The 570609-nt window shown below is 49.1% G+C and overlaps 7 protein-coding genes, 2 long non-coding RNA genes and 1 other non-coding gene across 23 annotated transcripts; 5 read left to right on the forward strand and 5 right to left on the reverse strand.

Annotated features, from left to right (window-relative positions):
* Nucleotides 1-62542: 62542 nt before the first annotated feature.
* Nucleotides 62543-62615, reverse strand: TRNAR-UCG (transfer RNA arginine (anticodon UCG)). The gene has a single exon. It is a non-coding gene; the product is annotated as a tRNA-Arg (tRNA).
* A 253-nt stretch (nt 62616-62868) lies between these two features.
* On the forward strand, nt 62869-79742 carry POLG (DNA polymerase gamma, catalytic subunit). The gene is made up of 23 exons (XM_027068038.2): nt 62869-63013; nt 63772-64551; nt 67333-67528; nt 68427-68591; nt 68720-68866; nt 69018-69097; nt 69902-70084; nt 70184-70338; nt 70510-70636; nt 71517-71753; nt 72603-72723; nt 72945-73031; nt 73341-73448; nt 74232-74392; nt 75081-75134; nt 75237-75354; nt 75822-75957; nt 76052-76298; nt 77525-77647; nt 77774-77942; nt 78032-78240; nt 78989-79149; nt 79603-79742. Exons 2-23 carry the CDS (start codon nt 63932-63934, stop codon nt 79659-79661), a joined length of 3663 nt encoding a protein of 1220 aa, XP_026923839.2. The 5' UTR covers nt 62869-63013; nt 63772-63931; the 3' UTR covers nt 79662-79742.
* FANCI (FA complementation group I) lies at nt 79398-181459 on the reverse strand. Of its 5 annotated transcripts, none has more exons than XM_053223568.1 (38): nt 181240-181459; nt 162650-162751; nt 152258-152330; nt 143611-143741; nt 143048-143204; nt 142910-142967; nt 141485-141526; nt 140595-140718; nt 139812-139897; nt 137466-137592; nt 132345-132437; nt 131594-131730; nt 125666-125846; nt 123703-123790; nt 111921-112051; nt 111376-111446; nt 109746-109860; nt 108176-108298; nt 103531-103599; nt 100766-100867; nt 99607-99780; nt 98867-98988; nt 98195-98359; nt 97388-97567; nt 94207-94373; nt 93765-93841; nt 92549-92665; nt 90243-90294; nt 89329-89456; nt 89162-89230; nt 88895-88988; nt 88412-88599; nt 86548-86601; nt 86410-86469; nt 82718-82792; nt 81250-81345; nt 80851-80975; nt 79398-80028 (listed from the first exon to the last, which is right to left on the reverse strand). In XM_053223568.1, exons 1-38 carry the CDS (start codon nt 181342-181344, stop codon nt 79971-79973), a joined length of 4116 nt encoding a protein of 1371 aa, XP_053079543.1. In that variant the 5' UTR covers nt 181345-181459; the 3' UTR covers nt 79398-79970. The 5 variants fall into 5 exon arrangements, with proteins under 5 accessions (XP_053079543.1, XP_053079542.1, XP_053079541.1 ...); XM_053223567.1 differs by having other exon boundaries at nt 80848-80975; XM_053223566.1 differs by having other exon boundaries at nt 80845-80975.
* Nucleotides 177378-189796, forward strand: RLBP1 (retinaldehyde binding protein 1). 4 transcript variants are annotated; one of them, XM_053223571.1, is made up of 8 exons: nt 177378-177663; nt 180299-180393; nt 180672-180800; nt 182012-182216; nt 183946-184124; nt 187203-187361; nt 188574-188639; nt 188959-189796. In XM_053223571.1, the coding sequence occupies exons 2-8, from the start codon at nt 180382-180384 to the stop codon at nt 189115-189117; spliced, it is 909 nt and encodes a 302-aa protein (XP_053079546.1). In that variant the 5' UTR covers nt 177378-177663; nt 180299-180381; the 3' UTR covers nt 189118-189796. The 4 variants fall into 4 exon arrangements, with proteins under 4 accessions (XP_053079546.1, XP_026923840.1, XP_014917436.2 ...); XM_027068039.2 differs by having other exon boundaries at nt 177385-177663; nt 188529-188639; nt 188959-189790; XM_015061950.3 differs by lacking the exon at nt 180672-180800 and having other exon boundaries at nt 177388-177663; nt 188529-188639; nt 188959-189789.
* Nucleotides 189797-194002: 4206 nt separating this feature from the next.
* Nucleotides 194003-301383, reverse strand: ABHD2 (abhydrolase domain containing 2, acylglycerol lipase). Of its 2 annotated transcripts, none has more exons than XM_027068036.2 (11): nt 301225-301383; nt 277656-277758; nt 275237-275436; nt 239010-239185; nt 235913-236080; nt 221148-221331; nt 210844-210936; nt 207693-207803; nt 205585-205654; nt 204176-204260; nt 194003-194157 (listed from the first exon to the last, which is right to left on the reverse strand). In XM_027068036.2, the coding sequence occupies exons 3-11, from the start codon at nt 275428-275430 to the stop codon at nt 194147-194149; spliced, it is 1092 nt and encodes a 363-aa protein (XP_026923837.1). In that variant the 5' UTR covers nt 275431-275436; nt 277656-277758; nt 301225-301383; the 3' UTR covers nt 194003-194146. The 2 variants fall into 2 exon arrangements, with proteins under 2 accessions (XP_026923837.1, XP_026923836.2); XM_027068035.2 differs by lacking the exon at nt 194003-194157 and adding an exon at nt 196226-202108.
* A 34016-nt stretch (nt 301384-335399) lies between these two features.
* On the reverse strand, nt 335400-357237 carry LOC113602056 (uncharacterized). 2 transcript variants are annotated; one of them, XR_008298966.1, is made up of 5 exons: nt 356604-357237; nt 351198-351562; nt 339203-339306; nt 337139-337666; nt 335400-336070 (listed from the first exon to the last, which is right to left on the reverse strand). It is a non-coding gene; the product is annotated as an uncharacterized LOC113602056 (long non-coding RNA). The 2 variants fall into 2 exon arrangements; XR_003423438.2 differs by having other exon boundaries at nt 335400-337666; nt 356604-357186.
* Nucleotides 357238-370788: 13551 nt separating this feature from the next.
* On the forward strand, nt 370789-374563 carry LOC128315858 (uncharacterized). Its single transcript, XR_008298967.1, has 2 exons — nt 370789-371582; nt 374225-374563. It is a non-coding gene; the product is annotated as an uncharacterized LOC128315858 (long non-coding RNA).
* A 27522-nt stretch (nt 374564-402085) lies between these two features.
* On the forward strand, nt 402086-418004 carry MFGE8 (milk fat globule EGF and factor V/VIII domain containing). Of its 2 annotated transcripts, XM_027068026.2 has the most exons (9): nt 402086-402231; nt 404777-404902; nt 405255-405386; nt 407914-408095; nt 408558-408713; nt 409412-409556; nt 413429-413613; nt 414679-414834; nt 414965-418004. In XM_027068026.2, the coding sequence occupies exons 1-9, from the start codon at nt 402159-402161 to the stop codon at nt 415100-415102; spliced, it is 1293 nt and encodes a 430-aa protein (XP_026923827.1). In that variant the 5' UTR covers nt 402086-402158; the 3' UTR covers nt 415103-418004. The 2 variants fall into 2 exon arrangements, with proteins under 2 accessions (XP_026923827.1, XP_026923828.1); XM_027068027.2 differs by lacking the exon at nt 404777-404902 and having other exon boundaries at nt 402089-402231.
* Nucleotides 418005-418027: 23 nt separating this feature from the next.
* HAPLN3 (hyaluronan and proteoglycan link protein 3) lies at nt 418028-433467 on the forward strand. Its single transcript, XM_027068028.2, has 5 exons — nt 418028-418868; nt 426991-427164; nt 430360-430728; nt 432045-432347; nt 433034-433467. The coding sequence occupies exons 2-5, from the start codon at nt 427050-427052 to the stop codon at nt 433318-433320; spliced, it is 1074 nt and encodes a 357-aa protein (XP_026923829.1). The 5' UTR covers nt 418028-418868; nt 426991-427049; the 3' UTR covers nt 433321-433467.
* Nucleotides 433468-435303: 1836 nt separating this feature from the next.
* Nucleotides 435304-502818, reverse strand: ACAN (aggrecan). 4 transcript variants are annotated; one of them, XM_053223573.1, is made up of 19 exons: nt 502452-502818; nt 474707-474783; nt 471992-472375; nt 470208-470382; nt 467992-468119; nt 466410-466703; nt 465136-465537; nt 462909-463083; nt 462259-462386; nt 460962-461255; nt 458931-459140; nt 455597-456091; nt 452135-455539; nt 442078-442191; nt 438944-439102; nt 438499-438581; nt 437774-437918; nt 436651-436833; nt 435304-436221 (listed from the first exon to the last, which is right to left on the reverse strand). In XM_053223573.1, exons 2-19 carry the CDS (start codon nt 474774-474776, stop codon nt 436145-436147), a joined length of 6921 nt encoding a protein of 2306 aa, XP_053079548.1. In that variant the 5' UTR covers nt 474777-474783; nt 502452-502818; the 3' UTR covers nt 435304-436144. The 4 variants fall into 4 exon arrangements, with proteins under 4 accessions (XP_053079548.1, XP_053079550.1, XP_053079547.1 ...); XM_053223575.1 differs by adding an exon at nt 451169-451282 and having other exon boundaries at nt 452135-456091; XM_053223572.1 differs by having other exon boundaries at nt 452135-456091.
* Nucleotides 502819-570609: the final 67791 nt, after the last annotated feature.

Below are 570609 nucleotides of genomic sequence, written 5' to 3' on the forward strand. Positions count from 1 at the left end.
GCTCTCCAGTGCTCACTTAGGCTTGTCTTGACCAGCTGGGCTCCATCTTTTTCTCCAGGCCACCACCTCCAGGAAGCCCACCTAGACAATCCTACTGTCCCTGGACAGCTCTGGAGGAGAGACTATACTACCAGAGAAGACAAAGGCCCCAAAAGTCATGGGCTGGACACACTGAGGGAGATAGATGGCATTAGGTGAAACTGGGGGAGGACCTCAGGCAAAGGACCATCTGCAGTGACCTTGCAGAAGAGGGGTTAATGTCTCTATGTGTGGGGTTTGGCAAGGGGGCATTGCAGCTTTAGGAAACTCCTTTAAGTGGCCCAGCCAGACAGGATCGCTTTGGGGTTAGGAGTCAAAGAGACTGGTTTGGGGGCAGTCTGGTTTTGGTTTTGGGGCACCTGGGTGGCTCAGTCAGTTGAGCATCTGATTCTTGGTTTTGGCTCAGGTCGTGGGTTCAGGCCCTGTGCCGAGCTCTATGGTGGAAGTGTGGAGCCTTCTTGGGATTCTCTCTCCCCTTCTCTCTGCCCCTCCCCTGCTCATGAGCATTTGCTCTCTCAAAATAATAAACTTAAAAAGAGAGAGAGACTTGGTTTTGGACCTCAGTTCTGACCCTGTGTGTGTGTGTGTGTGTGTGTGTGTATGTGTGTGGCTTGGGACCTATAACTTTTCTGTGCCTCATTGTCCTGATCCCTAAAACAAATGTGCCAGTAATATTGGCAGCCCATGAAGTTATGGGGAGTCACTACAGCCCTCCTCATGTGGCCATTGCTTATTTATCTCTTTAAGAAGGCCCTACAACCAATGTGGGGCTTGAACTCACAACCCTGAGATCAAGAGTCGGACGCTCTACCTGCTGAGCCACGCAGGTGCCTAAACATGTGGTCATTCATGCTTCTTTCCTCCTCTCTCCGCTGGCCCACAGCTGATTTGCGGTGACTGACCATTGCTATCACCCAGGCCCCAGGGATCCCCGTGGGATTTCCCGCAGCGACTCAATCTGGCTCAGGGGTGCCTCTTTCCTCTGCTCCTCTCGGGCCCTGGCAGGTGGGTAGGGGGTGGGGGCGGTGGCCCCCTGGAGAGCTGCTACAGCGGCTGGATCCAGCTTGCAGGACGCAAACCCACCCCGGGCCTTGCTGCTACTACACCACCTGTTGCCTCCTCAGAGACACTTGCTGGTCCATCTACTCTTTTGTTGGGGGGGAGCGGGGGGACAGGGGCAAAGCAGGGGGAGGAAGCAATCCGCATTGGGCACCTACATTCAGCATGGCAGCGTCTCTCTCAGGGAACACGGGAGATTTCACAGCTCCGTCCATTCGTCAGCCAAGCCCACCAGCCACCCCAGCATGGTGACACCTTTACTGGGCGGCAGTGGTGGCAGTGGATGGGGGCACCTCCTCCCCTACCCTGGGCCCCAGCCCACCCCGAGACTGGACTGGTTCAGGCGTGTGGGGAGGTGACTAGGCCGGGGCTTCCAAGGGCCCCTCCTAAATAGGCAGCTCCTGAAGGTGGAGGGGCAAGGTCTACTCCCAGTGAAACAGGGAGCCCCCCCCCACCCCCCTCCCTGCTGAGGAGCTGGGACAAACTGATCACCTTCTCTTCCGCACGATGAAATCGGAATAATGATACCCACCTAAGCAAGACCCAGAGATACTAAGCCCGGCACTTAGTAGGTCTTTAATTAACAACAGCAGCCATGATGATGATGATGGGGGATTATTAGGCCTGCAAATGGCCAATGGCAGAGTCTCCGGGATGTTTTTTGCTGCAACATCACCAGCATCCGCTTAGAGCTCTTACCCTAATGTGGGTTAACAGAAGTTAAGCCTATTATATTCAACGGCCTCTTTAAAATTTTCAATACAAGTATTCCAGGTGCATGGAAAGGAAATAGAACAGTAGAGAAAAGGACATCCGTCCATCCCCAGAGACAGGCTTCCAACACAGAGTTCCGGAAACTCTTCATATAGAAGCATATGCTTAGGACTGACTTCAATACACACAGGTAAGATCGAGCTCTAATGCCTGTTCTGCAGTTTATTCTCCTCAGGCAACAAACACGCTGGCCAACCTCCTGGATCAGTTTATACAGAGAGCTCTGCCACAGTGATTTTTTCGACTGTCTAATATTCCACAGTATGAATGGCCCACAGGTTCATTTCCATTGTCTTATACTCTCAAAGAGAAACGCTCTGACGAACATCCTTGTACAGACTTCTTGGGAAATTTTTGCATATATAACCGTAGAGTGAATTCCTAGCAGTGCAATTTGCTTGTGGCTGAGTATATGTATGTCTTTTACATTGTGATAATGCCACATTTCAGAAAATACTGTACAATTTACATTTTCCAGCCAACAGTGTTTGACAGTGTCTTCAAATAGACACATGATGATAGAGAAAGGCCCCAAAATAGCCAGCTGTGTGAGATCCGGGGGCCCGCTGAGAACAGGCCTGTTGTCCCAAGGGCAGTGCCCAGTGGCTTCCTCCTGTCTGGGCTTGTGCATGCCGGTGGCCCAGGGGGACCCTGAGTCAGAGGGGGGTGGGGGCCACAAGGGTGCTGGGAGCAGAGGGCGGACCAGCATGGCTAGAGTCCCGCCTGAATGGTTTCCTGTGGCCATTGTCTCTGCCCTGCCAGGTCTCCTTGGGGGGAGTCTGTTTAGGGGCCTGTGGAGAGGGGGTTGGGCAGGAGGAAGAGGAGGGTGCAGTCCTTGCCAAAGGCACCCAGGAATGTGTCGCAAGAGGGAGAGAAAGAGGAAGGGGGGGGGGATCTCATCCCTGGGAGAGACGGGACGTCAAGAACCCCTGACTAATGAATAGTGAGTGTGCCCTTGAACCTCACTGGGCTTCGCCATTCTCAGGCACAGAACAAGAGCTGAGACACGTCTGAGCCCAGCTGCACGGGGACGGCGGCGGTTCATCTCAGACACTTTGACAGGCCGGGCCTTTTCCCTGCATAGCTCAGGTCCGCCTCCCAGCTCCCTTGGCAACAGCACAGCGGCACTGGCTCCCAGGTCCAGGCCCTGCCTGCTGTGAGCGGGAGGAGGGAGGAAGAGGAGCACCAAGGGGAGGACAGCTGGGGAGAGGGAGTCATTAACTCCTAGAAGGCTGGAGCCCCTTGCTTTGGCCACCTCGCAGACTGCTGCCCTCGGTCCTCTGGGGCGGACGTACGGAGAGCAAAGAGCTTCTGTCTGCTGGAGGCCTGGTCAGAGCACCGCAGACCTGAAACAGGCACGTGGTGTGACAAGGGCAGAAACGGGGGCCCACTGGCCAAAGGCAGAGGCCCCTCCCTGCAGGATGGACGGTCAGGGCGCGTGTCCCCAGGTCCTTTGCCAAGTCCTAGGTGGGCATGGGTAGGGGTGGAGCTTGCCCCTTTGCCCAGGGCCGCCTCCTCCATCCTGGCCCCTGCCCGCTGCAGCCTCAGGACAGCGGCTCCTGCAGCTTCGACTTCTGCTTGATGTGACGATCTCCAGTGTCCTGGAGTGGCGTGGCTCTGGATTCTGATCCCGTGCCCTTGGCAAGACCCGCAGTTTTCCTCTCTGTCTCCATTTTCGGAGAAGCTGAAAAGAGGCTGTCCCATCACACTTCACAGGACAATCTAAAGATAAGAGAAATAATATGTGAGAAGGAGCTTTGCACTCTGGGGAGGAAGGTGTCCTATAAATCTCATTCAGGTATTATTAGGGCTGAAAGTAGGTACTTCTGCTCCCTGGGGCTGGGGGGAGGTGCTCACTGAAGGTTGTGTCAGAACCTCCCCAGCACAGTAGGACTGAAACTCAAAGGCAAGGGGTCAGGAAAGACAATGGTTTATGGTTTATGTCTGTGGCCTCTGGAACCTCTGGGTTCAGCTGGCACTGGGAGGTAAAAGACAGCGACCATATAATTTCAAGGTGTTTTACCCATATTCTACCCCCCACTGCAACTTAATGAGAAAGGTGTGGTTATTCCCATTTTGGACATAAAGAGACAGTCTCAGAGAGGTAAAGGGCTGGCCCAAGGTCATGCTGGCCATATAAGGGCCTGAGCCCATGCTGACCTGACGCTATGGCCCACACTTGTGCCCACACGGTGACACAGCCACCTGGCTGGGGGTGCTGGGGAGAGGGGCCAGCCATTGGGAGATAGTGTCTTCCCCATGGACTGTTTCTGGGGGCTTTGGCTTCTAAGTCTAAAGGCCCTGGGCCAGGGAAGTAGGACGGGCCGGGTCCCCAGAACACTGCAAAGCCGCCCAAGGGGCCAGCAGCTGGCAGTCAGAGGCACCTGGGCAGACACCAGTCAGAGAAAAGGGGAAGAGAAGAGGAGGCTTCCGGTAAGAGGCCGGGAGCAAACTCAGCTGACAAGTGTGCTCTCCAGCGCAAGTCTTGCTCCAGGGCGGGTCACCTCCCAGCTTCGTGACACTTGCCAGCAGTGAGCTGGGTATTCATTTTTGTAGCCTCGGGGTGAAAGTGCCTCCCTGCATCCCAGGGCAACTTGAAGGGAACCAAGTCGGTTGGGTTTCCTGTGAGCCAGGGGGCTGGGTGGGGTGGGGGGGGCACTGCTGGCAGGCAACAGAGGAGAAAAAGCAGGGAGAACTTCCAGATTATAAAACGTCACAGCTAAAAGGGACCTTAGATGCCATTCTAGCCAATGCTGCTTTTCCAGCTCCAGAAAGGGAGCTGGTTCACCTAAGACTCTGCAGCAGGAAGACGGACTGCAGGCCAAGTCTCCGACTTGCAGCTAAGTGGGGCTGTATGTCCCCATGCCCTTGTCACTCCACCAGGCCGCCTTGGGCCCTTAAAGGCAGGGATTTTACGCAATGAGGCAAAAAAGAAGGACCAGGGAAGAGGAGCTCCTGTTGGCAAAGGGGTGGCTTCGGGAAACCTTGAGGCCAGAAGCCTTCCTGAAAATGAGAGAACGCTCTCCACACCACCGCCACCACCCACTCCCAATACTCCACAGCCAGTCACCGCCAGGATCCTCTCCTGCTGATGACAAAACAGGCAGGGGGAAATGGATCTGAATGCAGACAGGCCCCTAATCCTGACCCATGATGTTTCTGAGAAGAAGGGACAGGAAGGAGGCCAGCTCTAAGGGATGTAGGGAGGGTAGGGGCTACCAGAAGCTTGTCCCCATAGAGCCTGGTGGCAGAGCTACAGCCAGGGCAGGGCCTCGAACTGGAAAGGACCTCAGCTCCCTGCCCTTTGTCGCCGGCTCCTCTGCCAGGCGGGGCCACGGCACCCCATGCCAGGCAGACCTGACCTGCTCAGAACGCAAAGGAGACAGAGGGAGCCCGCACCCTACAACCTTGTCAGCAACTGCCCTCGAGGGAAGTCTGTGCACTTGCTGATGAACAGACACGTGATGGAGCAGAAAGACACAAAGACAAATGAACTTATTCTGGCCCAGCTGTGCCCTCCTCCCTGGGCTGATGATTTGGGCCAGCTGCCATTCCGACTGGCCGGTGCCCACGGTTAAATATTCCGTAGATCGCCGCTGTCCTCCTCCCTCAAATCCCAGCCATATTACCTGACCCTGAGGAGCTCGATGCCGTCACACCTGCCCTGTACCTAGGGGAAAGGGAGAAGGAAAATGAACCCTATCGAGGGTTTCCTGTGTACTTAGCACTCCTCATTACAACTCTATAGATGGGGATTATTATTCCCATTTTACAGATGAGAGTTTAGAGACTCGGAGACATTTAGGGGACTGCTGCACAGTAATGCCAGAAGCAGAGCCTCTGCCCCCAGCACCTCTCCCTCTGTCCCTCCTCTCCAGCTAAGTCCCAGGGTGGGGCCACCCTGTCCTGAGGTGCCAGAAGCCGCCCGAACCACGTGGATTTGTGCTCAGCATCTCTGCCTCAATTTCCTATCTCCCCAAGGCTCTCTCAGGGCTACTCAGTCTAAGCTGGTGAGCAAGGGAGGCATACTGCCCAGCATATTTGATTAGTTCTAGAACAAATGCGTATCTTTGGACCCCGACAGGTTGCCGGTGGGGGGTGGGGAGGAATTCCTACCACTTACGGATGTCTTTTTCTAACTGGGAAACGGGAGCCAGAGGACTTAGGAGGCTGGGGGTAAGGGTGGGGACAGCCACCAAACAATAAGACCTTCGCCACGCAGAAATGGCTGGAGAGCCTTGGTCTTGGGAATTTTCCTCCTGAGGAACAAAGAACAAGGTGACGCCGGCCTGGGCCCTGCCACTCCACTGGGCACCGCTCATGCTGGGTCCAGCCTCAGGAGGGGGAACCGCGCTTGGAATGTGATTCCCTGGCTTTGCGTGACGCTCGGTTAGCAGAGTGCGACTCCCAAGATCCCCTGTCACCTCCTAAAGCCTCTGCCAGCCCGCCCCCCAGCACCACGCTGATCACCAGATTAAGGAGCTCAGGGCTACAGCTGAGGCAGCTAAAACCGGGAGGGCGGTGTGGGGAGGGGCAGGGAGGGCAGCGGGCAGCGTCCCAAGGCCCTGCCTCCCCTGTCTCCCCCCCCCACTCCTACTGTGGGTCCTTTTCTGTGTTCCTGCCATGAGCTCTAATCTCTGTGCTCTTCCTCACTGAGCTTCCGACATCCTCCCCCTCCAGATACCCAGCTGGAGCTGGGACGGCCCCGGAGCCCAGGAGAGGGTAGGACGGGAAAAGTGGCAGGGAGAGGCAGCCAGGGTATTAGGAGTGAGCGTGCTGGGCCGTGCAGACCGGCTGCAGCCACATGGGAGGGAAGGAAGGTGGGCGCTGGGAGGCAGGCCCAGAGCCTCCCTGCCTGGACTGAGAGCCACCTAAGGGTAATCCCAGAGGCTCCCTGTGGGTCCCTCTGGGCGGCTGCCGGACTCCAGGGCAAGGCGCCTCCCATATACCCGAGGGGAGAGCAGGAGGAAGTGCCAGAGGCAGGCAGGGGAGGCTGGCAAGGGCCAAGGGAAGGAATGTGGACACTCAAAGCTCTTCCCCAAGACCCCCCAGCATTTCCTGAACCAAAGTCATCCCAAGTCATTTAAATCACAAACACAGGAAAAAGAGTGCCCTTCTGAAGGCAGGGTGTCACCAGATCTGTAACAAATGAGATGGGATGGGTCCATCCAGGATAAAGACCCTACAGGAAGGAACTGGAGGTTTTGGCACAGGGCTTTTTGGACTGTGAGCACCCCAGGCTCGGGGTGCTTCTGACCCAGGAGCGGCGGCGAGAGGGCAGGGCCAGTGGGGCTGAGGGGTTGAAGGCCGCGGAGGGCCTGGGAGCCAGACCGCCTGGTCACTGGATCCTGAGACCCCTGCACTTGCACACGAGGGGCCATGCCCCACGTCCCCCTCCACCTCTCAACGTTACTATGAGGAAACTCTGACGGCCCAGTCCCGCAGGCTTCCAGCCCCTTCTCAACCCTGTGCCCCATGCCAGGGCCTGCAGGGGGCGACCCGGACATAACCGGGCACGGCCAGCAGCTGCTCTCCCTTCAGCTTCTCCTTTGCTTCCACCGCCAAGCTCCCTTCTGCTGGATGGGGGCAGGAGAAGGGCTTGGGTTGCTAACGGGGGGTCTGTGAGAGCCCAGGAAGAGACACTCTGCCAGCTCCTGATTCCCCACCCGCTCCCAAAACCAAGGTCCACGCTCCAGTGTCAACAGGAGTGAAATCTTTCCCACGATGCCCTCCTTCACCTCTGGCCAGAATTCACGGGTCCCATCCCTGTCCTTGGGCTAAATCGGCGAGTGCTAAATCAACACAGCTTTGCAATGCTCACCGTCACAGACATTCTGAGCTATAAGGAACCAAGAGATTTCGGAAGTACAACTCACTCATTTTGCCGGTGAGAACACTAAGATTCAGGGTGTCGGGGAGAATTGGTCTGCCAGAGGTCACAAAGCAAGCCAGTGGCAAGGACATGCCTCGCGCCTGTCTTCCAGACCCCTTTCCTGTTCAGGGCCTGAAAGAGGGCTTCTCCATCATATCCCAAATAATATCCTGGCCCAACTGTGGGCGGCGGGGGTCTGGGGCCAAGGGAGGCCGTAATGCGATAAGCAGACTGGCCATCTGGCTCGGGGACGGAGGAGAGCCCAGACTGGCCGCTTCTGCTGCCCGTCCCGGGGGGCCCTGTGTCACGAGAGACAGACTGCCAGATGGACAGGCACTGGCTTGGGTCTGGGTGGAAGCCAGTGAGTTCCCTGTAGTCAGAGCTAACCAACTTTCAGACGTGCTAGGGTAAGAACAGGGGGGGGGGGGTACAGGGAGCAGAGCCAGGCCCCCCAAAGGGCAGAGAGACAGAAAAGCAGGATGAGGATGCCGAAATTCCCACCCAGGCTCAGAGCCTGGCTCCCCAGGTAGGCCCGGCCCAGCTCAGCTCCACCGCCACAAACAGGTCCCCCTCCCGGGGAAAGGCAAACACATCCCCCCTGGCACCTTCTCAGACATGCATGCAAAACTAATTAACATGGGGAGACATGCGAGCAGCCGGCCAGCTCCACACCCTCGAGTCCACGCAAACAAGGCGAGCCCTTGTCCAGGGGACGTGCACAAAGCTTTGTTGCTAATTTAGGCATCTGTCTCTGTCTGGCCTGGTCCTCCTGCCTGTGCTGGGGTTTTTCCCAGCCCCTCGGACAATGCTGGGAACGGGCCCGCCGATCCCTTATTCAAATCACACCCAGGACAATGAGCTCATTGTGCAGGCCACAGAAAAGGGGATGCTGGGGTTGGGGGGGGGGGTGGTGTGTAACGGGGCATCGGGAGTGGAGAAGGGTAGGGGGTGGTGAGGAAAATGGGAACCCAGGAAAGTGTTTACTAACACAGCCCCTGCAGCTGCTTGGGCCCCTCTCCCCTCCCCCGCCTGGCTGGCAGCTGGGGAGAAGTCCTAGGACTCAGAGGTGGGGGCCCCAAGAATGGATGAGGGGCCTTGTATCCACCGGGCCAGCAGTCAGCAAAGTCTGGCTCAAACCTCCACCTTTGACAGTCTATAGCCGCCCCTGCATGTTCACGGCCAGACACGTTGTTTTTATAGATTGGTTCCGAGGTGGGGGGGTTCTTTTTATTTCTTTCTGCAGACGAGCAGTGTTAACGTACAGATCCAAGCTGCAGAGGAGGAGACGGGGCTGGGGGGAGAGGTGCTGGCAGGCCGTGCAGGGTGGGACCTGCTGTCTCGGCCATTGTCTTCAGGCAACGTTTCATTTTCTCCTCCTTCCCAGCTAATAAATTAGAGAGGAGATGGTGAGCTGCGAAGGGACAGGCTCCCCACGGACGGTGGACGGCAGGCGGGCGGGCGGGAAGGCGAGTCTGTGAGCTCACAGCAGATGGGGCTCACCCAGCCTCGAGGCTGCTCACACCGCACCTGGTCAGACACTCCCATGCATCCCCACACAATGAGCCCCATTAAGAAAACCACGTGCACACACACGCGCGCGTGACATGGACATGTGCGTGTGTGTACACATGTATACGCACATCTATAGAAATCTCCCGAGGTCCCCGAGGGGGGAGATCTGGGGCTTTGAAATGCCCTCCCTGCTACCAACAACCCCCAGCTCCTTGTCGCAGTGAGCGGCCCAGACAGGCCGATGTAAACAGACACACACAGCCTGACACTGACACGCAGACACAAAAAGAAACACACCCACCCAGAGGCAGCCCCAGACACACACACTGACAATAGTGTAATGAATGCAGGACGGGACGGCATTCAGTCAAAAGCCCACATCGCTGCTCGCCCAGCACCGGGGGTGGCTGCAAGGTTATGGACAGGCTGCGAGCCAGCTCTTGACGACCTGCTCCTTTGCTCCGTCTCCCAGGAGTGCGGACTACACGGGAGGCGAAGTAAGAATACGATTCCAGGCATCCAGATGGAAGCAAATGCCCCACGAGCCAGAAAAGTTCGGAACCGGTCTCAGCCCTTAGTCAGGCTCGTCTGAACTGCCTTGAGGATTTTTTTCTTTAATACTGAAAGAGAGGTGTTCAAAGTCATATTAACTCTCCTGCATTTTAAGATGGTGTGGCTTAAAGTCAGGGCAAAGTGGAACCTTGTGGGCATTGTTTTCACAAGCAGCAGAACCCACAGGTTGGGGTGATCTCCTCTTTTCGTTAAAATAATTTTGAGCAGGGTATATAGGATGCAGAGGAACACGAAGGGTTTACATCTCAGAGACCCAGTAAAAAGTGCTTCTAAGGATACAGGGGAAGGGGTGACCCCTTCTGCACTGGCCCAGCAGAGCAGAAATGCATTAGGCTCAACCATATGAAAGTACCGATATTTGACTGTTTTAGATCGATAAAAAAGAAATTTCATATAGGTCAACTTAAGTAGGCAGCTGGTCCAAGAACCATCAGGGGATTTTCCTTTTTATTTCCTCCCCAAACTGGGTTCTTTTATTCCTGAATCAGAAAAAAAAAAAAAAAAAAACCCATAACCCAAGACCCAAATCGACCTTGGATCACCCATCTACAGCCACATAACTGCATCGTGCACAGAGTCTGGAGCAGCCGCTGGAATGAAATGTGGATACGCACACGCACGTGTACGCATGCACACACACGCACACACAACCCACGGCCTGTGTCAGGCCAGGACCCACCTTCGGAATCTTCCACTGGGGCTCCCGCTTCTTCGTTCCCTGTCTTCTGATTCCGGAATGTGTCCTGGAGGGGACAGAAGGAACATGAGAGAACACGATGGAAAACGGGACAACCATGCTCTTGGCTTCTCCTCTGGAGGAGTGTCAGGGGCTAGCATGGGAGACTATGCACGCACTTTGTCCTGGAGGAAATGTCAGCTTCAGAGCTTCATCTCTGAAGCACCGCTGTCAACTGGCTACCAAATGTAAACCCAAGGCCAGTCTCTGTGCACATGACATTCATTCAGACTACCTCTAAAGAGGCACAAGGGAAGCCAGAAGGGTGCTGAGGCCACCCCGGCGTAGGGAAGGCCCACTCCTTGCCAGCATCTGGATATCCATGTGTCCAGTCCTGGGAAATCACTATCCAGAACGTCTCTGGGTTCCCATGGGAGGAAAGTGGAAGGTTTTGGAAGCAGAGTCAAGAACTGTTCTGTATCCCACTACCTGTTTCTTGCCCACCGAGGAAAGCCTGCTTCACATACGCTCATCCTACGCCATCAGTAGCAGGTGGGTGGTCCATACAGGAGCCGAGGGGAAGATACGTCCACTGAGAGTCTTTTAGTGGCCAAGGACCTGGGGCTCCATTCAAAGACCTGGAGCCACCTTCCATGCAGATGGAGATGGCATGGTCCCTCCTACATCTCTGACAAGTACTTTAACCAAAAATACCATGTAAGTTCTAGATTTATCTCTCTAAACACACACACGTACATGCATGCATACATGCACGCACGCGCGCGCGCACACACACACACCCACACTGACTTCAACAAGAAAACCACCAAAGCAATAGTAATAATAAAATAAAACCTGTTTGGCCTTCCTGCTCCTGGGGCAAGTGACAGAATGACAGCCTGCGGTCTGGGCGTTAGGGCCAGTGGAGTCATTTGCAAGGCGGGCCCCAGCCTAGGGGCTACGTGGATGACTCTTCCAAACCCCAGCTGTGTTGACAGGAGGCATCTGGGTGCCCACTGCTGCTATAGGGCAGGCTTACCTGCCAGCCCCTGTGCTCAGGATCCAGTCTGAGCAGAACCAGGAGAGAATTCTGGCTTGGATGCCCCAAACGGTATCTGATTTCTTCCAAGGAGGAGAAACCTTCCGTACGTGAATTCTTCCGGATGTAATTTATTATTTGATTGCATTGAAGGTGTTCCTTACCAACCTCACACACAAATCTCAATAGGTTCCTGCTATGCTGATTTCCAAGATCAAAGTTGTTCCTCAAACGAAGAAAAGGCAATTGGGATATCACAGTTCTATAAAGAACCAATGGAATCTGGAAAAGCAAAGTTCTGGCCCAGGCTAAATGGCAACTTCAGGTCACCACAGGCAAAGCATGAAATGACCTCTGACCCTGCTTTCCGAGGCTCCTGGGACTGGAAAGCCAGAAAGCTACAAACTGGTGAGAACTGTCATCCCCCCAGCACCCCTTCCCCCAGCCTGGCCTTCCCAACCTGGATGGCCAGATGAAATTCTGTATTACACAAGTTTAAAGTGCTGAACACGGGACTGTGGTTTGCTTCTCTGTATCCGCAAGGCACTGTCCAGAGCCTGACACATAGCGCTCGGTCAGTAAATGTTGAGTGGATAAATGAACGCAATAGCAAAAATACAGCCTGGCATGGGAAGACTTCCGATTCCTGAGCTCCGAGGTTCCGTGGCATAGTCCAGAGGTGCTAAAGTCCTGGCCAAGAGCCATCAGAGGTGAGAGCCCAGGGGAGGTACCTGCTCGGCTCAGGCCAGCCCGGTAGCCTCCCACATGGATCTTGCACATGGTGGTGACAAGACCAGCTCCCTTAGCCTGCCCTCCACCCCTCTTATTCTCAGCCTCTACCATCTGACCTGCTCATCTGTACCCAGATTTCTGGCCCGGTCCTGCAGGAGTCTACCCTGCTGCTCCATCCCCAAACTTTTGTTGGGGAGTCCCTCCCCCGCTCAGCCTAGGAGACCTGTTTGGGTACAGTGAGGCTTCTCTGATGACTCCACTCCAAACTAATTCCTCCTCTCTTAACTCCCACAGTCTGAGTCAAGCCATCGACTCTTGAATGTGTGCTTTACTAGGCTTGTTTCTGCTTGGAGGGGCCAGGGAGCAGGTCTGGGGTTCTCCTGGGGTTCTCTCTGTACTGGAGCTTGGAGCTTATGCATGGTCAGTAAACACCATGACTTATTCCAGTGACTGACAGAGAGCTGAGCCCCACGGCTCGTTGGCTGCTTTCCCTGCGCCTCCACACATTACCGATGTGCGGCCCACCAGGGAGATGGTCCCCTATGGCACAGCCTTGCTGGCTCATGCGTGCTCAGCCCGCCTCCGCCCCCCAACACATATACACCCATTCTCTAACAGCAGCGGATGGAGGGTGCAAACTGACATTCCTGAGTGCCACAAGCTCAGTATTACTATCCCAATTTTACAGATGAGAAAACAGGCTCAGAGAGAGGTGAAATAATGTGCCCGAAAGGGTCTGAACTAGAGCAGACAGACCCCTGATGCCCATCAGGCCGCACGCACTGCTTCAAACCACCATGATCTTGAAACCTGCGATCCAATGACAAAAAAGAGAAAAACGAACCTGAAACAACTAAAAATGGGGTAAAGGAAGCTGCAGGCTCAATGTGGAAGGGGTGGCTGTAAACTTGAGCCTTTCCTCTCTATTAACACTCTCCCCAGCACTCCCCAAGGAAATGACATGCCCTCGGGGGCATCTGCCACCTCTCCTATCCCGGGCCACTGAACTCCGGGGACAGGAAGACGGTCTAGCATTCTCTGCTTAAGCACCAGACAAGACTGGACAGAGAAGTGGATCCCTCACCCCCCTCCAGAAGACTCAGTGCTATCTCAGGGGGATGTAACATTCTAGAAAACAGAGGCTCAGCCTCGCCCTGGGCAGGTATGATCCCTCGGCACCATGGGCAGACTGGTGGACTTTGGCTAACCCCTGATTTTACAGAGTGAGGCACAGCCAGGCTACACTTCACACTGACAACCAGGAGGAAGCCAGGGTTGGGTGGGACACTTCTCACCCCTCCTAGAGTCTCACCAAGGCTCCCGAGGGCCCAGCACTGAGCCCTCCTACTCACACTCTCCAGGTACACTGCCAGCCCAAAGCAGGAGGCACTTCGGAGCCACCTTCTAGTAACCCAGATGGGCTCATGCTGTTCCCCAAAGCCCAGGCAGACTCCTTGGGAGATGAGGGCCCACGGGGGGACCCAGACTACCGCCTACTCAAGGGCTGTAGCTTCTGAGACATTCCCCATGCAATCACCCCATGACATCTGGCTTAGAAAAACAAGGGTAGACCCTAGATTACATTTACCATTCTTTCTGCTCCCCAAAGAGACAGGCCTTAAAAGAAGATAAAGCATGCGCAGCGTTAGCACAGGACTCGGCACAGCATAAGTGCTCAATAAATGGTTCCTGTCACCATTATTAAGCGTCATTATGATTTCCTGACGGCCCATTCCTCACCTCCCAGGCTCGTGTGAGGAGCTGTCTTTTCATAAACTCGAGGCTTACTGAGGCTGGGAGACCATTAACGGAGTCCAGGGTTTCCGGGGCAGGAAACCGGAGTTTCTGACAGGAGAAGGGGGCTGGAAGCAAGGCTGGACCCATGGCCAGGAGTCCTCTGAGGTGAGAAGGCCCCTTCGCCCTCTGGCAGCAGGATGAGCCCAGCACCTCCCCAGAAAATCTCTTTGAAGACTCAAGGCTTGGCAGGGAGCCAGGCAGGAGGCCTCTCGAAGAAGACGACGCTGGCTCTGAGCCAAGGCGCATCCCAGAAGCTTCAGCTCGCAGAGCAGCACAGGCCGAGGGGAGGAGGGGCAGCCGGGAGAGGGGCAATGAGGAACCCTCGGGCCAAAAGAAACCTGCCTAAAGGGGGTTTAGTGTGAACTTGAGATGCACAGCCACCTTCCCATGCCCTGTGGTTTCCACACACCTGAGACACTACGAAATCACTATAAGCACAGGGATGCGGGGTGGGGAGGTGCTCTGCCCCCAGGACAACGCTCCTGTCACCTACATCTATGTCCACACAAACTCCACCCAAAGACTCCTGGGGGTTACCCACTGGTTTTCTTCCCCATCTCCTAAACTCCAAAAACAAAACGTTGCCTGTAGATTCAAGGCCTTCTGTCGCCAAGGACTGTGGGGTAACCCCCATTTAAGGGGCTGTACTAGGCACTTCTAAAAGCCCCATAAGACCTGAGCCTCCCAGTGGCCTCCAGCCTGGCGTTTCCATGGCCTTCTTCTATACAGAGAGCTCTCTTTGGCCAGGGACCTTCCAGGGACAGACGAAGATTCGTTACTGAACTTCAGGCCTGGAAGAGATCTTAGCCCTCTAGTCTAGACCAATAAACTATGAGCTGCATGTATCATTTTAAACTTCCTAGAAACCACATTAAAAAGGAAGACGAAGCAGATCAAACTTATTTTAATAATGTTTTGTTTAACCCAGTATCATCGTTTCAGCTTGCTGCGCTGACCACATATCACGAGATCAACAGCGGTTAACTGGGCAGCCCAACTCTTGGCTCCAGCAACCTCCCCAACTTTGGGAAGATGAGGTGGCCCAAGTATCTCTAAGGAGAGGGGAGCAGGGTCGGAAGGGGAGCCCCAAACTCCATCCCTACTGCTGGGCCCACCGGCCTTTCCTCCCAGTCTCCCAATTAATACCCGCCTACGAGACAGCTGAGTTTACGATAAATCAAATTCAGGGGGATGAGCGCAACACGAACCTGTTTGGAACAGGAAACCTGGAGGGGAGAAGAGATGGGTGTACTTGACATCACAAGCTCGGGAACAAAGACCAACAGAAAGGAACAGGAGGGAGGTTCGGCCTGACCTCTGCATTGGAGGCAGGTCTGGAGGAGGGCGTGCCGCCCCCAGTCCCGGCCACCCGGCTCCTCCAGGCTGCAAATACCCACGCTCCAGCACTGGGTCTGGTGAATTTTCTGCCGCGTCTCCCTGGAGGAACTACCCACAAAAGCTCCTCTCTGCTTTAGAAGGCAAGAACAAGTCGTGCATTTACCCGGTGCTTCTTACTCGGAGTCGCCATGCCAACACACAGTCATAATTACCGAGGAACGCGCCAATAGTGGCAGCATTGACAAAGACACTATATCAGGGCCTGTGAGCTAAGCAAGGTCAGGCTCCTCGCGCCCCCCCCCCCCCCCAGCTTCCTGCCCACTTCCTTTATTCCACTCTGATCCATCTCTTTCCCTTCATTCTTTCTCTCCCACCCAGATGGTCTCTTATTATATTTTCTCTGCAAAGAAAGGCACTACAGCTCAGTGTATAAAACACTTTTATAGCAATTAGGAGACAGGTTCTCCTTTGAGTCCCGATTTTAACTTGTGGGAAAAGTCACTTTAACACCCAGGCCTAGTTATCTGGCTGTGAATGGGGAGAGTATTTCGGACAGTGCCTATTCAGCAAGTGGGTGCCTGCATTTAATTCACCTACTAAATTCAGAGGCTGCTACATATCTAGTGGACTCCGAGATCTCCTTTATGAGCAGCACCGGAGGTACCAGAAACTCAGAGAAACAAAAGAAGGTTCAGATCAGAGAGGGAGTTGGCTCTAATACCCTGAGAACAGCAGGGCCTGTATCTCCCCCCCAGGAAGGGTGCAAATCTCAGAAAAGGGGCCAGGAGCAGCTGAAGGGTGGGCTCTATCAGATTATAAAAAGATGGGTGAGATGGATGAGAACTATCAGCCTAAGTGACAAGCATCCTGAGGCCCCCAGTGAGACAAGGACATGCACCCATTTCAAATGAGAGGTCAAGAAAAGAAGGCAGACAGCCACCACCAGAGCCTGACACAAGAGCGCCCCAATTTCAGAACACCCAGTGCACCAACATCTGAACTTACAAAGGAGATAAATTGGACGCCGATGATTAGCATCACAAAATGATTATTCCCTTTGTAAAAGGCTTCACTGCAGGACTGCTTTAAATAGTGCATTTAAACCATGATCTGATTTGCTAAATTCGATTTATACACATCTACTGCCTAAGCTGGCGTGCGGCTGTATTTACATGTCTTCCCTTGGCACGGAGGAGGGGAGAGGCCAGCCATTATTTGGGGCCTTTAATCCTTGTAGACAGTAACTAATCTGGGGAGCTGAACCCTGTTTTTCTTCCACAGCTGGGGCTTTCGCTGTAAACTGGGCCTCAGCTCTCCACCCTGCTTTGCCTGGCCAGAGCCAGCCCAAAGATGATGGTCAGGATTTGGCCAGGATGTGTTGGAGCGTTTCTGCCAATAGGGGCTCCTCACCAAGAAGGAGACCCCCCTCTCCGCACCCAAGGATGACAACTTTCTGGTACAAATTTTCAGAGAATCTGGTCCGTGGCAGGCTCACTAAATGCATTCAGCACCTACAGTTATCATGCCAGGGTTCAAAGGCTGGCTACCTTTTGGGAGCCATGGAAACTTAGTAATCTGTAGAAGTTCTGGGACCTGGTGAACTACATTCTGCTATTTGTACTTAAGCCACAGGAACCAAAGCTGGGCTGGCACAGAAAGTCTGGCTCTCCACCCCAAGACAAAAGAATGGGTCCACCAGGTCTCACGGTGACTGTGCCGGTGTAATGGGGAAACCTTCGTCAGTTACTCTAAAGGGACTTACGGCTCTCATTGACAGCATAGTCCTTCAGGAGAGACATGACTCCTTCCCACAACACCAACAACGTGACAGGACAGTTAGGGGCCAGACCACTGCCAAAAGGTCACACCACTTGCTAAAAGAGAAATCTAAGGAATTCATGGGCTCAGGGATGCAACATTCACAAAACCAAGTCCCTTCAAAAAAACAACTTAGAACCTCTCCCTCCACCACCCCCGCCACCATTTCCAAGAGCCAGAAGCTTAGTTTTTTAGAACCACGTATTCATTTAGCAAATATTTACAGACATCCTCAATGATGAGCCCAGCCCAGCAGTGGGAACTGAGGGAAAAGAAAGGAACAGACAGCATTCAGGTCCGAAGAATTTATGGAAGATGGAGGGGTCACCAAACGTAACTGAACTATTTCACTGTTGAGAAACCCACTAAAACCTGCTCACGAAAGAATGGGAAACTGGGAATTGATTGGACTGGACCCCAGTTCTTGCTCTGCCAGCTAACTTTATGACCTTGGGGAAAATCACTTAACCTCTCTGGGTCTGGTTCCTCATCTGTGACATAAGCAGTTGACCTCCATAATAACCAAGCTTTAAATTTTCTATAAATCTTACAGAGGAAGAAATGTTCATATCCCTAAAAATCCTAATCAGCGTCTTTTTTTTTTTTTTTTTTAACAAGGTTATAAATCGTCCCATTTTCTTCTTTGTCTTGGCTGCCAGGAGGCTCAGACCAATACTGAATACGACATTTATTTTAGGCCAGGACTTCAGGCCAGGAGATTAGGGGTGGGGGAAGCAGGGTATGACAGGAGAGCTCTCATATGCGAGGTAGGGCTGTGCGGAGATGGGGCTTGGATTCAGGACAGACTCGGTGCTGGACAGATGAGATCACGATGGTGATGAATCCGTGTGTCTGTGCGTACGTATGCATGTGCAGAGCCTGTGGTTAAGAACTCAGACGTTCGGGCAGACAGCCCTGAATCCACATCTGGACTTTGCCACAACCTGGCTACAGCCAAAGTCACAAAGAGGGAATCGCCACCACTCTCCCTGTCAAGCTGAGGCCCGAATGCATGTGAAGTGCTTAGTACCCCGCCAGGTACGAAGCGAGGACTCAATACAAACACAAACGAACAGAAGTGGAGTTTCTTAGTCACTGTACAAATGCCTTAGGGCAGCGGTGGATCAATAGGGGCAGTTAGGGGTGGGGGGTGGGGGGAAGGGAACCGCGCTTAAATCATTCAATCGGTGGGAAGAGGGCCTCTGCGGGGCCACTGCTCAGACTTTGGGCCCAGGCTCGGGTGGAGGGCCGAGCTCGGAGGTGCTGCTCCTGTGCGCCGGCAGCACCGCCGGGTGGATGCGAACGGAGCCTCCGGGGCCGTCCTCGGGCCAAGCGCACCAGACGCGTGGGTTCCTCCGCTCCCGGCCCCTGATGTCCGCGAGCCCCGGACCGCAGCCGGTCCCGGGCAGGGCGGCCTGGTCCTGCTCGCCGCTCGGGCCTCGCGGTGTCGGGGGAGAAAAAAAGCGGGCGTCGGCCATGCGCCTGACACGCCTCGAAAATAATGAAGAAGCGCGAGGCACGCGCGGTTCCGGACTCCGAGCCGGCGCCACCGCTCCGCCCCTACCCGCAGCGCGCGGCTGGGCGAGGAGGGCCCGGGCCGCACGCGTGTCGCGCGCGCGGCTCCGGCGGGAGCGCACGCCCCGGCCCGCCCGGGGCGCAGCGGCCGCGACGGAGGGCCCCGCGGCCGTCCGCGGGCCCGGCCTCCCGCCGTCATTGGCGGCCGAAGGGCCTTCGCCCGGAGCGCGGCGGCGGGGACGGCCGGGCGGGCGCGCTCGACGCGCGTTCCGCTCCTGTGGGCCGCGCCGCGACCTACCTCGTGCCCACGCAGCCATCTTGCCGCCGCTCCTCGCTCTCTCAAAATGGCCTCCCGGCCCCGCGGCGCCCGCCTCCCCGCCCGGCCCGGGGTCCGGTGTGCGCGCCCCCCCTCCCCGCGCCCACGCTCCGTGGCCGGCGGCACCGCGGAGTCCGAAGGCCGTAGGCCCACGCGGCGTCCCGGCGTACACGAGGCGCGGGTGCGGCCCCGCGTGCGCGCCGCTCAGCCCGCTCTCTGCAGCCCGGCTGCTGCGTGGCGGGCGGGAGGCCGCCGCGCCACCCCAGGTAGAAGGGTAAGGCTCCGGGGCTGCGCGCCTCGGACTGCCGCGGAACGCCGACGGGGAGAGCCCCCGGCGTCCAGGAGGCCGCGTCGGAGGCCAGAATCAGGGCCGCCTTTTCTGGGCGCCTACTGGGAGCCCCACGCCGTGCTCCGCCGAACTGTATCACAGAGCCCAGAGTGCCTGTTAGGTGTGTGCTTAACGCCCGCTCCCGGCGTGTTGGGGAGGGACGCGGACGGGGATGACACCGGATCCGGGCCTAGGGAGGAGGAGGGGTTGCCTTTTGGGGGGACCAAGGTAAAAAACACAGACGCTCCACCGATCTGCTGGTGGAATCTCCCAAACTCCGGACTGCCGGCCCGCGCGCCCGCTCTTGGCACCCCCGGGCAGAGCGAGGGTGCGGGCGTACAGCTCCTCTTCCCACACCCCGGCTCTGGCCACTCACCTTTCCACCCGCACGCCCTCCTACGAACGGTTGCTGACGGCAAGTTCGTGCCCGAGAAGAGGAGGGAGGCGCCTGCAGGGGAGTAGCTGTAAAACAGAAAGGAGACATCAGGCGCCCCCCACACCCACCTAGAAGCGTGCTGCGGCCCCCTCGGAGGCGGGGGTAGGGGACGCGCGTCCTCCAGGTCACGACAACAGCCCGGGGCGGCTGCTGGGCGCACACCGCATCTCAGTCTCGCTCGCCCAGGGCGCGAGAGGGAAGTCCAGTACTGGGTAAGGGGGTTCCGTCCCGGCCCCGGAGCTCCTTACCCGCCAGCGGGCCAGGCATCCAGCCACCCGTGAGGTGAGACACCTCCGTGCACCTAAGGCCAAGCGCATCGCGGAGAGCCTGCCGGCGACCGCCCTAGGACAACCCCGGCTTCCCCGACAGCACAGCTCCTGAGTCCTGACGCTCGAAACCTGCCCGAACCGGGACCCCGGGCCATTTTCCGGAAGCCCAAATGTTAGAAATGCAGAACCCAAGCTAAAGTGGGCCTCCTGGCGGCGTCCCTCTTGGCCTCGCAAGTCAATCTGGATCCTGCTCCCTTCAAACCTCTAAGGACACTCGCATGTACACTTCCCCGGCCAGCCAAGCAAGGAACTTACACCTGCCCCGACCCCCCTTCCAACAGGGTGCTCCCTGGAGTCCTAATACGTCTCCCAGTTCAGGACCAGTTGGTATGGCAGGCGCTGGGGAAAGACGGCAGCTGGTCAATTCTCCACAAAACTCTGGCCATTTATTGGTGCTTTCACTCTCTCCAGCTGGTGGAGGTTTGAACTTCATATCCAGACATTCATATGCACCCCCTGCTCCAGCCTGGAGAAAGAGCTACCATTTGCTCAGCGCCCACTGTATACCAGGCACTTCATTTGTATATTTTACTTAATTCTCACATGAGCCCTGGAGGTGCAGTTACTTATGTCACCCCCATTTCACAGATGAGGGGAAACAAGTCTAGAGAGGTGATGTGTCTTGTCAAGGATACACTGAGTTGCAATGGCAAAAGCATGCCTCTCCCCCACCCCCCAAAAAAACCCTGCCTCACAGGTGTGGGCATCCTCCCCCACCCAATGAGCTGCTGCCCTTATAGATGTGGATTGCCAGTTTATTAACCCAGTCTAGGATTGCCCTGGGTCCTCCACTCTAGCGTCTCGGCTCAGGAACTGTCACCCCTAGGGACAGAAAGGCCACAGGCCAGTCCCCCTGCTCTCCCCATGACCAGAGAACAAGAAATTCCTGCAGCCTCTCTGGGCACTCCAGAGGCATTTCCATCCTAATTCTTTAGCCTGAGTCCAGAACCTTGGGGGAATCTGGCAAAACCTCATGCTGGCCAATAATCCACTCCTGATTTTTAAAAATCCCAGTCCTGGGGCACCTGGGTGGCTCAGTTGGTTAGGTGACTGACTTCGGCTTAGGTCATGATCTCACAGCTCATGGGTTCGAGCCCCATGTGGGGCTCTGTGCTGACGGCTAGGAGCCTGCTTCGGATTCTGTGTCTCCCCTTCTCTCTACCCCTCCCCTGCTCACGCTCTGTGTCTCTCTGTCTCTCAATAATAAATAAACGTTAAAAAAAATTTTAAATCCCAGTCTACACAGCCAAAGAAGTGGGTGACCTGCATTATTACCAGGATAATTCACGCAGGAGAAAATGAGATGAAGGCGCAGATTGGCCATGATATTTTTACACACAACCCCAATGGAGACCTGAGGAGATTCAGGAGCTAAAAAGAGGAACATTGCAAGGAAATACCCCTCTTTCTGGTTTCCTGCAAAAGATTTCATCCCAACTGATAATCAGGCAGAAAGCCCTAACTCCCCCAGCCTCCAAAGCTGAGAGGCGCTTTTTCTTTAAATGACGTTAATGTGACGTTAATGTTTCTTTCTTTCTTTTTTTTTTTTTTTCAATGAAGCCTCTGTAAGAGACAACCTCCATTTAAAAAATTATGCCCATTGGACCTGATGTGAAATAAATTTTAGGAAATCGCAAGTTTGGGCTTTTTCAGTAGAGAGCCAGGGACACAGCCCCCACCCCCAGGCTGCCTGAGGTGATAAAGGGGCACCTGAAGGTTGAGACGAGACCGAGACCGGGTGGGTACAAGCAGACTTGGGAGGCACCGGGAACCTGGGAGGGGGGATGGAGGGCACAAGGGTCTGCAGCCACACTCCCCAGGGGGCGGAGGATAGCGGGTCCCTTTCAAAATAAACCCAAATCGGTGGTGTGAGACCAGCCTAGCCAGGAGGATGGCTGTGGTGTCTGAGCCCCTGCCCCACTTGCAGTGCATCTCCACCCTAACAAGACAGAGAAGACTCGAGAAATGCCACCCTGTATATTCCTGCAACACACAAAGCCCCGGGGTTTGGCTGGAGACAGAGGAGAGCAGCTTCACTCACAGCACCCCCTAATTCATAGGGAAGGGGTGCAAGATTAAGTTGCAAGCTGATGGGGAGGGGTGACACTGACCACTGAGGGGTCAGAGGGCCTGTGCAGATGGAAGCTGAAAGGAAGTTCTAATTAGCACAAAGCCGGCACCTTCCATTAATAGCTCTCCGTAGGCTCCTGGATGCCGCTGAAGAGAGGCAAGTTGGAATGTGTGAGGCTCACCTGTCCCCAGCTCATTAACAGACCTCGGGTGAGAACAGGGCTGTCCTGGCAGAAGACCAGCCCAAATCAGCAACCCCTCCCCCAAATTTAATTACAGGTTTGACTTCTGGGCCCATCCGAGGGGAAAGTGTTTAGCGCAAGTCCAATGTGACTGTAAACATGGAATCTGGACACTCGCTCAGCCAGGCCTCTGAGGACAGTGCTCCCTCCAGACTTGAAATCAAGCCTTAAAAAAAAAATAAGTCCTAGCATATATTCCATGTGTGTCGAATTCTAGATAGGTCAAAGTAATCCACGGTAAGAGGCATCAGAAGGTAGGTAAGCAGGGATTGAGTGAGAAGAGGCAGGAAGGAAGCTTCTGGAAGTGAGGGAAAGGCCGTCTATCTGAGTGTTGGCTACATAGGTGTAAAATGCACTTGTCAGAATCCATACAACTGTATAGCTATGATCTGTTTCTATATGTAAATTATACTTTTAATAATATATATTCAGGTGTATTATGCATGTGGCTTATCTCACACACATACACATACAAAGGCCTTGGCCCCTAACTGATTTCTCTATAGCCTGTGATATCCCCCAATGTGAATGTTCACACCCTTTTCAAGGGTCACCGTGGAGAAAGGGGCCAGAGCAGATGGGGAAATGGGGCTGTGCACATCTCACAAACGCACAGCCTTGGCTGGCCAAGTAGGGAGGAGGAATGTCTGAATTGAATCAATTAGCTACAGAAAACTTCAGAAAAGAAGTAAGGCCCTTCATAAAAACAAAGCCCACTCCTTAATCCCCAAAGGCAATCCTCTCCCCCATTCCCATGGCCATTCCTCAGTAAACAAAGAAATCCCTCCTTCCACATCCACACCTCAATATTCATTATGAGCTGACGTTAGAGGCTGCACTCCAGCCTCCCAGAGCGCCCTAATGACTGGAAACTTAAGGGCAGAGATGGTAGGGGTTTTCCTAGGTTTCTTTCCACATCTCTCCTGTCCTCTTCCCCTGGCGGTCTCTTCTCTCTTCCCTCCTCTCTCTCCTTCCGTCTTTCTTCTTTTCTTCAAATTAGTGACTAAGCAAACCGAGGCAAGCAAATCAAGGCAGAGACATCACTAACTCTACTTTGTTCATTTATTTTGACAAGTGCAGTTTAATTTTAATTATTTATGATAATACTTCACAGTAGACGAGTAAATGTGCTGGGGTATATTTGGTAACATTAATGAAGTCTGCCTAATAGGAACCTTCACTCCAGCACCCCGCCTGCTGGAGAAGTGGGGTGAGGCCACTGGTCTGTGGTAGGGTTTTCGATTTTTTTGTGGGGGTGGTGGGGTGGTGGAGGGAACTTAATGGGTTTGAGGATTAGCAGAGGGAAAATTAACCTGATTCTGGAGAAGAGGCAAATACGCAAGCCCATAATCGTGTGTCGATGTGGATTGTGTGTATTTAAACACCGAGAGAGCACACTTTGTGATAAGGAGGCCCAGGCGTGCACACGTGCCACATGCATATTTACACATGAATCTCAAATGTGCAAATCAGCAGAGGCCCAAAGAAATTAGGCTCTGGGCAATTAAAAATTGAAATAAAAATGGAAAATGTGATACACAGAGTTCTATATCTCTTCAAAGTGCCTTTCTCCTACTTACCATATGCCTCAAGTGGGCAAACATGGAGAAAAATGTGGAGGATAATAAAGAGGGTAGGGGGTTTCTTAGCTGGTGATTACTTAGAAATGCTCCCTTCAACACACAATGAACCACGAGAAGCGGGTCTCAGTCAATGCAACGTCATTTTAAATGGGACTGATTTTTTTTATAGCTCCCCCTCAACCCTGCCACCATCCTTAATATAACTGATGGTCATATAAGTGTATGATTTGATATGCAGACCTTATATATACAAGAATAGATATATTATATACACAAATGTGCAATCATTTGGTCCAAACACGTAGAAATCTGGTATACCTCAAGATATATGCTCCAAAGTATTTACACTAACATTATCTACAATAACGATGGGCTTGTCATAATACAATTAATGCTTAATTTTTAAATGTAAAGAAGTGGTTAACCCTTTATTTAAAAATAAATAAATAAAATAACCCAAGGCCCCCTGTTTGTCATCTCTACATTGTTGCCAATGCCCAGGGTAGCTTAGGAACATTTAAAGACAGAGAAGCTGGGTACCTTGAGACAGACGCACTGCCCGCCTCAGGATAGAGTCCAGGATTCTCCCAGAGTCTACAAGCCTAGCTTTGGTCCAGGTCTGGGGACAAGAACTATTAGCTAGACAATTACTGGATGATTCCAGCGGGGAAAAACAAGGCCATTCCACCACTAAGGTATGCCAAAGGCTCAGAGACGAGGGCCCCTTTCTAGACACCACCACATGTGTGTGTAAAAGGGTTAGGAGAACCTGCCTGCACCCACGAGGTGCCTTGTACCAACTCCCCACCCTCCAAGCAGAGAAATGTCTTGGCCATTAGGAAAGGATCTTCAGCTGGAGGCACCTGGCTCCCAGCTTTCTCGCCTGGGCCCCAAACTCCTCAAACCCTTCTCCTTAAAGCCGTGGCCTGGCTCTGGCGTGGGAAAGGCAGTTTGGAGCTTTTCACAAATCCAGTATCCCCTTGAACCAAAACCAATTAGCCTGGCCCAAGGTCCTGTCATTGAGGCCCTGGCCCTCTTTTCAAACCCCTGCGGCTCAATTGCGGTGAGGGGCCGGCCAGTGAATGCCGGGACCACTTAAAGTGGTGCTTAAGCCGGACCGGCCTGGAAGGAAGGAACCAGCGCTATAGGAGGTGCAACGGCCCATTCTCAGCGCCACTGACCAAGGTTTTGTTCCAGCCACAGCCCCCACCCTGGCTCTATTTTTAAACACCCTCCCCTTCTCTCTGATTCCCAGCTGTCTGGAGGAGAGATGAAAGGCTGGCTCTAGGAAGCCATGAGACTCCCAAACTTGGCTGCCCCCAGACAGAAAGGACATCCCCAAGTTCTGAGTTCTGCCCTCCAGGGTCTTGCCCTCCCGGCTTTGGGAGCCGGGTCTCTAACGCTGGTAGAGCATCCACTGGATGCTCTCCGTGATGAGCCTACACACCAGCCCATCTTATGGACGAGAAAACTAAGACTCAGAGAGGGGAAGTGACTTGCTCCAAATCACAGCACTCAAGGGCAAGGCCAGGTGGGGGAAACCTCTGAGAGCTCCTGAACACCACTCTCTTAGGAAGAGAGAGGTAGAAGAGGTTGAGAGATAGACCAGGGTGGGATTTTGGACCAAGAGGAAAATAACGGAGGGGAGTAGACCTCGGAGTAATGGGAATCCTCCCAAAAGCGCCCCTGCGGGACAAACTCGGGGCCCTCCGAAGGCCCTGCCCATATCTTCCAACGTCCTCCTGCCCGACCCAAACTGAACTGACCCTAGGCAGAATGGGGTGGGCGTGGGGAGGTGCCACAGCCTTCCTCCACCCGTCTCCTCCCCTCCTTCCTACCCGTCCAGGCGCCGTCAAGACTCGCCCTCTGCGATGGGCGGCACTGCCAGGGCGCCCTGGCCGTCGCCATGGTGACGCGCATCCCACCCTGGGCCAGAGCTGATTGGTCACTCTATCCAGGCTGCCGGGGTTGGGGGGCTGGGGGTAAAGTCAAGGCGGGATGGGGGGCAGAGACACCCCAACACATGCACGCGCGCGAGATGCCAAGGGGGGAAATGAAGGCTATTAAAATGGCGCCGCGGCCTCCGAGGGGCCGCCGCCGTGGGAGCGCAGCCCCGGGTTGCAGAAATCCGGGCGGCTCTCCGGCCCCGCGCCGCGCCGCGCCGCGCCGCCTGGGTCCCGGAGGGCGCACAGATCCCGCCGGGGCCGCCCCCTCCCGCCTCCCCCGGCCCGGGGCGCGCGGGCCGGCACACACCCCAGCTGGCTGGGCCCGCCCCGTGGCACGTTCGGGCCGGGCGAGCGCGGCGCGCCGGATTAGCCCGGAGCCCGCGGACCCGAGGGCGCGGGGCGGGCGCGTTTGGGGGTGTGAGGGCGGGGCGGGGCGGCGGCCGCGCGTCTAATCCCCGCGCTGCGTGTGGGAGCGGCCGGATCAGGGAATTAGCGCTGTAACTTCGGATTAGTAACGCTCGCTAAATGAGCGCCTAATTCCGACCCTTCATGCTTTTCAGCGTCGCGGCTGGGCCCTGGGAGGCCTCCTGGCCTCGCTCCCTCCGCGCTCTGGTCCCATTTCCCGGGAGGTCAGACCGCGGCCGCGGACAGCTCCCCGGCCAGCCGGCACCAGGCCTCTGGTCGCGCCGCAGCCTGACTTTCGGCGGCGCCCGGCGATGCCAGCTTTCCATTCGCCGGGGCAGAGGCCCGCCAGATCCTACAGTCGTTCGGGGTTGGGAGTTCCTGGACCAGCGAGAAGCAAGCCCTTGCTGCCTCGGTCACCTCGGTGGCTGCCCTGATCTCTGCCCCACCAGTGGCTTGCTGTGCGACCTTTGGCGAGCCACTGGGCCTTATTGAGCTCGGTATTTCTAGATGTCAAATGAAAGGGGTTGGGTGAAGAGCATCTCTGAGATCCCAATCAATTCTGGCTTTCAAGCTGAAGCTTCAATTGCGTTTTCAGGTTCCCCAAAGCCTTTTCGGATTGGGGCAAGGTGGAGAGGAGTAGTGCAGACTTTCGACAAAAGTGAAGCCCAAACATGCGGAGCCGAGGGGCCAGAGGAGGCCTGGGGGAAGGCTTCCCTGGGGCATGGGGACAAGGGCTGAGAAGGGCTCCTTCAGGCCCGGACAAGTCAGAAAAGGTTTCATGGGGTGAGGCACCGATTTGAGCCTGTTCCTGAGACTTCAAGTGTCCAGAGGGGATTTGAACGTGGCCCTTTAGGGGAAGGCATTCATACCCGGAGGCCGAACTCGAGAGGCTTGGCCTGTCTCAGAGGGCCGTTTCTGGTGGGTGTGGGGCCGGTCCGGGAGATTAAGATTCCAGCGCACACAGGCCGCTGATGCCCCGCCGCTGGGATCCGTCCCCTGACCTGGGAGGTTTGCATCAACGGATTTTCGTAGAAAGCGGAAAGAAAGCCGCATTTTCCCTTGCGCAGACTCCTCCTCCCCCCGGACCCAGATTTCAGAACCGCCTGGACGGTTTGGAACCCTGGTGTTTAAAAATAAAAACAAAAATTAAAAAAAAAAAAACTCATTTGAACTGTATAGACACAGCTGTGAGGCTGCAAAGCCTCTAGGCTCCGGGTAGAAGGACTAGTTCTTGCAAAATAGCAAAGGGATGGGGGGTGGTGGGAAAGGAAGACGGAAGCCCCAGGGCCCAGGGCCAGCTGGCTAGCAAGGGAGGCAGGGAGCACAGGGTGAGGGGGTGGGAAGAGCTGCTCTGGTTTCCTGCGAAATGAGGTCAGGATCGGAGCCTTGGCTCGCAGGTGCGCTTGGAAGGGAAGGGCAGCCCAGGGTATGCCGCCCAAGGCCTGGTGGATCCTGAATCACACTGGTCACCCTTCTCCAGCCTCTTCCCAGGAAAAAGAGAGACTGGCTTTTAAGAGGGGGGAGAAGAGATACGCAGGATCCATGAAAACCTTCTACCTGGTGATTATCTCTGGGGAGGAGAACTGGGGACAGAGGAAGGGCAACTGACTTTCCTGCCTGTTCTTTTGTTTTCTTATTTCATTTTTATTTTCAATAGCTAACACATCCATGTTGTTCACAATTCAAAAGGTGGTATAGTGCAAAGTCTCACTCCACCATCCACCTTAGCCTCTAAGTTCCTCTTCCCAGGGCCAACGGATCTCCCTTTCATACTATTTGAATTTTCCCCTTTTACACATTCAACCTACTTTCAGAATAATTTTGTTAAGCAGAGGCCAAACACAAGGGGTGGGGATGCTTGAAGGAATGAGAGTAGAAAAAGATTTCTATTGTTACAAGAGGACTTGGGCAGGTTCTGGGTAGGAGCTGGAAATAAGGGCCTTATAAATAACTGAGGAAGAGGCTCTGAGGAATGAAGCGGGCCAAGATGGGGGTGAAGTGGCCTGGGCCGAGCTCTGCCCTTCCGAGCTCTATGCCTCTGGAGGAGTCATTTCAGACTTCCACATGTTTCCTGGTGTATATAAGGGCAAGGGGATGGGGGTCGTGTCTGGGTGGTGGCTCAAGTTCCTTCCAACCTGCCTGTCACAGCGCTCACACACCCACATACCTAGAAAGCCTTCCAAACCATCAAGGGGGCTGAATCTTTCTTCCCTGAGGCAAGGTAGGGTCCAGGGCTGGCTCTACAGCCACTCATCCTCCAGGAGCCCAGGTGGTTCCCCAAGCTTCCAGGAGCCCCGAGCTTCAGGACAAGTTGAGGTGTCAGAGGAAAACAGTAACCTGGAGGTAGGTAAGAGCCTCAGGAGGGCCCCCAGCACTGTTTGCTACATGGGACCTAGATCCCCACGCAGTGATCAGGGGCGGCCCCACTCCCCACACCCAGCTAAGAGGGGCTGGGAGCCTGAGTGGCCGGGTGCGCTGCCTTGGGTTGCCATGGGAACGGAATGCAGATTTCCCCCAATTGCTTTTTTATTTGCTAGACATTGTAATACATCTTATGTTGGGGGGGGGAGAGAAGGGGGGGAATGACGCTGGGAGACTGCCTGCACCTTAACCACTCAGGGAAGTTGGGGAGGCTCGGGCGGGAGTGGCCTGGCCAGGGCTGGTGCAAAGGTGGCGCGGGGTTGGGCTCCGTCCCTCCCGCCCGCCCGCCCGCCCGCCAGCGCTTGGTTTGTATGCAGGGCAGGGCCCGCCCGTCGGGGAGGGAGGCCCCCGCCCCGGCCCCTAGCCATTGAGCGCACTCCTCGCCAGTTCTGCTCCGCTTCACGCTGCACACAGACCCCCCAACTGCACACAAAGGCAGCTGCCAGAGCCCGTGAAAAGTGATCAAATTATCAAGAACTTGACCTCACCGAGGGGCGAAGCTCCGGCAACCCCCAAGCCGTATGCTAATGGCGCTCAGAGGCTGACTCCTCGAATAATTCGATAAAGGCCGCTTTGTTAGCGGCGGGGCAGCCCCCTGCCCACCCCTTCAATCCCCCCACCCCCACCCCCTACCGGCCGCTGTCTCTCTCCCATCGCATTTGCATCCCAAAATCCCCGTCCGCAGCTCCGGGAGAGGATTGTTCCAGCCTGATTTATGGGGTGAAGGAGAAGGCTGGTGCCTTCCCCGCCAGCGACCCCTCTGCAACCCCAACCCCCTCCCTTCCCCCTGTCCTCTCCACTTTGGGGTTCCTGCTTTGGCGCTGAGGGATGGAGTGGGGGCGGGGAAAGAGGAGGAGTAGGGGGAAAGCTGGCAAGTTCCTCCTGGGTACGGAAAGTGTCCCTGGAGAGAGAGCCGAGGTCAGGTACCTGGTCCGGGCGCGGCCGCTCCGCCGGGCTGGAGTCCGCTGGGCCGGCACTGGACTCCTCTGGGTTCCTCTGGCTCGTGCGGGCCGGGGCGGCCAGCGGGGCGGGCGCTCGCACACAGAAGTTGTGAGAGTCATTTCTACTTTCGGTTATCTAGCTTTATGACGGCTCTGTGGCACTCATACAGCTAGATAACCAAAGAGAGAAACGGGCCTCCCTTCGCCACCGCCGCTGCCGCGCCGTGGGCCCCACGTGCCGCTGCCCTCTGGGCGCGGGAACCGGAGCGGGCGCCGCTCCCGGAGCCCCAGGCGCACGCGGAGAGCCAGAGGGGACCGACGGACACACAGACACACTGACTCCCATAGCCAAGGCCGGCAGCCCCCGCCCAGTCCCCTCCCTCCCTCCTTCGCCCTCCTAGCGCGTCCCTCCCCGGCTCCCCGTTCTGTGCGTGTGGGCACCCGCGCCTGCAGCCCGCTCCGACGGCGTCCCAGGGCGCACTGAGGGCACCCGCGCGGTGCGCTTCGGCAGCCTCGGGCGCCGCGGCCGCCCCCAGCGCACTGGACCGCCAGCCCTCCTCTCGCACGCTAATCGCCCCGCGGGGAAGTGACGTCAGTCCAGGGATCGGCCAATCACAGGCTCTCATTCAAATCCCAGCCCCCTTCCCGCGCTCCGCACCACCCAGCCTTACAATGGCCTCGGCGTTCACGGCTTTCCTTCCCCGAGGCGGAGAGAGCGTCTTCTCTGCCCTGAAATGCGTTAGGGCTGCGCTCCTGTGTGCGCACCGTCTGGCCTTTCCCCTCCCCCAGACTCCTCTGCTTTCCCCAAACGCCAGGGAGCCTGGCAGCCACCGCGAACCTTCAGATTTAGGGAGCTCTGGTGAGGAGGTTTAGGGACACACGTGGTGGGGCGTAGTAAAGGTCTCTCCAGGGCGGCCAAGTGCGCACTTGAAAGGCCTTAAGCCGAGGGTAGGAGCCGGTTCACCTTTAACTTCCCTCTTCTCCCCACGCCCGGCACCTTCCAGCACCAGCCCACGCGCGGAAACTGAGAGTGGAGGGAGGAACTAAGCGCGAGGGTCGATGTCCCACCCATAGTGTTCCGAGCCATGCCGCACTGGGGCTAGGCCCTGGTGCCCACTATACCCTGCCGCTGGGTCCCTCCTCTTTCGAAGAATTTAGGAAGGTACAACCGATTGTGTCCGCCGGCTTGGAGACGTCCTGGGCCTGAACCAGGCTGCTGGTTAAATTCATGTTCCACCGAAAAATGAACACACAAAGCCGCGCCTCAGCCCTCCTTCTAGGGCTCTCAGCACACACCCGGCCTACTCAACAGCAAGTGGGTCAACAGGAAAAGGGGCTGCCACGCTGGATCTCCCAAAATGACCCCCAACTGAGCCTGACCAGCAGACCAGGAGGCCCCTTTTGCAGCCTTCCAGAGGTGAGTGGCCCATGTATGCCGCTCACTCGTCGCTCACCCCAGCCATCACTCGCTTCCTCCCTTCCTCCTTAATGCTGCGGCTACCCTCCAGCCTTGGGTGCTGGGATTCACCTTCCCCTGCCAGTCACTCAAGGGATGCACAAAGATTAAATATGAAAAAATGTGATATCTTTGCTCTCAGATGCTCCCAGAAAAAAAAAAAAAATCAGTCCAGGATATAGGGAGAGAGAGATTCCGAAGCAAAACTGGCAGGTGAAGTCCCAGCTTTTGGTGGTCCAATATACATGGGTTTTCTCTCAGGGCCCCCTAATGCTGCAGTCTGTGAGGACCACCATAAGCTTGGGCAGAGGTATCTATATGAGGGTACATTTTAGTAGGGCCTGGGGCACTGAACCACTCTGAGCCAGGCAAATCCCCGCAGAATGGATTCCAAAGAAGAGAGCAGAAGCGGATGGTTTGGAAGGGATTTCATGATTTTTCTAAACATGCTTTTCTCCCCTGTTTCCCCCTAAAAAGGACACATCTCCGTTTTGTCAATTTCCTGATTTTGCCAAGTTCCCGTTGCCCAACCGCTTATCTCAATATTGTTCACTTTTCATCCTGACCCTAAATCCAAGGCGGCCTGCATCGCACTCCCATCCCAGCCAGCCAGTGCCAGACCAGACCTGGCATTTACATATCTCCCTCCAAATCCCATTTTGCATACACATCCCTTTTTCCAGAAGGCAAACATGAGCCAGACAGAGCGGCAACAGTGGAGAAACAGAGAGGCTGGCGGCAGCCCTTGGGAAGGAACCACCCGAATTTGGGCCCGAGATAGTTAATTCCAAAGGATTACCATAATTGGGAGGCGCCCCTTGCTTTCCCTCCTCCTGCAGCTCCAAGATCCCGCACTGTCTCCCCATCTTGGTGTGTGTGGGGGCGGCCTCCAGAGCCCTAGTCCTTCTGGGCCACCCGGGGTGGGAAGGGTGGGGCTGCGGAGGCGGGAAGGGGCGGAGAAGCAAGGTTCACCTGCGGGAGAGGAAGGGAGAGGGAACAAGAGGGGGGAGAGAGCGAGGAAGGAGCCCCTCGGAGTGTGATTTAAGCAGGATGCTGCACAAAATGGCTCCTCAGCGAGGCTCACGGTAACACAGCGGCGCCGGAGGCCCGACTGGCAAGCTGAGGGCGGGTGGGGGCTCTGGGAGAAAAAAACTAAAAGCCCGATTTGGATTGAATTCAAATGTGGGAGGCCACTGTCATCAGGGCCACATCTCTGCTGCCCTTTTTGGGAAACTGAGTCCCTTCGTGGGGAGCAGGTGACGCTGGCTGGGGGCTTCTGTGCTCTGCTTGAGTGTGACTTGGAATCCCTCCACCTCCACCTCCAGCACCTGGCCATCATAGCACCACTCCCAGGAAGGAAGCCACGGTGACATCTGGTGAGTAGGCTGCAGAGAGGGTGCTGCCCTGGTGGGTCAGGACTGGCTGAATCTCTGTGGCCTGGTGTCTGGCCTCCACGGCCTAGCATAGTTTAGACAGGGGCCAGGAAATGGTCCAGGATGATGCTGGGTGGAGGCACATCTCATCTGGCACCATCAGATGAGGGTGGCAGGATCTAGGGCAGGCCCATTCCAAACTGGAGCGGGGAGAACCCCATCAGCCCTAGCCCCATCACCCTCTCATCTGCATGTTCTATGCACTTGGTCTCACACCAAGCCCCTGGCCTGGGCCCACAGGCTGCAATACAAGCCCTGTGATCATGGGGAAGCAGGCACTGGGTCTGCCTGAGTGTGGGTACTGATAGCAAAGCGCCTGTGGTAGTGGCCAGGCCCTGGCCACGGTGCTGAGAGCTGCCTATCAGACCTCTCTCTCCACAGCTTCATTTGCCCCAAACTTCCTGGTCTCTCCCTGAACCTGAGCTCCAGGGACATCAGCAGCTACCAGGAGAAAGTAACAGCAGCCCGAGAGAGCGCCCCAGTGGCAGGTGTCTCCTCAAGAGGAGGCTTCTTTCCTAGGTGTGTCTACCAAAGGCCAGAGACTCCATTTTTCATATTCAAACCTCCATCAAAGGCCAGAGAGGATCCTGGCCCCCACCCCCATCCCCGTGTCTATAGAAATGCCCATTCTTGCTGCAGCCACATGTGTGCCCTGTACGCCTTCAGATTCATACAACTGCAACATCTCCCCTCCCCCCCCACACACACTTGGCCCGTATACCCATCTAGCAGTCGCCTAAGGCAGGTGGCAGATACCTTGCCCATGCACACACATGTATATACAAGCACTCTTGTACCCATTTGGTAACCTCAGCTGCTTGGGCTCCAAGCTGGCTTTGGCCCAAGTTCCTGTTTCGTGATGGTTACACAGGGGCCGTAATGACCCACAGGAGTGTGTCTCCCCTTGCCCCAATTCAGGACACAGTGAATTAAGGGATTAAATGGAAGGAGAGTGGACAGTTCTGACTCTAGCCAACAGCCCTGTTCAAGCACCCAATATCCTGTGACCAGACTTGCCCTGATCAGGCTGGGAGCCTGAGATCCATGGAGCCCCCCAAGCTCCAGTAGAGACCTGACACTTGCCGGGAACTAGCACTCCTTTCTGGAGCCCCTATGGGCCTTAATTAGGAGATAGTATCACCAGTCACAACCTAGGCTAGGTCCAGGATGCCCTTTCCCCCCACTGCTTCCTCCCTCCCTTATTCCTCCCTCCCTTGTTCCTTCCTCAGGCCCAAGCTTTGATTAAGCTGGGTCTTCCTATTGTGTGGATTCTTGAAGTCCAGCACTGAACTAAGGCATATGGACCCAGCTTCCTGCACTCAGGGTCCCCAGGGATTCCACACCCACCTTCAAATTGACATGGTCACCTGGGCTATAGTGCCCTCTCTGGCTTCCACATCTGGCCTCCTTTTTCTCAGAAGCTGAGGCTCAGGCATCCAGGGTGTGGGCTCTGGGGAGGCCCAGGCTGGGCACAAACCCAGAAACACCCCACCTGAAAAGGCCTGGGCAGAACAGCACCTCTCCCCTGGGGTCTGCAGCAGCTGGCATTGCTAATGGAGGTTCCTGCCATTGAACCTCTCGTGACACCCCCTCCCCAATGTTCACCTAGCCTACCCTCTGGTCTCTGTCCCTTGATTTAAAGCCAGACCCTCAAACTCTATCCTTTCCCTTTCTACAGCCAAGAACCCACCTCCTCCAGGATATGGCAGGCTCCAAAAAGGGCTCTCTTTCAGCCCCAGCACCTGAATTTCTCCCCAGTCACAAGGACTCAAACCATGTATTTCTGAATGCACGCACTACTCCCATGATCTGACCCCACAGTCTCTCCCAGCTTCTGCTACCTCCCTGCTTTGCTGGGAGGCCAGGCTAGATCCCCCCCCCCCAAATGTCTTCTCCCAGAGAAGCCCCTCACCACAGCTTCAACCCCCACTGCTGTCCTCATTCTTCCCAAGCTCCTCAGAGCCTGGGTTGGAAGAGGCTGCAGAGACACCCTCAAACAGATCCAAGAGGCCTGTTCTCGGGCACAGGGTGGGGAGTGCGGGGGGGGGGGGGCGACGGCCGGGGTTGGGCGGGGTGAGGAGCAGAGCAGAAAGGCTTTCCTAACAACTTCCCATTACAGAGGGGGAAAGCGTGCCATAAATCTTGTCCAGAGTGGGTGCTGTGTGTTGCATTATTTCTTAAAATATTTTTTTTTCAGGAAGCCACTTTCTGGGTTATTATTTTTTGCGAGGGAGGGGATGAGACGAAAGAAGGGGGGTCAGGAGCAAAGGTGAGGAAGGGGGCGGTCCGGAGACTCCCGGGAGCCTCACTTGGGAAACATTCTCTCCTTTCTGGTGAACCTGTCTGCAGTCCCACAACTTCCATCCGGCCCCGCGCCCCTCCCCTTTCTGCACACCCAGAGTCTTAACCTCTGGGCGCTTCGACGCTTCGACCCTGCCCCACGACCCTTGACCTTGGCCTTGACGATTTGCAGGGGATGTTGGGTCAGGCCCCCCGAGGCTGAGCCCCGCCTTCCACCCGCAGTCAGAGAGCACCCCTCACCCCGCCGGGCAGCGACGCGAAGCCCCGCGCCGCTGGTGCTGCCCAAGGGGGCCCGAGCAGGGATGCCCCAGCCCCCTCTCCCAGTCCAGACCAGCTCCCTGACGCCGCCCTAGCCGAGGCTACCGCCCTCGCGCCCTAGCCCCCGCTCCCCAGCCTCGCTGAGACACAGCAGGCAGCGGCACTTACGGACCGGGAAGGGGGCCGGGGGCCCGCGAGGCAGCGGCGGGGGTGGGGCGGCTGCGGGGATAGCGGCTCCGCGGCCCCTGATGAGGCGCGGTCGCGGGCCCAGGCCCGGCTCCGGCCGCTCTCCAGGCGCCCCTGCCTCGGCGGGCGCACGGCCGAGAGCCGCGGGAGGCGGGCACGGTAGCGGCGGTGCGGGGGCTCCTGGCGGCGCGCGGCTTCTCGGGGCTCTGAGCGGCTCCCAGCGCCGCCTTCTCGGGCGGGCACGGCCCGCAGTGACGTCAGCGCGGCTCCCCCCGCCCCCCTCCCCTCACCCCGACCAGTGCGGAATGGAGGGGGCGGAGGCAAGCTGTGAGGGGCGCCCAGCCTCGCGCCCCGGCGCTTCCTTCCCCCCGCCCCGCTTGCCTCCCAGCTTTGCCCGGGGAGTCGCGGCGCCATTCAAACCTTCGGTCCTCCCCCCCACCCCCCGCACCGCCCCCGCGCGCTGCCAGGCTCGTCCAGAGCCACCAACAACCTGGGAGGTGGTGGCGAGCAGCGGGTTGGAAGCCTCGCAGGCAGCTCTAAGCTGAGGGATCCAGGCTGCTTTGGGGAGAATGGAGAGCTGAGGAGACGGGGGCGTCTACTCTCTGGGCCGGAAGGGGGCTTTTTACTCTAAGCAAGTGTTGGTACGCTGAGGGTATCTTCGCTGGGTTGATCGGTCCGGGGGGGCCTCATGTAAGCTCGGAAGGAATATTTTGGCTTGCGGAAAGGTGTCCCTTTCGGGGCCGAGGGTTCCCTCCAGGCTTGATGCTGCTTTTCCAAGACCCAGTGCTGCTTTTCCCCTCCCCCCACCCGCCCTGGACTGTGCACCTGAAAACTCCAAGCACAGGGCTGACAGCGCCCCGGAGCCGCTGTCCAAATGCTGAACTCGGCCTCCTGAGAAGCGGGCTCCCGACACCCAGCTCCCCACTGCTCTCGGTTGCCCGCAGGGGAGGGCAGGGGGTTGTGGGACTCACCGCGCGAAGCTCCGGGAAACTTTGGTGTTCCAGGACGGTATAGGAAAGCTCCAGCGGAGGAGGCGAGCGGTCAAGGGGAGGCGGGAGCCGAGAGGGCAGGCAGAGCAGCTCGCCTTTTCGGTCGCCCTGCCACGCCAAACTACAGTCTTCCCCGCTCGTCCCGACCGCTCTCCCCGGGTCCCTTCCGCCTGCGTGTTTCTCCCGCCGCCACAGCAGGGGAGGTCCCTCCGGCTGAACTTGTCAGCGGGTCTCACCATCCATCACGAGCCAGACAGACAGGCCAAGTTCACGAGCAACGCTGTTAACCCCTTGCAAACCAAGCGCCTCCCGCAGGAGAGAGCCGCCTGGCTGGGGCGCGCTCTCTCTGATTCCAGAGGCACCACTTCTCACAAGCAGTGGCCGCTAAGGCTTTTTTCTTCTTCCCTACTTCTATCTTTTCTGAACAACTTGAGGAAAGGGCTAGAAGAGGGAAAGCGGATTTGTTCCCCCCTCCCACCTCAATGCATTTCCTGACAGTTTTTCCTGTCATTTTACTCTTTTGGTCTCCATAACCTCTACAGAGTCTCCCCTTGTAAATTTGTTGGATATCAGTGTAACTCACTACTTTTCTAAATGTCTTCCCCTTCTCCCATTTTGTGACTGTGCTCATTGTGGCAAAATGGGAAAGTTCAGAAAAACATAAGAGATAATAATAATTGGCCTTAATTGCTATGCCTAGAGGCCTGACTTTAAAAGAAAAAAAAAAAAAAGGAATATTCTCACCAAAAGAATCTAGATTGCTGCTTGTATGGGATGGAGCGAGCCAAGGGGCAGGGGTACCCAGCCTTTCTAAACTGGATGGGGAAGGAAAAACAAAAACAAATTCTGAGAAAGGGATCAGAAAGGGAAACCTGTCCAGAAAGAAACTGCTAGAAGAGGCTTGGAGAGACTCAGGGGTAGACCCAAAGAGAGTGCATTTTCAGTCTCTGCTGTGGAACCAGGACAAAGCCCACACACTTCCTTCACCCCCTATTGACCCCTATTCTAGCCTCCAAAGCCCAGAGAAGCTTCTCTCAGGCTTCCTGGGCAACCCAGCTCCTGAGCCTGGCCCCCCGAATGGAAGGCTGTGGGGGTTGGGGAGGCTGGGGAACCCCAGTCATCTCTGGGAGAACTTTCTCAGCCTCTCCCTGTGGTCAGGCAGACTTGGGCCACTTCCCCCTCCCCCCATATCCTATTGAATTCTTGGCGTCTGGTAGCTGGCGGCAACTAGGGCGACCTACCAACTTTTCCCCTGGGCATTTTCTCACCCCCTCCACCCCCCAGTGCTTTCTTTTCTTCTCCCTTCGCTCTCTTTGAAAGGAGGCACCCAGGCCCAGAACGTGTTCTGCAGTTTAACTACTTCCAAATTCTTTGTTCGGGTCACCCCGGGACTCCATTGTCCGCTATTGAGAGCAGGAGCGGGCGGGCGGGTGCGCCTCTGCCCGGCAGGCCTGAATCCATTAGGCCGCTGCTCTGGCCCCAGCGGCCCATTGAGGCGCCCGCCAAACCGGGCGCCGGCGGCCCCCCTCCCATCCTCTCCACTCCTGCCCTCAGCTGCCTTTTTTGGATGCCGCAGCAGAGTCACGGGATGCTGCTCCATGGTGAGAGGGTTATCTGGGTCTCACCCTGTCTGGAGGGACTGGACCACAGGTGCAGGCCTAGTATGATTTTGGCTGACTCTGTCCCGCCTGTACACCCTCGCTAGGGTCCTGTCCAAATTGGGTCGTTTGCCCCTTGGCACTTGGATCTGCCAAGCGGCTTTTCAGGAGGCAGTAGCCCTGACCTCAGGAATGGAGGTTGAGGGAAAGGTCGGTGACACACCTCCCTGGACTTCTCCAGCCTCCCAGCTGTACTCCTACAGCCTGGATTTCCCCTTCCACTTTCCTCCGGGCCCAGACCCCAGCTCCCAGTTGGTGCAAGCCTGCCCTGAGTTAAGAGAGTGAAAGGAAGCAGTCCAGGTTCAGGGGGCAGGCATAAGTGCCAGCCCCCTGTGGCCTCACAGGCCAGTTTCCCCAGCCTGGCTACTCTTGCTCAGTTTACCGGGAAAAGGACAAATGGATCCCAGGGTGTGCCAGGGCTGGAACCAGGCTGTCTGTCTCCAATATCCCACCCACCCTCTCCAGCCTCAGGACCCACGGAGACAGTGACAGCGTGAGTTCCCCCAGCAAGCGCAGCCCAGAGTTGCGCACCTGTGTCCCGCGGCCCGCCTCAGCAAGTGTCCCCCAGCTCCTGTATGGAGGTGTATGCTCTCTGAGCCCGCGAAAGGCCTAGAAGAGACTGAGCATTCAGCCTGAACCCAAGATCGAGATTCAGAGGGGCCAGCATGCACAGGAGTGCCCAGGAAAGGGTCGGCTGCTGTTAATGTATCTCTTTTTGGTGCCTGAAGGTTCTTTCGCGCCGCCCCCATTCTGTCCCTCCTACTCCGGGGTTATGGGGTCTCTGAGTCAGGGCGAACATAGACGCCTAGCCCTAGAGGTCACTCAGGCCTGGGTCAAGCCCGCCCTGTCCAGTTCGAGAATTGGCCATGCCGTTCCTAGGAGTTAAACTGGAGGGGAGATTCGCGGAGAAGCCCATGGCCGGGGCCAGGGTATGAGGGCGGTGCCCCTCACCAGGAAAAGGCCGCGGATAAGCGCGCGGGGCGCACAGGAAGAACGCTGGCCAGGGAAGGGAGGGCGGCCACCGCTGCATCGTTCCCGCGCCCGAGTGCCCACGACTTGGATCCACAGGCCAGGACCGCAGGGAACTGGGGGTGGGGAGACTTCGTGGACCTGGCGGCGGCCTAGATGCGTAGCGGGGGATGTGAGACTAGCGCCCCCTGACGTCTCTGCTGTAGCTCGTGCAATGCCGCCCAGCCATCCCCTTCCCACGGGGTTTCAGATCTAAAGCTGGGAAGGTTGAGGCCCGCGCACCCCCAAGACCCGGCCGGACTACGCTAGGGCTCTTGCAGGATGCAGGAATCCCTTAAAGTCTCCCAGGCTGCCACCCCCATGCCCTCCTTCTGTCATCCTCCCCATCCGTCTCGGGTCCTCCCGTCTGCAGTCCTGACCTCACGGCTCTCCGGCCCCAGAGCGCCGCTCTGCGCGCTGTCCAACAGCGCCCTCTGCCGGCAGTTCCTGGGAGATGCAGACGCACACGACTCAGGCGGCCGAGGCCAGCCGGCCGAACGGACTCGCTCCCTGCCACGGTGAGCTCTGTCCTGGCGCTTACCTGAAGGCTTGGGGTCTGGATAGCGGGGACAGGGAAGCAATAGCCGTCTGGGAAGACCTTTCCCCCCTTGGTTCTTCTCTGCTTCTCAAACTCCACGCAAAGCACCCTCCCCCGTACTCAGGGCCCTCCCACCTATCAGCAAACAGGCCCTCCTGGTAGTGAGGGGGACAGCCAGACGTCAGGCCTACAGCTCACCTCCTCTTCTATCTGAGGCTGGAGACTCTGCTATTCTGACCCCCTTCTGGAAGGTCCCATGGAGACTGAGGTGGATGGGGCAGGCTCCCGACCTCCCCAGGGTTCTTGCAGCCAGGCAAGCTGTGCCCCTTGTCCTATTTCCAGCCTCACCTTCCCCATCTGTGGCTTTCCTTTCATATTTTCAGGACCTACGAAAATTAAGTAACAAAAGCCCCTTCTCATTACGCCTGAGGATCTCATCTTCCAAGGGTGAGTGAGAAATGAGTAAGAGGAAATGACAGGACATGCAGGCAAGGCCAGGGTTCGGGAGCCTTGAGATTTCCCCCAGGCTCTCACCTCCCTCAGCAGGACATCTCTGCAAGCATGACATTCTGGTCATAAGTTTTGACAGATTCTCGATATTCATTCATTCATTCATTCAACAAATACACACTGAGCTCCTACCATATGCCAGGCACTTCTGAAGGCGAAACTCAGAGAAGGTAAGTAACTTGCTCAAAGCCACAGAGCTAGAAACTTCTAGAGCCAGGGTTTCAGCCTCAGATGTGTGCCACCTTACCCCCATCTCTCCTCTCTCATCTGAACGATTTTAGAAGTATCCTAACTGGGGCTTCACCTTAGAACTCAGTATGTCATTGATACCCCTGGGCACGGACCCTTCTGAAATATCAGTCTGAGGGCACCTGGATAGCTCAGTCGGTTGGGCATCTGACTTCAACTCAGTTCATGATCTCAGAGTTCGTGAGTTCAAGCCCCACATCGGGCTCTGTGCTCAGAGCCTGGAGCCTGCTTCGAATTCTGTGTCTCCCTCTCTCTCTGCCCCTTTCCCGCTCATGCTCTGTCTCTGCCAAAAATAAATAAACACTAAAAGAATAAAAACAAGGGGTGCCTGAGTGGCTCAGTCGGTTGAGCATCCGACTTCGGCTCAGGCCATGATCTCACGGTTCGTGGGTTCGAGCCCCGCATCGGGTTCTGTGCTGCCAGCTCAGAGCCTGGAGCCTGTTCGGATTCTGTGTCTCCCTCTCTCTCTGCCCCTCCCTCACGCGCTCTGTCTCAAAAGTAAATAGACATTAAACAATTTTTTTTTAATACACATAAATAAAATGTCAGTCTGCTGATGTCTCCTCGGTGCTGGCCCACCCAGGCCGATCTCCGGCCCAGCTTGAGCCCACCAGGGTCTCTCCCGGGCACCAAAGTGAGGCTCAGACTGGGAGGGTGCGCGGTTGGCCTGATGGGGGGGGTGCTGTGGTCAGCCCACGTGATGAAGGAGCGAAGAAGCTGAGACAATGGAGCAGATGGGTAGGGAGGCTGGCAGAGAAAAGGCCATCAGGCTCCAGAGAGTGCCTGAGACTTTCTCAGACAGCTGCTGCTCCTTCAGTGGCAGGAAAGTGTTGCAGTAAGTAAGCCCCTTTCCTTTGGCCTGCTTTGAGTAGCATTCTGTTTTCTGCCACGTCCGGTTCCCTGACCCCACCCCCCTCCTTCCAAGCTTAGCTTTCCTCCCCCCGTGTGACCTCCTGTCCTGGCAGCACCTGGCCTATGTCAAGGGGCCGCGGGGGCACCTCCCCTGGAATCCTCCCTCCCGAGGAACTGACCTGAAGGAAGTGTTTCTGTTGAGCCAGCAGCAGGGGCGCCACCGTGTGGCCATTATGACAAGCACAGTTTACAGTCCCTCCCCTGCCAGCTCAGAAGGATGTGTTTATTGATTGACATTAAAATATTTTAGGATTTGTATCTTCCAAATTTGCTCCCAGAGTGAGGATTTGCCAGCAGTTAATGCTCACTAGGTGGGTACGTCATATGATACGCTATTTATTCGCAACACTTTGTTTTTAATCTTCACCACTGCCTTATGCCGCAGATGCTCTTACTCTCATTCAACAGATGGGGAAACCAAGGCACAGAGAGGTTAAGTAATTTGCCCAAAGTCACAGCTGATCAGTGGCTAAACCAAGATGAGAACCAGAGTCCAAGTTCTTTGCCACTGTTACACTGCCTCTTTTTTTTTTTTTAAGATTTTATTTTTAAGAATCTCTGCACTCGGGGCGCCTGGCTGGCTCAGTCGATTGGGCATCCAACTTCAGCCCAGGTCATGATCTCACAGTCTGTGAGTTCGAGCCCCGCGTCGGGCTCTGTGCTCAGAGCCTGGAGCCTGCTTCAGATTCTGTGTCTCCCTCTCTCTCTGCCCCTCCCCTGCTCATGCTGTGTCTCAAAAATAAGTAAAAACATTTTTAAAAATTAAAAAAAAAGATTCTCTGCACTCAGTGTGAGGCTTGAACTCACAACCTCAAGGTCAAGAGTCGCATCCTCCACTGACTGAGCCAGCCAGTCGTCCCCACTGCCTATTAGTAATAGTTTTCTATTATCCCCTTCTCAGTTCAAATAATCCAAATGTCCATAAAACCAACCTGCCAGTACTTGTCAGACTCTCTCAGCTTGTCTCTTTCCCTTGTATGACTGCAAGCCCAGCGAGGGCAACACTCTTACTCCTCTCCACGTTCTCAGCTCCCAACACAGAAGATGAAGTCAACATTTAATGCACCCTTCTAGAAGTAAGAAGCAACTTACATACTAAGTTTCTGCTTATTTTCATTGTTCCCATGGCAAATTCTGGCATCTCTCTTCCAGAGTCTGCCACCAAATTCTTTGAACTATTGTCCATTAACATCCCACAGAGGTTTGGGGGCAGGGTCTGGAGAAAAAAAAGGGGGGGGATGGGGCCTCCTTGGGGACCACAAGTTTATCACAAGCCAACAATTTGGTAGCAAGGATACGAACAAAGCTCATAAATTACCAGGCTGTAGTGCACAAACTAGAAAGCTAAAACTGCCTTATCCAGACGCGCTCGAATCCTGTATTCTGGACAGGAATTGGGATGCACTAATTAGAAGCAGTTTGGAGGGGGAAGGTGTGCAGGGACCATCTTCCAGTTGACTTTGAGCGATGTGTGAAGATGTGGGGCTTTTCCACCAACGTGTTCTTCAGCTTCCTGAGTGTCCGTAGGCATGTCCAGAGTTGATGGTGGTGACTCTTCTGATTCCTGGATCACAAGCCCAGCAGTGTACTCTTAAACCAACAGTTCTGTGGACTGCCTCTTAATTCCCTACTTTCCAGACAGTGGTGGAAATAGAGGCTCCTCTGGCAGGCCGGTTTGGGAGAGTTCTGAGAGTCATTCCTGCAGACCCAATCCACGGCTGCTTCTCCAGTGCTTCCAGCGTGTTGGAATTGCCTGATTCCCTAAATTAAATTCTGTTAAACTCTTTTCTGTTTCAACTATCAGAATGGTATCTGTTTCCCTGCAGGTGCCTGACTGGTGTAATTTTTGTCCCTTCCTTTGTTAATTTCACAAGTATTTCTTGAAAATATCACACAGATCAGGAGCGCCTGGGTCGCTCTGTCCGTTGGGCATCTGACTTCAGCTCAGGTCATGATCTCACGGTTCATGAGTCTGAGCCCCGTGTCGGGTTCTCTGCTATCAGCGCAGAACCCGCTTCAGATCCTCTGTCCCCCATTCTCTCTGCCCCTCCGCAGTTCGTATGCTCTCTCTCTCTCTCTCTCAAAAGTAAAAATAAACATTAAAAAAAGAAAATAGGGCATAGATTAGGCAGGGCACTGGGTGCTCATGCCGGTGAAATGCCAGTCAAATGGTAGAGAAACAACCCGTGCCCTCCGACAGCCTCAGCCTTGTGCTGGTCTCGAAGACTGTGTGGTCTTACCACACTGGGGCGATGTGTTCCCGTGAGCCCAGGAGCGGACACCATTGGTTCCCCAGCCAGATTCCCTCCCATCCCTCTTACCTGATCCGTCCTTCCAGCCCCCAGCACCTGCGGTGTCCTTGGGAAGATTGGAGCTTCGTCAGCTACATGAGTGGAGGGCTGACTTTATGCCTCCACTCCAGCTCCAGAGTAGCCCAGAGCCCATGATGTCTTGTGTATGAAAGTCCACTTCCCTCAAGGACAAACTCTGAGGTGTAACTCACACCCTAGAGCCCTCTATGGGGACAGGCTGAGACTTTGCTGGAAATCCCCTTTCCGCCCCTTCCCTGCTGTCCCACTCCCTTCCCAGTCCTCCTGGAGCACTTCGGTAGCATGCAGAGCCTTGCCTTGGAGTCTGCTCTGGCAGAAACTGACCGAAGATGGCACCATCATTTAAAGGGGGCATTGACTGACAGAGTGATCTGGCTAGTGGGTACTTTGGTCATCAGGCTGTCTGACTAGACAAGTCCTGGAGAGAGAAGACCAAGAAGATGCTTGTTGTTCTGGAACATCGGAAGGGCAAGCCTGTAAAAGACCAGGCAGAACAGCGTGAGCGGCCTCCAGAAGCCAGAATTGCCCTGTGATGGTTAATTTTATGTGTCCACTTGGCTAGGCCATTGTGACCAGTGACTTTGTCAAATACCAGTCTAGACGTTGCTGTGAAGGTATTTTTAAAGAGGTGATTAACATTTAAATTAGTGGGCTTTCAGTAAAGCAGATTTGAGTAAGGCATGATTTGGGTGGGCCTCATCCAACCAGTTGAAGGTCTTAAGAGAAAAAGACTGAGGTCCCCTGAAGAGGAAGAATTCTGTCTCTGGATTGCCTTTGGGCTCAAGATTATAGCACCGACTCTGCCCTGGGTCTCCAGCCTGACAGTCTGCCCTGCACATCTTAGACTTGCTGGCCCACTCCACCATTTATTTGCCGTGGGACTTTGGCAACTGAGAACTTTTATGTCCTTGAATTCTCCTATCTACAAAATGGGGCTATCACAGCCCCCTCCTCTGGGGGTGATTGAAAGGATCAAATGGGATAATTGCTAGAAAGTGCTGAGAATAGTGGCCAAATGCCAGTGACCAAAGCGCCTTAGCCGCTGGCTTTTACGACAGCAGCGGCCCACTCCACTCTGCGGTGTGGTCTGAAACACTACGTTGTATACATAACAGGTTTTCAATAACTTGATCTGCCCAAACAGGAAATGGGTTTCTTGCTGAGGTGGTGAGCCTCCTGTAGCTGGAGGTGTGTAAGCAGAGCCAAGAGGATGGATGAACCGGACAGGGGTGCTTTCAGGCCCCAGTTTTCTGTCTCTGCGAAGCCCTTGTGGCTTGGCTGCCTCCCCATACCTTTTGGTGATCGAAGTCACCCTCCCAGCGAAGGCCACAGGATGCTAGCCAAGCCCTGGGTAGCTCCCTGAGGGCCTGAAACAAGGGGACTTCGATCCTTGCTCTGGCTGCAGGAGGAGTTGGGCAGGTACTCTTTCTCCCTCTCCGCAGACATTTCTGCTTGTCTTGGGGACTGCAGCCCCCGCACTTTGATGGTCCAGCTTTGACAGCTTGTGGAGCAGCCATGTTTACCTGAGATTGCCTCCTGAGCCAGGGCCACCATGGACAGTTTGTACAGGTTGAGTACTATATAACTTCAGGGGTGCCATTCATATGGGCCCTGGTCCTTCCTTCCTCCCAGGGGTGCAAATTGCAGAGAGAGGGGGAGAGGGGGGAAGTGCATATCGGAACATGTAGGCGAGAAAGAAGGCCATTAAAAAAAAACCATTCAATATGGTGTAAGTTAATATTACATTGTAAGTGAACTAACTGGAATGTAAGTAAAAACTAAAAATATATATATTGGTATATAATTTAAGTTTCAGAAAAATGAATCCTGCATTGTTCATGCAATGTAACTATAGAAAGTAGAGGTGGATGAAATCTTTTCTTCTGATGGGGCCCATGGAGAAGATCCGGATTCTTAACAGCGTGTTAACTGTCGTGGGAAAGCAGATGTTTGTGTCCATTCAAAAGTGATCAAAGAGGAGCACCTGGATGGCTCAGTAGGTGGAGCCTGTGACTCTTGGTCTTGGGGTTGTGAGTTCGAGTCCCACACTGGGCATAGAGATGACTTAAAGTCTTTTTTAAAAAAGCAAGTGATGAGGGGCACCTGGGGGGCTCAGTGGGTTAAGCATCTGACTTCGGCTCAGGTCATGATCTCACAGTTCGTGAGTTCGAGCCCCGTGTTGGGCTCTGTGCTGACAGCGCAGAGCCTGCTTCAGATCCTTCCTCTGTCCCCCATTCTCTCTGCCCCTCCCCTGCTTATTCCCCCCCTCAAAATAAATAAATAAAAATAAAGTTAAAAAGAAGTCTAGGGGTACCTGGGATGACTCAGTCTGTTGAGCATCCGATTCCAGCTCAGGTCATGATCTCGCAGTTCGTGAGTTCGAGCCCCGTGTCGGGCTCTGTGCTGACAGCTCAGAGCCTGGAGCCTGTTTCAGATTCTGTGTCTCCCTCTCTCTCTCTGACCCTCCCCAGCTCACACTCTGCCTGTCTGTCCATCTGTCTAAAAAAAAAGTAAAAAAAAAAAAAAAAAAAAGGTGATCAAAGAAAAAAATTGAGAAGCCCAAAGAGCAGGTAAGCTACCTCTGAGCGTCCAGCAGGGGACAGTGCACAGGGGAGGGCACTGGATACAGTGAGGAATGAAGGGGAAAAAAAGGCAGGGGGCCCAAGCCATTCAGTGCCAGCAGTGGGCAAGAGGGTAGCTTTAGGCCCCCCATAACCTCCAACAGCCTCCCATAGTCACCCAAAGAATAGCAGCAATCAGGGTCATCCATAAAGAAGGGGAGAAACACGAAATGGTCAAGTACTTTCTGCCACTGTGGTCGTCTGAACATAGGCTCTAAGAACAAGCGGTGTGCCCCCTGGCAGGGAACAGGGCAGCGACCACATCGGTTTATTCACCGAGTACCCTGCATGCTTGGCACAGTCCTGGGCACGCGGTGGCCACTCCCTTCTGCCGGGATCCACATTCTGGAAGATGGTTTCCAGGCTCCCATAACAAAGTACCACAGACTCGGTGGCTGCGACAAGGATATTTACTTTCTCACAGTCCTCATGGCGTGACTGGGCTGGTTGCTTCTGAGGTCCCTCTCTTTGGCCTGTAGATGGCCACGTTTGTAGCCGTGGCGCAGGGGTGCAAGAGAACCCGGCTCCCAGGCTCCCCAACACCCAAGGTCTGGCCTCTCACCGCTGACAGAATCCGAAGGCAGAGGGTGAGTGGGGGTGCGACAGGAAAGGAGTGTATTTCAGGGAGGCCGGCACCAGGAAGACAGCGGACTGTCATCCCCAGGACTGTCTCCAAAGTACAGAGAACACCTCCAGTTTATCTGAGGAGAATGTGGGACGGAGGCAGGTGGGCCTGCGCAGGTGGGCCGTGAAGTTCACGTCTCAGACTCAATCACGGGCGGGGTCTTGCTGGCTCGAGGCAGCCCCTCGTTGCTTGAGGGGGTAGTTTCTGTTCCCTTCCAGATTCTGTGTTTCCCACTCTCTCTCTGCCCCTCCCCTGCTCACACTCTGTCTCTGTCTCTCTCTCAAAAATAAAATATACGTGAAAATATATATATATTAAAAAAAAAAAAAAAGAGCCACATGCTCCACTGAGTGAGCCGGCCAAGCTCCCCTCCAAGTCTCCTCTTCTATGAGTCGGGGAGGGGCAGAGGGAGTGGGAGACACAGAATCCAAAACAGGCTCCAGGCTCCGAGCTGTCAGCGCAGAGCCTGATGCGAGGCTCCGAGGCTCTGAGATCACGACCACAGCGGAAGTCGGAGGCTTAACCGACTGAGCCACCCGGGTACCCCTAATCCCTTCTTCTTATAAGGACACCAGTCAGATGGGATTGGGGCCCACCATAATGACTCCATTTTAACTTCTTTCTTTAAAGACCCTTCCTCCAATACAGGTACATTCTGAGGTAGTGGGGTTAGGACTCTGTTATTCAACATGAATAAGGTAGGGGGAACCGAGATCAGCCCCAGCAGATGAGCTATATCCCAACCCCATCTCCCATCTTGGCTGGCGGACTCCAGCCTGCCGGGGCTAGTGTGGATTTGGGGCACAGGGATTATCATCATGCAAAGACCATCCCCCTCCATGTCCGAAGGAGTGTGGTCTTACCCGGTCTTACTCTGGGTCACCAGGTCTTTCTTGCTTCCCCTCTCCCCCAGGTTCCACTACCACCACCACCCTTCCTGAAGCCTGCTGTGGCCCCTGCTGTCCCGTCCTGTTCTGATCCACACATGCCCGTCCCCCACCCAACACATGCTCCGGAATCTGCCATCGGCTTCTTGCACACCATCAAGTCCTACGTTCGCCCTGGAAACTGGGACCGCTCCAGGCTGACGCTGGCCCTGATCACAGCCTGGTTGTGGAGGGAAATGCTGTTCTTTTGCATTCTCCCTGTCCTGTTCCTGCTTCGAGGCTAGCTAGTGCCACCACCGGGCATCGCCTCACTCCAGGCTGGAGTGGGTCATAACGCCTGTCTCTCTAACGGTCTATTTTCATCGGTCCAAAGCCTCTTTGTTCCAGAGACAGGCTGGTTCTGGATCGTGAGGGATCTTGTGGTATAAACCAGGGTCACGTTCCCAGCAGCCTGTGCAGGTGGCCTCTGTGGGCGTTTGTGTCTCAGCTAAATCGAAACGTAGTGACGCTACCCTTCTGTGCCACAGGGGCGGCTCCCAGCCCTGCGGAACATTTCGCCATCACCTCGGCAAAGCCCATGGGTGCACAGAAAGCATCTGCGGTGGGGAAGGCCACGTGAGACAAGAAACGGGTGGAAAAGAGCCGAAGTGTCAAGGCAGTCACAAACACTGTGTCAGGGGTTACGTGGAACCATGGAAAAGTAACCCCTCTGTAGTGTCAGGGGTGTGGGTGCACAACATATTCCGAGAATTACAAATATAGCAACATCGTGAAGGACGCCTACCAAACTGTTAGTGCCTGTCTCTGGGTGATGCGTTCGAAGAAGGTTTGAATCCTTTTTATCAGCATGAGGGGTGGTGGTCAGGGCCAGCTTGGATCTGAATGGGATTCAGACGGCCCATCCGGGCTGGCCTGGGGAACGCATAGGACTTGCGGCCAGAAGGCTATTTTCCTGTTATCTTTGGGAACTACAATTCTGTGCCTCTATCCTATCAACTCGGATTGGAATCACGAATTCTGACGCGTGTAGGGGTTTTTCCCCACAACGCCACCAATCCTCCGACACCAGCCGGGTGTCCTACAATTCAACTCAGTTCTGACACTGTCTACCCAGAGACAGCACCAGACTCCGCAGGCTGAGGGCTCAGCCCCACAAGACCAGCCCCACGTCAGATGCCCATTGCAAGTCCAGACTGTTACCTGTGCTTCTGACCGTTCGGCTACAAATCAGGAGTTTCCATGACCCTCTCTTTAGGTTTGATTAATTTGCAAGAGCGGCTCACGGGTCAACACTAAATTACTGGTTTATTACAAAAGATACTGAAAGGTATGTGCCAACATCCAGATGAAGAGATACACAGGGTGGGATCCAGAACAAAGTAGCTTCTGTCCCGAGGGAGTTTGGGGCCTCACACAGTGGCACGTGGGAGAGTTCTGGAAGCTCTCTGGACACCTGCCTTTTGGGTTTGATTTTCTTACGCAAGATTTCAGTCCAGGGGCACAACTGATTAGATCATTAGCCGTTGGTGACTGATTCAACCTCCGATCAGAGGGACAGAAAGTCCCACTCCTCTGTTTGTGGTTGGTTCCCCTGGAGACCAGCGCCTCCCCCATCGTTAGGGGATTTCCAAAAGTCACCTGATTAACATAAACTCAGCGGCGGTTGAAAGGGGCTTGGTATGAATGACAAGACACCTTTATGGCTCTGAAGTGATCTGAGGAACCGAGGACCAGAGATCAAATATTGTAACAAAAGATGCTCTTTTGTTAAGGAAACCAAGCAACATAATAACAAGATGCTCTTGTTGTTAAGGAAATTCCAAGGGTTTTGGATGCTGTGAGCCTGGAACTCTGGGCCAAATCTGTAACAGTATTTCTTATAAATCTCAGTCTCAAGGAACCTTCTGAAAGTTAATAAATTCTCACATGACAATAATAACAGCTAATCTTTATAGGGTCCTTATGAGGGGCCAGGTACTTGCCAAGCAGTTTGCTTTGACTTTGATGCATAGGTACCACCAGTATCCCCACCTTACGGATGAGGAAATTGAGTCCATGTGAGGTTAAGTGACTCATCAAAGGTCACACAGCGTTAAGAACCCAGCTTTTTAAATGTTATGTATTTATTTTTATTTTTTAGTTATTTTTTAATTTTTTAACTTTTACTTATTTTTGAGAGGCAGAGAGACACAGAGCACGAGCAGGGGAGGGGCAGAGAGAGGGAGACACAGACTCCCAAGCAGGCTCCAGGCTCTGAGCTGTCAGCAGAGTCTGATGCCGGGCTTGAACCCGCTAACCGCGAAATCATGACCCGCGCCGAAACTGGATGCTTAACCGACTGAGCCACCCAGGCGCCCCTATTTATTTATTTTTAAAATTTTCTTTATTAAGTAATCTCTATACCCAACATGGGGCTCGAACTTGCGACCTCAAGTTCAAGACTCACATGCTCCTCGGACCGAGCCAGCCAAGCACCCAAGAACCTGCCTTCTAACCACTTACCTGTGTCCACCCTTCAATGTTCCCTGTGGTGTTAGGAATAACAGCCCTCCCTCTTTCCAGCAGAGAAGCCAGGTTCTCAGGGTGCCTTCCGGAGGCCCCCTGGCGTTCAGATAGGCCTTGGTGGGTTAACAAACTGTGCAACTGTCCTTGAACCCAGGTGAGATGTCCCTAGGGGAATTCTGAGGGTGCGGGCTGGGGTCAGGGGCCAGAGTGAGGATCACCGATGTCACAGTAATTCCATCTGTACCCACAGGTGGTGGCACCCAGAAAGAAAGCCCGGAGCAAGCCGCAGTTCCTGCCTTTTTTTCCCTGTCATATGAAGCTTCTAAAAATGACAAAGTGATACACGCCTCTCACAGCAATGCATAGCAGTAGATAGAAAAAAGACTGTCATCCCCCTCTGCTTGCCTGCCCTCCACCCGAGGGAGCCAGGTTGCCCATGTTCTCCATGTTCCAGCAAACAAAGAACACACACATAGAGGGCTTAAAAAACAAAAAACAAAAAACAAAAAACAAAAAACCCGGGGCACCTGGGTGGCTCAGTCAGTTAAGTGTCTGACTTCGCCTCGGGTCATGATCTCACGGCTCTCGAGTTCAAGCCCCCTGTTCGGCTCTGTGCTGACAGCTCAGAGCCTGAAGCCTGCTTCAGGTTCTGTGTCTCCCTCTCTCTGTGTGCCCCTTCCCCACTCACACTCTTGAGCTCTCTCTCTCTCAAAAATAAACATTAAAAGAAAAAAAAAACAAGGGGCAGTGAGGGTGGCAAAGAAAACAAAAAAAACCCAGAACTGCTTAATTTTTTTGTTTGGTTGGTTTGGGTTGGTTTTTCTTTTTAAGTTTATTTATTTATTTTGAGAGAGAAAGAGAGAGAGAGAGAGAGACAGCACAGCTGGGGGAGGGGCAGAGAAAGAGAGAGAGAGAGCGAGAATCTCAAGCAGGCCTCATGCGGTCAGCACACAGAGCCCAATGCAGGGCTGGAACCCACAAAACCACGAGATCAAGACCCAAGCAGAAATCAAGAGTCAGACGCTCAACCAACTGAGTCATCTGCGTGTCCCTGGGTTTTGTTTTTAACAAATACGGGGTCATCCTATAACCAGCACCCTGCAACCTTCAGGTTTCCTCCAACTGAGTATCACAGTCATCCATCCAGACTAGTAAACAGTCCATTCTCCTTATTCACGGCAGTTACACTGCAGAAAGTTGCAGAGGACGCTGAATTAGCAGACGGTGAGCCCTTGCTCCTAGGGCAATGCAGGGTGAGGTTCCTGTGAGCCTCTGGGCACAACAGTTTTATTAATCGATCGATACATAACTACATAACCTCGTTTTATGTGTGCTTCTACCTAAAGACATCTTATTTAATAGATATTGCTGCTTCATTAACATTGAACTCTGGGTCAACCGCACTATGACTCATGCCTGAACGAAGCTTATCTATCCTGTCTTTGCTCTGTGAGGCGCGTCACAGCCTTGTGCCTAGCAACACCAGATAGCACTTCAGCACCAAGCTTGGGGATCCTGTTAAACAGCAAAATCACCCACAAAAGGCATAAAAATGTGGAAAGCGTGGCCCTGAGTAAACTGTCAAAAGACATTTGTTTGCAGAATGAGAGCGGAAACAAGAAAGCAGAGTGTGACCTTGTTGGACCTCAGCCGGGCCCCTGGCGGCCAAGCCAGGGAAAGAATGGATTTCCTTCTCCCTTCCAGAAGCGTCCGCCTAGAGCCTCTGAGGGTGGGAGGGGTCCCCCAAAGAGCAGCAGAGCCCACAGCACAGCTAAGTGGGGGTCTCCGAGGGAAATGGCCGTAATCCTGGCTCTACCTGTCCAAGCTAGGTGACCTCGAGCAAATCATACTGGGGGGCCCTGGGTCGAGGTCTCCTCACTTATAGAAAGTAATGGCCTCATGGGGAGTGAGTTCGTGAGGTTTAGCCACCGTGACATGCACGATTCCCTACTCAGAGGAGGCTTTGGTGGTGTGCCCACTTCCCCTGAGCTGGCCAGTCCAGCAGCAGGGCAGGTCATGTCAGGATAGGGCCAGAGAAGGTGGCCAAGCGCCTTATCTTCCTTTGGCCCAACCTCCTGAATGCGGTGTTCCAGGATTGAGCTGTTCAGCCTGACACTGAGAGGAGTGGTCTGTATTGAGGTCCCTCTGGTCCTGAGGCCGTCACAGCCAGGCCGGACCCCAGTTCAGCCCAGGGCACTGGGTAGGGGTGGGGCAAAGGCTTTACCCCCCTCCCGCCCCCTCACAGACCCACCCATTAGCCCCTTTATTTTATAGAGGGGAAGGCCAGTCACTTAGAATTCTTTTGGCTACAAGCACCAGAAACCTGATTCAAACCAATTTTGGCAGACAATGGGAATTTATTGGCTCATATTGTCAAACTGCAGCAAAGGAAGGGACAACAGGAACCTGATGTCACCGGGGTCTTGTCCAGCCCTTCTCTCTCCTTTCTGCAGATCAGATCAGCTTTCTCTACACTAACAGGTGCATGGCTGTGGTGACTTTAATTGTATATTCACCCACGTTTGAGACCTGACCCTCTCTCTTCTAGCTGCGGCTTAAAAAAGCCCCAAGCAAAGAGTCTGGTGGGTCTCCTGCCTCCCTGTGGGAGGCAGGGGGTGCATACTGGGGTGGGTGGGGGCAGTAACACAGGCCTGCCAGAGCAGTCATAGTGACCTGAGTGCCCCTACCCCCTGAATGTGTATCAACTATGGAAGTAGGTAGTATGTGGAGAGGGAAAATGATGGCCCTTCTTTTTCTTTTCTTTTTTTTTTTGAATTAAAATTTTAAAAAAATTGTTTGAGAGAGAGAGAGAGTGAGAGAGAGCATGTGAACAGGGGTGGGGGGTAGAGGGAGAGAGAGAGAATCTTATGCAGGCTCCACACTGTCAGGGTGGAGCCCAACGCGGGGCTCGATCCCACGACTGGGATCATGACCTGAGCTGAAGTCAAGAGTCGGTTGCTTAACTGGCTGAGTCACTCAGATGCCCCTTTTTTCTTTTTTCCTTTTAAAAATTTTTTTAAACGTTTCTTTATTTTTGAGAGACAGAGAGAGACAGAGCACCAGCAGGGGAGGGGCAGAGAGAGAGGGAGACACAGAATCCGAAGCAGGCTCCAGGCCCTCAGCTGTCAGCATGGAGCCAGACGCGGGGCTTGAACTCACCGACAGTGGGATCGTGCCCTGAGCTGAAATCGGGTGTTTAACTGACTAAACCACCTTGGCACCCTCTTTTTTTCTTTTTTAAATAAAGGTTTAGTTTAATATTTCTGAATAGGTAAGAAGTTCACAGTTCACAATTCAAAAGCTACGACAGAATTGAGGTGAGAATTCTGCCTTGTTCCGTGGAGGCATCATGCTGTTAGTTTCTTGCATTTCTGGGGAGGGATGCAGCTTTGGGCACTCCTCCTCCGGCTTGCAGGGTGGAGGTGAGGCCACAGCCAGTGTTTGCTGCCCCGATCTAGCCTTGGGGGCCCTTGCTCCCTGGTGGACCCATCCTCCCCTCCCTGGCCCTGTGTGCCCCAGGTGAGTTCTGAGGCCTGGTGACCCTCTGCCACTCCTGACCAGAACTAGAGGATGTCGGCAGCTACCGCCAGGCCCTCCCCTCTCTGCCCTCACCTGCTGGATCTTAGATCCTTGTCCCCGGGTCTTTTCATAGCCCTTCAGACCCAGGACTAGTAGAAGGCTAGAGAACCTTGGCTGGGCGGGCCAGGTCCGCACTCCGCCAGGTATGGGTTACTGAGGGGACCCAACGCACAATGACCCCCTCATGACACACTGAGTGAAGATGAACCGGAACAGCCAAATTCCACCCATTTAGAGTTGAGAGGCGAGGAGTCCCCACGGTGGCAGGTCTGGGGGGCCATTTTGTCCTCTCTGACCTTTGCATGGGGACACAGTCCTCCTCATGTCCCTGCCTCTCAGACACTAGTCACACTTTAATGGCTTTTGCTTACATCTGGGGGGTCACAGAACCTCTCTGCAATCCCAAAGAGAGAGAGAGAGCTCACCCATGTTTTCTCTTCCTGTGGATTCCTGCCCCCTTGCCGAGGGCCCCATGCACGGGGCACATCCCTTGTCTGGAGCCACCAGGCTTCACCAGCAGGCTTCCCGGGTTCCTCTCTCTGACTGGTCCCGGCCTGCTCTGCCGCCAGCCCGTGCCCTCTGCTTTCCGAGATGCTGCCAGCCCCTGAGCTGAGGGGGTTCTGGTCCCAGGCCTGGTGCTCCGCAGCTCCTCCCTTTGGCCTCTTGGTTTCTGGGAATAGGGGCAAGGGGCCGGTGTGGCTTGCTGGCAGTTTTTTAAGGGCAGCCAGGCAGCCCCTGCCCTGGATCCTAATCCCCAGGAACCCACAGAAATGGATGCAGAACTTGGCCAGAAACATCAATGGAGCACTTGTCCTCAGACCCGGTGCCGGGCCCAGGAGGTCCAAGGCAATGAAGAAACTGCCATGTGATACTCCCAGGTCCTGGGCCAGGCAGAAGATGACGCATGTCACAGGAGAGATGCCAATGGGATAGTCCAGGCGTGTCTGCTAGATCTTGTCTGTGGGAACTTGGCCTCCCTTCCCATCATCTTCTCTGTTCCCCCCACGAATTACAGGGGGTAGAAGGCTAAGAACTACATTTCCCAGATGCCCCTGCAGCTAGGATGCTGGTTGGGATTTATATTCTGCCCGCGAGACACACAGAACAGACTTGAGAGGCCAAAGAGGCAGGGGCCATCTTTCCGCGGTCTTAGCACAGACCAGCAAGCTCTGGCTGACAAGACGGTTGTCACAGCCCAACTGGGGTGACAGCCTGCAGTCACGGGCTTCACACTGTGGTGGCAGCAACAGTGGTAGCCTTAGCAACGGCGGCCTCCTTTCCTCTGGAATCTGGCTCCAGATCACAGCTGGGGTGTGTGACCTTGAAGTAAGTCACCTGCTGGGCCACCCCTGCAGCCCTCCCAACCACCCTTACTCACGTGGGTAAAGCCCTATATCGCATCTCTGTTGCTTTCCGAAATAACCAGACTGTTTCCTAGTTCAGGTTCTGAAATCCGAATGATACAACAGACGTGGAGGTGAAAAACTTTATTCTTACTAGGCAGAGTCATTGGTTCAGAAAGCACATAAGGGTTGGGCACCTCCTTTGTGTGGGCACTGGGCTAGGTGCTGGGGTATAAGAGGAACCGGACGTGGCCCCTGCCCTCATGGAGCCCTTGGCTGTTGGGGAGGATAAAGTGAAACCACCGTGGCATGTAGGATCCACACCACGGGTGCAGTGGGAGCCCAGAGGAGGGTCCTCGCATCAAGCAACGTTTGGTTTCCGAGAACAGAGACCGTTCCAGACATTGTAATGTGGAAGAGACTCAGTACAGGAAATTACGTACTTTGGAAGGTACATCCAAGTCTTTGGAAGGGCTGGATGATGGGCTCTCAGCTGGGCCTCCAGGACGATTTCTAGAACTTGGCCCTCTAGCAAAGCGACCACATCTGCTATAGTCATGGCCCTGCCTGGAACTGTGGACTTTGCATCCGTTCAGTGCTCCGAGTGATGTGGGAGAGCTGGCGTGGAGGCAGCAGTGTGTCTGGTGGCCCTGGGCATGTTGTCCTCACAGTTGAGAATGCCCATGGTCCCTTCTCACGCTTCCTGAAACCATCAGGTTTGGATCGCCCCTATTGGCTGAGCCCCGTTCATTGACATTCAGTCTCTCTCAAGCCTGATTGGTCCATGGCTGCCTTGGCTCAGTACCTGCCCGGATCCAGCCAGTTGTGGCCAGGGAAGCATGGCCAGGTCCCCGGGGAGTGCGGTGTGACAGGCGCCAGTGAGCCTCCTGGCAAGACCCCATGGCTGCTGACCCCACCAGGTGCCAACTTCCGCTGCTTCCCTGCTTTATGCTCAGACGGTAATGATTATGTGGTCACCACTAACTTCTGCCACCCGAAGGTCTTTCTGGAACAAAGCAGGAATAAATAAATAACCAGACCAATCCAAACTGATTGGTACTTTGCAATGACCAAAACTGTCCATCATTTTTCCTGAAGGGTAAGAGACAGAATCTCTGCCTGTCAGAAACCCTGCCAGTGAAATGCCAAATGCAAGTTACTTCCTTCCAGATGCAGGGTGCTGGAGATGGTCCCCTCCCTGCATGTAAACACCTGTTGTTGGAGTCTTGCTCTCATTTTTTCCCATGTGAACGAATGACTTAATCCTTTATTGTCCCTGGGATGGGGTGTGGTCTGTGCCCTTTTAACCGGAGAGCAAGACCATGTCTACACTTCTTGGTACTTAGAGTTTAGCTCAATGTACTCCACAAAGGAAATGTCTCTGCAAGAGAGAAATATGCATTTCTTTTCCTCCTACAGCACATGTTTAAATGTTTATTTATTTTTGAGAGAGGGCGGGAGGGGCAGAGAGAGAGGGGGACAGAGGATCTGTGCTGAGAGCAGAGAGCCCGATGCCGGGCTTGAACTCACATCAACCCGAGCCGATGAGATCATGACCTGAGCTGAAGTCGGATGCCTCACCGACTGAGCCACCCAGGCACCCGGAAGCCCACGTTTTAGAGCTGAAAACCTTTTGTGACAAACAAATGGCAAGAAACCTATTTACCATCTCTGCGGGCCGTCCAGAGCTCATCCCAAAGAGGACATTGCTCACCAGGCTGGGCCTGGTTAGGATCGAATTTAAAGGACAGGTGATTCACAATTTTGCAGCTGGCAAAACAGGCCACAAGGCTCTGACCGGGGCTTGGAGCCCAAGGATATTTCTCCTTTCAGAATCGATGCTTCCGCGCTTCTGTCTGGAAGGACAGCCTACACTGATAACATCACCCCCAGGATGGGTCCTCGTGTGCAACTGTCCATCCCTACGGGGACTTTTTTTCCCAGTAGTTTGCAGAAATGTCAATTTCAGAAACTGACACTTGTTTCATAACCAAAATATGTGTAAGCATGCAAGAGCGTATCGGAGAAGGCAGTTCAATATCTTTTGTCTTTCTGGTCACATACACATGTGGATTGAGATTCTTGAGGATGATTAACATCAAAATATTTTATTTTATTTTATTTTATTTTATTTTATTTTATTTTATTTTATTTTACTTTTTAAAGTGTATTTATTTGTCTTGAGGAAGAGAAAGAGCACATGCAGGGAAGGGGCAGAGAGAGAGGGAGAGAGAGAATCTCAATCAGGCTCTGCAGGGCCTGAATCCATGAACGGTGAGATTATGACCCGAGCCGAAATCAAGAGTCAGATGTTTAAGCAACTGAGCCACCCAGGCAGCCCATACCATCAAAATTTTAAATTTCTTTTAATGTTTATTTATTTTTGAGCGAGAGACAGAGCACGAGCAGGGGAGGGGCGGAGATTATTTTGAAATTGTATACGTTAAATTAAAATGTGTGATATATTCAAGGTGCATTTGATATATCAATTATGTATTATATAGTAATATGTAGTTGTATATATTATAATTATAATTAGGACGTGAGAGTTTTCAATTTATGGTAGAAATGTATCCAGTTTTTGTTTAAAATCCTTCCCTGGGTCAGAGACACCTCCGGTATCGTAAATAACGGTGGAGCTAAGGTGGAATCACGATTTGCAAACTGCCGAGCACGCTGCAAATTAAGTGTCTTATGTATAGCCTCGTCTCATCTTGGGAAATTTACTTCAGCAAAATTTAGCTGAAGACTTAAAAAAAAAAAGTTCAATCATTTGTTCAGCAAATATTTAGCGAGCACTTAATCAGTGAGAGCTCTTTCCATCACAAGTGACAGAAAATCCAACCCAAACTAACTGAAGCAAAAAGAGATTCTTGCCAATTGGAGATGTCATCATTCACGGCTGTTTGATGATATGGAGGAAATACTGTTCATTTTTTGGAGGAATGCCTGATCGGCTCTGGGGGCTCAGAGCACCTCAGCCCTTGGCCAGGAGCCAGGGAGGGACACTGGCGGTAGGGAATGACAAATGCCTGCTTCTGTGTCCCAGTTTCCATGCTAGGACACAAACATGGACAGGGTACAGTCTCTTCCTGTCAGGGAGCTTCTCATCCACAAGAACAATGGTTTACTTTTCCATCAATTCCTTTTTTTTTTCCTGCCCTTCAACGACACAGGTTTGATGTAACCACGTATCCCCCTGGACTATGAAGCTTATTGTGGAAACAGCCTATCATTCTCATCCCGGATTTCATATATGCCAGTTTGATCCCATCTGTGGTAGATGGAGACCCAGCATGGCACGAGCTGCCCCCAAACGAGCCCTCCTGTTTCCACGTGTTTCTGCGAGAGACAGCTCCGAAGAGATGGGCGCCTTCTGCCTCCGGAAGCCGGGTCAGGCAGGTCTGGTTACTTCCGGGACGAGTGGCCTGGAGGTGTTCAGCCCTGGCACAACTTTTACAGAGGCGCTGACACAGAAGAATCATATCTTACATTTTTTTGAGCGATTACTCGGGGCGGGCATCATTCTCAACACTTTGCACCTAGAACGAATTTCACCCTCAGCAACTCCGTGGGGTTGGGGCTGTAAGTGCCCCATTTCATAGATGAGGAAACTAACAAACTGCAAAAAAAAAAAAATATTTAGTTAAAAGACACTGCCCCCTTTTCCTTAGCCTGGTCCCCTTGAAGTTTCCTTCAAGGGAGGGGGGTCCCGTTGGTCAAGCACAAAGGAGGAAGTCTCCTGAAAAGCATGCTGCTTTCTGACAGGTATTGGAGGGGCAGATATTAGTGTGACCTGGGATCTTATTTCAGTCACTCTGGCGTGAGTCAGCAGCAAACCAATGATCAGCGTTGGGCTTTCTTTCCAAACTTGTCTTGCCTCTGGGGGTTCAGTGGGCTTGCAGAAGGGCCTGGTGGGTTTGGACACATCTCGTGCTTGGGTTCTGATCCAGGCCCCCTACTCGCCGTGCGATTTTTGGATACTTGAGTCAACCTCACATTTGTTACCTTTGTTGCATTTGTTGCCTCGGTTTCCTCAACAGTAAAAGGGGAAGTAACAGAACCTCTATCCTAGGGTCAGGGCGAAGATTAATTTAGTTGACTGTATGAGCCTTTAAAACAGGACCCGGCAGCTAGTCAGTGCTGGTTGTTACTACTAAGCTCCAGCCGGGCCCTGGAATAGGACATACAATGAGACACAAGGTCGGTCTTCGTGGGACTTTACAGCAGTGGAAGGGGAGATTTTTTCAAAAATCAGCGTTTGTTCCAATGAGGCTCATGCTTTGCAAGAAAGTACACAGTGTTTTCATTAGGAAGGGGCTTCTAATGAACTTGGTCTTCTGCCATGTGGGAAGAGACATCCAGGAAATTGTGGGGAAATGTATCTGGTTTTTCAGGTATTACCAGCAGGATGGACTTTTCTAGAAGGATGTGACAGAGCTCCCAGAAAAGGAGAGAGGAAGGAGGAACTGGGCTCAGAAGCCTGGAAATGGAGCAGCCCAGCAGGAAGTGCTCATGCCTCCCTGTACCCTCCCTCACCAGGAATCACTGTCAACTGTTTTGGCCCTGCCGAAGATTTTACTTCTGGGACGAGGGCGCCAGACTGGCCTGAACTAGCCTGGTGAGAGGGGCAGGCATCTTGATGGACATTTCCTGGCACCGAACCTAAACGGAGGGTTGTTCTCCCAGTGGATACGACACAGACCCAACAATAGCATCCCGTGGAAATGACATTCAGGCCAGGGGCTGGTTCTTAGCTTTTTTGTGTGCCATAGACATCTTCTTAGAATAATGCTGTTTATTTATTTATTTATTTATTTTTAAACTTTTTTTTCATTTTTTAAAATTTACACCCAAGTTCGTTAGCATATAGTGCAACAATGATCTCAAGAGTAGATTCCTTAGTGCCCCTTACCCATTAGCCCATCCCTCCTCCCACACCCCCTCCAGTAACCCTCTGTTTGTTCTCCATATTTATGAGTCTCTTATGTTTTTGTCCCCCTCCCTGTTTTTATATTATTTTTGTTTCTCTTCCCTTATGTTCATCTGTTTTGTCTCTTAAAGTCCTCATATGAGTGAAGTCATATGACACTTGTCTTTCTCTGACTAATGTCGCTTAGCATAATACCCTCCAGTTCCATCCACGTAGTTGCAAATGGCAAGATTTCATTCTTTTTGACTGCCGAGTAACACTCCATTGTGTGTGTGTGTGTGTGTGTGTGTGTGTGTGTGTGTGTGTATACCACATCTTCTCTATCCATTCATCCCTAGATGGACATTTGGGCTCTTTCCATACTTTGGCTATTGTCGATAGTGGAGCTGTAAACATGGGGGTGCACGTGTCCCTTTGAGACAGCACACCTGTATCCCTTGGATAAACACCCAGTAGGGCAATTGCTGGGTCATAGGGTAGTTCTATTTTTAATTTTTTGAGGAACCTCCATACTTTTTTCCAGAGTGGCTGCACCAGCTTGCATTCCCATCTTTCTTTACAAAAAAAAAAAAAAAAATGTTTATTTTTGAGAGAGAAAGTGGGGGGGGGGGGAGGAGCAGAGAGAGAGAGGAGAGGGTACAAAGGATCCGAAGGTGGCTCTGCACTGACAGAGAGCCTGATCCGGAGCTTGAACTCATTAACAGTGAGATCATGACCTGAGGCGAAATCACACGCTCAACTGACTGAGCCACCCAGGCGCCCCAGAATAATGTTTTTAAATGCATAAAACATAGAGGATTGGAAAGGAAACCAAAGATAATGAAATATTACAATAGGTAATTAACGGCGGGTGGGTGGCTCGGTCGGTTGAGCATCCAACTCATGATTTCAGCTCAGGTCATGATCCCAGGGTGGTGGGATTGAGCCCTGTGACAGGCTCTGCACTGAGCGTGGAGCCTGCTTGGGATTCTCTCTCCCCCTCTCTCTGTCTTTTGCTGCCCCCCCCTTCCCCCCTCCCCAGCCTGCTCTTTCTCAACAATAAATAAATAAGTAGGTAGGTAGATAATATGTACTTCTTTTATTAACTCATTTAAATGACAGGATCTAGCAGGGGCCTTGGGACACTGTTATTTTGATATACAGATGAGTGTAAACAATAGTTTGAAAAATCTGCAACTCTTGGGAAGAAAGTCCCAGGTATTGCTACTACTGCTGTGGCTGGCCGCCTAACCTCACATGGGAAGGAGAAGCTAATTTCAGGAGGAGACTAGCAGAAATCATCCAAGTATTTCCCCCACTCAGGGACTCCCTGATTTAAGCAGAGGTCCTCTCCTGGTATTTTGCAAAAATGTTAACAGTACAAGATTAAGTGGAAACAACAACAACAAACAGATTATATAAAATAGTGGGTTTTCAGTTGATTTTTTTTTTTTTTTGGCCAAAAGAAAAACAGAACAAACATTTGTGTGTATACGAAATGCACCCAGAACAGTATGTGAAAAATATTTCATAAAGAAAAGGGGAAATGTGTGGAAAAATCAAGGCTCAATGCTGCCTTCCCAAGCCTTGGCTTGGGCTTCTCGCTGCCTCTCTGGGGGCAACAGGGGGTGGGGGGGCCCACCAGGCCAGGAGTGTGTTTCCTTGGGTATCTCCCCACCCTACCCCTGAAAAACACCCAATCGGTTTGTCCAATCAGTTCATGGTGTCCTGGCACATGCACCGGCTGGAAGGTGGAGACCAACTTTCAGCGGAGGCCTGAATAAATTTTGTTCCTAATCAGCTCTGTGAGCTCAGGTTGACCTCGTATCTCTCTCGATCTCAAATCCGCGCAGCTGGGGCTCAGGCTCTTGTTATTCACGTGGGTCTTATTCCGCCAGGTACTTTACAGTCTCCACCACGGACGAAGGAGCATCGAAAGCAGAGCTGTCGCGGCCCCAGGAGCAAGAGGAGGTGGACACGGCGGCCAGAGACCGCAAAGGCTGGAAGGCTCCCCAGCCCGGAGGGAGCCGCAGGCACTTGGCCGGGGGCTTGTGACCGATGGGCAGATTCGGGTTCCACGATAAGGGAGCACTTTTACCCATCAGGATGGCCCAGGATTAAGACGGAGAGCGCGGGGCTGGGGACGGAAGCACCTTCCTTTCAGTTGAGAAGCCTTGTCATTCCGGCGAATCAATCGACTGTAAACTGGGATTTCCGCAAAGGATGCCCCGCGCTCTCCCCTCTCCTACACCTGCGTGAGGGTACCCGCGGGTGGTGCATTTTAGAAAGGTGTCCCCCCTCCTGGGAGGCGTAGGCGAGCAACGTCACAGGGACGGGTGGGAGGGAGCAGTTACTTCCGAGGGTCGGGGCGTTCCCAGTTTTCAGTGTGTGGTGGAAACAGGCGACAACATTTCAGGTTGTCCCGAAGCTACCTTCCTAAGGAGGCGAAGAATTAACCAAAAACTATCAGCACACCCGCTGCGACCGCGGCAGGACTCGAACCTGCAATCTTCTGATCCGAAGTCAGACGCCTTATCCATTAGGCCACGCGGCCGCCCGACGTCTGGTGCTCTTTGGACAATCTAAAAAGTAATACTACCGCCCTCCAGCTTGCCTGGGACCAGCCCATTTGTTTCTTGGGCAGGGGAGGTTGGACTTTGGCTCCCAGAGTTCCGCAGGGAGAGCCCACCCGGAAGTCTCCGATTCCCCCCTGCGGGCGGACCGGTCCACTTGCGGCCCTCCTATTGGTCGCGCCGGGAGTCTCCCGCCTGCCTCTCGGGTAGCCGCGGGACGGAGCGGGGCGAAGACGGGAAGTTGCGGCTGCCAGCGAGGCGGACCGGTCGGATGGAGGCCACACGCCACCCCGAGGCTGCGTAGGCCGCGCGGAGGGAGACGCCGCTCGGTCGGCCTGGGGTCGGGAGCCGCGGCCCGGGAAGCACCGGACGGACAGAGGTTTCCGGCGGGTTCGGCCCGGGGGAGGCCGGGTCGCTGAGCGGCGGCGCAGCCCCTCCCTCTCCAGGCAGGGAGCGAGGCCCCGAGCTGGGCGGAGGCTCGTCCCAGGGCGCACCGCGGCGCCGCCGCCGGGCACGGGCACGGGCACGGCCGGGCGCTCGGGGGCCGCCGCCCCCTGTGGGGCGCCCTCGGCCGGCTGGGCCACGGCCCGGGCGTGGGTGGGGGCTCCGGGGGACGGCTGCCCGCCCTGCGGGTTCGAATCCGGGGCCTGGCACCTGGCAGCGCTAGGCCCTCGGGCCGCGGCAGTCGCGGTAATGGCAGCCACCGTTTGCCGACGGCCGCGCCTCGCGACTTGTTCGCCCTGTGTCACCCAAACAGCGGTCCCGTGTGATAGGTAGAATCCGTAACCCCATTTTACAGAGTAGGAGATTGGGGCCTTAGGGAGCTTGCCCAAGGTCACGCATCTCCTAACGGCCAGAGCCGGGATTCAAACCCGCCGCGTCCTCCTCCAGGACCGTCACTCGTAGCCACTGCCTTCACCTCCCCCAAGTTCACTGATGAACCCGCTGGAAGCTCAGTTTCCTCAGGAGGGGTATTGATGATTCCCGTGGTTGTCTGGGGCTTCACTGAGAAACTGTCCCTAAAAGCTCTTGGCACGCTGCCCCGGACTCAGGAAGTGCCCAGGGAGCGACGGCTCGTCACCTAACACGAAATGCCTTGGGTCCAAAATAACACTTTGTGTCGTCTGTCTCCTTCAGGATTTGTGGGTGGAAGGCAGGCATGGTCAGACCCATTTCACTGACTGGAACGCAGAGACAGGACGTGTCTCTCTCCACGTCTTTCGGCCAGTAAAAGCAGCCAAGCTGGAGCCCAAAGCCCGGTGTCCTGACTCCCAGCGGGGGGCTCCCTGCACCAACCATGAGCCGCCTGCTCTGGAAGAAGGTGGCCGGCGCCACCACCGTCGGGCCAGGGCCAGTTCCAGCTCCCGGGCGCTGGGGCTCCGGCTCCGGCCCCGCCCCCGTCCCCAGCGACGGGCCGCCGCCGCCGCGGCCGCAGCAAGTGCCATCCTCGGAGGGCGGGCAGCAGCGGCACAACCCGTTGCACATCCAGATGCTCTCGAGAGGGCTTCACGAGCAAATCTTCGGGCGCGGCGCGGAGAAGCCCGGCGAGGCCGCGGTGCGCCGCAGCGTCGAGCACCTGCAGAGGCACGGGCTCTGGGGGCAGCCGGCCACGCCCTTGCCGGACGTGGAGCTGCGCCTGCCGCCCCTCTACGGGGGCAGCCTGGACCAGCACTTCCGCCTCCTGGCCCAGAAGCAGAGCCTGCCCTACCTGGAGGCGGCCAACTCGTTATTGCGGGCCCGGCTGCCCCCCCGGCCCCCGAGCTGGGCCTGGGCGGAGGGCTGGACCCAGTACGGCCCCGCGGGGGAGGCCGTACCCGTGGCCATCCCCGAGGAGCGGGCCCTGGTGTTCGACGTGGAGGTCTGCTTGGCAGAGGGAACCTGCCCCACGCTGGCGGTGGCCATATCCCCCTCGGCCTGGTAAGTAGGGGCTGGGCTTGGGTGGGGACTTCAGCTCACGTGGGGGGCCCAGCTTAATAGTTTGGCTCAGTGAACGTTTATTGAACTCCCACTGTGTGCCAGGCGGGTGCTCTTCTAGGGACTGCGGATTCCTTGGTGAACTCAAAGAGGCTTGACCCTAGCTTTCACAGAGCTTCCATTTTGGAGGGAAGATACAGGCAGGAAACAGACTCCCAGGCAGATGTCAGGTGGTGATAGGGGCCATGTGGAGAATGTCAGTAGACCGTTGTACTTGGGACTGACGGGGAGAGCACTTGTGGTTACCATGATTTGGTGCCTTTCCCCCCCTCCCCTCATAGCTTCCTGAGAAGTTAGTCCAAAATATTTAAACAGCATTTCTGTCTGCGGACACTATTGGTTATTGTGGGCAGGAGAACTCTCCCTTTTGTGGGACTGTCCCAGGAGGTATAAGACATTTGGCGTCCCCAGCCGCTCTCTTAAATACCAGAGCGAGTATTCTGGCAAGTCACAAATGTACTCCACCCCGAGGCAGCAACCCCCCGCCCCCCACCATCCCCAGTTGAGAAACATTGCTTCCTTCCCCCAGCCTCCCAAGCAGGCATTTTGGTCCCCAAAAGGTATATCCAAATCTCTCTTCTTTTGAAATAACTTTCTAAGTGCTACCCACGTTTCTTTTTCAAACAATGATGGCAGTCCTGTTTCTCCCCTTTTTTATTCTTCATTCCAGGATTAAAATACTATTTACAACCTTAAAGCTTTCAGGCATGGCCAGCAAAAAAGTTAGCAGTTTCTTTATTCCTATTGGAAGCTACATCTTTGTAAAGAAAGCTGCGAAATGTTAAATATGCAGTTGAAAATGGTGAAAACATGGCTAAATAGATAAGGTAGGCATTAATGGCTGCAAAGGGCGAAACTAGATTCCGCATTGATTTAGTTCCAGTGAAGATGAGCCTCTCAGTGCTTATATGTAACTCGGTCAAGATAGAGGGAATGCGCCCATCGTTTCAGAAGGTAAAGCAGGCCATGGTGGCAGAAGGAGAATTAGGAAACCAGTGGCAAGAAAGACTTGTCTTTGGATCTCTTGGTCCTTTTTGGCCATTTTACCTGAAGTCCCCTTTTCTCTTCCTCCTCCTTCCTTTCCCTGCCCTTCCCGTCCACCTCTCATCTTCATCCCGTTGCCGCCAGAGGTGCCAGGGGCACTGCTGAGGCCTGGGCGTATCTGGGGACCTGCCTCCTGGGAGCCCGGCTATGGTGGGGAGCAGGGTTACCAGGTGGGGGCCCTCATAGCAGTCCACTTCGCACTTGGGCATGTCCCCGCCCCATAGCTGTGTAACACCAAGTTCCAGAACAGCCGGAAACTTTGGGGGGGGGTGGGATCGGTGGGGGGCTTAGACATCCCATAGGGCAGCTTCCCAGGGCCGCCAGTAAGGACCGTGGTCGTCAGCCGAGAGGGGCATCACACGGGTGTCAGCATTTATCTGAGACTCATAAGAGAAGCGTAGAGTATTAATGGCATTGATCTGACTCATCTTAGATGTTCCAAAGGTGTTTGCGTTTTGGCTTGCTTGCTTTCTTTCTTTCTTTCTTTTTTTAATCATAAATTTATAGTAAGACCGCTCTCGTGCACAGCCGTAGACCCGGATCTTGCCACCAGCATGACTTTTTATTGCTACTACAGTTCCTGTCCTCACCATAGCCTCGAATATTTGACATCTTCTAGCCTTTTCTTCAGGGGTGTTTTCAAGGGCTTTGAAAGCGGGGAGGAGGTTTCAGCCTGCGCCCCAGTGTATCAGCAGCAGTTGGAGTGTGAGTTAGATTTCAGCAGTTTGAAAACTAGGAATCTGTTTCTGCCAGTAGCCCCCTCCTCTTAAGAAACAGTTTCATGTTTGTTGAAACTGTTGAGGCAGATGGCCCCTGGCCCCCGCCCCAATCCCTGCAGAGGGTTGTAGGAAGCTCCTTTGCACCTGTGCTGGCCACACGCTGCCTGGTCACCACTTTGACGCTGACTGGCTCTGATCCGTTGGCATGATCTGTCGTTCACAGCAGGCTTTTTCTTCAGTGGCCATTTCCGCACGCTTAGCCCCGTGGATCTTGAGCGCACTCCAGCCTTCCCCCACCCCCTTTGCCCCCCCCCCCCCCCCGTCCCGAATTCGGGTCCTCAGTCCCTCCCGGCCCCGCCCCCCCCCCCCCCCCCCCACGAGCACACGGTCCCTCCATTGCACAGCACCGCCCACAAGATGTGGAATTCGGTCTGTCCTTCAGAATCTGTCCAGCCATTGGGTGATTCATCCTGTACATGTGCAGCATTTGCTTTTAGTTTTTTGTTTGTTTTCTTTTTTTGCCACTTTCAACTAAAAAAACATTTTTCCACTTTGGATTCTGTTGTAATTGTCTCTCTCCTTCGCTAGCATTTTGAACACCTGCTGTCTTGTGCTTAGAGACCTGAGGGGTTGACAGCGTTCATAAACAGCACAGACTTTGTGAACACTGGACCTAGCAAGCGCCTTGATGGCCCGGGCTGGATGCCTGTGTTGGTCACCCAGTACTGTGGCACTTAGTTCCGTTTTTATCCATGGAAGTGAAAAGTAAAGGTTTTATAACCTCCCTCCCACACACCCACCTGACCTCCAGCTCTGTGAGGGTCAGGAGCACCCCTTGGTCTTCCTGGTGTCCCAGCCGCTAGTGCAGGACCTGGCGTGTGGCGGTAGGTGCGCGGTGGGTGTTGTGGGGCGGGAGTTGAATGCCTCTGTGCCGAACCCGTCTGCCTCTCGCCTCCCTCAGGTATTCCTGGTGCAGCCGGCGGCTGGTGGAAGAGCGTTACTCTTGGACCAGCCAGCTGTCGCCGGCTGACCTCATTCCTCTGGAGGTCCCTGCCAGCGCCGGCGGCCCCACCCAGCGGGACTGGCAGGAGCAGTTGGTGGTGGGGCACAACGTTTGCTTTGATCGCGCCCATATCAGGGAGCAGTACCTGATCCAGGTAAGGTTCCTGGGGCCAGCTGGAGGTTCTGGCGTGGGGTGGCCCCAGACCTCTGATCTCAGTGGCTAGGGAAGACGTTGCTCTTCTTGTAGCAGCTCAGGGCCTCCTGTTGACCAGCCTTGCCCCTGGTCCTTGTGCCCAGGACTCGCCTGGTACAGGACCTGAGTCGTCACAGAGTACTAACATGTCTTGTCTCTGTGTGGCGTTTTAGAGCTTCGTGTGGGTCTTTGGCCACACAGCCTGGGCTCACATCCTGCCTCAGCCAGGGACCAGCAGTGTGAGCGCCTTAACATCCTCAGTTTCCTTATCTGTGAAAAGAGAGATTAGATAGAGGCTCCTTAGAGCCTTGGTTTCATTATCTGTCAAAAAAGGAAGCTAGCAGAAGCTGCCTTGTAGTATCCCTGGGGAGGTTTGAACAGTGCGCACGTCAGACACTCAGAACCACGCCCGGTGGGTGCTTGTGGCATCCTGAATTTTATGACAGGTGTCCTTTCATCGCCTCCTCACAACCACCCCAGGAGAAAGGGCAGGCGAGAGCAGCCTTGGCTTATAGCCGAGGCTCACACAGCCTTGTGAGTAGCAGGGCTGGGCCAGGGACTGAGCCTGGGAGCTCGGAAGGCCTCGTTTTGGACACTCTGTTCCCAAGGCGGCCCTCAGAGCTGTTGCTGGAGGCCGGGGGGACTTGAGTGTTGGGACTGAGCCAGGCCCGCACCTGCAGGGGTGGCTCGGATTTGGGAGGGCAGGCCCATCACAGTCGGAGGGAGAAGCACGAGCACGCGTGAGCTGGTCTTCAGCGTCGGAAGGCCGTGTGACCGGAGGAGGCCGAGGTGGGGCTGGTGGGTTGACGGCACCGAAGCAGGGCTGGAGTGGCCCCAGCCGCAGCCCCTCTCCTCCTCAGGGTTCCCGCATGCGCTTTCTGGACACCATGAGCATGCACATGGCCATCTCGGGGCTCAGCGGCTTCCAGCGCAGTCTGTGGATGGCAGCCAAACAGGGCAAGCGCAAGGCCCGGCACCCCACGCAGCGAGGCCAGAAGTCCCAAAACAAAGCCAGCGGCCCAGTGGTGAGAGCTCGCTGCCGGAGGCCAGAGCGGGGCGCTTGGGGGACCGTCTCAGCAGCCTGCCTGCCTGCTTGTCTGTCCCGAGGCCAGGCTGATGTGCTGTATCCCTTGCTCCGGGCCCCCAACCCTAGATCTCAGCCTGGGACTGGCTGGACATCAGCAGTGTCAATAACCTGGCAGACGTGCACAGCCTCTACGTGGGGGGGCCTCCCTTAGAGAAGGAGCCTCGAGAGCTGTTTGTCAAGGGTAGCATGAAGGACATCCGTGAGAACTTCCAGGTACGGCGCTGGAGCGGGGCTCTGGGGAGGTGGGTGTGGCAGACCCTAGCCGACCCGACCCCGGGGAGTATAGCTGCCAGACCTGACCCTGAGACCTGGCGATGGTAGTGGGATGGCTGCCCACCCAGCGCCTTCCTGTCGCCTGTGCCAGGACCTGATGCAGTACTGTGCCCAGGACGTGTGGGCCACCTATGAGGTTTTCCAGCAGCAGCTACCACTCTTCTTGGAGAGGTGAGGGGGGGCCCCGGTGAGAACCCTGGGGGTCAGCAGGTTCCCGGTACCTGGGTCCTCTGTCTTCAGGTGGCGCTGGGTCTTTCTCAGGCTGTGGACCTTGGCCTTTCCGGGTTGCGAGAATGGAGCTACTCAGTGTATCGGTGGCCACCTGGGTCCTGGGCTCTGGGTTTCTACAGAGGCCTGGAGGGGAGGGCCGAGGGCTGTGCCCGAGTTTCACGTGCCTGGTCCTGGGTCATTCAGCGCCCTCTCCGTACCCAGATCCTGAGCCGGCCATCTGAATCCTTCACATTCATCATGGTCACGTTTGCCAGTGAGTCACTCTTACGGTGTGGCCAGTCACAAGTGTCACCTAGCCTGGCTCAAATCTTGACTGTCCTAACTCGTTTGCCCTTGGGCAAGTCACTAGGTTTCTCTGAGCCTCAGTGTGTCCGTCTGTGAAGCACACACAGACAGCACCGGACCACCCCAGTTGTGAGCACGGCGCCTGGCACTTAGCTGTTATTCAGGGGGTGGCAGCCATTTTCACGTTTGGATCTGTAATTCCCGTGTTACCCCCGAGGATGGGGTTACCCCTATATCTATCCAGCTTATGGATATAGGAACTGAGGCTCAGAGAGGTGAAGCGACTTGCCCACTGTCTCACGGCTATGATGTAGTCAAGCTGGAGTCGAGAGCCTGGTCTCGCTTAAGAGCTGTGCCACGTGGGTGGCTGGGCTGCGGCTTTCCGGACTGGCTCAGGCATTGGGGCCCAAGCCCGCTTTGTTGTGGTCATTGATGACCACCCTGGCGTTTGCCCCCCAGGTGTCCCCACCCAGTGACCCTGGCCGGCATGCTGGAGATGGGTGTGTCCTACCTGCCTGTCAACCAGAACTGGGAGCGGTACCTGGCCGAGGCACAGAGCACCTACGACGAGCTCCAGCGGGAGATGAAGAAGTCACTGATGGACCTGGCCGACGACGCCTGCCAGCTGCTCTCAGGAGAGAGGTAGCCAGGCCTTGGGAGGGCAGGATCTAGGGGTGCGTGGGCCGGCCAGAGGCCTGCCTTAGCTTGGCCGTCCCCTGCCCTGGTGGCCTGGCTCTGCAGGTACAAAGAAGACCCTTGGCTCTGGGACCTGGAGTGGGGCCTGCAGGAGTTTAAACAGAAGAAGGTGAAGCAGGTGAAGAGGAAGGAGCCAGTTGCAACCAGCCAGTTGCCCACCGAGGGGGCTGGGGCCCCTGGGGATCCCAAGGACCAGGAAGGTGGGGAAGCACCGGTGGGAGGTGGGGGCAGAGGTGGTCCCTGGGGAGGTCCTGGGCCCCAGGGGGCCATCGGAAGGGGCAGCTTCAGCCTTCCGGGGAGGAGTCGGCCGGGCAGGTCTTCTTGAGAGCCTCTTCCTCCCCGGGCCTGATCGTCCTGCCCACCCCGTGCAGACCCCGGCCCCCCCAGTGAGGAGGAGGAGGCTCAGCGAGATGTCACGGCCCGCGCCTGCTTGGAGCATCTGAAGGGGACCGCAGAGATCCTGCCCAAGCGCCCCCAGCACCTTCCTGGACACCCTGGGTGAGTCCTGTCCCCTCCCGTTAGGCCTCCCGTGTTCCGGGCCCCAGCACAGAGGTGGTGTGCGTGTGGGCCCTTCCTGCCTGGCTGCCATCCGTTCTGCTGTCTTCCAGTCCTCCTGGCGTCTGCTCCCTCTGACCCCCGGCTCCCTGGTCTCACTCAGTACCAGTACACTGAACACCTGCCGTGTGCCGGGCCCACGGCAGCCACTGCACAGATAGGAACACGGCTCCTTTCCAGGAGCCCCTTCTAGGAGGAGCCAGGTGTGACGACTGGCCAGTGCAGCCGGTCTTTGTAACCACGATGAGGAGGAGGAGTGAGCAGGATTGAGGCAGTACCTAATTCTCTCTGGGGAAATCAAGGCTTCCTTGAGGAGGTGATTTTTTATCTGTGCCTCATCGACTGGCAGAGATGAGAAAATGGGCGGCCAGGGCGAACAGCGGGGTGCTGACTCGGCACCTGCGTGACCCGGGGTGTGTCGTCTTGGGCGGGGTGCCTCACCGCCTTGTGCTGGCCGTGGTGAACTAACTGTGTGTGAGAGGCGGAGCTTGGGAGGCCCTGGCGGGTCTCTAGAGCAGCGGTGGGGACAGATGTGCTGTCTCCTCTGGCCTGTCACCCTGTACGAAATGGAGCTTGGGAGGGAGCCCAGTCCTGGGCCATGCTTGTGGGCCTGATGTAGGATCTTTCTCTTCAGATATTTGAATTATTCTAGGGGACTTCATGGGGCCCTGGCTCATCCGGTGACTATAGACTGAAGTCATCAGAAAGCCCAGGGGGCTTTCGAGGATGGGTGGGTCAGGTCACGGGAGAAGGAACCCGGGTTGCAGTCCCATGCTGTCCTCCCCCCACCACTGTGACACTGCTCTCTTCTGGCGGGGCGTAGGTGGTACCGGAAGCTCTGCCCCCGGTTAGATGACCCTGCATGGACCCCGGGCCCTAGCCTCCTCAGCCTGCAGATGCGGGTCACTCCCAAACTCATGGCGATGACCTGGGATGGCTTTCCTCTGCACTTCTCGGAGCGGCATGGCTGGGGGTACCTGGTGCCCGGGCGGCGGGACAACTTGGCTAAGGCACCGGCGGAAGCTGCCCTGGCATCAGCTGGGGTGGCCTGCCCCTACAGGTGAGGCTTAGGCTCAGGGCAGGAAGGGGCGGAGCCTAAGGACCCTTTCCCCCTGCTGAACAACGCAAGCCCAGCTCGGGCTAGTGGGAAGAGCTGGGGTCTGAGAGTCTGGGTTCTTTTTTCCGTGGCTGCCCTTTCCACCCGGGCCTTGGCGCCCTGTGGAGGTTTAATGCCCTGCCCTTGGGTCTTGCCGGACCCCAGCTGCCTTCACAGGAACATCAGAGCAGGGGCCGTCAGAAGCAGCAGGGCAGCAGGGCAGACGGGCTTGAGTGTAAGGTACTGAGCGCTAGCGATGTTCTGTGTTCGTAAACCTTTTGTTGCGGTGCTCCCCTCACGTGAGACACCGTGGTTATCCCCATCTTAGAGCTGGCAGAATAAAGGCCTAGGAAAGCCGGCTGACTTGTCTAAGGCCCTAAACCCTGAGCTTTTGACAGGTGTTGGGGACAAGCCATGGCACTTGATGGGGCCCGGGTTGAGAGTCCTGGCTCTGTAGGACAGCCTGAGTCATCCGCGGGGTCTTTGGGACAAAAGGGGCTGGGGTCCAGCAGGGGCGGCCGGGCTTGACCTCCCTCCGCTCCAGGGGAGCAGAGCTTTTCCAGGGGAGGCAGTGGCCGTGTGCTCGGGAGGAGCTTAGATTTGGGTCAGACCAGCCCTGGCACCCTAGCCTGCCACCGGTGGGCCGTGTCCCTTGTGATTTGCCACTCCTGAAGAACCAGGGAAAGCGCCGTCCGGCTCTGCCTCAGAGCTGGTTCTGAGGACTGACAGGGAGTTGTGGAAGGCCCCCAGCGAGCTGCCTGGCCCCGAGCGGGCCCCAGTAATCAGAGGCTGCTGCTGCTGTTCTCTGCCCAGAGCCATCGAGTCCCTGTACAGGAAGCACTGTCTTGAACAGGGGAAGCAGCAGCCGGAGCCCCAGGAGGCAGGCCTGGCGGAGGAGTTCCTGCTCGCCGACGACAGCGCCGTGTGGCAGACGGTGAGGGCGGCCCCGAACCTGGGCTCTGGAGTCTCTGCTCCCTCCCAAGGACCCACAGCCTTGTTGGGGGCGGTGCGGGGTGGGGGTGGGGGGACGACACTGGGGGCACTGGGTCACTCACCCCAGGCTGGCTTGGGCTGTGTGAGTGTCTTGGGGAGGGGCTGGTGGAGCTGGGCCAGCCTGGCCCCCTGCTTCACTTCTGGGCACCTGGGCCCATCCAGGTGGAAGAGCTGGGCTGCCTGGAGGCGGAGGCGGAGGCCAGGGAGGAGCGCTGTGGAGCAGCAGTCCCCGATCAGCCCCCGGCTCCGGTGAGCGGGGCTTCTGCTCTGGGCTTCTCTGGGTGGGTGCTGGGTGGCCAGGCCCTGCTCTTGTGCCCAAGTCGCTCTTCCCTGCCAGAGAGTTCCTGAGGTCTCCGGGGGGTTGGGGAGAAGCTGCCTTGCCCTTGGGTTGCCCGGCGTTTGTCGGAGGCCTAGGAGGAAGCCTGATCCTTGGGGCCGTCCTGCCATCTCCCAGCTTCCTGTTCGCCGCTTCAGGCCCTTTTCCCACGCCCTACCCCGTGGCCCTCGCTGAATGCAGGTGCTGGAGCAGGGCCTCATCTAGGTGTGTGGCCCCCACAGACTGCTGCTGGTGGCCCCAGAGCCAGCCAGCCGGCCTATCACCATGGCAACGGACCTTACAATGACGTGGATGTTCCCGGCTGCTGGTTCTTCAAGCTGCCTCACAAGGTGTGTGTCCGGTTCACGGCTGTGCTGCCCTTGCTGTGCTCGGGGCCCACGGGCCCCCAGGGTGACTCGGGCCCGGAACCACCCTCTGCAGGAACGACACGCCTGATGGGGCAGAGCGTGACCCCGGACGGCTCACCGTCTCTCAGTGTGTTTTCCGAGGGGCGTGGTGGTGGGACGGAATGACATAGGGCCTGTTGGGTGTCCGCCACCACATCTGTCGCATGATGGCTTCTGTTGACTGATGGTTAGTTGCCCGGGTCAACTGTGGTCCGGAAGCAGATGATCTTCCTTCGGACGTGTCATCAGAAGGTCACTAACGGCCTAACGCTGGTCCCAGTGCCTGCGTCACTCCCCTCCCTTCATCTCACGTCAGCACAAGGAGGGTGAATGCAGTACGTGAGATGTCTTGAGAGGGGGAAGCCACATTCACTTCACGTTTATTACAGATCATTGCTCCGTTCTGTTCTATTAGGTATTGTTAATCTCCCTGCGTGTAGTTAAGTTTTATCGTAGATACATAAGGAAAAAAAGCACGTATGGGTCAGCGTTGTCTGTGGTTTCAGGCATCTGGGGATCTTGGAACACCCCCCCCCCCCGGACAAGGGGGGATCGCTGTGTCGTGAAGGGAGCGGGTGTGTTGCAATCAGGGATTTGCCCCAGGCGGCTCTGCACGAGGTTCTGGGCTCGGTGTTGGGCGGAGCTGAGGTGCACAGGGCATCAATGGGCTCTCTGGCCAGGGGTCTGCCACCAGATTCCAGCCCCTGCTTCCTCTGCCCTTTCTAGGATGGCAGCAGCTTCAATGTGGGCAGTCCCTTTGCCAAGGACTTCTTGCCCAAGATGGAGGACGGCACGCTACAGGCCGGCCCAGGAGGCGCGAGTGGGCCCCGTGCCTTGGAAATCAACAAAATGATTTCTTTCTGGAGGAATGCCCATAAACGAATCAGGTGGGCCACTGTCGGAGGGCAGAGACATGTTGTATATACCCCTGGCCACGCCGTGGCAGCCCTGGCCCCCTTCCCCCCCACCTTGCACCCCTGACCCCAGGGGCCCTGACCCTGTCTGTGCTGCACTGGAGGGACAGCCGGGCTGTGGTCTCAAGGCCCGGCTACTGGTTCTGGTTCCGTGGGAACGCAGGCAAGTCTCTTGCCTCCCTAGCTTCAGTTTCCGTGCTTACGTTGAAAGAGTGGTGCCGTAGGGCCTTGATGGTGTAGCTGCTGGAGCCCTGGGTGTGGCTGGGGACTGTGGAGGGTTGGTGGCCTGAGAGCTGCATCCGGGACTGGGAGCTGGGTCCTGAGGCTGAGAATGGCAGTGGACTCACCCTCAAGTCTGGGTCGGCAAGGCGGGGGTGGGGGCTGGCTCCAGCAGCATGCTGCTGTGACAAGGGCACTTCCCTGGCTGCTGAGGTCCATCCCAGGCGTGGCCGAGGCACTCGTGGCAGGACTGACGTAGTGGCCTGGCCAGGTCTCAGGTGGCTTATGCTCCTGAATGGTAGGTTTTTGGGCCCGTCCTGAATGCAGTCTGTGTGAAGAGGGGGAGGCTGGGCAAGGAGGGGGCACAGTAGCCTCCAAAGCTGAGCCTGGGGGTGGATTCTCCTCATGGGCGTCCTAAGCCTCAGTCCATCTGTTCCCACAGCTCCCAGATGGTGGTGTGGCTGCCCAGGTCGGCTCTGCCCCGTGCCGTGACCAGGTATGGCCTGCCGGGCGGTTGTGGGGATCGCAGAACTGAGTGGGGGCGGGCCCGAGGACCCCGGCAAACTGCCGAGACTCGTGTCCTCCCCCACCCTGCCAGGCACCCCCGCTATGATGAGGAAGGCCGCTACGGGGCCATCTTGCCTCAGGTGGTGACCGCCGGCACCATCACCCGCCGGGCTGTGGAGCCCACGTGGCTCACTGCCAGCAACGCCCGGGTACGTGCCCTCTGCGCCTCTGGACGTTGCGCTTCCTCTCCCGTGTCTCTAGAAACTGGGGTGTGGAGGGCCTTCGGTGAGGAGCAGGAGAAGGAACTGAAGATCTGGGGCAGGCGGGACTCAAGTTCAAATCTAGCTCCACAGCTCGTCTGTTCCTTCAGCAGACGTGATCTGGGTACCGCCTCGTAGCCAGATGTTGACGTGTGCGTGATCTGTACGGCCGCGGTGCTGTTTAGGTGGGGCCGGGGGTCAGGTCAGGCGTGGAGGGTGGGCGTCTTTACCTGTCGCCCTCACTGCTGCCAGCTGGCCCTTCCCGGAACTGTGGAGTTTGGGGCAGTTGTGTGGCGTTTTCCAAAACTGCCCCCTTGGGAGAGGCCCAGCATCCTCCCTCAAGTCTGGCTCCGGGGAGCGGGTGGGAGGCGTCTGACCGGGGTAGCTGGCGAGGTTCTGACCTCACTGTTCTGCAGCCTGACCGAGTAGGCAGCGAGTTGAAGGCCATGGTACAGGCCCCACCCGGCTACGTCCTCGTGGGTGCCGACGTGGACTCGCAGGAGCTGTGGATCGCGGCTGTGCTTGGAGACGCCCACTTCGCGGGCATGCACGGTGAGCCGGAAGCGGAACTGGGCCGTTCGCTGGCAAAAGGTCTCCGAGCCGCCCTTCTCACGCCCGCCTCTACCCGCTCTGCTCCTCCCCGCAGGCTGCACGGCCTTCGGCTGGATGACACTGCAGGGCAGGAAGAGCAGGGGCACCGACCTACACAGTAAGACCGCCTCGACGGTGGGCATCAGCCGTGAGCACGCCAAGATCTTCAACTATGGCCGCATCTACGGGGCGGGACAGCCCTTCGCCGAGCGCCTGCTCATGCAGTTCAACCACCGGCTCACACGTCAGGAGGCAGCCGAGAAGGCCCAGCAGATGTACGCCGTCACCAAGGGCCTTCGCAGGTAAGGGTCCCTCCCCCGTCTGTTACCCCCGGGGCCTCAGGCCTGCCCTGCTCCCCTTTACTGCTCTCCTCCCGTTTCCCATCACCTGAGCCTTCTCTTGGCCCCTTTCCGTTCAGACCTCTGACCTTGCGCCAGGACGGTTTGTCCTTAGGTTGTGCCATTTGCTGCTTTAATAACCTTACACGGTCTTCCTCATAGAGCGAAGGCTGTCCTTTTGTTGCGTTGCCACCGAGTGGCAGCACGTCAACAGCCATGATCATGCAGAACACCCAGGGGGAACCGGGGCAGGCCCTGGGTGGGACAGCAGGAGTTGACAGGAAGGAGCCGTGCAACACCGGACTCCCTTGACTGTGCGACAGGAGGGAGCCTCCCCAGGCCCCAGCTCGTTTCCTCTGGCGGCGCCTTTTGTGTGCTCAGGGTTGTAGTGGGCTCCTAGGAGGGTTCCCGAAGCAAGTGTTGGAGGAGAGGTGCACGGCCAGCTTCCGTAGGTACGCTCTGCAGCGATCGTGTCCAAGTAGCCGGCTACCTCGTGAGACCGAAGGGTAGGCAGGTGATGGTGTGGCGGTGACTGTACACGTGCAGACCGGGGGGGCGGGGTACCGTGCAGAGCAGGGGGGTGTGCGGCTTGCACGGGGGGCGCAAGAGCAGTGATGACAGAGGTCGGGCTGTCAGAGAATTTGAAGGCGTCACACAAGAGTCTGGGCCGAGAGCGCGGGAGGGGAAGCCTTGGTGCTGCTTTGAGGTGGTGAGTGACAAGGCTCTGGAGCCATGAGGGGACAGGCCTGGTGTTGTCACAGGCCGTGCTGAAGCCAGGAGTCGGGTGACAGGAATGGAGGTCATCAACCGGCCCGGCTGTGGTCGTTTTCTCCGGATGCCCTTTTCCCTTCAAGGAGCTTCCCATTTGCTACTGCCCCTCTGGCCAGGCTGCTGGCCTTTGCTGCCTCCGGAGCTAAAACATGGCAGCTGTTGGTCATTCGGTGGTTCCTGACCGCGTCTGCGGCATCTGCCTTCGTGGTGGAATCTGTCCCTTACTGGGCTACTGTGGCACAGCCCACAATAGCCCGGGCTCCTGTCCGGGCTTCACCTTTGCCCGGCGAGTCCCTTGCTGGCTCTTGGCTGGTTTCTCCCTGAAGCAGAGCCCGTGGGGATCTGGGGACACTCCTGGCCCCGGGCTTGGCACACAGGAGGCGATCCCACAGGAACGGTAATGATGACGCTGCCCCTAGGTACCGGCTTTCGGATGAGGGGGAGTGGCTGGTGAGGGAGTTGGACCTCCCCGTGGACAGGACTGAAGATGGCTGGGTTTCCCTGCAGGATCTGCGCAAGATCCAGAGAGAAGCTTCAAGAAAGTGAGAGCCCTCTGTGTACCAAGGATGGCGGGGAGGGGTCCGGGCTGGCCCTAGGAGAGCTGCGATGCCTTGTCAGTTCTGAGAGGCTGAAAGGCAAAGCTTCCCCTTTTCCCCCCTGGTCCCCAGGTCACACTGGAAGAAGTGGGAGGTGGTCGCTGAACGAGCGTGGATGGGGGGCACAGAGTCAGAAATGTTCAACAAGCTGGAGAGCATCGCCACGTCTGACACCCCATGTACCCCCGTGCTGGGCTGCCGTATCAGCCGAGCCCTGGAGCCCTCGGCCGTCCAGGGGGAGGTAATCTCACTGTCCTTGGAGCCCGAGCAGAGGGGTCACAGGGGAGGGCAGGGCTCTTCCCCTCTGACCCATGCCCTCCTTCCCCCCAGTTTATGACCAGTCGTGTGAACTGGGTGGTGCAGAGCTCTGCTGTGGACTATTTGCACCTCATGCTCGTGGCCATGAAGTGGCTTTTTGAAGAATTTGCCATCGATGGGCGCTTCTGCATCAGCATCCACGACGAGGTCCGCTACCTGGTGCAAGAAGAGGACCGCTACCGCGCGGCCCTGGCCCTGCAGATCACCAACCTCCTGACCAGGTACGCGGGGCCCCGGGGCCTCTCTGGCCGGCCACGTGCTCCTGTGCGGGGCTGTGGACCAGGCTCGGGCCTGCTCTGTGCATTTTCACTGCCCCAGAAGTGCTGGTTTCAGGTTTTATGTCTAGTTGAAAAAGACGGTCTTGAAAAGACCGGTTTCAACTTTTAAGAAAGATTTCTTGGGTTTGAAAAGAATGTATGTACCCAGACCAGATCAGGTAGTGAGAGAGGTCTGGGAGGTGTTCTGAAGAGTGGCTGTCATCTTGTCCTCCCCTAGGCACACACCTTGGTTTTGCAGATCAAACACCAGATAGCTTTTCTCCGTTCATTAAGTGCCACAAGTTTGTTATTTGGACTATCAACAGAAAACGTTGTTAAATGTGACTTAGAAAGTATTTTTAATTAAGATTCCTAGTTTACGTGGCTTAATTAAATGGTAACTATAGTTCCGTGTTAGTCTGCCACTCAGAATCAGTTTGGGACCCAGATCTGTCCTAATGGGCAAATAAGAAGTGTTGTACACATTAACACGGTCTCCACTGCCCTCTTACAGCTAAGGGTCCTCATAGGTTTTGAATATCGTTTGGCCCAGTAAGTCAAATTTTGTACGTCAGTAAAGCGGACCGAACCGTGGGGGGGAGAAAAGATGTGTTTGGGTCCCTGATTTCATTTTGGTGTCGGCGGGAGGGGTCCGGCTGCTGGGTGGAGGGCTGTGCTGGACACGCCTGAGAGGAGATGGGGTCTTTTTCAGGTGCATGTTTGCCCATAAGCTGGGCCTGGATGACCTGCCCCAGTCAGTCGCCTTTTTCAGTACAGTCGATATTGACCAGTGCCTCAGGAAGGAAGTGACCATGGATTGTAAAACCCCTTCCAACCCAACTGGGATGGAAAGGAGATACGGGATTCCCCAGGGTGAGCTCCACACATTTGTTCGTTGTGCGTAGAACACAAGGTGGACTCGAAAGCCGTCTCGGACAGCGGGAAGCTCAAGGCTGCCGGCGGCTGCTCCAGTTAATCGTGTGCCGCGGGCCCGAGGTGAACATGCTGTTCAAATCACAGAGGAACAGGTTTCTAGAGAGCTGTTCACGTATGCGAAGAAAGAAACCAGAACCCAAGATATTCGCTATGTACTATTATTCCCTCTCCAACCACACCAAAAATGCGTTTTAAGATTTATTGTATAAGCTCAAAGTGCATTCTCAAGAGAAAAAAAAAACCTGTGCTTTGAATAATTTGAACAAGTTAAAGCAACAACTTCTTTAGTACAGAACAGACACGCCCACTCCTCCGGCCTCCCCGCTCCCTTCCGGGCGCAGAGGTACAGTTCTCGAGGAAGCATCCTGACCAGCTTGCACTCTCTTTCAGGTGAAGCGCTGGATATTTACCAGATAATTGAACTCACCAAAGGCTCCTTGGAGAAATGAAGCCCGCCTGGACCGTAGCTCTGCCCGGAGGCCCTGTATTTGCTCCCGTGGAGCTTCGTCAGGGCGGTGCGGGCTCCCACACTCAGGCTTTCAGCTGTGCTTTTTGCAAAAGGGTTTCCCTCGGGCCAGCCCTTCTTCAGTAGCAGGACTTGCCAGGCACGACGGCCTCTACCTGAAGGTGCAGTTGAGTTCAATGGGTTCGGAACCAAGACGCTAACACTGGTGCAGGCTGTGGGACAACGGGGCACTGTTGCTTGCTGGGTAAAAAGAGCAGAAGCCCCAAAGTTCACATTAACTCAGGCATTTCATTTATTTTTTCCTTCTCTTCTTGGCGGGTTCTTTGTCCTGTCCCTCGTGCTCTGATGCAGTGCCCTAGAAGGGGAGAGAAGTCACGCTTTAATGTGATAAGCCTGCTCAGAGGCGGTGGAAATAAAAACAAAAATCCTTTATCTTCTCACCAAAGCCTGTGGTGGTGGTGCTTTCTCCACAGACAGAACAACCTCCTAGGAGTGGGAAGGGTGGGGGAGGCCTCTAAAGTAGCGGAGCAGGCCCGTGCTCATGCCTTTCCTGCCTTCAGACACGGGCGAGGACAGAGGCGCCTGGGTGCTGGGTGGCCCTGCGCCGGCTCAGTAAAAGGGCAGGAGACAGGGCCAGGTGTGTTACAGCCTGGGATGTGACCGCCCGAAGAATGTAGGTTCAAAATTTTTGAGAAGCGACAGATCAGGGTGGCTTATGTCAATTTCCACGTCAGACGGACCTGAGCCAATGAAACTTGTAGGAGCTCACGGGGCTTGGGGGCACTACTGCAACTGGAAGAGCGAACGGGCCAGAGGAGGCTGAGACGTGGGGGTGGGCCGCAGGAAGCCTTACCTGAACTCCTCACGGCGAGGCCCTCATGACGAGGGCCCAGGGAGAGAAAGTAGTCATTTTCCAATGCTTCAAAAGGTCACAGGAGACCCCATGGTGAGAACTTGTGTCACCACCCCCTTTCCAGAAAGGTCTACCCCAAAATGTGCACAAAACTGGGTAACTTCATATGGTGCCAAACTCCTAGCCCTTCTCTGACAGCCCTTAGTTTCGGCTTCACCTGACCCCCTCCGCCCCCTCTCTCTGGCCCCCTCCCCTCAGCCATGCTGCTCCCAGCCAGTCAGAAGGGTGGCCAGGCTTGCTGCGCTCCAGTCAGGAGCAGGCACTGACCTCGTCGTCGTCATCGTCGTCCTCGTCCTCCTCCTCCCGAAGAACCATATCCAGGATGTTTCCTTTGATCTTGAAGTCTCGTGAGGTGCTGAGCTTCATGTGCTGCATCAGGTTCACCTGCAACAGAAGGTTTTCCTACCTATATGACAGGTCCCGCCAGGGCCACCCGGAGGTGCTGCTGCTGTGCCTCCAACAAACCCTTCGGTGCCGACTTAGAGCAAGCATGCGCCCACCTGACCTGCTTTTCTATCAGTCCCTAATGTGAGGTTTGCATTCAGGCCATCAGATCACAGAGCAAAGGGCTGTGGTTTCCCCACACTGTGCCGCTTCTGTGTGCTAGGCCCCCTGGCAGGGTAAATGGAAACACTAGAAGATAATGGAGTATGTTTACCTTGGACTTCTTCGAAAGGTGGATGAGGAATTTTTCATACTGTTCGATGGCAAAGATGAGGTTAGGGATTGGCTTGGTTTCCCGAAGAACTCGGGCCTACAGGGCAAAGAAGACGAGACCTAAATTTCAGATTCAAGGGCTTTCAGAGTTGTCCTCTGAAACAGTCCGCAGAGCTGCTCTTGGCTTTGCAGGAGAAAGCTAGATCTGCCCTCCAGTCAAATGCAGGATTCCTCATATTCCAGTAATCTAAGATTTCTGCCAGTTCAATCTCCTCGAAGGACCTGGACGCAGATAAAGACAGCAGCAAATCTCTCCATTTACAATTCCTCAGTATCTGTTTTACAGACCGGCTGGAAGGAGGACCATTTGTAGAAATCTGGTTGCTTCCCTGACTTAACACAGTGAGCCCACCAGTGCCTTTCTAGTTTTCACCATTGGGATCAGATTTCTCCCAGTCTGACTTGTAATCTCTGGGTCCTCCCAAATGTACACACATCGATGTGTTCTGTACTTTTTTTTTTTTTTTATAAAGCCCACAAGGGAGGACATTGTTATTTTTTATCACATTATCTTGGAGATAGCTCTACATCTGAACATTTCTATATCTGAACATTTAGATTTGTATTTTCTCATGCCTAAGTCCTATCCTACGGTATAAATAGACCATAAGCCTTTTAGCCAGTCCACTTAGTGCATATCTTCCGTCTTAGTTTTTCTAGTGTCTCACTTTTGCAAATGACACTACTACGACTGTCCTGGACACAGGCCTTTACAGTTTCTACATCCTAAAAGTGGAACGGCTGTAAAGCACAGTGTGGAGATCTCCTGAAATACAGCACTTACTGCCAAACGGCCCCTGAGAGGCCACTAGTGTGCACCTGTTCCAGCAGTGTCCTGGAGAACCCTCCTCCTGTCCCCTGACACTGGCATGTCCTTTAGGGGGTATCTTCCACACACATCAGCCCTTCCTAAAATAATTCCTTTCCAATGGGAATCCAAAGCCATTTCCATTTTTAAAGAAAGAGCTTGAGATTTTCTGGCGCTTTCTGAATAAAGTATGCCGTTTTTGGTGGAGGAAGATGTTCCACCTGAACATAAATCCTGTGAGCTGAGAAGCACACGTGCACCCACACATTTAGGGAGCAGCATTAATGAGCTCTAGTTCACACCTCTCACGACTTCCCCATTTATGTCGCACGGTTCAGTGTTTTATACTGAGAGTTGTGCAGTTGACACAATAGATCTTAAGACATTTTCACACCCCCCCCAGAGAAACCCCATGCCTATTTCACAGCAACCACCCCCCCACCCCAGACAACCACTAATCTGCTTTCTGTCTTCTCAGACCTGCCTATTCTGGGCCTGTCACATAAATGGAAGCCTCCAGGATGTGCGGTCTTTCTGTGACTGGCTTCCTTCTCGAGGCTCACCAGTGCTGCTGCGTCAGCCAGCAGTGTGGGCTGCTTACCATGGCTGTGGCGACAGCAGCGGTTTTCCCCTTTGTCTTCTCTCCTGCGTATTTTAGGCTCTGACTCCTCTTGTTCTGAAGAAACAGAAACAAATTCTCTCATTCCTGAAGATTCTTCATGGGAGCTAGCAGGCCAGTGGTCATTTTCGAAGAAGGTGAGGATAGCAGAATATGGGGACTCTATGGGGGACCACGTCCGGGTGGAGACAACTGACAGCAGATGCTGGAAGATGGGGAGCATTCTGTGATGCTTTACGATCCTCACATTTTTTTTTTTTTTTTAATCGCCGGGAGGTTTACAATCTCCCTCTTAGAACTAGCACATGAAAGTGAGGGCAGGAATGACTGTTCTTGTTTGTACCAGACCCACCAAGGGACTGGAGAGATACAAAGGATGGTTGAAACGGGGACTGTCACGATGGCAGCAGGAACAGGGATTTCCCAACTCGGCAGTTGGCTCAAAGGGTTTCCCATGAAGGAGAGGAAGCTGGAGAGGTTGCTCCCAGGGCCTCCAGCCTTCCCACTTAGAGGCAGACACCAGACATGTCCGTGTGCCACGTGGTTACGTGCTTGAGAAGGGTTCAGAGGTCATACGAACACTTTCCTGTGTTGTAAATAATCGCAAAAGGAACCAAAAAGTACAAGATGAGGCAGAAGACGGTCAAGACCTACGTCACATGTGAGGCACACAAAACACGGGAACCTTTACCTGAAGGGGCGTCGTGTGCCTTCTAGGAAGAAACACACAGGCCTCATGGGACAAGTAAGAGGTTTAAAGACACAAAGCTGAAAATGGGGAGAATTGTACCACTAGAACCATGTGTGAGAGGCTGGAGTCTTAGTCCCATGGCATGTTCTGGAAATTAAGAAATGATAGGGATTCCAGAGGGGCTGGTATAAAGGTCTATTTTTAGTCCTGGAAGGCAGGGTAGAGAGTGAAGCCCTTTTAAGAAAGTGGCAGGGAAACAGCCATAGATCGAACCCATGTGACCAAGTGGGAAGCAAGGGGTCTTTCTAGAGGTGGTACCCAAGATGGGATCCTGTCCACTGCCCATTCCTGCTGATTTAGGAAGGACTGAAATTACAGCCAGAAGAGGCACCATGTAAAGGTACATGTTCTGAGCAGCATGCTTAAGGGTTTTGAATTACTGGTTTGCACTGCTTTCTTCTCATTGAGATCCAAGGCTGTGGGGAAAAGAGATGAGGATGTAAGAGAATAAACAGCTCTCTGAAAGACGTGGCAAATGCAATGCTGCTTTCTAGATAAGAGCTGGAATTAATGGAGCCATACACTTTTTGCCCAGGGTTGCTCATTAAATACATCTCACAGGGAAAAATGTCTGCCTGTGGATCAGCTGACTTGTCAGGCTTTAAGTCAAATACAGATGGGGAAGGGGGAAAACACCCTGAGAACACATAAATTGGTTTGTGGGTGGGTGGGGGAAATGGGTCAGAAACATATGCAAAACCCTCCAATACTTTACATGACAACAAACATCAGGTGTGATTCTGGAGGAGGGATTGGCAAACTACAGCCCATAGGCCAAGACCAGACCACGGCTTGTTTCTGAAAATGAAGTCTCATTAGAACATAACCAACTGAGCCACCCAGGTGCCCCGAATGTGGGTAAGTGACCGGCTCCCGATTTTGGCTCAGGTTATAATCTCCTGGTTTGTGGGATCGAGCCCTGTGTGAGACTTCGCACTGAGCATGGAGCCTGCTTGGGATTCTCTCTCTCCCTCCCTCCCTCCCTCCCTCCTTCTCTCTCTCAAAATAAATAAATAAATATTAAAACAACAACAACAACAAAAAAAACCCCATGGTCACATTCATTTGTATACAGTCTATGGCTGCTCCTGTCTGTAAAGCCAGAGTCAGCTCTGACCGTGGTCTGCCAAACCTGAAACATTTACTACGTAGCCTTCTACAGAAGTTTGCTGGCCCTTGTTGTAGATTCAAACTATCTGGGTTCAAGTCTGCCTCTGAACTAGTTCTGTTCTTTGCATTTACCTCTAATCTATCTGGGGTTAACTACTGACCACAGGTGTAGTGAGAACGAATGAGGCAAAGCGTGAGGAGAGTTCCACACTACATCAGGCCAGGCTGCAAGCCAGGGAAGGCTTCTCTGCATGTCTGCTGCTCCAATAAAACGAATATGGTCTTAGAGCACTGGTTCCCAAGCCGTCTTTGGACTGCCATTCTGACAAACAGTTAACACTTGTTATTAAAAAAGCAGAAGATCTTGAATAGATTTTAAACTACTGAACGTATTTAATTATTGTTGGACCTCTCAGCAACTTTAACATGCGAACAGGTACCACGATTGTCTAAGATAAGGAATATGTACAAGTACTTCTCACAGAATCCTTGTTTGTTTTGAGGACTCGGTCTATACCGCATACTTTGTGAGATGTGGCCTTACTGGAGGAGATGGGGAACTCAGAACCTGAACTGAGGCATAGAGGGACACATCCTATATCTGGACAAGAGAGGTGTCTGACAAGCTGGCACCTATGTGAACAGTTTTGAGCAAGCATGCAGGCGAGGTCCCAGGAGACGGCCAGAAGAAACAGCTTGGTGAGAGCAGGTCATAAGCTGTGGCCAGACAGAAGACCTGACCCATAGCACGAGCCTGGCACAAAGGCCAGGGGACAGAGAACCTCAGCTATCAGCACACTATTCAGAACTTTTCTGGCCAAACGCAGATGACAGACTGCTCAGTCACTGATTCACAAGGGAAGGGGAGGAAGCACCCCCGATACCCATAACGAAGCAGTTACCGATGCAAGATGTGCCTGTGCACAATGCAGAGGGAGAAAACAAGTAGGGCTTCACTATGAAAGCAGTCACAGTCCATTGCTTGAACTGACCCGTTAGTGAACATCTGCTGGACTCCTTGAAGATCAGGAACTGCCCTGCAATACTTTGAACTTTAGTGACTAAGCGGCCTCCAGAGACACTGGGTCTTCAGTGCCCCTTTGGGACATTTGGCAATTTCTAGAGACATTTTTGGTTGTCACAACTGGGAGGCTGCTACTGGCATCTGGAAGGTGGAGGCCAGGGATGCTGCTCAATATCCCAGAATGCATGCAAGAGGCCCCACATCAAGGAATTATCCGGCTCAAGAGAGGCCAAAAATGCAGAGCCGGCCAATCCCTGGTGTAAGCCAACAGTTAACAGTGACTCAAGTATTATAAGAACCTGATGGTATCTGCTGCCAAATGACATTTAAAATGTCTCCAAATCTTGAAAGAGCCCATCACTTTAATTTAGAAAGAGAAGAAAGAAAGGGGTCTGAGCAAATGACAGGAACAGCCCATATGCCCTCTGCCTCCCTGAAAGGGCTGCTGTTCCCAAATACACTGCACTGATCTCAGCCCTTTACGTGCTCACTCACACACTAAAGGACGGCTGATGTCATGGATTTAGAATCACCTAGAAATGAACCAAGTCACAGCCCAAGCATGCATATTCCTTCCCTGCTCCAAATTAAGTAAGACTTTTTTTTCTTTGTATAAATGAAGACCTGAAGCCTTGGCTTGATCCCAAAGGGGCAGTCACCTTTGGCTTACGGTAAGTAGGGAAGAAACTTCATATACACTTGGCTCACATGATCAAGCGGTCCCATGGGGACACAGGAAGTCCTTTCTTACTGGAAGATCTATTTTGGTACTGACTCTGAACCACTTACCTGAATGTAAGAAATGAAAGAATAGCACAGGGGAGTCAGATGAGAACCGGACAGTTTTACCTGAAGCAAAAGAGAAAACCAATGTAACTGTAAGAATAAAATGCTTCCCCATTCCTAGGAAAGGAATTTGCAACTCACCAGCTTTTCCATATTTTTTGGAATTCCTCTGGAGCTCTGACACACCTGGAGATACTAACCAAAAATTTCCAGATTTAGTTTACATCCTCTAGCAATGTTCCCAGACACCTCCACGTGACTCAGTGGGCTAAGGGAGTGGGGCTCACTGCTGACGAGATGGGAAAGAAAACAAGCCACCCTATTCACAGAGAAGCCTAGACACAAGCTCTCCTTTGTCTCTTCCTCAAGACTCCTGAGCCCCCCAGACAACAGGCAATGAAGGGTTTCTATTTCCGACTTGCTCAGCTTACTGCTTTAAAAATCCTTCAGGCTGGGGCGCCTGGGTGGCTCAGTTGGTTAAGTGGCCGACTTCACCTCAGGTCATGATCTCGCGGTCTGTGAGTTCGAGCCCTGCGTCGGGCTCTATGCTGACAGCTCAGAGCCTGGAGCCTGTTTCAGATTCTGTGTCTCCCTCTCTCTGACCCTTCCCCGTTCATGCTCTGTCTCTCTCTGTCTCAAAAATAAATAAATGTTAAAAAAAAAAAATTTTTTTTTAAATCCTTCAGGCTGATGGTCCCTACATCTAAAAAGCAATGACTTTGCTGTTTTTCCTTTTAAAAATGCCAACAGAGGTACCTGGGTGGCTCAGTTGGTTAAGTGTCTGACTTTGGCTCAGGTCATGATCTCACCGTTTGTGAGTTTGAGCCCCATGGTGGGCTCCATGCTGACAGCTCAGAGTCTTAATTGAAGCCTACTTCAGATTCTGTGTCTCCCTCTCTCTCTGCCCCTTCTTCACTCACACTGTCTCTCTCTCCTTCAAAAAGGAATACAAGCATTAAAAAAAATTTTTCTTTAAACTGCCAATAAAGGGGCAGCTGGGTGGCTCAGTCGGTTGAGGGACCAGACTGACTCCAGCTCGGGTCATGATCTCATGGTTCGTGGGTTTGACTCCCACATCGGGCTCTGTGCTGTTAGCATGGAGCCTGCTTGGGATTCTCTGCACACAACCCCCCCCCCCGGCCCCTCCCCCGCCTGCACATGCATGCTCTCAAAAATAAACAAACGTTAAAAAAATGCCAACAGAGAGAAGAAGCTTTCAGCATTTCCACTACAGAAGTGTAGGAGCCACACCACATGGCCAGATCTGCACCTTCTCAGAGATGGCTGCACTGCTGTTTGGGGACGCCACGTGGGGGTCTACCATCTTTCTTGGATTGTCTACACCTTTCTAAATATTTAATACGGATCACTGCTAGAATCAAAACTAAATCACTCAGTTCCTACCACCTTCCGAATGTTTGCTGAGGACCAAAATATTCCAAGTGCAAGAAAAGAGTTCTCTGTTAACAGATTAAGCATAAGGAGCATTAACTTACACTTAGGGCAGACTATGCCTTGCATTTAAAAAAATTACCTTTCTCCTACCCAAGTACCTGACCTGACCCAAGTACCCGTAAGGCATTTAACACCTACTTGCTAATGGAAGGAGAGAAGGAATAAACACCTCTTTAGTGCCCAGACTGGTTTGATAATTTGTGTGCAATAAGGAATCGGACTGAATTCTCTAGCTGTAGTTTAGATTAAGTCTTAGAAGGCATTCGAAGGGGGCATAATTCTCAATTAGGGGTCACATACCTACATGCCAAAAAATAAGAGCCTCTAAAGGAGATTTAGAATTAATGTCATCAACTGTTTCTTCCTGGCCCATTATGGAGACACCTGCCACCTACTGACCAAACCAGAATCAAACCACGAGTTGCACGGAAATAAGCAAAAAGAGCTCTGTACAGAGGCCTCCACAGCAGTGAGCTGCTGCCCTGGCCTAGTCTTGGGCTGGCTGGGGCAGCACGGTGGGAGTGGCTCTGGTCACCTCTCTGATACTCACATATCTGACAAGTGCTGTGAGGATGGTGTACATTTTGCAAAGGTCCTTTAACAAGATGTCCACACAGCTGCCTGATGGCAGGGCTGTCTGCACCAGCTCGTGGAAAAATGTAAGCAGAGTTCCCAGCTGCATGATGATGGCTTTCTCGATAGGATGATTTGGTAGGGTTGCCTGAGAAGAGGCCTCTTCTAAAGGGAAATGAAATTGACACATTCAGACCCACTGACCTTATTTTCCAGTTTAAGTGAAGGAAATTTAGAAATCAACTAACCACCATCAAACGGGAAGTCCGTAGGGACAACGAGCATGTAATTCATCATGCAGAGTGAATCAGTAGCCACACTACGGTCTACTTTTTCCATCATGCTGGAAATCCGGCTCAAACCAACAAACGAATCAAGCTGCCCTTTTACACAACAGTCAATCTGGATTTTGGTGGACTCTTTTCACTATTCTTGAAATGCCATCCTGAACGAATCTTACCTGATAACATTTCTTGGCTCACTTGTCCCTTAAGCTTGGTGATCAGCCAGTCCACTTCTTCTAGGACTTTCTCAGCCTGACTCAGAACAAGTAACTGTGAAAGCAAAGAATGTCCGGTGTGGCTCACTGGTGGAACACAGCAACCACAGCCACCTGCAGGCAGGGTTACAGGCCTCAGGACACGAGCCACTACAATTTACTCTTCACATGGAATAAAATGGAAGGAACGATAAGACTATTTCCCATGGCTTGGGGATCCACACTTACACAAACAGTAGGAGCAGCTGTTCTCAAATTCACCATCGCAAAGTGATTTGTTTTCTCCATCTCTACATCCTGAGGAGGCAAACACAGGGGAGATACAATGGCAGTAAAGCTGTCCCCCAGTCGCGATCCCCACTCAGGGTGCCATAAGCGAAGGCTCGCTACAGTACCTCGTCTATGTCTCCGAGATGCCCATGGATGTCCTGGGACAAGTCACGCAGCAGGATGACAGGACTCTTATACAAAACATGGAGGCTGAAGAGCAAATTCATCAAGCCCTTACAAAACGAGGCATCCTCTAAGAGTGGGAAGGAGAGAAAATTGATAATTATAACCCAGTCTTTAGGGGATGGCGTGCCTACCCAGAAACGTGGCTTGCCATGTATGATACCGCAGTGCTGCGCACAGCCCATCCAGGGCAGCTCTCCCACCAAGGCACACTTGTCCATGGGCCCAAAGAAGGGAGAGGTTTCCTATCATTAGGCAGTCACTATCGCTGTATAACTAGCACCCGGATCAAGAAACAGAATGTTCCCAGCACCCCAGAAACTCCCCTCCTACCTCACTTGCCCCAGCAAGGAACTGGCTGTCCTGATTTCTACCATCACATCTAGTTTTGTCCGATTTTGAACTTTATGTAAATGGAACCAAGCAGTAAGTACTCTGTAAGTACTCTGGTTTCTTCTGTTCACCATCATGTTTGTGCAATTCCTGCACGTTATGTGTTGGTAGTTTGTGTGCGTGCACACGGCCATTCCTTTATCCACTCCACGCTGACAGACAAGTGGGTTTGTTTCCGCCTATTAAAATAGCACTGCTGTGAGGATCCAGGAGTGGGACTGCTGGACTGTAATCAGATACTGCCCAACAGCTTCCCAAGCGGCTACGTCAAACGCAGACCTCCACCAGCGGCGGATGAGAGGGCTGACTGTGCCGCATTCTTACCAGTACTCGGTACTGTGGATCCATCTCAGTCTGGTTACTCTGGTGACTGTGTAATAAGTACCTTTCCTTTTTAAAACGCAGTATCTTTGGTAAAGATGATTTTATATAAAGCTTAAAAGGAACAAGAAAGGAAACTTACCCTGGCTGTTTTCCTTGCAAATCTTGGATGTCCAGGATAACATCTGCACAAACTAGAGATTATTCAGATATTAAAGAAACATGCCAACAGACAAAACAGACCTAGGTGCTGTCAGACTGGAGGAGTCTAGACCTTTCCAAATCTCATCAGCTGCCAAAACATGTGCCTGGATCTAAAGTGATAATCTACTAAGAACAGCATAAAAATGTCTAAAATTATAAGAATTAGTGATTCTTCTCCCATAATATAATAAACATATGACTTAATCCTCAGTCTGTACTCTCATTAAGGACCAAAGGTCCTGAGGTCTGGACTCTTACACCCCTGAGCTTCCTCTACCCCTACCACCATGGTCGAGGACTAATGCACCCTTTTTCCCCCTTCCCAAATGCCTCATTCTTTCCACACTTGAGACATCTTTAAGAATATCAGTCTAATGGAGAGATGCAGGAGAATAAGATCCTGGCCATAAAGACAGCAGAATTAGCTTCTGGGAGCCAAGAGGCCAAAGGAGGTCAGAAGGCAGTAGGGGAAAGAAAGGAAGAAGAGGCAAACAACCAGATGCAGTTTTCTTAGATAAGCAGAGGAGGCTTAAGGTCTTGGGATAGCAGGGTCCTGAGATGCCACACACAAACTCAAGCTTGCCTGCTGCTCTGGCAGTTCCCTGAATAGGTTTTCAGCCACAAAGGCACTGGCATTCGGTATACTGAAGTGCAAAATGACCAGGAAAAACTCAAAACTCAAATTTTGATCTGTGGAGGTAAAAAATAAATTGATGCTAATTCTGAAAGATCTCTGTCAACGGGTATAAAAAGGTCTCCAGAACACTGCGGGAAATGTAATAAGCTGGATGCAGAACAAGCTTTTGTGTGAAGACAGACAGGGCTGAGAATAAAAATCTACATTCATATTTGCTTCCACAGGAATAAAGCAACTCTTGAAGGATACTTCAGAAACTAAAAAACATTACTTATTTGGGGAAAAGAACAGAACAGGTGGAGGAGGACAGGAGGGAGACCGTTCATTGGGTCTTCTTATAATTTCCAGTTTTCAAATCATAGGACTTTATTACCCACTCAAATTTAAAAATATTTAGAGATTATCTGAAATGATGGGGGTGGGTGGGTGATGATTTTTGAATTAAAGCATTTTTCTGTACACATGGGCCTTTCCAAATCCAATTATTTCCTGCAAATGTCCCCCCTGCCCCACTCCCTGACACTTTCTCTCCTGGTGCTCTGTTCGCTGCAGCAGCATCAGACAGTGAAGGGGGTGAGTGGCCTGGCAGCAGGACGACGTGAGGAGCTAGAAAGAGGGACTTGGTACCAGCTAGGAGCTGGACTCGGTACCAGCCAACCTTGCTGAAAAGTCAACTGCACAATTGAGCCACCTTCATAATTAGTATGCTTTTATCTTAGAAAAGAGGGAACACCAAGAGCAAGTAAAAACAAGCGAAAAATGTTGAAGTCACCAAAGATAAACAAGGTTTTTTGTTTTTTTTTTCTATAGTGCTTACTGCTGACAAGGGTCAAGGGCAATGGCCAAAAAAGAAAGCAGTATGTTCTTGCCCTATATGGCTGCATTATAATTATGTTATGGAAGACACAGTATGTAGGAAAGGGAACATTTTCCAGATCTTATACTGACTCAGGAGCATAATTAAATATATTATCTTATATTATTTAAAAATAAGATTTAAAGAGGACATTTAGAGGTTCCTGGATGGCTCAGTCAGTTAAGTGTCCGACTATTGATTTTGGCTCAGGTCATGATCTCATGGTCATGGGACTGAGCCTGAGGTTGGGCTCCATGCTGAGCGTGGAGCCTGCTTGGCCTCTCTCCCTCTCTCTCTGCCCCTTCCCCTCTCACAAGTGCTCTTTTAAAATAATTAATTAAAAAAAGAGGACATGTAGATATATACAATACAGTTGATCGTCGAACAGTGCAGGGGTTAGGGACACTGACCCCCTGCATAGTCAAAAATCCACGTAGAGCTTCTGACTTCCCAGAAATGTAACTATGAATAGCCGACTGTTGACCAGAAACCTATGTTACATCAACGGTCTATTATCGTTTATTTTGTACATTATATGTATTATACACTATACTTTTACAATAAAGCTAGAGCAAAGAAAAGCTTATTAAGGAGATCACCAGGAGAAAATGATACATTTATAGTACTGGACTGCACTTATGAACTGTACTTTGAATCCACATAGTTCAAACCTGTGCTATTCAAGGGTCAACTGTACTCCCTGCCTCTGAGGGATGCATGCTGGGTGGGACTAAGCAGCACCTCTCTCTACCTGAGGGGAGGATGGCTCCAGCAGCTTGGACAAGTTGGAGAGAACAGTGACCAGCAGGAGGGCTTCTTTGCCATTAAAGTCTTCCTCTTGGCTGCTAAGTAAATTCAACAAGGACCTCTGGGAAAGGAAAGCACATGTGGAAAAATCAGCAGATATATTCCTATCATGGAGAAGAGCCCTCTAGCCAGAGATTCCTAAGGCTGGGGAAGAAAGGATTCAATGCTACCAAAATTCCAAGAGGACAAAATCTGAAAATAGGCCTGGATCAAACAGGTAGTTTTCTGCCCCATTACGGACCACAAATCTGAGGGTTCCCCTGAAAACTATGAACTCCTTCTCCTCTAACACCCTGCCCAGGAATGAACAGTGCACCCAACTTTGGGTGGTTCATAACTTCCAGAGGCCCATCCACCGACCTCACATTTAGACCATGGCCCAAGCCCAGCATTCCACACACCTTCTTCCTTGTTTCCTCTGCCCTGTTCCTCTCTCACCACCCGAAATACTCTCCGTTTTGTCTTGTTTCCTCGCTCAGTGTAAACTCCCCAAGGAATTTTGTTTCTTTTGTTTTCCTGCTATATTCCCAGCACCTGAAACAGTCCCTGGCACAGAGTAGGAACTTTAATACTGTGGTTAGAAATTAAGGCTTCAAAGGATGCCTTGGTGGCTCAGCTGGTTAAGCGCCAGACTTTGGCTCAGGTCATGATCTTGCGGTTCATGGGTTCGAGCCCCGCGTCAGGCTCTGTGCTGACAGCTGAGCCTGGAGCCTGCTTCAGATTCTGTCTCTCTCTCTCTCTGTCCCTCCCCCACTCATGCTCTGTCTCTCTCTCTCCCCCAAAAATAAAATTAAAAAAAAACATACAACTAAGGCTTCAATGTGTGACAAAATCAACCTATACATGGACACGAATCAAAGATGTAACTTCTCTACCTTAATAGTCAATCTCTTCATGTCAATTCTAACAGTGATTCTTGGAGGCAACAAATGCTATAGGCTGGGGTGGCTTCACACCTGTCCTCCCCAGAATCCTCTTAAATGCATGACCTTCCACTGAGTAGAGCTATGTCCTGTTGCCTGGATGGTGACCCAGAAGAAATCGTGCCCTCCTTGCTCACTGCCCGCTCCACCCACAGGTGGCCCAGCTAACAGTCCCCCTGCAGGAGCCCCCCTGCAGGAGCCCTCAGGCAAGCAGGGCAACCTGCCAAGGCTTCTCACCTGAAACTGCCGGATCTGGAACGCTGCTCTGTGAGTGACACTGCCTTCCACCTCCTCTCCCTCCTCACCTGTGGCATCTAGGAAAGGAAAAGATCGCTATCTTCTCTGAAATGGACTTACTATTACACTTTTTTGGCCTTTTGATATGAAGTTAAATTTTTAGAAAGCCAAAAAAAAAAAAAAAAAAAGTCTAGGGGCAGATTTAAATATATTCCTAACATTCTGCCATTTGTTAATACTATCTTTCAATTTCCAGTCACTATTTGTGGTTACGTGTTAAAATCCAGTAAACGCCAATTCTGAATCCACTAGATGTCACTCCTTAGCCACATTAGGGCTGCTCTCAGGTGTCCTCTGGTAGGTTAACAAATAGAATCACAAGAGGTTTGGTTAAGAAAGAGAAACCTAGATCAAGCCAATTTATCAAAATTGAAATGCCCACCGAGAGCCCTGAGAAAGTGCTGGATCTTGGGCTGAAAGAACTGCTGCACGGCACTGAAGATCTTCTGTAAGCCCTCCAAGCACAGCAGGGAGATGCTCTTGCCTTTCTCTTTCTTTCCCGAATCTTCCACTGAGGTAGGAATGGAAGTGTATCTCCAAATTAAGACCCTGAAAATAGGAAAAGTGATTAGTGTCAGGTTCACCAAGGTAAATTTATATGCTGTAAAATTCACATCCTATACATGTACAGTTCAATGCATTTTAACAAACTTCTATTGGTGTGCATCTATCCCCACAATCAAGACGTTTTCATCATCCCAAAAGTTCCCCTAGGCTCCTCTGTAAGCCAGTTCTCTCCTCCTGATTTTCCAAGCACTCACTGATCTGATTCCTTATCCCTATGGTTTCACTATTTACAAAATAACATACAAAAATGGTAGCACTCATATGTAGCTGAGTCTAGCTCTCTTAAATTTTTTAAAAAATGTTTTTATTTATTTTTGAGACAGAGAGAGACAGAGCATGAGTGGGTTAGGGGCAGAGAGAAAGGGAGACACAGAATCAGAAGCAGGCTCCAGGCTCTGAGCTGTCAGCACAGAGCCTGATGCGAGGCTCGAACTCATGGACTGTGAGATCATGACCTGAGCTGAAGTTGGACGCTCAACCGACTGAGCCACCCAGGCACCCCTTGAGTCTAGCTCTCTTAATGTAACATATACTTCCCTCGATTCACCTATGTTGCTGTATAGTTTGGAATTTGGAGTTTTTTATGTAGACGATTATAATGTCCTTGTACACACAGTTATTTCTTCCTTCCCAATCTGGATGCCTTTTCTTTCTTTTTCCTGCCTTACTGCACTGGCTAGATGCTGAACAGCAGCAGTGAGAGCACCGGGCAGGGGACATTCAGTCCTTAATCATTAAGTATGGTATTGACTGTAGGTATTGTGGATTCCCTTTATCAGATTACTAAAGTTCTCTTTTATTCCTAGTTTGCTGAGAGATTTTATCACAAATTTGTTTAATTTTCTGCATGTGTTGAGATGACTATACAGTGTTTTCCTTTAGTCTGTTGATATGAACTGTATTGACTGATACACAATTTTTTTTAATAAAGTTTATTCATTTATTTTGAGAGAGCAGGTACAAGTCGGGGAGGGAAAGAGGGAAAGAGAATCCCAAGCAGGCTCTGTTATCAGGGCACAGTGTTTGGGGCTCAAACCCACAAACTGTGAGATCATGACCTGAGCTAAAATCAAGAGCCAGATATTTATCCTACTGAACCATCCAGGCGCCCCCTGATTTACACATTTTGAGCCAACTTTGCATTCCTGAGAAAAATTCCACTTAATTACATCATGTTCGTTACAAATTGTTAGGTTTAACTTGCTGATATTTTTTACATCTACATTCAAATGGGAAATTGGTCAGTAATTTTCTTACCATGTCTGAGTTTGGCATTAGGTAATGCTGGCCTCATAAAATGAATCAGGACATATTTATTCTCTCCTATTTTCTGGAAGAGTTTGCATAAATTGTTATTATTTCTCTCTTAAATGTTTGGTAGAATTCACCAGTAAGGACATCTAGTTACGGAGTTCTCTTTGAGGGAAAATTTTGAACCACAAATTCAGTTTCTTTTTCTTTTAAAGATTTTATTTTTAAATTACCTCCATCCTTAACATGGGGGCTCAAACTCACAACCCCAAGATCAAGACTCCCATGCTCTTCTAAGCCAGTCAGATACCCCTCAATTTCTTTTTTTGGATAAAGTTTATTTGAGAGAGAGAGAGAGAGAGAGAGAGAGAGAGAGAAAGAAAGGGAGGCAGAGAGGGAGAGAGAAAGAGAATATTCCAGGCATGCTCCACGCTGTCAGCTTGAACTCCCCAACCATGAACGAGATCATGATGTGAGCCAAAATCAAGAGTCAGACGCTTTATCAACTGAGCCACCCAGGTGCCCCCTCAATTTCTTTCACAGTCACAGGATTATTCAAGTTATCTATTTCTTCCTGATTTCAAAAGATTTGTCCATTTCATTTATGTAATCCAGTTTACTGGCATAAAGTTGTTAGCCTTCTACCATTATCAATGTTTACTGTCTGTAGAGTCAGCAGTGATCATCTCCTGTTCCTCATATCTGATATTTGTGATTTGGGTCTTCTCTGTTTTCCTCACCAGTCTGGCTAAGATTTATTGCATTTACTGACCTCAAAGATCCAGCTTCAGGCTTCATCCCTTCTCTATGATTTGTTCCTGTTTTCAATGGTTCTACTTTGTCTTTATTACTTCCTTCTTACTTCCACTTTAATCTGTTTTTCTTTTTTTATTTTCTTAACATGGGAGCTTAGAGATGTGCTATTTTTTTCCTAACGTAACCACTGACGGTTACAAATTTCTACCTAAAACCGCATTAGCTGGATCATACAAATTATGAAATGTAGTGTGTTCATTTTCATTCTGTTCAAGACATTTTCTGATTTTTTACTTCCTCCTCCTTGAGTATGGATTATTCAGAAATGCATTTCATTTCTGAATATACAAGGATAATCCAGCCATTTAAAAAACATATTAAAAAAATTAAAAATATTTGTTACCACTTCCTTGTTTAATTCTACTGTGCTCAGAGAACATACAGAGTTCTATTTTAAAAATTTGTTCAGTTTATTTTATGGCCCAAAATATGGTCCATTTGATAAATATACCATGTGCACATGAAAAGAATGTACATTTTGAAACTGTTAAGTATTATATAAATACCCATTAAGTCAAGCTGGATGATCATGTGGCTTAAGTCTTCTATGTCCTTCCTGATTTTCTAAATACCAATTCTCTAATGATTTCTAAGAGGGGATGAATTACTTATTTCTCCTTCAGTTCTATTGGTTTTTGCTTAAAGAATTTTAGTGTTTTGTTGTTAGCTACATGTACATTAAAGCTGTAATGCCTACTTGATAGAACTACTTAGTCATTACAACATCCCTCTTTATTCCTAGTATTAGAAGAACATTTTCTATGTAACTAACATTCCACATTAAAGCAAGACTAGGAAAAAATACTTAGTGACTGCACTTTCACTCTTAGGCTGCATCCAACTTCAAACCGCCTTCATCCCCACCCCGTTTCCTCTCTTGGAGATTCCACAGCAAATAGAACAGGTTTCTGAGGGTGAGAGTGACTTACCGAGTTATATCACAGAGGTTCTGAAAGATCTTTTCTGGGTTTTGGCCATCGGGGCCACTCACATGCCCTGTTTCCTTTAGCTGCTGTACCTTCTGCAGAGCCACACTCACTGCGTAGCGCATAAACTCATTGTTGGACCTTAGAACCGACAGGCTCTCTTCGTGGCTTTGGGCACTGTCCCTAGAAAGAGAGAGAGAGAGAGAGAGAGAGAAAGAGAGAGAGAGAGAGAGAAACAGATTTCCCTACTGCTATTGGGATCTGGAATTAGGTTTTCTGGGACTATTCAGAAAAGCAGGACCTAGCAAGTTCTTACTTACAGACCCCAGGTACCCCAGGCCACAGTCACTGCCACAGCACCTTTTACAACCTTCATTCTCAGTGTTACCACATTTTCTCTCCTCCCTCCCCCAATCGCTTCACTTTGATAAAATTAAAATGTCAGTCTTAGTTTCCTTTGTTGTCGTTCTTTGTTTTTTCAATTCAGGTTCTTCTTTTTTCCCTTTTTATCTGTTATACTATTCAAGGTACTTCAGCAGATTTCCCTACAATACCTTACTGCAACCTATCCCTATCTTTTTGTTAAGTAGTCCATTGTTTCTGAGTTTTCCTTAAATAATTCAAGGTATTCTTTCAAGTGTCTACCTAGATTATCCAGCTTTCATTTCAAGAAACTTACGAAAAGCTCCTTACTTCTTACTGTACATACAGTAAGAACTGTGAATCCAAACTAGATAATACTAGTGAATCTAGGTAACTGTTACTATCTTCACTACACAGACATCTTTAAGCACTCTATTACCACCTTACCTGAAAAGAGCAGTGAGAAGATCAGACACAAATTTCATGGACAAAAAACTATCATTCGTTTTGTTGGCCACTTTAGTTTTGCCTTTACCAGCCTTTTCGTTAAGGATGTCAGAGAGTTTCTTGTAACACATAAATAAGTTCAGAACCTCCTCAAACTTATTCTTACTGCATAAAAGGAAAAAGAGACCACTAAGGATAAGCATCAGAGTATTGTAGTTTACTTTCACACCCAATAATAAGGAAACCCCAATGTTTCTTTAGGTGTTCTAGATGTTCTATTTTAGACACATAAATGAATGAACTTGCATTAACTCCCAGATCACTCTAATCCAGCTGTGTTTTTTTCTCTCTTATTTATGCCAGTCAATGCAGAGCATGAAAGTCCAGTACTACCAAACCATCAAAATTGCTCTACTGAAATTAGAACTTGAGTTCAGGGTCTGGAAATTTTGGCTAAATGGAAGCCTGCTAGAGGGACAACAATCCCCAGCCCCTGTGGCATATGTTTTGGTTCTCTGTCTCAGGCTAGATGTTCACAAAAGACAGTGTCATGGCCTTTGGTCTGTTAGTACCTACCATGCTGCTAGAGTTAAAAAAAAAACAAACAAAACAAAACCATAAAATGGAGTCTTCATCAAACTGCAAGGAGAGTTATATGTGGCAGTACCTTACCTAAAATTACTTATGGAGAAGTTATATTCTATTAGAACCTCACAAACTCCCATCACAAGAGAAGCACAGATATTATTTTTGATGCCAACACAAGTGCTCTGAGAAAAATCTGCTGATTTATCCTAAAAGACAAAAGATAAAAATTAATAAGCTATCAAGGCACCTGACTGGCTCAGTCAGTGGAGCATGCAACCCTTGATCTCAGGGTTGGGAGTTTGAGCCCTATGCTTGGTGTAGAGATTACTTAAAAATAAAATCTTAAAAAACAGGGATGCCTGGGTGGCTCAGTCGGTAAAGCGTCCAACTCCGGCTCAGGTCATGATCTCACGATTTGTGAGTTCAAACCCTGCGTCGGGCTCTGTGCTGACAGCTCAAAGCCTGGAGCCTGCTTCGGGTTCTGTGTCTCCCCCTCCCTCTGCCCCTCCCATGCTCATGCTCTGAATAATAAATAAATGCTAAAAAAATTTTTTTTTAATAAATAAATAAAATTTTAAAGAAAAGTCAATAAGCGGGGTGCCTGGGTGGCTCAGTTGGTTAACGTCCAACTCTTGATTTCAGCTCAGGTCATGATCTCATAGTTTGTGGGATTGAGCCCTGAGTCAGGCTGTGCGTGGAGCCTGCTTGGGATTCTCTCTCCCTCTGCTTCTCCCCTGCTTGCATGCACTCTCTCAAACTTAAAAAAATTAATAAGCTATTAAAACAGCCTCCATCGTTCAATAGAGCTGAGACTTAGCAATTACCAGTTCAAAGTCCTCTAGCTCACTCTTAATCATTCTGCTAGTAATAGATTCCAATAGGTCCTCCAGGTCTTGATAGACCCCCTCCTCCTCCTCCTCCTCTTTTTCCTGCTGTGGGGGCATCACTTTGCTCTTACACCAGGCCAAACAGTGTTGGACACAACATAACAGATAATCCTGTAGGAAGAAAACAGTAAACATTCTTGAGTGTTTAACTGAAGGAGGCTGTTGATAATCAACATATAATTCTAACCTATAAGGCTAAAGTAAGTTATTTTAGCCTATAAGACTAAAGTAAGTTATGAATAACTTACTTAAGTCAACCTGAATTAAAACTGGAAAAAGTTAACTGAACAAAGGTATTCTTGCATTCTTTCCTGACTTTTTGCCAAAACTGGCTTTGCAAGTAGTGGGCACCTCAGAATGCAATATCAGAATGTGCTATTTCTGATCTAGTGGAAACACCATGAAGCCTGGTTGTGAAGTTAAATCCTCTCTGGCTACTGAGTCCCAGAGGCTGTTCTGAAGACAGGAAAGGAATCGTTGGGAGACCAACCGAGCATCTCCACCTCATGGCACAAAAGGCCCATTTATGGAGGCAGGATCTGACAAATGAAAGACCACCTCCTTCCCCATCATGGGCTCTAAGTTGCTTGGCGTGGTGGAGCTTCAGTTTTTATTTTCTCTTTTTCCTGTCTTTCTGACGCTGGATAGTAAGAATAGAAAAACAACCTGTCCTAGTTCCCCTGAGGGTTCAAGAGTGCCAATTCTAGCTCTGCCTAAATCATATACTCCCTCCAGACTAACGAAGCAGGTCTCCTGGGTTCATCTGCTACCGAGTGACCTCCTTTCCCCATTCCACAGTATATTTAGTATATTATATAGTCAAAGAGGCACAAATGGGAGATGAAATGCTTCCTGGGGGAGGTGATGGATACCTTGATTTTGTAAAATGTGAACATGGAGATATCTTACCAATAGATCCAAGGTTTATGATGGGTAAGAAAAGATAAGGAGGGAAGATTTAAGAGTAAAATTTCATTGGGAGTACCAGAAGAGTGCTTTCAGGAAAGGTATCTTCCTGAAGACGGATTCTTTCAACAGGGTTGATGCTTTTACTTAACAATAAAAATAATGGTTATAGGAAGAATAAAAGTCTCACCAGTGGTTCTTGTAGACAGATTCGATCTCCTTGGGTTAAAATACAAGCTTCCAATTTCAGAGGTGGCAGCACATCAGGTTTTGGCTCATAGTACTGTTTTAACTATGTGTGGTAAGGAAAAAAACACACCAGGGCTCATGAATGCTTTTTCACTTCTTTAACTGGTCCAAGTAATGGCACCTTTAATGTTTAACACCATCTAAGACCTATTTCCCAAGTGTCCAAAGAACAATGCAGCAAAATATGTGTTGCTTTGCCTCAACTCATCCTTTACCCTTGCTTTAGGCATCATGTTGAGATCTTTCCTACTCCATTTCCACTAACTTTCTCACAAAACATCGTGCCCTCTCACATCAATTCCTAAACCTACAAACCTACAACCTAAAGCAATCAGCATTTCCAATATAGTTTGATAGTTAAGAATATATAAATAAGCTCTAGAGTCAGAATGGCTGAGTCCAGGTCCCAGTTAAGACTCATGTGTTAATACTTTTGGTAAAGGCATCCATACCTTCGTTCCTCAGCTGTGATGAAATATTACTATAAACATATGAGGCTGTGTAAGAATTAAACATGCCAATACATGTAAAGTGCTAAAAACACTACTTAGCACACAAGAGAGACAAAGAAATGTTAGCTATTATTTCTCTCCTTTTTAGAGTCTGCACAATTTTACTGGTACACATACTAACCGGAGTTGGGAAGCAGTGTTCCATACCTTCAATCAATTTTCTATGCTTGTTAAGTATATGAATGTTGATGGGCTGATTATAACAGTTTGAAAAGATACACTATAGTTAATAGGATATAAATTTTGCATAGGATCAGGCTTGAGGCCCAATGGAAATCTTTAGATAAATAGTATAAGGACCTTCCAATAATTTCTACACATCCGAGATCTTAACTTTAAATGGAACTTCTTCAGTATTATAACAAAAGTAATGACATACAAAAGTAGGGGGGATGGGGGAAAAAAAGAGAGAACTTTCTTTTTAGCCGAGTGGTGGACATGAAAAAACTGCTACCTCCAACCTGGAGTGGTTCTTTTTCTTTTTTTCTTTTCTTTCTTTTCTTTTCTTTCTCTCTTTCTCCCTTTCTTCCTTCCTTCCTTTCTTTCCTTTCTCTTTTAAAGTTTATTTATTTCTTTTGAGAGAGTGGGCGAGCATGCACATACATGGGAGAAGGGCAGACAGAGAGGGAGAGTGAGAATTCAAGCAGGCTCTGCGTCATTAGCAAAGAGCTCAACATGGGATTCGATCCCACGAACCGCAAGACAACAACCTGAGCCAAAATTAAGAGTCATTGGGACACTCAAGCCCCCAGGCACCCGAGCTGCTTCTTTCTTTGGTCTCTCCCTGCCCTCTGAGTATGGGGGCCAGTTTCAGATCGAGAGAGTTACAAACCAAGAAACTCTCAATATATAAAAAAGATTCAAATACCATATAATAAAATATTACTTTGCTATAAAAGGGAATGAAGTACTTATAAATGCTACAACATGGATAAACTGAAAACATTCGGTGAAAGCCATCGGTCACAAAAGACCACATATTGTACGATTCCACTTATATGAAATGTCCACAACAAATCTAGACAGAAAGTAGTAGATCAGTGGTTGCTTAGGGCTAGGTGTGTGGGAGAAGAATGAGAAAATTAGGGGGTGTTAGCTAAAGGGTGTGAGGCTTTCTGAAGTGATGAAATAAATGTTCTAAAATCGATTGTGATGCTGGCTGCACAACTCCATGAATACACTAAAAACCAATGAGTTGTACACTTAATTTTTTTTATTTTTTATTTTTTTTAAGTAGGCTCCATGCTCAGCGTGGAGCAACATGGGGCCTGGACTCAACCCTGAGATCAAGATCAGAGCTGAGATCGAGAGCTGGATGCCCAACTGACTGAACTACCCAGGTGCCCCAAGCTGTACACTTTAAATGGGTCAACTATACGGTATGTAAATTACATCTCAATAAAGGTATTTTAAAAAATAGATTCGGGGCGCCTGGGTGGCTCAGTCGGTTAAGTGTCTGACTTCAGCTCAGGTCACGATCTTGTGGTCCTTGAGTTCGAGCCCCGTGTCAGGCTCTAGGCTGATGGCTCGGAGCCTGGGGCCTGCTTCCGATTCTGTGTCTCCCTCTCTCTCTGCCCCTTCCCCGTTCGTACTCTGTCTCTCTGTGTCTCAAAAATAAATAAACATTTAAAAAAAAATTAAAAAAAAATAGATTCAAGGAATGCTTAATGAATAAATGTTGAGTGTAAATGGTCTTATTTATGCCAGATATTCTCCAGCTGAACTCGTTTCGTAGTGATCTTTTGAAATCTTTTTTTTGAAGTAGTTTAAAAATCCTTTTTTAAACTGAAAAGTACAGAATATAACCCATGCCTCTGTAACCTAGATGTAATACATCCATATTTTGCTATATTTGTTTCACATCTCTCTATTCTTTTAGAAGTAAAACAAACAGATACAGCTGCTAATAGCCCTTATACAAATGGTTCTTCAAAAGGTCCTTCTGACTTAGGGTGCAGACTGAGAGAGAATATACCTGAGAGAATAACTGTTAAGATGATGCAAAAGGGCAGGTAGGTAAGTAGTAATTAAAACATCAGGACAGCATCACATACCCCAGGCATGTTCATAATGTACCAGTGTACTATTTGGGAATTATTCTATATTTTGGAAAGTCCGGAAAATGTCAATCACCTTTCCATGTATTATCTATTCTCTATATCCATAAACGTATAAAATAAAATAAATGTATTACCTGTGAAAGTAGAGTCTGCATGATTGAATTAGCCAGCTGAGAGTTCCTTCTAAGGACATCATAGAACCCCTAAGAGGAATCAAATAGAGAGTAAGCTCTTTAACAGGTACGCTAAGTTCTAACTTTACTTTTTTTTTTTTTTACTTTTCTTATTTACTTTTTTTGAGAGAGAGCAAATGAGCAAGCATGGGTGCACGCAAGCACAGACCAGCAGGGGAGAGGGAGAGAGAAAGAATACCAAGGAGGCTCCATACCCAGTGCAGAGCCTGACACAGGGCTCCGTCTCACAATGTGAGATCATGACCTGAGCTGAAATCAAGTCAGACACTTAACCGAGTGAGCCACCCAGGCGCCTCTGGACAATCATAACTGTAAACATTAAAACAAAATTTTTTTAAACAATACTATTTCTTTACACTATTTCTTAATTCTTTGAAATGACTGAAATTATAGAGAGAGAAATGACTCAGAGAGTTTAGGTTATTTGCCTAAAAAGAACTAAAGAAATCTTTTTTTTTTTAATTTTTAATGTTTTATTATTTATTTTTGAGAGAGAGGGGCAGAGCATGAGTAGGGGAGGGGCAGAGAGAGAGAGGGAGACACAGAATCCAAAGCAGCTCCAGGCTCCGAGCTGTCAGCACAGAGCCCAGAGCCAGACGTGGGGCTCGAACTCATGAACTGCGAGATCATGACCTGAGCTGAAGTCATGATGCTTAACTGACTGAGCCACCCAGGCACCCCTAAAAAGAGATCTTTGATCATTGAGAACCAGATTAATAAACTGACCACAATCATCATAGTTTTTAAACAACAGGTCATTTCTGGATTTGGAGTACTTTGCTCCTTTACAGTCAAGAATGTTCTAGGTCTTCATTCTTTTGTCTCATCCTACATTAACAGCCTTCCCTTTTAGGACATTATTTCCACTTACTTTCCAGTGCTTCAAAAAGGTCTCCTGGCCCTGAGCACTCTAAAGTAAATGACTGTGTGATATTTCTTCCCATCCAGTATTTCCCATAGTTAACTACTTAAGTTAAAATCTTGGGGGGGGGGGGGGCCTAGGTGGCTCAGTTAAGCATCTGACTCTTGATTTCAGCCAGGTCATAATCTCACAGTTCGTGGGATTAGGCCCTGCATGGGGCTCTGCCCTGACACTGTGGAGCCTGCCTGGGATTCTATCTCTGCCCCTCCCTTCATGTGTGCTATCTCCCAAAAGAAATAAATAACTTAAAAAAAAAAATTAAATCCTGGGGAGAACTTTCTTTTTGGAACTGGGAAAAAGACTGTATGGTTTATTTGTGAGAAAATGTAAATGAGAGTTGACCCCCTAAACATTTATTTATTTATTTATTTTATTTAAAAAAAAAAAAAAAAAATTTTTTTTTTTTTTTTAACGTTTATTTACTTTTGAGACAGAGCATGAACAGGGAAGGGTCAGAGAGAGAGAGGGAGACACAGAATCCCAAACAGGCTCCAGGCTCTGAGCTGTCAGCACACAGCCTGACGCGGGGCTTAAACTCACGAACTGCGAGATCATGACCTGAGCCGAAGTCGGACGCTTAACCAACCGAGCCACCCAGGCGCCCCAACATTTTTTTTTAAAGAGAAGACACAAAGGAAAATTAGCGTTAACAAATATTAAATTTTTAAATAATCCAGTGAAGAAATGGGCAAAAGACATGAACAGACACTTCTCCAGAGACGACATCCAGATGGCCAACTGACACATGAAAAAATGCTCAACATCACTCATCATCAGGGAAATACAAACCAAAACGACAGTGAGATACCACCTCACACCTGTCAGAATGGCTCACATTAACAACTTAGGCAACAACAGATGTTGGTGAGGATGCGGAGAAAGAGGATCTCTTTTGCATTGTTGATGGGAATGCAAGATGCAGGCTGGTGCAGCCACTCTCGAAAACAGTATGGAGGTTCCTCAAAAATCTAAAAATGGAACTACCCTACGACCTAGCAATTTCACTACTAGGTATTTATCCAAGGGATACAGGTGTGCAGTTTCAAAGGGACACATGCACCCCCATGTTTATAGCAGCACTATCAACAACAGCCAAAGTATGGAAAGAGCCCAAATGTCCATCGATGGATGAATGGATAAAGAAGATGTGGTATATACATACAATAGAGTATTACTCGAAATCAAAAAGAATGAAATCTTGCCATTTGCAACTATGTGGATGGAACTGGAAGGTATTATGCTAAGTGAAATTAGTCAGAGAAAGACAAAAATCATACGACTTCACTCATGTGAGGACTTGAAGAGACAAAACAGATGAACATAAGGGAAGGGAAACAAAATTAATATAAAAACAGGGAGGAGGACAAAACATAAGAGACTCATAAATATGGAGAACAAACAGAGGGTTACTGGAGGGAGTTTGGGAGGGGGAATGGGCTAAATGGGTCAGGGGCACTGAGGAATCTACTCCTGAAATCATTGTTGCACTACATGCTAACTAATTTGGATGTAAAATACATACATACATACATATATACATAAAGTATCATCATCAAGGAAACAGTCATCTGCCCTACACCCTGCAACAAGTATGACCAGTGTTGATACCAACACATGAAGAGTTTTTACAAATCGATGATGTGACGTCTTTAATGAACAAATGAACACCAATATCCTAATAGATCAGTCCATGATCTGTATCAAGTTAAGTTTTAAAATTTGGAGCTACATTCAGTGCAGATTCTTTTTTGCATGTTGGAGGACTGCAGAGAAGAGTTAACACAGTAGATCTGAGACTGTCATCCTTAGTAAAGCCTGCTTGCAAGATTGCCCCTTGATGGGTGGCTGGGAATCTGGCTGGTAAACAGTCCCCTACACCGATAAAAAGCTTCACCTAAATGACAGAAATTTACTGTGTATAAACTGTACAATGTGGTTTATGCTGAATATTTTTATTTTCTTCTGGAAGTTTGGAATTTGGATATGTGCTAATAAGCACAAGTGCCTATGTAAACCAGCACCCCGTAAAAACCTTGGGTACCAAATCTCTAATAAGCTTCCTTTACTGAGGAATTGTTATCTACTGATGTGTTGACACAACTCATTTGCTGAAGGAATTAAGTGCATGCTGTGCAATCCCAGCTGGAGAGGATTCTTAGACGCTTGCACCTGGTTTCTTCCTGACTTTACCCTACGTATCCCTTGCTTCTGCTGATTTTGCTTTGTATCCCTTAACTAGAATATAGTTAGCCATGAGAATTAATATATGAGGAGTTTAAAAGTCCTCCCAGAGAAATCTTTAAACATGGTGGTTTTGGGGACCCCCCCCCTTCCAATACAATAAACAATTGTTCCAGTACGGCTTGTTGACAAGATCATCCTTTTTCTACTAAATTACCTTGGGATATTGGTCAAAAATCCACTGAGCAACTTTATACTTTTTCAATTGTCTTGATCCTTCTAGGTCCTTTACATTTTATTTTTTTTAATGTTTCTTTGTTTTTGAGAGGGGAGGGAGGGGGAGGGAGAAAGGGGGGGGAGAGAGGGAGAGGGAGGGGGGGGGGAGAGAGAGAGAGAGAGAGAGAGAGAGAGAGAGAGAAGAATCCCAAGGATGCTCCAAGCCCGATGCAGGGCTTGAATTCATGAACTGTGAGATCATGACCTGAGCCAAAACCAAGAGTTAGACACCCAACTGACAGACACCCAGGCACCCCTAGGTCCTTTACATTTTAGAATCAACTTCATTTCTGTCCAAAAAATCCTGGGATTTCAGTTGGGACTGCACTGAATCTACAGACTTTTTTGAGACTAAAATTACTAAAAATACTGTGCTGAGCATTTCAATCTATAAACATGGCACATCCTTCATTTACCTTTTCTTCTTTAATTTCCCAACAATATTTTGAGGTGTTCAGTGCACATATCTTGTACATTCTTTGTTAAACCTATCCTTAAGTGTTTTATTTTTTATCTATCATAAATTTTTTTTGATTTCCAATTGTTCACTGCTAGTATAAAATTGGTTTCTGTATCCCACCTTACTAAACTCACTTTTTTGTAGATTCTTTGCTGTCTACATACAGTGCAAATCAAGACAGCCACATTTCATCCTTTCAAATCTGTATGCCTTTATTTCTTTTTCTCATCGTATTGGATAGAACCCTCACTATAATGCTGAACAAGTATCTTTATTCTTGATTATAGGGAAAAACATTTAGTCTTTCATCATTTATTTCAGACGCAAGTTTCAGATTCCTTTTATCAGGTGCGGACATTCCTTTTTTTTTTTTTTTTTTAAATGTTGATTTGAGAGTGTATGTGTGCACATGTGTACGTGAGCAAGGGAGGGGCGGAGAAAGAATTCCAAGTAGGCTGTGCACTGTCAGCACAGAGCCCGACGTGGGGCTCGACCTCAAGAATGGTGAGATCATGACCTGAGCCAAAATCAAGAGTTGGATGCCCAACCAAATGAGCCACCCAGGTGCACCTCAAATATTCTTTATGATTCCTCACCTTAAACAACCTTTTGGCTAGCCATCACAAAACTACCAATCCTAACTGCATCAAGGAAGAGTGAACTGTACTTTTACAATCAGAAAAAACTTACTAAAATAAGAAAGATTATTAGTTGGGGGTTGCTATATTTCTTCCACTCTGATTTACCTCATAAAGTATGAGTCGAACATCAGCCTGCTGGCCTAAGCATCTCCTCAAACTATCCATGATCTCAAGGCAAAAAGTTTCATTGGCAACAGAATTGTAACGGCTGTGAACATCCACATGGACCTGAAAGGAAGAGAGGCCAGTTCTTGTATATTTTACCAAATTAATTTTCACAAAGAAGGTAAAATGAGCCCGTGTTCTTGGTCAAAGAAACTTAAATTTAGCTTTCCCCATATGCAAAAATCATCAGTAGGATGTGATAAGTGTCACTCTTATTCTGGTTTGGAGTAAGAATTTTCAAGCATTTCAACAAAATTAACTCTTCTCTATCCTTTAAGGTCTTCCTTGGCAATGTCAGGTGCTTAGGATGGCACAGAGATGATTTCACCACTAGAATCCAGTAGTCTTAATATACTTGATTATACTTAAAAGGTCTAAATGCTTCCTGAAATATTTTCAGGAGCTAGCACAATCTAGCTCTTTTTGCTTCCACAAAATCCTCAGAGTTTTATAGGTAGGTAATGTTTAGTTTAGAAATGGACAAGACAAAGAATTACAGCCCTTGTTTTAAATAATAAATCCAGTAACTATAGACCAAGACTCCTAACCCTTACTACAGGCATCTCAGTGAGGTAGTTAATACTGACAGATCAAATCCTAGCTCTACCCTTCACTGCTTACATCACCTTGGGCAAGTCATTTAACCTTCCTCAGCCTTAGTCTTATTAAGATGTGGATGATTTTAACAATACACTAATGACACCCAGTGTTCCTAATATTTAGTCTGTGCCATATGTTATGAACAAAAGTTTTTTGGAATCACACTAGAGCAACAAGGGATTCCTAATAAGATTGTTTCATTAATTTGCTATTTACAAATCACACAGTACATAATTTAAATAAAAAAAAAAATTTTATTGCTCCAAAGTCTGAATTACCAAAATACTATAAAAAGTCTTATTTTCTCAGATTACCAGGCTGTGCAAAGTAAATTAACTATTAAAAATGGGGATAATAATAACATCTAGACTCAGAGGATTACCAGGAAGATGAAATGACATAATAAATATAAAACACTTAGCACACCACCTAGCAGGACAAACCACAAATGCGAGTCACATTGCTAATTCAAAATTTTCTAGTAGTCAAATTCAAAAAGTAAAAAGATGCTGGTGAAATTAACTTTAACATTTAACCAACTACATCAAAACTATTTCAATATGTAATCGAAATTAAAAATAACAAGCTATTTTCCCTTACCTCACACTAAATTTTCAAAATGCAGCATGCATTTTACACATACAGCGTGACTCAATTTGGCCAGACACACTTCAACTGAGCATGCAGTTCAACAACCACACTGAGGCTAGTAGCTACCGTGGTGGAGAGCACGGTCTAGCACACAGCAAACCCACCATTTTAAGTAAGTGTTAGCTGTTATCACTGCCATCATCATCAGACTCTGTTTCAGGGTCATTTGTACAACCAGAGCAGGAGAGAGAAAGAACAGCATACACATCACCAACTTCTGCACGAATGCACACGACAACCCAGTGTTAACAGTCCTTACCTGGCTGGCACCGATGGACTGACTGCACTGGGAGGAGGACAAGCTGCCCAAAACCTTAAAGTTCTTCAGAAGCAGCAAAAACCCAGCAACCGCAGCTTTTCGGGCATCAAGCTGGCTAGCTCAAGAACAGACAGAGAAATAGTTAACCAACAATATTAGCTTCACAGGAATAGGTTTCTGGGTCAGAAAAAGCCAGTTACCTCTGTACAGAAAAGGAATATGAATAAGTAATGAAGCACAGAGCAAAATAAAATAAATTTATATACTCAAAATAAAACATCAGCTGTTTACAGCAGTTAGCAGTAGAGGAACTCAGCTGATTTCTCACTATCTAGTTAACCTCATGACACGATCTATACTTTCTTCTATGTGAGGAACAAGAGTACTGAGAAGCTATACAATGGGCCAATAATTCAAATATTAAGTACTAAGTAGGGTAGAAACGGCTGATTGTCTGAAGGACCACTTCCCTTCTTTGCAGAGGAGTATAGTGCTTGGCGCCTTGTAAACCCTCCATCCAGAAAAATGATACATTCATCTCACTGAGGCTCAATGATCAAATTCATGGGGGAGATGTTATGACATACAAACCTTGGCCTAGCAGACATACCTCTAGGTAAGGAATACCAAAAAACTGTCAACTCTAGAAGAGGGATAATAGTATATACTTGCTGGTTGTTCCTCTGTATATCCGCAAACACATTATAATAGAGTCAATGTGATATCAACTGAGCATCTTAGGGGTGCCTGGGTGACTCAGTTGGTTAAGTGTCCGACTTGGGCTCAGGTCAGGATCTCACAGTTCATGAGTTCGAGTCCCGCGTTGGGATTCTGTGTTGATAGCTCAGAGCCCGGAGCCTGGAGTCTGCTTTGGATTTGGTGTCTCCCTCTCTTTCTGCCCCTCCCCCACTTGTGAGGTCTCTCAAAAATAAGTAACCATTAAAAAAAAAAAAAAAATTGAGCATCATATATTTAAAGTACCAAATGTTTTCCACCTATTACTGGTCCCATAATACTTTTTGGGAGGTAGTAATATCATCTTTAGCTCCCATAATACTTTTTGGGAGGTAGTATTATCATCTTTAGCTTATACACTAAGAAATAAAGGAAAAGAGATCAGGAGGCATTGACTAAGCCAAAAAATACCTGAGACCGCTTAACAATTTAGTCTACAGTCACTAGACCATAACTCAATATTCACTAGAGTGAGTTTCTTGAATATTTTCCTAATGAAGATGTTTTCCTTTCTAGAACTCTTGCCAGCTGGCACTGCAACCTTGTCCTGAAGATTATTCTAGGGGTGTACAGCAGAGTACCTGAGATCAGAAGCTCATATTCTAGCTCCACGAACCTTTGTTTGACTTTTGGAAAGTCACTTATCTTCTCTAGGCCTGAGTTTCCTGATCTGTATGGAGGAGACTGTAATAATTCTAACTTTACAGGTTACTCTGAAGACTGCATGAGATAAAGAACCCTGCACGTAGCACAAGGCTGTGCCTGATGAAAGCTGTTCTGTTGGGTTAGACATCTGCAGGACCACTGTGAACAGGCTGTACAAGGAGACGGCAGAGAAGATGGTGAATAACATTAGAAGGCACTACTTCCCAGGGACTCACGGGATTTTCAATACCTGGCAAACATGGCTTTCCGAAGGACAAGTATCAGGGAGTCCCTCACTGACATGCTGACCTTGAGAAGGGGCTGAAAGACAAAGAAGAAGTAGGTAGAAAAACCCCCAAGTTTATTAGCCTTTGCTCATTTCTACCCAAAACTGTCACTATTTGGCTTATATAAGGAAATTTGGTTCTGTTTTTACATACATGTTTCAATGCTTATTACACTTAGTAATATGGACAACAGCATACTTTGAAATACTAAATTTAAACTAATTGTGAAATGCCTTTAAACCTATCGTCATCAAATTTCTAAGAGCTTTACAATTATCTCACTAACTTGACAATGAGTCATGGGAGACACAAGTGTGCCAGGAAGAAGGGGGTACACTTAGAAACAGAGTCTCGCTTGGTGCTCGTGCACTTTTAATACAGTTTTATGCTTCAAAACCAAGGAATACAGGATTTCTCAGACATTTGTATTTATGAAGAATCACATCAGACTTCCATTAGGCAGTTCAACCTCAGTTTTGCCAAATTCCTTAGGAGTCTAAAGACTTACCTGCACTGCCTTCAGCAGCCCTTGTACAGTTTGAAGCGGCAGAAAGGATAAATAGTCAAAAGTTTCTGTGACTTTAGCAGAACAACTTTGAAGAACTAAGGGTGCATACATGATGATATTTGAAAGCAAATCTGAAAAACAGAATCTATAGTGAGTTGTCTCAAAAACTAAATATATTTCAAATAAATAAAAATTAAATATGGGAAAATAAATGATAAAAGGTTTTTTGTGTCTTTTGTCAAGTATACTGCAATAGCAATTTCTACTGATCCTATATACTTTTTCTATGGTCAGTGTAACTAGGATATACTTCTGAAACTTTCTTCTGTGATAATATTAAGATTATAAAAATTTATGTAAAAGAAGGGAAGAAATCTGTTACACTGTCAAGACAAGTAGCATACTATATCTTCATATTTCTAAGCTGAAGTCAGTATCTGTGAACTTTTATATTAGTTTTTTTTTTTTTTAATGTTTGTTTATTTTTGAGACAGAGACAAACAGAGCATGAACAGGGGAGGGTCAGAGAGAGAGGGAGACACAGAATCTGAAGCAGGCTCCAGGCTCTGAGCGGTCAGCACAGAGCCCGACGTGGGGCTCGAACTCACGAACCATGAGATCATGACCTGAGCCGCAGCCGGACACTCAACCGACTGAGCCACCCAGGCGCCCCTTAAGTTTAGTTTTGAGTGAGAGAGAGAGAGAGAGAGAGAACAAGCATGAGTGGTAGAGGGGCAGAGAGGAGTGGGGGGAGACAGAATCCTAAGCAGTCCTCGCACTGTCAGCACAGAGCCCGATGCAGGGCTTGAACTCACAAACTGTGAGATCATGACCTGAGATGAAATCAAAAGTCAGACGCTTAACCGAGTGAGCCACCCAAGAACCCAGCTACGATCACTTATTAGTGCAAGTATAGTATTGTCCTATAAGGAATATACAAAACCACACAAACATGATCTCTCTTCAAGAATTTTAATTAGGAGTCATAGAAAAACATATTTTGAAAGCATGAAAGAGATAAATAATGGGTCAACATCAAATATCTAATAATCGCAAACATTTTATTGCCTAGCAAATATTATAGAGGCTAAAGAGGAGTTCAAAGGAAGAAGAGATTATTATGAGTTGGTGTGCTTTAGAAGAGTGAAGAGAAGTATTTAAGCTGGGTTCTGAAAGAAGGCTGACATTTAGATGCACCAAGAACCAGTAAGGGCTACTATATGTAAAGGGAAAAGTATGAGGAAAAAGAAGTATAGGGCATATTCAGAAAACGGGTTGGAAAATCCTGTGAAGCGGGGGTGAAGAATTCATAAATATAAATAAGTGAAGTTAATGGTGAGAAGGCAGGATGGATCAAATTGTCAAGGACTTGAAGGGCCAGGATAAAGAGCTGATAATTTATAAGGAAGGTACTGGTGATTTCTGAGTGACAGAGTGGTATTTTAGTAACACCATGTGGTGGCATATGCAGGCTGACTTGCTGCAGAGAGGAGAGAGCAGGGAAATCAGAACCTATGGCAAAAGCCTAAATGCAAGGATGTAAGGCTGCAAACTAGGCAACAGGTGGGAAGGAAGGGCACAAAAATGAAGACAAAAGTAACAGAAAAAATGAGAGAACTTAGGTACCAAGTTTGAGCTAATGAAAAGGAATTCCAACTTCTGGAACTTGGAGAGTCAGGCTTCAAATAATAGAAAGATGAACAACTGAAAGTGGACTTTGTTGGAAGGAAACTATTGCATTTGAAATAAAAGGAAAAAGAAAAACCTAAATGGAAATATACAGCAGGAATGGGGGCACTGAACCAAGGAATGAAGACAGTCTTGACATAAAGATTTAGGAGCCATGTCCACTGAAGCCCACAAAAATAAATGAAGTCATGCAAAGAGGGATGACATGTACAAGGAAAAGAATGTGTAAAAAGAGGAGCAGACTTCTGCTTCCTACCATCATGGAGAAACAGTGACTAGATTTATCCTCCCACTTTAAACAATAATAACAAAAAGGGCCAAATTATATTAATAATTTTCAGACACTAGACAAGCAGTGCAGGCCCATGGTCCCCCAGAGAAGGGAAATAAATGGGGTATGCCTTAGAACTGCTCCATCTTACCGCCTAGAGAGTTCCTAGGCGGCAGCACAGAGAGGGGAAACTCCAAGCCCAGTGGTCTTCCCAATTTAAAGAGATGGAGGTGGGAATTCAAAAAGCCAAGGCAGCAAGAACTCACAGGGCAGAGTTCTAGAAAGGAAAGAGCTACACAGGAAGAGGGCCCTGGAGATGTGCGAGAAGGCCCCTGTGTATGTCAGTTGTGTTCTGGTAGGTGCATGATTGTGAGGAAGTTACTAGAAGCCAAGGGAAGACCCAGCAGCAAGAAGCAGGCAGATCTATTCTCAGAGGCCACAAAAGACAAATAATAGTTCACATTCACAACAACCACAGTGGAGACACCTCATAATATACAAGATTCTATACTTAGGCATTTGTGAAACCTAACTAGCCTGAGATTAAAGGCTACCTGGTCTTGCTTAACACAACATAATCATCCAAATGATTAAATATTTTCCAAAAGATTTAAAGCTCAAAATTATTTGAAAGAAAAAAAAATCCATGAAATTAACAATGTAAAAATTCATAGTGTCTACTATCCAATCAAAAATTACAAAGCATGCAGGGTCTCCTGGGTGGCTCAGTCAGTTAAGCAGCCAACTTCAATTCAGGTGGTGATCTCACAGTTTGCGAGTTCTAGCTCCACGTTGGGCTCTGTGCTGACAGCTCAGAGCCTGGGGCCTGCTTTGGATTCTGTGTCTCCCTCTTCCTCTGCCCCTCCCCTACTCACATTCTGTCTCTCTCAAAAATGAATGTTAAAAAAAAATATTAAAAAAAAATTACAAAGCATGCAAGAGGTGGGAAAATATGACCCACGATGAGGAAGAAATAAATCAATAAAAACAAAACAGAAATGCTACAAATGATAGGATTAGTAAATAAGGATATTAAAAAAACTAAAATAAATATAATTTATATGTTCAAAAAAGGTAAGGGAAGCATGTTAAGGAGAGCAAAAATATGAAAAAAGATACAAATCAGATGTCTAAAGATGAAAAATTAGATTGCTGCACAAGATCTGGGAACTTGAAGTTATAGCAGTATCAACTGTCTAAAAACAGTAAAAAGGACTAAAAAAGAATCTGTAAGCTATATAGGCAATGTAAAGCAGCCTATTACATATGTAACGCAGTACAGGGGTGGGAGGAGTGTGTGCTGGTAGGAGGCAGATGACAGAAACGTTTTTGAAGAAATCGTATCTTGGGGTGCCTGGGTGACTCAGTAGGTTGAGCATCCAACTCCTGATTTTAGCTCTGGTCATGAGCTCACAATTCGTGACATCAAGCTCCACCTCGGGCTCTGTGCTGACAGCAAGGAGCTCGCTTGGGATTCTCTCTCCATCTCTCTCTACCTCTCCCCCACTTATGTTCTCTCTCTCTCAAAATAAACAAACATTTAAAAAAAGAGAGAGAGAATCTCAAAATGTTCCAAACTTGATGAAAAACACAAACCTACAGATTCAAGAAGCTTAACAAACTCCAACCAGAAACATGGAGAAAACTACACTAAAGCACATAAATTGCTTAAAACCACTGATAAAGAAAAATATATATGTTATATAGAAAGGAACAAAGATATGAATGAAAGCTAACTAATTAGAAATGATGAAAGCCAAAAGAACAGTAAAGTAACATCTTTGAAGTACTAAAATAGGGGGGCGCCTGGGTGGCTCAGTCGGTTAAGCATCCGACTTCGGCTCAGGTCATGATCTCACCGTCTGTGAGTTCGAGCCCCATGTCGGGCTCTGTGCTGACAGCTCAGAGCCTGGAGCCCATTTCAGATTCTGTGTCTCCCTCTCTCTCTGCCCCTCCCCTGTTCATGCTCTCTTTCTGTCTCAAAAATAAATAAACGTTAAAAAAAAATTAAAAGTACTAAAAGAAAAAAACAAAACCCTGTCAATTTGGAATTCTATACCCAGTAAAAATATATTTCAAAAAACTAACACTAAATTAAAGACTTTTTATGACACACGAAAAGAATTCAACAACAGCAGATCAGTAGTATAGAAAAAAATTTTTTTCTGAAGAATTTGGCAAACATTTTTTTTTTCTATTTCCAGTCTTTTGAGGCAGACACAGGTTTACATAGAATGAAGTTGATTCTAAGAGCACACAAAAACTGAACACAAAGAATAAGACTAAATCCAGCAATCCAGAGTGATAGGAGTTTAAGACACTGAACAGGTGCACTGGAAAGAAGACTGACTGTTCAAGGTGGCTACCAACAGTCAAAGACTAAAGTCCCCACCCTGTAGGAGTACAAAGCTTAGTGTCTGAACAGTGGAGTCTATTTGCTCCATGAATTCTAAGCAGTATATGAAAGTTAACGGCAGTTGGACAGAAAATAATACTGGATAGAAATCTAGACACAAACAAAGGGAAAAAGCACCAGAAATGGTAAACACATGTGTAAAAGACCTTTTCTTATTTTAAAAAATTCTTGGGGCACCTGGGTGGCTCAGTCAGTTAAGCATCCAGCCCTTGATTTGGGCTCGGGTCATGATCTCATGGTTGGTGGGTTTAAGCCTTGCATCAGCACAGAGCTCTCATGGGTTTCTCTGTCTCCCTCTCCCTCTGCCCCTCCCCTACTTGTGCACATGCACACTCTCTCAAAAGTAAATATTTTTAAAACATACAATAAAAAATTCTTGAAAGACACAATTGACTGTTTAAAGCAAACATAACAATGTAGATATAATTCAATAAACAGAGAAGTAAAATGTATGAGAATAGCACAAAAGTCACAAGGGCAGAAGTTAGAAATGGAAGTTATTTGTTGAAGTAGAATACTTGAAGGTAAACTATAGTAAGTTAAAGTATCATAAACCCTAAAGCAACCCCCCCCCAAAAAAAAATTTTAAAAAGAGGTAGAGCTAATCAAATTGAGCAAGACAAAATGGAATTTAACAAAATTTTAAAAAAGCAATCTAAGGGCACTTGGGTGGCTCAGTTAAGCATCTGACTCTTGATTTCAGCTCAGGTCATGATCTCACAGTTCATGAGACTGAGGCCTGCATTGGGCTCCATGCTGACAGCACAGAGACTGCTTGGGATTCTCTCTCTCTTGCTTCTCGCATACCCTCTCTCTCTCTCAAAATAAATAAACAAACATGAAAAAAAAAAACCTCAATCCAAATGAAGGCAGAACAGCAGAAAAAAAATAAGAACAGATGGATAAAACAGAAAACAGCCAGATGATAATTACATTACATGTAAATGGAATGCCCTGATTTAAAGTTCATGATTATCAAATAGGATTGAAAAAGTAAAGCACCTTTGTATGTGGCCTACAAGAAACCCTTGCCAACTATAAAGACATAAGTAAGTTAAAACTAAAAAGATGAAAAAAATATACAATGTTGCCACAGATCAAAAGAAAACCAGAGAAGTTGTATTAATACCAAAGTAGACTTCAGGGGGCACCTGGGTAGCTCAGTCAGTTAAGCATCCAACGTCAGCTCAGATCATGATCTCACGTTTCGTGAGTTTGAGCCCCTCGTCGGGCTCTGTGCCTCCCTCTCTCTCTGCCCCTCCCCAGCTCCCACTCTGTTTCTCAAAAATAAACAAACATTAAAAAATAAATTCAAAGTAGACTTCAAAGCAAATATTCCCAGGAACAAAAAAGGTCATTTCATAATGATTAATGGGTCAGTTAGCTAAGAGGACATAACAATCCTAAATGAGTATGCCCCTAATAATAAAGTTTTAAAATACATATAGCAAGAACTGATAGAACTAAAAGAAACTGACACATTTATAATTACAAAGTCAGAGATTCAACACTCATCCTAATAGTTAACAGAATAATTAGAAGAAAATATGTAAGAATACAAAAGACTTGAATCATCTGACTTAACTGAGTTATGGAAAACTCCACCTAACAACAGAATATGTTTTCTTTTTTTTTTTTTTTTACATTTATTTATTTTTGAGACAGAGAGAGAGAGAGAGCATGAACAGGGGAGGGTCAGAGAAAGAGGGAAACACAGAATCGGAAACAGGCTCCAGGCTCTGGGCTGTCAGCACAGAGCCCAACGCAGGGCTCGAACCCACGGACCGCGAGATCATGACCTGAGCCGAAGTCGGACGCTTAACTGACTGAGCCACCCAGGCGCCCCAACGTTTTCGTTTCAATAGCACACAGAACATTTATCAAACTGAACCATATTCTGAGAATAAAACAAGCCTAAGTCTCAATAAACTTTTAAAAATTCGTGTCATAGGGGTACCCGGCTACCTCAGTTGGAAGAGCATGCTTTTTTTTTTTTTTTTTTTTTGACAGAGAGGATGCAAGCAAGTGAGTGAAGGGCAGAGAGAGAGAGAGAGAGAGAGAGAGAGAGAGTGAGAGTTAGAGAGAGAGGGAGGGAGGGAATATCCCAGGAGGGGAAGAGGGAGAGAGAGAAGTGAGGCTCACCCAAAGTGGGTCTTGTACTCACCCTATGTGGGATTTGAACTCATGAGCCATGAGATCATTACCTAAGCTGAGTCAGACATTCACCGACTGAGCCACCCAAGCACACCCCCGCCTTTTTTTTTTTTTTATGTTTATTTTTTGGGAGAAAAAGTATGCAATTCTTATCTTGGGGTTGTGAATTGAGCCCCACATTGGGGGTAGAGATTGCTTTAATTAATTAATATTTAAAAATTCATGTCATAGATAGTATTATAACCACAAATTAGAAATCAACAACAGAAAAATATCTGGAAAACCTCCAAATATTTGAAAGCTGAACAACATACTTCTAAATAACCCATAGGTTAAAGAAAATAATAATAACTCATAGGTTAAAGAACAAATCACAAGGGAAATTGAAAAGTATTTGTAACTGAAGAAAATTAAAAACAAAATTTATGGGATATAGCTAAAGCAATATTTAGATGGAAATTTAGTTTAAAGCTTGTATTAAAAAAGTTTCAAACTACTGACCTAAGCTGTTTTTTTTTTTTTTTAAAGAGTGAGAGGAAAAAGACTGTGAGCAGGGGAGAGGGGCAGAAGGAGAGAGAGAGCGAGAGGGAAGAGAATCTTAAGCAGGCTCTACACTCACCGTGCAGCCCGATGCAGGGCTCAATCCTGGGATCCCTAACCAAAATCCAGAGTCGGATGCTCAACCAACTAAGGCACCCAGGTGCCCCAGTGACCTAACCTTCTAGCCAAAAAAAAAAAAAAAAAGATTAAACCCAAAGCAGCAAAAAGGAGACAAAAAAGAGCAGAAATAAATGAAACTAAAAACAAAAAACAGAGAAATTCAGTGAAACTAAAAGCTGTTTTTTTGAGATCAATAAAATTTTGGGGTGCCTGGGTGGCTCAGTCGGTTAAGCGTCCGGCTTTGGCTCAGGTCATGATCTCACGGTTCGTGAGTTCAAAGCCCCGCATCGGGCTCTGGGCTGACAGCTCAGAGCCTGGAGCCTGCTTCAGATTCTGTGTCTCCCTCTCGCTCTGCCCCTCCCCTGCTCGTGCTCTGTCTCTCAAAGATAAATAAACATTAAAAAAAAATTTTTTTTTAATAAGACTGATGAATCTCTTGCTTCAGTGGTAAGAAAAAAGACAACGCACATCACAGCTATCACGAATAAGAAAGGGGACATCAATATAGAACCTAGAGTCATGAAAAGGATATTCTCAACAACTTCATGGCAATAAACTTGGTAACTCAGGTGAAATGGCCAAATTCCTTGAAAAACATAAACTACAAATGTTCTCCCAGAAGACTGAGATAACCTGAACAGCCCTGTTTTATTAAAGAAATTGCAGTTAAAACCTTTCACACAAACGAAAGGAAACTTGGAGCACCAGGAAGAAAAAGCAATGTAAACCTCCAGGTAAATGTAATAGGCCACAAGTTGACACTCTTTCTGTAAAGGGCCAGACAGTAACCATTTTAGGTTTTATAAGCCATGGTTTAAATGACAACTGTTCAACTCTGCTGGTATAGTGTAAAAGCAAGATAGACAACATGTAAATGACTGAGTGTGGCTATATTCCAGTAATACTCTCTGTACTCTGAATACTAACTTTTTCAGAGGACATATTATTCTTTTGATTTTTTTAACCACTTACAAGAGCAAAATGAACCCAAAGCAAGCAAAAGCTAAGAAATAAGAAGCAGATATCAGTGAAATTGGAAACAATGGAGAGAATTCACACCAGAAGCTCATTCTTTGAAAGATTAGTAAAACTGACAAGCCCCTAAGTTAAATCAGTGAAGGAAAAAAGATGCAAATATATCAGGAATGTCTTGATTTGCAGGTGACATGATTTCTATTTAGAATATTCTAGGGAATTGCCAAAAAGCAATTAGAATAAGGTTTAACAAGGTTGCAAGATATAATATCGATATAAAAAGGCAACTATTTCTACATGCTAGCAATTAATCAGAAATAGACATTTTTAAAAATATCATGTACAATAGCAATAAAAATATGAAATACTTAGGGATAAATCTGACAAAAGATATGCAAGATTCACACTGAAATCTAGAGAGCACTGCTAGAAGAAATTAAAGACCTAAATACATGGAGAGCTATACTGTGTTCAGGGGTTAGAAGACTCAGTATTGTTAAGATGATGTCTCCTAAATTGATCCATTATTTAAGGCAATCTCAATCAAAACCCGAACAAGTTCTTTATAAAAACTGACAAACTAATTCTAAAACTTATTTGGAAATGCGAAGGACTTATAGTAGCTGAGACTATTTTGAAAAAGAGCAAAGTTGAAGGATTTACACTATTTGATTTTAAAACTTATTACAAAGGTACAGCAATCAAGACAATAACAGATCACTGGAACAGAAGATTCCTAAAATAGACCCACATGTATATGGCTAGTTGATTTCAACAAAGATAGCATGCTAATTTAATGAAAAAAATAATCTTTTATTTTTTTTTTAATTTATTTAGAGACAGCACAAGAGCAAGAGCACAAACAGGAGAGGGGCAGAGAGAGGGAGACAGAGAATATCCCAAGCAGGCTCTGCACTGTCAGTGGAGTTCACGAACTTCAAGATCATGACCTGAGCCAACAGCAAGAGTCAGATGCTTAACAAACTGAGTCACCCAGGTGCTCTAGAAAAGATAATCTTTTTTTAAAAATGTGCTGGATCAGGGGCGCCTGGGTGGCTCAGTCAGTTAACGTTTGACTACAGCTCAGGTCATGATCTCATGGTTTGTGAGTTCAAGCCCCACATCAGGCTCCAGGCCGTGGAGACTGCTTCGGATTCTGTGTCTCCCCCCTTCTCTCTGCCCCTCCCCTGCTCGCTCGCTCTCTCTCAGAAAATGAAAAAACACTAAAAAAATGTTTTTAAAAATGTACTGGATCAAATGGATAGCCAAAGGGGGGGTGGGGTGGGGAATCAATTTACACCATATAGGATTTAACAAAAATAGATCACAGATTAAAGTGTAAAAAGCTAAAACTATACAGCTTCTAGTAGATAATATAGGAAAAATCATAGTGAATCTTAGTGACTTGGGTTTGGCAAAGATTCTTTAATACATGACACAAAAAGCAGGAATTATAAAAAGAAACTGATAAATTGATAATTGATAAAACTCTTCAAACAACACTGTTAAAAAAAATTAAGTAAAACCACAGACTAGGAGAAAGTATTTGCAAAACACGTATCGGACAAAGGACTTATATTCAGATTACATGAAGACTTTTACAACTCAGTAATAAGGCAGCAAACAACTCAATTTTAAAAATCAGACAAAAGATTCGAACATACAAAAAAGGCACATGTTCAGTATCACTGGGCTCTGGGGAAATACACATGAAAACCACAATGAGATACTATCAAGCACCTATCAATGACTAAAAAAAACTAACCATACCAAGTGTTGGTCACAATGTGAGCAACCAGCAACACTGCTGGCAGGAATGTAAAATGGTACAACCACTTTGGAAAACAGTCTGGCAGTTTCTTAAACTATTAAACATAGATCTCCCATATGATGCACCCATTCCACTACCAGGTATCTTCCCAAGAAAAACAAAAGCATATTTCCTCAAAAAGACTTACAATGAATGCTCACAGCAGCTTTATTTGTAACAGACCCAAACTGGGAAAAACCTATATAACCTGTCCACAGGTGAGCGAATAAACAAATTGAGGTGATATTCACACCAGGTAGTACTACTAACAATAAAAAGGGACCAACTACTGATACATGCAACAAATATGGAAAACTCTCACAAGAATTATGCTCAATGAAAGAAGCCAGGCAAAAAAAGGAGTGCATACAGTAGGATTCCATTTACCTAAGACTCAAAAATGGCATTCAATTTATAGACAGAAAGCAGACTAGACTGGAGACAGGAGGTGGGGAGGAAGAGTAGGATGGAGGAAAGAGTTACAAAGGGACACCAGGAAACTTCTGTGGGTGATCACTGTGTTGTTTCACAGGTGTACACATGTCATAAGTCATCAAACTGTATACCTTAAGTATGTACAGATTATGGTACTTCAATTATACTTCAATAAAGCTGTAAAGAAAGAAAAATAGTAGAATAATGTCAAGTACTGAACTTTGCAGAATCTTGACCCTTCAGGGTAGATGAAAGGGAATCACGAAAGGAGGAAGAGAAGAACTGATCACATGCAGGATAAGAAGCAAACTATTAGCTATCAGAGAACCTATCTAAAAAAGTTTCAGGGAGTTGTAATGACAGAGAAACGAGTTGTACTGATAGAGATATTAGGAAAGTCGGTGGCTAAGAAAAGACCAGTAGATTTGGGATTAGAAGATATGTATTAGGTTAGCGTCCAGCTCTGGATTTTGGCTCAGGTCATGATCCCAGGGTGGTGGAGCAAGCCTGGCACTGGGCTCCGTGCTGAGCATGGAGCTTGTTTGAAATTCTCTCTCTCCCCCCACCTCTGTTCCTCTCTCCCACTCTAAAATTAAAACAAACAAACAAAATACAAAGAGAGGAGTACTGAAGCCAGAATGTCAAGGGTTAGCAGAATGGGAGGTCAATGAGTTGCAGCAGGACAGCACTCATTGGAGTAGTAAAACAAAAGACAGAGTTAATGTAAGACAAGTTTCACTCATTAGTTATATGCTCCTTTCCTTCTTTTTGGAAAAAGAAAAAAAAGTTTATTTTTGAGGCAGAGAGCGTGAATGGGGGAGGGGCAGAGAGAGAAGGAGACCGAGGATCCAAAGAGGGTTCTGCACTGACAGCAGCAAGCCCGATGTGGGACCTGAACTCATGAACTAGGAGATCATGACCTGAGCTGAAGTCGGACACTCAACCAATTGGACCACCCACGTGCCCCAGTGCTCTTTTTCCTTTTTTTTAACGTTTATTTATTTTTGAGACAGAGAGAGACAGAGCATGAACGGGGGAGGGTCAGAGAGAGGGAGACACAGAATCTGAAACAGGCTCCAGGCTCTGAGCTGTCAGCACAGAGCCCGACATGGGGCTCAAACTCACGGACCGCGAGATCATGACCTGAGCCGAAGTCAGCCGCTTAACAGACTGAACCACCCAGGCGCCCCTCCTTTTCCTTCTTGATAATCACAACAACATAGAAGGATTTATGTCTCACTCGCATCATAATCAAAGATACTGCATTGAACTACTGTAGCATTAACAACTTTTTTTTCCAGAACCAAAACAGTATTGACATTTACATGAATATATTCCCTAGAACTTTATCCACCTTCTCACAGCTCAATACCTAAGAAATGACTGATGGGAGAGGATGCTCTGGTCACAACCCTGTTGAAGACTTGCTCGAGAATTTCTTGTCTGATCATCTCATGGATCTAAAAAGAACAGGCAATAAAATATTCCATGGTGACCTCCAGCTTACAGTTGTATCAATTCATGTTAGGCAGTATGAAAAACAGTCTGGATAGAAGTATAACATGACTTTATTTCAAAACTGTTTATTTATTTTTGAGAGAGAGAGAGAGAGAGAGAGAGAGAGAGAGACGGAGCATGACTGGGGGAGGGGCAGAGAGAGGAGGAGACAGAACCCAAAGCAGGCTCGAGGCTCTGAGCTGCCAGCACAGAGCCCGACAAGGGACTCGAACTCATGAACTGTGATACCATGACCTGAACTGAAGTCGGATGCTTAACTGACTGAGCCACCCAGGCACCCCATGACTGTTTATTTCAAAGACAGATATACTGTCAATCATCTGGAAAGATAGAATCACTCAATTCTAGCCTCACTGTGCTCAGGTGACTCATTAGCAGGGCAAACTACCATGCTTATTAGCCCAAAAGAGAGCTCACATGAAAGTATTGCCACATGTTCGGTTCAGCATCAAACAGAACTAATTCTACTTAGGTATCCATTACATGCTAATACCCATATTTCTGACAGTATGCATGACTTATTTTAAAATTTAAAAGCCCATGAAAATTTCTGGAAATCTCAAAAATCTTCACCAAACCCCTCCTCAGTTTCTGGAAGGACAGTAGTCACCTTAAAAAAGAACTGTTTTCAATTTTCACTCAAATTCTTACATGAACTTGATTACTTCCAGGTACAGACTAATTTCTTTCAGACATCAAACAACAGATTATTAGTAAATTATATTTTCTATAGATGCCTTGACAAAGCCAACATCTGTGTAAAACCAAAGGGAACCTCACTAGTTTTAAAAAAACATTAATTTAAAAACAATATTGGGGTGTACGGGTAGCTCGGCTGGTTAAGCATCCAACTTTTGATTTCGGCTCAGGTCATGATCTCACAGTTTGTGAGTTCGAGACCTGCACTGGGCTCTATGCTGACAGTGTGGAGCCTGCTTGGGATTCTCTCTCTTCCTCTCCCCGTCTCCTGCTCCTGTGTGCACATGCTGTCTCTCTCTCTCTCTCTCTCTCTCTCAAATAAACTTTAAAAAACATAAAAACCAAAAAATATTAAAATCTTTTATTCTTTTAATCAGATTACTATTAAGAAGGGTCATTTATATCATCTAACACACAACTCTCAAGGACTACTGTATGCATTCACTTCATTATTCTGGATCAGAACCCTAGATTTACATTTAAATTAGCCCCCAAATAACATTTCCAACAGACACTTTTGGCGTGTAGCTACATCAATTCAATGTCAAGAAGATGATGTAGAGCAATCATTAGCAAAGTTGTTTAGCCTCATAATCTAGCTTTTGTTTTAGCTGAAAGGAAATGAATTTTTAAAAGCTGTTTCAGAAATTAAGATTGAGATGATCATTGTCATATGGTAATGAATTAAAAAATAGAACTATTCTGAGTTCTTCAAAAACAGTGAACCAAAAAACATGATTCTTCAAGGTGGATGTTCTACAGTGACCTAAAAGATTTCTTGTATAAGAGCATCCAAAGAAGCTCCCAAACAGAAAATGATAAAAAATGATTTACTACTGGAGGAAGAAGAGGAAATCATAAAAATCTAATTGACATTTGAACATCTAAGAAAGAGAAAAAGGGGAAATTAAAACACATGAAAACTAATACAAATAAAGAATGAAAATACAAACATTCCATCAAGCTGAATCTGTCACATTTTAATTACTATCCCGAGTTCTGTTCCTGGAAACTGCTGCACACTCAAAACTTCCTTGTCCTCCAAGCTCCCAGGCAAACGCCATGCCCCATTTATAATTTCACAGAATTAGGGAATGGCTGCCAAACTAGGGTCTCACCTTAAAAGTTTCCAACAGGATATCAGCTCCCAGTTTACAAGCATGCTGGGTTGGTTTTTTAGAAAGACATGAGCTGGTTTCAATAGCTTTTCCATCAAGAATCTTCTTTGGCCCATATGAATCCATTAAAATGAAGCCAAGTTCTACCAGGCCCTGAGTAACATGATCCCAACTATGAACACTGCAAGAAAACAAAGCTTAGTTAAAAAAAAAAAAAAAAAACTGAGGAAGATACTTTACCTTTATATTCATTGTCATGTTTACACATTTCCTAAACTTGACCTGAATCATCAACACTATTCACATGAACCTTTTCTTCTCATGATCCTTATGTCAGAATTCTGAATTCCTGGATGTACAGTGTTTCCACTAACAGAACACTGGGAAAATCCAAAAACTACAAAATATTCAAAAACATACAGACAAAACTGGAATATCTCAGTGTACTGACCATTATACGTTTCCATTCAAGATTTCATAACTGGAAGTTAATTGTTGCTTCTTCTACCTCTCCTATGACACTAACAACACTTAAAAAAAATTTTTTTTAATGTTTACTTATTTTTGAGAGAGACTGAGCATGAGCAGAGGAGGCACAGAAAGAGAGAGGGAGACACAGAATCCAAGGCAGGCTCCAGGCTCCAAGCTGTCAGCACAGAGTCCAGTGTGGGGTTCGAACCCAAGAACCATGAGATCATGACCGAGCTAATGTCAGAAACTAACCAACTGAGCCACCCAGGCACTCCAACACTAACAACACTTATATTCTATACATGCTTATAAATTTTCTCTATAATAGAGACCACCTTGTAGTCCTATTTTTACTCATACAGCCTGGCATAAAACCAGCATTTAGAAGGCACACAGTAAATATTTATAGCAGGGATATTTGCGTTCATATTTATACATTCATATATTTATATCATATTCATCTTATAGTATGAATCAATGCACAATCTGATTTCAAAAGCATGAGCTAAAACTACAAATAACCTTTTGCATAGCAACAGAATCCTTGGTCATTTTATACCATTTAATGTTACCCACTCTAGTAGAAACGATATGCTTATAGTAACATTTCTATCATTATATCTACCTGCTAAACAGCTGCAAATTATAATACAGCATTAAAAAATAAAGGAGACAGTCGTGAACAGATTCTCATAACATTCTGACAGACTTTAATAATATTCACTCTGGAGATCTGGGATCAAGATAATGGACTGAGCACATGCTCCAGGCTTCTCACCCAATACCTACAAATGATAGAGAAGATACACACACCTGTGTGCATATGCCTAAATACAGTGCATATATACAACCCATAATAATGTGGAAAAACAAGAGGCATTTTTGACAGACTAGAAATTATAAAGAATCCTTAAAAAAAAAAATAATAAAGAATCCTTAAAAAGTCAAAGAAATATAAGGGCGCCTGGACGCCTCAGTTGGTTAAGCATCCAACTCTTGATCTCAGCTCAGGTATTAATCTCAGGGTCGTGAGATCAAGTCCCATGTTGGGCTCCCCTCTGGGCAGGGAGCCTATTTAAAAAAAGAAAAGTGAAAAGTAATCTAACACGAGAATGAAAGATGAAGCCACTGACCACACAGTGCAAAATGAAGGGGTGGCTCCAAAAGTAGATACCAAGGGCAGATATGCCAGGCACTGGCAGGAACTCTGGGGCAACTTCTGTGATGACTGGCTGGAATCCCCCCACACGATCAGCTGGGTACACAGCATCCTTCCCTGTACCTTCTTCCCCAACAGCTCACCATACGCCCCCAGTTTATGCCAAGAAGTGAGCAACACTGAGCCTGTTGAGAGGTGGGATCTCTGAGTGGAGGAGCTTTGGCCTAAGAGGCAGAGCAGCACTGAGAGTACGGCAACATGCTGCAGAATCAGGGAGGCTAAGTCCTGGCACCCCCTACCTCTATCGTTACATCAGAGGTAAGTTGTATTAAACAAACATGGCATTCTCAGAGAAATCAGGGTACTCCAAAAGTAATAATGAGACGACCAATAATCACCACATGTAAGAAAAAAATACCACCTTGAAAGAAAGGCATCAAACTCAATGAAAAGAACAACTGAGGTAAAAGGAACCAACAGAAGGAGATTTTAAAAGTCTAAAAAATATCCTTAATAAGAATATTACAGCATGAAACAAAAAAACACTTATGAAAAATGAACCAATTGTCAATTTTAGAAATGAAAAACATGACTGCTGGAGTGTAAAATTCAGCAGTTAAACCTAAGAGTAAAATAAACAGAGCTGAAGAACAAATTAATGAAATAAGAGAACTAAGGGATTTTTGTAGAATTTCACATAAAAAGATAAAAATATGAAAAACTTCAAAGAAAAATTAAGAGACATGGCACACAGATCAAGAAATCCTACAGCTGGGGTGCCTGGGTGGCTCAGTTGTTTACGTGTCTGACTTTGGCTCAGGTCATGATCTCACGGTTCATGGGTTCAAGCCCTGCGTCCAGCTCTGTCTGAGCTGACAACTCAGAGACTGGAGTCTGCTTTGGATTCTGTGTCTCCCTCTCTCTCTGCCCCTTCCCTGCTTGTGCTCTCTTTCTTAAAAATACATTAAAAAAAAAAAAATTCCTATAGCTAATAGAAGAGAATGGAGATAAAGGGAGGGATCAATCAAAGAAAATAAGAAAAACAGAGTTTAAGAAACACATGAATCCTTATAAGTGAAAGGGCATACCAAGTATCAAGCAGGAATGAATTTATTTACTTAATTTTTTAATGTTTATGAGAGAAAGACAGAGCATGAGCGGGAACGGGGCAGAGAGAGAGGGAGACACAGAATCCAAAACAGTCTCCAGGCTCTGAGCTGTCAGCACAGAGCCCGATATGGGGCCCGAACCCACAAATCGTGAGATCATGACCTGAGCTGAAGTCAAATACTCCACCGACTGAGCCACCCAAGCACCTCAAGCAGGAATGAATTTAAAAAGGAGCTTCTGTAAATTGTGTTAAATTTCAGAATATCAAAAATAGAAATGAAGTCTTAAAAATTCCCATCAAGAAAATAACAGATTATCTACAATAGTACAAAGAATCAGATAATCATCAAACTTTCATTAGTAATTCTAGATGCAAAAAGACAACGAAAAATGATTGTAAACTTAGAAGTCAAACTATTGTTCAGATGCAAGGGCAAATTGAAGACATTTTCAGATATGACAAGACTCAGATTACTATCCTTTACTTTTTTGACGATTTATTTATTGATTGATTGAGAAAGAGGGGGAGAGCAGACAGAGAGGGAGACAGAATCCTAAGTAGGGTCAGTGCAGAGCCCGATCTCAAGCACCATGAGCCTGTTGCTTAACCAACTGAGCCACCCAGGTGCCCTAAAAGTTTACAAACCATATCAGAAAGGATTAATTCAAAAGTTATATACTTATGGCATATTTTCAAGAGAAAAATACGAGACTCAAAAGAGAGGGAAACAAAGAAACCAGTCAAATTTACTATGATGCCTAAATAAGTGCTTATTAATAATAATCTTGGGGCGCCTGGGTGGCTCAGTCGGTTAAGCGGCTGATTTCAGTTCAGGTCATGATCTCGCGGTCCGTGGGTTCGAGCCCCGCGATGGGCTCTGTGCTGACAGCTCAGAGCCTGGAGCCTGTTTCAGATTCTGTGTCTCCCTCTCTCTGACCCTCCCCTGTTCATGCTCTGTCTCTCCCTGTCTCAAAAATAAATAAAACGTTAAAAAAAAAAATTAAAAAAAAAATAATCTTAACAAGAAGGAAGTGGAGAAACAATGTGTGCATTGAGGTTCTCATCTCGGAGAAAGTAGACTACCGTCCATTTACTACAAAATATCTAACTGTAACACAAAAGATTTCATACATGATTGTTAAACAGGGGAGTAAATATAATCTGGAAGTTGTACTGGTTCATATGTGATTTTTTTCCTAGTACACCAACGTTTTGCACCTTTAAGTATCTGCAAGTAAACACAAAATATATCAACAGAGCTGAACACAGCAAACCATGGAGGAATACAGGACTGTTCATGATGCCCCTTACCCTGTTTTCTTCTTGGCTTAGGCCACTGCAAATTGGTATCTGTGAAGTGTTTATTGTATGGTTCTCCCAGTATTTGTGCATCTGGTTCTGGTATCCAGAATTTAGCCTCGACACTCCCCTTACTGTGCCTTTCCAGGTTACTGCAACTTGTTTAAGTGAAAATCCCATATTTACTGTAGCAGAACTTTTAAGTTAAGAATATATTGGGGAAAAAAGGAATATATCAAATGTCATTCTTTTCTATGGCTGAGTAATATTCTTGTGTGTGTGTGTGTGTGTATCACATTTTTTTTATCCATTCATCTATCATTGGACACTTGAGTTGCTTTCATATCTTGGCTACAGAGAAGTAGATAAAGAGAATTAAGAGGAACTTCGAGTTGTAAGTCACAGAGATGAAAAGAACAGCATAGGGAATAATCAAAATATTTTAAAAATGCTGTATGATAATAGAAGATGAATATATTTATCACGGTGAGCAATGTACAGAACTGTCAAATCAGTGTAACACTGCATGTTGATTTTACTTCAAAAAAGAGAATACACTGAATTTTTTAACTACACTTACGCTGATTGTTTTACAATACATACATTGAATCATGTTATACATCTGAAATGTTATCTGTCAATTATATCTCAATTTAAAAAAATCAGTGTTCTAATTAGAATGTCATTTTATATTTTTTAGTTTTTATTTTTTTGAATGTCAAATACATTTTAAGTCTAGTCGCCTTATTTTCCCCACAGGTACTATCATTTTTAAAGTGTTAATTTTTAAAAAGAGTTTTTTTTTTAGGAATACACTGTTATAACAGACATGCCAAAAATCAACACTAACCAAATACAATAGCACCAAAATGTGCTAAGTGGCGTCCAGAAATTTAATCATATACCATATAACATTATTTACAGGTTAATTAACTGACTGGAGCAAGTATGTGTAAATAACCAGCTGGTTATTCTAAGGAGTCTAGTAATATTCTCCAAATGCCTCCTCACTCAGGTTTGGTCCTACCTGGTGGTAACTGCCCACTCCACCCTAACTATAGATGGAGATGCTTCCAGGTCCTATGGCTGGGACTCCCAGGAGGGCAGCTTTCCAGGAATTTCCTGGCTAGCTAATATGCCTGTATCTTTAGCCCAACTTGAAGAGACTGGGTTGGGAAAATATAGGAGATACAACCATAAACCTCAGGAAAAAAGAAGAATAACCAGAAACAGAGAAGATAAAGAAGCTTTAAAGTTTATCAATGGGTAAACCACCTAGAAACAATGGATTCTAGCCTGAAATTTGCCTTATGTGCCAACCTCATGAAAATTCAATCTAAATCAGAATTCCCAGACGTGGAATGAGATCTACCTCAAATTATGATTTAAATCATAAAGCTTTAAAACTTACTTAATCCACAAAGCAAATATGACACAGTAAAGATTGTTACAACAGCTAATGTAGATCTTGAACTTAAAATAACATCCAGCATACCAGTCTTTTCAGTTTGATTTAAAATGGATTTATCTAAAACTGCTAATTCAATTCCATCCATCAGCCTCAAACTTCAACCGTTAAATAAAACTTTTAATATTTTTTTTACTCACCTAAAAAGCCAATGAAGATTCAGGCCAAGAAAGAATTGCACCCACTTCAGTTCTGTATTCTTGTTATCAAGGAGGCCAAGAAATCAAGCCTTAGGATTTAAGGATTTTTTGATATACGAACAGCTCACTTGACCAATTAATTTTAAGGGATTTACCCTTGATATGTGGAGTCAATAGCTGTAGTCCTCAATTTTCTCTGGTGGGCCACAAGTGTATCAGACTTCATCTTTTAACACCAAATACCTTATGAACCTACTGGGGTTTGGCTTCATGAACTCACCTATTCTTCACCACTTCCAAGATCAAGGTTGAAACACAAGACCTATGAGGGACTAGATTCTGAAGAAATTTTGAGCCTTGGAGAAGCTGAAGATCCTTAAAGCTTTTTACAATTGAAGTTTTTAAAAGGTCAAACACCTAATGTAATGAAAAAAATAGCAAAATGAAGAAAAAATGATAGCTCATGCTACAGAATCTGTTCACGCTCACTGCCATACACTCATTTCCCTAAAAGAACTTTCACTAAATGAGTAGGATACAAAAATTAGGACTTTCAATGGGAACTTGAGACAAGCATTCCTTAGGAGAGAAAAAGGGCTAAAATCAATACTAATACTACCCACAACCAGGGAACACAGATGAAAAAAAAAAAAAAGGGTAAAGGATTTTATATTTTCGTCCCTGCAACTAGCCTGTTCTCATTCATTTCAACTCCATCAAGGACAATTTCTTAGAAAGCTACAATATAATAAAACTGCTGGTGAATTCTTCCTACTAAACTTCCTACTGTTGTCACTTAAGGGACTGTGTGATAGGTTTCCACTCTTCTTCCCACCTCACCATCTGGCTTTCCACACCACAGGAGATAAAGGTATGAACTAATTATCTGAAGAAGTCTTCAGGTAGCCCCCAGAAAACAGCACAGGCCCACGTGTCTTATAGAGGAATTTGCTGCTAGCAGAATAGGCTAAAGAAGGGCTCTATTACTCCTTATCAAATACAAGAGGAACCAAAAAGTCATCAATAAATACCTGTTCCTCAAATCTTTGTATTCTTGTTATAGAGAGCAGGAGGGCAATGCTGAAGGGACATGTATTATTACTGAAATCTCCTTGCTGTCCTGTCTATAAAGAAAACAAAAAAGAGTTGTTATTTACAGTAATCTTAAAAGTATAACATAACCTATTGAAAACAATCTTTAAATGGATCAGAAACCTGTGATCAGAAACCTAGGACCTTAAACTACAGAACTTAAAAAACAAACAGTATCAGAAAATCTTTAAAACCTTGGATTAGGTGAAGATTATTTAAAAAAGCATAATTTTTATCGGAAAAAACGGATAAACTGGACCTCATAAAAATTCAAAACTTTTATGCTTCAAAAGATACCATTAAGATAAGTAAAAGACAAGCCACAAACTGGGAAAAACACTTGCTAATTATACACATGGTAAAGGACTTCTACCCAGAATATATAAAGAATTCTTAAAATAATACATGTAATCAAAAACTGACAAAAGACTTGAATAAACATTTCCCCAAAGAAGATAACAGAACAGCTAATAAGCACATTGAAGAAATGTTCGATTGTCATTAGTCATTAAGGAATTGCAAAGCAAAACTTCAGCGAGACACTGTTTCATACGTATTGGAATAACGAAAATAAAAAAGACAAGAACAAATGGTGAGGATGTGAAGAAACAAGAACCCTCATATAGTGCTGGAGGGAATGTAAAATGATAAAGCCACTTTGGTAGTTTCTTAAAAATGTAAACATAAATTTATCACACAGCACAGAAATTCCACTTATAGGTATCTATCCAAGAGAAATGAAAACATATGTCTTCACAAAGACCTGCATGTGAATTTCATAACAGCGTTATTCATAATAGCCAAAAAAGTGGCTATTCAAGTAGAAGTGGAAACAATCTGAAGTGGAAAACAATTCAAATATCCATCAACTGATGAACAGCTAAACAAACTGATATATGTATACAACAGAATAACTATTCAACAATAAAAAGGAATGAAACACTGACAGAGGCTACAACATAGATGAACTTTGAAAACATTATTATGCTAAATGAAACAAACCGTACACAAAAGATCATATATTGTATGATTCCAATTGTATGAATTGTCTAGAAAAGGTAAATCTGTGGAGACAGTAGATTAGTGGTTGCCTGAGCCTGGGGTTGGGAATGTGAATTAACTAAAAAAGTGTGAGGGCACTCTCTCGGGTGTTCTCTCTCTCAAAAATAAACATTAAAAAATATTTTTAGAAAGGAGGAAGAAGGTGCCTGGGTGGCTCAGTAGGTTAAGGGTCGAATTCAGCTCAGGTCATGATATCACAGCATGAGTTCAAGCCCCATGTCAGACTCTGTGCTGACAGCTCAGAGCCTAGAGCCTGCTTCGGATTCTGTGTCTCCCTCTCTCTCTGCCCTTCCCCCACTCAAAAATAAATAAACATTAAAAAAAATTTTTTTTTAATGTTTATTTATTTTTGAGACAGAGAGAGACAGAGCATGAATGGGGGAGGGTCAGAGAGAGGGAGACACAGAATCTGAAGCAGGCTCCAGGCTCCGAGCTGTCAGCACAGAGCCCCATGCGGGGCTCGAACCCACAGACCGTGAGATCATGACCTGAGCCGAAGTCGGATGCTTACCCGACTGAGCCACCCAGGCGCCCTCCCCCAAAATTTTTTTTAATAAAAATGGGCGTGAGGGATTTTACAGGGTCATAAAAATGTTCTAAAACCGGATTATGGTGATGGTTGCACAACTAGGTAAACTTATGAAAAATTACTGAATTGTAAACTTAAAGTGGATGAATTTTACATAAACTATACTCAGTAAGTTTAAAAAATAGGTCTTTGAGGCCTAAAAGAAATAATACCCAAAAGACAAAAGAAAAAATATAAAATCAAAGATAAAACAGAAAACCAACAAACAAAAATAAAACAGTGAAAAGATGAAGAAATACAAAACTGGTTCTTTGATAGAAATCAATTAATATAGTAAGATAAACCTGAACAAAAAGAAGAGTGAACAGATACAGACAAGATAGAAGAACTTTAAAGTCTAGCTCCACATTACAGTCTTTAAATATCCTTTCCTACAAAAGGGACCCACAGCTCCTTGGAGAAATGCCTGATACCCATATGGATGGCACAAACAAAGCACAAGGCGAGCCTTGGTAGGCAGTGCTCAGAGTCACGTCAGGACGGCACATAAGCCAACTTGAAAGATCTAACTGGCCAAATATGGGTCAATTTGAGTAATGAATAATGAATATATTGAATTAAAAAGGTTAGTGGGTACACAACATTCAAAAAATACAGAGGTCGGGGCACCTGGGTGACTCAGTCGGTTAAGCATCTGACTTTTGATCTCAGGGTCATGAGGTAAAGCCTCACAAAGGGCACCACGCTGGGCGCCTACTTAAAAAATAATAATATATAAAACAAAAAAATATATACAAATAAACAAAGGAGGGGGGAGGCTTTTTTGACGGAAGAAAGCCAGCTAATAATGTAGAGGGAATGACAGAATTTTTTGTATTTTAGGGGTGCCTGGGTGTCTCAGTTGGTTAAGCGTCCAACTTTGGTTCAGGTCATGGTCTTGCAGTTCATGAGTCTGAGTCCCACATTGGGCTCTGCAGTGACAGCGCAAAGCCTGCTTCGGATCCTCTGTCTCCCTCTCTCTGCCTCTCCTTGCACACGTGCTCCCTCTCAAAAATAAAACCATAAAAAAAGCCATAAACAAAAAACAACATAAAAAAATTTTAAAAATGTTTTAATTCTACCATTTTGCAACTCCCAGTATAATTACTAATTAAGGCCAAGAATCATCAGTAGATGGGAAAACGAAAACCACTGGTGAAAGGCTGCTGAGGATTTTCACACCATCTCAAGTTATGAGCCCATAGATTACTTTCTAATTACAAAAGGAAACATGTATCTTTGCAAATGAAGAAAACTGATGGTTTTTGTCTTAACCAAATGACTTAGCATCACCACTAGGAAGACAGCCTAATATCATGAGCCTTCTGCTATTTTGACACCACAGAACAGTTGGCAAACTACAGCCTGTGGGCCAAATCTAGCTCACTGCCCATTTCCGTATAGCCCTTGAGCGAAGACTGACTTCTACATTTTTAAATGTTGAGGGAAAAAAAAAACAAAGGAAGAATATTTCATGACACATGAAAATTAAATTTCAAATGTCAGTGCCCATACAGTTTCATTAGAACACAGCCACACATTCATTTTTGTCTCTCTTGTTACAACAGTAGCGCTGAGTAGTGGTAACAGAGACCATATGGCTTATAAAGTCTAAAATAAAATACTACCTGGCCCTTTACACAAAGTTTACTGACCTCCTACAAAAGAAACTATACAACATCACTTATGAAACAGTCCTGCCAAAAATGTTGAGTATCTCATCATGAGGAAACTATAGGACAAATCCAACAATGCGAGACACAAGACAATTGGGCTGGATGCTTCAAAAAATGCAATTAAAAGATACTAATCCTATTCTTTCCTTTTAATGTTTATTTATCTTAGAGAAACAGAGAGGGCAGGGGGAGAGGAAGACAGAGTCCGAAGCAGGCTCCAGGCTCTGAGCTGTCAGCACAGAGCTCAACGTGGGGCTCAAACTCACAAACCGTGAGATATGGCCTGAGGTGAAGTCAGACTTCCAACCGACTGAGCCACCCAGATGCCCCAATACTAATCCTTATTCTTAGGAAACACATGTGGAAGTATTCAGGCACTAAACTGGACTTCTACTTTTAAATGATTCAGAAAAATAATATATGTCAGAGAGATAAGGTAAATGTGGCAAAATATATATTTTTTTTTAACGTTTATTTTTTTTGAGACAGAGAGAGACAAAGCATGAACGGGGGAGGGTCAGAGAGAGGGAGACACAGAATCCGAAACAGGCTCCAGGCTCTGAGCAGTCAGCACAGAGCCCGACGCAGGGCTCAAACTCACGGACCCGCGAGATCATGCCCCGGGCCGAAGTCGGCCGCCTAACCGACTGAGCCACCCAGGCGCCCCCAAAATATTTAAAAACTGGTGAATCTAGAGTTGCCTGGGTGGCTCAGTCAGTTAAGTGTCTGACTCTTGATTTTGGTTCTCAGGTCATAAACTCGCAGTTTGTGAGATCGAGCCCCACATGGGGCTCTTTACGGATAGCATGCAGCCTGCCTGGGATTCTCTCTCTCTCTCTCTCTCTCTGCCCCTCCCTCTGCTTGCACACTCTCTCAAAATAAGTAAACATTAAAAAAAAAAAAAAAAACCCAGCTGAACCTAAGTGAAGGGTATATAGGTGCTCATTGTGCTACAGCGTTTCAACTTTTCTGTGGGTTAAAATTTTCAAAATAAAATGGGAGGAAAAAATAGGTCCTTTATCTGTATATTACTTTTCTTTCAAAAGAGCTCAAAACACCTCTATTATTATCTTATTACTTCATAATTATTTAATGACAAATGACTTAGTTTCACAAAATCCCATAAACACACTACTAGAAACAGGCAATATCCCAATTCTTAAATGGGGAAGCAGAGGTCAAGGTTGAAGCTCACAAAAGACAATGATAGAGTTAGGATTAAATGTTAAGTTTCCTGTTGAACAGTATTTTTTTCTTTTTCCTTATTTTTTTGAGAGGGGGAGCAAGTGAGCAAGCAGCAGAGAGACAGAATCCCATGGCAGGGAGGCGGGGGAGGGAGGGAGAGGGAAGGAGGGGGAGAGAGAGAGAGAGACAGAGAGAGAGAGAGAGAGGGAGAGAGGGAGTGAGAAGCAGGGCTTGAGCTCACCCAATGTGGGGCTCGAACTCCCAAACAGTGAGGTCATAATCTGAGGTGAAGTCAGATGCTTAACTGACTGACCCACCCAGGCATTGCTTTTTTTTCTTTTTCAAACATTAGAATATTGAAGGTTTGGATTTAAAATAGAACTTGCTTAAGAATGTGATGACATCATATATCTTCTACTTTCAAAGTAAAAGGCATCCTCGACATTAAGGGTCATTCTACAATGCTTCCACTTTTTCCCTGTCATTAACTAGCTTGAATGAAGTGGCTTGAATTCAAACACCCTGTTTCATAAAGAGATCCCTGGATCACCTGAAGAGTTTAGGGCTACCTTGAAGTGTTTCAGGAGTTCTCTGCCTAGTTCACAGTCCAATTTGATGGCAAACACAATATGTAGAATAACGGTGCCTTCCACATGACGAAGTTCACCTGCTGGCACAGTAACAAGATCCAACAGCCTAAAAGATTCAACAGAAAGGTATGAGCTACGGTTTGAACAAGAGACAATCATGCACATCCTCAGATGAACAAGTAGACCCAACTCAAGCCGAACCTGTACCATCACTGGAAGCAGGGAGTTAAGTATAAATTCTACTGCCTCGTTCCTTGCCCCTTTGTAACACAACTTCCTGAAAGAACTATCTACTGTCATTAATTCCACTTCTTTACCATTTCCCAGTTAAATCTAATTCAATTAGGCTTCTGTCCCCTCCCTACCCACTCCCCTCAATGCCATTTGACTATTCTTTTTTTTTTTTTATTTTTTTAATGTTTCTTACTTTTGAGAGAGAGAGGGAGCATAAGCAGGAGAGGGGCAGAGACAGAGGGAGACACAGAATCCAAAGCAGGTTCCAGGTTCTGAACTGTCAGCACAGAGCCTGACATGGGGCTTGAACCCACAAACCCTGAGATCATGACCTGAGCCAAAGTCGGATGTTCAACTGACTAAGCCACCCAGGTGCCCCCCCCATTTGACTATTCTTGCAAGGCTTACAAATGACCTCTATGCTGCCAAAACCAATAATCAAGTCCCATCTTAATTAACAGCTCAGCAGATATGATACAAATGACCACTTCTTTCTTGAAAAACTCTTCTTCTCTGGGTCATTGTCACTGAACTCTTCCCCCCAATTTTTTTTTTTTTTTTTTTTTTTTTTGCTGGCTCACCTCCCTTTAAGTGGTGGAATGCCTCTGAGCTCAGTCTTGTGTTTCTCTTTCTTCACAATTTCCCTGAGGAACCCCATCCAGTCCCATGGTTTTAGTTCTTTCCCAGTCTCTTATCTCCAGTCCTGACCTCTCCCTACTCCAGGCTGTCTACTCAATACCTCCATATGGGATGCTAATATACATCTCAAACTTAACATGGTTAGGACGTGCGGGCGATCTGTCTGCAACATCTGTCACCCCATTGATCGCCAGGGTTGATTCGGCTGATCTGGCTGGCTAGGCGGGTGTCCCTTTCCTCCCTCACCGCTCTATGTGCATCCCTCCCGAAGCTGTGTGCTCTGTCAAAGAGGATGAGCTTCCCCGATAGAGGAGGACTGTTCTTCAGTCAAGGGTATATGAGTAGCTGCGCTCCCCTGCTAGAACCTCCAAACAAGCTCTCAAACTTCACATGGTTAAAACTGAGCTTATTTTGTGCAACACCTGCTTTTCTGTCAGTCTTTCCTAACTCAGTGTATAAGACCATCTTTAGAGACACCTGGCTGGTTCAGTCAGAACACACAGCTCTTGATCTCAGGGTCATGAGTTCTAGCCCCACAGTGGGCATTGAGCCTACCTAAAATTAAAAAAAGAGAGACAAGAAAGAAAAGACCATCTTCTTATCAATTGTGCAAGCCAAATAACAAAAGTTACCCTAGAGTAGTAGAAGCAGTAGGCCGCAACAGGATTAACAGCATGAGCTCTGTGGCCAAACTGCCTGGACTGAAATTCCAGCTCCATTTTATAGCTATGTTGGGATAGTCCTTCATTTCCCCGTGCCTCAGTTTACACATGCATAAAGCTGAGGCAAATAGGGTTGTTGTGAGGTTTAAAGTGCTTAGAACACCTGACACAGGGTAAGCACTCTACAAATGTTTGCTTTAAAAAAAAACAAAAAAAACAAAACCCTCTTTTTCAAAATGCCATGCTGCATCTTGCATTTGTACTCACTAGTCACTATCCCACTAAAAATGTTCTTTTCCCTGATCTACATATCGTGGCTCTTCCCATCCAAGATTCGGTTAAAATAACACCCTCTCCAAGAGGTTTTCCTTGACCACTGAACCTAAAATAGCTACCCTGTCACTATCAGACCATCTATTTAAATTATCTGCATAGCACCTTCTAATATTTTTCTTATTTATTTTCTGTTCTCTTCTCACAGTATTTAAACTCCTTGAGGAGCAGGGACCTTGTCTGACTAGTTCATCACTGTAGTCCCAGGGCCATACAGCTCCTGGTACAGAGCACTTTATAAACAGTTTATAAACTTACAACTTACAGAATAACTACCACTATTCTCCTGGAAAAGCTACAAATGAAAGAGTAGAAGAGCTGCTCAGCAGCTAAAAGAGGGCCAGGGAAGTTCTCTGCTGAGGTGAAGGCAGGGACTGAGAGGTTAAGTAACAATGAAGTAAAACACATAAGAAGATGCCTTGCAAAAATGATTTTATTTCAATACTGTATTACTCACTCATCACCACTCTGTTCCTCATTGTGCTGCTTATCTAGCTCATTGAAGAAAGTTATGATTCCTTCCAAAGCCTTCTTTCTGTTTCCCTGGAAAAAAAAAAAAGGTACAAAATTAGGTAAGGTCTCCCTATAAAGGCCAAGATCACCAACCTGAACTTAAAATACTTTTTCAGCTTAGAGTATTCTCGAGTATGAATGTAAACAGAGAAATGACAACCTCAAGTCACAGTTAGCATTTACAGAACATTTTTTCATGTTGAAATTGGGTTTGAGGGGCGCCTGGGTGGCTCAGTCAGTTAAGCATCTGACTTCATTTCCATTCATGATCTCACAGCCTGTGAGTTTGAGCCCCGCCATCAGGCTCTGTGCTGACAGCTCAGAGCCGGGAGCCTGTTTTGGATTCTGTGTCTCCCTCTCTCTCTGCCACTCCCCTACTCTGTCTCTCTCTCAAAAATAAATATTAAAAAATTTAAAAAAAAAAATCCGGTTTGAAACAGATGTTATTAGATGATGGTATTAGACTTCAGTTAAGGGACCACTAGTCCACCCTTCGTGAGATTTTACCCCCTTTACTACTACACACACATACCAAATGTGGTAGTACAAGAATAACAGGTGTTTTCCTTGGCTGAAGAGCCTGACCCTTTTACTAATCATATCATCATACATGAAATGAAAGCATCTATGCCCTAGTATGTAAACCAGGAGTATGAGTAAACTGAATGCTCTTAACTGACCATCCCACTAGAGTTTAAAAAGAAAAAACATACTTTTTTATGTGTACCTTTGAGGAGAAAACCAGAAGCTGATAGACCAAAGGTGGTATTTCTTGAAGATTCAACTTGGAGAACATCCTCAACACTTTCTCTGTCACAAATTCCACCTCTTCTGCAGCCAAAGGGACATCCCTGTGGATCAAAGACTCTGAAGGCCAAAGCTATGGCCTTATTTGGGAGATTAGAATATATTAGAATTAGAATATTGTAACTGCCCTTTGGTTTTTCTGTAACAGAGAACCTTAAAGGGAACCAAAAACCTTACATAAGGGAAGTTATCTCAGAAAAAAAAAATCAGGGTCGCCTGGGTGACTCAGCCGGTTGAGTGTCTGATTTCTTGATTTTTGGCTCAGGTCATGATTTCATGGTTTGTGAGTTCAAGTCCCACGTCGGGCTCTGCACTGACAGCATGGATGGATCCTGCTTGGGATTCTCTTTTTTTCTCTCTCTCTCGCTGCCCCTCCCCTGCCTGCTCACACACTCTCTCTCAAAATAAATAAAATATTAAGAGAAGAAAATCACAGTTTTTGTTTTTTTGAGAGAGACAGAGTGAGAGCTGGGGAGAAGGGCAGAGGGAGAGAGAGAATCTTAAGTAGGCTCCACACTCACTGCAGAGCCTGATGTGGGGCTCAATCCCACAACCCTGGGATCGTCAATGACCCGAGCTGAAATCAAGAGTCGGATGCTCAACTGACTGAGCTACCCAGGTGCCCCAAAAAATATTTTAAATAAGCAATTAAAGGGGGAAAAATTAGAGGGGAAAAATCCTATAACAGAAAACAAAGTTACCATTACTCTTATTCAGGGGAAAGTGGTGCTTGAACTTGCTAAATTTCAATTTCTAGCAGGCCAAGTTCACACAGCAGGGCAGGCATAAAAAGGAAATAAAGATGCTTACTTGAACATAGAAGTGAGCTGGATTACATACTGCTGATCCCATCTGGTTAAAGAAAATGACAAAGAATATGAAAGTTTATCTCATCTTCACTTATTTGCATATTCCTTTGTAAAATTAATGAGGGAAAAATTAAGGCCATTTCTAGTTTGATTTGGTATCACTGGGAAATGAGATCAAAGAATCAATGAAATAACAGCTTTTAACCTATGAGATTGGCAAAATCAAAGTCTGATGACATTCAATGCTGGGAAGATTTGGGGAAACAAATGGTCTCCACGTATGATTTTAGAGAGTGTACACTGATAGAACCCTTCTGGGAAGATAAGCTGGCAATACTTATCAAGTTTAAAAATGCACATAAGCACAGACCCACCCAAATTAGTATTAGAAATCTATCCCAAGTACATGCTTACAAAAGGTCACCTAGATATATAAGGATGTTCATTGCAAACACTTTTTATAATAGCAAAAAACCAAATAACCATATATTATTTATTAGAAAAAAAATATTCTTAACAATTGGAGACTAGCCAAATACAACAGAATAGTATGGAACTATTAAAAGGGATGACGTAGAGTCATATATTCTGACATGAACAGATGCAGTAAATGAAAAAATGCAAGGTATATTGTGATGTATATTGAATAAACTCTAGTGTAATTAAAATCAAATAAACATATAGGCACACATGTGCTGATACATACTTAAAATCATGTATATTTTAGGGATCTTATGTAAGGAACCATAAAAGCTGTTATTTCTGATTTAGATAATCTTGGGTGTTCGCTTCTGGTTCTTTTCAATGTACCCAAACATAATCATTGTATTACATAACTTTGTATTCTCTATATGGTAAGGATTTTTCGATTGATGGTTTTATATATTTTACTTCTAATGGGTCTAAATTTCATGGAGTTTCTCTACCTTAGCTTACACAGGTTACTTACCATAACTTAAATTTTTCTATTACACTATGTTTAAGTTGGTCACAAATTTCTGTGGTGAACATGTCTACGTATGAGAATTTTCTTATTATGTTGGAGTCTTTCCTTAGGGTGGATTCCCCTATTTCTGGCTTAAAGGTACAACATCATTATGTATCCCACTCACTCAAAAAAACATAAAAGATATAGCAGAAGGGTGACCTCTCAGCCTTAAGGACCTTGGGACTCCAAGTAATGCTAGAAGACAACACTGCTCTGTTAAGATGAAGAGTCAAATAAACTATATGTAGTTTAGAACAGAAAATATAGTAACTAATCTCTCAAAAATTCATTGCAAACTAAATGGTTTTACAGTGGTACATTATAAGCAAAAACACAGACCAAAAACTTAGTGATAAAAATTCCTGACATCAACAGTAATCCTTTTTTTGGCCACATGCATGTTTGAGAAAGTGCTACACGTTAATGAGAAAGACTCACCTGCCAGAACACAGGGTGTTAATCAGTTGCTTCTTACATTCTTCCCCACTTAGTTCACCTAGAAATGAAAAATATAGTGAGATAAATTTGATTAAGTGACTACAGAAAAGGCCACTAAAAATGGGAAAAAAAAATTACCTTTTCCATAAGCCACATTTTCCTTTTTGGCAGCAAGGGTAGTGAGAATAATGGGTAATAACTCCAAAGATTTTCCATTCTTTAGCCTGCCCTCCTTGATAACACTAACAAACTCACTGGCTAATTCAACCAGTAATGGTCCTGGAAAATTGTGAACCTAAAAATTCATGAGACAAAGAAAATGTTAAGCAGAAATCTAAATGTTTGGTCTCTCCAAGAAATAAAGTCTTTTGCTGAACAGAACTGGCACTGAAACCCAGAACTGGTCCTATAAGGGATCCAGGAAATCATTCTGCTCTGGTACAAAACTTTTGATCATAAAAGATTTCAAAGGTCAGAATCCTCCATCAGTTCTCCAAAGTTTTCAAATACACCAACTCTTCAAAGATATCAGATGCCCACCATATCAGAAATTAACGTAAACATGGGTTTATGGACCATCCATCAACTTCTGTTTTTTAATAGTTCTTATTCGTAAGTAGGAACTATGCTAGGTTTGGCACATCAGAGTTTCCCTTCCCTCAACAAATTACAACCCCCCCCCTCCAAATTTACCCTCTTACCTCCACCATTAGTAATCCTAAAATCTCAGATGCTACTTCTTTCTGCAAATCCCCTGACTCCACCAACTGGATTGAGCGAATGTATATCTTAAGCCTCCTAAGAGCTCCAGCTTCCTCAGAGCAGGGGGAACCTTATTGTTTTAAATGAATAGTACAGAAACAAAGAAAGAAGAAAGTTGAAGGGCAAACAGGAAAAATAGCACTGTAGTTTAATAAAGCAGAATTATCAATTTACTGATTACCATTGTGTTTAGAGCAGCAATATTTAAGAGCTTTACAAAAGTATTTAATTTAGGTGGATGACTGAAATGTCATCTTTTCTTCTTCCACCTATGTCACTGATTTTTAAAATAAGTTCATAGTGCAGAAAGAGAAATACCTTCTAAAATATCTTAGAGCCTTTTTTGGGCCCAGTAACCCAAATTAAATGTCTTTAACATATTCCACTTTAAAACATCATCACTGAGGGGCGCCTGGGTGGCTGAGGCAGTTGAGCATCTGACTTCAGCTCAGGTCACGATCTCGAGGTCTGTGGGTTCGACCCCCACGTTGGGCTCTGTGCTGACAGCTCAGAGCCTGGAGCCTGCTTTGGATTCTGTGTCTCCCTCTCTCTATGCCCCTCCCCTGCTCATGCTCGGTCTGTCAAAAATAAACAAACATTAAAAAAATTTTTTTAAAAATCACTGAATAATGTCAGTGGGAATGGCAGAAAAATAAAGACCTCAGAAATCCTTTCCTCCATAAAAGCAGTAAAAACACTGATAAAAATAATGAAAATCAACTTGTTCACAACTCTGAAAATTAATCAAAGGCTTGCAAAAATCCAGGGAGTGTTTACTTAAGAAAAACAGCTGAATCTCAGTAAGAACAAGTTTTGTGGTATTTTAACATGCCCTCAACTCCCATAGCACCGTACCCCCCCCCCCCCCCCCCCCGCAAGCTCAGGTAGTCTTTAAAACCAATAGCCCCACGGTGCTGGTAAAAGCCGAAAGCCAACAGCCTAGCAGCCCCTGGGGGGGACAGAATATGGTTGAAACACCTCCAAAGCCCAATTCCCAGATAAGAACTGTCATTTGACCAGTCTGGCTGTTCCCTAGAAATTTTCATTACCAAGCTTTGTCTTTTTTTTTTTTTGAAAGTAAACTCTACCCGTGACATGGGGCTTGAACTCATGACCCCAAGATCAAAAGTCACATGCCCTACTGACTGAGCCAGCCAGCTACCCCAAGGCTTGTCTTTATTTGACCTTTGAACTCGTTCAGTGCAAAAGGCCATTTTTACCCAGGACATCTGTCTAAATCAGTAGCAACTGATTACTATTTTAGATGCTTTGAGGCAGCAATAATAGTTAGGCAAGCAAGAAGCTGACCAAAAAACTTAAAAGGAAATCCTGGAGAATATGCGCATAGGGGGCTTTGAAACATTCTGATGTATTCCAAGGAATCTAGTAAGCCATGCAAATACACTCAGGGCTATGCACATGCACAGGGAGTGTACATGGCAAAGCAAGACCCAAAAAGACCTTAAACTCTCCCCTCTGGCTGTGAGGCTCTGCACAAGTAGAAAGACTAAATGGGAGTTATAAAACACTTGAGCTCTGAAGGTGTACCTCCAACATCACAGGGCTCCCCAGCAAAGGCTGGGAAACTCAATGGTTCCAGGCATTTAAGGAAATCTTTGCCCAATCAATCATTAGCTAACTGCAAAGCTAACCAAACAGACTTCAGTGGCCATACCCAACAGTGCCCATACACAACAAACAATTAATATTTTATATTAGTTCAGAGGAGCCACCATAAAGACAAAAGGAATATCAGAACAGCAAAAACATATCTGGAAGAGGAGACTGGTATCTCATTTCCAGAGTTCCCACAAAATATCACTTAAAATGTCCCAAGAGTATGGCCCATATCCAGGAAAAAAGAGAATCAATTAAAAACTGTCCCTGAGAGAGCCTAGATGTTAGATTACTAGACAAAGATTTTAAATCAGCAGGACAGGCACCTGGGTGGCTCAGTCAGTTGAATGTCTCTTGATTTTGCCTCAGGTCATGAATCCAGGGTCATGGGAACGAGCCCTATGTCAGGCTCCTCACTGAGCGTGGAGTCTGCTTAGGATTCTCTCTCCCTCCCTCTCTCTCTGCTCTCCCCCCTGCCTCTCTCCCCTGCTTGAGCACTCTTGGACTTAAAAAAAAAGTTTTAAGTTTTTAAAAAAAGTCTTTAAAGTTTTTTTTGAGAGAGAGCAAGAAAGGGAAGGGCAGAAAGAGAAGGGTAGAGAGAGAGAATTCCAAGTAGGCTCCACACCATCAGCACAGATCCCAACATGAGGCTCAAACTCACAAACTGTGAGATCACGACCCAAGCTGAAATCAAGAGTCAGACACTTAACTGACTGAGCCACCCAGGTGTCCCCAGAAAAGGATTTTAAATCAGCTGTTTCCAATATGTTCAAAGAAAAGGAAACCATACCTAAAGAACTAAAGGAAAATATTAAGAACAATGTCTTGCCAAATACTGAGTATCAAAAAAGAGACAGAAACTGTAAATAAGTAAATAAAAATTCTGAAATTGAAAAGTACAATAACTGACCTGAAAAATCCACAATAAGGTCTCAGCAGATCTGACCAGGTGGAAGAAAGAATCAGAGAACTTAAAAATAGGACAACTGAGGGGGCACCTGGGTAGCTCAGTCAGTTGAGTGTCTGACTTCAGCTCAAGTCATGATCTCACAGTCTGTGAGTTCGAGCCCCGCATTGGGCTCTGTGCTGTCAGTTCAGAACCTGGAGCCTTCTTCGGATTCTGTCTCCCTCTCTCTCTGCCCCTCCCACTCACACTCTGTCTCTCAAAATATGAATAAACGTTAAAAAAAATTTTTTTTAATTGGGCAACTGAGATTATCCAGTCTGAAGGACAGAAAGAAAAAGAAGAAAAATGAACACAGCCTCAGAGACCTGTGGGATATCATGAGTGCTAACACAAGACATAATCAAAGTCCCAAGAGAAAGACAGAAAGGGCTGAAGAGAAGAAATAATAGCCTAAAACTTCCCAATTTTAACAAAGACTAATTTACACATTTAAGCAGCTCAATAAATTCCAGTAGGATAAACCCAAGAGAACCACAGGTAGACATCCCATAACAAACAGCTGAAATCAAAGACTCTTCCTCATAACAAAGGCCATCTGTGGAAAACCCATAACAATCATACCCAACTACTAAAGATTGAAAGAATTTCCATAAAACATTAAAAATACAAGAATGTCCACTTCTGCCACCTCTATTCAACACAGTATTAGAATTCCAGAATAGTTAATGTACTTAGGGACACAGAAACGGTACACTTAAAAAAAAAAACAGCAAAGACAAAGAGAATCTTGAAAAAGCAACAAAAGAGAAGCAAGTCATCTGGAAGAGTATTCAATATAATTAACACCTGGTTTCTCATCAAAAAAACCAACCCTCCAACCCCCCCGCCCCCTCCCCTGCAACACTGAAAGGCAGAAGGAAAAAGGATAAGGGCACCTGGGCAGCTCAGTAGGTTAAGCATCCCACTTTGGCTCAGGTCACGATCTCACGCTTTGTAAATTCCAGCCCCACGTCGGGCTCTGTGCTGACAGCTCAGAGCCTGGAGCCTGCTCCCGATTCTGTGTCTCCTTCTCTGTCTGCCCTCCCCTATTCAAGCTCTGTCACTCTCTTTGAAAAAGATACACATTAAAAAAAAATTAAAAAAAAAAAAAGGAAATGGGATAACACAAACTGCTGAAAGGGCTGTCCAACATTTCTACAACCAGAAAAACCACCCTTCAAAAATGAAGGAGAAATTAAGAATTCCCAGATTAAAAAAAAGAGAGAACTTGCTGCCAGAAGACTTGCTCCATGCTAAAGGGAATCCTTTAGGTTGAGATGAAGGACACTAGACAGTGACTTAAATCCACATGAGATAGCACCAGTAAAGGTAACTACATAAGAAAATACAAAAGTAGTAGTAATTACTTTTTCTCCTGATTTATAAGACTTGTAGAAAGCAATAAATAGAAATCAGTGTTGATTGGGGTGCCAGGGTGGCTCAGTCGGTTGAAATGTCTGAATCTTGATTTTGGCTCAGGTCATGATCCCAGGATCACAGGATCAAGCCCCATATCAGGCTGCTTGCTGAGCGTGGAGTCTGAGTTTCCCTCTCTCTCTCTCTCTCCGTCTCTCCCCCCTGCTCATGCGTGCTCTCTCTAAAAACAAACAGGGGTGTTTGGGTGGCTCGGTCAGTTAAGCATCTGACTTTGGCTCAGGTCATGATCTCATCACTCTTCATGGGTTCGAGCTCTGCGTCAGGCAGGCTCTGTGACAGCTCAGAGCGTGGAGCCTGCTTCAGATTCTGTGTCTCCCTCTCTCTGTCCCTCCCTGCCTCTCAAAATTGAATAAATGTAAAAAAAAAAAAAAAAATTTAAACAAACTTAAAATTTTTGTTGATGGGCAGAAATATGTAAAGATGAGTTTGTATCACAGTAATCACACACAGGAGGGAGAAAAAAGAAGCTATATAGAGAGCAAAGTGCTGTAAACTATTAAAACTAAGCTGGTATTAATCTGAACTAGACTGTTATAAATTAAGACATTAGTTATAATCTTCAGGGCAACCACTAAGAATGTAACTCAAAAACATAATAAAAAAGATGACAAAGGAATTAAAATGCTACACTAGAAATTATCTATTTAACACAAGACACATAAAGTTAAAAAAAGACCTAAAACAAAGAAAACAAATAGCAAAATAGCAGATGTAAACCCTACCTTATCAGTAACTACAGAAAAGGGATCAGACATTCTAATCAAAAGACAAAGATTGGCAGAATAAATTTTTTTTTAATTTTTATTTATTTATTTTGAGACAGAGATGAGATGAGAAAGAAGAGAGAGAATGACTGGGGGAGGGTCTGAGAGAGAGGGAGACACAGAATCCAAAGCAGACTCCAGGCTCTGAGTTGTTAGCACACAGTCCAACGTGGGACTCGAACGTATAAACTATGAGATCATGACCTGAGCTGAAGTCAAAAGCTCAACCGACTGAGCCACTCAGGAGCCCCTGGCAGAATAAATTTTTAAAAATTCATTTATATACTGTCAACCAGAAACACAATTTAGACTCAAAAGACACATAATTTGAAAGTTAAAGAATGGATGGAAAAAGATATACCATGCAAATAGTAACCAAAAACTTGGATTGGCTATACAAATATTAGAAAAAAAAAAAAAGACTTTTAAGGGGCACCTGGCTGGCTCACTTGGTTGAAGAATCATCTGATCTTGATTTCGGCTCCAGTCATGATGTCACAGTTTGTGAGATCAAGCCCTGTGTCCGGCTCTGCACTGACAGATTCTCTGACGGACTGATTCTCTTTCCCTCTCTCTCTGCCCCTCCCCCACTCACACACACACTCTCTCTCAAAATAAATACCTCAAAAATATCTCAAAAAATATATACACCATGCAAATAGTAACCAGAAACTTAGATTGGCCATACAAATATTAGTAAAAAAACACTTGGGGCGCCTAGGTGGCTCAGTCGGTTAAGTGTCCAACTCTTGATTTTGGCTCAGGTCGTGATCTCAAGAACCTCGGGGATTAAGCCCTACATCTAGCACTGTGCTGATGGCACAGAGCCTGCTTGGGACTCACTCTCTTTCCCTCTCTCTCTCTGCCTCTCCCACGCATAAGCACACTCACTCTGTCTCTCAAAATAAAAAAAAAAAAAACTTAAAGAAAAGAAGACTTTAAGGGGCACCTGGGTGGCTCAGTTGGTTAATCAGTTGTCCAACTCTTAATTTTGGGTCAGGTCATGATCTCACGATTTGTGAGATTGAGCCCCGGTCCAGCTCTGCTGACAGATTCACTGATGGACTGATTCTCTCTCTCCCTTTCTCTCTCTGCCCCTCCCCCACTTGCACTCTCTCTCAAAATAAATAAACTTAAAAAAAAACACATTTTAAGGGAAAGACTATTACTGGAGACAAAGGACATTTTATAATGATGAAAGGGTCAATCCATCATCAAGATACATACAATTATAAATATATAAGCATCTAACAAAAGAGCTCCAAAATATACAATGGAAAAACCAAAACAACTGAAGGGAGAAATGGACAATTCAACAAATGAAAACTTCAATACCCTACTTTCAATAATGGATAGAACAATTAGAAGATAATCAAGGAAATAGACATAAACACACTAAATCTGACATCTATAGAACGCTACGTCCAACAACAAAAGACACAATTTTCTCAAGTGCACATAGAACATTCTCCAGGATAAACAACATATCAGGCCATAAAAAAAATTCTGAGTAATTTAAAAGGACTGTAATCATACCATTTATGATCTGTGATGACAGTGGAATGAAACTAGAAATCAATTAACAGAAGGAAATCTAAGCAATTCACACATATATGAAAATTAACACAGTCATAAATACCAATGTGTCAAATGAAGAAACACAAGAAGTTAGAAAGTACCTTGAGATGAAAGAAAGCAAAAACACAGCATTGCAAAAGTTATGGAAAGCAGCTAAAGCAGTGCTTAGAGGAAAACCTATACTTGTAAATGCCTTTATTAAAAAAAGAACAACAACATGGGGCGCCTGGGTGGTGCAGTCGGTTCAGCTTCCGACTTCAGCCAGGTCACGATCTCGCGGTCCGTGAGTTCGAGCCCCGCGTCGGGCTCTGGGCTGATAGCTCAGAGCCTGGAGCCTGTTTCCGATTCTGTGTCTCCCTCTCTCTCTGCCCCTCCCCCGTTCATGCTCTGTCTCTCTCTGTCCCAAAAATAAATAAACGTTGAAAAAAAAATTTTTTTTAATTTAAAAAAAAAAAAGAACAACAACAAAAAAGATAAATCAATAACCTAATCTTCCACCATTAGAAACTATAAAAAGAGCAAACTAAACCTAAAGCAAGTGAAAAGAATATAAGAGTAAAATCAGACCTAAATGAAATAAGGCATAGAGGAATAGAGGAATACAGAAAAATCAAGGAAACCATTATCTTTTTCTTTGAAAAGATAAAAAAAAAAATGGAAAAATCTTGAGTGACCAAGGGAAAAAGGAGAAGGTTCAAGTTATTAAATCAGCAATGAAAGAGGAGTGTTACCGATCTTACAGAAACAAAAAGGATTATAAAGAAATACTATAAAATTAGAGAACTTAGATGAAATGGATAAATTGCTAGACAGACACAAACCAGCAAAATTAATTCAATATAGAAAATCTCAACAGACCTATAATGAGATTGAATTAGCAGCCAAAACACTTCCCACAAAGAAAAGCCCAGAACTGGATGGCTTCACTGGTGAATTCACCAAATGTTTAAAGAATTAACTCCAATATTTTGGAAATTCTTCCAAAATGCAGAAGACGAGGGAACATTTCCCAACTCTTTCTATAAAGCCAGGATTCCAAAACCAAAGACATCATTAAAAAACAGATCAGGGGCACCTGGGTGGCTCACTCGGTTGAGCAACCGACTTCGGCTCAGGGCATGATCTCATGGTTTGTGAGTTCGAGCCCCACATTGGGCTCTGTGCTGACAGCTCAGAGCCTGGAGCCTGCTTCGGATTCTGCCCCTCCCCCTCTCATGCTCTGTCTGTCTCTCTCTCTCTCTCTCTGTCAAAAGTAAATAAACATTAAGAAAAGTTTAAAAAAAAAAAAAAACAGATCGGGGTGCCTGGATGGCTCTGTTGGTTGGCTTCAGACTTCTGCTCAGGTCATGATGTCACGGCTGGTGGGTTCAGGCCCCCGCATCCAGCTCTGTGCTGAGGGCTCGAAGCCTGGAGCCTGCTTCAGATTCTGTGCCTCTCTCTCTACCCCTTCCCCAGCTCGTGTGCTGCCTCTCAAAATAAATAAATAAATAAATAAACAAATAAACAAACAAACATTAAAATAAACATTAAAAATAAACATTAAAAAAAAAAAAAACAGATCAATATCCCTGTGACTACAAACACAAACATGCTCAACATTCAGCAAACTGAATCCAGCAACATATAAAAAGGATCATACGCTATAACCAAGCAGGATTTACCAAGAATACAAGATTGGCTCAATGTATAATAATCAATGTAATATACCATATAAATAGAACAGCACAGAATAAAAATCACATGTATCATCTCAGTAGACAAAAAAGCATCTGAAAAATCCAATACCCTTTCATGAGAAGAACACTCAACAAACTAGGAAAAGATGGGTACTTCCTTAACCTAATAAAGGGTATCTATGGAAAACCCACAACTAACTTCACACTCAATGATAAAAAAAATTGAAAGATTTCACCCTGAGATCAGGAACAATATAAGGATGTCCATTTTCACAAGTGGGGCAGGGGCAGAGAGAGAATCCCAGGCAGGCTCCTTGCTGTCAGCACAGAGCCCAGCGTGGGGCTTGATCCCACTGACTGTGGGATCATGACTTGAGCCAAGATCAAAAGTCGGACGCTTAACCAACTGAGCCACCCAGGCGCCCTGAGAGACTGCAGCTTTAGTTGATTTTGTAAAATTCCCAAAGTCTCAGTGGTGCTTTAAACAGTAAGAAAAGCATCAATATGGGCCATAAGTAAACAAATCTACCAATGTACTCGGAGATAGAAGAGCATTAGTTTTTATTACCTTTGAAGATAGCTCGCAGGAGCGCTCCAGCAGCTTTTCCTTTCACTGCCTGATTCTGAAGGAGATTAGCCAACTGTAATCAAAGAGAGAAAAAGCTACAAACCTCTGGCAACAATTTCTCTACCCAGTGACCTAAATTCCCAATATGAAGCACATTTATCTGTCAAGTTCATATCCTTCAGAGACTTTGGGTATCACGAATAACATTTATTAAGATAGAGCAGAGTAGATCTTAACATGATGCACAGCTGTCAAGACTGAAATTTGTTCATATATTCATTCTACAATTGTCTAAGTACAATAGAAGTTACTAAAGAGAAAAGAGAGTGACACGGTACTTTTTTTTTTTTTTTTTTAAATCAGTCTTGCCCTTTATGTAGAGAATGGTGGGGGGTTTATGAGTGAAATGATAGGTTAGAAGACTGTTCTAGAGTTCAAGTGAGAGATGATAGTGGCCTAGACCAAACAGCAGGGAAGATGTTACCGGTTGAACAGTGTCCCTCCTCAAATTCATGTTGGAGTTCCAAACCGTAGGACCTCAGAATGTGACCTTATTTGAAACGAGGGTTGTTGTAAATGTAATGAGTTGCAGGCATTAAGACTGGCGTTAATACAACAAACATCCTCCTAAGAAGGGGAATCTTGGACACAGAGACACATAAAAAGTGAGTGTGCCATGTGAAAATGGAAGCAGAGATCAGGGTGATACAAGCTAAAAAACGACAAAGATTATCAGCAAATTGACAGAAGCTAGGTGAGATTCTCACAGCCTCAAAGAAACCAACATCACTAGCACCTTGATCTTGGACTTAGAGTCTCCAAAACTGTAAAAATAAATTTTTGTTGTTTAGGCTACTCAATTTGTAGTACTTAGTAAATGGCAGGCCTGGCAAACTAGTAAAGGAGATGAAGAAAAACAGACAAGATACATTTGAGAGGTCAAATCAAAAGGATATGCTGTGGTCTGAATGTTTATGTCCCCATAAAATCCACATGCCTGATGTGACAGTATTTGGAATGGGACCTTTGGGAGGTAATTAGGTGATGAAGGTAGAACTCTCGTGAATGGGATTAGTCCACTTATAAGAGATCCCACAGAGTTCCCTAGCCCTTCCACCATGTGAGGATACAACGTGAAGTCTGCAACCCAGAAGATGGCCTTCTACTGGCATTCTCATCTCAGACTTCCAGCCTCCAGAACTAGGAGAAACAAACATTCCTCATTTATAAGCCTGCTGTATTTTGTTATAGCAGCCTGAATGGACTAAGACAGACTTCCTCAGTTTAGAAGTGAAAAGGGTGTGATGATAAAGGAAAAGAAAGCAAAGCTTCTGGCCAAAGCAACTAAATGTGTAAATGTGGCACTAGCCGTTGACATGCTGAAAATCTAGGATTCAGTGAGCATTTGAATCACCCAGAGGGTTTGTTAAAACAAATCGCTGGGCTACAGTTTCTGATTTAGCAAATCTGATGTGGGATTCAGAACTACTACTCTTAAGATATCCAAGTGAAAATGCCAAGTAGATAACTGGACATGCCAAAACGGAGCTCAGTGAAGAAAGAACTCAATGGAAATGTAAGAGATCATTCAGGGAGAGATGTAAAGAGAGGAAAAACACCAACATTCAAGGATTAAGAAGAGAAGCAGCAGCCCACAAAGACTGAGAAAGTGAGGCTAACAATATCCATAGAAAGGAGTGTCACAGAAGCAGACTAATTTAACAGTGAATTTGTTCTCTTCCACAACTACACGGGCCTGATCTTTTGGACTCGAGTCCATTTCTCCCTTCTTAAATACATAAGGAAGTACCTGACTGCTCTGCCTGAAACCTCTCAACAGAATGCTCATCTCTTAACATAACGCTCAAAGGGGAATTTGTCAACCCTTTTGTCTGATTTTCTCCCTCCCTCCAAACCCAGAGTACACCGGGCAATGCCTGGAGACATTTTTAGTTGTCATAACTGGAAGGGTGCTATAATCATCTAATGGATTAAGACCGTGGATGCTGATAAACACCCTACAAGACAAAGGACAGCACCAGTCAGCAAAGAGTTACACAGTCCAAAACGCGAAAAGTGGTAAGGCTAAGAAACCCCAACTCATCTTGAAACCAATGTTTCATTAGAAGGCAGTGTGGCATGGGAGAAAAAAAAACTGGATCCAGAATCAAAAGATGAATCCTGGTCATGACACTTACTAACTTCATAACCTCAGCCAAATTATTTCACTATTATGTGGGTCCATCTCCCCACCTCCAAGGACTGTTAGGAGGAATAAATTAGATGACAGGTAGAGGACTTTGCACAGAGCCCAATGTACAACAGGTACTCAAATACAGTTCTCTACTCCCTCTGCCCTCAGCTCTCCTCCTTCCTCCATTTAGATCTTTCATCTTCCTTTTTGACTTTATGCTTTTTACTGCATTTTAAAACACAAAAGTCAACTAAGATTACATGTCCTTGTTTTTTCAGAAAACATGAAAGTTGTTCTTTTAATTGGGAGGCTGGAACCACCAAATTAATGGCACAGTCCAAAAACAAACTTTTTTTTTTCATAGAACAGTCCTCACTTTGCAATGTCTGATATTTTCTCACGATTACAGAGTCTATGCATTCCCAGTCTCAACACAGGTGATACAGCATCCTTCCCATAGTATCACACCTGGAGGCATGTGATGCCCATCTATCCCTCACTGGTAATATTAATTCTGGTCATTCAGTCAAGGGCGTTGCTTAATTTTCCCACTTTGTAATTACTTTCCTCCCTCCTGTTGCAACCAGTGAGCAGTTTGTAGACAGACACTTTGACCATGCACCTATCCTGCTCATCTAATTTTCCCCTAGTATAATGGAAAAGCCCAGCAACAACCACCATTACCAGGTTATCAAAGTCAGTATCACCAGAATGACACAGACATCAGGAGCCCAGGGATACAATACACTGAAAAAGGTACAGCACCATTTCTGGGCTCCTTTTATCAGGGATGAATGACCTCAGGCTAACCACAGGACACATCAGACAGGCACCAATTGAGGAACATTCAGCAAAATAACCGATCAACACTCTTCAGGGTTATCAAGATCATGAGAAACAAGGACAGACCGAGGAACTGTTGCAAACTGCAGAAAGTCAGGGAAAAATAACAAGTGCATGTTGTATGATGAGCAGGATTCTGGGGGGCGAGAAACAACATCAGGGGAGAAACAGGTTTGCTAATGGTATTGCACCAATGTTAATTTCTTAATTCTTAAAATTGTGACTAAGGTTATGTAAGATGCTGAGGAAGATACCCAGAAATTCTCTGTATTATTTTTACAACTTTTCTGTAAGTCTAAAAGTAGCTTAAAATAAAAACTAAAAAAAAAAAAAAAAAACAAAAACTCCCTGGATTTAGCACCCACTGATGTTTCTTGCCTGATCCAATCTTCATCATGATAGCTGCAAAATGGTGATTTTCTAACTCTAGCACAGAGGCAAGACCTTCCTTCTCTCCATTTATTTTTTTATTATCAGTATGGACTCACAAATTTATTTTTCAATAGTTTATAATTCGTAATTGAACTGAATTATTTTGATGTTCTAATGGTCCCAGATTTGGGTGATGGAAGCCCCTTTAAGCTGGTTCCTATGTCTTTGTGACATGCCCTCATCATTTTTTCTGGGCACTTCTTTACTTTCTGGTTTATAAGATGTTCCCGGCTCATCTTGTATCCATCATGCCCACCCTTGAAATTCACCCTTTCTCTGAAAAGCCCTGGTTCCTTTCAGTGGGGAATGATTATTATTAAGAGACCAAAGATCTAGGTCATGGGTGTACTTGTTACTACCGTGGCATCTTAACTGCTTCTTAGTTCTTCCAGTGAACAGAGATAAAGAAAAAAAAATACACGTGTATATGCAAATACATACAAATATATATGTGCATGCAGATATGCATATACACACATATACATGAGAACCATAAATTCGTATCAATACTTCCATTTCTAATCTATCCCCACAGCGTTCTTTCTTGCCTTCCTATATCCTAGATTTGTACGTCCTTTCTAACAGTAAAAATGCCAACATCAACACATTTACTCATTTGCTGAACTCTGTAATCTATCTAAAATCATTTCAGAATTGCTTTGCCTGTGCAACTACAATAAGTAATTCTATTTTAAAATTTCAGGATTGGGGAGCCCTGCTGGCTCAGTCAATGGAATGTGCGACTTTTGATCTCAGAGTTGTGAATGTGAGCCCCGTGTTAGATGTAGAGATTACTTAAACATAAAATCTTTGGGGGGGGGGGGTGCACCTGGCTGGCTGGCTCCATTGCTATAGCATGTGAACCTTGATCTCGGGATTGTGAGTTCAAGCCCCCACATTGGGTAAAGAGATTACTAAAAAATAAAATCTTAAAAAAAAAGTTCAGGGTTTATTTGTTATCTATCCCTCTCACCAGATTCTAATCATGGTCTCACTGCGTTTGCATTCCTACCAGCAACGTATGAGTGACTGCTTCCCTGGTCTCGGCAAGAGTGTACAGACAAGCTGTTCAATTTCTCCTACTGACAGGTAGTAATGGTTTTACTTGAATTTTCTCTTATAAGTGAAGTCGAGCATCCTTTCTTATGTTATGGTCATTTTTATGTGACTGTGATTATCCTCTATACTCCTTTTGCTCTTTTTAATAGGATTTTTTTACTTTTCTCCTCCTTCAATTATTGTAAGTTATTTATGAATTAGGAATATTAACCCTTTGTCTGTGAAAACTGCAAATATCTTCTCCCAATTTGTCATTTGTGTTTTGATTGTGTATAGTATTTTTGGTCATGTAAATTTTATAGATATGTAGGTAAATTTATCAACCTTGTAAGGTATCCAGATTTTGAATCCTAGAAAAGCTTTCTCTGCACTACAGTTCAAAAGAGGAATTCACCCACGTTTTCTTCTCATATTTAGGTTTGGTTTTTACATTTAGATCTCTGATTGTGGAGCTTATTCTTGAACAGTGTATGCAGAATACATCTAATTTTATCTATTTTTTCTGAATGGCTAACTAGTTGTCCCAACACTATTTATTACATAGGATCTTTGCCCCAATTATTTGGGATACCACCTTATAATAGACTAGATTTTATGTGTTGGGTCTATTTTGAGACTTTGTTATTCCATTATCTGTTTTCCTCTCATGCACCAATATCACATTCTTCATTACAGAGGGTTTTTGGTATGTTCACTGTCCAGTAGGGCCAGTCGTTCCTCAGATAGCTTCCATTTCAGTGTTTTCCTAGCTATTCTTATTTTTCTACATCAGCTTTGTTTTTATGTGTATGAAACACTATTGAGAGATGCCTGGATGATTATATCAGTTAAGTGTCCGACTTTGGTTCAGGTCATGATCTCAGGGTTAATGGATTTGAGCCCTGCACTGAGCTCCACATGACAGTGCAGAGCCTGCTTGGGATTCTCTCTCTCTGCCCCTCCTCTACTTGCACTTTCTCTCTCAAAATAAATAAACTTAAAAAAAATGCTATTGATTTTTACACAATTTTATATTCTGCTACCTAGCTGCCCTCTTGTTGTAGATGGTTTGATCATGGATTCTTCAGGATTTTCCAGGGGTACTATTATGGTATCTGCAAAGACACATGGTTTTACATCTTTTTTCTATTTTTATGCCTTTCATTGTTTTCTCTAGACTAGTTGCATTGGCTAACAGACCAGAACAATGTTAAATAGTGATGGAGAGAGTAGGCATACAGCCTGGTGCCTGATCTTAGCATAAATGCCTCCAGGGTTTCCCATTAAGATGCTAACTTGAATTCTCCAGAAACCAATATTGCACTGTATGTTAACTAACTGAAATTTAAATAAAAACTTAAAAAGAAAAAAAAGAAAAACAGGATGCTGACTTTCAGATCTATACATGTATTTTATCTTATTAAGGAAAAAGCCACCCACTCCTATTTTCTCAAGAGTTTTTACTAGTAATGAGTGCTGGATTTTGTCAAAGGCTGTCTCTAATTTCTGAAGATAATCACATGGTCTTTGTGGTAATATACTTTCTATTACTGAACCAACCTTGTATTCTTGGTATAAACTCCATTTGGTCATGGTGTATTTTTTTTAAATCTGGTATTAGACTCTGTCCTCTAGCATTTAATTTAAGGTTTTTGCATCAATATTCGTAAGTGAAAATATGCTATCTTTATCAAATTTAGGGTTCAGTGTTACACTTTATAAAAGCATCTACAAGTTTTCCTTATGTATGTACATATCCTTATGTATTATATATGCTATCAAACAAATCATGTAGCACTGAGACTATCTCTAACTTCTGATTTCTGTGTTTGGTAGAAGTCCCCTGTGAAATTATCTGGGCCTGGTATTTTTGTGTGACTTAACTGCTTGATTAACTCTTCCTTCTATGGAAATTGGTTCCAGTTAAGCTTTCCATCTCAAATTGGGTCAATTTTATTAAACTGTATATTCTTAATTATCCATTTCCTCTAGATTTTCAAATTTATTTGCATAGATATGTATGAAGTAGTCGCTTACTATTTTTTGACATTCTGTCTTTATTAATAGTTATTTCCCCCTTCTCATTTCTTATTTTGTACATTTGGGTTTACCACATTGTTTTCTTGATTAGTCAATGGTTTTGTCTGATTTTTCAAGGAATCAGGATTTTGATGTATAAATAATTTGATCTACTTGATTAGTTTCCATTTTTATTTTAGTACTTTCTTTGTGCTCTTGTTTACTGCTTTTTGATAATTTATTTATTTCCTTTTAATTGACTTAGGTGATTTTTAAAAGTATTCCATGGATTCTGCTATGTAGTATTTTCATTATTTTTTTAGAAATCCTATAATTTCTGTTGTCATATCCCTTTTTACCCAAAAATTGTTTAAAAGGTATTTTATTTCCCAGTAGAAAATCTGTTTGTATTTATTTCATTTCTGATTTCTAGTTTTACTGAATTGTGACCAAAGAGGGTGGTTTATATATTTCTACCTTATGAGACCTATCAATGTTTTCTTTGTGCTTTAGTACATGACACAAATCTACACGTTTAAAAAGAGATATATATATACTTTTTTTTTTTTCTTTAAGATTTTGGTTTTGGACAGGGGGTAGGGAGGCCTACGTGCCTCAGTCAGTTAAACGTCTGACTCTTGATTTGATTTCAGCTCAGGTCACGATCTCACAGTTCAGAACCTGTGTCAGGCTGTGCAGAGCCTGCTTGGGATTCTCTCCCTCCCTTCTGTCTCTGTCCCTCCCCTGCTCACATGCTCTCAAAATAATAAACTTAAAAAAAAATTGTAATAATATTTTATTTTTTGGGTGCCTGGTGGCTCAGTCATTAAGCATCTGACTTTGGCTGAGGTGATTATCTCACAGTTCATGAGTTTGAGTTCCACATCAGGTGAGCTCAAGCCCTGCTTCAAGTAAAACATAAGCCACAGGTAAGCCCCACTTCTTTCTCTCTGCCCCTTGTGGGATTTGTTCTCTCTTTGCCCCTCACTCACCTGCACCCTCTCGCTTAAAAAAAAAAAAAAAAAGAAAAAAAAATTTTTTTTTCAAGCAATCTCTACACCATAAGTGGAGCTTAAACTCACAACCCTGAGATCAAGTCACAGGCTCCACCAAGTCAGCCGGCCCCAAAGATATATTCTTTTATTAAAGTATTCTCTACATATTTTAAATACTATTCGTATTTTCCATCTCTTTACAATCTTTGCTTTGTTGAGGTATCCCCAGGTCTGTAATCCACTTCACTAATTTCCTCTTTAGCAGTGTTTAGTCCACTGCTAACTGTCAAGGTATCCATTTCTAGAAGTTTTCTGTTTTCCAAATCTATCCCTTCTTATTTTATGGATTCTATTTCTTCATTTACATATTTGAGTATATTAAAAATCATATTAAATATTTACATGAAATATATATATTTTTTATTTTAGAGAGAATGTGTGAGTGGAGGGGGGGGCAGGGAGAGAGAAATCTTAAACAGGTTCTGCACTGAGTGTGAGCCCATGACATGGGGCTCAATCCCATGACCCTGGGGGATCATGACCTGAGCTAAAATCAAGAGTTGAATGCCACCTAGGCACCCCGAATATTTGTGTACTCTAGAGTACCTTTTAGATTCCCCTATATTCTCTAAATCCTTCAATGTGAATTTTCCCATTGCTGGATATGTCAGTCTTTCTTGTCATGGACTTTTTTTTTTTTTTTTTTTTTTGAGAGAGACAAAGATAGCACGAGCGGTGGAGGGGCAGAGAGAGAGGAATAGGGAGAAAATCCCAAGCAGGCACCACACTGTCAGCACAGAGCCTGATGAAGGACTCAAACTCACAAAATCATGAGATCATGACCTGAGCCAAAACTGAGAGTCAGACACTTAACCAACGGAGCCACCCAGGTGCCCCTCTTGTCATGGACTTCTTTATGTGTTTTGTAATTTTTTACTCTAAGCATATCTTCTATGGACATTAAATAAACTGAATGTATATATTGCTGGAATACTTAATAAATTTGGAGAGGATATAAAAAGATGACTACTACACTGGTCAACAGAATCAAGATACAAGAAGATCTTGATAGAGCAAAATGCAATTAATTTTAAAAGATAATTAAGGTATAAGTATATAATTTTATATGTGGGTTCTAAAAACTAACTACAAAAATTCAGAGATGAAGAAAATTAGCCTAATACCAACATCCGCAAAAATGAGTTGGGATTTTAGTTGCTTGTAAAAGCAATGAGACAACAGTACGATATTATGGCCAAAAAGGTGATTCTGCATTAATGGGAAAATAAGAGAAATTTTGTCCAGTTTGAGGTATTAAACTTTTAAGGAAAATGTTAACAAAAGAGAAATGTTCAGAAGACTGTGTCCGTGTCAGTGAAGGAATTTTGCTAACAATCATTCAGCACGGGGTGCCTCAGTCGGTTGAGCGTCCGACTTCAGCTCAGGTTATCATCTCATGGTTCATGAGTTCGAGCCCCGCATCGGGCTCTGTGCTGACAGCTCGGAGCCTGGAGCCTATTTCGGATTCTGTCTCCCTCTCTCTGCCCCTGCCCCGCTCACACACTGTGTCTCTCCTTCTCTCTCAAAAATAAGCATTAAAAAAAAAAAAATTATTCAGTGTCTACTAGATGGTTTACATGCATTAACTCATTTCATCTTTACAAAAGCCAAGAGATAGAGATCTTTTCTAGAGATAAGCAAGAATCAGAGAAGTAATTCACAGCATCTATTTATATCATGAATTTTGTTCTAGTTCTTATTTTTGCTTATTATGGTTAATGTTAAGGCCTCTTCAAGTTCAAAAGCATATAAAACATAAGTTCTAAATCAATAAACTAATTAAAAGTTGGTTTTAACCAAATCTTAATGTCTATAGAATAACTCAAGCTGCAACTCATGTAATGGCTTGTCTCAAAAAACTGCTACAAAAGCAGTCCTGCTTTTGTTAATTAAAAAAAACAAAACAGAGCCCACCCCTACCTCAATTCCCAATTAGTGTCACATTTTAACAGAAATTACAATGTACCACAACACAGGCATGCAAAAATTCCTTTAAAAACATAATATGCAAAGTCTTAACTCGTTTAGACATATATACTTAATATTTAAGGTTAATGTTAAGGAGGGATTCCTTTCCATACACAAATATGAATAAGCTAAGAACACATATTATGCAAAAAGGAGAAGTGTATCAGGAGAGTAAGAAGATACACATAAGAATCTCAAAATATTTGGAGCGCCTGGGTGGCTCAGTCGGTTAAACATCCGACTTCAGCTCAGGTCATGATCTCGCAGTCCATGAATTCAAGCCCCGCATTGGGCCCTGTGCTGACAGCTCAGAACCTGGAGCCTGCTTTGGATTCTGTGTCTCCCTCTCTCTCTGCCCCTCCCCCGCTCATACTCTGTCTCTCTCACTCTCAAAAATGAATAAATGTTAGAAAATAAAAATAAAAAAAAAGAATTTCAAAATATTGTACTGCTTATGAATTTATCTTTTTTAGGGTAAAATATTAATAAAGAAGCATCAGTAGGCAAAATGTCACATCAAAAACTATAATCAGGACATTACCTTCAAGGAGGATTGTTCTAATAACCTTGAAAGTACCCTAATTTGTATGTATGTACATATGTATTGTATGTGTGTGTATATATTTATATATAATTGCATAAATACTTAAATGCCATATAGTTGTATACAAATGCCCTTCAATTGTCTATTTTCTTCCTCTCCCCATTTCATAACATTTATCAAAAAATCCTTGTTTCCTAAGGTGAGTAGGAGGTAGTGGCAGAGTAATTTTTCTAACATGTTCTTTGAATTTGTCATCATGCTTGACATTTGCTTTATAGCAGAACATGCTTAATACTTACATCATCTTCTTTCACAGCCTGAAGCAATTCCTGCAGTTTGTCTGCTGTTTTTTCTCCTGCTAGAGATAATATTTTCTGGTCCATTGTTGCTCTATCAGGGAACTGTAAGGGAAAAGTGTCAGAGCTGGCTGAAACTTCCACAAGGAAACAAGCTTGACTGTTTTCCTTCCCTCCCTGTTAACTGAGTACTTTATACATTATCAGGAGTGTACACAGCAGGTACTCCATCGGTTAAGGGCTACTAACCAGTATGAGTAGGTGATTTTCATCCAAACCAAAATAATTTGGAAAATTCCCTGGAATTTCTGTATTAGAAACTTGTATTCTAATCAAGTGGTTTCAGAATTTTTGCCCATTTTAATTTTTTTAGCATCTACCCAGCATACTGCCTAGAACAAAGCTAGCACTTAATAGTGTGATAAATTATAAATATACACACAAGAATATTATTACAAGCATATAATAATATTTCACAAATGAATAAACCGAAAACACTATAAAGGCAAAGTGCCAATGAAATGGTATGAAAACTAGTAAGAAGTTTAACAAGACTGGGGTGCCTGGGTGGCTCAGTCGGTTGAGCGTCCAACTTTGGCTCAGGTCATGGTCTCACAGTCCATGAGTTTGAGCCCCGCATCGGGCTCTATGCTGACAGCTCAGAGCCTGGAGCCTGCTTTGAATTCTGTGTCTCCCTCTCTCTCTCTGTCTGTCTCTCTCTCTCTCTCTGTCAAAAATAAAAACATTTTAAAAAATTTAAAAAAAAAAAAAAAAAGAAGTTAACAAGACTAACGAAATAAATGTGTGCTCAAACGTCAAGAAGGCATCCCAGCAGAGGAAAGCTTGAACTGGAACTCAAGAGATTAAATTAGGTAGTCAAGATAACCAGATGGTATACTCTATACACTACTGGGAAGAAGAATGACATGAAGAAAGGCTTTTATAGGAGAATTTGAAAAACTTATTTGGGGAAAATGAGTAAACTGCCTGAGGTACAGAGTTGAAGTAGAGGAACAGTGAATAGGATGGCTAGAGAGACTGGGAATAAACTGTACAAGATCTTAAATGCCAGGTTTAAGGGATTTAGCTTTTATTCTGTAAATAATAGACAGCAATCAAAACTTCTGGAGCAAAAGAGAATCTGCCTGATTCAGATTCTGCCGGTTTAAGACTGGAAAAGGTTTTGAGGAAACAATCTGATATCAAGCATGCAGATTAAAGTAGGGAGAGAGAGGGGGAGCTGGGTGGCTCAGTCAGTTAAGCATCCTGACTTCGGCTCAGGTCATGATCTCACAGTTAGTTCAAGGATTCAACCCTGCATCAGGCTCTGTGCGGACAGCTCAGAGTCTGGAGCCTGCTTCAGATTCTGTGTCTGTCTGGCTCTCCCCCCCCCCCCCCCCCACCGTGTGTGCGCATGCGCACTCTCCAAAATAATAAATAAGAGACTCTCAAATACAGAGAACAAACTGAGGTTGGATGAGAGGTGGAGGAGAGAGGAAAATGGGTGATGGGCATTGAGGAGGGCACTTGTTGGGACGAGCACTGGGTGTTGTATGTAAACGATGAATCATGGGAATCTACCCCAAAAACTAAGAGCACGCTTTACACACTGTATGTTAGCCAATCTGACAATAAATTAAATTTAAAAAATAATAAATAAACATTAAAAAAATAAAGCACGGAGAGAGTAAGGATAAGGAGCAGAGACTAAGAAGTTATTGAGGCCTATTTTAATGATAGAGACAACGGCCTATATTCGGGTGGTGATCCGGGGAAGTGTAAAGGAAAAAGGTGAAAGGCAGGGACATTAGGAAGTAGGATTTAGTGAGCAGCTATAAGAGTATTATGGGTAGGGGGAAATGCAGACTGGTGGAAAGACCACCTGCTGCTCCTCCTGTATTTCCTCTGATGTTTCCCATCCCCGTAAGTTGTACCACCATCCACTCAGACTGAAACCAGAAGCCTGGACAACATTCTTAACAATTCCACCGTCCTCCTCCACATCCACTACCAAGTCCTGTCAATGTGAGCCCCTAATCAGCTCTCAAATCTGTCTACTTCTGAGATCCACTACTCCCCCATCACTCCAAAGTCACCACCACCTCTCACCTGAACTACGACGACAAAAGCTTCCTAACTTGTCCCCCACACAGCAATTAAAAGTAATCTTTTTGTTAATGCGGCTGAAACTCCATCTCCATCCTCACCTTAAAACTCTTCAGCCATCTTCTCTCCTATCAGTCCCATATCCTGAAGTCAGGATAAAAAAAAGTCCTGCAGGGTCTGGCCCACACCCAACTCTACCCTTAATCCCTATGTACTCTAGCCACACTGAATTGCCTTCAGTCCTTCAAATCCCAAGTTCCCCTGCCACAGGCCCTCATAGATGTTTTTCTGTCTGGAACTCACATACATACACCTCCTTTCATCCCCTGCCCTCTAATCTTTTAATTCCTACAAATCCTTCAGAGCTCAGCTCAATCTACACTTCCCCAGAAGCTCCGTCTAGGTTAAACACTCCCCTACTACATCCTTTGAAGGCAACAGCAATTTCTCTTCTCTCCTTAGGGTCCCTTCCCTAAGGAGAGGAAAAAAAGATGAGAGAAAAGAAAAAACAAAAAACTTCAAGGTAACCTGGCTATGCGCCTACGTGACAACATCCCTCCTGATCTTATGTACTGAGACTACTTAATCAGACGACGTGTTTGTGTGTGTTACCATGTACGGGAGACAAAGAAATAGAAAATGTATTCAAGAAAAAAAACAAAACAAAACTACACCACGGGAAGTTCGGGGCTCAGTTCTTCGGGTTGGAACCCAACTGCACAGTGCCAACAGAAATAAAGTTGCTTCCTGGAAAGAAAAGCCTCGGGGTCATGACTCTTCTGTGCGAGAATCCTACTACGTCCCCATCACCACACCTTTAAAGTCGTATTTCTAGGGGCGCCTGGGTGGCTCAGTCGGTTAAGCGTCTGACTTCAGCTCAGGGCATGATCTCACAGTCCGTGAGTTCGAGCCCCACGTCGGGCTCTGTGCTGACAGCTCAGAACCTGGAGCCTGCTTCAGATTCTGTGTCTCCCTCTCTCTCTGCCCCTCCCCTGCTCATGCTCTGTCTCAAAAATAAATAAAAATATTAAAAAAAAAAAGAAATGTAAATTTAAAAAAATAAAGTCGTATTTCTAATGCTAGCTTAAGGACTGTATCTCCCCCTTGACTATGAACTCCAGGAGGCCAGGGGGCCATGTCTGGCTTTGTTTACCAGTGAACCTCCAGTATTTAAACACCGGTACCTGCCTTATAACAGGCTCCCGATAAATTACTTGCTGAATAAATCACTGAACTCCCTACGAGTCCCAAGACCCGCTCATTTGACCCTCATACCAACCCTGTCGAGTAGGTGTTATCAGCCCCAATTTAGATGAACGTCTTTTAGAATTCAGAGGGATAAAGTAGTCGCCCCAAGGTTAAAAGGCCAGCAGTGGAAGAGGCAGAAATAAAGCCTAGGTCTGCCCAGCTCCCGACCCCCAGATCGCCTGCTCCGACCCCCTTACCCCGGTTAGAGCCCGGGGTGGGCAGAGAAAATGCACGAAGGGCATACTGACCAAGAGAGACGCGCAGCCAGAAGCGGAATATGCTGAAATCAACCTATCCCAGCAGGTGCGTTTTGCTAAATTCGTCCGACCGCCAGAGATGAGTAACTAGCGGGCGGCTGCGCAGCGCCGGTGCGCCCGGCACACCCCTCGCCCAGAGGCGCCGAGCTTAGCGGCCCCGGGAAGGAGACGCGCCGGGTTTCGCGCCTGGGCTTCCCCGAGAGCACCACGTAACCACAAACAGAAACCCCGACAGCACCACGTAACCACAAACGGAAACCCCGGAGCGAGGCAGCTGGCGATGCTGACCGTGACTGAACTAGAGGCGGAATGAGGTTACGTTTCTCGGGCGCAGGAGCTGAACCCTGACGGAGAGCGAAGAATCGAAGACGAGCGCGGAAAGGGTAGCACGGCCGGGAGGAGGGAACCGCGGAAACCGAGGGACGCGGCGGGAAACACCCCAGAGAAAACACCAGAACGCCAGCTCGGAACGGCAGCCCTCCCGCCCTCGCGCACCCGCTCCCCGCTCCCCGCTCCCGGCGCAGGGTCCCACGGCCCGGGCAGCGAGCCCCCTCGGCACTGTTACCTCAGCTCCACCGCTGCTGCGAACTTCCAAAAAGCCCGCGCGGCGGGACGCCACCACACTTCCGTCACGAGACACAACAGGCCCCGCCCCCAAGTCTTATTTCCGCTGCCCGGGCGCACGCGCGTGGGGTGTACCATTAAGGCAAAAGGGGTGTGGGGTGCTCGGAAGTTCCCACTCCCAGCCTCGGGTAGGCGTAGCTTGCAAACTCGCGCTCAGGACCGCAGAGAGCATGCGCAGTGTGGCCTGTGCGTAGACGGAGGGTGGTCTAGACCCGTCAAGCCGTTCTCGTGGACTGTTAGGGAAAGAGTCAGTGAGATAGGGGCCAAATCAAGGGATGGCCCCCACAGGTCATCTGTGGGGAGCCCTCGGAAGGCGGAGGGCAGATGAAGGTCTCCCATTCCTTGTGCTGGGGAGGTGCCTGTAATCCCTAACATGTAAATGGCACGTGGCCAGGAGGCTTTTTGTTCTTTCCATTCCAAAACCTCAGCGTTCAGGGCATAGCCTGGCAAAGCAGTAGATGTTCAGTAAATATTTGTTAAATAAATAACCAACAGTAGTGGGGCGCCTGGGTGGCTCAGTTGGTTAAGCTTCATGACCTAGGTCATGATCTAGCCATTCCTGAGTTGGAGCCCCGGAGTCTGGCTCTGTGCTGACAGCTCAAAGACCGGAACCTGTTTCAGATTATGTGTCTCCCTCTCTCTCTCCACCCTTCCCCACTCACGTTCTGTCAGTCTCTCTCTCTCAAAAATAAACACTGAAAACAAAACAAAAAATAGTAAAACTAAGAGCAACGGAGAGGAGGATCGAGTCTTAAGTTTGAAGAAGCCGGGGTGCCTGGGTGGCTCAGTCAGTTATGTGTCCGAGTCTTGGTTTCTGCTCAGGTCATGGTTCACAGTTCCTGAGATCAAGACCCCCATGTGGGCTCTGCGTTGATAGCGGGGAGCCAGCTTGGAATTCTCACTTTCCCTCTCTGTGCCCGCCCCCCCCCCCCAATAAATAAACATTTAAAAGAAAATAGGGTGAAGAAATTTGTGCAAAGGGCCTGAGAGCAACAAGCGAGCCCCTGGCTAATACTTGGGGTGGGGGGTGGGAAAGCAGGCGCTCGGAAGTCCTTTTCACATCTAGGGTAGTGGGGGAACAGCTGACGTGGAAGGGTGTGATTGTATTCACATTGTAGAAAAATATCTCTGGTAGGTGAGTGCCGCAGAGACTTCGGAAAAGATGATGGGGGTGAGAGGGACTGAAGGCTGGACGTTTTCGGGGCTATAAATTGTCCTGGAAATAGGAGGTTGCAGTGGGGACAGGCAGAATTGAGCGAACAGCATGTGAAAGAGATTAGCAAATCCAGCGAGCTGAATGAGCACAAGGGCTTGGGGGAGATGTGGGAGGAGCTGAGGAATATTCAGCCTTGAGTGACAGGTGGGGGTGGGTTGCTACTGCCAGGGAACTGATACAGGGAACACAGGGAAAGGTGCAGGTTTGGGGAGGGGGGCGGGGGTGGTGATGATGAGGCCTCAGATTTGGACTTACCAGGTCTGGAGCCTGACCCCCCAGTCAGGATGGGATGGGTCTAGTTGGCCAGTCCTGGAAGAAACATAGCTGCTGGAAGAGAATGATGCCTCTTAGCTGTCCAAGGCTGCTCCTTGCTTATGACCCTTCTCAAGCAAGTTTTACTTCTACTACATTCCTGGCCCAATATCGATCTGTAATTTGTGTAATAAGCAGCTGATTTGGAAGATTATTCCTGAAAGGAATCATTTTAGCTTGCCAAGGAAACAAGACGACTTTACCTCATCTCCCCCCACAAAACCTCCTTCCCAGGCTGCTTATGGGACTGGGCTATACAGCCACAAATTCGTATGTCCATGTAGTCAAACAAGCTCATGTACCTTTTCGACCCTCCATTTGTGCATCCCAGGGTGCACTTACTGAATTGCCTGCCTCAGTGTCTACCCCGTGGCATTGACAGTTCAGGGTCTTTTCTCCACTGGTTGCATGAATGTATCATCTGTGTTTCCATTAGCACTAATGGACCCGTACACATGCAAAGGAAAAGAACAGACTCCCCACCCTGGTGCAGGCTTCCTTACTAAGTAGCAACTAGACTCCTACACTGGGCAGCTAGTGACAAACTGAGTTTAGAAAATACAGCCAATTCAAAACAGGTTTGCAATAGAGGAACTAAATGTTCTTCAGATCTTGTCGATAGTTCACATTTGTGTAATAACATTATAGCTACTGATATTTTTGCAAGAGGCCAGAGAAAAAGGACAAATGGAGGCCCCCTATCATTCAGGATACTTGATCCTGAAGTGTTGAGGGGCTTCGTATGTTTGCATGTAAACACACAGCCTGAAGATTCACACCATGCCTCTCCCTAGAGCTGCCGGTGGCTACTGTCTGGGCCTATGGCTGTGCACACTAGACCTGTCCTGGAGAGGGTCGACCTGGGAAGGACGAGTTTTGGAAAGCTACCCAGAGTGTGGTCTGAAGGAAGGCATATGGGTTTCTTAGGGTACACCCTCTAGGTTTCTTTTGTTTGTTTGTTTCTTTTCTTTTTAAAGTAGGCTTCATGCCCAGGGCGGAGCCCAACGCAGGCCTTGAACTCATAACCCTGAGATCAAGACATGAGCTGAGATCAAGACTCCAACACTTAACTGAGCCATCCAGGCACCTCATCACCTTCTAGGTTTCTTGAGCTCCTCATCATCTACGAAGGTGGTTGATAAGGCACCCACCCAGCCCAAGAGCTCCAGTCGTCTGGGTTTAAGGGCAATGTTGCTTGAGAGAAAAATCAAGGTAGTATGTATAAAAAGACTGGCACTTAGAAACACTTCATAGTGTTAGTTCCTTCCAGCAATCCCACATTTGGGTATATAGATAGAAGAATTGAAATCAGGGTCTCACCCTTTGTATACCCATGTTCGCAGCAGCATTGTTCACAATAGTCAAGAGGCAGAAACAACCCATATCTTCATGGACAGCGAACATATAAACAGAATGTGGTATATCCACACAATGGAATAATCTTCTGCCTTAAAAAGGGAGGAAATGCTGTCATTTGCCACAAAACCTAGAGGAACTCTAAGCACATTATGCTAGGTTAAATCAGTCATAAAAAGACAAATACTGGGTGGAATCATACTCAAAAGGAGCGAAATTCACAGAAACAAAAGTAGAGTGATGTTTACCAAGGGCTGGGTGGAGGGGCAAAAAGGGAGTTATTGTTTAATAGATACAGAGTTTCAGTTTTGCAAGATGAAACAGTTCCAGGGGTGCCTGGGTGGCTCGGTTAAGATTTCTACTCCTGATTTCAGCTCAGGTCATGATCTCAAGGTCATGGATTGAGCCCGAGTGGGGAGGGCGTGGAGCCCGCTTAAGATTCTGTCCCTCCCCTGCTCTGGGTGCACGCGCTCTCTCTCTCAAAATAAAATGAACTTTAAAAAGTTCTGGAGATTTGTTTCACAATAATATGCGTGCACTTAACACTATGAAGTGTACACTTAAAAATGGTGAAGATAGGGGCACCTGGGGGGCTCAGTGGGTTAAGCGTCTGACTTCGGCTCAGGTCATGATCTCGCGATTTGTGAGTTTGAGCCCCGAGTCGAGCTCTGTGCTGGCAGCTCGGAGCCTGGAGCCTGCTTCAGATTCCGTGTCTCCTCCTGTCTCTGCCCCTCCCATGCTCATGCTCTGTCTTTCTCTGTCTCTCAAATAAACGTTAAAAAAATTTTTTTTTAAAAATGGTGAAGATAGAAAAAAAGAAAATGGTTAAGATAATTAGCCAAAAAAAAAGACAACGCTACTCGGGCAGTTCACAGGATTGTTAAGGAGAGCCAGTTGAATCCACCCTGGAGAAATTCCAACTTGGTAGTGTTTGAGACAGAGGTTTAACAGCTTACTATGTGCATCCTCAGTGTCTAGGAAAGTGACATAACAGAGAATACTTCACAAATATTTGTTAACTGGGTGCAAAATCAGGAGCTCACCCTTAGAAAATATGGTTTTAAATCATCTCAATGAGGGATGCCTGGGTGGCTCATTTGGTTAAGTGTCCAATTCTTGATTATCACTCAGGTCATGATCTCACAGTTCATGGGTTTGAGCCCTGCGTTGGACTCCACGTTGACAGTGCGGAGCCTTCTTGGGATTCTCCCTCTCTCCCTCTCTCTCTGCACCTCCCCCACTCTCTCTCGTTCTCTCTCTTTCTCTCAAAATAAATAAATAAAGTTAAAAAAATTATCTCAATGAAATGTTCCATTTCAAAACCAAAATGTTGGCTTAAAAATATATTACTACTCTTGAAGCTTCCTTTGAATTTGCAATCATTTGAAGATTAAAAGTTCAAAACAGTGGGTACCCGGGTGGCTCAGTGGGTAGAGCATCTAACTCTTGACCTTGGGGTTGTGAGTTTGAGCCCCACGTTGGGAGTAGACGTTACTAAAAAAACAAAACACTTTAAAAGTTCAAAACAACAAACAAAGGGGGGCATCTGGGTGGCTCAGCCCACTGAGCGCCTGACTCTTGATATCTGCTCATGTCATGATTTCAGGGTTGTGGGATCAAGCCCTGCATATGGGCTCCGCGATGACAGCAAGGAGCCTGCTTAAGATTCTCTCTCCTTCTTTCTCTGCCCCTCCTCCGCTCACACAGGCACTCTCCTGCCTCCTCTCAAAATAAATAAATAAACATTAAAAAATAATAATAAGGTTAGTTCTCTTCCCCTATTCAGTCTCTTATTTCTCAGAGGCCTGGAAGACAGGACCAGGAGGGAGGACAGTAATCCTTAAAAACTGGCCTCTCACAATTGGTGATATTTGATTAAGGTTTGTAGATTATCTAATTGTAATAGATCAATGTTAATTTCCTGACTTTGCTCGTTGTACTGTGGTTAATTATGAGAATGTCCTTGTTTTTTTGGAAATACATCCTGAAGTATTCAGGAGAAGAGGGGCATCCGGTCTCCAGCTTACTCTAAAATGGTTTAGGAAAAAGGAAGGAGTGTATCTGAGAGAGAATGACAAAGCGAGTGTGGTCACATGTTAACATCCAGGCGAAGGGCACATGGGTGTTTTTTGTACTCTTCTTGCAACTATTCTGTCAATCTGAAATTATGACAACAACAAAAAAACCCAGCCCAGTGGTGAATCTAGTGGACTTCTCTGGCTTATAAATAAATAATCAGTGAAGCTGCCCTTTGAGGGCCCATCTTTGCGCTTTGATGAGGAGAGGGAGACAACCATCCGCCATCTTCCCCCTCCACCCTTTTCTGCTATCATCCTGCCTGGCTGCAGAACAGGGGTGGCTTGTGTGTCCCAAAAAGGGCCTCTTGGCTTGCTTCTGTCCCCATCTCCCACTTCACCTCAGCTACTCACGCTCTTGGGCCCAACCTGTGCCACCTCCCAAGTCACGACTCAGATGTCAACGTCCCATCTGGTCAGTTTGCTTGCTCATTTACTCCTACTTGTTCATTCCCTGATCTTCACTGTCCCCCAGTCCTCCCTCTTCAATTACAAGCTTTAATACTTAAACCACATTTTAGCCAATATCCTCCATTTGCCCCTCCTCCCCCCGCCCTGTCTGTCCTTCCAAACCACCCAGCTGGCAGACTCTGCCCGTTTGAAGCCAGCCTTTCCCTCCATGGGAGGGACACGTGGGCCTCTGGGTTGTGCTGGAGAACTCTCTTGACTGTGTCCATGGGTACCTCTGAGAAGCCATAGGAACCAATCTCCAGGGGACCTCAACACTTCCATAACCTTCCCTAGTAAGTTTATCCTGCCTTCATGAGGATGATTTCAAACATTTCTCTTTTTTTTACTCCCAGCAGATGACCTCAGCTTTACCACCAAATCTTTTTTTTTTTTAATGTTGATTTATTTTTGAGAGAGACAGACAGAGCATGAGCAGGGGAGGGGCAGAGAGAGAAACAGGGAGACACAGAATCTGAAGCAGGCTCCAGGCTCTGAGCTGTCAGCACAGAGCCCAAGGCTGGGCTTGAACCCACGCCCCGTGAGATCACGACCTAGGCTGAAACTGGATGCTGAGCATCCAGCCACCCCTCATTACCACCAGGTAACTTTAAGGAAGGTACAGAATGTCCCTTGATTTGGGTTTTCCCATTTCCCTAAGGAGTTGATGCCAGGGCATTCCTTGGGGTCCTCCCTCTCCCAGGAATGGCAGTGGCCAGACTCTTGCCCCCGGGGCTGCTCCCAGGAAAGCGAGGTGATGTCACCTTCCCCAGGAGCCAGGAGTGACTTCCCTGGGCAGTCACACCTGTCGCTCTCCCTTCTGGAGGAGGGAGCACAGCCTTGTGTGTTGAAGGATGAGACGGCTTTAGAGTGACCAGGACCTACTCCCGGCTGCGCAGCTTTGGGCAGGGCCCCCATCTTTCTGACTCTTAGTTCCCTCTTCTGTAAAACGGGGGAATACACCCCCTACCTCACATCTGGAAGGACTGGATGAGCTACCGCAGGTAAGGTGCCTGTCACAGTACAGAAAGGGGGCACAGCAAACTGGAGCCCCCTCTCTTCCTGCCCCCAGCCTGGCAGAGGAGAGCCAGGGAGCCCACGGTTTTCTGCTAACACGGCCAGCACAGGTGTCTGGGCCAATGAGGACACTGTCTCCCCTCACACAAGGGCACTATTGTTCCAGCACAGGAGCGAGACATGAATGTGACTCGGCGGTGGGGGGGAGTGTGCGGGGCAGAGGCAGGAGAAGGCCTGTGAGCAGCAGAAAATGCCACAGAAGGCTCTGCTCCCTAAAAAGGGCCCTGTGGCCTGCTAGCTTCCTGAAGAGCTGCGTGCAGGCCCTCCTTTGTCAGGGCTGCGCCGTTAACCCGCGAGTGTTCTCCATGCACAGGACTGTTCTTCGTGAAGCACCCCATGGCCTGGCTTTGACAGGCCACTGGGGCCACTGTGATTCCTTCCTGTGGGGCAGCCTGAGCTCTCCCCCACCCTCTTTATCTCCCAGGAACCTCATGCCCCGTGAAGTGCCCGGGAAAAAATCCAGTATCACATCCAGATTAGTTTGCTAAAGCTGCCTTAACAAAGTACTACTACAGGCTGAGTGGCTAAAATGACAGGAATGTATTCTCTCACAATTCTGGAGGTTAGACATCCAAGATCAAGGTGTCAGCAGGACTGGTTTCTGCTGAGACCTCTCTCCTCGGCTCGTAGAGGTCAGTCTTCTTGTGTGTTCACACAGTCTTCCCTCAGTAACTGTGTCCAAATTTCCTCTCCTTATAAGGGCACCGGTCACACTGGATTAGGGCCCACGCTGCTGACCTCATTTTACCTTAATTACCCCCTTTAAAGGCCTTATCTCCAAATACACTCACATTCTTTTTTTTTTTTTAATGATTGTTTTGGAGAGAGAGACAGAGAGATGGACCGTGAGCAGGGAAGGGCAGAGAGAGAGGGAGACCCGGAATGGGAAGCAGGCTCCAGGCTCCAAGCTGTCAGCACAGAGCCCCACACAAGGCTCGAACCCACTAACCACGAGATCATGACCTGAGCTGAAGTCGGCTGCTTCACCGACTGAGCCACCCAGGTGTCCCTAAATACACTCACATTCTGGAGTCCTTGGGGGATAGTACTTCAATACTTGAATTTGGGGAAACACAGTTCGGCTCATAACACCATTTTGCAAGTGTCGAACAGAGGCCTAAGAGAAATTGTGGCCTCAGTCCATGGCTCGTAGTAGACAGGGCCAGGCCTAGAATCAGGTTAGGGTACCCCCCTCTTTGTCCCTTTCTCCGCTTCCTGCACCCCCAACCGGGCCACCATTGGCCTGCCCCAAAGAGGAAGAGGATGGTCCTCCATCAACTTCCCCACAAATCCTCAGAGCTGATGGGACATCAGAGGTCAGGCAAGGTAGGGTGTTGACCACAGGCGGAAGGGGGACAGGGCCAGAAGCTCTCGGGCAGTGCTTTTCAAACTTTTGTGTGCATAGACTCACTCCAGGGGCTCCTTGTGAACATGCACATTCTGACTTAGCCTGTCTGGAGAAGAACCTCACACTCTGCATTTCTAACAAGCTCCCAGATAATGTTGATGCTGTTGGTCTACAGGCTGTATTTCAAGTAGTACGGTTTAGACCAGTGCTGTCCATCGCAAATATAAGGGGAGCCATTACAATTGCAACTAGAAAATTGTACGTTTTCTAATGACCGCACCGAAAAAAGTAAAGAGAAGCAAGTGAAGTGAACTCATATAGCTTCACCCCAATATATCCAAAGCATTACTGTGTCAGAACACGAAGCCATGTAAAAATCCATAATAAGAAATGTTATACTCTTTTTTGTACCTAATCTTCAAAATCCAGCAGGTATTTTATTTTTTTATTTATTTACCTACCTAATTTATTTATTTTAGAGAGTGCGTGTGAGCAGGGAGAGGGGTTGAGGAAAAGAGAGACTCTTTTTGTTTGTTTGTTTGTTTTTCACTTTTGAGAGAGACAGAGCGTGAGCAGGGGCGGGGCAGAGAGACAGGGAGACACAGAATCCGAAGCAGGCTCCAGGCTCCGAGCTGTCAGCACAGAGCCTGGCGCAGGCCTTGAACCCGTGAACCGCAAGATCATGACCTGAGCCAAAGTCAGACACTTAACCGACTGAGCCACGCAGGTGCCCCGAGAGAGAGAGAGAGAGAGAGAGAGAGAGAGAGAGAGACTCTTAAGCAGGTTCCTCCACGCTCAGCACGGAGCCCGGCATGGGGCTCGATCCCACCATCCTACGATCACAACCTGAGCCAAAATCAAGAGTTGGACTCTCAGCTGACTGAGCCACCCAGGCTCCCCAACCAGCAGGTGTTTCAAGCGCACAGCACATCTCGTGTTGAACTCTAAGTTTTTATCAGAAATACTTGATCACAGAATTTACAGTTGAGGAAGTAGAATCACACACCTAAGTTCTTCCAAACATACCTAAAAGTCTTCCAATAACTGCATCCGGTATCCACTTTTAAATTTAAGTGAATTAAATTTACAATTAAAAAAAAATAAAGTTACAATTCAGTTCTTTGGTGCCATTATCTGATTTCAGGTGCTAAAAAACTACCTGTGGTTAGAGGCTTATGTATTGGCCAGTGCAGGACTAGATGCCAGGAAGCAGAATGATAGAAATGAGGGGTTCCCCAGCCCCAGGGAGACTTTGGGAGGGAAACAGCCCAAAGCCAGACAGTAGCCAGAGCAGGAGCCCAGGGAAGGGGCTGTTGGAAGGAAAGGACTCAAGGTTCCTCAGCTGCACCCCAAGATCCAAGCCCCAGGTATTGCAGCCTGCTCTAGAGGAATGGGTCTAGAGAGACAAGTGGGGGTCAGGCACTGCTCCCTGGGACCACCCCTCAGAGACCCTCTCATAAGCCCCTGGATGTCTGGAGAGGGCATAGGAGGGTGAAGGGATCCCAAACCTATCCAAGTAGGAATGGGTTGAAAAACAAGAACTATTTCTGGGGAAAACCAAAAAGCATTTCTGGGGATGGAGTCTGGACAATGTCCCATGCACAGGATCTTGACCCCTGCCCCAGGTACCCCCAGGAGGCAAAATCAGGACCCAGGATGACATTATGGAAGCCCGCTTGGAGGTCAGACCAAGGGTGAGTTTTAAAACAAGGAGAATTTTCCAGTAGTAAAAACAGGGGGGCTCCCTGCCTTGGAATCCCAGAGAAAGGATATTCTAAAGGGATCACCACCACACCCCGCCTGCCGCGCTCAGGGGAATACCAAAGCAGAGACTGGGAAGCCACCTATTGAGGGGCAGCAGAGGGGTTTCTTGTTTTACAGAGGGGTGGATAATGTGGGTCCTCTCCACCCAGATGCACACCGATTGTGTATTTGGAGTAACTGCCACCATTTACTGTGCATTTATATTTTCTAAGTGCCAGGCACTGAACTAAGCACTTTTATCCTCACTAAAGCCATGAGCCTGTCCTCTAATTATATCCCTACTTCTCGGAGGAGGAAACTGAGTCACTGAGTGCTGAAGTCACTTTTCACAGCTAGAAGGTGCCAGAGTTAGGATTTAAAGGTGGGCGGTCACATTCCAAAGCAGGCTTTTATCACTCCGCCGTACTGCCTAGAAGGTGGGTCAGCCTGTCTGGCCCTCGTCCCACTCTGCCTTAACCAGCTACCTTTCCCAACTGACCCCACTCACTGTGCAGGTGACATCTACCACACCAGGTCCTGCTGGGCTGGGGAAGAGTGACAGGCCTTGGCTTTGCCACCGCTGCCACCGCATCCACAGTCACATTTAAAATATCCCTCCATCCGGGGGCAGCGGGGTGGCTCAGTTGGTTAAGCATCTGACTCTTGATCTCAGCTCAGGTCATGATCTCCTGATTCATGGGATCCCGCCCCATATCAGGCTCTGCGCTGAGGACAGAGTCTGCTTAGGATTTGTCTCTTTCTCTCTCTGCCCCTCCCCACCTCAAAATAAATAAACATCAAAAAAAAATTCTATCTCTTGCACGTCTTTCTCAGAACCCCTGCAACGAGAGACAGAGAGGGCAAGGAGGAGGGAATGGGGCTGGCCCACATCCCACCCCCACTGCCCGGCTTCCACATGGCTGAGCAGGAACTCAGGAGCAGACGCACACAAAAGAGGGCTTTGAGGTGGCTGCAGCTCGGCCCAGGCTGATCCCCCTCTCCCCCCTGGTGCCTCACTTGCCCCTATCTGGGCCTCCCTGTAAACCTGATTTAACAGGAAACTGTGGGCTTTGAGAAGTTCCTTGTGACACACTAATCCCAGCCTGCTGACCAGACCACGCCCCCAGCGGAGGCAACCTCCAGGCTCCCCGAGAAGGAGGAGGACACAGGCACCAGGTAGCCCTAAGGAGGAGCTGGTGACCTGGCAGGTAAGTCAGTAGCAGGGGTCTAGCTGGGCCAGGGAGCCCAGGACTGGGGTAAGGAGTCGGGGGGGGGTGCCTGTAAAACTGAAACCCACTGGCCATTCTCCATTTTGTGTCAGATCAACCTGATGGCAGATTTAGCAAATAAAAAGACAGGACACCCTGTTAAATGTGAATTTCAGAGGAACAACAGATACTTTTTTTTTAAGTATGTCCCATATATTGCATGGGATGTACTTACACTGCATAAGTAGTTGTTGTGCCTCTGAAATTGACATGTAATTGGGCATTCTGTGTTTTATCTGGCAACCCTAAATGGCAGGGAACAGCCTCAACGTGGAATGGTGACGAATGTTTTTTCGTGGTATACAGTTCATAAACCAGTATTTTAAAACCTCAAAATTAATTAGATTGGGCTTATTTAAAAAAGAATTGCAGTATTGACTTTAACCCTCTATTTCTAGGATCTAAGGTCTTGCCCTAATGATCTGCTTAACTGGCTGGGGGTATCCAGTCACTATCTCTCCTGTCTAAGCTCCAATTTGATAAGACTCTCTATTCCTGTTCCAGAAAAACCCAAGTGAGGCCACAAAGGATTGCAGTCTGTCTATCTCTGTGCCCACACATTTGGAAGTCTACTTGCCAGAGAGAAAGCTTAGATTTCATTCCTGTTGGTGGATTTCCTACCCTGGCTAGGGCTGGGGAGCAGCAGAGGCAGGGAATGGGAGATCTTCAGACATTCCCTGGGATCCCCCAAGCCTCTCTGGGCATGCTAGAGCAAAGATCAGTGTGATGCTAAGAAAGGGAAGGGAAGTTATGTTTTAGAGCAACACACTCACCGTGCTACGTACCTTACAGAAAGGATAGGATCGTCATTGCAACTCTATTTGGTAGGTACAGTTAGTATTCCCAATTTGCAGGTGAGGAAACTGAGGCTTAGAAATGTTAACTAACTTTCTGAAGGTCATACAGGTGGTAAATGAGAACTCCTGATTCGAACCCAAGTTTCTCTGACCCTAAAGGGTTTTCTGCGACATCCATTCCCCTAGGGAGTTTGCCTGGAGATGTCTCAGCTTTAGATTTTACAGCAGTGGTTTAAGCCCTACCTCTGCCACTTACCAATGGTGAATAGGTGACAAAACTGACCAGTGGGGACTGGATCAGTGACAGCTCCTTCAAGGCCCTGGGGTATTTAGGCAAGAAAGGAAAAGAAATCTGGGAACAGGAGAGCTATCTCCAAAAATACTCAGTGGGTTGAGCAGGTTGTCCTGTGGACAATGGATGAGATTTGTTCTGGTGGCCACGCATCGCTTCTGTGTACCTCATTTAATGTAACCTTCATAACCCTTCCATCTCCCTTTTACAGCGGACAACCAAGACTCAGGTTAAAGTACATAGTCTGCAAGTGGAAGAGACAGAATTTGAACCTAGGTCCAACTTTTGCCACAAGAGGCTGCCTCTCCATGCCTCTCGGTTAAGTCACAGCTGGGCTTAGCCTGATCCCTGGCTATTTCTGGTTGTGTGATCGTGAACAAGTCACTTATTCTCCCTGGAGTCTGTTTCCTCCTGTGTAAAATGGGGGGAATAATACCAGCTCTGGCTCTGAGATAATGGATTTGAAACTACTTAATGCATCACAAAGAACAGAACACACACCCAGTATTTTGATTATGTAACTAGTCCTCACCCGTGCAGAGCATGAATGCACCGAAGGGGCCATCCACCACCAGCCTGGGAAGTTTCTGGGATCCCCCTTTGGGCAGGAGAAAGAGGGCCACACCTAGCAGGAGGGATTGCCTTATCCTGCAGTGGTCATGTAATTTCAGAATGGAAGCCAAGGCTACTTTTTCCCTGGCTGGACCAACTCATCTTAAGAACTAGGGTTTGAGGTATTTTTGTATATATTCCTTCTCAAAGGAGAGTTTCCCAAAGTGTAACCCAAGGATCATTTTCTTCAGAGTCCTCTGGGACGCTGCTTTAAAATGCAGATTCCTGGGGCGCCTGGGTGGCTCAGTTGAGCTTCCGACTTCAGCTCAGGTCATGATCTTGCGGTCCGTGGGTTCGAGCCCCACATCGGGCTCTGTGCTGACAGCTCGGAGCCTGGAGCCTGCTTCGGATTCTGTGTCTCCCTCTCTCTGCCCCTCCCCCACTCATGCTCGCGCGCGCTCTCTCTCTCTCTCTCTCAAAAATAAATAAACATTAAAAAATTATTTTTTACATGAAAATATAGTGCAGATTCCTTGGCCTGCCCCAGTCCGGACCTCCTGAGTCAGAATCACAGAAGGCAGGGCTCAGGCACCTGCATTTAAAAAAGAAAAAATTTTTTTAATGTTTATTTGTATTTGAGAGAGACAGAGTATGAGTGGGGGAAGGGCAGAGAGAGAGGGAGACACAGAATCCGAAGCAGACTCCAGGCTCTGAGCTGTCAGCACAGAGCCCCATGCAGGGTTCAAACTCACAAACTGTGAAATCATGACCCGAGCCATCAGACGCTTAGCGACTGAGCCACCCAGGCGCCCCAGGCACTTATATTTCTAACAGATTCCTCTGGTGATTCTTAAGCACTCAAAAGTTGGAGATCCATTGTTCTGAGACGTAAGAGAACTGTCTTTCCAAAACGCTGCAGACTTGACTCTTACAGTCTAGGGAGGAGGCTGCCTGGAGAGGCCAGGACAGAAGCTGGGCCCTTCTTTTTCTGACACCTCTGAGACTTCCAGAAGCAGCATGTCAGAGGGGGTGAGTACCCCTGTGCCTTGGGTCTCCCCTCCATCTACCTTCCTTCCTCCACCCCCTTCCCTCTCCCCGTCTGTTTCTCTATTGTTTCGTCTGCTCAGGGTTAAGGGCATTCACCCACACAACCTCCCAGTGGTCCGTGACCCCACCCAGAGGGAGGAGGACATAGCAGTGACTTTGGACGGAAGTACTAATTTAGGGTCTGAGCAGGCCCACTCACCTGGCTTGCTCAGGCTGATGGGGGGCCTCTCCCTGTGTGTTCCTGACTTCTCTCTGCCCAGGTGGGCACATTCCGTGTGGTCCCTGAAGAGGAGCAGGAGCTCCGTGCCCAGCTGGAGCGGCTTACAACCAAGGACCATGGGCCTGTCTTTGGCCCGTGCAGCCAGCTCCCCCGCCACACCTTACAGAAGGTGAGGTGGCCCCGGGTACAGCGAGGGGAGGGCTGACAAGGGGGCGATGTTGACAGCATCCTCTCTCCTGTAGGAAGAAGGGTCCAGCCCTAGCTCTCCAGGTTACCCTGAACCTAATGGACCGGCCTGTTCTAGGGGGCCATCATCCTGGAGGTTAAGGCCATGGCAGCCACCTGGGCTGACCAGACACCTGGGCCAGCCTATTCCAAGACTATAGCACCAACAGAGTTCCCTGATGTCAATGCCGGAACCTAGGGCATCTGGACCGGGGATCATCCTAGACTCAGATGTGGGAACACTGGTTTGCAAGCGGTCCTGGGGAACAGAAATCCAACTGCTGCCCCCACCTGATAGCCAAGAGGCCTGGGTTCTAGAATCAGACCTACTTCCAACTTGCTGTGTGACCTCGAGCAAGTTGCTTTCCCTCTCCGGATCTTACCTTATGAGAAGGTTGTTGGAGCAGCTCAGAGCGCATCAGACCGTGCTCAGTGGAGAGTGGTCGAGCTGTCCTGGAACTGAGCTGAGCCTGGGCTCCTGCTTCCATCTCTGCTGCTGCCCCTGGACACCTCAAGGGAGATGAGCTCCCCCAGATCAGAGTCCCCCCTCCTTTGCCTTCCCCTTGCTCTTGCTGTCCAAGGACAGAGCTGCCGGAGGAGGCACGCTGAAGAGCTCTCCAGGCGCAGCCTAGGGGAGGAGAGTGAGGCTCGGCGGCGGGGGCAAGGAGGGGGCGGGCTGCTATCTGTCCTTACCTTTGTCTTTGAGATCAGAATTATGCCTGGGGAGCTGCCAGCCCGAGTGGGAGTCTCAGCTCCACCCCCTCCTGCCTGGATGACCTTCACCTCTATGGGCCTCAGCTGGCTCCTCCTGAGGCATGGTGCTAGAATACCCACTTTCTGGTGACTTGTTGTGGCCCGAGGTATTTAGCAGAGTGCTGTGTGAGGGTTCCAAGAAGCGTCATTAGGAACGTTTGCACCTTTGGCGGTCTCCTGCCAACAAACCCAGGAGGCGCGGTTTGACCCGATTTTCTGCGAATGTAATGGGCCGCGAGAGGTGCCGCCGGGGCAGGTGGCGGCTCTTGGGGGGCAGGGGAGCGACGGCCCCAGCGGCAACCCCTCCGTCCCTTCTGCCAGTCTGGCACCGGTAGGACAGCCCCCACGTGCGCGCCTTGCGCCCGATGTGTGACTCGCCGCCTCCACCCCACCCTGTTCCAGGCCAAGGACGAGCTGAATGAGAGGGAGGAGACCCGGGAGGACGTGGTTCGAGAGCTGCAGGAGCTGGTGCAGGCGGAGGCGGCGTCTGGGCAGGAGCTGGCCCGGGCGGTGGCCGAGAGGGTGCAGGGGAGAGACAGCGCCTTCTTCATGCGCTTCATCCGCGCGCGCAAGTTCCACGTGGGGCGCGCCTACGAGCTGCTCCGAGGTGAGCCCGCGCCCCGAGGTGAGCCCGCGCGGGAGGGACAGCCTGCAGCGGGGAGGTGGGGAGGCTGGTGTTGGCTCTCACCCAGGCGCTGAGGAGGCTGCCCCCTCCATCCCCCCTCCCTTTTCCTGCCCTGTGAGAGTCAGCCTCCCCGAGCCTCCTTATCCTTACCCGCAAAATGGGTGTGTGAACTAACTGGCCGCCGAGATCCCTTTCAGCTCCGACAGCAATGAATGAGTGTGGCCGCACCACGTGCCCAGAGAGCCGGCTCCTCTCTCCCAGTTCTGGGACTCACTTGATAGACCTGAGTCGCCCCGATTGCGCGCCCAGGCAGGAGCGCCTTCCCCTCACTCCTACCCCAACCTAGGCGTGGGCTCTGGAGGGCGGCAGGAAAGGTGGCTATGTGTGCAGAGCGGAACTGGGGATGGCACCAGCCCTGGGAAGGAGCCCTGAGGACAGGGCGGCCCAGGCCCTGCTGGCTGGCGGAAGACGAGTTTCCCAAGGAAATGAAATCCTCAGTGCTGGTGGAGAGAAGGGGTATCTAGCAGGTCCTCCCGCAGGTCAACCATTCTCCTTTTCTTCCTTCTTCCTTCCCCGAATGTTAATTCCCTCCCGTGATGTGCCAACCACTCTTATTTATTATATTAAAAAAAATTTTAATGTTATTTTTGAGAGAGGGACAGCGTCTGAGGACGGGGGGCAGAGAGAGAGGGAGACACAGAATGCGAAGCAGGCTCCAGGCTCCGAGCTGTCAGCACAGAGCCCGACACGGGGCTTGAACTCTTGAACAGTGAGATCATGACCTGAGCCCAAGTTGGACGCTTGACCGACTGAGCCATCCAGGTGCCCCTGCCAACCACTCTTTTAGGCCAAAGGATGCAGCAGAGAACAAAGCAGACAAGACGTCTGCCTTGCTGGACTTCATGCTCTATTGGTGGAAATCACAAACCAGAGAGATAAAATTACATAGACTGTGTAAGAAGGGATAATGAGGAAAAATAAAGGAAGTGGATATAAAGAACTGAGGGGTTGAAGTTTTAGGGAAAGCGACCAGGAAGGCTCCAGTGCAAAGGGGACTTTTGAAGAACATGGGAAAGGAGATAACCTGGGGGAGGAGCAATAGGGCAGAGAGGGGAGGCCTTGGGGGTGTACCCAGGATGCCGTAGGACTGTAGGACCGGTGAGGGGGGCAGGGGCATTCCCTAGGCAAATGCTGCCCAAACACCTCCCTGGGCCTGGCCTCCCAGGGTTCAGTGGTAGAGACAAACCACGGACTTGTTCAGGGTGGGTGACGGTGGGGTTTGTGGGGGGTGGAAGTGTTTCTGGAATCTGGAAGGTCCTTTGCATTCTGCTTGGGGTTGAGGTTTTCTCTTGGGGTCTTTTCCCCACCCCTACTCAGCTAACCCTGGGCCCACCTGGAAAAAGCTAACCCTCTGCCCGTAGGCAAGAGGAAATCACAAATGTAATAGTCGTCTTCAGGTTTAGGATTACACGTCACGCTTGCACGGTTTACAAATGGTGTTCATACCTAGAATCTTGCTTGGTTACTGCAGCAGTTTGGTGAGATAGGCCAATGTTTTCCTCCACAAGGGACTCAAAAGGTTGAGGATCCTGCATCAACACACAGGATGCACGTTGAGGAGCCGGGCAGGAGTCCAGGCCTCTGGAATCTTTCTGTGCCAGTCCCAGATGGGCAGGCTCCCTGAGGGGCTCTTCTGCTCTCCCTCCGCCAGGCTACGTGAACTTCCGGCTGCAGTACCCTGAGCTCTTTGATAGCCTGTCCCTGGAGGCCGTGCGCTGCACCGTGGAGGCTGGCTACCCTGGTGTCCTCTCCAGTCGGGACAAGTATGGCCGAGTGGTCATGCTCTTCAACATCGAGAACTGGGACAGTGAAGAAATCACCTTCGATGAGGTCAGTGGGGGCTCGCCTGGCTCCCTCCCATCCCCTGGGCTGGGTTCCCCTCCCTCAAACCTGGCCTCTTCTGGACCCTCATTCCTGGCTCCCCAGGGGGCTAGGGTCTGTTGGGGAGGGGGAAAGGCCGGCCTTTTTCTGGGCAGGGGAGAATTCCTGGGGTGTGCCACGGCAGCTGGAAAACCTAGAAGCCTCCCAGGAGGGGCCCACTGGCCCATACATGACTGCCCCCTGGCGTTCCTGCCACATGGGCGTGACAGCTGTGGGTCAGCCCTGCCAAACGCTGAAGGCTGGGGGCGACACACACAACAGGGATTAATTGACTGTGGACTGGGAGAGATTCTGGAAAGCCCAGGTTTCAACCTACTGACCAGCCTGAGGTCTCTGCATATATTTATTTATTTCACCGTATGACTTGGAGAATATGCTTTTTTTTAAATTTCCTTTTTAAAATCATGCTATGTTATTTTTTTCATCATGATAAGTGTGCTCTTTAAAAAATTTTTTTTTTCAACGTTTATTTATTTTTGGGACAGAGAGAGACAGAGCATGAACGGGGGAGGGGCAGAGAGAGAGGGAGACACAGAATCGGAAACAGGCTCCAGGCTCTGAGCCATCAGCCCAGAGCCCGATGCTGGGCTCAAACTCACGGACCGCGAGATCGTGACCTGCCTGAAGTTGGACACTTAACCGACTGCGCCACCCAGGCGCCCCGATAAGTGTGCTCTTTAATCGCCATCCCTTATATCACCCATCCCCTCCCACTTCCCCCTCTGGTGACCAGCAGTGAAGAGTCTGTTTCTTGGTTTGCCCCCCCCCCTTCTCTTTTTTCCCCTTTGCTCATTTGTTTTGTTTCTTCAGTTCCACCTATGAGTGAGATTGTCTGGTATTTGTCTTTCTCTGACTTACTTAGCGTAATACTCTGTATTTCCAACCATGTTGTTGCATGTGATAAGATTTCATTCTTTTTTTATGAATGGGTTATATTCCATTATATAGACACCACATCTTTATCCATTCATCCATCGACAGACACTTAGGCTGCCTCCATAGTTTGGTTGTTGTACATAATGCTGCAATAAACATAGTGGTGCGTGTATCCCTTTGAATTAGTGTTTTTGTATTTTTTGGTTTCTGCATTTATATATATATGTGTGTGATTTTGTTTGTCAAGCCCTTAAGAGAGCTACCCTAGGTGGGTGAATTAGGGTTTGTCTTGGGAGACATGTGCCACCAAGCCTTAAAAAAATTGTACATACTCACTTTAGAAGATGCTGTCTAGCTGTCCTGACATCATTTCTTGAGGAGTTCATCCTTTTTCCCAATGATTTGAGATCTTTGTCAGTCTATATTTTCATATATATTTGGGTCTATTTCTGGACTTATATTCTGTGTCATTGGTTTCTGTCTATTCATGCTCCAAGACCACACTGTATTTGTGTGTGTGTGTGTGTGTTTAAGGTTTTATTTTTAAGTAATCTCTACACCCAGCACGGGGCTCGATCTTAACGACTGTGGGATCGCGTGTGACCTGAGCCGAAATCAAGAGTTGGACACCCAACCGACTGAGCTATCCAGGAGCCCCTCATTAAATTTGTCTTAAGTGTTGCTGTAAATGGGGCTTTTTCTGCCATTATATCTTCTGATTGGTTATTGTTTGTATATATGAGGATTATTGTTTTAGTATATTAATTTTATATTCTGAATTCTTTTTGTTACTTATGTTAATTTTAGAATTGATTCTCTCGGGTTTTCTAAGAATGCTGTCATATTATTGTAAATAGAGATGATAGTTTTTCTTTCCCTTTTCTATTTATGCCTCTTACTTATTTATTTTTTTTTTTCACTTTGTTGCATTGGCTAACGCCTGTAACAGAGAGTTAAATGGTGGTAGAGGTGAAGTGCTTATCTTGTCCCTGATCTTATCAGGGATACCTATGGTGTTTTACACTAATTAAGATACTGGCTTTAGGACTGAGTGTGTGTGTGTGTGTGTGTGTGTGTAAAAGACTTTAAAATAGTTCTCTTTCTTTCTTTCTTTTTTGGTGTAAAAAGGTGATTTTATTAAAGCACGGGGCGGGGGGAGGGGACAGGACTCATGGGCAAAAAGAGCTGCCAAAAATATTTCTTCTTGGGGTACCCAGCTGGCTTAGTCGGTAGAGTATGTGACTCTTGATTCAGGGTTGTGAGTTTGAGCCCCGTGTTGGTTGTAGAGATCACTTAAAAATAAAATCTTAAAGGGGGCACCTGGGTGGCTCAGTCAGTTAAACATCTGACTTTGGCTCAGTTCATGATCTCACCATTTCTGAGCTTGAGCCCCTATTGGGCTGTCTGCTCTCAGCACAGAGCCCACTTTGGATTCTCTGTCCCCCTCTCTGTCTGCCCTTCCCCCACTCACATTCTCTCTCCCTCTCTCTCTCTCAAAAATAAACAAAACATTTAAAATAAAATAAAATCTTTAGTATATGTGCTGCCAAAGCGAGCACAAAATAAAATAAAATCTTTAAAACTATTTAAAGAATACTTTTTTCTTATTATATAAATGATATCTGCATATCGAAAATGCAAAAAAACCAGAAATTAAAAATCATCCACGATTTACCACCCAGAGATTTCTGTCATTGACATCCTTCCAATCCACTTTTTCTAGAAACACACATACACATGCACACGTACACATATTTTTTCCTATAAAAATGGGATCACACTCTACAATAATACGTCATGAACGAATATTTTGCTCTGTAATTCATATGTATATAATTTTAACTGCTCCAGAATATTTCATGGCATGAACGTACCATAACTTCACCAGTCCTTTATTGTTGGACATTTAGGTTGTTTCCAGTGTTTCTACCCTTATAAGGGTATGGGGATAAACACCCTAGCATCTAACCATGGATATGACATTCAAGGTTATTTTCTTGGGACACAGCCACGGAGGTGGAATGTTCCAGTTTAAAGCCTGTGACAAATTACCTCCAGTAAGGGATGCGCCGGTTAGCTCTCCCCCTCAGGACCTTAAGCCTTAATTATCTTTGCAGTTGGGTTTTACAGCCTTTTCATTCTGTGTCTAAGATCTTGCAGGCATATTGTTTCATCCTGGAGAAGCTACTAGAGAATGAGGAGACTCAGATTAATGGCTTCTGCATCGTTGAGAACTTCAAGGGCTTTACCATGCAGCAGGCTGCCGGACTCCGGGCTTCCGATCTCAGGAAAATGGTAGACATGCTCCAGGTGGGGCCTCAGAGCTCTGTCCCGTGGGGGCCTCTCACAGGGCAGGAGGCTGGGAGGCTGGGCCCAGTCTCCTGGTTTAACCGTGCGGGAAAGGACCTAAAAGGAGGACCACCAAGCTCCCTAGTGAGCGATGGCAGCCACGAGCGCTTGCATGGTGGCCAGCAGTGAGCCACGCACACTCGTTAATTCCTTAACTCCTTGAGAACAGTCCCTCCCCTCTTCCCCATTTCATTTTACAAACCTCAGAACCGGGGCTCAGAGGTTCGAGTGACTTCTCAAGGTCGTAAAACCCTAAAGTGGCAGAGGTCAGACTTGAACCTACACCGTCTGACCTAGAATCCCGTTCTCCGTCCACATATGTCACACTGACTCTCTCTGAAGGTGACTTTGTCCCAAGAAATGGATTATCACTAATGTCCCCGACAACTCGGTCCAGTATATGCTGACGTGTCAGAAGTCCTTTCTCAGAGCTAACCCTAAATCTGCTTTATGCTTTATGTGTATCTGGGAAAGGAGGGGTGGGAGATGGGGGTCTGGGGGGCGCGCTGAAGGATAGTGAGACATGACAGTAGTGTCCCTGGGGTTTATAATAGTTTCCAGGCCGCTCAGCAGGCTAATGGGTGTGAAAAAACTCAGGTCACCTAAAAACCATTTCATTAAAAAAATTTTTTTTAATGTTTATATTTTTGAGAGAGAGAGAGAGAGAGAGAGAGAGAGAGAGAGAGAGAGCGCGCATGAGCAGGGGAGGGGCAGGGAGAGAGGGAGACCCAGAATCTGAAGCAGGCTCCAGCCTGTCAGCACAGAGCCCGACGCGGGGCTTGAACTCACGAACTGTAAGATCATGCCTTGAGCCGAAGTCAGATGCTTCCCCGACTGAACCACCCAGGTGCCCCTCATTTCTTTATTCCACCAAATAACGGCAAGGTTCGGTGCATCAGCAGGGAGAGGGCGGGGGTGCCTGGCCTCCGGGGCTTTCTCCCTGCAGTTTGGAGCCCCGGCGAAGCCAAGGTGCTGGCCCGGGGATGGAACCTTTGGTGTGCTGTCCTTCGGGGCAAACTATGTGGTGAGGCAGGGCTGTCCTCCAGCCATGGGGAGAGGCAGAGGGGGAGTGCGTGGGAGCCTCTGAGGGCCCCGCGGCCATGGGTGGGGCGCTCTCTGCCTCTGCAGGACTCCTTCCCAGCCCGGTTTAAAGCCGTCCACTTCATCCACCAGCCGTGGTACTTCACCACGACCTACAACATGGTCAAGCCCTTCTTGAAGAGCAAGCTGCTGGAAAGGGTGAGGGCACGGGGCCACATGGGGAGGGTGCCCAGTGCTTATCTGGTGAGCGCGTGAGCGCGTGGTGGTGTTGTTGGTAGCAGGAGAGAGTTCACCAGACAAGGGGGACGACCGTGGGAGGAGGTGGAGGGGACCCCACGGGAGCCCTCCTCAGACTCCGTGCCACGGTCCTGAGCTGAGTGACAGCACACCGTGGAGGAGGACACCACCAGGCAGGGAGGGCACGCTGTGCCTTTCTCCTCCTGTCCCTTTCCTCCCCTCCGTCCCCGGCCTTAGGGTACCCCCCCTACTCAGCTCTGTCTCCCCTGCTTCCCTACAGGTCTTTGTCCATGGAGATGACCTCTCTGGCTTCTTCCAGGAGATCGATGAGGACATCCTGCCCGCCGACTTTGGGGGCACATTGCCCAAGTATGATGGCAAGGCGGTCGCTGAGCAGCTCTTTGGCCCCCGGCCTCAAGCCGACAACACAGCCTTCTGAGGACTGACGTCTCCGGCTGTGCAACCTGTAGTTAGCATCCCGGGCTCTCCTCGGCCGTCCTGGCCCCAGGAGGTTGGGAAAAGGGCTGCCTGAGGTGGTTCCTCTGCTCCTCCCTGTGCTTGGATGAGTTCAGGTGTCACCCTCCTCCCAAGTTCAGGGACGATAAAGCAGGGGGAGTTCCCTTGGACAAGAAGAATTGGGGGCAGTTATATTCCCACAGCCTCTGAAGCTCAGAACAGTGACTTGCTCGGGGTTGAGTTTCAAAAACTCTTCTAATTAAGCCTCTCGATGATTTCCTTTCTAGCAGTGTTGCCTCTCAGGGTCTGTGAAAACAGGCAAAGAGGCTGATTTGTAGGTCTCTCCCCTGCCTAAATAAATAAATAAATAAATTTAATTAAAGGATAAAAGAGTGGGGGATATAAAATTATCTGGCAAACATGGCAATTTTGGTGACTGGTAGGCAGGTGAGGGGGTTTCCATATGGAATTCTGGGATTTCTGTGGAAGCAGCTTCGAAGTGGCTCCATTTTGTGGTAGCCTGGTCCCCTCAGTCGGGGGCAGTGTGATGTGTGCAGTGATGGTCCAGAACTTGGATCCCCTTCCAGAGTGACAGTTGTGTCCCCTCCTGTTTGGGGTCTCCCCACCAAAGGCGCTCTCCTCTAGCCCCCTTGCCTGTACTGGTAGGGTGGTTTTTTAATGTTTATTTACTTTAGAGAGAGAGAGAGAATGAGCAGGGGAGGGGCAGAGAGAGAGGGAGACACAGAATCCAAAGCAGGTTCCAGGCTCCACACTGTCAGCACAGAGCCCAGCTGGGAGCTCGAACTCGTGAACCGCGAGATCATGGCCTGAGCCGAAGGCAGTCCCTTAAACGACTGAGTCACCCAGGTGCCCCGTCATCTGTACATGTAGGTAAAACTACCAGTCTCTGGGGCACCTGGGTGGCTCAGTAGGTTAAGTGTCTGCCTTCCGCTCAGGTCATGATCTCGAGGTTCGTGAGTTCGAGCCCTGAGTCAGGCTCCGTGCTGACTGTGGTCTCTGCCATTCCTGCGTGCACATGCTCGCTCTCACTCTCTCTCTCTCTCTAAAAAAAAAAAAAAAAAAAAGGATGTATAGATGATGTCTCTGAGTACTCTCGTCCTAATGTTAATCGGTGAAAGTTCTTTGCAGCCTGAGGCACTCTACTGTGATGAACTTTGATTTTCCAGCTGTGCATCTTTTGACACATGCAAATGCTTTCCGTCTGTAAAGTTGGCTTTCCTCAAGTGGTGATTTTTGAGCATGCTCATTTCTTTTTTCTTAAAGTTTCTTTGTTTTGAGAGAGAGAGAGAGTGCACATGCAGGCAAGTCGGGTAGGGAGAGAGAGAGAGCGAGAGCGAGAGAGAGAAAATCTCAAGCAGGCTCCAAGCTGTCAGCGCAGAGCCCAAGGCCGGGCTTGAACTCACGAACGGTGAGATGATGACCTGGGCAGAAGTCAGACACTTAACTGACTGAGTCACCAAGGCGCCCCAAGCGTGTTCATTTCTACCAATGAGACTCCCCGTTAGAGGCCCCCGTCTGCTGAGCGTGCCGCTCTCTCGGAGAAGGACTGGCTGCTGGACACCGGGCGTGCGGTCATCGATACTCCTCCCGAGATCCTCCACTGATGTTCCTTGTTCCTGTAGACGGATGCTTGTTCCCATAGTTTAGCCAGTGTGGTGGGTGAGGGTTGGCTGGCCCAGCTGCCCCCCGCCCCCCGGAGTGACCCCAGTGATCATCGCAGGGCTTTTCCACTCTTGCCCCTCCTTGTGGGCATGAAGCACCCTTGGTACTGAACCCACTTTTTGGGAAAGGACCTTCAGCTATTCACTGGGCTGCAGGTTCAATCCAGTCCCATCTGCTTTCACTCCAGGAATTTTTCTTTTTATTTCTTTTTATTTTTTAAAGCTTTTTTAAAAATACATTTTTTTTAATGTTTATTTTGAGAGAGAGAGACTGAGAGCGAGTGGAGGAGGAGCAGAGAGAGAGGGAGACACGGAATCAGAAGCAGGTTCCAGGCTCTGAGCTGTCAGCACAGAGCCCGACGTGGGCTTGAACCCATGAACTGCGAGATCATGACCTCGGCTGAAGTCGGATGCTTAACCGACTGAGCCCCCCAGGCTTCCCGCTCCAGGAATTTTTCTGATCCACTGAGCATCCTTGTTCTTGTTTTCCGGTGTGGGTATGTATATACATGTACACGTATATGTGAATGTACATATATATGCATTTATTTCTTATACCCCTTCTTTCATTTCTAGGGTTTGCAGTTATGTTCATCACCCCAGTAACTTCCTTCTTTATAATGTTCCCAGTCGACAATCCATGGTCATAAATGATATATACCTAAGACTTCTGAGCTGGAGGAGGAACCACAGCAAATTATCGTGGGTGGAGGGGTGGGAGGCTTGACCAGGGAGGATTTTCCCCAAACCCTTTTTTGCAAACTCTTCAAAAACCCTTTGAAAGGCGAGGGCCCCCCTTTCCACATCAAATCTTTTCATGTGACTCTCGTATTTAAGCTGGAAAGAGTGGAGCTGCTCTGGTTGTACCCCAAGGGATCTCCTAGGACATCTAGAGCTGCGAAAGTATTTCAAGAATGAGGGCATGAACCACGGTGCGTCGGTGCTGAGGAGTCAAGTGATAAGAGAACGGAGACTTGCATTGGCCAGGATGGGGGGCACTGGCGACCATAGGGTAGAGGTAGAGGGTAGAGTGGGGGCGGGGTTGAGGCGGAGTTAAAGACATTTTTAAAGCTTTCAAGATATACTTTGAATTCTTTTGTGAAAGAGTTGTATCCCAAATCTGAGGGAAACAGAGGCTGATCCCTCTTGCGTGACTCCTATCTTTCCCTTGGCCCCCAGTTGCGAGAAGTCCTTGTAGACGCGGCCCAGGCCCACCCTCTGATTAGTAGGGGCTCTAATTTACAAATGAGATCAGGATGTGGAGAAAACCGGCAGGCAGATGCTGACCAGGAAGCTCTTGGGGCAGCATTAATTCTCAACTAAGATCCAAATGGATCATTGGGGTCTCCGCTGCGGTCAGCAGGGCTAGCGCCTTAACTTGGGGCTGGGCTCTGACAAGGAAGGCTGTGTGGTTGGGACCCAGTGAGTGAGCTCCGACTGTGGGCTGGCATCGCCCCCTGCTGGTCTTGCCCTGGTACTGCCTCTCCAGGCACAGAGACCAGCCCCCACAGGAAAGAGACGTGGGCAGCTGGGCCAGACCTTTGTCCAGGAAGGTGGTGCCACTTTTGGGAGAATGTGTCTGAGGACCATAAAGGTTAATGTTCAGCCTCGCAAAATCCCAGCCGCCTGCATGCTGGTTTCCTATATGCGGCCACCACCGCCACAGCCATGAGAGGGAAAGAGAGACAATAAAATACTCTCTTGAAAACCACCAAGTATGGAACGGGGGACGATGAAACCTGAATTTTATGATAGCCACTTGCTGCCCTCAACAGCTTTCTTTCCGGAGACATCTGGGATGAGGCAGGAATCATGCCACCTAGGAGTAACTCGAACAAAGCAAGGGTTTTCCAAGTCCCAACCATGCACTTCTGCCATCCTCACGTGGGTCTTCGGGGAATATTGTCAGCAGATGGGGGCAATTTGTTAAGGTGTGGGTGGAGGCCTCCGTAGGGAAATGGGCCACCAGCTTCAGAGAGCCTTGAATGAGACTGGCTACACCGCTCAGTCTCTGGTTTACCTAGGGGGATGCTGGAGGAATCCAATGCCACCTGGCGGTCGGCAAAGCTTGGGGGAAGAGGGATGCATGGGTCTTAAACTAGCCAGGAAAAGGGCTGAAGAGGCACCTGAGGGGTGAACTGGACCATCTTTCATCCCACTTACTGTGGTGGGCGTGGCTCTGGTGTTGCTGGGTCTAGAAGCTCACAGGATCCTCAGGACCCTCACTATGTAAAGTGGGGTCCCGCCAGGGTGGTGTCTGGGCCACTTGGGAGCTTGCTAGCCGTGCAGAATCTTAGGCCTCCCTCACCTCGGATCTGCTGAATTAGAATCTAAGTTTTAATGAGATCCCTGCAGGCTGGAGTTACCTGGGCAGCTTTGAAACTTCCAGGCCTGGGCCCCATCCCCAGAGACTCTGATGTTCTTGGTCTGGGGTGTGGCCTGGGCACGAAGAGCTCTCCAGGCTTCCCAGGTGGCTCAAACGTGCATGGCTCCAAGGCCTGTGTGCCGACATACGGAGGAGGTGAGGATATGGAGGAATTCACCCGGGGAACGTTTTAATATCTAAGGATTTGTACGCGAACTTTGCACTTGGCTCTTCTTTCCTGAGCGGAGAGGACAGAGGAGGAGGGCTGCAAAACGCCCCTGTGGGAAGGCAGCAGCTCATGGTGGCTATCCGGCCCAGAATCAGAGCAATTTCCTCCCTGGGGGCTGTGCCCAGAGGCTGCCCGGCCTTCAGGCAGGAAGTGTGTGGGCGGGTGCACTTGCGTTCCCAAGGTGACCATCCAAAGGCAGGAACAGATGCGGATCAGGGTTTGATGATGACCGCCAGGCCCGGGAATGTTTTTAAAAACCGTTTCCAGGCCCAGCTCAGCTTTCCCAGTGGGCCAAGCAGTTAAGACATCCCAGCTGGAGTTGCACATTCTTTTCGTCTGGTTTCTACACTGTCCCAGGAGGTGATGTGTGAATGGGAACCAAGGAGACAAAGCCAGACCACTGCCCCAAAACAACACTAGCACTTTGAAAAATATTCTTTTATTTGATCCTCTCAATATCCAGAGATAGGCATTCTTGTAAGTATTCCCATCTTACAGGCAAACCTCCCCCCTCCCCCCAAAAACCTGAGGTTAAATCTTGCTCAGGATCAGAGAGCCAGGAAGTGGCTAGGATGGGGCCTTAACCAGTAACTCTGGCTCCAAATCCATTTGGCCCCATCACTACTCACGCTTTGCATCAGATGTTTTATTTCTGGGCGTGGGGGAAGTATGGGTAGGAAGGGAATAGGAACAATGAAATTAGAACTTGATTTATCCCAGGCCAGTGTCACCATCATCAGAGGTAACCTTAGGAGGAAACCAAACTGTTTTCAGTAGAGATGCTGGTTATTTCTTAAAAAATTTTTTTTACCGTTTATTTTTGAGAGAGACAGACACAGAGTGCAAGCAGGGGAGGGGCAGAGAGAGAGGGAGACACAGAATCCAAAGTGGGCTCCAGGCTCTGAGCTGCCAGCACCGAGCCCAAGGTGGGGCTCGAACCCACAAACTGTGAGATCATGACCTGAGGGGAAGTCGATGCTTAACACACTGAGCCACCCAGGCGCCCCGCTGGGTATTTCTAAAGGGGGTAGAAAAAGCATGAATCAAAATGAAGTTCTGGGTGCACACAGCCACAAGGTGAGGGGGTTTTAACTTCTTCCCTTTGGGGAGAGATTCATCGGTTCAAGGCCAAACTGCCTGTAATGTCTTCCCAACCGCTCAGATACTGATAACCTCTAAGGGGGATCCCCAAGAGAGAAATGAGGAGGAAGGCTGGCATACGTACAGAGAACCATCCAGTTAGGTGTTTGGTCCTTGCCCTGGGAAAGTACTCCCTAATAGGGCTAGGGCAGAGGGGCCTGTTAACAAAAAGTATCATAAAAAATAGCACCACTGGATGGCGAGTGATTGTAGGTAAATGTCACCGAGCACAAATCCAAAGGGCTGCCTCCGGAGAGGCTCAGCCACGTGCCGACCACACTGGGAAGCTGTCGGCATCAACCAACCTGACACCCTGGACCGGAAACCTCTTCCATATGGTACTTTTCATAGGCAGTATTCTTTGCGAGTTGGTTTTCTTGGATCACAATAATCTGGCTATTTTGTGGGTGTAAGGAAGTGGAGGAATCTTGCTTACTAGGGAGGGACGCGCTCTGAAACCTGGAACTGGGCATTCTCCGGTCATGTGACTGCACATCCTCCAAAACCAACACTCCCTACCCCAGCTTGCCGGTCAAAGGTTTTGCACAGCCGAGGAGGGAAGAAAACTGGGAGGGCGTGGACTAGCACAACTCTCCTGGTGGGGCCAGTCCCTGGCCCTGAAGACCCTTAGCTTGGATTCAGATACAAAGGAGAAGAAACCACTGCCACCAATCAGTTCACCCAGTATCATCTTAATTTAGGGGATGTTCATGCAATCCATCCTTCCTTCCTTCCTTCCTTCCTTCCTTCCTTCCTTCCTTCCTTCCTTCCCTTCCTTCCTTTCCTTCCTTCCCTCCCTCCCTCCCTCCCTTCCTTCCTTCCTTCCTTCCTTCCTTCCTTCCTTCCTTCCTTCCTTCCTTCCTTTTCTTCCTTCCTTCCTTCCTTCATAGTTTATTTACTTGGGGGGGGGGGTAGGGATGGGCAGAGAAAGAGGGAGAAAGAGTCCCAAGCAGGCTCCACACTGTCAGTGCAGCGCCTGATGCAGGGCTCAGTCTCATGAGAGAGTGTGAGATCATGACCTGAACCACCCAGAGTCAGATGCTTAACCGACTGAGTCACCCAGGTGCCCCTCACTCAGTCTTTTCAAAGAACACTGTGAGAAAAGCATACAAATCATGCATGGCACCCACCATTTACATGTCCCCTTACATTGTGTCTACAAGGGTCACTCTAGACAGCAAGTGATTACGGTGTTGGTATCTCACGCCCAGGCCTTCTTGCTCAGAAAGGCTGGGGTTGGTCATTTCTTTGGTATTTGTTTGCAAGACTGGGTGAAAAGCACTTGTGATAAGAACTCAGCGTTTTGCCCATTTCCTTCAAGTTCACATTTGGCGAAGGCACCAGAAGAATCCATCCATCCATCCATCCATCCATCCATCCATCCATCCATTTATTTGACGTTTATTTACTTATTCTGAGAGAGAAAGGGAGAATGTATGCGCGTGCATGCGCATAAGCAGAGGCGGGGCAGAGAGACAGAGAGAGAGACAGAGAATCCCAAGGAGGCTCCGTGTTATCAGGGCAGAGCCCGACTTGGGGCTCGATTCCACCAACCATGAGATCATGACCTGAGCCGAAATCAAGAGTTGGACTCAACCGACTGAGCCACCCAGGCGCCCCAGGAAGAATCCTTTTAGACAGAAACTCTTATTGTGCAAAGGACACACAGCCATGCTACAGTTTTAGCCTTTTATTTTTTTTAAGTAAAGAAATTCCATTGAATCAAAGATAACAAAATTACAGTTTTTGTTTGTAATGATCTTCGTTTACCACCACACAGAATCAAAATAGAGCCCAAAGGAATATGGGAACATAAAATGATCAAGGACACCATTGTTTAGTATAATTTCTTAATAAAGGTAAATATCCTCATATTTAGAAAAAATTGCATTGCTAGTTGCAAATCTTAAACGCCTCTGTGCTGGAGGATCCTGTATTTCCCCCCCAAAATCCGGCAGCACGGAGGCCGTCAGAACACAAACTCAAAAACACATGATTTTCAGGGCAGCATTTTATGTTTCAGGAAAATCAAACAAAACAAAATCAAAACAAAACAGACAAAAATTAGGAATGCGAAAGTGATGGTTCTCAAAAATCAATCTGGAAGCAGATCTGCCAACAGAAGAACGTGGTTGACCGAGTCCAACCGGAAAAAGGAGAGATGGCCCCTGCTCCCCATCCCACCCCCCGCCCCTGGTGTTGCTAAGGCAGCTGCATTGGCAGAAGTCAAAAGCTCAGGTACAGTGGAGGTCTTCCTGAGGCAGTGGGGAGAGGCCCGGGTCATCTGGAACTGGTGTGGAGAGGTGACAGGATTCTACACGGACTTGTGCTTTAGGACAACTGAAGAGGCCAAAACAAAAGCCAGACAAAACCGAAGTCCTATGCCCAGGATGAGCCAAGTCCCTGGGAACAGTCTGGGAGAGAAGCGGCTGGCGTGGGGACCGAGGGGGGTGGCAAGGACTCCCGTCAATGACTTGGGCTCCTCAACGTGGGTGGTCTAGAAGGAGAATGCCCGTGGAGATGAAGGGTATTTCTGCAGGGGCTATACATGGACAGTCCCCGACTTATGGCAATAGTAGATTTCTTGGCTAATGGGGACCAGAAGCGGGGAGAAAGTAGGTTATAGATTTCATTACTAATTGACCGGAGTCAAGGTGAAAGACAACCCACTGGTTAGAAATTGACTCCAGCTTGTTCATTAGAGATACACGAACGCTTTCCCCACATACATGCCAGGAAAAACAGTTCGGGGTGGGGTGGGGTGGGGGGCTGACTCTTCCAGAAGGGGCAGCTGTCTATTGTCTGGGAGTATGGGAATGGCCGGTGAGCTGGGCTCTGCAGTCTGCTTCTAAGGGCCGCTTGGGGAGGATGCCTGGGTGGCATCCGGGGGCGGCAGCAGCAGTGAGGCAGGCCCGAGGAAGCAGCTTTAGTTTTGGAGAGCGTTCCGGTTCCCACTGCCAGCAGGGGCCGGTGCCCCTTCCCTCGGCGTCAAATGCAATTTGGCAAAAGCAATCCTAGTTTATGAAGAAGGGGGGTCCTTCCTTCTGCTTAGATAACAGAGGGAGGAAAAAAACCTTTCCCTCAACTGCTTGGCCTCTAAATGCCACAGACAGGCCACTTTTCATGGCTTTGTGAAGCATCCAAGTAGTCCAAAGTGGCTCCGAAGAACAGAGCGAGGCCGGGAAGGAAGAGAGGCATCGGAGGACGAGACGTTTGGCCAGTTGTGAACCACGCGTGCTGTCGAGGGGTGAGGGGTGGGGGGTGGGGGGGGGAGCTAACGTAACAAGGAACTCACAGGCCACACGAAGGGATTCTCTGGTTTTGCTGTGGCTTTGCTTCGAACTTCCACGGCAGATTTTAAATTCCAGTGCCGCACTATTGTTGGAACAGCAGGGGATACTCTACAGGCAAAGTAAGGCCTTCTGGGCACAGAGAACAATTCCAGGCGATGCTGTGGTGAATTGCTTTTTAATAACTCTCCTGTCCTGCCTGGAGGATAGAGCCCTGAGTTCTCTGGACTCCACGTGACGTTTCAGGGGTCTTTCCTTGAGCTCTACGAATCGACGCCACAGGAAAAGAAAAGCCTCTCACATCTCAGACATCTGCTTGCCTGGCAAACACCAACAAGAACACATGCATTGTTCCCCTGGAGCTGGCAGAAGGGATCTCAAGTCACACAGTTACAAAGAGAGCTCTCATTCAGATGCCAGGCATATAAGCTCAGCTATCCAGAAAGCTCAGCTTTAATGAAGACTGTAGTTTCAGAATGAAAGCCTGAGCGGGAAGGATTTCTGCCCCGGGAAATAAGACTATGAATCTCAATGCTGTGAATCACACAGAAGGCTGGGGACATTCGCCTAGTTCCAATGGTCAGCACCTGTCCCAGTCACAAGACCACCCTCGGGACAGCAAGGGTACTGAGATGCCGGCGGAGAGTCGAAAGAGAAGCCAGTCAGACACAGGGCTTTGGGCAACATCGAGGGTCTTCAGCAGAAGTTCCCTCTGTCCGAGTCCCCCCAAGATGACGCTGGAGCCTGGACGCAGCCACTGCCATTTGCAAGGATGGGTCCTCAGGCAAATGGTGTGTAAATAGGTGAATGGTCTTAGAGGCGGTCTAAGGTGAGGGAACTGGGGCTCAGAGAGGTGAAGTGGTTGCCCGCAATCCAGCCTGAATTAGAGACAATCAGGACAAGAACCTGGGTCTCTTGGACCCTGGTCCCCTACCACGAGGTCAAGTAAGGGCACACTCCTATTCAGCCCTGTTTCACCTCTTACGGTACGTCACCGGGTTCCTCGCAAGCGTAAGGTGCCAAAGAGAGGTGCAAATACATTGACCACAAACCACTTCCTGCTTTCCTTCCGCTCTGGAATCACTGGTGCAAACTCACCGCAGAGAAGAGAAGAGCTTTTCCTGAAGTCTGTTTAACCTCCTTGTGACACAAGGTATCAAGGAGACTTGACGCCATTTTCCAGGTAATCTTAATTTGACCCGGATCAGTTGCTCACAAGGTGCCTTCTAACCCTTTAAGAGGCCGAGAGTACGGCAGAAATGCGGGTGCCTCCCGCCCGTGGTGTTTCATGTGTCGATGTGTTACCCCTGCAACAGGACTGGCTAGGTCCACGCAAGTTATATCTTTATTCTGATTTTAAGACATAATGTTCAAATGATGTTTGAACATTCGGCCTTGTTTCAAGCCAGACGGGACCTTCATCAGCAATGAATGGCTTCAGGAAGACACGCAAAGAAAGCTGCAGGAAGGAAAAGGCTGACCTACATATAAAATGCCGCTCCCTTGTCTATTAGGCAGGTTTGCATCTCCGTAAATTCAATGCCTCTGTGCTCTCATTCAGGGACAAACAAAAATTTTCCTGTAAGACCGCCACGGTCACATTCTCATTTCCATGCCTGAGAGCCTGAAGCCTGAACAAAGGACTTCAGTTGATCTCATGTGAGCCAAAATGGAATGTGAGTGCCATTCAGAGTCACACACAGAAAGATTTCAGCTGGGACAGGGCCCCCACGCTCCCCTGGGGTAAATTCCGGTCGTGTGGCGACCAAGGCCTGGCCCCAACCCCTGCCTCAACTCCATGGGGCCCCAGGGACTTCTGGTCCCCCTCCAGAACTGGTGTCTTTTCTCTTCCTGAATGGGGCGGGTACCTGGCCACTGCTTTGTCAGAACAGGTCAAGAGATGTGACCTAAGGCAAAGGCACCCCTTGCTTCCCGGGATGGTGATTCAGCCCCACTTAGATATTGCTTCGTTTACCTAATTTCACAAAAGGTCTTGAGAAACAAAGGGAGCAGTGGGAAACAGGACTGTGAATCTTCTAGGTTACAGCTGTGTGATAGGGTGGAGGGAAAAGCAAGAGGGGAGGGGCCAGCTTCCAAATTGAGGGGGTAGATGATAAAGTGCCAATCTGTGCTAAAAGAACACGGAAAGGAAATGCACTAGAAACGTAACGGTTGGGCGCAAAAGTCACAATGATGAATCTGGCGTGTGTGAGAAAGCACACCACCACAATGTGGAGACCACAGAAATCTCCATCTTTTGAGACAGCGGCTGCTTTTGATGTTATTAATTAGGATGATCTGGTGATTGTCAGAAAACTTCAGGTTACAGACGTGACTGTCACAGCCACTTGGACCGACGCCCAGAAGACATCCACCTGCAACCCTGAGGGGCGTATCTAGGCCCTGGCTCCCTTTACCCCTGAAACATCCACACAGACCCGCTATTTATAATCCTGTCTGTCCTGGAGCAAAGGAGATGAAGCAGGGACATTAAAAAAAAAAAAAAAAAAAAAAAGTATCCAGACAATTTCACTCACAGTTCCATTTAGTTCCAGATAGCAACTGCCGATTTTTCAAAGTGCAGGGTTTTTAGATATTCAAGTACCACAGGACTGGAGGAAAGGAGTACTTGAAAACTCGAATAACATTTTCATTTGAAAAGACACACTTTGGAAAGATCTCTCCAACAGACTGTAAATATAGGCTATTAAATTAAAAATCTGGTTTCAAAATAACACCCTTTTTGGTTGGAAAGATCTTTCTCCAAACTCAGATCCAGCTTTTGAACTATTCGGTATCAAAAGCCAGAACTAGAAAGACTTGGGTTAAAAAAGTAAAATGATAATCGAATGTTTAAAAAAACCCCAAAACACCACTTTATACGAAAATGAGGGACAGGGGAAAAAAAAAAAAAGGCGAATGATGACATCTACAGGAGGCCTCCCTGAAAGGATGCTCTTTCTCTCAGACCTCAGTGAGCTGAGTTTGTCATGGATCTTTAGGACCGGCAGTGACCTCGGCAATCCACCTGGTTCAAGTCCCCTGTTTTACACGTGAAGAAACTGAAGTTCAAGGGACTTTTCCAGGGTCATACAGCCAGTAAAAAGCAGAGTCTGGCGTAGCCCAAACTTTACTCCCTGCCAGGCCCTCTTCTGAGACATCACGCTGTGATTACACAAGGCAGCTGCACGAGGACAGGCCTTGATCGATACTTTGGAGGCCCCTGGGAGCCAAGAGACACGTCTACCTGTAAATTTCCGTAAAATGAGCTACGAGATGTTTCTAATTTAAAGGCCCCGCAGAACAGTGTTTCCCAAATTTGCCTGGTGGTGAGGATCACCAGGGGCACTGGCCAAAAATTAAAATCTCCAGACCCCTTCCCGGACCCACTGAATCGGCCTCTCCCAGGGGAGGGACCTGGGAGGCTGAATTTTCAACAAGTGCCCCAGGTAATTCTCATCATCGGCAAAAGTGTGGGAGACTGCCTTAGAAGACTGTAAGGGAGAAACCTGGCTCGTGACTCAAGAGAACTTTCTTGGCCACGTAAGAGGCCAGACTGCAGTGTGGGAGGCCCGGGCGCTTGGGCTCCCAAGCCAACCTGCATCGTCAGCATCGGCTTAGGTTGGCGAGCACTTTTCAGGCTCTACATAAGGACACATACAACCACCGCAAAATAGCATACATCTTCACTGCTCTGGGGGACAAGCCTTTCGACTGGCAAAGCAAAACTGCTGTTCAGACACATTTTTCATAGGGAAACTAGATGTAATTGGCTTAAGAGCAATCAAATGCCGAGACTGGGACAGGAGGGTGAGAATCCTGTCGCTAGTCACCGTGGAGAACAAGGCGGTGGAGAAAACCAGTAACTAAGCACAAAAATAGGCTGGAGCCCCCAGGGACTGGCCGCCTGCTCCAGCGCAGGTGTGCCTGGTGGGTGGTCCCCGCTGATGGTGTGAGGTCAGATCCAGGTCACTGAGGGAGGTGGGGGGTTGGGGGGGGGGACCTGAAACAGCCGGTGATGGACGCGGGTTCCAGGGGAGGCAGCTGGAGCGCGCCGCAGTCCGGGAGGCCTCACTCCAGGTCGGCCTCCACCTGCTCCGTGTCAGAGCACTGAGACTTGTTCCGCTCCCACTGGCAGATGGCGTTGGCATACTCCACCACCAGCTTATCCATCCACGTCAGGGGCTCGGGGAACAGCACGGAACCCTCAAAGAAGCCCAGGTGGCCCCCGTGCAGAGGCAGCACAAGCATGACGTTCTCCCGTTTCTCTGCGGGGGGGAAGGCAGCTGAGTGAGTCACCGTCTGGCGCGCTCCAAGGCAGGATGTGCCAAAGGGCGCCGGCCAGGGTGGGCCCGGGCTTTCCCCACGGGTGAAGGTCACCAAGAGGATGTACTTGACTTCTCCTCACTCTGCCTCATTCACCAGAGTGAGAGGGAGATGAGGCGGGTGGCCAAGGCCGTGGGATCTAGCAGGTACTGGAACAGCTTGGCTTTGGGGCGGAATGGGCACCGGCTTAAGCAACACTTTGAAATCCAGAGGGTTCTCAGACTCGGGTGTATGTTAGAATCACCTGGGGTGACAGAGAGGGAGAGAGCACGCACGCGCGGGTGCACAGGTCTCGCTAAAGCTCCCCAGGTGATTTGATTATACAGCCAGATGCTTCAAATCTGACCGTGCCTCCAAATCCGGGCTGTCACCTTACAATGCACCTTAATACGCCAGGTGGAAAAGCTGACATTCTGCATTTCTAACCAGCTCCCAGGTGACGCCGAAGCTACCGGTGGGGGCCAGGCTTTGAGGAGGGATTCACGGCATGTATGCTGTTATTTTTACTTCAGCGGAGTCAATGTTCTTTCATGACAGACACTTCTCGTTTGAGACTAAAACAGAACTTAAAGCTGACCATGCCCAGCGCCGCTAACCTGGAGCCTGACTTCAGGAGTCCACACGTGGGCTAGTCCCGCGTGGGCTTGGAGGGGCCATTAGTGAAGATGGGGCAAGACGGGCAGCCATGTGTGGCCAGGGACCACGGAAAAAAATGTCTGTCTTCCCAGGGGGACCGACTGGCAGGGGCCCGGCTGCTCCAGGCCTCGGAGGCACCTCCTGGGGTGCACAGTTCTGGCTCTGCGGGACTCTCTTGCGGGGTGACCCTGCCTTCTGCTTCCTTTTCAGTTGCTATTTCATAGATTCTGCGTGGCAGCATTAGAGCTACTGGTGTTACTCTGGACACCGGAAGGAAACGGCACGGCCGCTTTCTCTGCTGCACGCTGCTCACTGGGCTGCTTTTGTGCAGGGAGCCTACGGCTTGACAGCGGGTTGAGGACGGGCGGCTTTATCACCTCACACACCTGTATCACACACAACATCCACTCCGAGCAGGGCACGGGGCTCCACCCACTGTGGTTTTTACTCCCCTGGCCTGGAGTTCGAGCCAGAAGGGCCCCTGCTCTGCTTAATATAGGATATTTACAAGAGAAACGTGGTCGCGGAGGGCTACAGAGGGCAGGAGAATGGGTCCCGGGGAGCTGAATTGCAGTGCAAGTGGTCTTGGGATTTCCAAGTGTTTCCTTCTGCTGCTACGTGCTCGCTCGCTGGCTCTCTCTCGTTTCTCCCTCAGCCCCTCTCTAGCGTGGGGTGAGACCGACCCGGCCCGAAACAGCGGCATTCCCATGAGCAACGTTCTTTGCTTTTTCAGTTGCTTATATTTTTATCCTCAAAGCAGATGGAGAGGCTGTCAGAAGAGGCAGCAGAATTGGCTTTTTTGTTCTGCTTTTCATGTCAGGTTTTTAAAAAATTTTTTTTAATGTTTATTTATTTTGAGAGAGAGCGAGAGAGAGAGCATGAGCAGGGGAGGGGCAGAGAGAGAGGGAGACACAGAATCTGAAGCAGGCTCCAGGCTCTGAGCTGCCAGCACAGAGCCGGATGCGGGGGTCAAACCCGTGAACTGTGAGATCATGCCCTGCGTCGAAGTCAGAAGCTTAACCGACTGAGCCACCCAGGTGCCCCTCGTGTCATGTTTAAGTCAAAATATCTCTTTAAATCAAACTCTCCAATTTAATGGAACCATAAACCCTGAAACAATAATTTCACAGAACACTGGGGAACTCCCCCAAACCCCTCTTGGCTATGGATATAAATGATAGTCGTCTCTGGCACCAAGAGAGAACACAAGGCTCTGCCCAGGGCTCATCACAGCCCCAGTACTATCAAGGCAGGCTGAACGAGAACCCCGCCACGGGACGTCCTTCCCCACAGAAGCTGACCTACAAGAGGTGACAGAGTTTGCCATGGCAACGTGCTGAATGGCCAAGGGAGCAGCAGGAAGGAACACTTACCTGAAAGAGATTTTGGAATGGTTAGGAGGCTTTCATGCACCAAGGGGTCATCAGCTGCGTTGACCAGCATGAGAGGCACATAAATCTGCAACAGGAAAATAAAGGAGAAATAAATGATCGATTCCCTTAGACCCCCTTCTGCCCCCCGAGTCAAGGCTCAAATTCAACTACCGGACATGCCTTTGAAGCAAAGGGAAGAGGGTTCCTGTTCAGTCCACTGCACGAGTGGATTAAGGCTGCCTGTGTTCCCTGGCGGTGGCATGAACCGTAACTGCAATCTGATGGCGGCCTGGCAGGTGTCCTAGGGGACCCACGTGCTCTGACGGAGCCTGGGTAGGTGCTCAATGGGGCTCACCGGCAAAATCCTTCTGATGAGACTCCCAGTATTTCAGGTTAGCCCACCTTTCAGAAAAGTGACCCTACAGAGAGTTATGTACACATTCATTCCGTTTATACTGTGGGGAGGAAAAATGGAGGGTGCTCCCTTCCAGACAAGGGAGATTTTCTAGGGGAATCTGAAGGGGAAAACCAAGAGTAGGTTGGTGGATATTGGGAAGTTCTTAGTGGGGTTGCGTTCAAACATCCATTGTAGTAAAACAGCCTTTGTCATTTTAGGGGAGAAGGGCTGACGGGCACTCAGACGCTATGGACAGCCGCACCCGGGCAGCATAGAGACTGGCTGTGCCAACCTGGAGGTCTCGAACACTGGTCTAGACAGCTCAACGGTTCTGTAGCGGCTTCAATGAAGGCACCCAGAGCCTGGGGGATGATGCTAAACCAGGAGGGGTGGCCGATGTGACAGACGGCAGGACCGCAATTCACAATTACGTGCTTCAGCTGGGTGAGTAGGGGGCCGAGCCACCAGGTGGACGTTGACAGGGCTAAATGGCAAGTCCTGCACTTGAGGGCAAGGGGCAATTGTACAAAGAATGAGGAGAGACTGGTTTGGTGGTCGTGCAGGTGAAAACACGGGTGCTGATGAGTGGCCACACACTTAATTTAATCCACATAAAGTTTATGGCAGCTGCCAGAAACTGCGTTAATAGAAACCTGCCCATCTTGCCAGCACACCTGTTCCTCATCGTTCTGATACAGAAATACATCTCTTTTCCTCTGGGCTCACCAGATCATGGCAGGAACTTGGAGGTTTAGTCCTAGCCGCCACACTAACAAAATGCACAATGGCCCAAAAAACAACAAAAAAGGTCCAGAATTGTAAGAAATCTACACAGATCTATGAACGACCATGGCAGGAACCAGGCAAGATTACACTGTCAAAGAAGACTGAAAAAAAAAAAAAAAAAGGGTGTTGCAGTAATTTTAAGGGCTTTAACACGGACACAGGAGCAGACGGGTCCCGCTCTGCACCTAGGGGCTGCTGCTACCTCTGAGTCTGTGCTGTCACTCACCCTGTGCAGGTACCGCATGCAGCTCTCCTCCTCATAATATTCCTTCAGGGAGCTGTAGCCGTGGAACTTCCTGGGAAGGAGAGGACGAAGCCACATTCGTCACAAGGTCGGATGCAGAGTGGATTTTTTTACTGCTCCCATCCCACGCCAACACGTCACATCAGTTGACAATACAGATGCACCAGCGTTAGGGGTTAGGAGCTCTGGCTTTGGTATCTGGGCTCAAATCCTGACTCTGCCACTTACGGGCGCCATGACCTCAGGCAAACTCTTTAACCTCTCTGAGCTTCTCTGTAAAATGGAGCTAGGGACAGCACCTTCCTTAACGGCACTGAGATTTATGGCATTAAAGTGCACACCAGCACAGAAACTCAGTGTTATCTATAGTATTTATTAGCACAGGTTACACATTTCGAGTCAGTATAAAACCAGATGTCGCCGCAGACGCTAGGAAAATGACATTCAAAGGCATTTATGAGAGCTTTTCTTTTCAACAAAATTCTTCCTGGCCTGAGTAACCCAGACCACTGTGAATTGGAATGCAATATGTATCAGGTAATGGGCATGAGACAGAGATTCAGTTACTGATTCCGTCCATCCACGGAGCAGTAGTCAGAGATAAATTGACATTTAACCAAACCTTTGATGTTCCAGAATGAAAGTCCTGTAGGTTTGCTGTGCCCTGTGCCCTGTTCATCCTGGGGCTCTGACACCAACAGGCCGAGTCACCCTCAGGCCAGGGGATCTTTGGAAACCTCTTTCTGACGCACATTAGGACTTCTGGTATCTGAATGGTGGTTTTGTTCTATCCTGACTGGCATCTTAAAGATATCATGCCTCCCCTGAAGATGTACATCTCCTCCACTGCCAGGCCCCATAGACATCTCTGCCTGGGAAGCCTCCAGAAAGTTCAGGCTGCACTGCCAGGGTCTACTCTGCAGGAAGTAGCTGAGCGCAGATATCACCTCTGGGCCACCTGTCTGCATGCAGTCAGTCCCTTTGTGGTCCCAGAGGGCCAGGAAAGCACTCCAGGCCTCCAGTATTACTGGTGACCTTCATGAAAACTGCTACGATCCAACACCATTCAAAAGGAAGAGCTTTAGGGAGAGTTGAACACCACTCCCTCTGGGGCTTAAAAAAATTCAGACGATCAATGGGGGAGTTTAAATGTTTGGTTTCTTTCTTGTTAGTACCACAATAAAGTCGCATTTCCCATCTTCAGTGAGAGTGGGTAGAATCCATTCTCAACTTCTGAACATACCAGTGATTTTCTAGTGTCTATTTCCTTTGCATAACCGTTAACAGGCTTATTTCAAGTTTGCTTGGTGTAAGAAAGCTACTAAAATCCTGTAAGGAAGATAAGCACCCTCAGGTCAATATCTGCCTATCTACTGGGTGAACAGTTAGCTTGCTTTAGATCATGCCTGAAGGTATCAAATAAAAATGATGTTGTTTTTAAAGGGAACGATGAGGCCAGAGATCAACGTTGCCTTTTCCAGCTAAGGCTAAGGTCAATCAGAAACTATGGGTGCTAGGAAGGAAGACACTGTCAGGGTCTCAGCCTCAGGTACCTGAAGGGAGGGGGCAGGGAAGGATAAAGGACTGAAGTGGGCAGGGTTTGTGTATTACACTCAGGAGAGACATCACTGCCCCAAAGAAAGAGGCTCTGTTTTCTTGCAATGCACAGCCCTCTTTGTCTATTTCTTGTTTTTTACTTTGGGTAGAGACATAGATAAGCACAAGAAACATTTCCTTCTCCTGCAAAAGCAAATTACGTGGCACCTGATCCCTGCCCCAGGGTCAGAGCACGGCAGGTGGGGTAAGGGCTGTGGACAACTAGGGTGTGCACACCCCAGGTCCCCAGTTTTCAAGCCCAGTTACACCACACAAGAATGCAGAATGAGTGGTGAGACCTTCTTGTTTTCTAAGAGCAACTAGAAATTTGGATTTTTCTGTGCAGTCTTCAGTTTTTATTAAACACTAGACATTTATTCAAAGGAAAAAAAAAGACCTTAATGCTGAAGTGGGCAGAGGAAAAGCCCTTGAGCTGGGCAATGCCGGCCTGTAGCCCCCACGCCTGGCGCCCTGCCCCCTGAGCATGGACACACCTCATCACGTTGTCATCAATCTGCATCAGGGACGTGGCTGTGTAGAGGCGGCTCAAGTCAGTGTCCTCCAGGCTCTGGGGTTTCTTAACATGGTCTCCGAAAAGAGCTTGCCTAGAATGAGACACAACAGCAAACAGAACAAAAAGCAGATGATGAACCAAATCGTGTTGTACATTTGGAACACCTTACAATTTTATTTTTCAGCTCAATAAAGCTGAAAAAAACATGTAAAGGGCAGATGATAACCGTGAACAGAGCCTGCTTCCTTTCCCCAGGGGGTCAAGCCAGGAGAGAGTATCTGACAGGGGATACAGGACACGTCGGAGAGACACCCCTTCAGCCCTCAGAATGTTCCAGAGGATGAGCTTGCAATGTTGATTTTTGAATAACTGCAGCAAGATGATTGCCAAGGTCTTGTTTTCCTTTTCAGAGGCAGCTAGACAAACTAAAGAGCGTGTTTGAGCCTAGGTGAGTACTGTCACCCTTGAACAATGCGGGGGTAGGGGCACCAGCTTCCAGCGCAGTCAAAAATCCACACAGAACTTCTGACTCCCTGGACACTTAACTATTAATAGCTTACTGTTGACTGGAAGCCTTGCCAAGAACCTCAGACAAAAAAAACACATATTTTGTATGTTACATGTATTATGTACTGTATTCCTACAATAACATAAGCTAGGGAGAATAAAATGTTACAACAAAATCATAAGGAAGAAAAAATATATTTATAGTACTGGACTATAAGAAATCCACAAGGGGTGCTTGGGTGGCTCAGTCGATTGAGCGTCCGACTTCGGCTCTGGTCATGATCTCATGGTTGGTGAGTTCAAGCCCCGCCATCGGGCTTGCTGCTGTCAGCGTGGCCCCCACTTTGGATCCTCTGTCCCCCCCCCCTCTCTGCCCCTCCCCTGCTTGTGCTCTCCCCTAAAGAAATAAATGCTTAAAAATAAATGAATAAAAAATCCACATGCAGGTGGACTTGTGCAGCTAACACCCGAATTGTTCAAGGATCATCTATATTACGAATCCTTCACTGAAGGGGAGGGGAGGTCTTCGGAAGGGATCTATAGTGAGTGGTGGGCGGTCAGCCAAACAGTGGGGGGCGAGGGCTCACCTTTACACTGGTGTTGACACCACCCCCTTCTCTTTAGGAGCTGTTTCAGTCACTTAACAAGGAAGACACTGGAAAACCCATTTAGCGCTGGGGCAAATCAACTGCTCTCCAACGTGTTTGCTAAAAAGCTTACGTATACTCCGAAGAATAGTCATGTCTACTAAGAACAAGATCCATCTTGAGAAGATGATAATAAAGGTAGAGATCAAAACACACACACCTAGACCTTCATCCCCTGCAGGGTCTCAGGCACATAGCAGAAGGAGGGCCGAGTCTGCGGTCTGGCCCTCCACGTTCTGGTGTCTACTCGCTACCCCTCTCAAAGAGGAGCACATTTCTTTAACATCTTTCCCCCAAAAAGATTATGAGGAAGATTGTATACCTACAGTTTAGAATTCACAATTTATTATTATTATTTTTTAACATTTGTTTAGTATTATTAACATTTGTTTGTTTTTTTGAAAGACAGAGACAGAGCACGAGTTGGGGAGAGATAGCGAGGGAGACACAGAATCCGAAGCAGGCTCCAGGCTCTGAGCCATCAGCACAGAACCCGACGCAGGGCTTCCACAAACCGTGAGATCATGACCTGAGTCCAAGTCAGATGCTTAACCGACTGAGCCATCCAGGCACCCCTAGCACTCACAGGTTAAAGTGCCCCTAAAATTTCCAAATGTTTGGCTTTCTGTAGGAAATTGAAAAAAAAAATGTAAATACACCTAGAGCACATTCAAAGGGTTCCCTCAATTTGTTAAGAATTACACGATGGACCTTCTGGACTGATTAATTAGTGGCAAGACTGGGCCCTGTGGCCAAACAAACGTTCCCTGGGAGGAGTCCCCTCCCATTCTAGAAGTGTGGAAGGCAGACAGAGGACCTGCACTTGGTGTCAGAGGCTTGGCTTCACCCCTTCTGGAACGTCAGCAAATCCCCAGCCCCGTGTGAACCTCAGCTGAGCCACACCTGACTCATAGCTGAGCCCCAAAGACCACCAGCTGAGTGAAAACAGTTTACATCCGGTCAGCCCAGGGGACAGAAGCCTCCTTTTGTACCTCCACGCACCAGTCACAAGGGCCTAGCAGCTTGGCAGCCTGAGGGGCCTGTGAGCACCAGCCCCGCCCAGACTCCACGTGGATCCTGCCCAATCTGGGGAGCCTGGCTAGGGCAGGCCAGTACCGTATTTTCTTTTAACCACTGCGATCAGTCAGATCGCCTTTCCTGGGATGGCATCAAAACCCCTCTAAAATTGCTCCGTTTGCATCCCCGTGATGTGCCAGGCTCTGGAGGTGGGGGAGGTGGATCAAACCCAGCCCAGGCCCTCCAGTGCTTTACAGTTTAGTTCGAGACACAGGATTCACACCGGGGAAGCAACAGAAAAACAGGTCGGGGGTGAAGGAGTTGGCTTCACAGAGGAACACGGAGATGGACCTCGAGTATGGGTAGACGTGACAGGAAGGGCATTTTCGGCGAGGCCCCGGTGGCGTGGGAGAGGCCAGAGGGCGTGGGACCTCCAAGTGGCCCAGTCCGGCTAGAGGGAAGGCGGCTGCAGGGGAAGGGGGAGGGACGGTGTGACTATTAACAATCACGACGATAAAGCCATTGCCAATACCTACTGACCTGTCCCGCACGCCGGGCGCCGCTCCAAGCGCGGTCAGGGGCAACCCCACCCAAGCACTGTGAGCAGGAGCGAGGCAAGACCGGCATGGGGAACACGCAGAGGCGTGCACGAGAGCAGCCTAAGGAGAAAGGTCCCCAGACCATGACAGGCCCCCTCGGGGTTGCTCTAGTTTGGGGAAGAATGGCGTAGAATGGTTCCTCGTCTTGGGTATGTGGGGAATCGTGAAAGCAGAAAGCGAGTGGGCGAATTGGGTAGCTCGGGACCAGTTTGCTTCCGAGCGAGGCACAAGGCGGTCGGCAGAGAATCTGCAGCAACCCTGCCTCTCTCGTCCTCCTGGAGAACCGCGAGATCCGGCCTTCGTGACTCGGAATGAGCTCAGAGGGGAACGGTCTCCTGAGAGGGCACGGAAGGCGACGCACCTGTGCGAGAGGATGATCTTCTTCATGTTGTCCGCCATGAGGAAGTTGTAGAAGCGCCGGCACTGGTCCCACTGCATGAAGGTCTCCTGGGCCCTGAAAGAACCACGGGGGGAGTGAGAGACCGCGCCCTGGAAGACGCGCTGGAGGATATGCTGCAGGGAGGCCTTGCAGGGACCCGCTAGCGGCACGCGCTGGGGCCCCGAGAAGGTGCTCACGGCACCTCTCCCTGGAGGAGGAGGGCACTGGCTCCCGCCCCAGAACACGGGTCTTTGCGGGGGGGGGGGGGGTCTCCAGCTCTCCGTAGGGGAGCCGCAGGGCTGAATGCAAGGCCCCAGCGGGGAAGCTCTCTGGGGGCACAGGCTTTGTGGGTGGCAGTCCCGACACCCCCTTGCGGCACAGTGGCCTTTCTCAGGACCTGCCAGTACTGTCATTTGAACACGTCCATTCGGCTTCCCACCTGGCCAGACGGTTTTTCTGGCTTAGTGAAGGAGTACGTGGGGGGGGGGTGGGGGGTGGGGGTGGGGGTGGGGGTGTGGAGAGGCACAGTGCAGGGAAAAACGTAACTTCTCGGTCGCTGTTTGAGAGGCAAAGGGAAAGCATACAAGGGTGGGCTTTCTATTGATTAGCCTTAGAATGTTTAAGGGGCAAGGAAACAGAAGAAGACAACGGGCGACCCACCCTCCCTGGGCGCGGCTGCTGCGGCTGGTTCTGAAGTCTTTTCCCCCCTCAAGCTACTGTGCACCGGCAGCATGACTAGGCCTACCTGACATGAGGGCCACCGCCTGAGCCCCAGCAGTAAAAGGCAGGTAGTATTATCCCCACTCTAGATTAGGAGACCACCACGCACTCAGGTCAAGGGAAAGTGCGGCCTTCTCTGCGCACCTGCGCAGATTTCCTTGGCCACACGACAGGTGAGCAAACACCAGTGTGCTAATTCCCACCGCCTGGCTCGGCCCTCCCTGCTCAGTGCTCTCTTCCCTGGGTGTGAACCCAAACATCACCGGGTCCATGCTAACTCCCACCTTGCAGACGTCTGGGTCTCGAGGCCTGCTTCCACTCTGCGGGTGAACCCAGATGTCACCATTCCTACGCGGGGTCCATCGGTTTCCTATCCCAGATGGCCAAAGAGGGGACGGGGTGGTTCATAGGTTTTTTGTTTTTTTTTTTAATCCAGAAGAGTTTATAAAAGTTATTTCCCCCCAAGGCTGCCACCCTTCGATTTTGGAACGGCAAACATTTCCCATAATACCATGGTTAAAAAATAAGAGGTAGTGGGAGGTTAAAAGCAAAAGGGTTTGTGGCTTTAACGGTGTGTGACATGCTCATAAAACGTGGGCTGAAGTTCACATAAACCGTGGGAAAGCTAACACTGCCTTCAAAGGTCAAAAGGCCATTCTATAAACGCACGGGGGGCTCCCCAAATGCCGCAGACACAGAAAGGATAGGCCAGATCACTGTGGGTGGGACCCCACAGTGGGTGGGGTCCCCAGGGATCTGGACACTTGCCTCTTGGTCTGAGCGAGGAGGAAGGAGGGAAGTCACCCAATCCATGAGCCAGAACCTGCTTCCTCCGCTGGCATCCCCTCCTCTGACCTTGGACCCAGGCTGCCCCCTCCTCAGAGAGCAGACAGTCTCATTATCCCAGCTTTCTCTTGCCTTTGTCCGTTTCTTCCTTTGCTGCCTTTGTAACTGCTTTGGTTAGCACGTCCTTTGTATTAGAGGGAATGCATAAGGCAGGAAGTGGGGAGGTGCTGAGCATAAACGTTAAGACCTGAACGACAGCACTGCGGAGGCTCTCTTGACTGAAGATCACAGGCACCACTCACTGAGAGGCTCTGGGGGACGCACAGGGGCCCTGGGCTTGAGGAGGACAGGGAATAAGGATGCTGGAACCATTTCCCTCCATCAATGCTGGCTGACGCGGATTCCTAGCATCTCTGCTTTACTGCTCAGCATACACAGGGACTGTCTTTCACCACCTTTGTGTATAAAATTAAGGAACTGACACTTAATTTTATACTGGTTGAATAAAACATAATCAAGGGCAATGTGTTATAAATGCATTCATTCCATATATTTTTTAAAAGGCCTCATTTCTTCAATCCCAACAACAACAGCATATGGAGGGAAATCCGAGAGGAGAACCTATAGACTAAAAGAAACTTACGAGACAGATCAACAAATGCCATGCATAGGCATTACGTGGATCCTGATCAAACAAGCCAACTATTAAAAACCTTCTGTGAGATAATCAGGGAAATCTGAACGCTGAGTAGAAATGGGATATTAGGGAATCATTCATTTCTTGGCATGATAATGGTACTGTGGTTACATAAGAAAAAGTTCTTAGAGTCTCTCAGTGCAAACTAGTATTTTCAGATGAAATGATATGATGCCTGGGATTTGCTTTAAAATAATCAGCTTCTGGGGTAGCAGGGTGTGCCTGAGCTGTGGAGGAACCAGAGTGGCTGTGAGCTAGGCACTGCTTAAGTGGGTGATGATGGGCACCCGGGAATTCAATATCTTACTCTTTTTACTTTATGTGTGCCTAAAATTTTCCATCATAATGAAGGAGGAAGAAGAAAAAGAAAGAAGATAGACAATTATTTTAGATTATGAGCTACTGAAAGTTATTTGCCCTGCTGAGGAGATCAAAGTTCAAAGAGATACAGAGAAAAGTTGAAGTTAGTCTTAACCGGGTAACCGTGAGCCTCAACAATCCTTCTCAGGGACGGCAGAGACCAGTGGGTCGTGTGGAGCACAGCACAGTTCCCACTGAGGCCGAACTCCCATTCTGCTGCCCTGTTTTTGCAGCGAGAGGAGGCAGGAGGCAGGAGCAGGCTGGTGTGGCAGATGGGCCAGGGCCTTGGGGCGGGCGGCGGCATGAAGGTCTCATGAGACGTCCCGGCCACCCGGCTGGTGAGAGTCGGAGCAGGGACCTGAATACCGCCCATCCGACCCCACCACATAGGTCACCAGACTCTGCAAAACCACTTCACCTCACCAAGCCTCATCTGACAGATCAGGGGCTTGAATGAGAGAATCCATTTCATACTGATTGCTCTATGGCTGAGGTAGCTAGACAGCTTTATCACAGGCCCGACAGAGGACTTTAGTGGTGTTTCGCTGCTCCTGTTAATGGTGGATGTGGTGAGTGGAGAGCTGCCCAGCTGGTGGTGGTAAGGGGTCTGGATTCTGGCCCTGGCTGAGGAGACCTGGGGGGCGGCAGGCTCCTGAGAAAGATGCGGCGTGTGTCTCCTAAGGACGGGACAGACGTCTGCCTGGAAACCAAGGCGAATGGATCAGGAGGGAAGAGAACACTCAGCTGAAACCCTGACAACATGGCGGACTGACTGCCAGCAAATGGGGAAGGACAGGGAAGGACAGACTGTTGCGGTCTTGGGTAGTGACAGGCCCCCGGGTGGGCCACACACACAGGGTGAACGAAACTCAGAGGAGAGCAAGCAAGGTTTCACAGGCATCAGCAGGACTTGCTGACATGGGACCAGGACTGGAAGGAACCCTGTGGAGGCCCCTGGGTGGCTCTGAGGGAAACTTCCAGCCAGAGAAGCAGAAGAGTGCTCTCCGCAAGAAAACACATTCCTGGGTTGAGCCCAAGGTCCAAGGTGGAAAAATATGAACAGAACATTTGGGTGGCATCTGGCAGACGTTGTTTGAAGCAAGCCACAAATTGGGCACCAAAGACAGGGGACTTCGGCTCTCCAGACAATGAATGAACCCCTTTACTTGTCCAAACAGCAGAACCTCTGTGTTCTTCTTTTAAAAATATTTGTTATTTTTAAGAGGGAGAGAGGGAGAGAGAGAATCTCAAGCAGGTTCTGTGCTGTCAGTGCAGAGCCTGACACGGGGCTTGAACCTATGAACCATGAGACCATGACCTGAGCCGAAACCAAGAGTTGGGTGCTCAACTGACTGAGCCACCCTGGTGCCTCCAAACCTCCACGTTCTTGGCTTGTCTCTAGATGGCTACGTTCTCTACGAGAGAGAGGGGACAGCAGGATGGGCTCCCTGGGCTGAGCCACCAGGAGAGTCTGGCCAACGAGGGCACAAGAGAGATGTGTCATAATGAACAGTCAGGAGAAGGCTCTGAATCCTCCAGGAAGGCAGGTTTCATCCACTTCAGAAAGAACCAGGATGACTCTGCCGTGGCTGATGCCTCCCGAGAGTCACAAAGCTATTCTGTCATCGAGACTGCAAATGAGAAGCAGAGTACCTCCCAAAGCAGCATGCTTCAACGGGACATGTGTGGATTTTGAAAGAACTTTATCCATCCGTCTATCTACCTTTTATCAAAACAAAGTTCTTTTAAAATGCCTTTGTTTCTGATCACTGTAATGTTAAATAATAAGATATTTTCTGCACTGCTTTCCCAGCCACCTGCTGGTGAGCGGTTTCTATTGGAACAGTTATGAGAGTTTTAAAAGGTGTTGTGGGTGGTGTGCCTGCTCAGTCGGTTAAGCATCCGACGGCGGCTCAAGTCATGATCTCGTGGTTTGTGCATTTGAGTCCCGCGTCTGGCTCTGGGCTGGCAGCTCAGAGCCTGGAGGCTGCTTTGGATTCTGTGTCTCCCTTTCTCTCTGTCCTTCCCTCCCTCATGTTCTCTATTCTCTGTCTCTCAAAAATAAGCAAACATTAAAAAAATATTAAAAAAATAAAAATAAAAGGTTGTGGAAGAAGACAGATTTTTAGATCACTTAGAAGAGGATCCAAAGGAAGCAGGCATCCACAGTCACGTTCAGGGCAATCCACCGGGGCAGGGAGGAGCAGAGCCAAGCACTTCACGCTGCTGGGGGGCTCTGCTCAGAGAAAGCTCAACCTCCCAACTCAGAGTTTGCAAAACGAGTGGACTAAGCACTGATTAAAAGGAACTGAAGTCGGAAGAGAATGAGCTGGGGGAAGCACGCACCTAACACCCAAAGGAACTCAAGTCTCCCGGCTCAAGTAAATTATATCTCAGAGCGCTGAGACCCTGCGAGGGCAACCAAACATCTTTTCTGTGGTCTTCGAGAAAACATGGGAGGATGAGAATGAGACGCAGGTTCTGTGAACCTGGGCATGCGTGACCCTAACATTCCAAAAAGGGACAACAAGGCAGGCGTGCTACAAATGAAGACGTGGACGTAGGCAATATTACAACATACCTTGAACGTAATGTGCTAAAGAAACTTTAAAATCAAACCATGTTAAGCATCTCCTGGCATGTTATCACCCCAGTGTAAGAAAACTGTTTTTCTCTGGGGAGGGGAGTTTCTCTTCCAAGTTTTGCCCATCTACAATCTTTTTTTTTTTTTTTCCTTTTTAAAAATTTAATCGTGGTGGTAAAAAAAACACATACCATAAAATTTACCTCCTTAACCATTTTTAAGTACACAGTCCAGTAGCGTTAAGCATATTCACAGTGATGTGTCATAAATCTCCAGAATTTTTCCATCTTGTGAATCTGGAAGTTCATATCCGTTAAACTAGCACTTCCCATTTCCACCATTCTGCTTATTTTTACATAGTTGCGCTCCTCATTACTTTTTCATGTTTATTTATTTTTGAGACACACAGTGAGAGGGAGAGAGCGGGAGAGGGGGAGGGGCAGAGAGAGAGTTGGAGAGAGAGAATCCCAAGCAGGCTCCACACTGTCAGCACAGAACCCAATGTATCCTCACTACTTTAAATATACACGTTCTTTTATGTTACACATTTTCTTGATTTTTAAATGTAAAATCTCCCTTGTTTTCCACTGTGATTTGTGGATAATGTTTTATGACTATCCCTCCTGCTGGACAGGTGCCGGTTATCTCTAGCTTGGCCCTGCAAGACAGTCGTACTGTCCTGGGGGCAAAACCAAACAGCCTTGAATGGCGTGGCCTCTGGGAGGAAGGACGGTGGAACGTCTGGTCCGGAGAGACCCAGGCAAGAGGGCTTTTGGCTGGCAGCTGGTTCGGGGGACGGGGCTGACCTGCGGAGAGGTCATCACCTCTAGCTAGTTCAGCCTGAGAGTGCAAGCGAAAGAAAACCCTCTCTGCACTGGGACGTGGGCCCAGAATCCTTCATTCCAGCCAGCGGGGCTTTGGGGCAGGGTGGGGCACGGAGCTCGGACAAGGGTAGGGACTGCCAGTCCCCTCTCTGCCTCATCAGACTATTTGCCCTGAGGATGTCCTTTTATAGGAACGGGATTACTACGTGAAAGGGTCTGTCACCCTCATTTTTCTGAGAGGAAAGAATTAGCAATAAAGAATAAACAAAAACCCCCAAGACACTAAGGGCAAGCCATCTGGTCAGCTTCACACCCCAGTGGTGGAAAAGCCAAGCATTCTTCTAGGCTGGAGCTCTGCCCACAGAGCTTTGTCTAAACTTAGCAGATTCTCCCCCCATGCTTGGCTCTGATGCAAAATTACTGATCGTTAAAACCGGCATACAGTTCTTGCACTATAAACACAGATCCGATGAAAGGACAAGTCTATAGAGGGACTTTATGAATGACAGCCCTTGCTTTTGTCAGAGACGCAGCCGTAGTCTGGGGTTTGCCCACGCAGAGCAAACGAGAGAATATATACGCCATTTGGCTGGAAAGTGATGTCTGGTGTTCTCTGCGGCAGGGAAGCTTGCGGAAAGCACCGTGCTGAGACCCAGCGGTGCTCACATGCTCCCCCAGCCAGGAGCCGACCGACACGGAGACCGACAACCCCCCCCCCCCCCTGGACCCTGTGCCTACCCTCACCTCCTTCCAAGAGCCCTCCCCTCTGGCCTCCTCGCTTGACTGGGGACTTCCTGGGCACCCAGATGCCTAGTGTGGAATCTATTAGTGACGCGTATCAGTTGGTTTGCTGCTTTGTAAACATCCTTCTACTGTCGAGAACTGCCGTGAGGTCCTCAGACACAGGCTGTCTCTCATCCTCCAACTGCAATGACACGCCTGGATTCGAATCATATTATTACCGGCAGATTCTGCAATGCCAGATTGTTGAGGGCTCCCTTAGGAATGAAGACGCGATTTGATCGGAAACCAGCCCCCCCAAAAGGCTTTCCTTCCCTTTTCTTTAAGCTCCATGAGGGCAGGAAATTTTTCCGCCTTGTTCCCGGCTGTGTCCCTGTTACCTAGAAGGGTGTCTTGGCCGAAGGAACCAAACGAGTCAAGGAACGAATTAACCTGCAGGTAATCTTCTGGTACCGCCACTCCTGGCCGATCGCCACTCACTGCACGAACTTAGAATCAAGAGTCTTTGCAGGAACGTTTCAAATGATTAATTCAACCAGAGTTGCACTCAGTCTGACCGCACACGTTTCCGGGACTGGCTGGCAGCTGCTTGCGCTGAGGGAACTACGCGAAGTCTACCAGACGGCAGGCATTTCGGGTTCTTGTATCCTGCTCTCGGGTGGTTCGGCACATCCTAGATGAGCTTCTCTGGCGGCAGCTAGGCTTTGCGAACTACGGCAAGCGGGCACGGCTGCTGGCCTGGGGTTGGCTCTGGCTACGGGGCCGGTGCGCTACTGGGGTGAGAAGCCAGCGGGAGGGGATGGGTCACTGGCAAGCGGTTCTCTAGGCTCAACTAGGAGAGATTTACCGGCAGCACGGACTCCCGTGGGGCCCCGGCAGAGGCAGACGAGCCCTCCCTGCTCCACCTCGGCGTAAAGGAAGCATGGCTGCCATCGTCCCAGTGCCGCAAAGGCTCATCGCCCTCAAGCCTTGGCAGGAAAAAAAGGGGACACTGGTTTTCAGTAAGGCACTGTCCTTCGGGGAGTAGATTTCATTAAAATGTTGAGGGCACCCGAGCCCAGGGCGGCGCCCGCACACACAGGGCGATGGGGTCCCCCTGACCTGCCACCACTTCCAGTGTGTACGTAGGGCCACAGGATCGTGGCCCTAGTGTGGGTTCTCTGTGCTCTCGAGGATGAAGTTGCCTCTTTGTCTCCTTACTGTACGAGGTTGATGTGATAATGAGTAAGTATGAGTGTGAAGATCTCTGAGGTCTCAAAGGAAGGTGGTGTAGACTGTCTGCAAAATGTACGGCACCTCACAGAGTCTAAACTTAGCAGATTTTAAGCTCCCTTCGCGTGAGGGCAAACCCCTTAGTTCACCAACCGCACGGATCATATGCTCTTGCCAACAGCAGATGGCGCTGCTGCAGCAAAAGGAAAAGAAGGTGCAGTCGTTTAAGATCTTGTGTCTCGGTGGAAAAAAAAAAAAGAAAAAAAAAGAAAACAAACTTGTCCTACATCCTCCCACTTATCAAATGCTGTGCTCTCGGGACACAAAGTCCGTGCTCAGAGCACTGGGTTTAGGAAGGGACTCTGGTGATTCCAATCTTACAGGTGATAGAAGGCTTGCTGAAAACCAGACCATTTGTCAGGCGAGAGCAGGCAGGGTCCTCGTGTCAGGACCCGTTCCCTTGAATCCTGTGGTAGGGACCTTACTCTCTCAGCGACTTGGTTTTAACTCCGGTTACATAACAGCTATGAATTGGGAACTGGATATTTCTAGCCAAGATCAAGGGACGTGTCCTTTCAGCTGGCTCTCCGGAGCACAGAGGGCAGTGAACGGGAGGATTCCCGGCAGGAGGATGAGGGGTATCTAGCATCATCACTTCGGCCCATGATACTAGAGCTGGAGGGGCCGCTGAGGTCCCAGGCCCAGTGGCTGCTAAATGTGGCTAAATATCAGAAGTCACTCGTGGAATGTGTCCAAATGCAGATTCCTGGCCTCATGCCCCAGATTCTAGAGCCCAAATCTCCAGGGCTGGGACCCAAGAAACTGGATATATTTCTAAGATGGTCCCCCGAGGGGTTCTTTTTTTTTTTTTTTCTATTAATTGGCTTTATTATATTAAATAAACATATCTATTCATGGCAAAGTTACTTTTTTCTTTTTTTTTTTCAATATGTGAAATTTATTGTCAAATTGGTTTCCATACAACACCGAGGGGTTCTTAATGCAGTGAAACTGTCACCAGTTCACCAGACTGGTCTTTGTGACCCACTAGTGTTACCTTCTTGTCCCACCATGAACGATGGTCATTATTGGTCACTGGCGGACTCTCTACGTCCCTGCCCTGCATACGTGTGCACTCCTCTGACCCTCACAGCGGCACTACGAGGTAGGTACAATTTATTAGTATTGTCTCCCCACTGTGCAGGCGAGGAAAACTAGAACCCAGGCCTCGGCCCTAGAACTCAGGAACGGTTCCGTCAGGGATGTTTTTCAAGTCTTCCTTCAGGCCCATTTAAATCCTCCTTTTGGCCAGCTTTACGCCTCACAGGCAGAGGCTGAATTCTAGGCTTGCATTTGCCCTTTGGCTGTGACGGCTTCAAATTCCAGGTAATATGTATCTTTGGAAACAACAGACCGCCTCTATCCATCAGCAAATGCTGAAACAGGTTTAAGCAGCATTTTGAGAGATAACGGGAGGCCAAAAGGAAGGAATCATTTGTTAACTATAAGGACTGTTTGGTATTAGGTCGGATCAATGACGGAGACTTTTTTTACTTTCTTGTGCAATATTTGATTTCCTCAAGAGATCTTTAATAATTGGTCATACCCATGCGTTATACAAAAGCCATTATCATGAAGAGTGAGCACGGGAAAAATGTGAATGCATTTGAAGCGTCTGGAGAAATGTGCGTGAATGAATGAGCGTGCGTGTGTGCTGGTCCTCAGGAGATCTGGGGCAGCACTGATCTTGAGGGGGAGTCAGAGCAGATGATAATGTGCTCCTAGGGCTCATCCTGCGGGGCTCTGTGGGCAGGAGACTAAGGGGTAAGATAAACCTTTATCTAGCAGGTCGTCTCCCTTGTGGTGATGTCTGGGATGCCGAACGGAGACTAGTATTTGAAGGTGAGGGCACAGATTCCACGGTTTCTACAGATCCTTCCCCATGTCTTTTGAGACTCAACTCTTCTGTAGGCAGGACGGATCTGGGGTCATAAGACCCCGCTCCCAGATTCTGGGTTACCCGTCTCGTGTTCTTTGGTAAACCCACAGTTCTTACAAAACTCCTGCAGCACGAACAGATAAAATCACCTCGCAGAGACTCCACAGGGAAACCGCGGCCTATTCAGTTACAGATCTGATCGCCGAGTACAGCTGCGGATCGGGCTTAAGGAGTCTGGTAAGACAACTCCCATGTATGATGTGGAAGCAAACCAAGGTGCCTCCAAGGCCCAGACACTTCCACAGTCCCTCTGGTCTTCCCTGACCAGCGCTGGAGCACTGACTGGGGCACCTCAATGAGCGGAGCGCAAACCAAAGACCCCGACGGGGGAGAGAGGCAGGAGCAGGCGGGGAGGCCACTCACCTCAGCGCGCTGTACCCCTGGCACACGCTGACACAGCACAGGACCTTCTCTTGGTTGGCCTGAGTCTCCCCCAGGTATTTACACACGATGTTACCGCCCAGGCTGAAGCCCACGACGACCAGCTGGGTCTGGGGATAGGTCTTCTTGATGTAGTTTACCATGGCTCCAAATTCCCAGGTGCAGCCTGTGGGCAGAGAGGGAAGGCCACTCCATCACTGTAGGCGCAACAAAGACTGGAAAAAACGTGAGCTGGAGGGTTACTAAATGGGTGCTAAGATAGTAACAGAGAGAGAGGGGTGTGTGTGTGTGTGTGTGTTCAGAGAGAGAGAGAGAGAGAGAGAGAGAGAGAGAGAGAGAGACAGATATACAGACAGACAATTCTCTTGGGCTACCTGGAGAGAAGTTTCCAGGTGCTCCTCAATAGGGAGGAGACGCGGTCTTAGTAGGGCCCATGAGGAGAGGTATAGACAGATGTATCAAACAGATGTGCAATGCTCTTTGAAGGTGGGTTGTGGAAAAACCTTCTAGATGCACATGGAAATCAAAACAGATATTCATGGGGCACCTAGGTGGCTCAGTCGGTTGGGCATCCAACTCTTGATTTCAGCTCAGGTCTTGATCCCAGGGTCAAGGGACCAAGCCCTGCGTCGGGGTCCGTGCTCAGCATGGAACCTGCTTAAGATTCTCTCTCCCTCTCCCTCTGCCCCTCCACTACTCGTACTCTCTCTCTCAAAAGTAGAAATAAATAATAATAAATACATAAACAAAACAGGTATTCAGGGCGTGCGTGAGCACATTTGTTCGCACACAGACATACACGAAAGCAAGAGCAAAACCCTTTGGGATTAGCTTCTCAGGCTCCAAAACACGACTCTATACCCATGTGTACAATGACTCATGGTGTTAAGAAAAGTACCAAGTGTATGTTATTACAGGATCTTCTTGTCAGCGTGGGGGAAGGACGGAAAGACCAATTCAGTCCAGCGGGACGGCCAGGATGCTCTATAGAATAAGGATAAAATGTTTTTGGTGACGTAAGGACAGAGTGCCGAGGGAGACGGACGCATTCAGAAGGACACAGAGGAGACCTCTGCACGGAGGCGGCCTTGTTTGCCCAGGAGGGATGGTCTCAGCTGGCTCCACGGGGAAGCCTGCGAAGCCGTGCTCTGCCTCAGCAGCTTTGCTAAGAGGAGGAGGGTAGTGCCCTACGTGGGTGAAGGGGTTTGTCACATCCTTCTAAGATCCAGCCCCAGGCTCTTCAGGGAGCCGACTTAAAATGAAACCTAATAGGGAAAGAGGGATGTTGGCAAGACGCGTGCACACGACACATGGCGTGAGGAGACCGTGGATTTATCACGGAAACACGGGGCGCCTGGGGGGCTCTGTCACTTAAGCATCTGACTCTTGGTTTCGGCTCAGGTCATGATCTGACAGTTCGTGACTTCGAGCCCCACACTGGGCTCTGTGCTGACAGTGTGGAGCCTGCTTGGGACTCTCTCTCTCCCTCTCTCTCTCTCTCTCTCTGCCCCTCCCCTGCTGGCTTGTGTTCTGTCTCAGAATAAGTAAACTTAAAAAAAAAAATTTATAATGGAAACACGAGCGGTTGACCTTGGCACCAGCTCAGAGGTTTTGACACCCCTAATGAGGGCTGAACAGCTTCTTCCCTAACCAGCAGGCCGTGGGCCAAGTGCCTCTCACAGCTTCTCACAGAGGGATGCGGCCCAAGCCAGTCCAGCACAGCCCGTGCAGGGGTTCTCAAACTACGATGTGTATAGAATCGCCTGGAGAGAGAGGCGGTTAGGAATGGGCATCCATGGGCTTCGCCCCCAGAGAAGCTGACACAGTAAAATGAGGGCCAGGCCCAGGAACCTGCATTAAAATTTTTTCGGAATAGGTAAAACATGCACCTGGAACAAAATTTAAATAACGTTAGAGATGTGGTCACAGGTAACTTCTAATATTCTCTTTAAAAATATCAGTGGTAACATACAGATTATTTAGTAACCTTGTGTACTGTTTCTTTTTTTAAACAATATATATGTCTTGGAAACCACTGTTTAACAATACACAGAAAGCCACCCTAATTTTTTTTTTAAGTAATCTCTGCACCCAACATGGGGCTCACACTCATGATCCCAAGATCAAGAGTCAGACGCTCCACTGACTGAGTCAGCCAGGAGCCCCTGCCCTATTCTTTGTTATTTTTATTTAATGAGGCATAACATAATACTCAGGAAAGTGCACAATGAATTTGTACATGCTTACACCCATGTAAACATTGCCCAAACCATTTCAGCCATTGTTTAAATTATTTTAAACAAGGGGCGCCTGGGTGGCTCAGTCGGTTGAGCGTCCGGCTTCGGCTCACGTCATGATCTCACCGTTCGTGAGTTCGAGCCCTGCGTCAGGCTCTGTGCTGACAGCTCGGAGCCTGGAGCCTGCTTCGGATTCTGTGTCTCCCTCTCTCTCTGCCCTTCCCCCATTCACACGCTGTCTCTGTGTCTCTCAAAAATGAATAAACATTAAAAAAAATTTTTTTTTAAAAATTACTTTAAACAAGTAATTGTAACTTAAGACTTGAAAAGGCCAATCTAGGTTTCTAGATTTTCTCCAAAGCTTCGATGTGATGGCATCGATCTGATGGCACATTAGAATCACCCAGGGATCTTGTAAAACAACACCAATGCTTGGGTCCTCCCCAGACTAATTAAATCAGAGTATCTGGGGGTGGGACCCGGGCATGGGAGGTCTCGCACAAGATCTGTAGGTGCTTCCCAAGTGCAGCCGGGGCTGAGAACCACTGATACAAGGGACAAGGACCTCCGTGGCTCAGACAAGTATGAAAAAGCAGATTAAAAAAAATTTTTTTTTTTTTAATATTTATTTAGTTTTGAGACAGAGACACAGCATGAACAGGGAAGGGGCAGAGAGAGAGGGAGACACAGAATGTGAAGCAGGCTCCAGGCTCTGAGCTGTCAGCACAGAGCCCGACGTGGGGCTCGAACTCACGAACTGTGAGATCATGACCTGAGCCGAAGTCGGACGCTTAACTGACTGAGCCACCCAGGCGCCCCTGAAAAAGCAGATTTTGAAGCATACTCTCGCTCTGTCTCTGGGCCATTCCTTTTCAGACTTTCCTTTCCCTTCCACTTGCAGGAAGCAACTTTCACGTGTGGAGGCATTGCTCTGCCTTTTGGAAGCTTCTGGAAGCAGGGCTGTCGGCCTGGTAGCAGCTTTCTGCATATTTCCTCAAAGTCAGGTTTCTACAGGGGGGGAGTCTCTGCTCTACACAGCCAGGCACCTCCTCTAGGTCTGGCAAACGCCAGTCTTTAAAGCACATATCAAGTGCTTTCTGGTAATCTTTCTTATAAAGAGTGAACCAGAAAAGCAGCATCGAGGTTAAATCACTGTGAGATTTAAGCGCTAGCGATAGCCCAGTGGTTCTCAAAGTGTTGTCCTGGGCCAGCAGCAGCGGCATTGCAGAACTGTTCAAAATGCAATGTCTCGAGATGGTGACCTGAGCCGAAGTCGGACCCTTAACCGACTGAGCCACTCAGGTGCCCCAAAGATTTTAATTTTTTAAAGTTTTATTTATTTATGTAATCCTGCACCCAAGGTGGGGCTCTAACTCACGACCCCGAGATCTAGGGTCACATGCTCTGCTGAGTGAGCCAGCCAGGTGCCCCCTAGGCCTGTCTATCTTTACTCAGGTTGAGACTAATTACCTGAGACCTAGAACAGATGTTCAGATGTCACTGCGGCGGTTACAAAACTCAGATCTGTTACACTACCGAGAAGCAATTACAGCTAATAGTGGAGACACCTCGGGAGCCTCAATTTAATTAAATCCAAATACATCTGATGTGGATGAAGGGCCAGCCCTGCCTAATGCTGGACAAGCTGTTTGGATGTTGTGTGAAAAGCTGCCTTCTCTCCCAGGCAAGGGCACGGTGTCGGCCCAGCTCCAGGCTCTGCCTTCTGGGAGGCGCCGGGTCCTCCTGGGATTTCCACCTGACGACCGTTCCCAAACATCCTCAGGGACTGGGAGCCGCTCCCCGGACTGTTCTAAGAGCTACAGGATCTGTTTTTTCATCCCAGGAGGATTTTAATGGGGTTCTATGTATTTAATCCTTGTGGGATTAGCACTGGTAACAAGATTTAGGTATCTAATCTTGTTGAGCTTTTAAAAGACAGGACGAAACACGAGCCACTAACCTGGCCTTAGAAAGAGGAGTACCACAAGCCATCTGGGAAAGGCAACCTGCCGAGAACAAGAACGACTTTTCTTCAGCCTCACGCCCCTGGAAAAGGACAAAGCCGAGGCCACCCGGCAGCTACTTTCACGGGAGCCATTTCCCAAGTGGCACCAGTGTGACTAAGCTGGCTCAGAGACAGGGATGCAGAGACTCAGGGCTCCTGGTGGATGGAGACTCTGAGTCATTGTCATCTGTATATTCTCCACGCCAGGCCTGGGCCCAGAACGTGGTGGGTGTGCCACAAATGACAGCACCGTAAGGAGGAGGTTTGAATCGTGTGGCACTCGAGCACACACTACTGGCCAGCGTGACCGTGGCGGGGACGGGCAAGAAGTACCTAAATATCTTCCCCGCTAAGTGTAATCCAAGAGAACGATCTGGTCAGGCTAACAACGTGACTCCTGGTGGCCGTTTGGGGCCAGCGGCCCCTGTCATTTCTCAGTGTTGTGAAAGCCACTGCAAAGTGGACTCACTCGGGAGGAAAACATCTGCAGAATTAGAGTGAGAGCCCTCTCTGCGTAGCATGGGAGCTGGCCTTGTCCTTCTCCCTGAAAGATTTTCACGAGTGAGCGCTTTTAGCTCTATTTCCGCAGGCATGTGGTATCTAAAACTATCTTTTCTGTCTGTCTGTCTTCACTTTCTGTCTGAAAGCGAAGTATCCAGATCTGATCCTAGAAGCACAGAGCCCATCACTGCTTCTCCACAATTCTGCTCTGGGTATTTTCTACCCCCATCACGTTCCCGAACTCTGGGCCCTCAGCACCATTGCCACGCACGATGACTCCCAGCACATGATCTCGCCAGATGGTTTTCCAAGATGTTTGAGCCTCTGCAAATGCACCACCTTCTCTGTCACGTTCTCCCTCCACCCACCTCCTCCTCCCTCCCACCTTTCCGTGTCCTTCTGCCATGGTAACACTCAACGGTTGCAGAGGCCACACAACTTGTGGTGGTCCATCTGGAATCATGAATATGATCCAAAACTGAGTCCCCATCAATCAAAATGGTACATAGGAGAAGCTTATGGAAACATCTGCACTCATGATCTAATCAAAGGTCTTCAGACAGATTGAGCAGTAAAAACACAATGGAAGTTCCTTACAAATCACTGTCTGGGCACCTGGGTGGCTCAGTCAGTTGAGCACCTGACTCTTGATTTAGGCTCTGATCATGATGCCAGGGTCATGGGATCAAGCCCCACATTGGGCGGTGTGCTGAGCATGGAGCCTGTTTGAGATTTTCTCTCTCTCTCTCTCTCTCTCTCTCAAACAAAACAAAACAAAACAAAAATCACTGTCTGCACCTCCTTACAACAAGATGGCTTGGAGCCTGGGTGAGCTCTACAGCATGCTACAGCAGGGTGGCCGTAGATCCTAGTTTGCCTGGGAGAGTCCCGGAGTTGGTCTTTTGTTCTGACATAGTCGTAAGTAAGGTCTTCTTGTACTCTCAAAAGTTGGGATGCTAAATCATATGGTCACCCTAGGTACAGGACCTCCCCTGCCTTCTAAGGTTGAAATGCTGCCTTCTAAGCAAGGCAAAGTTTCCTGGCCTTACCTTGTGGTTCCAAAAGATAGTTTAAAAAAAAACAAACAACAAAACAACAACAACAACAACCCAAGAAATCCCAGTATTAATTAAACTCAGTAGGACATTATACAACACCTTCTCCAAGCAACAGAAGACACCTCTTCTCCGCTTGATGTCTGATGCCAGAAATTCAAGGGTTTAGAAGTAAGGGAAGGGCTTGCTTCCATGTTTAAACTCATAGGGAAGGCAATTTAAATCATTTGAGACCATCTGCAGTGCCACAATGCCAGCTCTGTGTTTGGTCAGGGATGGGTACAAGTTCTCGGGAGGTTCCTGATCCTAAGGATGCAGTCACCTCACAGGGGCCAAAGTCAGGTTGTTTTTATTCCTTTCCCCTGATGCAGAAGTGACTTTAAAAATCCTAAAATTTCTCTCTTATAATCAAGATCAAAGTCATGGTCCCTTTGTCACTTGGCTCAACTTCAAGAGCAATCTGGGAAACAGAGGTCACAAGAACCACACTGGATAATTATGGTTTTTAGTTCATTCCTTGGCTGGTGGACTTGATCCAGTTGTCCTTTGCTCTGACCATGAATCCTGGACGATTGGGATAAGGCATTTAGCCAAACACAGAAAGATGCAGCAAAACGCTTCCTTCTTTTACAGGTCTCCTGCATCATCACCGACAAAAATACTTATATTCCAAACAGTGTCTGGGTTAGGAAATCAATACAGTCGATAAAGAGTAAGCCAACGTGTTCACGGCTATAGTGTTTCAATTAAAGATTAGGCTCTTTAGAATAAATACACTTCAAAAAAATCTTTAAGACTTCTATATCTTCTTGCATTTTCAAGTGTTATTTATTGATCTCACCCACATGCCAGGGCTGTGTCCTGGGTCTGATCCCGCGAAGTATCCGGCTCAGTGAGAAATTTAAAAGACTGAGGGCGCCTGGGTGGCGCAGTCGGTTAAGCGTCCGACTTCAGCCAGGTCACGATCTCGCGGTCCGTGAGTTCGAGCCCCGCGTCAGGCTCTGGGCTGATGGCTCAGAGCCTGGAGCCTGTTTCCGATTCTGTGTCTCCCTCTCTCTCTGCCCCTCCCCCGTTCATGCTCTGTCTCTCTCTGTCCCAAAAATAAATAAAAAACGTTGAAAAAAAATTAAAAAAAAAAGAAATTTAAAAGACTGATAAATTGCACTCTTGTGGGTCCCACTTGTCATCCTGACAGTTTCACATTTTATTTATGGTCAGATCAGCTAATGTCAATTCATTTAATTCATCACAAAAGAAATTTAATATCTTCTAGCTTAAAAAACGTATGAACTAGACTGCAACAGGTGGTGAGGAATTTCTTTTTTAAGAATGAAAATAATTTCGGGCTCCTGGGTGGCTCAGTTAAAGGTCCGACTCTTGATTTCGGCTCAGGTCATGATATGGCGGTTCATGAGATCAAGCTCCACCTTGGTCTCCGTGTGCCAACAGAGCAGAGCCTGCTTGGGATTCTCTCTCTCCTTCTTGCTCTGCCCCTCCCCCCCATGCCGTACTTTCCCTCTCTAAATAAATAAAAGAAAAGGAATGAAAATAACTTTTAAAAGGCTGAAATAGAGCGAGAAGAGCAGGAGCTACAATAAAAACACTTTGCCTACAGTGACTCCAAGAGCTGGCTGTGCACAGCACCCAGAAGAGCTGAGCTGGAGGCGGTGGCCCCACCGCAGGGCCACCACACCGGGTAAGGCACCAGCTCCGAAGGTTGTACAGTTAGAAAGGCAGAACGGCATCCTTTGAGATCACCACCGGGGCCGGGCTGTTTCTGTACGCGGAGTCAGAACTTGCACCAGGCTCGAGACAGAAAGAATCTTCTGCTCGACGAGCATAGCTTCTCACACTGGTCTCACATGCAAAAGCTGACATGCGGTCAAGGGCACGAAGCTGAGGCAGAGGCGAGCTCATTTAAGACTTCCGCCTTTTCTTCTCTAGGTCGGTTCACGAAAAACATACAGACAACAGTCATTGCCACTTACTGGTATTTGCTACACGCTTTTATACTGATGCCAACTTTCTCGACAACCTTTGTGAACCAGGCGTTCAAACCCCCACCTGCTGGGCTCTGAAACACAGGCTCTGTCCTTACACAGGCATTTCCTGAGCGATATGCTAGATGCGGGAGACTGATGTCACAACTCACAGGAAAATTGAAAAGCCACATCTGGTCCCTGTCCTTCCACGTTCACTGCTCGGACAGACCGTGGCCCTGTGCTCTTCCCGCCTCATGGCGAGCAGTTCCTCACCACCCTGTGAGCTCCGCGAGGGCCGGTGCTGTGCCCACCACCTGTGTTCTCAGGGACACTGGCCCCTCGGAAGCCTCTAGATGCTGGATGAACGAAAGAGGGGGGCCCAAACCTTCCAGGCCCTTTGCTGTGGCTCTGAGAAGCCCCTGGATGTGCTTTTGCCTTCCACCGAAAGTGTATGTGAGCGGGAATCCTTTCCTCACTCCCCAGCGTACCGGCAGGAGGCGGTCTGTCCCTCAGGCAGGCGATGTGGCTCATTGTTCAGAAGCATAAGCTTCCGGACTAGACGGTCTGGGTTGAAAACCCGGACCACCCACTGAGCAGCTCAGTGATCTGGAGCAAGTCACGAAACCTTGCTGGGTTCCTCCTCTGTAAAAGGGGGACGGCTGATTTAATACATCCCATCAAGGGCTTAGGACAGTACCCGGCACACAGCAGCTGCCCTGTAAATGACAGCGATTAACACAAACTGTAATGAGCACGGCCACCGCAGCGGGGCAATTTTTAAACACGCAGCTGTCTCCCTGCTCCTGTGCGGCCCTGATGAACCGTATCCTACACAGGATAGGCACGACCACAGAGGCAGTGCTGAGCCGGGGTTGAGAGCCACACGATCCGAAGGCTGGTTCCGTCACTTACTAGCCGTGTGACCTCGAACCTGTGGAGGACACTAGCACCTCCCTCCAGACGTCAGCGACGGTCAGAACACGTGCTCGGCGCGCCCCAGCACTCATCAGTGTGACATAAATGGGCACTGCTGTCACTCAGGATTGTCTTCAATGGCTTCAACCTTCAAAGGCAGCGTGAAGGATTCTAAGTCACGAGAACGCCTCAGTATCCATTTAGGAAATTCTTGTGTTCGGGAGAGATCTGTACTTAACAATTTCTAGTCCCATCAGCTCAGATGTCCAATGGCAAGGGACTCTGTTACATGGTCTGGAACGGATTTAGTCTGTCACGTGGGGAAAGGTCTGGTACCGTTTTCTCAGAGACACCTGAGGGGGCGGGGGCGGGGGGTGGGCGGTGAGCTGAGGAGGTAAAACTTCCTCCTAACACCCTCTTTAGATTTTCCTCTGGTCAAGATCAGTATTCACAGTGGCTTGATGGCCCGCCATCTGCTCAAGAGCGGCGCAGCCCGCACAAGGGAAGGCTCACGTAGCCACCAGGCACATCTGTTTGAGACGTGGTTTGCCACTCTCGCCCTACAAACTGTCACTTCATGTCCCTCACCTGGGTCCTCGTTCTAGGGCACTTTCCAGGTGCCAAGCAGGATTCTGGGCTTGGGGAATCACACCATGGAGCACAGAGACTGCTGGCCCCCATGGCAGGGACGCTGAGAGGGACGGGATGAGGAGGCGAGGGCAGGCCACAAGGGCTCTCCAAGAAGAGACTAAATGTCGAGACCCGAATGATAAGAAGAAGCCGAGGGAAGACCCGAGAAGGGCCATCCGGAGAGAGCATGGCCAGACCCCCCCATCAGCAGCCCTCCCCCCAGTGCCTGGTGTCAGCATACGCTTTGTAGCTTGTCCTGGGATCCGGAGCCCCCTTGGCGTCACATCCAGTCCTCCCACCCGCCTGATGCCGACATGGTGGGGGGCCTATGACAAGCGAAGGGAAGGAGATTTAAAAGAGGCTTAAGACGCCTCTCTGCTTTCTTTGACCTCTTCCACTGAAAAGTAGAGAAAGGAAAGAGAGAACGAGGGGCAGTAATATTTAAAGAAAATAAGTAAAAGGTTTAAGAAATCTATCATCCAACTGCAATGTACAGGGACGGATTTGGCTCCTGAATCAAGCAACTAAAGGGGAAGAAAAACAAAGGAAGAAGCCAGTTGGGGAAAGTGAGGTGCTAATGAGGAATGTGGGTGTTTTAGGGGGGATGGTGGTATGATACGTTATTTTATGAGCCGAACCGTGTTGAAGTCCTAGCCCCCACTGCCTTAGGATGTGACTGTACTTGGAGGAAGGGCCTTTAAAGAAGTAATTAAGTTAAAACGGGGTCATTGGGAGGGGCCCTAATCCAACCTGACCGGTGTCTTTATAAGAAGAGGAGATTAGGACACCGACAGGGGGAGACACGGACATAAATGCACAAGACAAGGAGAAGAACGCATGAGCTCAGAAGAAACCAAGCCTGCCCACTCCTTGAACTTGGACTCCCGGCCTCCAGAACGATGAGAAAATAAATGTCTGTAGTTGAGGCCACCCAGACTATGGTATTTGTTATGGTAGTCCTAGCAAACTGAAACAGTTTACAGAGAGTCCGCGTATCTTAGCATCATCCGCTAAAATAGTCCCAGATGGAATGATGGGCTCTCTGGGACCAGTTCCAAAATAATCTTCGAGAGGAAGGAAAGGGCAGGAAGGGGGTGACGGGTGAAACGAGCCTGGCCATAAGTTTAGTAAATTGTTGAGGTCAAATGGTGGGCACACAGGGGTTTATTTGGATTCATTTTACTATCCTCTCTATTTTGTGTATTCTGACTATCTCCCTAAAAAAAGGTTTTTGAGAAACTGAAGAGGAAACATATCTTGTAGGTTGTCCGCCTTTCCGGAAAACTACTGCGATCTAACAAACAATAGGAATTTGCTTCTAAAATTCTAATGAAACAAACTGTAACAGCAACAAATGAAAGGAAAGGGTTAGCTGGCTTTGAGTAACTGTGTGTGTGTGGGGGTGGGGACTGAGTTCTCCCTGGATGGACCGACTTCACCCCCGGGATCTCCCTTGCTGAGATTCAGCTCACCAGCCCAGACACGCCATGCTCTGACCCATGTGACCTTGAGGACCTGTTCAAATGCTTTTCCTGGAAGAATCCTTCCTTCTACAACATGACAGCTTGCCTCTGGAGACAGGCTGGTTTCTTTCTTTTCTTTCTTTCTTTTTCTTTTTTAATGTTTATTTTTGAGAGAGACAGAGACAGAGTGCGAGCGGGGAAGGGGCGGAGAGAGAGGGAGACACAGAATCCGAAGCAGGCTCCAGGCTCCGAGCTGTCAGCACAGAGCCCTATGCGGGGCTCGAACCCATGAACTGTGAGATCATGACCTGAGCCAAAGTCGGACGCTTAAAGGACTGAGCCACCCAGGTGCCCCCAGGCTGGTTTCCCTTTGCGGCTGCCTCACCCATCACACTGTTGTAGGATTGTTTACCAATAGTCCCATCTCTTCCTATGGAACTTTATCTGGGCCACAGACAGGCTGATCCCTCCCTCGCTCGTGTTAACAGATCTTCAAGTATTTGAAGAAAAGAATAAACCAAACATTTAATAAATGGTTACGACGTGTCGGGCACTCGGCTGCCTGCTAAGTCCTCAGGAGCCCGTGTTTAACAGTAAAATTGGAACCCCCGTTTTGCTGTTGAAGAATCTGGAACTGAGGTTAGAGAGCTGCTCCAGGCCACAGCAGGCAGCGGCAGGGCCGCTCTGTGACCACGCGGAGCACGGAGCCTACTCTTCTCGGCTCCTTCAGCCCATCTCCCGGCTTGTGTGCGAATGTCTCCTGACCCAGTCAGTGTCCTTTCCCGACGGCCCCTGGCACAGCACCCCCCGGGGGCAGGGGCCTGGACCACCCACACCCAGGGCTTCTACCCAGCGTGATCCCGGCCCCTGGGGCCGCCAGACCCAGGCTCTCCTCTCCGCTCTCCTACCGCCTGGCTCTGTGCCTTGCCCGAATTACTTAACCTCTCTGCGCCACAGGATGCCTTTTCATCACAATTTTGCTAAGTGTCTCCCTGGTTGCTGTGGAGATCAAAGGGATTACATCTGTGTGAGACATCAACACGGGGTCCCGCACGCAGTAAGTGCCCCCGCTAGCATTTCTGGTCTTGTTTTTGGCACACTGTTGCTGTTAGCGCTCCCCAGTCTGCCTCTGTCTGGGGTCCTGAGGTCACACCATGCCTCCCCATCTTCAACTTGTATAGATGGATTTTTATATCCAAGCACAGGACCTTATAACCATTCCCTGTCGTTCTCATTTTTGTTAGGTTCCGCCCATTCGAAAAAAAAATTTGTTTCATGTTTATTCATTTTTGAGAGAGAGAGACAGACAGACAGGGGAAGGGCAGAGAGAGGGAGACACAGAATCCAAAGCAGGCTCCAGGCTCCGAGCTGTCAGCACAGAGCCCGACTCCGGGCTCTAACTCACAAACCGTGAGATCACGACCTGAGCCGAAGTCGGACGCCCAACCGACTGAGCCACCCAGGCGCCCCTCTGCCATTTTTTAAAAAGAGAATTGGTTTTATCTTTTTTTTTTTTTTTTTTGAGAGAGAGAGGTGTAAGCGAGGGCAGAAGGAGGGGGAGGGAGAGAATCCCAAGCAGGCTCCATTCTCAGCACAGAGTTGGTTGGACGAGGGGCTCGATTTCACAACTGTGAGATCATGACCTGAGCCAAAATCAAGGGTCAAGGGTCGAACGCTTAACTGACTTGAGCCACCCAGGCGCCCCAGATTTTGCCATTTCTGCTTTTTGGATGCAATCCGGTCTCCCACACACTCGCTATTCTCCATGTGCCTGAGTTATCTGTAAATCTGGACCTTCACCTATATCTTCAAGCCGCTGACCAAACTGTTGAACGGAAGAGTCTGTAACACAGTGTCCTTAGTTGTGGGAGTGAGTGCAGAGAAATAGCAGGGCACGAGGCACCCAGGCTGGCACAGAGCAGGTGCACCCTTACACATCGCCAGGAGCAGCATAAACCAGAGACCATCTGACAAGATGTACAAATACACATAAAAAATGTTGACTCTGAGATTCTACTCTTGGAAATTTAATCCAAAGTAGTCATTAAAGAGAAAAAAAATTCTACGCGAAAGATATTTATAGTATCATCATTTAAAATGCTGAAAAACTCTAGGGGCGCCTGGGTGGCTCGGTCAGTTGAGCATCTGGCTTCGGCTCAGATCGTGATCTCACAGTTTGTGAGTTCGAGCCCTGCGTCGGGTTTGTTGCAGTCAGCGCAGAGCCCTCTTTTCAGATCCTCTGTCCCCATTTCTCTCTGTCCCTCCTCTGTTCTCAATCTCTCTAAAAAATGAGTAAACATTAAAAAATTGTTTTAAAAAAATGCTGAAAAACTCTAAATATACTAAAGGGACTACAGAGAGGAACAGTTACATAAACTATGAGGGAAGCTCTTACAAAGATCAAACGTAATGACTGTGCACCTGTTAGCAAATACAAGATTATTTAAATTAGGTCACCTTAGGGGCGCCTGGGTGGCTCAGTCGGTTGAGCGTCCGACTTCAGCTCAGGTCACGATCTCGCGGTCCGCGAGTTCGAGCCCCGCGTCGGGCTCTGGGCTGATGGCTCAGAGCCTGGAGCCTGCTTCCGATTCTGTGTCTCCCTCTCTCTCTGACCCTCCCCCGTTCATGCTGTGTCTCCCTTTGTCTCAAAAATAAATAAACGTTAAAAAAAAAAAATTAAAAAAAAAAATAAATTAGGTCACCTTACATATACACACCTTGACTGCGACTACATAAAAACTATGTACCCAGATAAAAGAAAGGGAAGGTTAAAAAATAGAAAATTACAATTATGGTGAGATTATATTTATTTATCACTATTCTTTTTTAATGTTTAATTTTGAGAGAGAGAGTACAAGGGAGGGAGGCGCAGAGAGAGAGGGGGACAGAGGATCTGAAGCAGGTTCTGCACAGACAGCAGCGAGCCCCGTGTGGGGCTCGAACTCATGAACAGTGAGATCGTGACCTGAGCTGAAGTTGGACACTTAACCAACTGAGCCACCCAGGTGCCCCAGTTATGGTGAGATTATAGATGCAATTTTCAATTGTTTCCCATTAAAACACACAATAATTTATTTGGGTATCAACAACCCCGTTTGCACATCCTCAAACACATACTTTGTGGTTTTTTTTTTTAGTTTAAAAAATTTTTCTTTAAGTTTATTTCTTTGTTTTGAGACAGTGCAAGTGGGGGAGGGGTAGAGAATCCCAAGCAGGCTCCACGCTGCCAGTGCAGAGCCCGACGTGGGGCTGGAACTCATGAAACCATGAGATCACGACCTGAGCTGAAACCAAGAGTGCGACGTTTAACTGACGGAGCCATCCAGGAGCCCCTATACTCTATGTTTATTATTTATGTGTACATCTACAACATGAAGGGAGACTCAAATAAGAATCAAGAACCGGGGCAGTCCAGAAGACAGAACCTTGGCTAATGCAAGACTCCAACCAAAGGCCAGAAGCATTTGTCTGAGTGTGAGAACCAGTTCCTGTCTTCAAGGACCTTGGGATCCCATGAGTTTTCGGTGTGCCAGAGTCCCTTCTCACGGTCATGCGTGTGCCTTACCGCAGCCCTGGCACGCCAGTCACCAGCGTCCTGAGGAACGAGCGTGAGGATGGCACCGTGGGCAAGGGCATTGGCCGTCAGGCTCCTGGCCCTGCTCTGACACTGGCCAGCAGGGGACCTGGGGCAAAACCTTCCCCTGTGAGTTTCGCTCTCTGTCTCTAGGAGGCAGGATGAGATGGGGGTGGCTACGGTGCCCATCTGAGAGGCTGATGTGAAGCGTGGCATCGTGAATGCCCAGTCCAAGCTGGCTGCCTTATCACCATGTGCCCCACTGCCGCTCGCAGACAGGCATAAATTCTGCACTTAGCAAGGTAAAGCTAGTTAACCAGTTAACGGCACACTCGGAGTGCGAACGGCAGTAAGGGGGCCTCCAGTTGGCCGTGCCCGTACTTACCGTAGGTGAACATGCGTGGTGACGTCAGCTCAATGTTGGGCAAGGCGCCCAGGTGGTTGAGCACAGCGCACCGGTAGCCATTTTTCTGCGCGTAGTCGACAAAGGTGCGGATGTACTGCTTCTCGCTGTGATTGGCGATTCCAGGGCAGATGACCATGGTAATGTCATCTACAGGGTGAAGAAAGAGAGCCCGACACATCCAGTAAACGGTGAGGATAAATGGCCACCACTACACATCCCTGGCTGAGAAAACAGCAGGAGGGAGCTTCGCGTTGAATTTCACGCACTTCTCTGGGAAGAGTAGCCTTCCCTTCGAGCTGGAGTTGTCTACACCAGTGCTTCTCACACTATTTATGCCGAAGGGTCAGTTTTTAAAATTTCCGACCGTGGACAGATACTTTTGAAAACGAGGATACAAATCAATCACCGGAAAGACAAAATGAAAAAAAATTTAAATCTCCATTTCTTATTATTAGATTCGACAGATAAAAAGTTTCTCTGCCACATTGCTGTACAAGTTCCCAAATCTCACTCTCAATTTCTGTCTGAAAGCCTGCATGAATGGTGGAATGAATGAATAGAAAAGTAAAAAGCAGTATCCGCACAGACTTCTCTGACCAAGGAATTTTACTTCCAGGTGTTTATCCTACAGATACACCTGTACGTTGGGAAAACAAGATCCATACCGTATCGGGGATAATGGCAAAAGACTGAACACAACCTAAATGCCCAGAAACAGGGGTCTGGTTGAATAAATTGTTGCATATCCAAGTGATGAAATGTTATGTAGCCCTTAAAAATGATGAGACACATCTTTACATATACTGATAGGGCAAGCTCCCCAACGCATATTAAGTGGAAAAAAAGCAAGGTGCAGAAAATGTTATGATAACGCTGCCGTTTGTGTGGAGGAAAAGAAGACATCTATGTTTATAAATGCATCCACTAGCTCTGGAGTCATACGTAAGAAACCTAACAGCGGGTACCACTGCGGAGGGCCCTGGGGCGGGGGGTACAGGGGTGGAAGAGAGACTTATACTTTCTCTGTGTATCTTATAGGTACCTTTTGGATCTTCCATCATAAGCATGAATTACCCACTTGAAAACATGAACACACAGTCTTCCTTCATTTTTAAGAAAATTTTTGCATAGTTTTCCTTTAAAAGGAAAGTGGTATCCAGGGTATCAAGTCTGATCATAAATGTCCCTTCCAAAAGTTAAGATAAAAACAACTTTTAAATTCTTCTTGAACGTGCAGAACTTTACAGACATGACCTAGCAGCTCCAGCTCTCGGACTCTTGCCTCAAATTTTATGGTTAAGGGTGCTCACCATAGAATTACGTACAGTAGGAAAACTGTGAACTCCACAGTGGATGAATCATTAAACGGTGGCATGACCATATTGTAGAATATTAATCGTTCAGATCATGGTTTTGAAGACTTTTAGGCTTTGAATGACAGGAGAAACATATAACATAATGGATAATCGTTCAGACTTTGGAAAAACAATGCATTTGAACTGGAAGGAAACACAATGCCAACAACAGAACTCTGGGCGGTGGGATTCTAGGTGGTGCTTATTTTCTTTTTAAAATATTCCTCTATGTTATCTAAATTTTCCAAAATGAGTTTTTATCCCTTTTGTAGCCAGGAAAAAAAAAAATCATGGGAAAGAAAAAAAAAAAAAGAGCTGCTATTTCCTAGAGCATCTCTTGGACACGCGTACGGAACCACCTTCATCCGTCCCCTTCTGGGGACGGGGGGTGATACACAGGAAGGAGTAAACAAAACATCAAAGGTTGCCCCTTTTCAATTTTCCGTGTTGGTCCCGGGAGGAAGAACAGAGTGGTGAAATCAAATTTTGTGCTTTAGGAGCGAGAGCATTAGAAGCAAGAGAAAAAAGCATTTGATGGTAAGGCGGAGAAACAGATATTTGAACGATGAGCTATGAGATGTGTAAACACAATGGGGACTCCTAACCCATTCATTTATCCATTCCTTCTGGGACTGCTGAGTGGGAGGCTGCCGCTCGGGGCTCGGACCCCATAAGGTCACAGAGTGGCAGGTGCCGCGGGGAACTAAAGCAGGAAGGTGTGGTGGATTTACACGGGAAGGAAACACCAGCGAGGGGAGGCGGGGGCCGTCCCCCTGGGGAGGGGACATCTGAGGTGAGAGCTGAATGACAAGAAGGAGGCGGCCACGGGGAGGGAGGTCTGGGGACGAGTATTCCAGACAAAGGGAACGTAAACTAAAGCTTCGTCGCTGTCTAGTCAGCGGTTCCGGTTACTACGAATAACTGAGCGCTTTAACACGTTTACTGCAATTTACTCACAAATAGTCACCGAGCTCCTAGAAAACACTAGGTGCCTTGTGTACTTCAGAACTCAAAAGAACTCCCTCCCGGGAGGAGCAGCCGTCAAAGGAAGCCACCATGCTAACATGAGTCCTCACCGTGGACCCTTTCCGATGGGTCCCTACTCGGGGGCTGGACCGAGCGATGCCAAATTCTAGCAGCAGTGGCAGTCGGAGCGGCTTCTGACAGACGGGTATCCCACACCCTCGCACAAATGGACCTCAATGTGGCTTTTTGTCCATGGAAAGCTAAGCAGAGGGCACCTGAGAGCCTGTACTGTGTGCGAGTAGCCAACAAATAAGACCAGCCTGTACTGCATCTCTGAGCCTCAGTTTCCTCATCCATAAAGTAAGGATAACAAGGTACCAACCTTGTTGCCAGGGTTAAGCGAGATTCCCGGATATTTAAAGCACTTAGAAGAGTCTAGCTTTTATTGCTGTCATCAGACCAGAGGCGTGGTCCTGGGGGGCCTGGGCTCCAAGTTCTCCCTCGACCCCTTACACCCAGCTTCTGTATTTCGCAAGCGGATTCACAAACTACTCAACAATGTTCTCTGACGGGCCCTGCGCGGTGAGTTGCAAGCATGAGACAGAGCTAATCCCTGCGGTCGCTCCGAAGTGATGGACCTCAGGGGACTTCCTAGCAGCCCCCAGGTGTGACGGTGACTTGCTGGCCTGAGGATCTCCACCGCGCTCCCTCACTGGCCAGTGTGATGGCCCAATCACAGACCTACGCTAGCTCACCTCCAACACAGTGCTCAGCCAAGGGCTCAAAGAGGTCGAAGGTCGAAGTGGCTCCGTCGGACATGGTGATGAACTTCCGGTGCCCATACGGGTGTGGCGACCTCACCCTTCCCATCTTCCCATACAAGGCTGTTTGGATGTGTCCACTTTTCCCCCAGATCAACGGTGGGATGTATCTAAGAAAGAAGGAGAGGAGAGGTCAATTATCCCCACATTCCTTGAACAATGCGTGGAGAAATTTTTGAGCAGGTCTTTCAACCTATTTAAGTTTTTTTCCAGACAAATTCTCTATACTAAGGATACATGAGACCTTCTTTAAAAGTTTTTTTTTTTTTATGTTTTATTTGTTTTTGAGACGGAGAGAGACAGAGCATGAGCGGGGGAGGAACAGAGAGAGAGGGAGACACAGAATCTGAAGCAGACTGCAGGCTCCGAGCTGTCAGCACAGAGCCCAACGTGGGGCTCGAACCCATGAACTGTGAGATCATGACCTGTGCCAAAGTCGGCCGCTTAACTGACTGAGCCACCCAGGTGCCCCAAGATTTTCTTTTTTCTTTCTTTTAAAAAATTTTTAAAAATGTTTTTATTTTTAGAGAGAGAGACAGAGTGCGAACAGAGGGGCAGAGAGAGAGGGAGACACAAAATCCGAAGCAGGCTCCAGGCTCTGAGCATCGGCACAGACTTATGGACTGTGAGATCATGACCTGAGCTGAAGTCAGACACTCAACCGAGGCACCCAGGCACCCCCCCTAAGACTTTCTTTACCTTATATCCTTGCCATGATTTACCTCTTTTGCCCATTTATTAATACATCCTGCATCAGATTAGCTCTAGGAATCACCAGGACATGCTTACGTAGACAGGATTTCAAATTTACAGTGTTAAGTAATTCAATATGGGTTATTTCTCTAATGCACGTTAAAAAGAAAATAAGTAATACATTTTGAACACATGCTACTTGACAGGGTTAGCCTCATTCTCAAACGGGCCCAGGGACTAATGCACACGAATGCACACTGCCTACACTCACTAATGTTCACTTCTTTGCCTTCCCCTAATAAGACAGGCCACAGCTACGGTGGTCACCCCACCAGCCAAACTGCTGCTCTCTGTTACACTGGGAAGGGCTGCAAGCCTTCCTAAGAGCCTATAGGTGTCTCGTGCGCGCGTTGTCGGGGGCACTGTGTGCCCTGGAGAATGTGCTGGAAGGGCAGAGCAGTGTAAGTATTGGGTTAAATGAAGGATGAAGGCTTATCAGCCTAAGTCATGATGCCACCCTAACAACTGTCCTTCGTGAAAACACGCAGTGACTCTGGTCCCTGGGAGTAAATGCAAAAATCACACGTTAGTTAATTACCAGGAAAGCAAGGTGCTCCTGGTTACAACTAAGAAATGATTCACAACCACAGCGTAAGGATGGTTCCGTTTACCGAAGCTGCCCCTGGTTTCTCCTTCACGGCTTTGAGCCCAGGCATGGTGCTTGGCCAGGATTTGTGTTCTATATAGAATCACAGAACATAAAACACGGTAATAACGTCCATTCTTCATCTCTGTCTGATCTCACAGTGGTGAGCATTTTACTAAGGGTTTGCCTGAAACTATTTCCCAATTCATGCCTAGCTTTTCTATCACACCAGGTGATCCTAAAGGCCCTCCTTAAATTAAACCAGATTTGCTTTTTCTGTTTTGTAATTCATTAAGTCAGAAATTTAAGACAAGTGACGCTATCACCCTACGCAAGCCAGTTCCCACACGTGCTTCCTCTGGGAGGGTGGGGAGGAAAGAGTATTTTAAGACCTAAGGACATGAAGCCATTTGCCAGCATGACACCACAGGTGCAAATCTTAGTGCAGAGGCTACGGCATTTGGAAAGCAGACAGAAGCATTTATAAGAGATGAGTGGATTATGACAGCAACGAAAAGCAAGCTTATAAAAATAACGTCAACTGGACAACTCAGCATGACACGAGATTTAGATACGCAATTTATAAAGGGTTTCAAGACGACCTACTTGAACAATAAGTTATACATGGGGGGGGGGGGAGAGGAGTGATCCAAGAAACCAAATTCCTGGTCGCTCCCAGAGGAAAGTTCAAAGAAAACTTAGTTTATAATACAAATTTAAAATAGAATTGTGCGAGGTTAACGGGTCAGAAGAATGGGTTACATTTCACATACCTATCTTCTGATCTGGTTTAGAATATAGTATAATCCCAGCACATGACAAAAAGAATAAGATAAAATTTTCTCTTGGCTGTTCACAGACGGCCCACATAATGATGACACGGGCGGTCATCCTGATGCCGTGCTCCTGATTCAAGGTCACGTTACCTCTCTGAGGTGGCCTCCAGCCTCTACTCTCGTCCCCACTTAACTCCAGCATCCACCTGCCAGTGGAGGAGGGAAAACAAAATATGTAAACCTGGCCAGCCCCGTCTGCTGCGTGGGTCCTAACTTGGCCTAGGAGGCCCGCCGTGCCTGCCTGCTTACGCCTTTCAGTGTAAGTTCCGATAAACCTGAGCCACGGGCCCGGCTCCGCTCCAAAGAGGCAGAGCTTGTGCTGAGCTATTTTCATCCCAAATGCCAAGCTGTTTCTTCTGCCTGGAATACGCTCCTTTTCTCCTTGCACACCCGTTGCTTTCCTCACCAGCTACAATTTGTTTTTCCTTTCTTTTTAAATTTTCTTTTAATGTTTTATTTATTTTTGAGACAGAGAGACAGAGCATGAGCAGGGGAGGGGCAGAGAGAGAGGAAGACACAGCATCCAAAGCAGGCTCCAGGTTCTGAGCTGTCAGCACAGAGCCTGACACGGGGCTCGAACTTACAGACTGTGAGATCATGACCTGAGCTGAAGTCGGATGCTCAACCGACTTGAGCCACCCAGGCGCCCCTACCATTTGTTTTTCAAGACTCACTTCCAATCAGGTCGCTGGGGGAGCTGCCCTTCTCTGTGCCTCCTGGCGAAGCACCCTGAGCGGAGCTCTGTCCTGGCGTCCAGGAGGCTCCACTGATACCAGGGCTCTTTACTGGCACATTCCTCCCCACCACCTGCGGGAGCCAGGCTTAGAAATCGTTGTGCCCATCCCCAGGGTGCTTCATACACTAAGCATTTGGAAGGGCTGCTGAATGAATACAGTACAGACCCACTTAGTGAATCTGAGAAGAAACAGATGTACTTAAAAAATGATATGCACCATAATTATGGCAGTTGGACTGCAGCAGGGGTGGTGCTTGGTGACTGTCCCCTTCCCAGGCCATCTGGCAGCATTCTCAGACCAGGCTGGGAGAAAACCCTGAAGGTGTGCATGTGTGTATACGTGCGTATGTGCACGCGTGTGCGTGAGAATAAGTGACCGCCTCGGGATCACTCGGGACTTTCTCACTTCAGCGTAAGGTCAGTTGTGCACAGTAGACGTTTCACAATCTTTAATTCCACCACGATAGCGTCTACTGATAAAACAGTTTTTAATTAACTTCACAGTAACACAACCCCGGAGTTTACAAAATCGGACGTTTAGACAGCCAAGTTTTGCTGTGTGTTTTCCTCTGTTTATAGAAGTCATCCACAGATCACATGAAAAAATGAAAAAAAAAAAAAAAACCCCACAAAAAACCGAAAACCTGGAATGGGTATAACTAGTTATGTGGTTTCGGTCAAGCAGGAAATGTGGACCAAAACAACAGACTATTTTGAAAGTCACATAAACACATAAGCAAGCACTTAAGAGACACTGCTGAAGTGTACAAGGAGGAATCTGCTTTATTCTAACTACCTTTGTGATGGTGAATCTGAGAATATAGCAGCCAATGACCCCACCTATCCCCAGGCCCTTGAGCCACTCTTCCCATCGGGGCGTCCCCTCCAGGAGTCTGGGCTGGCCTAGGACTAGTTTAGGCTGGTAGAACGTGGTAGAACGGCTGCTGTGCAGGGCTGGGGCTGGCCCTTCAAGGAGAAGCCTGGCAGTTTCTGCTTTCACCTCCTTGGAAGCCTGGCGCCATGTTGTAAAGGAGCCAGGGCTCGAATACCCAGTGAGTAGAGGCAACACTGAGGGCGTCTAGAAGATGCGACACAGAACCGAGTGCTGCGTGCGTTTAAAACTCAGGGCAGCACCGTACCAAACAGATGGACCAAAACAGATGGACCAATTTCTCATTTCCAACCGTTATGCACGCAAGTGCCTCTCTCCCTCACCCTCATCAATAACTAGCTTTGTCAGTCTTTGACATTTGGGCCACCCTGGTGGGCAAAAAAATGGGTATTTAACTTCAACTTGTGTTTCTTAAGGCTGATCCAATCTATGGAAAACTAGTTTCTTATCTGAATTTGCATTTTCCTGATCCATATGTTTATTAGTCATTCACATCTCTCTTACGTAAATTGTACCCTTTGTTCATTTTTCTGTTACATTTTTATCTTTTTCCAATCCATTCATAGGTACTGTTCTTGTCACCCCTGCACGTCATTTTCTATTTTATGTTGCAAACGCTTTCTCCCAATTTATAGTATATTTCAATTTTATCACTTATCTTACATAACTTTCATATTTTGTGGTTAAATTTGTTAGGTTTCTTTTTTTTTTTTTTTTTAACGTAGGCTCCACACCCAGCCTTAAGTTCAACATAGGGATTGAACTCACAACCCTGAGGTCAAGAGTCAGTGCTTAACTGACTAAGCCCCTCCGATGCGCCTAAGATTTTTGTTTAAAAAAATTTTTTTTTCACGTTTATTTATTTTTGAGACAGAGAGAGACAGAGCATGAGCGGGGGAGGGGCAGAGGGAGAAAGAGACACAGAATCCCAAGCAGGCTCCAGGCTCCGAGCTGTCAGCACGGAGCCCGACGCGGGGCTCGAACTCGTCAACCGGGAGATCATGACCTGAGCCGAAGTCGGACGCTCAACTGACTGAGCCACCCAGGCGCCCCAGATTTTTGTCTTTAAAGTAATCTCTACACCTTACGTGGGGCTCAAACCCATATCCCTGAAATCAAGAGTCACATGTTCTTCCGACTGAGATAGCCAGGTGCCCCGATTTGTTAGGTTTTTCTGTTAAAACCTTTGTGTTTTGCATTTTGTTTTAAAAAGAGCTATTCTAGCACCCAATTTTAAATACATTTCCCAATATTTCCTTTTATTATGCCTACAGTGAAAAAAATTTTTTTTAATGTTTATTTATTTCTGAGAGACAAAAAGAGACACAGCATGAGCGGGGGAGGGGCAGAGAGAGGGAGACAAAATCCAAAGCAGGCTCCAGGCTCTGAGCTGCCAGCACAGAGCCCGATGCGGGGCTCGAACTCACGGAGTGTGAGATCATGATCTGAGCTGAAGTTGGACGCTCAACCGACTGAGCCACCCAGGCACCCCTATCTATTTGTCTATTCTTATGCCAATATGACTCTGCCTTAATGAACATAGCTTTAAGGACTATTTCGAGCAGTAACAGTGCAGGCCCCCCCTTCACTTGTCTTTTTTAAAATTCTCTTGGCAGATTTTTGCCATTTTATTTTCCAGATGAATTACAGGATTAGCCTGTTTCATGACAAACTTGGAATTTCTAATTGGAAACACACCAAACTCCTATATTACCTTGGGTAAAATTGACACGTTTACAGTTTTTACTGGTCCCATTAAAAAACGTGCAGTATCCGTATATTATTCAAGTATTTATGTCCTACAGTAAAACTTCATAGCTTGCTTCACGTTCCAATGCTCAGGTTTTACTACACGAATTTGCATACATCTCTACTCTTTTTTTTTTTTTTTTTAATTTCTACATTTTTAAAAAAGCTATTCTTAGAGTTAGCATCTGGGCATGTTTCACTCCTAACTCCCTGAAAGCTGCATCTCAGTACTAACACATACGGTTGTTTGTCCAAAGTGCTGTGGCCAGTGGTTAATAAATGCTTGTTACTAAGAAAGAAGCTAGACCACAACGAAATATAGAGGCCAGCATGTCCTTATCTTCTGCATCAATTTATAAGCAACACCTGGCTAGTGCCCAATGGGAAAGGCTGTAAGGGAGAATCTAGATCTCCCTCCCACCCACATCCCTCCAGACAAACACACGCTGCCTTCGGACGGACGGAGTTCACATCAGCAAGGACAGATGGTTGCCGGGCTGTTTACAAAAGAGCCGGAAAAAAGTTGACTAATGCTTATCCTTGCCCTCAATCTGCGGGTGACCAATCGATTCTTTCCATGGGGACGTGGGTTCCTTGGTTGTACATCAAACTACTTTATAGCAATTGAACCCAGACTTAGCTGTCAGGCCGTCTGATTCTCCCCAGCAGCTCTCTAGCAAACTGGCAGAGGCCTGGCATACATACGACATCCGAGACTGGGCCCTGGACCCCTACTTCCGGCAGGTCCCATCCGGTGACCTAGATGCTCATTAGCAGTTACTCTTTGGTTCTTTTTTTTTTTTTTTTCCAACGTTTTTATTTATTTTTGGGACAGAGAGAGACAGAGCATGAACGGGGGAGGGGCAGAGAGAGAGGGAGACACAGAATCGGAAACAGGCTCCAGGCTCTGAGCCATCAGCCCAGAGCCTGACACAGGGCTCGGACTCACGGACCGCGAGATCGTGACCTGGCTGAAGTCGGACGCTTAACCGACTGCGCCACCCAGGTGCCCCTACTCTTTGGTTCTAATGTTACTTTTGTTTCAGACAAGATGCTTTGGTTAAAATGACACAATCCAACTCCGACTAACTTAAGAAGGGACTATGCTGGGGTGCTCACCAAATGGACAAGAGGCTGGAGGACCAGCTTCCAGGAAAGAAACTGGGGCTACTCGATGTATGTGCTCTTTATACAGCAGCACCCCTGGAGCCAATGCCCCACGAGTGGGGTGTCCAGAAGAAGGGAATTCTGGAGGGCGGAGCAGCGCATCTTGATTTATTATCTGCATATAATGGGAGAGAAGGACTTGCCCAAAATGCCCTTGGAGAGGAAGAATGGTGCTGGGCAGCCAGAAAGGGGCAAATGCTCCCAACAAGGTTTTGGGCTCGACTTGTCTTTGCTTCAAGTGGCTTCGTTAGTGCCCTCGATACCCCACAACCCTCTTCAAACCATCATGTTCCCAACTAGTTCTTCCAAAGTCTCTTCTTTCTGTCTTTGTTCCCAACCTTGGTCCCAACTCAGCATTTCCCCTAATTCTCAAATGTATTTACTTTGAAGCATCTGCCTCACCTATAACACAGTGTGGATCACAAACAGGCAACCTACTTGGCTCGAGTGGTATTTTTTATCACACACCCATCTTTCTGAAAGCAAAGTTTATCACATATGAGTGTGTGCTGTTTTCTTTAAAGGAGAAATCTAGACAAGGAGAGTTTTTATGACTCCTGGTCAATCTTTACCGGTCTTAAAGGAGCACACTTTTTGCAACTCACCACATTGCCCCACTGTTTTTTTTTGAAGGTAACATTCACACAACATGAAATTAACCTTTAAAAATTTTTATTTTAGAGAGAGCGCATGCCCACAAGCAGAAGAGAGGCAGAAGAAGAGAGAGAGGAAGGGAGGAAGGGAGAGAGAGGAAGGAAGGGAGGGAGAGAGAGAAAGGGAGAGAGAGGAAGGGAGGGAGGAAGGGGGGGGGGAGAGAGAGAGAGAGAGAGAGAGAGAGAGAGAGAGAGAGAGAATCTAAAGCAGCCCTGCCATAGGCCTCAATCCCCTGACTGTCAAATCATAACCTGAGCTGAAATCAAGAGTCAGACGCTTAACCAACCAAGTTACCCAGGCGCCCCTGAAATGAACCATTTTAAAGTGTACAATTCCGTGGCACTTAGTACACTCACAGTATTGTATACTTATCACCTCTATATGGTGATGAACGTTTCTTTGCTCCAAAAGGAAACTTCGTGTGTGTTAAGCAGTCACTCCCCATTCTCCCCTCCCTTCTACCCCCGGAAACCACTAATCTGCTTCCAGTTTCTATGGAATTCTGTATTCGGGATATTTTCTATAAATGGAATCATTGAATATGTGACTTCTTGTCTTGTGATTTTTCACTTGGCACAAAGTTTTCAAGGTTCATCCATGTTGTAGCATGTATCAGTACTGTATTCCTTTCTATGGCTGAATAATATTTCATTATATGCACATACCTACCACATTTTCTTTATCCATGTATTGGTTGATGGACATTGGGTTGTTTCCACCTTTTGGTGAAAGGTGGAAACTGTGAACAGGGCTGCTGTGGACATCTGCATACAAGTATTTGTTTGAATACCTGTTTTCAGTTCTTTTGGGTATATATCTAGGATCAGAATTTCCGGGTCATATGGTAATTCTATGCTTAACTTTTTGTGGAACCTCCAAACTATTTTCCATAATAGCTGCACAATTTTACACTCCTGCCAGAAACACATGATAGTTCCAATCTTTCCACATTGTCACCAACACTTGTTTTTTACGGTTTTTTTTTTCTTTTTTTCATTGTTACAGCATCTTAGTGATATTAAACCTACTCTTTTGACTGCAGGCCATTTCTTTCCACTCTGTCTCTACTTCCATCTCTACGTTTAATATTTATCACGATTTTAAAAATGAATTAGTTGAGAAATAAATACATACAATCAGTCTCATTCATTCCTACAATGGCTATTGTCGGTGGAAAGGCTTGAAGCAGAATAAAGTTAGCAACAGTCAAACTGTACGCGGTATACTACGGGAATGTCTAAAAATTGACAAAAGAATCCAGTTTTTATAAAAGCATTTAGACTTGCAAAACTTAACCTAGAGAATTGGACTTGGTGGGAATTATAGCCATGAGAAAACTTGCTACAGCAGAAGCTATAGTCAGTGACACATAATGTGGACAAGAAACTGCTTCTACGCTTCGTGGTAAAATTTAAATGGAAAACAAACCTGATGAAGATAAGATTGAACTGTCTTGCGTTAAAAAATCAAGGAATCACACTGGGTCAGTAGAATTTGTTTCAGAAAGTATTCTCTAGGATGATTTAATGTTAGCATCACTTGGATGAAAATGCTTGTATTTTAAATGTCCCTGGGTTCTGCCCCTCCTGACTCCTCCTATGGCAGTGCAGGTGGCTAGAACCCAGCTCACACTCTACTCCGGCATGTTCCTCCTTCCTGGGCCAAGAAAGGCAAGAGACTTGGAACCAACAAAGGAGACGATACCGGCTGGAAGGTAATACCGAAGTAGGTAGGGGAAAAGACCCATAATGCTGGGGCCACTCAGGGTCTGTGGAGGGGTGGGTGGGCAGGCCGCTGACAGGCTCAGCCAGTTAAGCATCTGATTTTGGCTCAGGTCACAATCTCACGGTTTGTGAGTTCGAGCCCCGCTTCGGATTCTCTGTCTCCCTCTCTCTGCCTCTCCCCCACTCAAGCACGCACGCTTTCTCTCTCAAAAATAAACAAAAAAAATATTGGGCTTATCTAGAACCAACGTAAATGGGACTTCACATATCTTAAATAGTCAACAGCCAGCCTCTAGCTTTAAAAATATATCAAATTAACATATGCATATTCTGGTGTTGCCCATTACAAACATTTTTTTTAATGTTTGTTTATTTTTGAGAGAGAGAGAGAGAGAGATCATGAGCAGGGGAGGGGCAGAGAGGAGACACAGAATCCAGAGCAGGGTCCAGGCTCGAAGCTGTCAGCACAGAGCCCGGCGCGGGGCTCAAACTCATGGACTGTGAGATCACGACCCGAGCCAAAGTTGGACGCTCAATTGGTTGAGCCATCCAGGCGCCCCAAGGTGTTGCCCATTTCTAAAGCTACTGCCAACCAGGGGTTTTTCAACAACACGGCGAGCCCTGGTATTTATTCCTGATATAAATCTGCTTATTGAGAAACAGTACGTAAGGGCCTCCAGGCCAGAAGCTGACAGCAAACAGGAGAAAGGACAAACACGCAGACCAAATTCCAGGGCTCTGGCAAGTTCAAGACAACGATCGTCAGGGCGGACCATTCGGGAGCGACCCCTTCCTCCACGGCAGTGTGGGGTGGTCACGTCTCACCCACGGCCTGGTCCTCAAGGTAAAGGGTGAAGCTTCCCACTAGAGGCAAATACCCCCGAACATGCCTGAGGAAGGAACACGCTGCCTCAGCGAGCGGGGCCCGGCGGTGCTCTTCCAGTGCCGGCGGGTGGCTGGGGCTGCACGAAGCACAGGCAGCACGGGGGCCCTGAGGTTAGGGTTGTGCCGTGAAGCAAACGAGCACGGCCGATGCTGCCTCCTGCACAGAGTCACAGGGCCCGCGGGGACTTGCACTTGCTTCCCGAGCGGGGAAGTGCCGAGCGGCCAGCACGGAAGGAGTCGAGCGCGACAGTGCGTGTGTGCACGCACCTGTGTGTATGGGTGTGCGTGTGCACACGTGTGTGTGGGTGCATACGAGCGTGTGTGCACGTGCGTGGTTCTCTCCTTTCCCGTGCACACAGTTGAATCTGCATATGTTCGGTGGACACGTGATAGAACTCCGCTAGAAAGAGCATCAGGTAATAGTTAAATATTGTAACATTAAAAAAAAAAGCAGCAAGGAATTCCTCTTTAATTCACACCCTGCCGAAACTCAAAGGTACTGGGCAGAAGGAGCTCCCAATACACGGCAATCTATCTGCAGGATTTCCTGGGGCCCCCACGGCCACCCCACCTTGGCTATGCATCTAGAACTTACTGTCGAGGTTTTAAAGGTCATCTGACAAAATGAGTGGCCCTCTTCTCAAGGGTTTGTAACTTTACACGTTAGCATTTGTGAACACAGCACTTGACTGGAAGCCTCCCAAGTCCACAGGCCCCGACCTTGTCCCCTGGGCAGGCCGCTCACTCTACAGACACGGGTCCGCCATTTTACACTCTGCCCCTCACGGTTCCCTCTCCTTCCGCAAGCCCAAACCAAAGGGACACTTCAGTGTCGCTTCAGGAGTGACAATGTCCTGCAAACCTCACTTTCAAGTGGCTGATAGTGTCCTTGGCTGGCTTTGTGCCAACCAGCAGCCAGAAAGTGAGTCAGGTGCTGGGGCCGTTTAGGAGACATGGGCTCAGGACGTTTCCTCCATCTCCAGAGAATGCCCATCTCACGAGGCCCTCCTCTCTGCTCCAAGCACACATTCAGGTGTAAAAAAAAAAAAACATTTCCATTTCAAGAAAAATATTTGTCCAGGGAGCAGAAAGATGACCTTTATTCTGAACAAGAGATCTGATTTGCAAGTGACAACAGGGACCAGAGATGCCTCCTGGAGCAAGCAGCTGGCATCTGGGACCAAATCAAAGACCTGTTCTCGGACAGCCTGCCTTGGCCTCTGTTTTCTTTTGGTTCTTATATATTGAGTCAATAAAATTCAGAGATTAGCAAGCCTAATCTGCTCACGGAGGGTTCACAGTCTGGGGGCGAAAGCACACGAGGACAGACAACTACCGTCATGGAGGGGACTGGGCACTGGGGTCAGAAAGGCAGAAGGGGGTGATCTTATGGGGAAGCTTAGTCACATGGCTGAGAAGTGCCAGTTTAACCCAGTGCGTGATGGGGAGTGTTAAGGACCGAACGTCTGTGTCCCTTCAACATTCATGTGTTGAAGCCCTGACCCCCCCCCCATTGTGATGGTACGTGGAGGTGGGGCCTTTGGGAGGTGAGTGAGTTTAGATGAGGTCATGCGGGGAGAGCCCCAAGGTGAGACTGGTGTTCCTATAAGAAGAGGGGGAGAGACCACAGCTCTCCCGTTTCACCAAGTGAGGCCACAGAGAGAAGGTGGCCATCTACAAGCCAGGAAGATGGCTCTCACCAGGAACCAGATCTGCTGACACCTCATCTTGGACTTTCCAGCCTCCAACAACAGTGAAAAATAAATACCTGTCGTCTAAGCCACCAATTTTACGGCATTTTGTTATAGCGGTCTGAGTTAAGACAGGGAGCGTGAAGTCCTCCGAGAGCAGGGACGTTCTGAGCATCCGACCTCTGTGTCAAGGACTGGACTGTCTCTCATTTAGTCCATACAACAGCTCTGAGTGACGGTATCGCCCCTGTTTTACAGATGAGAAAAACAGAGCCTTGACTTGCCTCATTTAGCAACGTCAGGCTGAGAGGACAAGCGTCTGGCTTCAGTTCAGAGCTTTTCCTACTGTGGCACAGTCAAGACACATCAACTCCCTCAAACACAGATTAAAATAACAAACATCTTTGTGCCTGTTTTTTTCCTGTCTGATCATCTGTCCGCACGTTATATTAAATCACGTTTCTCCCAACTGAGAATTGAAGTTGTTAGAACTCCACTTTGGTTTCCTTCACATACATGAAACAAAAAACCATTTCTATGATTTCACATGTGGTTCACAACTGGAGCCGACTTCTTAATGTCAGCGAAGTTCTTTTGGGCAGATTAATCATCTGGGGGGTGATTCATTTGAATTCACGTTTGAATATTTCTAGGACGAGGGCAGGGTCTCCCCAAAAGTAATGAGACGCAGGAGAGAGGCTGAAGGTGCTGTGGAAAGGCAAGAGGTGTCTGATTTGGGGAAGCATTTTTATCCTCTGTTAATGAGGAAGGCTAAATTAATTAGGATGAGCGTCAGTGGGAGGGGGGCAGAGGGGGTGCACACAGGGGGCAAAGCTTTGTGGCAGCTGCAGAAGTCAGAAAACTGAGCTCCAGGTCATTGTGTGTGTGTGCACATGTGCACACACACGCATATGTGCAGGTGTGCATGTGAGCACACGTGTGTGTGTGTGTGTGTGTGTGTGTGTGTGTGTGTGTGGTGAGGAAGCAGGGAAGCTACAGGGCCCTTTCGAGGTCAGGGGAACATTTACAGGCATTTACCCTGGATCCTGACCTTCCAGAGCTTCCCCTCCACAGGCCCTGAACTCAGGACTCCTGCTCCTCCTCCTACGGACCCCTGTGGTTCCCCCTGTGGCCTCTCTCCCCTCATCCAGCCCGGCTGATGTGAGGCCACCCCACTGGGCGTCAGCCTTCTCCAGCCGTGGGGCGGACCCCGCACGACATCACACCAGTGCTGCTGGGGAGACAGGGAAAGGACTTCATCATTTGCTTCGGGACTTTCATCTCAGAGTGGCAAGTGGCAGATTCAGCTTCAAACACCCATTAATAAGCTCATCAGAAACCTGCTTTGCGCACAGCGTTTTCCCCCACCGGGCAAATACTTCTTCACAGCTGCCGCACATTACATTTTCGCCGTCGTTGCTAGACGTTCTATTCCTGAATTTCAGGATTATGCACAGGAAAATTCCAATGCAGAGATGTATTCTGTTTCTGCCCGAAGTGACCAAAAGTGGCCTGAGGAAACGAGAGAAATCAAATTCTGTTCCTGTGACTGGTTTCTAAACATGGGACAGAGGCCACCAGGCCGAGGTGGCACATCTATGACCCATCCTCTATCCTGTGCGAGCTATAAGACACGAATGTTAGAACAGGTAAAGAAGTCACGATAAAACTGCTTAAAAACAAACCACGCTCTTTTGCTTCAAGGAAAAATAAACTCAATTTTCAAGTTCAAAGAAAACCAGTTAGAAACCCTCAGGATTGTATTCACACGTTACACGTATCTGATCCCATTATCTTTCTGCTCCGCAAATAGCTTTTCGGACCAGTCACACCCCTCCCTACGCAGAGGAAAGCGCAACCCTCTTTCCTGTGCATCTGGACCTGGTCTTGACGCTGCTTTCAGGGGGCTTGTAGCTTATTAAGAGGCTGCAGGGTTCCACCTGCCAAGTGTCACCCATGAAAGAGCCTGTCCTGCCGAGAGCCAGTCACATATTAGTTACCCAGGTAGGAGACTGTATTGTAGACTCGCTCGGCTCATCTACCCTTTGCCCAGAGCCCACTCCTCCCAGCCTCACCCTCCCTATTGCTAAATTAGGGATTTGGGAAACCTGCTGGTTGCTGACCAAACAGGGCGTGTGCTGATGCCCAGCACACTGGACACCTACCTCTGTTTTGTCCCTGTCTCCCCTGACCCCCCTCCCCTGTCACTCACACAGATGTCAACCGGCTGCTCTTTGCCCGATCCAGGGTTGCCTTTGGTCTGCGTCTCAGCCCGAGGCCACCTCAAAATCTGTGCCAGGTCTGGGCAAGAGGGAAGACGGGAGCTGAAAAGTCACATTGGATTTGCTACTATTCCTCATGGGGGACCTAGAATACCTAAATGTGAAGGTCTTGGATGATCTACCTGGAATGCTCTCCAGGAATGCCTTAATCAAGAGACGACTCCTAAGAATTAAGATGCTGACGTGACAACATCAAGCTCATGCCTTGCTTTTCCTTCATGTGCAGGAAATAATTCACAAAATGGCAAGCCACAACGTTAGAAAAAGGTGGGTTCTTCAAAGCCATCTACACATTCAATGCAATCCTGCATTCTTCTCAGAGCTGGAACAATCCTAAATTTGCATGGAACCACGGAAGACCCCAGATAGCCAAAGTAATGTTGAAAAAGAAAACCACAGCGGGAAGCATCACAATCCCGGACTTTAGCCTGTTGTACTACAAAGCTGTAATCATCAAGACAGCATGGTATTGGCACAAAAACAGACACAGACCAATGGAATAGAATAGAGAACCCAGAATTGGACCCACAGATGTATGGGCAAATAATCTTTGACAAAGTAGGAAAGAATACCTAGTTCTAAAAGAGACAGTCTCTTTGGCAAATGATGCTGGGAGAAATGGACAGCAACATGCAGAAGAATGAACCTGGACCACTTTCTTAAAACACCAAAATAAATTCAAAATGGATGAAAGACCCAAATGCGAGCCGGGAAACCATCAAAATCCTAGAAGAGAAAACAGGCAACAACCTCTTTGACCTCAGCCCCAGCAACTTCTTACTTGACACGTCGCCAGAGGCAAGGGAAACAAAAGCAAAAATGAACTATTGGGACTTCATCAAGATAAAAATCTTCTGCACAGCAAAGGAAACAATCAACAAAACTAAATGGCAGCCAGCAGAATGGGAGAAGATATTTGCAAATGACATATCAAATAAATGGTTAGAATCTAAAATCTATAAAGAACTTACCAAACTCAACACCCGAAAAACAAATAACCCAGTGAAGAAATGGGCAGAAGACAGAATAGACATTTTTCCAAAGAAGACATCCAGATGGCTAACAGACAAGTGAAAAGATGCTCAACATCACTCATCATCAGGAAAATGCAAATCAAAACCACAATGAGATACCATCTCACACCGGTCAGAGTAGCTAAAATTAACAACTCAGGAAACAACAGATGTTGGCGAAGATGTGGAGAAAGGGGAACTCTCGTGCACTGTTGGTGGGAATGCAAACTGGTGCAGCCACTCTGGAAAACAGTGTGGAGGTTCCTCAAAAAATTAAAAATAGAACTACCCTACAACCCAGCAATAGCACTACTAGGAATTTATCCAAAGGATACAGGAGTGCTGATGCATAGGGACACAGGTACCCCAATGGTTATAGCAGCACTCTCAACAATAGCCAAATTATGGAAAGAGCCCAAATGTCCATCAGCTGATGAATGGATAAAGAAGATGTGGTGTATATATACACAATGGAATACTACTTGGCAATGAAAAGTAATGAAACCATGCCATTTACAACAATGTGGATGGAGCTGGAGGGTATTATGTTAACTGAAATAAGTCAGTCAGAGAAAGACAGACATTGTATGTTTTCACTCATATGTGGAAGTTGAAAAACTTAACAGAAGACCATGAGGGAAGGGAAAGAAAAAAAAAAGGTTACAAACAGAGAGGGAGGCAAACCATAAGAGATGTTTAAATACAGAGAATAAACTGAGGGTGGTAGGGGATGGGGGGGGCGGGGAAAACGGGGGATGGGCATTGAGGAGGGCACTTGTTGGGATGAGCACTGGGTGTTGTAGGTAAGTGATGAATCACAGGAATCTACGTCGGAAGCCAAGAGCACACCGTATACACTGTATGTTAGCTAACTTGACAATAAATCACACACACAAAAAAGAAAAACTAAAAAGTAAAATACAAATAGCAAAAAAAAAAGAAAGAAAAAGATGTGTTCTTAAAATATTTAATAAAAAATATGCTTCTGTCAGTAACTATATACGTCATTACTGCTAACCCACATTCAAAACTTTACTCTGTTCCTGTTCCCAGGGAGATCACGACCATGAGAAGGTTAAGAAGAAAATTTTATAATGCGCTTTAGGGCTTTAGAGAGTGGAACAAAAAAACTTGCATTGGAAAACACAGCACTACAAGCATGCTAAATCTCCCTCAGTTTTCTATAAATTTAACAGAGTCACAGTAAAAAAAAAAAATTTTTTTTTCATATTTGAAATCAAACAAGCATTCTAAAGTTCATACGGAAAACTGAACCAGCTATAATTACTAAGGAAATTATGAAAAGAAGTGTAAGTGAGGGGGAGTTAGCACCACCCCCAATGCCTATAATAAAAAACATTTAAAAACTACAAATCTGCTAATGGTATATATATATTCAGGATTATCGACAGAATGGAACAGACTGGAAATATACCTAAATATATCCGAGAAATTTAGTTGGAGAAAAAGGTGACATTTCAGTAAATGGGGTAAAGATGGCTTGTTCAATAAACAGTGTTGAGTAAAGGGAAGCCATTGACAAAAATTTAAGTTGGAGCCACACTTCGTGCCAGGATAAATTCCAGAGAAAGTTTATTTCCAAGTAGAAAATGGCATCATACGTGTGCTAGAAAAAAGTGTGGAATTAAAAAATATATATATCGTACAATGAAGACCTTTCTAAGAAAAACAAATCCCAGAAGCCGAAAGAAACAATCAAAAGATTTAACTCTGCAAACATTTTTTTTTTTTTTAAAAACTTTGCATGGCAAATACCACCATGGGCAAAGTAAGAGACAAATGACAAACTGAGAATAAATATTTGCATCGCATATCACAAAGGGCTAATATCCCCAGTACATACAGAACTCTCCGAGGTGATCAGGAAAAAGACCAACGACTGTCAGAAAATGGGCAGTGGCTACCAACAGGCAGTTAATAGAGAGGGAAAGAAAAAGTGTTCTTAAATGTAAAAAAGACGCACAGCCTCTTTCATAAGGGGAAATACAAATAAAAAATCACAGTAGGAAAATACTTTTTACCTACCAGATGGGCAAGTATAAAAAAGTAGGAGACCCCCTTCTGTTGGCAAGGTATGGGGGGAAGAGACACTCTCCCTCGGGGCTGGCGCGGACGGGCTGAGGGCACTGGCCAACGTTTTCCATGCACATTCCCCTCCGACCCAGAGATTCCATTTCCAGTTTTTCCTCCACGGACAGGTGCGCATCCGTCAATGCAAAATGACGTGTTATGGCATTGTGAAAGTAGGTTAGAAACAAATGAAACCTCCATCAGCAGAGGGATGAAACGGAGGAGTCTCCATTCCGGAATACCACGCGCGCGATGGAGGCGATTCCTACACTCCTGTGGCAACATCTCTCGGTGATATTTCACGAAGAAGAGCGAGGTGCACAGAGTATACGGTATGCGGCTCCGTGCAATAAAAGGAAAAGCAGTATGTGAGCGTGCATGTGTGTGTAAGTGCTGGTTTTGCGTGACAAAAAAATCAAGAAACTGGGAACGTGTAACCATGATAAATGCACTCGGATACGTGGGGAAGCCTAAGGACAGCAAGGACAACACTGGAGGAAAGAGAGAGCAAGGTCACAGGCTCTACTGGTGGAGAGAACTTTTGGGAAACAGCCGCTGCTTCTTGAGCAAGGTGAGCCCTGAGCTGAAAGTGAGAGGAAGGAAATGATACAGCTGCCCTGGAGCTTTCAAGGAGAGGAACACAGTTCCAAAAAGCTGAAAGAAGCCACTGTTGACGGCTGTGGGGTTGCTCTGCCAAAATGGCTGCCCTCTCCTCGGGCATGAGAACGCAGGAAAACAGTTCCTCAAAGAGTCAGCAACTCCACCCTTGTGAAGACGCACCACAGCCCAGGCACCGACCCTTCATTCTTGTCCACACAACAAGACAGAGCACCGCAAAACCATACAGATAAGCACGTTCTAGAAAGTTCTGCTAAAGCAAAGTCTCTCTCTCTCTTTACCCGTGAAGGACAAATGCGAAAGGCAGCGAGCGGCTGGTGTCACTGCTTATACTTATTATTGGCAATGAACTACACCTGGCTTTCAAAACCATGAAGGATGGAGTGTATGTTCAGAGTCCTTCTGATTTTATTTCGTATCAAGTTGAAACAGCTAGAAGAAATAAGAAGTTTAAAATTCATCCATATCCTCACAACCCTTACAAAAGGACTTCATTTTTGTTTCCTTTATATCTGTATTTATTTGAATTTAGAGTATTTACCTCGTTAAATAGTAATATATAAGTATATAATTTTGTCCTTTTTTTCCCCCATATCCATAGTTATTATATTAAGTTCTAGATGGCTGCACAAAATTCTATCCAGTTTAGTAGCTACAATGTAGGGAGTAAACATTTACGTAGCACCTTGTATGGGTGCGTTACCTAATCTGATTTACCCTCTACAGCAACTCTTACTGTTGGGAAATCCCCTTTGTTTATAGACCAGAAAACCAAGTGTCCAAAGAGCTGGTAAGCAGCAGACCCTGCCTTTGAACCCCAGTGCGTGTCTGACTTGACCGCCATGTTCTCTCCCCTGCGTTACACTATTGCTGTCTCTAGCGTTGGGCACGTCTGTGCCCAATGTCTACCACCATAAGCGGTGCTGGTGGAATATCTTCCCATATTCCATTTTTTCCTTTCTAGATTACTTTCTTCATTTCAGTCAACATACGTGTCCATATTCCAACAAGATGACTCCTCACCCTTCTCCACTCCCAATTCCTGCTTCGGAGAGACCGCTATTTTCAAGTCCTTTAGGGTCCCTGTCACCCCATACGTGCCTCCGTACTTCTGGATGCCGTGCCTGGTGGGCTGGCTTTTGCACGCGTTTCCTGGTGGCCTACCGAATTCCCTGCTGTGGAGACCGTCAGCTCTAATACACCGCCCCTAAAACACACACCGTCCCCTCCCTCGTTCTTTCAACCTTGGTACAGCAACACCTTTGGTTACATTAATTTTCAGTGTTCATATGATGATGTAAATCAGTCACAACTCAGTCACATATCCTTTTGGTGAAGTTCCTTATTTTCCCCAGGTTATCACTTTTGTCATTTCCTCAGTGGCTTAGCGCATTGACCGCCAGCCTATTTCCAAATTCTGAGGGACATTAGGTCTCTGCACAAAGACATCAGGCAATCACTGGTTTCACTTTCTCCTGGAGACACCGTTCGGGGAGCCCTCCCTCCATCCTGCAAGGACCCCTCAGCTCCCTCCTGCATCCCGGGCCCCAAGGCCACTCTTCCTTGGCTTCCTTCCTTTGGGAGAGGCTGGCTTCCAGTAGCTTCTTGAGAAAAAGTGACTTGAAAAAGAGAAAAACACCTTTTCTTTTTTTTTAATGTTTATTTTTATTTTTGAGAGAGAGAGAGAGAGAGAGAGAGAGTGCAAGCAGGGGAGGGTCAGAGAGAGGGAGACACAGAATCTGAAGCAGGCTCCAGGCTCTGAGCTGTCAACACAGAGCCCGACGCGGGGCTCGTACTCACGGACCAAGAGATCATGACCTGAGCTGCAGTTGGAGGCTTAACGGACTGAGCCCCCCAGGTGCTCCAAAAGACACCTTTTCTGAGAGCAACTCTCCATGTCTGAAAATGCCTTTATTTTGCCCTCACGCTAGACTGAGTTTGGCTGGTATAGAATTCTAAGTTAGAAACCATTTTTACCTCGGGATCTTGAAGGCCTCCCTCCACTGTCGTCCAGCTTCTGGTCTTCTGTCGGCATCTGGGTCATTCTGAGGCCCGATCCTCGAGCACCATCTCCCTCCTTACCCTCTGCAAGTTCCGAGGTCTTGCTTTGTCCCACAATTCCACCAAGAGCCTCCACCGGGTCTTTTTCCCTCCCTGGACTAGATTTTCGGAAGCTCTTTCAATCTGGAGTTTCAGGCCCTACGCTCATGGGACAGCCAGGGGATCTTTCTCTGGTAACTTCTTCCCCTCCACTTTCTCTAGTCTCTTTCCGGAACTACTATTACTTGGATTTTAGGTTTCTTAAGACTGTTGCTCTAATTTGTCTTCCACTTTCCGTCTTTTGTCTACTTATTCTACTCGCTGGATGAGATCCTCAATTGTATCTTTGACTGCCTCGATTCACCTTCTTCATTTTGTGCTCCAAAAGCACTTCCTGTTCTCGGAATGTTCCAGTTTTAGAGGCTCCTCTTGCCACGTGGATATATACCTTCTCCTCTCTCCAAGTACGCTCATTATGGGTTTTCTTAACTTTACTTTGGCTCATTTCGCTATGTTTCTTCCACCTCCTTTCTTCTGCTTGCTCTAAAGCTGTCTTTCATGTTCAAGGCTTTTCCTCTTCTGTCCAGCGACTCCTGGTCGTCTGCTCCTTCTGCAGAGGACATGCTGAAGAGTGGATACACAGCCATCTGACAACACGGGCAGACCTGTCAACCTGCGGACTCCAGCCTCTCTGCTTGAAGACCCCCAAATATGAGTGTCTCTGGGACTTTTCTCTTGGGCCAGTCAGTTTCCCCGGGGGAAGCCTCCCATCTCCTCGGAGAACCTGGTCATGGCTGGGGCCTTCCAGGTGCAGACTCGATGGCCTGGTGCCTCACTCTCACTCTTTTTTCTTTTTTAAGTATTTTTAGAAACTTTTTAAACATTTATTTTTGAAAGAGAGAGAGAGAGAGAAAGAAAGAGAGAGGGAGTGCAAGCAGGGGAGGGGCAGAGAGAGAGGGAGACACAGAATCCGAAGCAGGCTCCGGGCTCCGAGCTGTCAGCACAGAGCCCAATGCGGGGCTCGAACTCATGAACTGCAAGATCATGACCTGGGACGAGGTGGGATGCTCAACTGACTGAGCCCCACAGGCACCCTAGCTTTTCTCTGTGTTTAAGTAATTTCTTTGGGCTAAATTTATAAAGTGGAATCAACTTTTTTACTCCTTTATTCACGATCTGTGTGTTCACGTATTCAGTCAGTAAACATTTATGAAGCACCTACTATGTGCCAGACACTGTAGTGGGCAGTGAAGACACATGGTGTAGGGAAAAGAACAAAGACTACGGAGTCAGAGAGATGAGGGTGCGATCTCCGTTCTGACACGCAGCGACTTTGGGCAAGTCAGTTCACCTGTTGGGTTACGTTTACTTCTCAAAGATTGGAGCACAGAGGTGGGTTTAATCTGAAGGCTAAAGAAAGCGTCCTGAAATCACTGAACTTAGCAGTTGAAGGATAGGAGCCCCCAAGGAACGGTAGTATTTGTTATTACTTGTTACGTTTGTTGTTGCTAATAGTAACTTATCTCACAATTTATCATGGGATGCACACAATAAAAAACTTTAATGCCGAGGAGTGTAATTCCGTGATGGCAGAGTCAGCTGCTATGAGACAACAAAGGACAGAAGCACCCACAGGGGCACCTCAGCTCAGGTCATGATGTCACGGTTCGTGGGTTTGAGCCCCGCATCAGGCTCGGCACTGACAGCACGGAGCCCGCTTGAGACTCTCTCTTCCTCTCTCTCTCTGCCCCTCCCTTGCTCATGCTCTGTCTCTCTCCCTCTCCAAACAAATAAGCACGAAAAAAAAATTTAGAAAACACAGAAGAAAAGTGCTCACGCTGAGTGTGGAGGAAGGTGTCCAGGAAGGCCTCCTCCAAGAGGGGGTGTCTGTGCGCTCTCAGATAAGGAGGGTGTGTAAAGGCACGGAGGGGTCCCAGGGGGAAGGAATGGCAGGTGTGAGATGCTGGCAGGAGAGAAATGTAGGGCGATCTGACGTGTCTAGAACACAGGGCACAAGGACAAGGGAGCAAGGCTGAGGCTCTCCCTCGTCCTCCAGGCAGCTTTAAAGCAGGGGCGTGACACATCAGAGGTGCGCTTCCCAGGGCAGCTTAGGGGCCTGGGAGAGAAATCAGCTGGGGGCAGAGCACAGAGATGCGGCCATGGCATCAGCGCGAGCAAGGGCCGATGACACCCTGGACGGAGGCAGAAGCAAAGGAACGGCGCACGCTGAGGAGGTTCAGCTGACAGGACGTGGTGACTTTTGTCGCTATCGTCCTCCCCTGTGTGCTGGACACAGGGTAAGTCTGCACTTCTGAGGTTAGCGTGGCCTTGAGCCTTGCTGTAACCAATGGAACAGGAAAGGAAATGACAAAGTGTCACTTCAGGGGAGCAGGCATTAAGAGCCAGCGTGTGGGTTGTCGCGTCCCCTCTCCTGCCTCGGCGGAGCCTGTGGAAGCACAGGTTGAGGCGACACCTCCATCAGCTGGGGTCCCGGTGACAATATGATCAGTACAGCCCTCCTCCTGCTAAAGTCAAGGAGCAGCATGAGTGAGAAATACGTGTTTGTGGTTTTAAGACACCAAGATTCAGGGTGCCAGGTGGCTCAGTCGGTTAAGCGTCCGACTTGGGCTCAGGTCATGACCTCCCGGTCTGGGAGTTCGAGCCCCGCGTCGGGCTTGGAGCCTGGAGCCTGCTTCGGATTCTGCGTCTCCCTCCCTCTCTGCCCCTCCCCCGCTCGTCCTCTGTCTCTGTCTCAAAAATAAATAAAACAGAAACAAACCAAAAAAAAAAGACACAGAGGTCGAGGATCAACACTAGCGTCTCTTTACTACTGCGTCCAACTGAATTTCATATTGATCATATCATAGTATTGATGATGTTGCCAGATTTTCCTCTGAGTAGCCAATAAGGCTTTATTCTTAGAAGTTCCATTGTTACCAAGGCTGAATATTATTTGGTACCTACTGCTAGGATCTCCCCTTGCGACAATTACCTAGGCATAGCCTGCACCCCCTTGCCCACGCAGTCTGAGTTCTCGTATACTCGTATGAACTCATACCTTATGCCCTTTGTCATTTTGCCAGTGCCCTAGCTAATACTATTATTAATGTAAAAATAGCTCCAATAATAGCAGCTGTGCTTACTCAAGACTTACACATGCTAGGCATTCTATAGATCACGTCACACGCTGTCTGTCCGTAGCCTCATACCAAGCCTATAAAGTACTATGATCCCCATTTTACAGGTGAGCAAGTGGAGGCTCGGCAGGGTGGGGTCGCCCAGCCGGGTCTCGAGCTGGCTTCTCCCTCTCTCTTTTTTTTTAATGTTTATTTTTGAGAGAGAGAGAGAGAAAGAGAGGGAGAGAATGAGCGGGGGAGGGGCAGAGAGAGAGAGGGAGACACAGAATCCGAAGCAGGCTCCAGGCTCCGAGCTATCAGCACAGAGCCCGACACGGGGCTCAAATTCACGAACCGTGCGATCATGACCTGAGCTGAAGTCGGACGCTTAACTGACTGAGCCACCCAGGTGCCCCCTGACTTTTTGTGCTTTCTAGAAGCCACCTTCTCCTTCAATGCCTTCGTTCTCTGGCCTCTATGACGCTCAAGGCTCCTGGTTCTCCTCCGAACCTTTCTCACTGCCCATCTCTGGCTCATTCACCGGCTCTTCTTCCCACCCTCGCCTGCTGCAGCCCCCAGTCTCTCTCTGCTCTCTGCCTCCCTCTCCCCGGCTGGCAGCTGATCTGGAACCCACATGTCTGGCCTTCAGCTCACACCTGGGCCCCGCTGCCACACTGCCACCTGTCCCTCTGCACGTCCCACAGTGGCCAAAACTACACAGCTTGCCCTGAGGAAGCAGCTTCCCGTGACTTCCCTATTTCTGCCCATGACTTCATTCTTCTCTCAGCTGCTCAGGTCCCTTCATATTATCTGCGATTCAGCCCTTTCTGCCAACACCCAAGGACATTCCATTGTCCAGCACACCTACTGCTTCGCATTCTTTCCTGACCCCACAAGTGCTTATGGGATCAAGTCCAAACTCCTCCTTTCTGGGAAGTTGAGGCCCCACGTGATCTGACCTCTTCTCCCCAAAAGGCCCGGGGCTTTCTGCTGTAATCAGACAGTTCTTGTCGCATCTCACGATGACACAGGGACTTGGCAAGGAGCTGCTCGGGAAGCAGCTGTGGGGATCAGGCCAGTGATGGGGCCCAAGCCCATAAGCAAACAAAATCAAGGGCGCAGCGAGCAAAGGGCAGAGAGAGCGGCAGGTCCAAAGGGCGCACAAAGGGCACCAAGCTCGTTAGGAATCACAAGAGAGACGGTCCAAGGCCAGCCAGGTGAAGACCCATGGATCTGGGGGCGGGGGGCAGAGCAGAGTGGCCGTGGGGTCGGGGCAAACCAGCCACAAAGAGGAAGTGTGCCAAACAGGCAAAGCCTCAGTTGCCTGGAGACCCACACAGGCTGGCTGGAAGGCTGGTGGGACAAGGGAGCAAAAAAACGCTGGCTGGAAAGCGAAGTCCCTTTTCCACCACAAGAGCGTGTCTCAATGATCGAACCCGCCGGCTCTCGCTCACACTGACCTCCCTACCTTCTCTCACAGGGCCCCACTCGTCCAAATCGACTCATCTTACAGGGCCACACAAACCTCAACATCCAAGCCACCACAGTACCATCTACCTCTTTCCCTAAGCTCCTGTAACATGCCACTGAATTGCTCGTTCGGACCCTTCATCCCATGGGTTCCTACCCAAACTATCTACAAACGCCAGGGAGCACTGAATGTGTGCAATGCAGTGGCCACAGAGAACTCAGGACATTTTAAGACGGTTGCTCTCTTTAAGCCTCTCAGAATAGAGTTGGCCTGAAGAGGGAGAGACACACGCATGGAAAGGACACCGCTTTCCTTCCTGTCGTCAGGTGGGAGCCACAGGGACAGCAGAGGGCAAGGGTTAGAGACCGCATCAAGAGTCAGCAAGTGAGGCGGCCTGGAGGGAGTTGTCGGGAAGGTGGAAATAGGAGTAAAGGGATTATGTGTGGATGAGAGGAGGCGAGTGTGAGGTACACAGTGAAAGACTGAACGAGCAGGTTGTTAAATGTTAATTGACGAACTTCAAAAAAATCTATGTCCTGAGAGGAATCTTCCTTTATTGAAAGGCCAAGGAAGGAAAAGTCCCAACTGTTATGGCCTGGCAGATTTCAAATTAATACACAAAACAAAACAAAAAACAAAAACAAACAAACAGGGGCGCCTGGGTGGCTCAGTCGGTTGAGCGTCCGCAGTTTGTGGGTTCGAGCCCCGCGTCGGGCTCTGTGCTGACCGCTCAGAGCCTGGAGCCTGCTTTGGATTCTGTGTCTCCCTCTCTCTCTGCCTCACCCCCATTCGCACTCTGTTTCTGTCAAAAATAAACAATATTAAAAACAAATTAAAAAAAAAAAAACAATCACAGTTTCTCACTTCATGTTAGTGAGGAATTAGTGTTCAGCTTTTGTGATCCGGCTGAAAACACCAGCTCAGGGTCTTGTCACAGGAGACTCTGGTGTTACCAGCCACAGAAACGTCAGGCTAGTGTGGCAATGGCATCAGTGGCCAGCAGGAAGATGGAACAGTTTGTGACCTGCTGTTTCTCACGGATCTCTCTGTTCCCAGGAGGCCACGGGTGGTTCTGGATCAACCACTGACCTCCAGGCGAGAAGGTTTCCCAGATGCACTGGATGGTGGCCTCTTTTCACGGCTACCTCAGAAGCTAAGCGGTCTGGCTCGATGCCGTGGCCCGGGCCGACCTAGAGCCCTCACACCATGACGAGAACCTGGCAGAGGTTCAGGGCGGTTCAGAAGCTGCCTCGAGGGCTGACTCATTTCCGTGGCTCCTGGGACACTGCAGACAGCCACCGTGGACAGATGACCAGCTCCGAGGAGGGCACAGCCCTGGGGGGAGGGTGGCGCTCTGCCTGCCAGACAGTCACCGGGTGACAACAGGGATGGTGTCTCATCCAATCGCGCGAAACATCGATCCGTCAAGGATCACAGTTTTCTGCGGCAGTGAAAGCTTCGCTTCTTAGACTTTCATGGAGCAGCAGGTTTCCTTTAGAAACGCAGGAAAGTTTCTTCTTGAGTAACTATGATGCCACCTCGCAGGTTGTGATCCTAGAGCCCAAGGCCCTCAACAGACTCCACCCGTAGGGAAGTCATTCTCAAGGCTGCTGAGGGGGACTGGTCAGTGCACTTGCGCCTCCGATGAGGGCGGAACGCAGACCACAGTCAGCTCTTAGCTCCGCGGCGCTGCACGGAAACAGTGACCACACCCACTCACCCTCCAGAAGACACTGGCCACCTTACTGTCTTAATTATACTTTTACCAATCAAGTAGACACTGCTGTGGAGCATAAAGTACCCTATCTATCATAATGAAGGGAGACGTGCCGGGAAGTGGGCAGAGACAAAAGACCAGTTTGAGATCAGAACCGGTGACCAGCGAATTTACAGAGTCGATAAACACGAGCAGCTGATAAACGGTGGCTACTCTTAGAAAGGTTAGACTTTCTGGAAAACAAGGTCCATTTCCTGCTCCTGAGTACTGGACCAACTGTCAGCCAACTACGTACTAAGAAGGACCACAAAATGGATCTGACCCCTGGCGAGTCCTAGTAAGCAAATTCCGTTTAGTAAAGAACTTTAAGTCAAGGTAAGAATGATTGGTGGACAAAGACGGACCCTGGAGCCTAGTCCGGGAAAGACCAGAAGGGGGGGGGGGGGGTGACCCAGCGATGGGACAGGCTTGCTCGGAGCAAAGGCCCACCTGCCCATCGGAGGTGCTGGGTTTAACTCCGTGGGATGGCGTCAGTGGTAGCCCATGCTTCTTCTGCTTTTTGAAAGACATAGCAGAGCCCTGAAGAATAAACTCAAGCTTGGCAATACAATAGGGCAGTGGTTGGTCATACATTTTTAGAGCTGGAAGCGATCGCCTTAAGGAGGTCAAGGCACATGGAAGATGAGCCTCTTTCCATCTGAACTAAATCACGGGGGTCTTGAATAGTTTGGATTCCGAATCTATTAGATCTTTCAGCAATTCCTGCCCGAAGGCACAATCCCTAACAAGAAGCTACAATCTCTGTCTCTACCCAGGTTAGAGAAAGTAAATGAATTTTCTCCACAGCCTCAGCTTGGTCATCTTAATGCAGTGCAAGTGGCCTCAAGGATGACAGCACTTGGCTCCTGGCCTCCTGGATGGGTGATCTGCTAGGGCAGAGACAGTGCAGGTGGACGGCATCTAAAAGTTGAATTAAACCTGGCCACTTGCCAACTAACCACCCACCCCCAAACGCACACCCGTGTGTAAAAAACTCACCATCTGATGGCAGAAGACAGTGAGTAACACAGAGAGGGACCAACGCATCCCCGTTTGGCTGGTACCTCCCCTGTTTAACATCGAAAGCCCCACGTTCGAGGAAACCCATCAGTCTTGGGAAAGCTGGGATGTGTGCTCAGCGTAGGCACAGAGGACAGTATCCCGGGCTTACTGGCAACTCTCGCCTTGACAGTTTGGGTTAGGGCCATCTCATCAGAAGCACAAGCAATTTCAAGAGGAAGTCACCCGAAAACATGACCTCACCGATGCTAACCATCAATAATCAGTCTCAGTAAAGATGATTTTGAGCCTTTCATCTTTCAAGTGCCCTCTTAAAATATCCGGGTAAATGTGTCTACATAAGAAGCACATTGTAGCACTACAGATCGACTTATCAACTGTTAACGATTCACCACAAGAATCTAAGGAAATATTTGCACAGCTCTTAAAATGTAACTTAACAGGTCAATGAAACTAAGACACTTGGTAATTAGGAGTTTATCCTATAAAAAGCACAAAGCTTTAGTGTTCGGCCAAGGAGGAAAGGATCTAAATCCGATCTGGAATGTCTCTGTGAACAAGAGGGAATTAAGAGGAATTTAAGCCCAAGATAATGAAATTCTTTTCAACTTTAACTCACTATAAATAAGCTGTGCTGGCTCCAGAATTTCCACCCGGGAGGGGGCTGGGGGCAGCAATCCGACTGGAAGGGAGTGTGTGGAGCTACATTTGCAGAGTGTTTTACTAAAGACTGAGCAAATATCAGTTGTCCATATCTAAGCCCCTCGCCCCCTAGCTTCCCTTCTGCCACTGCCACTGTCACTGCAAATAGTCAGCCATATATATATATATATATATATATATATATATATATATATTTAACGTTTATGCATTCTTAAAGATTTTTTCAAAGTTTTTATTTATCGATTTTGAAAGAGAGCACAAGTGGGGGAAGGGCAGAGAGAGTGTGAGAGAGAATTCCAAGCAGGCTCCGTGTTGTCAGCACAGAGCCTGACGTGGAACTCGAACCCACAAACCGTTGAGATCATGACCAGAGCTGAAGGTGGACGCTTAACTGACTGAGCCACCCAGGCGCGCCTAACTGTTTATTCATTTTTGAGAGAGAGAGAGAAAGCGTGAGCGACAGAGGGGCAGAAAGACAGAGAAAGGGACAGAGGATCCGAAGTGGGCTCCTGAGCTGACAGCACAGAGCCCGATGAGGGGCTCCGACTCATGAACCGTGAGATCATGACCTGAGCTGAAGTCAGACGTTCAACGGACTGGGCCACCCAGGTGTCCCAAACAGACAGCCTTACAGAGAGAGCAAGGAAGGAAATGGCAAGGATATAGGGTCTCCAATAACCCCATATGTTGCGCTATATATGTGATCAGGATTAGTGCTTCTCTGGAGCGTACTTCTAATTATTTAGTACATCCTTGATACGCAAAAATAGTGTATCATGCACATCTGTGACAAATGCAGTATTTTTATATACAGAATTGGGCTTTTATTGAGAGTAGATAAAAGAGGAATGGATACTTACTGTCAGGAAGTAGAATATGTATGAAGCCATAAGGAGGGGGTTGATACTGTTTGAGAGAAAAATCAGAAAGCAGATCTCTGCTTTGCTGTCTCAGAAATAACCAGGAGCCACAGCTGTGCATTAAAAAAAAGTGCCTCTAGAAAATTTCTACAATGAAAACTTAAAAAAATTTTTTTTAATGTTTATTTTTGAGAGAGAGAGAGAGAGAGAGAGAGAGAGAGAGAGAGAGACAGAGCATGAGTGGGGGAGGGGCAGAGAGAGAGGCAGACACAGAATCCAAAGCAGGCTCCAGGCTCTGAGCTGTCAGCACAGCTCCCGATGTGGGGCTCGAACTCACGGACCAGGAGATCATGACCTGAGCCGAAGTCAGACACTCAACCGACTGAGCCACCCAGATGCCCCTACAATGAAAACGTTTTTAAAAATGACCCTTCTTTAAGATCTCCGACACGGGTATCAGAGAAGTAGATCCTCAAATGTTCGTTAACCAAGACTCACGGAAACCAAAGACATGGACGAATTATGACGAGCACAACATTCCAATAGGAGCCTTGTTTGGAGTTTGTACCCTGGTGAGTGAGGAGGAGAGATGGGAAAAGCATAGTACGACATAAACCCATTAACCACCTATGGAAAGGTCATGGCGTTTTCTGCCATTCTCTTGCGAGTGTCTGAAGCAACTTCAAAGAGGAAATGCTCAGGGAGGGCACGACACAGGGCAGAGTCAGCTGCTGCTTCTGGCTCGGTGTTGGAATGGGTGTGGCTCTGATCTCCAAGTCTCAGGGATCTCTCGCCCCTACAGAGGACAATCATCCAGCTCCCGTGAGTACAGGTGTTAGCTGGCTGCAGAAGAGAGACTAGTCTCCAGGAGAGAAAGGACCCACGAACATATGGCTGTGGTTTTGATCACACTGCTTTCCTTCTCCGGACCCTGCGGGTTCCTACACGTCTCTTGTGCCCAGTGAAAGCACCTCAACGATCTGTTTCTAGGCTTGTCTATTAGCTAAGCACTCCGCCCAGCTCCCAAATGCCTTCATCCTGAGCTACACCGCGACCCACACTGACAGGCCTGCTCATGAGTGAAAAAGCAGAAGCCTGGCCTCCTACAGGGAATATAGAAATTTCAACAGCAGGCTTCCAGGGATGGGGCACCTGCTTCGTAGCTTCACTTCCCAACCAGGGCCTGGTGATGGAAACTTCGGCGGGGCCCGAGGGGAGGGTGGAGGCTGCAGACTGCTTTTATGCATATATCTGGGGTTGCCCCGCTTTAATTTAAGACCGAAAAAACCCCCAAGGTGTCTTCTTTCAGAAACAGTGTAAGTGACGTCCCCAAAACTACAGTTCTGTCAGAGTTAAAGGCACACCGATTCTCTGGAGCGCAACATCCCTTGCCCACACCCATCAGTGGGAAACGAAAGACCAAAGATCATTATACTTAAGACCTGCGCGCACTAGGGATCCTGTCCTGTCTCCTCACGAGTGTGGCTCTGCACTTGGGACACCCGTACCTTACAGATGAAGAAAAGAGATCGAAACGATTTCCCAGGAAACAAGGTGGAGGGTGTTGAATGGACACAGGAACCCCACGCTGGGGAAACACGCAGGTGGGAAGAGGGGGGGCTCGTTCTGACTGAAGAGGGGTGGGGAGACATCAGGAGAATTTCTCAGGATAGATGCCAGGAGAGAGGCACTCTGGTGGAGGGAGAAAGGAGGGGGGACCTGGGGATGGCCCGGGGTAAGAGCTCAGGAGGCAGGCACTCAGTGGGCCGCAGGAGAACGCCACAGGTGGTGAGGCCGGACAGGTAGGTTGGGGCCACACTGGTGTGTGGGGTGCCGGCCTGCTCCAGGAAGCCAATTCGGGTGGTACTGTGACACGTGGGTGGGTCAGAGGCAAGGAGGTGACTCAGGACACTCTGGGAAAAGCCCAAGGGAGTGGTAGTCACATGGGTGAATACAGATGTAAAAGGTCCTGACCCGTATACTTAAGGTTTGTGCATTTTACTATATGTAAATGATAGCTCAAAATACCCTTTGTACTTAGAGCGCTTAAAGAGAGGGAATGACCCATCCCCCTCTTTAGATTACATAACCTGTTGGGTTTTTCTGGGCTCTACACAGAGCAGGCTGGAAAATCTGGGAGGGAGATACGTTATTTCCAACTACTTTAAGGATAAAGTAGGTAAGTAGGAGATGCATTGTATAGGCGACTTGCTGAGTGGGTCACAACAGCACCTTTCCAGACTCTCTCTCTTATTTGTACTGAGTGTAAAGTGATCGGCTAGCCCCGAAGGCAATGAGAGTGGGGGAGAGAAAGAGAGAGAATCAGCAACTACGGGAGAGGCTGAAGGAAGCCACAGGAAGACAGAGAACGGCAGGTTACTGGGAAAAAACTCCACCAAGACCGTGGAACTTCAAGCTTCTCATTCTTCATAGAAACCATTTTCACATGCTATTGCAACCTACGTTCCCAACAAGCCTAGAATGTGGGAATGAATTGTATTATAGCTATTATTCCTGTTTTGCAGATGAGGAAACAGAGACAAAAATATGAAGAAAAGGGAAACCTACTACATTCCTGAGATTATAACCTGTAAAAATTCCAGGGTATCTGGGTGGCTCAGTCGGTTAAGCGTCCAACTCTTGATTTTGGCTCAGGTCATGATCTCTCGGTTCGTGGGATAGAGCCCGGCATCAAGTTGTACATTGACAGTGTGAAGCCTGCTTGGGACTCTCTCTCTCTCCCTCTCTCTCTGGCCCTCCCCTGCTCATGTACACACACTCTCTCTCTCTCTTGCTCTCAAAATAAATAAACTAAATAAACTGTAAAAATTCCTCTGGAAAACAGTTTGGCAAAATATTAAAATTCCTTAAACTGAGTACTTCTTTTTATACAGCAAATATATTAACAAGAATTTACCCTAGGAAGCAATCAGATCTCTATATGCATCCACCATCGCAATGGTTATAATTACAAGGATGTAAAAAAGGAAAGAGAAATGCCCAATAAAATAGGAAACTGGTTAAATATGTTATGATGCTACACACGATGAAATGGCATTACATTTATCAATGGAATTTTTTATATGAGATATGTTTCTAATTGAAACTTTCAAGTGGCCAGTTTGTATGCGTCAATCAATTATGTTACATAATAAACACATATGCACAAAAAACACCGGGGGAAAAAAAGTCCTTAAAAAAGCCAAAGCCCAAGGGGGCTACTGCCAGCCCATCCTAGAACATGGGGGATGGAAACAGGTAGGAGAAGGCAGACACACAAGAAAACCTTCTCTCTGCGTTCTCGTCCTTACTCTAGAGCCAGGACCCCCACCCCCAGGGTCCTTCATCTAAGAGGACTTCTCTGATGCGTGGCTGACAACAGTGGTACTAGACGCAGGTTGCTCGTGCCGAAGGGCACCATGGGAGCGCTGCCTGTTTCATTTTACACAAAAGGAAGCCAAGGGCCAGGAAGGCTGTCACTTGGTTCTGGTTTCCGCAGCTCGTGTAGAAGTAGAAGACCGAGGTTTCCATCCCAGGCCAAATTTCAATTCACGGCTTTTTCTCTGTACCACTGCGGCCAACAGCCATTAGAAATTTGAATGGTTGACAGGATTCTCCAGCTGTTAAAAATCAAGTGTTAGAAAATACATAGCAGCATGGGCAAGTGTCCATGGCATACTCAGTATTAAAGCAGGCCACCCAATGCTATACAGACAGACCCCCGATTTTGCGGGGGAAAGACTCTACGGAAGAAAAAAAACCCACAGGGATGATCACCCAAGGAGTAACGGGATGGAACTTTGAGTAGGAGACTGATAGATGATTTTCGTGTGGTTTACTTTACTTTTCAGTTTCAGAAAACGCATATGCATTAAACTTTTAATTCAGAAAAAAGTGGAGATTTGTAGCATCATCTAGATTTTCTCCCAATTCTGAACTGAGCTTTAGTCTGCCGGGTTTCACTGAAAGCTGACATTTCCTGAGAACAAAAAAAAAGTGAATCACTAGATAAATATTGATCTGTTGCTTAGTGATCAAGAAACACATCATGCCGTGTTTTCCTCCAGACATTAAAAGATGCGTTTCTAATGTATCTTTGGATAGATTATCTTAAAACAGATTCAAAAACTAATGTTGAAACAGAGAAAAAAAATTTATTCTCATAACATGTTTTCAATCTTCACCTTTCATCAGCTTTTTTTTTTTTTTCCCCTATAGCAGAACAGCAGGGGGATGAGATCTGATTCCACACCTAAGTCATAATAACCGGCTGCCTTCAGTCAGGTTAACCGAGTAACACCATTAGTTTGCGGGAAATCAGTTAACTGAACTTTCTAGCCCAGGCCATTGTTTGTGAAGGCTGCAGACGGGCTTCCGCTAGGAAAAAAAATCTTCAAAGTCTCAGGAGAAGCACTTTCACCCATAACAGACATGCTTCCTGTCCTCAGCTTCAAATACACGGGAGGCTGTTACAGAAATGTGACACAGAGGAAGAACATCAAGGACAGTGGCTCCCGACAGAACGATTAAAATAGAAAGAGGGTCACGTGGGAATCGGAAGGCCGCTCTGGGGCCAGTCCTGCCGAAGGCTCTCATCTCGGGCCAGCCCCTTAGTGCTCTCTGCTCACTTCTCTGCACCTTGAGAAGAGTCTGCCCATCTCTCCATGGGTAAGAGGGGAACCAAGGCTGGATTCAGTTACCGTCTCTGCTACTGGGAAGTTTCCTCATCCTCAAAATGAGAGGAAAAACGAGTCCAACCTTAAAGTCATTAAGAGTAAATGAATAATGTCTACGAGAGACTCAGCAAATTTAAAATGCAGTAACATAGACAAAACAGGGTAACGTGAAACACTCTTAGTGATAAGCTACACGAGAGCAGGATGTAGTTATTTCTAAGATTAGAACCTAAATAAAAAGTAAGAGGTTAGTTAGGGCGCCCGGGGGGCTCAATCAGTTGCGCGTCCGACTTTGGCTCAGGTCACGATCTCACGGGTTGTGAGTTCGAGCCCCACACTGGCCTCCTGCTGTCGGCACAGAACCCGCTTTAGATCCTCTGTTTCCCTCTCTCTCTGCCCCTCCCCTGTTCACTCTCTCTCTCTCTCTCTCAAAATAAATAAACATTAAAAAAAAAAAAAGGTTACAAGATGGAGGGGAAAAAGTGAACCCTTTTGTTCTTTGATCATTTGTCATGTTCAAGTCAGAAAGCTCGGGTGTTTAGAATTTAACTGTTTAAGTAATGTTCCTACATGCTCAGAGAAGGCTAGTCCCATTCTCAAAGGGACAGGTCTCGGAAGGAAACAGTCTTTGGGGAACTACCTTCAAACTGTGGGTAAGTAACTGAGGCTGATCTCCACCACTCCCTAATTTGGGTTTCACCAGGAGGGAGCGTGTGGCTGGTTAATGACAGGGGTGGTGTAGCAGTGGGGGTCCCATGGAGGTCTGTGGCCGGGGATCCACTTCCACACCAGGAGAGTGGGTGGGGCCATCTCAACGGGACGTCATATGGTGCCACACCCCAGGCTGAGGGAGAGAGCATGCCAGAGAGGAAAAAGAACAAAGAGAACTGTTGGGTTTAATGTTTCTAGGTTATTTTTTTAAAGGAAAACACGGAAAGAGGTAAAAATCTGCTATAATCAACTTTTTTTTTTTTTTTAAGCTTGGAACTATTATTATGGAATCAAACCATATGTGATGTTTTTCCAGAGCCTGGAAAACAGCAGCTTTTCTGTGGCCTCCTCTAGTTACTCAGGAACCAACGCTGGGTAGAAATTTGCACTCATCTAATCTACACATTAGCTTACCTAGTTACTTAATACCTTCGTTTTTTTTCTCTAAAAATAAGATGGCGAGGAACTTGGTCTAGCTGGGTCCCGCTCAATATGAAAATAGGTGCCAATGGTATTGGCCAGTCCAGACTAGTGAATTCTCTAAGTAGTGAAGGGGCGCCTGGGTGGCCCAGTTGGTTAAGCGTCCGACTTTGGCTCAGGTTACGATCTCATGGTTTGTGAGTTGGAGCCCCGTGTCGGGCTCACTGCTGTCAGTGCAGAGCCTGCTTCGGATCCTCTCTCTCTCTCTCTCTCTGTCTGCCCCTCCCCTGCTCATGCTCTCTCTCTCTCTCTCTCTCAAAAAAAAAAAAAAAAAAAAAAAGAATAAACATTAAAATAATAATAAATTAAGTGGCGAAGAAAAATGCCGGCCGATTTGGAAAGCACACAGATTCTGTGCACAGCCCTCAGGGAGGAGAGCTTTCTCACCGCAAACGCTGCTGAATACGAACGACTTTCCTACTGCCCACTTGTCCCGTCCCCCTGTGGTGATGTGAAGGCCCCTTAGCGGTTCCAAATTCGACATGATGACATCTGTACCTTATGTGACACTCCACAAGTATTAGGCGACACGACTTGAGTTCTGAGTCACTCTCAACTTAACTTTTGGGGCCTGGCGTCACTGTTGCAACAAAGAAAACTCCACGCGAACACCCCAAACACACAGAGTCCACAAGGGCAGCTCGTCGCCCTTGGCTAAGAGCAAGTAAAAATCAACTAGATAATCACACAAGACAAAGCAAGGACCCAAACTCTCAGATGGGTCTGTGGCCCATCTGTCCACTCTTAGAAGAAGATCATTTGCCCGATGTCACCGACCCCCTAGAGGGGGTGAGAGGTGCTGTCGGGAGAGAGGGAAAGCTTCTACCACCGTCCACTGAGTATCAGAAACTCCGAGTATCAGAAACTCGAGTTTCCGCGCCGAGGGGACGCGGTTCAGGAAGACGGCTCTGCCGGCAGCTTCCATCGGATGAGGTGCACCCGGCAGAATAGAATCGGCGGCAAGAGGCACAGGTGGTGAAGCAGCAAGAAGGAGAAAGCGGGAAGGGATTCAGACCCAGCAGAGCAAGGGACGCTTCGTGCCCCACGTGTGGCCCGAGCCCTAAAGGAAGACAGGGCTGTTCGGAAGACGTCACCAGGGAAAAAAAACACCACGCGCCTCTTGAAGGCAGGTGTGACGGAACGCAGACTGCCGCTTCTTCGCCATCAGGGTTCCTCTGTCAGAAGCAGCGTTCACCCTTGGCACCTCCCATCTACAGGCCCGGGCCTCGGGCAGGGAGACCCTGGCTCCCTCACAACGCAAGTATTCTCTTGGCTACTATTCAGTACTTTTCAATGACAGAGGTGGAGAGTACCCAGCTGGGAAGTCCGTGCTTTTTTGCTCAGTAATTATTTTCGGTAAGCACAGTTCCTCCGACTGAGGACGGACAACAGCACACTTGGTAAAGGGCTAGAATACGACCTAAACGTGACGACTGCTTTCCGCAAGGCCCTCGTCACGGACGCCGACACCACAGTGAGGGAGGGAAGCTTCTAGGCAACGAAGATCCGACCCTGTCTCCTACCCTCCAGGATTCAAACACCAGATGTGTACTGAGACTGTGGCGGTTTTGACACCAATGACCCTATCCTACATGGATGCCTTGAGGACAAAATGTGGCAAGATTCTCTGAACACTGCACCAGCCAAACAGATTAGCAGATGGGCATACGGTGGGCGCGAGGTCTACTCACTCTTTGGTCAGAAGAGGACAGGACTTGAGCAGAAAGCGCGAGAGCCCCGAGTCCTGGAAGTAGAGGTCAGGCGGGGCCGTGGGGCTCTTCAGATTCAAACACCGGACGATCACATATAACACGGCAGCCACTGCGGCCAGCTTCACCCCGTCAAACACGGCCGGGAGCTCGGGGGTCTCCAGCATGGCATTCATCTTGATCTGGGGAGAAGCACACGTCTGGGGTCAGAAGCACAGTGAGGAGGGGAGGAGCCACCACACTAAGAGGCAAAGCCAGCGATGAGATGTCCATAGCGTCCCTGGGGCAACTGCCATTGGGGCCTTCGAGCCATCACCGGGACTGGCGACAACCCAAATCACACACAGTCCCGAGCACTGATAAACTGGGTAGGGTTTTTGGTTGTTTTTAATCTAACAAGCACTTCGAAGATAAGCAACTTAGAAAATGCTGACAAGAACATCTTTTGGGGAGCAGGGGAAAGTCCAGCCAGAGACTGGGGGCGGCACGCTGGTTTCTGTGGACCGGCGGCCGTGAATCGCTCTGTGCCAGGTGTGTGTGAAGCGACATGGTGACAGCCTGGAACAGAGACCGGGACGGATGCTACTGCCTACACATGTGACTATCGCGTCCTCGGGCCCCACCCCCTATTTTCAGACCAGGAGGGGAGAAAGCGACCTGGGCGTGACTCAGCCATCTGCTCCTCAGGGGCAGCCCCGGTGCTGGGGTCAAGTTCAGACTCGGCCCAGGTGGCAGCGATCTTTGACCCTGGGGGTTTCAGGTAGTGTGAGATACAACTTGGCCAATTTTCTCCCCTCCAAGGGTACCTGACTACAACCATTCGTCCCCAAATCAGGGTAAAAGTGGACCGCCAGACCAAAACCAAAAATCGGGAGTGTGGAAAATGTGTATGCAGATTTGGCTTTTCCCCCAAGCTCTCCTAATAGTTTATCTTTTGTGGTAGCTTTACCTTACATACAACACACACACACACACACACACAAACCTTCCAAACACAGAAAACCAAACATCAACAGCAACAAGGGCAACAGCAACAAAAATCCAGTCTTTGCCTTGCTGCTCAGAAGAAAAACAGCACATTAGCTGTTACCTTAAAAATCAGGGAAACCACAAGCTAACAAAAAGGAGAAAATGGTAACTCACAGCCAAGGTAGCTATGGCAACAGCTTCCCTGGAATGGCGTCTACTAGCCTCTGCTAAAAACAGTCAGCAGAGAACTCCGGTGGCCAACAGCACAGGCAGAAGGGGCAAGACACAACAATCTCCCGAAAATGTGTGGCATAACCGGATGAACTCCCTAGAGACCCCTTTTTCTTCTTTACCCCAGAAACCCTTTTCAAAGGTCAAGGTGACTCTGGCAAATGCAGGACCCGAACATACCGCCGATGATTTCTGGCAGGGGTTCCAACTCAGTAAGAAAGGCCATCAAGGATCACGGCTCAACTAGCCTTCCACCGTCAAGGCAAGAAAATAATTTTCAAACATCCAACATGGGGCGCCTGGGTGGCTCAGTTGGTTTAGCGGCCAATTCTTGATTTCGGGTCAGGTCATGATCTCACAGTTCCCTGCGTGGATTCCTGGTTCCCTGCTTGGGATTCTCTCCCTCCTTCTCTCTCTGTCCCTCCTCCGCTCGCTCATTCTCTGTCTCTCTCAAAATACATAAATAAAAACCTAAAAAAAACTTAAAAAAAAATTTATCCAACACAATGTTGAATCAAGGCTAGATCTCAAAATATACTTTCAGCTGTATTAACCTTTGAACCTTTATGATCAGACAGTTGCCTTAAAACCTAACTTCTGGACCCGTGTCACCTCACTCCTGGGACCATGTCTCCTAAAGTCTACTTATAACCTTACGGTTTATAAGTAACTTACGGTGGGCCCCCTACCGTACTCTAGGGTCCAGGAACACCCTAAAATTCTATGTGAAGGTTTGTGTGTACGTAGCTTTCTGTGGGGAGGATCTGCAGATTTAATCAGGTTCTCCATGGGGTTTGCGGCCTCAAAATATACACAGTACCACAAAGCGTTCCACAGCGCTGGTCCCTCAATTCACTGCAACCCTGCCACCTAAGCCAGTCGAGCCGGGAGGAGACAAATTTCCAAGATGCTGCTGTTCACTAATACGGGTTTTTATGTCTAGCGAGCAAAGGGCCCAAACCAAGATCCAGCAGGAGTTCCAAAGTCTCTCTGACACAATGCTGGTAACATGGCTCTTTCTTGTCCCCTTTGTTGAGAAGAGAACAGACAGATGCAGCAGGTGGCTTTACCAGTTTCCTTGTGGGTCAAGAACTGAAATTTTATTGAATTAAGAAAATAAGTCCCTCCCTCCCCACTTCCTCTCACTGCTTACTCACATAAAGGGAGGAGAAGCAAAAATAAAAGTCTGGGCCATACATACCTCTATGCCCCTTGTTCCTCTCTACTGAGAATATTAACTGTCCTTGAAGAGTTGTCCAGCGGGGCCGCTCAGGTCCGATCTCTTATTCAAATTAACCTAAAAGCTGAAAAGATGAGATGGTCAGGTTCTAAAGGATGAGAAAGAGGCAATTTAATTAAAATGAAAGCACAGGCGAAGTTTCTCTTCCTTTCCAGTCTTTACGGAAAAAGGCAATTTCTTTCATTAACACGGGTGCCACACTCTCGGCCACTTGGCTGTTGGCACAAACCTGCCGGGGAAAATCTTGGTGGAGCCACACGCTGACGGGCTCTCTCTGGTCTCCAGGACAAGTTACCTGCTGCGTTCAGAACTCCGGCTAAGGCAAACCCACACGGCTCTCACGCTTTATCGCCTAACATCATCTTCAGAAGCAACTGACGGGTATCACCTGGGTGACCGAGGCAATAACTCAGCAAGGCCTGAGGTCAAGACAGCAGTCAATTGACTCGTTCCTTCTCTCCCAAACATACAGCAACAACAGAAAAAAAAATGTCACAAGGCTAAGGGCGTGGACGGGCTCAGAAACCCCGTACCAGAACAGCACAGCACTGGAAGCCTGTGGTGGGAAAGCCACATTGCCTGCCAGGTCTGCATCGGGGCTGGGGGCCGGGGGCTGGCTGTGGAGGGGCGCCAAGAGCTAAACGTGCTCCCTGTGAGTGGGGACCCAGAGCCGGGCCCAGTGCTCTGAAAATGCATGGCTTCCAAAGCAGCAGGGGAAACAGGAAAGAGAAAAGGGTGGGGGTGGAGGGGCCAGCCAGTGTTTACACAGTGCGATCTACGTGCCAGGCTCTGTCCCTGGGACATTCCGTGCACACCAGCGCGTTGCATCCTTGCTGCACACTGTGAAGCAGGTACTATTATTATCCCCATTTCGCAGATGAGGAAACTGAGGCATAGAAAATCTGAGCAACTTGTCCAAGGCCACCCAGCGATTAGGTAGAGAAACCAGGATTCGTATCTGGCTCCTGAGGCCCTCCTTCTAACCACCACGCTGTACTATCTGAAAGGAAGAAAAGACAGAGAGAGAGAAGCAGGCAAGAAAGAAAAAGGACAAGGCCGAAAACGCAGAGGAGACACCAGCGGCTTGCCCAAAGTCACACAGCAGTGAGACAGACAGCAGAGCTGGGAACCCAGCCCAGCGTTCTCCGATTCCACCACGCTGAAATGACTTCAACCGGAAATGAAAGCCGGTTGAAGGGGGACCCAATTAACCTTCAGAGTAGCCTTGCTCAACCTCAGATTTTTATTATTTCTTCGTATTCTGAGACAAATTAGCCACGGAGGGCCAGGCTTTGTTGAGGTGGGGACCAAAGAGCAAAGTCCTCAGCCACATCACAGCGTGCCTGACCTTTCCCGGGCTCGGCCACCAACTGGAAAACAGGACGGGACACACCAAAGATCCTCTAGCAGAAGCCCACCGGCTGACGCTGCCTGTGGCTGGCATTTAAAAAAATTGAGTTTATTGACTGCCAACTTATAAACAGCAGGAAATTTCAGATAAAAAATCTGAATTTCTGGTGTCTCTTGGGGAAAAAAAAAAATTGCGGCGCCTGGATGGCTCAGTTGGTCAAACGTCTGACTTCAGCTCAGGTCATGATCTCACAGTTCATGAGTTCGAGCCCTGCGTCGTGCTCTCTGCTGTCAGCACAGAGCCTGCTTCAGATCCTCTGTCCCCCATCTCTCTGCCCCTCTCCGGCTCCCTTGCATGCGCTCTCTCTCTCTCTCTCTCTCTCTCAGAAATAAACAAACATTAAAAAAAGAAAAAAAATGAGAAGATTTGTCAACGCTGAGCTTGTGTTCTCACTTGGCAACAAAGGATGGAGCTGAGAGGGGGCCGCCCCCTCCAGATGAGGCCTCTCCATCATGGTCCGCAACACTGACCCCCCACCCCCGCCCCCCGCCGCCTGCTTAATCATTCAGGATGTCTGAGTGGTTCCTACGGGCATCAGAATACGCTACCCATGGAGAAACCTGCATAACATCCCTCTGGCCCTGGATAACTCTGTATTGACTGAATATTCAAAACATACACCATCAGCATACGTCTAAATAATAAACTCATAGAAAAACTACGGAAGGGCGGAGTGGTACTTACAATGTAGTGTTTTGTTGTTATTCACACTGATGTTTATCTAAGCCTTGACTTTTCCCACAAACTAGCTGAGACGGATTCAAGAAAACACTGAACATACGTGCATGGAGAACGATCCAGAAATGTAGCAGACGGCTCACTGCTTCCCAGAAGGAAGTCTCCCCTTCTTCCTTGTAACAGAGACCTGTAAAATGGTCCTGCCTCCTGGGAAAAAACTACAGCTGCCCTTGCAGGTTGGTGAATCAACATGACTAAATTCTAGCCAATTCTGAAGGCGCTGGTCTGATTTCTCCGAAGACTCCCTAAAAGGCAGGGAGTTAACTCTTTTTCCATCCTTCTCCCTTCCGGCATCCCTGGAATGTAGGCAACATGGCTGCACCCCCAGCAGCCATCTTGGGCCATGAAGTGACCTTGAGGTCATTCTAGAAGCCACATTAAGATGACAGCAGAGTGGAAAGACAGAAGCCTGGGGTCCCTGATGATTTCATGGCGCCATTGTATCAGACCTGTACTGCCTACCTCCAGGTTTCTTTTATGTGAGAGAATAATCCCTTGCATGTTTAAGCCATTGTTACTTCTAGAATCTCTGGTCTGCAATTTCCAATGCTACAGAATGAAATACTCTTTTTTTTAATGTTTATTTTTGAGAGAGAGAGAGAGAGAGAGAGAGAGAGAAAGGGTTTGAGCAGAGAAGAGGTAGAGATAGAGGGAGACACAAAATCTGAAGCAGGCTCCAGGCTCCGAGCTGTCAGCACAGAGGCTCAAACTCACAAAACGTGAGATCATGACCTGAACCGAGTCAGACGCTTAACCAAATGAGCCACCCAGGTGCCCCCAGAAGGAAATATTATATGCTCAAATCTTTCCAGATGCTACGATCACTGGGTTATTAGAGTACAGACACTTTTTCTTCTCTTTTCCAAAATTCATAATAATAATAATAAATATTTTTATTAGGGGAAAAAAAGCTTCAAAATAGCAACTAACAAAATCTTAAGAAATTAAGACCATCTAGACAAGAAAAATACCTCTTCAATGTACACGATTATGTACGGGAGCAAGCCTAGAAATGGACCTGAGCTTTCTGAGTGCGAAAGGAAAAACGGAAACCCAGTCAAACCTACGGTTCCCCAAAATCGAAAGAAACAGAACATGTCTGTGCTCTTATCCCAGAAAGCATGACAGATATGAAGGGGAAGCAGGGTTTTTCTGGCACCAGAGTTATTTAAAAAGAGCCTCTGCGGGACATTATATAAGGGGACCTTGAGTGATGTGATAGGCAATGTCCTCCTACAACTTTTTTTAATAGCAAATGCAGCAGAGAATTAATTTCTGCAACCCTCAAAAAATGCCAAGGTTTTAAACTGAATTCAATTCAGTGAAGGCAACCCTATGAAGGATTTTAATTATTACCGTCCAGATATGCACCCTTGATCCAAGGCTTGGACTTGAAGTCCCAAGGAGCAGGGTGTCCCCAGGGCCACCTCTCTTGAACTTCAGTGGCTTAAGGACCCGACCACTGTACTAAGCATTGCGTAGGACCACGACGAAGTAGAACTCTCATTTTAACTGGGGAGAAAAGACGCTTATCTTTTTTTAAAATTTTATTTTAATTCCAGTATAGTTAACTTACAGTGTTTACATTAGGTTCAGGTGCACAAAACAGTGATTCAACACTTCGGTACATCACCCGGTGTACTTAGTCCTCAACCCATTTCCCTCATCCCCCCACCTTCCTTCTGGTGACCAACAGCATGTTCTCTAGAGTTAAGAGTCTGTTTCTTGGTTTGTCTCTTTTTTTTTTTCCCTTTGCTTGTTTTTTTTTTTTTTAAGTTTATTTATTTTGAGAGAGAGAAAGAGCGAGCTTGAATGGGGGGGTGGTGGGGAGAGAGGGGGAGGGAAAGAATCTCAAGCAGGCTCCAGGCCATCAGCGCAGAGCCTGACTCGAGGCTCAATCTCACGAACCGTGAGATCATGACCTCGGCTGAAATCAAGAGTCGGACGCTTAACCGACTGAGCCACCCAGGCGCCCCTGGTATTTGTCTTTCTCGGACTTATTTTGCTTAGCATGCTACTATAAACATAGGGGTGCATCTATCCCTTTGAATTAGTGTTTTTGTACTTTGGGGGATAAATACCCACCAGTGCAATTACCAGATTGTTAAGGTAGTTCTATTTTAAAAACTTTTTTTAATGTTTATTTATTTATTTTGAGGGAGAGACAGAGCACGAGCAGGGGAGGAGCAGAGAGAGGGAGAGAGAGAATCCCAAGCACCGTGAGGCTCAAACTCATGAACCGCAAGATCGTGGCCTGAGCCGAAACCAAGAGTCGGGTGCTTAATCGACTGGGCCACCTAGCTGCCCCGGTCGTTCTCGTTTTAACTTTCTGCGGAACCTCCATACTGTTTTTCACAGTGGCTGCACCAGTTTGCGTTCCCACTGCACTGTTGTGCAACAAGAGTTTGAAAAGAAGTTTATCTTAAGGCTATCTATACTTTAGGAACTTGGGGACGAGAATAAATTGGCCTAGGAAAAAATTAACCAGGGAAGGACTTATGGAGCAGCTAGATCTAGAACTGGGACTTGAATACAGAATTTAAGAAGACATATGTGTAAGTGTGAGAGAGGACATGTGTGCGTGCAGTATATATGTATTATATATATATATATATAAAAAAACACATATTTAACACATATATTAAGTACGTATGAATATGTGTGCATAAAACCAGGCATTAATTAACCGGCAATTTCAGAACAAAACTCCTGACATTCATTTTAATTTACCTTGCTGCATTTCATTTCATGGCGCTCTCGCTTTCCAAGTTCAATCTGCCACAAAGGATTAATATTCTGAACTTGTTCCAGACATAGCAAACTACGCTGCGGTTGTACTATTTCGTGCGCCCCTTCCTCCCTTTTCTGGGCAGGCGAGATCTGGTTAATAGGAACATCAGGCAGCCCAGGTGGGGAAAAGAAGCCACACAGAAGGTGGGGGGTGGGGGTGGGGGCTGGGTACTGTGCCAGAGGGAAAGGAAGCATCTCCCCGCCCCCACCCCACCTCCAATCTCCGAGAAAAGAAGGGCTGGGCTTACCGCAGACCTGATGGGTCGGTCCTCAGCCAGAGGGCCGCACACCTCTCCCGCCCCCACCAGTCGTTTTGAGTGCATTCACTCATAAAATGCTGTAACTGATCGTTAAAACCGCGTGTGTAGTCTCTCCGTTAAGAAGGAAACCCAGGTACAAGGTGCTGCAAGATGCCCACGAGCAAAGGAACTTTCGGGGGTGCCTCAGTCTCTACGACATGCTTGACTAGTAGTAGTTCCACCACTGCTCTCCCAAGGCCAAGGCCGTTATTTTGAGATGGACACACAGATGCAGTGAGAGGGGCTGGGAGAAGCTCCAGTCTTGGGGTTCTGAGACCTGGGTCCTAGTGCCTGCCCTGCTCGTCCTATCTAGTGACCTTGAATAAGTCACTTAACCTTTCTGGGCCCCAAAGGCCTCCTCTGTAAAATGAGAGGATTAGGTTAGAAGCAGATGATGCCAAAGGTCTCCTACAGCTCAAAATTTCTGAGATTCTAGGGATAGAATTGCAGTCTGTGGCTAATAGGCACAGGAAAAGCTCTCCGCGCTCGGTAACAAGAGACAGCCCCTGTCGCCGGCTGACTTTGTGCATCATTAACACGACTCTCAAGAGCAACGGCCCTTATGGCCTTTGTTCTTCCTTCAAATAAGTTCAACATTTGTAGCTGTGCCACTTATGCCCATAGTTCTGTCACAGTCCCTCCACCTGCGTGGGTGAACGATGATTTCAGCCTTGGAATATTAATGTTCACTGGTAACACAAAGGAAGGAAAGAAAAAAATGAGCAGAGACTTCAAACACAGAAAACTCATTACACGGTGTGGTGGGATATGTAGTGTAGCCCCCCCCCCCCCAAATTCCTGACCGTCTGGGACCTGTGAATGTGACCTCCTTCGGATATCAGTTCTTGGCAGATGTCATTTAGATAGGGGGTCACACCGATTGGAGTTGGCCCTACCCCCACGTCTGGGGTCCTTGTAAGGAGCAGGAAGTTTGCACACAGAGATACAGACAAGCAGAGAAGACCTTTTAAAGGTGGATGGAAATAGAGGGGCGCCTGGAAGCTCAGTCAGTTAAGTGGACGACTCTTGGTTGCCTCTCGGGTCATGATCTCACAGTTTGTGAGCTGGAGCCCTACATCAGGCTCTGCGCGGACAGCATGGAGTCTGCCTGGGATCCTCTCTCTCCCTCTCCCTCTGACCCTCCCCTACTCGTGCTCTCTCTCTCTCTCTCTCTCTCTCAAATAAACTTAAAAAAAAAAATAACCTGAAAGGTGGAAGGAGAGACTGGAGCGGTGTACCACGGAGAACAGGAACGCCAGGGATTGCCAGCAACCAAGAGAAATTAGGAGCAGCACACGAAACAGACATTCCCTCAGAGCCCTCGGGAAGGAAGCCACCCTGATCTCAGACTTTCTCAGCACTGTGAGAGAATGTGCCCAAATGACCTCTCCCGACTCCATTGCCCCCCGCTTCTGTCCTTAGAGGCCAGAGACACGCTCTGTCACGTCCTTCTGAAAGGTTCCTGGTGACCCACACAAGCTCCCTTGTACTATTTCGTCTGCCCCTTTCTCCGGCCCAAATCAGCGAGCGGACATGAACGCTCACAGGCTACTCATTAACACAATTCAAATCGTATTCTGTGCACACACAGTATTGGCTTCTTGGCCTCTGTGGTTCAGCTGCCAGACCACCGTCTCCTCTCCTAGTATCAGTGACCTAAGGAAGCCAGAGACGGGGACATGTGGGGAGGGGGTGTCTCCTCCAACCTGAGGGGACCCGACCGATAGGCTCCAGTCCTCCTGTGGGTCTCACAGTAAATACCTCTTAAGGAAAAACAAGCCAAACTCCTAAGGAATATCTCTCCTTCTATTCCCCGCTGGTTAGACGTGGATTTTGTGTAGGTTCGGGCCCTGGAGCGAGAGAGCCCAGCGTCAAGTCCCAGCCCCACCGGTCATGGTGTTTGTCCTCGGGGCTCAACTGCGACCTGAACGTGTTGATCCAGAGACACTCCTGGCATCCAGCGAAGGGCCCCCAAATACGAGCCATCCCATCACCGCTACTAAGCCCTCCTCCCGTTTTCCTTAGAAAGCTCCCTTATCTGGCAGAAATTACCCTAGAAGATATTCTTTCCCACCTGACACAGAACCCTCCTTAAAAATGAAGTAACTGGCTGGCTGACTGCTTGGACCTCCTCCAACAAGTCCGGAATTCACCCCGGGACACACTCCTCTTGATTCTTCCGATGTGGAACCATGTTGAACTTAACGAATCACTACATACTAAGTGTTCTTCACCAAGTTCTCAGCTCTTCACAGTTCCAAGATGCGTCCTCGTTTCTGCACCAAAAGGGGTTCCGGTCGTGCTCCTGACACACGCGCCCTCTCTCTCCTGCTGAGGGGGTCCCCCCTTCCCCGTGGAAGGGCTGACCCCTCACCCACACCCCTGCCTGCGGGGTAAACTTATTCTGGCCTGGCCTGGCTCTGCTGACAAACCTCTCCGACGCCCTGAAATAAAACCCCAGGCCGGCACCGGAAGGCTCTGGCAGGCTTCGCAGGCCCCGTGAGGAGAGTCAGGAAGGCCGGTGGAAGGCCACGGCACACCACCGACGAAACCCTCACGTCACCCCAATGTTAGCCTTGTGGGTGGCCGCTTGGTTAAAACGCAGTCAGCCCTAGACGTCGACAACGTGACAACTTTGAGGAGAAAGCGGGGAGGGAAAGGGCCCGTTTCTACCCCACTTTCTCTGCCACTTAACTACAAAAGTCAGAGCAGTTAGAGAAAAAAAAGCAACTAAATGAACAATCTGAAGAAGCCACTCCACAGGAGACACAGGCCCAGAGCACGTTGCCAGGAGAAAGCCCGGCCGGCTGGCCGCTCACTGTCACTCATGGCCACGGGGCCAGGACGGTGTCCCCAGAAGGCTCCAAGGTACATCCTGGTCTACCCAGAACTGCACGCTTCTGACAGCCCGGGCTGACTCGGGGCCCCGTTCTCGCTCCCAGGGAGGTTTCAATGCCCCGCGTCAGCCCCTGTGCCAGCAGCTCACAGAACCACCCCCCAGCATCCGTAGGCTGTTCCAGGCCTGCGTGTTCTCGCAGGGAGAGTTCTGCGGGGATGAGCCGTCAGGGTAACCGCCTCAAGCCCGAAGTGATGGACAACCCTGGCAGCGACAGGCCGCTCCTGTCCTCAACAGATGCCCCACGAGGCTTCTTTTTGAATACTGAGCACTGAGGACCTGGACGAGATTTCCTCCAGCAAATCAGCCCGGGTGGCCGTTGGCGGCTCATGTGAAGATGCCGGGAAGCGGCTGACGGGAGGGAGATGACACGGCAAGGAGGGAGAAAGCCCCCTGGTGATCTAGCACAGTATCTCTTACAGATCAGGGGCTACAAAACGAAGGGCCTGTCCGCAGTCGCACACAATTTGGTAGAGAGAAGGGGGAAGAATTTACAGATAATTAACTACATTTATGTTGACGTGGTTTTCAGTTGTGGCCAAAATTCGGGCCTTGAAATTGCCTCTCTGCGCGAACTCACTCACGTATTAACTTTAATGTAACCGTATTCTTCCACAAAGTCATAAGGTCACACGCCAAACCGGCTGCATTTCGGAGGATGTCCTACAAGTTCCTAGTAAGGGGAGAGCTACCCTCTGTGAGAAAACGTGAACCTCACATGTCAACGTCAGGAATGGCTACCAACCCACCAGCTTTCCCGAAAGAAAATCACTAACCTAAAAATAGCAGGAGACTGAGTCACAGTTAAGCACGCACATTGAATTGAGCACTTTTACAAGCCCTTACTCAAATACAGAAAAGGAAGCTGGCCTCTCCCATTAGCGAAGAGCCCTGCTGAAAAGGTACTTACACTTCCTACCGGAGGACAAGGTCAAATGGGTAAAGTGCTTAGTAAAATCACAAGCAAAACGGTTTTCTCCACCACAGAGAAACCATTCAATCCTTACCTGAGAACAAACAAAAAATCACAAGCCAGGTGTTTCCTCTATAGAAAGCCTAGAATTTTCTAAAGGGACAGGCACTTTAATAAATATATTTGATAGCCCTACACGTGGTGTTACAAAACCTATTCTGTAATTACATTCTGTAATACCAAAAGCACATCTCAGCTTACCGGAATCCAAGAAACTCAAGTGCCCAGTTTCCTGGAGTTTTTAAGAGAAGGGTACAATTGGAGGGGTGCCTGGGTGGCTCAGTGGGTTGACGTCCAACTCTGGCTCAGGTCATGACCTCACAGTTTGTAAGTTCGAGCCCCATGTCAGGCTCTCTGCTCTCAGTGTAGAGCCTGCTTCGGAGAATCTGTCCCCCTCTCTCTGCCCCTTCCCCGCTCACGCTCCCTCTCTCAAAAATGAATGAACATTAAAAAAAAAAAAAACCAGGGGTACAACCGGAGAGAAGAGCATCTCCGGATGTACGGCACAAAAGAAAATATCCGGGCATGTCCTGGGAACGGCACGGATGCCACCCAGTCTTCAATGTCTGCAAACAAACTGCCAGAAGGAGGAAACTGGGGAGAGGGCCAGTGCCAGAGCAGAGCACAGCTACCTGGCTAACACAGCAAGGTCCACACCCTGCAATGAAAGCAATGACACATATGGCCTGCTATAACTCTGGCACCCGCCCTCCACCACGCAGGCGTCAAGAAGAAGATGTGTGAGCGGCGCTTGGGTAGCTCGCGGTTCAGTGTCTGACTCTTGACTTCGGCTCAGGTCATGATCCCAGGGTTGTGGGTTCCAGCCCGGTGTCGGGCTCTGTGCTGAGCGTGGGGGAGCCTGCTTGAGAGTCTATCTATCTCCCCTGCCCCTCCCCTGCTCGTGCAAGCACAAGAACTCTCTCTTTGAAATGAATGAATGAATGAATGAATGAATGAATCAGTGAAGCAGATGTGTGAGAAGACCTGACCAACATGTCAAGCGCCTTGCCCTTTCCCACGGGAAAGACACCGCGCGCAGGGTTAGCTCACCAGCCCTCCGGCCCCTCCTGGCTCTGTGGTTCTCCGCTGATGAATTCTGTCAGTTGTGGGAGAAAAGAGCTCCCCTCAGGGCTCGGCCGCCAGACCCTTTAACACAGGCCTAGAAAGCAGGAAAGGTTCTGGGCTATTTGCCCTTCCAAGACTGAGAAGGTTCTGGAGGCAAGGGTATACAATGTGCATGGCATTTTAAGGCATGCTGTACTTATTTCTGTTTCATAAATATCTCAGATGCTGTGAGTAGAAACACTATCGCATGCCAGCTTAGAGCGGCAGGCTTAAAGGTCACATGGATTCCATTGTGACAAATGCCCAAGTCTTAGAAGACAAACTCCACCAGCTCAATGCTGATAAATACGAAGGACTGATTCACACCCAGTCCCTTGGGTTAAAAATGAAGGCAAGGATATGATATGATGAGACAGTCACCCATCTGGTCCTAACCAAGCCAGCCGCCACACTGGGCCTCCGTGGAGGCCCGACCCAGCCTCCGCCATCAGTCCGGCTGATTCCGGGCACTCAATAGAGCCTCGTCCCCAGCTTCTAGGTCACAACCCAAGTGGAAGGACCCAAACGTGCTGGATCCTAGCCGTCAGAAGAGGGAAGGGGCGCCCATGCGTCTTCACACTAGTTGCTTCTGGTGGCATCTGGAGCTATTCTCTCCTCTGGATATGCTGTGCTGTGCAACTTTGGGCAGATCACTTGCCCTCTCTGAGGGTTTTGAAGTTTTCCCTAGGAGCCCGTGTGGTATAATGTAACGATGACAGATTTTAGAATCGGAGGGCCCGGGTTTGAGTTCAGGTTCCCCCAAATGATCTTAGGTGGCCCTGGGTGAATTATCTAAGTTTATTAAAAAAATTTTTTTTAATGTTTTACTTATCTTTTTGAAAGTGAGAGAGAAATAACATGAGCAGGAAGGGGAAGCAGAGAGAGGGGGGACAGAAGATCTGAAGTGGGCTCTGTGCTGACAGCTGCGAGCCCAGTGTGGGGCTCGAACTCACGAACCGTGAGACCATGACCTGCGCTGAAGTCAGACGCTTAACTGAGCCACCCAGGCGCCCAGAATTATCTAAGTTTTATGAAAGTTTGCTTTTTCTTCTATAAAATGGGGGAGGAGAGGTTACACACAGGTTATTAAGGGAAAGCAGTTAATGAAATTATGTAGATAAAAGAAGCTTTATAATTATAAAATACCCACAGATATACTCAAGATAAGGTCTGTAAGATGCCTTGAGTTTTTTAGAGGAAAGCTGCCTTATTAAATATTTCAAGATTATAAAAATGTTAGTTTTAAAGCAATAGCTAGGGACTTTTAATACATGAAGAGCATGGAATTGGTCCCTCAGGCTTTCCTGAGCTTGGCTTTATCAGATCCTTCTACAGAAGACACTGAAATAGCTAAAAAAATAAAAATTCAAAAGCTCTAAGATGGAAAGGGCAACCCTCTGGATTGATATTTTTGGGGTCTTGGCTAAATAGATTCTCTTTCAAAGCAAAGAGCCCGAAGTAGGTTCATGCCCTCAAGTCTTCCCGTCTCCTCAGACATCGACACAAACATCTCACTGTTGTTCTAGGCCTCACCCGGTCTGGCCTCCTACTCGGGAAGCGAGCTTTCTCAGCCTTCTTTAAAGCACAAGGGCAAGTCCCAACTGCTACCCTCGTCACCCAGCGGCCTCCTCCTTGGGTTTTTGTCTACACCTCGCCCGTATCAGCCACGCGTCTGTTCCGAGCCCACCCCGGTCTCCCTCCACCCAACGCCGTAAGATACCGCACACCACGGGGCCTCAGCCGCCAGCTCACTTTATAGGGGTTCCTCCTCTCCTGAGCTTCCCCCATGGGCACATGTCTCCTGAGAGATGAGGAACCAGCCATCAAGGAAGATTTTTTTCATCAGAAATGAGGGAACTGCTTCTCCATAACTGGGAAAGAGAGTGAGCCCGTTTCTCAAAAATTGATTTCCTGGTATAAGCTGGGAGCACCTTCATGGATACAGCAGTGGTTTGTCCCCCCCCCGCAACACACACACACACCTCATCCTCCACCAACCCCTGGAAAAAAAAGTGTGTCAACACCACAGGGGGTGGGGAGGGTGTTATGCAAATCCACACCCCCCTTCTGACATTCCACGCTGTTCTCCATGGGTACCAAAGGCATTAGCTTCATTCTAAGCTCGGGGAGGACTATGAAAGTATACAGAATACGTGGCATCGATGAAGTAACTGGAAAACAGTGCGAATCCATGCGTATTTAAGTATGAAATCCTAAAGTCCAACTACAGATACTGGAGGAATTCAAACCAAGGAAGCAGAAGGAAGAAGGAGGTGGACCCCTAGCTAGGGGCCCCTGGGAAGAGACGGGACAGGAGGGGAGGGGAGGAGCAGGGGTGGGTACAGACACCAGGCTGGGCTCCCAGGCTGAACCAAGGCCCAAGAAGGCCGGACAGTCAGGAGGCCGGCAGACAGGGCAAGAGGGTGGGGTCTGGGAGCCGAGTGAGTGAGTCATTACGGAATGAAGCTTCAGGCCTTTACTTACAAGAAGATGGCGCCACACACATGTGGCCTTGGCCGTGCGTGCTGTGCAGGTACACGAAGGTCTGAGTGCACGAGGCAGTGGGTGTGAGCATTTATCTGGCTCCGTGCAACCTGATCCATGGGATGTTGGACAAGCATTGTCATTCACCATTCGAACATCATGGCATGCCCTCGATGGCATCCCAATAGTTTTTTGTTGTTGTTGTTTTTTTTAAATATACTTCACACACGATGTTACCACCAAATAGTCTTGTACGACCTGCTGAACTACACAGGAATCTTCATTTAGGGGCCCAGCCCCTTAAGGCCCTAACAACCACACCATCTCCCACGTTTCCATTTTGCAAACACCCTTTCATAACGAGAAAATCTGTAAGCCTCGTCGCTACATGAAAGTAACGATTCATATTCCTTTCGTCTCTGTTGGGGATTCCACGCCCTTCTGAGACCACCCTTGTGTGAATTCTACACAAGTTTAAATTTAACGGTGTCGAGCACGCAGCGGGGGCACTCTCTACACGTTTACTGTCCGAGTCTGTGGGAAGGCCTGACACATCACCATCCGGGTCCCTTGAGCAGAATTTTCTTACAAGGAGATTACAACACTAGGCTGAGAGGTACGGGTCTTTGTGAGTAACGGCCGCACTAGCGCGGAGCAAGAGAAAAAAAACTCAGTGTGCCCTGGGCTGGCAGCCGTTTTTGGATATTTTAAAGAACATCTCAGAGTTCAGGCAAATAATTATCCATCTAAATGAAAGTTTTCCACTTTCCATCACTCAGAGAAGCTATTGTCTGATGCCATACTTCTTTTACCTTTCCCCCCGTTTGTCTGAAACGTATCTTAGGAAGTTCAAGGAGCTCTAAATCAATCTACTTCAGAAACTGCTTACACATAAAGAGAAGTCAAAGCCCAAACAGGCTGTTCTGGGTAGCAGAAGGAAGCAAAGGCACCCAAAGCGAAGGCAGACAGAAAGCTGCCTACTGATTGTTGGGATTCGGATAAATCCTGAAATACCTCTAGAAGACTCACAATTTTGGGGCGCCTGGGCGGCTCAGCCGGTTAAGCATCCAGCTCTTGGTTTCGGCTCAGGTCATGATCTCACAGTTCGTGGGTTCAGCCCCACGGCGGGCTCTGTGCTGACAGTGTGGAGCCTGCTTGGGATCCTCCCTCTCTCTGTCCCTCCCCCGCTCGTGCTTGTGTTCTCTCTCTCTCTCTAAAAAGTAAATAAACTCAAAAAAAAAAAAAAAAAAAAAGAAGAAGAAGAAGATCTATAGAAGACTTACAATTTCTGCTAACGTACTCCAAAACAGCCAGTGCAACAAAATCGTCTATGGTATTTTCCAACTGGCATGAACTTATGACATAATCCAGCAAATATAAATGTGTTTTTTTTTGTTGTTGTTGTTTTTTAAATTTTTTTTTTAACATTTATTTTTGAGACAGAGAGAGACAGAGCATGAACGGGGGAGGGGCAGAGAGAGAGGGAGAGACAGAATCCGAAGCAGGCTCCAGGCTCTGAGCCATCAGCCCAGAGCCTGACGCGGGGCTCGAACTCACGGACCGCGAGATCGTGACCTGAGTTGAAGTCGGACGCTTAACCGACTGAGCCACCCAGGCGCCCCCAGCAAATATAAATTTGAAAACGATTAATCCTAAATTAACCTGGATAGAAATGTTGGTGGTTAACAACACAGGGATCTTTTTTGGCATCTAAGGGAAACGGAAAAATCCCTCCTCAAACATCTATGGCATCTGATACATGTCGGTGTAAATAGGTCAGAACAATTGTGGTTACGAAGACTTCTACTTCATCGAGATGCTTTCTGTGGGTATGCACTGATGGGGTGGTGAGGCCACGCACAGCAGGGTGGGGAAATTCACAGGCTTTGGGGACAGAGACCTGGCCTGAATGGCAACTGTACCATTTACTGACAATGTGACTTCGGGCAAGCTTCTTAACCTCTCTGCTCCTCGGTTTCCTGACCCATTAAGTGGGGCATAATAAGAGTGTCCTGCGATTACGTTCAATAATTAAAAACTCCAACACAATGTGAACTTGGCAGTGGTGTCCTCACCAGAGGAGGGGCTTGGCTTCTGCAACAAGGCTAGAGAATCCCAGTCCAGAGCCAAACGTCCAGATCTACAAGCCTGGTTAGTCCAGCTGCCAGGCTTGCCTGGGAGCGATCACGACCGGTCCAATCTAACCGTCTTCTACAGGTGACGAGTGGGTCATACGTGGAAACACCTGTGTTCCCATCCCAGCCCATTAGTTTCTCTGTCAGCCACCCAGAGAAAATACTGTTTGTAAACCACAGGTTAGGGTGTGACGACCCTCACCTTGGGCCCCTGGGGTGTTCTCTGGCTGATGTTAACAAGTCACTGTATCTTGAAAACAAAGGAGGAGAACCAGATGATACTAAATATTCCTATGTGTGTAACTCTAATCAAATGCTTGTGATTGAAATACATCAGTTATTCCTCAAGCAAGTCACGAAATGCACTAAAGCTGACAGTGGAGACCAATTACATAATGCACTGTTTACAAGAGTGCGTCCTCAGACACTCCCTCATTTGAGTTGGTATTCAAAATAGTTCTGTGAGTTATTATTAATGCAAGTGAGGAAACTGAGGCCCAGGGACCCTCCCGGTGCCAGGCTGTGGGTAAGGCTCTAGGAATACAAAGACGTGAGGCACCTACCCGTCTCAGAGGCTCTTTGTAGAGCTGGACAGACCCCAACTACTTTAGCCCCGTCGATAGGTGCTCTCTGAGCCTCTTCCATCCAAAGAGAGCTTTAAAAAAAACCCTGCATTCCTCTTAGAAGCTCTTTGGTGGCAAAGTCAAGATTTCTCTGGCAATTTCGCTGCAACACCCAGCTTTCTATGTAAAGTCAATAAATAGACTGATGAGTGATATTAATGATAGACTAAGGGAAAGGGGTTGTGTTTTCCAAATTGGGGAGAATATCCTCGGTTGTAAGCTACTTGGCATTTCCCATCATCTTGCTATTTAGGAGGGCACATTTTTCAATGTCACGGACAAGAAAGAGTAAGCACTTTATTTACGTGATCAGAATAGAGAAGGGCATTGCAGCCAAGGCATTTGGAAGCTAGAAGCTAAAAGTCCATGGTGGGAGCACAGTTCAGGCCACACAGGGTGCTAGCTGTGAGGGGCTGGAGGCTCACCAGGCATTTATGGAAAGTGACCTCGGGGCCAAGCAAGGGCTGATGGTGGGGCAGAAGGTCCGACCCCCATGGAAGGGCCGGACGGCAGCGGCCCAGCAGAGAGGAGAGAGAGCTCAATAAATGTTTGCTGAACAAATGAACAGCTCCAGTGCAATCACATACTCCTAGGCATGTTGGGTTTCCCTCAACTTTTAGAGGGAATAACGTCATAACTGCATACCTGAGAAAGTTAATAGGATACCAAACAATGCACGTGGACATTTGCTAAGACGCATCATTCCACGTTAACTGAACAAAGCGAGAGAGAGGACCCCATGCACAATACGCTGCCAGTTATATAAAAAAGAATGGTCGGGGCGCCTGGGTGGCTCAGTCGGTTGAGTGTCCGACTTCGGCTCAGGTCATGATCTCATTGTTCGTGAGTTCGAGCCCCACGTCGGGCTCTGTGCTGACAAGCTTGGAGCCCTGAGCCTGTTGCAGATTCTGTGTCTCCCACTCTCTGCCCTTCCCTCACTCATGCTCTCTCTCTTTCTCAAAAACGAATAAACATTAGGAAAAAAAATTAAAAATAAATAAACTTAAAAAAACAAACAAAAAAGAACCACAACGTGGCACTTTAGACACAAACAAATCAAGACCTCACAGAGTCAAAGAACAACTTCCAGGACTGGCTCATATCACTTTAAGATACTACAACTGCATTATCAACACTGTGTAGTCCACACCACCTTAAAACACCAGGCACAAACCCACACCAAACGATGCTACGGGGAGGCCAGCCAGGCTACATGAACGGCCTGGTTTCCCAGCACTGTTTAAGGAACCCGGAAAAGTGGAACCTCCTTGACCAAAGTCCTCTTCTTCGGGCTCTCTCCAGGCCATGATTCCATTTCCACTAGCTCAAGCTTTTTAGCATTCCAAACCCGTTCTGTTTATCCCGGGACACCGACCTTCCCATATTTTTGGTACTAAAATATCTTTTCTTTTTTTAAAATGTTTTTTTTTTCAACGTTTATTTATTTTTGAGACAGAGAGAGACAGAGCATGAATGGGGAAGGGGCAGAGAGAGAGGGAGACACAGAACCGGAAGCAGGCTCCAGGCTCTGAGCTGTCAGCACAGACCCCGACGCGGGGCTCAAACTCACGGTCCGTGAGATCATGACCTGAGCTGAAGTCGGACGCTCAACCGACTGAGCCACCCAGGCGCCCCTAAAATATCTTTTCTTAAAAGATGGCAACAATAGGGGTGCCTGGCTGGCTCAGTCTGCAGAGAGTGTGACTCTTGATCTCGGGGTTATGAGTTCAAGCCCCATATTGGGTGCAGAGCTTACTTATAAATAAATAAACAAACAAACAAACAAACAAGTAAATAAATGAAAAGATGGCAACATAGGAGATGACAGGGCTTTTTTGGTTTCTTACCTGAAAAGATTAACATGTGGCAATCCTATGTTGGACTTCCTGATTTTTCGTGCTCTGACAGGAGTAAGTGAATAGCACATAAATACATACCAGGGGTGAGTGTGCACAAATGGGGCGATTTTCAACGTTTCTCTCTGTTACCCCCAGGAGGCTGGAAAAAGCACAACTGATAAAGCCACTCCCTTGTATCACGTAACATGTATCTAAGGTATGACTGATAGATAATGTGGACTCCCAGCACTGAGCAAAGACCAGAAAGTAATGACTCCAGATTAGACCGGTTGACTAAGGTCTTGGAGATTCAATTCGATTTCACGGTGACTCCAAATTAGACTCAGAGGGGGGTGCCTGGGTGGCTCAGTGAGTTAAGCGTCTGACTTTGGCTCAGGTCATGGTCTCAAGGTTCTTGAGTTTGAGCCCCACATCAGGTTCTGTGCTGACAGCTCAGAGCGTGGAGCCTGCTTCAGATTCTGTCTGTCTGTCTGTCTCTCTCTCTGCCCCTCCCTGCTTGTACTCTGTCTCCATCTCTCTCTCTCTCTCTCTCTCAAAAATAAACAAATAAAGTTTTAAATTAGACTCAGATAAATAAAAGCAAGATGAAGATTTAAGATACATTTGAAGAGGGAAACAGAACAGGCAAGACCTGGGAGCCACAGAAGACCAGAAGACCGTGTTTAATTCAGTGCAGTTATATAGAACGTAAGTGCAGCCCTAGAAAATTCAAATATGAAGAACCCCAAAACTCCCTTCTTAGAGTCACCGCCAGAGAAAGCTTGGCCAGGCCGTGTTGGGTTCAGACCTTGGAAATGGTAAAGTGATTTAGAGAATTTGGGAAACATTGTTAAGGAGAACAACAAAAATTATATTCCCGAATGTTGCTTTAGGAAAGATGCTTGATAGAGGCACAGGCGGGAGAGCTGGTTTTTCCTGGGGTGAGAGACAAGGGGTGGGGCACTTAGCAAAGCTACCCAAACAGGAAGTCCGGTAGTGAGGTGCACAGGTCCTTCCTGATGCTCAGAGGCAAGGACAAACAGAGCCCGGGCCACGGTGCAGGAGACAGGGCTAGACGTGACAGAGGTGCTGACATGTGTATCACGAAGGTCCAGGAGTCTTCCCTGGAGACCAGAGAAAACACAGCAAGCTTCCCCTGGCAATTCCAGCACATTGTGCCCTGAGGGCAAGGTGAAGGGCCAAGGGTCACTGTTCCTCATCCTCCAATGCTCCCACTCTCCCTTCATAGGATGACCTTTAGGAGAAGCCCTCCACCTCACCTGGCCTCTTCTCAGGCTTAGAGCTACAAGATGCAGAGAAGAACCAGAGCTGCCCCTAAATATCCACAAAATGTGTTAGGATCTCCATGCAAAGCTGCTGCCTAAATAAGATGGTCCTTAGCATCCTTCGCAACAGAAAGCAGACAGCTGAAATAGACCACCTCCGTAAAAAAAAAATGCCCCTGAGGGTCGCGCGCCTGGGTAGCTTGGTTGGTTAAACTAAGTGATGGACTCCTGATTTTGGCTCGGGTCAGGATCTCACGGTCAGTCGTGAGTTCGAGCCCTGCGTTGGGCTCTGTGCTGAGCATGGAGCCTGCTTCGGGTTCTCTCTCTCCGTCTCTCTCTCAAAACAAATAAACAAACATTAAAAAAAAAAAAAAAAGCAAGGTTCCAAATAGCATATATAGTATGCTACCATTTGTGTGCAAGGGAAGGGGATACTCATGATGAATTCGCTGCTAGACGTATAAAATATCCTGGCTGTGCATGGAACACCTCTGGAGGATGAAGAAATCAGTAACGCTGGTGGAAAACATTAGGTGGCAGGGGTCAGGGGTGGACCGAGAGGAGTCTACGGTCTCTTCTTTGGTGCCCTTCAAAACGTTTTCTTTCATCCTGCGTTACCGATTTTTCGAATTTGAATTAAAAACCGTTAAAAATGTCCTCAACGTAAAATAACAACAAAACCGTCTGCATGCAGCAAACCGAACACACGTGTTCATCCGGACAGCTGTGTTCCTGGCACACACCACATGCTCCGCTTGTTGAACTGAATGAACCCCTTCTTAAAGACAAGAGAAAATCAGAAACAAGGCAAACCCACGGGTATCAACGTTCCAGTTCTCTAGTAAGCTCTTTACCTGTCTGCTACTCCACTGTGACAAAAGATCAGAAAATGGGGCCCTTGTGTGACAAGCCTTGCAAGCAGCGGGATCCCAGGCACCAGCTTCACAGATAACGACGGGTCTGATCATCTGTCCGCGCACGCACCAGCCATTTCATAAAAAGAAATCACTTAATCCAAAAAACATGATGCCCTGGAACCAAGACAACACAAATTAATATGCAGATATGAAAAATGATCCTGGAGGGAGATGACGTCAGCGTGCACAATGACATCGACACAAAAATAGCAGCACAGGGGTTAAAAATGTCCACGGGGGGCCAAAAAGGTTGGGACATGAAAAGCTCCTACAAAATTCTCATGCCAGACCACATCAAGAGGCAGCCTGAACTTCCAGCGCTCTGTTCCTGGGGATAGTTTGGCCCAAAATGGGACCAGAAGGCTGAAAACACCGCATGCCCCGGTCATCTACACGCTCAAATTGGTCAAGGAGTACTCAAAACCCACACTGCAATAAAAACCAGAATAACGTTAGCAGTAGATCACAGCAGAAATTCTGCCACATGAAATTCTATTATTTTGGAAGTCTCCCTGCTAGGGTTTTTAATAAAGAACCAGGTTTTAGGCAAAAGGGAAGCCAGACTCCACTTCTGTCTTCCACAGGACCAAAGAAATTACCTCATGTTCTGGGCAGAGGGGAACCACCATATTCATTGTGGGCTCTTTCAGAGATTACCAGGAGGAAGGTGTAAGTGGAAGAATTAAGGAGTAACTGCAATGAGAAGCCTTGGGCAGGAAAAGAAAGGTGGGGGGAAAGGGGCCCATATTAACACACAAAGGAATGAAAACAATTATTCTAAGATAGCTGAGCTCTAGAACGTCCAAAACAAAAAACCCAAACTGCGAATCAACTCTTAAGAAGGTGTCGATCAATGAATATGATAGTCTTTGGTTCATTCTAGAAAACTCATAGAAACAGAGAAGGTAAAACCAAAAGTGACCAGATTCCTGCCAGAAATAAAGGTGACTGGTTATCTTCCAATTAGAAAGGAATTGGCTGTGGCGCCTGGGTGGCTCAGTCAGTTAAGTGTCAGCCCCTTGGCTTCAGCTCAGATCATGATCTCATCGGTTTGTGAGATTGAGCCCCGCGTCAGGCTCTGCATGGACAGAAAGGAGCCTGCTTTCCATCCTCTCTCTCTGCGCCTCCCCTGCTTGCTCTCTCTCTCAAAATAAATAAATAAACTTAAAAAATAAAAAAAGGGATGGGACGTCTGGGTGGCTCAGTCTGTTAAACGTCCGACTTCGACTCAGGTCATGACCTCGCGGTGCGTGGGTTCGAGCCCTGCGTCAGGCTCTGTGCTGACAGCTCAGCACCTGGATCCTGCTTCGGATTCTGTGTCTCCCTCTCTCTCTGATCCTCCCCCTGCTTGCTCTCTGTCTCTCTGTTTCACCCTCAAAACTAAATAAAGAATAAATTTTTTTTTTCTTAAATAAAAATAAAAAAAGGGAACTGGCTGGCAAAGTGAGATAAGATATATTTATCAGAACCATGAAAGCAATAATGGAAAGGAAAGGGAAGGGAAGGAAAGAGAACTATCCCAACTAAAACGAGAGGAAAAGTCGTTCCACTGCACTTTCTCGTTTATTTCAAGCCCGAGAAAAGAACTGGGAAAACATGGGAAAACCAGTGAAGAAGCTACATTCCCAGCAGAAATCAGTCACATGCTTGTGCTTCTGCCGAGGAAGACAGACGCTGCGGGTGCTCCCCCTGCTCCAATGACTAAGTAACTTGCTTAAATGCATTTGACACACGATCCTTGAACTTCCAAAAAGCACTTAATACAGTGGCTCATGAAATCTTCATCTAAAAATGTTCATCCATTTATAATCAAGCTGCATCACGCTGACAAATGGGCAGGAGGGCTGCACAGAGGGAACAGATATTTGGAAGGATGCCGTCAAGATTGGTATTATCAGGGACTTTGTTGATCACTCGGAAGGATTTCTTCCTCCCTTTTTTAAAGAGAATAAAAAGAGATCTGTGGTCTAAATGCAGTGTAATTACAAAGGGAGGACTAACAGAGGAAATGAATTACATGATTCAATAAAAGAAAAAAAATTTTTTTAAATGCAATGTGACTTAGAAACCCCCACAGATGTCTCTGTTACAATGAAATCTGGAATATGTTTGATGACTTGGGGGCAGGGGGGACAGGGAAAAAAATTAGCTCCTGACAGAAAATATTGGATGGTAGATATGGGGGGCGGGGGTGGAAAAGGCAACTGAACATCAAATTTAGCAAATCAAGAGTGGTTACTATGTGCCACGCACTGTTCTAAATGCTTCAGATATAGTAACTCATGTAAACCTCAAAACAACCTTCTAATCTAAGTACCATTATTATTCCTGTTTTATAGGTGAGCAAACAGAGGCACAGAGAGGTTAATTAACTGGTCAAAGGTTACAGATTGTAAGACTAGGCTAGGATTCCAATCCAAAATCTGTGCTCCTAACCCTTCTGGCTTCCCCTAGAATTTAAACACCGAGAGGGTCAGAGAAATACGAGTCAGGCATTGGCTAAATCCAGGGTTAGCAGATCACCCCTTAGTCACGGCTCCGTGATGACCAGTCAGCCCTGTGACCTCTGCGGGCCTTAGTTTCCTCACCTGTGCATTGAAAAGCTAGATTAGGCGAGCTCTAACCAAGGGTTCGGCAGCTCTAAGCTGCCCCAAATCTATGCCGACAGTCTACGGTATATGGCCTGGTCTGCTTTCCGACCAGGATATTCAAAGATTATTTCATCCTTTCATCCTAAAACAGGCAGCAAGTTGTATTAAGGTTCTTTCTCTGCCTCCTGACCTTCAGAAGATTATTATGTCCCCTCCATTCAGGCAAATGACAGAGAGTAATGAAAGGGGTACTGTACGGTTTCTCTTCTGGACTCAACTTAATGCGGTTGTAATGAAATGGCCCTCGAAAAGCTCTCGCTGCAGACCACGTGAACTGTGCTAAACCTACCAATCCCGGGCCCCTCTCAGGAGCCAGTTCTTGGAATCTACCCTCCCATCTGGCTACAGGAATGCAGGTGAAATTGACACACTGGAGGTGGAGCAACCAAAAGAGAGGAATTGGGGAGATGAAGACATGGAGGGCAAGGGAATCACAATTACAGAGTTTCGCGGTGGCTAAATAAACCTTATCTTCTTGGCATACTCCATTCTCTTTGCTAACACCCACTCTTCAGAGTTGAGACCACAAAATGCATTATGGTGAATTCAACACCCACTTCCAAACTAACAGACCCCCAGAAATATCCTTCTCAAGCTGGGCCTTAAAGGTCACCCAGAGTGCATCTGTGAGTGAAGGAGGACCTTCCAGGTGGGTCATGCAGTCCCCCTTTGAGAGTCCTTTCTAAGCATCCCTGACAGGGATGCCATCTGGCCTCTGCCTGGACACTTCCAAGGTCGAGGCACTGGCTGCCTTGCCGGACAGGCAGCCACCTGCGCTGCTGGACAGCTCTCTGTAGGGAAAGCCCACGAAGCGCCTAGAACAGTGCCTGGCGTGGGGCCAAGCTCAGTAAGTGCGCCTCCAACTGGGTCAACAGCTGCCTCCTTACAACTTGAACCCACGGATCCATGGTGCACCGCTGGAGCCCTGCAACGCAGAGGCCCCTCGGATATCCTGGGCTGTAAACAGGCCCCTCGGACTCTCCTTCCAGGTGCGGATCCCAGACCTCCATCACCAGGCCTGGGTCGGCAGACCCCCTCCCCAAACCCCAGAGGTCCCAAGAGTGAGCACCAATGGAGAGACAGCCGGCAGGGAGGCCGCAGTCAGGGATGCCCCAACCTCGGTACCCGGGGCAGGAGGGGACAAAGAAGAGCTTTCAGAAAGGCGTATCCCACGCGCCGCGGTCCAGGCTGCCTCCCTCCCAGCCACTGGGCGAGCCGGCCCTCGGGATCCCTGCGGCGCCAGGTGACAGGCCCCGGAGGATCCGAGGCGCAGGCAGCGGCGCGATGGGCCGAGCCACGACGGGGACCTCGGGGCTCAGGGATCTGGCCTGACGGATCGTGGGAGCGATCCCGGCTTAGCGGAGCTCGCCGGGCCGTGGCTTTACCTGCGCGTGGTTGACTACCGCGTCCTGGTTTGCCCCTAGCCGGGTTCCCGCAGCTCCGCGACTGCCGGCGGCGCTCATGGAAATGCAGCCGGAACCCCTGGCCAGTGCAGCTCCCGCCGCTACCGGCCCCGCCCAAGCAACTGCCGCCACGCCCCTGACGACGGCTTCTGCCACGCCCCTGACTCGGAACCCGCCCGCTCATTGGGCGGCCAAGCCGCTGCTCTAGGAGCCCGCGCGCTCATTGCACCCGGCGGGAAATCCATTGGTCAGCGGAGCTGCTTCTCAGGGTGGAGGCGGGACCCTCGGCGAGGAACTCCTCCACAGTTGGTTACCTTTGACGTCTTTAGCCTGTGGGCTGAGACGCTATTGGATGAGACCAGTGCGGAGGGAGTGGGGAAAGAGGGGGGTGGGCTAAAAGATGCGTCGTGTTTGCTGTTGATGGGGGCGGGGTGCAGAAAGGGAGACAATTGTGACCGCGAGCTTGTTTGGGGGGCCGGGTAAGGTCAGGTGTCTTGTGAATTGAGCGGAGGGAGGCCAACTGGTGGTTAGCTCAGCTGCAGAATCTGGTGGCTCCAGGCCTACCGACTAACTCACCTGTAGCCCAGAACACAGCCCAAGACACCGGTCATAACCGGGAGAGGAAGGAGGTTGGTGAATCACCGAGCCGCAGAGAGAAGAAAGGATGTGGAGGCATCAGCCTCTGGCCCCTTGCAGCTGGTTAGGGTGATGGGGACCTGCTGGGCAGTGTGGACCTGTTACTGTCCCACTGCCCTTTCAGCACTTAAGATGACAGCCCAGTGGGAGGCAGCCTGCAAGAACGCAGCCTTTAGAGTCAGACCTGCTGTTGATTAGTACTGGTTGCATGGCCTTGAGCAAGTCACTTAACCTTTCCGTATGCACCCTGATTTCTTCCTTTCGCAACTGGGAGTAACAGTGATAATTGACGAGGAGATTAAATAAATCTGGTAAACACTAAGTGCCTGGCACGCAGGAGGCATTTAATCAAAACTGGTTCTCCACCTACTCACCTCCATGGGTCCATGGAACTAGGCCCAGTTCTAAAATTCTATGAGCCTGAAACTGCTTTTGCAATGGCATGTGCTTCGCCAAGAATAGAACATTTGACTGACTTGAAATGCAACTCCTTTAAGGGGTGGACAGGGTCACCCTACCAGGGCACGGCAGGGCTGGAAGAGAGAGAGGAGAGGAGGAGATGGAAGGAGCATTTAGTGAGAGAAGGGAAGCAGCATGTGTAGCAACGTTAAGTCTTTTCCAGCACATTTCAGGGTTATGACAAGGGAGAATGCAGCTTCCCCCATCCTGTTCACCCAAGTGTCCAACGGCTCAAGTTTCATGGAGCGTGACCAAATAACCCTTTGAAGGCTGATCAGCCCTGGACCAGAAACCACCACATAAGATCTTTCAGGGATTCCTGAAGCCCAGTCCCCATCCTGAAGGCATGGAAGTCCGAGAGCGTGAACAGAAAGAGCCTCTCGCCTGAATTTAGCCCCAGACCCCTTGGGACCCAAGGTGTTCCAGGGTGAAAGAGGAGAAAGAATCCTTTGCCATTGCTGGATTTTTCATTCAGTTGTCACGTTACCTAAAAAAATGTTGCACCTCAGTAGTTAGTTATTCCTCTCTATTCTCTTACATCTTGGAAACAAAAAAGCCAGGCTTCAGAAGCAACGAATTTTAGTAAGGGACCTCCATAGTTCTGACTCCTGTTAAAATAGCTTGGGCCGCCAGAAAAGAGCTTTCGATCTGTTGCCAGTTGTGTGTGCCTGTGTGTGTGTGTGTGTGCGTGTGCGCGCGCACACATGTGCACACGCATGCACCCACAGTTGGTTCTGCCCCACAGTTTTCATGTCTTTAAACAGGACTGCTTGGTGGCCATACATATGTCTGTACATGTGCTGGGGAAACTGGCCTGGCCCACTACAGGTTAGCTCCTGCCGTGTTTGCTGAAGGAGACTGAGCTGTTTTGTTAGACCCTGTAAGACATTAAAGTGGCTCCTGAGGACTGGGAAGATTTCTCCAGCTTGATTCAGAGCCACAGAAAGCAGCTGTTAGAAGTAGATGACTCTACTGGATGGATTTTTCACCCCTTGTCAGGAATACAAGTTTAGCCAAGAGTTCCAGAAGGGGACAGTCATCCGGTTCAGGAATTCTAAAACAATTGCATCACAAAGGCTTAAAAAGACTTGCGGAATGAGCCCAGAGGAGGAAGAAGGAAAGGATTGAAGGCATCTCTGGCTGGCTTCAAGAATCATCCACTGCCTTCTGCAACACATAGAACTTGTGTTCTTACTTGTTGCTGGTTTCTGTGTCCTCCTCTCTACTTTGGCTCTTGCTGTGTTCTGTTGAATCACATTATTTCCTTCTATAAAGCATTTCTGTGGGAGGCCATTTAGGAGACAGAATGGACTCATTTTTGCCTCCTGGGTTAGTAGTCTGTGGGGACTGAGGATTTGGTGAGGGTTGGCCTAGGATAACCAGTTTGTAGAACATGGCTACGAAATGCATTTCTGGGGGCGCCTGGGTGGCTCAGTCGGTTGAGCATCCGACTCTTGATTTTGGCTCAGGTCATGATCTCACGGTTCTCAGGATTGAGCCCTCCATCAGGCTCTGTGCTGACAACACAGAGCTTGCTCGGGATCCCCTCTCTCTCCTTCTCTCTCTGTCCCTCCGCATGCTTTCTCTCTCTCAAAATAAAAAATACGTATGACGTACATTTCTGAAAGCATGAGAGTGCCTTGTTATGAAGACAACCAGGGAGAATGTGTACACTCGCTCTTGTTCTGGAAAAGCTCCAAGACTCTACTAAAGTCGACCGGGCTCTAAAGTCACCTGGGGACGCCTCTGCAGGATTTCCTAACCCTTTGAAAATCTGGGAGGCCCTCCAGGAGATGGCAAGCAGCAGTGGTCAAAGCAGACAGTGTTCTCTGTTTATTCTCTTCTTGCAAAATCAGCGGTTCACCTGGTTGGTCAGTTTCATTGTTTATCTTCAGGGAATGGTTGAGAGCAACTGGCCTTGGAGCCTCTGCTACTTGGCCTTGAATCCTGGCTCTGCCCTTCCTTGCCTGGTGTCCTTGGGCAAGTACCACACCTCTGTATCCCACTTTCTTCTGTAAAATTCAGGTGACGTTAATGGTGCTTCCCCAATGGAGCAAATAATAGATGTTAAGTGCATCAAACGGTACCTGGCATATACTTAGCTCTTAATAAATGTTTGTCATGGTTATGACAGGAGACCACTTAAGAACCTTTCTCGGGGCACCTGGGTGGCTCAGTCGGTTAAGCGTCTCTTGATTTCGGTTCAGGTTAGGATATCATCGTCTTTTTATTTTTTTTAATGTTTATTCATTTTGAGAGAGACAGACAGAGACAGAGACAGTGCAAGCAGGGGAGGGGCATAGAGAGAGGGAAAGAGAGAGAATCCCAAGCAGGCTCCACGTTGTCCCAATGTGAGGCTTGAACTCAAACCATGAGATCATGACCTGAGCCAAAATCAAGAGTCAGACACTTAACCGATTGAGCCGCCCAGGTGCCCCAGGATCTCATGGTCTTGAGATCAGGCCCCACATCGGGCTCTGCAAAGGACATGGAGCCTGCTTAAGATTCTCGCTCCCTCTCCCTTTGCCCCTCCCCCACTTTGGCTCACATGCTCTTGCTCTCGTTCTTTCTCTCTCTCTCTTAAAAAAAAAAAAGGAATCTTTCTCTAAGGCGATCATTTAAAAAAATTTTTTTATGTTTTTATTTTATTTTTGAGAGAAAGCCAGAGTGCAAGCAGGGGGAGGGGCAGAGAGAGAGGGAGACAGAATCTGAAGCAGGCTCCAGGCTCTGAGCTGTCAGCACAGAGCCTGACATGGGGCTTGAACTCACGGACTGCGAGATCATGACCTGAGCCAAAGTCAGACATTCATTCAACTGACTGAGCCACCCAGGCACCCCTATACTTTACCTTAATATAGCTTTAGATTCACAGCAAAATTGGGCAGAAAGTACAGAAGTTCCCATTTATGCATCCCCACCCCAGAACAGGCAGGATTTTTTTTTTTTTTACTAGCAATATCTACCAGCTGGTGAAATTTTTCTGTTGGAATATCCTTACCAAAAGAGGGTTCCAAGGACAGAGTCAAGGTTTTTGAGGATAGACCTCATCACCATAATAAATGAGAAGGAAACAGGAAAGGATGTGGCTGAGAAAACCGTACTAAAAACTGCAGTCTGGATGTTGATGAAATTTTTCAGAAGGCCTAAGAGTGTCTACTCTAATGAGTCAAAAATTGCTACTTTCTTTTCACACCCAGTGCTGCCTATGTAAAGTCTAGACAGGGGGAGCTCAGAGTTCTCCATGGCCAGACTTCCTGGCTAGATTCTTATTGATAATGGTGATGATGTTTGCTCAGAAGTCCCCGTATGCAATAGTTGTAGGAGAACAAACTATGAGGAAATTCAAGAGTTTGGCTTGTATTGTTATTCAAAAGCTTCCTACTGGCCGTTTGAAGCAGTGATGAGTCATAACCTTATGTTTGGGGCTGCTTCCTTAAACCTACATGTGAAGTTGTCTATAAAAAATGCATAGGGTGGTTTTATGCCCAGGATAGTCTTGGTTTATGCCTATTGCCCTGGAAATTTTTTAACAATGCCCCCCTTTAGTCTCAAATGGACTCAGTTTGGGTGATAAATTATATGGTGATATTTACACTTACATACACAGGACCAAACACTGAAAATGCTCAGGAAACACTGCCCCCCACCCCCCATCCCCCCACACACAGGCGAAAAGGGAATGTTTCAGCCTTATAATCAGATACAGAGTATCAGACAGGTGGCTGGCTAAAGATGTCTTCTTAGTCACCATGCATTTGTCTTCTTGACGTCATCCTTAATTACAGTAATAAAAATTGAACTCCTCATGCTATCAACTCAAAAGGAGTCAATAAAACCTGTGCATTAAATAAGTGCATCACATATCCTTTCCTGCATAATTTCATGTTATTGAGCTCTTTTAAAGCTGTTTAGGGGCACCTGGGTGGCTCAGTCAGTTAAGCGTCCAACTTTGGCCAACAGTTCGTGAGTTCGAGCCCCGTGTCAGGCTCAATGCTGACAGCTGGGAGCCTGGAGCCTGCTTCAGATTCTGTGTCTCCCTCTCTCTCTGCCCCTCCCCCGCTCATGCTTACACTCTGTCTCTGTCAAAAATAAACTTAAAAAAATTTTTTTAAGCTGTTTACATCCTACCAGAGATCCCTATTTTGTTTTTCCATATATTAGAATTCATTAACAAGATAGTAAATATTTTTACTGCGTGGGACATATAGTACTAACAAGATAGAACCATAAACCAAAGTCCCATCTCGATATAGGACAAATACTGTAAGAGACACTAAAAAAAGCTGAGCAGTAAGCAATACAGTGTAATCAACATTGCAAACAATTGTTCAGAGGTGGCAACAATTTCTTCTAGTTTAGAGTCTTAGAGATTTGACCTGGTCCTTGAAGGTTCACGGGGCTGAAGTTGGGGTGGGAGGTGGGTGGCATTCCCAGCAGGTGAGGACATCAGGAACACAGAGGCCCCTAAGTAGAAGAAAACAAGTTGTTGTTTTGTCTGGAGCAGAGTCCAAGTGCAGACCCAGCAGGCGAGAAGATGAAAAGGCAGACAGGGCCAGTGATAGGCAAAGTCCATATGCCTTCGTCTGAGTTCATCTCAGCTGCCAAGTAGTTGGACATCCTAGCACAGTACACGGCATGCTCCAGGCATCTACATATCGCCTTAATAATTTTGAACCTCTCTCTTTATTACCTGCTTATTATTAATACTTTCATGAAGCTCACTCACTTTTTAAATCAAATACCTTCTTCAGCCTCATACCAAATCTCAACTAGGGGGCAAGTTCACCCCCCAACTAGAGATGTTTTTTGGTTGTCACAACTAAAGAGAGTACCACTAGCGTTTAGTGGCTGGAGGCCGGGGATGCTACTGAACAGGACAGCCCCCACCACAAAGACTTATCTGGCCCAAAATGTCAGTAGTGCTCAGGTTGAGAAGCCCCGATGACAGGCTCGATGTGCTCGTTCTATTTTATTCTACTTTACATTAAAATAATTTCACAGCGATTAAATTTTAAAATCTTCTTCCCTGTGCTACTTGATTCGAACAGATGTGTGAACATCCATGTTCACTGCAACATCATTCACGATAGCCAAAAGGTGGAAACACTCTAACCGTCCACTGATGGATGAAGGGATAAACAAAGAATAGCACATACACACTATGGAATATCATCCAACCTTAAAAAAGAAGAAAATTCTGACACCTGCTATACCATGAATGAACCTTGAAGACATGCTGCTAAGTGAACTAAGCCAGTCACAAAAGGACAGGTATAGCATGATTCCACCTATATGAGGGACCCGGAATAGTCACATTCACAGAGACAGAAGCTAGAACAGTGACTGCTAGGGAGTGGAGAGGGGGTAATCGGTAGTTAGTTAAAGAGTAAAGAGTTTCTGTTTTGCAAGATGAAAACATTCTGGAGTTAGAGGGTGGCGATGGCTGTATAGCAATGTGAGTGTACTTCATATCGCTGAATTGTGCATTTGAAAGTGGTCGAGAGGGTCAACTTTATGTATATTTCACAATAAAAATCTTAAATTTGTTCTCAAGATCATTGGTGATACACCTCAATCCAGTTTTGAAAACACGAGGTGGAGTTCACAGTAGGTGCTCAGTAATGTTCACTGAATGAAATGGAAAGGAGTTAGATGTGTCTTCTTCTAAGACATAAGATGCAATCAGAGGCCACGTGCTTTAGAAGCAGAAAGATCTGAACTTAAATCCAGGCTGTGGCAATTATTAGCTGTGTTTTCTCAGAGAAGTGAACTAAGACCGTATGAGTTTCTATTTCTTCATCTATAATGTAAAGAAAATAATACCCATGTCATAATGGCGGAAAATGAGATAATGTGTGTGAAATACTTAACACAGTACCCTGTATATTGTAAGTGCTCGATGAGTGCACTCATCGATAATAGCTATTGCTATTATCATGATTGTTTTTTACAGCTTTAATGAGATATAATTCATATACAATACAATTTACCCATTTAAAGTGTACAATTCAATGGGTTTTCGTGTATTCATAGAGTGTGCAACTATCACCACAAGCAATTTTAGAATGTTTTTATCACCCCCAAAAGAAACCTCTTCTCCATTAGAAGTCACTCCCCGTTTCCCCCAAACACAACCCCCACCAGCTCTAGACAACCTATTATTCTTTCTGTCTCTTTAGCCTTGCCTAGTCTGGACATGTCATATAGAGGAAATAATACATTATGCGGTCTTTTATGACTGGCTCCTTTCACTTAAAATAATGTTTTCAAGGTTCATCCACATTGTAGCCTGTATCAATATTTCATTTCTCTTTTAAAAGATTTAAGTATATTTATTTAAGAGAGAGCGAGCACAAGCAGGGGCAGAGAGAGAGAGAGAGGCTGACGGTGCATGGAGCTCATTGTGGGGCTCTATCTCACGAACCATGAGATCACAACCTGAGCTGAAATCAAGAGTCTACACTGTAACTGATCGAGCCACTCAGAAACCCCTTATTTCTTTCTTTTAAATTGAGTTGTAAGTGTTCTTTATGTATTCTAGATATAAGTCCCTTATCAGATATATGATTTGCAGATACTTGCTCCCATTCTGTGAGGTGTCTTCATATTCTTTTTTTTTAATTTTTTTTTTTTTAGCATTTATTTATTACTGAGAGACACAGAGAGACAGAGCATGAGCATGGGAGGAGCAGACACAGAATCTGAAGCAGGCTCCAGGCTCCGAGCTGTCAGCACAGAGCCCAAGGCGGGGCTCGAACTCACAAACCGCGAGATCGTGACCTGAGCTGAAGTCGGCCGCTCAACCGACTGTGCCACCCAGGTGCCCCAAGGTGTCTTCATATTCTTAATGGTATCCTTGGAAACACAGATGTTTTTAATTTTGATGAAGTCCAGTTCATCTGTTTCTGTTTGTGCTCTTGGTATCATAGCGAAGAAAACTTTTCCTAACCTGAGATCCAGAGGATTTACTTCTATATTTTCTTCTAAAAGTTTTCTAGTTTCAGCTCAGGCATTTAGGTCTAAGACCGAGTTTGAGTTCATTTTTGTGTGATGCGAGGAAGATGACCAACTTCATTCTTGTGCATGTGAGTATCCAGTTGTCCAGCACCATTTATCAAAAAGCAATTATTTCCCCATTGGATGTCATGCTTGTCAAAAATCAATTGGCCAGAGATGTAGGAGCTTCCTTCCGGGCTCTCAATTCTATTCCACTGATGTATAGGTCTCTCATGAGGCCAGTATTACATTGTCGTGATTACTGTCGTTTTGTGGCAAGTTTTTAAAAATCGGTTCAGTGTGAGTCCTCCAAGTTGGTTCTCCTTTTTCAAGGTTATGCTGCCCCTTCCGGGTCCCCTGATGAATTTTTCATTTCAGTTAGTGAACTTTTCGATTCCAGAATTTCCGTTGGTTTTTTCATAATTTCTCTTTACTACTGAGATTCTTTACTTAATGAGACTCTGTCATCAGACCTTCCTTTACTTTAAACATGGCTTCCTGTATTTCTTTGACCACATTTATAACAATTGCTTTCAAGTCTTCGTTGGCTAAGCCTGACAGCTGAACCCTCGCAAAGGCAGTTTCTGATGCCTGATTTTTTTTTCTTGTATATAAGTCTTAGATTCCTGTTTCGTTGCATGTGTCATAGTTTTTGTTGAAAGTGGATACTCTAGGTAACTTTGGATATGGATTCCTCCTCACCTTGGGGCTTGGTGTTGTTAGCTTGCTTAGCTTTCAGGGACTTGGCTGGACTATTCTAGTGAAGTCACTTCCCCCAGAGTGTGCACTCTGATGTCACTCCTCTGAGGGTGCAGCCTTGGGTATGTGCACAGTCTCTCTGGGATGACAGTGGTCAACAAGGCTCTCTTTGTCTTTCTACCTGATTTCTCTGGTAAGCTGTCTGCCCCCTGTGGTATCACACCCAGCTGTTAGCCTCCACCAGCTGCTGGCTGGCTGTTCTACTGGGTTTAACATCGTCCCGGGGCATAAACTGCCCCACAGTCTTGTCTAGCTACATCTGGGCCCCCCTTGCAGGGGTAGTCTTCGAGGCTTCCAACAAGCTTCGAGCTTCTATGATTGCTCCGTAGCTGTCTCTTTCCCTCGTCCCCTCTAGTGTACCTCTAGCTAGTCAGTGGTTTAACTTCTTGTTTGAGTGGAGCTCCGGACTCCTCTTAACCGCTTCCCAACAATGTCTCCATTGTTTTTGAGAGCCCCCTTACCTTGCACTTGAACTTCCCCACATTGTATTGCAAATAAAGTGAGTTTCCTTGGGGTGAGCCTTGGAGCTCTCTGTTCTTAGGGCCTGCTTCCCCTCCCTAGGCAAAACCACTGCTCCCAACATGGGGAGTATGGGCAGGGGCAATGGCCTTCTTATCTTAGAGTGACAGCGGTGCTTTATGAACAGAGTGCTGGACAAAGGCAGTAGCCTCCAGTCTTGTTGGTTTGCCTTCCCGCCCATAGACACTCTGGCCTGTGAGCAAGCTGGGGCAAGAGTGACTGAGGCCCCAGTACTTTCAGCCTGTTCTGCCCTATGAGTGGGAGCTGAGTAGAGTCACTGAGCCCTGAGCGGTGGGAGGGAGGGAGAGGTCTGAGGCTCTTTTGTCACTGACTCTCACTGTTCTGAGATTTAGTGAATTTTCTTGCACAAAATTTCCTAATTTGCTGTGTGCTCTTCAGACAATTTTCAGATACTGTAAAATTATTGTGATTTGGGTTTTTGCTATTATTATTTTTTAAAATTTTCACCAGTTACGGCTGTTTCGGTATGGAGAGGGTTTACGGAGCAACTCATGCCGCCATTCCAGAAGCCAGGTGCTCTGTTGTGATTATTCATCATGAGGCAGTACTTTGGCCAAGTTAGTCTGGAGGCAGTGTTCTGGGTAATTTAGCAGTAGGAGTGACTGATGCCAGGTAGAAGAGACAGTTGGCTACTGTACTGGTTCAGGGGTAAAGTGATAAAGGTCTGAACTTGACAGAGGGAGTAGAAAGGAAAGGAGTGGTGTGGGCACGGCCAGATTCATCAGGACCTCCCTGCAGGTTAGATTTGGGGTGCAGGGGCGGGAGGGAAGGGTCAGAGAGGACTCCAGGTGATTCTAATGTGGAAGAGGTTGGGCAAGTCTGATGTAGATCTGTTGAGACTGTGGTAACAGATATATTCAAGGGAAAGGGCAAAGAGTACATTGTGATCAGAAAAAAGCAGAACTGGAGGGTAGGGGAAAGGTCGTGTTTTGTAGACAAGGATCTTTGCAGTCATACTTTTTATGTAACACTTTACAACGTCGCCCACACACAAGATAGCAGAAGTCATGAGAATAGATAATTTTCAGACAGAAAAGCAGACCAGGCCACTTAAATGTGGGAGAATGGAACTCTAAGGGGGCAGGAGTGAGGGAGGTCGAGAAGTTACCACAAGAAAGGTAGAAACAATGACTGCTAATACTCATTACCCCTTACTAAGAGCCAAGCACTGTTTTAAAAGCTTTACGTGTTGTCTTACATTTAATCCTCAGAAGAACTCCCCAGGGTTGGGATTACTTCCATTTTACAGATCAGAAACCTGAGACCAGAGAGGTGAACGAATGGGCTCAAGTTCACACAGGTGGTAAGCAATAGGGCCCAAACTAAAACCTAAGCCAACCGGGTGCTGGGGTGGCTCAGTGGGTTAAGGGTCCAACTTCAGCTCAGGTCATGATCTGATGGTTCGTGGGCCCGAGCCCCGCATCGGGCTCTGTGCTGACAGCTTGGAACTTAGAGCCTGCTTCAGATTCTGTGTCTCCTCTTTCTGCCCCTCCCTTACTTGCCCTCTGTCTCTCTCTCAAAAATAAATAATAAATATTAAAACAAAAAACCTAAGCGGTCATGGACATATATATAACATTCATTCCAAAGTGTGCACACCAATGTTCACGGTGGCACCACTTGTAATAGCCTGAGACTGTAAATCGCCCTCGTGTCCATCAACACTGGAATGGATAATCAAATTGTGGTACCTTCATATTCAATGGAATATTATACGGCAGTGAGAGTGAAAAAAAAAACATTGCTAGAAGTAACAACACGGACACAGTGATGGGGTTTTCGGGTGATGGTGGGGTTCGGAGCTGATGGCCAAGAAAGAATTCTTGAAGACGTCTTTGGTGCAAAAGGTGATTTTATTAAAGCACGGGGACAGGACCCATGGGCAGAGGGAGCTGCTTGGTGGGTTGTGAAGAGTGCCTACTTATATACCTTCAAGTTTCCAGGACCTTGAGGGGCTAGTGGCCGTTAAGAAAACGTCATTTATTACTGGTTGGTAAAACCTCAGTCAAGAGACCCTTCAGATGTATATCAGGGGGCCATAAGCCCGGAGTCTGATTGCCAACGTGTATCTTGGGTGGGGGGGTAGAGATAAAGGAAGTTTCCAAAGGAATTTTTATGTGTTTAAGGAGATTCACAGGATCCTGGGGGGTCAGGATAATGTTAAGCCAAGATTCCCTTTTGCACCTAACAAAGTGTCATCATCGAGGCAGCTGAGCTCCTAGAGGGAGGTCACTCTGCCTGTTTCAAGGACTCGTCACTGGGCTGTAGGCAGTAAGGGAATTTAATTTTTCATTTACCTTTGTTTCCCACATCGCCATGGCAAGCACTTAAACCCCTTTGCTTTGTTATTGAGTAGCCAGGAGTGTTGGAGGAATATCGCACATATCCTAACTTGCGGGGGTGGGGGGTGGGGTGGGGAAGGGGTTGCTGTTAGCCTGTCCTTTGCCCTCAACTTGCCCTATACTCCCTCATCAATAATACTGAACAAAAGAAGCTGTCACAATAGAGAACATTTTGTATGATTCTATTTATATCAAGTCCAGAATGAGGCAAAATGAATCTATAGTGTGAAAAGTCAGGTCACCTCTGTGGGGCAGTAGAGACTGGGAAAGGGCATGAGGAAGGGGTCTAGTAATGTTCTGGTTCTTGACCTGTGTGGTGGTTACACGGGTGAATTTAGGAAAATTCACCAAGCTGCATACTTAACAATTCATGTACTTTTCTGTGTATAGGTAACACTTCACTACAAAATCTACTAAAACAAAAGAAAACAAAATGGAAGTAGGCTGTATGATTGTGTGATTGAGAATATACCCTTTAAAAAAAATTGGCTTTTTAACGTTTATTCATTTTTGAGAGACACAGACAGAGCGTGAATGGGGGAAGGGCAGAAAGAGAGGGACACACAGAATCTGAAGCAGGATCCAGGCTCTGAGCTGTCAGCACAAAGCCCAACGTGGGGCTCGAACTCACCAACCGTGAGATCATGACCTGAGTCGATGTTGGACGCTTAACCCATTGAGCCACCCCGGCGCCCCATGAGGACATACCCTTTTTAACCATGAAGCTGTCAAGATAGCAGCTGTTTTGTTTCCTCTTCAACAAATAAGATTCAAAGAAAAATACACAGGGAGTCCATAAAATCATAATTTAAAAGAAATTTAAGAGGCAGATTGACCAAATGTAACATATAGGACTTGTTAACTTGTTAGCATCCTTATTAAAACAAAGTGGAAAAAAAAAATGATGAAACAATCAGAGACTTTAAACACATTGCATCCAGATGACATTAAAGTATGGTTGATTTTAGGTCTATTATTGTATTGTGATTATTTTTAAAAAGGCTTTATATTTCAGAGACATACATTGACATGTTTATGAGTGAAACAATAGGACATTTGGGATTTACTTCAAAATAATGTGGGCGTAAGCATAGAGATGAAACCAGATTGGGCAGGAGTTGATCACTATTTTTTTTTAATGTTTATTTACTTTTGAAGGAGAGAGAGCAGGGTGAGGGCAGAGAGAGAGGGGGACAGAGGATCCAAAGCGGGCTTTGCATTGACAGGCTAACAGCAGCGAGCCCGATGTAGGGCTCAAACTCACGAACTGTGAGTTTATGACTTGAGCTGAAGTTGGATACTCAACTGACTGAGCCACCCAGGTGCCCCAGGAGTTGATCACTATTGAAGGTGGAAGGTAGTTATCTGGGTGTCACTGTACTATTCTCTCTACTTGGGTGTATGTTTGAATATATATATATATATATACACATATATATATACATACATATACATATATATATACATACATATATATACATATATATATACATACATATATATACATACATATATACATACATATATATACATACATATATATATACATACATACACATACACACACACTATACACACACACACACACATATATGTATGTATGTGTATATGTGTGTGTGTGTGTATTTTACTGTTTATTTTGGGGGGAGGGAGGAGAGAGGGAGAGAGAGAATCACAAACACAGAGCCTGACATGGGGCTTGATCTCATGAAACATGCGATTGTGACCTGAACCTAAATCAAGAGTTGGACACTTAACTGACTGAGCCACCCAGGTGCCCCCGAACATATTTTTAAATAAGAAGTTTTTTAAAAAGAAGAAAACTAACACAAACCCTATCAAAATAACACCAGCATTCTTCACAGAGCTAGAACAAACAATCCTAAAATGTGTATGGAACCAGAAAAGACCCTGATTAGCCAAAGCAATCTTGAAAAAGAAAACCAAACCAAGAGGCATCACAATCCTGGACTTTAGCCTGTACTACAAAGCTGTAATCAAGACAGTATGGTACTGGCACAAAAACAGACACTCAGATCAATGGAACAGAACAGAGAACCCAGAAATGAACCCACAAACTATGGCCAACTAATCTTTGACAAAGCAGGAAAGAATACCCAGTGGAATAAAGACAGTCTCTTCAGCAAATGGTGCTGGGAAACTGGACAGCAACTTGCAGAAGAATGAACCTGGACCACTTTCTTACACCATACACAAAGTAAACTCAAAATGGATGAAAGACCTAAATGTAAGATTCCTAAAGGCTTCCTAAAAGGAAGCCATCAAAATCCTAGAGAAAAGCAGGCAAAAACTTCTTACTTCCCAGAGGCAAGGGAAACTAAAGCAAAAATGAACTATTGGGACCTCATCAAAATAAAGAGTTCTGCACAACGAAGGAAACAATCAGCAAAACGAAAAGGCAACCGATGGAACAGGAGAAGATATTTGCAAATGACATATCAGATAAAGGGTTAGTATCCAAAATCTATAAAGAACTTATCAAACTCCACACCCAAAAAACAAAATAATCCAGTGAAGAAATGGGCAAAAGACGTGAATAGACACTTCTCCAAAGAAGACATCCAGATGGCCAACCGACACATGAAAAAATGCTCAACATCACTCATCATCAGGGAAATACAAATCAAAACCACGAGGAGATATCACCTTACACCTGTCAGAATGGCTAACATGAACAACTCAGGCAACAACAGATGTTGGCGAGGATGCGGAGAAAGAGGATCCCTTTTGCATTGTTGGTGGGAATGCAAGCTGGTGCAGCCACTCTGGAAAACAGTATGGAGGTTCCTCAAAAAATTAAAAATAGAACTACCCTACGACCCAGCAATTGCACCACTAGGTGTTTATCCAGGGGATACAGGTGTGCTGTTTCAAAGGGGCACATGCACCCCAATGTCTATAGCAGCGCTATTGACAATAGCCAAAATACGGAAAGAGCCCCAATGTCCATCGACGACGAATGGATAAAGAAGATGTGGTATATATGTACAATGGAGTATTACTCCGCAATCAAAAAGAATGAAATCTTGCCATTTGCAGCTACATGGATGGAACTAGAGGGTATTATGCTAAGTGAAATTAGTCAGAGAAAGACAAATATTGTAAGACTTCACTCATATGAGGATTTGAAGATACAAAACAGATGAACATAAGGGAAGGGAAGCAAAAACAATATAAAAACAGGAAGGGGGACAAAGCATAAGAGACTCTTAAATATAGAGAACAAGCAGAGGGTTGCTGGAAGAGTTGTGGGAGGGGGGATGGGCTAAATGGATAAAGGAATCTATTCCTGAAATCATTGTTGCACTAGATGCTAACTAGCTTGGATGTTAATTAAAAAGTAAATACTTTAAAAAAGAAGAAAACTAACATTCAGTGTGTCGACAAAGTACAGTGAAACCTTGGTTTGCGAGCATAATGTCTTCTGGAAGCATGCTTGTAATCCAAAGCACCTGTATATCAAGGAATTTCAAGAACCATTGGCTCAGTTGTCATCATGTGACAGACGTTTGGCGTCACTTACTACTCGTATTGCAAGACATCGCTCATTTATCAAGTTAAAATCTATTAGAAACGTTTGTCTTGCAGAACACTCACAGAACAAGTTACTCGCCATCCATGGTTTTACTGTAATTGATTTCCATGACTCCATATTTTTAAGTTTGTTTCCACTGAGATGGACAGAGGAGAGCGCAGACACATGGTCACGGATGCCAGGGGAGGAGGGAACTAACAGTCTCGCGGTGCCCACTGCTGTAGCTCTGTTTCTGTCTCCACTGCTCCACTGGAATGGTTCTGGCACAGGTCACCATGACCCCCATGCCTGAGATTCTAGCCGCAGGTGCTTCTGCTTTTCCCTGCCTCCCTGTTAGTCTGCGCCATAGACCCTTCTTCCGGCGGCTAAGCTATGCGTTCTGTCATCAGGCCTCTACTCTTCTCCCCTGTACGCTTCCCAGGTGGTTTCATCCTCTCCTACGAGCTCAAGTTGCTGTCATGCTGTCTGTCTAAAATACAACTTTGTTGGGGCGCCTGGGTGGCTCAGTCGGTTAGGCGTCCGACCAGCTCAGGTCACCATCTTGCAGTTCATGGGTTTGAGCCCTGCGTCGGTCTGTGTGCTGACAGCTGGGGGCCTGGATTCTGTGTCTCCCTCTCTCTCTCTGCCCCTCCCCAACTTGCACTCTGTCTCTCTCTCAAAAAAAACAAACTAAATAGACATTAAAATACAACTTTGATCACCTGATTCCCTTGTTAAAACCAGAAATGGCCTCCCATTCCTCAGTGATAGTGTTCTAACTCTTCTTAGAGGCACAGGACAGCCATCAGCCTCTCTTTGCATCTCCATGTCTCCAACTACCTTCCAGCTTCCCTCTTCCCATTCCCCTTCTGACCTCCCATGTCTGCCTGCTACATCATCAGCACTTCTGGAATGTGCCGTCTTCTCCCATACCTTTGAGTCCGTCTGGAATTCCTACCTGTACACTTCCTCCCCTGGAAAACCCTGCTCATCCTTTAGGACTCTGCTACCAGGTCATTTCATGTGTAAAGCCTTTCCTCATCTTCCTGTGGAGTCCATTCAGTCATTCAATCATTCATTCATTCATTCATTCAAAAAATATTTATGTTCAGGGCCCTGTGCTAAGGTTGAGCGCTGAGGTAAAAAATCTACACAGTTCTCACTTTACGTAATGACTCTTATCTCACTAGTAGTATTGACTCACGTAAAAGCCACTCCTATCCCAATACCCCACCTCTTGAGGCCAAGGATGGTGACTTATTCATTTTTGTACCCCAGTAGTGGTAGGCATAAATATGTTTTTAGTTGAGTTGAAGAACAGTCACTGAGAAAACATCTCTGGGTTTGACTATCCAAACGCTCTTGATAATCTTTGGGTTTCTGTGTCATAAAGTTCAGGATCAAGAGTGGACAGAACCAGTCCACACTTGGAAACAAGATGGCAGCAAGATTAGGTGATGGGGTGTTCAGAGTGTTTTAAAAGGCAGTGGGAAGAGCCGATAGGAAACAGGTGAGGGGTGCCTAGCTGGCTTAGTGGGTGGAGCCTGTAACTCTTGATTTTGGGGCTGTGAGTTCAAGCCTCATGGTGGATGTAGAGATTACTTAAAAATAAAAATTTTTAGGGGCACCTGGGTGGCTCTCTTTTTTTTTTTTTTTATGTTTCTTTATTTGAAAGAGAGAGAGTCGGGGAGGGGAAGAGACAGGGGGACAGAGTATCCAAAGCAGGCTCCAGGCTGACAGCAGAGAGCCTGATGCCAGGTTTGTTTGCACTCATGAACTGTGAGATCATGACCTGAGCCGAAGCCAGACGCTTAGCAGAATGAGTCACCCAGGTGCCCATTGACTCTTGATTTCTGCTCAGGTCATGATCTCACAGTTCATGGGTTCGAGCCCCATGTCGGGCTCTGAGCTGACAGCCTGGGGCCTGCTGGGGATTCTCTCTCTGTCTCAAAATAAATAAGAAAACATTAAAAAGAAATCTTTTAAAAAAGAAAAGAAAAAATATGCCGCTTAGTGGAGGCAACCATCCAGAAGCAAAATGACAAAGACGAGGTTTGCTTTTTTTGGTGGGGGGTGGGGGGTGGGGTGGGAGGCGGGCCTTGGACGGACCCAGAGACAGTGGCAGTAAAAAGGGGAGTAGAGATAGCAGTCCCCTGGAGTGCCTGTGTCAGGCCAGATCCTTTGCATCTTGTTGTCTTAAGCTTATTTGTTTTTAAGTAATCTCTATGCCCAGTGTGGGGCTCGAACTCATGCCCCCGAGATCAAGAGTCGCACGCGCCACCGGCTGAACCACCCAGGTGCCCCTGCATCTTTATTTTACTTAATCCTCACAGTCTTCACGTTCAAATGAGGAGATTAGCTCAAAGCGAGTCAGTGACTCTCCACCCTGGCTACCCATTGGAATCACCCGAGGAACGTGCGAAAACGTGGTTCTGGGTCTCCCAGCTTTTCTGGTTTCATTTGATCCGGGATAAAACACAGGCCTCTGCGCTTTTAAAGGTGATTCTGTTGTACAGTCAGAGGGTAAGGAGTCTGGGATGGAATTTAACTCCTAGGAGCCTGATTTCCAAGCCTATACATTTCCGCCTAGAGCCGTGGCTCTCGACGTGCGGTCTCTGGAACGTTTCCCGCAAGCCGAGACCTCACTTTCTTGTTGACCTGGTACATGAGAACCCCCGGAGCCCAGCCATCTCCCTCCACAAGCCCCCCTAGGTGGCTCTGATGCTCACTCAAGTCTGAGACCCACCTTGCCCGCAAGCCTTGCTCCTCAAAGTGTGTTCCACACACAGCATCAGCCGCACCCCCCAGACCTACTGAATCAGAATCTGTGTTTGGCAACACCCCTGGGCACTTCGTACGTGCATTAAGGTTTGAGAAGCGCTACCTCAAGCCAGTAGTTCCCAGATCTGGCAGATGAACTGAATAAACTCAAGGGCTTTTTGTTTTAAAGCACAAATTCCCTGGGGCGCCTGGCTGGCTCAGTCATTGGAACTCTTGATCTTTGCTCCACGTTGGGAACAGAGATGACTTTAAAAACTAAAATCTTTAAAAATCAGTAAATAAATAAAAAAATAAAGTACAGGTTCTCTAGGTATCCCACCCAAGCTTCTAATTCATTAGGTTTGAGATCACGCCTAGGTCCCTTCTTCAAAGCCCCCTGTAAATCTGATGGTCAGTTACGTTCAGGGACTATTCCACTCTATGATGCTGCCTCTCGGTACAAGAAGGAGTTTTCTGAGTATTCTTCCTTTCCAAGGCACCTCACAAGGTGTTTCCCCTACAACTATGGTTGTGAGATTTGGCAAATGAAAATACAGGAAATACAGGAAAATACAGGACACCCAGTACAATTTGAATTTCAGATAAAGGGTAAATATATTTTGGTGTAAGTATATCCCAATGTTGCTTGGGATATACTTATTAACATTATTTCATACAGTAAAGTTCTTAAATTTAGTGTATTTACTAGTAAAAAAATTAAATTTAGTAATTTGGGCAATTTAAATGTAGTAAAAATTGCTAACAATATTTGTTGTTTATGACTTAAATTTCAATTCACATTGAACTGGATGTTCTGAATTTTTTCTGGCAACCCTACTCACAACGTCCCAGGGCTGGCTGGCTGGCTTTCTTTCTTTCTTCTTTTAATTTTATTTTAATTAAACAAATTCTTAACGTTTATTTATTTTTGAGAGACAGAGCGCAAGCAGGGGAGGGGCAGAGAGAGAGGGAGACACAGAATTTGAAGCAGGCTCCAGGCTCTGAGCTGTCAGCACAGAGCCCGACGTGGGGCTCGAACCCACGAACCGTGGGATCATGACTTGAGCCGAAGTTGGACACTTAACCGACTGAGCCACCCCCGCACCCTAGTCCCAGGGTTTCAAGGAGAAATTTGGAATAACCTTAGGAAGAGGCAGTGCTTGCCAAGACATCAACAAGAAATGGATGAATGAATGCGAGAATATAAAAAACACAGGCCACGTTATTTCAGTCGGCTTAGGCTAAGTTATGCCTAAGGCTGCAGAAACAAATGATTCATGTCTCAGTGGCTCACAACCCCAAACGCTTATTTCTTGGTCACATTCCATGTCCATTAAAGGTCAGCTGCATCTCCTCCTCATTCTGTAACCAAGGCTCATGGGAGGCTTCTAACCTAGAATATTCCTGGCTTCATGAAAAGGAAAAAGGAGAATGGTTGGCCACATAATGATTCTTTTTTTTTCCCCCCAGCATTCTCTCTCTTTTTTTAAATTTAAATCCAAGTTAGTTAACATATAGTGTAATAATGATTTCAGGAATAGAATTTAGTTAAAAAAAAAAAGGCATAGAATTTAGTTATTCATCACTTACATGTAACACCCAGGGCTCATCCCAACAAGTGCCCTCCTTAATGTCTCTTGCCAATTTAGCCCATCCCCCCAACCCAACACCCCTCTAGCAACCATCAGTTTGTTCTCTGATTTAAGAGTCTCTTGTGGTTTGTCTCCCTCTCTGTTTTGATGTTATATTGGCTTTCCTTACCTTATGTTCATCTGTTTTGTGTCTAAAATTCAACATATGAGTGAAGTCCTATGATATTTGTCTTTCTCTGACTGACTTATTTTGCTTAGCATAATACATTCTACTAGTTTCCTCTATGTTGTTGCAAATGGCAAGATTTCATCTTTCTGATTGCTGAGTAATATTCCATTGTATTATATACCACATCTTCTTTATTCATTTGTCAGTTGATGGCCATTGGGGCTCTTTCCATACTTTGGCTATTGTCAAGAGTGCTATGAACATCGGGGTGCAGGCCACATAATGATTCTTTTTTTAATGTTTATTTATTTTTGAGAGGGAGAGAGAGGGAGTGCAAACAGGGGAGGGGCAGAGAGAGGAGACACAGAATCCGAAGCAGGCTCCAGGCTCTGAGCTGTCAGCACAGAGCCCTATGCGGGGCTCGAACCCGGGAACTGCGAGATCATGACCTGAGCCGAAATTGGATGCTTAACCGACTGAGCCACCCAGACGCCCCAGGCCACATAATGATTCTTAAAGCTAGGATGGCCAAATGTCCCATTTTGCCCAGGACTGGGGGCTCCTGAGACACAAGACATTAGTGCTAAAACTAGAGTAGTCCTGGACAAATCAAGACGGTTGGTCACCCAAGGAAAGCTTCTACTTGGAAGTGGCACGTGTTACTTGTGCTCACATTCCATTGGCCAAAAGAGTCACATTATCAAGTTTGTCATCACTGGGGGGAGCACTTATAACCCTCCAGTAGTGAGGGATCCACAGAGAGAGACCATGAATATTCTTCATGCTAATACAATCTACCACAAAAAGCAGGTAGAAAAACCTCACAGTCCCCAGGAGGGCATATGCCCTCTTTAGGAAGACTAGAGAAGAGGAAGGACCTCCATGATGACAGAGCCAAGGGCCACAAAGGACAATGGTGTGAGGATCTCCCCTCTCCCTGGGAGAAGGACTAGGCCCTAATCAAGAAACCCTGCCCACACTCAGGGTCAGTGTCAGTCCAGTGGAATTTCGAGACTTCCACAGAGCAGTGATTACTATGTCCCCCATTCTTTCCTTTCCGAATGGATTGGGATCCCCTCATCCCTGTTCTTCCTTTGTCCATCAAAAGGAACGGATAACTCGTCTTGTTAGTTCTAGATCTCCAGATCTAGAGGAACCACCTCCAGACCCGACGTGTCATGAAATGCTGGACTTAGAGTCTGATGCCATGGTTAGATGGGAATTTAGGTTGTCTCCTGAGAGGACTGAGATTTGCAGAAAAGAGGGAAACAAATACTTGTGGCCAAGGAAGAATATTGGGGTAGATTGTGTTACAACCCAAAATATCTGTTGCCCCTCCAGGACTACCTCCTTTGGGATCCCTACCTATATGAGGACTGTGTTGGCAACGCCACTCACCTGAGGGTTAGCCCTGCCACTTGGTGTGGTCAACAGGATATAAGTAGAACGGACGCGGGTCCCTTCAGAGCAAGGGTTTGAAGAGCCAGCCCGTGACCTACCACCTTCTTTCCTTCTGCCCTGAGATTAGCAACGTTCCAGAGAGAGGCTGAATCTCGGAGCAGAGCTTCAGCCAATCAGCGACAAATACGTGGCTACGCGTGAGAAACAAATGTTTGTAGTCGGAAGGCCACTGAGATTTTGGCGATGTTTGTAACCACGGCATAACGAAGCCAAGCCTGTCAGATACCAGAGTAAACACGCAACATCACCTAAGAAAATCACTGTATGATTCTGTTTTTACAAAGTCTGCCAACTGGCAAAACTAAGTAGTATCTTACTTAGGAATACACCTGGGGTGGCAAACTTATAAAGAAAGCAAGGGCCTGATTAACACAAAATTCAGGGGAGGGCTTGCCTTTGGTCGGGGGTCAAGGAGACATAAAATTATAGAGTTTCTCCACTATTCATATGTCCTATTTTCTCTTTTGTGTGTGATTATAGAACTTAAAGAAAAAGGCCTGGCAGGTTCTGTTTGCCAAAGATGGACACAGTAACTCCCGTCTACATTTTCTTTTAGAAACTTGCCACCGCCTTGACCCTGGGCAACTGCGCGACTGCTTCAATCAATACACTATGGCAGAAACAATGCCTTGTGACTCCTGAGGCCGGATCGTGAAAACGCCACGCGCTTTTGCTCTGATTTCCCGGACACCTTCTCTTTGATCCCAACCACCGGCTGGTTTGAGCCCATATGGAGAGACCATATGTAGGTGTTTGGGCTGACGGCCCAGCTGAGGATCCAGCCAACAGCCAGCATCAAATGGCCAGACATGTGAGCGAAGATGCCTCCAGATGACTCCAGCCCCCACCCCTGGAGACACCCTCAGCCTTCAGGTCTTCCCACATGAGACCCCAGGCATCGGGGAGCAGAGACAAGCCACCCCTCCTAGGCTGTCATAATTTCCGATGTGCAGAATCCATAAGCGTAATAAATTGGTTGTTTTATGCCACTAAGTTTTGAGGCAATTTGTTATGTAGAAGTTGATCATCAACACCCTTCAGATGCACACAACACATTTTGAAAACTGTTTCGGTTCCGTGTTGTAAATATCTCTCCCTGGGTCCTCCTACAGTGAGTTTGTGTATGTGAGATGGTAGGCTGCCCACAGAGGGCCCTGCAGGGGAAAAAGTCTAGGGCCAGGGTCTTTTTTATTTGTTAATGCCTATTTATGTATTTTTGAGAGAGAGAGAGAGAGAGAGAGAGAGAGTGCAAGTATGAGTGGGGGAGGCGCAGAGAGAGGGGGAGACAGAGAATCCCAAGCAGGCCTGCTCTGTCAGCACAGAGCCCGACACGGGGCTCGAACTCGCGAACCATGAGATCATGACCTGAGCCGAAATCAAGAGTTGGACCTTTAACCAACTGAGCCACTAGGGCCAGGGTCTTTGAGAAGGAAATTCTCCCTCATTCCGTGGTGAAGGAGGTGGAGGGTTATTTAGTTTTTGTGAGCAGAGAGTTGCATCGGACTGTGATTCTGCACTCCGTTGCTTATTCATTTAGAAACTAATTCATTCACCAAACAGTGGCAGGTCACCTCGAGCGTAGAGCCCAAGGAGCCATCTGTAGTTTGGCCTTCCTTGGTGGTCTGGACCCTCAGAGCCCGGGGGGGGGGGGGGGGGGGGAGACGGACAAGCAGTGAGTTCACTCCTGAGTGGTAAGTGTTAGACGCAGGCTGCTGTAGAATTCCAGCGAGGTTTTCGGGAAAGGAACCGAGACCCCTCAGTCTCTTCAAACCTCCCTTCTTCTTTGCCAAGAACCGACACAATGTCGGAGCAGAAGCGGCAGCAGACCTTCTGCAAGTTCACGCACCGCGGGCAGCATGGACCTGGATTGCAGGCGGGATGCAGCCTTCCTGCCTGTGAGCCGGAAGTGGTGACTGCGCACCTGCTTGGACACCTGCTGATGCGCCTGCAAGCGGCTGGGCAGCCTGGGGTGTCTACACCCTCGAGACGTTCAACCAGGTGGAAATGCAGCCTGGGATGATTGGCCACTACCTGGGCGAGTTCTCCATCACCTACAAACCCGTGAACCCCGGCTGCCGGGTGTGGGGGGCCCCTCCTCCTCCCGCCTCACCCCCCTCAAGTAAGAGGCAAAGGCACAGACTTCTCTAAAACAACACGAAACAAACCTCTCTCCTTGACCCTACAGAGTCTGCGGCGGAAAGAGTCACGAGTCTCCACCGCTTTTGCCTCTTTGTCAATCAGAGCCAAACTCCCTGAGCCCTGTGACCTCACAAAGGCCCAACCACGTCTTCCAGAGGGCAGGGCATCCAGAGGAGGGACGACTATCGCAGCTGGGCCCTGTCGCCATGCCCTCAGGAGCTTGGCTGCTGACACCAAAGGGAAACACTTCACCATGGGTCTTGCCCTGTCTCGCTGCTGGCCTGCTGGCTCCCTTGGCCTGCAACCAAGAGGTCCTGCTCGGTGGCTCAGTGCACGTTTATATCCAGCACTCCTGTTGCGGATTTGGCTCTGGAAGGCCCTCTGGCACCTCCTGGTTACTTGTTTGAACAGAAAGTAATGTGCCTGCCATGCCCCAGAAAGAATATAGGGCAGCAGGATGCCCAGGGTAGTGGGTTGAACTGTGTCTCTCCAGAAAGTTATGTTCCAGTCCTAACCCCTGATATCTGGGACCATAACTTAATTGGAAGTAGGGTCTTTGTAGATACAATCAAGTTAAGACCACACTGGGTTAGGGTGGGCCCTAGGGCCAATGACAGGCTGTTTCTGAGAGAAACACAATGACAGGTGTTTCTGAGAGAAAGGAGAGGGTGACTCAGTTGGAAGAGCTTGCGACTCTTGATCTCTGGGTGGTGAGTTCAAGCCCCACATTGGGTGTAGAGATTACTAAAATAAATAAATAAACTTAAAAAAAAAGAGAGCAAGGAGAGGGAAATTTGGATATAGAGACCGAGAGAGACAGAGGCAGGTAGGCCATGTGGCTCCAGAGACGGAGATTGGAGCGATACGCTGCCAGCAACCGTCGGAAGGTGGGAGAGAGGTGGGCGAGAGATTCTCCTCCACAGCCCTCGGCCCTCGGAAGGGACCAATCCTGCCCAAACCTTGATTGTAGCCTTCAGCACCGTGAGATGGTAAAGTTCTGTTGTTCAAGCCACCAGGTCTGCGGGGCTTTGTTACAGCAGCTGTAGCTAACTAATACACCCAGGGAAAAAGTGCTGAGTGCTGCACGATGTTAACCCTTTCCAAAGAGAGAATACAGAGCATAGTGGTCATGCACAGACACTCTAGTGAGGTACAGACCAGATCCAAATTTTGAAATCATCCACCAGCTGGTGTCTCTCGATGCATGATTGAACCTGAATTCCCTTATGTGCAAAAGTAGTAAAATGTATTCTCTTCGGATAATCTATGTAAAGTGCCAGGAACATGGCAAGCATGAAGCAAATAAATGGTGGCTAACACTAGCGTCTCAGCCCAAACTCCTTTCTCTGCCATCACCAAGGATGCTTTCCTTTTTCACCGGGTCTTGTGCTAGTATGGAGGCAAGAAAGAAGGGATTTGCAGATGGCTGAGGACAACCCGAACTATAGTCTGGATAGAAGGGTGACGTAGAGGGGGGAACTAAAACTCCTGTGAATAATCATGAAAATGCCTATACTCGTTTGGGATAGAAGGAATCTTAAAGCAGTTGGGTTGTTTTTAATTAAATGTCTCCTCAATGGGCATTAAAAAAATATAGTGTCTGAGATCACTGTTCTTAGGAGAAGAGTGTTTGTGTATTGGTTTTATCCTAGAGTTGCCTGCAGGTTGTCAAGAAAAGAATCAGGAGGAACTCGGAAGGAGGGAGGAGGCCTATCCTACCCTAGAGAAGGGAGCCTCCAAAGTGACGAGTTAGGGATGTCAGAGTCCCCCCTGGGCAATTTTGCTGAAGCCTCCCCAGCATGGTGTCCCTCTAGACTCATTACTCAGATTTTGGGAAAGAGTACTGTGGGAAACTATTGTTCCAATGGACTTACCCCAATGGTTGGATGGGAATAGGGCCAGAAGGTGGAAGGATTCTTAAGTGATGCCAACCTTGAGCCTTGTGTGTGTGTGTCTTCCTTGAAGGAGGTGGAAAATGACATCAATCACCAATGGCAGAGGAGGGGCTCTCTCAGATGGAAAGAATATATATTTTAGTAAACTCTGCACTCAACGTGTGGCTCGAACTCACGACCCCAAGATGTAGAGTTGCATGCTCTACTGACTGAGCCAGCCAAGTGCCCTAAGAATTAGATATTTTAAGTCTGGAAAAGAAGGCCAGGAACCAAGATGTCCAGAGCACTCTTACTTTTTCTTTTATCCTGTAAGTTCATATTTAAGATCTAGTCTTTTGGGGCAGAGGATACATACTCCTATGATAAAATTTTGGAGACAAGCATAGGAAGGATGAACACAAAATTCAGGATAGTGGAACCTTTGGGGGTGAGAGACCAGTAAGATGGGGCAGGGCCTCCAGGGGGCTCCTAAAGTTCTGAATGTGTTCCATTTCTTAAGCAAGGAGTGAAAGTACAGAGGTGTCCATTTTATTATTATCCTTTAAACTTTATATACGTTGTATCTTCTCATATGTAATATATTTCTCAACAAAAATATATAAAGATTGCTCATTACAGAGAGGTTGATTAAGTCAAAATTTTGAGATGATCAAGTGTTTATTATCAGTAATCTGGTTAAATAACTTATAGAATATCCGTGTAACAAAATATTAACTAGCCATTAAAAATAATACTGTAGGGGCGCCTAGCTGGCTCAGTCAGTGGAATAGTGACTCTTGATCTCAGAGTCATGGGTTCAAGCCCCATGTTGTGTGTAGAGATTACTTAAAAATAAAATAATACTGTAATCTTACTTTATTGACATGAAACAATGTCCACAATATGGTAAGTGGTGGCTTAAAATAACTTATGTACTGGAGCACCTGGATGGCTCATTCGGTAGGGTGTCCGACTTTGGCTCAGGTCATGATCTCATGGCTCATGGGTTTGAGCCCCACATCCAGCTTTGTGCTCTCAGCTCGGAGACTGATTTGGATTTCCTGTTTCCCCATCTCTCTGCCAGCCACCCATTCACCTCTCTCTCTGACTCTCAAAAATAAATAAACGTTAAAAAATAACTTATGTACCAAGTGTCTATGGACAGCTGAATGGATAAACAAAATGCGTACACGATGAAATATCATTCCACCTTAAAAGGGAAGGAAACTCAGAACATGCTACAACATGGATGAAACTTGAAGACATTACACTAAGTGAAATACCCCAGAAACAAACAAAACCAAAAAACCAGTTTCTGTGATTCCACTCAGAGGAGATCCTTAGAGTAATCAAATTCAAGGAGACAGAAAGTCAAATGGTGGCCACCAGAGTCTGGGCGGGGATGAGGAGTTAGTGTTTAATGGGTACAGTGTTTCTGTTGGGGAAGATGAAAAGGTTCTGGAGATGGATGGTGGTGATAGTTGCATGACCATGAAAATGTACTTAATGCCACTGAACTGTGACTTAAGATGGCTAAAATGGTAAGTTTTATATTTTGTATATTTTACCATAATAAAAATAGCTATATGTATGGTTACCTTCCTCTCTCTCTCTCTCTCTCTCTGTGTGTGTGTGTGTGTGTGTGTGAGAAAGAGAGAGAGAGAGAGAGAGTATAGGAAAAAGTCTGGCAGGATTTATATCAATATGTCCACAGTAGTTATCCTTTGGGGTTCAGGTTACAAATGATCTTTATTTTCTTCCTTATACCTCACGTGTTTCTATATATTGATAGTTTTTGGCTATGAGTAAGTTTTAAAACGTGTAATAAAAATAAATAAATAAATAAACCTGGGGGACCTGGGTGGCTCAGTCGGTTAAGCATCCGACTTCAGCTTAGGTCACGATTTCACCTTTCATGAGTTCAAGCTCTGCGTCAGGCTCTGTGCTGACAGCTCAGAGCCTGGAGCCTGCTTCAGTCTCCCTTTCTCTCTGCCCCTCCCGTTTGTGCCCCTGTTTGTCTTTATTCTCAAAAAAGAAAATACACATTAAAAAAACAAAAATAAATAAACCTGATTTAGAAAGAAAGGGATTCTATCAAGAAGCAGCAGTTGTGATCGGCAGAGTTAAATGAACAAGATAAAAAAAATTAAAAGGAAATTATTCTCCAATCAAAGTGACTCATTTGGTAAGTGGTAGAAATCAATAAGGTGAGATGGGGCCAGACTTCGATCTCTTCTCTGACATATTCATGCCCACCTTACAATCAAACATCTCCTCAAATGACCCCTATTCTCCTCTTGCCAGAAGAACCAACCAGCACTGTGAGTTCATTCCTAAATGGCTTTTTAAAAAATCAATTCCTTGACCTCCTCTGGACTTCCCCTGGTGCATCACGCCCATTCTGAATGAACAACGACCCTGGAGCCCCTAAACACCCTTCTTCACAACTGTGCTTCTTCTTGGACCTCAGTCTGCTCTCAGGACTCCACTTTCCTTTTAGCCCTGGGGCCCAAAAGACTTCTCTCTCCCGATTTATGTGCTTTATCCTCCAGAATTCATGTCTTAAAAGTGTCCTCAGGCTTCAGCAGTCTCTGTGGGCCTTCACCTTGAGAGTTCTGCCTACTCTTGCTTCTCAAGCTGGGTGGTGCTGGGGCACCTGGGTGGCTCAGTTGGTTAAGCATCTGACTTCTGCTCAGGTCATGATCTCACGGTTTGTGAGTTGGAGCCCCGCATCGGGCTCTGTGCTGACAGCTCGGAGCATGGAGCCTGCTTTGGATTCTGTGTCTCCTTCTTTCTCTGCCCCTCCCCAACTTGTGCTCTCTCAAAAAATAAACGTAAAAAAAAAAAAAAGCTGGATAGTGCTGGATTCGCTCCTCGCTGGTGTGGCTTTAGCCTTATGACGCGAAGGGGCTTAGAATTAAGTCTTGCAGACACAGCCCTTTCATACTGCTGGTGAGTAAAACCTTCCAGAACAACCATTTGGCAGTATGGAAGAAGGTCCTGAAAATATTCATAGCCTTTGAGACTCTGACCTTGTAATTTCATTTCCAGGAATATTTCCTAGGGAAATATTCTAAACCGATAGACAAGGATTTATGCAGAAATATGAATCAGATCATTGAAATCAGCAAAATGACAGAAGCAACTTGGATGTCTAAGAGCAGAGAATTTATCAGGCAAATTATGGCATACACATATTATGGACAGTTGTGCCACCATTGATATGTCTGCAAAGTATTACTAACGTTACGGAAAGTACTTTTGATCAAAATTATGTATTTGATATGATTTCATGATTTCAAGTGAAATAAAAAAGGCATAGAGCAAAGATAGGAAAGAAATATGTCAAAATATTGATAATTTGCCTCTGGGTTGTGAGATTATAGATGCTTCCCCTCCCCCCATTTGTCTTTATACTTATGGTTTTCAAAAGTTCTATGTGAGTATAAATCACTTTTATAATCTGAAGGAAAAAAACTCCAAAAGACATCTCATGGGTAGAAGAAAAATTATTAAATTACACTTGAACTTGGTGTCCTAGTGTGATATTGTGATTTATAATATGAAACATATATTTGGTCTTCCTCCATGGTTCTGGGCACAGAGCTCCTAAAATCACTGGAATTTCTTAAGTAATGAATCAGGTTGAAGTATCTTTTGTTGTGCTAATGAGGTGACTTTTGGGGAGCACCTAAGGGTGGGGGGCTGGTTTCCATGGGAGCCAACCATTATGATTGAGGAGTTGGAACCTATAGCCCCACTGTCCAATCTCTAGGGATGGGGGAAGGGCTGGAGATTGAGTTCAATGGCCAATGATTTAATCCATCATGGTAGCTAATGAAGCCTCCATAAGAACCCAAAAGGAGGGGATTCAGATAGCATCCAGGTTGAGGAATCAGAATGCTTCCATGTGCCACCATGCTGGGCCCCAGACTCCACAGGGACAGAAGCTCCTTTGTTTGGGACTTCGCTCTAAGTATTTCTTCAGCCAGCTGGTGACTCATGTCTTTTAATATCCTTTGTACTAAATCAATAACCTAGTGAGTAAACAGGTTTACTCCTGAGTTCTTTGAGCTGCTCTAGCAAATTCATGGAACCCAGGGAGGGGGTTCGTGGGAGCCTCTCTATGATAACCAGTTGGTCAGAAGTACAGGTAACGCCCTGGGCTTGTGATTGGTATCTGAAGTGGAGACCAGTCTTGTACGACTGAGCCCTTTACCTGTGGAATCTGATGCTGATAGTGTCAGAATTGAGTCAAATTATAGGGCACCCAGCTGGTGTTGGAGAATTGTTTGTTGGTGGCATGGAGAACCCTCCCCTCACAACACACACACACACACACACACACACTGGACTTTGGAGTTTAGAACCTTTTACCTGAACGGTTGAACTTCAAGGCCTCCATGAATATCATTGAGAACTTATGTTTTATCTTGTTGTCAATGTAGTGCAAAGGGTTCCTTTTCCTTTTGGGGTGAGGCTGTGGGGAAAGAAGTCTTCAGGTTTTTGAGATCTGTGTTCTTCCCAGTGGATCTCTAATATGGGGAAAATGACTGACATGTCCTTTGTATGGGGAACTGGAGTTGAAAACAGGCCCTGGGGTAGTTCTCAGGGGCAGGAGGGAGGTACAGGTTGCTTTGCAATGAAAGACACCTGTCTGAGCCACACCCCTCTTGGAATGAGAAAGGCTATGTTATGTGAATGCTTAAAAGAACTGGGAACCAAGGGACAAGGCATTGGGAGCCGGAGAGGGGCCCCCAAGCTCATGGAGGAAGATGTGTTCCTTTGAGGACCTCAGCTGGGCAGGGGACAGTGGAGTAAGATTTCCCCCTGTGACAGCAGCCTGCCCTCCTACCCTACTTCTGCCCCAGTGCCCACTGTCTCCGGGATGGCGTCTGTAACTCTCCTGCCAGCTTGCATATCATAGGCTAACCAGTCGTGCTTCTCAAGTTCATCCCTACATTAGAGTCAAATTCTCCAACCCTTATGGTTCGAGGGTTTTCCCCCTTTATCCAAACCATTGTGTGCCCAGCATGTTGGCAAGAGATCCAAGGCTTCCTTCACAAGTTGACTTATGACCATCTGACCAACCTCATGAATTTTGACCAGATTTGTGGGTTAGGGAATTGGAACAGTAATCTGTAGGGAAGTAATCTGTAGGGTGCCCCCCCAAGGGGCAAATAATAGCCAGTCTGGGGGCTCCTCCCAACTGGCGAGTGGTCAAAGACTGCCAGTTTGCTCTAGGACACACATTTTGTTGAGGTTGCGGGCGGGTGCCTAGTCTGGAGAGGTACCCCTTCCCGAATGCCCTGGCATATGGGCATTCGTGGTGCTGGTCCAGGGGCTCAGATGAGATGGAAGGGATGTGACCAGGTAGAGCAGAGAAGGGAGCACCTCCCCCACCCCCAAACAAGGGGGGGCATGGTGAGAAGTGCTGGAGAGAAGAGAAAATTTCCATTTGGCTTTTTGAGCTCCTTGCCATGTCCCCAGAGGACAGAAACTTGGCAGCTGTGTGCCTGATCCCTAGTCTTTCTTCATGAATTTTTTATTTCAGGCAAAGAGCCTTATCTCTCCCTGGAGCTGCTTCGGAAGCCTGCTTTCCCATCAACTGAAGACGGGGCAGATGAAGAGTTGCATTAAGGCGGGAATTATCGGTCCCTTGAGAAAGGAAGGGCACTCTGCTTTTGGAAGGACAGCTCCTACCCCCCCCCCCCCCCATTACTGTAGGCCTCTATTCTTCATATAAATGTTAGGTTGCTGGTTTTTTTTTAATTTTTTTTTCAACGTTTATTTATTTTTGGGACACAGAGAGACAGAGCATGAACGGGGGAGGGGCTGAGAGAGAGGGAGACACAGAATCGGAAACAGGCTCCAGGCTCTGAGCCATCAGCCCAGAGCCTGACGCGGGGCTCGAACTCACGGACCGCGAGATCGTGACCTGGCTGAAGTCGGACGCTTAACCGACTGCGCCACCCAGGCGCCCCTAGGTTGCTGTTTTTATCGGGATATTGTTGAGGGCTCAGGGAAATAGGTTTGGGGGCAGCCACTGCGGGCTTGCCTGCAGGGTGAGGTCCTTCCTGGTGCCACTCGGTGAACATGACAAGCATCCACAGCAGAGATGAGGCACCAAGGTGGGGACTTGGCCTCCGACAATTCAGATTTCCAGAAGTCCAGATGTCTGGGGGCATGCTCAAATGGCGGTGGGCTTAAAGATGTCATAGGGGTGCCTGGGTGGCTCAGTAGGTTGAGCACGTAACTCTTGATTGTGGCTCAGGTCACGATCTCACAAGTTCGTGGGTTGGAGCCCCACATCAGGCTCTGTGCTGACATGCAAAGCCTGCTTGGGATTCCCTCTCTCTTTCTCTCTCTCTCTGCCCTCTCCCCTCATGTTCTCTCTCTCTCAAAATAAATGTACCTAAAAAAAAATGATGTCATCTGTCCCTGCCCCAGAGCAAGAGAGGCCCCTGCTCTGCACCTCTTCAGTCTGCCCCCTTCCCACCCTGTTATGGATTGGATAGCAGCCCCCCCGGAAGGCATGTTGAAACCCTACCCCCAATACCTCAGAATATGACCTTATTTGGAAATAGGGTTATTGTAGATGTTAATTAGCTTACACGAGACACAGACACACGAGGGCAGCGCGTCACGTGAAGACAGAACCAGGACTAGAGTGCCACAGACCGCCAAGGACTCCCCGACAAGCCACCAGCAACTAAGAAGAGGCAAGGAAGGATTCCCACCTGTGGGCTTCAGAGGGCACGTGGCCCTGCTGACAGCTTGGTTTTGGACTTCAAGCTTCCGGCTCTGTGAGGCAAAGAGCGTCTGTTGTCGTAAGCCATCCAGTTTGTCGTACTTTATTACAGCAGCCCTGGGAACTTAATGCACACTCCCAGACTAGACTCTGGGTACCAGAACCCCCAAATTCCTGCCCAATTAGCACCAAGCTCTCTTCCTGCGTGGACTTCCTCTCTGGGTCTGTCCGCCCAAGGGTGGTCCTCACTAGTGGGCGTGCCCTAGCTCCTCAGAATAGCCAAGGGGTGGCTATTAGCAGAGGCGTGGTTATCACATATATAATTATTGTTGGTTACTAGTATGGCCATAAAGATTACACGTATGGGCTGGGGTGTCCACAGCCATGAATGTGATGGGGCTCACAATGTGGGAGGATCGGACGTGATTTGGGAAGAGAAGGGGTAGATCGAGGGCTGGAGGTAGGGAGCCAGGAGCCAATTCTCCCAAGCCACTGTATCCCGACATCCATCTTTAAGGAGTCTGAAAAATCCTAAATCTGGACCTCGTCTTTCAGATTGTTGTGAAAGGGTGTATAAATGTCAAGGTGGGAGGACGGGAACAATGTATTTCAGTTTGCTAGCTCGAGTGAATAACTTCAAAGTATTTGGACACAGAGTACATGAGCCTCCACTGTCCTCTTGCTCAGGGCTCTGCACAGGTAGTTAGCCTTAAATTTGGAGGTGGGGACCAGGGAGCCCTAGTCCCTCTGGTTGGAAAGGGCCGTGAGCTGCAGGAAACAAGCGAGTCCTGGCGAGCTAGAATTTTAGCTCATGATGTCCTCTGAGTCCGTTATCTTTTTGCTATTCCTCAGCTTTTAGGACAGTCTTGTCGGAAAGTTCCACCCGGTGTGACAGTTCCACTGCAAGGCAGATGGCCGCTGTTGCAGAGGGAGCAGTGCCACCCTGAGGCCAGGTTGGGAATGGCAGCAGGCGTCTCTGAGCGACACCCAAGGAGGCGTGCCTCTGGGGGAGCCGGACACACCCGACAGATGGGTCTTCTCTCTGGTCCCACAGCCACAGCCACATTAGAGAGTCTGCTTTTTCTTTTCTTACCCCAAATACCATTTTCCTCTTTGATGTTCCCCAGGGAACTCTCAGCTGTTTGCTAATGGTGAAAATCAATCCTGGAAGGTTCCAAGGAATGCAGCCCCCAACCTCCCCATGGCCCCTGCATAACCCCTCCTCCCCCCATCCCCAGATACCACCCCCACGCCAAGTGCCAATACGATGCACGAAGGGAATTAGCTGTGAGGAGCTCAGAAGAGCTAATCTGGGGGCAGCCTCTGAAGCAGAACTCACGCGGCTGCCGAGGGGATTAAACAGGTCTTTCCCCCTTCACTGAACATTGTTTTCAGTTGTACCAATTGTAGATTAAACTGGATTAAGAGCGTGCAAAAATGTTAATGCCTATTTGCTGTCTTTCCTGGCATTGCCCTCACGTCAACCCTGACAGGTAGAGATTGCTACCATCCCCATTTTATAGACAAGGAAACTGAGGCATGGGGCAATTAATGAACTGCTCAAGGTCAAGCAGTAGTAAGGGGGCATTGCTGGATCTGTCTGTGGGTTTTTTTTTTTTTTTTTTAAAGGCACTGTCCTGCAAGGGTCTCTGAAAGGATTAAACATTCAAATTCCTACCACAGTCCCTGCACTGGGGCATGGCGTTCTCTTTTCCCTGTTACTTCTTAAAACGTCTTCTACTACATTATTCAAGTTGCAACGTCATACACATCATTGTAACTAGTCAGATACCTCCAACATCACCTCCTGAGGTGAATGATACTAATGGGTTTGTGAGTTATTTTCCTGGGGAGATACAAACTTGTAAAAATACAATATTTAAATCAAAAGCAAAAATCAGGGGCACCTGCCAGGCTCAGTTGGTTAAGTGTCTGACTTCGGCTCCGGTCGTGATCTCCCAGTTCCTGAGTCCGAGCCCCGCATCGGGCTCTGTGCTCATGGTGTGGAGCCTGCTTGGGATTCTCTCTCTCTCCCTCTCTCTGCCCCTGCCCTCCTAGCACTATCTCAGTCTTTCTCAAAATAAATAAATACGCTTAATTTAAAAATTTTTTTTAGTAATCTCTACACCCAACATGGGGCTCGAACTCACAACCCTGAGATCAAAAGTCGCATGCTCTACCCACTGAGCCCAATGGGGAGCCCCATCCCCACCCCTCTGGCACTTCCTTTAAACCCTTCAAGAAAGCCAGTCTGCTTGGGCGGCTGGTATTGGGGGCACATGCGGGGCACAGATCTCGGAGCAGGCCGTGTCGGAGGGCACTGGTCCTGCAGGTGGCTGGCTTTGTGGGAGGTCCCGGCCCAGCTGTAACACAGGTGGTGGGGTCAGGTTGTACGTTGTCTCTGACCACAGAAATGGCTGGGCTCCTTTTCTGGAACAGCCGTGGCGAAGTACCACAGCCTGAACAGAAATACGCTATGTTACTGCTCTGGGGGCCGGAAGTCTGAGGTGAAGGTGTCAGCAGGATGGTTTTTTTCTGAGGGCCGTGAGGGAGTGTCTCGGCCGTGCCTCTTTGGGTGATTTGCTGGCAATCCTGAGAACTCCTTGCCTCATAGACACCGTCGTCTCATATGGCGTTCTCCCCGTGTGGGTGTTTGTGTCCAAAATTCCTTCTTTTCATAGGACACCAGTCACGCTGGATTAGGAATGAGGAGGCATTTACATCAAACAGAAACTGTGAAATTCTGAGACAGCTCCGGCTGCTGATTTGGTAGCAATTTAGAACTTTCTTCACCTCTTCTTCCTGCAAACTAGTCCTTTAATATGATTATAAATGTATGTGAGCAGATGGCTTTGTTATCAAATACACTGAAGACTAACCTTAGGCCTTTTCAAGTTGAATCCCTTCCTGAACCACACCAAAGCCCAGACAAGAAGCCCTCGGCCTAAGGCAGGTCCGGCCCCCCCCAAGAAAGGAGTTCGGCCACAGGGCTCCCACCTCTCTGAGCCCTGGTCTGGGGAACGGTGTGAGCAATCTAGCTGAATAACAGTATGGGTAAGTCAGTTTCCATCCTTTTGCCTGAGAACCTAGCCTCCATTTATGGTATTGTTTCCATGGGAAAACGCATTCCAAATTCCAAGCTACGGATTTGCACATGAACTTTCACTCCGGAGGTTAGGGACTGTCGGAATGTGTTCTCTTGCGGCCCTGTCTCCCGACAGCTTCCCATGAGTCCGTTCCCCTGTCCCCCTCCTCATCTCCCACCTCTCCTGTGTACACATTCAACCCTCATATGGTTGAGCCCTCTTCTGCGAAGTCTCCATCACATCTCTCTCCCTCCCTGGAGTCCCTGGATCTTCGGGCCTGGGCTGCATTGCTTACTGTGCTCTGAGTCTGAGGAATGTGCAAAAGGGTCCTGGCCTCTTACAGGATCTTAAGATCCTTGAGGATGAAACTGTATTTTCTTCATCTTGTATCTTTCCAAGGAAGAGCACGAGAGCTCTTATGAATGAGCATTTATGAAGCACCTACTGTATGCCAGGCTCTGACACAATGCTTTCTTGCATTCTTTCTTTTACTTATCCCCCAGTGCCTAGCCTAGGACTTGGCACATCACAGATGCTCAGTAGGTAACTCTGAAATGGATTGAAAATCCCCCCCAGCCTCCTTTCCCTCAGTCTTCTCCTGGCCACTGCAGCATGGTCCCCCAAGCTCCCTGACTCACGAGGCTCAGGGAACTGGGCAAGTGGCAGGATTAACTCCCTGGGGAACTGTCATCTGGTGTCTCAGAGAAAGCTAGCCCCTCCTCTCCACCTCCTACCCCAGCAGATGGGACCCAGTGAATTTTCTGGGAACAGGAACAGATTGGATCCCCAGGACTCACTGTGTAAGAACAGGTGTGCCGGGTAGCAATCTCAGAGAACTCAGGCACACGTGAGATTGAACTTCGTTTTTCATAAATCAACTATTCGGCCGAACTGGGGGAAACTGAATTCTGGTTCTTCTTGGGGATGAGTTTCGTACTTCCTTGCCCCCGGGCTGTTGTGCACTCCAGCCCCCAAATCTTAGACCGGGCCAAGCCATCTTGTTGGACGAATGTCACATGGTTACTGCTGAGATGCCCATAGTCCCTGCCCTCTGGTCCCTATGTCCCCAAACTCTGCAAATTCCACCTAAACTGGCTCCCCCACCCGGACACACTCTCTTGCCATCCTTCCCTGCGGTGGCACATGAAGCTTCTGAGTCCTGGCAGGGAGCCAGGCCAGGTCTGTGCTGCTCCTGGGACCCGTGACCTCTCCCTCCGCCCAGGCCTAGCGTCTGAGGGGAGGGGACACCCAGCTGCCTTCACCTTTCTCCAAGACGTTTTGTCTGCTCCAGGAAACCTTCTCAACCTTGAAGACTTAGACTAGACCTCTGGAAACAGTCCAGAAGGGGAGCTGGTATTTAGTGGGTGATTTTGTTTTCTGCCCTGCAACAGCCCTGCCCAGAGACAATGAGCTCACTGCCTGTACATTTGGAGGGATGGCAAAAATCACAGTGCAAGGAAGAGGGAAAAAAAAAAAAAAAACCTCATCGATAAATATATTGAAATATTTCTCCCAACCTCGTACATTGCCCCTGACCTCAACTCTTTCACCGAGAGCAAACACGCCTTGATTTAGGGTGCTAGGAATAGCCCAGGCAGGGTGGACTGTCTCCTTCTCAGGGACTCCAGGTCCTACTGCTATGTGTCCACAGCTGTGTCATTCGCTCTTTCCTGGCCACCCTGATGATGTTGGAAAGAGCCCTGACTTGCATCCCAATGGTCAGCACAGACACAAAAGCAGATCATGGCAAGCCCCGGAATGAGAGTGGGAAAACCAACGAGTCTAGGCAAGTTAAGAAGGAAGGGATACATTTCCAGGAGGGGAGCAAGCAGGAAGTCTGCATGGAGGAGGTGGCATTCAGTGTAAGGATTTAGGTGTATGCTGTGGAGGAAATGAGCAACAAAACTAAAAGGCGACCTACGGATGGAAGAAGATATTTGCAAACGATAGATCTGATAAAGGGTTAGTCTCCAAAATACACAAAGAACTGATACAACTCAACACCCCAAAAATGAATAATCCAACCAAAATGGGCAGAAAATATGAATGGACATTTTCCTAAAGAAGACATGCAGATGGGGGTGCCTGGGTGGCTCAGTTGATTAAGCAACCGACTTCGGCTCAGGGCATGATCTCGTGGTTCGTGAGTTCGAGCCCCGCCTTGGGCTCTGTGCTGACAGCTCGGAGCCTGGAGCCTGCTTCGGATTCTGTGCCTCCCTCTCTTTCTGCCCCTCCCCCACTCATGCTCTCTCCTTCTCTATCAAAACAAATAAATACACTTCAAAAAATAATAAAGTAGGTGTGCAGATGAGTTAAAACCTGTAAGGGGCTTAGACTGGTACCTGGCACAGTTATGCCTCAGTGTTGTCAACAATGTTGGTGATGATGATGATGATGATGGGCTCCCCTCCCAATTGAACATCCTAGGGGACCCCTCCTAGCCCCACCCCTAGCTGTGCCTCTGATTCTAGATAGGGGAAGATGCTTGTGCCCTTCCAGGTCTCAGGTCCCTTATGCTGTGACCACCTCACTGCCACCAACCTCTGTCTCTGCTTGTCCGCCCCTTACGGAGGGTCTGGGGGAGGCGAGCCCTGTTGATGGAGGCAGGGTGTCATGCATGGTCAGCGGAGCAGGCCGAGGGCAGAGTCGCTTCCCCAGCAGGCACTGGCCCCTGCCCCAGCTCCACCCCGCATGCCTCAGCGTTCTGCTTGGTGACCTCTTTTCTCCTTAGTGACGTCTACCCAGAAGCCTCTTTTCTCCTTAGCGACATCTACCCAGAAACCCTGACAGAGGCACAGGCCTGACCCAGATCTCACAGCCAATCAACGGCCAAGGCTGGATTCACACGCAGGTAGCCTGACCTTTAACTTTCTGCACTAGAAGCCACTGCACGAGGCCCAGGTACCAAGGGAGGTCCAGGAGTCTTGAAGTCTTAAGTGGTCCTGCCAGGTCAATGCTGTTGAGCCTAAACAGAATTACCATAAGCATATAATCAATAAAGCATAAGAAAGCAGAGTTCAAGCCCAAACTCAGAAAAATCAATTCTTTCTGTTCCCTTGCAAACCACTCTAAAACGTTGGTGGCTTAACATCACAAAATTCCCATTTGCTCACCTCTCTGCTCCCCGTGGCATCATTTGGGGCCGCTCCACGGAGGCCGGAGCATACAGTTCCAGGAGGCGCACTCACTGGGCTGGAAACTGACGCCGGCTGTTGGCTGGGGGCTCAGCTGGGGCCGTCAGCCCAGGCGCCCTCCTCCTGCGGCCTCCCCGTACAGCTGAGTCAAACGTCTGCAGCCTGACAACTGCGTTCCAAGAGGGAGCACCCCAAGAGGACAAGCCCAGGGTGCAAACACTTTTCATGCCTCTTCTGGCGTCTTCTTGCTAATGCCCCATTGGCCAAACTGGTCTCTTGGCCAAGCCCAGAGTCAGGGTAGGGGGACCACACACAGGCATGGACACTGGGAGCCAGCAAAGTGGCAGTCGACCTCCGCTCAGTTTTTCTGAGTTTCACCCCTTGTGCTCTTGACGCGCTCCCCGCCAGCCCCCACCAAATCCTTGCTCCAACCAATGGCCTCTCTCTCCCCTGAGCCATTCTCTCTCTCTTCACTGAATTGTCCCCCCCTTTTTTGAAAAAATATTTTAATGTTTATTTATTTTGGGGAGGGGGGAGAGGGAGAGAGAGGGAAAGTAGGGGAGGGGTGGAGAGAGAGGGAGACACAGAATCCAAAGCAGGTTCCAGGCTCAAGCTGTCAGCACAGAGCCGGACGCGGGGCTCGAACCCATGAACCACAAGATCATGACCGGAGCCAAAGTCGGACACTCAACCGACTGAGCCACCCAGGTGCCCCTGAATTGTCGCTTTCATCCAACAATCCACTTGCATCACAGCTGTCCCCAACAGCTTCCTCAGCCTTGCTTTCCCCTCAGGCTACTGCCCCTCTTCTCCCTCCATGCCTTCCCTTCCGAGATGCTTCAAAGAGCGACTGATGCTGGAAACAGAAAGGTCAGTTTGTTAAAGTTACTGAATATTCTGATTTGCTCACTTACAATTTTTAATTTTTTTTAATGTTTATTTATTTTGAGAGAGAGAGAGAGACAGAGAAAGAGAATCCCAAGCAGGCTCTGCACTAACAGCGTAGAGCCCGACACGGGGCTTGATCTCACCAACTGTGGGATCATGACCTGAGCCGAAATCAATAGTCTGATACCTAACCTACTAAGCCATCCAGGTGCCCCTCTTTAGTATTTTCAATGAATATGAACATATGCTTATGAATGTATTCATAAATGTACCCAACAATACACTCTTCATGAATACAAGTAAAGGAAAAATATATTCTAAGAGGCCTAAACTACCCTGTAACCCTTAATTTTCAGCAATTGAGGTTTCAGAAAAAATATACTCATGTCTTGTTGAGAAAAACTTTCTTTAAAATGATTTTTATAAATTTGCCAAAATTAGCACGAGTCCCTTAAGTGAAAAATTCTATCCACCCATCCACCCACCCAACTATCTATCTAACCATCTAATAGATATTTAATGTCACTGCATGCCCAACCCTGGGGATAAATATGGTCACATTGGGCCCTTGTAGAGTTTACGGTCTAGTAGCAGAGACAATTGTGACTCAAATGATTGAAAGAAACAGTGAAACTGCAAATATGACCAATGCTACCAAGTAGAGGCGCCCGGTGTCCCAATGGCCCATATTATGGGGTTTGACCCGGCCAGCTGAGGGTCAGGGGCTCTGCTCTCCCTATGAAAGGCTGCGGGAGGCTAGAGCTGATGCATAAGTAGGGGTTAACTAGGTGAGGAGAAGGAAGTGAAACTTCCAAGCAGAGGAGAAAGGTCTTGAGGTGGAAAGAAGCATGATGAGAATGAGGCTCAAGGTCTTCTTCGGTCTTCAGTAGGATCTCTACCTCCAATATCCCTTAGAGGGGTCCCTCAGACACTGTTCGCTGGCTGGACCAACAGAGGTTCCCACTTACTTCTTGCCTGCTGTTTCCACTACAGAGGTAGTTGAAGGTGACCACGTGACAGATTTCTGACATATGAGACATATACAGAAATGTCTGCAGAAGGCTCACGGGAAAACTTCTGCTTTCCTCTTTTTCACCTTGAACATGGTTGTGATATCTGGAGCTACAGCAGCTGTTTTGTGACCATGAAGAAAGACGCATGAGGGAAAGCCAAGAAGATTACGGAGATCCTTGCTGGCATCCCTGGGAGACTTCAACTAACCCTCCAAACTTATTATATAAGAAAAGTAAAATCCCTGTTTGTTTAAGCCAGTGAAAGGTTTTCTGTTGCCTGCAGTTGAATACATTTGATACATTCAGGCTTCTCTATCCTTGGCCTTTTTGTTATTCAATAGACTCTTACAAGGCATTCTCGTGGCTTCACATCCACCTGTACATCCAGACACCCGATTTTTAGACCAAATTTTTAGACCCGTCTCTTGAGCTCTGCATGTGTGTATCCACATCACTTTAGGCTTATGCCACAGGCCATGTCTGGTATTCTCACCGTCTGTATCTTTGCTGCAGAACTAATTGGCTGTAGGGCAATTTTGCCATAAAACATCAAGTTACAAAAAATAAAAGAGATATTCATTAAAAAGGACATAATGAAACGTGAAAAATGAACAACAAATGAAACCTGAAAAATAAACAAAATCAAAAAGACAATTGGGAAATACAAAATATTTGAATACATTCAAAATGTATAGCATAGATTCATGGCAATACTATGCAAATAACTGATTTTATTTTGTGGATTGCACCTAAGCACTTGTCTTCAAAGTCTCTCCTTCACAGTGTTAGAGTATTTTTTTTCCCTTGGCTTGTTGATTTGTCTTCCTCATTCAGCATCATGCTTTTTCTTTAGTCACTAAAAATTTTTCCTTTATTAAGAGAGGTATCAGTTTTCAAATACTAGGATGCATCCTTGTAACTGAGCTTTGTGTTATGTTGGGAAAGCCTTCCACACTGTCGTTTGTCCTTGGCATATTGTCAAATGTCCATTGATAGACATTTCAAAGTTCTATGGGAAATGTTGGTTCCATACTCTGCACCACTGCATAGATCATTATGAGGGCTAAGATTTATATAATATAAAAATGGGGACCAGCTTTTTGTTTGGTTGAGAAAACATTTCTTCAAAATTATTTTTTTAATAAATTTGCCAAAATTAGCACAAATCCCTTAAATGAAAATTTCTATCCATCCATCCATCCATCCATCCATGTATCTATCCATCCATCTAACAGATATTTACTGAATGTCATTACGTGCCCAACATTAGGGATAAATGTGGTCAAACACAGACTGGGCCCAGGCCCTCATAGAGTTTATAGTCTAGTAGGCGAGACAATTGTGACTGAAATGATTGTTTGAAATAGTGATACTGTGCAAATTTCAGTCAATGGAGCATTCCACCCTTGATCTCAGGGTTGTGAGTTCAAGCCCCATAATGGGTGTAGAAATTACATTTTTTTTTAATTAAAAAAATGATTTATTTATCCAGAGAGAGAGAGAGCGAGAGTGCACACACAAGCATGAGCAGGGGAGGGGTGGGGAGAATCCCAGGCAGGCTCTGCACCGTCAGGGGCTTGAGCAGGGGCTCAAACCCACCAACCGTGAGGTCATGACGTGAGCCAAAACCAAGAATCAGACACTTAGCCAACTGAGCCACCCAGGTGCCTCTAAGAGATTACTTTTAAAAAATGGGAATACTGAGTCAATGGAGAAGTGAAAGCAAACTTAACCAATTGATGAAAGCAACAGTTATTTCTTTATCTTTTATGGCAAAATTGCCTTATGGCTGGTCACGTCGCAAAAATCTTGCGGCAAAGATAAGCACATTGAAATTGCCTAGAACTGTCACAGGCAACTCCAACCCAATATAGCCCAGTATGAATTTATATTTTTCTCCCAAACCTCCTTCTTTATCTGGGTCCCCAGCTGAACTGACGATCTCACTTACTATTCACTCCAGTGTCCGAACAACACATCTGAGAGTTGTGCTAAAGCCTTCCCCACTCCTTACCAGCAGCTCGTCGTTTCCTCGTAAATTGCTTTTGAACTTAATTCAAAACCATCTTTTTCCTCTCAGTGCCCCGTTCCTTCCACCTCTTTTTCGGTTCTTGGATTTGAAAGGCAGAATTCAGCTGTTGTAACCAAGATCTCCAAGTAACAGGGACTAAAACAAGATAAGAGTTTATTTCCCTGTCCCATAACCATAACCATCCGGGAATACAGGCTGGTCTGGAAGCTTCATGGTGGCAGGACCTATCCTCCTTACATCTCTTTGTTCTGCCATCACTAAGCTGTCCTCCTCAGCTTGGTCCCAGATGGCTTGCCATCACGTGTAGATTACAGCTGGCAGGGAGAATTTACAGGTGGTCCTTTAATGAGACCACCAAGAAATTTAGTACATTACTTCTGCTTCCATCCCGTTGACTAGAACTTGATCACATGGCCACGACTTGCTGCAAGGGAGGCTGGGAAAGGTAGTCTTTGTTCTAGCCAGCAAACATTTGGAGATGCTATTTCTTTTCAAGAAGGGAAGAACGGATTTTGGAGACAAATGCCAGTCTCTGCCACTTTCCCTATCATCTGAGCTGGGCATTTCCAGTACCTTCCTCACCAGTCTCTCCGGTCTTTCTCTCCCCAGTCTACTCTTCATGTCACAGCCAGAGGGATCTCTCTAAAGCTCAGATCTGAGCACTTCTGTACCCGATTTAGAAAATCTTTGGGATGCCTGGCTGGCTCCGTTGGTAGAGTGTGTGACTCTTGATCCCAGGGTTGTGAGTTCAAGCCCCACGTTAGATGTGGAGCTTACTAAAAATAAATAAATAAAAATGATAAAAATTTAAAAAATAAAAATTCACTGGAACTCAGTGCCTACCGGTTAAAATCCACTGAGAATAACATTCAAAAGCATTTAGATATTCACAGGCTCCAACTTGGTTTTCCAAAATTTCCCTGTTTACTCTTCCTCCTCCTTCACCACCTCCACACTCACCCTCGTCTTTTTCAGCTCCTACCATGCCCTTTGGCATTCACCCCTTTGATGTTTTGATCATACACCCCCTTTATTTGCAGTACCCTTCTCCTGCTTTCTCTGCCTCCATGCACCACTTATATTTCAAGACTCCCAATTGATAGCCCTTACTCTGAGTTCTAGCCTGGCTCTAATCCCTAGGAAGGATTAATTTCTCCCTTACTTATGCTCCAGCAGCATTTGGTATAAATTTGTAGTAGAGAACACATCAAACCAAAATCTATTATGTGTTTGTATCTTTTCCGTTAGATTACAAGCTTAAGAGGGTCAGGAATTCTGTCTTCAGAGCCTTGCTCTTAGTAGGTGTGAAATAAATGTTTGTTTACACAGGGGGCCATCTTTGACACGGAAAAATTCCCCTCGGCACCCATTAGGGGGCAGACATCCCCATGTATTTTTAAATTCTCTCCTGTCCTTTTAAAGACTTAAAGTCTGTCCCACAATATAGATGTTAAAAATAAGCTTGAGGGAAAAACAATACACTAATATATTTGCTTTTCTATGCCCAAGGTATCTCTGGAAATACCCACAAGAATCGATCATATTTCATCAAGTCTAAAGTGCCATCAATTGTAAGATGTTTTGCTGTTTTGTATATAACAAAGGCATAGAAAAGACTGCCGAATGGAGAGGCAAAGACCCAGAATAGCCCACAAAATATGGAAGAGAAGAATAAAGTCGGAGAGCTGACACTTTAAGACTTATTATAAACCTATGGTGATGGAGACCATACAGTAGCGGTGGAAGAACGGACAAGTAGATCAGTGGATCAGAATACAGAGCCCAGAAATGGATTCTCATAAATACAGTCAACTTAGCTTCGATAAAGGAGCAAAGGCAATACAATGAAGGAAAGATCATCTTTTCAACAAACGGTTCTGGGGCAACCAGAAAACATGCAAAAAATTGAATCTTGACACAGACAAACTCTTCAGAAAAACTCACTCCAAATGGATCATAGACCTAAGTGTAAAATGCAAACCTATAAAACCCTAGAAAATGCCACAGGAGAAAATCTAGATGACCTTGGGTACGGTGACGATTTTTTAAATATAACTCCGAAAGTACAATCCGTGAAAGAAATCATCGATAGCTTCGATTTCATTAGATGTAAACGCTTCTACTCTGTGAAAGACACTGCTGAGGGGAAGAGACAAGGCACAGCCTGGAAAAAAATATTTACAGAAGGCAGTTCTGATAAAGGACCATTATCCAAAATGTACAAAGAACTCTTAAAACTCAACAATCCAAAAACAAACAGCCTGACTTGAAAATGGGCAAAATATTTGAAAACACGTCTCCCCAAAGAAGATCTACAGATGGGAAATAAACATATGAAAAGATGCTTCACATCACGTGTCATGAGTGAAATGCATTTTAAAACATCAACGAGGGGCACCTGGCTGATTCATTTGGGGGGATCGTGTGACTCTGGATTTCGGGGTTGTGAGTTCAAGGCTCATGTTGGGTGTAGAGATGACTTAAATATATAAAACTTAATATATATATACATATATATAAATAAATTATATATGTGCATATATAAAAATTATATGTGTATATATATACATATATATATATATATATATTTTATTTTTGAGAGACACAGATACAGCGTGAGAGCAGGGGAGGGACAGAGAGAGAGGGAAACACGGAATGCAAAGCAGGCTCCAGGCTCTGGGCTGTCAGCACAGAGCCCAACATGGGGCTCGAACCCACAAACTGTGAGATCATGACCTGAGCCAAAGTCGGAAGCCCAACCGAGCCACCCAGGCACCCCTTTAAGAAAATATTTTTTAAAAAGCGTCACACAACGAGATACTATTTGAATGGCCCAAATCTGGGACACTGACAGCATCACATGCTGATGAGTATGTGGGGCAACAGAGACTCTCATTCATGGCTGGTGGGATGCAAAATGGTACAGCCACTCTGGAAGGCAGTTTGGCAGTTTCTCGCAAAACTAAACATACCCTTACCATACGATCCAGTAATTGTGCTTCTTGGTATTTACTCAGATGAACTGAAAATTTCTGTCCACCCAAAACGCTGCACAAAGATGTTTATAGTAGCTTTATTCGTAATCGCCAAAACTCGGAAGTAATTAAGATGCTCTTCAATAGGTTGGCTTTTTGGAAGGCTCCATCATACACTGATAGTTCATTTTGGGGTAATAATAGTAAATAATAGTAAATAGTAAAACAAACAAACAAACAAGAACAAACCCTCTAAAACTTTTAAGCTTTGGGGTGCCTGGCTGACTCAGTCGGTAGAGCATGGCACTCTTGACCTCAGGGTGTGAGTTCGAGTCCCATCTTGGGCACGGAGCCTGCTAAGGTAGATAGATAGATAGATAATAAAACTTCTAAACCTTTTTTTACAAGGGCTATGAAATTATTTATGTCCCTTGTTTATAATTTTTTTTCTTTTTTGGGTGTGGACGAATGGGTGGAGTGAGGGAGGAGATTTACATTTATTCTTGTTGAATAGGATGCTGTTGGTGTTGGCCCATTGGTCTAAAACTTTGGTTTCAAACTCTCGTGGGCACCAGAGCCACCCGAAGGGCTTATTCAGACACAGATTGCTGGGGTGCCTGGGTGGCTCAGTCAGTTGAGTGTCCGATTCTCGATTTCGGCTCTGGTCGTGATCCCAGGGTTGTGGGGTCGAGCCCCATGTCGGCCTCCATGCTGACTGCGGAGCCTGCTTAAGATTCTCTCTCTCCCCCACTTGCTCTCTTTCTCTCTCTAAAATAAAACAAACACAAAAAAGCAAACAAAAGAAGAAACAAAACCCCCACAGATTTCTGGGCCGCATTCCTAGAATTGCTTCATTAAGTCAGGAATTTGCGTTTCTAGCAAGTTCCCAGGTGATACTGATGGTGCTAGTCTGAGGACCACACTTCCGCCATTGGTCTAGCTAGCCTGTGGAGATCTTTGGAAGCATGATGCCATCCTCCAGATCTTAACTTCCCTCCTAGCGTGTGATCTGTATCTTCATCTAGGTCACTGACACGAGGTTGAATGGGGTGAGACTGAGGACCCAGCTTTGCAGCAAGAGGCTCCAGGCTGGCCTGGGTCCACTCGTTGGCCCTTGTAGGATAGAAAGAATTTCTGTCAACGAGAAAGCCAATAGCCGTTCTTCTCAGCCAATGCATTTACCCTGTTTTCTAATTTTTGCCCTTCTGATGGGAGTGTGAGGGATGTGTAGTCTTGTTTTAATTTTCTTTAACGTTTATTTATTTTTGAGACAGAGGGAGACAGAGCATGAACAGGGGAGGGGCAGAGAGAGAGGGAGACACAGAATCGGAAGCAGGCCCCAGGCTCTGAGCCATCAGCCCAGAGCCCGACGCGGGGCTCGAACTCACGGACCGCGAGATCGTGACCTGAGCTGAGGTCGGCTGCTTAACCGACTGAGCCACCCAGGCGTCCCTTGTTTTAATTTTCTATGTCTTCAATTACTAATATGTTTGAACATTTCTTTTAATGTTTGCTAATTTCTGAGAAAGATCTATTTACAACTTTTGTTCATTTTTCCTTTCAAGTTCTCAGAGGATTTTTTTTTTTTTTTGCCTGATTAGAAGGAATTTTTACATATTTAAGGTTAACCTTTTGGCCTTTGAGATTGGATGTGCTTTACCAGTCTGAGATATGTCTGTTAACTTTCTTCATGATGTCTCTCATTGAATCAAAATCCTTAATTTCATATGATCAAATGTGTCCATATTTTTGCCTATGGATATGCCTTTAGAGTTTTACAAATTCCCCCCAATCCCTGAATTCCCCTATATTATCATTTTTATGCTTTATTATTTCCATTTCAAATTTAGGTATCAAACCCATTGGATTTCCAGCTTTATATGTAGTGTTAGGGAACAATGCAATCTTATTTTCCTCTATATAGGGAGTCAGTTTTCCCAGCAAAATTCATTAAATACTCCGTTCTTTCTGCATTGATATGTGGTGATTACTTACTATATATGGAGTTCTTATACATATGTGGGTTTATTTTCATTTTTATTTTTTTAAGATTTTATGTTTAAGTAATCTCTATGCCCAATGTGGGGCTCGAACCCACAACCCCGAGATCAAGAGTTGTATTCTTTTTTAATTTTTAAAAAATTTTTTATTTATTTTTGAGAGCGAGAGAGAGAGAGAGAGAGAGAGAGGGAGGCAACGAGTGCGGGAGGGGCAGAGAGAGAGGGAGAAGGGTGACACAGAATCTGAAGCAGGCTCCAGGCTCGAAGCCATCAGCTGTCAGCACAGAGCCTGATGCGGGGCTCAAACCCACAAACTGGGAGATCATGACCTGAGCTAAAGTCAGACGCTTAACCAGCTGAGCCACCCAGGCACCCCAAGAGTTGTATTCTTAATGTTCTACCAACTGAACCTCCCAGGCGCCCCTGGGCTTATTTTTAAAAGCATACCTATGGTGCCTGCCTGTAGCTGTTTATTTATTTGTATCTTTTCTCTTGATAAGCTCATAGGTCTCTCTTACTAATACATTTGACCCTTGAACAATGTAGGGATTAGGGGATGCCAACCCCCGGAGCAGTGGAAATCCGAGAACAATTTTTGACTTGCCCAAAACTTAACTACAAATAGCCTACTGTTGGCTGGAAGGCGTCCTGATAACCCAAACAGTCGATTAACACATTTTTTTGTACATTACATGTATTATATACTATATCCTTACAATAAAATAAGCTGGGCAAAAAGAAAATGTTACTAAGAAAATCATAAGGAAAATACACTTACAGTATTGTATTTACAGGAAAAAATCTGCATTTAAGTGGACCCACACATTTCAATTCTGTGCTGTTCAAGTGTTAATTGTACATATTTTCAAAGAACCAAATTTTGCTTTTACTGATTCTCTGTATTTCTTTTGTCATCTATTTCATGGAAAATTTTACGCTTATTTTGGGGCACCTGGCTGGCTCAGTCAGTGGAGCGTGCAACTTTTGATCTTGGGGCCCTGTTCAAGCCCCACAGTGGGTACAGAGACTACTTAAAAATACAATCTTGATAAAAATTTTACTTTTATTTCTTGTTTCTTTAGGTCTGCTCAATTGCTGGCTCTCCGACTTCTTGAGCTAAATGTTTATTCATTTATTTTAAAGTCTATTTATTCTGAGAGAGAGAGAGAGAGAGAGAGATTGATGTGGGAGGACCAGGGGGGGGGGGGAGAGAGGGAGAGAGAGAGAGAGAGAGAGAGAGAGAGAGAGAGAGAGAGAGAGAGAGAGAGGGAATCCCAAGCAGGCTCCGCACCATCAGCACAGAGCCTGACTAGGGGCTCTGTCCCATTAACTGTGAGATCATGACCTGAGCTGAAACCAAGAGTTGGACGCTTAACTGACTAAGCCACCCAGGCACCCGTTTACTCATTTAAATCTTTCTTGTCCTGTGGTAAATGTAAGTAAAGCTATATATTTATGTCTCCAACCACTGTTTTAACAATGCCGTTCAGAGTTTGACATGTAATGCTTTCATTGTCATTTAGTTCTAAATATTATAATTTCATACATATATATATGTATGTATATATATATATGTATGTATATATATATATATATATACATACATATATATATATAAAACCCAAGAGTGTTAAAATAGTAGGTTATTGTTTCCAAACATATGAGATTTTTAATCATCATTTTGTGATTTTTTTTTTTTTTTTTAGAAGCTTCTCCCTGGTCTTTGCACATAACCCTATCTCAGAACCAGCACAGGGCATCAAATCCTTGCTGCCAGGTCTTTGATGCAGCCAGGAAAGGTACTCTGTTTTTTAAAAAGTATGTATTTATTTCATTCATGGTGGGGGAGGGGCAGAGAGAGAGGGAGACAAAATCCTGAGCAGGCTCCACACCGTCAGCGCAGAGCCTGACTCAGGGCTCGAACCCATGAACCATGAGATGGTGACCTGAGCCAAAATCAAGAGTTGGACGCTTTACCCACTGAGCCACCCAGGACCCTTAAGGTACTCTATTTTTAAAGGCATATGTTTTGTTTTTATTTTTGTTCTGTAAATAGGTTAGACAAAAGGAGAATTGGAAAGTTGTAGAGGTACGTCACATAGCCAAACCCTAAGAAGGTCAAAGGGGCAGCTGGGACTTAGAATAACTGCAACCAAGGATTTGAAAAACCACCCAAACTCTCACCATCCTTTTCTCTGCTTCTGTCTGATTATCAATTTCATTCTCTTTCACTGCATGTGCACCCTAGAAAGACCAGCTCTGCTCGCTCTGAAATTCAAAAACTCCTGGGAAAGGTGCTGATTGGCTGGCCATCTGGGTCAGTTTCCACCCCAGACCAATCAACTGTGGCCAGAAGGATGGGGTCCATAAGAGTCTGGCACCTTCTATGACATCACATTGTTGGAATGTGATAAAAGAGATGTCCTTCCTTTCTTTCTTTCTTCCTTCCTTCCTCCCTCCCTCCTCCCCTCCCGTTCTCTCTCCCTTTTTCTTTTTCTTTCTTTCTTCCTTCTTTCTTTCTTTCTTTCCTTCTTTCTTCCTTCCTTCTTCCTTTCCTCTTTCTCCTCTCTCATTCTTTTTTTCCTTCCTTCTTTCCTTCCCTTCTTTGAATTCAATTTATCTAAAAACAAAACCAAAACAGTTCACCCATTTCACCCCCCCCAATTATAATTGTTATTGATCAGAGAACATAGTCTGTGTGAATCCTATTCTTTGGTGTTTATTAAAGTTTCCTTCCTTGGCTTCGTACACAGGAAACATTTTGTAAACATCCCACACGTGCTCGAAAGTGCCTATGTGCCCATATGTGTGTACCCTCTGATTTGGGTTGTAGAGTTCTATATAATCCAAGCTTTCCAATTTTGCGTTTTCAATCTTCTAGAACTCTGCCTTTTTGTCATAGTTGCTTCTGCGGGTCAGAAATCTAGGAGCAGCTTGGCCGGGTGGTTCTGGTTCATAATCTCTCATGAGGTTGCAGTCAAAGATGTTAGCCAGGGCTACAGTATCTGAAGACCTGACTGGGGGTGAGGGATCTGTTTCCAAGATTGTCCATTCAGTGGCCAATGGCGGGAGGCCTCAGTTTTTTCCCTGGCTGCTGTTACCAAGGGCTGAGTTCCTCACTACATGGACCTCGCCATGGCGCTCCTTGAGTGTCCTCATGTCGTGACAGATGCCTTTTCCTAGAACAAGTGGTTCAAGAGTGTGAGAGAAAGGAAGAACCCATGGTGCCTTTATGACCTAGTCCTGAAGTCACACACCATCCCTTCCATTACAGCCTATTTATAAGCAGTGAGTCAGTACATTCAGCCCACGCTCAAGGAAAGAATTAATCACCTTTTCAAAAGAGGCTTATCAAAGAATTTATGTACATATTTTATAACCACCCCATGTACTAATATTCTCTCCTAATGTTTTGAAGATGGTTGCTTTAAATTCTTTTCTTTTTAGGTTTATTTTTGAGAGAGAATGCATGAGCAGGGGAGGGGCAGAGAGAGAGAGGGAGACAGACGATCCAAAGCAGGCTCTGGGCTGACACTAGTGAGCCCAATGGAGGGCTTGAACTCATAAACCATGAGATCATGACCTGAGCTGAAGTCAGATGCTCAACTGACTGAGCCACCCGGGTGCCCGTGTTATTTTACATTCTTGTTCATTTTGCTTCATGTGATATAAATTTGGTATCATTTTCTGGATGTGTGCATTCCTTTACATTTTTTTTTTTAATGTTTACTTATTTTTTGAGAGAGAGAGAGACAGAGCATGAGCAGGGGAGGAGCAGAGAGAGAGACACACACACAGAATCTGAAACAGGCTCCAGGCTCCGAGCTGTCAGCACAGAGCCCGACGCAGGGCTCGAACTCACAAACCGTAAGATCATGACCTGAGCCGAAGTCAGACGCTGGACCGACTGAGCCACCCAGGCACCCTGACTGTGTGTCCCTTTTTATTTAAAAAAAATTTTTTTAACGTTTATTTATTTTTGAGACAGAGAGAGACAGAGCATGAACGGGGGAGGGTCAGAGAGAGAGGGAGACACAGAATCTGAAACAGGCTCCAGGCTCTGAGACATCAGCACAGAGCTTGACGCGGGGCTTGAACTCACGAACCACGAGATCATGACCTGAGCCGAAGTCGGACGCTTAACCCACTGAGCCACCCAGGCACCCCTGTGTGTCCCCTTTTAAATGGAAGATGTACCCCTCCAGTATCTGGTATTTTGGTTCATGCACCCTTGTACCCTTGTTCTCTTGTCTTTGGGGACGTCCGTGCCTTTTGGGGATGTCGCACCTCTCTGTGACTTACGGAGAGAGGCTTGGATAAAGCCGGCGTAGAGCCCCAGGCACCACACAGTCACCACTGATCCCTGTCCTCTCTTCCCGGTTTGTTGCTGGGCCACCCAGCAAAGCCTCCAGCCAAGGATTCACCCTTGACTCTTAGAAGCAGAGCTGCAGGAGGGAAGGTGCCCCGTGGGACGCTACCCCCCCTGGTGGCCAGAGGAAGAAATGGGGAGAAGTGAGCATCTGAAAGAATCTGGTCAGTGTGCACCTGATTCACTATTTCACACCTGTTTTCATTATCGGGGCGCCGCTGGGGTGCCCTGATGTTACCCCACCAACACCCGCAACCCCAACTATTGCTCCCAGCTTCTGTCACACAGAGGCGGTGGGGTGTCAATGACCGTCCCAATCGATGTGGAGAAGAAGCAAGAGAAAGACTTAAAAGGGGCACGTGGGTGACACAGTCGGTTGAGCGAGTGACGTCAGCTCAGGTCATGATCTCGCAGTTCGTGAGTTCGGGCCCCACATCAGGCTTGCTCCCATCAGGGCAGAGCCTGCTTCAGATCCTCTGTCCCCTTCCCTCTGCCCCTCCCCGGCTCACGCGCTCGCTCGCTCGCTCTCTCTCTCAAAAATACATAAATATTTTAAAAAAAGGAAAAAAAGAGAAAGACTTAAAAGATCTTTTCCATATTACTCAGCCTTAAAAAAGAATGAGATCTTGCCATCTGTGACGACATAGACGGACCTAGACAGCATTATGCTAATCGAAATGAGTTAGAGAAAGACAAATACCACATGATTTCACTTATACGTGGGATCTAAAAAAAACAAAACAAAACAAAACACAACAAAAAACCAAGAGCAGAAAAAGACCCCAGAGAGGGGCGCCTGGGTGGCTCAGTCGGTTAGACAGCCGACTTCAGCTCGGGTCATGATCTCGCAGTTCACGGGTTTGAGCCCCGCATCGGGCTCTGTGCTGACAACTCAGAGCCTGGAGCCTGCTCCGGATTCCGTGTCTCCCTCTCTCTGCGCCCCTCCCCTGCTTGTGCTCTCTGTCTCAAAAAGAAACATTAAAATAATAATAAAATAAAATTAAAAAATCTCTTCCGTTCTATCCTCCCACTGCTGTATCAATCAGGTGGTTGCATCCCCAGGCTGGTGCCCAAATCCCCCAAACAACCACCCTACACACCCTAGCTGGTCTTCCTTGGAACTCTCAAGGTTTCTAGGTGTGTTTCTCAAACCCAAGCTGCTCTCTGCTTCTATAGCTTCTCTGGCGTTTACCTGGTGGACAGGGGCCCATTGCTAGATTGCCTTTTCCTGTGGAATCAGGGATTCTTCCGCCCCCCTTCTTTCCCCAAGTCTCTATAAGAGAATGTCGGTAGATTAGATCATACCCTCAAATGCCCTCTGGAGTAGATAGGCTGGCTGGCTAAGGGTGAGTGAAGCTGGCTAAGGGTGAGGCAATAGGGAACGGTGGAGCCTGGGGTGAGTTGCAGTGTGCATGGACATGCTTTATCCGTTGAAGGTAGCGATGCTCTTTGCCAGCCAGGAATGTGGACAGCTGTCATCATGAAGCCAGAAAGGCAGAGTCAGTGGAAAATCTCCCCATTTATTTAAAATGCCTGAGGGCTGAATTCAGCTGGGGGTTGCAGTTTGCCACCCCTGGCATTTTTTTAATGTTTATTTTTGAGAGAGGGGGGGGGAGGGGCAGAGAGAGAAGGAGACACAGACTCCGAAGCAGGCTTCAGGCTCTGAGCTGTCAGCACAGAGCTCGACACGGGGCTCGAACCCATGAACCGTGAGGTCATGAACTGAGCTGAAGTCGGATGCTTAACCGGCTGAGCCACCCAGGCACCCCTGCCACCCCCTGGCTTTTTAAATCCAAAAGGTTCTTTTCAGGTTTAACACGCCAGGAGTCCTGGAGTCTAGAGTATTCCCCTAAGTGACCTGCTGGGGTGAGAACTTCCTCAAAAATGGAAACGAGGCTTGTCTGGCATAACCTGTTCTTAACAAGCCCACACTGGAGCCTTGTCCACTTTGCCAGCCTGCACTTCTTAGAATATGCTTGTTCCTCTTTTGGAAAGTCAGAACAACATTTGCCCAGTCAGGTGGGGCCTCACCCGTTCTTAAAAATTCCTCAAAGATTACAAACACTGGGAGGCCTTGGAACTTAACCAGAGAGGCCCTTGTTGATTTTAGAGGTTTTTTTTGAATTCTATTTTTTAAAAATAAGCCTCACCTCATTGTATAGTTTCTCCCAAACCCTCTTGTTATGGTACTCCATCATCATTTAAACAACGTTTGTTCGGACTCTAACATTCAGACCAGGTGTGGACCTCTTCTTCTCTCATATCCCCTTCCTCAACCCACACCAAATCCACACGAAATCCTACCATAGTTGCGTGATCTTAGGCAAATCACCCAAACTCTCCGCACCTCAGTATTCCCTCCTACAAAATGGGACAGTTGAACGGAGTGGTCACTAGGTTTACTTCTATAGCTAAGATTTTAGGTTAGGGATCTCTTTGGCAATTGGCTAAAAACTGTAGACCCTTGTAACACCTGACTGGCTCAGCCGGTAAGGCATAGGACTCTGGATCTCAGGATTGTGAGTTTGAGACCCATGCTGGGGATAGAGATTATTTAAAAAAAAATTTTTTTTTTTTTAACATTTATTTATTTTTGAGACAGGGAGAAACAGAGCATGAACAGGGGAGGGTCAGAGAGAGGAAGACACAGAATCTGAAACAGGCTTCAGGCTCCGAGCCATCAGCACAGAGCCCAATGCGGGGCTCGAACTCACGGACAGTGAGATCGTGACCTGAGCCGAAGTCGGCCGCTTAACTGACTGAGCCACCCAGGCGCCCCAAGCTAGAGATTATTTAAAAAACAAAACTGTGGACTCTTATTTCAGAAAAAAAATGATCACATGGCTTACACTGGTTTACCTTGGTGTGTTGCCCAAGACCACCATTCCATTTTCTTTCAGAGACATTTCTCCCCATTCCAACTATTTGGTTCTAGATGGGCTACCAATAAAATTACCGCCTCCCCCAACTCTGTGCAGAAAAGTGGGCACATGAAGTCCTTTCCTGTTTTTTGTTTCTCTTCTTTCAAATGGAACCAGATGGGAAGAATTCTTTTCCTCTTTGGTAGAAAGTCAAAGGTAAGAGTCCAGATCTGCCTGGGGCCATTTTCCTGCTGGGCAGAGAAAGCCCTTCTCTGTCGGCCATGGAGAGAAAGAGTCTCAGAGGTTGGGGGGATTTGGGAGAAGGGGAGAGAGCGATTTCCTGGCATTTCACTCCTGGATCGAGTTGTTCCTGAAGCCCATTCCTACCTATTCCATCATTTGGTTCAGTGAGTTTGAGTTGACTCACCAGAATTTACAGCAAAATGAGTCCAGGTTAGTATAGATACAACCTTATCCTCTTTTATACCATTGACCCTTATTTTTCAATACTGTCCCATTCCTTGTCCTCATTGTCCTGACAAAAGTCTAACTTCTTTAATTTTTTAAACTTTTTTTTTTAAGTTTACTTATTTAATTTTGAGAGAGAGAGGGCAGAGAGATGGTGGGGGGGGGGGGGGAGAGAATCCCAAGTAGGCTCCCCACTGTCAGCCCAGAGCCGAACAGGGGGCTAGAACTGAGAACCATGAGATCATGGCCTGCACTGAAATCAAGAGTCCCACGCTTAATCGACGGAGCTACCAGGCGCCCCAAGTCTAACTTCTTCTAAAGCACCTTGACAACGCATCGTACAACTCCTCACACGAGTGCTCAACTGGTTTTGCCAGAATTAAACAGAATTTTAGTTATTTTCTTACATGTACTCCTGTTATCACCCTCCTTCCCGTAAGACTATATGTTTTGGAGAACAAGGACGCTGATCTCTATTTTTTAAAAATTCTGAAAAGCCCTCTGCCCACAGTAGGCACTCACAACATGCTGGAGATTGCGAGGACAGTCGTGGCCCCATCGTGAGAGGAACCCGCTGACCTGACGCACCGGAACGTCCTTCAACACGCCAGAATGGCTGACAGACTGAGTCACGCAGGCGACGAGGTCACATGGCAAGAGAGACCCTTCCGCCCAGAGTCCTAGGGGTCCGGCCTGGAAGCAGCACGTACACGGGACGCCCCACAGCATCCCCGTTCCCTTGGGAATTTCAGCCAGCCACGGCTGAAGAGGACAGCAGCTTCTGGAACTTTCCCGGTGAAACGGAACACCTGCCTGAAGAACCTACATCCTGACAGCAGGGGCTGCGGCCACTGTCTGTTCGGTCACACAAGGGTCCCCGCCCCGAGGCCCCGGGAAGCTCCCGGGATTACACCAGGGAGCTGAGCACACACAGCACACCCAGACGTACAGCAGGGGCCTCGTCGGAGGGCAAGCAGCATCTTCCTAATTTACTCACCCGCTTACTTACGTAAGTGCAATTTTTCAAAAGCACTTCCTCAAGCAATGGCTACTCAAAGCACATGTACTGTCGTGGGTGTATGCGGGGAGCTGGGGACGGATGTGCGAGGGCGGGCTACCACCGGGGAAGCGTTTGGACTCCTGCAAGGAAGGGTCCCTGACGCCCTGGAACCCTCGGCTCGGGCGCTGGGAGGAGAGGGGAGGGGAGGGGAGGGGAGGGGAGAAAGCAGCGGGGCTGCGTGGCCGCTAGGGGGCGCCGGGGAGGAGGGGACGCCTCAACTTCGGGCGAGGCCTTTTCCTCGCCGCCTCTCCCCGGGCAGAGAGGGGGCCACCTCCTCGGGGACCAAGGCGCGGGCCCCTGGGGACGGAGGCGGAACAGACCCGCACTGCCCAGTCTCGTGCTGTGGGCATTTCCGCCACCAGGAAAGGCCGGGGAAGCTCTGTCCCTGCGGGTGAGCTCCGGCAGCCCCGGGGACGTCTGGGCTTCATTACGATTCTCCGCTGGGCCTCTGTCCTGGCCGGTTCTCCAGTTCCCGGGCCAGCTCTCTGTCCCGGCTCTGGCACCGAGGGGATCGGGTGCGAGTGGGGAAGGAGTGGGGGATAAGGACCCACTTCCCCCTACAATGAGCGTGTTGTCTCCGCTACAGGCAGCGGGAGACGCGCTTATGGTCAGGAGCCACCTCAGTTTTTCCAGGTGAGTGGGTGTCCAGGAAGTGCCCCCGGAGTCGCCTCCAGCAGAGTGAGTCACTTACTGGGAAAATGGCAAAAGAATCTATTCACCGAGACCGCAGAGACATTTTGCCCAGCACTTGGAAGCATGTCTTTTTCCGACGCCGCCTCGGTGTCGTCCGTCACTGGCAAGGGGACCCACTGCAGGGGCCAAGGAAAGGATTCCTGGCCGTCAAAGAGCCCTTTGGGCAGCAGAGCGTGGCTGGGATGGTGTCCGCCCCAGGGGGACTCCCTTGCACTTAGAAAGGTCAGTGGAGACGCAATCCCTCATTAAATCCTCAACTCCACCCCGCCTTCTACATCAGTAGAACCCATCGCCTTCTTTTTTTTCCTCTACACCCAGCGTGGGGCTTGAACTCACAGCCCCGAGATCCACAAACGTATGCTTCACCAACAGAACCAGACAGGCACCCACCCCCATTGTTTTTTTGTTTTTTTGTTTTTTTTTACTGTTTATTTTTGAGAGAGAAAGAGACGCAGGGTATGATCAGGGAAGAGAGAGAGTGGGGGAGATAGAGAGATAATCCGAAGCAGGCTCCAGCCTCTGAGCTGTCAGCACAGAGCCCAACACGGGGCTGGAATCCATGAACCATGAGATCATGACCTGAGCCGAAGTCGGAAGTTTAACTGACCGAGCCACCCAGGCGCCCATCCCATTACCTCCTCTGCTGGGTACAGAGCCTCTGCTGGGTCACCCCCAAAAGAATCCCTGTACCCAAGAGCAGCACTCTGTTCCCGCCTCCTTTCAGCTCCTGGAAACTATTTATCTTCTGTTTCCATGGGTTTCTGATTCTGGACATTTCATACGAATGGAACCATACAATATGTGGCCTTTTGGGGCTGGCTTCTTTCATTTATTTTCAAGGCTTGTGCGTGTCGTAGCACATATTATTACTTTATTTCTTTTTGTTGGTGAATAGTATTCCATTGTGTGGATATAGTACTTTGTTTATCCATTCATTAGTCAAGGGACATCTGGGTTGTTTCCATTTTTTGGCTATTAGGAGTAATGCTGTCGTGCACATCAGCATGCACGTTTTTGTATGAACGTATGTTTTCATTTCTCTTGGGTATGACCTTAGGAGTAGATTTGCTAGGTCATATAATAACTCTATGCTTAAGCTTTTGGGGAACTTCCAGACTGTTTTCCAAAGTGGTTGTTGCACCATTTTATTTGCCCACATTCCAATGTCTGAGAGTTCCAATTTCTTCACATCCTTGCGAACACTTTTTATTGTCCGTCTTTTTGGTGATAGCCACCCTAGTTGGTGCAAAGTGGCATCTCACTGCGGTTTGGGTTTGTAGTTCTCCAATGGCTGGTGACGTTGAACATCTTTTCGTGTGCCTGTTGGCCATGTGGAGGTCTTCTTTGGAGAAATATCAACTGATTCAAATCCTTTGCCCATATGCCAGTTGGTTGTCTTTTTGTTGTTGAGTTATAAGCATTCTTTATATTCTGGGGCATCTGGGTGGCTCGGTCGGTTGCGCATCCCCCCCCCCATGTCTACTTATTTTTGAGAGAGAGAAAGAGCACAAGTGGGAGAGGGGCAGAGAGAGAGAGGGAGACGCACAGAATCCAAAGCAGGCTCCAGGCTCTGAGCTGTCAGCACAGAGTCCGACGCGGCGCTCGAACCCATGAACTGGGAGATCGTGACCTGAGTCAAAGTTGGACGCTTAACCGACTGAGCCACCCAGGTGCCCCTGAGCCTCCTACTCTATCTCAGCTCAGGTCTTGATCTCAGGGTTGTGAATTTGAGCCCTGCGTTGGGCTCCATGATGGGCTTGGAGCCTACTTAAAAAAAAAAAAAAAAAGAAAGAAAAAAAAGAGTTCTTTATATTTTGGATATTAGACTGCTATCAGGCATGCGATTTGCAAGTATTTTCTCCCATTCAGTGAGGTTTTTCACTTTAAGAACTATTTTATTTTTAATTAATTACCACACTCAATGTGGGGCTCAAACTCACAACCTCGAGATCGAGTCACACGCTCCACCGACTGAGCCAGCCAGGCGTCACTTTTTTGTTAGTGTCTTTTGAAGTACAAAAGTTTCTGGTTTTGATAAAGCCCAATTTCTGTTTTTTCTTTTGTTGCTTGTGCTTTGTCATACATGAGAAACCATTGTTTAATCCAAGTTCACAAAAATTTACTACTGTTTTCTTCTAAAGAGTTTTATCATTTTAGCTCTTATGTTTAGATTTTGATCCATTTTTATTTATTTTTTTTAACGTTTATTTATTTTTGAGACAGAGAGAGGCAGAGCATGAATGGGGGAGGGTCAGAGAGAGGGAGACACAGAATCTGAAACAGGCTCCAGGCTCTGAGCTGTCAGCACAGAGCCCGACGCGGGGCTCGAACTCACAGACCGCGAGATCATGACCTGAGCCGAAGTCGGCCGCTTAACCGACTGAGCCACCCAGGCACCCCAGGATTTTGATCCATTTTTAATTTTTTTTAAGTTTATTTATTTTGAGAGAAAGAGCGTGAGCTCAAGCAGGGGAGGGGCAGAGAGAGAGGGAGGAAGAATGTCAAGCAGGCTCCATGCTGTCAGTGCAGAGCCTGATGCAGGGCTCGAACTCACAAACTGTGAGATCATGACCTGATCCAAAACCAAGAGTCAGATGCCCAACTGACTGAGCCACCCGGGCGCCTCATGGATGTCCTTTTTTTCCCTTATGGCTGAATAATATTCCATTGTGTATACACAACACATCTTTATCCATTCATCCGTTGACAAACGTTTAGGTTGTTTCCACGTCTTGGCTATTGTGAATAATGCTGCAGTGACCATGGGGGTGTGGGTATCTCTTTGAGATACTGATTTCATTTCCTTTGGATAAATACTCAGAAATGGAATTGCTGGATCATAGGGTAGCTCTATTTTAAAATTGTTGAGACTCTTCCCCACTGGTTTTCACAGTGGCTGCACAATTTACATTCTCATCAATAGTGCACTGGTGTCTTCTCCTCTCATAAGGGATCAATCCTGTCGAATTAGAGTCCTACCCTTATAACCTCATTCAACCTAATTACTTCCTAGAGGCCCATCTCCAAGCTATACTGAGGGTTGAAGCTTCAACATGTGAATTTTGGGAGACACCAGCATTCAGTCCCTAATATCCCCTCTTTCTTTTTACTTTTGTAATGTGGCCACTAGAACATTTAAAATTACATACACTGTTCACATTTTATTTCTAATGGCAACACCAGTCCAGATGTTGGCTTTAAAAATTGAAAACCAGGGGTGCCTGGGTGGCTCAGTCGGGTAAGCATTTGACTCCTCATTTCGGCTCAGGTCATGATCTCACAGTTTGTGAGTTCGACCCCGTGTTAGGCTCTGTGCTGATGGCACGGAGACTGCTTGGGATGCTGTCTCTTCTTCTCTCTGTGCTTCCCCTGCTTGTCCTCTCTCTCTCTCTCTCTCTCTCTCTCTCTCTCAAAATAAATAAACTTAAAAAAAAATGAGAACCCATTATAGCGGGCTGAATGGTGGCCCTCCCCCCAAATATATTCATGTGTGAAACCTGTAAATGTGACCTTATTTGGAAAAAGGAGCTTTAGAGATATAATTAAGCTAAGGATCTTGAGATGAAATCATCCTGGATTTTCTGGGCGAGCACTGTTTCTAATGACAGGTGTCCTTTTAAGGACCCACAGAGCAGACACAGAGGAGGAGGAGAAAGCAACATGGCCATGGAGACGGAGATTGGAGGCACACAGCCACAAGCACTTTGCCTGAATGCGTTGCTTTGACTCTTAGCTCGTCTCTCTTGGCTTTTCCACTGTCTCAGATGAGCAACCTGGTGGCCTCCCAGGTGATGACTTATGCCAAATTATGCCTGAAGGCACCAGAAGCTGGAAGAGGCAAAGAAAGATGAGTCTTTGGAGGAAGCATGGCCTTGCCAACACCTTGATTTCAGATTTCTGGCCTCCAGGACTGGGAGAGAAGAAATTTCTCTTAAGTCACCAAGCTTATGGCAATTTTGTTATAGCAACTCCAGGAAATAAATACCAGAAGTATCATTTATAATTTTAGGACAAAGAATTGTTATCGGATCCCTCAAGAAGTCCATGGACTTCTTTCCACTACACGTGTGTTGCTTGAAAGAGATGTCCTAAGAATCAAGATCAAATGGACTCTTGCTTATGATGCTCTGTCTAGTTCTCGGTATTAGCTTGTGTTGGATCAGTGGTTGCTTTTGGGTGGAGAGGCTCCACGGGGAGGAGACGCGAGGGAATTTCCTCGGGTGATAGAAATGTTTCTCCTCTCGATGGCGGTGTAAGTGAATGATGTTAACTAAGTGTTCACATTTGTCAAAACCAACTAAGTTGCCCTTGTAAGGTCTGAGCATTTTCCTTCACGTACATTATACCTTAATTTAAAAAGTAAAAAGTCTGGGGCACCTGGATGGCTCAGTTGGAGGAGCATGCAGCTCCTGATCTCAGGGTTGTGAGTTCAGGCCCCAGGTCGAACATAGATCTTACATACATACATATATACATACATAGAGGGGCCCCTGGGTGGCTCAGTTAAGTGTCTGACTCTCGATTTTGGATCAGGTCACGATCTAATGGTTTGTGGAATCGAGCCCCACGTGTTGGGCTCTGTGTTGAGGTCGAGGAGTCTGCTTGGAATTTTCATTCTCTCTTCCCCCCCTTCCCTCCCCCCAACCCCACTTCCTGTGCATGTGCGCACGCGCTCTCTCTCTCTTTCAAAATAAACTTAAGGAAAAAAGGTAGCTTGCTTCATATGTGGGTCCTGACTTTCTTTTGTTTTTCCTAGAGTTTTTCTTTCATTGGCCCCCCTTTTCTTATTGAGGTGGAGAATGAAGATCATACTCTGATTAATACTCACCGTTGATTTGAATCCACTTTCTCCCTGAAAGCAGTCTTCATGTGACTCGTTGACTTCCTGCTCCAGTTGAACCACTAATTTACGGGTCTCTGGACAGCTGCCACTCTGGGATTCCCGCTCCCCCCCCCCCCCCATATTGTCTTCCTCCATTGATTTCAGTTTCCTTCTCCTAAATTCCCCTTTCATTTTGCTGCAGTATGTCCCTGGATTTTTTTTTTTCCCAGAAAAATCATGTGTGGAGTCCATGTTGGGTTCTTCTGCATCTGAAAAATTTTTTATTCGATCTTTCGGCTGGGCATACAATTCCAGGGTCGAAACAACATTTCCTGAGACTTTAGACGGCATTGTTTCAATTATATTCTAGAATCCGATACTGTGGATGAGAAGTTTAAGCCTAGTTGGATATTTATCTTGCAGGTGACCTGATTTTCTCTCTCCAGAAACTTTTAGCATGTTTTTCTCTATCCTTAGAGAGCTATAATATCATCAGACTGTGTCTAGGGGTTTTACTGGGTTTGGGGTTTGTTTCAGTCTGAAGATTCAGGCCTTTCTTCAGCTTATGGACATTTTCTTCTATTTTTTCCACTCTGTTTCCTTTCTTCTCCTTCCCTGGAACTTCCACATGGGCTGCCTCTCCTGTCCCTTATTTTTCCTCTTTCCTGGTACCTCTTAATTTGCTGGTCTTCTCAGTGCCCAGAATGTCCCCAGCAGCCAGCCCCGAGGCCTCCTGTCACTCAAGAGACTTCTTCTCTGGCCGATCACATCCACCCCCACAGCTATACCTCTCCCTCCCTGTCCTGTATTTTGTGTCCACACATACCTTCTGCACAACTCTCCTGAGCTTCAGCCCCAGACTTCCTTGCACCTGCTCCATTCACACAGGTGTCTCACAGTTAACTTAAAATCTTTTTTTTAATGTTTTGTATTATTATTATCTTTAAAAAGTTTATTTATTTATTTTGAGAGAAAGAGAGCAGGAGCAGGGCAGAGGCAGGGAGAGGGAGAGAGAGAGAGAGGGAGAATCCCAAGCAGGCTCCGCAATGTCAGCACAGAGCCCCATGCAGCGCTGGAACTCACGAACCATGAGATCGTGCCCTGAGCCTAAACCAAGAGTTGGATGCTTAACCGACTGAGGCACCCAGGCGCCCCAGACACCTTAAAATCTTAACCACAATCGGGGCACCTGGCTGGCTCAGTCGGTATAGCAGGTGACTTTTGATCTCGAGGTTGGGAGTTTGAGCCCCACTTTGGGCATAGAGATCACTATCAATCGATAAATTAAAAAGGAAAAAAAAATCTTAACTGCAATCACTTTCTCCACCTGTAAGGAAAAAACACTCTTGTGTGGCTCCTCTAGTGTCACTACTCCACCATTAACTCCGGACACACGATGTGTGTGTGTCTGTGGGGGTGAGGGGACCCCACCCTGAACAATTCTGCGACACCAGCCGGATATCCCACAATTAACTCAGTTCCGACACTGTGTAACCCGAGATGGCATCAGATCCCACAGATTAGGGACTCAGTCCCAAGAGACTGGCCCCTCCCCAAACACCAATCGCCGGTCACAGGTCCAGATTGTTACCCGTGATTCTGACCCTTCGGTTTATTTTTATTTTTATTTATTTTTAATTTTTTTTTAACGTTTATTTATTTTTGAGACAGAGAGACAGAGCATGAACGGGGGAGGGTCAGAGAGAGGGAGACACAGAATCTGAAACAGGCTCCAGGCTCTGAGCTGTCAGCCCAGAGCCCGACGCGGGGCTCGAACCCACGGACCGTGCGATCGTGACCTGAGCTGAAGTCGGACGCTTAACTGACCGAGCCACCCAGGCGTCCCCTGACCCTTCGGTTTAAATCGGAGGTTCCCACGACCCCTTCCTCAAGGGACACCTCCCACGACCTCTTCCTAGTGTGGCTCACAGAACTCAGGGAAAAAGCGTATTTGCTGGATCACCGGTTTATCACAAAGGATAAAGGAACAGCCAGCTGCAGAGATACACAGGTGAGGTGTCTGGGCGTCTGTCCCTGTGGAGTTCGGACCTCACCACCCTCCTGTCTCTTGGATACGTTCTTGTTCACTAACCCATCCTTTTGGAGGGTCTTTGTGGAGGCTTCGTTACATAGGCACTCGATTAAATCGTTGGCCGTAGGTGACTCAACTCAGTCACCATCCCTTCTCCCTTCCCCAGAGGTGGGCAAGTGGGGCTCAAAGTTTGAACTCTCCTTCTTTAGGTTTGAACTTGGCTACCAGCCTTCCGAACCCCAGGGGCTTTCCATAAGTCACTCATTAACATAAACTTCTGTGATGGAAAGCCTCTTGCCATGAATAACAAAGGGAAACTTGATTGCTCTCATTTCTTAGGAAATTCCAAGGGTTTTAGGAGCTAGATGCCAGAACCTGTGAGAACCAAACGTGTACTCTTATCAGAAACCACTGTGCCACACGACCCCTTCACCAGCTCTCTTCGTATCCTTTGTCTCCTGTGTCAGTAAATGGCTTCACCAGCCGACCAGGCTCTCAGACACTGCCAGGCCCCGGGTTCTGCCCACTGGGTCTCTGGAGTGTCTCCTACACTTGTGCCTGTCCCTGTCCTTCCAAGCCACGGGGCTGGCTTGTTTCCTGCCTTTGTTCTTTTCTTTCTTTCTTTCTTTCTTTCTTTCTTTCTTTCTTTCTTTCTTTTTTTTTTTTTTTTTACATTCATTTATTTTTGAGACAGAGAGAGTATGAACGGGGGAGGGTCAGAGAGAGAGGGAGACCCAGAATCTGAAACAGGCTCCAGGCTCTGAGCTGTCAGTACAGAGCCCCATGCGGGGCTCAAACTCAGACTGCGAGATCATGACCTGAGCTGAAGTCGGACACTTAACCGACTGAGCTACCCAGGTGCCCCCCCCCCCGCCCCTTTTTTTTAATGCGTATTCATTTTTGAGACAGAGAGCACTAGCGGGGGAGGGGCAGAGAGCGAGGGAGACAGACAAACCCCGAGATCATGACCTGAGCTGAAGTCAGATGCCTAAGCGACTGAGCCACCCAGGCACCCCTTTGCCCTTGCCCTTTATAATTACCTCCCAGGGCACTCAGCTTCTCTGTCCCACTATGTTGATTGTCCTCACTTTTGTGTGAATGAGAGAAAATGTGAAGAAAGAGTGAGGAAGAGAGGGAATCGGGGGTGGGGCAGGGCGGGAAAGACAGAAAAAAAGAACGGAGACTGCAAGGATAGGTCATCTCCAAAAGGATAAAGGCTGCCGATAAATCTTTGATCAAGAGACTTGCTTTTATGCTGCTGAAGTTACACTGAAGGACAGATTTAAAGGGGAAAAGAAGTCAGCAAAGGATGGCCTGCTTGCTGTGGGGGCAATGCAGGGGTGGGGGGGGCAGGGAAGAGGGGGAGGGGCTCCCCAGCTCACTCTGTGCAGAGCTGGTCAGGAGGAGCACCCCCATCTCAAAGACCCCCTCATCTCCCCCAGTGTGAATAGTACCTGCTGAGACCAGGGGCCCCAGTCCCAGAAGCCCCACAGACAGTGAGAACAGGTCACCTCCCAGGATTACAGCAAAACCTGGATTGGTTCTAGAGGGGGAGGAATGGGAAAGAGAGGGAGAGATTTATTTTAAGGACCAGGTTGCTAAGTATGAAAACTGTAGGGCCGGCTGGGAATCTGGGCAGAAAGTGGTGCTGCAGAATTTCCCTTCCCAGAAAACCTCAGTTTTCGCTCTTACGGCGTTCAACCATTTGAGGCTCACGCACAAGACTCAGGGATCCTATCCTTTACTGGAAGTCAGCGCGTCCACAAAGCACCTTCACGGCCACACCTCGGTTCATGTTTGATTAAATAAGGGGGTACTACGGCCTAGCTAAATTGACACATAAAACTTAAGCACCGTGGACACAATGACGAAACTGAGACCCAAAGAGATGATCAAGGCGGGCAGCCTTTTTTTAAAAAAAAATTTTTTTTTTTAACGTTTATTTATTTTTGAGACAGAGAGAGACAGAGCATGAACAGGGGAGGGGCAGAGAGAGAGGGAGACACAGAATCTGAAACAGGCCCCAGGCTCTGAGCTGTCAGCACAGAGCCTGACGCGGGCCTCGAACTCACGGACTGCGAGATCGTGACCTGAGCTGAAGTCGGACGCTTAACTGACCAAGCCACCCAGGCGCCCCAGCCTTTTTTTTTTTTTTTTTTAAATGTTTATTTTTATTTTGAGAGAGACAGAGATAGAGCCAGCCACTGTCAGTGCAGAGCCTGAGTCAGGGCTTGAACTCATGAACTGAGAGATCATGACCTGAGCTGAAACCAAGAGTCGGATGCTTCACCGACTGAGCCACCCGGGTGCCCCCACTCTTTTCTTTTTTTAAAGTAAGGTCAAGGCCCAATATGGGGCTTGAACTCACAACCCCAAGGTCAAGAGTTGCATGCTCTGGACAGAGCCAACCAGGGGCTTCCAAGGAAAACAGCTTTTATACTTTCTAGAGAAACAACACCCTGTGAGAAATCGACAGGGTAAAAACGAACAAAGCAACAACTCCAAACCCCTTATGTTTAGAAGCTTCAATTAATAAGGAACTCTAGGGGCGCCTGGGTGGCCTGGTTGGTTAAGCATCTGGCTCTTCATTTCGGCTCAGGCCACGATCTCATGGTTCGTGAGATCGAGCCCTGCATCAGGCTCTGTGCTGACGGCATGGGGCCTAATTGGGATTCTCTCTCTCCCTTTCTCTCTCTTAAAAAACAAAAATGGAATTCTAAACAGAATTTGGCCTGGGATGGTAAATTAGTAAAAGTAAAAAGGTCTGTGTATGTGGACTTCAGCTCTGCATTCCCCTTCTCTGATGGTACAGACATTTGTCTACCTCCTTGTGGAGCGAAGTACCTTTCACACGGGAGATTGTTTCTTTCATCTGGAGGTGAAGGGGAGTCAGGGTGTTGTTCCCGCACGGACTGTTCCTTAAGTAACTTAAATTCAAAATAACCAATATGCCATTGTGGCTGGTCTGGGGGCGGCCAGCCCAGGGCCACTGCAGTCGGGAAGATGGGAAACAGAACGACCACATTTTGTGTTGTTTATATCCCAAGAGAGCAGAGAATCCTGCGGAGTGGGAAACAGTGCTGCCTTCACATGACTCACCGTTTTGAATCGACGTCTGGCGGTTTCCTGAGGTTTAGCTACTGTTGATTTGAACACTGGTTAGAGTTGGTTTTGCACAAGTCCTGATGCTCTCCTATGACCAGTGCTGTCCAACCAGGGGTGAGATAATGATGGAATGGGGACTCAGAGATTTTTTTTAGGGGGGGGGGTTAAATTTTTTCTGTTCAAATCCCCTTCTGTTTTGCCCATTCCACAGCCCCTCCCCTCTGGCAACCACCAGTTGCCAGAGTCTCTGTATTTATGGGTCTCTCTCCTTTTCTTTTTTTCTTCTTTCCTTCTCTTTCTTCCTTCCTTCCTTTCTCTGTTCCCTTCCCTCCTTCCTTGTTTTGTTTTTTTAGGTTTCTTTCTTTCTTTCTTTTTCTTCGTTCCCTTCCCTACTTATTTCCTTCTTATTTGTTTTTTTTAGGTTCCACGTATAAGTTAAATCCCATGGTATTTGCCTTTCTCTGACTTATTTCATTGAGCGTTATACTCTCTAGGTCTATCCATGTTGTTGCAAATGGCAAGATCTTCTTTTTTATGGCCGAGTAATATTCCATTATGCACACACCACATCTTCTTTACCCACTCATCTATCAGCGGACACTTGGGTTATTTCCATATCTTGGCTATTGTGAATAATGCTGCAGTAAAATAGGCGTGCATATATCCTTTTGAGTTAGTGTTTTCGCATTCTTTGGGCAAATTTAGTAGTATGTCATTACTGGATCGTAGGGGAATTCTATTTTCTACTTTCTGAGGCACCTCCATACTGTTTTCCACAGTGGCTGCACCAGTTTGCATTCCCACCGATAGTACATGAGGGTTCCTCTGTCTCCACATTCTTGCTAACACTTGTTCCTTGTCTTTTTTTTAATTTTAGCCATTCTGACAGGTGTGAGGGGACATCGCTGTGGTTTTGACTTGCATTTCCCTCATGTTGAGCATCTTTTCATGTGTCTGTTGGTGACCTCTATGTTTTCTTTGGGAAAATGTCTATTCAGGTCCTCTGCCTGTGGTTTTAGTCAGATTATTTGTGTTTTTGGTGCTGAGTTGTAGAAGTTATTTATCTATTTTGGTTATACATAGTAATATAAATATAATTATATATTAATAACATTAACATTGATATATATTAATAACATATTAATAACATCAACACACATGTTAACCCTTCATAGGGTATATCATCTGTCAATATCTTCTCCCATTTGGTTGGTTGCGTTTTCATCGTGTTGATAGTTTTCCTTTGCCGCGCAAAAGCTTTTTTATTTTGGTATCGTCAGTGTTCAGATTTTAACCTGAATAGGCAGGAGAGAAAAATAGGGATGCAATGACGCCATCTTGGGCAACACTGCTGGATTAGCCTCTGTGAGGTCACGACGCAGTAGGAAACGATTCCCAAATCTCAGTGGTGCAGAACAAGCGTGGCCCCTTTCTCAGTCCCATTAAATGTTGGTGGCTGCAGGTGCGACTCCCCAGTCCAGGACCCGGGTTGAAGGAGGAGCCGCTGTCTGGAACCCCGTATTCTCAACGCAGAAGGAAAGGGTAAGACCTCTGGAGGAAATGTGCAATGGCTCTTAAAGCTTCTGCTCAGAGCCGCCTCGGCTGTTTCCGCCTTCATGTCGCAGGGCATACTGAATCACATGGCCGGCCATGCCAAGGGGGTGGGAAAGGGTCTGTCCTCAGGGAGGTGCCACACATCTCACGGCAGGGACCAATTTTCCTCTTATTGGAAGGGATGGTGGATAATGGGGACCATGATTCAACCTACCACCCCTGGTCAGCTTTCTTTCCAGAGTGACAACTGCCCTTCTTAACAGCTTGTTTTTATTTATTTATCTATTTATTTTCATTTTTTTTAAGTTTGAAAGTGCACACGCACATGCACAAGTGGGGGAGGGGCAGAGAGAGAGAGATCTGAAATGTGCTCTGCCCTGACAGCACAGAGCCCGATGCGGGGCTCAAACTCACAAACTCTGAGATCACAACCTGAGCTGAAGCTGGATGTTTAACCAACTGAGCCACCCAGGTGCCTCTAAACTCGTTTTTTTGTTTTTTTTTTTAATGTTTATTTCCTTATTTTGAGAGAAAAAGAGAGAAAACGTGTGATTGGGGGAGGGGCAGAGGGAGAGGGAGAGAGAGTCCCAAGCAGGCTCTGTGCTGTCAGTGCAGAGCCCGATTTGGGGCTTGATCCCACCAATCGTGAGATCGTGACCTGAGCTGAAACCAAGAGGTGGACACTCAATTGACTGAGCCACCCAGGCGTCCCAACTGCATCCTTTAATTAATCCAACTGAGAGTAAAGAAAGTCATTTCCCTGCGAGGAGTCCGTGGGAGCACGATTGTAGAAACAGGCAGTGGGGTGAAGAGGTCAGGACATGGGCTCAGAGGGTCTCCTCCTGCCAGTTTGTGGTATTCTGTCTGCGGGATCAGCAGAAGGCCCAGCCCTCCTCAGGCCGCTGCGATTTCCTCTTGGCACAAGCCCAGGTCACTGCCTTCCCTGAGGTCATGGGTTCGGCCTGTCTGTGACGCTGGTAGTAGGGTTTTTTGGTTTTTTCCCCCCCTAATAAACAAAACAGGGGGTCAGATGGGATGAGCTGGCCACACCCTCTGAAAGCTGCGAAAAAACTGTGGTTTCCACCTCTGTAAATATCTGGATGCAGGAGGTGGTGTGGGCAGATGTGGGCTGAGAGGTGAACCCCCATCTCCAGAAGCCACAGGCCCCCCAGTTTCTCTCTCCCACTCCCCCTTTGTTTGGGCAAAAGAATCAGATCGTTCGAATAGTAGCATTTCACGTCAAAAATAGAGTTACAGTGGTGCCTGGGTGGCTCAGTCGGTTGAGCGTCCAACTTCGGCTCAGGTCACGATCTCGCGGTCCGTGAGTTCGAGCCCCGCGTCGGGCTCTGTGCTGACAGCTCGGAGCCTGGAGCCTGTTTCAGATTTTGTGTCTCCCTCTCTCTCTCTGCCCTCCCCCTGTGCACATCTCTCTCTCAAAAATAAATAAACATTAAAAAAGTAGAATTACATAATCACAAAAGGCAATGTTTGCAAGGGACTCTGGATATCATCTGGGTGTACCCTATCAAAAAAAGAAAGCCCAGATGTGGTAAGTGACCAGCTGAGGGTCCCTCCCCCCAGAGAAAAGTGGGCCCCCCCGTCCCCTCATCCTGGGCCTGGCACCCGCGGGATACCTGGTGAGTGCCTGCTCCATGAGGGGAGAATAACGAAACGGACTCGTCCCCGGATGCTACTCCAGGGTTTCCAGGTGACGGGGCTCTTTGAAGGGTCAGGCAGCATTTTAAAGGTTTCAAGAAATGAGATTCTTTTTGTTCAGCTATTGGGGGACAGGGAACTCTGTGAAGCCTCTCCTGGTTTATGACTCCAGCTTTTCAAGGTTGTGTCAACTTAACCTAAAAGCATTTCTGAATGCCCTGTGAAAAATCTGTGACCCACATAAAGAGCAAGAAAATCAGAACATGTAACTCTTAGGCCCGCGGGTCTGATATTTCTGCTAGGAAAATGGCAGGGGCCTCAGTGGCATGGTCCAGTGGAAGGGAGACTCCTGAGACTTTCCTTCTTTCCTTCTTCTAGACTTTCCCAAAGATTACTCTGAGATTCCATTTCTGAAAGAGGATGCGTATAGGTGTGAGTGGAATGTACAAAATGCCGAAATAAGTGAAGTTCAACAGGTTGTGTAAACAGTGCCAAAGCCAACCTTTATGGAGCCCTTACCATGGGCCAAATGCTGTTCCCTATGCTATACTTGCACGTGCCTAAGAAAACACCCAGGAGGTAGGTAATGCTGTTAACATACTGGGGCGCAGAGAGGGCCAGCAACTTATCCAAGGTCACACAGCTAGCAACTGAGAGCTGGGATTCAAACACAGGCAGTCTGGCCCCAGAACCCTGTTGGGGAGGAAGAATTTTCTCTGCCCTTTGAGGTCCTTCTAGCTGGACTAAGAATCAAATTGATAGGAGACAGATTAACAGGAGAAAATCAAATTTCATAGCACACATAGGGCGAATCCACAGGGACACGTAAATTCCAAAGGCAGGCAACATGATGCTTATTTGAGCTAAGGAGAGGGGTGGGGGTCTGGGGGAGGAAGAGCATTAGCAGGAAGGTGAGAGAAGTTGTTTGCTAAACAAAGGTTGCCCTATTACACAGACATGTTTCTTGGGTAAACAGGAATTTCTGTTAATAGCCCTCTTCCTGGTACAAGCAGGCCTTTGTGGGGGAGGTGAAGAGCTTTTCCTAAACCTGGGCGGTTTTGATTGCTTTTGACTCAAAGTAAAGTTCCTGCCAAAGTGGCCCATCTTGGGGCGGCCTGCCCCCGCCCACACTCCTAGCCTCTAGCACATGGTCTCTGGCAATGATTATCACTAATGACCGAGCACGTTCCTTGTTGGGGACGTTCAGCTAGTGCCTTAGGGCTACCCTATCTCATTTACTATTTCATTTACGCCTCAAGAACGAGGAGTTATCAAGGTGATTATTCCCAGTTATCATTCCCACTTAATGCGTGAGGGAACAGGCTTAGAAAGATCGAACTTGCCCAGCGTCTCAGCACTAATTGGTGGTCAGACTGGAATTTGGGCCGTGGAATTCGTCCTTAAATCTCTCCCCCTTCATGTTTTTATTTATTTATTTATTTTGGGGAGAGAAAGAGACAGAGTGCGAGCAAGAGAGGGAGACACGGAATCCGAAGCAGGCTCCAGGCTCTGAGCTGTCAGCACAGAGCCCGACGCGGTGCTCGAACCCACGAACTGTGAGATCATGACCTGAGCTGAAGTCGGACGCTTAATTGACTGAGCCACCCAGGCGCCCCCCTTCATGTTCTTAATTATCGATAATTGTTGGAGGTGAGCCGAAGGGTTTATTTTACTATTTACTTTACTTCCATGTATTTGAAAATTGCCTTTAAAACATCCCCAAAACAGAGGGTGATTGGAGGGGCAAACTAACCCCCCCCAACTACTCCCTTAGTCACTGTGTTGTCCCGACCCCGCAGGTTACTGTTTATCTCCTTGATGGGCAGGGAAGGGAAGGGAAAGAGAAGGTTGAATCTGGGTCAGCAGAATTTCCCAAACTTTTCAACAATAGAACTTCTCCTGCCACACTTGAGGAGATGGGATTCTCACTTTCCCGGAGGATGCTCGGCCATCAGGGACTTGCCTCCTGTCCTGGTGGCTCCTGTCCTGGGCTGGATATCAACAGGAAGTTGGAGACGTGGAGGAGATCGGTCCCAGGGAGAGGGCAGTCAGTGAGACATGCTCACAAGGCCCAGGCACTGTCCAAGCTGGCACTGAGGAGACCTCTCTGAGCACCGGCCTGGGACGTACAGACAGACCCCTGGGGTTGGGGAAAGGGCCCAGGCAGCATTTCCAGGTCGCTGCAGGACACGGAAAGAGAATGTGCCACATCAGGCTGGGACTGGAAATTTCCTAAGTTTATTACCACGATCTGGCTTTCTTACATACCTTCCCTTTTGCAAGGCACTTTCCCACACAGCAGCTCACTTCCTCCTCACGACCCTCAAGTAAGGCGGGCCACGTGGCTATCACTCCCCCCATTTTATGGCACCGAGGGAAGAATTTACACGACTGTCAAAGTCACACAAGGGAGAACACCGTGCAAGTCTAAGGCATCGGTGCCCTCGCCACCGTTACCCAGAATTGCCAGGGCTTAGAATCATTACTTGGGGGGGATCCGTTTGGTCTAGAAAATGCGGGTGCAGCCAAGGTCATGTAGGCATGTGAGGAGGTGGCCACACAAGCCACCGGGTGCCAGGTGTGAAACGCCCCTGGTTGAAAGAGATGGGTCCTTTACACAGGCTCTGTTTTAGGGTACAAGAGGCTGGAATCACAAGCAAGGGGTGGCTGGATGTGGAGGACGGAGCCACAGTCACGGAGGGAGAGAGAACACCAGATCCAGGAGGGGATTCTGGGGCCTTTGGATTCTGACCGGGCTTATCAGGCGCGTCCCTGGTCTGGGCCCTGCCTCCCCAAGGGGCCGCCGGAGGAGGGACAGCCAAGCCTCCAGGCTGACTCACTGCCTGGCTGCCCCCGTCTTGGATCCTCTCCCTCCCACATTCCACTAGCCACTGCTCCTTTTACTGTTGTTTACCGCTGGCTTTATTTACCTGGTCTCAACCTCCTCATCATGGTCTTGTGTTATCACCAGGGGCTTTGCCGAGAGGGACGCCTACCTGCTTTGGTTCTTTCCTTCATTACTGTCTTAAAAAAAAAATTTTTTTTTTAATGAAAGAAAGAGAAGGAAGTCATCTGGATGTTTACAAAAAACAAAAACAAGGCAGAGTTCTGTCATCTAGGTTTGGGAGGGTGTGGCCACCCACCGCCCTCCTCTTCCAGCTTTGGCAATGAAGTTTAGCAGCACAGGGTACCAGGCGTGTTTATTCCTCTGTTCTCCGCAGGGACGTCCTCTCAGGATTTCCAAGCACTTCCTGTGTCTCAGTGACTATGTTTGGTTGGCCAGCGGACGGATCCCTGCTTTTCAGACATCAACTAAAAATGTCAAGCCAGAGGGGTGCCTGGCTGACGCAGCACAAGGGACGCATGCCTTGATCTCGGGGTCCTGAATTCAAGCCCTCCACTGGGCATAGAGATTACTCAAAAAAACAAAGGAAGTAACGTCAGTGAGTCAACTTACAACTAGAATGATCAGCCTCTGCTTTAGTTTCTAAAATTTGGTTTTTGTAAATTAAGTTTCTTGAAGTGGTTACATGTATGAAGGAAGAAAAGGAAGAAAGCCAGTTCTTGGTGTTTATTTTTGAGAGAGAGAGCAAGCATGAGCAGGGGAAGGGGCAGAGAGAGAGGGGGACAGAGGATCCCAAGCGGGCTCTGTGCTCTCAGCACACAGCCCAATAAGGGGCTCAAACACATGAACCGAGATCATGACTTGAGCTGAAGTCGGAGGCGTAACCAACTAAGCCACACAGGCCTCCCCTCCCCCCGCAACGAAGAAGCAAGCAAGTTCTATTTTCGTATGTTCCAAAGAAGTAGCTACTATCTACAAGTCAGGACTTTCTATGTGCCACACGCTATTTTCAGTCGTTAAACACATTACCTTGTTCAATTTTTATAACCACGCCATACGGTACCACCTTTCTTAGGGATCAACCCAGGTTTTCGAGGCCCAGAAGGTTATAAAATTGGGGGCCCTCTTCTGTAATTACACAGTTGCAAATTACATGTAAATTGCAATGATACAATTCTAAACATTGTAGGAAATGAGGTACAGAACCTTGGCAGATGAGGGTTCCGAAAGCTCGTTAGCTTCATGGCTAATCCACAAATCAAATCTCTGAAAGGCTAAGTCATTCGTCTAAGGGCACGCAGCTCATAATCAGCAGAGGGGGAATTTAAAGCCGGGTCTGCTCAACTCTTCATCACCTCGCTCTCCTCGGAGAATGAGAGCATGCACACAATAGCACTATATACAACACTTTTCTAAGCACTTTGCATATTTTATTTTATTAGAACATTTAAAAAAATTTCATTTAGTTTTGAGAGAGACAGAGCACGAGCAGGGGAGGGGCAGAGAGAGAGGGAGACACAGAATCCGAAGCGGGCTCCAGGCTCCGAGCTGTCAGCACAGAGCCCGATGCGGGGCTCAAACTCGTAAACCATGAGATCATGACCTGAGCCGAAGTCAGACGCCTAACTGACTAAGCCACCAAGGTGCCCCTTATTTTTTAAATATTTATTTTGAGAGAGTGCATGAGTGGGGGACAGGCAGAGAGAGGGCGAGAGAGAACATCCCAAGCAGGCTGCATGGAGCCCGACGCGGGCTTGATCTCACAACACCAAGATCACAACCTGAGCCAATATCAAGGGTCAGACGCTCAACCAGGTAAGCCACCCAGGTGCCCTGCACTTTAAATATTTTAAATCATCTAATTCTCCTACAATACTATGACGTGGGTATTATTTTTACTCCCCACTTTTACAGAACACGGGGGCACAGAGAGGTTCAGTACTTGTCCAAAGTCACACAGTGATAAATGGGAACTCCGAGAGACAGACGAAGGGGTTTGCTTAGACATAGAGTTTGAGTTTGTAGTAAACAGAATCTAGAAGGTGTACCCTCAATCTCCTTCAGGACCAAATGCTCTGGAAAGGAAAATTGAACCTGAACCTCTTGTTTTATGGCTTCGCTAAGATATTAACCTCTGACCCCAGCCAAATCCTTGGCTCTCAGCATGACCTTATGGCAACTTTGTCGAGTAGTCTGGTGTATAGACCCAGGATTTAAAAGGATAAACTGTACCTTAAAGAGGTAGGGTGGGGAGTTTATCATAAGTCCTACTGCTAAATGGTGTATATCATGCTCTCAGACACAGTAATTCTTATGGACTTATGTTCTGAGGAAATTGTCTTATAGTTCATGCTTTAAGCATAACAATGTTAACTGCACAGTGAAAACCGGAAGATAATTCAAAGGACCCGCAATAGGATGGTTAAACAAATTATGGATGAAGCATTAAGCAACAAGCAAGCATGATGTTTGTAGAGAGATATGATAAAGAACGAGAATGCTAATGTGGTTATGTCAGCCTTTAAAATTAGCTTATAAAATTATATACATAATTTATTAGTTGTATATTGCTGTATAACACGATTTCAAGATACAGTGGCTTAAAACAATGCACATTTATTTCATTTTTTGAAAGTTTTTTTTAAAGTGCTTTTTTTGTTGAGTGTGCAAGCGTGCATGCACACGCATGGGGGAGGGGCAGGAGAGGGAGAGAAAATCTCCACATCCAGCGTGGATCCTGACATGGGGCTCGATCTCACGACTATGAGATCATGACCTGAACCAAAATCGAGAGTCAGATGCTCAACTGACTGAGCCACCCAGGGGCCCCAACAATGTACACTTATTATCTCACACTTTGTGTGCGTCAGGAACCTGAACCATGGAGCTGGTCCACCTGTTCTGAGTTTCTCACAAAGCCATATAGGGGCTGCGGTCTTAGTTGGAGACTCTACCGTGGCAGGATCTGCTTGCAGGCTCACCTGTGCGGTTGTTGGTAGGATTCAGGACCATAAGGTTGGAGACGCTGTCATTGGTTCATTGCCAAGTGGTCCTTCCTTATCAGCACAGCCTGTGAGGAGAGCTGGAGAGAAAGAGTGCCAGGAAGATGGACCCTCATCTTGGGGCGTCTGGGCGGCTCAGTCGGTTGGGCGTCCAACTTTGGCTCAGGTCATGATCTCACGGTCCATGGGTTCAAGCCCCACGTCGGGCTCTGTGCCGACAGCTCGGAGCCTGGAGCCTGCTTCAGATTCTGTGTCTCCCTCTCTCTGTCCCTCCCCTGCTTGCGCTCTGTCTCTCACTCTCAAAAATAAACCTAAAAAATTAAGAAAAGATGGACCCTCATCTCAAACTTGACACTATCACTTTTGCCACATTCTCCTCCTTACAAGCAAGTCATTGGGTCGAGCTCACACTCAAAGGGAGGGCATCACACAAAGGCATGACTTCCAGGAGGTGGGGATCAGTGAGGCCATTCTATTTGATTTTTAAATGTTTATTTTTGAGAGAGAGAGAGAGAGAGAGAGAATGAGAATGAGCAGAGGAGTTCCACGCCGACAGCAAAGAGCCTGGTGCGGGGCTCAAACTCACGAGCCACGAGATCATGACCTGAGCCAAAGTCAGGCACTTAACCGACTGAGCCGCCCAGGCACCCCGAGGCCAATTGAGAGGTCTGTCCCATGTGGCACAAATTCTGACTTTGTCAAAACTGCACGCATAGGAAAAGGTTGGAAGGACGTACATGGCCAAATGATGGCTGAGGTTCTTTCTGGGTTGGAGACAAAGGTGTTGGTTCTTTTCTTCTTAAAGTGCTTCTATCGTTTCTAAAGTTCTGATAATGAGCATGTACAGTGTTACCAGGAGCAGGTGGTGCTAGGTTCTATCGACTGCCCAAGCAAAGGAATCTGATCGCGGCAGAGCCACACTTGTGGGACGGGGACAGTCATGGTGAGGGCAGTGGGCACAGTGTCAGGTCATCTGTCCGCACTGGCCTTTCCCAGGATCGGGAATGAAGCCAAGGTGTTTTTGAATCCCCTGAGGCATTCTTGGCCCTGGCAGCTGGGCCCAGACAGAGGGGGCAAACTGATACCAACGAGGCGAGACAGGAACTCTGCCTCTGGCCCAGCCTGGGTGCTGCCAGAGGCTGCCTTCACACCCCGGGGCTTCGTCTACAGGACGAGGGGCTAATTCCCCAAAGACAAAGCCTGTTGTCTTGGTTCCTCCAGCCACACATGCCGGCCTCATTCCCAGCCCCAACTTTGCCATCACTGAGCCTCTTCCTTGGAATGTCATCTCCTTTTTTCTCTGCTTCAAGGCCCAATGCAAGATCCACTTGCTCCTGGCATCTTCTAGACCAGCCTGGCATTCTTTCTGGGAATCCCAATAATGATAATGCTGTGTAGGCTTAAGTCACTCATCCAACCTCTGGTCCGGTCTTATTTTTTTAATTAAAAAAATTTTTAACTTTATTTATGTATTTAGAGAGAGAGAAAGCATGTGCAGGAAGGGCAGGGAGAGAGAGAGAGAATTCGAAATAGGCTCCACACTGTCAGTGCAAGGAGCCAGATGGTGGGGCTTGAACTCACAAACTCGTGAGATCCTGACCTGAGCTGAAATCAAGAGTCAGATGCTTAACCGACTGAGCCACCCAGGCCCTCCTGGTCCTGTCTGTCTTAAAATGCATCTTTCCGGGGGCACCTGGGTGGTTCAGCTGGTTAAGTATCTGACTCTTGATTCTCAGCTCAGGACAGGATCTCACGGTTTCATGGGTTTGAGCCCCACATTGGATTCTGCGATGACAGTGTGGAGCCTGCTTGGGATTCTCTCTCTCTCTCACCCTCTTTCTCTGCCCCTCTGCCGCTCACGCTCTCTCTCTCTCTCTCAAATACTTAAAAAAAATTTTTTTTTTAATGCATCTTTCCCCTTTCTCTCTTGCGTGACGGCTGTGGCTGATAGAACCACGGGTTGGGCGCTTCCAATGGACAATTTACACGTCTTCTGTGGATTCTCATTTAACCCTCAGAACGAGCTGGGCAGCTGCTTTTGCAATGCCCATTTTCCAGATGAGGAAGCAGAGGCTGCAGACTGAGAAGTACGTGACTCGAGGTCACACAGCTAGGGAGTGGCAGAGCCAGGACTTCTGCTCTTAGCTTCCAATGAAACTAGAAGCTCCAACAGTTTCCTTAGACCTCCTGGTGTCCCAACGGACTTGCTGAAGGCCCCGTATACAGTAGGCATGCCATCTTGGTAGAGGAGGAGGCTGCTGGGTGAGGGCAGGGCTGGGGGTATTTTGGAAAGGGATTCCTCTCTAGCCGATGCCAAGCCTGCGGCTGGAAAGAGAAACCACAGATAGAAGCATGTGGTCCCTCGACAAATGGGCCTCTTGGGTGGACTGGCTCTCGGCAGGAGACTAGATTTTAGATCCGGCCTCACCACCTTTAGACCCCAACCCAGAGGTCTGCCCTGCTCAGCCAAGGCTGGGGCTGCTTGCTCTTCTGAAGGCTGACCTTGAAATTCATGCCATCTCCGAAGAGTTTGATTCTCACTGGTGTTGGTATCTCCAGAGATCTTAAATAGTTTTTCTAGTTTCTACAGATGTTCCCAGGAGGAGCCTGGGAACAGGATTCCAGTCCAAGATCCATGACCCATCATGTCCAGCTGTGTGACCTTGGGCACATCCCTTCTGGACCTCAAGGTCCCACCCGTGTGGCAGGAAGCACTGTGCCTGCTCTTCCTGGCCCAGCCATGCGGGCTGGTGCACCTGCTTCAGAACCCCGTAGGGCTCTGACACCGCTTCCTGAGGGCCCGTCACACACCGGGCATCCTGCTGGCGTTTCATCGATATTAACATGCTTCATCCAGCAATCCAGTGGGACCTCACTGCTACCCTTGTGTTTTGTTTATCTAATTCAAATTATTTTTTAAATTTTTTTAAAATAATTTCTTAATTAATTTTTGAGAGAGAGAGAGGCAGAGGCATGAGCAGTGGAGGGGCAGAGGGAGAGAGGGAGACACAGAATCTGAAGCAGGCTCCAGGCTCTGAGCTGTCAGCACAGAGCCTGACACGGGGCTCGAACCCAAGAGCTGTGAGATCATGACCTGAACCGAAGTCGGGCACTCAACGGACCGAGCTAGCCAGGCCCCCCTCAAATTATATTTTTCAATATACAGTAATTGAAACCATTCAAAACTTGAAAGTTCCAAAAGGTACCCTCTGAAAGGCCTCCCTCCCATGTTCCTTGGCCGGCCACCCATTTCCCTTCCTGGAGTCAACCCAAAGAGCCCATTTTGTTTGTTTGTTTGTTTTGTTTATCCTTCCAGAGACACTCTGGGCACACACGAGCAAGGGTGCATAAACATGATGTCTGCCCTCCCCACCTCCTTGAGCGAAGGCACACTGTGTCGGCACTCTGCTCCTGATCTTTACATACCCAGATACCGGGTCTTTAGGGTTTTAAACATCTGCCGTTCACAGACGTTAGGCGGCCTGGGTGGCGAATGTGGGTCTCTCGGAATGCAAAGCCCGTGAGGCCGGCTCTGGGAAGGAGCGTCAGCGGGCCAGGGTCTCCTTGTCTATGTGTCTATTCAGGGCCTCTCCTCAATGGGCTCTGGGCGGCCCTGATCGCCACACCTCCCCAGAGCTGGGAAGGAACCAATCGACGTCCCAGGCTGGCAGAAGGTCCGAGGACCTGGAGAAAAAGGGTTTTGTTCTCCACCCCTCCAAGACTGGCCCAAGTTGGCCCGCCGGGCCATGCTGCCTTTTCTCTTTACTCTAAGAGCAAAAATGTTTTCTCTTCCTGCCAAGGCCTGATGGCCGCCCGGTGGGTCCCATGGTGGCCCCTCCAAGGGACCGGCTCCCACGCCTCACCTCCTTTTCATGGCCTCGCTGGCGATGGGCAGCTGGCACGGTCCTGTCAAGGCCTTGGGACCCGGCCTCCCTGAGAATGTGCATCTGCTCCCATGGCTGGAGCTCACTGCCGCGCTGGGAAGGAACTCTCCGTGCCCGTGCTCCGTGCCAGCTGGCCTTCTGGGACTGTGTGGGGGTAGGGGTCAGGGAGAGCTGGCCGGGGTGGGGGGGGGGGCAGGGGGGGCTGATGAGGAAGTGTCACCGGTGGTTAAGTGTGTGTTGCCGCTGTCCTCTTGTCCTCTATAAACAGCCCCCTTTGCAGCCTCCCCGTGGCCAGGTCTCTGGCCAACAGCTGGGTCTGAAAGGTCCCCTGGGAGGCTGCAGGCAGTTTCCGGGCCCCCTGGGCGCCTGCCCCCAGTCCAAGCTCGATGGCTGAGGGAGGGAGGGAGGGCGGGCTGGCTGGCTGGAGGGAAAGCTGGGAGCCTGGGAGCTGCCCACTGCTGTGGCTCTGAAGGCTTCTCTTCCCAGGAGAGCCAGCCTCCCGAGCCAGGATCCACTCGGTTTGCCCTCAGAGCCTGGGCTTCCGGGCAAGACGCCCAGCTGCTGAGTCCCTGGGCAATCAGCAAGTGAGAGAGGTTTCTCTGTGCTTGGTCTTCCCGACTGTGAAATGGGCACAGTAAGGAGATTTGATGAAAGAGGGGAGCCCTGAGGAAGTAGGGAGAGGGGCAGGCCACAGCCAGAGTCTTTCCTGGGAGAAATTTTGTTGGAAGAGCAGAAATAGAAGGGCCTGCTGAGGAGTGGGGAGAGGAGAGGGCTTTGTGTTGGCCGGGGTTAAATGTTTGTTTGTTTATTTATTTATTTTTGAGACAGAGAGAGACAGAGCATGAATGGGGGAGGGTCAGAGAGAGAGGGAGACAGAATCTGAAACAGGCTCCAGGCTCCGAGCAGTCAGCACAGAGCCCAATGTGGGGCTCGAACTCACATACTGCAAGATCGTGACCTGAGCCAAAGTCGGACGCTTAACCGACTGAGCCACCCAGGCGCCCCAAGTTTATTTATTTTTGAGAGAGAGAGAGAGAGAGAGAGAGAGAGAGAGCGCGCGCGTGATCATGTGCATGCATGAGCAAGCAGGGGAGGGGCAGAGAGAGGAGGAGAGAGAATCCCAAGCAGGAGCCACGCTCCTGCATAGAGGACGATGCATAGAGCACATCAGCATAGAGCACAATGTGGGGCTCGAACTCATGAACCTTGAGATCATGACCTGAGCCAAAGCAGTCACTTAACCGACTGAGCCACCCAGGCGCCCCAACCTAGGGCAACTTTAGCAATGGGCAGTCATTTGGGGGATGCTGTAGGGGCCAAAGGGTAGGTTGCCCCAAGATGGGCTACTTTGGCATAAAGAGGATTTTGAATTACAAAACAATCAAAACCCGTCAGATGCCGGAGAAGCTCCTTGCCTATCTCCCTTGTGGTCCAAGAAGAATTCAGATAGAGGAGCTGCTCCGGAAGGACACCTGACGACAGTAGAATATGAACTAGGTAGCAGCCACGGAGGAAGTCGGAACTCGGCCAGGCCTGTTTGATCAAAGTCCTCTCTGTCGTTGTTGCCTCTCAGCAAACACTTGTTTACCAAACATTTACTCTTTTCATCTTCCTGCATCTCTTCCCCTTGTAGCCCAGACGCCCTCCCCCTTCTCTGTTCAGAATGCCCTAACGCACCTCATTTTGCCTCATCATCTTTGGAATGCTCACGTCTGTGTGGATTCTCCGAACATATGAAATTAAATTTGATTTTCTCCTGTCAGTTTGTCTCACCTCAATTTGCTCCTTAGTCTGCTTAGAAGGACCTCGAAGGGGACAGGACATTCTCGCTCCCCAGCAGTGGCAAGGAGGGGCGTGCGGTGTGTGGAACGCAGGGCCCGATGCCTGAGAACTGGGCCGCACGGGGTGGGTCAGAGCCCGCTCAAGGGGGTGGTGCGGCTGAGATCTCAACAGCAGAGTCAGGGCAACCGGTCAGGGTGTTTGGAGTAAGCAGGAGAGGGGCCCGTGGTTCTCCCCGGGGGGAGGCCAGGACAGCAGTGGTGGCCTGACAGTTCTCTGGGAGGTGTGGGGGAAGCCACGGGGGACAGCCGCTCCAAGGGCTCACGCGTCAGGTGCCGGGAGCTAACTCTGAAGGAGAGGGCCTTGGGAGATCCCTCTTCCACGCTCACCAGGGAGGTCCCGCAACGAGCGGGCATCCGTTTGCTACTTCAAGCAGGAAATGGGTTTACAGTTCTGCAGACACATCTGGCATCCAAAGGCACGAGGGGCGCCGAACGGCTCGGGCAGGTGAAGCGTCCAACTCTTGACTTCAGCTCAGGTCGTGATCTCACGGTTCCCGAGTCGGGGGCCTGCATCGGGCTCTCTGCGGTCAGCTTGGAGCACGATTCTGGTCCTCTGTGTCTCTCCCTCTCTCTTTACCCCACCCCCTACCCCGTGCTCTCTCTGAACAATAAACAAACATTACAAAAAAAGTCCTCAGAACTGCAGCAGGAGGCCTTCCAGAGAGAGGAAGGGAGTGTGCCATCTGTTGTCTGTCCCGTCTCTGAGAGCCACTGTGGTCTTTGCTAGAAGCTGTCACACAGCCCTTACTGCCGTTTGCCTTGTTAGTCCTGGAAGAGCCCGCTTCTCCCCGGGCTTCGAGGTCCTTCTCGTCACCCCTTGGCATTCGGCATCAGGCCTGGCAGATACTAAAGTCTCAGTATGAGGACGGGGAATCCAATGAACCATCTGTAACTTTCCAGGGCCACTTTGCAGGCTCAGGGAAGTGTCTGGACCGACTGTGACCTGTAGTTCCAGGGGACTGATTGGTTTTATGCGCCTCCACACCTCAGCTCCTCCCTCCCATCCTAGTGGAAAGAGGTCTTACAGCGTAATGATGAAGCAAGATCCCGTTAGGGGAGGGGACAGAAAGGTCTGTCTCCCCTGCTGACTGTCACTGACGTGAATCTGAGAGGCCTGAGGCCCCCGGAGCCCCCATCCACCCGCTTTCCTCCATGGAACCAGGAACAAGATCCCAGGTGTCCGGACCACACAGGGCAGCCGCCGGGGTGAAGCCAGGCTTGCAGGGAGGGTGGAGAGGATCCAAAGAGGACAGGGGGTTTGCGGAGAGAAAAAGGGGTGCCTGGGTCTCTAGCCAAGGCTGATCCTGATGGGAAAAGCGATGTTTTGTGCTATCCTCTGAAATTCATGATTGACTAATAAGCTTTTGTTTCTCCAGGTGAGGGGCAGTATCTGTAACACCTTCTTGAGTATTGAAACCGGAGGGTAAAGTGTCAAGCAGATGGCGGAGAGTTCACGTGTGGAAGAAAACTAGAGAAGTGGACCGTCCAATCCCTGGCGTAGGGGTGGGGATTCAGGAGCCAAGGCCCCAGGGCCCCGTGACCCGAGCAAGGAAATAAGACATTGACGGAAGCAACTGGCAGACCAGTCCTCTTTGAAAGGGAGGTTCTAGGAAGAGCAAGAACTTGAGAACATTTATTGAACACCTGCTGTATGCCAGGCACTGTGGTCACAAAAGCTGGAAAAGATGGTCACTTCCCTCAAGAGATAACAGTCTTGTGGATACAGACAGGATACGGGAACAAACCAAATTTTAGCTCCATCTAGGTACCTGGCCTCGCGCAGTTCACAACTACTTCCTTTGATCGGAGGGAAGGAAAGGAACTTGCCCCAAATTGTCCCAGGGCTGGCTTCCTGGGAGAGTGACCTGTCTCCCAGGGCCCCTTGCTGGGCAGGACCCACACTTGACTTAAAGCTCTGCTGTCAGGGCACCTGGGGGGGCTCAGTCAGTGAAGCGTCCGACTCTTGGTTTCGGCTCAGGTCGTGATCTCATGGCTTCATGAGTTCGAACCCCGCATCAGGCTCTGTGCTGACACTGCAGAGCCTGCTTGGGATTCTCTCTCTCCCTCTCACTCTGTGCTCCTCCTCCACTTGTGCCGTCTCGGTCTCAAAATAAATAAATAAACTTAAAAAAAATAAACATAGTTCTGTTGTCATCTTGAACTTCTTAATGGTTTTTTAAAAATATTTATTTAATTTTGGGAGAGCACAAGCGGGGCAGCGGCAGAGAGAGGGACAGAGAATCCAAAGCAGGCTCTGTGCCGGGCTGACAGGCTGACAGCAGCCAGCCCGATGTGGGGTTCAGACTCAGGAACCGTGAGATCATGACCTGAGCTGAAGTTGGATGCTCCACCGACTGAGCCACCCACGTGCCCCTTGAAATTCTTAACACATTTTGAACAAAGGGCCTTGTATTTCATTTTGTGCTGGGCCCCGCACGTTATTAGCTCGTTCCAGTTGTCCCACTACAAAAATGGCAGAACTAGCTTCCATCTCAGTTTGGAGGACTGAGAAGTCCACGACCTCATGAGCTCCTAATGTTGCCTTATGACTGGTAGGACTCAGAGTCTCTTAGTTCCCACCCGCCCCTTCTTCCGCTCCAAGGATCTGGGGGCGTCGGCCAGAGATGAGGGAGGGCATCTTTGCAGAACCAGGCGGGTGAAAACACGTAGGTTGTGCCTTGCCCCTGCGTACTACTAACTCAGTACGGCACCTAGGAACACTGTCCTGTCCTCTGCGAGGATTAGGTGGTACTGTTTCTGAGGACAGATGTTGCCCTTTGGAAACGTGGGGGCAGCTGCTTCAGCAACGATGAACTGGACTATGGGGAAAATGAGGCTTTTCTGCAAGCCCCTTGCTGGTGGGACTTTGAAGGCGTCTGGACTCTGCCAAAACTCCTTTCACCAAAAGTCACCGTGCCGTCTGGCAGGAGCCCCCAGGGCATCAGTCGCCATTCTAGATTCTAGAAAGACAAGTAGAATCTAGAATCTGATTTCTAGAAAGGCAAATAGCCCACGCCTGTGGTCGTGCTAGGGAAGGAGTAGATTCTGAGCTCAAGGCCAGGCACCTCTGCTGAGGTGAGTAGATACTTGGAGAGTAAGGACAGCAGGGGAGTAAGGCTAGGGACAGGGACAGCACCAAGGGCCCCGTGAGAAGGGTTTAATGTTTTAGGATCGAGAGGTTGGCAATGCTAGGTGAGGGGTTTAGGGGCTCCAGGCCCTGCTGAGAACTGAAGGGTAAAGGAAGATCCAGTACAAACCAGTACTCCCAGTTGGGGAGGAAAACAAACTTTCCTTCTACCCTCTTAAGTTCAGTCACTGGGGCCTGTGACTTAAACTGACAAAAGACCAATGAACAAACGAAAAAATTTATTTACACACCAGAGTGCTTAATGATGAGTAACTCAAATGAGGGGGTTAGAATTAGGGGCTCGTGTATCTAAATTAGTAGGGGAAAGGAAAGAACGAGAAAAGGCTCTAATGGGAAGAAATTTCTTTAGGAGAACAAAGGGGGACATAAGAACGTTTGTGATCATGTTTGTCTGTCAAGGAATGAATGGTTTTTCTGTCTTCTTCAGGGCCATAAAACTCCTCTAGAGAGGGGATTTTTAGTAGGTTCACTCTTTCCTGGGAATTGACTTGCCCCAAAGAAGGAATTTATGGCAACCCTCCTTTCTTAGAAGTGTCTGCTTTTAGTCAGATATGGACGCTCTCAGAAGGCTTTTTCCTTCATCTGTTGAATCTCAAATATCTTCAGCTTTAAAGATTCTTGGGGCACCTGGCTGCCTCACACAGTAGAACGTAGGACTCTTAATCTCAGGGTCGTGAGTTTGAGCCCCACGTTGGGCATGGGGTTTCCTTAAGAAAAATAAATTAAAATACAAAATTTAAAAATACTCTTTACATCAACTCTCAGGTTCTGAGTGGGTCCTTATACCACACAAACTTGGCATCTGCTCAATAAATATTTTTGAATGAATGAACGAACACAGTCCAGGTTCGGTAGGGAGGCTGTTGGCCGCTGGCCAAGTATGTGGCACAGGAATTGGGGCAGGAAACCAAGTCCGAACTCCCCCTTCTGGGGAGAGGTCGCCCCATACAGCCAAGCCGGGCTCTCTTCAGGCACAGTGGCACATCTGAAATTTATCAAAGCCTGGGCTGCCCCACCTGCTCACGTGGCAACTTGTGGCAGTTCATCTGACAACTGCTGGGACTCGGGGGTTGAGTTCTAGGAGGCTTTGAGGCCGGAGCCACAGAGCAGTAGGTGTGGAGCAAGAAGTCAGAGATTTTAAGTCTGCTACTCGGTTCACTGAGGGGGTTCACTTTTTCTTGCAAGAAATGGCAGAAGGAGCGTCTGACAAGCAGGGCTACTGGCCTGAAAGGGGACAGACGGCAGTAAGAGAAGGAGGACAAGCAGTTCCCAACGGGTCCATGATCTTTGCTTAGAAGAGGTTACCACATCCTTAACGAGAGGCCCCCCAGCTGGGGGATGAGATAGAAGGAGACTGGGTGTTGGGTAGTACGGGGGGTGGTGGGGGGGGGATTAGCCAGTGATGAGCCCTCCTGGGCTTGCGATGTGCTGACCACCTCTCCTCGATCCTGCCCCATCTGGGGCTCTGGCTCCAGCCTTCTTTGAGTTTGATTTTGTTCAAAAGAAAGCCACAGGCCCAAAATGGAGTCACTTATGTTAAGGCCTCACGTCAGTGAACCGAGACTTAATACCTAACCTAACTGCACTTTCAACCCTCCCAGGAATGTAACCTTTAACCAGGCAACGTGGAATTTCCTGGTCAGCACTTAGGAAATTTACCGATAGACCCTTTCCATTCCCCTTAGGACAATCTTGCCTAAAACAAGGCATTCTTGGCGAATACTTTCCTTCTCCCCCCGACCCGACCCCCCCCCCCCCCCCGCCTTTAAAAATCTTTCCTCTTCTGTAGCTTGAGGGAGCTCCTTTCTACTTGCTAGGTGGGATGTACCCAATTGGCAAATCGTTTAATAAAGCCAATTAGATCTTCAAATTGACTCGGGTTAATTTTGTTTTTCAACAATTTCCAAGGAAGGACTTGATGTTCTTCCGGAAATGGCCTCGCTCTGGTTTCATTCATGCAATGGGTTGTCCAGATGTCCGGCTGGCCCGCTTAGAAAGGCTTTGAGCAGAGCCCTATAAAAATAGATCTTTCTAAGGCATTTCTTCCACATCCTTTCTACTCTGCAGACCAAATAGCCCAACCCAGATGTGAACATGTTCCACAGCAGATGGAGACGCCTAGGACCTCCCCGGGCCCAGGAGGCAACTTTCGCTCCTGTCACTGACCTCCTGGAGAGGAGGAAAGGAGACGGACTTTAAATGAAGAAAGTAACTGTGCCTGAGTAAGGAGCTTGGGAAAGGTCACCACGCAGATGAGACGTGAGGCTGGGGCTCGGAGCCAGGTCCCAGGTCTAAGTCTTTCTGAACAATACGTGGCTGCCAGTCTCAGAGAAGCAGACAATCCCGGCGAGGAGACACCTCAGGGCTCCACTTCGGTATAAATAGATCTTGGCCGGGGCCAGAGGGTCGGGGCTTCGAGTATTCAGAGAAGGGGTACTTTGTCAGGGTAGAGGGAGTTGCCAGAGACATCAGCGAGGACGGTAGTTAGCTGAAGCCCCAGCCGAAGGACGGGAAAGTCACATAAAGGAACCTCAGAATTTGGCCAACCCCTGTTGGTTTCAGTGAGAAAACACTTTGACGTTTTTCAGCTCAAAGCATATTTATTCGCCAGCACTGGCCCCCCGGCCCTTGGTCTCCGACTTCAAAACAAAAGGGGGTTGTTTGGTCCCTGGGCTGGGATGTTTGCTCACAGATCATGATGTGTATTCGGAGCATCTGGTTTGGGAAAGGGGGTGTGGGCTTGGAGGGTGTGAGTGTGGGGCTGCCGGTTGCTCTGCTCCAGCTCACGTGATGCCTGCATTCCCTGCGGCGGTGGGGAGCAGAGGAGGGGAGCCCACAGCAGAAACCCCTCCCCTGTGCTTGGATGGGGCTGGGAAGTGTTGACGGTAATCATAAACCAGCATCCTGGAGGTGGTATAGACCTTGGAGGTCACCTGTCCTCACTGTCCCTCTCCTACTCTGTCCTCCTAACACATGCCCTTTGCTTCAAGCCCTTTGGGCACAGGGAGCTCCCCGCTCCGTCCCCAACCCCCCCCCCCACCCATGACAGCAGCCCATCCCCCATTGCGTGCATAGCTACCATCACCGGGAAACAGGTCTTTCTCTCTCTCTCCTTATTTTTTTCAGTTATTATTTTTACTTTATTTTTAGGAATAGCAGGGAGAAGTGAATATTATTTTTAAATCTTCACTTTTATTATTTTTATTGAAGTGGCTCCACACCCAACATGGGGCTCAATCTCACAACCCCGGGATCAAGAGTTTCATGCTCTACCAACTGAGTCAGCCAGATGCCCCTCTCTCTATTTTTAAAAAATTATTTTTATTTGAGGGTCACCTGGCTCAGTCGGTTAAGCGTCCGACTCTTGATTTCAGCTCAGGTCATGACCTCATGGTTTGTGAGTTCGATCACCACATGGTGTGGACAGTCTCTTTCAAAATAAATTTTTGTAAAAAAAATTTTTGAGGGGCGCCTGGGTGGCTCAGTCGGTTAAGCGTCCAACTTCAGCTCAGGTCACGATCTCGCGGTCCGCGAGTTCGAGCCCTGCGTCGGGCTCTGGGCTGATGGCTCGGAGCCTGGAGCCTGTTTCCCATTCTGTGTCTCCCTCTCTCTCTGCCCCTCCCCCGTTCATGCTCTGTCTCTCTCTGTCTCAAAAATAAATAAACGTTAAAAAAAATTAAAAAAAAAATTTTTTTTTTGAGAAAGAGAGACAGAGTGCAAATGGGGGAGGGGCAGAGAGAAAGAGACACAGAATCCGAAGCAGGCTCCAGGCTGTCAGCACAGAACCCGACACGGGGCTCAAACCCACGAGCCGTGAGATCATGACCTGAGCCGAAGTTGGACGCTTAACTGACTGAACCACCCAGGCACCCCAGTAAAATAAACTTAAAAAAATTTTTTGAGTATATTCGACATACCATGTTATATCAGTTTCAGAGGTACAGCATAGTGATTCAGCTTCTCTATACGTTATCCTGTGCTCACTCCAAGTGTAGTCCCCGCCCGTCACCACACAACAGCATCACGATATCATCGATCATGTTCCCTATTCTGTGCCTTTTATTCCCGCGACTTAAGTCCTTCCTTCTCTCGTATATGATCTGCTCTGCCGTCACCTCCACACCCTGGTTCTGGGTCTGCTCAGCGGGGAGAGTCATTTCATTCATCCCATAAGTACTTTAGGGGTGCTTCTTTTCTATTGTTGGGCACCGTGCCCAAGCCTGGAGATAAGGAGCCTTCTGGGTGTGGAGGAGAGAGAGATGACTAACAGGCAATTTGTTTCAGTAAAAGTCAGTGCTGTCCACTTAGTCGGTCAGGCTGGAACTTGGGTGTCATCCTTGACCCCTCTCGTGCCTAACCCCACGCGTCCTGTTTACCCACAAGTCTTGTCAGCTCACTTCCAGAATACTTCCAGTATTTATCCTTTCCTTTACGGCTCCCCACCCCCTCCCCTCCCCTCCCCTCCCCTGCTCCCAGCAACCACTGTCTCTCCGCCCCCCACCCTGCACTAGCCTCCTAGCTGGTCTCCGGTTCTCTCTCTCATTTCTCTAGAACCCATTCTCCACGCAGCAGCCAGAACCAACCTTTAGAAATAATGGCACTCTTCTTCCTAAAGTCCTTCGGTAGAATCTTCTTTAAACATTTATCTATTTTGAGAGAGAGAGAGAGAGAAAACATGCTCCCACGTGAGTGGGGGAGGGGCAGAGAGGAGAGTGAGAATCCCAAGCAGGCTCCTTGCTGTCAGTGCAGAGCCGGACATGGGGCTTGATCCCACGAACCGTGAGGTCATGACCTGAGCGGAGATCAGGAGTAGAATGCTTCACTTCACCGACTGAGCCACCCAGGTGCCTCTAGAATCTTCTTTAATATAAAGTTTTCCCAAAGTGCCACCGATATGCAAAACACACACCTTGATGGATTTTCACACAGGAAACACACCCACATAGCTAGCCATTCAGAGCCAGAAACGGAACATTTGCCGCCCCCCAGGAGCCCCTCTTGTGCCTCTATCAGTCCCTAGCCATCCACCAAGAGTAACCGCTATTCTGACTTCCAGGCCGTTGGTTGGTTTTGTCTTTGTATATACACAATTACAGAACACGTGCTTTCCCTTTTATATATATATTTATTTTATTTATTATTTTTTGGTGGGGGACAGAGACAGAGGGAGAGAGAGAATCGGAAGCGGGCTCCGTGCCCAGCATGGAGCCCAACGTGGGACTCGATCTCCTGACTGTGAGATCACAACCTAAGTCAGACACTTAACCAACGGAGCCACCCAGGTGCCCCAGGACATGTTCTCTTTTGTGTTTGGTTTCTTTTTCCCACCTTCCCATTTTCTGAGTGACTGATTGGTAAAGTCACTGGTAAAGGGACTGTGGATCTTATTCTCTGCACAAAATTAAATACGTGAAATCTTTCAGAGGGGTACCACCACTTTGGAACACTGTTGGAAGGTATCCACCCCAGCTGAGTATGTGCATGCCTTATGCTCTAGCTACTGCCAGGTAAATATCCAACAGTTACGTGTGCAAATGTTCACCTAAAGACATGTACAAAGATGTCCATATCAGCCTCAAAGTGGAAACCATCAGGAAAGTATTACTACTGCTCCATTTCACAGATGAGAAAACTGAGGCTCAGGGAGATTGAAGCATGTCTTAGCCCATTCTTGCCACTATAACAAAACATCAGAGATCGGGAAGCTTACAAACAATGGAAATGTACATACTTCTCACAGTTCTTGAGGCTGGGAAGTCCGAGATTAAGGCACCAGCAGATTCGGTGCCTAGCAAGGGCCTGGTTTCAGGTTCATAGATGGTAGGTGCCTCCTCTCTGAGTCCTTTACGTGCTGGAAGGGGGAAAGGAGCTCTCTGGCGTCTTTTATGAGAGAACCAATCCCATTCGTGAGGGTTCCACTCTCATGAGCAAAGTCCCTTCCAAAGCCTCACCCCCTACCGCCCTCATGTTGGGCATTAGGTTTTTTTTCTTTTTTTGTTTTGAAAGCAAAGAGTTGGCCCAAGATCACCCACTTGACATAAGGCACAACCAGGATTCGAATGCAGCTGACAAGGCCCTGCCAGGGCTGACTCCGGTCTGACTTTGCAGCCTCTCTGGGCTTCACTCCCCTTACCTCTGCCAGTCCAGTTATGGTGGCTCTCTTGCTCCGGGCTAATCAGCAAGAAGCCTGTGTCTTTCTCAAGCCCTGCCCACCTTGAAAATTGTAGAGTACTTTCATATCTATAGAAACTTTGTAAAGACGGTTCGAGAGTCCCTGCTTACCGATCCCTTACCCAGTATCCCCCATCGTCTGTGTCTTACCTTACCACTAAGAAGCCAACGTTGGCCTGTCGTTATGAACTAACCTCCATATTTTATTTGGATTTCACTAGTTTTTCCAATAATACCCTCTGTTCCAGGATGGCGTCCAGAATGCCACATCCACTTACCATCTTGTCTTTTCATCTCCTCTGGTCTGGGACCAGGCTTGCCGTGACAGCTCTGCGGTATATCGGTCTAGGGTTTTGTAGAATGTGCTGCAACTTGGTTTGTCTGGTGTTTTTCTAAAGGTTAGGCCAGGGTTCTGGGTTCTTGGTAGAAACACTTCTTATGATATCATTTCGGACAATGCTAGCCATGGGACTCCTCACTGATGCTGTTCACCTTGATCGCCTGGGGAAAGGAGAAGGTACCTTTTCTGAAACACTGATCCACTGAAAAATTACTTCTCTTTCCATCCTTCCTGTACTTTACTCTTTGGAAACAAGTCACTGAGCATAGTCTATGCTCAAAGTGAGGGGAGAGCCAGTAAGCCCTACCTGCTGGAGGAGGGACTATGTGCCTAAATTATTTGCAATTCTTCTGTAAGAAAGATTCGTTCTCATTCATTCGTTCAGTCCTTTATACTGCTATGGACTCATGGATATCTATCTTATACTTTGGGTTATAATCTAATACCTCATTATTTGGTTGCTTGCCTTTTTCCCAATTTGGTGATTGGGAACTCTTTATATTTTTTTATTATTATTTTCTAATGTTTATTTTTATCTGGAGAGAAAGAGAGCAAGTGGGAGAGAAGCAGAGAGGGGGACAGAGGATCCAAATAGGGCTCTGTGTTGACAGCAGAGAGCCCAATGAGGGACTTGAACTCTCAAACCATGAGATCATGACCTGAGCCAAAGTCAGACGCTTAAGTGGACTGAGCCACCCAGGTGCCCATTGGGAACTCTTTTGGCCTAGCTTTTTTATTCTCTTCACATGTCCTCATCCTTTTTTTAATTAAGAAAAATTGAGAGACAAAGCATGAGCAGCAGAGAGAGAGAGAGAACGAGCCCATAGTAGGCCCCAGGCTCTGGGCTGTCCTGATGCAGGGCTCGGACCCATGTACTGTGAGATCATGACCTGAGCCGAAGTTGGACACTCAACTGGCTGAACCACCCAGGCGCCCCATCCTTTCGCCCCGTCCTTTAGTTTTTTGAAGCACTTTCTGGAAGCTCCAAGCTTATCTTGTGTTCTCTCTGCCCTAGCCCTAGAATCGGCTATTTCTCCAAAACCCCTGATTTCTTGCATTAGAAACATGTAATACAGACAAAATTCTGAGCACTAGGCCGTCGCAGCTTCTAGTCCCTGTCAGCAGAGCTAGGAAATACACATATGCATTCAAACCTGTGTATACATACCTATGCGTGTATATGCACTTATCTATAATTATTTCTGTACCTTTCATCTGTATCTAAATTGAGTTAAACATGAATTCATATTGGGGTGCCTGGCTGGCTCAGTTGGTAGAGCATGCGACCCTGATCTCAGGGTCATGAGTTCGAGCCCCATGTTGGGCATGGAGCCTACTTAATTAAAAAAAGAACAAAAAAAACCCCTTTTTAAAACACGAATTCGTACTGATGTCTCTGACAACCCCAGCACGATGTGCTTTGTCCTCCTTGCTTACCTACGACTTTCTTCTCCAGCAGTGAGAATCCTGAGCCTTCCCAGCCACCCTCCACTTTCTGGTCTGACCCCAGGACACAGGCACGGCAGTTTCAGAATTGTTAACCCGTGTTTCTGGGAGGACCAATTTCGCTGCCTCTCGGCTTCAGCGGTTATGCACAGTTCCTTTTGCCTTAACCTCACGGTTGTTGGCTAAAACTGTCTTCCGAAGTTACTTAGGTCAATTCCTCTCCATTACCCACCCCTCCCCTGCCCGCCCCGCCACAACCCCCCAACTACTTACAGTGAAGTTATGTCATACATTTGCAATGCATTTATATTCTGGAGTCTCCCAGCCTTCTGGGTTTTGTTTTGTTTTTTTTTTAATGTGCACATGTGAAAGCTCCGTCTTTGTGCTGCAAAGTTCTAGGATTTGGCATCTGCCTAGCATCTTATATCTACCAGCCTGGGATCGTACAGGACAATCCCATCACCTAGAATCCCCCCTGCCTCCCCTCTGCATTTCAGATTTATTCACGTTGTTGTGTGAATCAATAGCTCGGTCCTTTTCTCACAGAACAGTATTCCACTGTATGGCTGTTCCACACTCGACCCACTTCCCTCCTGAAAGGCAACTTGGTTGCCTCCAGTTTTTGATGACTACGAACAGATCTGTGGTAAACATTTTTTTTTTCTTTCCAGCAAATAGGTTTTTGTGTTAACACGGGTTTTAATTCCCTTAGGCAAATAGCCTAGGGAGCGTGATTGCTTCGGGGTCGTGTGGTAAAGTGTGTGGTTAGCTTTACAAGAGATGGCCAAACCTTCCCAAGTGGCTGCGCCTTCGAGCGTTCTCCTGAGCAACGAACGAACCTTCCCGACGCACTGCATTGCTGTCCGCGTTTGGTGTGGTCGAGTTTTTTGGATTTTAGCCATTCTAGTAGGTATGCAGTGACATTTCATAGCTGTTTGCATTTTTATTTGGTGTGGTCGAGTTTTTTGGATTTTAGCCATTCTAGTAGGTATGCAGTGACATTTCATAGCTGTTTGCATTTTTATTTCCTTAATGGAAAATTGTGTTGAGTGCCTTGTCATATGTTTATTTGCCATCCATGGGTCTTTTTTTCAGCCATATGTCTTTGTTTGCCTGTTTAGATCTTTCCACATTTATTTTTTAATTTAATTTTAGAGAGAGAGAAAAAGCACAAGTGGGGGAGAGGGGCAGGGGGTGGGAGAGGGAGAGAGGGAGGGGGGGAGGGAGGGAGAGAGAGAGAGAGAGAGAGAAACTTAAGCAGGTTCCATGATCAGGGTAGATCTTTTACCCATTTTAAAAATTGGGTTTTGTGTTTTCTTCTTCTCCTTTTAAATTAAAAAAAAAATCTTTTATTTATTTTTGAGAAACAGAGAGAGCAAGCAGTGGAGGGGCAGAGAGAGAGGGAGACACAGAATCTGAAGCAGGCTCCAGGCTCCGAGCTGTCAGCACAGAGCCCCATGCAGGGCTTGAACTCTTGAACTATGAAATCATGGCCTGAGCTGAAGTCGGATTCTTAACTGACTGAACCACCCAAGGGACTGTAGTTCTTACTATTTTTTCCATGGAAGTTTTTTTTTTTAATTTCTTTTGAAGTTTATTTACTGATTTTGGGAGAGAGAGAAAGTGGACACGTGAGCACGAGTCAGGGAAGGGGCAGGGAGAGAGGAGAGAGAATTCCAAGCAGGCTTTGGCGTGCTGTTGGGCCAGAGCCTGATGCGGAGCTCGAACTCACAAAGCGTGAGATCACGACCTGAGCTGAAATCAAGAGTCAGATGCTTAACCCACAGAACCCCCCATGAACCTCCTGTTTTCTTGTTTTTGTGTCTTAAGATGTGTTTACTTATCCCGGATACATGTTCTTTATGAGATACTGATTTGCAACCATCTTCTCCCAGTCTGTGGCTAGTCTTTTAATTCTCTTAACGCTGTCTTTCCCAGAGCCAACAGTTTACTTTTGATAAAGCCCATTTTTTACATCGATTTTTCTCTCATGGACCCTGCTTTTGGTAGTCATCACTGAACCAAAGATCATGCAGGTTTTCTTCTGTTTTCTTCCAGACGTCTTATAGTTTTGTGTGTTTTACCGTTAGGCCTATGATCCGTTTTGAGTTAAATTTTGTCGAAGGTGTGAAGTTTGTTTCTGATTTTATTCTTTTGGCTCACGGACAGCCGGTTGTGCCAGCACTATCTGTTGCAAAGACCCTCCTTTTTGCATCATACTGCGTGGCCCCTTCGTCAAACTCAGGGGAGTGTGTTGGTCAATTTCTGAGCTCTCTGTTCTGTTCCTTTCTCAGAACCTCTGCTTTCCTTTTTCTTAAAAAAAAAATCTTGATTTATTTATTTTGAGAGAGCATGGGCAGGAGAGGGGCAGAGAGAGAGAGAGAGAGAGAGAGAGAGAGAGAATACTAAGCAGGCTCACAGCACAGAGCCTGATGTGGGGCTTGATCTCACAAATCATGAGATCATGATCTGAGCAGAAATCTAGAGTCGGATGCTTAACCAGCTGAGCCACCCAGGTGCCCCTTCCTCAGGTCATTTGTATGGCTGGCTTCTTACTATCCAGGGTCTCAGTGCGAATGTTACCTTTTGGAAGAAGGCTGTGCCAGTCACCTATCTAAACTGGTTTCCCTTCTGTCTTTCGTGTTAGGTCATAAAATCCTGTGGTGTTTTCTTTGTAGGACCTGGAATATATATTTTTAAATTTTTTATGTTTATTTACATTTGAGACAGAGACAGTGTGTGAGCAGGGGAGGGGCAGGAAGAGAGGGAGACACAGAATCCAAAGCAGGCTCCAGGCTCTGAGCCGTCAGCACAGAGCCCCACGCGGGCTCGAACTCACGAACTGCGAGATCGTGACCTGAGCTGAAGTCGGATGCTCAACAGACTGAACCTCCCAGGCGCCCCAATTATTTTTTATTTTTTAAAGAAACAAATTAATTTTTAAATGTTTATTTATTTTTGATTGAAGCGTGTTCTGCGTTGACAGCTGAGAGCCCACCCAGGGGCTCAAAATCACAAACCATGAGGGGCGCCCGGGTGGCTCAGTCGGTTGAGCGTCCGACTTCGGCTCAGGTCACGATCTCGCGGTCCGTGAGTTCGAGCCCCGCGTCGGGCTCTGGGCTGATGGCTCAGAGCCTGGAGCCTGCTTCCGATTCTGTGTCTCCCTCTCTCTCTGCCCCTCCCCCGTTCATGCTGTGTCTCTCTCCGTCTCAAAAATAAATAAACGTTAAAAAAAAAAAAATCACAAACCATGAGACTGTGCCTGGAGCTGAAGTTGGCTGTTCAACTGATGGAGCCAACCAGGTTCCCCATTTAAAAAATTTTTTTTAAAGTTTATTTATGTATTTTGAGAGACAGAGGCGCCACACGGATGTGCAGCGGAGGGGCGGAGAGAGAATCCCAAGCAGGCTCCACGCGGTCAGTGCAGAGCCGGAGGCGGGGCTGGAACCCACGAAATGTGAGATCATGACCCCAGCAGAAAAAAATTGAGCCCACTGCTCAACCGACTGAGCCACCCAGGCGCCCCTCTCTCTTCTGTAAAGTTAATGATTCTTCTTTTATTGTGGTAAAAAAAACATAGAAAATTTACCGTCTTAATCAAGTATGCAGTTCAGTGGCATTGCGTCTGCACTAGGGTGAACCAGAATCTCCAGAACTTTTCTGTGGCCACTAAACAGCAGCTCCCCTGCCCCTTTCCCCCAGCCCCTGGCAATCGCCGCTCTACTTTCTGTCTGCGAGTGTGACTACTTTAGATGCTTCCTCTAAGCGAATCGTGGGATCATACGTGTTTTTGCCCATTCGTGACTCAACTCCCCTTCGAGTTTTGTTTTTGCGTACACTCGTCTCTGTGGGAGGTATTTTTTTTTTTTTTTTTTTAACCTCGGTGAGCTCTTGGGGAGTATGGAGGCTGTAGATAGGCATTCCGCTTTTCGTGTTCTTTCACGCGCAAACTTCCACACCCTTTTCACTTGTCACAGCTCTACCGGGCTGTGTCCTGGCATGCTTATTTAGCTCTTCACCTCGGGGCAGTTTGGACTGTTATCAATTTTTCAACACCATAAGTAGCGGTACCGGGTCGAATCTTTGACCATTACTTTCTACTTGGGTAATTTCCTTCCGGTGAATTTGCCCAAAGCAGAATCCAAGGTCAAGTTTTGTAGGTCTTGCCATAGTCAGACTGTGATTCAGAGACTGAATCAACTTGGTGTGAGTTTTAGACCCTACGGCCCCATCAGCTTCGAGTTTTGTCAACTTAACGGACTTTTGTTAAGTTTCTGGAAGACAGAATATATTCTCTGATTGTGTAGGGGCATGACTAACTAAAAAATAAAAGTATACCTGGTTTCCTGTCGTGTATATGAACAAAAATCTGAAGCCTTTAAGTGGACTACCTCTTTCAGATGATCATGGATGATGCTATGGTTAGAAAAACCAACCAAGTAATACTGAAATGCTCTAGTATCAGGTAAGAAGAGTGTTCAGACCAAGGAACTAGTGTTACTAGCCCACTGAACTTTACACGGGTCAGATCATACAAGAAAATCCCCTCCCTCTCTATCCTTCCTTCCCCTGTTAAAACCCTCTGTCAGCTCCTGGTCCCAAGGCCTAGGTCTCTTGTGTTTTTCCTCTGTGAGTCTAGCCAATGGTTCTTCATATTAGCTTCATCTGGGGAGGTTCAAAAATACTCATTCGTAGGCTCCTCAGGGATGGAGATTTATTTGCTTTGGAATGCATCCTGGTCATCTGTATTTAAAAAAAAATTTTTTTAAACGTGTATTTACTTGAGAGAGAGAGAGAGAGAGAGCGCACGAGCACGCGTGAGAGAGAGAGCGCGCACACGCGCAAATGAGGGAGGGGCAGAGAGAGAAGGAGACGCAGAATCCGAAGCAGGCTCCAGGCTCTGAGCTGTCAGCACAGAGCCCAAGGTGGGGCTCGAACCCACGGACTGCGAGATCATGACCCGAGACGAAGTCGGACGCTTAACCGACTGAGCCACCCAGGCACCCCACTGGTCATCCGTATTTTTAAAAATCTTCCCAAGCGATGCTAATGTGCAGTGAGGGTTTCCAGCCTCAATGCTCACTACAGTTACTGCTCAATAAATGCATGTTGAATGACTTAATGATTGAATGTGACTTAACTGGGCACCTGTGCATTTGTGCCAGGCAACTGGTGAGGGCGATCAGGAGCTTCTACTCTGCAGGAGCAAGCGACAACCAGCAAGGACACTCTGCCCCCAGCCTTCTCTGCCAGCTGAGACAGATTTCTAAGTACTGGTACTTTTTTTTTTTAATTGAAAAAAAGTTTATTTGAAAATTTTTGTTAACGTTGATTCATCTTTGAGAGAGAGAGAGACACAGAGCATGAGCGGGGGAGGAGCAGAGAGGGAGACACAGAATCCAAAGCAGGCTCCAGGATCTGGGCTGTCAGCACAGAGCCCGACACGGGGCTTGAACTCATGAACCGTGAGATCGTGACCTGAGCCGAAGTCGGACGCCCAACTGACTGAGCCACCCCGGTGCCCCCTTCATTTATTTGTATGCTGAACAACACTCTACTGTATGGATATATGGATATGTGCTACTTGGTTTATGCCCCCATCAGCGGATGGGCTTTTGGGTGGTTTCCAGTTGCTGGCTATTAACGAGGTTATGAACATTTGTGTATAGGTTTTTGTATGAACATATGTTTTCAGTTTTCTTGGGTATACAGCTAGTAGTAGAATTGTTGGGTCATATGATAACTTTCTGTTTAATCTCTTAACAAACTGCCGAACTGTTTTCCCGTGTCTGCACCATTTTATAATCCCACCAGTAATGCATGAAGTTTCCAGTTTCTCTATATCCTCACTAACACTTGTGTTTATCGGTCTTTTTTGATTATAGCCCTCCCAGTGGGTGTGTTAAGTGGTGTCTCATGTGGTTTTCATTTTGATTTCCACTTTCCTGATGACTAATAACGTTAATCATCTGTTTATGTGCTTTTTTGGCTACTTGTATATCTTCTTTGGAGAAATATCTATCCCAATCCTTCGTCCATTTTAAAATTGGGTTGTCCTGGGGCGCCTGGGTGGCTCAGTTGGTTAGGCGTCCGACCTCAGCTCAGGTCCTGATCTCAAGGTTCACGAGTTCAAGCCCCACGTTGGGCTCTGGTGCCGACAGAACCAAGAGCCTGGAGCCTGCTTCAGATTCTGTGTCTCCCTCTCTCTCTGCCCCTCCCCGCTCACACTTTGTCTCTTTCTCTCTCTCAAAAACAAATAAACGTTAAATAAATGAATGAATAAATAAAATTGGGTTGTCCTTTGTTGTTACATTACGAGTTATTAGCATTCTAATATTCTGAATATAGACCCTTATCAGACACACGACGTGCAATACTGCCTCTCGTTCTGTGGGTTGTCTTCTCACTTTTTTTGATAGTGTCCTTTGAAGTATAACAGTTTTACATTTTGATGCAGTTTGATTAATCTATTCTTTCCTTTGGTTGTTTGTGTCCTTGGTGTCTTCTCTAAGACAGCATTGCCTCATCCAAGGTCACAATGGTTTAGATCTGTTCTCTTCCAAGAATTTTATAGTTTTAGCTCTTATATTTAGGTATTTGATCTATTTTGAGGGAGTTTTTGTAATAAGTGTGATCAGGGAGTCCGACTTCATACTTTTGTGGTTATCCAGTTGTCCTAGAATAATTTGTTGAAAAAATTGCTCTTTCCTCACTGAATTGTCTTGGCACCTTTGTTGAAAATCAATTGATTGTAGATAGACGGATTTGTTTTTGGACTCTTCATTCTATTCCATTGATCTATAGGTCTACCCTTCTGCCAGGACCATGTGGTCTTGATTACTGTAACACATTTTGAAGTTGGGAAGCATGAATCTGCCAACTTTTATTTCCCTGCAAGATTGCTTTAGCTATCCTGGGTTCCATCCATTCCCGTATAATTCTAGGATCAGCTTGTTAATTTCCTCAAAAAGGACAGCTGAAATGTGGATAGGGACGGTGTTGAACTTGTACATCAATTTGGGGAGTGTTAACCATCTTGACAATAGAAGTCTTCCCATTTGTGAACAAGGATGACTTTCCGTTTATTTAGGTCTTTAATTTCTTAGAAAAAAATGTTTTATGTTTATTTTTGGGAGAGAACGAGAGAGAGAGAGAGAGCGAGCGAGCATGAACAGGGGAGGGAGGGAGGGAGGGAGGGAGAGAGGGAGAGAGAGAGAGAGAGAGAGAGAGAGAGAGAGAGAGAGAGAGACCCAGAATCCGAAGCAGGCTCCAGGCTCTGAGCTGTCAGCACAGAGCCCAACACAAGGCTCGAACTCACGAACCGTGAGATCATGACCTGAGCCAAAGTTCTATGCCTAACCTACTGAGCCACCCAGGCACCCCTGTGGTTTTTCTTTCTGCACAGTTTTAAGAAGGGCCTCCTGCCAGTGGTTAGGTCTAATTCTAGTCCTAACCTAGGTCTCAACATAGCTGGTAAGGGAGATGTCTGGATTTTGTTTCTTTCTCTTTTAGGCTAATATGACTGGAATTCTATTAAAATTATTTATTTGCGAATATGTAATATTTACATACGATAAAAAAAGAATCATTTAGATAAAAGGCAATGTAACAAAGGAGTCTCTTCCTACCCCGACCCCCTGGTTTCCTTCCCCTTAAAAAGGGCAACCACTGTGCTCCTGTCCTCGGAGACCGTAGCCGCTTACCTGCTAAGTTGGTGAACAGGTGAACAGTTGCCCTGGAGACCTTACAGCCTACAAATCCTAAAATCTTTTCTATAGGACTCTTTATAGAAAAAGTTTGTCGTTTCCCTTTTTAGCCTTTTATCATTTCAAAAAATGCCGCTCTGATATGCTAGGACATCTTTGTGTGCATGGCATTATACACATGTGAATCTGGATCGAAAGAATCCTGTAAGTGGAATTGCTGGGTCTCAGGGTCTCCGCGTTGGTCACTTGGATAGGTATTACCAGGCAGCTGTCTGGAGAAGCTGAACCAATTTATAGTGCCTCCCACAACGCATGCTTCGGCCTGTTCTCACAGCCTCGCACTAACAGTGTGCTAATAATTCGACCCTTGCCAATCTGATAAGCAAAACCTGGCACTCACTGTATTTTTAATTTGCATTTTTCTCGTTATGAATAAGGGCTAAGCATCTTTTCTTAAGTCTTAAAAAACGGAACACCAAACAGCTCCCTCTGAGCCTTTCCCTGTCCAGTCGGCTCAGGACTCGGGCCCAGCCCACGAGGGATGCCGGGCGCGGCCCCGGGCAGGAGGCAGGGGCGCGGAACCCCGGGTGCCCCCCCACTTCCCTCGCTGGCCGCGGAGCCCCGCCCCGGGTCCGCCTCCCGAGGGCCTGGGCGGAGCACCCGGGCCGGGGGCGGGGCGGCGCTGCCTGATTTATTCCCGTCCGGGAGCCGGAGTGAGAGCCCGCGGTGTGCACGGCCGAAGCGCCCGGTCCCGCGCCCGCGTCCCCAAGGCATGCCGGGCCCCCGCCTGCTGGCCGCGCTCTGCGGCGCGCTCCTCTGCGCCTCGGGACTCTTGGCCTTCTCCGGTGAGTCGATCGCACCGCCCTCTGGCCCTCGCCCCTCCTCTCCGCGCCGCTCGGAAGTTCGCCGCGGCGCCCTCCCTCCACCTCCACTGTTTACAAACTTGGGCAAAGAGCCGGGGCCGTGCGGAGGGGCGACTTCTCCGGCCGCGTCCCGCCCGCCGGCGGGGATGCGCTCGGCCTCTCCTGCGGTCTCAGCGCCCGGGCGTTCTTGGCCAGTGATACAGGCTTGAGAGTTGGGCGGGGACCGGGGACACCGGGTGACAGCCCAACGGTCCCCAGGGATGCGGCTTACACATAACAATGGAATCTGCTGTGTAGGGTCTCTCTTTTCCCATCTGTAAAATGAGGCCATTGAACTGTGCGTGACTTTCGCGCGTCTTCCACCTGGAAGTTTCTAGGACTCTTGTATTGAGAAGACTCGTCCAGCCAAACTTTCCCTGGCAAATCCCTCCCAAGCGCTGGCGGCCGGTCTGTTCATTGGAATTTTGCATCCCCGCTTGTAGGTATCTGGTCGGATAAGCGAGGGCTGGGGAGGCGGAGGAAGGGCCGGGGCTCTAGGTGGGGCCCCGAAGGGGGCTAAGAGCCCGGGGAGGGACTTGGAGAGGGCTGCCCCCGGGGCTGGTGGCTCCTGACTCCCTCCCGTGGCCTTGGCGTGCTGCTGTATCTTCCTGGCTCCGCCCCCGCCCAGGAGGCCTCCCGCGCACAGCTGGGCCTCCGGCAGGCTGGTCCCGGGGATGCACCATCCCCTTCTCGAGGGGCCCGCACAGCCTCCTCCAGGGCTGGGAAAAGGTGCCCATGGTGGGCGCTCTTGGGGCACCCGCTGCATCGTTTTCTCAAAGAAAGCAAGGGGAAGGGGGGACAAAGCTGAGGCCTAGAGCTGCCTCCCTGTGACAGTCTGACCCCCAGGGCCTGGAGCCTTAGGCTTAAGGGCACTTCAAGCTCCCAGGCCCTTGGGCACTGGGCGCTGGTGGCTCTCCCAGAAACCGGGAGAGACAGCTGGATCTCGGAAGAGTCCGTTTCCACTCCTCTCTGTCCCCACAAAATGTCCCTGGGGAAATCTCCCAGAAGGCAGGACTCAGAAATCCCAAAGGTAGCTTTGTACAGGGTGACCTGGCTTTTCCTGGAACGGGGAAGCACCTTGCGTGCTGTGCGCAGGTGAGTCAGGCGATGTGGGGTCAGGGCCACCTTTCACTTTCCTTTTCATCCTAGGGGAACCAGACTGCTTTGCCCCGGAGCAGAAAGGAGAGAGGGGGTGGGTGGTGGTGGTGGTGGTGGTGGGTGGGGGGGGGGGCAGGAGGAGTTGGATTTTGTTGGGACAGTGGCCCAGGATTCTGGCCATTCCCAAGCCTCTGTCTGTGGCAGTGTTTGCAGTCTACCAGGTCAGGAGGGATTAACCTGCTATTTAAAGCCAGTGACTAATAGCTCATTGGGAGCCGCCTTAAGCTCCCAGGCGGGGGCTGAGGTGGAGCTCTGAGGTGCTCACTAATGCTGATCCCTGTTCCCCTCTGTTCCCTTCTCCGGAGCTGGAGCTGGAGCTGGGCCCAGCTCTCTGGCACTTTGAGATTTCAGGAGGGCCCCCTGGTCTGGGATGGCATGACTCCGTGGGGAGGAAAAATGATTTCTGATGTCTTACCCCAAATGATGGGGTCGGGTCTTCTGGGATGCCAAGGTCAGCCAGAAGGTCCCCCGCCCGCCTGGTTGGCCTGGTGGCTGCACGAATAAGCTCACATCTGTCACCCAGGCCCCCAGCCAGAAGCTGTGAAGACCTCTCCAGCCCTTCTCCTGTGTCAGCAGTGTTTCTCAACTCTGCCCGGCCCCCTCACCCCTTCATCTGACTTCCTCTGTCACTAGGAGGCCTGTGACAGCCTCCTAGATGCTCTCCAGGCCTCTCACCTTACCCACTCCTGTCACATTCCCACCCCGGAGCCAGAGGGGTATTGTGTAGCCCCAAGACACCTGCCTGCCCCGGGGGAGCCCATCCACACGTCTCTGCAGATGGCCTTTTTTCCATTCTCCTTCCCAGGATGGGAAATGGCTTCCCCACTGCCCCCTCACACTTGAGACTCTGATTCCCCCCTGCCCCGGTAGAAAACGGTGGAAGCTGAAGGGAGGTTAAGAGCCCCTGGTTTGCGGGACGCCAAGTCGGAGCTTGTCAGTCCTAAGGTCCCTGCGGGTCTGGGCCCCTACCTTTTCAGCTGTCTCCCTGTTTCCCACTTACCATGCCCCCCTGTGCTTCTGCTCATCATTAGAATGTTCTTTCCTCACTCCCCGTTCTGGCACACTCCACTCTGTCTTTTAGACCCAGCTCACATGTCCCTCTGCCAAGCTTCCGACTCTGGTAGGAACCACACCTCCAGTGGCCCTTCCTGCAGGCTTCTGTCAGAGCTCCCGAAGCCTCCGCATCACCTAGTGACCGTCCCCCTCTTTCCAGTGGCTCCTTGAAGCCTGGACCACACCTGGGTTCTCGGTCTCAGGAACGCGGCATGCACACAGCTCTCCCCTTGCCCCACCCCAGTATTCACTGAATGAGTCCGGGCTGCCATTGCAGGTGACTTCTGTGACTCTAGCCAGTGCCTGAATGGTGGGACCTGCCTGTTGGGCCGGGACAACACCCCTTTCTACTGCCTCTGCCCTGAAGGCTTCACAGGCATCATCTGCAATGAGACCGAGAAAGGTACCTGCCTGGGCCATGCCCCCCACTCTGCACCCGGCTCCCGGCTGCAGCCCTAGTGAGCGATGGTCCCCTGTACCTCTCCCGCCGTCAGCCGGCACTTCCCTGGAAACTCCCCATGCCAGTTGGAAAACTGGGTGCTTCCCTCACTTGGACTGATTCGCCTACCTATGCCCCTTCTCGGCCCCAGGCTGGCCCAGACTCCGTCAGGGGGAGGGGGGAGGGGGGAGGGGGGGAGGCGGGCATGGGGCTGAGTTTGCACAGAGGATCCTTTCGGGCACCTGCTGCTGCTGCTGTCTCCGTCCCCAGCTCCTTCCTCATCCATTGCCCATCTTACCTGCCTCCTCACCCCTAGGTCCTTGTAACCCAAACCCCTGCTACAATGATGCTGAATGCCAGGTGATCAAGGACGAACACCGGGGGGACATCTTCACCCAGTACATCTGCAAGTGCCCTCATGGCTACACAGGTGTCCACTGTGAGATCAGTGAGTATCTGGGGGTGAATGCTCTTATGGGGGGGGGGGCATCCTGAGCAGCTCAGGCCACGCGCTGGCCTCACTCCCTGCATCAGGGCCTCCTCTGGTAGATGGGGGTTGACAGAGCCTCAGAGTTAGGCCATGTTAGGGGAATGAGCGGTCCTGTTGTCCCAGGCGAATTCCTGCTCAGCCTTCTGTTCTCCACCACAGGCTAGGCCTGATGTCACTGTAGGGGGCATGGGGGGGGGTGGAAAGGGTGGCGGTAACCCCAGAGGTCATGGCAATACCCTTTCCTAGGTCACCGTGAACCAGATACATAGCATTAGGGTTAAGTCTTGAGAGTTTTCTGCCAAGAGGGGAAAACAAACATTTCTTTTTCTTTTTTGGTTTCTTTACGTGTTTATTTGTGTGTGTGTGTGAGAGAGAGAGAGAGAGAGAGAGAGAGAGAGAGAGAGAGAGTGGGGGAGGGGCAGAGAGAGAGGGAGACACAGAATCGGACGCAGGCTCCAGGCTCTGAGCGGTCAGCACAGAGCCCGACGCGGGGCTCGAACCCACAAACCATGAGATCACGACCTGAGCCGAAGTCAGACGCTTAACCAACTGAGCCGCCCAGGCGCCCCAGCAAACACATTCCTTAATCTTTAGGCCCAGCAGCTCAGGAAGTAAGGCTTGGGCCTTAGAGTCTGATAGGTCCTGGCCCAAGTTTGACTGTGGCCTCATCACAGAGCTCAGGGAGGAGGGAGGGGCCTGGGCAGGCTGGGCCGTCCCCTCATGGTCAGGCGGTCAGAGGCCTGGCGTTTGCAGAGGGGCTGACCTGCCGGGCCTGCTTGGTTATCCACTCAGCCACAGAATGGCCCTGGGTGGGTGCCCAGCCTGCAGTGCTGGCGGTGGCTGTCCACGCGTCCTCCCTCCTGGCCCAGCTGGAGTCCCTCCTACCAAGCTGGGACTCTTCCTCTCCTGCTGGGGGTGGGGGAGTCCACTTCTTAGGGATGTCCGGTTTCTTCGGTCCGGTGGGCCTGTCACTAAGCGTCTTGGACAGGGGCAGGTGGTTCTCCTTCAGGCAGATGTGGGGATGTTCTCTGTGGTTCGCTGACCGGCAGGAGGAGGAGGAGGAGGAGGAGGAGGAGGAAGAGGAGGAGGAGGATGGGGTGCTGGGCCACTTGGGGGGGGTGCGGGGCCTGGAGGAGAGCAGGCAAAGTGCCTTCGATTCCACTCACCTCAGAGGAGGTGGCACCCAGGGGCTGTCCCTGGGTCTGTGGGCTAAGGCCAAGGTCTTTGAGATCCTGGGTGGGGGAATGTGTGTGCGTGTGTGCATGCGTGGTGGGGGGTCGCTAAGGCAGACAGGGCCCTGGGTGGGGTCAGCTGTGCCCACTAATTACCGTGCTGGGAACCAAGGTAACCATGGGTGTACCTGAATTGGAATTACGCACACCTAGCCTCCTGCTTCGTGGCCTGGGGTCTGCCCCGGGTTGGACACGGCAGCTCCTGGGGCAGAAGGCAGGGGAGAACCACAAAGGCAGGGGAGGCCCCCAGGGGCCGTCGCAGCCCCTCCGTGTTGGTCAGGTGGTATGTTTTCTTGGAGCCCACAAGGACCCCACAGGCCCAAAGAATGCACGTTTGGGTCCCTTAGAGTGTGAACATGTGGGGTGTGAGGACAGACCTGGGTGCAAATCCCTGCTCAACATCCCTCCCTTCCCCTCCCCCCACCCCTCCTCCCCCCAGCTCTGATTTTGGCTGCCTGGTCTCCCTTTCCTGCGAGAGTGTCATAGCACTGAGCTCAGCATGAACCTGGGGTGTTGTAGCAAGAGTAGGTCTGTCCCTGGCTTCTCTGTTTGGGGGATAAGAGGGGCCCGGCCCCCTCGGACCACATCCCTGGGATAATGGTGAAGGTGACGGCCCCTTGGCCGGGAGCAACTTCGCAGATGGCTGGGTCATGACCAGTAGTTGGAAGGCGTGAAGAACAGGAGAGAAAACAGGATGGCATTCACGCCCCACCCAGAAAGTCCTGCCAGTGGGATTGTAGAAAAGTCCAGGCAGATTTGTTTACTGCTTTGTGTGCAAAACAGGTACTGTTCCCTGCCACCTGACGTGCCTGCCTCCCAAAGCCATCCTGGGGGAGCCAGGGGTGGGGCTGGACCAGGTGGGCCTCCTGGTGGGCTGGGGACCCTGAAGGAGAGCAGGCCACACTGGTATTCTCTCCCGCTGGTCCAGTCCCTGCCTGCCCCCCACTCCCCCATAGTTGCTGCTAGATGCCCCGTAAAGACAAGACCACCTACCACAGCCTTGCAGGAGATTCTGGAGACACCACGAGTGCCAGCCTGGCACCTCCTGGCGGCCCTGGCTCCCCACGCCCCAACCCCCCGAGCGTCTGGCCCACCCTCTTCCTCACCGTGCACCTTTCTCGGGCCCTCGTAGTGCTTTCCGGGTCTCTGCTCTGAGTCTCAGCGGAGGCCACACTGTGTTGTTTTCTGGTCCTCTGGGGCTCGGGTGGCCGCCTGACAGCCACGTCCCCCTCTCCCCGCCCCTCCCCCCGTAGCCTGCGCCATGCCGCTGGGCATGGAGACGGGTGCCATTTCCGACTCGCAGATCTCTGCCTCGTCTGTGTACTTGGGCTTCATGGGTTTACAGCGCTGGGCCCCAGAGCTGGCCCGCCTGCACCGCACGGGCATTGTCAACGCTTGGACAGCCAGCAACTATGACAAGAATCCCTGGATCCAGGTACAGAAAGAATGCCTCTAGGGTGGGCAGAGTCACGGGAGGGGACAGGGTGAGACGAGGATGTCTGCATGGAGTGGCGGGGGGGGGGGGGTCACCACTCTGGGGTCATAACCGGGGTCCAGGTAGCAAGGCAGTGGTTCCCACAGGTGAAGTATCTGTAAGTGGAGGGCAGCCTGGGGGTGGGGGTGGGGGTGGGGGTGGGGGTGGGGGTGGGGGCGGGCTGGACGAGGAGGAGCAGACCCCAGGCTGTGGAGGGGCTGTTTGCATTGGGTGAAGCCTTTGGGGCCTCGTCCCTCTTCGGGTGCCCCTCTGAGCACTGGGCCCAAAGCTCTGAGAGGCCCAGATGAGAAGGTCCCCACTCCTTTGTCCTACTTGGTTGCTCCCACTCTGGGTGGGTGGGGAGCAGAGGGAGCATAACGAAGCCGGGAGATGAGGGTCCTGTCATCTCCGCCTTGGGTACAGGTGAACCTGGTACGGAAGATGTGGGTGACGGGCGTGGTGACACAGGGTGCCAGCCGAGCAAGCAACGCCGAGTACCTGAAGACTTTCAAGGTGGCCTACAGCCTCAACGGACGCAAGTTCCAGTTTATCCAGAGCGCGGAGGGGTCAGGAGACAAGGTGAGGGCTGTAAGAGAAGGGCTGTGGTCTGTACCCTCTGGGGCTCCAGAGCGGTTTGAGGGTTCCCAGTGAAGTGAGTGTACCCTGTGTGATTGATTAGCCATGAGGTGGGTCTGCCGTTGCTCCTTGGTTCCCAGATATTGGGAAACCTGGATTATGCCCGTGTTCTGTGGTTACAATACCCTTCCCCCCCCCCATTTTACAGGTGAGAATAAGAGTCAGAAAGGTTCAATGTGACTTGTTGAGGATGGCTGGAGTGGTGGAGGTGGGATGCATTCTGAGCCTTCAGGGCCACCATGGGCAGTTGTGCAGGTTGTACATTGCTCGAGGATGTCATTACGAAGTGAGCACCGTTCGGAATGTAGACATCATGTTTGTATACTTCTGTCTGTGGGGTATTATAATAAAGTGTCTTGAGACAGGAGTGCCTTTTTCTAATTTGCAGAGGCACCCTAGAGATTCCAGGTGGCCCTGTGTGAAAGACCAGGGTTTCTGCCCAGGCCCCATGATGACCAAGAAAGGTGGGGGGAGAAGGGGAACCTGTGTTGAGAGCTCTGCGTGGCCAGAGGAAGAGCTGACCCCCTGCCGGCTCTGCTAAGCCCCACCTCTGCCTCCCAGGGCTGAAGAGGAAGGTGAGGCAAGCCCAGAAAGGTGGACTGCCCCCACTGACCCATCCTTCCGATCTTCTTTCCTCCTAGCTGTTTGTGGGTAATACGGACAACAGCGGCCTGAAGGTCAACCTGTTTGACTTCCCTCTGGAGGTGCAGTATGTGCGGCTGGTGCCCATCACCTGCCACCGGGGCTGTACCCTCCGTTTCGAGCTCCTTGGATGCGAGTTGAATGGTGAGTGCTGGGGGCTGTGGTCAATGCTAAGAGATGGCCTTCCCTGCTCCGTCTTTTCTCAGCCAGGATGAGCTGGGTAGGGCGGCACAAGGCCCGGGGACCCGGGCTCACACAGGAGATGCGCACTAGACGGGTTACCGGGCCCTCGGCGGTCTCGCCTAGGTGTCTGCTATCTGCCAACCCTGGGCGTCTTGGTTGGTTAGAGAAAAAAAAAAGACCACTTCAGTTTTCAAAGGGCTTTCACTTCTTCTGATTGGTTCCTTGAACTTCCAGACCACATAGCACTAGGTTTTTCCAATGTTGGCTCCATGAGGGTGGGAAGTCTGTTTTGTTCACTGTATTCCCAGGGCCTGGATCATAGATGTTCAGTAAACATTTAAAAAAGTTTGGGTGGGGGTGGGGCGCCTGTGTGGCTAATTGGTTAAGCGTCCGACTTCGGCTCAGGTCAGGATCTCCCAGTCTGGGAGTTTGAGCCCCGCATCGGGCTCTGTGCTGACAGCTTGGAGCCTGGAGCCTGCTTTGGATTCTGGGTCTCCCTCTCTCTGCCCCTTCCCTGTTCTGTCATGCTTGCTCAAAAATTTTTGAGAGAGCGTGAGTGGGGGAGGGGCAGACTGAGAGGGAGAGAGAGAATCCAGCTCTGAGCCGTCAGTGTCAAAGCCCAGTGTGGGGCTCAAACTCACAAACTGCAGGATCATGACCCGAGCCGAAGTTGGATGCTCAACTGAGCCACCCAAGTGCTTCTGTTCAAACATTTAATGAACTAGTGAATGAATAAGGAAAGTGAGGCCCAGATAAATTATCTGTCAAGGGCTCACAGGCTGGTAGGGATTAAAACTTGGTCTAGATCCCTGGGCTTTTGACACCCACCCACCTAGTGCTCCCTGCCCCCCCCCTCCGCCCCATATCTCCTGTACTCATCATTCAGGAGAAACATGGAGGCTTCTAGGGACATAGGGCTGGAGCTGGTGCTTTCTGCTGCCCTTTCCAGAGATATTCCCAGGTGGAGGGACGGGGGGGTACCAGAAAGGGACAGGTTTCTGATGAGCAGGAAAAATTGATGTCTGGACCCCCCAGGCTGCAGGGGTTGGGGTGCTCCCCGAGGTCTGGGTATTTCCCCCTCTTTGCAGCTATAGCGCCACCTGCTGGCCACTGGCGGAACTGTAAGGCTCCCTAGGCTCCTCTGCCTTTCTGGTCTTACCCCAGACCCACCCTTTTAAAGTATGAACTTAAGCCATCACGTGTCCCCAGTCACAGGGTCATTGCCTTTTTGAGCCTTCTTGTTTAAATGGGGAGTTAAGACAATCTTCTGATAAAAGGAAACGTAGGCTCTTGGTACCAGGCAGACAGGGCTGGGGGCTCTGCAGCCTTTGGCTATTAAAGTTGCCTGCAATGTCCTATCCCAGATGGCTCCCTCCTAGGCCAAGAGAGGGTAAGCCTGGCAAGCTGTGGAAGCTGGCCTGTCTGCTCTCCTCGAGGTCTAGTTCTCCTTTCCCTAGTCGGCATTCCAGTGGGCTGGAATGTTGGTGTGTGCAGGTGTGTGTACCTGTGTGCACATGTGTGGCCCTGAGGCCTGGGCATGAGGATTGCCCTGTTGGGACGGTTTTTGAATGGAGGTTTGTATGACAGAGAGCAAGCCACGTGAAGAACGTGGAAAGAGCATTCCGGGCTGGCAGGTACAAAGGCCCTGGGGCATGTTTAAGGATAAAAGGCAGGCCAGTGGGGCTGGAGCCTAGAGAGTGAGGGGTAGCTTATTGGGTGGGGAGGCTGGAGAGGTGGATGGAGAGAGGTCTCAGACAAGTTAGGGGCCGTATGGATCATTTTAATGATCCGGGTCTGTATGCTCAGAACAAGGGGCAGCCATGTGGGGGTAAGGGGAGTGCTAATAGGACATGACTGGAGTGTGTCTAGAAGGGATCCCCTAGGTTGTATGGGGAGAGTGAAGGCAGAGGGCCATTGTGTGTGAGGGGAGCCCCGTGGGAAGAGATGGGGGAAGATGGCTTGGATCAGGTTGTAGACTCACTGGGTTGGGTGGCTGACAGTCCTCTGCTCATAAAGTGCCCTCCGTGGACCCAGTAGTAGGAGCATCACCTGGGAGCTTATAGCAATGTGGGTGCCAGTCCCGCCCTAGCCCTACGGAAACAGTCTTCATTTTAACAAGATCCTGGGTTGATGCAGGAGGAACACTTCTCTGGGGGGCGGGGGGGCCTTCCCAGGGTCAGTGACCGAGCGGAGAGTCTGGGCCCTTGGCTCAGGGCCCCTCCCAACTGCATTTTCCTCGGAGGGCTGTTTGACTTCCTCAGGACGCCCAGAGGTGAGAGGGCGTGAATGGCAGGGAAACAGTTTTGTAGGAGGGTCCACCTTGAGCATAGGATGCCAACCTGGCATCCTCTGCAAAGCCGCCCCGGGCCTTGGCCTGGGAACGACCCGCTTCCAGCCCTGGGGGCTCTCTTTGTGGGAGGAGCATGGGGGTCACCTGGGGCACCACCATCACGAGGAGATGTTGCGTTAGCAGGTGTGGGCACACCTGGGAAGCAAAGGTCTTTTTAAAATAAATATATTACTTCCATTTCTTTTTTTAAGTTTGAGAGAGAGAGAGAGAGAGAGAGAGAGAGGACAGAGGTTCCAAAGAGGGCTCTGCGCTGATAGCAGAGAGCCTGACACGGGGCTCGAACTCACGAACTGTGAGATCATGACCTGAGTGGAAGTGTGACTGACGCTCAACCTACTGAGCCACCCAGGCGCCCCAGGAGGCAAATGTCTTCAGGGGCAAATGTGCAAGTGTCTGGGGAGACAGGGATGTAAAGAGCCATATACTTGCTTCCAGGTGGAGGCGTGGCTTTCCAGGCCCACTTCCCCCCACCCCCAAATTCCCCACAAGGACAGACTGGAGTAAGGATTCTGCCAGGTGTGACACACGCCCATCCTTCTCTTGGGGGGGCGGGGGGGGGTGGGTGGGTTATCTCCTGCCCGTCCCTAACTGCTACCGCCACCTGCAGGTGCAGAGGAATAGTGCAGTGCCGCTGGGCCCACCGCGGAGCCCTGGTGAGGAGGCCCCCAGTGTTGGGTGTGGGGAGGCCCCCTGGTGGGCACTCAGTGAGGGGCTGCTGGGGCAGGATACAGGATCCACCGTGAGTCCCAGGAGTTCGGACTTCTGTGACTGCCACCTGCTGGAGGGGGATAGTGTTGTCCCGTCCGTCACTGGGTCGCCAGCAGGCCTGCCTTCCTGGCTCTGCAAAGGGGCGTGGATGGTGGCGATGATGCCACAGTGGTGTGGTGATGAGTTTGCGTGTGTGTGTGTGTGTGTCGTGGGCACAGTGCTTAAGGACTCAGCCTCAGTTTCATTCATTCGGTAGAACGGGGTTGCTGATAGTGGCTTTCAGGTTTTTCGTGGTAGATCAAATGACAGACATGAGCGCTGGATGGAGATGCCAGCTGCTGAGGTTCTTGACCACAGTTGCAGGCCTCAGCCTCCTAGACCACAGCTGTACCGTAGGAGTGACAGGCAGTGCCGAGTCCCGCCCAAGTGAGGTGGTCAGGGCAGGCTTCTTGGAGGAGGGGTCTCATGAGGCAGGCGTTAGAGGAGGGAAGGGAGGTCGTGGCAGGGCCTGCCCTCGTGTAGATGGGAAAGGTGGTGGGTCCTCTGAAGGACAAGTGAGGGTAGGACTGGGTATGGAGGGCACAGCTGGCAGAGGTGAGCAGGCGAGGTGGGCAGAGAGAAAGTTGGCTCTCAAAGGTGGAAGGGGTTTCCCTCTGTCCAAGAGGATGCCAGGGGCCAGTCGGGACCCCACGGAGTTCCTCCCCTGGTCTTCTCTTGCTCACACTTGTGGGAGGCTGTGGATGCTGACCTGGGTGGCAAACCCCTTTGCCGGCAGGATGTGCTGAACCCCTGGGCATGAAGGACAACACCATCCCCGACAGGCAGATCACGGCCTCCAGCATCTACAGGACCTGGGGCCTGAATGCCTTCAGCTGGTATCCCTTTTACGCGAGGCTGGACAAGCAGGGCAAGTTCAACGCCTGGACCGCCCAGACCAATGATGCCTCTGAGTGGCTGCAGGTGGGTCAGGATGCAGGGCAAGGGCAAGGGCAAGGGCAAGGGCAAGGGCAAGGGCAAGGGCTGGAGTTGGGCTGCTGATCGTTGACCCCCTCCACCCCAGGCTTCTGCTCCCCAAGAGGGAGTGTCTGAAAAAGCCTTGTTTTCCTTCTGCTTTGTTTTTTTTCTCCCACATGCCCTACCTTCTCCTGATTCTGCAATTCCAGAGGGGGAGGGTGGGGGAGTTCAGGGCTATTTCCACGAAGGCCCCAAGCCCCAGGCACAGAAAGGACGTGTGTGTGTGTGTGGGGGGGGGGGGCAGTTGGGCCATCTCCACCAGCTGCTCCAGGGTGATAAGGCTGAGCCCATGGACAGTAGGGGACAGAGGAGGGCCATCTGACCCAGGCAGGCTCACCCCAGGATTTTTCTGACTTGGCGTGTGAGGACACACTGTGGGGCAGCCCTTGGATTTCAGGAGATTGGGAAGCATGAGGGTCACAGAAAACCAGACTCTCTGCTCACTTTATAGACGAGGAAACAGTCCTGGCAGGGCAAGGATTTGCCTGGGCCTCACCTGCTGCCACCCGGGCATTGGGACTGCCTGTCCGGGTACAGAAGGCAGGCTCCCCAGGGTGGGCAGGGACTGGGGGGTGGGGGAAGGGGTGGGCAGGGATTTTGTCTCTAGGTCCCAAGGAGCCATTAGCCTGTGCAGCCAGGTTCTGCGAGGAGCTGCCTCCATCTGGACTCCCTCGGGATTAAGGCCAGGCTGTGGACAGCCCCACAGGACACCCAGGAGCCGGCCGTGGACTCTTCTGTCCTTGTTCTCATTGTACTGAGGGGTGGGGAGGATGGGCTACGGGTTGGCCAAGGCCCCCGCTCTGAAACGTAGCTTCACTGCAGCGATGCGTCTAACCGTGTCTGACAAAGTAGATGGTAGGATTTATGCCCATTTAATAGATGGGGTAACTGAGGTTGTACCAAATGAAATCGCTTTCCCGAAACTAGAAGTCATGCCCCAGCATGTCTGCCTGTTTCCACCTTCCGGGAGAATGGTCTAAACGAAGAAAACGTGCTTGATTTTTCCTGTAGGTTGACTTGGGCACCCAGAGGCAAGTGACGGGCATCATTACCCAGGGGGCCCGAGACTTTGGCCACATCCAATATGTGGCAGCCTACAAGGTGGCCTACAGTAACAACAGCATGAACTGGACCGAGTACAGGGACCAGGGGGCCTTGGACAGCAAGGTGAGTGTCCGTCCGGCTGACCCTCTGTCACCCCTCTGGGGTGGGGGGGACCCTCTGAGTCTGGCCTGAGGCTCGGGGGGGGAGGGGCTGGCCCTCCTGACCGCCTCCCTCTCCCCCCTGCCCCCTCCAGATCTTCCCTGGCAACTTGGACAACAATTCCCACAAGAAGAACATGTTTGAGATGCCCTTCCTGGCTCGCTTTGTGCGCGTCCTGCCCGTAGCCTGGCACAACCGTATCACCCTGCGTGTGGAGCTGCTGGGCTGCTAGCGGTAGGCCCGGCCTGCGCCACCCGAAGGGCCGCGGGGCGCCTGCCCTCACCTGGTCCTCCTGGCCTTCTGTTGGCCTGTGGCCTTCTCCACCCCACCTCCTGATTGTAGGTGACGGGGGAAGGAGAGGCAGGGGTTTCAGTCACCTCCCCTCTCTCCTTCTCCCCTCCCCCCTCCTTCCCCTCCCCCTCCCCCATGGCCCTGGCGCCCCGCCCTCACGCCGTCCCATTTTCTTAGACACCATGGGAGTGGAGTAGGTCTGGGATGGAGAGGGAAGGGTGAAGTAGGGAGTCAGTTACCTGCACCCCTCGGATCCCTGGTTCTAGTCTGTTTTCCCCGCACTCTCTCCCACACCCCACGTTCCCACGGCCCTGGAGGAAGGCCCTGAGGCGCCAGGCTGGAGATAACGGTCTCCTGTCCCTTAGCCTGATGCTGCCACCCTCCTGCTGCCACCTAGCCCCCCTCCCACGTGCCTCTTCTCTCCCTGGAGACCCGCCCCTCTTGACCCTTGTCCTGAAGCCTAAGAAGAAACAGAAGGGGGGGAGTGGGGGGGGCGGGCTTATGGAGAGAGGGGTGGAGGTGGGTGGGCATGGGGGGGGCACCCTCTGTGCTGGTTCTTTACCCCAGAGTACACAGGCAGCTTCCAAAATATATTTATATCACCCCCTGAACTCTTGCTGTGGCTCATCACTGCCCCGTCCACATGGGCTTTGGCCTGGGCTGTCCCCCCCCCCCCCCCCCGCTCCCCTCAGGCCTTCCAGATACCAGTATTCTTGTATCACCTGCTGGTTGTGGAGAACTTACGAGAAGGGAGAGACTATTGGGGGTCGGGGGTCCCATGGAGTCCTCATGCCTGGGCCTCTTCTCCGTTCTCCCTGCCCCAGACCGACTCCTGCAGCCTTGGGGTCCACAGCTGCTGCCCAGTGAGGGGCCCAGGGGATGCCTGGCACACACACAGCCGGTCTCCGTGAATGCCTTTGCTCTCTTCCCGTGCCAGTAGGAGAGGCTGAGGCTGTTGGTTTTCCCCTTCAGCATTTTCTCCGCTTCCAGAGTGAGGGGCCGGAGAAACGGCTAGAAACTCCGCGAACCTGGGCTGCATTCAGAGCTGTGTGAGGCTCCAGCGGTGGGGTGCAGTGTGGGTGGAAGGGGCCAGGGCTCAGCCAAGTGGTCACGAGGTCTCCTGGCTGAGCACACTAGTTCCTGAGAGGCCGCTGGCAGGGCTGTGGGGCCGCAGAAAGCTCCAGGGGTACCCGCTCTGCTCTCACCACCCTGCCCCCCAATGCAGGGGCAGTCAGGAAGCAGGCTTTGGGGGGGCAGTGCCGGCCACCCCCTGGTGATCGGGGACAAGGGGGCTGGCAGGTAGAGGAGGGACCGAGTAGCTGGGAAAGGTATGTAAAACCACCTTAGTATCCTAGGCCTTGGAACACAAGGTGAATTTTCTGGAACAAACTTTGGGAGCCTTGCTGGGATATACATACATCTCTAGGCAGCAGATCTGGCCACATGGCTGCCAAAGGGAGGGTGTGGCTTTGCTGGAACCTGGGGAGGAAAATTAGTGTGGAAGTGGCTCCTTCCAGAGAGCTCCCCTTGCCAGCGATTTTTAGCCAGGCAGGAACAGACTAAAGGCCCAGCCTGCGGTCTCTGAATGGGGACTGGGGCTCCCCGCCCCTGGGGGTCTTTCAGCCGGGTCACTCCCTCCCGTCTCCGAGACCTCTTCTGTGGAGCTGCATGGATTGTGTTTGGAGTCAGTCCTTCTGGCTGGTTGGCGGCATCTGGGCTCCCTCTGGGGAGCCTTTCCCGTCGACAACCCTGTTCTGGCCTCTCCTGGGGACTAGCAGCCAGTGGGAGGAGCTTCTTTTCAGTGCACCTGTGCTCTGGGATGCTTCCACCTCCCCAGTCAACTGGGCCGTGAGCCTTGCTAGAAGTTGGGAGGCCCATAAAGGGAAACGGAGAGCTTCACTCTTACAGGTCCACAACCCCCGTTCATGGCATGGAATGTTTGCTGTGGGCCAGTCTCATCGGCTGACTGGCCATGGGGGCTGGTGAGCAGTCGTCACAAGGCCCCCACCTGGCCCAGGAGCCCCGAGGTCACTCTGGAGTAGCTGAAGCCACCCAGACCCTCCTCATCTCTGCGACCTTGGAGGAGTTGGTCACGGCCTTCTAAAAGTCCCCCTCTGGAGAGCCTGGGGCCCTCACTCCTGCTCCCCCTGCCCTCGGCTCCTCTCGCCTGGGTAGTCTTTCCACTTCCGTAGACGTTCACCATCTCCTCCCCAGATTTGCTTTTATTCCTGACCGCTGTCTGGGGGGCCAGCCCTGGCTGGCGTGTGAAACTTGCTGGAGCAAAACTGCCCTCCCCTGATGTCGCCCCTGTTCCTTCACCTGTGGCCATCAGCACCGGGATGCATTGGCCTGCCTCTCCCAGGAGTCTGGGATCCCCTGGTTTAAACAGGGTGGAGTCCTGAGGAACGCAGGGCCTCCGGCTGGAAGATCTGAGTTCACATCTTGGCTCCAAGCAACCTGAGGCAACTTGTTGAGATCTCTGGGCCTCAGTTCCCTCATCTGTAAAATGGAGATAATAGGACCGCCTCCACGGCCTTGTGGAGACTAACGCAGAGAACGCACAGATGCAAAGCCTGGTGTGTTGGAGGCCTCAAACACTTTGCTCACGCCATCATTAGAGACGCTTGCAAGAGTTTCCTAACTGGTACTCGTGTTTTGTTTATCACCCCTCCAATCCATCTGCACAGTGGTCAGACCTCTCCTCCTGGGGTAGGAACCTTCACTGGCTCCCGGAAGCCTGGCATTCACTTCGGATGTGGTGTGCCTTCTAGTTCGCTGCAGCTCTTGGTGCTCTGATGTGCTTCTGGCTCTTGTGTAAGACACACACACACACACACGCTTGCTGGCATGAACGTAGGCTGTGGCCCTTCTTCTGGCTAGGGTTGAAGGATCTCTCGGCTTCTCTGCTGAGGGAAACTGTCCAGCCCAGGACCCCTGTCGGCCAGGGTGGAAACAAGACACCCTGTCCAAACAGTTCTGGGAGGTGAGGCCGGATGGCTGATTAGACTGCTGGCAGGATTCTAAGGGAGGGCCCTACTGTAGCCCTGTTGGAGCACCAGTCAGAAGCCTCATTGCCCCTGCTGGCTGCAGGGAGCACCCCTAACCGCCTTCCCTCCTTCCAAGACCACCGATTCAAGCCTCACGCACTACCATCAGCATCTTTGCTCCAGACACGGAGTTAGCAGTCTGGTGATTTCATGACGGCCAAAACCATGGGCAGGAGGGATGTCCTTGCCCTCTTGTCTTACAGGGCGGGGAAACGTAGGCAGGCAGGACATTCCTTACCCTTACTTCTCCCTAAGGTGGGCGGCAGCCATAGCCCACCTGCAGAGAGCTGGGGAGGGGCTCCCCCTGTTCAGTCCCACTGTTTTTGGTAAACGGGAGTGATCTAATTAATGGGACCCTCCTCAGTTAATGCGCCTCTTCCATTTCCCACTTACCCCTTTCTAAGATGTGACGGCAACTCGTGGACACTCAGTTTTGGAGGTGGTCCCCAGCCGAGGCTGGAGACCGCGCACGTCGGCAACAGCTCCTCCCTTTGGACCCAGCCCTTGGGAGGGAAAGGGGCGCCTGTTCCTTTAAGGGGCTGGCCAGGCGGGAGCGCGGGGATTTGTCCGCAGCCGCTTCCTTTCAAGCGCTTCAGGATCCCTGGGACCCGGACCGTCCGAGGCCAAGCGCTCCGGCCGTCGAGGAGCCGCCTGGGGACGGTGCGTAGCTCGGGGGAGCTCGGGCTCCTCGGGCCCCCGTGCGGGCCGGGTTCTCCCCTCGCCGCTTTGGGTCTCCCGCGGGGCCCCAGGCCTCTCGGGCAGGGTCGGGAAAGCGGGCAGGAGGCGTGCGCTGGGCACCGCGGGGCCGGGCGGAGCTGGGTTCTGATCGCCCCTGGGGCGCGCCGCGGGCGCGAGTGCGGGGAGAGTGGCGCGGATCCCCTGGGCTCGCCACGAGGAAGCAAATGCCCAGCGAAACCCGAGGCCTCTGAGACCACCGCCCGGTCCAGCCCCTTTGCCACCGGGGCCCGCCGATCCCTGCCGGTCTCGTCCGGTCTGGGTCCTGCAGCCTCCAGCACGGTGCACCGCGCGCCTGGCTCTGCCCCGCGGCACGTGTCGCGTGCTCCGGGGTTCCCTGGAGCTCGGGGGTGAGGTGGGGGGCTGGGGACGACCCGCGGGGCGGCGGGCGGGCGGACCTGCGCCTCTTGGCCTCTGCGTAGGGCAAGCGCAAAGGATGCCCGTCGGGTTCAGGCCTCGGTTCACCGGGGTTTCTGCCTTAGGGCGGTGAGACCAGAGGCACAGAGAGAGGGCGGCGAGAAGGGAGATGGGTAGGAGATGGGATCCTTCGGGAAGGAATTTAGGTCCGGTGAGCGGCCAGGAAGGACCCAGCTGTGTCACCAACTCGCTGGGTGGCCTCAGCAGCCTGTGACCCGGCCTCGACCGCAGTGCCCAGCGCTGACCCCGGGGAGTGCTTCTGCTCGGGGCAGCAGGGGGAGGTGACGGAGAGGCCCCTCTCCCGCCGCCCTGCATGAGCCAGCGGGGTGGGAATGCTGGTAGGAAACACCTCCGGCTTCCACTTTACGGGGCCCCCAGGTTTCAAAGGCGCCGGTCAACCTTGTCTAAACAGGGGGCACCGAAGTCAAATTCCTCACGCGGAGCTGGGGCTTATGGAGTCTGGAGGGCAATGCTGCCCCCTGCTGGAGTTTGGGGGACTCGGCTCTCCGTCGCACGGTGAGAATAGTCTGAGGGGAGGTGTGTGGCCCATCTTCCTTCCAAGGTGGGGTTCAGCTTATTCTGGTGTGTGGAGGGGACCCGAGGCAAGTGGTGCTGGGAGAGGCAAAGGATGGGTGGCCCGGAGACTGGAATTTTTCTCTAACTTCTGCCGGCGGAGTTACCAAAGATAAAGCCTTGGGTATTTCACTCATCTGCGTGCCCTTAGCCTCAGTTTCCCCAACTGTAAAGAGAAGGCAGTGGTGGCTGCTTTCTCTCCTAGGCAATGAGAGGGGAGAAAGATCCACTGAAGTAACGTGAGAGTTCACCTTGTGCACTGTTAACACTAGTAATAATAACTAATCTTTTGAGAGCTCACCCTCCTTAGTCTCTCCTTTAATCTTTTGATTGGAATGGTGATCCCCATTTTACAGATGGGGAAAGTGAAACTCAGTGACTTGCCCACTGATAACTTTTAATCTTTAAAAAAAGTGTTTTTTAATGTTTATTCATTTTTGAGAGAGAGAGAGAGAGATCTGGGAGAGGGGCAGAGAGAGAGGGAGACCCAGAATCCAAAGCAGCTCCAGGCTCTGAGCCATCAGCTCAGAGCCCGACGCGGGGCTCGAACTCACAAGCCATGAGATCATGACCTGAACCAAAGTCAAACGCTTCACTGATGCGGCCACCCAGGCGCCTCAAGATTTTATTTTTAAGAAATCTCTACACCCATCATGGGGCTTGAACTCACCACTCTGAGATCAAGAGTTGTATGGTCTGACTGAGCCAACTGGGCGCCCCCACTGATACAGTGTTAGTATGTGGGTTGAACAGGACCGAATTCAGGTGGCCAATCCGACTCTAGGACCCGAAATCTGCCCTGTGTTCTTCTGACGAGATGTATTAGCAGCTCTTTGTTGAGCACCTGCCATATATTGCGACTGGACATAATTCATCTTATAGAACCCTCACCACAGCCCTCGAGTGAGGGGCTAGTATTGATCCTTTGTTTTTACAGAGGAGGTCGTGGGATGTAGAGAGGTTGAATAACTTGCTCAAGGCCTCTCAGCAGGGTGCGGGTGGGTCTTTGCCCAGGCAGAGCTCCAGCTGATTTGGGGAGCCCCCAGCTGCCAAGGTGACTGGGCTGGACTGGATCTTGGGCCTTCAGGCTGGTGGCATATCTCTGTGGCGGTTCTCAGGGGCTGGGGACCAGGATAGGCGGGTCAGGGGAGTGGAGGCGGTCCACTGCTCCCCTGGGGGAGCAGTCAGAGAGACGGGCCTGGGGCCGGGCGACAGCTGAGCGGCATCTTCCACCCTTGGCTTGCAATCAGGACGCGGCTTTATGCTTTCGCCTAACGTTCAGGGTGGCCACTGGGTTCAACCCTCGAGCTTCCCTGTTAGTCTTCTCTGGGGATGGGGAGACCTCAGTTCAGAGAAGGGAAGCTTCTGTTCAAAGAAATCGAATGGCTTCCCAGAGCCAGCCAGCCAGCGGGTGTCACCTGGGCATCTGTCAGCCTGGACACGTCAGATGTTTTGACAGGAGTGCAGCCCAGAGAGGGCTGGGGGGGGGGGGGGTGGCAGGGCCTGCTTCCATCGGGGTCACAGCTCCTGGACACAGGGCTGATGTTCAGAACTCGTTTTTCTCGGTACCCTCCAGCAAAGAGAGGGGTTGACCAGATCACACCTCTCCACTTACTGTAATTTGGTTTGGTTTTTTTGTTTTAAGTAGGCTCCACACCCAACATGGGCCTCGAACTCACAACCCTGAGATCAGGAGTCACGGGCTTCACCGACTGAGCCAGCCAGGTGCCCCTGCTGTAGTGTTCCTAAACCAGAGAGTAGACAGGGGTGTGTCCAGAATGGAGGAGCGGGAAGTAATGAAGAGAACTAGGTAGGGCTGCTTTTTAGCTGGAAAGGAGAAGCCAGGATGAGGCCATGCACTTGAGCTGAGGTAGGGAGATAGCCTGGATGGTGCTCTTAGAATCAGGTAGATCAGAGGCATAGCTGTCCTCCGCTGAAAACCCTTCCGTGTCCACAGTGGTCCTGTGACAGCTGCGTGAACATCATTTCCCACCACCCTCTCTCTTGCTCCTCGCTCCTCATTGGACTTCAGGCTATTCCTGCCAAAGGCCTTCGCATTTGCTGTTCCCTACCCCGGGATGCTTTTCCCTAGGATTTTCAAAGTTTACACCTTCAGCTGGTCCCCTTCTCAGGGAGGCGTCCTGATCTATCCTGTCTCCAGGCACACCCCGCCCCCCTCCTGCTTCAGCCTATCACATGGATGGCTTTGACATCACGTACGTCCTGCATTGTGCTGTTTCCCTTGCTGGAACGTAATCTCCAGGAAGATTTCTGATTTGTATCCTGCGGGCCCAGAGCTGTGCCTGGCACCTGGTAGATGTGTGATAAATCCTCGCTGAGCGAATGAGGTCAGATTCCAGCTCCTTCGTCTATTACCCTGGGTAACTTTAGCCATGCACCTTAGCATTCCCAAGCCTCAGTTTGTACAGTGGGGACAAAAATTCTGACACTGAGACCCACAGGCAAGGACATCCGTGAAGATGCATGGCCAAGTGGAAGGCAGTCCTTAAATGTGACAGACCATGATGGGGTTGGCCTAAGGGTTCAGTAGAGTCCTGCCTCTACTGTCTTGGCCACGTGACCTTTAGAGAATTGCTTTGTGCCTCTGTTTACCTATGAATTGGGGAGAAGAAAATTCTTGCTGACTGGGGGGGTGGGGGTGGTCTTGGGAGGATCAAGGGAGCTGCTGGCCACAGGAGCCCTTTAATACCCAGGGAGTAAGTGCAGTTCTCAGGCTTGAGGTTGGGAGTGTGTGTTGGGGTCTTTGGGGCTGGGAAGGGGTGCCTAGGAGCTCCCTGGAGGGCACCACAAGGTGCTAGAAGTCTTTCCTGCTTCAGGGTGTGTTTCTGAGCCAGGAATTACCTCATTCACAATTGGTAAGAACAACAAGGGACTGATGTCAGTAATAACACCGAGTGGCATCGGTTCAATGGTGATTTTTCTCAACATGCTGATGTATTGGAGCGACCGGAACAGGATTTCTCACAAAGAGCAAGCTTTAGCAAGCGACGGATTCCTTGAGAACCACAGTCCTCAGGAAGTGCCTTTCTTAGTACAGGTACAAAGGTCTCTCACGGTCTAGGCTCCTGGCGTTCAGGGTCCAAAACTCAGGAGCCCAGCAGATTTGGATAATACAGCATCCCTTCTCACCTCTCAAGACCCAAACTCTGCACCATATCAACTCAAGGACGCGATAGATTTGGGGAGGGAGGGATGCCTGGATGGCCGCTTAACACAAAAGTTTTCTGATAAATGTAGGAATCACATGAAGAAATTGCAAAGACATGTCCCTGGAGTTGAAAAGAAAAAAAAAAAAAATGAAGATGGCTTCACCCTGGGTCAGGTTCTTAGTTTCAGTAAATCTGGTTTCTACTGGAATCCAATGCCCGAAAAGATCTACATATCAAAGGAGGAAGCACTTGCCTCTGTGGGGGAAGCTTCAAAGGGCTGATTGACAGGGTGCCAGTGTCAGTGGAGAATGAAAAGTCCTGGCGTTTTTTACTAGGACTGTTTCTGGTTTTGTTAACACTCAGGCTGCAAAGTTGCATGTTTTGAGCAATCTGCCCCAACCTTATTTTCCCCCCGATCTTGTTATTTTTTAATGCATTTAATGCAAAAATATGCATTTTTTCTTCAAGCACATAAATATTACTTTGTAGCAGAAACCTCTCCATTCGCTCATCCTGAGGCCCTTTCTCACTTGGGAGGCACCTGGGCCGGATGCGCTGCTGGGCACGCGGCAGACAGCCTGGCCTGGCGAGCCCTCCACTGGAGCCCCGCCCAGGGACAGGGTGGACCCTGGGACATCCAGCTCCTATCAACAGCCTCTCTGTCCTCGTTCCACCTCCTTCTGGGTTCCAAACGTGGGACCTCAAGGAAGGGAAAGGAAACTACCTCCTACCTCCTCCTGCCAGGCACTGGGCTGCGTGCTCTGCACACACTACCTCCCTGAATTTGACATCCTCCTTCCGTGCTTTGGAGCCGGAGTGGGTTCGAATCCCAGTTCTGCCACGTCCTAGCTGGACGACCTCGGGCAGATGATTTAATCTGTCTGTGCCTTGGTTTTCCCACCTATAAGATGAGGCTACTGAGAAGTTCCACCTCCAGGAGTTGTGAGGATTAAATGAGATAGTAAGTGCTCATTAAACTCAGCTGTTAACTTTATGCCAATGATAGCCCGAGTGAGGCTAAGCTGTGATCACAAAGAGACTCAAAATGTGGTGGCTTAATACTATAGGACGTTGTTTTTCTTAGGAGACAGTGCAGATGGGGGAGGTCCAGGGCTGGGGGCACAGCTCTATCATTCAGCCTGTGGTTTACATCTGAGACGGAGGTGGTCCCTTTGGGTGCCAGCACGTTGAGGGAAAGAATACCAGGAAGAGGTATCCCTAACTGTATTTTAGAAACATTTTTTTCCCAAGGTTTAATTTGGGAAAGAGCATGAACAAGGGAGCAGCAGAGAGAGAGAGAGAGAGAGAGAGAGAGAGAGAGGGAGGGAGGCACAAAATCCGAAGCAGGCTCCAGGCGGTCAGCACAGAGCCTGACTCGGGCCTCGGACCCATGACCCATGAGATCATAGCCTGTGCTGAAGTTGGAAGCTTAACCTACTGAGCCACACAGGCGCCCCTCCCTTTTTTTTTTTTTAATGTTTATCTTGAGAGAAAGAACCAGTGTGAGTGTGGGGCGGTGGGCAGAGAATCCCAAGCAGGCTCCACCCGGTCAGCACAGAGCCCGACGTGGGGCTGGAACCCACAAACTGAGAGATCATGACCTGAGCCCCAATCAAGAGTCAGACGCTTAACCGACTGAGCCACCCAACCCAGGTGCCCCTTGTCCCTGTTGTTTTAACACAAGGCCTGCCTGTGGCACGTTCATTTGGCTTGCTGCCGTTGGCCAGCTCTGGCTCTCCTAGCTGCAAAGTGAGGCTGGGAATACAGCTTTCAGCTGAGCACACACCTGTCTAGAGCTCTGTTACTGTAGGAGGAAAGCAGACCATATGGGGGAGAAATAGGCCAGGGAGTTTTCCAGACGAGGAAACCAGCCTGCAATCACACAGCTTGTCAGCAGTAGAGATGCGACTTGAACCCAGATCTTCCTACCCCCAAACTTCCGTAGTAGGCTGCCTGATTGTGCTTGGGCTGCCCAGATCCAAGTCCCCGTGAGGCTTTATGGGGGTCACCTGGGGACTCTTGGAAGCAGCAAGACCTCGGAAGGGCGGGGTCTTACTATAATGCCCGGCACAGAGGGCAAGTCCGGGCCTCAGGCTCTCCGCAAAGGCGTCTAAGAGAGTAGATTCTACTTCTCACCTTCCTGCACCTTTGCGCTCCCCCCTGCCAAGAGTTCCTAACTGTTCTGGAAACAAGAAGGTTCCCTGCATAATCGGACCACCCTTACGGGTTCCGTGCTCTCCTTTCCTTTTCTCTTCCCCTTCCCTCCCGTCCCCCCTCCCCCCATCTCTTTTGCTGTCTCCTCCCGTTCTGGTTTCCATACAACACGCGCTCACAGGGGCCCAACCTTACAATCATAGCAGAGTGGCAATTCCCACGTCTGCTTTGTCCATTTTAAATTACACCCTAAGTGTTTTTCCACGTGGCTGCATGATCAGCATGCTTCCCAGATGCCTGCTGCTGCTCTGTCCTTGCTGCCTCACGTTCCCTTTCCACTCAGCCCCGGGAGGGGACTTTGCGACGTTCGTCTGATCCCGTGGCCCCTCTGCTTACAGACTTCCTGGCACCCCAGGGCCTTTGGGGCAAAGGAGAGAGGGGAAAAGCGGCTTGTTGGGCCCCAACGGCTCACGGCCTCTCCCCTAGATCAGTCAGGGTCTTGGCAGGAACAGAATTCACCCTAGGTGGTTCCACTAAAGAGACTCTAATAAGGACTGGCTAGCTTCTAGAGGGGGGTGGGGGCAACAGACAAGGGACAAGACACAGACAAGCAATGACAGCCACTGCCCCCCAGGTCTTGGGGGGAAAGAGGGAAATAGAGTTAGAGGTCCTGTGAGAACAGGTGCTGGGGAGAGGAGCCTGCTGGAAACCAGAAGCCAGCCCCCCCCCAAGAGAAGCCACCACAGGGATCAGGGCAGAAAAGAGCACAGAGAGCTTCCAGCACATTCCCAGCCCCCCCCCCCCCCTCTGGCCTTTGGGCTTTTGTGTTTGCCCTGCCCTTGCTGGGCACACCCCAGTGTCCTTCCCGCCTGGCTAACCCCCACGTCTGCAGTCTAGTTTCCGCGCTCCTTCTCTGTGGCCCCACCGCTGGCCTCTGCTCCCCCCCCCCCCAGCCCACGCCTCTGCCCCGGCTCTGTACTGACTTCCTCCAAGGCTGCCAGTCTTTTAAACCTTTAGGCGCTCAGCAAATGGTGATGAGGGGCAGGTGAGTGAAGCGTTAGCCTCGGGTGCAGAAATAAATGCGGGGGAGGAGCGTGTGTGCGCACACCAAAAAACCCTCAGTAATCAAGGTATAATATTTAAATGCAACATTAAAAAACAAAACAGCCACGGACTAGCTGCCTATTCTGTGTGTCCACCGAGGTCGGAATGGTGTTTAAAGTTGGTTTTGACCTTGACTCGGGATCAGAAACAAATTGCACATTGTGACCTCCCCACCCCACCCCCCCTCAAAAGACATCTCTGGTCTGAAACCAAAGCTCGACGATGCAGGACTCCCCTCGCTAAACACGAATGCACCCCGAGATTTTCCAGTCTAGTCTCTGAGAAATGCTGCTCACAACTTTTCAAATTCAAACGTCCGGTTTGAAAAGTTGACACTGCCCTATTGTCCTGTGAAATCTACTCCAGGACTTTTGCCTCCTCCTGGCTCCTCCCGAGACCTTGCTGGCTTCCTCCCTGCCCATCTTGCCCGTGGGGTGCGGTCCCCCGAGGGCAGGGACCTGGCCTTGCTCCAGCCCATCTTCTAGACTCTGAGAACCGTGCCTGTGCTCGTGATGCTCCATAATTATCTGTTGAGCAAGCGAACCAGTGGGTGCTGGAACCCAGGGGACCCTGACCCCCCCCCCCCCCCCGCAGCAGGCTTCTCTAATGGGTTTTTCTCCTCTTCCCAGCCTGCCCCAGGCTCCAGCCTTGTCCCGGACACCCTGGCCCTGCGGCCGTGCGTGACGCCATGTGCCCTCTGCTCCTGTTGTACCTGCTGCCCTGTGTCTCCGGGCTGCCCTTCTACAACGGCTTCTACTACTCTAAGCCCAATGGCTGGAACCTGGGCAACAGCCACGGCGAAGGTGGGCGGCCTCCTGGATCTGGCTCTGGGCTCCACTGGGTGACCGAGACCTCTCCTGACTCCTGCTGTGATATGCAGGTTCCAGGCCGGGACAAGGCACGGAGCCAGCAGCCCCTTCCCTATCCGGGCCCTTGCAGGGGACCAGGTGCATTTCTAAGATCACTGCAAGGGCTGATTCAGTTACTCCGTTTGCTAGGCCCTCAGGCTTGAGCGCATTGGAACCGAAAGCACTTGACAATCTCACCTGTGCGGGACACAGGTGTGCTTAAGAATGCTCCCGAAGTTGCCAGTTTTCCAAGATCAAAATTAAATGTGACCTCCCTTGGAGTTCCTCAGTGGAAAGGGGGTTTGAGGTTAGACAGATGAGAGTTTGAATCTCAGTTTTGCCACTTACTAGCTACGTGGCTTTGGGCAGGTGACTTTTAAAAATATTTTTTTTAAATGTTTATTTTTGAGAGAGGTGGGGAGGGGTAGAGAGAGAGGGAGATGCAGAATCCCAAGCAGGCTCCAGGCTCTGAGCTGTCAGCACAGAGCCTGACGCGGGGCTCAAACCCATGAACTGTGAGATCATGACCTGAGCCAAAGTCGGACGCTTAACCTACTGAGCCACCCAGGCACCCCTGGGCAGGTGACTGTTTAGTTAGCATGTGTTGTGCACCTACTATGTGTCAGGCATGCTTCTAGCACCTTCCATACATGTTCTCATAATCCTCACAAACACCTGACCTATAGGCAAGCTTAACAACCAGCGTAATGGAGGCACCAACCGGGCCAAGCTGATGCCGGCTGCCCTTGCAGCCCCGAAAGCAGATCCTGTGGATTATTTCATTTCATAGATGAGCTAACTGACGCTCACAGAGTTGAGCCAGCTTCCCAGGGAACGCAGATCTTAAGAACCCATGCTGAGATTGGTTTGCGGAAGGACAGAGGGGACAAACACTTCCCAGGCCCTGGTCGTGATGTGAGCCTCCCTCAGGCTCTTGGGGAGAATCCGTTCCCTGGCCCTCCCACTGACTGGTGGTTGCTGATGGACCTTGACTTACAGCTGCGTCACCCCGTCCCTGCCTCCATGGTTGCTTCGCCTTCCCGTTCCATCCTCCCATCTCCTCGGCCTCCTTCTAAACAGACACTTGTGGCTGCGATCCTTAACTTAGTCCCACCTGTAGACTCCACTTTGCTGTAGAAGGTGACCCTCACAGGTTCCAGGAATCAGTGATGGATGGCTCGGGGCATCCATGACTTGACCTCCCACCCTCCTTTGCCTTAGAACTTATTTTTTGTACAAACGCTACTTTAAGGAGATTCAAGGAAACTTACAAACGGAAACTTTCTACCCGTGATCTCACCATTTCCCGTCAGTCTCTGAATACGTGTGAGCAAAATCACAAAGAGCTCCCCCCACCTGAGGGAACCATTACTGCCATTTCAGATGTATCCCTCCAGCCTTTTACATAAGATTAAGAAAACTATCCTCAACCTCCTGCTATACATGTGATTTGGGAATCTTGCCATCACTTCGTAGAATACAGCTCTTCCCCCCAAGGTCAGTGAGTGGATATACAGCTGCCAAGCTATTTTACCTGGCTGTGTAGCGTTTCTTGTTTTTTGTGTGTTTTTGGTTCCTGGCCGTGTAGTGTTTAGTTGTACGGATGCATTATGATTCAGCCAAATGTTCTCATGGTCTTCGGGTTACAGCTTCAAACACAGCTTGACCAAAGAGCACTGGGGAACACAAAGGATGTAGCCACGGAATGAGAGTCCTGACTCACGTCTGTTGGGCCCGTTTTGTGTGCCAGGTTTCCCACCTCACCTGATTTGGGCCTCACCTCGGCCCGCCGTTGGTACTATTACTACCCTGTTCTACAAATAAGGAAAGTGGTTTGCAGAGTCGGTGGACGTCTCTAGACTAGATCGGATTAGCTTTGTGGAAAGTTGGAGCCGAGATGCAAGGCTGGCTTAGCTGCCTCCGGGCCTGTGGTCTCAAACCTCCATGCCCACTGCCTGTCCAGGGTTCTCCAACTTGAGTGACCCGCCAAGTCACTTGGAGAACTGTTAAAACACTGATCACTGGGCCTCCCCGCCCCCCCGGAGTTTTTGATTCAGGAGGTCTGGGCTGGGGCCCAGGAGTTTGCATTTCTAACAAGTTCCCAGGAATGTTGCTGCTGCTGGCTCAGGGACCCCGCTTTGGGAACCACTGCACCAAAGCATCTGGCTTTTGCAGCCTGAGGTCCTCTGCAGGGAGCCTCTTATCTCCTGCTTGCCCCAAGCCTACCCCCCTCCCCCACCCTGTGTCCCTCCAGGGGTCTAAGTCCAGGCCCAAGATCAGGAGATAGGCCTCTGTACTGGGTCCCAAGTTAAAGATGAGCCAGCCTCAGCATAAATCTGGTTCTGGGGCGGGGGGTGTTTGTTAGGCTCTGTGTTTATTGGCACCCGTGAGCCCTGAGTATGGTCTCCTGTAGAAGTCCTGGCCTCCTCTCACCTGTGTTTCTAGGTATTTGGGGAAGAATCATGGATGACAGGTGGACAGACAGCGAAGGACAAGCTGTGCTCTTCCGTGGTTAGCGTGGTAGGGAAGGATACTCAGGGCGATCTGAGTCCCAACCAGCCACCTGATATGGGGTGCTCTTATCACCTGACCACATCAGCTAGCTTCTTATGCACTAACTTAATGGCTTAAGACAACAGCGGTGGTTTTTCTGTTTTGTTTTGTTGCTTATTCCATGGGTCAGCATTTTGGGCTGGCCGCCATTTCCTCACAGACTGTGCCTGCAGTCGGGGGACAGGTCGGCTGGGGGCTGCGTGGCCTAGGACGGCCTCAGCTGGGAGGGCTCGTCTCTGCTCCACGTGGGGCTCTCCTTCTCCAGCAGGTGAGCCCAGGCTCGTTCTCATGGAGGCTGGCAAGGTTCTGAGAAGGAGCCGAAGCAGCGGGGCCTCCTGGAGCCCAGGCTCAGAACAGTCACCTCTGCCAAGTTCATTGGGTCAAAGCGAGTGGCAAGGCCAGCACGGATTCGAGGGGAAGGGGACGCAGAGTCCCATTGCAGAACGCGTGGATGCAGGGACGGGTGCGGTGTTAGGGCAGTTCTTACAACGTGTTAATTCCCGGGCCTGGCGGGAGCTGGGGATGAGCTGGGGGTGGCCGCTGCAGGGGTACACGTGTGCCCCACGGGTCCCCATCTGCACCCCACTTCTCCCGCAGGCGTCTTCAACGGGGTGAGGCTGGTGGTAGAGACGCCCGAGGAGACCCTGTTCTCCTCCCGAGGGGCCAATGTGACCCTGCCGTGCCACTACCACTACGAGCCGGCCCTGCTGTCCCCGAGGCCCGTGCGCATCAAGTGGTGGAAGCTGTCAGAGAACGGGGCCCCGGAGCAGGATGTGCTGGTGGCCATCGGGCTGAGGCACCGCTCCTTCGGAGACTACCGAGGCCGGGTGTGTCTGCAGCAGGACAGGGAGCGCGAAGTGTCGCTGCAGATCGGGGACTTGCGGCCGGAGGACTACGGGCGTTACCGCTGTGAGGTCATTGACGGGCTGGAGGACGAGAGCGGCCTGGTGGAGCTGGAGCTGCGGGGTGAGGCCCTGAGAAACCATCTAGAACTCTGTGCGTTAGGCAAGCATGCAGTCCTCAGGACCACCCCTGCTGTTATCATCAGTCTGGTTTTATAGATGAGGAAACAGAGACAACAGGGGCACCAAGTAACTTCCCTAAGGTCTCACAGCTCATGAATGGCAGCGTAGGACGTCGACCCCAGGCAGTCGGGCTCCAGAACCCTCTACTCCCTCTGGCTCACACCCTCTTCAGAGGAACTGGCCCCACAGCCAATTAGAGACGGAGCTGAGACGCTCCCAAAACCAAAGAGGCTGCCCGGTGCGAGTGACAGTAGTAGGGGGACTGAACCCTCCACTCAGTGGCTGAACCCTCATCCCATCCCAAAGGAGTGCCCCACTCAGGTCCGGAAGCAGAGTCCGTGCAGCCAGGTTTCTGATTTGACAAGAGAAGTGTATATTTTTACGTGAAATCTCTGGATTTTTATGTAAGGCTCTTCTAAAAAACGAAAACCCCAAACCAAAAAAACCCAACAGTCGCAAACCAGTGCTGTGCAAACCAGCCAGGCCCTGTGTGCGGGCTCCAGTGGACAGTCCCGTCTCTGTCCCTAGGGCGGGGCTGTGCGTCCTCAGACCTCTCCTACCTGTTAGGGAGACGGCTGGGACGGACAGAGAACCGTGTTCAGGCGCCACATCCACCCCCTCCCAGCCTGGCGTGCTGGGTAGACGCCTCATCCCCTGGGAGCTCCCGTCCCCTCCCGCGTGAGATGAGGGATGGGGGGAGCGCCTCCTGTACCTTCTTCTGAGAAGTTGAACATAAAATGCAAGTCAAGGGCTCTTACCATCAGCACCCGCCTCCCTAGCCCACCTGGCGGCCGGAGGGGTCACATTCCTCATCCCTGATGGCGGGGCCGGTGGGGATGGGAGGATGCCAGCACCGGCAGGTGAGAGCCCTCGGCCAGGTCACAGACTGCTCGCCGTGTCCTCACAGGGTGGAAGGGGCGAGGGGGCATCATCTCATTCACGAGGATGCCACCCTCATGACCTAAGTGCCTCCTGAGGGTGGCCTCCTGATCCCATCACATCAGGCCTCAGGATTTCAACATATGATCTGGGCGGGGGCGAGGGGGGGGGGGGACACAATGGAGACCACAGCTCTGGGGTTCCTGCGACAGCCCTGTGAATTAGGTGGCATTCCCACTCTATACGTGGGGACATTAACTGGCTGATCCGTTCATGAGCTTAACCAGCTACTACGTGTTTTCAGAGTGCCGGGGGCAGGGACCGGGGTCTCCAGCCGGCTGGGCCACCCGTTCCAGCCCCTCTGTCCTCCCTCCCCAGGTGTGGTCTTTCCCTACCAGCACCCCCAGGGCCGCTACCTGCTCAACTTCCGTGAGGCCCAGCGGGCGTGTGAGGAGCAGGACGCGGTGGTGGCCTCCTTCGAGCAGTTATTCCGGGCCTGGGAGGAGGGCCTGGACTGGTGTAACGCGGGCTGGCTGCAGGACGCCTCGGTGCGGTACCCCGTCACGCTGGCCCGGCAGCCCTGCGGTGGCCTGGGCCTGGCGCCCGGGGTGCGCAGCTACGGCCCGCGTCACCGCCGCCTGCACCGCTATGACGTGTTCTGCTTCTCCGCTGCCCTCAAGGGTGAGTGCCGTGGCCAGGCACAGGCCAGGGGTGGGAGGGCGGCATCTGGGGGAACGTTAGGACCTCCCTGCCCGCTCTGCCCGCACCTTCGCCTGGAGGTCTGGAGCACCTGCCGACACTGAAGCCACGTCTGGCTGAGTGTTTGAGTGCTTTGCTGCTGTTTCACACCAATCGCTGGTTTCCTCGTTCATCAGATGTGTTTTGAGAGCCTACTGCGTGCTAGGGCCCAGCCTAGGCTCTGGGCATCATAGACAAATACAGCATCGTCTGTCCCACAAAGAGGATCATTTCATGGGAAGATAAAAACAGACATGGATTCACGGTCACTCAGAAGAGTGTCCGGGCACGTAGTAGGTGCTCAGTAAGTGACTGAGTGGGCGAGAGACTCCGATTGGTCCAGCCTAGGTGGGGTGCCCACCCAGGGTGCAATTAAGAGTGGGGTGGAGCACAGACACGACTGGAGGGACTGGAGGGACCCCAGCCCCATAGCAGATGGGATGGGACTCTCAGAGAAGGGGTCAGAACTGGGAAGGTATCCCCTGAATATCCATGGCAGAACCCCCTGGGCTCCTAATTGCTAGGCCTTTGGAGACTGGCATTTCTGCAGCTCCCCCCCCCCCCCCCCCCCCCCGTCCTCTCTGGCTGCCCCCTGCGCTGCCCCACCCTCACACCCCACTTTCCCACAGGGCAGGTGTACTACCTGGACCACCCTGAGAAGCTGACGCTGGCCGAGGCCAAGGAGGCCTGCCAGGAAGATGGCGCCCGGATTGCCAAGGTGGGCCAGCTCTTTGCCGCCTGGAAGTTCCGTGGCCTGGACCGCTGTGATGCCGGCTGGCTGGCAGATGGCAGCGCCCGCTACCCTGTGGTTCACCCGCGTCCCAACTGCGGGCCCCTGGAGCCTGGTGTCCGAAGCTTCGGCTTCCCAGACCCGCGCAGCCGCAGGTACGGCGTTTACTGCTACCGCCCACGCTAGTCCCCGCGCACCTGCTGTCCGCACGGGCCCCGCACCCTCCCCTCTCAGGCTCTATTTATTGAGTGGTTCCTTGTTCCTTGCAGGTTGGGGCCATTTTTGTATTGCTTTTATACTTCTCAAATTAAAAACAAATTTTGAAATTGCGGAGTTTTTTTTTTGTTTGTGTTTTGGTAAATCCAAGATTCCAAATCCTCCTCCCTTTGCTCTGGCGGAGACCTCAAGGCTCTCCCCTCTCCCCAGGAATCCCTCTGCCCCTCTCCTCCAGGACATTGGAGGTTCCTGGGCTCACGAGGGCTCTCTGCCATCACTGAATGTAGCCCCTGTCCCTGCCCTAGGGAGGCCAGCACCACCCAGAGGGGGCAGTGACCGGTGGTGGCTGCGGCTCCCCTCCCCCTCAGCCTGGGGGCGGGGCGGGGCAGGGCAGGGCGTGGGGAGGGGGGGGCTGGGCATTGGGCCTTGTGGTCTCCTGCCTGCTGCCACTTGTCGGTGGAGCTGCCGGCTCAGGTCAGCACCCCTGAGGAGGACATGGGTCCCTCGGCTTCTGTGTGGAGTCCCAGGAAAGGGAGCGGTTTCCCTCCCCAGTGTTACCTTCTCTCTTCGTTCCAAAGAAACTGCATTCTGTTCTCACTTTTCCCCGTTTGGGGAGCGGCCCTCACGTGTGTGTACTTTCTTGGGATGATGAATGGTGCTGAGACCCGGCCCCTCCCCGTGTCTGGCTCTCGGCCTCATTCAGCCTGGAGGAGGCTCGTTCTGGCTCACCGGCCCCGTGGCACAGCCTGTGTCGGTGCTGGCCCTGCGGCTGGAGGCCCCGGCCGGCTTTGCCGCCATCTCTACTCCCAGACCGTGTGTCTGGGCCCAGAAGAGAGGGAGGTGCCTCTCAGGGGACAGAGGAGGCTGTGCCCCACCCCGAGGATCTCAGAGACCAGCCCCCTCTGTGTCTCACCCTCTGCTCCCCCTCCCCCAGCCTCAGGAAGCCAGACCCGCTGCCCCTGTTCAGGCACACCCCGGGCACTCTCAGTAAGTTATACAGCCTTTCTTCACGTAGGCCCTTGCTTCTCAAAGTGTGGCCAGGCAGCATCCCTGGGAAATTACTAGAAATGCAAATTTCTCGGCCCCAGACCAGCTGAGTCACAAACCCTCTTGGTTCTGATGTAGTCCCAACTCAAGGTCTGTTGGGGGAATCCATAAGCGATTGAAATCGTTTTCATTGAAGGGCGCCTGGGTGGCTCAGTCGGTTAAGTGGCCAGCTTTGGCTCAGGTCATGATCTCACGGCCCGTGGGTTCGAGCCCACCACTATGTCTGTGGTTTTCAAATTTGAGCCTGCATAGATTCTGTGTCACCCTCTCTCTGACCCTCCCCTGTTCATGCTCTGTCTCTCCCTGTCTCAAAAATAAATAAAACGTTAAAAAAAAAGAAAAGAAAAGAAATCGTTTTCGTTGATATTCTACAGCCTACTTAAGGGCAGGATGCCCAGACCTTTTTGCCGGTGGCCAGCTAACTAGCTAACCGCAACTACGTGTAGGCAAAGATTCACCATTTCCAGGCTGTCGTCAACTGTTTTCGTTCCCTCTCATAAATCCTGATTTTGCCTCTGCTCTTGACTTACTCTACCCACCAACTCCTGTGTGAGCAGTCTGCCATCAAAGAACCAAACTATGCAAAGTGACCAGACGTCTCGTTAACTCAAGTGAGTTAACGGTCATGGTCCTTTGACCACGTGCCAGCTTGCAAATCCACACACAGCACCCGTTGGCTTTCTCACACACACACCGTCCATCAAACGTACAGGCACCCTCACAAAAATAAAGCACAACAGGTGTGACTATGCCAGGCCTTCTGGACAGACAAGATTCACCCAACTCGGGATCATTTGCTCAAAACGCGTTCCCAACTGCCTCCGTTCCTTAAGAGCCCCTTTCGGTAGTCCTCAGACCCTGGTTGCCTTCTCTTTAAAAAAAAGAAGGGAAAAGAAAAGAAATAGATCTCTTCCAATGTCTTTATTATTATAATTATCATAATCTCGTTTTCAAAAATATAAATAGGTGCACGGAACTCTGGTGCCTGCACAGTCCCGGGGGTGGGGGAGGGGGGAGAGGGGGTGGGGGGCACTCCCCCTGGGAAGGAAGTGCCCCCCACCCAGCCCTGCCGAGATCGACACCTGCTCTGGTGGCAGACCCGGGTGGGAGGACGCTGGAAGAGGGACCCTGGGAGGGAACCTGGCCCCCACGCAGCGGAAGATCCCTCCAATGGCTCTCTCCTGCCCCCTCACCCTCGGCGGAACCCGCCCCCTCTCTCCCAGGCTTCTCCCTCCTGGATGCAGATGGTGCGGCCCTCCTGGGTCCTCATCCAATACATTCAGCTGCGGTTTGGGCTCCAGTTCTTCGTGCCCCTCCCTCCCTCCCTCCCTCCTCCCTAGCTCTCCCTGGAGGTGAAAGAACCAACGATTGCACTGCTCTTGGATAAAGTCAGGAAACAAAAAATAATCTTCTTTATTTAACTTAACCCCTCCCCTTCTCCCCCTGTCCCTGCGCTGGTCCCTGGAAAGGCACAACGGGAGATTGAAGAAATGTCTCTAAACTCAGTCCACGGGTTACAATACGTTTGCTTGGCTTTGGCACTGGGGGGAAAATCAGATGCAGTTCTGGCGATTTGGGAGGGGGTGGGGGGCTGGGTGGGTGCATACACAATGTGGGATTTGTTTTTTTCCTTCTTTAATGGAATTCCTTATATGACAGAAAGCGACAAGAAGAGGACCCCATCCGTGTGGGATGTCAGCCTGGCGAGGCTCCTGGGCTCAGCATCCTGGGCGCGTCCGGGATGCTTTCAGTGGGCAGTGCTGGGGCGGCTCCTCCGGGCGGGCCGTGAGCTCCGCTTCTGTAGTCTGCGCTTGTACGTGGAGGCTGCAGTGAAAGGGAGACGGGGGAATCTTGACCGCTTGGAAGGGAGCTGGGCCGGCCTCACCCCTCCCCGCTCGTCCCTTCTCTGTCGCCTCCCCTCCCCGCAGAAAGCATGGGCTCGAGGAGGCAACCTGACCTCCCCGCTCTCTGGTTTTGATTTTTTCTTGGCACCAACTTGGGCTAAAGGGGCTTTGAGGTGCTGTCAGAAGGGAAAGCGGGCCACCTGCGCTTTCCTTCATCCTCGCCCGAAAGCGAGCCCTCCCTGAGGGCAGGGGGGGGAGAGTGTGATTGAGCCCAGGGATGGTGCAGACAGCTGGTGTTCAGGATCCCCAGGCGAGGGCCAGCTGCTGCTGTGCTGCCGGAACAGGAAGGAGGACAGGGGGGCAGGATCTAACGCTGTGCCCGGCGAGGGTGGAGAGGGGTGGTGCTCACGGTCTGTGCAGGTGATCCGAGGCTCCTCCCAGTGCCCGCTGGGCTGGCACCGGATGGTGGGCACATGGCGCTGGACAAAGCCCTCAGTGCACTGGTACCGAACCAGGGAATTGATTTCGTACCGGTCCTTCTTCTGCCCGAAGGTCCTGGCGTGCTCCACCACCGGGGGGTCTCCACAGGCCACTGAGGGGCAAACACCCTTGAGAAAGAGCTCTCAGAGGGACGCATGCCAGTGATGAGCCCGCATGGTCCCCTGTGGCTGCGATGAGACAGCCCAGAGCCCAAGGAAGGGGCACTGAGCCTGGACACCCGGCCACCAGCACCGGTGGCTGGCAAAGGGGCATTTTCACGGCGTGCCGAGAATCTGGAAACCACTGGTTATAATGTCTGGGGTTCTCAGTGATTTAGACCAGCAGGGTGGGAATAGAAGGAGGGTCTTGAGGGGGCGAGGAAAAGACAACAGGGACGGAGAAAGGTGGGAACGGCGGGGCAAGCCAGGCAGATCTTCTGCGACTTCTTTACGAAAACGGCCAGTATAGGAGGGCACCTGGGTGGCTCAGGTTGTGATCTCACGGTTCGTGAGTTCGAGCCCCGCATCAGGGTCTCTGGTGTCAGCACAGAGCCCGCTTCAGAACCTCTGTCTCCCTCTCTCTCTCTCAAAAATAACTAAACATTAAAAAGAAAGAAAGAAAGAAAGAAAACAGCCAGTATAGGGAAGAGGGACGGAAAGGAGGGGCATGTTCTACCAGCACCTCTAATATCCCCAGACTCTGAGCTGAGGATGGGGGCCTGACAACCAAAGAGAATGGGGCTCCCCACCCATGTGCCATCGTGGGTGACTTTCTTGTGTCGGTGCCCAGGGGACTCTGTGTGTGTGTGTGTGTGTGTGTGTGTGTGTGTGTAGGGGCTGGTCTGTCCTCCAGCCTGTGACCATCACCTGTCCCTGTCAACGGTCCCTAGGAGTGGACCTGCTCTTGTCTTTGGCCCTGGGACACTAGACCCCCCGGGTCGGCGGTGAAGGGCCATCAGCAGTCAGGAGACGGGGGACTCCCCCCAGGTCCCATGGCAGGAGCCGAAAGTCTTGACTCCAACCAGGCTGGACCCCTCCCAGGTGGCTGCTCACCTGTGCCCTTTTTACACGTGAAGGGCAGGTAGTAATTGCAGGGAACGTCATTCCACTCTCCCTTCTCGTGCCAGATCATCACCACGCAGTCTTCTCCGCTGACGAAGAAGTTGTCCGGCTGGTTGGGGCGCCAGTTCTCAAATTGCTGCCGGGGGTGGGGTGGAGGGGGGCAGGGGTGAGGATAAGGCAGGAGCTTGACGCCGCCTTCTTCTCAGTCCCTCACCATGAGCCCATGCCGCTCCCCCTCCGGCAGCGGCTGGTCTCACTGCTGCCTCGCTTAGGTAGGATTGGGCGGTAGAGACATGGCTCTGTGGCCATTCACCTCTTCCAGGGAGCCTTCCCTGATGTCCTCGGCTGACCTGTAGCGCTGAGTACATGTACTGTCTACTTGGCATCTATATTGCTTTCCGTCTGCCCGCCTCCTCGGGCAGACTCGAGTCCTCTGCGGGCAAGGGAGCCCTCTAAAGCTTCCACGTGGCCCTTCTGGTGGTGTGCCTTCATTCCATCATTGCCCTCCTCGTCCCCCTCTTCCCAGCCGGTGTTCACTCGACTTGCCCGGCCCTGGGCCGGTCTCCAGAGGCAGAGATGAACCACACACGGTCCCTGCCCCCAGGGCTCCCAGCCCAGCAGCTGCTCAGTGAGTGTATGTGGTCTGACCATGTCCCTCTCTGGGGGTCTCTGCTCCCTCCCCTCCTCTGGGCCACCAACTCTTCCCCGGGGCTCACCAAGGAGTGTCCGTCTGACCAGCGGAAGTCCCCTTCGATGGTCCTGTCGTTCAGGCCGATCCACTGGTAGTCTTGGGCATTGTCTAGAGAGAGGTGTGGGTGTTGGGCATGGTGCTGGACACCCTGAGGGTGTCTGATAAACCGAGGCAGAGAGGATGGAGGGGTGGCAGGGGGTAGGCGGGCTCCTGGGAGCACGACACCTACTTCTAAGGCCCTGACAAGGCTCTCCGCACATGCACGTCCGGAGTGCACTTCAGCCACCACCCAAGCTGGTGAAGACTGGTGACAGCCACGGGCTTAGTCTGGCACTGACCGTGGCACGTGGTGGGCTTCCGGTGCGGCCCTGGTTGCGGAAACACCCTTCCACCCCTCCCTGCACCCCCCCCGCGGCCTCTCTGGGTCCAAGTCTGCTGACGTCTGGCGGGTGAGGCCCCGCCGCACTCACTGTTGACAAACTCCTGCTCCTCCGGGGTGACAATGCTGCTCAGGTGTGACTGCTGTGCCCGACACCGGCTCTCCGCATCCACCCAGCTCTCACGGTCGGGGAAGTAGCGGTAGCAGTGGCCCTGGAACTTGGTCCAGCCCTCCTCACACAGCTCTTGGTCTGCAACACAGGTCGGGGGCTTGAAGAGAGAGGCCCCGGGGCCGACTGGGCGTGCCCAGTGCCGCCAGTCTTTCGCCAGATTCCTACATCCACCCGGCCTTCAGTGTCCGTCCTTGAAGGGAGAGGCCCATACGGATGAGGTTGAAGTTGGAAGCCAGGAAGGCCTGGCCCCGGAGCCCCAGAGCCTCCGGGCACATCTCCACCCTTTCTCTCCCTGATGTCGCCCCCCACCCCCACCCCACCCCAGAGCTTTTCTGCTCTGCAGGGCTGGAGAAAAGAGGTGGCGAGGTGGGAGGTGTTGAGGTTGAGGCCCAACATGGGTCAGAGGCTCCCAGGAGCCCCGGGGAGGGAAGCAGGGAGCTATAGGGAGTGTGTGAGGGAGGCAGGGAGCTGCAGGCAGCGCCGGGGGCGTGAAACGGCACTTCGGGTGGGGACAGAGGGACAGAAGTAAGTCTGCTTTGGGTTTAAAGATGACTCAAAGCTCTAAGTCTGTCGATCTGAGCTGCGCCCAGGATACCTGCCTCTTTCTCAGAGGAGGAGGTAGCCAGCCCGGGGTCCTTGACCCAGGGGCCCCGGCTTTTTATTTAATTTCTGGAGAGCAGGTGAAAAGAGGGAGGAGCTTCTCTCCTCACAAACCTATGTGGGTAATGGGTTCTGAGTTCAGGGGAAGGGACTGGTTTGGAGATCTTGGAGCAGGCTGAGGGGACGGACGGAGGCAGGGGCAGGAGCCGGCTCTTGGGAGTGCGTCTCCCCATCTCTGCCCCCAGCGACATCTCACTGGTAGCCGGAAATTGGTCCTGGCGGGAGTGTTATAAACCTGGGAGATTGGCAGGCGCTATGCGTCAGGGCTCCTGCTTCCTCTTCAGGAGCCAGTTGCTAAACAGCAGCCAGCACACCAGCAGACAGAGGGAATTCTAAGACCCCCTCCTCCTCCTTCTCCTGGGGGTGGGGAGGGCTGCTGCTCAGGCCTGGGGGCCAAGTGCAGGGCCAGGAACCCCTCAGGCCGAATGGAGCCTCCTTTACTGGGTGCTACCGATAGTCTGGCTGACCCAGGATGGGGGGGACCGGGACCTGAGGGCAAGGAGGCTTAGGCTGAGGGGTGGGTGCTTGGCAGGACTGAGAGACAGACACGCGGGAGAAGGCAGAAAGAGAGGACAGGCAGAGGCCAGCAGCCTGAGGAGAAGAGGTCAAGCAGCAGGAGGGCTGGGGGGAAGGTCACCGGCCCCCTGCAGCCAATTGCTTCTCCATGGAGCGAGGCCAAGGTCTGGAAAGAAGGTGCCTGCAAAGAGGTAGCTCGGCGTCCGGGGGAGACCAGAGACCTCATTCCAGGGCTGGAAGGGCTGAGGGCCGAGCTGAGCAGGCAAACCCGGAGGCCACAGCTGCTCTGGGAGGGTGCGGGGCATGCAGGATGGTGGCTCTGGGGAGACACTGACCGAACTGCAGGGAGCCCGGAAGGAGCAGCAGGGCCAGGAGCTGAGCCATGAAACACCCGCGGGACAGAACCGGGAGAAGAGACGGAGCCTGGCTTGGCTTAGCTGGGCGACCCGGCACCGTCTCTGTGCCCCGCCAGAGTGCAGAGCCCCGTGGAGACCCTGCCTCCAGTCTGGCAGAGCACCTCCTTTCCTGGTCTGGCATCTAAGAGCTGTTGTCCGTGAGGACGCGCCAGATGCTTGTCCTCTGCGTAAATATTTTGGTATCCTGGGGAGAGAAGCCTTATGACTCTCCCCTCCCTCCCAGCCCCCGGCCAAGACCCCATGCACCAGTTTCCTGGGGCGGAGGTGGAGAGTGGGAGGCGGCAGGGAAAGAGGAGGGTCCGGGCCTTTTCTTCCAGAAGCCTTAAGTTCCTCCACCGGCCTGTAACCTTAGCGGTGCCTCCGAGGAACATGCAATCCGAAACTCCTCCCCACCCTGCTTAGGACCAAAGGGAGATTGCCCAGGAGTTTCATCTGCTTTCTGGAAGTTTCTGGGACATTTAGCTTGAGGGGTCATAGAAAATGGTTTTGAACCCCGGCACGCTTCTAGTTCTGTGGGGGTTACTGCAACTAGTAACTACAAGCCCCATCTCCCCCTTTCTGAGTGGGGATGGCCCTGAGATCCTGGAGGGCAGGGGGCAGACCAGGAGCACCAGAGGCAAGAGAGCCGAGGGCTCCAGCCAGCCCTGGGAAGTTCCGGGCACACAGCTCCCCTGGCAGAGTCCGGCCCAGGTGGAGGAGCAGGGGGTTGGCAAGGCCCAGGAGGGGGAAACTCAGCCCCTGCCCCTTGCAGCGAGGCTCTGTCGTCTCTGGCCAGCCTTTTGCCATGACATGGCAGCTGTCATGGTGGTGGTGGCAAGGTGACGGGCAGCAGTCCCTGCTCAAGCATGACTTGAGCCTGCTGGTGACATGGGAGCTCTCAGGCAGACAGAACACAGCTCTTGCCACAGAAGAGAGAGGCGGCGTGGCCAGTGTGGCATGGTGGCTCCCGAGGCCACAGAGGGGCCGCGGAGGTCCCACGGGCAATAGAGTGGGCAGACGCATGCTCATGACTGCTGGAAGATCTTTGGTGTCATTTGGAGCGAGAACCAATTAATTACTCCCACCCACAGCTTCCTTCAAGACAAAGGCACGGGATCAGCTCTGTCCTCTTATGCATGCACCGACCTTGATGCGGTCTCAGCAGGTCTGGAAGCCCTGAAGAAGGTTAGTGTTTTAAAGGTCCCCCAGAGCCCCGCCTTCCAAAGTGCAGGCTGGCCCGGCCTGCGTGTCTCTCCTGCGGTCAGATCAGCCAATGCCCCGGAGGAGGGTTGCCACAAGGAGCAGCAGGAAAAGTGGGAGTGAGTGAGGCAGACTTCTCGGTCGTGGCCCCTGAAATGGCTGTCTGGAGGGACCTTGGGGGCCCCCAGCCAGGGCCCAGAGCCTGTGGTTAGAAGGGAAGGGTGAAGGAGAAGGAGGGGGTGCAGCAGTTAGTAACATTAGCTGAAGCCGAGACGGCCGTACCAATCTCACACAGGTCCCCTCGGTAGCTGGGAAGGCATAAGCATGTGAAAGAGTCGATGGCGTCCACGCAGGTGGCTCCATTCAGACAAGGGCTTGAGAGGCACTCATCAATGTCTGCAAGAAACCAAGGGCCACCATTAGGACTCCTGCCAGCAACTCCAGCTTTGAAAGCATTGTAGGTTCTTTACGGGTGGCCAGCCCTGCTGCTCTCCAGAGCCCTGGGAAGGGTGGCTGGATTTCCTAAGAACTGTTACTGTTGCTGCTGCTGCTGCTGCCGCTGCTGCCGCCATATTGGAGCGCTGAGCCAAAGATCCAACAAGGGTTTTCCTGGATGTGTGTGATTCTCGACGGGCAGGCTGGGAGCACCACAGCCAGGTTTCCCAGTGGTGAAGAGATCTGGTGCTTCTGAAGGCAAACACCCATTGCACGGCTCCTCCAAGATGCCTTCTCCGGTGACTATTTCGAGAGGCCTTGGGGTCTGAACCGGCTCTGAACATGGTGCTGAGCGAGGACCCTGGAGGTCAAGTTGTTGAAGTCTGGTTAGAACTCTTTTCTTTTCCTATCTTCTCTGTAGTTATGAACCAAGGCAAGAGGGCAAAGCCATGCATGGAGTACGAGGACAAAAAGCTGAAGTGGTCTGCAGAGTACTGAGCCAGGAGAGAACGGCACCATGGGATATTCTCATGAGACTCCTTCAGTTTTGGGGGGTTGCAGATACCATCGTTGTCTTCAGTAAATCAGATTCTAGAGTATCTAACAAAGATGAAGCCAGCATCATTCTCTTCACGGGAGGAAGACAAACCAGCCCAACATTTTCCCATGTTCCTTCCAGCTTAGGGCCTTAGAACGTGGACACCTCCAGTGAGTCACAGTTTCTAGAGGGGCTCCATTCTGGCCAGTGGGAAACCAGTGTTTGAAGCTGGGGAGCCACTGGGGCACATGCGTGGCTCAGTGGGTTGACCATCTGACTCTTCATTTCAGCTTGGGTCGTGATCCTGGGGTCGTGGGATCAAGCCCCGCGTTGGGATCCATGCTGAACATGGAACCTGCTTTAGATTCTCTCTCTCTCTCTCTCTCTCTCTCTCTCTCTCCCCCCCCCCACCCCTCTCCCCTGCAATCTCTAATTCAAATAAATAAATAAATAAATAAATAAATAAATAAATAAATAAATAAAGTTGGTGAGCCACTTAGTAAGTGGCCACCTATCATCCTGAGGTACGGCAGGCTTATTCCTCCCAGGCATACTCTTCCTCCCTTCTGTTCTTCAGGCCCAAGATGTTCTTTCTGATCCAACTTCTTTGTGGGACTTGAGCTGTTAAGTCATTGGTCTTCGCCTCAAATTTTCATCCAGTAGCCAAGGTGAGAACTGGATCTCCTAATCCAGTTTTTCCATGTCTTTCTCAGAAGCCAGAGACCTGGGGATCTTTTACTCTCTTCGTATTTATATCATAAAGGCCGCTGCTGGTTTTTTTCTGGGGTACTTCCCCTGGGAACTTGCTAAAAGGTCTTATGAAGCTCTTCTTCCCAGGGGGTCAATAAGATGCTTCAATGAATGGGTGCCACTGGCTCATGGGGCATCACGATATACGGCAAAGCCTCAGTGTGTGCAGCTGCGTTTGCACCACCTTCAGGACCCAACATATCCACGGGTGGCGTCCACGTGAGCAGCGTCTTGCACATGTTCCAGGATTAGTTCTCGCCTCTCATAGCAGCAGCCTAGACCTCAGAGTCAGTCCCCTCCTAAGAAGTCAAGAACACTTTCTTGTGGATCCTTTTTGCTAGCTGGTGCACAGTAGACGTCTTCAGGATCAGAGTTGGGTTTGTGCAGTGGGTGGCCGGTTCCCACGCACTCAAGTCCTCAGGTGTCTCTCTGTTCCCACGGAGTTCTTACCTTCATCTCGGGGAGTGCACACCACGGACTAGAAACCAACAGTTCCAAGGTTGGAACTGTTCCAAGCGAAACCAAAATGCATGGAGGAACTGACCGGAGTCCCAGCATGCACTTGGATTCCCAGCATGCACCAGGATTCCCAGCAGCAGCAGTAGCAGCAATAGGTCAGGCCGGTGGGCTGGGCGGAAGCTGGGGCTGCCCTCCTGCTCCAGGAGAGCCCCTGTTCTCTTTTGTCCACTAAGCGTCATTATGGGTCACAGGAAGCACCTGGGCGAGGGGGGATTAAGCAAATGTAGGCGCTAAAGCAGTTCTACAGAGCAGGGGACAGGAGTGGCCTGTGGGAGAAGAGCCAGACATCGGCCCTGGGGCCTCTGGGCAACCGTGGGGGAGGGGCAGGAAGTCAGGCCAAGTGGCTCCCTTCACATCATTGGCCCCCAGTTGGCCTGAGGCCCCGGGGGGGGGGTGGTGGGGGGGGGGTCGGCAGTGTCCTTTTCCTCCTGGTTTTGGCACATAATCTGAGCAGGGTGAGAGACCGCAACTCGGGGAACCAGTTCCTGGGTTCAGAAGCTGTGTTGTGCAGGGCCCGGGGTTCACCAATGAGAAGACCAGAGAGCCCGTGGGTGCCAGCTGGGCAGTTTAGAGCGGGGGGGGCCTTCAGCCGGAGGAAGAGGGCTGAGCGTCCCCTGTGGGGCTTTCCCGGGAGCCCCGCAGGCCTGTCCTGCCTCATCTCCTCTCCCTCTGGCTGGAAGAGCCACCGCAGCCTGGCAGTGCCCACCTCTTTCTGTGAAGGGCAGTTGGGACATTGCTCATCTTCTGGAACCGCAAGAGGAGTTGAGCTGGGCTGAGCACAGGATGGGGGACCCCAGACAGGGTGACAGAGGGCGGGGGACGGAAGGGCTTTGGGCAATGGGCAGACCGCATGAAGGAAGAGAGGAAAGAGAAGGAACCGGTCTTTCACAATCTTCCCTGAGCCAGATGCTAAGTGTCCCCCACACGTGACCCTCCCAGGAGCCCTATGGGGCACAGGTGTCACATGTCGCAGTACCCGTAGGGGAACACGAGAAGTGGCCTGCCCACGTAGGTAAGCCAGGGGGACAGACTGGAAGAGGTGGAAGAATCCGACACTGAGGCTGGAAGTTGGGCCTCTGTCCCCTGGGGAGGGAGAGGGACACTGAAGTCTTGGATCTCAGCGCCTCGTTACCATTTCTGCTGCACCGGCCAAGGGCTCCCCTGTCATCTCTGAGCAGGAACCCTGGGGAGTGTCAGAACTGAGTCCTCTCCCTACTACTATCACCAAAAGGGATGATTTGTTCCGGAACCAGGCCCTCTAGAGATACCTCCAACTTAGGGGAGAAAATAACAGAGAATCCCCCGGTAAAGGCAAGGGGAATAAAGATATTTCCAAGTGATCACTTTGGCATCTGAATTGGAGACCTCAGGCCTCCATGCTGAACAGGTCTTGTCTGGTTTTTGCTCCTGTCAGAGCCTAAGACCCTCCAAGGGAGAGGGACTTTATTTGGCTCATAGAAAAGGCTGAGTGACAGCAGGTATTTTACTCAGGTGATACCCAACTGAAGGGGTTGCCAATCATAAAGACTGTGATATGAATGGTAACCCTCAAGTTGTTCAGTGTACAACCTGTGCAGCTATATGTGGTGATCCTGGACATAACTTTCCTGGACAAAGATGGGAGAAAATCCCCTCAAGAAGCACAGAGACCATTTCTTAACCCAGTGGATGTTCTGCACCCTGCGAAGACCTAGGATCAATCAGATGGACAGACCCGAGTAAATACATTTGCTTTCTGGTCTATCACAATTGATAGGAGGGTTGCAAGAACATACTTATCAGTTCCAATTTGCTTTTAACATAAACATGATAGGGGATGCCTGGGTGGCTCAGTCAGTTAAGCGTCGGATTCTTGGTTTCAGCTAAGGTCATGTTCTCATGGTCCGTGAGTTCGAGCCCCGCATTGGGGTCTGTGCTGACAGTGCAGAGCCTGCTTGGGATTCTCTCTCCCCCCTCCTCTGCCCCTTCCATTTGCTCTCTCTCTCACATACAATAAATTTAAAAAACTTAAAAAAAATAAACGTGACGAGACACTTGGGTGGCTCAGTCAATCTTGGTTTTGGCTCAGGTCATGATCTCACAGTTTGTGGGTTCAAGCCCCAGGCTGGGCTCTGTACTGACAGTGTGGAGCTTGCTTGGGATTTTCTCTCTCTCTCCTTGTCTCTCTGTCTCTTTCCTGCTCCTACTCTCTCTCTCTCTCTCAAAAATAAACAAACTTAAAAAAATAAACATCATTAAACAGTATGCTATAACTGTACAATTAGGTCTTATATTTCTAAAGGTTGATCCTGAATGTAACTTTAATATCCTGCTTCTTAAATTCAATTATAGTTGACCTCTGAACAACATGGGTTTGTGTGTAGGTCCACTTACATGTAGATTTTTTACAGTACAATACTGTAAATGTATTTTCTCTTCCTTATAATTTTCCTTTTTAAAAATTAAGTTCTATGCCCCATGTGGGGCTTAAACTCATGACCCCAAGCTCAGGAGTCACACACTCTACTGACTGAGGCAACTAGGTGCCCGCCCCCCCCCCCCCCATGATGTTCTTTTCTCTAGCTTATTTTATTATAAGAATACAATACATAGAAGCACCTGGGTGGCTCGGTCGATTGAGCGTCTGACTTCAGCTCAGGTTGTGATCTCACAGCCTGTGAGTTCCAGCCCCGCATTGGGCTCACTGCTGTCAGCACAAAGCCTGCTTCGGATCCTCTCTCCCTCTCTCTCTCTGCCCTTCCCTGCTCATGCTCTCTCTTTCTCAAAAATAAATAAAACATAAAAAAAGAGTTCCATATAATACACAGAACATACAAAATAAGTATTAATCGATTGTTTATGTTATCACTAAGGCTTCTGGTCCACAGTAGGCTATTAGTAGTTGGGGGGGGGTCAGAATTTATACGCAGATTGTCGACCATATGGGGGCTGCACCCCCAACCCCCAGTGCTATTCAAGGGCCAACCTTAGTTCCCTGTTAAAACCTGCCCGTAGACTTTTTAGTTACGTCAAGTCATGAAGGTGTGATTTGTGTTTTCACTTGTAACCTTGTATTTTCACTTGCTCTGAAAGCATTTTCCCCACCCAGGGCTAAGATTTCACTGAACTTCAAACATTTCTGCTCTAGGGGAAGAGACCGTGTCAGATCACAGATCGGAGTCTCAAGCCTACAAAACGGAGAATGGTGGTTAAGACCGAAAAGAGGCTGATTAAATTTTAAGTTCACGCCCTTCCAACCCCAGAGTTTAGAGAAATCCACCCGGCACCGGGATGGCCGGGAAATTGGACGTGAGGTAGCATGTTCCCACCTTGGGTGTACACGTAGTTACACCCTGTAGTTAACACGTCTTTAAAAAGGATTTTTAAAAAATACCAATGCCAGAGACCCTCTTCAGACCAATGATCGCATCAGAGTAGCTCCAGGTGGGGCCCAGGTGCAGTGACTTTAAAAAAGCATCCAGGTGATTCCAAGGAGCAACAGGGTTTAAAACCTCAGAGCCAGAAAGCTCAGCAAATGTCAGCAACATAGGTGGGGCAGATGCTGCTGCCTTTTTTTTTTTTTTTAAAGTTTATTTACTTATTTTGAGAGAAAGAGAGAGTATGATCAGGGGAAGAGGCAGAGAGAGAGGGAGAGAAAAATCCCAAGCAGGCTCTGCATTCAGCGCACAGCTTGACACAGGGTTCGATCTCACAAACCATGAGATAGTGACCTGAACCGAAGTCAAGAGTCGGACGCTTAACCGAGTGACTCACCCAGGTGGCCCCGCTGCTGCTTTTTAAGTGGATGGGAGTGGCATAGCCCTGCTTCTAATCGCTAAAGAATCTGAATAGTCATCAGGAGTACAGATGAATAATTTGTCAAGAACTTGTCTACGGCATGTTGACAAAACAAGCTGATGGCAACTGTCAAATACTTTCTTTTAAGGATGAAACACAGCCTCCAACCTCACTTATTAGGTGAAAGATGACCCTGAGTATTCAAACACTGCCACAGGAATAATGCTATAGCTTGCTCCCTCTGGCGCCTGGAGAACACTGACCTATAGTCTTTCAACAGCCTGTGTTTCCCAGTCCCAGCACAGGACAACAGTGGGTCACCTGGGGAGATTAGCATGCTCCTCCGGCCTTTCGGAAGCATCCTCGACACCTGCTCTTTGGGATGATAAAGCTTTCCCTAACCAGCAGAGTAAGAGATGGGGAAGCAGAAGTAATTTTTTAAAAATTTTTTTTTAAACGTTTATTTATTTTTGAGACAGAGACAGAGCATGAACGGGGGAGGGTCAGAGAGAGAGGGAGACACAGAATCGGAAACAGGCTCCAGGCTCTGAGACATCAGCACAGAGCCCGACGTGGGGCTCGAACTCACGGACTGCGAGATCGTGACCTGAGCCGAAGTCGGACCCTTAACTGACTGAGCCACCCAGGTGCCCCAGAAGTAATTTTTATTAATACTTTTTTGGGCCAGATGCTGTACTCAGGTATTCCTTATTCCTCAGTTTCTCAGCACTGACCGCACAGTGGAGTCACCTGGGTGGTCTTAACCCCCGCCCGTGCCAGATCTCACCGTTCCTGAGTTCAAGCCCTGCGTCGGGCTCTGCGCTGACAGGGAGAAGCCTACTTGGGATTCTCTCTCCTTCTTTCTCTGCCCCTCCCCCCACATAAATAAACATTAAAAACAATAAATAAAAGAAAACAACCCAGTGCCAAGGTCACAGGACCATTTCAATCAGAATCTGTGGGCGTGGGACCCCAGGCCTCAGAATTTTCTAAAGCCGAGAACCACTACCTTTGATTGACCCTATTACAAACGAGGTACTAAGGGCTTGGCTGTGGGTTTCTCACTGGCCAAGCCCCACTTCTAAAACCTCTCTCCATTCTGGTCGCCCTGAAGTTCATCTTCCGGCTCTTTAAGACCGGCAACTCATTATTATGTTCAAGAGGGAGCTTCCTACTTGGCTGAGCGTGTTAAACAAGTGAATGAAGACCCCTGTTCTGCATTTGACTCACTCAAAGGGGTGAGGGAAATTACTTGACCGCTCTGTGCTTCCGTTTCGAAGGGGAATAACTGCCAAGCTACCCACAGAGCTGTCTGGGAGGATGTCGTGGGGAAGAAAGCCCTTTGGAAATACACCCGGTCAGAGAAGGGCTGTCCTTCCAGCAGATCAATTAGGGTCGATTGCCACCTACTTCTCATTTCATGAGCCCTGCTGTGACTTCTGATCCCAGTGTCCCGTTTTTGCTTAGGGAAGGAGTTGCTAAGGATGGAGGGAGGTGTCAGAAGACACGAAAAGAGGGCGAGGGCGTTCTGGTCCTGGCGACTGTCCAGGAAGTCCTGCTGGGCTCCAAGTCTGCTCCTCTCCGACTCAGGCTGAGCTCCCTTAACACCTCACTCGAGACAGGCGGCCCTGCTGTCCTCCCCCCCCCTCCCCCCCCGCACACCCGGAGGGAGGAAGTGCTTGCACACCAGACATGATGTCCGCCAGGGTTGCCACTCACAGGACAGACAGAGCCATTCCCACTGCTGACCGAGGAGTCAGAGCCCCACTAGCTGGAAAGCACACACACAGGGCCTCCCCAGGGTTCCTGCAGGGGCAGCCTCTCTCAGGACAGAGGCAGTGCCCTGCCCTCCCATCGAGGTGGATGACGAGGCCCGTGACTCTAGCCCCCGAGGTGACTGTGGCCCTGTGACATACTGCCTCCTAGGTGGCAGGGCCAGGACTGTCCTAGGAGAGTCCACTCCTCTGGCCACAGAGGCCCCCAGTGCTCTTAGTCACGGCCTTGACACTTGGCCAGAGGCTGACCCAAGTGGAGAAAAGAGTGAATTCATAGTCAACCTAGTGCCTGTTTATACAGAATATTTCCTGTGTATGCTGTGTATATACAGCATATTTGTATTACATGAGCATATATTAGGAGGTATTTACATATATGTCAATATATACAAACACAAAAATCTTTCCTTGTGCACGATGTAACGGCTCCTGGAGGATAGGTGCCCAGCCCTATTTGTCTAGTAGTATTTGCTTCCCCCCAGGACTCATGGCTCTGATTTTGCACATGTCCTAGAAAAGACCCTGGGACAGAGGCTGCGGTGAGGGCGTGGGGGCAGTGCGGAGACCCAACCCAAGAGAATGAGCTTGGAGGTAACTGGGCATCTCTTCCCTTCCGGGTGGCGATCTGACAAAATGAAGTGTTCGCATGGCCACAGACCTCCAAGTGTTCAGGGAACACGGGTAGAATCTCATCATCTCGTTCGGGGCGCCACCTCCAGTCAGAGGACTCCCCAGGCTCCTCACCTGTCCCACAAGCTGCTTCACCCATGGCTAAGGACAGAGGGCCCCAGGGTGGTGGGTGCCCAGGGGCAGGGGGCTGCCAGGTCACGGCCGACTTGCCACCGTGAACCCTGGAGCTGGGGATGACAAGTAAGTACTGCCTGCCGTTTCCCTCAGGGGAAGAAGGGGACCCGAACTCCGCTCAGGGCCAGGCACGGAGGGGTCTGCAGCGCTTTCCCAGAGAGGGTGGCTCGGCCCGATGCAAGACAGCCCTCTCGGAGGCATGACCTGCTCTTTCCCGTCTACATCCTCCCTCCACACTTCTCAGAAGTGATGTTTTCCCTTCAAAATTCAAGCATATGTTGTGTTTGACTCATAAAAGAATCTTTGGCTTGGGGCGCCTGGGTGGCTCAGTCAGTTAAGCTTCCGACTTTGGCTCAGGTCATGATCTCACATGAGTTCGAGCCTCGTGTCGGGCTCTGAGCTGACAGCTGGGAGCCTGGAGCCTGCTTTGGATTCTGTGTCTCCCTCTCTCTCTGCCTCTCCCCCGCTCATGCCCTGTCTGTCTCTCTCTCAAAATAAACATTAAAAAAATTTAACAACAATCTTTGGCTTAACAAAAAGATGAACTACCTTTTAGTTTAACTACTTGAACTTTATCTCGTAAACTCCACGTAGAGTAGAATGTTTACCCTGTGGCTTCTACACTGACGCGTCACTGCATACCTCTCCTCTCTGGTCTGAGAAGCTCGAGCCTCCGCTGGCCTCGGTTGCCTCCTCTGACCTGTGGCCCCTTCTAGGGACGAAGGAGTCGCCCTCCTGCCCCTGCCTGCACCCCCACGGCCGATGAGGGTCTTACCTATGTTGCAGTTCTTGCCGGTGGGGCCAGGGGGGTACAGGCATGTGATGTGTCCCTCTGTCTCCTGGCAGATTGCACTGCCACAGGGCTCCTTGGCACAGGACCTGGCAGGGGCTGCAGCTCTCAGGGAGATGCTGAGCGTCAAGAACACAGCGGCCTGGGGTTGTGACCTCAAGGTTGGGGCACAAGGACCCCTGAAGCCCACAAGGCTGCTTTGGGTCAGCATGTTTTTGGAGTCTCTGTCCTTCTTGGGCACCTAGCCCTAGCATCCTGGGGGAGGGGGTGGGGCTCTTTGACCGGGAAAGGTCTCTCGGCCCAGAGGGAGGGGCAAGGGATCCCAAGGCAAAAAGCAGGGGAAAATCATCGGCTTCCAGTGCCTGGTGCTTGGGCTGCGTCGAGGTGAGACCATCACCATTGTACAGAGAAGTCACCTGTACTGGGGTGGGGACTAAATGACACTTTAGGACAGCCAAGATGACACTTCATACTTTCCTAAATTGTGCAGGTCTTATCCCTACACGAAATAAATATCTGGGCATAGATGTCATCAGATTCGTTCTCTCCTCTCACGAAGAAAGAGAAACTCCACGGGGAAGGGGCATGAGTAGAATTTCTAGCATCGTGTAAACAGTCATCCTCCTCTCTCCCTCTGCCAAGTACAGATAGTTGAATTCACATATCAATGTTCTTGTGATGTAACGCCACTGTAACAGTAACAACCACTAATCACTAAGTGTGTGCCATGTGAGAAGCAGGACGCTAAGTGCTTGCTCGGTATATATTTATATCCTGTTTAATAGTCCCTGGTACTATTCCCCTTTTACAGGGAGGCTCAGAGAGGTTAAGAAACTTACCTGAGGCTGCACAGCTAATCTGTAGTGAAGCTTGAATTTACACTGCCTCCTACTATGCTACAGCCTGAACTCCCCGAACACATTTAAGGAAAAAAAGAAATCCCAACAATACCTGCAATGGTTACCGCGGATTCATCTGTCCCTCCTGGAGGAGTTGGGATGGAAGCATCTGTGGGGAAGGTGGCTGTTTCGGCTGTTTGGGTCTCTTCTCCTGAGTGCAAGGGGCTTGAGGACTCGATTTCTAGGTGTGCCTCTGCAGGGCGCTGGGTCTGCTGGGTCCATTCAGACTCTGGGACGCTGGTGCTGATGACCACGTCCAGCCCTGACGTGTGACCAGACAGGTCTCCGCCGATTTCAGTCCTGTCTCCAGAAGCCATTGGAGTGGCCGAAGCCCAGCCCGATGCCTCTGTGCCCACATCGTGGGTGGTGGTTGGCTCCTCCTGCGCTTCCGGGGTGGCCGAGCCCTCCCCGGGGCCTTCCGGAAAGGCTGAGGTGCTGCCGCTCACCGCCAGGCCTGAGCCTCCCTCCACATCAGCGTCGGGGAAAGTGGAGGTGGCTTCACTTACATCAGGGGACCCGGAAGCCCCTCCGCTCGCCTCAGGGGCAGCAGACGCCCCTGCTCCAGCCTCAGGAAAGGCAGGTGTCTCGCTGCTGGATTCCGGGACCGATCCTACCCCAGACCCGGGGAACGTGGGGGTGGCTCCACTAATTTCCCCAGACGCAGAGGCTTCTCCACTGGACTCGAAAAGCCGGGGTGTGTGTGTCACAGGGGGTCTTTGTGCAAGTTCCTGGGACACCGTTGGTTCAGTGACACCCTCCACGAACTCAGAAGTGATTAAAGTGACTTCTGGAAGTCCTGAGGCCTCTCCACTGGTGCCCGTGGCTGCAGAAGATTCGCCACTAACATCCACAGTGCCAGAAAAGTCCCCACTAAAATACGGAGTACTTGATGGCTCCCCACTGGGCTCCACCAGCCCGGACTGCGGCCCGCTCAGGTCCAAAAATCCCGAATGGTCTCCAGACACGTCTGGTGCTCCAGAATGGGCACCACTGAGTTCCACAATGCCCGAAGGCCCTTCTCCTGCTTCTTGGGCTGTTGGAGCCTGGGTTACAGATTCCACCAAAGTCCTGTCTACCAGAGAGACAGTGGGGAAACCAGAAGCGAGTCCACTGCCGTCATATGCTCCTGAGGGCAGGCTGCTCCCGATCTCTGCCCCGGAGGATTCTCCACTGACCTCAGCTACTGCACTTGGCAGGCCACTGAATTCTGGAGGCGGGGAGGTAAACCCGCCGGAGTCAACTGCTCCAGAAGACTGTCCACTGACATCCATGATCCCAGATGTGCCTGACAGACCTGCCTCCCCTGAAGGGAGTCCACTGAGTTCCACAGACCCCAAGCCTTCTTCTTCTTCTTTAAATGTAGTTGGGGTCACTTCGACCAAACTGGTGTCCACAAATGTAATGCCAGGAGATTCACCGCTGCCACTCACGGCACTGGGAACCAGGTCAGGGATTCCAGAGGTCACGCCACTGACACCAGGGAACCCAGATGTTTCCCCACTCAGGTCGGTTATGCCAAATGGTTGACCACTGCCAGAAAGAACTCCAGAAGCTTCTCCACTGACATCTGGTTGGCCGGAGACCAGTCCACTGAGCTCAGTCACTGCAGATGTTTCCCCAGAAAACCCTGATGCCTGCCCACTGACTTCAAAAAGCCCAGATGTTCCCCCGCTGATGTCAGGAAATCCTGATGGCTGTCCACTGACACCAAAGAATCCAGATGTTTCCCCACTGATGTCAGGAGACCCAGAGGCTTGGCCACTGAGTTCAGCTCCTGACGGGAGTCCGCTAACTGCCCCACTAATGTCCAACTCGCTGAAGGGCAGCCCAGATGTTTCTCCGGCACCACTAATGCCAATAGTCCCCCTCCCTTCCAGTTCACTTGCAGTGGTGGCTGTGACCACTTCCACCAATGTAGTATCCACCAGGGAGACGGTTGGGAATCCAGAGGGAAGTCCACTAAAGTCAGGTAGGCCAGAGGATGGGCCACTTGCAAGGTCCACCCCAGAATACTCACCACTAAATCCAGATGGAAGGCCACTTGCTTCTGGAGCTTGCCCGCTTCCTAGAGTTCCAGAAGGTATTCTGCCTAAGTCCAAGTCTCCGGAAGCTGACCCAATCAAGTCTTCTTTTCCAGAAGGCAACCCACTGAGTTCCTCAGCTCCAGAAGCAGAGGTCTCCAGACCCTCCCCTCCAGAATAAAATTCACTGAGGTCCCCTACTCCAGAAGCAGAAGTCTCTGGATGATGACCCTCTACTCCAGAAGGCAGCCCGCTGAGGTCCCCTACTCCAGAGGCAGAGGTCTCTAGACCTTCTCTTCCAGAAGGAAGTCCACTGAGATCCCCTATTCCAGAGGCAGAGACTTCTGGACCTTCTGCAGAAGGCAGCCCGCTGAGGACCTCTACTCCAGAGGCAGAGACTTCTGGACCTTCTGCAGAAGGCAGCCCGCTGAGGACCTCTACCCCAGAGGCAGAGACTTCTGGACCTTCTCCAGAAGGTAGTCCGCTGAGGTCCCCTATTCCAGAGGCAGAGACTTCTGGACCTTCTGCAGAAGGCAGCCCGCTGAGGACCTCTACTCCAGAGGCAGAGACTTCTGGACCTTCTCCAGAAGGCAGCCCGCTGAGGACCTCTACTCCAGAGGCAGAGACTTCTGGACCTTCTCCAGAAGGTAGTCCGCTGAGGTCCCCTACTCCAGAGGCAGAGACTTCTGGACCTTCTGCAGAAGGCAGCCCGCTGAGGACCTCTACCCCAGAGGCAGAGACTTCTGGACCTTCTCCAGAAGGTAGTCCGCTGAGGTCCCCTACTCCAGAGGCAGAGACTTCTGGACCTTCTGCAGAAGGCAGCCCGCTGAGGACCTCTACTCCAGAGGCAGAGACTTCTGGACCTTCTGCAGAAGGCAGCCCGCTGAGGTCCCCTACTCCAGAGGCAGAGGTCTCTAGACCTTCTCTTCCAGAAGGAAGTCCACTGAGGTCCCCTATTCCAGAGGCAGAGACTTCTGGACCTTCTGCAGAAGGCAGCCCGCTGAGGTCCCCTACTCCAGAGGCAGAGACTTCTGAACCTTCTGCAGAAGGCAGCCCGCTGAGGACCTCTACTCCAGAGGCAGAGACTTCTGGACCTTCTGCAGAAGGCAGCCCGCTGAGGTCCCCTACTCCAGAGGCAGAGACTTCTGGACCTTCTGCAGAAGGTAGTCCGCTGAGGTCCCCTACTCCAGAGGCAGAGACTTCTGGACCTTCTGCAGAAGGCAGCCCGCTGAGGACCTCTACTCCAGAGGCAGAGACTTCTGGACCTTCTGCAGAAGGCAGCCCGCTGAGGACCTCTACTCCAGAGGCAGAGACTTCTGGACCTTCTGCAGAAGGCAGCCCGCTGAGGTCCCCTACTCCAGAGGCAGAGACTTCTGGACCTTCTGCAGAAGGCAGCCCGCTGAGGACCTCTACTCCAGAGGCAGAGACTTCTGGACCTTCTCCAGAAGGTAGTCCGCTGAGGTCCCCTACTCCAGAGGCAGAGACTTCTGGACCTTCTGCAGAAGGCAGCCCGCTGAGGTCTCCTACTCCAGAGGCAGAGGTCTCCAGGCCCTCACCTCCAACTTTAGGAATGCTGGGCCCTGTAATTCTATCTTCATCCCCGGAGGCCAGTCCACTTTCCACAGGCAGGCCTGAGCCCACTGCAGAGGTGAGACCACTGGAGTCAAGATCTCCAGAGGGCAGTCCACTTGAAATTTCCCCTGAGGGCTGTCCACTGGAGTCCAGATGTCCTGAAACTTCTCCACTGCCTGTGAAGTCACCACTGACTTCGGGTACCCCGGATGCCTCCCCAGAGCCTGGCAGCTCAGTCCCACTGGGCACTGGGGGGGCAAGTGTGGATGGCTCCTCCCAGGGGAAGGGCTCCTCCGAGGGGGCTGGCTCCTCCGAGGGGGACGGCTCCTCCGAGGCTGAGGGCACTTCCGTTCCAGAAGGGCCTTCTGTGCTCTCCTCTGTTGCTGCGCTGGTGGGAGGCCACGTTGGAGGGATCCCTGGAAGAAAGGAAGAAGAAAGATGAGGTGTGGATTTAGTAACCCTGCCCTATTTAAGCTCACTCGTTCCTTCCACAGCAAAATGTTGCTTGAGAGGTGTGTTTAGACATTTTCTAGTGGAGCCTTGCTCAGTGTCTGGGGAAGGCAAGGAAGGAGGGGACCAGGAAGCGCCTCACCTGGCTGCTCTGCTCTGTGAGGCTCCAGGGGATGCCATCCCCACGGAAGTAGGGGCCTGGCTCCCACGAAAAGTAATCAAGGGCACCTCTCAGGCACCTCCATACTCGGATCTCTTATCTAAATCCATGATTTGCAAAGTGTGGTCTCTGAACCAACAACACCAGCATTGTCTGGGAGCTTGATAGAAAAGCAGATTCTCAGATCTCACCCCAGTCCCACTGGTTCAGGAAGTCTGGGGTGGGGGTGGCATGTTGTCTTTTTTTTTTTTTTTAAATGTTTATTTCTTTTGAGAGAGAGAGAGTGCGAATGGGGAAGAGGGGCAAAGGGAGGGAGGGGAGGGAGAGGAAGAGGGAGAGGGAGAGAGAGAGAGAGAGAGAGAGAGAGAGAGAGAGAGAGAGAGAGAACCCTAAGCAGGCTCCACACTCAGTGCACAGCCCAACCCAGGGCTCGATCTCAGGAACCATGAGATCATGGCCTGAGCAAAAATCAAGAGTTGGATACTTAACCGACTGAGCTATCCAGGCACCCCAGCTTGTTGTCTTTTTTTTTTTTTTAATATTTATTTATTTTGGGGAGAGCACAAGCAGAGAAGGAGCAGAGGGAAGGGGACAGAGGATCTGAACTGGGCTCTATGCTGACCGGTTGACAGTAGAGAGCCTGATATGGGGCTCGAACTCACAAACGGTGAGATCATAACCTGAGCCAAAGTTGGACGCTCAACCCACTGAGCCACCCAGGTGCCCCAGCATGTTATCTTTTAATAAGCTCCCCCACCCCCGAACCCTGACAACACTGATGACCCCTCAAGTTTGAGAATCATTCATCCAAAACCATCCCTTCAAGGCAGGGGCGGCCAGCTGGTGTCGTTTGCAAAAATACATCAAGTACATCAACTTTTTCAATTCTGAGAGTGCTATTACAGAGGATTTGGAAAACAGAGGAAAGAAGCCCCATCATGCTAAATAATCATGATTGCATTATTTTTCTTTCCATGTTGTTTCCTTGGGCATTTAAAAACAACCTAGCTGGGATTGGACCTCGCGTGTTCCTTTGGGCTCATTTCTTAGGTAGAGAGCCTGAGCACAGCGGGTGCTATCCCTCCAGGCAGAATCTTGGCGGTGGGTAGGGGGTTCAGGATAGCAGTCGTGGCATTCAAGAGGACTTTAGTTGGGCATATGTATATAAATGCTTATTTATTTTTGAGAGAGAGCATGAGCAGGGGAGGGGGAGGGGCAGGGAGAGAGGGAGACCCAGAATCCGAAGCAGGCTCCAGGCTCCGAGCTGTCAGCACAGAGCTCCACGTGGGGCTCGAACCCACGAACCATGAGATCATGCCCTGGGCCGAAGTCGGACACTTACCTGACTAAGCCACCCAGGGGCTCCATTTTGTTAGGTTTCTTTTTAAAAGCAAGTCAATTTAAAGAAAAGGACGTAGAGTTAATAACAGTACAGATGGTTCCCGATATGGTCAATCAGCAAGGCGGTAGGGAACTGGTTGGCAAAATGTTTCTATGGGTCCGTTGGAGCCCCTTCCCGTGGAAACTCCCACTAGCTGCTGCCAGGATCCTGTGCCAAGCCACACACTCAAGCCAAAGAGGACTGTTATTTTTGTCCTGGTGAAGGGGGAGGTAAGGAAAGGGTCACAGGTGGGTGTGGCTGCTGGGTGAGGTCTCTGGGCCAGAATCCCACCTGCTCCACTGACACACCCTCACCTTCTGGCATGGAGGGAGGCCAGGCTTTGCCTTTCTAGCACCACCCAGAGGAGCGCTGAGCACGGCTGAATTGCTGGGGAACAGTGCACTGAGTGACTAGATGAGGAACTGGGAAGCTCTGATGGACTCGTTCCTTCAAATGAACGTGCCCCTGGGTGAGGTGACTCTACTAAGCACACACACATTACTGTGCATTTAATTCAGCCTTACGCGGGGATGCCTGAATGGTTCAGCCGGTTAAGCGTCCGACTCATGATTTCAGCTCAGGTCACGATCTCACGGTTCATGAGTTCGAGCCCCACATCGGGCTCTGTGCTAACAGTGCAGAGCCTGCTTGGGATTCTCTCTCTCTCCCTCTCTCTCTGCCCCTCCCCTGCTGGTACTCTCTCTCTCTCAAAATATAAATATATAAATAAATATTAGCATATCCAATGGTCCTGAGAAGGTCTGCAGTGAGGAAACCTGTTAATCTTTCTGTAAGCCAGCATTTCCCTTATGGCCACAAAACACTTTTTCCAACAGGGTGAGGGGCCTAGAAGCTTTCATCCCGTCGAGTCCCATCTGATTTTATCAGGACAGATGGGGCTCAGGAAGTTCTGGCTGGGGATGCCTGGCCCAGAAGAGACACATAGAAGGAAGAAGAAAGCAAGGAGACAGGTCACGGTCACACTTTCAACTACCCCTCTGGGTCCTCACCCCTCTATGAGAGATCCTCCCACAAGAGAGTTTTTAAAAGGCTGGAAGGTAGGGGTGTAAATGCAGGAAGACAGAGTGAGAGGTGCTTTATGAACAAGGCTGCCCCTTTCTTCCCTTGACCGTTGTCCTAGAGGCCAGTTGCGGGGGCTGACGTTGCCCAGAGCAGCACGTTCAGCTAGTGTGACACAGAGGGCTGGGGACACAGAGCACATGTCCCACCCTAGGACACACCCCAGAGCCCTAGCCACACAGACCTGGTGGTGGGGAAGTGCCCACTGGGGTGTAGGCCAGTTCCCATTCCGTCTGGTTTTCTGGCTCAGTGGTGAAGTCTGGGCTTGTCGTGGTCTCCTCTCCGGAGGGGACAGCACCCACACCAGGCACCACTTGGGTAGCGATCCAGTCCTCCACAGAGGGCGTGGCTGTGCCACCCTCTTCTTCTCCTGGAGAGGGTGCTGCTGAGACACCTAAAGAGATGAGGGTGGTGAGAATTCCTTCCTACCAGTGACCCATCCCAGGTTGGCCCTTCTCAAGGGGGACTAGAAGATTCCGAGAGGGGCCAGGCTGGTGCAAAAACCTTGCTAGACCTCGACAGCCCCCCCGCCCCCAAACCCAGTGAGATGGCTTCTGTCTTCCTCAATAAGAGCTGTCTGCATCAATTACACAATTTCGATACACACACACATTATTTCAGGGCGGTCTGGGACATCTCTTCTGCAGAATCTATTATACATGCCAGGCATTGTTTAAAGGTGTTATGTATATAAAATCATTTTATCCCACAACAGCCTTATGAGATAGGTACTATATCATTTACAGCTAGGGAAACTGAGGCACAGAGTTAAATGACTCGCCCAGGGTCAGTGGCTTATAAGAGGCAGATCTAGTCTTTGAAGGAAAGCATCTGGCACCAGCCCCCGCTCTCACCTACGGCATGACGCTGCCTTTCCTGGGGACAGAAATTATGGGTCAAAAATAGGAGGCTGTGATTTAAAATCCATGAAGTCACCCCAGCACTGGAGGGTGAAGGAGGGACTTATTGACTGGGGTAACTGTTTTGGTTTGGGGGAAACCGGAGGTGGGCTTGGTCGGGAAAGAGGCCAAAACCTCTTGGCAGTTACAGAAAAGACCGAGTTCACGGAAGGTCGGGGACTGTGGGGGGGGGGGGGCGATGGTGCATGGGTAAACATTTACAGGGAGACTAACTGGTGTGGCTTCTGCTGCCCGGGGGGCCCGACAGCGGTACTGGCACAAGAGCCTCGACACATCATCCTCTGGGAGGGGTTTGGCTTTCGTGAGGCTGGCGGTGCGGGGCTGAGCTTTCTCCGAGCTGGGTTTTAAAAGGTGACCCTGGAAGTCTGAGAAACTTGGCAAAGCTCAGGTCTTATTTTTCATTAACTTTGTTTTGGAATAATTCTACATTCACAGGAAGCTACAAAGACACTCAGCTTTGATGCATCATATATAAAACACGGCTCAAGCTGCGACTACAATCTAGGTTCCAGTCAGTGCTTTCAGACCGGCCGATCTCATCCCTTCAGAGCCCCGCCCTAAGCCTTGGCCACGCCCTAGCCACACCCCCTGGGCCGTTTGATGACAGAATTCTGGGAACTCCCGCTAGTAAAGTGGTTTGATCTGCACTGGGTCCTCAGCACAGGTCACTTAAAAATCTGAGTTTCTGGTGTTTAGTGAAGCGTAATAGAACACTTGGACTCAACTCCTCACAAAAATATCTGGAAGCAGGAGAAACTTTGGCAAGGGTTACAAATTAAAACAGTATATATGTATGTGCATGTGTATATGGGTGTTATTTACAACAGTAAAGCTAACATTTGCTGAGAATTTACTATGTCCCAAGCACAATGCCAAGGGTTTTGTGTGCACTATCCCAGTTCATCGGTACAGCAACCCTTTCAGGTAGGTACTATTACATCACTATTTTATAGATGAAACAGAGGAACAGAGAGGTTAAGTGACTTGCCCAGGGTCACACAGCTATTACGCAGAAGAACTGTAATCAAAATTCAGGTCAACCTGGTTTTAGAGCCCAAGCTTTCACTCGCCTCTCTCTGCCTGTCTCAGAGGAACTTGAGAAGGATGTACTTGCCTTGGGGTCAACGCTCAAGATCATGCTAGCTCCGGAGCTGGCCCTGCCCCAGAGGGACTGACTTTTCCCTCCTTGCTCTGATGGATGGGGACAGCGGGCAGGAGTGAAGGTGTGAAGGGGTGAAGCCAGAGGAGTCACCCCCAGGCAGAAGGGAGGCTGGAGGAGAGGTGAGAACACGTACCTCGGAAGCAGAAGGCATGATGCCGGGACAGTGGGTCTGGGAGGCCTGTCTGGTTGGGGTAAAGGTAGACCGTTCTCACGCCTGGCTTGTCTCCGCCACAGGAGGGCCTCGGGGTGACGATGGGGTAGCGGAGGCTGCCGTCGGACAGCCAGCCAGCATAGCACTTGTCCAGGCCCCGGCTCCAGGCGGCGTAGAGCTGGCCCGTGGAGGCCAGTGTGGCGTTGTGGGATTCACAGAATGCCAGGGCCTCCTCGAAGGTGAACTGCTCCGGGCGTGTGACAAAGAACACCTCCCCTGGGGGCAGAGGCAGGTGCAGGTGTGACCCTCATGTCCACAGCCAGAGCAGCCTCAGCTCACCCAGGGGCCGGGGCAAGAGAATTGAAGCCAGCTGGTCACTCTACATGGAAACAGCCTCCCTCCTTCTCTGTTTTCTAGACTGCCCGTCACACTTGGGCAACCCCCTCCTCTGCTAAGAGAGGCATTCCCTTGGGCACCTTCCCTCCGACCCCCCTGTGCTCCCTACACCACAGCACTTAAGCATGGAGCACCCGAATGCTGTGGACCTGCAACCCCCACCCCCACCCTGGGGGCTCCTCGAGGGGAGGGGTGGGTCCTGTAGCCACTCTTGGGGTTTTGGTCCCTGCACCCAGAACTGTACCCAGCTGCTTGTCTGAATTGGGGGGAGGAGGTTCACATTTAGTGGACACCTACTGTACCGGGCCCTTCTCATACATATCTCATTTCATACTCACAGAAATCTCTGCTATGAGGCACAATCAGCCCTATTTTATAGATGAGGAAACCGAGGCCCAGAAAGGTTAAGTAACCTGCCCCAGGTCCCCAAAACAGGTGAGTGGCTATACCAAAATCTTTCCAGAATAATGCCAGCATTTCCAAAATTGGGTTCTATGGGATAGTAATTTGATGATTATAATTGAAACGAAAAGACGTGAAACGCAACAAAATAAAATGTCTGTGGTTGACTAAGCTTGGGCACTTGGCTAAGCAAAGTTAAAGAGGTTTTTCTATTGCAGGACTTCTCAGAGGCTTTCATTTGTTCCAGGGCACTGGGATTCTCCGAGAGGCAGATGGTGGAGACCTCGCCTGCAATCCTGGGGGACCCACATGAACCATTCCGGAGGGAGAGAAGGAGCTTGGCCCGAGAGAGGGGCTGGGCCGGCCTTTCTGCCCCTGGGTGGGAAGAGAGCTGGGGGGATGGTAATTCCCCCTCCTCTTTGTGTCTCTCCACCAGCCCCCTGCCTGGCTGGGGCCCCAAATGCGAGAATGTGGCTTGTACCCTCGAGCCTGTCGACGTAGCAGTAGACATCATAGGTTTCGGACGGTGGCCGGATGCCGTAGGTCCTGACTCCTGGGCTGCTGTCTTTATCACCCACACATGGGGTTCGTGGGCTCACGATGGGGTATCTGCAAAGGAGGGCAGGAGGGGCACCTGAAAGCCTATTCCAGGGGCCGGGAGAGGCAGGGCCCGGGGTGAGGCTGGCAGGCCTCTTGGGACTCTGGCAGGGTGCACTGTCAGTGACAGCAGTCCCCTTATGTGGCAAGCTCCCCGTGTGGCTGAGGAAAGGGTCTGGAGGCCCCTGGGGGGATTCCTGGCTTCAGAAGAGAGCCGGTTGTATAGAAGGGCATTGGGTCAAGCTGGAGGGGACCCGGGCGGGGGGGCCTTGAGGAGAGATTCTCCCTCCCTGTTCCTTGGGGGTAAATGACCAAGGACTTAATGTCACCTGGGGCCCTTCGCCACCGACTCAGGATAATATGCCTTGGTTCTGGGGGAGAAATTAGGGGAGCGGCCATGGAGTCATGAATTCATTCATTACTGCACAGTGTATTGGGTGCCCACTGTGCACTGGGTGCCGTGACAGGTTCTGGCTCCCCAAGCCCGACCCCTCACGGTTCTGGGCTGGAAGCGGGGCTGGGCTCATCCCTCACCTGACAGTCTGGTCTTGCAGCCAGCCAGCATCACACTGCTCGTAGCCTGCTTCATAGGCGGCCTGGAGCTGCTCCGGGGAGGCGATCACTGCCCCGGTGCGCAGGCAGGCCTGTTGAGCCTCCGCAAACGTCAGGGCGTAGCGGGCAGAGCCTGGCCGGTAGTGGAACACAACCCCTGGGTGGGGAGGGGAGGGAGAGAAGGAGAGACGAGGTAGGCTCAGGGCAGGGACTAGATACCAGCATGCCGGTGCCCATGGGGCGGGTCCTCATGGCTTTGAGGGCGTGGAGGGAGCTCTGGCTCCTTGAGGAGTGACTTCCCTTCACCCCCTCTTTCCTTTCCTGCTTCTGATCCTCTTCTCAACCAAGCTGGTTCCCTCTGCTTGTTCAAGCTGCTCCTGAACTCCATCTCCCTGAGAAAGCCTTTGATGACTCTTCTGCCCTGGGTGTCCCCAACCTTCCTCTTTGGGCCCCTCACTCCCAGACTGCTCATTTGTCCCTTTACCCTTTAAAACAAACACATTTTTTTCTCATGACAAAAAGAATACACGTTCATTACAGAACATTCGGAAAATACAGAAAAGGCTAAGGAATACATCAACCATTAGCATTTCTTCCACTTGGCCCAGGGGCCGGGGGGTGGGCGGCCTCTCTGAAAGTGGCTGTGAGAGTTTTTGTGGGTGTGCACCGGGCACATTCTGGGGAGTGTCCTCATGGCTTTGGCCAGGTGCCCAAAGGGGCCCCGTCCTTGAGCCCCCCATTTACTCAGCCTTTCCTGTTGTATCCAGCCGCACACACATTTGCTTTTGACACTTCCCTGGGTGATCGGCCAGGTTATATCACAACTGCAAATCCCACATCCTCTGTCCTGTGGCAGGTGCCCATCCGTCCATTGGCGCCTTCTCACATGGTGGCCAGTGGGGCTCTTCCCAGTCCCGGGCCAACCCTCAGACCCGGCCATTGCTGGCGTTACCCCCAGAACTTCCAAACAATTTCTCCTTCCCAACATATTGTATTTCTCTGGGCAATTCAGGCTGAAATCCTGCTTGGTGGCATCATGTGTGTGATGGTGGAAGACAGTGACTATTTGCTCTTCCCCCAGGAGGGGACACCACCAAGGCCCTTAGGAAAGCCACCCCAGAATGTCCTTCTGGTTCTTGGATTGGAGTATGGGGAACAGCTGAGCTCTATGTGACATGACATCCAAAGTCTCCAGACATTCCTTAAACACCTGGAACACCATCATCCTAGATCAGGGGTTGGCCGACATTTTCTGGAAAGGGCCAGACAGGACACATTTCACTCTTCATGGCTTCAATGGTTTCTGTCACAACTACTCAACTCTGCCATGACAGTCCTAAATTAGCCACAGACATCACGTGGACAAATAGGTGTGGCTTTGGTCCAATCAAACGTTATTTGTGGACATTAAATCTTGAATGCTATATAATTTTCGTTATACGTCACAGAATATTAGAGTATTATTCTTATTTTGACTTTGTGCCCCGACTATCTAAAACTGTAAAACTATCCTTAGTTTGTGGGCCTTATAAAAATAGGTGGCGGGGCGCCTGGGTGGCTCAGTTGGTTAAGCATCTGACTTCGGCTCAGGTCATGATCTCCCGGTCTGGGAGTTCGAGCCCTGCATCAGGCTCTGTGCTGATAGCTCAGAGCCTGGAGCCTGCTTTGGATTCTGTGTCTCCCTCTCTCTCTGCTCCTCCCCTGCTCTCTCTCTCTCTCTCAAAGTAATAAAATAAAAAAAATTGAAAAAAATTTAAAAACAGGTGGCAAGCTGGATTTGGCCTCCAGAACTTGGTTTGCTGACCCCTGTCCTGGAAGGCCAGCGCTGTGAGAAGCCCTGGGGTCACCTTTGTAGAAGGTCTCAAGTGGCTCTGTTCTTTGGGGGTGTCTGATGGGGCAAGAAGGACCCCTGGACAAAAGAGGCCCAGTTCTTTATTCGACTTCACCTAGACCCATGTGGCATCTTTACCTGCTTGACACATAGTCTGGTTTCTACCTATAACTTCATTCGAAGGAAATGCTCTGTGGCAAAAAAGCGTGGAGGTCACCGCTCTGGCCCATCCCCCTTTTTTACAAACAAGGAGAACCGAGTCTGACAGGAGAAAGCCCTGGCCCAGGTCTCAAGTTAAGCTGAAGGTACATCCCTAAGGCCAAGTTCTTCCCACCTGCCCCTAGCCCCCACGCGGCCCCCTGAGGGGCGGGCACTTACCCCCTGGCAATCGTGGCTGCCCGGGAACCTCGGTGGCGCCTGGGACTGCGGTCACCTGCACCACATGGTCCTCGCTGGTGAAGGCGGTGAAGGCCAGGCCAGGCGTGGACTCCTCGGGGACACCCCAGGGCCTGGTGGCCTCTCCAGTCCTGTTCTCAGCCTCAGGGAAGGCAGTGGCCCCTACTTCGGGGACAAACGTGAAGGGCTCCTCGGGCTCCGGGATAGTGGGGGAGACTTCAAAGATGGGTTTCACGGTAAGGATCACGTTGCCTCGGGCTTCACCCTCGGTGACGTTTCGGGGCAGAGGCAGCTCCACATCAGGCCAGGTCACTGTCTGGATGGTGATGTCCTCCTCACCACCCACCCCGAAGAAGTTTTCTGGGATGTCCACAAAGTCTTCACCTGGGGCAGGGGGAAAGACCGGCTTTAGGGGCTCAGCCTGGGGCTGGCTTGAGGGAGACGGGCATCGGATCCACCGGCTTCCCCCACCAGGGGAGGAAAACTCACGGTGCCTCGGCACCTTGCCGGACCCTTTGCGGGCGGCTTCAACTCTGCGCGTGCTCATTCTAGGAGGCCTTTCCATGTTGCAAAAGAACGCAACATCATCATAGCACGAGATATTGACCAAGCAGCTCACCGCTCAGAAAACCAGTCCAGCTCCAGGATCTGTTCTTGATCAACACCCATTGCCTCCTTACCTATCGTCCAGGTGCCTTGTTGACCATCTGACGTTGTAACTAGCCGATAGGGCGTTGTAAATCAGTTACAAAGTGGAACTGGAAAACCTTGCCAAAGATGTGGGAGCTCACGAAACGGATAAAAGTGACATAAGGCACCTGTGTGTCTGTCATGAGCAAACGAGGGTCTGGCAGAAACGACCAGCCCATAATTTAAGAAAGATGAAATCCACAAGGGTGCTACCACTTTGAAAAAGCTGCTAAGGATACTGAAAGGTTAAGAGAGGCTTTGGGGGAAATCCTCATTACTTTTGCAAAAATACGCATCTTCATGTAAGACCAGCTATGACGGTCAAACGTGAAGTGAGCTATGCCATCACACCGTCATCAATTTTGTCATAAAGTGATGCAGCCCCATATTACTGGGGTTTTTTCCCCCTCTAAGAATTAGCATGGGGTTGTGATTCGAACCTAGACTGTGTGGACTCTAACCCTGTGGCCCCTTGAGAAGGAGTAGAAACAAACCCCCATTCCAAGCCCCCCTCCTCTGGACCCCAATTTCCGTGGCACGACCCCCCTCCCGGCCCCCAGCCCCACCTGTGTAGCAGATGGCGTCGTAGCGGGATGAGGGGTCAGGGTAGCCTGTCTGGTTGGCGTGCAGGTAGACGGTCCTCACGCCCAGCAGGTTGCCCCCGCAGTTGGGCCGGGCTTTGGAGATGGGGTAGCGCACACTGCGGTCGGCCAGCCAGCCAGCACTGCACATGTCCATGCCGCTCTGCCAGGCCAGGTAGAGCTGGCCTGTGGTGGCCAGCCGGGCGCCCAGCCGCCGACACTCATTGGCTGCCTCCTGGAAGGTGAACTTCTCCGGAGATGTGGCATAGAAGACCTCGCCTGCGAAGGACGGGGCCGGCGGAGTGAGGATCTCCCTCCCCGCTCCTGCCCTGCATCTCCAGCCAATCCACGTGGCTGCTAGGATCCCAAATCCTGCTCCAAATCATCCTTGCACGCACTCTGTTGTGGAACATCCTCCTCCCGGGGCATCTCTCCTATGAGTTAAGCATTGCCCATGCAAGCAATCCTTTACAAAACTTCCCATTCTGACGGGACGAGCAGGCATTGAACTCTGACCCTTAGAGCAGTGGTTCTCAAACTGGGGTCTCTAGCCTACAGCATCCATAAGGGCATTAGTGGGGGCTTCTGAGCTCTTTTTACTATTTGCAAAAACCTAAGAAACTTATGTGAGGGGGGTTAGGGGTGCGTGGTGGGCACCTGTTCTCGGGGAAGGTGCTGGCTGGCCCTGTTCAGGGGCAGCTCTGATGGGCAGTGCCCAAGAATGGGGACACAGCTGCTTGTTCCTTAATAGGCTTCGGGCCCAGGCATGAGAATGAGGAAAAGGAGCACAGAGGTGAGAAAGCGGGGGACTGTCCCTGCCTCCAAGGAGTCAGGTTGTTAGGTCTTTTCCTGGGAGAAGCTGCGAGCTGGGGTGGGGCTGGGGCTGGGGGCAGTGGCTGCGGTCTGGGATGTCCACAGGGGTGACGGGTACAGGTGGGAGAAGAGCTGTCATCCACATGCCTGGGTAACTTGGGAAGCTCTGACGGGGACCAAAATCAGCACCTTTTACAAAGCAGAGAAAGACTCCAGGTCCCTTCCTGCTATCCTCCAGGGCCCTCCAGAACCAGCCCACGGAGACTGCCTGGATGGGGCTGGGGGCCGGCAGCGGGGAAGCCGAGAGACGGTGGGGGGCAGCCAGCTCTCCTGGGAACTACGTTTCTGTTCGGCCCACCCTGGAGCAGCCTGGGGTGTCCTTGGTGAGGGGGGCTGGGCTGGGCTGGTGCAGTGGACCTTGGGACGGTGACGGGCTGGTCCGAGCACTGAGCGGTGGGGCATCCTGGCTGGGAGGGGCGGTCCCAGGGGAGAGGCAGAGACAAGCATTCTCGGGCCCAGGAGTGGTGCCAAACATTTGGCAGGTGCCTGAGGCCCCTGAGGCCCTTTCCCAAGTGGACAGTGAGGGGCCTGCAGGCCCTTTCCCTCCTTCCCATTCTGCCTGTGCATGGCAGAGGGGTTGAGTATGGGCTGCAGCTGGTCTAGAGCCCTGCCCCAGAGGAGGCCCGTGTGATCCCGAGTGTCAGTGGGGAGAAGGGCACCGGCAGGGGCTTTGGGGACGGGGGTGGGGCCTCACCTTCCATGTCTTCAGCGAAGCAGTACACATCATAGGTCTCATTGGTGTCTCGGATGCCGTATGTCCTCACGCCCGGAAACTCATCCTTGTCCCCGTAACAGCCTTCCCTCGGAGTGTGGATGGGGTACCTGCCAGGAACGCAGAGTGGGGGGGTGACATTCAGGAAACAGAAGGGGCCCGTGGCCTGTGCCCTTGTACCCTCCCTCCGACGTGGGAGGAAACAGTGGCTCACTGATGTGTTTGCCAGCATCTGCCCTGGGTACGTGGACCACTTGTTTTTACAGTTTTTCCCAAGCTTTACCGAGATGCGTGTTTTCACAGTTTGTGGTGACTACAGGCAGCCCCCTTTACCGATTCTTTATCAGTACTGAACATACTGTATCAGGGGCCTGCAAACCTCTTCTGTAGAAAGGCTAGATGGTAAATATTTTAGGGCTTGCAGCCTCTGGGGTCTCAACTTGACCACTCAACCTGCCACCGTGGTGTGAAACCACCACAGGGTTCCCACACAACTTTACGCACAGAAACGAGGTTGGTTGGATTCAGCCCACGGGCTGTCCCTTGCTGACCCCTGCTTTGTATCATCTGGGTCTCATGTCAACCTAATGAGGCAAGTGCTATAAAGACTCCATTTTAGCCTGGAAGAAACTGGGGCCCAGAGACATTAAGCAATTTGTCCAACGTCACACAGCGGCTAAGTGTCAGAGCTGTGGTCTGAGCCCAGCTGTTTGTGAGCTGGGGATGTGGGCTCTTGGACTACGCGAGGCTGCTGTCTTGTCTTGTTTTCCTTTTAGTGGGTGTTGTGTCCTAAAATCTCAAAGATTGCAAAGATATTTTCCTCTGGAGGCTTTGCGGTTCTGATTTTTCTGTTGAGAGGTCCGATCCATCGTGAATGGATGTCTCCTCTCGCCTGAACAGGCTCGCTCTCACAGACTGAGATCCCTCGAGGGCAGAGCTCTGTCTGTCCTGCTGGGCTACCCATCCCTCAGCAGCTGTACTTGTAGGGGGGAAAATGTGTCAAAAAGCTTAATTTATATATGTCTTGCATTATTAAAAACAACAACAAAAAAAGTAAAGCAGCTAAAAAAAAATACACGAAACACCAAAGTTAACATTTTTTTTTTTAGCGTTTATTTATTTTTGAGACAGAGAGAGACAGAGCATGAACGGGGGAGGAGCAGAGAGAGAGGGAGACACGGAATCCGAAACAGGCTCCAGGCTCTGAGCTGTCAGCACAGAGCCCAACGTGGGGCTCGAACTCACGGACCGCGAGATCATGACCTGAGCCGGAGTTGGACGCTTAACTGACTGAGCCACCCAGGCGCCCCGAAACACCAAAGTTTAAAGGACCGGTGAAGACATCATGCCAAAGGGGAATGTGGGCAGAAAGGAGAATGATGTGTAATTTGCACGGAGAAAATGATCGTGTAGGGCAAAGCTGCTAGGATTTGGACCGGTCGTGGTGCCATGGGATTTCCATGAGCAGAACCCCCAGACACCCCAGGACATGTCCTGGCTCCCTGCGAGCTCCCACATGAGCATGTCTGAGACAGATTGCCCTGGGCACATTTACCATCTTGCAAATTACACTGTATATTCAAATGAGTACAATAACCCCCCCCTTTTTTTTTTTTAAAGTAAGGCACACAGGGGCGCCTGGGTGGCTCAGTTGGTTGAGTGTCCAACTTCGGCTCAGGTCATGATCTCACAGTTTGTGGGTTTGAGCCCCGCGTCGGGCTCTGTGCTGACGGCTCAGAACTTGGAGCCTGCTTCGGATTCTGTCTCCCTCCCTCTCTCTTCCCCTCCCTCACTTGCGTGAACGCTGTCTCTCTCCCTCTCAAAAATAAATAACATTAAAAACATTTTAAAAGCAAGGCACATAAAGGCCTTCTGTGCAAGTTCTGTATAATTTTAGAATTCCTATCGGCTAATAAAAGTATTTCCACGGTAGCACTGGAGCTATCCAGAAAAGCACCTGATGAGCTTTCTGTAAACAAAATACCTGAGACCTTATTCTATCTTACCGCACAGGATAAACGAACGGCCCCAAATCCGCCTGTTTCTGCGTAACGATAGACGGATTGTCACAGTCGGCCAAGGCACTTACTCCAGCCCCCGCCGAGGCCCGCCACAGTGTCGGGCTGGCACCAGCTCCGTGCCGGTTGGTGTTCCGGTCCATCGCCCACCCCGCCCCGTGGGTGGCCCCGGGGGCTCACCTGACAGTCTGGTCGGCCAGCCAGCCGGCGTCGCACTGGTGGAAGCCGTCCTCGTAGGCAGCCTGCAGCTGTTCGGGTGTGGCGATGATGGCACTGTTCTGCAGGCAGGCCCGCTGTGCCCTGTCAAAGTCCAGCGTGTAGCGTGTGGAGATAGCTCTGTAATGGAACACGATGCCTGCAAGACACGCGTGGGCGGGACAGCAAGTCAGGCATGGCCTCCGGCCATCGAAGACCTCGAAGAGTTGTGGCCATGGTCCCTAAGGGGCCCAAGGGACATCTGCCCCGGGCCTCTAGCTGATGCCTAGACCTCCTCTCCGCATTCGCACGTCAAAGACCTCGAAGAGTTGTGGTCATAGTCCCTAAGGGGCCTTAGGGACATCTGCCCCGGGCCTCTAGCTGATGCCTAGATCTCCTCTCCACATTCGCACGTCAAAGACATCGAAGAGTTGTGGCCATAGTCCCTAAGGGGCCTTAGGGACATCTGCCCCGGGCCTCTAGCTGATGCCTAGATCTTCTCTCCACATTCGCACGTCAAAGACCTCGAAGAGTTGTGGCCATAGTCCCTAAGGGGCCCGAGGGACATCTGCCCCGGGCCTCTAGCTGATGCCTAGACCTCCTCTCCGCATTCGCACGTCAAAGACCTTGAAGAGTTGTGGCCATAGTCCCTAAGGGGCCTTAGGGACATCTGCCCCGGGCCTCTAGCTGATGCCTAGATCTCCTCTCCACATTCGCAAGTCAGGCACAGCCTCCGGCCATCGAAGACCTGGAAGAGTTGTGGCCATGGTCCCTAAGGGGTCCGAGGGACATCTGCCCCGGGCCTCTAGCTGATGCCTAGACCTCCTCTCCACATTCCCACGTCAAAGACCTGGAAGAGTTGTGGCCGTGGTCCCTAAGGGGCCCGAGGGACATCTGCCCCGGGCCTCTAGCTGATGCCTAGACCTCCTCTCCGCATTCGCACGTCAAAGACCTTGAAGAGTTGTGGCCATAGTCCCTAAGGGGCCTTAGGGACATCTGCCCCGGGCCTCTAGCTGATGCCTAGACCTCCTCTCCACATCCGCACATGGCCCTCTTGCCTTTGCTGAAACACCTCCAGGAACAGGACCTCACTATCTCACAAGGTATCTTTTTTGAGTTTCTATAGTTCTGATAATCAGGAAGTTCTTTGAATTCAACTAAAATCTGCCTCCTTTTAATTTTTTCTTGGAACCCCATCTTTTCTCTGGGGAGAGGCGACACTTAGAGCCCCATGTATCCTCAGCCCAGGGGCATCCTAGTGCGAGCCCTGTCCTCAAGCCAACCGAAAGGCCACAACCATTCCCTGTGGGCTACCGAGAGAAGGGAACCAGAGAGACTTCATCTTTTTCTTTGGCTTCTGGAACAGAATGGGGCTGGGGGAGGGGTTGGGGGAGGGAAAAGACACTTGGGTGAAGAGTCACTTCCAGGGAAACTTCAGGCAGGTCACTTAACCTCAGTTTACTAGTCTGTAAGATGGGGAGAAGCACAAGGTCCACTGAATCCTGGGATTGCTGTGCAACGCAAACTTTCATTTACAGGTGACTATGGCTAGGACGTGTTTAATTCCCTCAAAGTCCAGAGAGAATGACAGTACCAGCTCCGTGTTACAGGGGCAGCAGCTGAAGCTAACTGACTTGACTGAGGGAGGTGCAAGCTGGGGGTGGGGGGCAGCTGGGATCTGAAAACCAGCCTGTCTGGGTCCACTGCTGTGAGGATACTGTTCTGGCTCTTTCCCTAGGCGAAGCAGCGTCCCCGTGGGAGGTCCTCACCTTTCACCACGACCTCCAGGGTAGCCTCGCTGTCCTCAATGCCGTGCATAACCTCACAGCGGTACATCCCAGAGTCATTGGAACGCAGGTTCTGGATTTCCAAGGTGGCGTCGCTGGGGATGGCCGGATAGTTGGGCAGCGAGACCTTGTCTTGGTAGGCACTGTTAACCCGCACCTGCCCTTCCGTGGCCACTAGCAACACGACCTCCTTCTCCTTGGAAATGCGGCTCCACTTGATTCTCGGGGAGAGGGGGGCGGTGGAGGGGGCGGTGGTCACGGGGTGCATGGGGTCGATGAAGTAGCAGGGGATGGTGAGGGAGCTCCCCAGGAGGACCCGCAGGGGGGACGGTTCGGGGATGCTGACACTCAGCGAGTTGTCAGGGTCTGTGGGGGAGAGACAGAGCTGTTAGTGCCGAGAGAGGACTGCCCAGCCTCCCTGTCATTTTGGAAATGACAAAAGCCCGTGAGCGTGTCCGTATCTATGGTGGGGGCCGTTCCTGTGCCATCGGGAATTCCCGGGAAGCCTTGTTACACCTTTTCCAGAGCAGCGTTCCTCAAGCCCCCCGGTCTCTGTGCCACGAGACAGGAACTATGGAGCTGGAAAAGGGCTGCAGAGAAGGGCAAGGAAAGCTCCAGAGCTGACAGCCTCTTCTCTGTTCCTCAAACTGGGGTACCCCGGGGGATGCCAAGCCATAAGACAAACAGGACCATCTTTCTGGAGTGACAGCTTGACTCAAAGATTTTTGGGGAAAAAAATCATGTTGGGGCAGGAAAAATTATTATGGGGAAGAAAAAAAAAATCCACACAATGTTTAAAGCTCCGATGCGAAACTTCAAAGGTGTGTCCCAGCTGAGGGGGTCCACTTTGGACTCCGTCCCGACTTTGCTGAGGGATAAGGCATTCTCTTCTGCTGTTGGGGAACGGGGGGGGGGGGTCTGACATTTACATATGTCTGCAAAGAATCAGACCGGGGTGGGGGGGATGATCAGCTCCACAAAAACTCATGGAGAGTGTTAGTAGGGACCAAAATCCTGACCAAATCCTGTCAGAAATAAAAGATCCTCCTGGGATGGGAAAGAAACAGCTTTTGCAAAAATAGCACCTTTCATGGCATGTCATACACTTATGGCCCCCCCCCCTTTTTTTTTCCAGGAGAGCCTACAGGTTGAAAATAAAAATGCTCCAGATATTTGTGGGTGGTAGACACACAACAGGGCAAGGAAGGGGGTGCCAGGAATGTTTGGGGTCCAGACCCAACCTTCTGATGTCCTGGGCAGCCACCACCAGGTCCTTCCACAAAAATCTCCCTCTGAGGGCTCAGCCCATGCCCCGTAACACAGCATGGTTTTAGTGCTGGCGGTTCTCTGGGGAGAGCTAAGAGTGACAGCAGTGTCCAACCCTGCCGTTTTTAAAGCTCTCAACCAACCCTAGGAACCGGTTTGCCTGTGTGGACAAACCACCCAGGTTACGGCCCGGGGCCGGGTATCTGTGGGTCCCAGAGAAGGAGTACAGATGGAGACCCATAGAGCCTGCGTACAAATATTTAAAAGTTATAAATCAAGGCCACAGATTGTTAAATAAAATATGTTCTATCTTGCTATTGGACAATGATACCTTTCAAAAGGAGAAGCCAGACTCACATTTAGAATTCTTGGATTCCTTGGAGTTTTGGATTGGGTGGCCACGCAGGAGGCCGGCTTCTCTGCCACGTCTCTGCCCCGTGAGGGCTCTGTGCTTACCCCAGCCCTCACGCCCCAGCTCTGTCCACATCCCATACAAATGGCCACCCCTTGACTCCTCCCATGGACCTGGGGTAGCTCACACCAGGGGAATGGTCCCCCGTCTAGGAGGATGGGCCCAGAGGAGACACCTATGTGTCTCTGGAAGTGGCTTGGGTCCACTTGGGCAGGGAATTAGGGGCATCCTAGGTACCCAGTGTGGTCTAAAGGGGGAGCATAGATCTGTGTGGACATGTCTCATTGGCCCGACAGATTCCTCATCCTTTAAGGAGCACTGGGGCTGGAGGAGGGCCAGAGGAAGGCCTCTACAGTGCATGGCCCAGAGCAGGGGCCTCTCTGGCCTGGGTCTAAGGGAGATACAGCCCACTTTGGGGCAAACCCGTCCTGGGGTCAGTGGATAGTTTGTTCATTTGGTTTAGGGCCTGATGACCAGAAACCCACCTAGTGCCTGCCACATGTAAGAGACCATGGGGGGTCTTCCCTGAGGATGGCTTGCCTAGATAAACAAAGACCTGTGTGATTTGTTGGTGGCTTCTTTCTGACCGCTTCTCAAGCAAGTTTCTCTTCTTTGATATCCCAGTTGATCCTCCCTCGCTGGCATTTCCTCTTTTGGCTTATCTATATCCTGCCTCTACCCCAAGCTCAGTATGTGGCAATTTGGGGTAAGGTCCACAGAGGGGAGACTGGGAAGATGGGCACCTGCCAGGAGCTCTCCCCCTCATGCTCTCTGTCCATCCTAGAGGGCAGCCGGGAGAAGCAGTACCCAAGCAAGGGCTCCTGGACGCACGCGTGTCGCCCTCATCCCTTGCGGTTAGCCTTGCCTTCGTTCAATAGGAAAGAGCCAGGGCCAGGAAAAGGCCAGGAAAGGGGAAATCATAACCCTGGGAGTAGCAGCACTAAGTTCGGGACCCAGTACCCAGAATCCAGTCTTCAGTGCGTGCTGGATACATGAGACACGCACGGGAGTGTCCTCACCTGAAGCTTCTATTGCGCTGGCTGCTGTAATGACCCTCAGAGTCACAAACACCAAGAGTAAAGTGGTCATAGTTCACCTGGAAGAAGGGAGGCAGAGGAGTTAGGTTCAGCTACAGTGTGGTTGAGGGTCACGTGGGCATAGGACGCAAGGTGATAAATTCCACGTGCAGGGATCTGAAATCACATCAAGATAAAGAGGCTACATGTGGTTGGAGGGATGCCTTCTGCAAGAATCCTCTCTTCACAAAGCCTTCACAGGTTTCTCGGTTTCATTGCACGTGGCAGGCTGGACACCTCCTGTCCTTTCTAGGCAACCTCCCATCTTCTAATCTGCAAAGGCTGATCTGGAAGGATCCCTGTGATGGTTGATTTTATATCAGCTTGACTGGGCCCTGGGGTCCTCAGGTATGTGTTCAAATGTTATTCTGGGTGTGTCTGTGAGGGTGTTCTTGGGCGAGATGAGCATTTAAGTTGGTAGACTAAAGCAGATTGGCCTGTTAATATGGGTGGGCCTCATCCAATCAGTTGATGGTACAAATAAAACAAAAAAGGCTGAACCTCCCCCAGGAGAGAGAGAGAATTCCTCTTCCCTGATGACCTTCAAACCGCCTTCAGACTTGAACCCAGACAGTGGCTCTTCCTGGGTCTCGAGTCTTCAGAGTCAGGCTACAACGACACCCTGGTTCTCCTGGGCCCCCAGCTTGCCTGATACCTCTGTAATCATGTGAGCCAAGTCCTTCTAGTAAATCTCTTATTCTATGTATGCATACCTCCAGTTGCCTCTTCCTCTCTGGAGATCCCTGTCAGAATCCCTGAGAAATGAAATGAGTTAGCCAACCTCCCTGATGAAATCCAGACCTGTCACCAACTTCAAATTCAAGAACCTTGTGTGTTTAGGATGAGGAATGCTCCAAGCTTTCGTGCACAATTCAGGGGCCTGCTTCAAGCCAGGGGAAGGATGCCCACCCAGAGAGCTCTTTAGGAGGCTCAGGGATGGGGAGGTTAATAATGTAGGAGGGCAATGAGAGTCCGGGACCCCCGGAGCCCTCCTGCTGGCCACAACAATGACTTCATGTTCATCAGAAAAACCTTTTCTGCTGGAGAACTATCAGGCCAAGTATACAGATATGTGACAATCACACCATAAAGGCATTCCCTGCACAATTGGGCTCTTGACTCCAAGCGGACCGTGCCACAGACCCTCAAAAGACCCCATTAAACTTCTAGGAGGTCAGCCAGAGCAGTGATTGTCAGCCTTGGCTGTGCACTGAAATCACCTGGGCGTCAGCCTGGTCTTCAGGCATTCAGAAGCTCCCAGATGCTTCTAATGTGCGGCCTAGATGAGCACCGCTGGTTAGAGGGTGTGCAGTCACACTGCGGAGGCCTGTGACTGGCACTCCCTGACACGTGCCCGACGATGTCTCTTGAGCTCTCCTGCGGGAGGGTCCTGTGCTGGGGCCCATCCTGCCCTCCTCTCCGGTGTGGGAGCATTCCATTTTGGTTTGAGAAGTGTCTGCATCACAGATGCTCCTTGGGGAGGAGAGAGGCAGCCCTGGAGGGGGAGGGGGTGGAGGATCTGGAACTAAAGACATGAATGGAGCTTCCGGGGGCTTTGGGAAGCTGGGGTGACGCCCCCCCGGGTTCTCTGCTGGGTCAGAGTCTGATGGCCCAGCAGGTGTCGCTGTTGGCTCAGTCACCATCAGCGGGGGGGGGGGGGCTCCTGGGCTGCCATCCCAGGAATGCCTGGAAGAGGGGCCGGCAGGGGACAGGACTCTGAGGAACCCTTTTGGGTGACCTGCCCTGTTGTTTTGAGTGACCTTTCTTTCTATCACAATCTGTCATTCATGCCACATACGTTGGTCACCTGAGGGATGGAAGGGCTGTCTGTGTGGCCCTGCTGGGGGGACAGAGACGAATGCGTGAGGCACGTTTCCCTCACACCATAGGAAGTCTGGAAAATGCCAGAGACCTAACAAGCAGCCCCTTGCTTCTCTCCTCAGGGACTTTTCTCCGATGTTGCCTTCAAAAAACGATCTCTGGGGTTCCAGGTGCTGGGGCCGTCAGGGGCCACTGAGTTGTGGGCACTCCTGTTCAGGCCCGGTATGACACTCCCGGCCCCACTGAGGCTAAAAGGGTAAGGTGTCCCCTCCGGTCTGGGGAGGGGGCTAGACTTGTGGGCTCCTCTCTTCCCAGAGCCTCAGGGATACTGTGTCCAGACACAGGGCCCGCCTGTTCTTCCCTCAGAACACCCTCCACTGGGAAATTTTGTGTATGTTTTCGGAGGTTGTTTCTTCCCAAACTCTGTGAACAAGACTGATATTGTCTGGGATGCAGTGCTTCTCTGTGGGGCTTGGGCCCGCTCTGTGTTTCTCCTTGGCCTCGACCAGGCATGAAAAGGGTGGAGGCTTGGGGTAGGGGTGGACTGGGCAGAGAAACTAATTTTATTTCTTCTTCTTCTTCTTCTTCTTTTTTTTTTTTAAAGACAAACTTTGGGCTAGAAACATCGCAATAAATATGCTCTTGTGTGTGTGTGTGTGTTTTCTCAGCTGTAAAGAAAATAGGGAGCAATTCCATTCTGTCTGGGTTCCAAGTGTCTCCAGGACTCACTGCGTCTTTTATGGGAGGAGGTGGACACTGCCAGACGGTCAACAGGGAGGCCTTTCTCCATGGGAAGCAAAGCCAGGTGGAGGCGAGGGGGAATGTGTGGCCGGGGCAGAGCAAGGGGACAGGGGCGTCAGAAAGGAAGGGGAAAGAGGAGTTTGGGGGAGCAGGAAGTGGGTGCTGGATGAAGGCCGGGGTGCGAGGGGTTCCGTGTGTGGTTGGGTTGGTCATCAAGGAGCTGGCTTCCTCGGGAGAAAAGTGCCAGGACACCCGACGGGGGAAAGCAAGCTTAGCGGGGCTTTTAAACTGAGCTGAGGGTGCGTGTGTGTGCGTGTAGATAGGGAAACCCTCCGCCTCCTCGTCAGCTAGCCTCTGTCACGTGGTCGGGTGCCAACCTGGCCGTGGCCTTAGCCTTTACTCCACCCGATTAAGACACTGGGTGGGCAGCTTACCCGCTTGCCTTGAATCTCTGTTCCTGCACCGTGCAGTGGAGACCCCCGGACCTGAGGCACACCCCACTCCCCCCCCCCCCCCCCCCCCCCGCCCAGGCCGGAGGTATCCAGTCCTGGTCCTGGCGTGGCCACCTCCTACTTTAACAACACAGGACCCACCCCCATGGCTGTTTCGAGACTGAGAGAGATAATGTGACAGGTTCCCTTTTGAGGGTGGGGGCCGTGTCTCCAGCTCGGAACTCAGGAGGCATCCGTCAGCACCACTGCCCCCACGTCCCTGGTGGCAGGACTGGGTGAGCCTCTCCAGGTGTGTGGGCTGGAAGAGCACCCAGCGGCTGGGGCTTCACAGCCGTGACCTCCCTGCCAGGGATCCTGTCCACGTGCATCTGAGGCACGTGGTCTGCAGTCTCTAACTGAATAGGAGGTGCCCATTCACAAGGTGGCTCATGCCACGGCTGGGCAGCTGGGATGGTGTTCAACATCTTCCAAGCTGGGGTCTGAATGACCCACCCCCATTATACTTTCGACCCAGGAGCTCTACTCTCAGGGACCGCAATAAAAATGTCCACTCCTCTCGCAAGGGACTCATGCCAGATCTTCAGGGGTCCTGTCTTCTCCCACGAGCTGCCCAGTTCCTTCAACTCTTCCTCATGTACCTTCCAGATCTCGCCCTCCTTCCTGGAGCCACAGACGTTAGAGCATGTCAAGTTCAATTCCTTCATTTTACAGGTGAAGAAACGGAGGTCCAAAGAAGTTAAGGGATTTGCTCAAGGCCACATAGTAAGTTGAAGATGGAACCAGGGCCAGAACTAGGGGCGTGGTCATCATCATCCCACGTTGTAAGCTCTACAAGGCAGTGGCCACATCTGTCTTGTGCCTCCCTGTCTCCCCAGCCCCCGGCAGAGCACCCAGCCCAGAGAGAGGTCAATCAGGAAATATCTGCTGAATGAATGAGTGAATAAATGGAGGCCTAAGCACCCTAGGCCTCTGAAGGAGGAGAAGGGGTGCTGGAGGCTAAGCATCTATGAGGCGCATGGCTTTTGGGGGTAGACCACTCCCATTTTGCATTCAGCACATCTCAGCCAGAGAGATACATGCCGCTCGCTTGTGATGTACATGGCTGTGTTGATTCATGCCAGCGTCCCGATAATGGCATGTGACTTTGGGAAGGTCACAGCCCACGTGCAGCTCAGGGGTGTGACAAATAGGGTCTTCCATTCCCAGGGCCCCAGGTAGAAGTGCTGGGGTGCCACAGCCAGCCTGCACTGGCTGGCCAGAGACAATTTTGGATATCTCTTCCCAACTCCGTTTTCAACGATACCACATTGGTAGCCAGAAATTGGTCATGATGGGACCACTTCTGGCACAGAAATGAGGGAACACTACAAACGGGGACTTCTGTCTTGCTCTCCCTTTTGGGGAGTGGGCTTATCAGCACACCACTGGAAGGAACTAATACTAAATAAAGAACACGGCTGGTTCTCCTCTCACAACTGGGCTGCAGCCAGGTTAGCACGTTCTTTTTTCTCCTATAGATGCTAGCTTTGCCTCATCATGCAGATCATGACCTCCTTAAGGATGAAAGACAAGTTTTAAGTTAAAAAAAAAAAAAAGAATTCCCTCCGTGTTAACTCAGCGCTGGGAACAACAAAAATGATTTTCGATACTACTTATTGATGAACTAGCGGACACTGGAATTTGGTAGACTGATTGACCAGTAAGATTTGTCAGTAACTAAGCAGCTCTATGTCCGTGACTTAAGTCCTGAGGAAAGGATTGAAAAGGACCAAGGTCACCCATTCCTCCAGCCACTGGCCTCCATCATATCACTTATTTGCAGGCTAATCTCACAACCATGTCTCTTGTTGTTCATGGACAAGCCCCTTCCTACATCTGTGCGTAACAGTATTGACATATGCGCTTAACACTGGGATTTCAAACCCAGCATAGAGAAAGGGGCAGGAGTCCCACACCAAGGACACATCTAGCCAGAGTGACCCCGAATACACCTCCTGATTTTCCATATACTCTAACCAGACGTGGTGGGAAGGTATGGAAAGGGGGAGCCAGGAAGCTGATTACAGTCCTAGCTCTGTCCTAACTCACGGGGGAACCCATGGAAGCCCTCAGTTTTCCCATCTGTAAACTGGAATCACAACGCAAGCTTCACCCCCATGAGAATTGTGAAGGTATTTTTTGTGCATGTGAATATTCTTTTTGTATTTCCTCCTCTTTCTCCTCTCTCCCTCTTCCTCCCATTCCTTGGTCTCTCTCTACCCGTGTCTTTTTCCATATCTTTGATTGCCTTTTTCCGATTTTGTTATTTGCTCTGCTGTCACTGACGCATCTTAAATTCTTGACAACCATTCATGCAGGGTTGAGTCTGGGGGGCGGAGTGAGTTCCCAAGTGAGAGCCCTAACCCACTCTTGGACCATCCATCCGCAGGGAGGAGTCCTGCAGGTGTCCCCAGTCCTGGCTCTCCCTGTGCCCCCAGAAACCCAAGGAGGACTGGTTCCTGCAGCCCAACATGGCGGCTCCTCCCCAAAGCCTGTCAGGGAAGATGCTCGAGGAAGAAGGATGGCCGCTACACAAATTCACTTCTGTTTGCAGAACTGCAGGTGGTCCTTGCTAACTTCCTTCCAGGAATCTTCAGGTGGGTTTTTAAAAAGCTCTAATCAGAGGGCGCCTGGGTGGCTCAGTTGGTTGGGTGACTGGCTTTGGCTCAGGTCATGATCTCACGGTTTGCGAGTTCAAGCCCCGCATCGGGCTGTATGCTGACAGCTCAGAGCCTGGAGCCTTGCTTCAGATTCCGTGTCTCTCTACTCGAGCTCTGTCTCTCAATAATAAATAAACGTTAAAAAAAGTTCAATGTTTTTTTTTTTTAGTTTTTTAAAGTTTTTTTTTAAATGTTTATTTATTATTGAGAGACAGAGAGACAGAAAATAAGCAGGGGAGGGGCAGAGAGAGAGGGAGACGCAGAATCTGAAGCAGGCTCCAGGCTCTGAGAGTCAGCACAGAGCCCGACACGGGGCTCAAACTCACAAACTGCAAGATCATGACCTGAGCCAAAGTCGGACGCTTAACTGACTGAGCCACCCAGGTGCCCCAACATTAAAAATTGTTTTAATAAAAATTCAAAAGTAAAAAGCTCTAACCGAGCCATTCCTGACTAAACGGGTCTTGTCTCAGCCAGTGTACCTGCAAAAACATGAATATCACTTGGTGTAGCTGGATTCCCATCAGCCAACTCAGGAGGAAAGCCAGTAGAGCCCTCCCTTGAGCTGGGTCTTCTGGGCCTTTCTTACTGTCCCACTCTGCCATGGAGGACCCTGGCCTCTGGCAGCTGGAAGAGCTGGCCAACTCCTTGTTGCTGCTCTGTGCTGCTGATCCCACAGGGGCAGGGACAGGGGAGCTAAGGGAAGGAAGCCCTTTCTGAACGTCAGCTTAGCCCAAGGAGCTGTTTCTGCCAATGCCGATCGGTGGCCAACCTCACCGTCCTGACCAGGGGCCTAGCAGGATGCTGGTTCCACGATAAAAACAAATCTGCCCTCACTTTGCTGAAGGCATATGTGGTCTTGTAGGTGAAGGTCCTGCCTGTGGAGGGGGGTGGTGAGCACAACATGGAACAGAAAGGAGGAGACCCTGGTCAGGGCACGGAGCACATATATAAGACTTTAGAAGACATCGATTTCTTTCCTCTCTGGCCTGTCTTTATTTCCTTCACCCACTGATAAATGTCCTCGGTAGTAATCACTGTTTGGCTTGGATCTGTCGTGACAAGAGATATGCTGTTCCTTATCTGCTCTCTGGGGTCTACTTTGAACACAGGCTCTTTGCAATATCCTAAAATGGCCTCTTCTCACATTTCTCAAATATGGGAAACCTATGGTATGGTATGGGAGAAGGTGGATACCTTAAGAATGCAACCTGAATTCACACCCTTGACCTATAACTTGCTATTTGGGTGAACTTGGGCAAGCGTCTTGGCATCTCTGGCCAGAAAGTCTATGGGTGAGACCTCTGGAAATGGCTAACTTCCAGTCAGGAGGAGAGGCAGCGAATGACGTTCTAAACTTCCTCTTGTTCCTTCCAAATCACAAAACAGAAGTTTCTATGTCCCCCGGGGAGTCAGATCCTCTTGTGTGAGGTGACAGGAAAGGGGAGGGAGGGAGCCTGTATCACGTTGGAAGCATAGGTCAGAAGGGATGGCTAAGGCAAAGGGAAGCTTGGCCTATGTACGTCCTGGCAAAGCAGGATGAATGTCGTTGGAGTGAAAGCCAGCCCTCCGCCACGGCCTACAAGGCGTTACACGATCTGCCTCTGCTCCTGCTCATGCCACATCTCAGAGTTCTATTTCCAGCCATATTCTAGCCGTTCCTTTTTTTTTTTTTTTCCTAAGTTTTATTTATTTAAGTAATCTCTACACCCCATGTGGGGCTCGAACTCATGACCCGGAGAGCAAGAGTTACAAGCTCTTCTGACTGAGCCAGCCAGGCGCCCCTCTAGCTGTTCCTTAAACACAAAGACTTGTTTCCTTGTAAGGGCTTTTGTAACTGCCCTTCCTTCTTTCTGGCACACGCTTGTGGATCTTTCCCTACCTGGCCACTTTTCAGCATTCCAGGCTCAGTCCCAATGTCCCTTCCCTGAGCGCCTTGTTCTCTCACCACCACCCAGAGCCTCCCTGATGTTGTTTATCGATATTATTATTATTGGAAATTAATGTCCTTTCTTGCTTATTCCCTGTTTCCCCTACTGGAATATACACTCCGTGAGGGCAGGGACTTTTGTCTGGTTTGCTCACTGCTATATTTCCAGTGCCTAGAATAATGCCTGGCACGGTAGTAGGTAAACAAGAAATAGTCACTGAATAAATGAACGGATGGCTGTTAATGAATGGGCAATGCCCCTTCCGGATTAAGGTTGGGAGTGGAAGGCGTGGAAAGCTTAAGACTGATCGTAACTGTTGAATGTCACCTGATTGTAGAGAATTCCCGCCTCCTCAGTCCTGGAGACTGCCAGAGACCCTAGGAGAAAGGGCAGCTGTGAGCAGGGGCTGTCAGGGGAGTCTGGAGCATTCCCGTAGGCCGTGGCAACATCCATACATAGCCCATGGAAACATCTGTTCATGCTCCTCTCCTGCTAGGAGGGGACCAAGAGTGGGGCAGGATGGCCAGGCAGGGAGTGGTGAGCGACTCCAGAGACAGCATCCAGGAACAAAACAGAACACGACAAAGGCTGTACTTCCAAGGCGCTGGGAGGGAGGCTGAGTCCAGGAGCTGAGAAGAAAGGCTGGCCATGGGTGGTGCTTCCTAAGGGTTGGGTGCCTGTGGCCACCCTGGCCCTGAAGCATATGCCTGGACAAGGGTGGGGGCACTTGAAGGCAGAATTCAGCTCAACACCACCAACCTTTCTCTGTTATGCCCCCCTCTCCTCACTCTCCGTTGCAAATTCCCAGTAAAACCAGTTTAAAGTGGAGGGGTACATGGCATACTTATTGGTTCCTCTTCACTCACCCAGGGACATTTAGTTTTGCCCTGTTCTCTCTGTGGAAAAAAACCTAGGGTTTGGGCCCCGCCCCTTCCTGTTCTCAGCCTCCCCTTCCAGCCGGGCACTTAGAGGTTTTCTCTGCATTAATTTCAGACATTGTGTAAATATCGAACCTGGGATTTTGGAAAGGAGTGTCCTTCAGCCCAAACTTTCCATCAAGCACAAGCACCCTTTTTGGGGCAGGGATCCTGGGCCAAGAGCTGACTTCCCTCCGCGTGGTGCTGACCGCCAACCTGGCAGAACAGAGAGCTCCTTCCTGATGGGGTTTGGGAAAGGGGCTAGGGGACCCAGTGTGACTCCTCAGTGGCCTCCCTGGCTGAGAATGGAGCCCAGGTTTCAAAAATGATCTTCAGTAGAGGCTTCTGGAAGCTGAGAGTCCTGTTGGAAATGTCTGCTTGTCAGAAAGGGCCATCAGGTGTTTGGGGTTAGAGTCGAGTCCCTGGGCAGGCAGAGGGCCAGATGCCTGGCAAGTGGCAGGCAGGAAACAGGGAGCAGCTGACCCAACCCCTTAAACTTGTGGGGCAGATGATCAGGTTCTATGAGTTTCGTTCCTAGGGTCTAGTCAAGGGTAAGAAGGAAAATGGATTCCTGGAGTCAAGCTTCATTCTTTTGATTCTACTTTGCATGCCTCGGTTCCAGGACTGGGAAAGACTCCTGGAGAACAGCCATTAACTCCTTTTGGGTCATGCTCCTCTTTGAGAGACAATGGGAGCTGTGGACCCAGCTTTCAGGAGGGGACCTTTAAGTTTTCTTGGGGGCCTTAGGGCACACTGGATAGTCTATACTAACAATGTGACCTATGCGTCTTGGGTCATACGGTATCAACTTGACCTCTGGAGGTGCTGGAGACGAAGGTCAACCATTTGGGCAGTCAGCCATGTGACCACTCCCCCCCTCTAAAAACTCCCCCCCTCTAAAAACTCCCCCCCTCTAAAAACTCCGGACACCGAGGCTCGGTGAGCTTCCCTGGTTGGCAGTGCTCCGTGTGTGTCACCCTGTGTGCTGTCCACACGACTCCCCTGGGTGAACACAGCTGGTCACCCTGGGATGCTTTCCTACGGGCCTCTTTGCTTTGCTCATTGATCTGTATTCTTCTGCTAGAAAACACCAAAACCATGAGTAGAATAGCTCTGCTGACTTCTGAGCATCCTTCTAAAGAACTTACTGAATGCGAACGTGGTCTTGGAGACCTCCTGAAACTGCTCCTTCAGGTTAGCCCGTCCTGCCCAGCATGGTTCAGGGTTGGCTGATGGGACAGTGGACAAGACACCTTCAGCCCATGGCCATCCGTCACCCACACTGCTGTCCCTTCTTGGGGCATGTGCTCTGAAGAGCTGAGGATTCTTTTTTAGCTCTCCTGTGGAAGGTATAATTGCCTCTCATCTGGAAAAGCTCCAAGCATTTCTTGCCTTACGTCCCTCCCTCCTTTCCTCTGTCAAACTCCCACCACAGGGAAACCTCTGTAGTAGGTGCTGAGGGGGACCTAAGGATGGGCCCGTGTGAATCCACGAGAGATAAGATGGCTGGTGTGGGACGGGAGATACGATGTATGAACAAGCCCTACAATGACAGGAAGGGCTGCTCTCAATGAGAAAGTTCCAGAGCTAAGAAAATGCAGAAATCCCTCCTGTTTGGAGGGCCTGAAGGGGCTTTGAAGAAGAGGTGACATTTGAGCTGAGCCTTGACGGACAAGACCCTATGGTAGAGGGAAAGGGCATTCTAGGAGGGAGAAAGGCATGGACAAAGGCATGGAGAAAGGAGTAGATCCAAGTGGTATAGGATCGAATAAAGTCAGAAACAAGGCTGGGCCAGATTCTGAAGAACCTTCATAATTAGGCTAGTGAACCTGGCTTCATTTTGTAGGTGATGGGGAGGCTCTCGGGGGGTTCAGGAAAGACCCGATCTGAGGTGCGTCAGAAGGAAACTGAAGCTTCTGCTCCAGCTGTTGGCTGGCTACGCCTCTGTGAAGTCTCCCTGGTGCCCCATCATGACCAAGTTCACCCTCCTCCGCGGGAGCAGGATCACACACGGCTTGCAGCATTTGTCCGCCTCTGTGAGGACACCGCACCCACCAGGGCGCGGACCAGGCTCATTCTTCCTTGGGTCTCCCTCATGCCTGAGCGCCCACCACCACCATTTCCCCTAAATATTGTCACGTACTGAAAGTTGACCCCAAGCCAGCATGATGCCCAACAGCAGTCTGAACAAACGCATCATCTCCTTCAATGCTCACGATTGGCCTGGGAGGGCACACTGCTGCTAGCGTCATTTTAGAATGGAGGGGACAGAGGCTCAGAGCAAGTCAGTAACTTATCTCAAATCCCATAGCCAGGGAGTGGCAGAGGGGCCAGGACTCAAGCCGAAGCGGGTCTAACTCCTCACCAGGGCTCTGCTTCCCACACAGATGCTGGCGACGGGGGCAGGTGTCGAGGATGGAGCCTGTCAGTTTATTCTCATCATCCGAACGAAGCCTTTGACAATCTACGGAACCAGCCTGAAAGCACGGATTCCATCAGCGGACATTGGCCGCGTGCCTGCTGCAGGAGTCCTCCCACAGGTCGGGTTAAGCCTCAGAGTTTGACTCAGGGCACCTTGAGGCTGCAGAGTAAGGCTGAAAACCCCAAAGAGCTTGCTCTCTGAGTCCCTCACAGACCCCCTCTGACTCTCAATTTGTTCCAGAATAGCTGGCGACGAGCTGTGAAGCAACTGACATAGGATGTGACACCTGGCCTTCTTTCCTCCCCTTCCAGCTGCCTCCGGCGTGTCCCTAGTCCTCGGCCAGCCTTTTCTGGCTGTGTGACTCTGCCCTGCAAGGCTGTCAGGATTACAGTGCCTAATAGCCTCCCGACAGGATGCCAGCGCAGCCGCCTTCCAGAAAACGCCTTCTAGGGACTCACTCTGTCTGCTGCCTCCCGGCTCCTCCCGCCAGTGTTCCTTCAGCCACGTGGGCCTCACAAGAAAGCCACCTTTCCTTTTGCGTTGTTGTTGCCGCTGCTTTAAATTCTTTTAAAGGGAATTGTGGTGAAACACGCAAGCCACAAGATTCACCATCTTAACTATTCTGCGCGTATTTTACGGTGCTGTGACGCGAGGTACATTCACATTGTCACATTATTGTGCAACCCTCACCACCATCTGCCAAACCGAAACTCTGTCCCCATTGGACAGTAACTCCTGTTTCCCCCTCCCCCAGTCCCCGGCAACCACCATTCTACTTTCTGTCCCTATGAATTTGATGACTGTCTGTCCTTTTGACAAGGAAAATCAATATCCCTATCTAACCCACTATCTAGAGATTTCATGCGCTAGTCCAATTGGATAGATTCCATTTTTTTTTTTCCTGGAGTGCTTTATATATTCAAGGAGAACTTCATGCACTCAGGGCCCTGCGGGGTACCACACTGCCTTCAGCATTCTAGGGGGGCCTGCTTTGTCATGGGGTTGGGCTCCAAAACCACACGAGGTGGAAACCAGGTATGATCAACATTTCCCTTGAAAATTTCTTCAGAGGGCACCATGTTGGGGCCCCCTCGCACTCTTTCTAAATGAATCAAATACAATTGTCTTTTTCCATTTCTGGGCTGGGTTATTTTATTTATTTATTTATTTATTATTTATTTATTTTTTAATGTTTATTTATTTTTGAGAGAGAGAGAGAGAGACAGAGTGCGAGCAGAGAGAGAGGGAGACACAGAATCCGAAACAGGCTCCAGGCTCTGAGCTGTCAGCACAGAGCTGTCAGCACAGGCTCGAACTCACAAACGGTGAGATCATGACCTGAGCCGAAGTTGGGACACTTTACTGACCGAGCCGCCCAGGCGCCCCTGTTTTTTAATTTTTTTAAAGTGGGCTTCACGCTGGGTGTGAAACCCAACTCAGGGCTTGAACTCACAACTCTGAGATCAAGACCTGAGCTGAGATCGAGAGTCTGATGCTTGCTTAACTGACTGAGCCACCCAGGTGTCCCTGGGCTGGGTTATTTCTTTATCTGAGCAGCAGATGAATTAATTGGCTTGTGAGAAGGGCGATCTTATATGAGCAATACTTATTAAAACTAGAAACATGCTTGGCTCTTCAAGAGGCCCATACCATGAGAGGCACAAGGGAAGTGAGGCCTTCTCTGGGAGAAGCAAATTTGAGTCTCTTGTCTCCGGCTTGCAGGGTACAGATGCCCCAGACCTGGGAGAGCCTGCAGACTTCCTCATGCTCCGAGCTGTCGGCACAGAGCCCAACGCGGGGCTCGAACTCACAGATCTCAAGATCATGACCTGAACCGAAGTGGGATATTTAACCGACTGAGCCACCCAGGCACCTGCAGACTTCCTCATGGAAGCGTGCTCTCTCTCAGTAACTATCACTGCACGGTAGCTGAGCCTCACACCCATCCTAGCTTGGTAGAGCAGCAGTGCCTACCTTCCCTGCTGGAAGGAGGGTGGAAAAATCCACCCACAGCTGCACAGACAGCCGTCGTGCTGGGACAAGGCCTGGGGCTCTCTGCTTCATACTTAGTTTTCATTGCAGACATGGCTTTCTCCCACCGGGACCGTGGGCTCTCCTCGAGGGCAGGGCAGACTTCCTCCGCCTTGTGTATTCCCCACTGTGTCCCATAGACAGCCTGGCACATAGAATGTTCTAATTATGGAAAACCGCTTACTGACTTGCAAACGCGCTCACACGAGAAAGCAAACTGCAAAATGTTATGCAGAACACAACTCCATTCCCTTTCAGTGTGGGTCTATTCACGGGGCGGGGAAGACCCAAAAGATATACATAGATTTAACTCTGGTTATCTTTGGGTGTTAGGTTTATGGTAGATTTTTATTTTTTCCATTTTTGCGTGTTTATATTTCCTAAACTTTGTATGATGCCCTTTACTGTTTTTCAAAGGAAAAGTGTTTCCAAAAATAAAATGAAATTTTATATCCTTTAAAAAAAAAATCTGCATTCAGGACAACCACAGGAGAAAATAAATTCCAGCCCTGGCAGGCCATTAGAACTGGAGCTTGTGTGTCAAAGCCAATAAACTCCCCGGTGACGGTGACGAAGGTGATAGCCAGCAGGGGGTGGGGGTGGGGAGGGAGCGGGGGTGGGGGTTGGAGGAGAGGAGAAAGTTCTCTATGTATTAAAACTCTGGGGAATGTACTGAGAGACAGTATTTTCTCCTGTTACAGTTAGGTGTTCAACAGACTCTGGGTCCAAGGTCTCTCCAGCTCATGACTCTCTCCCAAAGGTGGTCCTGTCTGTGAGCCAACGAATGCCCATGACGTTCATAGGCATGGCATGCCAGAATGAGCAGAGCTTTATTGGACATACACCGTGATGGATGGGCCTCAGACTAGGCGACAAGCCCCTTTGCTTCTCTTTGCCTGGGTCCAATCTGAGAAATTCACCTTCTCTCTAGGCATGAAATAGCTGGAAACCATGAACTTTGGAATCAGACAGTCACGAGTTCGAATCCTGGCCCTATCACTTATCAGTCGTGCCTCGGTTTCACCATTTACAAAATGGACCTACTTCATAGAGCTTCCTGCTGCTCCAGGTTATGTGACAACATTTAAATCCTTTCTACTCAACATGCCCAGTCTCTGGTTACATAAAAGCACTGATGAATCAGAGGACGTGTCATTTATTTAATTTGATAGAACTTCCCGTACATCTCAGAAATGAAGCCAAGTACAAAATACAGTAGCATGTCAATAAGGGTGTTATGGGTTGAACCAAGTTCCCCACCCCCCAACAAGGATGTGGAAGCCTTAAGCCCCAGTCTGTGAATGTGACCTCATCTGGAAATAGGGTCTATGCAGACCTAGTCATGTTAAGGTGAGGTCATTAGGATGGGTCCTGAATCCAGTACGACTGACGTCCTCAGAAGAAGGGGAAACGGTGAGTGACGACCCAGGCCCGCATGGAGAGTGTCATGTGACCACGGAGGCAGAGGCCAGAGTAAGACAAGGCGGGCCCAGGAATGCCAAAAACTGGCCGGGCTGTTACCTGAAGCTGGGAAGAGGCAAGGAAGGAGCCTCTTCTACATGTTTAAGAGGGAGCATGGCCCCGAAGAGACCTTGACTTTGGGCTTCTGGCTAGACGTAAGACAATACATTTCTGTCATTTTAAGCCACTGGTTTGTGGTTCTTTGTGGTGCTTTGTTATGGCAACCCAGGAAACTAATACGATAGGTAACTTTTTTACTACTGCTACTACTCCTGAAAACACTTCTGAAAAAGGAGATTGCCAAACCTTACTTGGAAGTCAACCTCAGGATGATTTCGATTTCGTTCGAAAATTGTTTCTCATGTCTGACCTAAATCTTTCCTGCCTTTTTTTCTTAATGCTTATTTATTTTTGAGAGAGAGAGAGAGAAAACACATGAGCGAGGAAGGGGCAGAGAGAGAGAGAGAGAGAGAGAGAGCGGGGGAGAGAGAGAATCCCAAGCAGGCTCCACGCTGTTAGCTCAGAGCCCGACTCCAGGCTTGAACTTGTGAACTGTGAGATCACAACCTGAACTGAAACTGAGAGTCAGACACTTAACCGACTGAGCCGCCCAGGCGCCCCTCTCCTGCCTTTCTTTTCTCTGTGCCACTCAGGCGTCATGCCTTGGAATTGGTCTTTTTTTTAATATATATTTTATTTTTAAGTAATCTCTACACCCAATGTGGGACTCAAACTCACAACTCTGAGATCAAGAGTGACAGGCTCTACCAACTGAGCCAGCCAGGAGCCCTGGGATTGCTCTTTTCTTTTCTTCTTCTTTTTTTAAATATTTATTTATTTTGAGAGAAAGAGTGAGCATGAGCAGGGAGAGGAGCAGAGAGAGAGGGAGAGAGAGAACCCCAAGCAGGCTCTGCAAGTGTAGACCAGGATTATTATTATTATTTTTTAGTTTTTATTTATTTATTTGGAGAGCCAGAGAGAGAGAGAGAGCATGAGCAGGGGAGGGACGGAGAGAGGGGGAGAGAGAGAGAATCAAGCAGGTTCCACACGCTGACAGCACGAAGCCCAGTGCAGGGCTTGAATCCATGAACTGTGAGATCATGACCTGAGCAGAAATCAAGAGTCAAACGCGTAACCAACTGAGCCATTCAGGTGTCTCACCAGGATTGTTCTTGATGGATTTTTCTAGATCTTTCTCAACTGCCCTTTGAACCCAATATTTTTTTTTAACTTTTTAAAAAAATGCTTATTTATTTTGAGAGAGAGAGAGAGAGAGAGAGAGAGAATGAGAATGTGAGCAGGGGATGGACAGAGAGAGAAGGAGATGGAATCCCAAGCAGGCTCCACGTTGTCAGCACAGAGCTTGACTGCAAGGCTCGATCCCACAAACCGTGAGATCATGACCTGAGCTGAAATCAAGAGTCAGACGCTTAACCGACTGAGTGACCCAGGAGCCCCCTTTAAATTCAATCTTTGTGACTTTCTTGGTTTGGCTCCTTGACCCTCACGTCATCATCAAACCCTTCCATTTCCCTTTCTGTTCTCACTGATTGACAATGTGGCTCTCTGTATTCTAGGGAGCCAGGAGAAGGGAGAAACCTATCCCAGATCCTGGTCTGGATTTTATTAACAAAAACTCAGAAGTGAAGGTTTCTTTGAGTTTTCTGGCCCATCGAGACTCAGAGCCTCTTTTCTCCTAGTGTCCACATAGGACCAAGAAAGGCTGATGTCTCAACAGAGGCACAACTGAGGCTGTTCAGCTGTCTTAACATGCTCAGAACCACCGAAGGTTCTCCCAGGACAGTTAGACTTCCTAGCTCCCCCAGTTCCAGGAGGAAACGACAGGGCCTAGAGCAGGAGATCAGAGGGGCCGGAAGCGGCTCCTGGTCCTAGTATACCAGCCCCTCCCTCCCTCCTGAAAGCTGCCTGCCTCCTGAAAGCTGGTGGCAGTTAGAACACCTGAAAAGGAATCTCTTGCTTAGTAGGTGTGGTGCAGTCCCAAGGGGCAGCAGAAGGAATGGGTACGATCAGGGCTGTTGTGCAAAGCTGCAAGGGGCTGTGCGCTGCCCCACTCCGGGGGGCATCCTACACATGGAACATAATGGAACAACACCCCCTGGAATGGTGTGGTGGGGGCCCCTCGGTACAACAGGGCTTGCTGCAGCTACCGGGGCTGGGGCGGGGGGGAGATTAGGGGACCTGCCCTGTTCCCCAGTTAGCTTCAGGGTGGCAAAAGCATAAGCCTCTTCTTGTATTCCCCACATCCCTCTGTGTTCCAAGTTTGCATGGCTGCCTTAAGAGCCTAAGTGGTCAGGGGCACCTAGGTGGCTCAGTAGGTTTGGCATCTGACTTCACCTCAGGTCATGATCTCGCCGCTTGTGAGTTCGAGCCCCGTGTCAGACTCTGTGCTGGCAGCTCAGAGCCTGGAGCCTCCTTTGGATTCTGTGTCTCCCTCTCTCTCTGCCCTCCCCTACTCATGCTCTGTCTCTCTCTCTCTCTCAAAAATAAATAAACATTAAAAAAAAAAAAAGAGCCTAAGTGGTCGGGAAAGGAGCTGAGGAACTTCAGGTTGGGCAAAAAGAGGCAGTCACATGACCACCCAACCCACGTTCTCAGATACCAGGAATGACCCAGGGATATTCATGATTAACATCAGTTACTGCTTCGAGGACACTTGCTCTGGGCCAGGTACCTCGGTTAACCTCTGTTATTTTATCTTCCCAACAAACTCAAGAGGTAAGAGACCGTATACCTGATTTACAGATATGGAAACTGAGACCAGTCAAATCTGGCAAGCTCCCACCACTGGTGAATTGGCCAAACTGGACCTTGAGCTCATCTGCCTGACTTCCACTCCTACAAGACAAGAGCCTGATGGATTCTTCTCGGAGTGCAAGTGCTACAATCAGGAAGGGGGCTGGGAATAAAACGTAGGCGACTATGTGCTGGACCCTCCATCGCAAAAGAAAGACAAGATAGGGCTGGAGGGAGATATGGAGGCCCACGGTGGGGGAGTCTGAGAGGACAGGCGCATAGGACAGCTGGGGGAGAGATGCCATTCAGCGTTCAGTGAGGATGGGGAAGGCTGAGAAAGGTTGCCCACTGAGATCTTCAGGGTCATGAAGACCCTGAACTCTGCCAGGCCAGGGAACCGTGTCTCCGTCCTATCCCTGGTGTCTGGCCTGCCTCCTCCATGTCATAGGGAGCGCTGGGATACCACAGCTTGGAAATGAAATGACAGAAGGCCCATGGCCCATGTTGGGTAGCCCAGTGATAGAACCTAAAAATATAAATTCATTCCTAAAAGCAGCTGCTCCCCCTTGATGTTGGAGTTATCATGAACTACTAAGGGAGGCTGGGGGCAGGGGGGAGGTGGGCATATGGAACGTGGCTTCTTCTCTCCTTAGCTGGATCCCATTGGTGGCCGTTCTGAGCCACGGCCAGCGGGAGATGGGGCTGCTGAGGTGGCCGGGATAGGTGGGGGCTGCTTTGGACAGCACTGGGAGTTAGGAAGTTGGGACCTAGTTCTAGCTCTGACACTATCCAGTGCCATATGCCCCTAGGCAGGACATATTAATTTAATTTTAATTCGAGAATAGTTACATACAGCGTTACGTTAGTTTCAGGTGCACAATATAGTGATTCGACACTTCCATACATCACCCGGTGCTCATCGCAAGTTCCCTCCTTAATCCCCATCGCGGATTTTCCCCGTCCCCCACCTACCCTCTGGTGACCAGCAGTGTGTTCTCTATAGTTAAGAGCCTGTTTCTTGGTTTGCCTCTCTTTTTCCCCTTGCTTGTTTTGTTTCTTAAATTCCACCTATGAGTGAGATCATATGGTATTTGTCTTTCTCTGATGGGCTTATTTCACTCAGCATTCTACCGGACATCCTCCTTTTCAGATGTCCGTTCTCTTATCTCTGACAAGAGTAGAAAGCCCCATAACGGTGGCTTCCAAAAGGCATAAAATGAGGGTCGCTCTGATCAAATCTGACATGGGGACCCCTACAATCACTGCCACCTCTCTATTCACCCCTGTGGCCCCTATGGGGTGTCACAGACGCCCCATCACCACTGTAGACTCTCTGGAGCACAGTTTGAAAAGTACTGAAGTCATTTGTCTGGTCAGCACACTTGTTCTGAGCACCTACTGTGTGCTAAGCATTTTCTGGAGTCTCACAGCAAGATGATCCGGTCAGATCATCTGCATGATGCCCCGTGCAGCTTTTGGTTGGGTGGGGCTGGGGGGGGGGCAGACAACCACCAAGAAAACCAACCAACCAGGACCTTGTAGACGGTGGTAAGCTGCAAAGACAGTGCAACTCAGGGCTGCTGGGACACGGGGTGTGTTCATCTTCTTTCAACTGGGTGGTCAAGAAAGGCCTCACGGACGAGGTCATATTTGGACCCAAATGACCAAGATGAGTCAACCGTGCAAAGCCAAGTGGGAAGAGCTTCAGGTGGAAGAGGCTAGGAGGCGAAAGGCCCTAAGGCGGGAATTAAGTGGGATCTGCTGGAGGGTGGTGGGTGGGGGGAAGGTGAATCGGGATGCTGAGGGGGAAGGGGAGACAAGTGCCTGAGGGCCTCCGGGCCAAGGAAGGGGACTGGGCTTTATTCCAAGTGTGGAAGGTCTTCCGAGAGCCTCTGCAATCCCCAGAGGGCTGAGGAGGGATGTGCAAATCGCCTGATTGATTGCTGCAAGCATCTAAGGGTCGGTCACTCCACACGGCACTTGCAGTGACTAAGGAGGGGGCTGGACTAGTCCCAATTTTCCAGCCACTGAATGTTGCTGGAGCCTTCCCTGGCATAGGGAGTCTCATTGACCCCTGTGGGTAAGCCCCTGGGGCCCCTGGGCCACTGAGATGGCAGCTGGAGAAGAGCAGACGGGGGGGGGGGGGGGGGGGGCAGGTGGGCAGGGGAAGAAGTAGGAGGTGAGGTCTAAGCCAGTGCTAGGTCTTTTCTTGGCTAATAAAGCGGCTTCCACCCCCAACCTAGCCCCACAGCACTCTTCTCCATCAGGACTGGAGTGTGTGGAGTGTGGAGACCCTTTATGCAGTCAGGTCCCCCCACACCAGGGAGACCCACTCTGCTAAAACATTAGCAAAGCAAGAAAAGCAGAAGTCACTGCGGGTTGGAAGGGGGAGTCCCAGAACGAGGCTGCTTCAAGGGGAATCAATGGCCCAGAGAAGGTGAAGCAGCCCCCTGATGAACTGTGTGGGGCTGGGCTGGGGGTGACACTCAAGGCTGTAGCGATGAGGACAGGGGACAGAGACAAGCATGCAGACACAGCTTTTCCTTGCTCAGCTCCAGGGGCCTGGAGTTCACGCCACAGGGGATGGAACGTCCATTATACTGGCGCCCCCTGGAGGCTCACAGCAAGTAGAGCACTGGCCCTCCAAGTCAGGCCGCTGGCCACTGGCCCTCGCACTGGGAGGGGGCAGCCAGGCTCACAGCGAGAATGTGTCTGCAGGCAGGACTCTCCCATCCCCAAGGAGACCACACTGGGTGCTCCACCTCCCTCCCAGGTTTTTCAATCCGGGAAACAATGGAACTAAAATGGCCAACCTTTAAAGAGAAGGTGGCAGGTATGAGGTGGAAAAAGGAGAGGGCGGGCACCGCCTTGCTCTGGGGGTGGAGACGGCTGGCTGGGTCAGTGACGGGTGTTTGAGATTTGAGTTTTTAAGTCCTCCCCATCTCTGTCTGCCCCTGGGGCCCTGGTGCAGCTGCCTCATTCCTGCTGCAGGATCAGCCCTGGCTGATTGCTTAAATCAGCATCTCTGTAGACCCTCAGTCTGCTCTAGGCAAGGAGAGCTCCCTGGCCAAATTCGGTGTAAGAAACTCTGGGAGATTTCCAATATCCACCAGCATACTGAGAATTCCTGCAGAAAAAGGGTGCATTTTGTTCTGTTTGACACTCAGGGATGAGACCCTTTTCCCAAGAAATGAGCATTGGCCATCTCTGCAGGAAATGTTGTGGGTTCCACCGTGGGAACCCTAGCCTAGCTTCATCCTCCTCTAGGGACAAATGTACTTCAATCCAGGGTCAAGGACAACTACGTGAAGGAAGCAGGGCCCCTGTCTCAGGCAGGAGGGAGGAGACAGAGAAGCAGGCTTTGACCTTCTCATTCCCCTAAAGGACACACTGGGGGCAAACGCTGTAGTTCTGCCTGCAGGGGGGCGGGCGTGGGCAGGTGACCCCCCCAGAGGCAGGGCTACAAGGAGATGGCTTAGAACCAAATGCACCCAGAGGAACTGCTTTGGGCTTTACACGAAGGGTTCAGAAACTGGACTGCATTGGAATCACCCGGCGTGATTTTGCAAAGTACAGATTCCTCTCCTCCCCTCTCCTCCCCTCCCAAGCAGAATCTCATTTTTTCCAAAGCTCCTCAAATGCCTCCAATTCTAGGGACAGAGGCTACTTCTGATGATGACACCGAGCTTCCCTTTGTCAGTCCCTTGTAAAACTGACAAACATCCACTACATTCCTGAGTCATCCTAAAATCCAGGTGTTCTCCCGAGCCACCTGGAGCACCTGATGGAGGAGGGGAGTAGGGAGGGGAAGGTCAGGCCAAGGTCCAGGTTTGGTTGGGGAAAACCCCTTGGATGTGATCAAGAGCGGAGGCTGGGATCAAGAAGTCCAGGTGTTCTAAGGGAGCTGGGAGGCTGGGCTTCTCCTCGCCCTGGACGTTTCTCCTATAGGAGCTTTCTTCCCCAGAGCAGCCCTGGAACCAGCAAGGGCTTGGGAGGTGCCGAGTCAGAAGGTGGCCCAAGGGTAGACAATGGGTGGCCCCAGGATGAAGTGTGTCCATAGTTGGGTTCTGGTGGGCACAGTGCTTCTGTGATCAGGTGCCTCCTTTTAGTTTGAATGTGACAGGTGACATGGAAGCAGGAGCCTCAGCAGCCCTGATGGGAGCCGTGGCTCTGCTGAGAGCAGCCCGAACTCCGTCTTTAGGACTCAGGTTCCTCATTTGCATAATGAAGGACATGGGTGATTTATTTAGGTGTCCCCTGGGTCCCTTTCTGATCTAATGCTTCAGGACTTAAAAACAGAGGCTCAGGGAAGCTTGGCAATTCCCACATCCACTCCTTTGGCTAGTGACTTTCAGTTAGGCCTTGATATATTGTAAGCTCCACTCCATGTGGTGGAGCAAAGGCCCTGTCGCACAGATGGGAAAATGGATGTGCCTGCACTGAGGTAAGTCTCCGGGTTCCTGATGCTGATTTGGATCAGCTTCTTTTCAGTAGCTTGGGCTTCCTCTGTTCTGATGTCTCGCCATTACCCCCCACTCCCAGTGGGGCTCCATCCTGGTGGTTGGCACAACTCCACTGCTGTAACTGAAGTACCCTCTAGAGGGCGCTGCTGCCGGTGCTGTAATCTGAGCCTGGTACCCACTGGGAACTACATAGGTCCTGGCTTCTTCAGGCTTGCTTGGGATGCAGGAGAGGCAAAGTGTGGGACAGCTTCTCTCAAGCATTGCAAGGAATTTATAGTGCGAGGGTCCGCTCATTCATTCATTCAACCAGGCTGCCTGTGTGTGCCAGGCACTGGATTAGGAACAGTGTACACCAGATAGAAAAGATTCCTGCTGGGGCTCCTGGGTGGCTCAGTCGGTTGACCGTCCGACTTTGGCTCAGGTCATGATCTCACAGTTCATGAGTTTGAGCCCCGCATCGGGCTCTGTGCTGACAGCTCAGAGCCTGGAGCCTGCTTCATATTCTATGTCTCCCTCTGTCTCTCTCTGCCCCTCTTCCACTCACTCTCTCTCTCAAAAATAAATAAAGACATTAAAAAAAATTAAGAAAAAAAAAGAAAGAAAATATTCCTGCTTAGGCTTCATAGATGCCCCCCCCACCCACCCAACAAGGCACCTTCCTAGAAGTAATTTCTCCCTGAATCTTGCCCTGAGAAAGCAGGCCTTAGTGTCTCCATTTTCCAGATTAGAAAACTGAGGCTCAGGGAAGCAAAGCAATTTGCCCACATCATGCAGCCAGTCAGTGCCCGGTTCAAGCGGCTTCAAGTCCAACGTTTCTCCCACTGCCCACACTGTAGGATGCACACATTGGCCTTCTCATTGGAGCAAGCCCCTCCCCCTGATTCTCACCCCTTGCTGGGAGCTGTGTGTGCAGGGGGGTGGGGAGGTGCTGCACACACAGCACCGCCCCCCCCCACCAACCAGAAGGCATGACTGTGGCAACCGTGCCCCAAACAGCAACCTTGTTTGGCCTCGTGATCCCACGTCCACACCTGCTGATGCTGTAATTTTCCACAGTGGGACCTTGAAAAGCCTCAAAGATGATAACAGCAGTTGCTGGTTTATTGTGAGTCTACTTTGTGCCATGTCCTTTATGCGCTTTATCTTGAACTCTCTCAATCATCAGACAAGCCTCATTTCCCAGATGTGGAAACTGAGGCTCGGAGAGAACAAGTGACTTGACCAAGGGCACACAGCTGGGATTTCAACCTACATCTGGGCTACCAAGGTCCACGTTCTTTCTACTTTACCATTGTGGCCTGGCTTTTTTCTTTCTCCTGTTGTCCGCTCTTCACTGCCTGCCAAACCCTCCCTTCTTGCCCTCCCACCTCCAGTCTTCCTGCTGTCGCACACAGTTGGGCGTGGTCTGGCCCAATACGTAAATGAAGGTCAGGAGCAGGACTTCTCAGTTTTGGCACTACTGGCATTTTGGGCTGGAGAATTCCCTACCGGTAGGAGGAAAGTGCTGTCCTGTGCATTTTAAGATATTTAATAACATCCCTGGTCTCTGTCCACTAGATGCCAATACCATCACGCCTCCCCTGGGGTGACGACAAAAAATATCTCCACACAAGGCCAGATGTTCCCTGGGGAGCAAAACAGCTCCCCAGTTGAGAACCACTGCTTGATAGGAACGCGGGGTCAGGGTCAAGTTGATTATAGCCTGTCTTGCCCATTAGACCATGAGCAGCTGGAGGGCAGGGAGAGTGAATTCTTGACACACCCTTACTGCAACGCCTGTAGCACGTAGCAAATGCCGCTGAAGGCAGAATGAATGAATGGTTTCCATGGACATGGTATGTTTCAGGATGAGGGCCCGATGGCCTACGTTCCCATCCAGATCCTTCTGGCCTGCTCTGGGCCGGCCTGGGTCGTGCACCTTCTCCTATCTGGGCCTCCATCCCCTTCGTGATCTCTTCCATGAGGGTCATCACAGGCCCTGAAGGCCCTGGATGTCCGTGGTCTGGGAACTTCCATGTTCCACCTCACAGGCCCAGAGTCGTGGGGCTGAGGGGGCGCAGTCTGCCAGGCTGGAGATTACACATCCGCCCAGTCCTGAGTTTCTCCTTCATACCCTTACCCCTCAAGTCAAATCAATCACAGACAGACGAGCAAGGCCTGCACCAAACAGACCTGACGCAGGAGAGGTGGCTCCTTTTTTGGGTGTGTGTCTTAAAAGGAAAAACATGTAACCTCAAAGGTAACCAAATATCCAAATCGTGATGGCCAGCATCGCACACCCCAAATCCACCGATTCATGAGTTTAACAAAAAGCTTCTTTAGGATACACTATAAGGCCATTGAGAGGGAGAAAAGTCGCCTCTCATATGTCCAGGCCAGCCCGCAGGGCCTGCCCTCCTAGTATGTTCGTGCACACACACACACACACACACACACACACACACACTCAGCTGCTTACAAGGAGGCTCTGAGTTTTTAAAAGTAAACTCCACAGTTTCCGTCCTTGCCCTGGATTCAACTTTTGAAAAAAGGAACCGTTTTCCCGTTTTCCCTACAAATTCCCCCTCTCTCTGGTCCTCCCTCTGCCTCACTCCAGCTCACTCCAGCTCTCCCTCTAACCCCACCCCTGCCCTGCACCCCACCCCCCAGCAGCTCCTCCCCTGCAATGTTGACTCCATCTGCAACCACACCCAGGGGCCCAGACCTCCTCTCAGGACGGGTCTTGGGGGAGGAGAGTAGCCACGGGAGATGCCACAGCCCCCTTCACCCAAAAGAATGGGTAGAACGGAGCTTTCTCAAGGAAGGAGGGTAGCAGTGAAGCTCCTGTCCAGACCCACAGCATGGCCAAGAGGCCGCCTGGTGACAGCAGAGAGGATGGCTCCAGTCTCCAGATGTTCCCACAGATAGATCCCCTTTCCCAGGGCAGCCCATCGGCCCTGTCACCTTTCCTGCTCCACTTACAAGTAGGTCTGTCCTCCATGCATTGTTTCCTCTCTGATTCTGAATCCTCTGCCTTGAACTTGACTTTCACTCCTACCCCCAGCTTCCACCCCTTCCTGTCTCCACTCCCAAGATGCTTAACAGTCCAGTCCAGGTGTGAATATACGGGCACCTGCCGGCCGGAGCCACGAGGCCGGCATTTCTCAGAGACAGAAACGTTATCAGGATCAGTGTCTTTCCAACTTTTTTGACCACAACCCGCAGTAAGAAATACATCACATAAACATCAAATTTGTATATATTGTGTGTATATTATACACACATACACATTTAGAGAGGACTGCGAAATATATAACAGAGATAGAAGCTTCCAGAAACAATACTTATTGTTACTGCATGAGAGGCACTATGAGATTATTCTTTCCTATGTCATTACACCCCCCTAAACTGCCGATGGACACATTCTATGCTACATGTCCCAACAGGAGTAGAGACAGACTGAAAGTGAGACTCCAAGCAGAGGCCCATGGGCCTCCCCTGGCTCAGCTGAGGCCCTCCCAATGCCCAACAAGAAGGGGCTTGGGAGGGACCAGGTTCTAGAAGGCATCATGAAAAAATTCCACACAAAATGTTAGGACACACAGTCTTTTATGGTTTTAGAATATTCTAAATCAGTAATCTCCTGAGCTTACAGTTTGTGACCCCAAGGGGGCCTAGAAACCGTTAGAGGGGAGGAATTCAGGTTTCTGGTGCCCTGTGATCTGGGCAAGGACCTCTTCAAAGACCATGCAGCCAGTAAGTGGCTGAGTTGGGACGTGAACGCAGGTCTGCCTTGCCTGGCAGGCTTCCACCCTCACAGCTCTCCCCCACCAACTATCTTGGAGCTCTCTCTCTGACTGGGGAGTTGGACAATCTGTTCGGGGCATGTGGGGATGGAGGGTGCCCCACTCAGTATGCAGGGGTGTGTGTGAGAGGGGGCGCAGGGGTGAAATGTGTGCGTGGGTGTGAGAAGGGGCATGGAGTCAGGTGCGGCCCACACCAGACGGCACAGGGTCTCGCCACTCGAGCACACAGAGACGCCCTGCAAATACCTAAGAATATTTCTGTCATTTCCCGCTCTGGATTCTTTACTCCTATATTGACCAGAGGGCTTTCAAATAATACAGAAAGAATCCTAACCTAAGTAGGATTTTCATGGACAATTCTAGGAAAAGAAAAATGTCTCCTGAATATTAAAATTAGTAGTCGTAATAATAGTAATACCAAATAGTTACTGAGGACTTGCCCCGTGGCAGGCACCGTGCTAAGTGCTTGTGTCATCACAGCTACCGTTAACTGAGGACCCGCTATGGGCCAGCACTGAGCACAGAGCCTGGCACCTAGGTGGCGCTCACTAGTTACCAGAGAATGAATGAAGGAACCAGGTGTTGCACGAGAAGCTGCACAGAAATACATCTAATTTAAACTCAAGCTCGATGTAACCTGAAACATGCCAGCATTTTCTTTGAGAGACATTTTCTTCCTTCTGATAATTCCTTCATCCGAAACTTTTTAAATCCGAGGGCCCTTTTCCTTCGGGGTAGAAACACCCCCCTCCTTCGGGTTTTCTCGCCCGTGGCCTCGGGGGTTTTCTCCCTGATGGCCCTTCCATTCCTGGGCAGTCTCTTCCAGGCTCAGTGACTGACACTGATCTACACCTCCTTAAACCACCGTGCCCAGGGGCACAGGCAATCCGATCGCCTCTTCTCCTTTGGCAACCCAGAGGCAAGGAAGGCACAAGAATTAGAGCCCAGACTTCGGAACTCTTAAATCAGGACAAGCAACTGACGAGGGCCTCAGAAAACCTGGGTTGGAGGAGTCCTGCCCTTCCGGTAAGTCATGGGTGACCTTTAGAAAGTCATCACATCTTTCTGGGTTCACTTTCTCTCCAATGTGTTTCCAAGGTCCGGGGTTCCCCTAGACTGTCAGATACCCACCCGCTTCAGTGTCTGGGACCTGAAACACCACACTAACCCGCTCAGCTTTGCATCTTCCTTTATTCCTGGCCACCACCCCCACACAACAGGGACATATGCACCTATCGGAATGCTGGGACCTGGGCTCCTCAGTGGTGAGACCCTAGAAGAATCCTATCACAACCTTGCCCAGGACTGCAAGGAGTAGAATGATGGGAAAGTTTGGGTTGGGTCCCATCTCCCAAGAGGAGGCGAACCCCCGCCCCATAGTTTGCTCTAGCCTAGAACACAGGTTCAGTCGACAACTGTCCACCCAACCCCAGGGATAGAAAGTCTCCACCATCACTGGCTTCAGAGGCAGAGGGACCCAGAGACAGCAAAACTGCCCATGGTCATGTGTCCTCATTTCCCCTCTTCTTCCTTGAGAGATGTCCCTTCTTGGTGGCATGTTCAGAGCTCGTCTCCCTTGCTGGCAGCTCAGTGGCCCGGTCCTGGGTTCTGCCAATCCCCCCCTAGCTCTCCCCCACCCGTCTGGGCACCCTGCGACTCCTGGGGCAGGCCAAGTGGCCAAGAAAGTGGGACCAATGGGTTCGCGCAGCCTCTGCTTGGGCACCTGCTGCGTACCTGACACGCTGCCCGCGTCACTTCGTTTATCCCCCAGCCATCCTGCCAAAGAGCCTCCCCTTTCCCTCTAGGCAGAACAGGCCAAGGCTCAGAAAGATGAAGCAACTTCTCCAGCTCAAAAGTAGCACAGGGCATCTGAACCCCCGACTTGAAAGCTGCTGCTCTGTCAACCGGGGCTCGTTCCGGACCCTACGGCTTGAAAACACACGGGAGTTTGGAGTAAAAGCTCCCTCTCCTCTAGTCCTGAATTTCGGGGGGGGGGGGGCGGCAGACGAGAGCCCCTCCTCACGCGTTCGTTTGTCCCCTTCACGCGGAGTCTGCAACAGCCGGAAAGTTTGCTCAACTGCACCGCGCACGCAACGGTCGGGAGCCCCCGGCGCACGCCTCCTCGGAAGGGAGACCGAGGCAGCGCAGCCCCCCCAGCCGCGGCTCCGCTGCCGGCTCGCCGGGCGCCCCGGAAGGGAAGGAGACAGTTACCTCGAAGAGTTGGACTCCCTTCCGCGAGAACTTCAGTGCCGCGCACCTGGCGAGGCAGCCGGGGGCTCCTGGGGCCGCGAGGCCCGGGTCTCGCTGCGCAGCGCAGGGAGACGCTCTGCGCGCGCGCCGCGCACCCCTCCGCCTGCCGGCGTCCTGTCCGCGGGTCCCCTCGGGCGGTGGCCGCCGCGGCGGCGGCGACTGGGTTGCGGAGTCCCGGCTGGCCGAGGGAAGGGCCACTGCAAGGTGCCCGGAGCCCCTGGCACCCGCGTCAGATGCCGGCCGGCGAGCGCGCGGAGAGAGAGACCTTGAGCGGCGTGGCGCGCGTCCTCAGCTCTGCGAGCCCCCTCTGGAGCGGCGGGGAGGTAGGTGGGCGGGCGGGCGGGCGGGCATGGCGCGCGGTGACACATACATAGGGGCGGGCGGGGGAGGGGAGGGAAACCCCACCCCCGCGGGACCCGAGGGGCGGCCGGCGGGGGAGGGGAGGGCGGAGGCGTCTGGAGCGCGCTGGACCCCGGCTCCGGACCGGCGCGCCGCTGGGGAAGCCGCCCGGGGCGCAGGGCGCGAGAGGAGCCGGCAGCTCCGGGGCCGGCGGGAGGCAGAGGCGCGGGAAGGGCTGCAATGCGGTCGGCGGCTCCGCAGTCAGAGGGGCCCCGGAGGACTGTGCCTGTGCCCGCACCCGCACCCGCGGTGGCCGGACGGGGCGCCCGGGCTCCCGGCGCGGGGTGTGCAGCCGACGCCCGGGGTAGGGAGGTGGGGAGATGCGAGAGGGCAGGGCGCGCCCCCTGCTCCCCGGCCGCGATTTGGAAGGACCCTCAGGAGGAGCCGGCTGAAAGTTTTTGGGGATGGGGTGCGCCGGGATGGCAGGGAGGAGTGGGAGAGAAGGAGGTTAGGCGGCGGCGGGGAGGTGTGCCGGGGACCGGGAGCCTCGGGGCAAAAGGCTGAGGGTCTTCACAATCCCGGAGAGACCGAGGACATCTCCAACGAAGCAGGAGTTCTCCAGGACTTTTTGTAGCTCCAGAGACCACCCTCCTTAAGAGTTTTGTTTCCAGGCAAAAGAGTAAAGGAACCAGCGGCGTTTGAACACCTTCTGTGAGCTAGTTGGTTAACATACATTCATATCTCACTTGATTTTCCCCAAACCCCGATGACGTAAATATTAGGATTCCCTCACCCCCAAAAGATGTGAAAACTGAGGCTCAGAGAGTGGTGGAGTTAGTGGGGTCTGAATTCAAATCCACAGTCATGCTCCCTCCGCTACACAAGCTGCTGGTTAGGCACAGAAATTTTGGGGGACCCGGGCTAGGCTGGTGGCCTTCAGGATCCTTACGGAGGGAGCTAGTGGTGCTTGATGCTAAGATTTAGTGGCCTCGGTCGGTGTGGTAGAAGCCGCTTGACTCCCTCACTGGGCATGGACTGAAGAAGAACACGAAGTGGCATCTTTGTGGGCTGCCCCTTACAGAGATAATAGACTCAGCCTTTTCTTGATTCAAAGGCAAGGAAGTGGCTCCGTTTCCCCAGGGTGACAACTCTGGAATCGTGTGGGTATTTTGCTGGCCATCTCTGCTAGGGGGCAGGACTGGCCCTGGCCCAGCACATTCGCTTGTGTCTTCTCTGCACAGGGCAGTGACGCCTGGGGAGGGCGTGGCTCCCACTCTACCCACTGGTCCCCGGGAGTTGTGGCTGAGGTGTTCCACTGGTGGGCACCTCTTGGCTTCACTCCTTTTCTACGTGAGTCTGTTGGTTTCTCCCACTCGGGTCTCCAAGCTACAGAGCACCTTGGGCAGGGCTGGCTTGATAGTGATCAGAGCCCCTCAAGGGGAAATAGCATCTTGTTTCTCAGACAAAAAAGTGGGATGCAATCTTGTTACTGACTCCAATGCCTAGGCTAGTGGAAGTGACTCTTCCAGAAAAAAAATAAATCCTTAAAATTCCAACAGGAGGAGTCATGGGTTCTCATGCCAGGATTTGCCTGATACTCTAGGTGAGTACAAACTGCACTCTCATATGTAAAATGGGGTCATATCTGACTTACATCCCAGGGTTAGTGAAGGACAGTTCGATTCAAGGACAAGTATTAATTAGGTAATTAATCTTTGTGATGAAGGGAGCAAATGCTTCTTGATCATCTCGTTTTGTAATGAGGCAGGGAAACATACAATGGGCACCGATTACGTGCCCACTGCTTGATACAGCAGCCTTTCAGGTGGATATTACTCCCATTTTATGCACTAAGAAACTGAGACTCACAGGCCACCCAGGTAGTGAATGAGTGTGGGTTGGCATAACGCCACACTGCTGCCCCTACAGGCTACAGAAAACCCAGGATGATTGAGAAGTGCTTGGACAATTCTAAAGACCATGTTCAGAAAATCAAAGGACATCAAGGTCAGAAAGCCCTCTGTGGCATATGGATGCTCCCCTGTTCAATGCAGACTGTTCCTTGTGTGGTATTTCTGATGCTGGTCACTCTTCCTCTGCTCAGATACTTTAATATTTGCTTAATGCCTTTTCCAGGCTGCCTGACCCTATCTGCTGTCGTGGGCAACCTTTAACCTCTGGCTGTCCAAGCGTGGTGTCAGCTGGGGGCTTATTCGAAATGCAAAAATCGAAATGCAAAATGTCAAAGGCCTGCTCCAGACCTTCTGACTCAGAATCTGCATTTTAATAAGATCCCCCAGGTGTTTTATATGCCTTCTGAAGTTTAAGGGCCACTGTGCTAGTATCATTCAGCAGGTTCTACTCATTCAATCGCAAAATTACCAGCCGAGAGGATCTCAGAGCCCGGAAGGGCTCTTAGGGAACGTTGAGGACAGTGTCCTGACCGACTGGAACATTTACTCCACGTGAACATTGCCATGGATTTCACTCTCTTCTGAGGCCATGTCCCATTTTCATGTGATTCTAGTATTTAGGCAGCTCTTAGATTTCACAGAAGCACCTACTGGTCCCCATCACTATGGTTGAGCAATGAACAAAACAGGCCCTGTTTCCCCCTCTTGGCCCTGGCCCCCAGACCTCCTTCCACATGGTGGATGTTTTTGCGTTTGTAACCAGTGATTTCACTGTTCTCACCCTCCCTCTCTTCTCCTTTAGGGCTGGGCTTCCTCACTTCACACTGTCCTTCCTCATCTCTCTCCATCAGTGGACTCCACCTGCTCCCACCAATCTTCTCCCAGCAGGTCTGGACTTTCCTTGTCCTGTGTCAAGACCTAAACACAGACCTGTTAGTGTGCTCAACCCAGGGGAGAGCTCACCTCCTCTGACGGGGTACTATGCTTCTGTTAATGCAGCCTACATTTATGTGCTTTTCTGGCAGTGTCATCGTGGCTCATGTTGAGCCTGTAGCCGACTGAGATCCCCTTTCCACATGTACTGCTATGGCCCAGTGTCTTCCCTGGTATAATGGGTTGTTCTAATCCAAGTGTGGGACTTTATCTTTGCTTCTCCTAAAAATTTCCCTAATAAGTTAAGCTCACCACTCCTGACCATCTTGGATCCTATTTCTTTCTTTCTTTTTTTTTTAATATAATTTATTGTCAAATTGGCTTACATACAACAGCCAGTGCTCATCCCAACAAGTGCCCTCCTCAACCTGGATCCTATTTCTATCAGTTTGTTTGCTGTTGTTCTTAGCAGCAGCCTTTCTACAAAGCTGACTAGTGTCCCGCTTTTGTGTCTTCCCTTATCCTGGGGCCGAGTTCTAGAGCAGGCAGGATGCCATGCTCCATATTGCAATTATAATGGCCGTGTAATGCATCAATCCAAACCTTAGTGTCATGGCTCCATAAGGCAATTATAGGATGCCATGCTCCATACCGTAATTATAATGGCGGTGTAATGCATCAACCCAAACATTAGTGGCTTAAAACAATGATTGTTCATGGTTTCTGTGTGTCAGGACTTTGGGAGAAATATGGCCAGGCAGCTCTGCCTTGGGTTATCTCATGGGGTTGCAGTCGGATGTCAGCTGAAGGCTTGACTGGGGCTTGAGGGTCCAGGTCTAAGGCGGCTGGCAAGTCGGTGTTGGCTGTTGGCCAGTGGCCCCAGCTCTTCTCCTTCTGGCCTGCCAGTGGAGCTGTCTCATGGCATGGCACCTGGCTTCTGCCACAGCAAGTGACACAGGAGGCCGAGTGGACGCTGCAGTGGTCTGATGTCCTAGCTTTGGAAGTCACGCACTGCCATGTCTGCCATAGTCTATTGGCCACACGGGACCTGCCCTGAATTAGTGTGTGAGGGGACATACAAAGGTGTGAATACCAGGGGTTGGGGATTGCTGGGAAGCCTCTTGGAGGTTGGCTTCTACATTCCGGTAGACTGGCTCTTAGAGGATGGCCAGTCTCCCAGTCCACCTAAATGTGGCATCGAGACTGCTTGTTTCTGTCCCTTACGTGGGGACGCCACGAATGTACTTTGCTAAGTCCCAGCGCAGGATGTTTGCAGAATTCCTCCGAAGCATCCTTCCAATATCCCTATACAAGCAAGCGGTCTAGCCTGTTCTCTGGGACAACACCTCTGCCCCCATCTCTGCAGGACAGCCTTCAGCATCCCGCTCCTGATGGTGCCGCCAGAGATTATTGAGTTGCTGAGCTCTGTCACACTTTTGGTTGATATTGATACTTGTGGACAGTTAAAACCATCAGGTTCCCTGTGTGTGCAGTAGCATTGGAAGTGAATCCCAGTTCTGGCACAGAGAATGAGGGCAAGTTTCTTAACCTCTCTGGGTTGGTTTCTTTCTTTCTTTCTTTCTTTCTTTCTTTCTTTCTTTCTTTCTTTCTTTCTCTCTCTCTCTTTCTTTCTTTCTATTTTTGAGAGTGAGATAGAGGACAAGCAGGGGAGGGGCAGAGAGAGAGAGAGGGAGACACAGAATGTGAAGGAGGCTCCAGGCTCCGAGCTGTCAGCACAGAGCCCGATGTGGGGCTCGAACCCACAAACTGTGAGATCGTGACCTGAGCCGAAGTCAGGTGCTTAACCGACTGAGCCACCCAGGCACCCTGGGGTTTCTCATCGGTGTAACGGAATTGTGTGGAATTGTAGGATTCGAATTAAGTGATGTCAGCACCTACGCGGTGATCTGGCTCCAGGAGCAAGATGGTGAATTTTCTTCCCTTTCTTCTCTGCTACAGTTGGATGTCCTTGAGTAAGTGTGTGCTCTCTGGGTTTGTAAAAGAAACTAAAATCCTCACCTCCTTGGAGTGTGGCAATGATAAATACTATAGGCAATGTGTGTAGAGAGATTGCGATCATTTCTGGAAGCAAAGGGCCATAGAATTATGATATAGAAAAGCCTCATTGCAGACCAAGGCGGGGGAGTGGTCTTCTGAGAATTAGTAGAACATTCAAAAAGTGCTGTCTTATTCCTTTAATACTGTTCAAGTGACAAACTCAGAGGAAAGTGTTCTAATAATAAAGAACATGGGGTAAGTTAATGAAACACTTACAATTCCCCACAGGTCCGTATGGAATAATGACGTTCAGTAACAGGAAAGTGCTGTGTCACTTAAGACAAAGAAATTGAAGGGCACGTTTAAGGAAACACTCAGTTCTTGAAGACTAAGTTTGATTCCCCCCCCCCCCCCGAATTTATAGCGGATTCTATTTTCAGTGAAACCCTGCCATTTATAAAAGAGGAAATTATGGCAGCGTTTTACTCATGACTCACTAGTGTTTTTATCATTGAGACTACGCAGGGGACGACACTGGGGGGGGGGGGGGAGACCGTGTTGGTATACAGAATCAGCATCAGCCACACACCTGGGGTCAGAGGAGAGGTAGAAGGATCCTTCCCCCGATGGCCTCAGCCCCTGCAGCTCCTAGAAGCCTGCTCACCTTCTCTGTCCCCAACCCTGAATCCTAAGGGACTCCCTCCCACACCTGGGGCCCATCTCTTTCCCTTATTCTCGCCACTGGGGTCTTTTGGGACTGCCTGCCCAGCCCTTGTCACATTGTGCTTGATGATTTTATTTCTTTTCATTGATGGACATCGGATCATTCCGAAGTTTGTGCAAACTTCATCCACATGTTTTGCCCATCACAGTAGAGATAACAAAATACATGCCTATTAAATGAACAAATATGGCATCCCACAGTCGCTTGCTAGAGATGAAATGTAAGAGGTACAGAAAACATCTCCATAGTTTGAAAATCATCCGTTAAAACACGGGCATGGCTTTTCCCCAGGAAACCTGGCACTTATTTGATGCAAAATCCTTTGGAATAGTTATCTTGACATGTTAGCTGTTGCTGTTGATCTGGGTTTTTTTTTTTTTTTTAAGTTTATTTATTTATTTTGAGAGAGACAGAGATAGCACGAGTGGGGGAGGGGCAGGGAGAGAGGGAAAGAGAATCCCAAGCAGAGAACCCCTCCCTCCCTCTCTCACCTCCCCCTCCCTTCCTCCCTTCCTCCCTTCCTCTGTCCCTTCTGTCTCCCTCCCTTCCCTCTTTCCTTCCTTTTCTTTTATCATGGTAAAATATGCATATAACTTTATTATTGTGGTAAAATATACATAACACAAAGTCAATCATTTTAACCATTTTAAGTGTGTAGTTCAGTGGCATTAAATGCATTCACAGTGTTCTACAACCATCACCACCATTTGTCTCCAGAGTCTTTTCATCTCTCCAGACTGAAACTCGGCACCCCTTAAACACTAACTCCCCATCCCCTGACCCCCTCAGCCTCTGGCAACCACCATTTGACTTCCAGTCTCCATGAATTTAACTACTCTAGGTACTTGACATAAGTGGAATCATACAGTATTTATGTGCTTTATTGACTGGCTTATTCACGTAGCATAATGTCGTCAAGGTTCATACAAATTAGAGCGTGTGTTGGAATTGTCTTTATTTTGCAGTAACATTTGTTGAGCACTTACTATGTGCCAGACCCGGTGCTAAGTGCTTCATTAAGCCCCAGACTCTATGAAGTCTCATGGACTTCATCTCACTGATGAAGAGACTGGGAACAGCGACGCTCAGCCCAAGTTCACATCATTGCTAAATGGAACCAAGCATCTAACCCAGGCCACCTGGCTTTGGAGCCCTCATACTTAAAACAAAAAAACTTTTACTAGTGACTATTTATTGATCACCTGCTATGTGCCAGATATTAAGCTAGGCATTGTATGCATGTTTTTTTCCTCCCTCCCTTTCTTTTGATACATAATTTGCATAGAATAAAGTGCATCTTAAGCGTACAACTTGATGAATTTTTAACACACATAGACACCATTGTAATCACAATGAAGTCAAGATACAGAAATTTCCAGCTCCCCAGAAGTTTCCCTTGTGCCCCTTCTCTTTGGTGCACTTCACCCAGGGAGACCATTATTCTGACCTCACTAAACCAGTGTTGTCTATTTTTTTGTTGTTGTTGTCTTTTACGTAATTTTAGAGAGGGCACCTCGGTAGCTTAGTCAGTTAAACATTCCAGCTTCAGCTCAGGTCATGATCTCACGGCTTGTGGGTTTGAGCCCCTCATCGGGCTCTGTGCTCACAGCTCAGAGCCTGGCGCCTGTTTTGGATTCTGTGTCTCCCTCTCTCTCTGCCCCCTCCCCTGCCTGCGCTCTTTCTCTTTCTCTCCCCCCCACAAAAATAAATAAACATTGAAAAAATTTTTAGAGAGCGCGAGCGAGAGAGTGCACAAGCTGGGGAGAGGGCCAGTGGGAGAGAAAGAGAATCTCAAGCACGCTCCATGCTCAGTGCAGTCTATGCAGGACTCGATTGCACAAACCGAGAGGTCATGACCTGAGCCAAAATCAAGAGTCAGAGGCTCAACTGACTGAGCCCCACAGGTGCCCTAGTTTTGTCTGTTCTTGAACTTGATAGAAATATTATTATCCTGTGAGTCCCCCTTTGTCTCTGGCTTCTTTCACTCAAGCTGGAGACAAACTGGAGAGCGTATGCCCCATCCCAGGGGACAGCCACTAGGTTGGAAAAATCAGCGACGCTGGATCTTGGGGGAAAGGGAGAAGCAAGAGGCAGGAATGGACTCAAACTTTTGAACCTTATGCCTGGGAGATGGGGAGTCCCTGTGACAGCAGCCAGGGAGTCAGGAAGAGTAGCTGGCTTGGGAGAAAGACAGCAAGTTCCGTGGTAGACAGTTGTGTGTTCAGACGGAGTTGGAGGGACATTCGGTGGAGGTGGCCAGCAGGCTGAGAGAACTGTGGGCCTGGGAATTGGGGAAATGCTCGGCCTGAGATTCCGCACATATAAAAGCAGGGAACATTGAATTCTATCCAACAAATGCTAAAATAGACTTTAATTGCATGCTGTAACCGTTGAAGGGAGAATGAAGAAGGGCAGAAAAGATGGAAGAAGACGGGCTGTTGGATAGAAATGCAAGAATGCTGAAACGGAGACAGATCCAGAAGTACAGAGAATGCCAGAGACCCTGATACGCTTGAGGAAAAGTGATACATAGAAGGGGGTTCTAGAGACACAGAAATATGGACAAGTGTGGAGCAGTGAACTTTCACGAAACATAGAGCTATGGTCTAGATGCATGACCATTTCATCCTGTGCCTATTAGGACTCTGTGGCTAATGACTTTTAAAAACTGTTGCATTTTTGCCGCCGGGGGTAGAGATGAGGCTCGTGCCTCTGGGCATGTATCCCTAGGCACAAAGAAATGAGATAAACAGTTCTGATCTTCTTATACACGCTGGCCAGGTCGCACCACCGGGCCCACCTTGGTTTCAGATCAGGTCAGAAGTCCAGCCCTCCAAAGGTCACCCCAGCCTTCCTGAGCGTCCCTGGCTCAATAAGGGCTCTGGCCAGCTTGAGCTAGAAGTTCTCTGGAGAGCTGTCCCAGAGCCAGTTTAACCTTTGAAAGATGAAGAAGAGAAAAGAGAGTGAACTGCATTCAGTGCGTGTGTGCGGGTGTCACCTCATTGTTACTTCTGGCCTCCCGTTTTCTCCAGTTGATGGCATAGGGTCAGGGAGTCCCAGCCATGTGCCTACAGAGTAAAGCATTCGACCAGGTCCTAATTTGTGTGTGTGTCAAAGAAATAGCAGCCATACAGCTCCCAAAGGGACACTTAACAATTTAAGTAGGAAACAGAAAATTGTCAAATTAGAGCAATTTAAAGCCCTGACAAAAAATACGGCTATATGAGAAAAATCAATACTGAGTGCAACTCACTGATCAAGAGGAGATAGAAAGCAGATAATTGAGTGAGGGAATGATTAGGCCCAAGAGGGGGTTAAGCAGGTGAGGGTAGGAGGGCAGGAAAGTCTATGAGTTAATTAGGGAGCAAATAGGGGCACCTGGGTGGCTCAGTCGGTTGAGCGTCCGACTTGGGCTCAGGTCATGATCTTGCAGTTCGTGGGTTCGAGCCTCGCGTTGGGCTCTGTGCTGACGGCTCAGAGCCTGAAATCTGCTTCGGATTCTGTGTCTCTCTCACTCTCTGCCCCTCCCCCACTCACACTCTGTCTCTCTCTGTCTCTGAAAAATGAATAAATGTTAAAAAAAAAATTTTTTTTAAATTAGGGGGCAAATAAACAAATTACGCTGGAGGGCAGAAGGGCTTCCCCCTAGTGCCCCCACCCCTCCAACTTGAAAATTGGTTGTTCCCTGTGCCCAGGTGAGCTGGGTCCCGCTGCCTGCCCAAATCTCACAGTCCAGCATCTCTCTCCCCATCCCAGCCCCTCTGCGTGCCTTGGTTGGAAACGTGGCTTTTCCAGAGTCAAAAACCAGAACACAAGGTACCTATTCACCCCGCTGGGTTTGAAAATTTTCTCCGAAATTCCTTTAACTGCAAACACCTTCTCCCAAGTACACTGTGCATCTTTTCAAATTTCAGACATAAACAGCGGCCCGGCCCCGCCTGGCAACCCCCTCTCACTCTCCTGATAAAAATAGAAAGGGCTGAGGTGGGGAAAGTTGTGGGTACAGTGGGGGTTTTGTGGATCAGCTGTTTGCATGGGTGTTCCTGACCCTCTCTGCCTATTCTGGGGAGGGGTGTCTCTCAGGGGAGCTTCAAGCTGGATTCTTGGGGGATTTGTCATCCCTGGCACCTTGGCCCCTTCCATTCTGGGCCCGAGACACATCTCTGCGGTCGTGTGTTTAACTGTGTCCCGGGGAGAAGCACGTTTACCTGTGGTTACTGGCGTGGTTGTGGGGGATGGAAACGGTGGCGGGAAAGAAGCACGGGGAAGCAGTTCGTCTCCAGAAGCCATTGGCATGGAAACTGTCACGAGACACCCAATTGCACGTGGCGGAGCCGTGGGCATGGCGTGAGCTTAAGCCCAGACAGGCACGCTGACCCCGTGAACCTGCGAAGGGCTTTTGGAGGTAACAAGGTGTCCCTTGTGCAGCTGGCCCCTGCCTCGCGGGACGGGGTGAGTGAGGAATGCAGGGTGAATTGGCCAGTTCGCTGAGCGAGGGCTTAGGGGACCTCTTCTAGTTCAGGTGCACCATTTACCAGCGCCCTTGAGCCTCAGTGACCTCCTCGGCAAAAGATCCTGCTGCTTCTCTGCCTCTAATCCGCCTACAACCACCCGGCGGCTTCTCGTTGCGCTCAGGACACCATGGCCGGTAGAGCCTGAATGGCCTGGCCCCTACCTCTCCCGCCTCCCCTCCTCACCCCCCACAGGGCTCCCTTACACTTGCTCTGAACGGCCTGACCCCCTCTCCCCTTTGGATCATGCTTTCAGTATCAGGGAGGACTTTGCTGACCACCCCAGCTTCTCTGCCTCCCTCGGTCTCTCCTCCGGCACCTGGTCCCTCCCTTGTTAGCCGGGACCACGGCTCCCTGGTGTATATTTTGATCTGTTTACTTGTGCCGTGTCTGCTGGCCTCTGTTCCTGGACTGTGACCTTCATGAGGGTGGAGATGTGTGTCCCCAGCTCCCACCACAGTGTAGCACGTGCAGCTTCTCCGTCAATATTTGTTGAATGAACGAATAGGTCTGTTTTGTTCTCCTGTGTATCTCCCGTGTCTGGCACACTCAGATGTTCTGTAAGTGAGTCACAACAGCTCACATGCGTGGAGCACTCTGAGCTAGACGTTGTTCTCAGCACTTTCCGTGTAGCAACTCAGGCAGTAGCCATAGCGATCTTATTTGTTAATGGCCATCTCATGTTATTCCCGGTTTACAAAAGAAAAGAAAGGAGAAAGGGAAAGGGAGGAAAAAGAAAAGGAAAGAAGAGAAGAGAAAGGAAAGGAAAAGGAGAGGAAAGGAAAGGAAAGGAAAAGAAGCTAAGGACCAGAGAGGTCAAGCACCATGTCACTGATCACACAGCATGTGAGTGGTGGAGTAGGTTCAATGGCGGAGCCCATGCCCTAACCTCTTGGCATGAATGAATGAGTGAATGAAGAATGACTAGCTCATCGTAAAGGTTCAGAAACATTCATTTATTCCCCCCTACCTACCTGCTTGATTGAAAGGGTAAAATTGGGCCTATATAAGAAAATAAAGATGCAGTCAAATGTACAATCGAGAATAAGAATGAGTGAGGCACTGTAGGGGTGGGTAGGGTGAGGCCTCGGTACTGACCCGACAGCCTCTCTCAGTCAGGAGAACCCTCCTGGTTTAAATGATGAGAGGGAAGGGTGTGGCAGGCCAGGGCCTGTGGCTTGAGCTGGTGAGGGGTGGAAGCAGGGAAGTGAGGCTAGAAGCCGCACCTCCACGAGCTAGCAAACCAGCAGACTGGTGGTTGAACAGAAGTACCACTAGGGCTCACTGAAGGTGGTGCCCAGTGCAGTTGGCAGGGTGGGACCCGCAGGTGGGAGTTCTCTTTGGCCTCTTTCCCAAGTCAGGGAAGAGGAAAATTCTGTTTGTCAAACCGGGCACAAGCTGTTGGAGCTCCCGGGTCTGATACCAGACATCAGTTCACATGCCACAGGTCAGCCCCTGAGCTTTGGCACCTGCAGCTGCCTAGCCCCCCACCCTAACCCTGCCCGGGAATCCGCCGAATCGTGAAGTGCTGGCATCTCGGTCTCAGAGAGAAAGATCATCGTCTCAAATCTTCAGTCTGGACAGGACTCTGGCATCCCCACTCTCACGTTGTGTTAGGACGGTGGCTTGGACCCAAAGTTAAAAGTGGGCGCCTGGGAAACAAACAAGGTTGTGTAGGGTCACTGGGAGTAGGTGGTATTGATCGTGGGCAGAGCCGGTTGGCCTCTGACCCCCATTTCAGTCAGCACGGGCTGGTTTACCCCGCAGTAACAAGGCCCCCCAAATGTCAGTGACTTGAAATAACAACGATGGGGGGGTGCCTGGGTGGCTCAGGGGGTTAAGCGTCTGATTCTTGATTTCAGCTCAGGTCATGATCCCACGTTCCTGGGATCAAGCCCTGTGTCGGGCTCTGTGCTGAGTGTGGAACCTGCTTGGGATTCTCTCTCTTCCTGTGCCTCTGCCCCTCCCCACCGTCTTTCTCTCAAGAAAAAAAGAAAGAAAGAAAGAAAGAAAGAAAGAAAGAAAGAGAAAGAAAGAAAGAAAGAGAGAGAGAAAGAGAGAGAGAGAAAGAAAGAAAGAAAGAGAAAGAAAGAAAGAAAGAAAGAAAGAAAGAAAGAAAGAAAGAAAGAAAGAACGAACAAGGATATAATTCTCGCCCATGCTCATATCCACCGCGGATAGGTTGGGAGCTTTGCACCAGGTCGTCACATCACGTCAGGCTGATGGCGTAGCCACCGTCTGGACCATTGCCGGGTGCCATGGCAGAGGGGACAGAGGGCTCTGGAGCATCACATACCAGCACCTGAATGATCCAACCCAGAGTCGACACATGTCACCTCTGCTTACAACTCATTGGCTAGAACTACTCATGTGACCCCATCCAATTAAAGTGGGAGAGGGAGTATAATCCCACGTGCTGAGAGGATGAAGAGCTGAAATATTAGGAACAGCTGATATTACTATCTCTCGTCAGGCTCTCGATAGAGTAAGCTCTGGGCTCCACCTGGCTATTGTAATCCCTGGGATCCCTTCCTCAGGGGTCAGAATGCTTCCCAGAGTAGGTGGGGATGCTAATGGTGTCCTGGGGGGCCTGTTGACCCCATGATTGGGTACCTGCTGCCGGAACAGCCTGTCAGATTTGATGGAGGACTTGGACATTTATTGGAGCCCCATTTGGTGTCCAGTTTGCCCAAGGTCCAGGCCTATTCTTCTGGAAAGAGAGAGGAGGGCAGTCTCTTTCCTGCATCTGTTCCTCACCAGAGCATTTGGGACCTGGAAGTCCCACTTAAGAATATTCTGGGTCCACGTCTTGGACCCAAGGTGGTGGATTCAGGGTGCTTTTCATCACTCTAGGATTGTGAGTGCCTCAGAAGTCTTCATTCCTGCCCCGTGGCTTCCCTCTTTGTCTGCTGGGACCTGCTCTCGGAGGCCACAGAGCTCTCCAAAAGGTGGAGGCTTCACTGGAGCTGGTTGTGGCCCTGCAGGCTGCACACTTCCTGTCTGGGGACCCGTCACAGGTCTACCTGCTCAGCAGTCGGGGGGCAGCTGTGCTCACTCCGTGAAGATGGTGCACGCAGAGAATGGAACATCTCGTTCTCGTGTGGTGACAGCAAGGATACAGGGAGGCCCGCCTGGAGCACATGGGGTTCAGCTTTCCCACTTGGAAAAGTGGCTCGGACCTGGCTCCTGGAAGCCTGCCCTTCCGCACTTAGCAAAGCGGGGAGGGGCAGGGCAGAAGCTTCCTGGCTTACTGGGAGGTGAGGACCATATAGGCTGAGAGATTCTAAGCCGCTTTCTTTAGGCAAACACACAGGATGCAATCCAGGGATTGCGCTGTGAGTAGGTCCGAGAAGCTTCAAATTGCTGGATTCCTTGGTCCAAGCGCATTCCCGAGAGTCTAGGAGTTGAGCGGTGGAGGCCTAGGAAGAGCCAGGGATGCAGGATGGAGGCGGGGATCAGATGCCAGGACACGGGAGAAGAGCTCGTCATCCACGGAGCCCCTCTGCTGTGCAGGGCAGGGACCACCTGGAAATCGGGAAAGGCTTCATGAGAAACCAGGGTTAGAGCAGATGCTGCAAGGGACCAAGGGGTCAGGTCAAAGAGGTAGAGCCCTTGGAACACGAGGGCCTGGCTGGAGCTGTGGATGGGAGCCTGGGGGTAGAATAGTCAAGAGAAGGGACAAGGAGGCTGGTTCTCTACAGGAGGGGCCTCCCCAGCACGCCTTGTTGAAGGCCACATCTTGTTTCTGGGGATTTGTAGATGAAGAATCTAGAGAAGGGATTGGCATGCCTGGCATCAAACCCGTCTTGGGTAAACAGAATGTCTGGAGAGGCCATCCTGAGCAGACCTGACATGTATGAGGAGGGTGGCACAGAGGACCTGGAGTGCACTAAGAGGACACGAGCAGGAAGAAACTGGCATTATGATCCCACGTATCAAAATCCTATTCCATTGACAAGGCCCAGCTTACATGCTACCCTGTCCAGAGAGTTTTAGCTTAACCAGGGGTCAACATTCATCTTCTTCTTTGATTCAGTAGCTGTCGGGTTTTGTCATACCTGCCTGTGCTGGACTGAGTTAGTGGGTGTCTGTCCTGATACCCTGATCTCACTGTGAACGGGACTTCACCGTGGGGCACCTCCAGCTCAGCACCTGGGTCTGAGGTATCTGAGGAGCCAAAGGGAAGACAGTGGGATGAGGTAGATCTTTTCCCCAATTTCCAGAGTGCTGTTTCTCCAGTAGGGTTCCAGGACCACCTGCTTCCGGGAACCTGGGCTGTTTGTTTCGAATGCACCCAACACTTGTCAAATCTGCCTGGCTGAGAGTGGCTCCCAAAAGCTACACTTTTATGCTTTTTTTTTTTTTTTTTTAAGATTAATTTTGAGGGCACCTGGGTGACTAGGTTGGTTAAGTGTCTGACTCTTTGTTTTGGCTCAGGTCACGGTCTCACGGTTTGTGGGATTGAGCCCTGCATTGGGCTCAGCGCTGACGATCCTGCTTGGGATTGTCTCTCTCCTTGTCTTTCTGCCCTTTCCCCGGTTCGTGCTCTCTCCATCTCTCAAAGTAAATAAATAAACTTTAATAAAATAAAATCAATTTTTATGGGGCAAATTAATGTATAATAAAATGTTACCACTGTAAGGGCAAAGTTTGATGAGTTTTGATAAATTTACACAGTCATGTAACCGTCATCTCAATCATGATATATAGTATTTCCTTCACACTAGACAGTTCCCTCAGGCCCGTCAGTTAACCACTCCCCTTGGCCCCAGACAACATTTCTTTTTGTTACTACAGATGAGTTTTATTCCTTCTACAATTTCCTATAAATGGAATCATTCAATGTGTTGGGTTGAATGGTGGCCCCAAAGGTATGATGTCCTAATCCCTGAAACCTGTAAATGTTACCTTATTTGGAAAAAGTGCCTTTGCAGATGGGATTAAGTTGAGGATTTTGAGATGAGGACATAATTCTGGATTCTCTAAGTGGGCCCTAAACGCCATCATGGGTGCCCTTATAAGAGGGAAATAACAAGGAGACTCAACACCACACACACAGAGGGAGAAGTGAGTGGGAAATGGACCCAGATATTGGAGTGATGTGGCCATAAGCCAAGAGATCCTGACAGCTATCAGAAGCTGGAAGAGGCAAGGAATGGATCCCCCCCACCCACCCCAGAGCCCCCAGAGGGAGTGCAGCCCCCCTGGGGACACCGTGATTTTGGATTTCTGGCGTCCAGAACTCTGAGAGAATATATTTCTGTTGTTTTAAGTCACTAAGGTTGTGAGAGTTTGTTACCACAGCCCTAGGGAACAAATGAATGCATGTGGGATAAAATTGTGTGTGCCTGCTTTCTTTTGCTCAGCCTGATTTTAATATTTGTTCATGTTGTTTGTGCCTATCATTCATTTTTTTAATATTACTGAGTAGTAGTTCGTTGGATGGATATACTACATTTGTTTCTTCATTTCAAATATTGATGAGTATTTGCATCGTTCCTACATCTAGGCTATTATGGGTAAAGCTGTTATGAACAAGTTTGTACATGTATATAATATATTTTCTCTCGGATAAATATCAAGGAGTGGAATTGTTGGGTTATACCGTGCGTGTTCAATTGAATAAGAAATTCTCAAATACTTTTCCAAAGGGCTTGTTCCGTGTTGATTTCCCAAAACCAATGTATGAGAGTTCCAGTTACATCACATCCACACAACACTTGATTTTGTCAGTCTTTTCTTTATTATGTACATATAGGCATTATGTATATATATGATAAATAAAAACATGTAGTTCAACTTTGAAATATATGATACATAATAGATTTATATAGACAGTGGACCCTTGAACAATGCCAGGGTTAAGGGCACTGACCCTACAGTGTGGTTAAAAATCTGTGTATAACTTTTTGACTCCTCAGAAACTTCACTAATAGCCCACTGTTGACTGGAAGCCTTATCCATAACATAAACAGTTGATTAACATTTATTTTGTATAAGTATCATATACTGTATTCTTACAATAAAGTAAGCTAGGGAAAGAAAACATTTTTAAGAAAATCGTAAGAAAGAGAAAACACATTTACAGTACTGGACTGTATTTATTGAAAAAAATCCAGGTACAAATGGACCCACACAAGTTCAAACCCATGGTGCTCAAGGGTCTCTCTCTATATACACAGTATATATTCAGCTTTAATCGAAAGACATTTAATTGTAAAGAAATGTTTCTTTCCCCCAAAAGCAAAAGTAAAAAAGTTCACAATAACTGAAGCACCAAGATGATACTGCGATAATAGTGGAAGATCAGAAGATACAACGAGTAGTTTTATTTCTAGAAATACCTGAGTATGAACCACATGATGGTATACAGTGTAGATGTTTAGCTGAATGTAGAGTTGTAGACTTACTGAAATCTCCATCTTAACTTTCTTAGAACTGTTAAGAGATAAAGTAAGCCTTCGAATGTTCTTTCACGATTCCTACCAAGCCTGTCTTGTCATTTAAAAATGTGGACTGCTTCACAGATAGGTGTGCTATCTTTGCACAGAAGGCTTGCTGGTCTCCGTCATTTCGATTTTAATATGCATGAACTGTCAGCCTTCTAAACGTGACTTCCTTAAGTGAATATATAGAGGTAGGTCACTGTGGCTTTCCTTTGCATTAATGACTACAGTGTTGAGCATTTTTTGGTATGTTTCTTGGCTGTCTGTGTATCTTCTTTTTGAGAAGTCTGTCCAAAGCTTTGTGTATGTAGTGGGTGTTGTTCAACTTCTTACTGAGCCTTCAGAATTCTTTATATATTCTGGATACGAGTCCTTTGTTTAATGTAAGTATTGCAAATATTTTTCTCCCAGTCTGGGGCTTTCCTTTTCATTTCCTTAACAATGAATTTCAAAGAGCAGAAGACTTTAATTTTGAGAAAGTCCAGATTTCCAGTTGTTTCCCCTTTATAGTTGCTGTTTTTAGGGTCCCACCTAAGAAATCTTTGCCTATCAAGATCACAAAACTTTTTCTCCTGTTTTCTTCTAGAAGTTTTGTAGTTTTAACGTTTCATGTTTAGGTCTGGGATACATCTTAAGCCATTTTTTGTGTTTGGTATGAAGTAAGAGTCAAGGTCATTTTTCTTTTCTTACAGATATTCAGCTTTCTAGCACCATTTGTTGAAAAGATTTCTTTTCTCTGTTGAATTACTTTGGCATCTATGTTGGAAATCAACACGTAAGTTGTTTATTCACTCATCCGTGGTTGGGTCATGTTTTTTGATGGTACTGAGTAATAATACTTTTTACGTTTCCTTTCCCAAATGGTTTGTGGCTGAAACCTGCATTTTTATCAAGTACCTCTGGTGATTTCTTTTTTAAGATTTTATTTTTAAGTAATCTCTACACCCAACATGGGGCTCAAACTCACAACCCCAAGGTCAAGGGCCACATGCTCCAATGACTGAGCCAGTCAGGTGCCCCAACTTCTGGTAATTCTTATGCCCGCTAAAGTAGGAGACCCTTCTCTTGTAGGACAGTGGCTCCTAATTAGGAATATGAATGCCAGAGCTCCACCTTTAAAGGATCTGATTTAGCAGGTACGGAGTAGACCCCAGAAAAAAACTTGACTAAGAGCTAAGAGCTGTTGGTTTTTTTGCCTAGGAACAGTGGGTCCATCCTGTCCTTTTCATTCATATGTTCTTTAGAAACATCATGACTGACCCTTCTAGTAGGCTCTGAGGTGCCACAGTGAACAAGGTTTGGTAGTGGCCAGCATGGCCGCCTGTAGGGGGTGCAGAGAGAGGTCAACAGAACCTCCTGGGAAGAGTGGGTGAATGTGGTGGTCCTGAGTGCCACTGTGAATGCTGCAGTTTGGGGACCCAGGGGGGCCTCTCTTGTCCTACAAAGACACCATGAGGCCTGGCTATACCCCGTGCTGGCTAGAGTCTGAATGTGAGGGTCCTTCTTGCGGTTAAGACTGCATGTCACATTCCTTATGTGGACGTTCTGGCTTTGTCTTGGGACAGCCACGTCATGCTGTCTCCAAATGCTGTTCCTAGTGGAAAGTTTTGGTCTCTGGAGGTGCAGAGAGGAGGCAGCTATGTTGGCTCTGTGGGAGTTCTGTGACCGCTGAGCTGTCCACATAACTTGGTCTCACTCCACCATCCCTGTTTGTTTGCCGTCTGGGTTGATTCTCCTAGTGGGATTGACTGTCCCTCCTGCCCAATTTCACACCACACCTGAAGCCATTTGGCCTTTCTTCCCTGCCCTCCTCCACCTGCTCAGTGCTTCTGGGAACGTTGTCCAGCCTGATGGCTCACAGTGTGCAAACCCAGCGAAACAGGCAGGGTACTCGGGCCCCAGAGGCATTAACCAAGCTCAGTTTTGCATGATTTTTCGTTCTGACCCGGACCAAAGCCTTGCAGTTCTATAAGGTGAGGGGAGGCTGTTTGTGGTTCTCCAGAAACCCCTGCAGCACACTGTTGCCGTTGGTCGATTTGCCTCTCTGACCAAACATGCCACCCTCTGTTGTATTTGTGATTAAGATGTTAGGGGTATCGGGGTGCCTGAGTAGCTCAGTTGGTTAAACATCTGACTTCGGTTCGGGTCATGATCTCATGGTTCATGAGTTCAAGCCCCACTGTGCTCATAGCTCAGAGCCTGGAGGCTGCTTCAGATTCTGTGTCTCCCTATCTCCCTGCCCCTCACCCACATATGCTCGCTCTCTCTCTCTCTCTCTCAAAAATAAACATTAAATTTTTTTTTAAAACATTTAAGGGATATCACCCCTCTTTCTTTAAATTTCTACTCCAGCCTAGACTGATACTCTTCCAGGGTCCGATTCCAAGATCACCTGTTGAGTGCAAAGTATACACCCTCGGGCAGGGGAGCCACGTGTGGGGGCACAGGATTTGTTTGGCTCTGTGTTTTTACCCATCAGCATGCTGCTGTGATCTCCTGGGTTGGGGATGGCTGGTGGCCCAGGCAGGGGTGCTGATAGCTCCTCGGGAGAGCCCGCTCATTGAGTGGCCCCACTCTGGCCTCTCCCGTGTCCACCTCACCCCCTCATGCCCTGCCTCTCACCGTGGGCCTGTCATCCCCGCAGTGCCTCAGGGCAAGCGGCCCTGACCACATCCCTCTGCTTCCGCCCGCCATGGCCGCATTCCTACACCCCTGCTCCAGAGAAAATGGAAGCTGTAGACGAGAATCCCACAACCGTCAAACCCGGCCTGCCAACAGTCCTCCTGCTTGCTCATCCTCTCCTGGACCTTCCTGTCGCCCGGTGGGGCCTCCCTCCCCTCCGAGGCCAATCCCCCACTCACCTGGGGCGCCCCTGCCTCCACCGCATCTTCTCAGGATCCCACGCTCGATGGGCTCCTCTCTCCTGTGCACGTTCAACCACTGGTGTTCCCTCCACCATCCTACGAAGCACCTCTGGCTGGTGTTACCTGTGACTCCCGTGTTACCGAATCTGAGGGATTTCTCACTCTGTCAGACCTCCCCCTTGACCTCTCAGCAGCAGGAGGAACAGTTGACCATTCCCTTCCTCAGGTGCTCCCTCCCTTGGCTCCTTCCTGGTTCCTTCTACCTCTCTGCCTGCTTCTTTTTGCCTGTAGACTCATTCTTTTCCCACAAGCCTTTAACTCTACCCATTCCCAGGGCTGGGTCCTGGGTGCCTTTATCTTTCTGCTCAGAGCCGGTCACACCCTGAGCCCTCATGACTGCCAGGTCTTAGATGTTCCACCTGTTTCACCTCCAGTCTAGAGCTTTCTTTTGAGCTCAAGGCATATATATCCAACTGTCTCCCTGCCCCCTTTTTAAAACAATTGGGGTAAAATGCATAACATAAAATTGGCCTTAAATGGTTGAAATTTCAACCATTTCTGAGAACACAGTTCAGTAGTGTTAAGTATATTTACGTTGTTGTGCAACCAGTTTCCAGAAATTTTTCATCTTGCAAAACTTAAACTCTATACTCATTAAACAACCATTCCCTATTACCCTCTCCCACATCCCCTGGTAAGCACCATTGTGCTTTCTGTTCCCATGAGTTTGACTCTCCAGATACCTTGTAGAAGTGAAATATTACAGCATTTGTCTTTCTGTGACTGGCTTATTTTACTTAACACAGCGTCCTCAAAATTCATCCATGTCCTAGCATGCGTCAGAATTTCTTTTCTTTTGGAGGCTGAATAATATTCCATTATATGTACATCGCATGTTTTCTTTATCCATTCATTCACTGATGGACATTTGGGTTGCCTCGACCTTTTGACTGTCGTGAACACTACACGCTGTGCATGTACAGATATCTCTTTGAGATCCTGCTTTCAATTTTTTTTGGATATAGACCCAGAAGTAGAATTGGTGGATCATATGGTAGCTCTGGTTTCAATTTTTCAGGGAACCTCTTTACTATTTTCCAAAGCAGTTGCACCATTTTGCAGCCCCACCAGAAGTACACAAGCGTCCCAGTTTCTTCACATCCTTAACAATACTTGTTATCTTCTGTTTCGTTTTGCGTTGTTTTGTTTTGTTCTATGGTACTTGTCCTAATGGGTGTGAGGTGACATCTCATTGTGTTTTCTGATTTGCATTTTCCTAATGATTGGTGAAGTTGAGCATCTTTTTCATGTGGTTGTCCACCATTTGGATATCTTCTTTGAAGAAATGTCTATTCCAGTTCTTGGCCCATTTTTTAACCATTGGGTTATTTGGTTTTTGTAGTTGAATTGGAAGAGCTCTTCATATTTTCTGGGTTATTAACCCCTTATCAGTACATGATTTATAAATACTTTCTCCTATCCCCTAGGTTACCTTTTGCTCTGTCGTGTCTTGGGAAGCACACAAATTTCAAATTTTGATGCAATCTAATTTGTTTATTTTCACTTCTGTCGCCTATGCTTTTGGTGTCGTATCCAGGAAATCCTTGCCAACCCCAGGGTTGTGATTCTTTTTCCCTATGTTTTCTTCTATGAGTTTTACAGTTTTGATGCATTTTGAGTTAATTTCTGCTTCTGGCATAGGGTCCGTCTGCATTCTTTTGCCCTTTTGGAGAAAGAGACTATCCTTTCTCCGCTCAATGGTCCCAACACCCTTGTTGAAAATCATTTAACCATCTATTCGAGGGTTTATGTCCGGGCTCTTTATTCTATTCCATTGGTCTATGGGTCTGTCTTTATGACAGCACCATGCTGTTCTGATGATTACGAGAGCTTTGCCATTAGTTCCTCCTTGTTGTTTTAAAAAAAAATTAGTTTTTTTCCCCCACAGGTGTGTGTGTGCGTGTGTGTGTGTGTGTGTGTGTGTGTCCGTGAATGCAATTTAAAGAGGCAGTAATTCTATGAAGCTTATTTTTTTCTTGCCCAAATAAGACCCTTCCCCTCTCCATTTTTTGCTCCCCTGAGGCAACCACTTCAAGTCTTTTGTGTTTTTCATTTAGAGTTCATCCTCCTGTACTTAAATAATACAGCCATTACTTCCTGGCTCGTAAATTTTAGACATTATCTATTGCTCTCTTATGGTACTGGAAATGAGGATTTCGCTTCCTCTCCCCTCTGTCTTACAGAATGTGCACATTTTTTGTTCCCTCTACCTTCCCATAGAGTTAAGTCAAACTTTTGGACAAGGACACTGTATTACTATGACCATGGAAATGTGCTTCACAGCTGAGCCATGTAGCATATGGTCGTATATTTTTGTACAGAACTTGTTGTTTCCCCTGGACTTTATGATACTTTCATTTGATTGCTGTGTTTTCTACATACGTATCACTAACTCAACACCAGAAGATACCTGGGAGCTTCCTTGGTACAAACCCACCAAACGTGAAGAAGCCTGTAACGTGGGGATGGGTCATCCATCCCTGAACAGAGCACCTGCCTTTGCTGGGGAGAGACTTGTTCACGGGGGTGTGGTTGGAAGTGATAATCACTGATGGAGTTCCTTCTTGGGCTAGGGTGACAGGGATGGATATGATGACATTCTGCACACCAGGGGCTTACAACTGAGTGAGAGAGATAGGTATGGAGACAATAATTCCAATAGGAAGCAAACACTGAAGAGAAGAACAAGAGAGCCTGCAAATTTAAGAGAGGATACATAGGAACAGGTATTTCTCAGTAGAAGATTCAAGGAGGGCTTAAGCAGAGACATGGTTTTTAAGATGAATTGAGATTTCAATGGAAGGATTGGTAGTGTGGAGAGAAGGACATTTAGGTGCAGGGAGAAGGGGGGAGCAAAGGTACAGGGACAGGAAAGTATAGCATGGGGTCACGGGATGGGGAGATGCTGTGTGGCCATGGTGTGGGATGCATGAGGCTGTATCATACAAATGAGAGCTGACGTGTATTAGGCATCTCCATGTAGCCACTGAGCTCAGTCTGCTACATTCACTAGACCAGTGGTTCCCAAGATGTCATTACCTGGGAAGTTAACTAGAAATGCAAATCCTAGAGCTGTATCCAGACTCACTGAATCAAAACTCTGGGAGCGGGGCCCAGCAATCTGTATTTCCCTTAGCCCTCCAGACGACTCTGATGCATGCCAGCGTTTTAGAATCACTCTGCTACACAATTTGATGCTTACGGCAATGCCATAGATAGACACTACTGAGAGCAAATGAGGAGCATCTCTTCCTAGCTCTAAATTTAGTGATGTCACATTGGTAGCTTGAAGTTGGCCTTAGTTGGAAGTATTAACACCAAAGAAATTGGCAAAGGCTACGAACGAGGGTGTCAAGTCCCCCCTGAGGGCCGGTTGTTAAACACTCACAGCATGCCGCTGTCAGGTCACTTGTTGGTAAGTGGTTGGCAGGACTGGATCTTGAACGCTGACAGCCTGGCTCCTGAGTGCATATTCCTAACCACCGAGTCAAACTTATTTCAAAAGTCTGGAAAGACAGGCTGGGGCCACAATGTGGAAATCTTTCAGTGCACGTTAAAACTTTGGGCGTTATGGGGCACCTGGGTGGCTCAGTCAGTTAAGCATACGGCTTCGACTCTCAGGTCATGGTCTTGTGGTTGGTGAGTTCAAGCCCCGTGTCGGGCTCTGTGCTAACAGCTCAGAGCCTGGAGCCTGCTTTGGATTCTGTGTCTCCCTCTCTCTCTGCCCCTCCCCTGTTCATGCTCTGTCTCTTTCTTTCTTAAAAACAAAATACATGTTAAAAAAAAAACCTAAAAAAACCTTTGGGCTTTATTCTGCACACACTGGATTCTTCAGAGTTTTAACTAGGTAAGCGATATGACTGTATGTTTAGGCAAGAGAACGAAATTGTTGACTGTGGCTTTTCACTTTACAAATATGGTGAAAAATGGGATGGCAGGGTGTCGTGAGGAGAGCCAAATTAGCTGCTCTTCGTAGAGAAGGGCCTCAACAGCCCGTGGGTCTCCCATTCGCAGAAGAGGTCGAGAAGTACTGCAGAGAAGGTGCCACATGCCTCACAAAGCCTCCTTGTCCTTGAGGAGAAAGGTTCCCTGTCTCTCCCTCCGACGGTCTGCCGCAGCGCGTCCTGGGCTTCGCATAGCCGCTGCCGGCCAGCGTTGTCCCAGGAGCCCCTGGTGCGGGTCCGGATTTACTCTGCAGCCACGGTGGCAGATGGTTTGGTCACTTACCCACATTCGTTCCTCCCTCCTCATGGAACCTTGAAGGTTTGCAGGCCCCCCTCACATCGTGACAGCCATGGACTTCAGGGGAGGCCGCAGACCGTTGGATTCCCAAGGGTGAATCCTGATTGGGTTTAAGCCATCCATTCTCAAATCTGTGGTTTCAGGGCATTTGAAAATTGAGGACCCCTAAAGAGCTTTTGTTTATGTGTCATATTAATGAAGTATTTCCATATGAGAAATTAAATCTGTCTGACAATTAAAAATTTTTAAATTAATTCATTAAAAAATAACAACAATAGACAGTGCATGTTAACACAAATAACTATTTTTTTGAGAGAAAGAGAGAGAGCCAGTGCACGTGCGAGGGGGGAAGGAACAGAGAGAGAGGGAGAGAGGGAATCCCAAGCAGACTCCATACCCAGCTCAGAGCCTGACATGGGGCTCGATCTCACAACCATGAGCTCATGACCTGAGCTGAAATCAAGAGTCAGATGCTAACCGACTGAGCCACCCAGGCGCCCCACAAATAACATTTTTTAATGAGAAATTAGTATTTTTGTTAACACAAAAATATTCTGTGGGAATATGTAGTTGTAAAAGGGAGTATTTTTATGTACCATATAGTTAAAACTTGCTAAGAGAGATCTCAAGTGTTCTTACCACACACACACACACAAAATAGCTGCGTGAGTTGATGGATATGTTAATTAGCTTGATTGTAGTAATCATTTCGTAGTGTATACCTATATCAGAATCTCATGTTATACAACCTAAATATAAATAATTTTTATTTGGAAATCCTATCTCAGCGAAGCCGGGGGAAAAATTTTTAAAAAGGAGTATTTTAATATTGGATTTTTTTTTGATACTACACCAAAACTCGATGAGAAAGATTTTTTTTTAAAGGTTAAGTGTCCAACTTCGGCTCAGGTCATGACCTTATATGGGTTTGTGTATTTGAGCCCTGCATTGGGCTCTGGGCTGACAGCTCGGAACCTGGATCCTGCTTTGGATCCTGTGTCTCCTTCTCTCTTTGCTCCTCCCGCCACTTGCACTCTGTCTCTCTCTCCCTCTCAAAAATAAGTAAACATTAAAAAAATTTTTTTAATAAAAAAAATAAAGATTAGGTACAATGTGGGATGCCCGGGTGGCTCAATTGTTTAAGCGTCCACCTTTTGATTTCGGCTCAGGTCATGATCTCCTGGTTCCTGAGTTTGAGCCCTGCATGGGGCTCTGTGCTGATGGCTCACAGCCTGCTTGGGATTCTGTCCCTCTCTCTCTGCCCTTCCTCCACGTTCTCCCTCTCTCTCTCTCTCTCTCTCTCTCACTCTCTCCAAATAAATAAACTTAAAAAAAGTTAGGTGTAATGCAATACCTGAAATTAGATCGATGAACTTTTCATACTCTGTTACATTAAAATCTATTGGTGTATCTTGCACTTTGGGCGGATTTTCTCCCCACCCACAATCATTTGAAAAATGTAGCTCACTGAGTGTGCACATCTTCCAAATGTTGACACATCTTGTTATACCATATCAAAAAAAAAATCACATTTATCAATCTTACCACCAAAAAGTCTTTATTAGGAAGCCGCCTAGTTCATGTTTTCCCAAATTCCTAATTTTTGTTTGAAACCTTAGCTTTTCTTATTGACCACAAACAATGTCACGGTTGTTTTTCTTGAAATGGCAGGATCGCTTTGTTCATGTTCAAGAAACTTTTTGCCAAACATCCAGGTTTGAATAACTATAGTTTGCCAGTTGTTCTTTCTCGTAAAAATAACGTTTTCTGAAAAAAGCAGCTAGCTTGCAACTGAAACGTTGTGCAAGTGCTTTTTTTCTAGGGAACCATCTTCTTTGGTGCCTCAGACATGCTTTATGCTTTTATGCTTTACATATACTTTTCATCCCATTGCCTAAGATATTAAAAGTCATGTTAAAAAAACAAAGACATGCTGAAGTATTGAGATTTAGCAAAATTAACAAACTCTTACTGCTTCCTCCAGGACAGTCTAAAGTGAAACTGGCTTTTTGATTTTTCCTTTTAATTGGCAATGCGTGGCAGCGAAGCACACGATGGCTGTGGGTGTCATTTGCCCCTGTCTGGGTGCTAAGACCTCAGCGGTTTTACCCACCACTGCTTTTGTATCATCAGCACAAACGTCAACACAGTTGTTCCAGGATAAACCCTAAGATTCAAAAAAGTTCTTCAGCACTTTGAATATTTCGGCACTGCTTGTGTCTGTTGCCAAGCATTCACATAAAAGATCTCCAATGATTAGTTAGCGCTGAGCCTGGACAGATAGGAGCCAGACGGCTCTCCAGCCACACCTGTACATTCATCCATTTGTAAGGCGAAATTCAAGTCTGCCAAAGAGCAATCAGCTCAGTCTTCGTGTTGCAGCTAAATCTTGCATTTGGCAAGTTGCTGTATCATTGGGAAGCGGCTGTGTTATTTCTTTCACTGACTTCTCATTCAGTAGGTGGACTCAGCAGGGTCAACTGTACAAGACTTTATTAGTCTTTCAATGAATGCAGTTTGATGACTTTTCGTAAGATGCTTCTGTGGCTTTTTTTCATTTCTAGCTTGGAGAGCTGTAACGACTAATTTTTGGCTTCTGAAGAGCTCATAATGTCTACATTTAGAATACTTACATTCTTTTTCTTTAACTTCTGGTCTTAAAATGATACTACAGCTTAGATGGCCCCATCAGGGCTGGGGCGAGGGTGAGACGAGCAAGTGGCTAGAGCACGGGATTTAAGGAGGTGCTCACTAGGAAACCTGGGTCTCCTCATCCTGAAGAGTGAAATACAAGAGATCACCGCTTCTTCCATTGGTCAGTTTTGGAACTGGATGTAATGCCCTGAATGTGGTAGCCATCCTAGGCCCGTGAATTATGCTCCATTCCTGTCTTCCTTTCACATTCGACATCCAACGTGTCAGAGATCGCATTAGCTCTACTGTGAAGATCTATCCAGCATCTGACCTTCTCTTACCAACTCCACACTCTCCACCCAGTCCAAGCCACCATCATTTTTCACTTGGATTGTTGCGATATTTTCCTGAGTTTTCTGTTTCCCTTGTTCCCCTCATTATCCACAGGGCAGCCCGGGTGAGTCTTTCAAAAACAAATTCAGGTCCTATCACTCTGCCGTTCAAAATCTTTTGACAGCTTTCCCTCTCTGTCCAAGTTCTTATTATAACCCGAGGTCTTACAGGACCTACCTGATCTGGCCTCTCGCTACCTCTCCCTGCTGCTCTGCCCCTTCCCTACTCGTTCCATCGTCCCCCTTCTCCTGCTCCTCCGACAAGCCAAGTGTGCCTCTCTCCCAAGGACTTTGCCCTTGCGTTTCTGTCTATGATTCTCTTTTCCTCCATGTCTGCATGGCTCCCTCACTTAGTTCTTTTAGGCCTTTACTCTGAGATGCCTTCCCAACCCCACCCCACCTGGGACTCCCTAACCTCTTTATCCTTCTTTATTTGTCTCCATGGCATTTTCTTCTTCAACATATCACACAGCCATTTGTTTATTGCCCATTTTCTCTCCACCCTCCCCCCCCCCCCCACCAGCTGACATAATTCGAGCTCCACGAGGGCTTTGCTTTGTTCAGTACTGTAACGGCATCACCTGGAAAAGTGCTTGTCACTTAGTAGAGTTCATTACATGAGAATTCCAGAGAGAGAGAGAGAGAAAAGAGTATATGGAAAAGAGGAAATAGTGACTAAGAATTTCATAGTATTAAAGAAAGAAAGAACTTGGATTTTAAAAGTTCATGGAGTACCAAATGAGACAGATGGGCTCAAAACAAATACTAAGTGGGACACATGGCAGAGAAGTTTCAGAACACCAAACGCCAGAGAAAATTCTGAAAGTTTACGGAAAGAAAAAAGCAGATCTATAAGAATTACATTGATGTCAGACTTCTCAACAGGAGGAAGCAATGAGGCATGAGAAATAAGGGTTTACAAATAATAAGATTTGTCATTCTCTGGAAAAGAAGTTTTATTTATTTTTTTAATATAATTTATTGTCAGATTGGCTTACCTACAACACCCAGTGCTCATCCCAACAAGTGCCCTCCTCAATGTCCATCACCCACTTTCCCCTCTCCCCCACCCTCCCATCCACCCTCAGTTTGTTCTCTGTATTTAACAGAGAGGGAGGGAGGCAAACCACTAGAAAAGAAGTTTTAAATAGAGAGAGAAGAATTGTTTATAACAATCAAGAACCAATTCTAGGTGATATTAGTATGACAGAGTGGGGATGACGTTGAGGGGATATGGGGACAAGAAAGAGGTGAGTGAGTGCCAAGGAAAAAGAAATTAATAGTAGAAAGTAAACATGATTCTTAAAAAGTTAGGCAAAACCATTAGAAGAATAAAGACGAAATATGTTACTTTCAGTCCAGCAGAAAAAAATCTGATTCATGCAATGGAAACTAGAAAAGAGAAAATCTATATAATAAGTAAGAGTAACCATAAAATAAGATGGCTGAAATAAGTCATAATATACTAGTAATTAAAATAAATGTAAATGAGCTAAACTCACTGATCAGATTGGATTATAAGCAAAACAGGTCTAAGCAATATGATGTCTCCTAAAGACAACATTATTATTATACATTATACACATTTTCCAGAAAATAGAATTGAAATGAATAAAATGATTTTATGAGCTAACATATCCTTGATTCCAGAACTGATAAAGGACATCACAAGAAAAGAATATTGTAGACCTGTTTCTTTTAAAATCTTAAGATCTCAGTTAAACTAATCCAGATATGTATTTTTTAAAAAGATAAGAAATTATGATCAAATAGAGTTTATTCCAGGAAAGCAAGAATTGTTCAACATCAGAAAAACAAAGTCAGTGCAATTCACCATATTAATGGACGAAAGGAAAAGAAAGCACACCAAAGACAAGATAATTGTCTATTGTATGTGATGTATATATATCATATGTATTATATATGTCTTTTAAAATAATTTTTTGGTTTATTTTTTGCGAGAGAGAGAGAGAGAGAGAGCAGGGGAGGGGCAGAGGGAGGGAGAGAGAGAACCCCAAGCAGGCTTCGCACTGTTAGCGCAGAGCCCGATGTGGGGCTCAAACCCACGAAGTGCTAGATCATGACTCCAGTCAGATGCTTAACCAACTGAGCCACCCAGGCACCTCCTAAAGGGTTTTTGATAAAGTACACACCTATTTATAATTTTTAAAACTTATAATTTTAAAAATTCTTAGAAAATTAAGAATCAATAGACACTCCCTTGATAAAATTTATCTACCCCAAATCTCATACTTAAAGAGAAATGTTAATAGCATTCTTTTTAATCCTAGGAATAAGACAAGGATGTTTGGTATTCAGCATAGCAATTGAGGTGTTGTTAATGTATTAAGAAAAACAAATAACAGAACAATTAAGAAGAGTAAAGATTATCATTATTTATAAAGATGATCAATTATCTAAAAAGTCAGCAGAATCTACAAACATCTGGTACTAATAAGAGAGTTTCGCACATTTACTAGATTCAAGATTAATGTGAAAAAAAAATTACAAACATTTCTGGAAAGACCAACCAGAAAATAGGGTAACATTTGCAATCGAAACAAAGATTTTAATGGAAAAATTCCTGAGATGTTTATAAATAAAATTTTTAAAATAAAATTAAGGACTTAATACATGAATAAATTAAGCACTAGACCTATGCCATCCAGTCCATAGCAACTAGCCACATGTAACTGCTGAGCACTTGAACTGTAGCTAGTTTGAGTTGAAATGTTGTATAAATACAAAACACACACTCCATTTCGAAGACTTGGTTAAACAAAATGTACTATTAGTTTCACCCGCATCTTTTAATTTTTTTAAAAAGAAAGTTAATACTAATTTTTTTTAAGTTTATTTATTTTGAGAAAGAGAAAGAGGGAGAGAGCAGTGAGTGGGGCAGGGGCAGAGAGAGAGGGAGAGAGAGAATCCCAAGCAGGCTCCAGGCTGTGAGCTGTCAGTGCAGAGTCCAACGCAGGGCTTGATTCCACAAATGCGAGATCATGACCTGAGCTGAGATCGGGAGTCATGTCTTAACTGGCTGAGACACCCAGGCACCCCACTGCTAAAATTTTTAAAATTACATCTGCACCTCATGTTATATTTCTGTTAGACAACTGTAGACCATAATTCTGAATGGGATGGCTTCACATTGTAATGATGTAAACTGCCCTTAAATTAATCTTTACCCAACCCGATTTCAATCACAATTCCAGCAAAGGGTTTTTGTTTTTCTTGGTTTTGTTTCTTTGTTTGTTTGTTTTGGTGGTGATGGAGGGGGGGCATGGAAAAATGTCAAAGGATATAAGTGAGCAGTTCACAGAAAATGAAATCTGAATAAGGACTTTTTAAAGAGATACTTCACTTCCAACAACATAGATGGAACCGGAGGGTATTATGCTAAGTGAAATAAGTCAGTCATAAAAAGACATATCATATGGTTTCACTCACATGTGGAACTTAGGAAACTTAGCAGAAGACCATGGGGGAAGGGAAGGGGAAAAAATAGTTTGAAACAGAGGGGGAGGCAAACCATAAGAGACTCTTAAATAACAAACTAAGGGTTAATGGCAGGTGGCGGCAGGGGGTGGGGGGCTGAAATGGTGATGGGCACTGAAGAGGCCACTTGTTGATGAGCATTGGGATGAGCATTGGGTATTGTGTGTCAGCGATATATATATATATATATGTATATGAGATACTTCACCTCAATAACCATAAGAAATATAATTTAAAAAGCAATACCATTTATACTCAAATATTGGTAATCATTAGAAAGTTGGATAATATCAAGTGCTGGTAAGATGGCGAGGAAACAGGAACCCTCATACCCTATTGGTGGAAGTACAAACTGGTTACAGGTGTTCTTCTGGAAGCCAGCCCAACAGTGCTTCGTGAAACCAAGTGAGTGTGTATCTTGCAAGTCAGCAGTCCAAATCCTGGGCATGCAGGCCCACAAATTGCCTGCAAAGATCCATGAAGGCACACACACATAGATGTCCACCATCACCTGATTTGTGGTAGCCAGGAGGGGGAGACAACCCAGGCATCTGTCACCAGGCAGGTGGACTAACGGAGAGGGGGCAGGTGTGGGCTGTGACACAGTGGTCCTATGTAGAAGGGTTATCTGGCATCAGGGGCCCAGCTTCCGAACACAGGACCGGGACGAAAAGGTTAGGAGTAGGGTACATTTCTGCCAGTCCCATCAACATAAATTAAAATCCCATACGCTCACCACAGCACTGTCTTCTCAAAGGGCACACGTCTGCATCAAAGAATGCATGTTCAACAAGTCTGAATGCAGTTGTCAGTGGAGAAAGGATGAAAGTGGATGTCTGGAAAGAGGAGTGCTGGAAACAAGATGGTGGCCACATGCGAACGATGCCACAGATGATCTTCTCGACGTTCCACCCGAAACTGTGAAATAAAATAAAATGACAAACATTTCACCAGAGGTGCAAAAGGATTTGACTGCATCAGGAAAACAGTCTCTGTCCTCTGGGGAAGGCTCCCTGTCCCACGTCCCTCCTGAGGACCCCACTTTTCTCAAAGAGGCGTTTTCCTGGGGGCCTCACGGCGTGCCCGGCCTGTGTGAGGCTCCTGTGAGCCTGCGTGGAAGGTGCAGGACAAACTGAAACCCACTCTTTCTCCTGAGGGGGCGGCCCGCTTCCCCGGTCGGGCCGGGAGGCACCTTGGCCTGGCGGGCAGCTTGCGAAACACAGCGGGGTCTCTGTGCGGCCCTGAGGTAACCCGACAGGAGCGAGGCCGCTCCTCCTGGGCCGCAGAGAATGGGCTTCTCTGTGTGCGCTTGTTTGCTTTGGTTTCGAGCTAAAAAAAAAATGATTTCACACATAATTAGGGCTGTGGCAGTGAGATTGTGTTCGAGGTGCTTTTACTGGAAATATCAAGAGGAGGGACAAGGGAGGGCTGTGTTCCTCTTCCAGCCGGGGCTTGGAAGGAGGAGGAGGAGCCCGGCAGCTCCGGGGATGAGACAACAGGCAGTGTTCGGGGCAGAGAAGCAGCTTTCACGGAGGCAGGCCCAGCTGTGAGGGGCCGAGGTTGGCCGTGGAGGTGGGCAGTGTGCCGTGTGTGCGTGTGGTGTGCTGGGGATGGGAAGTGGGGTCGAAAAGGAGTGGGGGCTGCTACCCCCACATAGGGGGTGAAGAAGGAGACAGGGGTGAGAGCTGCAGGCCACAGGAGAGGCAGAGAAAGAGACGTGGCACAGAGAGCCACCGCGGCCTCCCACGTGACTCCGCACAATCCTTGTGCCCGACCCGGAGCTTCCCCTCAGCTGGGCACCCAGTGACCAGGGTCGCGGTCCTGACTCTGGGTACCTCCAGACAGGCCCCTGAACATTTCTGGGCCTCAGATGGCTTCCCCCACGAAAAACTAGGGCTGGACCCTCAGCCTTTTGCATAAATGACATCCCCTGGGGGGAAAAAAAACATTTGGGGAACACCCAGTACCGTATCCCCCTCTTGGAGATTCACAGTACACATAATACATTAGAGGCTATGAAGAGCCCTGTAGTAAAATAAAACCCTGTTTGGCTTGGAATTTGTGTAACGAAGTACTTTCCAAACATTTAATTACAGGAACCCTCCCCCTCTCCCCGCTCTTTGTATAATAATATCTATTAACATCTTGTGTGTTCTACTGACTATTGCTGCATAAGAAACCATCCCCAAACTCAGCTGCCTAAAACAACCGTTTTATTACGCCCACAGATTCTGTGGGTCAGAAATGCGAACAGGACACAGCAGGGATGGCTTGTCTCCCTTCCGTGCTGTTTGGGGCCTCATTGAAAAAGACTTGAAGGCTAGGGTGACTGTGGCTGGAGGTCTTCTTTGCTCATGTGCCTGGTGGATGATGCTGGCTGCGGTTGGGACCTCAGTGGGGGCTGTGAGCTGGGACACCTCCATGTGGCCTGTCCATGTGCCTAGGGCTTAGCAGCCTCAGCACAGTCAGACTCCTTACGTGGTGGCTCAGGGCTGAGACCCAGGCAGAGGCTGTGTGCCTCTTATGCCTTAGCTTTGAGTGTCAAAGGCACATTAAGAAGGACTCAGGGGAGGGAGGCATTGTGGTAGCCATCTTGGAAAATTCAGTCTGCCACACTGTAGGAAATGGGGGCTAAAACTCCGAAGGCTTCTAAGAACTGCTTGAAACCTGAAATCCCTCCAGGACTCTGTTCTCTGGGTCCCAAACCTCTGTTCTCATCCTCACACTCAGGTGCAAACAGTGCCAGGTGCCTCCCTGCTGCCCGTGACCTTGTTCCTTCCCTGCCATGCGGCCCCCACGCGGACCCATAGAGCATCTCAGGCTATAAAGTTGAAGGATGGATGGAGGTGAGCAAGGGGGAGGGGCGGGGGGAGGGGGAGCACCTTCCAGGTGCAGGAATAGCCCCTGGGAAGATGCTGAGGTGTCAAGGTGTCAAGCTGCTGGGCAAACTCCAGGCACTTGGACGTAGTCTGTGTGTGGTCGGGGGTGGGAGGGGGGGTGGGGCTACGATGGAGAGATGTGAGATGAAGCGCTTGGAATAAACCACTTGAGGTCTTCAAGGCCCCCTTGAAGCTTTTGGATTTTATCCTAAGAGTTACCAGAAGGAGCGTTTCAAAGAGAGATGCGCTTGATGATGACTTTTATTTTGAAAAGAGCCTTCTGGGTGTTGCTGGAGAATGGAGGGTGAGTGTGGACAGCCCGGTGGGTATTTAGGAGTTGACCTAGAGATGGAAAGAAGTGGGTGGCTTGGGCAGATACTTAGGAGGCAGGAACTGGTTTGGGCAACTGCATGGTGCTTTTTCTGTCAGGGGGAATGTGGGAGAGGGACCTGCTTGAGCCACCTCTGGGACATAGTTGTCAAGGAGGTAGTTGGATATGAAGGGCTGAAGCTAAGGGGCTTGGACTAGATTCATAAACCTGGAGTCAGCACCTTGGACATGGTGAGTGAAAGTGGTGGGGAGGATGACCTTGCCCAGGGAAGGGCTACGAAGAGGGGAGAAAGGGACCTGGCATTGAGGATGCACCTCGCCATTTGAAAGCATTCCATATTAGCATGGTCTCAGCTTAAGAACCTGGACAAAACCCTGAGGGTCTCCAACTCATCAAAATCTGGATGGAGCCGGCTGTGTCTCTGGTCATTCAGCTGGTGCTCGAGCATGGACCAGTCCCTCTGAGGTCTCCCTGCCCTTCCCCCTTCTATGGAGAGAGAGGATGCGGGGTCAAGTGAGAGCCTCTTGTGACTGAAAGGTCACAAGAGATCTGGGCTTCTTTTGCGTTTTTGGAGACTTTTGCCGTATTAAAAATGAATAGATTCTAAACCATGGCTAGAGCAGTTCTGGAAAAAATCTAAAAATTCGTTTTATCTGGAAATAATTTCAATCTTACAGACAACACACACAAATAAAACTAGTACAAACATACCTGTAACCCTTTATCCGGATTCAGCTCCTGCTAACACTTTACCCAACTGCTTTATCGTTTGCTTCTCTGTCTTCCTCTTTCATCTGTCCGTCCATCCGTCCATCCGTCTATCCATCCATCCATCTATCATATATCCATCTATCACCTACCTAATTTCTGAGCCATTTGCAGTTAAGTTATTTATATCATGGCCCTCTGTCCCTAAATATATCAGTTTGTATTTTCTTTTTTTTTTTTCCAACGTTTATTTATTTTTGGGACAGAGAGAGACAGAGCATGAACGGGGGAGGGGCAGAGAGAGAGGGAGACACAGAATCGGAAACAGGCTCCAGGCTCTGAGCCATCAGCCCAGAGCCTGACGCGGGGCTCGAACTCACGGACCGCGAGATCGTGACCTGGCTGAAGTCGGACGCTTAACTGACTGCGCCACCCAGGCGCCCCTTCTTAAATTTTTTTTTTAGTTTGTATTTTCTAAAAATAGAGATATTCTTGTACATAACTGTAGTACAGTTACAAGCTTCAGCAAATTTAACATTGATATAGTACTTTTGTAAAATCTACCGTTTGTATTCCAGTTTTCTCAGTTCACCCAGTAATGTCCTTCATAGTGTTCCCACCCCACCCCTCACCCACCATATAGGTTCCAGATTAAGGTCAAGGTTTAAATGCCTTGTCTCTTTAGCCTTCTTGAATTTGGAACATTCCCCAGCTTTCTTTGTCTTGCATGGCATTGACATTTTTGAAGGAATACAGCATGCCCTGGCTCCCCCTTCTAACGGAATGTGCCTCATTTTGTGTTTGCCTGATGTTTTCCTGATGATTAGATTGGGGTTTATATTCTTGACTGGAATACTGCATAGGTGATAATGTGTCCTTCTCAGGGTATCATGTCTGGGAGGCACATGGTACCCATCCATTTCTCATCGATGATGCTAATTTTAATCACCCACTCTAGGTGTTATCTGATTTTTTCTTTGTATAATCATTATTTTCTCCCTTGCAACTAATATACAATCTGTGGAAGAACAGTTTAAGACCACGTAAATATCCTGTTCCTCATCTCAATTTCCCCCTAGACTTAGCATCCACTGATGTAGTCTTTACCAGGATGGTTGCAAAGTGATGATTGTCCAAATTCACCAATCCCACCCCATTTAACAGTCAACCCTGAAGGGGCGCCTGGTGGCTCAGTCGGTTGAGCGTTCGACTTCGGCTCAGGTCATGATCTCATAGTTCATGAGTTTGAGCCCTGCATCAGGCTCTGTGCTGCCAGCTCAGAGCCTGGAGCCTGCTTCGGATTCTGTGTCTCCCTCTCTCTCTCTGCCCCTTCCCCACTTGCACTGTCTCTCTCTCTCTCAAAAATAAATTTAAAAAATTAAAAATAAAAAATAGTCAACCCTCAAGAGTCCTGTTTCAACCAAGAGTTCTTCCAGTCCTCTGTTTATTTATGTACCTATTTATTATCAGCATGGACTCATGAATTCTTGTCTTTTACACTGGTTTATAATTCATTACTATTTAATTGCCCAGCACTGTACTTAATTACCTGGTGCTCAAACTGCTATGGATGTCATCAGAGGCCGTCTCTTCAAGCTGCATCCCATGTCCTTATAACATGTGCTCATCACTCTTTGGGCACCTATTTTCTGGCATAACAGGATATTCTGGACTCATCTTGTACCAGCTGGAACCAGCCTTTTCTTGAGGAGCTCTGGTTCCCTTTAGTGGAGGATGAGATTAGAGACCAAGATCTGAGCACTAGGTGTGCTCATTGCTGCTGGGCTATCTTTGCTTCTCGGAGTCATGGCATGTTTAAAATATTTTAAGTATTGGCAAAAATGAATGCTTTTACGAAAACACGGTATAGTAGAATTGCTCTATTTGCAAGAGGATGATGGGGTTTGTAAAGCCCTGTTACTTCATAGTGCTACATGGCTCTGTCCTGGGACATTCAAGTCAAGTGATGGTCGTCCTCTTCTATCCATGCTGCTAGCTGGTGTCTGTGACTGTATGAAGGGTCTCGTTGGGGATAATTGTAAAAGTGTGAGTTTGAAGCACTTACTGGAATTTGAAGTCCAGGTTGAATGACCTTTCTATGCTGCATCTCTGGGCTCACCCCATTCCAGTCACCTCCCGATCACATTTGCATAGCTCTGGTCACAAAGTACCTCTTAAACTGCCCAGTATTGTTTACCCAAAGAACAAGCTCCTCTGTGTGACCCTGTGGCCCTGGCCTAGAGCTGACCAGTGATGCTGACCCTCCCGCGTTTTGCACCTCAGTTCCCCTGGTCTCCTAACAGTATTTCTTTCTTTGGCTCCTTTGAGTTTCCCCCTTCTCCTGTAAACAGTTGTAAAACACGCTGTCCTTCCTGAGCCCAGTCCAATCAATGCCAGAGAAGAGCTCAGATTGGCTGTGAGGCCAAAGATGTCCAAAGCCTTGTGTTTTGAGAAAGAACATTCATGTTTAATCTTTTTATGATTATAGCCTATTCAGTTTTGAAGGGGCGACCTCACCCTCTGACCTGCAGCACCCTGGGCCTGTAGGCAGCAAATTTTCTGTGGATTTCTGGGAGAGGGGAGGCCAACACACTGCAGGATGCCCCTTAGGCCTTACCCCGCCAGAAAAGGTCAGATATTGGGTCCGGAGGAATGCGGCCTTGGGGCTTGGGAGGAAGGTGTTTAAGCAGCCTGTGACAAGGAACATCTTCAAGTCAATCCACAAAGACTTTATCGGGTTACAGCCGTGTGAAAGGGCCTGTTCAGGTGTAGTGGGGAAGCAAGAGTGAGTCCAGTTTTGGCCTCAAGGAGTCTACGTTTTGTGCGGAAGTGGATTCAGCCAACTGGATTATAATAGGCTGTGGCTTCTGATTGTAGGAGGGAGAGAGTTGCTATGTCAATCCAAAGAAGAGAGAAGTTCTTTCATCTGGAAGGAGGCTTCCTGGATAGGGTGGCATGCCAGTGGGATCCTGGAGGATGAGGGGAGAGGAGGGAGAATGGAGAGGTGGGCTTGAACGTGAGCCTGGGGAAGCAGGCCCCACGTCCACAGACCTGACTGCCTCCCCAAAGTCTGCCCTGCTGGCTTTAGCTGCAGCTGCGAAAGCTGGTGTCAAACAGACTATGTGGGACAGATGGGTGTGGGAACCAGAATCCTCTCCATTGTGGGTACGTGCTGGTACTGGAATGGGGCCTGTGCTCTGGGTGTGCCCATTGCCCCACACAGTGACCTTGGGGTGAATTCGAGGCCAAACTCAGGAGCCCCAGGAGAGCAGTGGCCACCAGTAACCTGGGCAGGCGGCAAGAGAGGAGCCAGGGAGGACATTTCTGCACTGAAAACATACCCAGCCAATCCAGAAAAAAGGAATAATTGGTCACTCTGAGGAGAGGAGCTGCTCTAATTTAGAAACAATTTCTTTTTTGTTGTTGTTTGTTGATTTTGAGAGAGCATGAGATAGAGTGTGAGAGGAGCAGAGAGGAAGAGACAGAATCCCAAGCAGGCGCCATGCGATCAGTGAGGAGCCCAGTGTGGGGCTCGAATTCATGAATTGTGGGATAATGACCTGAGCCATCAAGGTTCGGATGCCTAACCAAGCGAGCCACCCAGGCTCCCCTAAAAACAACTGCTTGTCTTCAGTCTGGTTTAAGAGCAGGCCTGTCTGGGACCAGATTCTGAGGACATGAGTGTTTCTTCTCAAGCATGCTTCCACCTCAGGGCCTTTGCACTTGCTGGTTCTTCCTCCTGGATCACCGTGTCCCTAAATACCTACATACCTCCCGTCTTCATTCACTTCAAGTCCTTGCTCATCGGCGACCTGCTCGGCGAGGCTTCCCTGTGTAACACCGCAGGCCATTGCCACGCTGGCATTTCTTCCCCTTTCTCCATTTTTTCTCCGTTACACTTACCGACACTCGACATGCCACGTATTTCACTTACTTATTTTAGCTGTCTGTCTCCCCTTTCCTTCTCCCATTGCACACACCAGAATGTAAGCTCCATGCAGACAGGGGTGTTTGTCTGTTTTGTCCACTGCTTTATGCGCAGTGCCCATGTCAGTATTTGGCTCATGATAGGCTCTCGGTAAATATCTATTGATAGACGTGGAAGCTCTTTGAGCAAAAGAGCCGGCTGGCCTCTCCTAGTGCTGCATTCAGCAGCAGCAGCTAAGTGACAATGTGATCTGGGGAATGTGCCTAGCGGCCTCAGCAAACTTGGCAAAGGGCCTTAGGAGAAAACACAGTAGAAGGTCTCTTTCCTGGTGGTTGATGCCCAGCACTTAGGAAATTTCCATCTTGAACTCATGGCCACTTGTGAGGGCTGTTTGCAAATAGAACTGTGTTCTGAGGCTTCCCCCATCCTCCCTAGCTGATTCCGGGCTGGTGGGGCACTTTAGCTGGCCCCGTGCTTCTTGCCACAGCCCATTCCCTCCAGGGGGCTCTGTGTCCTGCAGAATGTAAACCTTGCATCCTCAAATTTGGGCAGAGATTATAGACCTAAGCCACAGCTCTACAGTCAGTTTGTATCCTAGACTGTCGAGTCCATGTGTGAGATCTAAGTTTCTAAGTAGTAATTGACAGTGCTGATAAGAAATGCATCTTAAAAAGTTCATCACCTGTGCTGGCCTTGGTAAAGCATAGCTTCCTGTGGAACAAATGCAGACTTCATAAACCATCCTAGTATCCCTCATTACTGTTAAGATCCCATTTTTTTCTTTGCTTGAGATATAATAAAACATCTCAGGAGCGGAGGGCTAAGAAGTAGGCTGAGTGACATAACATGCTTTCAGTGGGGCCCACTGGGACTCAGGGGCTAGACTGTCAAGACTGTCTAATTATTGTACATTGGCCAGTGTGGTAGATTAGATCAGGGGGTTGCAAACTTTTACTGGAAGGGGCCAGACCATAAATATTGTCAGCTTCCCGGGCCCTGGAGTCTGTATTGCACTATTCAACTCTGTGAGTTTAGCATGAAAGCAGCTACAGGCAAACAAGCATGACTGTGTTCCAATAAAACTTTATTTACAAAAACAGGTGATAGGCTGTATTTGGCCTACAGTGTATAGTCAGCTGAGCCCTGGATTGGATTACTTTTGGCAATTATTTACTCCTTTCTCCCATCCTCCTGGCTCTTGACTTTGGGCTCAGTCATGTGACTTTCTTTGGCCAACGCACGTTAGCATATGTAACACAAGCGGAGACTTGAAGTGTGCTTGTGTGGTTGGGTTTGTCCTCTGAAGCTTTTGTCAGTGCCCCGAGAAGATCATACCCTGGATAACACATTGGCCTAAGGATGATAAGAGAGACATGGAACAGCTCAGCCTAGATCCGCCAACATACAGTTGACCCACAAACATGTGAATGAGAATAAATGACTATGGATTTAAGACGCTGAGCTTCAGGGTGGTTTGTTACAGAGCATTATCATGGCAATAGCTGACTGACACAGCAGGGTATCTCGCTGTCATGTCAACACCACTCATCCAAAGTGAATTACCTTCTCTCCCAAATGTGTTCCTCCTCCTCTTTCCCTCTTCCAAACACCCCGTAACACCGACACGGTCCAACCTCCTTATACCTGGTCCCAGCCATGTGGTGAGTCTCCAGGTTCTGTTTATTTTGCCCTTTTCATTTATCTTACAACAGTTCAATACTTTTTGCCCCTCTTGCTACTGTCCTTCATCATCTGTCTTCAGTATTGCTGCAACATTCTTCTGGCAAGTCTTCCTTTCTCTTGTCCCTGGTTTTTCCAGTAGGGCATCCCGTTACCCTTGCCGCCAACTTCCCGAAACAAATGTTGAGTTACATCACTTTCCTCTGCAAAAGCCATGAATGGCTCCCCCATTGCTTCTGTCCAGGTGTTTAAAACCCAGAGTTCAAGAGGAATGAAGAGGTAAGCAAAGATTTCTTTTAGAGAAGCTTCTCCAGCATCCCGGCCTCTCTGCCCAGCCCCCTACACTATCTTGCCCAGTGATGGGTACTTGTACCGCTACCTTCTCCATCCCACACAACAGTTGGGGTGTGAAACTGGGCTCTGCTGCATCACGAGGGATTCGGCTGGCCTCCATGATGTTCGGACAGCAGCGCTCAGAGATCCAAGCTCCCCAAGGCCCCCTGCCGAGTCACCCAAAAGCCCGGGTTTGAAGGTACCAGGCATCATGACTTCCTTTTAGACTTTGTGATTTCATCAGTCAGCCCAGGAGCTCTGTACGCGATGGGATGGTGAGATGAGGCAGAAGAGGGCCTTTCCTCAGCTCTAAGCTAGATGCCCCCCGCCCACCTGACATCTCTACTTAGGTATCTAACTGGCGTCTCAGATATGAACTCCTGATCCTGTCTCACAAATCTGCTCCTCCTAGAATCTTCCCTATTTCTGTTAGTGGCAACCCCAGCCTTCCAGTGCCCACAGTACAAAATCTTGGAGTCCTTCTTGGCCCCTCTTTCTCTCACTTCTATCAGGATATGCTTTTGACTTTATCTTCAAAATGTATCCAGAATCCAGCCACTTCTCACCACTTTTACTGTTAGCACCGTGGTCCACACCACTGTCACGGCTCAGGCAGTAGCCTTCTAGCAGGTATGTTTCGTTCTGTTTTGTCCCCCGTTGGTCTCAACACAGAGGCGTTACCACCCAAGTCAGATCATGATGCTTCTCTACTCAGAACCATTCATCATCTCCCTTCCTTCACTGTCCTCGTCTCCTTTTGCTCACTCCCTTACTCCACTACAGCTGCTCTCCTCCACCTTGTTCCCGGAACATGCCAGGCACACTCCTGCCACAGGGCCTTTATGTGTGTTATTCCTCTGAGCTCTGTCTTCTTTGCTCACTTGCCCAAACACATGCTCTGTCTCCCAATTTGCATTCAAATGTCACATACTCATGTCATTCTACCAAAAATTCAGGCCCCCTCGGGGCACCTGGGTGGCTCAGTCGGTTAAGCGTCTCACCCTTGATTTTGGCTCAGGTCATGATCTCACAGTTCATGAGTTCGAGCCCCGTGTTGGGCTCTATGCTGTCAGTGTGGAACCTGTTTAGGATTCTCTGTCTCTGTCTCTCTCTCTCTCTTTCTCTGCCCCTCCCCTGCTCTCCCACTCTCTCTCACTCTGTCTCTCTCTGCCCCCCCTTCTTTCCCACTCTCTCTCTCTGTCTCTCTGCCCCTCCCCTGCTGTCCCACTCTCTCTCTCCCTCTTCCCTGATGTCCCACTCTCTCTCTCTCCCCCTTCCCTGCTCTCCCACTCTCTCTCTCTCTCCCCCTCCCCTGCTCTCCCACTCTCTCTCTCTGCCCCTCCCCTGCTCTCCCACTCTCTCTTTCTCAAAAATAAATAAACTTAAAAAAATTCAGTCCCCCTCTATACTGTATTCCCTCTTTCCTTGCTTTATTTCCTGTTCTACATTTATTGCTAACATACTGCACGTTTTCCTTTTTTCTCTTGTCTACTGTCCGTCTCCATTACTAGAACAAAAGCTCTCTGAATGTCTTCATTCATTCAGGCTGCTGTCATAAACTAACATAAGCTGAGTGGCTTAAACAACAAACTATTATTCCTCCCACTTCTGGAAGCTGGGAAGTCCATGATCAAGGCACTGGCAGATTCTGTCTGGTGACCTGCTTCCTGGGTCATAGACTGCCTCTTCTCATGGTGTCCTTACCTGGTGGCAGGGGTGAAGGAGCTCTCTGGGGTTAAGGGCACTGATCCTGTTCCTGAGGGCTCCACCTTCATGACCCAGTCAGCTCCCAGAAGCCCCAGCTCCTAACACCATCACTTTAGGGGTTAGAATTTCAGCATAGGAATTTGGGGAAGGAGACACAAACATTCAGTCTATAGCACTGAGTATCTTAGTCTGGTTTCCCAGAAGCAGGCTGGGAGGTGAGGATGTGTGTGTAAGTGATTGATGGAGAAAATCCTCCTGAGGAACTGGAAGGAGGTGGGGTGGGGTGGAGAGGAGGGTGTAAGACAGGGAAGGGGAAGAAGTCAGGCAGTGGGACTGTGTGAAGCCCGGTTCCAGCCTCAGCCTGATCCCGAGGGGAGCTCTGGAGCACACATTACATCTCAGAATTTTCCTTCTGTAAGAATCAGTCACTGGCTGCTGGCTGCCCCTTCCCGTGTGTGTGTGTGTGTGTGTGTGTGTGTGTGTGTGTGTGTGTGTGTAGGAGCGGACATCAACATCAATTCCCAGGCATTTCCTGCTTCTGGGGAATGGCTCTACAGACCTCTGAAGATCACAGATGGTGAATCTTTAAAAGCAAAGCACACAATAGCTAGGGAGGGGCTCACAGAACGGATAAAGGGACAAGGCATGGAGCGTTTATGGTGTCTGCTATCTGTGATGGGCAAAGAGATATTTTTAAAGAGAAGGCAAGGGGCGCCTGGGTGGCTCAGCTGGTTAAGTGTCCGACTTTGTCTCAGGTCATGATCTCACGGTTCATGGGTTCAAGCCCTGCGTCAGGCTCTGTGCTGACCGCTCAGAGCCTGGAGCCTGCTTCGGCTTCTGTGTGTGTCTCTCTCTCTGCTCCTCCTCCACTCGCTCTCTTTCTCCGTCTCTCTCAAAAATAAACATTTAAAAAATCTTTAAAGAGAGGGCAATTAATGTTGATCGAAATTCTACTTTGTAACTAGAGCTTTATGTACATTGTCTTACTTAACTCTCAGAGAAGAAAAAGAAAAGCCTGTGAAGTACACATGTGTCCTTATTTCACAGAAGAGAAAACAGAGTCCCAGACAGGAAAATTAGCTTATTCCACTGGGAGAGTATCGGAGCCCATCCTCATTCCAACACAGAGTTCTCTGGCGTAAAATTCCTGTTCTTTCCACTGGAACACCCTCATCCCCAAAGGAAGAAATTAAAAATCTAGTTATAAAGTGGTGAAGGGAGGGGTGCCTGGGCGGCTCAGCTGGTTAACCGTCCGACTCCTGGTTTTGGCTCAGGTCATGATCTGACAGTTCGTGAGTTTGAGCCCCACGTCAGGCTCTGAGCTGTCAGTGTGGGGCCTGCTTGAAATTCTCTCTCTCCCTCTTTCTCTGCCCCTGCCCCACTCATGCACGTGCTTGCTCTCAAAATAAATAAATGAACTTAATAAAATAAAATGCAGAACTTGACTCTGAGAAACTGAGGAAAGAGAGTTGATTTTGTTGATTTTGTTCCCATCTGTGTCCACAGTGCCTGGGCATAGTTGGGGCTCCATAGACATTTGCTGAGCAAGCGAGTGACCAGGAACTTAGGCACCGGTGACATCCACCTGAGTGTGGTGGGTAGTGCCAGGAAAAGGCCGCCTGGGCAGGTGCCCGCGGCTTCTGGGCAGTGTGGTGTCTGGGGGGAGGGCTCAGTGGGGGATGGGCTCTGAGGGCAGGAGGCTCAGCATGGAGCAGGTGGGCGCCTCAGCAGGTGCATAGAACTCAGCGCTGGGAGGGCTACAGGAGGCGCTGCCCAGAGATCTGAGTGGCCAGTGCATCAGAAAGGCCTGGTGGTGGCAAATAGCAAGGCTCGCATAAGGTGCTGGATGCCCGGCCCTTGGAGCTCTCGGAAGGACATCCCGGAGGTCCCGGCCTGGGGAAGCCAGTGATCATCAGGGCAGCCCCTAGATCGGGGTGCCAAGTTAGAGCAGGATCAACAACGTGTTTTACTGGACTGGGGGTTTCCATGCGTGAAAAGTGTGTACAGCCTCTTTTTTTAAGATGTTTTTTTGTTTTACTTGGGGTGGGGGGTGGGGGACGGGGCAGAGAGCGATTCAGAGACACAGAATCCAAAGCAGGCTCCAGGCTCTGTCAGCACAGAGCCTGATGCAGGGCTCGAACCCACGAGCCATGAGATCATGACCTGAGCCAAAGTCGGACATCGGACGCTCAACCGACTGAGCCACCCAGGTGCCCCTAGAGCCTGTTAACTCCCATGGACGTGGACAGGAGTCTGCACTGGGCTGGGACTGCAGATGAGGGCAGGTGGGCTTCAGTGTGAGGGTGGCTGCCGAACCCCCAGTTCTGCACCGAGCTTCCCTCTTTAGACCTATCCCTGCCCCTCTGCATCTGCCCTCCGTCTGCTCTTGTCCAGAGCTGGCAGCCGCCTTCCTCTGCCCACGACACCTGCCTGGCCGGTGCTCTCCCCAAAGCACCCTGCGGTCCTGGCCTCTCTTCCACGCTGGGCTGCTCTCAGGCCGGTCCAACTGACGTTCCCACGTGCACCATCATGCACCTCTGCCCCTTCTCTTGGAGGTTCCGCTGGCCTGCCCCTCTGCATGCTCTGTCTCCCTGTGATAGCCCTGAGCCGTCTCCCTCCCCGACACCACACACCCATTCAGGACATCCTGTTCTTTCACAGTGTTGCCTTCATGGCGGCACGGCCATCTTCTGCGCTTCAAAAACCTTCAGGAAAGTTGAGAACTGAGAATTCACGAAGCCCATACCCATGTCTCTCCTGGGAACCTCCTTTAGGGCCACACTTTTGAGAAAGGATGGGTTTGGCCGCCCCTTCCTTGTGTAAACAGATTTCTCTTGGAGAACATTCTCTGCTTTGGGGACTTTCCTGGCTTCAGGCCCAGGTCGCTTGAGAAAGTTCTAGGCTCTGCCAGTGCCTGTGCAATCTCGTCCTGACTCCCAGAGCATTTCTCCCAGGCCCTCACCTAAGCATCCATTCAGCCCCCTTTCTCCGTCTTCTGTGGTAATTTGTCATTACGTGTCTTTATTCACTGGGTACAGGGGCTACACAAAAACACAACCACAGGGTTATTTCTAGAAGGATACACAAGAAAATGACAACAGTGGCTGCCTTTGGGCCTGGGAGAAAAGAGTCAGGGGAGCTCTGTTTTCTTTTTTTTAAAAAAAAATTTTTTTTTTCAACGTTTATTTATTTTTGGGACAGAGAGAGAGCATGAACGGGGGAGGGGCAGAGAGAGAGGGAGACACAGAATCGGAAACAGGCTCCAGGCTCCGAGCCATCAGCCCAGAGCCTGACGCGGGGCTCGAACTCACGGACCGCGAGATCGTGACCTGGCTGAAGTCGGACGCTTAACCGACTGCGCCACCCAGGCGCCCCTGTTTTCTACATTTATCTCCTTTGTCATTGGAATATTTACCACAAACACATCCTTAACCTTTTGGTTTAATGACACAAGTGTGTTTTTATATCTTCTTCCCTCCATTGTCTCTTTCTCAACAGCCTTCTAAGTGGGAGGGTCTGTGTCGTGCCTTGTAAGGATGGGGTGGGTGCAGACCCCCGGCCCCCCCTGCAAGGATGCTGCCTCGTAAGAGAGGTAGACTGTGACAGAGGCTCCGGTGACGAGAGTCTGGATAAAGTCACAGACGAGGCAACAGTCACTTCCGGGGGGGAGCAGTAAAAGAGCAGAAAGGAGGGGTCTCACAAAGGCGTTGAGAGTGGGTTTGGAAGCAGAGGCCGCACATCGCTCAAGAAAAGGTTGAGCTTATGTTCTCACCGTGCCTGGCACCGGGCATGGCCCTGGGGGTCTGGACAACTGGAGCTGGACGAGTGGGGGGCCACGCGCCTGGCCGAGGGGACACACCAGGTCAGGCCCGCGGGCGGTCAGGAGCCGTTTTGTGAAGAAGACGCACAGGACGGGCTGGGGCCGGGCTGCCAAGGGCACAGAGGCCGGGCTAAGTGGCTGGGACGTACATGTGTTGTTGTGACCTTTCCTTTGCAGAGGAACAGTGTAGTGACATCCCAGTAATTTGGAAGCGGGGTGAAGAGGGAATTTTGCTTTCCTACTTCATACGTGGTGGCATATCTAGTCCTTCTTGACCTCCTCTGCACCCACCGTGCACCTCCTGTCTCCAGCATAAGCTCCCAGAGCTCCCAGAACATTTCTGGGATGATGGCCTGTCTCGAGTTCTCGAATTCTTTTGTGGTCCTGGGCGATGATAATAATTATAAGGATAATTTCTTTCAATCGTAGGGCACCCCAAGGTTTTATAAAATTCCTCCACCTGCCTTTTGTTGAATATACCCAATACTTAGTGAGTTAGCGCCATGCGTGAGTTTTCCAGGCGAAGGGCCCTGAGGCTCAGGCTGGTGTGGGAAGTGAGAGCCACACTTGAGAGCAGGCCCTCGGACCTCACCTCGCGGCCTGGGCCTGCCCACCGAGGCACAGTCGCTTCCTGCCCGGGTTGGGAGTAACTTGAAAAGAGGATCTGTATTTCATGCTTGCAGAATCCTGTTGTTTAAAAGAATGGGTACAGATTTCAGCCCATACAATCCAATGTGCTCGACAAAGAGAACTTCTCGTGACTTATCCCTGCTTCTGCCGGGTGGTGGGAATGGTCTCAGCCGGCCTGTGCTTCCTCTCCCTTCCCTGCCAGAGTCCTGGTGCTGAGGGATGGGGCTGGCACTGTGGGTCCTTCCTGTGTCATTCTCGCCCCTGTATAAGAGGCCCTTCAGGCTGGATAACTGTCCTTGTCCTTTAGAGTCCCCGTCGCACACACAGGTGTCTGGCTGCCCTCGTGGGTCTCGGCAGCTGGGTAGTCTCACTGCATCCTGGCTGCCTAGGCGTCCCGATCGCACATTTCTACTTGAGGTTGTTACTATCTCTCCACTGCCCTCAGATTTCCTGAACCTGTCTGGGTTCTGTCACCCCCACCCGGTCAGGGGTGGGACAGAAACGGCTTCACTGCCTGTGGACACACCTGTGTCTCTGTGCTTTCTGCCTCCCGTCCGGGTCCCCTGCCTGTAGTCAAGGCTCCAAGCCTTGCCCTGACATCAGACATCCTCCCAAACCGAATGCCTTTGCTAAACCCTTCTCGTTATCTCCTGGGCCTCAACTCTGAGGCCAGGAAAAGACTCATTCTCTCATTTTTCTCTGTCATTCTGCTTCATTGTCTCTTCTCTGAGGCACAGGATGCTATACGGTAAGTCTGCTGGAATAGGGAAAGGGCTTGGGAATAGAAGATTCAAAGGGGGGAAAAAAACACCACAATTAACACTTCAAAATATTATCTAAGCACAGTGGCAATATGCTTATCCCAGAGTAAAGTTTCTTGATCTTACTGATTATAATCGTGTTAACGTGTTGTGATAAACCAGTCTAGAGGCGGAATGCTTGGGTTTGAATCCTGATGATTCCGCCACTTACTTGCTGTGTGACCTGGTACAAGATTACCTACCCTTTCTGGGCCTCCTTTTTCTCATGTGTGCATTGGGAATAAAAACAACTTTATAGAAGTGTTGTGAGGAGTAAATAAACAAATGTATAGAAAGCCCAGAGAACAGTGCTTAGCACATAATAAGTGCTCAGTAAATAGTAACTGTTATTATGGAGTGTCAGGTCTTCGGGCTCAGCTGGAGCCTCGGAAGGCTGCTCAGGAGGATGATTCAAAGATGGTTGAGGTTTGGGATGATGTCCTGATACTGCTGGCCTAGTGCCTCCCTGCCCTCTGCATTTGTCTCTCAGAGCTGTCATCAGGAGATTAAAGCTGTAGCTGTTTTTTGGTCATGTAACAGGCTTTGTGGTTTGGCATGGAAAATAAAGTCCCTCTGGGGACGTGTAACTTCATATTCACTAGCATTTATATGAAGGAAGGTGAAATATTTATAATACGAAATCAAATGGATTTGCTTTCCAAAAGCATAAACTATAGAATACCAAAGAGAGTGAAGATGAACAGAAAGAATCCACACCCTAGAGCCAGCCTTTACCTTAGAGACCTCCTGTTCAGTTCTTCCCGGATTAAAAGATGGGAGACCTGGGGTGGGAGAAGGGGAGGGATTTGCCAGGATCACGCTGGCCAGTAGCCAGATCTACAACCAGGCGATCTGCTTCCCGCATACGGCTCCAAATTCATCCAGCCACCTTGGTTCTCCAGGATGCTCCAGCAAAGGACAGCCATTCTTGGGCAGGCCATGTCCTCTGAATCCGTTTGTACTTCCCTCTCCCGACGAACCGAGTGTGAAGAAACTCTGAGGTCCACCCATGGCCAGTCTTTGCATATCAGAGACTGTGAGCCTCGGGCAACTAATTTTATTTCTCTAAGCATTAAATGATTTCCCTTTGGAAATGCATAATGCAGCCTGGCCTGTTGGCTGCAAGGTATAGTGAGGATCGGGATGTGATAACGTGTACCAGAGTGCTTAGAGTTTAAATGAACATATAGAAGCAGCAGCCTGTAGGTATTTACCCAAAGAAAATAAAGACAGTAACTCAAAAAGATACATGGACCCCTGTGTTCATTGCAGCATTATTTACAGTAGCCAAGATATGGAAGCAGCTTAAGTGTCCACCAATAGACAAATGAATAAGGAGTGTGGTGTACACACACACACACACACACACACACACACACACACACAGAGGAATATTATGCAGGCCTAAAGAAGGATAAGATCATGCCATTCATGACAACATGGATGGACCTAGACAAAGTGAAATAGGTCAGACGAGAACAAATAACATGATTTCATTCGTACATGGAATCTATGAAGACAAATGAAGAAACAAACACACGAACAGCAGAATCAGACCCATAAATAGAGAAAACAATTGATAGTGGCCAGAGGGGAGAGGGGGGTGGGCAAAATGGGTGAAGGAGAGTGGGAGTAACCAAAGACTGAGCCTGGGGGCCTCTGCCAACAGCCTCTCCTTCAAGCGTGTTCCTGTCCAACCTTGCATCCCTTGATGTTAGTGTCTCCTGGCTAGACATCACTAGATGAAGCTGGATCCCATCCAGAAGGTTCTGATTTAGCCTTTTAGGAAGTGGTCCCATGGCTCTTTGTTTATAGAATCAGCCTACATCTATCTTGGAAATACTTTTACTGTGGCTGATTTCAAGCAACCAGTAATTGAACAGCTGACTTTAGAAATTCCTAAAGATCTTAACATTTGGCTTTTGTAGGCCTGTAAGAATCAGCTGTGGCATGCCACTGGCTGAGATCGAATGCGGTGTAGCCGTGTGCCCTGATGTTTTTTTTTTCCATGTAATATTATGTTGGGAACCATTCTGCATCCATCATTGTAATAATTGATTCAGACGAGGTTATCGGTGGGTGCCTCGGATGAAAGATTTTTGGGGAAAGGATATTCACGCCGTGTCAAGGTATCACCCTACCACGTACTTACTATTTGCAAAAAAAGATAAAAGCACGTTTACACTGGAGAGGTCTGGCAGCAATCACTTTAGGGAAGGGATCAAAGTAGTGAACAAGCTGACAGGCCTTTGGTGTGATGGAAGGGGAAGAACACAACCTTGCCCGGGTGGTATTTTTGTTGAAAGGATCTAATCTAAACACAATCATGAAGAAACCTTTAGACATTCAGATTGTGGCAGTTTGGGCAAAACAGGCCTGAACTCTTCAAAAAAAAAAAAAAAAAGTCAGGGCGCCTGGGTGGCTCAGACAGTTAAGCATCTGACTCTTGATTTCAGCTCAGGTCATGATCTCACAGTTGTTGGGATTGAGCCCCGCATCTGGCTCTGTGCTGACAGCACGGAGCCTGCTTGGGATTTTCTCTCTCTCTCTCTCTCTCTCTCTCAAATAATAAATGAATAAACTTAAAAAGAAGTCGGCATCATGAAAGAAGAAATGAACAAGGCTTGTGACTGCCGTAGATTAAAAGGAGACTAAGGAGCCGTCACAACCAGATGGGACACATGATCCTTGATGGGAGCCGGATTTAAGAAAATAGCTATGAAGGACATTTTGGGGACAAGTAGAGAAAGTCGAATATGGACGCGATGTGATATCATATAATTCTATTAGTACTGCCATGTTGGGTGTGATAATGGGACTGGGCTTACAAAGAACACGGTGTTAGTTCTTGGAGATGAGACCCATGCTGCGGGGCTTAGGGCTAGAGGGAGAATGCTGCAGTTGACTTTCAAAGGATTCTGCCAAAAAAAAAAAAATACACCCAAATATGAATACAGTAGAAGAAGAGAATGTGGCAAATGTTAGCAATAGATGGATGTAGATGAAAGATATATTGGTAGGCATTGTACAATTTAAATTTCTGCCAGTTTGGTGTTTTTAAAATGCAAAGAGGAAGTTATTAAATTATGATAGGTTCCTTCACAAAATACTGTAATTTTGATCTGCATACTGTTTCACCGTAGAAATATACTGCCATTCATTTAACCAGCTCTCCTGCTGGATCATCTATTTTTACTGTTATAAACTGTGAGCGTCCTTGGAATGGAATCATAGCACACATTTATGATTATGTCCCATGGTGGTCTTCTGATTATCGTGCCAAAGGGAAAGAATTTCCAAACAAGTTTTTAGGCTCTGACGGAGCATGAATTCTCATGCTTTAAGCTTACAAGAGACAAGCTTGTTGACTCTTAATATGACAACAGAAAACCTCCCCATGGCCTTCCTCAGAGGGTTGTGTGACTTTCTCTATCAGAGAAAGTCGGATGCCCCATGTGAGCAAATCTGAAGGGCAAAGGCCCTGGGAGCATAGCAGAGACACCTGAGTAGCATTCAGACGCTAGTAGGTTCAGCTCCTACTGCAGGATGGGTTGGATAGTGGCTCTGGGAGTGGGGCTCTGGCACTGGTTTGCTTTATAAGCTCCCCCGGAGGCTCCTGAGGCGAACCAGTGTGGAGAAGGGCCAGTGTAGCAGGATCTAGAAAGAATAGTCCAGGCGGTGGGAGGAAGCCAGAGTAGGGGGAGGCGGGGGGGAAACAGGTACAAGGTGGTCCTGAAAAGGGACTAGAGAGAGAAAACAGACATGACTAAGAGAGACTTTTGATAAAGTTCTGTTGGGTGGGATATAATATGGTGTGAGTCCCCTCTCTGTCTCCCCAGGGACCCCCAGTAAACCTATAATTACTTTCAAACCCTTTTGTGCTTGGGCTTTGGGGGGAGGGAAATGATATTAGACTTGTCTCAAGGTGGGGACCAGGTAAGAGCAGAGGTGGTCAGAGATGGTTCAGCTCACACTGATTCTCAGAGGGGGGGAGAGTTGACAGGGCTGCAAAGGACACTGTCATGTTCTGTCTTGCTGCCTCTCTCTCTGGGGCACAGGTCCATGAGTTGGCTCTGCCGGGTCACTGGTCTCCCTTCCTGGCCAATGCATTCTAGAGGTCGCAGACTTACAATCATTCTATTATTTTATTATTGGATTTAAGAGACACTCCGAGTCTCTTGATCCGATCAGAACACAGCATAGTTTCCAAGGTTGTATTGATTCAAAGCCAATCAAGAGCATTTGAACCACAGTTCAGAAATCTCTCTTGAGAAGGCTTGTTCTAATCTTAATCTTTTGTCCTTGGGATACTCGCTCTTTGTTACATCTTCTTTATCATGTAAGAGATAGATAGGCTTCCTATTCTGAAGATGGACCTGGGAATTTTAAGCAGTGATTTATTTTGTTGCTTCGCTTTGCATCTGCAACAGAAAATTGAGGGGGCCTGGCTGGTTTAGTCAGTTAAGCGTCCGACTCTTGATGTTGGCTCAGGTTGTGATCTCGTAGTTTGTGGATAGAGCCCCACGTATGGCTCTGTGCTGAGGGCATAGAGGCTGCTTGGGATTCTCTCTCTCCCTCTCTCTCTGCCCCTCCCAAGCTCATGTGTGCACCCTAGAAAGAGAGAGAGAGAGAGAGAGAGAGAGAGAGAGAGAGGAAGGAAAAAAGGAAGGAAGGAGGGAAGGAAGGAAGGAAGGAAGAAAGAAAGGGAAAGGAAGAAAGAAAGGGAAGGAAAGTGGGGCGCCTGGGTGGCTCAGTCGGTTAAGCGTCCGACTTCAGCTCAGGTCACGATCTCGCGGTCTGTGAGTTCGAGCCCCGCGTCGGGCTCTGGCCTGATGGCTCAGAGCCTGGAGCCTGCTTCTGATTCTGTGTCTCCCTCTCTCTCTGCCCCTGGCCCGTTCATGCTCTATCTCTCTCTGTCTCAAAAATAAATAAAAAACGTTAAAAAAATTTTTTTAAAAAAAAGAAAAGAAAGGGAAGGAAAGAAAGGAAGAAAAAGAAAATTGAACAATATCTTCTTTCTCCACAAATGCTGCTGAGGCAGTTGCTAAGAAGTGAGAAATAGTAGTTTGTAAGGAAAGCAATAAGTGTATTTTGTTTATCTTCTTCCATGAAAGACACAATTCTTTTTATTTATTTTTTTTATTTAAAAAGTTTTTTTTAATGTTTACTTGTTTTTGAATGAGAGAGAGAGACAGAGCATGAGTGGGGAAGGGGCAGAGAGAGAGGGAGACACAAAATCCAAAGCAGGCTCCAGGCTCTGAGCTGGCAGCACAGAGCCCGATATGGGGCTCGAACCCACAAACTGCAAGATCATGACCTGAACCAAAGTCGGACGTTTAACTGACTGAGCCACCCAGCACCCGAGACCCAATTCTTTTTAAATAACAACGTATAGAGGAAAGCTGAAATGTATGGTTTTTAAAGAAAAGTTAGGTTTCTTCAGCCAGGACTGCAAATGTTGCATTATGTGGTCAACTCAGGCTTCCTCTTCCTGTTTGCTCCGAGAAGAAGAGAAAAGGTAGGATGCATTTCTCTACCTTACTAATTTGTAGGCAGTCTTTCGCTTTGGGATTCATTAGAGCAAGAGGGAAACACTATTTTTAAAATACATAGAAGATGCTCCTTCTCTAAAAGGATTTTGAAGACTGCTTATAATTACATTTCCACGAATCTAGGCTGGAGTCACAGAATCAAATGGTCACAGGGACTGTGCCAGAGAAACAACTCAGTAATCTTGACATTAAATGACCCCTGGGACTACTCAGTGTTAGAGGTACAGTGGGGAGTTCTGGATGGAGCCTGGACAACTGGAAAGAACCATCTGTGTCCAAAGGGGAAGTCAGTCAGCATCAGTGTCACTCCGTGTGTGTGTGAGAAGCAAGAAATCTATATTTTTGTGTGAAGTTTCTCAGTTATTCACTGTGGGTCTCTAATTCAGTAGGCCGTGGGCCAGACAAAACTGATTTGTGGCCAAGGTTTGGTTTTCAGGCCGACAGTTTGAGATATCTTATCAGATTGGAAAACCTGAAGTGTTGGCAGAAGGGGACAAATGCGCAGGGTGTTCTGGAGGAAAATCTGGAGGTCTGGGTGTGAGGGGAGGAGGAGTCGGAAGGTCTGGTGTAGGGTGTGTGTGTGTGTGTGTGTGTGTGTGTGTGTGTGTGTGTTTGCAGGTGGGGGGAGGGTGTACAGATGGGGAGCCAGAGGAAAATGAGTCCTGTTTTAACAAGTTACACTTGAGGTCATGACTGCGCATATCCAAGAGGAAAGGACAAGGAGGATGTAATTAACCTTGAACTCAATATGTGCCTACAGCATTGGAGCTGCAGTGTTAATATGATCAGAGTTAGTGTCTGGGATCATCAAGGAGGCGTTTGTACTTTGTCCTGTTCTCTACGCTTATCATAGAATATTGTGCTCTGTTCTGGGTATCACTTACAAAACAAACACTCTTTTTCTCTTAAATTATAAAAGTCATATGGGGCGCCTGGGTGGCTCAGTCGGTTGAGCGTCTGACTTCAGCTCAGGTCGTGATCTCACGGCTGGTGGTTTTGAGCCCCGTGTCGGGCTCTGTGCTGACAGCTCAGAGCCTGGAGCCTGCTTCGGATTCTGTGTCTCCCTCCCTCTCTGCCCCTCCCCTGCTCACGCTGTGTCTCTCTCTCTTTCAAAAATAAAGACTAAAAAAATTAAAAATAAATAAAAATAAAAGTACTATGTTTTTATTGCAGAAAAATAGGAAAATATTGAAATTGAGGAAAGGGAAACTGCCTGTATGTAATCCTGCCCCCATAATAACAATTAATGGCTTCATATATATCCTTCTAGCTTTTAAGTTTATTTATTTATTTTGAGAGAGTATGGGAGCGGGGAGGGGCAGAGAGAGAAGGAGGGAAGAGAGAAACCCAAGAAGGCTCTGCCCTGTCAGTGTGGAGCCCAACGCAGGGCTCGAACCCACGAACCGCGAGATCATGACCAAGAGCTGGCCGCTTAATGGAGTGAGCCACCCAGGTGCCCCTAGCCTTTTTTTTCTATATATACTGAAATATTTTATAGCATTGGAATCATAGTATAAACACTACATTGTAATAGGTTTTTTCCCATAACTTATCTTGAACATTTAATCATATCAATAAAATGTTCTGCTATAGCATGATTTTTTTTACAGCGTGATTTTTAATGGCTACTTGGCATTTATTCCATTTGATGGAGGTATTATTTTTTTTCAAAATTTAGAGCTAATAGTCTATTGCTGGACACATGCTGTTTCTCCTTTATAAACACCGTCATCTTTTTTTTTTTTTCCAATTTTTTCTGTGTTTAAATTTTATTTAAATCCAAGCTACTTAACATATAGTGTAGTAATGGTTTCAGGAGTAGAATTTGGTGATTCATCACTTTCATATAACACCCAGTGCTCATCCCAACAAGCACCCTCCTTAATGCCCTTCGCCCATTTAGCCCATCCCCCCACCCACCTCCTTTCCAGCAGCCCTCAGTTCTACGTATTTTAGAGTCTTTTATGGTTTGCCTCCCTTTCTGTTTTTATCTTATTTTCCCTTCCCTTCCCCTATGCTCGTCTGCTTTGTTTCTTAAGTTCCACATAGGAATGAAATCATATGATCTCTTTCTCTGACTAATTTCTCTTAGTATAACACATTCTAGCTCCATCCACATTGTTGCAAATGGCAGGCTTTCATTCTTTTTTTTTTTAACGTTTATTTATTTTTGAGAGAGCGCCAGCCGGGGAGGGGCAGAGAGAGGGGGGAAGAGGATTCAAAGTGGGCTCGGCACTGACAGGCCGACAGCAGCGAGCCCAATGTGGGGCTCAAACTCACAAACTGCCAGATCATGACCTGGGCTGAGGTCGGATGCTCAACCGACAGTCACCCAGGTGCCCCAAGATTTCATTCTTCTTGATCGCTGAGTAATATTTCAAACAATGTCATCCTCAATGCTAAATCTTTCCACATATTCCTGCTTATTTTCCTAGGATACACTCCCAGAAAATGGAATTGTTAGGTGTGGCAAAAGACGAGGGCACTACTGAAAACCTGAAATAATATGTTTCAAAATCAGGAAGGGTGAGGCCTTCAGCTTTGTTCTCCTTTCTTGAGGTGGTTTTGGCTGTTTGGGTTCCTTTGTGGTTCCATATGAATTTCAGGATTACTTTTGTTCTATTTCTGTTTTTAAAAATGCCATTGGGATTTTGACAGGGATTGCGTTGAATCTGTAAGATCACTTTGGGTAGTGTGGACGTTTTAACAATATTAAACTTTCCAACCCATGAACACAGGTGTTTTCCCATTTATTTGTGTCTTCTTTCATTTCTTTCAGCGCTGTGTTGTGATTTTCAGTGTGTAAGTCCTTGGCCTCCCCGGTTAACTTAACTCCTCAGTATCATTCTTTTGGATGCTACTGTAAGTAGGATCATTTTCTCAATTACTTTGTGGATTGTTTGCTGTTTCTGACACCATATTTGAAGTAATATATGCAGAAACTCAAACACTTCCAGAAAAGGCTGATAATGATAGGAAGACAAGAAACCTTCTCAATGAAGGAAAGTTTAAGAAACATGGTGATGGGAATGCCAGCTGGTGCAGCCACTCTGGAAAACAGTGCGGAGGTTCCTCAAAAAACTAAAAATAGAACTACCCTATGACCCAGCAATAGCACTGCTAGGCATTTATCCACAGGATACAGGTGTGCTGTTTCAAAGGGACACATGCCCCCTCATGTTTATAGCAGCACTATCAACAATGGCCAAAGTATGGAAAGAGCCCAAATGCCCAAATGTCCATCAATGGATGAATGGATAAAGAAGATGTGGTGTGTGTGTGTGTGTGTGTGTATATATATATATATATATATATACACACACACACACATATATAAACAATGGAGTATTACTCGGCAATCAAAAAGAAGGAAATCTTGCCATTTGCAACTATGTGGATGGAACTGGAGGGGATTATGCTAAGCGACATTAGTCAGAGAAAGACAAGTGTCATATGACTTCACTCATATGAGGACTTTAAGAGACAAAACAGATGAACATAAGGGAAGGGAAACAAAAATAATACAAAAACAGGGAGGGGGACAAAACCGAAGAGACTCATAAATATGGAGAACAAACTGAGGGTTATGGGAGGGGTTGTGGGAGGGGGGATGGGCTAAATGGGTAAGGGGCGCTGAGGAATCTACTCCTGATATCATTGTTGCACTATATGCTAACTAATTTGGATGTAAATTTTAAAAAATAAGAAATAAAATTTTAAAAAAGAAATATTAAAAAGAAAAAGAAACATGGTGATAAGTGGCCTGGAGTAGAGAAGACCAGGATTGGATGTGAACACTAACAGCAAAGCCAGCCGTAATCAAAAGGTACACTTGGCTTTTCTCCAATGGTAGAGGCTCTCCAGCTTTGGAATAGAGCCATCATTAACGTGAGAGACTTCTGCATTTGGTTGACAGTCATCATGTAAGCTGGGTAGGAGTCTGGAGTTGGGATTTATTAGGCCCGTGAGTGAATCTTAGCCGGGCCACTCGTCAGCTGTGTGGACTGGGACAGGTTATTTAAACTCTCTGAATCTGAACCTTCTCATATATCAACTGGAATTCAGCAGTATCTTCCTCGTAATAATGCCGTGAGATTGATGCATGATACACCATAATTCTGAAGATTTAGAGTGTTCTTTGCTCTTCGGTGATTTCAGTGAATATTACTGAGAATTTTCGTGAACATTATTTAGAGCACACACAGCCATGGGCCTTGTGCTGTGCCCTCCAGAGGATCACCGAGAGGCAAAGACATGACCTGTGCCCTAGAGGGGATGACAGAGAAGACAAGAGGGAAGGAACTAGTGACACTGAGGGGATGGGGCAGGGGGCATTTTCAGGAAAGTAAAGAATGGGGCACAAAAATTATGTCAGCAAACAAACCATGTGATATATTTGTGGATGAACAACAACAACAAAAAGGAAAAAAAAGAAAGGAAGAAAGAAAGTCACAAAAATTCTTTCATTGGTTTGCTAATGTTTTCCTTTTATTCTCTGAATTTTATGCAATATTAATATAACCACGTGAAGACATTTTATTTCCAGCCACTGCTGAAGTGGACATAGGAGAGGAAAGAATGAGGAGGAATGAGGGGACCGTTGACATTTGGGTTATATTACATTTAAAAATAACTTTATTTTTCAGTAGTATAGAGAAACCCATATTTGGTGACATGAGTAGATTTTCGGGACAAATTTAGCATGCTACCATCTGCAAATAACTTTTAATCCGTTAGTCGCATCCATATTTTTGTAGCCAGTAAAAGTGGTGCTGATTTATGTCTGCTTTTAAAGAAACCATTTACAGAAATGTTGTTTCCACTCATTGAAACAGCAAGCTTGAGAAGTTTCAGTCTCACAAAAAGCTATTTTCTGAGGGCGGTTAGATTCTAAATGTAACTCTCGTGTAAAAATACAGAAATGTCATCCCAAGGCACAAAATAAAGCTAATAGGTCAAAGACCACATTCGAATGAAGCTTTTAATAGATACTTCAGTGAGTGAAAAACTCACTTATTTGCTCAGCATATATTGAGTGCCGCAGGGCTGTTGTCCATGTCTGGAGACGCCCCCTCTGGTATTGTGACTTCACCTCTCTGCCCTCTGGAGAGACAGGCAGAGTTCATTGTCATCAGCTCAGGAAAGTCGTAGAGGGCATTCTGGCCATGGGTGAGAGCCTGAACTGGATGACCACTACCGGCTTCCTGTGACATGGCAGGTGACTCTTACCAATTCTCCAGTATGACTTCATTTACAGCCAGTTGAGAAAGAAGCACGTATTTCCTCGACCGGTTTTATTCTTTTTTTTTTTAATTAAAAAAGTTTTTAAGTTATTTATTTTTGAGAGCGAGACAGAGCGAGTGGGGAGGGGCAGAGATAGAGTGAGAGAGAATTCCAAGCAGGCTCTGCACCGTCCGCACAGATTTCGATGCGGGGCTCGAACTCACAAACCGTGAGATCATGACCTGAACCGAGATCGACTGGTTTTACTCTTCTCCCAGGCACAACGTAGGAGTGTCAAGAAGGCTACAGGTGGTGCCTTGGCCAAAGTAGAACAATTCAGGAGTGAAAGCCTGTGATAACACCTGGTTATTCCAGACTTCCTTGTTTTTACCTTCTGCCTTGATGAAAACACTAGCAATTTGTACCTGTCTCAGAAAAGGAAATGAAGAAAACCATGAATTATGTTTGGCATCCGTTGATATTGATGGGGACTGGTAGCCTTCTGGGAATGATTCGAAACCACATCCACACTTGGGGGTTCAAACACACAGGAATGGGGTGGAGAAGCCAACAGACACCTAATTGCAAGGGAGATGAATGTTTGAGAACCTGGAAGAAAATCCGTGACGGAGAAAAGAGGACCAGCCACGGTGAGTCGGACTCAGCAACGGGCTGGAGTTTTGAAGGGGACCAGCATTTCATTAGTCACACTGTGTGGCTGTGAGATGAACCTGCCAGAGCCCAGCCCCGCTGAAGTGTACAAGCGGCTTGAGGAAGAAGGGGGTGTGCGTGTCTAACTCCCGGGGACCCAGACAGTTGGAATAGAGCATACCCCTGGGCGGGAGACAGGAGAGCTGTGGCACCTTGGAGGGGCAGTAGAGAGCACTGGGCTGTGGTCAGCAGCCCTTGGGACTGAAGATGAGTGGTGGAGAGTGGGGTGTGACAGCACAGGGTGGTAGGCATGGTGTTGAGCTCCCGGGGCAGGGAGCTAAGCTGTAAGCACCGAGTTTTAATTTGCATCCCCCCAGCCCCAGAGCGGTAGAGCATCTTCTCAACTTTGGTAGTCGTTCCACCTTCCTTTTTCTAAAAGTGGATCTTCATATCCTTTTACTATGGAGCGTGATTTTTTGTGGATATTTAAGAATTCTTTTATAAATTCTGGAGACCAATCCATTGTCAGCTTGATCTGCTGTAAATATCTTCTCCCAGCCTGTGGCTTGTCTTTCTCTTTTGTCTATAATGTCTTGTCATGCAGGAAGCTTTAGTGTGAAGATTGTCAAATTTATCAGTCTTTCATATTTTATTTGTATGTCTTTCTATGTCTTATGTAAGACATTCTTCCCAGCCCTGAGGGCATAAATACATTAGTCTGTTTTCCTGAAATATTTTCAGAAACATGAATTCTTCTGTCACCAGTTATTGTTGACCATCGTGATTTTTTTGCCTCTGTGGTGAGAAGTGTAGCTGTGTTTCATTCGTGTTGATCTATGGTATTATGTTGTAAGAATAGATCACCATTTTTAATTGATTTGATTTGATTTTTAATTTTTTAACACTTATTCATTTTTGAGAGACAGAGACAGAGTGTGAGCAGGGGAGGGGCAGAGAGAGAGGGAGACACAGAATCCAAAGCAGGCTCCAAGCTCTGAGCTGTCAGCACAGAGCCCAACACAGGGCTTGAACTCACCAACTATAGGACCATGACCTGAGCTGAAGTCAAACGCTTCACTGACTGAGCCACCCAGGCGCCCCAGATCATGATCTAAAAAAAATTTTTTTTTACATTTATTTATTTTTGAGAGACAGAGCACAAGTGGGGGAGGGGTAGAAAGAGAAGGAGACAGAGAATCCAAAGCAGGCTCCAGGCTCTGAGCTGTCAGCACAGAGCCCGACGTGGGGCTCCAGCTCACAAGCCATGAAATCATGACCTGAGCCACAGATGGACGTTTCACCGACTGAGCCACCCAGGCGCCCCAAGATCACAATTTTAAAAATCCATTCTATCGGCACTTCATTTGCTTTCATTTTTTGACTATTACGAACAACACCGCGAACAGCATTCTTGTACTGTCTTTTGGGGCATATGAAGAAGTTTCTAAGGGTCATAGGTTATGTGCACCTAACACTTTACTAAAGGAAAATTGTTTTTTAAATTGGTTGTATCGAGTTACATTCTGTCCATAAGTGTGGAAGCACTGACGTGACCCTATAACATTGCCAACGTTTATCTCTATTATTTCCTTCCTTCTGCTTTCTTTAGATTTACTCCGGTTTTCTTTCTCAAATGTCTTGGTAGTTTTGTTGATTGAGTTTCAATCTTCTTTTCTCATGTAAGTAGTTAGACTATAAAATGTCCCTTTACTGCTCTAGCTGCATGATGCAAGGTTTTTAAATACTTTTTTTTTACATAATCTCCAACTTATGGAAAAGGGTCAAGTAAAGTACCAAAAAATCAGTCCTTTCAGGTAAAGTCCAAAAAAAAAAAGTAGCATTTTTTCAAGTAACGTATGGAAGAGTGTCAGAGACCAAGCCAGGTAAGAAGGTCTGTCCCTTGGAAGGGGGGGGGGGGCGGTGGGGAGGGGAAGGCAGCAGTGGTGGAGACTATTTTCAAGGGAGATGGACAAAACGTGTCACTATATTAGGGAGGACGGGAGCCAGCCAGGTTTCTCACTATTGGAGAAGGGAGTTGTACCTATGGAGAGGAGAAAACTGAATGAATCCTTGATGTTGGATTGGAACTGGAGGCATTAGTGTGAGGTCTGTGGGTGTCCTTCTCAAGCAGCTTGGACTCAGGCACCTCCCATCAGGCACCCCTCATAGGCTGGTGGATGCTGTCCTCACCAGGTTTGGGCTTTAGCACCTCACACCGGGCTGCTTCCGTACACAGATGCCCTCCTGTCCCAGCTCAGGCTCTGACTCCCCATGCCAAGCCTCCCCACTGCACGGACGTGCTCCTCACTCTTCTCGGGCTGCAACACCCGTTCCAGGTCACCTCTTGATGGGCATCTATCGGTTACCTTGCTCTGTCCAACTAGTGGCTTAGGGCTGAAGGGGTCAGGAAGGGAAAGGAAGGAGAAGGGCATCCCAGAAGTTTTGATACATAATATTGTCAATGTCATTCAGTTCTAAATAACTTCTAACTTCCAAGTTTGGTTTTTCTGTAACGCGTGAGTTATCTAGAAGTGTGTTTTAAATTTTCCAAAAATGTACAGGATCATACTTGTTTTCTTTTGGTTCTTGATTTCTGTCTTAACTGCCCTGCAAACAGAGCATATGGTTTATATGATACCAATTCTAGTTTTTATTATGATTTTCTCTGTGCCTAGTAAGTAATTAATTTTCACAAATATGTTCTGTGTTCTTGAAAAGTATTTTTAAGTGTTGGGTACATGTAGAAGTGAATGGTTCTATAGATGTTCGGAGATTAAATATTAATTGTATTATGCAAATATTCTGTCCTTCCAAAATTTTTGTCTGCTTGATGTATCAGAGAAGCATAATAAAATCTCCCATTATAATTGAGGATTTATACATTTTCCTTTGTAGCCCTATCACTTTTTGTTTTATAGATTTGGATGCTAAATGTATTATGTTGTTACAATTGTTATAGCCTCCTGGTGAATTACTCCTTTTATAATCATGCGGTTATTGAGAGTCTCAACAATAGCTTTTCCCTTCAAGTTTAACATGGCCACAGCAGCTTTGTATGTGGGGCAGGAAGGGTTTGTTTCTTGGTATATTGTTTTCAGCCTTAGTTTAGCCTTTCTCTTTCATGTTTTGATTGTTTCTCTTATAAATATTACAGGATTGTGGATTTATAAATTTCTCCTTGTAATTCTATTACTTTTTGATTTGCGTGTATTTTTAACCGAGTCAGCAAACTTTTAAATGGTTAAACTTTTACCGTCTGTAATGATTAGTTATTTTTGCCATCTTACTGTATGTTTTCTATTTATCTTGCATTTCCTATGCATCTTTTACCCCTTTTCTGCTTTTCTAGTGTCTTCATCTAATTTTTAAAAATTTCCCTGTACATCATAAACACTTAGTGAATGCTGGCTAGTACTATTTTATTTGGTTGTCTAGAAATCCCTGCATAATATGTTGTTAGGCATGGTGTGTATTTGGAAATCCTGGTTTCTTTTTATTTTAGTGTTCAGCTCTGCATACACAGAACATTGGCTTCCTCAGGACCTGCCAGAGCTCTTACAACTGAAAACATATGGCTCTGTGGCTTACGTTTTCCCCACCAAATGTATGTCATGACAGTTTTTCTCATGTCCATGCCTTGCAATGTGTATATAATAGTTAATTGTTGGCCATAAATTTGTTTCCAGTTGCTTTGGTATTATGAGTAATGCCACAGTGAACATCTTTGTGCACATTTATAATTCCTCCCTTAGGATCACTTCGTTGAAACTGCTGATCAGAAGGAAGAACCATTTTAAAGGCCTTGCTGGATGTTGCCAAGTTGCCTCCCAAAATGTCACACTCCTTTGTGTGGACGTTTTCTAGCAGTGTAGGAAGTCCCAGAGAACATTCCAACAATTCCCTTCCCGAGGTCACATGGACCCCAGTCGGGTCGGGGAGAGAGCCGGGGGGATCAGGTAGGCTGTGGCCACGGCTCTGGGAGCACCTGGTGGGTGTGGCTTGAGTGAGAGACCTCGCTCGGGCTCCCACCTGCGCCTCCTGGTCGGTCGTGGGCTCAGCACAAACTCCCCGGGGGCAGGACCAGGCTCGACTCACTCAGGTGTCTCAGGTGTGCAAGCCCCTCACTCCTGAGGACCACGGGAGGCCGGGCGCGGGAGGTCAGGAGGGAGGGCTCCCTAGCACCCCAAACCCCGCCGGGGGGGGGTAGTACGTTGGGGCCCGTCAGGTGGGCAAGAGGCGCCCCAGGTGGGCCCCGGGTTGGCCTCGGCGCCGGCTCGCGGAGCGCGGAGAGCAAGCCCGTGCGGAGATCGCCCGCCGCAGTCTGTTGACTCGGTGGACGATGTGCCTCCGTCGGAGGTCCGGGGCGCCTCTCTCGGCTCCGGAGCTCCTGTCCCGGAGAGAGGGGGAGCGCCAGGGCCCGGGGCCCAGCCCGCCGCCCGCCGCGCCGCGCCGCCAAGCCCCGGCGGCCGCAGGAATCCGCGGGCAGCGGCCGGGACGGGGCCGGGCGGGGCGCGGGGACTGGCCGTCCTGCCGCCTGCCCGCTGCACAAAGCCCGCCCTTGTTCGGCGGCCTCGGACGCGTGCCCTGCGCCCAGACCTCCCGGGGTCCTCTCTGTCCCGCGCGCGCGGCCCGGCGTCCCGACAGCGCCGGGAAGGGGACGTGCCGCCTGACGCGAACGCCTGCTGGGGGGCGCTCCGCCAGGGCTCCTGGGGGCCTGCCCGGGGCTCCGCGCGGCCCTGCAAGGCCGGGCCCGCAGACCCCGCCTGCTTGGCCCCCTGCCGGTGGGTCACGGGCACCCGCCGCCGGCGGAGGCCAGCGAGGGTGCCCTCCTCGTGATCACCCCCGCGGTGGGCGTGGATGCGGGTGCTGGCTGAGGGTGGGGCCGACGAGGACGTGGGCGCCGAGCTGTTTGGACGTAGCATCTCTCCCTGCGCATTCCCTGGCCAGACTCCTCCGAAGAGGTGGCTCTGCCAACACGCCCCTGCCCACCTGCCCTCTCCTCCAGCACGGGCTCACGACCCACCCCCCACCGCACACCTCGAGGAGCGGCTGCCCTTTCCCAACGCCTGGCGAACGGCAGCAAGGCTCCAGTGAGCTGGATGTCCCCAGACCCTGCACAGTATTCCTTACGCTTGCACAGCAAGTGGGCGGCATCCCTCACTTACTGCTCTGCTTAGCATCCATTTATTGAGCGCCTGCTGTGTGCCAGGCACTGTTCCAAGTGCCGGGAATACATCAGAGAACAAGGCAGACCCAGTGTCTGCCCTCAGGGGTCCTGTGGCCTGACTCCAAAGGCTGTTCCTTCGCTGTGATTACATTGGCTTTGGCAGATGGCTCCCCGCTGGCCCTGGCTCTCCCTACCTACAGATCCAACATGACGGGTACGTGGGACAGACCGCCAGGCTGTCTATTTGCTAAGGATCGCCTTATCGGAGGCTGGCAGAGAACTGCAGAGCGGGCGGGGGAGAAATCCCAGGGAAGTGAGAAGAAACATGTGTGAAAATGAGGCGCTCACCCTGGATCAGCATGAAATAAACCAGGGCCGGGTTAGAGAGGCGTGCAGAGCTGCTCTTTCTCACTGAGTCCTGTTATTTGAGCAGGATTTCACGTTCACGTCCAGGGGCAGGAGAGAAGACAGCCAGGATCTTCAATGGCAAGGCTGCCTCTGTTTGCTGAGTTGGCTGAGGGTGGGGAGTGGGGTTGGCCTGATCTGAACACACAGGCATTGGTGACAAGGCCACAGGCTGAATCCTCCTCTCTCGGTAAACTCTCCGTTCTCACCGTGTTCCCTGGCCCCAGCCCTGCTCTCATCTCTTTCCTGCTCACAAACCTTCAATGGCTCCCCATGTCTACTGAATGAAGTATAAAATTCCTACCCGCCACAGCCGTAGCATGGCCTCCAATCTGTCTTTTGTGCCATTTCGCATGACATTTCACACCTGCCCCCAGCTCCAGCCAATTAGGACAACCTCTTGCTGGCTGTGCACCCTTCTGTTTTTGCATTTGATAATCATGGTAGCTCATGCATGCTCAGCACTCATGCTGTGTTAGGTTCTGTGCTTTCCATATCCCAGTTCTACAAGGTAGGAAGTATTAGCCTTTGTCTTTTGACAGATGAGGAAACTGACAGTTAGAATAGTTCCTGACTTGCCCAAGGTCACCTGGTGAATGGGAATTTGAACTCAGGCCTCCGAGTCCCCAGAACCTAAACCCTTGACTAGTACCTAGACCTGTGGTGGGATCATGGTGCTCTGTCCTGTATGGTCTCTAGTAAATGACCTTATGAAGATGCTAGAAGGTTGGGGAGAGATATCAAAAGCAAGAGATGACACCAGTTGACTTGGATCTCTCAGGACACCCCCGAGTGTCTCCTGTTAGAGCTCTCTTCCTTCTCCAAACACACACTCACGCCCCACATCCTCCCACCTGGCTCCATTATGTCCCACCTTCTCCGCTAGCCACCCCCAGACCTACTCAAGGGGGCACGGGTTTCTAGGCCAGTGACAGCAGTACCTGCCCTTCCCAAGCATGCCAGTCTGCAAGGGGAGGTATGCTGTAATTGCCTGGGCTGTCTGGAATCCTCATACTGGTTAGTCGGTACTTTTGTTGCAATTTAAGATACCTGAGCACCATGATTCCCTCCCATGGCGGAGGGAGACAGGGAAAGGGAGAACATGGAGGTGCAGGTTCTGTGGCCACAGGAAGGAGCCTCCTAACTGTTGGTGCAGACCAACGCCCACCCCAGTGGGAAGGAAGGGAATGTTGTGGTCTTCTGTGCTTTCCAAGGTCCCAGAAAGCCCAGAGAGTGCCCGATGGGAAGTCCAAAAGAGCAGAGTAAGTCGTGGACTGGTGGAAGGCCGTTCGTTACAGGCCTTTCCTGGGCTTTGCCCACTGCCCGTTAGGCCCGAAGGTCAAGCGAGGCAGTTGAGAAAAAAATGCTCACTGTGAAGTGTCTGAGGCCCTTCTGAGATGAGAGAATGGCCCCCTTTCAGCAGCCCTGCTTGCAGCCAGGACAGTATTCCCAGAGGGAGCAGGCCAGTGAATGGTCATCTGTCTGCCCAGATGGACCAAGGCCTGGCCTGTAAGGGAGGAGGCTCTGATTCTGGTTTCTGTTTGCAAATTCGGGGGCTCTGGAGTACTTCAATAAATAAACACCTATTTATTGAGCTCCTACTGTGTGCACAGCGCTGCGAGGGGCACAAAGAAGCACTGATTTGAAAAACCACAGATCAGAATTTACCCATGCAAATGAGTTCGCTCCCCGGGGAGGCTGGATTCTCACATGTCCAGTGAGGCTGCCACTATTTGAGGAATGACTCCCAGCCCCTTCTCTAAACGATCTTGAATTTTCTCAGCGGAGATGGTTGATGTTTTAAAATTAAAAATAGCTAATGGTCATTTGGACCTCACTCGTCCGTGGTCTGCTATGAGCCCGGCATTGTTCTGGGTGCATGGGGAAGAGAATATCCTGAGGGTGCTCATCGTTTGCTAGGGGTGATTAGCAGGTTGGCAGTCATCATGCTAAGAACCCCCCTGGCCCACCGGGTCTGGGAATGACCCCAGCCCGCAAAGAACAGAACTTATTATGCCTGGTATAAGGTGGCAGACAAGACAATACCCAAGGGTTAAATGACAATGACAGGCAGCCTGGGGTGCAGACGAGGGAGCCCTAAGCACACATGGAAGGGATGGGGAATCTTCCAGGGCTTTCCTGGGAAGGATAGTAATTACCAGTGTTTACCGAACACCCTTTATGCACTAGGTGTGGTGCTAAGCACTTTACAAGCATTGATTATCTTGCTTTGTCCTCACAGCCCTTCCAGGGAGACCCAATAGGATTCCCTTGTCCGCAGTTTACATATGAGGACACAGAGAGGTTAAGTAACTTGTCCAGGGTCAAACAGCAGGGAAGCAGATTCAAACCCGCTGGTCTGATACCTGAGTCTGCCAGTTTAACTTCCACACTGTGCTGCTTCCAGGGAGAAGAGGAGAAAGCAAAAGCCTAACCAATAAAGAACAACCAAATTTCAATGAGCCTAGTTGTTTTAGCAATGAAAACAGTTCTTTTTTTTTTTTTCTGACGTTTATTTTTGAGACAGAGAGAGACAAAGCATGAATGGGGGAGGGTCAGAGAGAGGGAGACACAGAATCTGAAACAGGCTCCAGGCTCTGAGCTGTCAGCACAGAGCCCGACACGGGGCTCGAACTCACGGACCGCGAGATCATGACCTGAGCCGAAGTTGGCTGCTTAACCGACTGAGCCACCCAGGCGCCCCTGAAGACAGTTCTTAAGGAAAGTTTGTGACCCATGACAGTGTCACTGGACACAGTGCTTGGCCTCCTGATGAGGAATGTGTAGACTCTTGGAGGAACTCAGGCTTTGGGAGGCAGATGGCCTTGGGTTTGGATGGCGGCTGTCCCACTTTTTGCCGAGCGACCTTAGACATTAACCTCTGGGCATTGTTTTCCTCATCTATAAAGTGGAGCTCCTGACACTGCTGTGGCAGTGTTCTTATGAGGACTAAAAAGGATCATTTATATAAAGCGTTTAGCAGGGTAGCCACTCTGTGAATGCCAACGCTCCTTTTGCTTCCTAAAAAGACATCGTTTAGAAGGACAACACTCACACGAGCAGGCTGGCGTCATCAAAGCTCTCATGGCCATCACGGGCCTGTTAGAAAATGCAGAAGACAAATGGCCAGGTCAGAAGTCAGAGAAGCTGGCCTAGAGAAAGGACAGAAGGGGAGAGGGCCATTATTTTAATTTTTGCTACTGTTCTGGGGTATGTCCCTGGCTTCCACAGAATCACTTTGGTGTCTTCACTCTGGCACAGTTCATAGGTGATATGACACATCCTTCGTGTCGACCCCTTTGCCGGGCAGGGCATGTTCATTGCCTCTGAGAAATCATGATCTCGCACCATGCGTTCTCTGCCGTGAGAGATGGTAGCCCCCCCTTTCCAGCAGGGAAACTGAGACCTGGAGGGAGTGCCGTGTAACTAATAAGTAGAGTCCAAACTGGAAGCCAAGTGTCCATGAGACAAGTCATTGGAAGCAGGTGGCTTATTTGATAGGTCATCCTAGCGAGGGAGTTGGCAAAGTGAGACAGGAAAGAGAGGAAAACCCATATAGACTATGTTTTTTAAAAATTTTTTTTTAATGTTTATTTACCTTTGAGACAGAGTCAGCGTGCGAGCAGGGGAGGGGCAGAGAGAGAGGGAGACACAGAATCCGAAGCAGCCTCCAGGCTCCGAGCTATCAGTACAGAACCCGATGCAGGGCTCGAACTCTCGAGCTGTGAGATCATGACCTGAGCTGAAGTCGGCCGCCCAACCGACTGAGCCACCCAGGCGCCCCCCATACAGACTATGTTAATGGGCTGGG

Source organism: Acinonyx jubatus, chromosome B3 (assembly GCF_027475565.1).
Source record: "Acinonyx jubatus isolate Ajub_Pintada_27869175 chromosome B3, VMU_Ajub_asm_v1.0, whole genome shotgun sequence".
Lineage (NCBI taxonomy): Eukaryota > Metazoa > Chordata > Mammalia > Carnivora > Felidae > Acinonyx > Acinonyx jubatus.

What these genes read in the sequence shown, in the direction of transcription:
- POLG (XM_027068038.2), top strand. Translation starts at nt 63,932, where the DNA reads ATGAGCCGCCTGCTCTGGAAGAAGGTGGCCGGCGCCACCACCGTCGGG. An exon ending in GGATCCCAAGGACCAGGAAG is followed by an intron (nt 70,339 to 70,509) that starts GTGGGGAAGCAC and finishes CACCCCGTGCAG; the next exon opens with ACCCCGGCCCCCCCAGTGAG. An exon ending in TCACTGCCAGCAACGCCCGG is followed by an intron (nt 75,355 to 75,821) that starts GTACGTGCCCTC and finishes ACTGTTCTGCAG; the next exon opens with CCTGACCGAGTAGGCAGCGA.
- RLBP1 (XM_027068039.2), top strand. An exon ending in CCCGCCACACCTTACAGAAG is followed by an intron (nt 180,801 to 182,011) that starts GTGAGGTGGCCC and finishes ACCCTGTTCCAG; the next exon opens with GCCAAGGACGAGCTGAATGA. An exon ending in AAGAAATCACCTTCGATGAG is followed by an intron (nt 184,125 to 187,202) that starts GTCAGTGGGGGC and finishes TCTGTGTCTAAG; the next exon opens with ATCTTGCAGGCATATTGTTT.
- FANCI (XM_053223566.1), bottom strand. Translation starts at nt 181,344, where the DNA reads ATGGAAGCAGGAGCCCAGGCTCAGCTCAGTTCCAGGACAGCTCGACCA. An exon ending in TTGGAAGTGGTGAAGAATAG is followed by an intron (nt 125,847 to 131,593) that starts GTGAGTTCATGA and finishes GTTTTCTTGCAG; the next exon opens with TGTTCATAGTTGGGATCATG. An exon ending in CTGCTGTCGCCACAGCCATG is followed by an intron (nt 81,346 to 82,717) that starts GTAAGCAGCCCA and finishes TTTGCCCTGTAG; the next exon opens with GCCCGAGTTCTTCGGGAAAC.
- ABHD2 (XM_027068035.2), bottom strand. Translation starts at nt 275,430, where the DNA reads ATGAATGCCATGCTGGAGACCCCCGAGCTCCCGGCCGTGTTTGACGGG. An exon ending in GGCTGAGCACTGTGTTGGAG is followed by an intron (nt 236,081 to 239,009) that starts GTGAGCTAGCGT and finishes TTCACCCTGTAG; the next exon opens with ATGACATTACCATGGTCATC. An exon ending in AAGATCATCCTCTCGCACAG is followed by an intron (nt 207,804 to 210,843) that starts GTGCGTCGCCTT and finishes GTCTCATTCTAG; the next exon opens with GCAAGCTCTTTTCGGAGACC.
- MFGE8 (XM_027068026.2), top strand. Translation starts at nt 402,159, where the DNA reads ATGCCGGGCCCCCGCCTGCTGGCCGCGCTCTGCGGCGCGCTCCTCTGC. An exon ending in GGGACTCTTGGCCTTCTCCG is followed by an intron (nt 402,232 to 404,776) that starts GTGAGTCGATCG and finishes CTGCCATTGCAG; the next exon opens with GTGACTTCTGTGACTCTAGC. An exon ending in CTGCAATGAGACCGAGAAAG is followed by an intron (nt 404,903 to 405,254) that starts GTACCTGCCTGG and finishes CCTCACCCCTAG; the next exon opens with GTCCTTGTAACCCAAACCCC.
- HAPLN3 (XM_027068028.2), top strand. Translation starts at nt 427,050, where the DNA reads ATGTGCCCTCTGCTCCTGTTGTACCTGCTGCCCTGTGTCTCCGGGCTG. An exon ending in GGGCAACAGCCACGGCGAAG is followed by an intron (nt 427,165 to 430,359) that starts GTGGGCGGCCTC and finishes CTTCTCCCGCAG; the next exon opens with GCGTCTTCAACGGGGTGAGG. An exon ending in GGTGGAGCTGGAGCTGCGGG is followed by an intron (nt 430,729 to 432,044) that starts GTGAGGCCCTGA and finishes CTCCCTCCCCAG; the next exon opens with GTGTGGTCTTTCCCTACCAG.
- ACAN (XM_053223575.1), bottom strand. Translation starts at nt 474,776, where the DNA reads ATGACCACTTTACTCTTGGTGTTTGTGACTCTGAGGGTCATTACAGCA. An exon ending in CTACGTCGACAGGCTCGAGG is followed by an intron (nt 461,256 to 462,258) that starts GTACAAGCCACA and finishes CTCTGCCCCCAG; the next exon opens with GGGAGGTGTTCTTTGTCACA. An exon ending in TCATGCCTTCTGCTTCCGAG is followed by an intron (nt 459,141 to 460,961) that starts GTACGTGTTCTC and finishes TCATCTCTTTAG; the next exon opens with GTGTCTCAGCAGCACCCTCT.